At 46.9% G+C, this 463,564-nt stretch overlaps 1 protein-coding gene and 2 pseudogenes across 6 annotated transcripts; 2 read left to right on the top strand and 1 right to left on the bottom strand.

Annotated features, from left to right (window-relative positions):
• The first annotated feature begins 11,998 nt into the window (after positions 1-11,998).
• LOC126545894 (uncharacterized protein ZK1073.1) lies at positions 11,999-374,660 on the top strand. 6 transcript variants are annotated; one of them, XM_050193934.3, is made up of 16 exons: positions 11,999-12,213; positions 60,265-60,300; positions 115,289-115,330; positions 116,993-117,022; positions 154,998-155,048; positions 240,409-240,472; positions 262,968-263,085; positions 304,283-304,345; positions 314,240-314,300; positions 317,668-317,754; positions 319,628-319,705; positions 348,087-348,196; positions 351,473-351,511; positions 362,533-362,668; positions 367,505-367,556; positions 373,691-374,660. In XM_050193934.3, exons 1-16 carry the CDS (start codon positions 12,010-12,012, stop codon positions 373,846-373,848), a joined length of 1,329 nt encoding a protein of 442 aa, XP_050049891.2. In that variant the 5' UTR covers positions 11,999-12,009; the 3' UTR covers positions 373,849-374,660. The 6 variants fall into 6 exon arrangements, with proteins under 6 accessions (XP_050049891.2, XP_050049892.2, XP_050049893.2 ...); XM_050193935.3 differs by lacking the exon at positions 60,265-60,300 and having other exon boundaries at positions 319,628-319,706; positions 348,085-348,196; XM_050193936.3 differs by lacking the exon at positions 115,289-115,330 and having other exon boundaries at positions 319,628-319,706; positions 348,085-348,196.
• Positions 228,671-229,715, top strand: LOC140215308 (uncharacterized; annotated as a pseudogene).
• Positions 229,815-233,900, bottom strand: LOC126545896 (uncharacterized; annotated as a pseudogene).
• Positions 374,661-463,564: the final 88,904 nt, after the last annotated feature.

Genomic DNA, 463,564 nt, shown 5'->3' with positions numbered 1-463,564 from the left:
CATGGATGGTTTTAGTGCTCACGAACTCATTCAAGTTTCCCTTAACGTTCTGCCACCATTCTCCGACACCGACATCAAAAAAAAAAAAAAATCGCGATTACAGTAAAGCCAACTACAGCAAAATTAACGCCGAATTCGAAACCTTCTACACTGACACAGTCCTACCATCCTTCGACAGTCGTCCCATCGAAGATAACTGGGTGCTTTATCGAGAGAAATTGTGTGCTCTAGAAAATCAGTACGTCCCGCTAAGAACAGTCAAAAACGATAAATCAAACCCCTGGTTTACAAGATTCCTCCGCCAGCTTAGAAACAAAAAGAAACCTTCATGCTGCACAGCAAAACGACATAGCGCGCCTTCCGCATGGAAGGCATACAAAGATTTTATGATAATTTATTGTTCCACAGTAGAATGTGCGAAACAAGAATATTTTTCTAGTGATTTACCTTCCCTTCTGAAATCTAACTCTGAGAAGTTTTGGAAACTTGTATCCCCCGAACACGATCCGCAACAGATATCTTTGCTAGACGACGACCATGTTCCACATTCAGACAGTCATTGTACCTCGGCATTTAACACATTCTTTTCATCTGTTTTCACCCGGGAAGACCATTTTGACGTTCCATACGTACCCGATCTTGACTTCCCGTATATTAAACCGATCGAAATAACTGCCAAGGGCATAATACTTCTAATTAATAACCTTAAATTAACCACTTCAGCCGGCATTGACAATATTAACTCTAAAATAATCTGTGTTTAACGACAGGTCAACTTCCCTCCGATTGGAAATTGTAAAATAGTGCTTGTGTTTAAAGCCGGTAAAAACATGCTCCCGTAAGCTACCGTCCAATTTCCTTAACTTGCATGTGCTGCAAACCCCTTGAACACATAATCGCTTCTCATGTTTTCCAACCCTTAGAATCTAACAATTTCTTTTTAACAACCAACACGGATTCAAGAAAGGTTTCTCTTGCGAAAGCCAGCCACTAGAATTATGTGCAGAAGTACATTGCAACATGAACAATAATCTGCCCTTCGATTAGACTCGCTAACCTTATCTTGGCTCCGTAACTTCCTTTCACTCCGCCAGCAGTTCACGGTTATTAAAAATTTCCAATCCTCTCTTTCTCATGTAACTTCTGGCGTAGCACAGGGGTGCTTCTTCGGCCCCCTGTTGTTTTTAATCTATATAAACGAGTTGCCAGAAAACATTTGTTCCTGCATGCGAATCTTCGCTGACGATTGCATCAGATACCGTCCAATAACCTGTGCGGACGACCACTTAACGCTGCGAAACGACTTTTACCGCATTAACAACTGGTATAAAAACATGGCTCATGTCGCTGAATACAGAAAAATGCAAAATAATCTCCACACGCAAGCAAAACCTTTCCAACTACTGCTACACCATTAACAATTACCAACTGTCACAGGCATCATCTTATAAGTACCTTGGTATTCATTTCACACCCAGCCTCTCCAGGTCTCACCATATTACCACTATATGCGCAAAAACGTCAAAATCTTTGACAGATTTACGTCGAAATTCACATAAATGTCCCACTCATGTCCGTCAACTAGCTTACCAGACCTTCGTTCACCCACAGCTTGAATTCGCCGCATCTATCTGGTCCCCCTACCACAATTATTTAATTAACATGCTTGCAGCGGTTCAAAATAGGGCCGCCCGTTTCATTTCACGCAATTATGACAACCATAACAGCATAACGCAAATTAAACTCAATCTTTCACTTCAACCCCTTAGTGCTCGTCGCTACATTGCCCTTTTATGCCTTTTTCACAAATACGCATACAGCCACAGACAATTCCAACTTCACATTGATGCTCCTGCCATTGCATCACGTCGGTTGCATAATCACTTAAGTTTCATGCGATTATATGAGTCAACTCACGCCTTCAGCTCATCTGCTCTTCCTCGCGCCATACGTTTCTGGAATGGTCTTCCAGACAACATCTCATTCGAACCAGACCACGACAGTTTCTGTCAACTTCTGCACTCTTTCCTTTCGCAATAAAAACTTACCACTAGTTCTTCCAATTTTGTTTTACTTTATATGCCATGTCCTGTATCCCACCCATGTATTCATTTATTTGTTATTTTTACAGCTCTAAAACCAAAGACATTCGTCATTTTTTGTACCACTCCACGTGTTTTTCTAGTTTTTTTTTCAGTATCCCACTTTGTGCCCGATTGCAATTTTTATATTGAAAAATGTTTTTACTGTACACGCAATTAGTTCCTGTGTTTTTATCATGCCCTACCGTTGTGCGTCTTTGAAACACTACCAACTGTTCCTGCGCCTAGAATCCGCATATTTGGCTGTCTATCTTTGGCTGTAGTTTCTTTTCTTTGTACTGTCGTCATTGTTATCAGTATCTTTACAGTTCTTGTGTGCAGTTTTGCCATATATATAATGCCAGCCAATATTTTTTTTCGTGTTGTCCTCTTTCCTGCCCAACCTTATATGTGCCGTCATACCACATTATCATCGATTCCTCTCCATTTCTTTGTGTTAAATTGCAAATTTGAGCCGTATGTTTGTACACTGTCCAGTTACTTCGCACTTTTATTACCCCCTTACTTAATGCCCTGTCAAGGGCCTATAAGGTATTTCCAATATATATATATATATATATATATATATATATATATATATATATATATATATATATATATATATATATATATATATATATATATATGTTGACACGCAGTAGTGACGGTGAAGTAGGCACCAAAACTGGGCATAACAAAACTAGCGCTTTACTTGGCGAACTTGTGCCCTCAAAAACAGGCTACACTCAAAGAACGGTGACAGCGGCGAATAGAGTCGGCGATCGTCGTAAATCGCCGGCTTTTGTACATCCGTCATCGAAGGTTCCACAGTAATCGTTGGCACCCGCGTGTCTTCCAGAAAGTTCTGCACCATTCGCATCGCACGACCGAAGCACATTACACAAGGTTCGGTGACAACACATAACGGATAGAACCATCGATAACTTTCGAGAAACTTGCGACACATGCAGGAGCGTCCTGCACTGTGCGATAACATTTGTTAGGCGGTGAAACACAGTCACCCGATAACGATAAACAAGTACACGTGTCAATACCCCCTATTGAAAGCATCGTCCCGATGGTACAAACCTAAGAGAGCGAGACACAAGAGGACACTTAATAAACAAAAGTAGCAAAACAACGAAAAGATACATAGTCCAAAGTAACATATTCTAAAAAAGAAAGTCCAACGGTCAGCTACGCAAAGTCCAAAGGTTCATTGGCGCTTGTAGAACGGCATAAGTCGCACAACGTGGACTATTTCAGGTCGTGAGCGGTGCCGCTATGATAGCGAAATGCCGTCTGGTACGAGCTCAGACACACTAAGGCAAGAGGAGATGCCAACGGGCTTTTAGACGGCTGGATGATCTGGTCGCGCAGCATTTCGTCCACTTGTTGTCTTATAGCTTCACGTTCTGGCGTCGAAACTCGGTAAGGGCTCTGGCGGAGTGATCGAGCGCACTCTTCAGTTATTATGCGATGCTTTGCGACTGGTATTTATCGAGTCCTCGATGTCGTCGAAAAGCAGTCTTTAAATTGTCGAAGCAGACTTCTGAGCTGTTGCTGCTTAATCGTGGGGTGAGTCTTGTTCGGGAACTACGGTCGCCTGGGTAGATTTGGCAGAATCCAAGAGGACAAACGAATTGCTGGTTTCCACAATTTCCTCGATGTATGCGATCGTCGTGCCCTTGTTGATGGGCTTAAACTCCTGGCTGAAGTTTATCAGCAACACTTTCGTGTTTCCTCCGTGCAGTCGTGCGATCCCTCTTGCGACACAAATTTCACGGTCGAGTAGGTCATCGAGGGTGACATTGGTCACCCTCGATGACGCCTTCTAAGTCTGCAGGTGTTTTGGTGCCGATAGAAATGCCAATGCTGGAGCGGGGTCGGATGCTGACTTAACCTTCGTGCACATTCAAGGCGTGGTGACTACGACATCTCTCTGGCGGTATCGCTTGATATTTCGGCAGTATTATCCACTTCGACTTGAGGTCGATGATTGCGCTGTGTAGGTTCACGAAGTCCATGCCGAGAATGAAGTCTCGGGGACACTGTTGGAGTATAACGAAGGTGGCAGGGTAGGTCGGGTTTTGAACTGTAATTCTTGCGGTGCAGATTCCAGTCGGCGTTAATAGGTGTCCTCCAGCGGACCAAATTTGAGGGCCTTCCCATGCAGTCTTAACCTTCTTCAACTGGGCGGCGATGAGTCCACTCATGAAGCAGTAGTCGGCTCCTGTGTTCACTAAGGCGGTGGCTGCGTGGCCGTCGAGAAGCTCGTCGCGATCGGGGGTTCTTTCTCTTGCTTTGCAGTTAGGTCTTGACGTCGGATCACAGATGCGTCGTGTTGAACTGAACCTCGAACGTCGCGTCGTCAAGTCATCTTTCGTCGGTGCATCCTTCAATTTATGGCTTCGTCGGGATGGCCGCGTCTCGTTGATATATTGTCGAGATCGTCTTATCGGCGTCTTCGGCGGCGGCGGAGGAGCTCCGTCGGTTCGACGAACAGCAACCACACCTCCATCGGTTGCAGCTTTTAGTTTTCAGGATATGGGCTCGCAGACCGGCCCCGGGCTGGGCCGGTGTATGGTCGTTGCGGCGACAGGTAGCAGCATGGTGACGGCTAACGCGACGGTCGTCAAGGGCTCCACTGAGTAGCGGCCAGGTAGCCGGCGATATCGCGAGGTCGTTTGCCAAGCTGTGGTCGCGGCGCGTTAACGGTGAATTCTCGCAGTACCATCTCACGGTATGGGCATCGTCGGTAGACGTGACCCGCTTCTCCCCAGTGGTATCGGAACGGTCAGTGGTCAGGAGCGCGCCAGAAGTCTGTCTTCCTCGGGTACTTGCGCTGGACTACAGGTGGGCGAGGTGGCGATGGCGGACGGCGGAACTGCGTTGTTACAGCGCCCTGGCGCGGTCGCGGAGGGTTACCTTGATGACGGGCGACGGCGGCGTAGGTCATCGCCTCCGGTACGGGAAGCGGCGATTCGGGCTGCACTTCGGTAACGCCCAGTGATCGTCGAAGTTCCTCTTTGACGATGTCAGTGACTGAGGACTACTGAGGTTGCGGCGAAGAAAACATCTTGCGCAGTTCCTCACGCAGAGTGGTCCTGATGGTCTCTTAAAGGCCGCCGGAACCTAGTTCTTTGCTGGCGCACTGCGGCCTGAGTATTTGGCAGTTATATTGACTAGGGCGTATTTCTAGAGTTTTCTCAATCGTCGTTGCATCGGTCAAGAGCTAAGTTACGGACTTCGGTGATTTGTGGATCAGTCCGGCGAAAAGTTCTTGCTTTACGCCTCGCATCAAGCAGCGCACTTTTTTCTCTTCGGACATTTCCGGGTCGACGTGCCGCAAAAGACTGGTCATCTCTTTTTGAAGATGACGATTGGGTAGTTGCCCTCGGGCTTCCAGCAGAACTTCAGCCCTTTCTTTTCGTCCAACGCTCGTGAACGTCCTCAGGAAGTTACTGCGGAACAGGTCCCTCGTTGCAAGGGTGGACTCCCGGTTCTCGAACCAAATCCTCGCGGCATCTTCCAAGGAGAAGTACACATGATGTAGCTTATCCTCAGAGGTCCAGTTGTTGAAGGTCGAGATCCTTTCGAAGGTTTCGAGCCAGGTTTCCGGATCCTCTGACGTAGCTCCACGGAACTCAGTGCTCTGGGGGCAGTCCTTGCAGTCTACGGCTAGGTCGTTGGTCTTGGGCGATGTTGGCCTTGTCTTCGGGCTTGGATCGTGGCTTTGTGGGGGCGTTGGTTACATGAACGCACTAGCACCTCCACCAGATGTCACGTAGTAGTGACGGTGAATAAAGCAGCAAAACTGGGAATGACAAAACTGCGCTTTATTGGACGAACTTGTGCCCTCAAAAACAAGTTAAACTCAAAGAACGCCTGCAGCGGCGGACACAGTCGCCGTTCGTCGAAAATCGGATCAGCGGGTCAAGGGTGTCGGCTATTATACATCAGTTATCGAAGCTTCCAGAGTAATCGTTGGGACCTGCGTGTCTTACAGAAAGTTCTCACGATTCGCGTCGAGCGATGAAATCAGATTACACAAGATTCGTTGACAACACACAACGTATAGAACCATCGATAACTTTCGAGAAACTTCCGAGAGATGCAGGCGCGTCCTGCGCTGTGCGACAACATTTGTTAGGCGATATATATATATATATATATATATATATATATATATATATATATATATATATATATATATATATATATATATATATATATATATATATATATATATATATATATATATATATATATATATAAAACCTTTATTAAAGGTTGCACTTGCACAAACTTCATGTAACCTCGACGAATTATTCACTCAAGTGATGGCTTTCAATGAGAATTTACAAAACCTCATGGTAGGAGACAGTTCAGTTTCACACCATGCGTCCTCTCGCACCGCCAAGAAACTGGCGTCCCTCGGTGGTGTAATCTTCCTTCGTGTAATTATCGCATATTTGGCTATCACTAATACTGCTTCCTGTCTAATACAGCTTCACTAATACAGCTTACTGTCCCTTGCTTACAAAGTATTTACTAAGGTAATTGCAAGTAGAATCAGGAGCACCTTAGTCTTCCGTCAACCAAAGGACCAGGCAGGATTCCGTAAAGGCTACTCAAAAATACACCATATTCACACTATCAATCAGGTGATAGAGAAATGTGTGGAATATAACCAACCCTTATATATAGCTTTCATTGATTACGAGAAAGCGTTTGATTCTGTCGAAACCTCAGCAGTCATGGAGGCATTACGGAATCAGGGTGTAGACGAGCCGTATGTAAAAATACTGAAAGATATCTATAGCGGCTCCACAGCCACCGTAGTCCTCCATAAAGAAAGCAACGAAATCCCAATAAAGAAAGGCGTCAGGCAGGGAGATACGATCTTTCCAATGCTATTCACAGCGTGTATACAGGAGGTATTGAGAGACCTGGATTGGGAAGTATTGGGCATAAAAGTTAATGAAGAATACCTTAGTACTTTGCGATTCGCTGATGATATTGCCTTGCTTAGTAACTCAGGGGACCAATTGCAATGCATGCTCACTGACCTGGAGAGGCAAAGCAGAAGGGTGGGTCTAAAAATTAATCTACAGGAAAGTAAAGTAATTTTTAACAGTCTCGGAAGAGAACAGCAGTTTACGAGAGGTAGCGAGGCACTGGAAGTGGTAAGAGAATACGTCTGCTTAGGACAGGTAGTGACTGCGGATCCGGATTATGAGACTGAAATAATCAGGAGGATAAGAATGGGCTGGGGTGCGTTTGGCAGGCATTCTCAGATCATGAACAGCAGGTTGCCGTTATCCCTCAAGAGAAAAGTGTATAACAGCTGTGTCTTACCAGTACTCGCGTACGAGGCAGAAACTTGGAGGCTTACGAAAAGGGTTCTACATAAATTGAGGACGACGGAACGAGCTACGGAAAGAAGAATGATAGGTGTAACGTTAAGGGATAAGAAAAGAGCAGAGTGGGTGAGGGAACAAACGCGAGTTATTGACATTTTAGTTGAAATCAAGAAAAAGAAATGGGCATGGGCAGGACATGTAATGAGGAGGGAAGATAACAGATGGTCATTAAGGGTTACGGAATTTATTCCAAGGGAAGGGAAGCGTAGCAGGGGGCGGCAGAAAGTTAGGTGGGACGATGAGATTAAGAAGTTTGCAGGGACAACTTGGCCACAATTACTACATGACCGGGGTAGTTGGAGAAGTATGGGAGAGGCCTTTGCCCTGCAGTGGGCGTAATCAGGCTGATGATGATGATGAATACTGCTTCGCCTTTCTGACGAAACTGCAGCCTCTCTCTCTCTTTTGTGAGTCCGCGTATAATCGCTGCGGTGCATGAGTGCTGTTCATTCTGATTTCGAGGGAATCCGGCTTTACCTCATTTTGGTTATTGAGTGAATTATACGGGTGCCCCAACTATCACGCACCAAGACTTAAAGAAAGACCAGTTGGGTTACTCTAACAAAACCTGGTGCATATATGTTATTTCCAGTGTAATGAAATAGGCGTCAGTAATTCTTTCGTTACTGAGATTTAATTCATAAATTGCCATAAATTATCTAACTCGATAAGTACTGTCGTAATTATTTAGGTGTCAATGAGGCGTTTGTAGGCTCCCGCAAATGACATCTTTCTGCGGTGTTTTCGGCAGCGTACTAATTGCGTACAATTTTTTCCGACTGGCAAAGAAACCTTAAGAAATATGAAAAATACCACGTGACTGCGCTCCCACCCACATTCATTAGGACGCGCCCTGAAATACGCTGATTTAGAGCAACTACATTGCCTGTGACAAACCCGAAGACACAGCGCCTCACCTTGATAATGGTATACGGAAGGAGAACCAACGGCAGGTTTGGCGGCTTCGCAGCTATTCCTTCCTCTCATTTCGACGTCACACTTATTATCCGTCTCTCAAGGCCGACTGATACTATTGATAACGAAAGCCCTTGATGACGCGGCCGAAGCCCCGCTCTAACCACGCACGAAACGCGAAAAGCAATGGAATGGGCTCTTCTCGCACCGCATCGAAAAAGTGCGCACGCAGCTATATTTCGTGCCAGAAATTGCTTGACGGTTTTATTTTTCATTATAGTGCATACGTGCTGCAAAAACAGGATCGTGGCAAAAAATAAAAGCAAAATAAACAGAACGGGAAAGGAATCACCTGTAGAAAAAAGGGAAAACGGATGCGTTGAAGAAAGTAAGTGTAGCACTTCTAAATGAGCCGAATTGACAATTGAGACGTCTGCACAAAAAAACAAGAAAATAATATGCACGCAGAATCTTCTCTGCCATTTATCTGAATGATGCGTAAGCATTTCGTAATACTGACGTTGTGTTTCATGGCGATATGTTCGTGTCTTTCGTATAACTGCGAGAACGACAGCGAAAGACGGAGAAGCGTGGTAGCAACACCAAAAGGTTAAGTAAGAACTGCACGAGACGACGTAGAAGATTCGATAAAAGCAATGTAGAAGCGGATGCGGACGTGGCATGAAGGGACCAGGTAAATGTAGCAAATGAAGAAAATATAGGGAACATTTATTAGGTAGACTGAACCATTATGAACCGTGATCAACCGTTCTCCGGCATAGTCTATGTGTGGCGCGGCGGTGCGGCCCGTGTCTTGAAAGCGATCTGCGAAAGCGGCAGAGTGCGGCATGTGCTGAGAGCTCCGTGAGCGCTGGCCGCTTCGTTGGCGTTGAAGCGAGAGGCAGCACGCAGGTGAATCTGCTGCGGGCGCTGTGTTGAAAGCGATCGTCTTACGGCACAGACGGAGGGATGCTTTTTCCGCTGGGTAAGGATAGAAACGCTTACGCATTTAAAACCATCAGCTTTCAGTGTGCTCTTATTACCTATGAATTCATAAGCGGCTTTCAACACCAGCTCTTGCCTAGAGGACATGTTCGAATAGGGCGCCTTCTGCAGCTACGCAGCACTGATTCCGTTTTATCACATCTGTGGCTTTCTTGGTGACCAACGCTGCAATTTTACGGCGGACATCCGTTATCCTTGCCTTGAGCTCATCTGACGTCCGTCTCGATCATGTAAATACTATCGTCCACATAACCCCGAAGAAAGAAATCGAGTGGAGAGAGGTTAGGTGACCTAGCCGGCCAATTTAAAGGGCCGTGCCTACCAATATATTGCACATGAAAAGTAGCATTGAGCCAATTACATGCTCGGCTGCTGCTGTGTGCTGGCGCCCCGTCTTGCTGATACCACAGAAGTTGAAGACGTGACAGCGGGACTTCGCCTGGAAACTCATCCACTACTCGTTCAAGGATTTCGTCCACGTAACGCTGTTCAGTCAATGTATGACCGAAGAAGATGGGACCGGTTATAGAATCGGCGTAAATTCCGAACCACACATTGAACGACCACTGGTACTGTTGCCGAGTGTGGATTGGAGTCACTCCAATAGTGTGTATTGTGCTAACTTATCGGGCCGTTTCTGCAAACATTGGCTTCATCTGTGCACATGTTGTTCCTCAAAAAGTCAGGTGACTAGCTAGCTTTTGCGAGAACCGAATTCCAGAAATCTAGACGATTATGCCGGCCCCTATCTTCCAAGCATTGGTGCAGCGTAAGGTTGTACGGGTCATTTAGAATCCTCCAAACTAATGACTTGAAATTGGTACCTGGGCGGCCACGTCCCGCGCGCAAGCATGAGGGCTTGTGGCCATGAATGCTAGAACATCCGTGCGTAGGCTACGACTCAAAGATGGAATCCTCCGCCACTGTTTCTGGAAGCTGCCGATTGGCTCAGGCTTTCATCATTTCTTATGATAGTCGAGGCGTTTGGTCTACCACCACACTTCCATGACTGATATATATGTGCGGCCTTCCTCTTGTTGCCTTTGCAGCTCCCAAGGCAAGGACCATGTTTTCCTTCTGCTCATTAGAGAAAGACATGGCGACTGGGACGACACATAACGCACATTTAAACATTTGCACTCACATTGTGAATTCGCGTCTGTGGTGACCGGTCTTGTGGCAAAAAAAGGGAAGAAAAACGATCCGTGCACTTTATCTACGCTAAGACAACAAGTATCACAACTTGTTTCCAACTAACACCAAACAGGACGTGTTACTTCGGCCGGGGCGCGGCAGATAAGGAACAAACTACATCACGATGTTTTTATTTATTTCCTTATGTCGTTCTGGCTAACCCAGAGGAACTCGTTCCAAAGCGCTGCTTTATGGGGTGGGTGGCAACGCATTCATGTAGTATTTTTTATATTTCGCAAGGTTTATTTATCGGTCGGAAAAAATTAGTTCGCAGTTAGTACGTCGCTCAAAATACCGCAAGTAGAGGTCCCTTGGCTGTGTCTACAAATGCCGCATTGACACTTTGATAATTAGGATAGTACCTCTCGAGTTAGGTAAAGTACGAGTACCTAACTACAGCTCGGTAATGAAAAAATTACTGGCAGCTACTTCACTCTACCGGAAACAATATGCACTAGGTTTTCTTCGAGTAATGCAATTGCTCTTCTTTTGTAAATCTGGGTGCACGATACTTAACTGGGACACCCTGTATATATTTATGACCTCTGCGTGCAAGTGACGATGTTTCCATCCCTAATAAATGTTGTAAATTATTAGAAGTGTTCTTGTTTCATGAGTCATTTACATTGCTTACCAAAAAGAGAAGCAATACTGATGCACATATCATTCGCGTGCATTTCACACGCCGCTGATAAAAGAGTCTGCCGATCGGGTCACGGAAGTCTGCATTTTTTTTATGGTCAAAAAGCACGCAAGGCAATTTGAAGCGAGGTGAGCATCCAGCAACATATTCTTTCTCTCGGCATAGGCTATCCATACCTTTAGAACTAAATTTTTATTGGCTACGTGTATATTTCAAACTTTCTTTAAACATTCAACAAACTTTGTCCTGTGTGTATATTTAAACATATTATGTACGTGCTTGGTGTATACAATGGAAAATTAAAACAGTGCTGAAGTGAGAAAATAAGGATGAGGCAGCCGCCGCTAGCGCTTCTAATGAGCTTGTCCTCCTTGTCAGGATTTGCAGAAGGAAAGCGAAAGTACGAATTAAAAGCCGTGCTCGTCCGCGCCAACAATGATGCAGTAAACTATTAGCAACAACAAAATTTCAAGTGATAGGGTCGAGGCAAGTCAAAAGAAACCTCAAATGACGTGGGCGATGAAACTGCGGTAATGACATTTTAGGTGTGTGTGGGGGGGGGGGGACTCTGCTCTTTCCGGACAACTCCGGAGCGGGTTCGAGCCTCGGAATCTCCCGTGATCAGCGCCTATGCAACATACAATACGGCAAGCGACACGGGAGACTCTTTGCACCACGTCGTTTAAGAGCATTTCCGAAAGACCTCTCGCGCAGGCGGCCAGATAGGGGAGCGAGAGAGGCCGGGATGCGCCGCGCGGCCGCCAGCCGGAGCCGCGGTCTGTGCCCGCCGAACGGGCGGCGGCAGAGCAGCTCTGGCGAGCAGCGTGCCTGGAGCTCGTGGCGCACCCTCTCCCGCGACGCGGCATCCCGACGCGGAGTTCGGTCGAGCGGCCTGCAGCAACGAGAAAGTATGTCCGCCGCCAGCCCGGCCCCCGAAGAGACGACGCAGGTGCGAACCCTTCTTTACTTGGAGAACAGACCAGGAGCCCCTGGCGCCTCCTTGTCTGTTTGCGCGCGGCCACTCGTTTGGTCCAAGCTCTTGTATTCTCTACGAACGTCGCTCTAAGCAACACAAGCGTGCGGGCTCGCTATTGATGCACGCTGCACTTGACTGCTCAGTATTGCGAGGACGCGGGGCAAGCTCTCGCTTACCACAGCATTGGACACGCTGCAGGCGGGAATGGCGAACGGACGCCCCGACGCCCTTCCCGCCGGCTCCATTCGGCGCGGCCATTTTTTTTTCTTGGTTTCTCTGACTGGTCCCGTTTCAGCGCATCCAACGACGCCAAAATTTAAGGCGACACCGTTGCTTCGTCAGAATTAGCTTGCTCCGTACTTGCAGCACAGAGACAGTCTCCCAGAGTGCCACGATGCGTTCTATTTTTTCGCATGTTTTTCTGTTTGTCTTGTCATTAAGAGCATTGGTAAACACGAATCGATGATGCAACGCTATTCGGGCGACTATGAGTGCTCGCCTATTGTGCAACAAGAACTGCGTTTTTCTTCCCTTGTTGAGCAGCCCCGAGAGGGGGCTCATATGAACCAAGTAGCCCGCTTTGAAATAAGAGAGCTCCTCTGAGAAAGCCTCGCGTTGTTGTTATGCGCTTGCCTGCTCTTGCTTGTCTTTTTTTCCTCCTCTATAGATACTTTTCGCTCACCTTCTGACAACAGATTGTCTACTTTTCCTAGGAATTTGTTCGTGTAGAGATTGCCAAATGTAAATTCTATGAATATTCGTTTTAACCTTCAGCCTCATTTTTGATGAGGACTAACAATTCTTGCGCACATCATACTTTCTAGGCCCTTTGTGCTTCTTTGTATTGTAGGAAAATTTATCCAGTAGTAAAGCATGCACAAATATTGGCGCCAGGAAGCGGCATCAGCTATATTCTTTCTGGACTGAGCTTATGTGAGAATTCAGAGTTACGAGACAATCGATAAAATATCGCGCATAGAACCCGTACACAGCGCACAGTAAGAATGCACACAATGACATCTCGCACAACTTTGTCCACTTTAGACGATGGTGCAATTTGCGCATTCGAGATTTTTGCCTTTTTTGCACGAGAAGTTGCGAGCATTGAACTTCATTTTTTGTATTTGCTATTTTTTTTCCAGCCTACGGAAACATTCATCTTCCAAATATTAGTATATACCATTGATTTATTCCTGACATTTAATTGTTTGTATTCAGTGGTTGCCCAAGGTAATTATTTCTGCAGTTTACGTGTATACGAATGGGGAAGTTGCAGTCGGTCCTCAACCAGAGCTTCCTTTTAAAGCTCAGTTGTGATAAATGAAATTGGGTTTTGTGCTATGCGACACGGGCTCATACTGTAGTCCTTCCCTTTATACGTTCCGGTGCGTTAAATAAACAACACTTGTTAGCATGTTACCAAATCCAAGCAATGTCTCGACCGTAACACTCACTATGAGTAAAGAGTAATGTTGTTAAAGGGTTAAATTAAAATAGTCGTCGGCGCATAATGGAATAGTTTTGTCGAATGTGTTTCAATGGAAAGAAGAAAAGTTTTCGGTTTTTGTAAATTGCGCTTGAGACCTGCTGCCACATGGGGACGAAAGGTAGAATAGAACGTCTAACGAAGACACGCGAGCCATGCAGCTTATCGGGCTCGAACCTTTGGCCTTGCCCACCTATTGGGCACAATGTAGTGGGCTCAGTCGTTATTTCGCTTGTTATTCAAGTTAGTGTACGGCTTTGCTGTTTGTCTTCTTCCTTTGACTGCAAAAGGTCATGGAATATCAACTCGCCCGAACCGCCGGAAACATCTTGTTTCCCAATACCGAAAAGTAAAATATTATCACGGTAGTTGTGCCCAAATTGGTGAAAGCTCCAACTACGGGAAGCCGCCACTTGGCGCCTATTTTACCTGGTACCTAGAATGGGACGCTTTTTAAAGGGTGCATTATGTGCGCTTTCTATAATGGCGTTCGTCCTAGTCTGTTTATGATGTAAAAGTGACATTTCCAGGCTACCTGTTTAGTATGTCTCAGTTGTTCTAACTTGTACTAGAAGTTGACGAATCAGTGCCACTGGCTTTCCAACGTAACGCAAGAAGGCAACAGTAAAGACGCCACTAGATCGAATTCTAAGCAACGGTCCGTTCAAGGAACTGCTATAGCAGCGTAGCCAAATAAGTGAATTTCATTTCAACAAATTTCAGCATGTGGTGTCTTGCGGTTGTACTAAAATTGTAGCCCGCCCTATGCCTCGTGGCCGTTCTTGTGCACACATCGTATTTTCGCTCAGCGAAGCGTGTTATTTTATGAAGAGTGGTGAGCATTGTTATCAACCTTCTTAGTGGCGTCAGCTGTGAAATGGTGCACAAAGCAGCCGCCTCGGTGGCAGAGCGCGTGCAGCGGAGACGCCCATTCACGCTCCTCATTGGTCCTGGCCTCGGCGAATCGCCACAATACTCGGCTGCTGCTCGTGAGTGGCATTCACTGTAAACGCCGACCTAGTCTGGAGCTTTTAAATTCAGTAATGCAACACTTCAACGTACTGTAAAAAAGGAGGAATGTCGAAGTTCTCTGCCGAAAATGCTGAATGAAAGTGATTGTTAAAAGTCGTAGCAATTATGCTCGAATCGTTAGTGCATGTATAATCTATGGAACCGTATTAGATTAAGTTTTGGCAGGTGGAATCAGGCCGCAAGATTTCTCAGGATCTGATCCTGTTATATTTGACAAATTAATGGCGTAGGAAAACTTCTTTGTCGCATTAGTTTTCAGTTGAATTTGTGGTCTGGAACTGAGCAGTTGCGTCAGAATTACCGGTGCGCCTACGACGCCGTAATCTCGCAAGGGGACGGGAAAGATAATCTCTGGTTATTTTTGAAAGATCAACCTTCCTTTTTATTGTTTTCAGTGGAACAAAGCGGTTGGTTCATGATTCGACAGTACTTAAAAAAACTGGACCAGAGTGTTTACATCTTCTAACACACTGAGATGTTCAAACACTTGAACACAATCGGCGAGAAAATTTGTAACAGACCGATAGTCTTCCTTGAGAAATCATAAAAGGTACACTAAGAAAATTAATTTTAGGAATGGAAATATTGACAGAAACGGTGACAGCCTTTTGGTAGAATATTCCATCAATGACATAAGACGACAACAATTGTCAACGAGACGTCTGCTAAGAAATACCAAGTCGAGGATTTTCGAGGTCCCCCACACCAACTTGCGCCATGTGGCACGAGAGGGAACTATTAAAAAGCACGAACCGGACACCGGGAAGGAAAGCAATGGCGAATTGAAATTGAAGAAACTCAACATTTTTATGGAGAAACACGTTTAAAAAAATAGAAAAGTTCAACAGTGGTCTATGGGGGCAGTACATTACACAAATAATTACATTGCATTTAGGAAAAGTAGCTTGGGACCACACAGACATTATATCATTAGGGCCGTGGAGCAAAGATAAGTTAATTATAACAACACCGCCAGCTCTTCCATGTTTCCTGTCGCAACGGACATTCAAAAAGCCAGGTGGCGCAATATCAGCATCCTATAATGACACGTGTACTAGTTGATCTTTTTCGAGAGAGCGCTTTTCACCGTCTAACAAATGTTCTCGCTCACCACGAGATGCGCCCGCATGTATCGGAAGTTTCTCGAGTGATATCGATGGTTCTGTCGTCACTGAAGCTTGTGTAATCTAATTGCATGTGCGACGCGAATTGTGTTGAACTTTCGGGAAGACACACGGGAACCGCCTATTACTCTGGAAACTTTGATGACTCGTGTATAAAAACCGACGCGCTTGACCGACAGATCAGACTTTCGACGATCGCCCACTGTGTTCGTCGATATCGTTGCACTTTAAGAGTAGCTTGCTTTTGTGGGCAGAGGTTCGCCCAATAAAAGTTAGTTTTGTCATTCAGAGTATTGCTACTGTGTTCTTTGCCGTCACTACCACGTGACATTTGGTGGAGGTGTGGGGTAGTGACGAAATATCCACCACCGACGACGACGCTTCAAAATCCATTTCGATGACGCAGCGACGACATGCTGCCATCCCGACGAAGCCTGGACACCAAGAATACGCCGACGAAAAACGACCGGACGACGCCACGTACCAGCCACAGGTCAACGCGACTCAGCCGTGGCCCGATGCCAAGATCTATCTGCAACGGAAGACAAATAACCACCTACCTCTACGTGCTTCTCGACGGTCCCGAAGTTACCGCGCTTGTAGACACTGCAGCCGACTACTCGGTCATCAATGGCTTATTCGCCTCCAAGCTGAAGAAAGACTGCATGCGATGGCCCTCAAACCGGACAGCTGGAGGACACCTAATAACGCCGACTGGAATCTGCACGGCAAGAATAACCGTTCATGACCGGACCTACCCTGCCACCTTCGCTAAGCGCCACTGCCCTGACCCAGTGAGCAGCATTGGTTGCTCCATGCAGTTACCACCACTCCAAGTTCACAGCCGCGTTCCGCATTCGAGAACGTTTTAGTGTGTCCACCATCTCCCGAGGACTATTGCTGAACAACCTCCGACGTATAATTGGCGCTACTGGGCCAACCTTAATTGTCGCATTGAACAAGCCACAAGGACCATTGCTATAAATGTCTACGACGAAGCCCGCTTCGGGTCCCTGACCACAACGGGGGATCGTGCAAACATACCGCACCCTTGGCCAAATGTTGGGTTATATACCACGATGACACGGACTCGAGGACGTACACTCGGCAAACCCGTGACTACTACGCAACTTTTGAGGGGCATGAAGCCCGCGCCAGGGGTAAAAAAAGTGCCTGCCTATAGTTGCTTTCGGCAGCCCCAAACTGCCGAGGCTGTGGTCGAATATTACGCCGGGTGCATGAGTACGTATACCGGCGACAATAACCTGGAAACACTGCGTAGGGGCCAGCATTCGTGCCACCTCTGCCCGCTGCTCAGCGTCCTTTCGATTCTTCACTGGTGCAACATCCAGGAACCCTACTCTCCGGATTCCAAGGACTAGCAGTGCTCGGTCCCCGCTCGTGTCTGTAACAAACAGCTCTCCCAGCGCCCTCGAAAGCGCCACAATTGGGACAACGCAAGGACTACGCTCGCCCCAGCCAAGTCACCAGGGCAATCGACACGCACAGCAGTTCTTGAGTTGAAATAACACACTGTGGCTTTTTGCCTTGTAGAAGCTTCATTTACTTGCTTTCTTCGCGTATGTTCAAGAGGCTATAACGCAAGGCGCATAGTCGAAACTAGGTTGTGGAGAACCACGTGAACATAATAAATAGCTTCAGAATTATGTTTTTTACAAACTCTCTCATGCAGCATTTTATAAAGCATGAAGGCACGCATCACTCAATGACTTAAAGATGAAGGTCTTTCGACCACCAAAAATGCATTCACCGTGTTTTGACCGGCACGGGGGTACTTCATTCTCCAATAAGCGGATGCTTTAGAATACATTTGTTTTTGTATAACTTAAGCATTGCGTCCCACTACGCTGTCAAAAATTCTTGTGCAGTTGCAGAGCGAGTGTTTTGAACTCGGGCATTGCAGGCGAAACAATTTTTTGTAGTGGAAGGACTGCGCAGGATGAAAGTAACTTGAAAAAAAATTTGCCTGCGGCTTAGCTCAGCAACCGTGGATATGCAAAGCGAAAGCTTGGTTTAGCCAGGTTAGTCTTGGTTTCACTTGGTTAACCTTTGATTTAGCTGTTATTATACGTAGGTATACAATCATCCTTAAAGCGAGGCATGACGGCTGTGTCTAGGTCGGTGGCTGGACATGACTTTGATTAAGCTTCGGTAGGCAGGCATCGTTCGACTGTGCGACTCCTCTTGTGCCACCGGGAAAGCGCAAGTACTAGACTTGCAAAGAGACACCGCGAACATACGCAGCATTGAAGCACAAACGGACAGGGCGCGAACGCGGTCGCTAAATGGATCTCGACGGTGCGGTGCGTGTTGCATTCCGGACCTTCTCCAGTGAAGCAGCTCGCTGGGCGGTAACCACGGGGGGGGGTCAGACGCCGCTTGGCGACGGCGGCTGAAGCCTCCTGCTCCAGCGTAACGCACAGAGAAGACCGCCCGGCCTCCCTCTCATCCATGGCTAAGCTCGCACTGGATGGATGGATGGATGTTATGTTTGGAACGGGGCGGTTAGTTCCGTCACCAAGCTCTTGGTATTATACTGCCTAATGTCCTACCTAGGTTAACCAATAAAAAAATAAACACTATGAACTCCCACGGCCAAATTTTCTGATCCCCTATCGCTAACTGTGGTTTTGTACGTCTCCGTTTTTTGTCGTTTCCCTACTTTTCGTCCACCAATCCTCCAATTACCTCTTAGTAATGCCTATTGCGGTCATGTTTACTTTTCCACTGTCTCCCGCTGAACCCAAGGGCTTCAAGGAGGCCGGTGGTGCCTAAATCGACCACTGGGTAGACGTCTTCACATTCTAATAAAACATCGCGGGAGACGAAAGATCTGACCAAGAAACGCCAATGTATGAAAGCCTCTAACCCTACAGCTAGAATAGAACTGGCAGAACTTGCGAAGTTAATCAACAAGCGTAAGACAGCTGACATAAGGAAGTATAATATGGATAGAAGTGAACATGCTCTCAGGAACGGAGGAAGCCTAAAAGCAGTGAAGAAGAAACTAGGAATTGGCAAGAATCATATCTATGCGTTAAGAGAAAGCCGGCAATATCATTACTAATATGGGTGAGATAGTTCAAGTGGCTGAGGAGTTCTATAGAGATTTATACAGTACCAGTGGCACCAACGACGATAATGGAAGAGAGAATAGTCTAGAGGAATTCGAAATCACACAGGTAACGGCGGAATAAGTAAAGAAAGCCTTGGGAGCTATGCAAAGGGGGAAGGCAGCTGGGGAGGATCAGGTAACAGCAGATTTGTTGAAGGATGGTGGGCAGATTGTTCTAGAGAAACTGGCCACCCTGTACACGCAATGACTCATGACCTCGAGCGTACTGGAATCTTGGAAGAACGCTAACATAATCCTAATCCATAAGAAAAGGGACGCCAAAGACTTGGAAAATTATCGACCGATCAGCTTACTGTCAGTTGCCTACAAACTATTTACTAAGGTAATCGCAAATAGAATCAGGAACACCTTAGACTTCTGTCAAGCAAAGGACCAGGCAGGATTCCGTAAGTAGGCTACTCAACAATAGACCATATTCACACTATTAATCAGGTGATAGAGAAATGTGCGGAATATAACCAACCCTTATATATAGCTTTCATTGATTACGAGAAAGCGTTTGATTCTGTCGAAACTTCAGCAGTCATGGAGGCATTACGGAATCAGGGTGTAGACGAGCCGTATGTAAAAACACTGAAAGATATCTATAGCGGCTCCACAGCCACCGTAGTCCTCCACAAAGCAAGCAACAATATTCCAATAAAGAAAGGTGTCAGGCAGGGAGATGCGATCTCTCCAATGCTATTCACAGCGTGTTTACAGGAGGTATTCAGAGACCTGGATTGGGAAGAATTGGGGATAAAAGTTAATGGAGAATACCTTAGTAACTTGGGATTCGCTGATGATATTGCCTATGATGATATCGTCTATATTAGTTAAAATTTACACGGTATATGATAAGCACACGTGCATTATACCCTGCCCCAAAAGCGCTTGCTGCTGCGCCAAATCGGCGTTTTGCCTGTGCCCTGGCCTGCTCCGAAAGGTGAAATGGCTGTAACAGAAAATCAGACACGGTAACAAAATAAAATAAAAGGCGACAGAAGGTTGTCATAAGGTACCTGGAATGACAATGGGGTGACATATAGGTCATAGCGCTATGCACGTGTACGCACACGAGAAAAATTAACAAAAATGCTAAGGCAAGAAAAAATCAAATGGAAAGGAAGTCTTCACGGAATGCGTCAGGGTTAGTAATACTGGCGGTTGAGGCGTGCAGCTGATCAGGGCAACTGAATGGAAATATATTGAAGTGAATTTAATTGAAATTTATTTGCAACCAAGAAATGTTGCGAGGAGGACAGGTAGAAAGCTGTAAAAACAGCTTGACCTCCGAGCACACAGAGAAACACTGTGACGTGCGGCGATGCACGTTCGTGCAGCAATCGGCTCATCTTCGATCAAAAAGAAAGCGAAAAATCAGGGCAGGCAAAAAGAAGAAGAAAAAGTATATTATTATACAAACATGGCACGCAATCCCATTGATGAAATTGTGGATATCTCATTTTTTGTTTCCATAAGAATGTGATTTAGAATCGTCGGCAATGAATATTTTAACATTTGATTCTCGTTGTTTGTTCGGCATTTGGTGACGTAACAGGGTTCCTAATAACGTATGGTATAAGTGGGGGTGTTTTTCTGCAGTTGGGTTCGTTAGTTAATGTATCATAATTTTTTTATATCCCTAGTTTATATAAAGGCGACATAGTTTGTAATTGTAGAATTATGTAATAGGAACATTATTGTGTTTTTTGATTAGGTCTGCAGTATGGGAACGATGTGGAACTTTGCAGACCAGGCCTAAGATGTTTTTCTGCAATATTGACAGTTTGCTAATGTTTGCAGCTGTTGTTGTAGACCATACTAAAAAGGCACAGCTTGAAAGAATTATATAAAAGTGCATTAACTGAGATAGGGAAATAACAGTGACGGCGAATGATGTCAATAGTCCTTGATAACTAGTTAACCATGTACTTCACCTGTTAATCCCATGCCATATTTTCTGAAAATTCTACACCTAGTGATTTAAAGGTCTTTACTATTTCGATATGGTGTTGTTTAACACAATGTGCGGCAGTTGAATTTGTCTGTGGCCGTGATGAAATAGGATAGCTTTTGTTTTGAAATAGTTCAGTGCTAAGCAATTACTTTGAGCCTATGTATTTATTTTACACAACGCACTATTGGCTTGATTAGCTAAATTTTCGGATGAATTGTTTGAAAAGAATAAACTAGTGTCATCCGCATAGATTATATAGTGGGCAATTTTATCAAGGTGTACTATTTCATTTACATACAGGATAAACAGAGACGGACCCAGAATACTACCCTGTGGGATGCCTGTTTTTAAAGATTTGACTAAAGAATTTTGTACTCCAATTACTAGGAACAGATCTATGTTGTAAATATGATGTGATTAATTCTTGTGCTGCCCCCCTAATGCCACTATGTTCAAGTTCTTTACTGAGCAATCTGTGATTTATAAGCTCAAAAGTTTTTGAAAAGCCCCCAAAATAGTCCTAGCACCATATTTTTCCGTTCGAAATTCTCCAGAAGAAATTCTTTTTGAGCCAAAAGTGCCAGCTTTGTTGACTTGTTCTTTCGAAACCCATATTGGGTTGAACACATAAGGTTATGACGGTCAGTAAATGAGCATAAGCGCTTTAAAATTATTTTCTCCACACCTTTGGAAAAAAACGGGTAGAACCGATATAGGACAATAATTTGGCACATCGTTCCTATCACCTTTCTTAAATATAACTGTGACCTTTGCTATTTGCAAGGTACGTGGGAAAATTGCAGTCAACAAGCATATATTAAATATGTGGATAGGAGAAGGAGCTATTACGTTAATAACATATTCTATAGGCTCTATCTGAATGTCCCCGGCATCAGTTGCTTTACTTTTATTAATCGCCAAAAATGTAGTTCCAACTTCACTTTCCGAAACTGGTTCTAAAACTATTGTATGTTCATTTGGGTTATTCATAATAGTTAAATCAGGAGTGTTTTCGCTAACGTCACCAAGTGACAGGGAAAAAAACTATTAAAGGCATTGGCTAGTTCAGCACCTTTTAACACAATTCCAACTTTTGTTATTTTACTTACAGTTTCTGTTGCAGTCCCCATTGCAACATTGAGTGCTTTCCAGACATTCCCTGTACGCCCTTCTGTCGAGTTAAACAGGTTAATATAATATTCTTTCTTCAGCACGAAGGTGTTTGGTGACAAAATTTGTGTATGTCTCGGATGCTTTCGGAGCTTCCCGAGAATTAGTACGTATGAATGTTTTATATAATTCATCTCTTTTCTTCATAAGGTTTAGTTTTTCTTTAGTTCTTTAGTTACCCAGGGTTTGCGACTTTTTTTACCTGTTCTACAAGTCTTCACAGGAAAACATGCAAGGTATAATTCAGAAAACTTGCATAAAAATGTGTCATACGCTACATTCGGGTCACTTGCTGCGAGCACATCGTTCGAACTGACTGCGTTAGGCGGTCTCTAAATGCGCAGAGCGTTGCAGGATTAATAAGCCGGTAACAGAACATAGAACGTGGTTGCGTTACTATAATAATTGGCTGATTTCCTGACATAACTATAGGCAAGTGGTCGCTTGCACTATAAATTAAAGTACAAGCTCTAACTAGGGATGCGTCAAAGTTGGCTAAGAACAGGTGTAAAAGTGTCGTTGATTGTATGGTGATTCGTGTTGTTATAATATTTTGACAGGAATGTGTGTTTAACAGTGATTATGGTTCTAATATTGCATTGCTATGAATGAGCATATTTATGTTCATGTCACTACCAATTATTAATTGATTCTAAAAATGAATCAAAAAAACGAAAAATGAAAAGAAAGCAAGTGGACGTTGGTCGAATGAGGACGGCAGCATACACAGAATACTGTTGTACCACATCTGATCACAAAGGTTTCATAAAAGGGGTAACAAAACAAAATTCAGACAGTATTTCGGAATCCATTCAATTTGAAACAAACATTGTTACACCGCCACTCCTTTTGTTACTTCATGCAACACGATATGCGTTTGAAATGTATACACATCCCCTTCCGAAGAAAACCAAGTTTCAGAAAACATTAAAACAGCAAAGCGTGCTTGCGCTTCAGTAACGAGATAATCGAGTTGATCTCGCTTGTTTCTTCCAGCTCTAAGGTTACAATGAATACAATTCAGGCATCGCCGATCATCAGCGTTGAGAAAGTTCTTAAGGTTTGACAAGTATACTTGATATGTAAAAGAAGGAAACGTTTGAAAAGAAAGGGCACTGAAAAGAAAATGGAAGGAATGCCAGGTCAAGGGGCATCACAGAGTGTCAAGGTCTGCGGCACAGCGAATGTGAATGGCGCTATCACCTTCCTTTCTCCTGATAAACTTCTAATCATTGTCATTTGCCCAATGCCTTGTGCGGCGCAGCAGCTCTCTGTTCTGGTTAGTCATGTTCTCGGTCATTGAAGCATTCGGTGAACTAAGTTGCTTCCGCCTTTCGAACCACAATTCACGAACTGACTGCTGGACAAATCGGATGATTCCAGGTGTTTTGTTTTCAAGGAGGTATGTGAATAACACCAGCGTCATTTTTTGTGGCCTTGTGATCTTGGGAACCCTTGTGATCAGATGTGGTACAACAGTATTCGGTGTATGCTACCGTCCTTCTTCGACCAACGTCCACTTGTTTTATTTTAATTTTTCGTTTTCTTCATTCGTTTTTAGAATCATTCAGCTTGCACATCAAGTCTTCTTTTTCCGTTAATGGGATGCCATGCACTTCTAGACTGAGTTTTCTGCTACGCCATTCAATGTCATTTACGTTCGATTTCATTTGTTCAATGTCATTTGCGGTACAGCTAGCCTCAAGCTTGGCTACACGCCTGTTGAAGTTACCAGCATCATTTTCCTGTTGAACATGTCACTTCAGAATCTAATTGTACTTTGCGGACATCAATTCATTTGAGGCCTTAATCTCTCTGACTTAAACAGGCAGGTCCACGAGAGCATCAAGCAGTTTAGGCATATCTGCCAGACAGACAGCGATACCAGACTGTGAGCGTCGCCTTTGGCCTTTAATGGGCGGCAGGCCATGTGCGGCGGCTGCTCTCCCCTTTGGATTTCAACGTTGACTGACCGGCCCGAACAACTACCTATATGAAAAGAGCACTCACATTCGCCAGATTTCAGGAAGGGTTCATCTTTAAGCTTACTACGCTGTTTTTTCTCAAGGAGTATGAACTTTGTAATGCTAGTCAAAGCGTAGTGATATGAAAGGAGCAGGCTGTATCTAGCGTAATTTAAGTACGTGATTTTGACATATCTTTTGGAGGGACAGAGGCGAGACAATTTTCAGCGCATGACAAGGGAAGGGAGATTAAGGCTATCTTTCATGGTAGGTGCACTGAATGTTCAATGATAGTTGGTTAGTCTGAAACGTGCTCACCGATTTTCAACTGCTTTGAGCTTGTTGATTAGTAGTACCTGGCCGGGATTCCGTTCGCTTGAAGCGTATGCAAGCACAGGATGAACGTGATATATATATATATATATATATATATATATATATATATATATATATATATATATATATATTTATTTATTTATTTATTTATTTATTTAATGAAGAGGGGGCAAGAAAGAAATTTGTTTTAGGTAACTGAGCATGCGTTGGATTTGTGTGCTGCGTAGTCAATGCGATCAGCCCAAGACAAAGAGTTAGTAATGTGTATACCAAGATACTTATAGACCGAACAGATTCAAGCGTGATTGCTTTCAAAGAATACGCGCAGTTAGCGAAAGGTGCGTGGTCACGGGAAACTCATATCTTTTTTTGCATTCAGAAATGTTATGTTTTATGTTTCAGAGGTCACAACAATGCGTGTTATTATTTAGGGGTGTTCGAAGGAGTTTAACGTAGCCATCATTAGTAACTTTCCGGCACACGACGCAATCATCATCAAAAAGACAAATAGACCAGTTTATAGGCAAATCATTGATGTAAACTACAAAAAGTAGTGGGCCTAGAACAGAACCCTGGGATATGCCCGAGTGCACGGGTGCCTTGGGAGAGTCGGCATCGTTATTAGTGGAACTGCGGGTGGTGGGGATTCTTCTATCTACTGGGAGCAATTACCGGCGAGTCAATACGCAAGTGGTGTAGTAGGAGCAGCTGATGGTTAACCTTATGCATGTATAATGCTTTCGCAAAGTCTAGGAAGATGCAGTCAATCGCCACACCTGTGTCAAGGGCCACGTGCAAATGATAAGTCAATATGAGAAGTTGCGTTTCGCATGAAAACAACTTACGAAAGCCATATTGGGGGCTGTGGAAAGAGTTATTTGAGTCCGAAAATTAACTACGTGAGTGTAAATAATATGCTCCATTTGTTTATAAAGAGGGTAAGGGAAATAGGGTGATAGTTACCGGGTTTATGCCTGTCGCAAGACTTATTTATTTATTTATTATTTATAGATACTGCGATCTGAAATCAGATCATAGCAGGGTGGGTATACATAGAAATATACAAGCATGTAAACACATACAAATCCATCACATATGCAGGCATTTTCAGACATTGGTGAAGAATACATAACATACAAGAAAAAAAAACATACAAGCAGATAACGCACACGAATTCATAACATTTGCAAGCATTTTTCAAACATTGATAAGGAATTCTGGGTAACAATATGAGAATTAAGATTATTCCAGTCTGTTATTGTCCTAGGAAAAAAAGAATATTTGAAACAGTTATTCCGTGCGTTGATGGGGGTTATCGATAAAGCATGCCTTCGTCTCGTGTTATAACCTGATGAGTAAGTAAAGAACTTGGAAGTGTTAACCTTATAATGGTCGTTTACAAGTTGAAAGAGGAACTTTAATCGACAGATATGGTTGCGCACAGTCACCGGGGGTAATCCACTGCGCCTTACGAGCTCACCAACAGACGCGCGGCCGTATGAACTAAAAACAAACCTAACTACCTTGTGCTGTACACGTTCCAGTTTTTTAATATTGGTTAAAGTGAATGGGTCCCAAATAATTACGGCATATTCCAACAACGGCCGAATGTAGGAATTGTACGCCAGTAAACGAACATCAGACGTAGATGATTTCAGTGAGCGCCTCAAGAAAAACAGTTTACGCAAAGAATTCGCAACAACAGTATCTATGTGCTTCGTCCAGGAAAGCTCATTGGTTATCCATAGGCCCAAATATTTGTACTCTCTTACTTCTGATAGAGATACGTTGTCAACATTATATGCAAACTGAAGAGGTTCTTTCTTATGTGTGATTCTCATAAAAACAGTTTTTTCAAAATTAATAGACATTTGCCATTGTTCGCACCAAGCAGTGACCTTTGCCAGGTCATTATTTAGACGCACCTGATCATCAACAGAAGATATCTTTTTATACAAAATACAGTCACCTGCGTAAAGTTTCACGGAAACTGAAAGTTCTGCGACTATGTCATTTATAAATAATAGAAATAAAAGTGGTCCCAAAACTGATCCCTGGGGGACTCCAGACGCAACCTCTGTATTGTTAGAAGAAGTATTGTTTAAGGTGACAAATTGGTGTCTGTTAGTAAGATAGGCTCTGATCCATGTAAGTATCTGCTCATTTTTTATATAATACCCTAATTTATGAATTAATTTGTTATGTGATACCTTGTCAAATGCTTTACGAAAATCCATGAACACAATATCTGTTTGCTTCCCTTCATTAATTGCCTGTGCGAGATCGTGAACAGTCTCAACTAACTGAGTACATGTAGAAAACCTATGCCTGAAACCATGTTGGACATCTGTAAGTACCTTGTGCTCTTCTAAGAAACCTAATATATGTTTATGAATTATATGCTCCAAAATTTTGCATGATGTAGATGTAAGAGATACTGGTCGGTAATTGTCTATGTGTGTTTTTTTCCCGGATTTATGTAAAGGTTTGATTTCGGCCGTCCTCCAGTCATCCGGTAGGGAACCATCGCGTAAAGATCTGGTGAATACGACATACAGGTACTTAGCACACCATTCCGCATAACGCTTTAAAAACGCGTTTGGTATTTTATCTGGTCCTGGTGACTTTTTAGTATCAACGTTCAATAGCAAATTAAAAACGCCGCTCTCAGAAATGACAACGTCAGATATAACAGGAAGCGATATAGAAAAGTTGGGAAGGGAACCATTATCTTTGGTAAATACCGACTGGAAGAATTTGTTAAAAGCAGAACAAACGACAGTCTCATCACTTACACATTTGCCGTCTATCATGAACCCACTGGTAGAAGAAGATTTAGGTGTGATTTGGCGCCAGAATCTCTCGGGAGACGTTTTAATAAACGAAGGCAGGATCGTTCCGTAATATTTTTCTTTGTCGCAAATTATTTTCTGTTTTAGTTGTTCTGAAGTGCCTTCTACAATAGATTTTAAGGTTACATTTGTTCTTGCTTTCACTTTTAACCTTTTAAGCCTTCGCTGTAAGCGTAACGTCTCGCGAGAAATCCATGGGTTACGGTGCACAGAAGATTTTGCGATTGTGGGAACGAATCGTTGGATGCATTCAGAGACAATTCCCCTAAAAGAAAGCCACAAGTCATTTACATTGCAAGTGCTGTTTCTGAAGTCATCAAAGTAGAATGCAAGCATATCCAGAATAGATTCATCATCAGCACGAGAAAAATTGGGAAACAAATGAACACCGTTTTTGTGATCAGGGTAGACATTTGACAAGCTCAACAAGACAGCTTTGTGATCAGAAATCCCGTTTGTGACTTCACAGGTTATCGCATTTCGGATGGCGCCACTTACAAAAAATAAGTCCAGAATTGAGCCTACGGCTCCCTGTACTCTCGTGAAATTATTTACCATTTGCAGTAAGTCAAACGCGAATACAATATCAAGGATTGTGTTATCAATACTGTGAGCAGAATGCAATGAAAAGGTGTGCCAATCAATGTTTGGCAAATTAAAGTCCCCTGCCAGTAGTATTCTGTCATCTGATTTTACATGGCAGTGCATATATTCCCTTAGGTTTTCAAGTACCGCAGCAGAAGAGTTTGGAGGCCTATAAAAAACACCAAGGATGAAGCGGACCTTGTTAATGTATGCTTTGCAAAAGACAGCTTCAATATCTTGCGCATCGGGCATACTAAAAAGTTGCATTGATGATTTGTACAAAATGGCCACTCCTCCACCTCTTCTGTCGCGGTCACCCCGAAATACCTTATAGCCCTTAGGAACAAACTCACTGTCAAATATTTCACTGCTCAACCACGTCTCTGTAAGCATGGCAACGTCTGCATCATGCGAGAACAGCATGCCCTCAAGTTCCGCAGCTTTATTGACGACGCTACGACAGTTTATGTTTAAGATTTTGAATGCAGGGCTGGTCTCTTTGTGGTGTCATTTATGGTTCTTCGGGATTTTATACCGTTTGTTTTTTGCATTATCCCATCCAAACATATCACCGTTAATGCTTAACTTATCGAAAACCAGCTTAACGTTAGCACCATTAACCTTTTCCTGTGATGCGCTTTCCCATAATTTCTTTCTGACATCACGAATTCTTTTCGAGTAGTCTTCGCTGATTGAATATTCTGAACCTTTCAATTTCGGGCATGCCTTCATTATTAAAGTCTTCTCTCGGTAGTCATGTAGATTTATGATGACAGGACGATTCCTGTCTGATTTCCTACCTATTCGATGGCATCTTTGCATGCTCTTTATCGAAACTCCAAGTTTTTCGCTAAGAATGTCCTTTGTTATTTTGTCCGTAAGTTCCGTTTCTGTTTCCCTTTCCTCTTCTTTTATGCCGTAAATAAGTAAGTTATTCCTACGGCTTCGATTTTCCAAGTCGTCAGTTTTAGTTAACAGGTGTGATACAGTGGCTTCCAGTTTATTAATAGTTGACCTCACATGCTGTTTTTACGGTCTTGATAGTTGCCACCTCGTCTTCCAAATTTTTTATTCTCTCGGTCAAACCATCTATTTTTTTCTCAAAAGAGCCCTGTTTTGCAAGAATGTCACTGACAGATGATTTCAGGGAACTTGGACCTAATAGAATCTGCTGGAGCATTTCCCTTTCAGACGTGTCTGGGCCCGGGTTCGATTCAATATCACCGCATTTTAAAAGATCATCTTGGGAAGAAAAAAGGTATGCACAAACACTCTTTATACGTAGTGGGCTGGGCAGCAGCAACAAAAAGCGGTTGTCGCTACGATAGCAGTAGGCCGATAAGTAGTTACTAACCTGCGCAATGAAGCAAAAGGGGTTCTTGAGCATTGTGCCTGAGGTGCTGCTGCCAAGCCCACTGGTTGCAACCGGCGATGGGAAGCTTGTTATATAGGGCATGGTGTCTCCGCGATGTGACGTCACCATTCACAGCGCAGGCGCAGACACGTTGATGGAAGTCATGATGAGGTCATTGATCAAGCAAAAATCAGCTCGTGGTAGATGCTCGAAGCCAACGTCATTTGCTTGGTAAGAGGGAGATCGGGCGAATCCTTCACCGAGATAAAGCGGTTGTGCGGGCAGCAAGAGGGTCAAAACCTGCGCAATGAAGCAAAAGGGGTTCTTGAGCATTGTGCCTGAGGTGCTGCTGCCAAGCCCACCCACTTGTGAAGAACTTTGCAGTTTTGCAGTCTTTTGGCAGATAGCTATCCTGAAGCGATTCAGTATAAAGGGAACCTAATATGATAGAACTATATTCTTTTGTATCCTGGAGTAATATAGAGCTACTTATGTCAGTACCAGACTACGACGATCGTTTCGATTTCTTATTGATAGCCGCTATAGGCAGGTTGCGCACGTAGTTCCCGCGCCTATTAGGGCGCCCCTCGCGGCGGCGAGCGCGGAACCGGCAGGATACGACTGGCTCGCTTGCGTTCGGAAAGCCTGTATGTGCACTGTTTCGCGCGTAGCTGCTGCCTTTTCTGAGCAATGCCGAAGTGCAACCTGAGTTGTTGAGTAGTGGGCTGCAACAGCACGTACACCAACTCACGAGGAACAAAGTTTTACAGGTTTCGAAGCCGACCATATATCAGAACGGCGTCAACACTGGATAGCGCTCGTCCGACGGCATAAGCTGTTTTATGTTCCGGCGTTATGCCAAGTGCGTTATAACGCTGAATTCTTTGCTTTTACAGCAATGATGGCAGCAACGGGACACCTGCAGTCAGTGGCGTAGCTAGGTCGTCTGGCACCCGGGGCCCATAAGTCTTCTGTCCCCCCCCCTCCCCCAGGTTTATTCGAGGAAGGCGAGGATATCAACAATTTCCGCATGTCTCCAGACGTATATGACACCCCCCCCCCCACTGGCCCCCTGCACCCGGAGCCCACGCCCCCCCCCCCCCCCCCCCCCTTTGCTACGTCACTGCCTGCAGTGCGTACCAGGATATGCAGCAAACAAAGTAGTTTGTTCCCACACTATACCGCAGTAAAGCTGTGGAACTCTTTCCCAATCCTCGCCCACTCAAACAATGCTAGGGCTTGCTGAGAGATTTAAGGAGGGGTTGCAGCCGGCTGAGCTGGCATACACCCTTCTGCGCCCAGCATATCAACGAAGGGGCAGATGAGATCACCAAAATTTTTGACAACGTGGTTTATTGGAACCTCCTTTGCACGCACTCAAAAATCGCAACATAAAAGTATCGCACTTCCAGTAACTTGGGCGAAAATATTTTCCCAGCGTAGTCTAACAACTGGTAGGTTCATCCCCTTTTTTTGTGTTTGGGGAGAGCAACGTTAGAATACCTCTGGTAGGTCTTACGAGTCGTTCGTACGCCCCACGTTATTGGATGAGATGTTTTGGATTCGTATTTGTCGTCCTGTATGTACAGGGAAACTACCGCGGCGTCCTTGCACTTTCCTGCGATGCCAGCACGGCAATCGCAGCTCCCCGCTAGGATTTGTCTGCTGTCGCCGATCTTCAAGAATCAATGTCGCTTATAATTTCATGCGTCCACACCATAGATAACGAAGTAACTTAAGCTGAGCTTCACGCATCTCGCTGGTGCATTATTTTTCGTTTGCGGAATAAACCTAGCAGTCACTTCCGATCAGTGCGAGTTCAGCACTTCGCTCACGCCGTAGACGTGCCCCACTTCAAATAGACGACTTCCTTTCTCTAAATTCTTTTCCCTAAAAAAGCTATGAAGATCTTGTAATTCCCGAAACCCGGTTAAAATTAATATCGGCACGCAGTTTCGCGCCATCGCTACCGTTTGACAGGACGCCAAACACGCAGCGCGGGCTGCTGACGCCGTGAGTAATCCTACCACATTCGCTCAACTATTCGTCAGATGGCGCTAGGGGTCGGAAAGACAGGGCGCCGCCTAGCACCTGCAACGTGCCCATACCGGTGGTTTCAAAAGTGATGGGATCCCTAGGAAAATAGCTCAAACCGTGCGGATAATGAATAATGTTTGGGTCTAAGAAAGCTTGAGCAACCGTTCAAGTAATGAGTTACAGATATTCTTTGGAACTGGATCACCAGACTCATCAATGAGGCATATGGCTATTTCATTTTTTGGCTTCACTGCGCTCAAAAACTACTTTGGACTAGCTTGTAGTAAATTTGAAGCGTAATGTGAAAAAAGAAACAAATTTAGTAGTGTCGAGAGCGTGAGCATACATATAATTTAGCAGCCGTTTGACAGGGAGACCAGCGCTCGGCGATTTCATTGCAGCGCGAAGGAGCCTTTTTGTGAGATATTCCCAGCAGATAGTTAGAGTCACTGTATATGGTTCTTGAAGGGCCGTACAGGTTAAATAGTGTTTGCTTAACAACTGCCAGAGTACTTTTGTCTGAATAATTTCAAAGTAATTCGTGACGTTTATAGCTTCAAAATGGGCCTCGTATCACATGTGCTAGGTAACATGAATGATCACTGGACTCGTATGTTTGTTACAGATAGCTGGAGTTGGTACCAAAACAAGTAGTGGCGCTGTGGTGGGGGTCACACGTGTCGGCTGATAAACAAGTTGACACAGATGGAAATCTAAACAAACGTTAAGAAAACTGACATCTTCTGTGGATGATGGGTTAGAAAATGGGCTTTGTTCTGACCATTGTATGTCTACAAATCGCCGGCAAGAAAGAGAACCACTTCAAGAAATGGCACAGTCATCATCATCATCAGCCTGGTTACGCGGACCGCAGGGCAAAGGCCTCTCCCATACTTCTCCAACTACCCCGGTCATGTACTAATTGTGGCCATGTCGTCCCTGCAAAGTTCTTAATCTCATAGGCCCACCTAACTTTCTGCCGCCCCCTGCTACGCTTCCCTTCTCTTGGAATCCAGTCCGTAACCCTTAATTACCATCGGTTACCTTCCCTCCTCATTACATGTCCTGCCCATGCCCATTTCTTTTTCTTGATTTCAACTAAGATGTCATTAACTCGCGTTTGTTCCCTCACGCAATCTGCTCTTTTCTTATCCCTTAACGTTACACCCATCATTCTTCTTTCCATAGCTCGTTGCGTCGTCCTCAATTTAAGTAGAACCCTTTTCGTAAGCCTCCAGGTTTCTGCCCCGTAGGAGAGTACTGGTAAGACACAGCTGTTATACACTTTTCTCTTGAGGGATAATGGCAACCTGCTGTTCATGATCTGAGAATGCCTGCCAAACGCGCCCCAGCCCATTCTTATTCTTCTGATTATTTCCGTCTCATGATGCGGATCCGCGGTCACTACCTGCCCTAAGTAGATGTATTCGCTTACCACTTCCAGTGCCTCGCTACCTATTGTAAATTGCTGTTCCCTTCCGAGACTGTTAAATATTACTTTAGTTTTCTGCAGATTAATTTTTAGACCCACTCTTCTGCTTTGCCTCTCCAGGTTAGTGAGCATGCATTGCAATTGGTCCTGTGAGTTACTAAGCAAGGCAATATCATCAGCGAATCGCAAGTTACTAGGGTATTCTCCATTAATTCGTATCCCCAATTCTTCCCAATCCAGGTCTCTGAATACCTCCTGTAAACACGCTCTGAATAGCCTTGGAGAGATCGTATCTCCCTGCCTGACGCCTTTCTTTATTGGGATTTTGTTGCTTTCTTAATGGAGGACTACGGTGGCTGTGGAGCCGCTATAGATATATTTCAGTATTTTTACATACGGCTTGTCTACACCCTGATTCCGTAATGGCTCCATGACTGCTGAGGTTTCGACTGAACCAAACGCTTTCTCGGAATCAATGAAAGCTATATATAAGGGTTGGTTATATTCTGCACATTTCTCTATCACCTGATTGATAGTGTGAATATGGTCTATTGTTGAGTAGGCTTTACGGAATCCTGCCTGGTCCTTTGCTTGGCAGAAGTCTAAGGTGTTCCTGATTCTATTTACGATTACCTTAGTAAATAGTTTGTAGGCAACTGACAGTAAGCTGATCGGTCTATAATTTTTCAAGTCTTTGGCAAAAAAAAATATTATAGACCGATCAGCTTACTGTCAGAGTAATTTCACATGGCACAGTAATTTAATTCAAAGAATCATGTAGCGACTCAGAAAAACCCCTAGGACAGCTTGGTAAATGACAGCAAGCGCCAAAAATTTTTTGAAATGAATCGTTCAACACCAAATTATGTCCACACTACTGCGTACGTTCATTAACCTGAACTCACGTTCACGGTGAGCTAGCATCGCCTTCTTTCACACAAGCTGTGATACGGCGCTCGCATCCAAGGTTCATCGTGCTCGATATTAGATTTCGCCTTTATAAGCCGGGATTTTACAGAACACACTAGTATAGTTGAAGAAGGTTTATCGGAACACTGTCTTGTATATATGTCAATTCCCCTAGTGAAATTTGTTCCTCTTAAAACTAGTAGCATGCGCTATTTCAGAGATTACGAAAGATCTGATGATGCTTGTGTTTTGGCGCATATGAAAAATTGCCTGAGTGATTTTGCTGAAGAGCATAATAATGCATGTTTGCTATGGAAAAAGTTTGCTGATATGTGCAATTGTTGTTTGAATACGTTCGTACCAAACAAGCGAAAGAAAGTGCACAAACGTACACCCTGGGTAACGCGAAAGATTATTCATTTGAAACGGAAACTAAAACAAGCTGAAAGGTCTACTCCCAATCCTATTATCATCAATGATATGAAAAACGATATCACACGTGCAATGCACGAGTCTAAGGACTTCTTTTTCACAATAACTTTACCTAACTTGATGAAAAAAGAACCAAGAAAATTTTGGGATTACTTGAGCGATGCTGACAGGCGCGTGACGCAGGTTTCGGTTCATGGTAACTTTCTTACAGATCAGCAAGTCATCGCTGAGTATTTCAATACTTATTTAACTAGAGTATTTTCGAAAGCAAGTACACCCGTCAATCTGCGTTATGGGGCATTTTTAGCATCCCAGGTTGATATTATTTCATATCAGGATGTAGTCGCAATGCTGTTAAATCTGAAAACAAAATCGACTTGCGGTCCTAATGGTTTCCCAATATTTTTCTTCGTCGTTATGCCGAAACTATTGCTAAATCTCTTGTTATTTTGTTTTGATGTTCACTATTAAGTGCGAGGCTACCTGATGAATAGAAGACAGCTCAAGTTATACCCGTCTATAGAAAGAAAAGGTGACCGTTTGCTATCAGAAAATTATCGCCCTATATCCTTTACCTCTTCTTGTTGTAAATAATTGGAACACGTTGCAGCAAAACGTATTGTTCAATTTCTTGAGGAAAACTCCGTACTATCAAGCTTTCGACACGGATTTAGAATGTTTCTACAGCGACAGAACTAGTCACGGTAGTGCATTCATTTGCAGCATGCATAGAAAATAATGGACAAATTGACGCGATATTCTTAGATTTTAGCAAAGCGTTTGACAGAGTTATTCATGATAAATTGCTCGATAAACTTATCAATATTAACCTTCCCGACATTTTGGTCTCTTAGGTTTCCGAGTACCTACATAACCGAACGCAGTTTCTTTCAGTTGGTTTTGATCCCTGCAGTCTTCCTGTAACACCAGGTGTGCCTCAAGGAAGTGTTCTGGGACTCTTGCGGTTTTTTATACATATAAATGACATTGTCTCTGTAATTACTCCTGGAACTCATATTAGGTTATTTGCAGATGATGTTTTATTTCGTGAAATCAGAGGTGTACATGACCAGGTTGAGTTGAATTCTAATCTCACTAATGTATCTAAGTGGTTCACAGATTTTGGCTTAACTATTGATACCGATAAAACTGTTTATCTTTGTGTAACGCTTAAGAAAACTCCTCTTAAATATACTTGCAGCCCGACATCTCTTCCTTTGAAACAGGTTACCAGTTACAAGTACCTAGGAGGGACAATCACTAATGACCTCTCTTGGAATCTGCACATTGATAACATTTGCTCTTCAGCTATCCGTAAACTTTGTTCTTTAAGATATAAACTTCGAAATTCTCCTCCTAATCTCAAACTTCTTAGCTATTTCACATTCATACGACCTAAGCTTGAATATTGCTCTATTGTTTTGGATCCTTACACTAAACTTAACATCATAAAGTTAGAAAGGATTCAGCGAAAAGCTGTCAGGCTTATGTATTCTACATTTAAGTACACTGATTCTCCTTCTGAGCTCATGAAAGCTAAGAGTGAACTACTTGAATCGAGAAGAAAAAGTGTCGTCTGAATTTTCTAAACTTATTTCTTAACGGCGAAATGGCTATTGTTAAGACACACTTTCTTTCCCCTTTGGCTGCAAGACCTACGCGACATTACCAAATACACTTTCTAACCCGTTACTTTGCGAGAACAAACATTTATAAGTTTTCCTTTTTTTCGGCGTTCTGTGTCCGACTGGAATGACGCACTGTATAACTAGATGATTGTCATTTTGTGTTCTTTCTTCAGGTGCTACCATGTTTATTTTCTTGTTGTTGTTCTCTTTTTGTGTAATAGAGAAATATTGTAAATTGTATTGCCCGTCCTGCTTGGACCAGATTGGTCTGCAGTATGTAATAAATAAAAATAAATAAAACGCCTTGTATGAATCAATTTTATTGACTAATTGTCTCACGCGCCGTCAGAGAGCGAGGAATAGACCTCGACATGTGGCCGCCAAAAGCCTGCTAGAAAAAGGACTTGTATGGCAAATGTGGCTTGTAAAAAGGAAAATGGAAGAAACTTTTATTTCAATCCTTCCATGGCGGGAAGCGTGGAAGATGGAGGCCTGCGGCTTTTTAAGTGACGAAGAGTGTTGTTGACTATAATCATGGAGAGCAAAGCAAGTGGTTATCTGAGACAGTGGCCCACTTTTCGAACATTCAAAGGTGACCTCCATGATGCAAAGATTCTTGTTTAGTTGGATCCTATTTACTTCTTTTCATCCACCGCTAACCACCGGACGGTTCTCGCTCAGATCCAAACGCGAACAATTAAGGTCCTTACAGCCCAGGGTAGCAAACCACACACCGGATCGAGAGGCTGTAGTGCGAGAATCACTGACGAACACGCTGCTCTTTTCTCGTCTACACGGGAATATAGTTGATATTTTTTTCGTGCATTATAAACTTTGCTTTGTTACAAGGCACGAGAAATTAGAATCACGCGCTGAGTGAGACGACTGTTTGTGTGTCTTGAGGCGGCCCGCAGGACGAGAGGAAGAAACAGCGCTGTGTCCTTACGCCAACTTGTCTTTGACGATACGGCTTTCTCGTTATTCCGTGAAATGGATCGCAGAGGTTGCTTAGCAGAGCAACGCCTGTGTGTGTGTTCGTTTAGTTAATGAGGCAATGTCATAAAGAATACGTCATAAGCTATGTCATAATAAATAATGCCATGTCAATGCCAATGTGGTCTCATTTCGTTCCTTTAGTGATTGTTTGAAGAATAAAAAGGCCTGCACTGGACGACTCAGCCAAATCTTGAGCTTGCGGAGTGCTGCTTTCATTCAGTTCCACCTAAACCAACGGCTCACACGTCGCGGATCGAGTAGGTTTTAGTGACCGGTGGGCTTCTTTTGCTTAGGAAAGGTCATCATGACAAACGATGTAATGACGACAGGCGAAGGTACCTGTACTGGTATAAAAAAATTCAGCTGAACCAAAAGAATACTCTCTGAGGACCCTGGCACTTTCTTACTGGCACCATGTTTCTTTCTCGTTGTACACATAAATAGAACGTGTCCTTAAACGCCCAATGCATCCTTCTAATGCTGCATTGAAGAATTCCTGTGGGATGCACGGCGTTCTGCTTGTAACAACACGAAGAGCGCCATGTTCGAGGGCGTTTCTCCGTCGTGGCTGCGCAGAAAGCCGCAGCGCAGAGCCATCGATCGGCGGCGCGAAATGGCGTTCTTCGCGCCCCGTCGGTTGGTGGCAGTCGCTGTGCCCCCACAGTCACAAAACGCCCGAACGTGTTGGGCCAGGATTTTATTGCGGAGGTGGCCCGTTTCAAAGCCGAGAATAGAGAAAAGAAGCGTTATCTCAATGGCCGCACTGCTCAACAAATGCCAATTTCACCGATACGAGCGTGTCTGTGCACCGTGAAGAGCGATAAAGCTGCTCGCAGGCGGCAAGAAAAGAAATTTTTTGCAGTATACTTCGCCACCGTCATGCCGTTGTGAATTAATATAATTAGCGGCGAAGCGCATGGACAAAGAATTGCATCAACACAGTGTTAGCAAGGCAATACGTAAGAAAAAAAAAAGGATCTTGAGATGGGTTTCACACACTCCACGGTAGAATTTACTTTCACCATTTTGGGTCCGTATCCACAAAAAAGCTCTTGCAGTTAGAATTCATCGTAAGAGAAAAAAATGTCACTCAATATTGACCCTCAACATATCATCAGCGAAGGCTCCCGTGCAATGGCTAACAGCTCTTCTGAACGAAAACCTTCGTGAATTGGGCCCCCAATTGTCTTGTGATTGACCAAGTAGGCGCACCTTGCCATGAGAGTTGAGCACTAATTCACATCGCTCCTTGGCTGACGCCACGTCACCCTTCTAACCCCGCTACTCCCAGCCAACAGCGTTTTTCCTGTGAGGTTCGTCGCTTTATAGTGTGGACCTACTCTCGGACGGTCGCTTTGCCGATATCATTTTCAGTGCGTGCTTATCGGCTGGTTGAGCAAAAGCGGGTGATTGGCTGGTTGAACTATACGTCACACGAAAGCTTTAGTATAACCGAAAGGGATTATCCGAGAATACGTCCCCTGATTCTCATTTGAGCCTTTCGTTCTTGAGATGGTTCTCTATATAGCTTTGTTCTTTTGCCTTGTATGGCCTACGCTTGCTCAATCCGCCCGTCCGCTCCGCCCGCGTGCGGATGGCTATCCGGTCTCTAGGCAAACGATCGCAACTTTGCCATCCGCGTGCTTGCTCGTTTCTTATTGGGTAGTCCGAGGTGGACGGCGTTGGGCGTCTTAACGGCAGACATGGCGCTTGCTCGAAACGAAGTGGCGACGCGAGTCCTAAGCTACAGCCGCGTCTGAAACAGTCTATTTTTCTCCTTCTTAGGATTTTACAGCGCAGCTCTTAGGCACCTGTTCCTGCGTTGAACGTTGGCGTGCCTCGTCCGCCCTGGGCGTAACCTAGCGGACGAGGGGAACGCGGACCTAAACGACAGATGAAAGTCGGCGAGAGCAAAGAGAGCGCGAGGAGGAACGCGGGGGAAGCCACTTAATGCACCGCCACATGGCGCTCACCATGCTTCCATGGCGCATCTATGCGCATACTTCCGTCGTTTCAATGGAGAAGAAACCTGCTATGAAGGAAAAAAAAACGAAATTAGGAGAGAAACAATTTATAACTTAAAGCGCAGCTCATTACTTTTCTAAGCGAGATGAGGGTGCCTTAGAACACGCACTTATAAAACGAAATACAACAAGGAAGAAGAAGCGTGTGCTTGCTGTGGTAAAGCTTGGGAAACGATGGAGCATGTTTTATTATAATGCAAAGGTATCTGCCCAGCGGTCAATTTAGGCATCTCCTTGAAGCCCTTCGGTTCAGCGAGAGCAGGGCGAAAGTAGACATGTCCCCAAGAGAGATTAGTAAGAGGCGATTGGAAGACTGGCGGAAGAGAAGTAGGGAAACGATAAACAAAGGAGGCGTACAAAAACAAGGTTCCCAGTAGGAGTCCTGAATGTTTGGGGATGGAAATTCTTCGTTGTTTTTCTCCTTTCCCCTCTTCCTTTTTCTAACACAAGTAGGACAACAGGCAATATAATAACAAGAGCTTGATGGCGCAACCCACCGCCCCGTTGCAAAGGGTACGCACGCGTCATCCATCCATCCATCCATCCGCGGCTGCGGCCGATCGGGGGAACGGAAAAAAAGAATCTCAGTGCCCTTCCACTCCGTGAAGAAAGACGACCAACGAAGCTGCGTATGTGGGTTCCCTAATGTGGAACTGCACCTCCGCCGCGGGTCGGCCCAGTATTGCGCTATCTTCGGGATCAGCCTACGTAAGGGGATTGCTTAACGTCTGCTTCACCTCAGCCGTGAGTCGGGCCGGTATTGCACTATCTTCGTGATCGGCCCACGTAAGGGACCGATCCTGAAGGAAAACTGAGAAAACATGTAAATTGTTCAGTAAAAAATTGTCTAACGACATTTATGTGCACAATCCAACATAAAAAAACGCCGGTAAGCTTCGCAGCAGGAGAACAGGCAGCAAATAAGCTAGGAAAATAGCTTGCTCAAGAAATTATCAGGAAATTGCAAAAAAAAAAGAAAGAAGGAAAGAAAACGTCATGCGCTAACTTTCGGCTGCCAACTTTTGCTCAATGCCCCTAGCGCCCAAAAGTGCATGGAAAACGGCACCAACTTTTGGTACGCGGAAAAGTAAATGCATTGGAGCGTGCACGTTAGCCAGCGTCACGCTGTGAAGAAGTACAAGCTTTCGCACTGGCTAACAGATGGGGATAAAATTTGGTGGGCGAAGCTGGGAGTAACAAGCAGTTTTCTCAGCACGGAGGTGGCGATAAAAGAGCTGGCGCGCGACGCGTTCGGGTCCTGCACATATCCAGCTGCCCTTGAGAGGCGATTGGACGACGCAGCCTCCACGCGCGCCACATTCATCGACGGTGGCGCCGGCTCAATCAAAAGCCACTGCGCGCTTGTTGTGCGAGGCCGGCGCTCTTGACTGTGCGACATAGAAATGGCGCACTCCTTATAGCCGGGAAAAGTGCTCTGAGCGGAATACCTTCTGTTACAGTTGTGGAAGCTGTTTTTGCTTTGGTGCTGCTGGAACGAGCGCAATGAGTTACAGCATCGAGCTGCTTCACGTCCCCAAGAGCCCGCTTGTGATACTTCGTGCCTGTAAATAAAAGTTCAGGCAGGAAATTCACCGACAATTGCGATACTCCCTAATGCGAAATCAGCCTTAGCTTTGTTGTAAACGCCCGCCTCGGCTGCGGCAGGTTGTGGGTTCGATTCCCACTGCCGCCGGGCACCCACTCGATCTCAGATGGGCTCAAGTGTACCCCGGCCTGGCGTTCGGCTTCCTTCAGGGGTGATACGCTTGGGAAATGGAGCCTTGTCGAAACCCTCCTACATATTGGAGGCAACCTGCTCTGGTTTGCAAGTCTGGACGACCGGAGAAAGCGTGTGGCTTTGTGTGCGCCGTGTTCTTGCGCGCCTAGTTCGCGCTGAAGCAATATCTCTGCGCCGAACAGAATTCGCCTGCCGGCCTGTGTTCTTCACGCCAGCGTGATGGCAGGGAATGTCCGCGATCATCGAGTGGCATTCGTGTTTGTGCGCGGGTGACAACGTGCTGGTTAATTAATTTAGTAAGCGAATGCTTACAGCAGTTGATGCAGCTCATAAAACGACTGAGCTTACTTCGTATAGCTGTCTAATAACTTGCTTTCGCGATGAATGAATCGACTTTGGGGTGAAACCGTGATGCTTCTCCGACATCGCCGCTACCAGCTCTCTGAGGTGCGCTTCTGACAGACCAGCGTCATCTGTCGCCGTCCATGTGCGCCTGAATCTCGCAGAACAGTCGCAGTGAAACACAGACGCTGCCCTTCTGTACAATGTACATGAAGCCAAGACGGAAAGTGCCTTCGCGCCAACCACAAAGCAGTGGCAGGGTGTCCCGCTCTGAAACAATATGAGGACATCAATACGCATACAAGTCTTGCGTCGCACGTGCCAATGAGCTCAGCGGTGACGAAAAGTCGTGCAAGCACGTCAGGCGTCAGCGATGCTAGACCGCGCGAACTCAGCGTTGTTCAGGCACCAGCTGCAGAGCGAACCTTGACCGCAGGCAGTTGATTGGCCTGCTCGTGTCGACTTGCCTGCAGTGTGACAGAAAAAAAAATTTGCAAGAACTGCGCTAGCACTGCTAAGACCCGGGCTCAGTGCCATTTGAACCATTTGCCGGTTCCTTACTTACGAAAAAGTCCCAGAAGAAGGTTCAATAAGTAAATAAAAAAAACTCTTCAAATTACTGGTAAACCGGGACCGTCTTTGGGACGATGGACATTTCTGTGCTGGTCTGGAAATGTTTGCCCCTGGCCCGCTTGCACATTCCCACTAGTTGGAGAAAAATAATCCATTACAATTACAAATACTTATCCAGTCATTTTTTATTACGGTGACCAATTACTGCCGTATAATTGCAATTGAGCAATTACTAAAATGTAATCGATTATATTTACGTTATTTTACTCTCAACTTTTATTAACGATGCACTAGTACAAAAAATAGAGCGATTTGGCCTGACTCTTTAAATGAGACCTGTGTAGTCCTTCACAATTTTTTTTATCTTCAATAGCATTTGATTTTCAAACTTTTCATCGGCCATCTTTCATCAGTGTGCGCGCTCGAGGGAAGAATGGTATTGTAGCGTAAGTTAACGATGTATCCACTTGAAATGAGCCTCCAGGTTGACACCAGTTTCGAGATACTATTTCCCAATGTGTGTGGCTAAATACATGGGCGTTACTTTGTGCTTCCATGCATAAAAGAGCGTTTTCTTGAAGAAGTAAGTGGAAATACAGTGCATTCTTACGGCGACTTTGATGGCACATATCTCTAAACTGATGTAATTCTGGAAATTCATTCCAAGTGGATACGCATTGCTACCTAACCGCGTACAATTCGTAAATTACTATATGTGCCGTAAAGTATGTAATCAAACAGATAGTTCGCGGTTTTTAATTATTTGATATGTGTTTTGATTTCTCGTGAATGTAATGTTCTCCTCACTGTGTAATCCAGTCTAAAGGGACACTAAAGACAAATATTCAGTCAAGCCAGAGGGATATATTAGTGCTCTAGAACGTCTAAGGCCTCAATAATATCACGAACAGAGCTTTAAAATTGATAAATTAAGTTAAATGCAGGACACGATTCGAGACTCCTCCGGGACATTCAAGTACATGGTTGGATGGTACTCGCAGCACACTGGTGGCCAGGGAGTACCATGCAACTGCATGTTAACCCCTTTTACCTTATCATTCATTCCATTTTAAACTTGTTAAAAGAGCAATAGCTTGACAGTGCCTGGATAACACTTTGAAGAAATCTTTTCATTCCATGGCAAGAAGTTTCGAAAGGCAAGTGGCACGACTTTTGTCAGCAGAGTATCCTGACAATGTGCTAGTATCTATAGCCGAGGCGAAGTTGAAAAATAAACAAAAAAGGAAAGATGCTTTCAAGAAAGAAATAGATACCGCACTTTAGTAATTCCATACATGCACAATACCTCGCACCGCCTAAAAAAGATAGAAAATCGTAGCAATATCAGAGTAGTGCTTTCCGCCCCTGAGAAGCTAGGGAAACTGAGCCAAATGACTAATTCTTTCCAAAAAAGTAATGAGCCGCGCACTGTCAAAAATCTTGATCCTTTTGTAACGTTTCTGTCTGGCGTGGTATATAATGTTCCCATATCGTGTGGTTCCAGCTATATCGGTGAGACAGGAAGGTGTCTGAATGAAAGACTTATAGAACACAGGAGTAAGGTGGGGAATAACGGCGATGTGAATCTTTCTGTGCATTGTCATGACTGTGGAATAAAGAAGAAGCCGTGTAAACCTTTGTTCAACATGTGTAAGATAGCAGACAAAAAAAAAAAGGACCAGGATGTTAGAAGAAAATTGAAGCAGATTGCATTAGAAAGGAGGGTGTGTCGTGTGTCAGCACAACTTCTGTTTTTCTGTCATCCAAAGAAACTTAAGTTTCTGAGCGTGGCCACCTGATGTCGGCATTTCGGTCTTGTGACGTTATGAAGGAAAGTGTTCATATGATGCAATTTTGTAAATACACGATCAATTGTAAGTAAGCGCTTGTGTTGTCTACTCCTCACTTTATCCTTGTTTGTGCGCGCTTAACCGTGATCTGCTATATGCGTAACCAACTAGCCCAAAAGTCTGTGCTCTTGGGACATGGATAGTCTGTAATTCCACAGAATTAAGTTTCATCTACTCTAGTTGTCTCATCACGCTGCCTAAAGCTAAATGAGCACGCCAAGTCGCCTGCCCACAAAGCTATCTGCGCTTATCTCCGAGCTACGGAGCTCTAAAAACAGGTGGGTTGCTAAAACACAATATAGCCTGTTCGCGAAGCTTTCATCGCTTACCTCAAAGCTACGGAGGTCTAAAACAGGCGGGTTGTTAAAACACAGCATAGCCTCCTCGCGAAGATTTCATCGCTTACCTCCGAGCTACGGAGCTCTAAACATAGGCGGGTTGTTAAACACAGTATAGCCTCTTCGCTTACCTCCGGGCTACGGAGCTCTAAAAACAGGCGGGTCGTTAAAAAACAGTGTAGCCTCTTCGCGAAGTTTTCATATCTTACCTCCGAACTACGGAGGTCTAAAAACAGGCAGGTTGTTAAAACACAGTATAGACTCCTCGCGAAGCATTCATCGCTTGCCTCCGAGCTACGGAGCTCTAAACATAGGCGGGTTGTTAAAACACAGTATAGCTTCTTCGCTTACCTCAGAGCTACGGACCTCTTAAAACAGGCGGGTTGTTAAAACACAGTATAGGATCTTCGCGAAGCTTTCATCGCTTACCTCCGATCTACGGAGCTCTAAATACCGGCGGATTGTTAAAACACAGTGTAGCCTCTTCGCGAAGTTTTCGTCGCTTACCTCCGAGCTACGGAGCTCCAAAAATAGGTTGGTTGTTAAAACACAGTATAGACTCTTCGCGAAGCTTTCATTGCTTACCTCCGAGCTACGGAGGCCTAAAACAGGCGGGTTGTTGAGACACGGTGTAGCCTTTTGGCGAAGCTTTCATCGGTTACCTCCGATCTACAGAGCTCTAAAAACAGGCGGGTTGTTAAAACACAGTATTAGCGGCGAGAATTAGGAGTGGCGCCCTCTCGCAAGTGACGTCACGGCCAGGACGCCGCTCGCTCCGGCTCGCTCGGCTGCCGCGCGCGCTCGTTCCCTTCGTTTATGCTTGGGGTATGGGTGGCTCGAGCCGCACCCGTTGAAGGATACGTCGGCTTCTTTCAGCTGCCATGCCTTAATCACAGTTTCTTCTTCAAGACCGCGTGAGTCAAGAAACATTGCGGTTTGGATATCGCAAGCTATGTAGCGTTAAAGGGGTCTACTGGTTTTGCAATGCATATATGCGCCGTGTCTATCGGTAAATTTTGCGTAAAAAGAATGTCTGCAAATTCAACACGCGAAGTTGTGTATGATGCCTCGCTAAACACTTAACATTCCCTTAGTATTTAGCTATGAGAGACATTGCATTTTACATGGAAGAAAAATTTTGGTAATTGGCGTCAGCATGTCATCCGATGTTAGAAAGACACTGCCCAGCGAAGCTGTCATCATGATTCTTATTACTCTGGTGTGTTGTTGTATTCAAATATGGCCATTCATTAATGCGTAAAAAAATAGTTAGGCGCGCATTTCTTATGAAAAAGTTTGCTGCTAATTTCATCCCCCTCTGAAACAGGCCTCCAAAAATGAATTGCTTATCGCTGCTAACACGACGGCGCGTCATGTAGAGTATATAGTTAATTCACAAACACCATAGTAGAAATCACCTGAGATTAAAGTTTCGTTGTTAGGATGGAGAGCCAATCAATTGAAAGTGATGAAATGTTTCATAGTGGCCCTCAGTAGCCTTTATTGACAATATGGCACACCCCTGATCACATAACGGTAGCAATCGACTGTCCGTATGACGAGGCACGGCTATGTTTGCGAAACCCATCAGTACTGTACAACTTCGAATTGAAACCAAAAAGCATTTTTCTACAGCGCCGACTGGAATGGCTAAAGTATTCCCGAGCTACTACAGCGCAGCTTAGATTGCCTAGAAAATGAAAATTCAAGCACTTTCTGTCTCACCATGTCTCGATCCCGTATTCTTTAATTATACAAACGGATATTCGCTTCGTCGGTACATAAAAGAGAACCTTGCCCAACTGCAGGCTAAATAAAGTTTGCTCCAGTCCAATCGCACATATTCATAAAGAAAGCACCCCAAGCCTTGCATATACTTTCACTTGATTTCTGGCCCTCCACCGGGGGAGGGGCGGGTAATTTCGATATCTTCAATATGTCCCATATTACTAGTGATTGACGCTTGGACTTCTTTCTGGCTGCAGCCATGCGGTCCAACACAACGTTTTTAGATCTCTCTCACTTTGCAAGCTCCCACCGAGCCGCGTACGAGAAAGCGGCCCCCTTCCGTTTCCACTCACCGTGCGGCGCTGCTGTCGGCCCGGAGAGCTCGCGCTCGGCAGCGGCTGCCTTCTCCGCCGGATCGCATCCGCTATAACGTCGCGAACGAACGCGCAGAATTCAAATTTGTTGGCCTTTTTTAGTTGTCACGTAGAAACTGAATTCAGTCTCATGGTTAAATAACTGCTTGGCCTGAGTAATAAGGGTGAGATAAAGAGCAAGCTGAAGCAAGATCGCGAAAAACTGCGATCGTTTACTTGCTTCGCGCTTTATCTATCGCATCGTATTTGCGATGTTTATCCTGGATAGTTTAGTGCCTGTTGGCGTAACGCTATCAATAGTTCTTGTGAATAGTTCACGAACCATAAAGGACGATTTAAAATAGCCATGTTCCGTTCTGTTTCTAGAACAGTCACGAAATTCCGCGCTCTATTACCGACGTACGGAGCACAGCACAGAGAGCAGGGTTTTTCACGTTCACTTTGAGCATTTATTTAAGTGCACACAAACAAACACTGAATGCAACACACCTGGTACGAAACACGGAAGGAATGCCTACAGAAGACGAGCTTTTTTATTTGCAATGGTGACTTTTTCTCTGCTTTCCAGCCGGTGATTCACATCTCTCGTGTAGAAGTGCATGCGTGTAACTATAACGAAATTCAGCACCTGGCATGTAAAAGAGGCCATATGCTCTGCACATCCAAACCGCGCAAGGTTTCTCAATTCCAACTCGTCTAACACCTCCCAAAAGATATCCGCGGAAAGTGGGCCTTCTTTCAATGAAATTGAAACTCCTCTGACGTAGTAGTTCTGCGGAAACCCGCAAGGTGGAGAGAAGTAATGAATAGAGGGAAAATCAATCTAACATCTTTTTGGTAGGGTGCATTAGGCAGCCTTGCTTGAAGCTCCTGTACACTGTGAGGTATGAGTGACTGCCAACAACTGGCACTGGAGAGCTGATATTCTCTATGCAGGAAGGGCATGTTGTACTCTTGCTGAGTTTATGCACCACATAGCTGATATCCTCTATGCAGGAAGGGCATGTTGTACTCTTGCTGAGTGCATGCACCACATAGCCCGAAAAGTAGTAGGAGATGCTTTCATCTACTTCTCTCTTGGAGTAAATGTGGTCACTGCCACTGTTCTGGGGCAAGTCATTAGGTTCAAAGGTTAACTTAAGAATTCTGGATTCAATCAGGTCATGCAGGTGTGCTTGCTTACAGCGGTGTGCTTCTCTCGATTTCTTCAGTGTGTCTTGAACAACTACAAGCACAGCACTCGGTGCACCCTCCACACTTCCACGAAGACCGGTCTTTATAGGTGTGCACAGACTAAGCAGTCAGAATATTTGCGTGAAATTCACGACTGTACCACACAGCGTAAACACGCACACGTGAAGGAAACCACTGCTTGCTACTTTGACAAGGCGGCTGCAGCGGCGGCGACGATAGGGATGGACCGGGCCGGTCGGGCAAACAATGTGGCGAGCGCCACCACGCGGCAGGAAAGAGAAAGGCGACACTCCGCGCGCCGGAGCTTTCAAACTGAAAGAGATCTAAAAACGCTGGTCCAACAGGCGTTCCTCACTAAAAAAAAGAAATTGGGCCGAGCAGCCTGTGTCAGTTCGCCACGAGGGTTGCAATGTGGGCTTGTTGGTAATGCATCTTCAAGGGGAGTACGGTAGCGCGATTCAAAGACGGGACAAAAAAAGCGCGCTACCGTACTCCCCTTGAAGATGCATTACCAACAGTGTGTGTCCCTTTGTGTCTTCTTTTGTCCAGTATTTGAATTGCGCTACCGTACTCCCCTTGAAGTTTCAGTTCGCCAAACAGGTTCGTCATGTATATTCCTCAAGCAACAAGCACCAGTAAATTTCTCAAGTGAGTTGAACGTGTCGCACGGGAAAGGGAATATATATTGGTACATTTCTATTTGTATTCTGTAAATAGCTGTAAGCCTTCATTAACTTTACTTCAAGATTCCGCCGCCTAAAGTAAACACGTGAAAAACCGCCTTATGTTGACAAGCAGTTAAAGAAGCAAGTGGTTCTTGTACAATCTAAACTCCAGCATTAGTTAAGTCCCCTTGTTACTGCCGAGCGTTTTTGTGAAGAAATGCAAAAATTCGATATTATACCATGAACTACTCGTCGTGAGCAAACCTGCTTTAGCGGATTGAAATCAACGTAAGTGTTGTAGAAGTCATATATAGCCAGCGTTTGTGACATACTTGTTGCACAGCGGCAGGTATGGTATCATAACTGGATTCCTATATGATATGTATTTGCGATTGTCCATCCGCGCATGAAAAACCCGCAATGGGCTGGTCTGCGCTCCTTCGGCTGGCACTGTAGCGTTGCCTTTGAGAGCTGCATTGTTGTCTAAGAAATGAGCTCTTTGAATAAATGTTCGCAAAGAAGACGTCGTAAAATATATTTGAGACGACCACCATAACTATACAAGCAGAGAGAACCAGAGCGAACAAACGAAAACACCTCAGGAAGCGCCCGGATAACGCTCGAACTGTAGCAGACGACAGGCGTGAGTCCTTGCCCTGACGTCACGCGAGTGGCGCTCGCAGCGCCCCTGTAGTTCGTTCTCGGGGCTAATAACCTCTTCGTGAAGCTTTCATCGCTTACCTCCTAGCTACGGACCTCTAAAAGCAGGCGGGTTGTTAAAACACAGTATAGTCTCTTCGCGAAGCTTTCATCGCTTACCTCCGAGCTACGCTGGTCTAAAAACAGGCGGGTTGTTTAGACACAGTATAGCCTCTTCGCGAAGCTTTCATCGCTTACCTCCGAGCTACGGAGCTCTAAAAACAGGCGGGTTGTTAAAACACAGCATAGCCTCTTCGCGAATCTTTCATCGCTTACCTCCGAGCTACGGAGCTCTAGAAACCGGCGGGTTGTTAAAACAGTGTAGCCTCTTCGCGAAGCTTTCATCCCTTACCTCCGAGCTACGGAGCTCCAAAAACGGGCGGGTTGTTAAAACACAGTACAGCCTCTTCGCGACACTTTTATCGTTTACCTCCGAGCTACAGAGGTCTAAAAACAGGCGGTTTGTTGACACAGTATAGCCTCTTCACGAAGCTTTCATCGCTTACCTCCGAACTACAGAGGAGTAAAAACAGGCGAGTTGTTAAGACACAGTATAGCCTCTTCGCGAAGCTTTCATTGCTTACCTCCGTGTTACAGAGGTCTAAAAACAGGCGGGTTGTTAAAACACAGTATAGCCTCTTCACGAAGATTTCATCGCTTACCTCCGAGCTACGGAGGTCTAAAATAGGCAGGTTGTTAAAACACAGTATATCCTCTTCGCGAAGCTTTCATCGCTTACCTCCGAGCTACGGAGGTCTAAAAACAGGCGGGTTGTTAAGACACAGTATAGCCTCTTCACGAAGATTTCACGCTTACCTCCGAGCTACGGAGGTCTATAAAACAGGCAGGTTGTTAAAACACAGTATATCCTCTTCGCGAAGCTTTCATCGCTTACCTCTGAGCTACGGAGGTCTAAAAACAGGCGGGTTATTAAGACACAGTATAGCCTCTTCGCGGAGATTTCATCGCTTACCTCCGAGCTACGGAGCTCCAAAAAGAAGCGGGTTGTTAAGGCAGAGCATAACCTTCTCGCGAAGCTTACATCGGTTACCCCCGAGCTGCGCGGCTCTAAACAGGCTCTTAACAGCAGACACACGGTGCCGTGTTTATCGCTTGCTACTCGCACCAAGGGCGTGTCAGAGCTCGCCTGTTTTTTGTGTTCATTGAACGTCGATTTCGGCTTGCTCTGGCCACGAGGGAGGATGTTTTTTTTTTTTTTAATTATGGGGTTTTACGTGCCAAAACCACTTTCTGATTATGAGGCACGCCGTAGTGGAGGACTCCGGAAATTTCGACCACCTGGGGTTCTTTAACGCGCACCTAAATCTAAGTACACGGGTGTTTTCGCATTTTGCCCCCATCGAAATGCGGCCGCCGTGGCCGGGATTCGATCCCGCGACCTTGTGCTCAGCAGCCTAACACCATAGCCACTGAGCAACCACGACGGGTAAGGAGGATGGGTTATCGAAGTACTGCTTCTGCTGCGGCCGTGGCTTCAGCGAGCCGCTTCATTTCGCCTCGGCTGACGTGTGGCTTGGTTCCAAAAGAAGACTCGGTGCCCAATTCGTCTCGCTAAACAACTTGGATGGCATCCTTACAAACGCAAAGATATCGCGTTAAAAACTCGGCCTCGTATTCTCACCTTTTCTGCATATTTTCCATGGCGGCAGTCACCGTAAGCTAACCTATTAAGAAGTGAGCTCCGCACACACGGCTGTTTCGGTTGTCGGCGTCGAAATCAACACGATTAACACGTGCCAGCCACAGCCGCTGAACGTCTGAGTATGCTCGAATTGTCCGTTGATCACCTTCGTGGTACAAAAAAGGTGGGCTTCGTCGACGTTCGTTCAGAGCACCGGACGCTCCGAGCGCACGCTCGGGATGAGGATTTATTAGGGTGCAGCCCGCGCGGTGCGGCAGTAAACGGTTTTCCTCCACCAGACACTTCCTTCGCGTTGCCAGCTTGCACTCGAGCCGTCGAGGGACGCCGTCTCGGACACCACGAACATCCATCCTTTACTGCACGTCTAACAGCTGCGTTCAAGAAAGGCAATAAAAAGTGTCTTGGGAAACTAACGGCCAATCTCTATACTACCTACCTTTTTTTTTTTCAGAAATATTCGAAACGGTTATTTTAAATTGTTTCACCGAGTTCGTGCGTAAACGTAACCGGTTATCTCACTCCCAATATGGTTTCCTTAAAGCCCTCAGTACCCAGCACGCCTTGCTCACTCAAAGAACACATACTTTCCCAATTAGAAGATGTAAATATTGTATTCGGTGTATTCGTGGACCTGTGAAAAGCTTTTGACAACATTAATCACGGCCTTTAGATAGGGAAACTTCACCGGTATTGCATACGTGGCAATCCTGCATCTGTAATAGGTTACTACTTGAAACATCGCACCCAAAGTTTCAATTAATGATTCGCTTTCCGATTAACATCCTATGTCTTCAGGAGTACCACAAGGGAGTATTTTAGGGTAGATTTCATTTAATATGTTCATTAACCATATTTTCAAAGTCGATCAGGGTGTCTACCACCCGGGAAACCCGGAAAAACAGGGAATTCTGAAGGATTTTGAATACTCTGAAAATAATCAGGAAAAACGCCGGGAATTTATGCTTCTATCAGAGAAAATTAGTTGTAATTTTGCTGAAAGAGAACGAATGTCGCGTTAATGCTGGCTCGAGTGAGAGAGAGGAATCGTAACGAATCGTCTTTGACGCCGTGTCGTCGGCTGGAAGACTTACCAGTGTAAAGTCAACGACGGATTTTTCAGACGCCCGATTTTTGGGACATGCCCGAAGATTCGGACGGCTTCGCGGCACCACCACGTGCACCATAGAGTCGCTGCACAAGAATGTATAAAATTTCGGACGCAGGAACCCTTCGCCGTCCGATTTCTCCAACTTCTTGCCGTGACCGCAGGTCCGCAACGGAATCAATCAAAGCCACCACCGCCGCCATTTTGATTATCTCGCTGTTTCGACAGGCGCTCTCGCACGCAGATCCGCTGGCACTCGTAGCCACCATTGCGGCAATGCTAGGCCTAGCTACTTCGACGTTCGCTACTGTTAGCTATTCGCCGCTGTTTGGCGACGACTCAGCCTTTGTTATACGCGCTAATGGCTTTGAAGCTTGGAAAGCACGACGCGTTGAGAGAGAGAGAAAAAAAAACCTTTTATTGTCATGGTTGGGTGGAGTATTCTTTTACAGACCTAGCCTAGCTGTACTGTCCTGAGGTTAGTGGCCTGTATTCTTGTCAGGTGATATAGAAATGTGCGTATATATAACCAACCCTTATATATAGCTTTCATTGATTACGAGAAAGCGTTTGATTCAGTCGAAACCTCAGCAGTCACGGAGGCATTACAGAATCAGGGTGTAGACGAGCCGCATGTAAAACTACTGAAATATATCTATAGCGGCTCCACAGCCACTGTAGTCCTCCATAAAGAAAGCAACAAAATCCCAATAAAGAAAGGCGTCAGGCAGGAGGATACGATCTCTCCAATGCTATTCACAGCGTGTTTACAGGAGGTATTCAGAGATCTGGATTGGGAAGAATCGAGGATAAAGGTTAATGGAGAATACCTTAGTAACTTGCGATTCGCTGATGATATTGCCTTGCTTAGTAACTCAGGGGAGCATTGCAATGCATGCTCACTGACCTGGAGAGACAAAGCAGAAGGGTGGGTCTAAAAATTAATCTGCAGAAAACTAAAGTAATGTTTAACAGTCTCGGATGAAAACAGCAGCTTACGATAGGTAGCGAGGCACTGGAAGTGGTAAGGGAATACATCTACTTAGGACAGGTAGTGACCGCGGATCCGGATCACAAGACTGAAATAATCAGAAGAATAAGAATGGGCTCGGGTGCGTTTGGCAGGCATTCTCAGATCATGAACAGCAGGTTGCCATTATCCCTCAAGACAAATGTGTATAACTGCTGTGTCTTACCAGTACTCACGTACGGGGCAGAAACCTGGAGGGTTACGAAAAAGGTTCTACTTAAATTGAGGACGACGCAACGAGCTATGGAAAGAAGAATGATAAGTGTAACGTTAAGGGATAAGAAAAGAGCAGATTGGGTGAGGGAACATACGCGAGTTAATGACGTCTTACTTGAAATCAAGAAAAAGAAATGGACGTGGGCAGGCCATGTAATGAGGAAGGAAGATAACCGATGGTCATTAAGGGTTACGGACTGGATTCCAAGAGAAGCGAAGCGTAGCAGGCGCGGCAGAAAGTTAGGTGGGCGGATGAGATTAAGAAGTTTGCAGGGACAACATGGCCACAATTACTACATGACCGGGGGAGTTGGAGAAGTATGGGAGAGACCTTTGCCCTGCAGTGGGCGTAACCAGGATGATGATGATGATGATGATCATGATGATGATAATGATTCTTGTCAGTGTCTTGGTAGGGGATGGATATATTCGCCTCGATTCGCGGTAAGAAACGGTGAATTCGTTAAAGGTGTGCATACCTTCATGTCGGTCAACCCCTTCGGGCAAGCCCACCTCCCGGTTACTTGCTGCTCGGGCCGCTAGGTGGGTGGCCTCATTACCAGGGTTGCCTGCATGAGCGGGTACCCACACCAACTTCAATTGATTGAGATCTTTGTTGATGATCTGAATGCTCGAAGGGAAATGAAACCCGAGGTGTAGTTACGAATCGCTGTTTTCGACTCGGATATAACAATCTTGGTGCCCGGGATGGAGGAGCCCATAGCGATGGCGGCCTCTTCCGCCTCCACAATGGAAGATGTGTTTACCGTCGCACAGCTGATGGTTTGTCCGTCGCCAGTAGTGACGGCTATGGTTTGTCGACAATCACTGGTGCGAGCAACATCCACGTATATGGCGGGTTGGTTTTTGTAGCATTGCCAGAGTGCCGCCGCCCTAGCTTTGCGTCTACCGCTGTTTTCAGTGCACATGTTTTTCGGAAGTGGGGGGATAATGATCTTGGTCCGGATAGTGTTAGGTATCCGGTGTCGTTGCGGGATGTCTAAGGCTCGGCGATACCCTAGGTGTCCAGGATCCGCTGTCCCGCGTGTGTGCCGGATAATCGAACTGTTTGAGCCCATTTGTGGGCCTCTATGATTTCCTCAACGTTGTTATGCAACCCTAGACTGAAGAGTACCTTCGTATTAGTCCATTTTGGTAGCCCAAGAGCCTGTTTGAATTGTGCCGGTTTCCGAACTTAAGCTTCGCTACAATATAGCACTGTTACGCGGTGAGGCAAGCGCGAAGTAATGCGGTGAAGCTTAAAGGGACACTAAAGGCAAGTGCTAGGTCAAGCTAAAGTGACAGATTAGTGCTCGAGAATCTCTGAGGCGTCAGTATTATCGCGAACAGAACCTTAGTCATCGAGAAACTTAGGTAAATGCAGGACACAATTAGAGACTCGCCAGAGACATTCAAGCATTTGCCCAATTACGAAAGCACTCCTGAGTTAAATTCTGTCACTAGTATTCGAGCACACCTTGGAAAAAACATCTCTCTATTGTATTACAAGACCAAATTAAATGCTACTTGTCCAGTTCTATATCATTTTTAGAAAAAGAACTAATTGAAATTACCCTTGAAAACGACGCGGGCCGTCGAATGGTGTCGTTTTCGGTCGACTCTGTGCCGCTCACGCCTTCCCGTTTCAAGAGTGTCGTTGTTGCGCAGTGCAGCGCTGGTTTTGCTGGCTTGTGAAACTCGCACACACTGGAAGTAGCAGATAATTCAACTTTCATGTGATGTCGCGTGTTGCCCGAACGGTCCACGCCACTTGACCAAAAAGCAGCTGCAGCGGCGAATCCACCGCTGTATTTTAACGCGGTGCCGTCATCTGTGGGGCGCTGTTTTACTAACCGACGGCAGGCAGCAAAGTCTGGTGATGGCGTATGCAACGTCACCACTCCCCCGTTTGGGTGGCGGGAGATGTAAATTTAGAAAAAGGCAATCGGACCCATCAGATGCAATTTTCTCGTAAACTAAATATTTTCTTGGCACGAAACAAGTGTTACGAGGTTTCTGGGATGGTATTTAAACAGTCCACGTGGACTTAGTATTTGCTTTCAGTGTCCCTTTAAGTGGAGGAAGGAGCAATTGTCATGGGACCCAGTGTGTATTCCTTAATTACACACGCGTGCCCGCGTCATCTCCTGTCACAGTACGAGCACCGATATGCCTAATAAATGTACTGGCAGGCATTCAGAGCTTTTTCAGGTGTGTCTGTGGCGATGTGAGTCCTTACGGCAGTAAAAGACATGCATTCATTTTTTCAAACTTCCCAGTTTTTCTACCGCGGCCCCTAGGGAGTCCGGAAAATTGGACGTTGACTGTACCAAGAGGATGCTTCAAATGGTCCCTGGGGAGAACGCGCGGGGAGAGGAGGACGAGAACAGAAAGTGCCGACGCATGCACGGGAAAGGAATTCTTCTTTGAAGGAGCTTGAGCTCACAAAAAGAAGTGTTCGCTGACGCCGGGATGCATCTGTCCCAGGGCTGAGAATATCAAGTGAACTAGGGTGGTCGCTTGGACTAGTTGGTAATTCATGATCAAAAATAACGTACAGCGCGAAGGATAAGAACTGCGAGAGAGCGCTGTGTGTGTCGTCTCTCGCAGTCCTTGTCCTTCGCGCTGTACGTTATTTTTTAGCTGAGAATATGACGGGACAGTTGAGGTTGACTTTCAAGCTGCAGAGAGAGAATCTTGCTTGTTACAAAGTTTGGACCTCATACCGATGAGCTTGATATCAGTTGATCGAAATAGCTCATATTCGAAAATATTTGCTTCTGTATGCTTTGTATGCATCTCTTTTTATTCGTATTTGAAAATATTCGGCTCGATTTGCAATGGGCTTAACCATTTTTTTCTTCGAAGATATTTGATGCGCTGTGTATTTTACTAATCCCTCCCTTCTGTATTCTTTTGAATAAAATAGACACTACTCCTTGCTATTCAAACAGGATTAAAGCACTTTTTTTAACGTGCTTACTAGAGAACGACAGCATCGGGCGACATTGTGTCAGCCCGTCTTGACATAAAACAAAGTTCTGTGTCACTCAAGGAATTTTACAAAGGCACTCAGGGAAAACCTGGAAAACTCAGGGAATTTCGTAATGTTAACTTGGTAGAAACCCTGTCGATGCAAGCACCAAAGTCATCATGAACGCAGACGATACCAGTATGTTCTTAACGGGTAAATCTGTTGACTAATTAATGTAGCAAACGTGCTTTTAATAAAATTATATGAACCGACACAATGCAGTAGCATTCAGATAAATATTAGTAAAACGAAAGCGGTAGTAGGTCGATCCAAAAACAAGAGTATATCGACAAATTAATATATTTTTTAATATCAGTGCACGTTGAAATTGAGCCCTACTTGAATATGTTAGCCGTTGTGTTTGAAGAAAACATATAATGGAATTTGCATGTCGATCTAATATTGACTAAGCTAGCACAAATTATTGATGTTATTTACCGTAATCGCTACATACTGACATCTAACATTATGGTGATTATAGCAGCGAAGGACAACCGCCCGTATTCACACTGATGGTGCCTTCTTCCATCCTCCTCCTCCTTTCTTAGGAAGGTCAACGGACGTGCGTCTGGGTGACCTCCCCCCTTTCCTTCCTTTTCTCCCTCCTCCTTCTCTAACATTATGATACTAATCTACAACACCCTGTTTTAGTTTAGAGCTAATTAATGCCATTTAGTTTGGGCAACCATGATGCAGGAAAACCTACATAAGATTCATAAATTGGAAAAAATATTTCTCAGGACTGTTGAAAACGTGCCATGCATTATTACAACGACAGCCTATTCATGGAATACGACGGATAACGTGTGACACATTTGTTTGATTAAATTCTTTGTAAAACATTTAAGACAGAAACCACGAACATACAGACAGTCTCTTTCCTGGAATGCTTAGCCGATTTACAAAGAAGAGTTACAAATTTTCAGACATGTAGCACAATACCATAGAAAGTCAGAACATATCGAACAAATTACGGTTTACAAACACTGCAGAATAGAATACTTAGACTATTAAATCGTTGATAAAAATGTACAAATTGAAAATATACAAGAAACTTCGTACTTTGCGATGCGATATAATTGTTTCTTAACTTTTCTTTTCCCAATATCTTAGTATTATAACCAGTTAAAGTACGGTTTTTTGGATGTCATTCACATTTCATTTATTTAGTTTGATTGTATAGTGAAATGATGTAGCACACATTCATGTATCATGTGTGTCCTAATAAAGTGCTCCCTGTTCTTTGTTGCATGTTGATTTGTGTTGCAAGCTGCAACGCCTCTTACTCTTTGTATTTTTTTCCCCACTGTACGGTTTTCTTATTTATAATACAAAGATGTCTTGTTCTGTTCTTGATGTACTGCAGTCAGTGTACAGGGGGGCATGTGGCTTTGTCAAGCTGTCGTTTCTGACAGCTTTTATTGCTTGCCCCGAGTGTCATATATCCAGCATATGATGCAATATATTATTATTATTATTATTGTTGTTGTTGTTGTTGTTGTTGTTAAATTGTGAAATGCACAAAGACTGTTGCGGTAAGACGCGGCAAGCTTAAAGAAAGTTTCTTTTTCTTGGTTTCAAGCAAATGCGTGTGTTCTACCGCATTCTCAATGCTCGCATGGATGGAGAATTTGTGCACCAATCGTGAAATGAGAAATGATAGAAATATTTACTTATTTATTAGTAAATGTAGGTACCAGCCAAGCCGGCATTGCCATAACTATAAGCAGCACTACCTAAAATATTAATCGCACCGAACAGAAAATACTATAGTCGCTTTCCCAAGTGTATGCTTGCGGCACGTTTATCTTATTTATTTATTTTTATATATTTATTGACGGGCACCTTACATGCATTCAGGAAGGCATTTGCTAAAGGGGAAACTTCGGCTACGTCAACGTAAAACAAGCATTATTCAACAAGGCAGAAAAGAAAGCACCTGTGTAAAAACACATTATTCACACAACGTAACAGCGCGCAACATGAATACAGTGAACGCAAAAAACTTGAACTGAAGGAGAAACTAGAACCAGGAGAAATATGCTCGGGAAAATGCTGGTACACGGAGATCATTGCACTACAGTGTTGGGGTAGAAGCGCGAAAATAGCCATATGAATTGCTGAATCAGCGCAACGCAAAATAAATAAATAATAATAATAATAAAAGCAGAGGCAGGCGGCAAACAAACTCTGCCATCGACAAGTTTACAAGCTACACGTTTAGTGACAATGAATGTGTGCGCTGACACTTGATGGGTAGAGGAAAAAAGAATAATGAACAGACCTGAAAAAAAGTTCTCGACCGCGGATTCAGCTAGCTAACCATGCACTTTTGTTCCATTATTGCTGCATTGCGCTTCCCCTTTATGTTCAGATTCTCTTTGCGGGCGCTTGAGTACGTGTTCGTTTATGCATACGCCTAGGTATTTATATTGCTTGACTATGGGCATGACTTGCTGTCGAATTGACAGCACGTAATTACTCGTCTCTTCACTAAAGACCATAACTCCCGGTTTCTCTGTGCTAAGCCTAAGGCATGGCTGCGTTGCCACAGATATTCGCAAGTGTCTGTAGATCTCTTTTATTGTCCGCTACAATCACTATGTCGTCCGCGTACATCAGTCCAGGGAGCTTGTGTTGCACGAGTTGTCCAACACGCATGTAGGATAAATGAAACCCTAATTCGCTGTTTTATAGTGGTCTTTGTACGCCCTTAAATAAAGCGTGAACAACAATGGAGACAAAGGACATCCTTGATTCAGTCCTTGGTGAATTCTCAGCACTTGATTCCCTTTTGGACGTGCCCGTATAATTTGTACTCGGTGGTCTCTGTCCCTCCGCAGCTTCGTCAAATCGCCCTCTGTGCCTTCGTAGAACAATCCCCGCGTCTCCTTTCATGCGGGGCCCCGACACCGAGTTCGCCAGCAGCGCCTCCTCTCGGCAGCCGGGCCGGAGCAAAACCTGCCGGCGATCTCGGAGGTCATGGTTGCACACCTGGGGGAACTCGAACAGAAACGAGAAAAGAGCGCGGGGCAAGAAAGAGAAACTGTGTACGGCAAAGGGCCTTGCTACTCGAGGCCCGAGCGGGTTGCCTATAAGGACGCACATATACGCGCAACAGGCGCGCACAAGGAGACCCTCACTGGACTGGTGGAACGCGAAGGTGTTCGACACTAGTGTAGGCAACGTCCTTCTTCCACCAGCAGCGCTGGATTTTAAGGCGGATCGAACCATTAACCGGTCAGCAGTCGGTAAGAGATATCTAACTGGGAATGGGGAAAGCTAGCCATTGGACGCACAAGGTAGATGGTTTTAAGAAAGAAAGGATTAAGTATGAGGCAAAATGTTAGACTGGTGAGCGTGTATAGATTACCGGCCCGTTCCAAAGGCGATAGCAGCCGACGCCGGTGGTTTCCCATGCAGACGTGTTTCGCTCCATTTCGCAGGACGCTCGCTTCGCAATGAAGCCACGTCGAGAGCACGCGACGACTCTCGCCGCGCCTTATGTGCAATAACTATCGCCACGATTGGTTTGTAATAACAAGTCATCATTGGTGCCGGCGTCTTTCTTTTTAGAGAAACATGCGCGCGTAAGGAATGCTAAACGCTTCCCCGTTGCAGGGAATCTCGATTCGAACTCGCGGTAGCTATAAATAACCTACTTCACTGAGACTTGCTCCATTTCATTGTATGTGAATAATACCCCTGACACACGGGCACTCTAAAGTCCTTTAGGTAAGGGGACATCTACCGGGAAAGCGTTCAAGTGCAGTGACACACGACAAAGGAGTATCTCCTTTACGGCAAAGTTCCTTTTCGGGAAAGGAGATCGCGCAACTACTTTTCGAGCGGAAAAGGAGTTACTCTCGCACACAGCGTGCACAACTCGTCAATAGAAGCAAACCTGCCACACAACTACGGTGCCCATAGGTATTTTTTTTTTTTTACATTGCGAAAATGTTTTAATTGTTAGCGGTAATACAATTTGTCGAATAGTGAAGATGTCCTCTAGCTATACTCTCAAACGCTCGCATAACGTCGCTAGTGCCGCCATGTTGAATTCCGGCAGTGTCGTCGTCGTTTGCTGCGCGCATGTGGTGTGTTCACGTCGCGAGATGGAGACTGCGCAATCAGCGCCCGCAGGAAATACCCGGAAGAAACCACAGTTGTTGGAATAACATATTGAATAAAACGCGTTACGCCTGCGCGCACAAAGGAAGGGACGACAAAGACGTGAAAAAGGACGACAGAAACGTGGGCATCACCAGAATAAACAGCACGCACAGCAAAACACCGGCTGCACATAGTTGCTGGACCAAGTTAAATGGCTGCTAACAACGCAAAAACGCTAATAAAATAAACGACTATAAGCATTATTAGCCATCAACAATGAAAAAAATATATTTTTTAGGTTCTACAGTAGCTAAGTGTAATTAAATACGCAGCTTTTTAAAAATGTTTTCTCTCTTGTGGCTTTAACAGCCAGCGCTATTTTTCTTGCGGCGTTCATCTGAGGAACTACATAAAGAAGTTCAGTGCGGTGCCGTGTGTCATCGGCGCAACTCCTTTCTGCAAAGGGTCCTTCAGAGTAGCAAGAGGGGTTTACTGGAAAGGACTTTAGTTTTGCCCGTGTGTCAGGGGTATAATACAGATCAGCTTTGGTGTCCTTTTAGGTTGTTGCGAAGGGACAAACAGCAGTCGACGTTATTACATGTCACATGGTGCTGTTGGTGCTAATGAAAACTATTGTGCGCGATATCTTTCAGTGTGTGTACGCTGTGAAAAACAGCGCTGAATATACTGCAAGCATTCGCACACAGCACGAGCTCCTTAAGTTGCGGCATGTCTCACTGTGACAGGGTGGCGGCGCCCTGTCCAACGGCGGCATCGCCACGAGAGGTTCATTGAAAAAAGATGCTTGCATTAATTGTTCCGTTTCTTGCGGTATGTGCCATTGCAAGAAAAGGACTTGTGGATGCTCTTTTAACCCCCTCCTCTCTCCCTCTTCTTTTCTGTAGGCACTAGGGACCGTGTATGAGGAAGTTAGTTGCAATGTGAGCACTTCCAATACCTTTTGACAGCCTGCGCCTTGCATGCGATTGCCTGGTTGTTACGCCCGCTAAACTCGCTAGGCCTGAAGCACGACGCAAGCAGTGCGTACCAAAGTTTATAGGCGTCGCCATTTATACGAGCTAATGGCAATAAACTTCTGCCTGGCTTTTTTTCACTAAGCAGAAGTTCAGCCGCGACTATACAAGGTGTTTCACGTAACTTGAGTCAAACTTTAAAAATATGCAAATGCCACGTAGCTAGACAGAACTAATGTAATGTTGTTTGTCGTCGCTTGGAGGTACTCTGATTCTTTCTTTTTTCGCATTCCGCCTATTAGATACTCTTAATTGATTAATCGACTTCTCCATTACTATAATTAGATGAAAAGTATCAATGAGAAAATTGTAGAGTGGCACGAAAAACTCCCGATTCAGCTTTCTGTCGCTCAATACATGCTACATAAAAGTGTTTTTCCGAGCCTGAAAGCGGCCCTCGAATCAGTGCATTCGCGGGCTTCTTTCACGCTCGGAAAAACACTTTTATGTAGCGCGTATTGAGACAGAAAGCTGTATCGGGAGTTTTTCATGCCGCTCTACAATTTTCTCATTGACACTTTTCAACTAATTATAGTAATGGAGCAGTTGATTAATCAATTAATACTGTCTCATTAGGTGGAGTGCGAAAAAAAGGACAACCAGATGATCTCCAAGCGACGGCAAACAACACTGCCTTGTTTCGGCCCAGCTGCGTGGAATTTGCAAATTTTTAAAGGTTGACTCAAGTTACGTGAAACGCCCTGTAGGAACGAGCGTAAGCATTTTTCTGCCCCGTGTAATCTACTGCCCCTCTATACAACCGCTGTATGTGGCCGGTAATAGCGCCATTTTATCGCTCCCCGTATAGTTCCCCGTATCGCATCCGCCTGCGTTTTCAATGGCGTGAATAAACTGCACGGGATTAACAGCAATGAAAAACACTACCCGCTTTGTGTAACGGCCGTCATGCCGGGATTAGGCATATTCTGTTTCTGTTGCAAGGTTGACGGCGAAGTCGTATGTTCAATTCGAGATGACGCGTCAAGTGAAGTGTACCAAATGTGGAAAGCTAAGGTGCTCGCACTGCAAGCACAGTCGTTTTACGCTTTGTATCACTGGACTTGAGTAGTCAACAAGGAAGATGTTTTGCAAGCCCCTTATGGTAACCTTTGGGGTTGGATCAAGCCTCGGGCAGGGAGCACAGTTGTTGAAAGACAGCGATGACCCCCTTTACAGCCACTGCATTTTCAAGTTGAAATAATATTTGCAAGTCTAGTAGTCCAGGGCTGATCTGCTTACGACTCCTTAGCAGTCGACAATAAGCACGGCATTTACTTCAAGAACGAAAGCTGAGCGTGCTGTTCTCTTTTGCATGACCACACTTTTTCTATGTCAAATCGAGCTTCTCGAGTTTCAAGGGTTACGAATTGCATATGCAAGAGCCGCTCGCTTGTCAAAATAGTCCCCCCCCCCCCCCCCCCCCAATTGAAGGCACTGCTTAGCTCGTCGTGTATCACTTTTCTGTTAACCAGAATGAACTAGCACCTGCTTGAAGCGCATGTCGATGGAGGTCATGTCTGCGAAAACTTAACCTGATCTGCCACCATAGTCTGCACGGCTCTCCGAGAGCGGGTTCATTGTTTTGCTTTGCATGCGGCTTTCGATGTTGTGTCCATGTGGGTTTGAGCACCTTTTGGCGAGGCCCCAAACAAAGCATTCACAGCCACCGAAGGAACACGAAGACTAGCCAGTGCGCGTTCAGCACTTATGCTGTTTACTGCGGGCTCTTGCATTAATTTGTTGTTAGCCTTGCCGCAGCGACTACTGCATAGGTCGCTGCGCACAAACTGCAACAATGAACAACCGTGGTTCCCCTCGCCGTCATTCCACTCCTAAGTTTATTTACTGCGGTGATTCCATCTTTATAGCAACATCTCGGTGAAGTCTTTTATTGGTCTCTGCATATCTACGCGCAAAAATGTTTCGATGCAGCTTTTTATTCCAAAGAGGTGCTAGTCACTCGTAATGTCGCAAAAAAGGAGTTTCCGTCAAGGCTACCTGGCTGGGCATTTCGAATAGTCGGCAGCTACCACTAGCACAGAAAAATAAACGGTAATTCAAGTGCCGTTTCGAATGCTCCGTCAATATTTGGCTAAGCATTCCGTGCAAACCGAGCGCACTCGCTCGCTGAACCACACAGCAGTCTCAAAGGCTGGTCTGTACATGCGCTGGAACCTTGGTGTTATTGCACTCACGTTTAGCAATTAGCAGAACAGTCGCCGAGAGTTGCATAATTTCAGTAGAACTTCTGGGGCTTCATCTGAGGAGCGAATTCACATTTTGCTAAAGAACAGCAAAGACGTACAGAGTATTTACAGCAATCAGATAAGGCAGGAAGAGCCATTCTTGAGCTGAGCATGTATTTGAGGAGTATCTGTGTTCAGTAGCTGCGCTTGTGTAAAGGGCATCATTCTAGCACTGATACAGCACTCGATACACAAAAACAATAAGTGCGTCGTTTGGAGATTTGTCCTCTACGAAAAGCCCAGCCGGAGCCGCCATATGAAAGCAACGATATCTCCAAAACTCACCACTTGCTTCTTTAATCATCTTGGCAAGGAATGGGCTTTCATATGAAAGAAACAATTTCAGATCATTTGTATGGGAGAAACAGATATGCGCCAATATACTATGGCTTCAGCAGTGAAGCGCACGATTTGAAAAATGGAAAAGGGCCTCAGAATTAGGCGACCAAGTTTTCTTTCTACGGCGCATCTGAGCCGTGACTGGGAGCATAACAGACTCGAAAGGAATGCACCGAGCATACTACGAACGAAAAATGTTACAAGACAGCAAACGTGGCCTGCCGAAATTGCGCATGTTGAGTACGTAAAACGGTTGTCTAATTACATCGGGCATGGAGTCAAGTGGCATACGCACACCGTAAACGGAATTCCAGTCAAAATAACCGTTCTTCCCCATTTAGAATTGCTCAAGCTGGCGGGCCACGACGCGCCTCGGTTTTCTCTTCGTAGTGCACTAACAGGCACACATTCTGCCTGTTCCTTTATTGGCGATGTTTACAAGGCAAGGAGTACACAGGCCCATAATACCAAGTCCATAATTGCTCCAAACTTGCGCGCTATCACTTATTCCGCTTTGATTCTATTCCATTTCTGCGATTAGCGATTGGTCACGGACGCGCTAACTTAGACGGTTTCTCACGAGACACCACGAAACCGTAACAACTTGCCATTTTAAAAGACATGTGCGCAGTAATTATGCATGCGTATGCCAAACAGAACAATTTTTTTCTCGATTGTATGCCTTTGTGGTCATTAGGGCTCCGCTAATTTTAAAGAAATGTCAGGCCGCACCCTCTAGGCGTGTCTGTCACGCAACGTCACCATACCGCCCAAATTCACGACGTCAAATGGACGTACTAATCATGCAACATCATTCCGAGCAAACCAGATTATTTTTTTGGAATAACCGGAGACTGCCACGTCCCGAATTGGTGAACAGAAGACGTGGCTGCCCGCCAATGCTGTTCGGAGCCGCCGGCTGGAACGCATTTTGCCCGCGCACGTGTTGGCTGTTTCCAACACTCTCGAAGACGTTTTCATTGACTGGAAAAGTCTGTGCTGAGATTGCGTGACAAAGTGGCCAAGAAAATCGCGAGATTTTCGAGCCATAGCGGTGACTTGCAAAGCGAATGGTGTGGTGCGCTGGTGAGTGATGAGGCGATTGAACATGCTCGGCCTTTCGTAAATCCTTCAACTGCGTACATGCGCAGAAGCACGTTTATCACATCCTAAATACGTAAAGCGGGCCGTCGCAGCCCTCCAGTGCTCAGTGAATGCAATATTACGGTTTGGCAGGGCAGTACATGTGACCAATACAACGCACTCATGTCCAAGTAAAACACTCATACAGAGCACAACTTGAGCGCGTCACTGAGATATTCATAACATTGATATCAACGTATCATAATGACAGTACTAATTGGAGAACTGGCACATTATACACTATTAGAGTCCTCGGACGATCCCACCACTGTTACCAGTTGTAGGGGTTGTCGGACTATCCCACCGCTTCCACCAGTTATTAGAGTCGTCGGAGGATCCCACCGCTGCCACCAGATGTAGGAGTTGTCGGACGACCTCGCCGCTGCCACCATTAGAAGGAGTTGAAGGTCGTAGAGAGGAACTTGGGAGGAACTAGGTGAACAGAGTTTATTTACATTATTTACATCTTAAACAAGACATACATCGACAGTCTAGCGTGACTCCCAAATTGAGTCCGTAAGACGAAGCATGCAGCAATAGAGCACAGAGCTCACGAGTACATTTCGAGCACACAGCACGACGACGAGCACGCTCTAGCAGCCGACAATCGCTGCTTATAAGCACTCCGTTCGACGTCATTGTTCGACAGCATCGCAGACTACACGCCTTTTTGAAGGAGGAGGGCTCACACACACGTGCCGCACAGGTTTCAGTGCTCTCTCGAGGGCAGACGACTTTTGCAGCGCAGTGGTCGTGGTATCCATTGTCTGGCGTCCCCGTAGTCAGCTGGTCACGCCCGACCCCAGCCGGCGCCGCTAAATTCCAGAGCTGCCTTTTTCCTGTAGTCGCCACGTGTGTCAGCAGACTGTGACGAATACTAGGGCCCCCGTACCGCAAAGCACCCTTTTTCCAGGGTTCCTCCCCCTGCCGCAGAGAGACCATGACGACCCGGCAAATTACCCAATGCACGGGGCGCCAAACGTGGCCAGCCCTGCTGTCGTCACCGATAATCCGAACGCGGCGCATGGTTGGTTAGCCTTGTTGTCCTCGCTTGTTCTCTGAAGGGCGCCGCCACCGCGGGTCGGTCGAAGCACGTGCAGCGGGCTGAAATAACTGGCACGTTGCCACCACGGCCGGCCATTCCTAACAGCACGTAATCCAAAATCAAGAAAGGGGCTGACTGATGGAATAGCACACTGTGTTATAAAGGTTATACAGAGGGATAGGTGCCTCAGAAAGGTTTGCCAACGTTTCGATAGGTGGACCTATTTTCATCAAAGGCGGTCTCCTCATCCTCGGCGTGTTAGTTTTAAAGGTTTATTAGGTTGACGTCACGTGTGGTTGTCGGTGGCGGCTGGTTGTAAAGGGAGAGACTTCAAAGAGAGTGAGCGTTGTCGCTTGACGTCTGTAAGCCTGCTTTCTAAGACTAGGCTACAAGAACGGGAGAGTGGGAAGGCGGGGTGAAAAGAAAGTAAGGTAAAAAGAAGCCCTCCAAGAGGGAAAAAAAGAAGAAAAGAAAAAGAAAGGGATGAGGGGTGTTGGGGAAATGAGAGGTTAGGAAGAATCAGGGATGTCGTTGGCGGCATGTTTTTGTGGCATTGGAAGAGCCGGTCAGGCGGTCAGTGCGCGAGTAACAAAAAGACAACAAAAATACATCAGTTGAAAGAACGACTTGAGTAGCGAGCAGCAATGCGTCGGGTAATGTTCACGGAGTTAAGATGGCGGCAAGGAGTCTGGGGTGCAATGCATGGGGTAGCGGGAAGGAAGCGGCATGGTCTTTCAAGGGACGTTAGCCCCTGTAGCTCAACGTAGGTGTCGTCACGCTGGTATACAGAAATGGCGATACCTTGTGTGACTGAGGCGCCGGAAAAAGTATCCTAACGCCTGGGACTTTGGAATATGTTTGTGAGGGTGTTTCAAGAAAATATAATAAAAACAGACAAAACAAGGGGGGGACCGAAACCTGAATAACAAATAGGAGGGTGACATGAGTAAATGCGGGCAGCGGCAGGTGTACATGGGAAAAGGGGTCGTACAGTTTACGAAAACGTAAAAATATTGCTACGGCACAATATGCGCGATCACGAAAGGCCAGCAGTGTGAAGACGACGACGACGATTAGAAGCTAGCGCGGGCTGTTGCCTCTTGGCCAAGCGCAGCGTATTTTCCTTGTAAATATATTTGTACATAGCTTTTCGTCTGTGTCTTCCTACGTAACATATCTGGTGGAGGTGGACGTTCCCTGTACCTCGTCACGGAGCTTCGCAGTGGACGGTACGTCGAGCCTTCCTTCATGGCTCCCGGCGACGACAACCCGACTCCGCCGGCTCCGACACCTGCTGCCACTTCGACGACCTACATCACTCTCCCCGCTCCCCGTGATCCTGGCGTATTCTCGGGCCAAGATGGGGAAGACGTCGATGACTGGATCAGCCTGTATGAACATGTCAGCCGCAATAACCGGTGGGACCCTACTATTATGCTCGCCAACGTAGTCTTTTACCTCGGTGGCACACCTCGAGTTTGGTATCGCACGCACGAAGATGAGCTCACCAGTTGAGATTCACTTAAGACACAGCTTCGAGACTTGTTCGGCAACCCCTACGGTCAACAACTTGCCGCGCAGAAGGCGCTTTCCGGCCGTGTGCAGACGTCAACAGAGCCCTATGTCACGTACATTCAGGACGTCTTGGCTCTGTGCCGCAAAGTTGACACCCACATGACTGAGTCAGACAAGGTTTCCCACATCCTCAAAGGCATTGCCGATGACGCCTTCAACTTGCTCGTTTGCAACAACGTAGCGACGGTGGATGCTGTTATAAGAGAGTGCCGCCGCCTGGAACTCGCCAAAAGCCGACGTATTGACCAGCAGTTTGCCCGTCTGCCCAACACCCCAGCGACATCTTCCTGTGCCGACGCTCCTCGTCCCAACAACACTGCCGATGTTACCAGGATCGTCCGGCGTGAGATCGAGGCCGCCTATCCGGCTGCCTTCGACTCCAGTCCCACCAACACATCTGCAGTCACGGTCTCACTGATCCAGGCAGTTGTCCGCCAGGAGTTTGAAAACATGGGTCTTCACACCATCTGCTCGGCCCATCGCCCTAATACCCGCCCGGCTTCTTCGATTTCGCCCCGTCCCGCATCTTCTTACCCACCACGTTTCCGCAACCCATCTGAATGGCGCACTGCTGACGACAAGCCTATTTGTTTCCACTGCCATCGAATCGGGCACATTTCTCGGCACTGTCGTAGTCGCTGGAGTTCCCCGAGCCGGCCTACTTATACTGCCTACTCTCGCCCCTCAGGTGGCCCTTCTCGTCCCTATGCCGCACGCTCCGATAATGCCGCCACTGATTCTCCTGCAACGAACCGCCCCTATTCTCGTTCGCCTTCGCCCCAACGACGACAATCTCGCTCTCCCCAGCCCCGTCGCTCCTATTCGCCGACTCCCTTCGGACGCCGCTCCCAGCCGGAAAACTAGACGATGCAGCGCCTCGAGGTGACGCTGCATTGCTCCCTACGCCGCCAAATCCTCTACTGACTTTGCCCACTCATCTGAACCTTCTTGACGTGCAAGTCGACGGTGTTTCTGTGTCTGCTCTCATAGACACTGGGGCGCATTTGTCCGTAATGAGCGCTGACCTTCGTAACCGGCTCAAGAAAATTATCACGCCCGCCACGACGCCTGTTGTCCGTGTCGCCGATGGCGGAACAGCCCCCGTAATTGGTATGTGTACCGCCCGCGTCTCCTTCGCCGATCGCTCAACAATCGTGCTATTCACAGTCATCGCCCACTGTCCCCACGACATCATCCTCGGCTTAGACTTCCTTTCCGCACATTCTGCTCTCATCGATTGTTCCGCCAGTACTCTCCGCCTTGACCTGCCTGTTCTGGATCCTGCTGAACCACACCCCAGTCGCCTCAGTTCCGCCGACTTCGTTCGCTTGCCACCTTCGGCACTGACCTACGTTGACCTAGTGTCATCCCCACCAGTCCCCGACGGTCACTACATCGCGGCTCCTATGCAAGACGTCCTCCTTACACATGGGATCACAGTACCCCATACAGTTTTATCTATTACGGCGAATTGCGTCTGCCTGCCAGTGGTCAACTTTGGCTTGACGACACAAGTGCTGCCACGTGGGATGTCTTTGGCCCAGCTTTGTTCATTCGAGGATCACTCAGTAGCATCCATTGCAGTAGACGACACTTCATCCGATACTCCTCTACCATCGCAGTCGGCAAATTGTACCATCGCTGACTTACGGAAAATGATTGCCCCCGACTTGCCCTCCGAGCACGCTCGTGAACTCTACCGCGTTCTGTTTTCCTACCACGATATTTTTGACTTAAACGATCGTCCTTTAGCACAAACTACAGCTGTCAAACATCGCATTAATACCGGCGATGCCCCTCCTATTCATCGCCGCCCGTATCGAGTGTCACCAGCTGAGCGTCAAGTTATTCACGCAGAAGTTCGCAAAATGCTTGCCAAGAACATTATTGAACCATCATATAGTCCATGGGCGTCACCTGTAGTACTGGTCAAAAAGAAGGATGGCTCATGGCGCTTTTGCGTGGATTATCGGCACCTTAACAGGGTTACCAAAAAGGACGTGTATCCCCTACCTCGGATTGATGACGCCCTTGACTGCCTCCACGGTGCTCGCTATTTCTCTTCTATTGACCTTCGCTCCGGCTACTGGCAGATTGCCGTGGACGATCTCGACCGCGAGAAGACTGCTTTTGTCGCACCCGACGGTCTTTATCAATTCAAAGTGATGCCGTTCGGTCTATGTAACGCCCCTGCCACTTTTGAACGCATGATGGACTCCCTTCTTCACGGTTTCAAATGGTCCACGTGCCTGTGCTACTTGGACGACGTTATCGTATTCTCCCCAACGTTCGCTACGCACCTCGAGCGCCTCTCAGCAGTCCTGGACGTTTTTCGGCGAGCCGGTCTGCAACTCAACGCATCGAAGTGCCAATTCGGCCGCCGCCAGATTACCGTCCTTGGACATCTCGTTGACGCGAACGGAGTGCAACCGGACCCAGGCAAGATCCATGCTGTTACGCACTTCCCTGTTCCGAAGTGTGTCAAGGATGTGCGCAGCTTCATCGGCCTTTGTTCGTACTTCCGCCGTTTCGTGAGAAATTTCGCCGCCATAGCACGACCACTAACCGACCTTTTGAAAAAAGACGCTCCTTTCCAGTGGGGCGATAACGAGGCCTCTGCATTCTCTCATCTAATCGACATTCTCACAACGCCTCCCGTTTTGGCCCATTTCGATCCTTCTGCGCCTACCGAAGTCCGTACTGATGCCACCGGTCACGGAATTGGAGCAGTACTGGCACAACGCCAGCGTGGCCACGACCGTGTTATCGCTTACGCCAGCAGGCTCCTCTCACCCGCGGAGCGCAACTATTCCATCACTGAGCGTGAGTGTCTGGCCCTAGTTTGGGCGGTTGCGAAATTCCGCCCATACTTATATGGCCGATCCTTTTCCGTTGTCACAGACCATCACGCGCTTTGCTGGTTATGCTCACTGAAAGATCCTACAGGAAGACTTGGTCGCTGGGCCTTACGCCTCCAAGAATATTCGTATACTGTCACCTATAAATCTGGCCGACTACACAAGGACGCTGACTGCCTGTCTCGCTACCCGGTCGACGAGCCTGACGACGCCGACAGTAGTAGCGCCAACGGCATTTTCTCTGTCTCTGCCTTCGGTAACATCGCCGATGAGCAGTACCGAGACCTATCGCTGCGAGCACTTATCGAGCGTCTGCGCTCTACACCTACCGACGCATCCGTTCGCCGATATGTCCTCCAGGGTGGCATTCTGTATCGAAGGAACTTCCTGCCTGACGGCTGTGACCTTCTTCTTGTCGTGCCAAAACAGCTACGACAGACTGTGCTCTTTGAGATGCATGACGCACCCACTTCAGGACATCTTGGGGTAACCCGCACGTACGACCGCGTCCGCCGCCGCTTCTATTGGCCTGGTCTCGCTCGCTCCGTTCGACGCTATGTTGCTGCCTGTGATCCCTGCCAGCGTCGGAAGACACCTCAGGTGCTACCTGCCGGTCATCTCCAGCCGATCACCGTCCCTGTGGAACCGTTCTTTCGTGTTGGATTAGACCTGCTCGGTCCCTTTCCCACGTCATCTTCTGGGAACAAATGGGTAGCCGTCGCGACTGATTACGCCACCCGATACGCTATCACTCGGGCTCTCCCTACCAGCTGCGCCACTGACGTCGCGGACTTTCTCTTGCGTGACATTATCTTGCTTCATGGCGCCCCGCGACAGCTGCTTACTGACCGTGGTCGAAACTTCCTCTCGAAAGTTATCGCTGACATTGTGCGTTCCTGCTCCATTCAACACAAACTGACTACTTCATACCATCCTCAAACCAATGGCCTGACAGAGCGGTTAAACCGTACTCTTACCGATATGCTGGCCAAGTACGTTTCCAAGGACCACCACGACTGGGACATTGCCCTTCCTTACGTAACATTTGCGTACAATTCTTCCCGGCACGACACCGCCGGATTTTCTCCCTTTTATCTACTGTACGGTCGCGAACCTACCTTGCCCCTAGACACGGCACTTCCTCCTGCTGCGGTCTCAACAAGCGAGTATGCGCGCGACGCCATCGCCCTCGCTGACCATGCACGCCAGCTCGCCCGTGCTCGACTGACGGCCTCACAGACCACTCAGCAGTGTCAGTACAACGCCCGCCATCGTGACGTACAGTTTTCACCTGGTGCGCTCGTGCTCCTGTGGTCGCCCTCTCGTCACGTCGGACTTTCAGAGAAGCTCCTTTCGCGATACACAGGGCCCTACCGCGTGCTGCGCCAGGTGACACCTGTGACTTACGAAATTGCTCCTGTGGCCTCAACCTCGTCCTCTCCTGTGGCATCTAGTGATGTCGTACACGTCAGTAGGCTCAAGGCCTACTACACTGCTTCCGAGTCCGATCTTTAGTCGCTCCGGGACGGCGCTTTTGCAGCCGGGGGTAGTGCTACGGCACAATATGCGCGATCACGAAAGGCCAGCAGTGTGAAGACGACGACGACGATTAGAAGCTAGCGCGGGCTGTTGCCTCTTGGCCAAGCGCAGCGTATTTTCCTTGTAAATATATTTGTACATAGCTTTTCGTCTGTGTCTTCCTACGTAACAATATGAAAGAGTGTAGGAAATTGATTAATAGGCAGGGAAAAATTTGACATGGAGGAATAGGTGAGGTTAAAAATTAAGGTTACCTGCTGGCGCAATTTGTTTTGTGCCTTGGTTGATGATATGAAAATTTGGGATTTAAGCTACAGCTTTTACACATTCTAAGTTTCCACGAATTCGAAGTTATCTTGTGTGAGTAATTGGACTCACACAATTACTCATACAAGGTAACTTCGAGTTTCACCTGCACATCAAACAACGTAGTATACCGTCTAGAATGTGCCGCTTGTAGCAAACAATACATAGGTGAGACTGGACAACAAATTCATATCAGTCTCAACGGTCACCGCGCAGATAAAAAACATAATTTACATAAAGCAGTAGCCAGCCACTTCTAAGAACATGGTCATATATTCGACAAAGCAAAGCTCTATATACTACACACAAATTTCCGTTCACCTCGCTAGAGGAAATATACGGAATCATACCTCATCATCATCATCATCATCAGCATGGTTACGCCCACTGCAGGGCAAAGGCCTCTCCCATACTTCTCCAACAACCCCGGTCATGTACTAATTGCGGCCATGCCGTCCCTGCAAACTTCTTAATCTCATCCGCCCACCTAACTTTCTGCCGCCCCCTGCTACGCTTCCCATCCCTTGGGATCCAGTCCGTAACCCTTAATGACCATCGGTTATCTTCCCTCCTCATTACATGTCCTGCCAATGCCCATTTCTTTTTCTTGATTTCAACTAAGATGTCATTAACTCGCGTTTGTTCCCTCACCCAATCTGCTCTTTTCTTATCCCTTAACGTTACACCTATCATTCTTCTTTCCATAGCTCGTTGCGTCGTTCTCAATTTGAGTAGAACCCTTTTCGTAAGCCTCCAGGTTTCTGCCCCGTAGGTGAGTACTGGTAAGACACAGCTATTATACACTTTTCTCTTGAGGGATGATGGCAACCTGCTGTTCATGATCTCAGAATGCCTGCCAAATGCACCCCAGCCCATTCTCATTCTTGTGATTATTTCCGTCTCATGATCTGGATCCGCGGTCACTAACAGCCCTAAGTTGATGTATTCTCTTACCACTTCCAGTGCCTCGCTACCTATTGTAAATTGCTCTTCTCTTCCGAGACTGTTAAACATTACTTTAGTTTTCTGCAGATTAATTTTTAGACCCACTCTTCTGCTTTGCCTCTCCAGGTCAGTGAGCATGCATTGCAATTGGTCCCCTGAGTTACTAAGCAAGGCAATATCATCAGCGAATCGCAAGTTACTAAGGTATTCTCCATTAATTTTTATCCCCAATTCTTCCCAATCCAGGTCTTTGAATACCTCCTGTAAACACGCTGTGAATAGCATTGGAGAGATCGTATCTGCCTGCCTGACGCCTTTCTTTATTGGGATTTTGTTGCTTTCTTTATGGAGGACTACGGTGGCTGTGGAGCCGCTATAGATATCTTTCAGTATTTTTACATACGGCTCGTCTACACCCTGATTCCGTAATGCCTCCATGACTGCTGAGGTTTCGACAGAATCAAACGCTTTCTCGTAAGCAATGAAAGCTATATATAAGGGTTGGTTATATTCCGCACATTTCTCTATCACCTGATTGACAGTGTGAATATGGTCTATTGTTGAGTAGCCTTTACGGAATCCTGCCTGGTCCTTGCTTGACAGAAGTCTAAGGTGTTCCTGATTCTATTTGCGATTACCTTAGTAAATTCTTTGTAGGCAACGGACAGTAAGCTGATCGGTCTATAATTTTTCAAGTCTTTGGCGTCCCCTTTCTTATGGATTAGGATTATGTTAGCGTTCTTCCAAGATTCCGGTACGCTCGACGTTGTGAGGCATTGCGTATACAGGGTGGCCAGTTTCTCTAGAACAATCTGCCCACCATCCCTCAACAAATCTGCTGTTACCTGATCCTCCCCAGCTGCCTTCCCCCTTTGCATATCTCCCAAGGCTTTCTTTACTTCTTCCGGCGTTACCTTTGGGACTTCGAATTCCTCTAGACTATTTTCTCTTCCATTATCGTCGTGGGTGCCACTGGTACTGTATAAATCTCTATAGAATTCCTCAGCCATAGAGATTTATACAGTACCTCATACCTCATGCACAAGTTTAAGTGCCTACACCCGACGGGAATTTATTTGGCACGTGGCAACATAGAATCTTTACAAGCTGTAGCTTATATCTGAAATTCTCATATCATCAACCAAGGAACAAAATAAATGGCGCCACCAGGTAACCTTAATTCTTAACCTCACCTATTCCTCCATTTCGAATTTTTCCCAGGCTATTACTTAATTTCACATACTCCTTCATGTTTTTACGTGTACATAAACTGTACGACCCCTTTTCCTATGTACACCTGCCCCCGCCCGCATTTACTCATGTCATTCTCCTATTTGTTATTCAGGTTTAGGTCCCCCCCTTTCTTTGTCTGTTTTTATAATATTTTCTTGAAACACCCTCACCAACACATTACAATGTCCCAGACGTTAGGATACCTTTTTCGGCTCGTCAGTCACAGGGCATCGCCACTTCTGTATACCACCGCGACGACACCTACGTTAAGCTACAGGGGCTAACGTCCCTTGAAAGACCATGCCGCTTCCTTCCAGCTACCCGATGCATTGCATCCCGGACTCTTTGCCGCCGTCTTAACTCCTTGAACGTTACCTGATGCATTGCAGCTACGCTACCCAAGTCGTTCTTTCAACTGATGTATTTTTGGGTCTTTTGTTACTCGCGCACTGACCGCCTGACCGGCTCTGCTAATGCCACAACACATGCCGCCAACGACATCCCTGATTCTTCCTAGCCTCTCGCTTCCCCAACACCTGTCATGCCTTTTTTTTTCTTTTCTTGTTCTTTTTTTCCCTCTTGGCGTCCTTTTCTTTCTTTCTTTTCTTTTGTCCCCGCCTTCCCACTCTCCCATTTTTGTACCCTCGTCTTAGAAACCACGCTTACAGACGTCAAACGACAACGCTTTTTCTCTTTGAAGTCTATTCCTTTACAACCAGCCGCCACCGACAGCAATAGCGCGTGACGTCACTATACTAACCCTTTAAAACTAACACGCCGAGTATGACGAGGCCGCCTTTGACGAAAATAGGTGCACATATCGAAACATTGGCAAGCCTTTCTGAGGCACCTATCCCTGTCTATAACCTTTATACCACAGTGTATAGACGTAATGTAATTTACCGGATCAAAACACGGAACGAGACAGACTAAAACCCAGCACAAGGACCATTTCGGTGCGTAATTCTAACGACATTTCGAAAAGCTCTAGCTGCACTCTCATGCTTCGTCTACCATAAAACAGTGCAGCCTCTTTCGTTTCACCGTCATTTGACTTTTGCATTTTGCATTCTTTGCGTGTCATAATAAAAATCTGCTCTTGCACACTTTGAAGGAGGATGACCAGCGAAGCTGTGTCTGTGGGACCATTAATGGCGAACTGCACATCCCCCACGGATCGGCCCACGTATGGGTAGTGCTTAACGCCTGCCTCAGCTCCGCTGCGGGTCGCCTCGGTATTGCACTACCTTCGGAATCGGTTCACATATGGGGAGGGCTTAACGCCCTTCGCCTGCGCCGCCGGTCGGCCGGGCATTGCAACACCTTCGGAATCGGTTCACGTATGGGCAGGGTTTAACGCCTCTCACCTGCGCCGCCGGTCGATCGGGCATTGCACTACCTTCAGAATCCGTTCACATATGGGGAGGGCTTAACGCCTGCCTCACCTCCACCGCGGGTCGGCTCGGCATTGTACTACCTTCGGAATCGCTTCACGTATGGGGCGGGCTTAACGCCTCACCTGCGCCGCCGGTCGGCCGGGCATCGCAATACATTCGGAATCGGTTCACGTATGGGGAGGGCTTAACGCCTCTCACCTGCGCCGCCGTTCGGCCGGTAATTGCGATACCTTCGGAATCGGATCATGTATGGGGAGGGCTTGACGCCTCTCACCTGCGCCGCGGGTCGCCTCGGCATTCCAATATCTTCGGAATCAATTCACGTATGGAGAGCGTTTAACGCCTCTCACCAGCGCCGCCGGTCGGCCGCGCATTGCGCTAACTTGGGAATAGGTTCACGTATGGGGAGGGCTTAATGCCTGCCTCACCTCCACCGCGGGTCGGCTCGGCATTGTAATACCTTCGGACTCGCTTCACGTATGCGGAGGACTTAACACCTCTCACCTGCGCCGCCGGTCGGCCGGGCATCGCAATACCTTCGGAATCGGATCATGTATGGGGAGGGCTTCACGCCTCTCACCTCCGCTGCGGGTCGCCTCGGCATTCGAGTACCTTGGGAATCGATTCACGTATGGTGAGGGCTTAACGCCTCTCACCAGCGCCGCCGGTCGGCCGGGCATTGCGCTAACTTCGGAATAGGTTCACGTATAGGGAGGGCTTAACGGCTGCCTCACCTCTGCCGCTGGTCGCCTCGGTATTGCACTACCTTCGGAATCGGTTCGCGTACGGAGAGGGCTTAACGCCTCTCACCAGCGCCGCCGGTCGGCGGGGCATTGCAACACCTTCGGAATCGGTTCACGTATGGGCAGGGCTGAACGCCTCTCACCTGCGCCGCCGGTCGGCCGTGCATTGCAATACCTTCGGAATCAGTTCACGTATGGGGAGTGCTTCACGACTCTCACCTGCTCCGCCGGTCGGCCGGGCATTGCACTAACTTCGGAATAGGCTCACGTATGGGGAGGGCTTAACGCCTGCCTCACCTCTGCCGCGGGTCGGCTCGGCTTTGCTCTACCTTCGGAATCGGTTCACGTATGGGCAGGGATTAACGCATCTCAACTGCGCCGCCGGTCGGCCGGGCAGTGCACTACCTTCGGCATAGGTTCACGTATGGCGAAGGCTTAACGCCGCTTACCAGCGCCGCCGGTCGACCGGGCTTTGCAATACTTTTGAATCGGTTCACGTCTGTTAAGGGCTTAACGCCCTTCACCAGCGCCGCTGGTCGGCCGAGCATTGCAATACCTTCGGAATAGGCTCACGTATGGGGAGGGCTTAACGCCTGCCTCACCTCTGCCGCGGGTCGCCTCGGCATTCCAATACCTTCGGAATCAATTCACGTATGGAGAGGGCTGAACGCCTCTCACCAGCGCCGCCTGTCGGCCGGGCATTGCGCTAACTTCGGAATAGGTTCACGTATGGGGAGGGCTGAAGGCCTCTCACCTGCGCCGCCGGTCGGCCGTGCATTGCAATACCTTCGGAATCAGTTCACGTATGGGGAGGGATTAACGCCTCTCACCTACGCCGCCGGTCGGCCGTGCATTGCAATACCTTCGGAATCAGTTCACGTATGGGGAGGGATTAACGCCTCTCACCTGCGCCGCCGGTCGGCCGTGCATTGCAATACCTTCGGAATCAGTTCACGTATGGGGAGGGATTAACGCCTCTCACCTGCGCCGCCGGTCGGCCGTGCATTGCAATACCTTCGGAATCAGTTCACGTATGGGGAGGGATTAACGCCTCTCACCTGCGCCGCCGGTCGGCCGTGCATTTCAATACCTTCGGAATCAGTTCACGTATGGAGAGGGATTAACGCCTCTCACCTACGCCGCCGGTCGGCCGTGCATTGCAATACCTTCGGAATCAGTTCACGTATGGGGAGGGATTAACGCCGCTCACCTGCGCCGCCGGTCGGCCGTGCATTGCAATACCTTCGGAATCAGTTCACGTATGGGGAGGGATTAACGCCTCTCACCTGCGCCGCCGGTCGGCCGTGCATTGCAATACCTTCGGAATCAGTTCACGTATGGGGAGGGATTAACGCCTCTCACCTACGCCGCCGGTCGGCCGTGCATTGCAATACCTTCGGAATCAGTTCACGTATGGGGAGGGATTAACGCCTCTCACCTGCGCCGCCGGTCGGCCGTGCATTGCAATACCTTCGGAATCAGTTCACGTATGGGGAGGGATTAACGCCTCTCACCTGCGCCGCCGGTCGGCCGTGCATTGCAATACCTTCGGAATCAGTTCACGTATGGAGAGGGCTGAACGCCTCTCACCTACGCCGCCGGTCGGCCGTGCATTGCAATACCTTCGGAATCAGTTCACGTATGGGGAGGGATTAACGCCTCTCACCTGCGCCGCCGGTCGGCCGTGCATTGCAATACCTTCGGAATCAGTTCACGTATGGGGAGGGATTAACGCCTCTCACCTGCGCCGCCGGTCGGCCGTGCATTGCAATACCTTCGGAATCAGTTCACGTATGGAGAGGGCTGAACGCCTCTCACCTACGCCGCCGGTCGGCCGTGCATTGCAATACCTTCGGAATCAGTTCACGTATGGGGAGGGATTAACGCCTCTCACCTGCGCCGCCGGTCGGCCGTGCATTGCAATACCTTCGGAATCAGTTCACGTATGGGGAGGGATTAACGCCTCTCACCTGCGCCGCCGGTCGGCCGTGCATTGCAATACCTTCGGAATCAGTTCACGTATGGGGAGGGATTAACGCCTCTCACCTGCGCCGCCGGTCGGCCGTGCATTGCAATACCTTCGGAATCAGTTCACGTATGGGGAGGGATTAACGCCTCTCACCTGCGCCGCCGGTCGGCCGTGCATTGCAATACCTTCGGAATCAGTTCACGTATGGGGAGGGATTAACGCCTCTCACCTGCGCCGCCGGTCGGCCGTGCATTGCAATACCTTCGGAATCAGTTCACGTATGGGGAGGGATTAACGCCTCTCACCTGCGCCGCCGGTCGGCCGTGCATTGCAATACCTTCGGAATAGGCTCACGTATGGGGAGGGCTTAACGCCTGCCTCACCTCTGCCGCGGGTCGGCCGTGCATTGCAATACCTTCGGAATCAGTTCACGTATCATCATCATCATCATCATCATCATCAGTCTGGTTACGCCCACTGCAGGGCAAAGGCCTCTCCCATACTTCAACAACCCCGGTTATGTACTAATTGTGGCCATGTCGTCCCTGCAAACTTCTTAATCTCATCCGCCCACCTAACTTTCTGCCGCCCCCTGTTACGCTTCCCTTCCCTTGGAATCCAGTCGGTAACCCTTAATGACCATCGGTTATCGTCCCTCCTCATTACATGTCCTCCCCGTGCCCATTTCTTTATCTTGATTTCAACTAAGATGCCATTAACTCGCATTTGTTCCCTCACGCAATCTTCTCTTTTCTTATCTCTTAACGTTACACCCATCATTCTTCTTTCCATAGCTGGTTGCGTCGTCCTCAATTTAGGTAGAAACCGTTCCGTAAGCTTCCAGGTATCTGCCCCGTAGGTGAGTACTGGTAAGACACAGCTATTATGCACTTTTCTCTTGAAGGATAATGGCAACCTGCTGTTTATGATCTGAGAATGCCTGCCAAACGCACCCCAGCCCATTCTTATTCTTCTGATTATTTCCCTCTCATGGTCCGGATCCGCCGTCACTACCTGCCCTAAGTTGATGCATTCCCTTACCACTTCGAGTGCCTCGCTACCTATTGTAAATTGCTGTTCTCTTCCGAGACTGTTAAACATTACTTTAGTTTTCGGCAGATTAATTTTTAGACCCACTCTTCTGCTTTACCTCGCCAGGTCAGTGATCATGCATTGCAATTGGTCCCCTGAGTTACTAAGCAAGGCAATATCATAAGCGAATCGCAAGTTACTAAGGTATTCTCCATTAACTTTTATCCCCAATTCTTCCCAATCCAGGTCTCTGAATATCTCCTGTAAACACGCTGTGAATAGCATTGGAGAGATCGTATCTCCCTGCCTGACGCCTTTCTTTATTGGGATTTTGTTGCTTTCTTTATGGAGGACTACGGTGGCTGTGGAGCCGCTATAGATATCTTTCAGTATTTTTACATACGGCTCGTCTACACCCTGATTCCGTAATGCCTCCATGACTGCTGAGGTTTCGACAGAATCAAACGCTTTCTCGTAATCAATGAAAGCTATATATAAGGGTTGGTTATATTCCGCACATTTCTCTATCACCTGATTGACAGTGTGAATATGGTTTATTGTTGAGTAGCCTTTACGGAATCCTGCCTGGTCCTTGCTTGACAGAAGTCTGAGGTGTTCCTGATTCTATTTGCGATTACCTTAGTAAATACTTTGTAGGCAACGGACAGTAAGCTGATCGGTCTATAATTTTTCAAGTCTTTGGCGTCCCCTTTCTTATGGTTTAGGATTATGTTAGCGTTGTTCCAAGATTCCGGTATGCTCGAGGTCATGAGGCATTGCGTATACAGGGTGGCCAGTTTCTCTAGAACAATCTGCCCACCATCCTTCAACAAATCTGCTGTTACCTGATCCTCCCCAGCTGCCTTCCCCCTTTGCATAGCTCCCAAGGTTTTCTTTGGTTCTTCCGGCGTTACCTGTGTGATTTCGAATTCCTCTAGACTATTCTCTCTTCCATTATCGTCGTTGGTGCCACTGGTACTGTATAAATCTCTATAGAACTCTTCAGCCACTTTAACTATCTCATCCATATTAGTAATGATATTGCCGGCTTTGTCTCTTAACGCATACATCTGATTATTGCCAATTCCTTCTTTCTTCTTCACTGCTTTTAGGCGTCCTCCGTTCCTGAGAGCATGTTCAATTCTATGCGTATTATACTTCCTTATGTCAGCTGTCTTGCGCTTGTTGATTAACTTCGAAAGTTCTGCCAGTTCTATTCTAGCTGTAGGGTTAGAGGCTTTCATACATTGGCGTTTCTTGATCAGATCTTTCGTCTCCTGCGATAGCTTACTGGTATCCTGGTATCGGTTCAGGTGTGGGGAGGGCTTAGCGCCTCTCACCGGCGCCGCCGGTCGGCCGGGCATTGCACTACCTTCGGAATCGGTTGACATATGGGGACTGCTTAACGTCTGCTTCACCTCAGCGGTGGGTCGGCCCGGTAGTGCACTACCATTGGAATCGGCTTACGTATGGGGAGTGCTTAAGGACTGCTCACGTTTCGGGAGCGCTTAAAGCTCGCTTCACCTGCGCCGCGGGTCCGCGCGGCATTGCACAATCTCCGGAATCGGCCCACCTGCTTAACACCCGCACCATTTCCGTCGTGGGTCGGCCCGGTATTGCACTATCTTCGGGATGGTGCCACGTATGGGGAGTGCTGAAGGACTGCTCCCGTTTGGGAGTGCTTAACGCCTGCTTGACCTCCGCCGCAGGTGGGCCCGGTATTGCACAATGTTCGAGATTGGGCCTCGTATTGGAAGTGCTTAAAGGGACACTAAAGTCAAAAATGATTTCTTCTGCATCAGTAAATTACCTTTCTACAACACCAAAAACACCACTCTTACAACGATAAGACGTTTGGTAAGCCAGAAAAAGCGCGAGAACGAAATACGGGTGGCGACGCCTACTTAAGTTCCCGCACCTGGGGGCTGTGACGTCTTGGATTTTGGTGGCATCTTCTAGGGCCTACTAATTATATATAGCGGTACAGATTGACTACATTGTGTTCTAAAGGAACCAGATATTAAACATGGCAAGTTTCCGGAACCTTTACTCCGTCAACGCGGCCGAAATGCGAAAACATACTTTGGAATCCCTGACGTCACGCTGACGTACCGGCGCTGGGGTTTCGGCGCGAAATTCAAATACTGATGCTTGGACCTTCATGTTCTCATCTAATATACTAATTATCTTTTTGAAATGACAGCCTGCAGAGTTCTGAAACAATGCTTCAATAATCTAAACTGATTTATTGTTTCCCTTTAGTGTCCCTCTAACGCCCACTTCACCTCCGCCGCGGGTCGGCCTGGCATCGCACTATCTGCGGGATCGACCCGCGTATGAAAAATTATTGATCTACGCTCGCAAGCGATCCACCAGATCCTAATCATTGACACCTTCGCTGTGAAAACAATGAAGTCATGAACCATTCCATTCGGTGAAGGTGGATGGCCAGCGAAGCTGTGTAGCACACAAGAAAGAGGTACCACACAATTTTGAACAAAGATACGAGCATATTTGTTGTCTTGATCGCTTGTCACCGTAACGAAAGGTACGCACACAGATTTTTTTGTACATTCGTGTTTGTTCGTGTTATACATTCTTTATATAGGTTCGTGTTTTCATGTCGCGATATATTGCGGCAATGAATTTGAGAGCGAAATCTGCGTTTAAACGGACTAGGCTCCAGCACCTCGCAGCAGCAGGACTTTCGCCGCATAATCTTAGCCGCTATACTGCTTCGACGCAGGGACCACATTATCCGCCCTTCCTGGAATTTATAAAATCCGCAAATCTTATTTCATTCATCCAATTATCCTTATTCGCCCGCATCCCATACCCCTGTATGCCCTGAGGCATTAACCCTCGGAAAAAAAATAATAATCGCACCGATTGCCGTGAGCCCCTTCGCTCACTGAAGAGCAGTATGGGAACACTGGCATGATGAGCGACAACAGAGCGTGCTGTGGAAGAAGACGACGATGACGAAAGCGGGAGCAGTGGCACCAGCCATCGCTGATGATGATAGTTTTTGCCCTCGCAGGTTTGCATACGGATACGAAAAATGCGTGGAACCCTAGCTACAAACAGCTTCGCTTGAAAAGTGACAGTGATAGCAAGGTTTAGAGGAGTACTGACACAAAAATTTTCGATCTAGTTTTTTCTGCTGCAATAAGTAGCTAATTACCCATGTTGGATCTGGAGGACAATCCCAATTGCTGTCCCCCAGATATTGGACCTTGCCGTTGGGTGCGGGAGTTGGCCGAGGTTGAGGAGGACTTTGAGATGAAAAACTGGAGGTTTATTTACATTATTTACAGTGAGAGTACAAAGAAAACAGTCATAAAGTCATTACGGGCCGGCAGCAACTCGGACGCTGCGGCCCGTGGCAAGAAGCTCGAAATAGATTAATGAAGGAATGCTCCCTTGCTGCTCCCGGTCTCTGGCGTTTAAGCCCTTCGGTGTCTCGAAGTCACGTCACGTTTGGCCAGACGGCGAGCCCGCTCAGGTGTCGTCATTTTCGGCCAATGGTAGGCGCCCGTGCGATTGTGTCACACCCGGCGCAGAGGGTCGCTCCTTGGGCTCCAATTGTCCGAGGGCTTACTTGTCACTGCGGTATTGCCTTGCGGGCTTGCAAGCGCCGTCACAATAGGCGGAAGGGGGCGACGTTTCAGTGCCGCAAAGCAGCTTTGCTCGGGACCCGCGTTACCTGGAACCGTGCCAGGCTCCCGCAACACTTTCGGGAAGAGTCAGGCAGTGAATAGCTCCGCCTGTGGCGCACGAGGTGGGGGACGCCAACTCGTTTGCACGCGCCTCGGGAACGGGGTAGATGTGCTTCTGCGCTCCTTAATTAGCTGTGGCGCGATTCGATGCGGTCTGGTGAACTCGAAGGAGGCTCAGGAAAAGGTCCCGTATCTAACACCGAGTAATCACCACACGAAACATCATTGGTTTCAGAGGGCGACAGGTAATTATTTGGAGTCTTGTTTGTAGCGACCAGTGTAAGTTTCGGTTCGAAGAGCAACAAGATGGGCCAAAGAAATAATGTAAACATCCCTTGACACGTGATCGCACAAAACATTGACGGGCGCACGCCATCGCGCTCGCCGGCACGAGAGCTTCGTGTTGCTAGTTCGTCTGCTACGCCTGCAAGTGCTTTGCGATGTCTTCGCCTTCATCGTCGCTCTCGTTTTCGTCGTCCAGCGGCGACTGTTTCCTGATTGCGGTAGGCGCCGCCGAACTAGACGTGTCCAACCACACTTGTTTGGATCCACTACAAAGCAGCGACTAGGAAAGTCCCGCTAGCGACAGCTATATCAATGTGCGTACGCACAGGTACAAGTCGTCGAGGCCGCTTTGGGAAGGAAGCATATTCCGGAGCAGGACAGAAAGCTAGGTAAAAATCGACACAGCATGAGGCTTGGGGGTATACGTAGTCTTTGCGGAAGATCATCGGACTGCTCTAAGCTCTGCCGGTTTTGTTTATACCACGCACGCTCCAAATGAAACGAAAAAATCTGGCTGCTCTTCAGCGCGGTCCATTCTAAGCGTCCAGCAGCGCGCACGAACTCGGACCACTTCTGCCGCTTATCGACGCCGAGCAAGCCAAGCGAGCTGGCGATCGCTGGGAAATGCCGTATAGGCCTAGCTCGCTAGCCGTCGGATCCGAGACCGATGGTCCTTGCGACCCGTCCGCAGCTGGTAATAAAGCATCGATATTCGTCAATACAATCAACGTCTGCACATTTATGTCGCTCTAAGTGACAATACAATTCGTCTTCCCGACGGCGCTAGTAGCGATGAGAAAACACGTTAGCCAGGCGAGCCGCTGCGCAGAGACGATTGCAGCGGCTGCTGCGCTGTCGGCGTGCGAGTCAAAATCATGGCAGTGATTTAATATATATATATATATATATATATATATATATATATTATGCGGGTTTTTACGTGCCAAAACCACTTTGTGGACTATGAGGCACGCCGTAGTGGAGGACTCCGGAAATTTCGACCACCTGGGGTCCTTTAACGTGCACCTAAATCTAAGTGCACGGGTGTTTTCGCATTTCGCCCCCATTGAAATGCGGCCGCCGTGGCCGGGATTCCATCCTGCGACCTCGCGCTTAGCAGCCCAACACCATAGCCACCGAGCAACCACGGCGGGTCCGATTTACTTATCGCGCAACGTTTTAAACATACACACTTTCGAGGTCGCTTTATGAGTTATTTCGTGTCAGAAACAAAGTTTAGCCGATTTTCGTGCCGCCGTCAGCTGCGAATGAGGTCAACGTCACGAACATGGAGAACAAAAAAGACACCAGCGGGGGGGTATTCTCTAAGAGTCCACCTCGTGGACTGTCCATTTGCGCTGCTGCTGATTGGATGCAGCTGCACGAGAGAGGAGGAGGCGAGCGGCCAATCAGCAGCGTCCGAAATTGACAGTCCACTAGGTGGCACGACGATCGGATCGGCGAGCAACTTGCTTGCAGGGCCCGCCCCGACGGCAGCGCAAACTCGTGACGTAGCGTTTTCTCGGTTGCTTACGATTCTTTCTTGTTGTCGATGTCGCGAGGTGCTGCGTGTTGGAGTGGCTGCGCGCACGTACTTTAAAATTTATTTGAAATATGTTCGAAGCTGTATTCGCCGTTGATATTTTGCAGACAATGTGTGTGTGCCTACATAAATCGATGTCACACGTTAACTCGACTTGGAATTTTTGTGTCAGTACTCCTTTAGCGTTGCGCTGGGACTCTTCGGATGGTGTCCGCAGCATACGCGGCTGTAGCGTCATAGCGCAACGCACCGTGCAACTGCTGTTGGGTAACAGCGCCCCACGAACCGTTTCACAACGCTGACGCGATGAAAAGCGCCTCTGGTCGCGATGCACTCCGGTCGAGCAGCTTCGGTGTGAGCGAGGACAGGTTCTGCTATCAACAAGATAATTCTGGCGGTTGCCAGAACCACCACATTATGAAGAGGCATGTCGTCGTGGATCATGTTGACAAGCTGGAATGCCTTAACGTGCACCCAATGCACGGGCGCTTCTTGCAATGCCACCCGATACGACCGATGTGATTTCGCGCCCTCGGGCTTTGCAGCGCAACGGCGGCGGCTCACGTCCCCGCGCTGGCCACGCTGACTGCGCCAGACGTTCCCGCTGATACCATAACTCTTGGCTTACTCGAATACCGCGTTAAGGCCACTGAGTAGCGATCACTTTCGCCTCCGCGCGTACCCACGAGCGACAGCGCGCACTTCTCCCACTCAGCTCCGAACCCTAGGGTATCCAGGCTGCCTTGATTGGCGCTCACTCCCTCTCGCCGCGCGCACACTGATACACGGTATCGATGATGTTGAAGATTTAATGGCATCCCCTTTGAAATGAGGCGGTGACGAAGTCACCGAGCCTGCTTGAGTTAATCGGAAATGCTATAAACGCCTTTCATTCTAGCATTTTTGCATACATCTCCTTAGTCTTTTCTCTCGTCCTCAAAATCAAAACTTCTGTGTTCCTTGTACTGCTACCTGTGCGGGTAATTCAACTCTGGCACTCCACGTGATCTGGCGGAGAGCGCAGCTGTTGAGTTCGATGGGGCGGCTCCACAGCAGCAGGCCGCAGCAACGTAGAGACTCAAGACCCACCCCGGCTAATTACACTCGTTGTTTAGTATATCCGTTGTTTCTCAGTATCGCTATGCATTCTCGACATGACATGGTATCACTTAACGCCATTGTCATGTTTATGCGACACTTCCAAGTCACCTAACCAACCGTTTCTTTCTAGAACTCGTCACAAGATACCCAGATCAGAGATATGCGAAATCCGTTTGAATTCTTCTAAGAAGAGCTCGTCTTCTAAATCCAACGTGCACGGAACCGTTGCGTAACGTGGCGGTGAAGCTGGGATACCTGGCTGGTATCACTTGGCATGGGACAGAAAACGGTTGTTTTAATGAGGCCGCAAAGGGGCCTTGCGATTCTCGTGCTAAGTGAAGGTTAATTTGTGGCGTTCCTTTGTGGCCGACATGCACGGCGCATATCTAAACGTGATGCACCGTGTCGTCTTACCTAATCGCCCATTTTTATCCGACGGCGAAAATTCACCTGGAGTGTCCACCTAATCGCAATCACAATATAATCAAGTTCCACGCGTAACATGGAGCGACAATTTGAGTACATTGTGCGCTGAACACGCATTTATTGAGTTTATCCTCGCGCGCAACGTAGTTCCTCAAAACGGTTCACCTATCCTTTCATGGTTTGACCCACTTGATTCGAGCAAATACAACGGATTTAAAGTACACATTGGAAGCCGAGACCTCAATTCAAGTACAGCAAGCGCGCCTCGTAGAGCCGATCAGATGTTTCCACTGCCATCGGCGCTGAACGAGCTCGCCACCAGCGCTTCTCGAGGGGCCCCGAAAGGGCGCCGCCAGGGGCGCCAAGCGTCGGTGCAGCCTGCTTGCTGGCTCGGCCGGCTCCTCGAAGGACTGCGCCGTTCAATCGGACATTATTCACAAGTGCTTAGCCGCCCTCCGATTTTTTTTCCTAGTTTCGTTTCCAGCATCAGTACTCTAACGGGTGCATTTTAAGACAAGCTTTTATTGCGCAAAAGACGGGCTCTGTTCTATCTGGCTTTACCATATCAAGTGTGCCTCTTTTGCCATTGCTGAAATGACAGAGAGTGACATATACAACAAACTTGAGAGTCGCAACTCACATGGGCGTTTTATTGCGAAAGCAATTATATGGACAATCCAGGTGCATTTCTGCCGTCGCTGTCGCCGTTAGGTTCCGTATAAAGTCCGGGGGCAATGAAATCGTCACCGAGCGCCGTATGATGTGCAATTGAAAGCGTGCGAGGGTGAGCCCTTGATCAATCTCACGTACGCAAAGGAGGGAAGCCGAGAGGAAGCGCGCCCTCTTCCGTCGCGCGCAAGGCTTCGGAGGGAGGATAGGGAGGAATGGGGCGGGGCGCTTTCTAATTCGGGCCGCACGGGCGGCTACATCTTGAAACTAGCCACCTGCGACAGCGCCAAAGTCCACCGTGCGCTTTCATTCCGCGGCTTAGTTCGCGTTGATCCAGCCTGTTGACAGCGAGCTTCCGCGGTCATCGAGTGAGATGCGTTCTTGTTTGCTTGTGCGCGCGTGGCAGCATGACTGTTAATTTAGTTAGCATGCCTATGTTTACAAGTTTATACGGCCCATAAAACTACTATCCTTACTTCGTATACCTGTTCGCTATAGCAATGGCTGCTTCGCCTTTAGGGCGTAACTGCGACATTTTTGGGTGCCCTTTGCCATTGAAGCGCTCATTCAGGGCCAAACAACGTTCGACAGAATGCCAATATTATGATTCTTTTCTCGCACTGCGGAGCTTGACTTGAGAATACCGCAGCCACGTGCCCTCCACATCAATGACCGAGTTTCAGTAACGCGCCCTCCAACTCTGCATGCGCCGGAGCCGTGTTCGCTGAAGGGCTGCAGCGCTGCTTGCTCTCCGCAACGACTCTCTAACTTAGATAAAGAAGACCGGTTAGGCTATTCGCTTTAAGACCAAATGAGGAGTTTTTTTTCGAAATGAGCCAAATCCACAAACCGAAACTGGGTCAGATAAAACGGTAATGACAAGAAAAACTAGGAAACTTTCTCATAGAAAAACCGTTGCAACGAAATGGGTCAAATAACGCCAGGCGAACGTGTTCGCAGATCGTATTTCGTATCGAAATTGAGCCAGATCCAGCTGTTGCACGGATCAAAATGAGCCAAATCCATTTGCCCAATAGGAGAGCGCTTTTGGCATGACGTCATTTAGCCATCGCTGCCTCCTTGTCAGTTCCCGCCAAGGAGTTGGTTCCCGCCTGACAGCTCAGAGTGTTTCGTTCGTGTTTTCGCGAGTTCTTCGCTTTTCTGATATCGTTGTTCATGGATTCGGATGGCAATGAAGAGATCGGCGAAAGATCTATCCCTAGACGTCGACGGCGAAGTGAAAAAAAGCCGCATCACCACCGTAAAAGCAAGAATGCGCCGTTGCCAAAATGTAAACACGCGAAAAAGACTCTCAGGTGTGCGCTTGTGACAGAAGCATCCACTAAACGTTTCAAGGAGAAGTTTTACGAACTGTGTAGCGTGGAACAAAAGGCGTTCGTTTTGATGTACTGCACGCCAACAGCCGTAAAACGTAGGAGAGGAAAAGAAGTGGAACCTCGTCGGAGCCTTGCTGTTGTTTACAAGGTACGGATAGAAAATGGCCAAGAGATTCGTGTTTGTCGCGATATGTTTTGCGCAGTGCTTGATATTAGTCACAGCACAGTTACTCGCTATATAAAGCACAAGCATGAAAAAGGTGAAGTGAAAGCCGACAGTCGTGGAGGTGACCAGAAGATCAAGCGCTACGGTCGAAAGCGATCAGCTGTTGTGGGTTTCATTAAGCGACTTCGGGCAAGAGAGTCGCACTACAACCGGAAGAAGACAAAAAAGTTATACCTTCCAAGTGAGCTGAAGAGCATCCGAAACCTGTGGCAGATTTATAACCAACAAGCACCCGAAGATGTGAGGGTGAAGTATGGCTTCTTTCACCACATTTTTCGAGCGACGTTCAATCTTTCGTTCAGAACACCGAGGACAGACGTTTGCTCTGTGTGCCTGAAAAATGCGTATGAGATGAAAACTTGTGGAGATGTTTCACAGAAGCAGCGTGTCATAACAGAGCAACGTGTACACAAGTTGAAGTATAAGGCTTTTTATTCCCTGCTGCGTGAGAAGAGGGAAGACTTGAAAACATTCTCATTTGATTGCCAACAAAATCAAGTGCTCCCCAATGTTCCGGACCAGGAAGCCTACTACAGCCGCCAGCTCTATCAGTACCACCTCTGTGTGGTGGAAAACCAGGCAGATGGATCAATGCCCAAAGAGGCCATCCATTCCTACACATGGAGCGAAGATGAAAGCTCCAAAGGAAGCAACCAAGTAGCCAGTGCGGTACATAATACACTTCGAAGCGCTAACTTCGAAGGAATTAGAGAGGTGCGGTTAGTAGCCGATGGCTGTGCTGGACAAAACAAGAACAGTACTGTGCTTTGCATGCTTCTTTGGTGCCTCCAGAATGAGGCTCCAGCAGGTGTCTCAGTAGTTTCCCTTGTGTTTCCTGTCACAGGACACAGTTTTTTACCCCCAGACAGGGTATTTGGCAGAATTGAAAAAGATGTTAGACGACACGAAGAAATCCTGAATCCACAAAGCTACCAAAGGATTTTTTCAAATCACGGCACTGTGTTAGAGCTTGGAAAACATTGGCATGCGTACGACTGGAAGGCCTACTGCACGGCGGTGATGAAGTCGACATCCAGCTTGCCGTTCAAGATAACCGAAACGAAGGTCTTCTACATTCAAAGAAATGCAGCTGGTAGGAGTCCTCAAATTAGAGCAGAGCCTCACTATAAAGTTTCTGTGTCAAATTTCGTGTCAGTGCTAAAAAGGGGAAGGTCCCTTGCACAAGCACCCATAAGATGTGCACTGTACGCACACCACGTCAACGATATGAAAGTCAGAGATGTGACCAGCCTTCTTGTGAAGCATTTCGGAAATTCCTGGCAATACAATGAAGAGCTTGCGTACTTCGTTAGTGTCTTCAGGCGCGCCCAAGGAAATGATCCTGCGGAAGAATTAGAAGAGAGCTGCTTATGCTGCCAAGAAGACGCACCTGCTCTTCAAGTATAGTTCTATTGTTCTTGAAGCACAGCAAAGCCCTGCTGCCAATGTTATTATAGCTTTTCTGTCATTATTACATGATGCCATTCTGGAAAGCCAATTTTAATAAAGTTTTCATAACAATACCGCCTAAAATCCAGTGTTTCAATTCAATACGAGCCAAATCCAGAGTTCTCACCCTAATATTGGGCATATCTGCCGCATAATTTTTCATTACTTGTGGTCGTAAACTTGCCCTAGCCGACATGTAAAGCATATCATATAATAGCTTTGCTAGCGTTGCATTTAGGTCCGGTAACAAATTTTTGCTTTTTTCTCAACTTTTGTTTACGTGGATTTGACCCATTTCGAAAAAAAACTCCTCAAATAAATTGGACCCTTCGTCAGCAAGATCGTTTGATTTGGCTGTTAAAAAAACGTCGCGGGTCCCCGCGAATGTTTGCGATGGCGGTTGCGTAAATTCGACGCCAGGAGATTCGAATAAAATCAGGATGTTATATCTTTACGTTATCGCGACTCTGGCCGACTACTACACTTTCCCTAAGCCTATTAGAAGTTTTCAGTTCATGAAGAGGTTGAAGGTGTGCGAAGACTATAGGACAGGCAGGCCTTTTCGAACTGGTTGAGCGAATTTCTAAGCAACTGGCCGGCTTGCGGCTACCTTGCATGTTTATATAACAAAGTGTAAGACCAATATACGTAGCCTCTGTGCGTGGTCGTTTATTAACCCCTTGTGTTTCAGCTTTGGTCCTTGTCTTGCATATGAGTTCCCGGGATGCAGGCCTCGCCGTCAGTCAACTTCCTGCACGCGCTCACTAAAGTGTATTCTGTCACGCGGGCAAACAGCTCGCACTTCCCGGTTGATGTCAATGACTGTAAAGTTCATTAGCGTTCAAACCACTCTGTTTACTGCAAACACTGCTTTATCCGTATGGGACCTCTGCCTTTCAAACTCTGGCACCGTGCAAACCACGATATATGCACTCCCTCGGAAACCGCCCTGAGTTCGCTGTCCCACTTGTCTTGGCGATCTTTTCCTTCGATCCTGTAGCTCATCAATTCTACATGGCCCCTCCTCCCCCCAACAACTGAACACCACCAAGTGCAGTAACGTTGAGAGAATTAGTTCATATTGATGAGAGGAATCGACCAGTGAAAAAACACAAAGGACAGGAAACGCGCTGCAATCAACTCATATTTATTGAAACGATAGCCCCCGACATCGAACCTGTAGTGCATGCGTCAACCCCGCCACCAGACTATTTGAATAAATTACCCCGTCCTTTGTGTTTGTTCGTCTGTCGCTTCCATCCGCCACGCCCGACCGCAACCTTCTGTGGCAGCACAGCCGAAGCGACGTGCTCGCACGAGTCTAGCCGGAATTCGTGCCAACGTTTTGCTGGCGCTTTACAGACCAGAAATGGACACCAGGAGCGCTATAACGCAAAACTATTCCAATACGTTTTTATTCCAATCTCCTGACGTCAAATTTGCGTAACCGCCGACGCAAGCATCGGGCGACGACATGCAGCGTTGCCTGAACAGCCCAATCAAACGCTCCCTTACTTAATAGGAGGTCACTTTCCTTTGCTTTCAAAGCGAATAACATTGTCTACGTTGAGCGGTTTTTCGTTTATAATTGGCTGCCGCGAGGCGAGGAGCACGCTCAAGTGGAGAGGGATTCGATGGGGCCGAGCCTGCGCACTGAAAATAGATGACCGAATGAAGAGGGCGGTGCTTGCGTCTGTGATTGGTACGCTTTCCCTTACTTAGCTTGCGATGGCTGGTCGAAAATCGCGTGCAACGGAAGATTGAGAATGCCGCTGAAACGGATCCTCAGCAAGGGAGAGTTGGAAGAGCGAGGTCGTAAACTTGCCAAAAGTGCTCGAAAACGTTATACGGCCACGCAGAAAGTTTTATTATACGCAAATAAACCCAAGTTCTCCAGCAGGTGCGAGTAGCCAGTGCCTGAGCGATCGGCAGCAGCCATGTTTTATTCCTTTCGGAACGGGGCAGCCTGCGGCTATTCAGAAGAAAATTCAGTTTTGTTCGGCGTATTAATGTATATTTACGCGTACACGTCATTTTGACGCGATGAGATTTCGCAGTTTTGTGAGGTCGCATGACAGGCAGGTGAAGCGAATGCAGCCCGCAAACTTTTGGCAAATAGCCGAGGGCTAGTGACGAAAAGGCGGCGAATAAGAAATAACTATTGTTTCTTTTTTTGCTCGTTCTGATCATGCATAATCATTGTGTACACGTCATATCAGATGGGGAGCTTTCGCGGTATTCGTGACGTCGCGTGGCACACAGGCGAAGTAGGGGTGGTCCAAAAAAGTTTTTGACCAATCGCGGAAGCATGATTGCAGAATTGGAATAGAAAAGTTTGGAATAGCTTTACGTTATAGCGCCCCAGAAAGCCAGAAAACTAGGAACATCAAGAACGGTAACCGTTTTCCTAAGGAAGCTGTGATTTATTTGAAATAAATCTTGAACAAAGAAATACAAAAAATATTAATTTGTACGGTTTGTTTTAAGTTACTGAGCTTCGTGGTTACTTGCATTCGTGGACCACATGCAGATGCGCAGTAAAAAAAATTTTTTTGGCTCCTTTCATTGGCTGCTACAGAAAGTTATCGCCTGTTCCCCATTAGGCATGTCTGGAAGGTGCGCCTATGACACTGGTGTGCCTATAGCCTTCCTTTTCCGGAAAGCGAGTTAATCGTCACCAATGGAATGCGCACCTTCTTCCAGCAGGAGCCTCCAAAGTGACCGAAGGCGAGGGTGCGCACAATCACTACGGTGCCTTTGTTCACGGAACACAATCGTAAAAATACCCATGTGCATCCGGTTCACTGGCCCAGAGAAAGGAGGGGATGCTCGTCGACAGGGGTGTCACGCTTGACTCCATTTGCGCCCTTGGCTCCTGGGATGGCCCACCAATTAACTGGTTCGTCTGTGAAACGGCTTTGGCGGCCAGCAGCGACCGTAACGAAGCGGCGTAGAAGCGGCACTTTCCCTGGAGGGTCACAGCGTCGAGGTCGGCGACCAAGTGACATCCGTCAACTCCGTCAGACGTGTCTCGCCTTGGTGTGGCCGCTGGTCTGTCCGATTAATTGTGAGCCTCGCAAAGCTGATTCGGGTCAGCAAAGCGGGAGAGGTTCGGCTGCGCTCATCTTGTATTCACCATTGCTGCGTCGATGTGATATTTGCTCCTGCGTATATCTTACACTCTGCGGCTTTATTTTCCTATGAGCGTCTCACTTTTGCTTCGCAGCGCACTGCCTGTGGTTAGCAGTTGATGCAAACACTGAGCGCGCATTCCAACTATTCCCACTCCTTGCCACGAGGCTTTGTTTCAAGTGCAGTAAATGCTTTAGTAACTATCCCGGCCTAGTGTTCGCGCCCCTTACACCGGTTTGGCGTGCAGTCATCCCCGCACTCCACTGCGTTCGACGCCCCATGTGAGGCTTAAAATTGCGGGAAAATTCCTGCTGCAGTCCTCAACGTGCCGCGTATGAACTCTCTGTTTGATGTAAACGTCATCACCGAAGTTCAGGCACGCTTATTTTTGCGCCAGCGCAACGCAACTCCGCCCGAAGGAGTATAATGCAGCTGCTGCAGGTCACCATGGGAATGCGGCAGAACTGCTCGCTTGAATGTCGCTCTGTGGTGTGATTTCCACGTTACTCAATGTGCACGCATAACAGAACAAAACAATTCATAGATCGATTTTGATAGCACTCCTACGTGCTGATGTTCAGGTGCAGTCGGCAGAAGAATGCTCTGTTGAATAACGTGGGCTGCCTACCATGCACAAAGCCTCGAACAATGCCCTTTAACTAGAAAAGAGAGCAAAAGGCACACCTTGCCACTGGCTACACGCGACCGCCTGTGACGCCCATAAAATGCTCAACATATCCCTAGCCGTAAAAGTTCTCGTGGGACGTGATTCGAAAAAAAAAAATTCAAGAAAACAAATAAATAATATAATCGCTGACTGTGCTGCGGGCAGTCGATAATGAAGTGTGCGTCGTTGGTCGGGGAGCCTTGATTATGCATTTTTTTATAGAAGTATGTTTAGTGCGTGTTACCCGTGGGCAGCACTTTATTCTGCGCTGTTGAAACATTTGCGATCAGCTGTGGGAACGTGTGTGTGCGGCTGCCAGACAGCGGAGCACTCTTCTGAGCTATTATTAATAAGCAGCCGTTCTAGTACCTTTCTGAATATATTTTTTTAAGTTGGAGAACACGCGGAAAACACCGTCGCCTTGAACAGACTGAATAAATTGGAACCAGTCGCATGTCACATCATTACCAATTAGTTGTCACCTTTAGCATTTAATGCCTGGGCCTTCATAGGTGCCGTAATGCAGAGCTCCAGAATAACTTTCAGCACCCGATTCATTGCGCTTTGGGGAAAATGTAATACCAACTATTTTTAGATTTTGCACTGCCGTATGTCACGCCAACGAGCGTCGGCGTTGTCCATCTGTGGTAGTGAGGGTAAATTGCTCGCCTACGCCCACATTCATGGACTCTTGATATGGTCAAAATACCACATCACATCATACACCGCATACTCAACGAATACAATTATAAGGTCATAGGCGTACTTACGCCTGCTGCGCTGTCATTCAGCTTTGTAAAGGTGGCATTGATTGCTTACAAATGCATTTTGTAAATGTTAGACTCCAGCTAAGTGAGCATTCCGGTTCCTCCTCACGTTCATATAAATTGTTGTTAACCAATTTGTTCTCGCTGTTTCGTACTTCATACAAATGCGTTCATGACGTGCCTCAACTTTCAATTTCAGGAAATATCTTTAGGTCAATTCATTCCTGTTTCGTTCATCGGATCTTTTAATATTAGCTTAAATATAGCGTTATAGTCACCATTAAATATATTGAACCTCCCATTGAGAAGCCAGCTACCACAGCCAGATATTTTTAAAAATTAGTCATTTTCTTATGTGCCGTGTCAGCTTGCGGATTTTTTGGAACACTCTAAAAAGCTTATAAAAAGCTAACCAAAGGTCCACAGGACGGGTGTACGCTCGCTAGCAGACGACATTGACCGAAAAAAGTGTGATAGGTCGTGCAGAATAATCCATCTCTCAAGTGTACATGGTTGACATGTCATTGCTAGCAGCACACAAGCTCAATCGGCACCGGAAGCACGTGGCACAGGGCGCGCCTCCGCCCTCAGTTCGCCGGCCCCTTTCATCGACGGGCCCTCTGTGCTGACCGTGGCTGTCTTGTCGAATACTTGGAAATAACTGCCGTCCCCCACCACTACAGCAGCCCGAGGCTGTAGCCATTAGGCCGCAATCTTATTTTTTGCGTAATAATATATGCGAGAACGTGCACTGGCATAGAAAGTACTGCCTATAAACCGCACCACAGAGAAAACTAAACAACTTATAAAAATGGCGACCACGCGCAACTCACCGAGAGGCGATACCAGTTCGGTTGAATCTCTGCACAAAGTCATATATGCCCTTCTAGTGACCGATCATTTGGCCATAGGGAAATTTCTTCAAAACATTGGCTTCAGCCGTTTCAGTCCAACATGCGTGTCTTCCATAAGCTATGTAGTCCAGTTAGGAAAAAACATGTCAAATGGCACGTCTTCTTCCTGGGGTGCAGTCAAGTATCGAATGGTGTGCTGCTTCAGAGTCAAGTCTTTCTTAACAGTCATTTAAAGCACACCCCAACACGATATTGCATCTTTGCAGCTTATGAAGCAACTTCTATAGTTTCAGGTACATCGCAAAGGCGACAATTCACAGTAGATCCCAAAATGCCTTTTTTGTTCTAGTAAGTTTTCACAGCTGCATTTCACTGTGTAATATAAAAAAAAATGTTTTTCTGCATGGGGATAAAGGCATCTTGCGGAGTCGCTCAATTACCTCGTACCCTGGCAGACTACACAATGTAGAACGGTAAAGGGCAGGTGGGCAGATCGCTGACATTAAGTCTTTATACTGGGGTGCTATGCAAGATGCGCCGAGTTTGGCGAAACTCGCTATCTTCACTAGCTCTGGCGACACCCCAAGATGAAAGCACAAATGGTACCGAGACACAGTTTATCTTTCGACAAGTCTCCAGTTTCATTGGTTTATCTAGATTCACTCTGGGTGGCTATCATTCCTTGGGCGTTGCCTTCTGGGCGGTCGACAAACTGGGGCTCACGTGATCATACTGTCGGTGCATGGTCGTGCCTTCTTTCACTTGTTTGTCGTTCCACTAGTGCATTACATGCACAAGCAAGTTATAAAACCAATGCATTTAGTACAATATTATTAGTTACTTTAACGTGATTTAGAAGCATTTTAAAGCTTACGAGATGTACACTGAATGTGTATTAGACTAATTTGTGATTTAGTACGCTTCGCATTAAATCACGAGGGAACGCTGTGGTGGCGTCATCACATCCATTCACCGGGCAAGCATGGCGGCTAAACATCGAAGAGGCCCAGTGTAAGCAAACTCGTACAACGAGCTTGCAGTGCGCGACGTAGTGATCAGGCTCGACGATGACCACTATTTCTTGGATAGTTCTGTTCCTCCGTGAGCAATCTTTCCGTGCACCCCGTAAGACTGCCAATAGCTTCGGCGATTTTACAGATCGCAACGCGCACCTGCTCTTCAAGGCGTTATGCTGAAGAAACAGCTTGTCCAATGCTGCTTCTGTGAGTGCGCTGAGTTCCTCCACCCTGCGTGACTGCGATCGTCACGAATATTACATAGTGTGTGCAAAAGGAAGACAGCCTATATAGCGATGATGCGACAAGGAGGTGGTGCCGACGATGGATCTCGCAACCAACACAGTGAAGGAGACATCGACAAACTGCAGATAAGTATATCTCTACTGTTCCATAGTTAGTATAGTAATAGTGCACGGATTAAGTACCTTTCGTAGTGACGAACTGAATGTCCAGGAGTTTAAAAAAGGCATTAAGAACTAATGAGTGTTCGTGCTTTTACATGCACGTGGGCCCGCGAAAATATGGAAAATATAAAGATAAACCCTCACTAACTTAGTGAGGTAACAGAAATTAATGAGTGACATTCAGCCCGCAGAATCTATGGAAGAGTATCTTTATCCAGGTGAAATATCAATAGCAGGTACTGATATAAAGCAGGAAACTTATACAAAAATTTCATTGGTTGAACAGCACATGGGAGGCATTACCGAATTGTGATCGCCACGTTACCGATATCCTTGAAAAAAGTTTAGAATCATTGCATTCCACCGGTTATGCAATGAGTGACATAAACATGGAAGTTAACAAAGAAACTTGAGAAGTCGAGTACTGTGCAGAAAGCGAAGTAAAAGAAATTGTTGGAGATAGCATTAAGGCAGGAAGACAGTGGCATAGTAAACCGTGGCAACTGATATGCTAGTTGAGATTAAGAAAAGAAAATGGAATTGGCAGGCAGGCCATGCACGTCTTCATTCGCTTGTTGCCAATTCATAACAGGTGATTACATAAGCGTCACAGAATGGATGTCAAGGAAGGAGAACTACAGCCGAGGATGGTAGAAAATTGCGTAATATGGGACAAAAATATCATGTTTGTAGGTATAGGATGCAATCAGCTCTCAGAAGACGGGATTGTGGGGAGAGGCATTTCTTTTGCAGTGAATAAAAATAGGTTTGTGGTGCTGACAGTAGAGACTCGTCAAGGTGCGAGGACACCTCAGCTGCTGGAACATTAATCAACATGACAATTGGCTCTGAAAAAGACAACCCCATTTATGAATAATAAAGCAACGTTGTCCCGACACATTGTTTTATTATGCATACACTTAAGGTTTCCACAGTTGAGGGCACTTAGTATTGATAGTGCAACGAGCATTTTTCTTTGCAAATAATGGTTTATATGCGGTTGATTCATTCGAACAATCCACTTTTTTTGCAGCAAAACATTCTGCTGCTGGAGGCACTCAACCGCCTGGTGGCAGTAGGCGAGCGCCAGGCACGTGCTCTTGAGAGTGTGGCAGAGGTCCAGAGGGCTGCTCGGCAACAGTAGGATCGGTGCCCTCACTGCGCTCCAGTCAAGCCCCTAGAAGACACTTTATAAAGAGCTTTCAGTTTATTACTTTGTTTAGTATTCAAGAGCATGAATGAAATTATTGCAATAACCATTGTGCTGTGCATATTAGGGCACTTGTAACATGCACTTGGTGTCTCTTCAAAATGGGCAAAAACTTAAGACAACCTGTGCCACGCTTGGACCATGTAAATGAAAAATACACTAATGCAGCGTACACATCATTGTGCTGTTTGTTCTTTCTATGTGCAAGAATACAGTGCGTGTTGATTAGCTACAGCATGAGTGGTGTTTGTAATTCACAATGACAAGACAGGAAACAGCAGGAGCTTAATAATGCTATCACGTGTAGACTGCATATGAATGCGATACTCCCCGATTCAAACGTGCCATTACATGCATGTTCGATATCACATATTCTTTAACAATGTCATATGTACTAATTTTCACACAGCTTAAGGCCTTGCATAGCTGACTTGGGATGTATCCATTTCATAGGCCAAATAATTGTACAATTTGTCCTTTTGTGTTGTATGAAAAGCGGCATCCTCTACAGTCGGATACAACTTCAGAAGACAGGAGAGGCCCCGCCCAGATGACCACAGCGCAGCAGCCGATTGCCTCCACGTTTAAATAAATAGTCCCTCTCCAACGAGCGGGTATTAGTGCGACCGGTGGCACGATGTCAGTCTAGAGTGCGGGCCCATTGGTGCAGGCTTGTGTTCAGCTGCCTTTGAAGTGCAGATTCCGCGGCCTCCTAAAGTTGTATCCGACTATAGAATCACCTAATGCCTTGCACTGGTTGCATAGACTTTAGCAAGTTGGTAGCGCACAATGATCAGGAACAGAAATCTATAGAGGCATCCAAGCAAAGCTGGCTGGCCACACTTCCATTAAAAGGGTCTGTAAAAAGGTCTCGCCAAATATTCCCATGACATCCTTCTTTAGAATCAAAAACGGATTACAGTGAATGCTGTGTACCACGTCAAAACAAAATGAGCTTGGTTATCTGCACAGCATATAATGGAAGCTTGTCCTTCACATAGGAAACAAACTGCTCTGTCCAGTCCAATTGTTGAGTCCGGTGTGGCACCTATCATGTCAACAGTGTCAATATACAAATTACAATTTTCAAAGGCCATTCATTTCACCATTATTTTCGCATGACGGTTCTTTCAATCAGTGCTTGTATTACATGACCAGGTGGATTTGAAAGCAAAGATTTGTTTGCAAACCTTCAGACTTCCATAATTGCGGGGCAAGGCACTGGCACGTTATCGAATAGCTCAAACTTCCTCGGCCCTTCACCAAAGGAGCCCAATGCTCTATTTCAAGCTGGATCGCGCAACAATTCGACGGCACACAAAGAAGAGTAACACACACAGCAGAGCGTTCTGCTGTGTGTATTTTTCTTCTTTGTGTTCCGTGGAATTGTTGTGCGATTCAACTTCACGCTTCTATACCAATACACCCAGTCTTCAACCTCACCAATGCTCTAGTTATTAGACCACGATGGCGCACATCTTTGAAATGTCCCAATACAAATTAGCTCTAAAAAAATCACCTCAAGCGTTAAATTTTGCAGCACAGGTGTGTGCACGTGCCATATTCTTTACCACTAAACTCACAGGAATCAAAGGGGCAAGCATTAGCCAGCCTTACTGCTGCTGTTACCATCATCATTATGACACTAATGGAAAGACAGTGCCACGTTTCAGTAAAGGGAGTGCCGGAGGGAAAGGCGTGACAGCGAGGATTACAATAAAAATAGCAGTTACAAGACATGTTCAGTGCCAAAATATGCTGCATGTCGCTCATCCTACTTTGGCATGGCGGCAAGCTTTTACACGTTTGAGCATATCACGTTTTGTGTAATTGTTGCTCTAAAGCTGTACAAAAGGTCCATTCGCTCTGGAATTTTTATTTTTATAATAAACCCACTTTTCATTGGCATCTGCACCACATTTCTCCCGATATGTAATTTTGCCTTGGTGGTTCATGACATCTTCACGCATACCGAGTTCTTCAGAGCATTGGATCTGCATTGTTTTACTGCTTAAGACTTAGAGCCCCATCATGAGACGAAAATATATTATTTTTCCATCCAGAATAACGCTGCCCCCCCCCCAAAAAAATAATACACTGAACCTCTGGCACATGCATCGACAGTGAACGTAACGTTCCCGCGAAGTTTGAAGCGTTCTTTTGTATATGCCCGCTTAGCCGTAGTCTTCGGGAAAGCCAGCCACCGCTTACGCACTGCCGCATCGATAAGCGCGTCAGACACATCTCTGACACAGCGGCTCACAGTAGTTTGATGACTACAATGTAACGCTCGGCGCCGACGCTTCCCTGAAAACTCCCAGTCCCGTAGAAACGGAGGGCGCAGAGGACTTGCTCTTCGGCGGTGAGCGAATGAAGCCCGCTACGCTGTCTCCGCAGACGAGAGTCTACGCCAAGCTCGTCACACAACCAGCGCACTGATGTCTTCGACAGGCGAAAATGGCGCTGAAAGTCCACGTCGGTCATGTACGGGAACGGGTCCAGACGGTCATACTGACGCTTCCTGCCGCTGGATGCAATGACACAAGCTGCTGCTGCCGCCGCCATATTCCCGAGTTGAACTCGGAGGGAGTTTTGCGATGTACGAGTTTAGCACGAGTTCGCCTGTCAATCAAAACCAGAGGTTTCAAGCAAACCCGCGCGAGGCATGTAACTTGTGCGCGCACCCACCACGGTTGGGCCACGCCCAACTTATTTTTCGGCAACAGCGACGTGGTGCCCAGCTGAGAGGCATCAACAATCTTGACCGCCGACATAAAACACGCACAACGCACTGTCATCGGTGATTTACTGAACACCACTATCAAAAACAAAGCGTTGACTGTCGCTGGCTTATGCATATATCTCCTCGGTCTGAGATGGCCCCGCAACACGGTTTCATTGCCTGCATTGTGGCGACGTAGCGTACAGTAAATAATTATCGGCACGTCACTTTAGCTGCTTGCAAGGCGCCGAAGGGGACGACGATGCTGAGGAGTGCGTATCGCACCAGTTCTTTGAGCTGGCTGCTCTGTCATCGGTTATGTATCGGAGCCACAGCGTCGTAAACACGATCATCGTCCGAGGATAGCTCGCTTTGCTAGACCCAGTGCAATGGCATTTCTTCATCACAAGCACTGCGCACTCAACAGTTCCAACACCTTCCTCCGTTCGAAGTCTCATTTCATAACTGCACACAAGAGCCCTCACCTGCCAAAATGCGATTGCTGCGGTGTCGTTACGATATCCATCTACGATCGCTGCTGGCTCTAGCAGAGGTAATCCCGCAAGCACCCTGGAGTGCACAACACACTCAAATACTGCGTACATGAGCTCAGAGGCGCCTTCACTGGGTAAGCGATAACAAGCGATGAATTGTGTTGCTGGGAAGCATGCACTTCTTCGCAATGCATCGCAGATGCTTCGCGCACATTGATAAACTGGTACATTTTCACTGAACTGCGTCACTACGGACCCTAAAATAACGTACGCCATCTTGCAGTGACAGCCGCTGCTCCCATAGAGTTCCCTACAAAAGTTCCTAGAGGGAACTCTGGCGCTAGTGTCTACGGGAGCTGAAATGGGAGCGGTTGTACCATCATGGGAATTATGCGAAGTACATGGATTTGCCTAAACTTCGTCCTTTTGGCTTCAACCGGCTTTGTGACTTTGTAAACTCGTCATTTTCAACAGTGTATTGCGTAATAAATAATTAAATAAATACATATCATTAAAATTGCCCGACGGCAGCATTCGAACACAGGTACTCTAGCACAGAAGCCTGATATTGAAACCATTAAGCCACGGACGCATATGTTGACAAGTGAATGAAACGCCCTTATGAATTTATCGCGGGCATGCCAGTGCGTGAGACCCTTGGTGCGTTTCGATTTGGCCACCTGCACAAGCTCAATCGTTGCAATTAATAGCAATTGTACGCGTTCCCGGCGTCTTCGGCACTTCGAAGAATATAGATTGCGCTGAAGTATACGACAATAAGATTTATATAGCGTAATATACAAAGCCACAAGAAAGTCTGAATCCACAAGCACGAAGATCAGACAAATCCATGTACTTCCCACCATTCCCATGGTAGGACAAGGACTGCAGCGCCAGAGTTCCCTGTAGTAATTTTTGTAGAAAACTCTGGCTGCTCCCGTATCTGTGACTAGTGTGTCGTTTTTAGTTGGTAAAGCGGGGGCCTTAATAGCCTAGTGAAGCGCCTGCGATGAACAGCCGTACCGCGACGCGGCGTTTCCATTCCCCTAATGGAGAAAGAGTGGTCATGTCCTTTTTCATGACTGACTTTATCGAGAATAGCACTGCAGCGCCCCTAGGCGACTTCTCACCGTATGAACTCCCTCGTGCGTGCGACCCCCTTCAATGTATCCGCTTCTAAGCTTTACTGTCGCCACTCGCGGCAAGAAGTGCAAAATTTAATCATTTGCTCGATCTCCGTTTCTCATCAGAAATTTCTAGCATTCAAAACGAAAAACAGGTACTTAAAGAAATAAAAATGTTTGTTATTTTATTTGTTTTATTTGAACGTATTCGTTTGAGCGAAAGTGTAGGTGCAAGAATGCGCCCCATCTACCCTGTTCGCATTCGATGGAGGATAGAAAGATAGTGCCCGAAAGAAGAGGCACGCCCTTGACGCGCCCGGGTAAGGCGTGGCGAGCGGCTCACGGCAAGTGTGCAGACAGACAGCGGGACAGTCACGGTATTGCTAAGTTGCGATAATCCGTTGATAACAATACGCGGCGCTGGCACGTTTCGTTGTGCAGCCTTCTGCGCTTGAAACGTGAAGCAGCGTGCCGCGCAGGGTGCGCTCATGTTGTCATACGCGGCTTTTTGTCTACGTATTTTTTTTTTTTTTTTGCCTGTAGCTTTTGCGCGTTCCACGCTATCTCCGTTCACTCACTGCCATCGAGCAAACTCGGGTGAAACTTGGGTGAACGAGAAACTCGGCGCATCCTTTATAGCACCCCTGTTCTTTTGTCGATACTGCAGTGCAGACGTGTGCTGTAGAACCAAAAGGAATTGCACGGCAAAAGACACTTCATACATAGAACCCCACAAACAAGGACGCTTAGAGCAGTGTGATCAAACTACCATGTTGGGTAAGACATTCACTAAATAAACTTGTATATATGATCGTAGTACTGGGAGCGAAATATCACGAAAAAAGAAGAAACGCCAAGCAATTTGTCGCACAAATAAATGCACCAGACCAAGTCCGCCAGCACATCTGAAGGCATCTCGCCTCATTGGCAGAAGAATAGGCACCGGCTCCGACAGATTGCCATTAACAATTATACGGGTAGAACAGTCAGTTTAGTATATGTAAGCAATGTAGCCAACATTATCATATACTTCTAAAATTTTGAAGATCAAGGCGTGCTTCCCTCGATCCAATGCTTTTGCTAAGTCGATCTGGAGCAGTGCAATATGGTCACAGTGGGATGAGCAATACTGTAGACTTGTTCGAACTAAGTATTATCAGGGAATTTCAAAGATATTATACAATGTTGTTCAGCTCTACTCACATGCGAAATTCTGATAGTTTGACACATTTTGTTTCTATGGTAAACCTCTCTTAGAGCATGCTTCTGTTATTAGTCGACCATTTACCCAACAAGAAATAGAGCTTGCCATTGATCAGTTACCGCTTTCTAAAACACCAGGTCCTGATGCAATCTCCGGACAATTTTATAAAGCCTTTAAATTTATATTAAGCCGTGTTTACTAAAGTTTATACCACTAGTTTTGATGAAGCTTGCCTACCACGATTATTTACCGAAAGGCAAATTATCTTAACCCTTAAAAGTAGTCACAAAGAAAAGTTATGGTCTGTAGAATACTATGGACCCATTACACTCACGAATGTAGACTACAAAATTTATGCAAAAGTGTCCTCTCATCGACTCCAGTATGCGATTTCATTACTTATTGAACCTCACCAGACGTGCGGATTTCATACAACATAGGCGACAAGAGCATATATTATTTTGTGCCACCACAACTCTTTTGAGATGAGTATGTCACATTGCATAGCACAGATGCGCAAGAGCACAGGAGCGCGTTGTCAGTTTTCTTGCCGCCGAGGACGCAGGAATTCAATCGTTTATTAGCATTTGATTAACCGGTTCGCGAGTGCTCCGCGTCACATAGATTTGCATATGTGCGTTGGATGTGCGTAATTTTTTCGTTGCGTGAATGTTCCTAAGGCTCCCATCGGGTGGCCTAATACAAGCGCTGCTAACGTAGTGCTTCTCCTGCGTTAACGCTAGCGCCCGCCTTCAGTCCTGGGCAAAGCCCCATCCATACACTTTTCCGGTGCATGTATGGGTGGGGTTTTAGCGTCGGGAAGAGTCGCATGGTGTGGCGAAGTCATGAACATGGCGGCCCGCAACGGCGCTCACGGTTAGCCCCGCCCCACAAAATCGTCCTCAGAGAGGAATGTGGGGACTTTTTGCTGCTATATCTGCCTCACCTCAAAATGGGCCTTCGCCTAAGGAGGACGGCGCGCTTTGTTTTGTCGGCCGCCTAAACTTCCGTCCGAACTTGATCATATTGGCCGATACATTGTCTCCAATTGCGAGGCACCACTTTTTGTCATCAAAGTTCAGTTTTTGTCATCAAAGCATGTGCCGGCGACGGCAGTGCCACATGCGCCACCCAGCCTTGAACATGTAATTGATTGCAATAGAACCAATTCGCAGTAACAACGCGGCATTGTGCATTGGTCAGCGGCATCTACCTATTGCCCCACGCGCTTTGCTCCTCATGGCAAGAACCCTCCGTGTGAGGCCTGGTGGTGAAGCATAGGCAAATAACTACTGCAGAACTCAATGGGGTAACTGATATAACAATGCAAAAAAAAAAGAAAGGAAAGACATCGAGCACGTGTTTGAAACTGCGTACCGCCCCATCACAAACGCAGCGCTGTGACCGCTAGGCCACCAAATACGGATGGAGATGATGCTTGTTGCGGAGCATTTATGCGTTGTCGCGTAGTGCACCTCAGCTAGGGACAAACGGAGCAAAACGCGTTCTCCTCGGTGACACTGTAGTACCTAAGGAGTCATATTCCGAGAAGCGAAAGCCCCCAGATGTTTCTCTGGCAACTCACGCATGTGTACGACGCTGGGGCAAATACGAAAAAGAAAATATTTTTTTAAGTTCTTCGCACCGAGATTACACGTAAAAAATGAAGCAGTTCGTTGCTGATATTTGTAACCCCGATACGTAGAAGACTTTAGCACAAACAATTTCTTCACAGGCATGGAGTAAAAATAATGCAAAGTAGCACAACAAACAATCAATGAATAAAACTTATGCAGAAACTCCGCTGGAGTAGTCGTATGCGTAAGCATGCCCCCAAATTTCATTTGGCCCACCCTCAAATTTCAAGTTGGCCCAACCCCATATTTAATTTGCACATTTGTACGGTTCATCGAAATGCACCACTGAATGTTCTTTTTTGCTGTCACGTTTGTTTCCGCTCGTATGGTATATATTTATCGATGCGTGCGAAAATAAAATCTATAGTTGAAAGTGAAGCATTGTGTCGATATATCTGTTTCTTTCTACGTCCTCGTTCAGTCCAGCTTCTACACTCTACCATGGATTCTAACCAACTAGCCCGCCAACGTGTTTTCCCCAAATTTAAGTTGGCCCAACCCCTATTTCATTTGGTCCACCCCTACTACAGGCTTCCCCATGCATTTTCTATGGCGCTGTATGTATTCCTATTCGTATGCATAAATATGATCATATGGGTATTCTCTCTGATCAATTGTTCGTATTAAAGCGAAGCTTTATTAGCCTTTTCCTTCGTCTTTCCCACTGCTGCTGCTGCTGCTGTGGGCTACTGTCGCGCACACCGCGTCGGGGTTGTTCAGAGCGTGTATAGAGAGAAAAGGCGACGGGAGAAACTCGCTTTCACCCCACCACGTCGAATGTGCACAATGCTCTCTGGAGCTCAGTGGCCGTCGCCACATTAGCCGCTTTACAGCTGTAATTATCCGTGACTCCCCTCAGAAGCATTGCAGAAACTGCAGCGCTTCCCTTTCTACTAACGTGCGAGGCCAGAGGGGACGCAGGTAGAACTGTAGAGGAGAAGGAGAGCGAGAAGAGGAAGTTTCAACATAAGAAAGGGGGAGGTGACTTGAGAAGGCAAGGAAACCCCACTACTATACGACAGTGGTTGCGGGCAAACAGGATAAGCTTAAGTACAAGATACGATACAGTACGTTGGTGCAATTTCTGAAAAATAAACGTCATGCAAATATGTCAATAGGGCAACTTACGCAGGGCGTGCAGAAGCAGAGCCGCATTAATTAAAGCGCGCCGCAGAGTCCAGGAGACACTACGGACGCGGTCGACCGTCAAATCAACAGTGCTGTGGCCTCCGCGTTAGCTTTGCGGCTATGGCATTGCTAGAGGTCGTGGGTTTTATCCCAATCGCGGCAGCCGCATTTCGACGGGGGCGAAATAGAAAACGCACGTGCACTTAGATTTTGGGACACTTTAAAGAAAATCACGCTGTCAAAATTAATCCGGAATCCGCCACTACGGCTTGCCTCATAATCCGAGTGTGGGTTTTGAACGTAAAGCCCCATAATCCAATTCAAGTTTAATACTTCTGCCACAATGCGATGTGTCATGTGAGGAAATGACAACGCCTCAAGCTCACAGAAGTGATGAAATATGGCGCACAACAGCGCCTCGAGCAAACACCTCTCCCGGTCTGTTCTGTGTACTACGCAGACAAACAGCGGGGGTGCACGCAAGGTAACGTTTGACATCAACTCACCACTCTAGTGTTAGCCTGAACGTTGAAGAAATTAAGCTTTAGCCGTCAACATCACCGCCAATTATCCTCAATCAGAGCATCCAGCACGGAAAGCTTCGCTTACATCAATTCCCACCAATGCGTGGTATCTGCATAATTTTTCAGTTGCTCCTTATCGCTTGTGACGCTACTAGTCATCTACATTTACACTATTACAACGATCAAATGTCCTAACTTGGTAAATTACGCATTATTTTGCAGATACAAGGCATTACACTTTTCGCGTGACGGACAGACTTTGCTGGGGTATTCGCCAAGGAGTGCTTATACGTGCTAATAAATTTATTCATTCGCACGGCAGTACAAGAAAACAGACCGGAACTAAAAGCCACGCCCGTGGCGGGAAAATGTTGCAAGGCGCGACAAAAGGCGAAGCAGCACAGCACGAGTATACCGACACTCGAGTATACTCGAGTATACCATCGCATAAATGACATCGCGCGACACAAGCTATATGAAGGTAGGCATCGAGGTACTTAAGTACATCAATGCTAAATGTGCGTTAATTGTTGCAAGAAGAAATAACTACGAAATCACAGTGCTAGTACTAAAGAAATAATGATATACAAAGTCGCACTGCATAGCACCAGTTATGCTAAGCTCCGCAGAAAGTCAAGTTGCAAGTGCTTTCGGGGCAATGTAAAAATGTCTGCATCGTTTTTCTTGTGTATATTTAATGTGTGAGGATTAGAATAGGCCGTGAACTTTGCTTCCAGTGATTGGTTCTCGTGCTGCGACACGCTTCTCCTTAGTTTTAATCTTGGCGATTGTTTTCATAAATATCACAGACGTATTGCGGAGAAAATCTTAGGTCATAAAGTAGACGCTATTCAATAGTTAGATGTACGCGTGAAACGTTGTATTCTATGAACAAACTTTGTGTGCTGCCTAAGCAGCGATGATCCTCATCGCCCTCTGCGGTGTTAACAGGCGCGTGGTGCCCCGACGAGTTGGCAGTAGTTAATGTAGGCATGAATATGCAGTGATAAATCTTAAGCTTTAATTTTGGTCGCAACTGAAAGCGGCATTCTAATATATATAATAACGATTTATTTCCATCACCATTACATTGATGGAGGGGATGGGAATAAAAGCGAGTGACGCTTGACTAAGTTCCCACCCCCCGTACAGCAGGTGAGCAGTGAGATAAGAAACCAATCAACTGAGATAATTTCCGTGTTAGATAGGACACGTGTGAAGACTACTCCTAAATATTTAAAGCTATTATAATTTCTATTTGGTGGTTGTGAGCTTTGTTATTGACACAGGCTCTTTTGTTCAGTGCACGGAAGATAACTCCTTCAGTGAGTCCATTTTCTGTGGACCATTCATGCAAAACGGTGTTTCCTTTAGTAATCACTAAATAAGTCACTGAGGAAGATGCTAGCTGGGGACAAAATATAAGACACATCGTCTGCAAGGTCCTTAGCGTAGACAATAAATAGAATAGGACCTAACAAAGTACCCTGAGCAACTGCACAACGAATCAGCTACAAGGGATCAGTGACGACCGCTTGCTTGCGGTTACTCAGGTATGAGCGTGTGAGGTCAAGCAATAGGCCTCGGATACCGTAATGTTCAAGTTTTTGGCGCAAGATCGTGTGGTTAAGCAGGTCAGAGGCCTTGCTCAAGTCAAAGAAAAATAAATAAATAAAAAATGCCGAGTGCGAGCTTTTTGGCTACAACATGCGAACTGACAGTCTGTGAATACGCAGCGGTTGGTAAAAAAAATCTTTCAGTTCTCTTTAAAAGTATTTTTTCAAGCGGCTCCGAAAATATGAAGAGAACGGAAATAGGCCAATAATTGCTTACGTTATTTATGTCTCACATATATTTTCGCCTTTTTCATGTTGGTTGGGTTAATACTCCAGGTGATAGTGACAGGTTAAACATTGACGCCGGAGCGCTGGTGCCTCCTATAAATTTTATTGGTCGTATTTAGAAGTTAGGGGAGAAAGGACAGAGCTCTGCAAGCGTGTCCCGAAATACTGTGTGATTCATAATGGCGGACTGTATTGAGCCGTGTGATACGACGCCAGGGCAAATGCATCCAAGCACTGCGGCAATAGAAAGTTTCACCTTTTGAAAAGTTCAAGCACATGTAGAAACTTGAACTGCTTAAACCACAATTTACGAAAAACTACCTTTTACGAGAAAAAACTGATTCCTCATTAAGCCACACTGCATAAAACCGGCTTTATCTTATGCATAGCACACCAATTAGACCAGCATTATGTAAATGCACAAAGTATGCTTATACTAGGTTCGTTATGTGAAACTTTACAACTATGTGTTTCCTGAAGGAACTCGACAATTGCTCACCACTATGATCTGTACCGCGAACTACTCGCACATTCACTTGTCAGTTACTCGGCGTAGTATTCCATATCTAAAGAAATATTAGCCATGCCTAATTTCTTGGCAGCAACGATAACTGCTTGCCTAACGCAGGACGATCGTCCCAAGTCGACATGCTCGGGTCGCGCTGACAGTCGTATGGGTTACTTCCGTGGTTGCCACTCCATGAACTTTAACCACCTCCTTCCTCGCTCGTCCCCTCAGCTTTGCGGGGTCAAACAGGACTTGCGCCTAGCTTCGAGTTTGACTCCTGCATAGAAGGGCGAACGTGTAAACAAGGAGTTTCTTTTTTTTAACTTCTTGTGCACAAAACACGAACATTTAGGAACTGGGAATAGCGGAAGCGGAACAATTGAAAACGGAAACCCCGGAAGCGGAAGCCTCGGAAACGGAAACCTCGGAAGTGGAACTGACGTGAGAGACGAACCAGGTAACAGCGGCGCACATCAAAGGTTGGCGCTACTTACCAAAAGCGGCCAAGGTCGATCCAAATAGGTCGCGAAGCTTCGGCTGAAAAGCGGTTCAGTACAAATTGTCACCTGCATCAGCAAGGGGGGTTATGGGAGCAGCGATTGAAGCGGGACTATGTTTGGAGGGAAGAAACATTTAGAAAGATAAAAAGTGTTTTTTATTTCAAACGCGAAACAGATTTATTCAACAAAACTAAAATTCCTGGTCAATTTTATATATTCGCGACTAGTTAAGAAAATACAATTTTATTTAATTTTAATATCAATAAATACATTTCTTTTCAGCGGCCATTGTTACAGGGGGCGTGGACGGCGCTGTCACTTGCAATGCATTGCACCTCTTAAAATGCGCAGAAAGGCGCACTCGTAAAGTTCACCTGTCGAAATACGCCCACCTCACGCGTTGTGCTTTTTTGCTTGTCGAAGTTTGTCTGAATTTGCTGACGCCGGTAGCTTCATAGCTTCTTAACCCGTTCAGTCAAAAGTAGTGAGTTACGACCGCCAGATGATTGTTTAGTTGTTTTCGTTCGACTGCGCTGGCCGACGGGCTTGGCATCCGACGATAGAATCAGCGCTCTACACCTAAAACTTTCGTCGGCCTCTAAAAAAAGTATGTTCTGTGCAGGGGTGCGATTTCGACAACCGTACGGCTGGCCTTTTCCTGCGTCGCTTTCCGCGCTGAAATCTCGAAACGCCCATCAAGTCGAATGGCGGGGCATTTTAATATATAGCTCTATATAATATATATATATAGCACTATATATTTAGGCAGGCCAACAAAAATTTCGCGCCTTCGAAAACAAAATGACGTCACTTCTGTTTTTAACGGATGTGGCGTCACATTATTTTTTCTTCCGCCGGAAGTATTCCCTCCACGTACAGATGGCGGTAAGCCCCAGGAACCGCCATGTTTTGAACGTATGGGCTCCTATGGAAGCTTCGCTACCAGGTATATTTTCCTTGAAGCGGCTGTGGGGCGTGGACGGTCGGGCTTTTGTTGCCGCGAGCTCTTTTCCGCTCACGTGTCCCAACGATACAGTGGAGGCGACACACAGCTCGCACCATTGCGAGGCCACCTTGTGTTGCGTTCGCGTGCGTTGAGAGCCTCGGAAAAGCGCCCACAAAACCGAGCCCAACCACCGTCGCATGAGAGCCATTGATTACGCAGCGGTTGGTAAAAAAAATCTTTCAGTTCTCTTTAAAAGTATTTTTTCAAGCGGCTCCGAAAATATGAAGAGAACGGAAATAGGCCAATAATTGCTTACGTTATTTATGTCTCACATATATTTTCGCCTTTTTCATGTTGGTTGGGTTAATACTCCAGGTGATAGTGACAGGTTAAACATTGACGCCGGAGCGCTGGTGCCTCCTATAAATTTTATTGGTCGTATTTAGAAGTTAGGGGAGAAAGGACAGAGCTCTGCAAGCGTGTCCCGAAATACTGTGTGATTCATAATGGCGGACTGTATTGAGCCGTGTGATACGACGCCAGGGCAAATGCATCCAAGCACTGCGGCAATAGAAAGTTTCACCTTTTGAAAAGTTCAAGCACATGTAGAAACTTGAACTGCTTAAACCACAATTTACGAAAAACTACCTTTTACGAGAAAAAACTGATTCCTCATTAAGCCACACTGCATAAAACCGGCTTTATCTTATGCATAGCACACCAATTAGACCAGCATTATGTAAATGCACAAAGTATGCTTATACTAGGTTCGTTATGTGAAACTTTACAACTATGTGTTTCCTGAAGGAACTCGACAATTGCTCACCACTATGATCTGTACCGCGAACTACTCGCACATTCACTTGTCAGTTACTCGGCGTAGTATTCCATATCTAAAGAAATATTAGCCATGCCTAATTTCTTGGCAGCAACGATAACTGCTTGCCTAACGCAGGACGATCGTCCCAAGTCGACATGCTCGGGTCGCGCTGACAGTCGTATGGGTTACTTCCGTGGTTGCCACTCCATGAACTTTAACCACCTCCTTCCTCGCTCGTCCCCTCAGCTTTGCGGGGTCAAACCGGACTTGCGCCTAGCTTCGAGTTTGACTCCTGCATAGAAGGGCGAACGTGTAAACAAGGAGTTTCTTTTTTTTAACTTCTTGTGCACAAAACACGAACATTTAGGAACTGGGAATAGCGGAAGCGGAACAATTGAAAACGGAAACCCCGGAAGCGGAAGCCTCGGAAACGGAAACCTCGGAAGTGGAACTGACGTGAGAGACGAACCAGGTAACAGCGGCGCACATCAAAGGTTGGCGCTACTTACCAAAAGCGGCCAAGGTCGATCCAAATAGGTCGCGAAGCTTCGGCTGAAAAGCGGTTCAGTACAAATTGTCACCTGCATCAGCAAGGGGGGTTATGGGAGCAGCGATTGAAGCGGGACTATGTTTGGAGGGAAGAAACATTTAGAAAGATAAAAAGTGTTTTTTATTTCAAACGCGAAACAGATTTATTCAACAAAACTAAAATTCCTGGTCAATTTTATATATTCGCGACTAGTTAAGAAAATACAATTTTATTTAATTTTAATATCAATAAATACATTTCTTTTCAGCGGCCATTGTTACAGGGGGCGTGGACGGCGCTGTCACTTGCAATGCATTGCACCTCTTAAAATGCGCAGAAAGGCGCACTCGTAAAGTTCACCTGTCGAAATACGCCCACCTCACGCGTTGTGCTTTTTTGCTTGTCGAAGTTTGTCTGAATTTGCTGACGCCGGTAGCTTCATAGCTTCTTAACCCGTTCAGTCAAAAGTAGTGAGTTACGAACGCCAGATGATTGTTTAGTTGTTTTCGTTCGACTGCGCTGGCCGACGGGCTTGGCATCCGACGATAGAATCAGCGCTCTACACCTAAAACTTTCGTCGGCCTCTAAAAAAAGTATGTTCTGTGCAGGGGTGCGATTTCGACAACCGTACGGCTGGCCTTTTCCTGCGTCGCTTTCCGCGCTGAAATCTCGAAACGCCCATCAAGTCGAATGGCGGGGCATTTTAATATATAGCTCTATATAATATATATATATAGCACTATATATTTAGGCAGGCCAACAAAAATTTCGCGCCTTCGAAAACAAAATGACGTCACTTCTGTTTTTAACGGATGTGGCGTCACATTATTTTTTCTTCCGCCGGAAGTGTTCCCTCCACGTACAGATGGCGGTAAGCCCCAGGAACCGCCATGTTTTGAACGTATGGGCTCCTATGGAAGCTTCGCTACCAGGTATATTTTCCTTGAAGCGGCTGTGGGGCGTGGACGGTCGGGCTTTTGTTGCCGCGAGCTCTTTTCCGCTCACGTGTCCCAACGATACAGTGGAGGCGACACACAGCTCGCACCATTGCGAGGCCACCTTGTGTTGCGTTCGCGTGCGTTGAGAGCCTCGGAAAAGCGCCCACAAAACCGAGCCCAACCACCGTCGCATGAGAGCCATTGATGCGACGACCCGCCGTGGTGGCGTATTGGCTTCGCTGTTGCGCCCGAGGGGATCGAATCCCGGCCGCATCTCGATGTGGGGCGAAATGCAAAACCGCCCGTGTATCGTGCTTTGGGTGCAAAGAACCGCAGGTGGTCAAAACTAATCGGAAGCCCATCACTACGGTGTGCCTCATAATCGAATCGTGGTTTTGGCGCTGAAAACACCAGAAGTTGGTTTTAATTTGATGCGACAAGAGATTAAGCAGTTCATGAGTCACGGTCATCCCTAAGGCGTTCACAAGATAAACGCCTCGGGCCATCGAACGAAGCCTGCGCGACGAAGATTCCTGCTAGATATCCGGAATAAAAAATAAAGAAAGTGCGCGTAAATGGGGCGAGCGAGGCAGAGGAGTGTTGAGCGGTAACGCTAGTTGCATTGCCGGTCCTCTGCCGCGGAAGTGCCGTCGCCGCAGCCGGCCGCATTCTCTCTGCTCCTGTTTGCGCACGTCACCAGCGATGGCAACGCGTTGTCCTCTCCCACAGCCATCGTTCGTTCCCCATCTGCTTTCCTTGCCGTCACGCCGGTCTTTCGTGACCAGTGCAACTGAGCTCCGAGCTGGCGGTCCTGGCTTTCATTTTCCGCTTCGGAGACTGCCCTTCGCAACATTGCTTGGCGGGATGGAGGCCCCCATCAATTACTTGTAGCTTCTGCCCTGTGCTCGCTTTTGCCTCCATACTTGCGTCACCAGCTCTCGCATGCTGCGTGGCGTATGCCGGGTGGCTTAATTTTATGGAGAATCCTGGAGTTCTCACTAATTTTGGTGCACTGCTGACGTCGTACTTGCCTAGTCTGAAAGGGCACGCAGGCCTTGATATAAATTTTAATCACTTTTTATAGTGCACAGAGGTGTGATGCGTTCCAGTCACGATTTTTGCTGATTGACATACGCAGCACCCTTGTTTGTTTGGAGGCTCAAACCTAATGAGGAGCTTCGTATGAATATTGAGATCATGTGCTGTGAAACATTTCTTTGACAGTGTGGGCGGTAAAGGGACTGACCATTAAAAGGACACTAAAGACAAACATTAAGTCAAGCTGAAGTGATATATTATTGCTTGACAATCTCTAAGGCGTCAATATTATCGCGAACAGGGCCTTAATAATCGAGAAACTGAGGTAAATGCAGGACACGACTAGAGACTCCCCCGAGACATTCAAGCATTTTCCCGATGACGAAAGCACTCCTAAGCTAAATTCTGTCACTAGTACTCGAGCACACGTTGGAAAAGCACATCACTGCATTGTATTACAAGACGAAATTAAATGCTACTTGTCCAGTTCTGTTTCATTTTTAGAAAAAAGAACTATTTGAAATCACCCTTAAAAACGACGCAGGTGGTCGAACGGTTTCGTTTTCGCTCGACTCTGTGCCGCCCACGCCTTCGTGTTTCAATAGTTTCGTTACTGCGTAGTGCTGTGCTGGTTTTGCTACTCGCGAAACTCGCACAAACTGGAAGTAGCAGAGAATTCTACTTCCATGTGATGTCGCGGGATGCCCGAATGGTTTACGCCACTTGACCAAAAAGCAGCTGTAGCGGTGAATCTGTCTTGACCCTTAAGATGCAATTTTCTTGTAAATCAAGTCCTTTCATGGCCACGATACAAGCGTTGCGAGGTTTCTGGAATGGTATTTAAAAAGTCGACGTCAACTTATTATTTTCATTTAGCATCCCTGCAAAAACATAGTTTCTTGAACATGCTCGCCTTGCACATCGCTGAGAGGCCATGCTATATGACAGAGACCCTTGAAGGAAGGACTCTGCCGAATATTGTCAATTTTAGCTTGATTAAGCTGTGTTATCTTTGCTGCATCAATTCCTTCAATTGGTTTGAAAAATTAGCTTAGTGGTTAACGTTAGGAAACGCTGGCTTAACGTGACAATTGCCAACAGCATATGTGCGTGCGGGTATAACAGCAGGTGCCACATACTCACCTGGTGGTTTCTACCGATCATGTCAACTCGTGTAGTGCTATCAGTGAGAGGGCGCCGATTAAATGCTGGTTTGGTGGCGCCCAAGTAATGACGGCGCAAGGTGTACTGTGAAATATGGCACCCTTCAAATGGCGCCCGATATCTGCAGAAAGGCGAGTAAGCGGGCCAGTTTTTAATTAATTCATACATTTATTCAACCCGAGGTGGTGTAACTTAATCTGGGGCCTTCCAATATGGCGCCATTTATGGCCCCTGGGTTAAATTTAATTCATATTTATTACAGGGGCGCCATTCATGCAGTGCGAAAGAAAAACGAAGACAGCAGACAGACAGATACTTTTGCGCTGCATTACTTTCCCAAACAGTCAAGTAGTACTCGGCCAATTTCATTTTGCGGCAGGCCCGATGCAGGCCCGCAGAAGTAATCTAAGGTGCTTTTCAAGACGCACCTCTCAGTTGCGGCTTGCGGTAATCGTCTATAATTGACCTTGTTCAGGCATATACAAATGTACGTTTGTACGATGCTCACGAAACTGTCCGACCCGGGCCTGTTGCATTGGAAGATAATAAAATGCACATTCAGAACCAATTCCTTCCTTTCTTCTTTTCTCTTTTTAGGCTCCAAAGGGGCCTCCAGCATCCAGTAGAAAGTGCCTAAGGGTAACTACGTGTGTGTCGTCATGCTTGCCTATGTCGCGACACTAACTCTTTTTTGTCTACACTGACGTGTGCCTCCCTGTACTACATTCCCGAGCTGCCCTGAAACAGTGTACAGTGATCTCCTTTAAGGAAATCTCGAGATCGCAACCTTTGCACTATTGGCTCCAGCAGCCTTCTTCCTTCCATGCACGCAGCGCCGCTGGGCTCGTTTCGTCGTGTATGTTTTGCTCGATAATGATTGCACAAGAAAGCATGCGTGTTCGTTTGCCATGACTGACTAATCACGACGATGTCATCCATCCGTCTACGCTTTCACACTCAGGATGAGAACACATGTAATGAGCTACGCAGTCCTTGCCGTCACCTGTCAGATCGAGAAGCTCTCTAAGTATACGGCTTTCTCGCTACTATTTTTCCGTTCCTAATAAATTAATGGATAAAATGAAAATATCTGTTAGCAACGGTGAGTTGGCTTATCTTCGCAAAACGTTTGATGTATGTCGCACAAAGCTGCGGCGCAGAAGCCGATAGCAATGCCCGAAGGGCTCGAGTTGAGGTAACACACATTGGGCTGCAATACGGCGTTCCTCGTGTAGTTATAATGTTCCGTTGGACTCATCAATAAATGAATCAACAGTTTCTGGCCTCATCCGATTCCGTAAATTTTCCGCGACATCCTTTAAAAACAAAAGACGTTTCAAGTAACTCGCATTTTCAATATTGTAAAAAAATTCTAATATTAATTTCTTCTTCACTTCTTTGTTACGCAACCATTTCTGCAAAATAAATTTTACTTTCTTGAATGGGGGCCAGTAAATAAGTATACAATTTACTTGTAGAAACTAAATAGGACTATACGCATACGTTCACCATAAGCTTGACGCATGCTTCCGCCAAACTTTCTGTGTAAGGGGACTTGATTCTGCCATAGTAAGCTTTGAAAAACGGTGAGAAAAATTTTAACGGCGACAATGCTAGCGCAAACTTGTGACTGCCCCAGAGGTTATGCAAAACATGATCTTCCAGATGTGTTTACGGCATTTGCGCCGTCTACGCGATGCTATATTTCACTCGTCATAGTTGTTCAGACGCTACGAACAGTCAGAGAAAGCATCCCCGTCAAAAATTCCCCAATATATTGAGATAGGGAAGATTTTAGCCAATAACGAAGAAACGCCGGCAAAACGCAGTGTAGATGAAACATTCTCCAAGTTGCATTGCTTCGCAGACTGTCACATTTGAGCCCTGTCCTCCGCATTTTTTAGCCAACCCACCTTGATTTCTTGAATCCTGAGCAGTTTTCAATAATTGTGAAGGACCTAACATAATTACAAAATAGTATTCCTTGGGAGCAGGACATTGTGCAGTCGCAAGGCAGATTCCGTACTCATACGAGTTTTCAGTTGACTATATGACGGGGCGGCCATCACTATATAAACAATTAACTTGGACCTCACACGTAAGGGTGCTGACTTTGTGGTCTGTCATTCCTGTGGAGAGAACCCCTGTGCTGTTTCTCAAGGCCTTTGTGCCGTATCAGTCACTGTTGCGTACCACTCCATGCAGATCAATCGTTTTGCAGAACGTACAGTTGTGCGCTCTGGCGCCTGAGTGGCATGCACCCCACGCTGTGACTGACGCATCCCGTTTGCTTGTTTTCAGGACATCCAGGAACACGAGGATTCTATGATGGTACGTACTGCCACAAAGCACCTGCCTCCAATGGGATAGATGAGAAATCTGTGCTTCTCAAGCACCGTCAATGAATGTGGTCACACTTAGCTAGCCGCTGCACTGAGGCGCATTTATTTCACGCCATGAGCTGACACGGGAGCCTTCCGCTTTTCTAGTGCTAGCAGACTGCGTGGACTAGTAGAGCCTCCTTTAATTTCGCGAAATAATTTCTTTTCGGGGTGATATAGCCAATTATCGTCTGAGAAAAAGAGAAATAAGCACTGCCAGTGGTCAGACGCCATTCAGGACGTTGAATTTCTACAGCAGGTGGAGGTAAGGATGAGCCATTGTGGAGCAGCTTCAAATGGCACACCCTAAATGTCTGTGCCCAATGTCATTGGCGCCACTCATAAGTAATTCATTTGCTTGATGCCACAAAGCCTGCGTGCTTAAAGAGTGGCCAGCTGTGAATTTTTCCGGCCACGTCACCGTCAATGTAGTGTTCTCATTAGATATTTGAACGTCGCTGTAGATGCTTGTACATGCTGTAGAAGCATGTACAAATTGTACATGCTTCTGTCATTGTCGACGTACCTGTGACATTTGTTAGCTCCTCGGCACGTGTAACGCGAAGAGCCAATCCCTTGAATATTGTTCCCTTTCGAGCTCACTTAGATAGCTTCAAATTTTCTTTCTTGCCATTTACCATTGAATTGTGGAACACGCTACATACTCCATCTCCGAGAATTGCCACATGAGCGTGTTGTAGACCAAGTTGCCACTCGCAGCTGCCACCTGACAAAGTTTGGGTTCGATAAATTCTCATGACGTTGATGAACTCGCTGAGAACGACAGCGGAGCGGGGTTCCCTCGTTGTTTGGGTGCACACGCACTCTCGGGGACGCGAACCCGATAAACCACACGGACACACTTTTCGTGCGCATGCGCTGCTCAAAGATCAATGCTGCGCAGTGCAACGTAAACAATGCTCGCCGTCTCGCACAAAAGCTTTGGAACTGGTGTGCGACTAGGGGTGATTTGTTGCCTGAAGCAATGGCGCCAAACGAACAAAGTGTCGCGACGCGCGCATCATGGGTGTCCGATGGGTGGCGCGCTCCGGGTCGTTTGTAGGTCTGCAGTCTCGCGGGATTCCTTCGCGAGAAATTTAGAAACTCTCATTGAGCATTCCAGCTAATGACCAGTTAGCTCGGCAATCCAGTCTAGTCTTGCGGCGAGACCTTGCGACTGCGCCATTTCTACGAATTTTGTTCACAGGTTGGTAAGTATGGAGTAGTAACCGATAAAGAAAACGAGCATGGTTGCAAAAGGGAGGAAGCGACAAATAACTAATTATTCGAGGGTACCAGTCTGTTTCAAGTTCTTTTTGGTCATAGATCTGCTTTAGGGGAACAATCATTCTACTAAATTGTGCTGGCCTAAAAACAACGGGCTCAGCATTGCGGTTCAACACGTGTTTTACATCAACTTTGTAGTCCAATTACTAAAAACACACGTAAACGTGCGAAACATAATAAACATGCGTCCTCTTATCGAACACACCCAAGATAGAACGGTAGGTGGGTTAAATTTTTTTTAGATTTTCACTCTTACAGAAAAAAATCTCTAATTTGAACTGTGTGCTCGCAATCGCACTCTTGATGAAGGCTCGGCACCGGCCGAGGCGTCGAAATTAAATGCTTGATTTTCCTTTTCTACGTGCCCATGCACTTTCTACATACATACATACATACATACATACATACATACATACATACGCTCTAATTCTAATCTCTCCCATCCCCTCTCTGCCACGTTGCCACAATTCAGACACACAACTTTTAACTTTGACTCTGCTAATGCTCACGCATTATAAAAAACGAAATACCGTCGCACTCAATGCACTAGCCTCCAGTTTGCAAGCTGCAAATGGTGCTTTCCCGTTCGGCCAGTTTCATCATCATCATCAGCCTGGCTACGCCCACTGCAGGGCAAAAGCCTCTCCTATACTTCTCTGACTACCCCGGTCATGCACTAATTGTGGCCATGTTGTCCCTGCAAACTTCTTAATCTCATCCGCCCACCTAACTTTCTGCCGCCGCCTGCTACGCTTCCCTTCCCTTGGAATCCAGTCCGTAACCCTTAATCACCCTCATCTTCCCTCCTCATTACATGTCCTGCCCGTGCCCATTTCTTTTTCTTGATTTCAACTAAGATGTCATTACCTCGCGTTTGTTCCCTCACCCAATATGCTCTTTTCTTATCCCTTAACGTTACAACCATCATTCTTCTTTCCATAGCTCGTTGCGTCGTCCTCGATTTGAATAGAACCCTTTTCGTAAGCCTCCAGGTTTCTGCCCCGTACGTGAGTACTGGTAAGACACAGCTATTATACACTTGTCTCTTGAGGGATAATGGCAATCTGCTGTTCGTGATCTGAGAATACCTGCCAAACGCACCCCAGCCCATTCTTCTGATTATTTCAGTCTCATGATCCGGATCCGCAGTCACTACCTGTCCTAAGTAGATGTATTCCCTTACCACTTGCAGTGCCTCGCTACCTGTCGTAAACTGCTGTTTTCTTCCGAGACTGTTAAACATTACTTTAGTTTTCTGCAGATTAATTTTTAGACCCATGCTTCTGCTTTGCCTCTCCATGTCAGTGAGCATGCATTGCAATCGGTCCCCTGAGTTACTAAGCAAGGCAATATCATCAGCGAATCGCAGGTTACTAAGGTATTCTCCATGAACTCTTATCCTCAATTCTTCCCAATCCAGGTCTCTGAATACGTCCTGTAAACACGCTGTGAATAGCGTTGGAGAGATTGTATCTCCCTGCCTGATGCTTTCTTTATTGGGATTTTGTTGCTTTCTGTATGGAAGACTATATATATATACGGTGGCTGTGGAGCCGCTATAGATATCTTGCAGTATTTTTACATATATACGGCTCGTCTACACCCTGATTCCGTAATGCCTCCATGACTGCTGAGGTTTCGACTGAATCAAACGCTTTCTCGTAATCAATGAAAGCTATATATAAGGGTTGGTTATATTCCGCACATTTCTCTATCACGTGATCGATAGTGTGAGTATGGTCTACTGTTGAGTAGCCTTTACCGAATCCTGCCTGGTCCTTTGGTTGACAGAAGTCTAAGGTGTTCCTGATTCTGACTCCTGATTCCGGCCAGTTTACTGCTTCCGAAATTTTACTTTTGCGCAAATTCGGAGCTCCGAAACGTTTTCCACTATGCCGTATGTTTAGCTGTATAATCTGGAGCATTAGACACGCGGTAACATTTTTTTTGTGTCTTTTTATTTATGAAAACGGCAGTACTTGCACTGCTGATGCAGGCCCGGAAACACGACCTCTCCTTTGCTCGCGCTTTGGAAAAACACTCGCGCACGTGCATTTCGCTGCACATTGCAGCGCATTGTTTATGGCGCTCGAGCACCGAAAATGATATGCACGACACGCTGCTGAACAACTCTCTTAGTGGCTGCTAACTATACAAGTTGAACAGGCTGCTGTTCTTTAATGCAAGTTTTCGTTGCCGGCCCTGACAGACTTGGCGTAATAGTAAAAATTTTTTTTACTATTTCTAGAAAATATACTACATTCATCAGGCCCGCCAAAGCCACAAGGGCTTGACTGGCTAAAATAGCTGCTGCTTCTGCCAGTCGGGCAGCTATATACTGTGGATACGAAGATTATATGTGCGCCGAATGCGAGTACGAGCGAACGGGCTTATTTTGAACCCCGTCTTCACCGACGGACATAGTCGAGACAGTAAGCGCTCCTCTGTTCTGCGTAATAGAAAGAATGATTTCTGACATAAACCACTCAACGGATATTTAGGCTCACACATATCTATGAAGCAAGCCAGTGGATTCGGCTTCTGCCTCCGGGTGTGTGCCCAACTGTTGCCCGCCACACCCCAGGGTAGCCCAGTAGTGCTTTGCTGAACTGTGTACACCGAAGCAGCCTCTTGCACCACTTGACTGTGCGCGCGGAGAGGTCAGCGTCGCGTGTATTTGCGCCATTTCTTCCCTGGTACCCAAGAGCACCAAAATAAAAAGAATAAAGACCGTCGCCATGGCAACGGTTGATTGCGCTTACGCACGCGCGCGAAAGCGTGCTTTTGCACCACTGCGATCTCGCACTGCATTCGAGGATTACGTAATATGATTGGGCTACGAAATAATTCTTTCCGACTGAGAATATTGTCTGTTTTCTTTTGTCACAAATTATGTTGTCCTCCTTTTTCGGTGCAGGAAAGTTCACCCACAAGGATGTAATCACTGTACTGAACCTACAAAGGCTACGCAGATTAATTGTTTGTGCCGGCCCTCTTCATGGTTTCTGACCCATGCACTAACTAGGCCACGTGATTCTACTACGTCCTAAATATATTTGACGAAGCCTCCTTTTTTGCTCGATGGTGTCACGGGACGCCATCGGGCAAAAATAATGTTTCACATCCGTCGACCTTGGTTCTGAGTGGCGCTAGCTAACACTCCTTGGGCTCGATCTAGTAAACACAAGGTTAGTGGAGGGATTGATGCCCTTCGCCGTAGCACGATTGGATGGTGCGACGCGCGCGCAATGCGGACCTTGTGCGGCCGACACGTCATCTTTTCGTCCGTATCCCGTATTATTTTCTGCATTTCACTTTCCACGAAAGCTAATTTCTCTGATGCTTTCCTTGGATGACGTAGTAATAAATGCTTCAATGCCTAGCTTATAAACCTGATCAACGCGTGATGAGCTGTGATGCGGCGAAGGAATGAGATCACCTTGCTGGATGGTGAAACAACTTGTGAAACATCGTTAAACGCGTAATTTCACGACGAAGCGATAGTATGGTGGCTAGAAGGCGGCGGTGTGAAGGGCGGGAGCCGGCTGGGCGCACAGAGGAGCGATGAAAGTTGTAGATGGCGCTACTTGCAGCTGGTGTGCAGCTTTCGCCGATTTTGAAGGGGGTGGCGCGTGGCAGATAGCACGCGCGTCTCGTTCACGTCGCGTTTGAATGTTTAATGCAATGCGCGATGCAAACATCACCAAGTGTTTGCAACTCAGAGGTGCATTATTAAGACGGGTGGCACTTCTTCGCAGGGAACCGAAAGATAATATCAACACCGGGACGCGCAGCAGATGTTTAGCCATGCGATTTGGAGATAACATTTGAAGGCCACTCTGAACGAATTGGTTTTTACTAAAATGCTTGGTGTTAGCGCAAGCGAACATAAATCATGAACACAGACAACCCGAAACGCCGCTTTCATCTTTCTTCCATTCGCTCATCTGCCGCATATATGGTCATTGGTGGCAGAGAAAACTGTACACGCAAACAGACAAAAACAACTCCGGGGCTGCACGCAATGCACCTGGGAATAAGTCGTTCAGTTCACCTTCCGCCAGCAACATTCCCTTTAAAAAGCTTTCTAAAAAAATTAGGTACATATGTGGTAGCTTTGGCGAACCTCAACATGCGCCAAGTATTTTCCATCACTGTTTATGTTGTACAGGCCACTTTATTACATCGCACAGTAACCCACACATCAGACCGAGCTTAGCAGCTTTCAAATTTCATCGCTCATCGCTCCCTCGCACGATGCAGATACGCCGCGCATCACACTGTCTCCTCCTACCATAGCGATAGGCTAGGTATGTTGAGGCATGCTTTCATGTGAGTATACTTGCGGTACGCGAATACTTGAAGAGTATATGAAACGCACGGACTTATTCTGAACAAGTTCAAGAGGCTTAATTAGGTTATCGTGACTAGTGTCCCATACTGAGGCAGCATGCCCAAGTTTTGAACGTCTTGCTGGCTTGTTGGACTGCGGGATCCTTCTGGATGGCTGGCACTTTGGGCGTTAGGCCTTCAAGAATATACCTTTTCTGTCGGCTACAAGAGTGGTCGGTGTCATGCTGGCTGCCTGTCTCGTCTCCCGTCGCCACACTCCGCCGCCAACGATGACGACTTCGACGACTATCTTGCCAGCATTACCGAGTTTCCTGGCCTCAGCACCTTTAAAAGTGAATAACGTGGTGATCCCACACTCATACCCCTATTGCAGGCTGCCCGCACGTCAGGTCAGACAACGCCATTCACGCTGTGTAACGGCCTGCTTTACAAAAAGAGTTACTCTGCCAATGGCGCTTCCATAGAGTAACATAGCAAACGTAAAGAGCCGACACTCCCATAGGCGCCTGCGGCCGAATTTGGCTCTCGGCGCACATAGCGGAATCGGCGAAACGCACCAGCCTCCAAGATGGTCGCGCACCCTGCCGAATCTCGGAGGCTACAATTTCAGTTTCGTTTCCTGTATTTTCTTTTTAACCTTTGCTTAAATCGCGTGATTTCATGCAGGCGCTTGTGCCGCTGTTTATATGTTGTGACGACGAGCGCGCAAAGGTGTTTCACTCATGTTAGTTTCATTTAAATTCATATTTGCTGTTTCAAGCTGTAACTTGGCGCAACAATCATGCCAACTGTTGAGGACGTAGAACTTTATCGCTTATGATATTGTACGTCTAGTAATTCACGCCATAAGGTGTATCGTAAATAAATGTGCCGTGTTCCTTAAATGTGAATGAACTTGCTGCACAGTCAAGAACACGAAAATAGCAGACAATTTATTGCAGCAAGGTTGTAAGACGCAGATACATGAAAACGGGTAGAAACAGCGAAATGCAAGTAATACGGGTGTCACACGGCGCACTTTTAAACGCGATAAAGCACAATCCGATTGGAATTTCTCAGTCACGATTGGTTCTTTTGCGCAAGCTGGGCGATGGCGCCAATATCAGTCGTGAATTTCAATCCGGATTCGACGTGTTCGCGATTGAAAGTGATCGTGTGACACCGGTGTAATGGAGAATAGTCGGAAATCATTGGCGTGATGCCAATAACATTGGCGTGATGCCAACACATAGAAGATGTGTTGCAACTATCCAGATAATGAAAAAAAAACTGCAAATACACGACAGCAATTAATTTGCTCAAAATGGGATTGTTTTATAAGGAAAAAAATATTACGTTTCTTCTTGTACATCTGCGAAGGAGGGCGAATTACGGCAGAAATTTTATGTGAACGGTAGCGGGCCGAAATAAAATGGCTGCAAAAATAATTGAGCACACACCAACATCTTCATCTCGAACGTGTAAGCCAGTGAGTCCGTCATTAAAGAGCTGCAATTAAGCACTTTGTGTTGGGGGTCTTCACCTGCTGTCTTCGAAGCCTTGCAATCGTCTTCTGATACTTGGAATTTTGCCCTTGAGTATGCGTGATGTCCTTTGGCTGTGCAGTGTATTATGACGAAATGGTGGAGATTCCTGCAATACGTAGAATGACAGAGAGAAGGTAAGCAATACTGCAGGCTTCAAAGCTATTGAATATAGACGCTACGTTCCAATATTGCTTATACGAAGGAATGTAGCGTCTACATTCAATAGCTTTCAAGCCTGCAGTATTGCTTACCTTCTCTCTGTCATTCTGCGTATTGCAGGAATCTCCACCATTTCCTCATAATACACTGCACAGCCAAAGGACATCACGCATACTCAAGGGAAAAATTCCAAGTATCAGAAGACGATTGCAAGGCTTCGAAGACAGCAGGTGAAGACCCCCAACACAAAGTGCTTAATTGCAGCTCTTTAATGACGGACTCACTGGCTTACACATTCGAGATGAAGATGTTTGTGCGTGCTCAATTATTTTTGCAGCTATTTTATTTCGGCCCGCTACCATTCACATAAAATTTCTGCCGTAATTCGCCCTCTTTCGCAGATGTACAAGAAGAAACGTAATATTTTTTTTCCTTGTAAAACAATCCTGTTTCGAGCAAATTAATTGCTGTCGTGTATTTGCAGTTCTTTTTTCATTATCTGGATAGTTACAACACGTCTTCTATGTATTGTGCTTGTGCAATGTTATTGGCTTCACGCCATTCATTGCCGACTATTCTCCATTATACCGGTGTCACACGACCACATTCGATCGCGAACAAGTCTGATCCGGATTGAAATTCACGACTTATATTGGCGCCATCGCCCAGCTTGCGCAAAAGAACCAATCGTGACTGAGAAATTCCAATCGGATTGTGCTTGATCGCGTTTAAAAGTGCGCCGTGTGACACCCGTATTACTTGCATTTCGCTGTTTCTTCCCGTCTTCATGTATCTGCCTCTAACAATCTTGCTGCAATAAATTGTTGTCTGCTATATTCGTGTTCTTGACTGTGCAGCAAGTTCATTTATATTTAAGGAACACGGCACATTTATTTACGATACACCTTTTGGCGTGAATTACTAGACGTACAATATCATAAGCGATAAAGTTCTACTTCCTCAAAAGTTGGCATGATTGTTGCGCCAAGTTTCAGCTTGAAACAGCAAATATGAATTTAAATGAAACTAACATGAGTGAAACACCTTTGCGCGCTCGTCGTCACAAGATATAAGCAGCGGTACAAGCGCCTGCATGAAATCACGCGATTTAAGCAAAGGTATGGGTCACAAAAAAAAAAAAAAATATATACCGGATACGAAACTGACACGGGAGCGTCCGAGATTCGGCAGCGTGCGCGACCATCTTGGAGGCTGGTACGTTTCGCCGATTCCGCTAGGTGCACTGAGAGCCAAAGTCGACTAGTGGGCCTCTTCGATTTTCGGAGTTCTGGTATGGTGTTCACTATAGTTCTGGCAGCCCGCTGGCAGCCAGATGGCAGCCAGCTAGTTCCGGTTCTGACAGGAAGTCACGTGGGCTGGGATCCCAAGACAACCCGAACCTGCCCGAAGTTGGCAAAATCGAACGCCGGTACAGCTGGCCGAATGTAAACATGCTACCAGCATGGCAGCGCCCGGCGAGGCCGGCGCGCGCTCGGCGTAGTCGGCCCATTTATGCGCTGCCAGCTTGAAAATATATAGTTGCATTCAGGAATACGATCACTTTCGCGCGACCTCGCCTTGCGCAGCGCAACAGATGGCCTCCGACGCGGCGGATGACAAGACGCGAAATCGTGATTGTATACTCGAAAGCGATAGCTGGAGGATCCCTGTTCGCAGCGATCACGTCGACCACCGGCGACATTGATGAGTTGGCGCTGTGCCATCACAAGACATGAAAAAGCAGGTTATCGGGTACATCTCATACGCATAAAATTTCGCGCCGACCTGCTTGGGCTTCGATTTCAGAAAGTTTGTTGTGGCTGATGGTGCTTCCCATTTTGACCCTAAGGAGCTGGGGACGCGGCTGGCGCATGAAAATGCACGTCGCCTGTGACCAGCGAAACGTTTCACACGAAAAACATTGGTCGCAATCATGAGAGCAATAAGCCAATGTACGTGTGTCTAATGTACCGAGTGCAATCAGTGTATTCTTATACCAACGGCCTGCAGTTCGAACACATATCGGTTTCGAGCTGCCACCTAAGCATACGACGGAGAGACGGAGCGAACACGGGCTAGCTGCAAAGCCTTCGCTAACTGCAGAGAAAGGAGAGATATACATACGCGAGATATGTGAAAAGGAACGCCGCCAGTGAAAGACGAGCCCAAAATGCACCGCAATGTGTGAATGAGCGTCTACAACTTGCGTGGAACACGATGCAGTTAACATGCACGCATGAGAACGCCGCGCCCTGTTCACCGCCGCGAAGAAGCAATCAGGGGACACACACACAAAAGCTTCAAACGGTTCACCACGGCTCGTATCACACCGCTTCGCGATGCGGAACGTAGTGTTAGCACCTAAAAAGATAACACTAGAAGTAAGGAAATCTGAAGATGACCGTGACAGTTGGCTGAGCCAGGTAAATGTAAGTCCTCAAGCGCCCGCGTTGCAATCCGTGAAGTCCCAGCAAAGATGGCGGCGAGCGCCCATCGCCTCTTTTAGTCGTCTGCTAGCCAGAGAACTTCCAGAGAGCAGCCAAACCAAAATCGTCCTGGCAGGTTCTGGCAGCCCGCGGGTAGCCAGAAGTGGAAAATCGAAGAAGCCCAGTGTTCCTGTGTTCCTGCTCCTGCAGGGAGCAGAGTTGCGCATAGGTCCGGTTTATGATCCAACTCTGCAGTGGACATTCGCGCCCGCAGGAGGCAAATGCCGCGCGGTGCTCCATTTTTTTTTTTTTTTTTGTCTGCTGCATGCTACATGCGGCAACTGTACGCCAGCGTTGAGCAAGATAAAACTTTTTAATGCTGGCTAAGCTCGAACGATTTGCGTAGCCGCAGAGGTGCCAACCCCCCGAAATATTTAGTTTGTGTGTACATGCATATATACACGCACATATACAAACACGCACGATTTTACATGTAAAGAATAGGACCCCCCTCGAGCCCTCGAAATAAAATCCTGACTACGCCCGTGGCTCGAACAGCTCAAAATTTCGCGTGCAAAAGCCCATTACCTTGCAACAAAAAGCAGTGCAATGTTTTTCAGCGTGCATAGGAAGCTTTATCGCGGAGGTGGAAGGCAAGAATGCTTTAAAGGGTGTTTAAAGAAAACTTCACACACGTGTGGTAGACAATTGTGAGCACATTTTGGCTACCGGAAGAGACGAATAATGAATGTCGCCAACAGAACTATCGTGCCTGCAATTATGTCAGTGACCGTTGACCGTGATTCATCACTAGACGTCGTTCCAGCAGCTGCACGTTTTTGATATATGCGGTGCAGACACGTAAATTTAAACGAATTTCAAGTGTGCACGTGTGCACATCTTATGCAAAGCTTATTTTTAAAATTCATACCGCAAACATAACAGCTGCTTCGTAGTACCAAATCTGCAAGTGGAAAAAGATTCAAGATGCATGAGCTTCTAGATCAAATTTATTTCGTACAAGGGAATGGATGAGCAATGGCTGGTGGCAGCAGGGGATGAGTACTGGTTCTTGGAGCCTTGGGGGGCAGAATTCAAAGCAACTGGAAAGGCAACAAGTTATTAAGAGGTTATTTTATTAACAGGTTATTTTTATTGGACTGTTCACATAAGATGACAAACTGGCAAAGTAATTATTCACACATTGCAGAGCAGACTGTAATATGACAGCACATTTTTCTTTATCTCTTCATACTACTCAGGTTAATTTATTATAACACAGCGCTTATAAAACGTACAAAAATAATTTCACATTCCTCACGTCGACTAAGGCTGATCGAACACGCAACATATTGCGGGCGGTAAGTGCTGAAGCTATCGCAGCTGTCTCATAAGCGGGAGCGCACAGTGTTTTCGCTTACTACAAAACAATGAACACCAGCTCATCAATCGACTTTACATGAAAAGTCGGAACGCTGACGGAGCAGAGAAAAGCCGAAGCCGGAAAAACGGAGCAGAGAAAAGCCAGGGTGCAGCGGGCAAATTCTATCTGCTAGTATTTACTCTGTTCTGAACACACCTTTCTGGAGCCGCATAGTCAGAACAATCGTATAAGCAACAAAGCGAATTGAGCGAGTTGGTAAGTTAACATTCTTGGCGTATATGTGCAGCGCGACACAGACGTGTCGTCCTTTCTTTGTACCGCGTCAGTGTCGTGCTGCACATATGCACCAAAAATTGCACAAGTGAACAACCTCTCATGCCAGGCGTACGCATTTCAGCGTGTGCACGAGTGTTACTCGAGATAAATGCCGCTTTAGCGTAAACAAGCCGAACTCACCTCTGTAAACAAGGCGAACGGACCTCGCATATCCCTTTCGGAGCCGGTCGGTCTCGTCCGTCCGCACGGCACCGCGTAAATATCCCTGCCACCTTCCGTGCGATTTGCGTAGTTTGGTGCGCTGCAACCCGTCGTACTGGAATACAAGTGTCAAAATGATCTGCTTCGTAGCACGTCACCAAAGTAATTAACATAATATCCTCGAATACCGTACTTGCAACCCGGAGCCGATCGTTGCTACGCACGCTCGACGGTCCCCCAATTGCAATTTCGATGGCACTAACAGAAACGAGTCGGCACCGTTTCCGTAAAGTTGGCTTCGGAGCACGCATTTGATAATTTGACGTCATTTTGCACCACGTGATCGCGCTCGGCGAATAGCGGTGCGAGCGGCACCGGAAAAGGTATGCGCAACTCTGCTCCCTGCGGGAGCATATACAGGAACACTGAAGTCGACTAGAGTCACTGGAAAAAATTTCAGAGTACCGCAAAGGTCGGGATTTGACTGGCAACACTGAGCGGCCACCGCCATATACCTTCCAAGCTTACTGCGTCGCGGGAAGGCCGCCGTGTTGGAAGAGCTTTATATTCGGTGACACATCGGATTGCGTGTTTATTGAAGTACAACTACTTTGTGCCCGGAGATAATGGTTGCTAAGAACGAAAACAAAATCTTATTTTGTGCGAAGTAATGCAGCAGGTGGTTGTTTTGCACGCCTATCGTGTTTACTGCTGGAACTGTGCTACGATTGTGGGCAGCAGCTTAGCGCTGCTATCGGGAGCTTATGCACGCGTTTTTTTTTTTCCTTCCGCGGAGCGGGCTACGAAGGAAACATTTCGTCATTTCGAGCCGGAATGAGGCAAGCTTGTGCTTTTGGGCATGCACATCGTGGACCGCCCCATCGGCTTCTATTGAATGTTTCCAAGTAGGACGAAACTAACACCTGACAGTGTCACAGGCACGTACGTTCATTGTGTAATTTCACAAGCTAAATCGGATACATTTAATTTAGTTTGTAAACGGATATCGCGCGTTACCCGCCGTGGTTGCTCAGTGGCTATGGTGTTAGGCTGCTGAGCACGAGGTCGCGGGATCGAATCCCGGCCACGGCGGCCGCATTTCGATGGGGGCGAAATGCGAAAACACCCGTGTACTTAGATTTAGGTGCACGTTAAAGAACCCCAGGTGGTCGAAATTTCCGGAGTCTCCCACTACGGCGTGCCTCATAATCAGAAAGTGGTTTTGGCACGTAAAACCCCATAATTAATTTTTTTTTTTGAATATCGCGCGTTCTCGATTCTGCCGGGCGACTTCGTCCGCCGTATACGCACGACACACTGCGACTTCCGTGTGCGCACCGGTGTTTGACCGTGATCGCATAAGACGATCTGTGTACAGCAGGCGTAAAAACCAACTTCGATGACCATTTTGCGCACTAAATCTTGTGGAAGGCCAATATGAGACATTTGCGTGATTACAGCTACGTATGTGTGCTTCTGTACACTGATAATGAGCGAGAGTTTGCTACATTGCGATTTATGAACGCGGCTGTCTAGTGCGTGCATGAGCGGCTACTCTTCTCAACTCTTTTCTTAGACTGCCAAAATTTGCTGCCTGTGTAAAAAAAAAAAAAAAAGCAGGAACGCCCGCTGGTTACGCAGTACTTTTTTTTTCTAAGTTACATAGGCGATGTATAAAATTCTTGTGCTTTTAGAGCGGCTTATGTAACATGCATAGTGACAGAGTCAAACTAAAGGTACTGGGTGTTCTGTTGTTTTGTATTTCTTGTTATGCATCGAGCACAACATTATTTGGGTATGCACCGTAGCATTTTAACGTAAAACATAATATGTATGCGGACTTCAGTTCATTGCATGTGCTCGGCTTACAAGCTCAAAATTTAAAGCATGTGTTGTCAATATCACCTGGCCATTGGTTTCAAGCTCGAAATGCGTATGTATAAATGAGCAAAGGATAAGTGGAAAAAAGGAAGTATCATGGGCCTCGCATTGACCATGTTTTTATTGACTGCGATCGTCACGATCTGCGAAAAACAAGCGCCATGTGGGTCGAGTGACTCGAGGCGAGAGCGCGCTCACGTGCGCGGAGAAATCATGCGAGTACCTGGTGCACATGGGGACGCGGAATTCTCGCGCGACAAGTCTGCCTTCGCGTGCCACGAGCACGGAATAACCACGTGTGCTGAGCAACAAACGCGTACACGTGTACCCGCGTCAAGCGCGCAAGACGCGAACGATCCCTGCAATGAACTCCTATTTTCGTAGCATCGCTAACACCGCGTGCACTTTGCTTAAATATCTTCTAAAACAGGGCCGAAAAGCACAAGCAAGGTGTACTTATACCGCGCACACGCGCGTGTTTTTTGTAGGCTTGAAGTTCTCCCTGCCGATTCTGTGTAACCACGCAGAACGACGCCCTTGGTCATTTTGCCTGGTCGGAATCTAGGGTCAGTTCGGTTGCTGCATCCGAAGGCGCAGCAGCCAGGCATGATTTCCTTGCAGTCAAACGCGAGCGCGACAATCGGGACATAAAAAAAAAAAAAAAAACGTAGGGAACCTGCGCTGCCTGCGCTATAACTCAGCCGGCCCGCCCGGCGCTAGGAACGTATATGGCACCCCAAAGTCACGTGGTACGGTTAACGCGTCGGCGGCGCGGGGAAAACGAATGCGGTACTCTGAAATTTTTTTAAAGTCGATCGCATGCGCCTATATATGGGAGTATCCACTCTTTACGTTTACCATGTTACTCTATGGCTCGGCCGCGAAACGGCTCGAGTGTCCACTCTTGTCATTTACTATGTTACTTTATGGCGCTTCCTTGTTCCTAGTCGTTCCCGAACGTCTGCGTACTGCTATTCTTCGCGCCATGCATGATGACATCACATCGGGGCACCTTGGCTTTGCGCGCACGCTTCATCGATTACGCCAGCGCTTTTATTGGCCGAAGCTATGGAAGAGCACAAGACAGTACATTGCAAGTGGCCCAGGTTGTCAGTGTCATAAGAAGCCGGCGGCACCTTCTGCAGGCTTACCTTACCATTTGAAAAAGTTGGTATTGATTTGCTCGGCCCCCTTCCCATGAGCCCTACCGGCTGTCGCTGGATTATTGTGTGCGTCGCGTACTTGACTCGCTATACTGAGACTGCGGCACTTACGTCTGCTACCGCCGCCGATGTGTCGTACTTTCTGCTTCATTCTGTCATCCTGCGTCACATCACTCACGTGTTGTTTTAAGTGACCGTGCACGGCAATTTACCACCGACGTTGTTGAAGAACTGCTGCGCCTTTGCGGTTCCACTTTTCACCATTCAACGCCGTACCACCCACGAAGAAATGGCCTCACCGAACGCACGAATCGTACGCTTACCAACATGTTACTGTACAGGCGCGGCCACTGTAAGAGGTAACGTGGCGCGCGTGGCCTAAAGCCCCTCAATCTCCCAAAGTAGCGCCATTCGCTTCCCTCCTCCTCCGCTCGGCGCGGCCTCGGCGGTGGCGCCGCCGGTGGTGGGCCTGCCGTAGCAGACGACGGCTAACACGCTACGGGACAAAATCCGCAGAAAAGTTCGTTCGAGCCCTGCGGAGCAGTTTTTTCAATCGAGATCTTTCTTCGTCAGTCGGTAACTGGCCTTTAGAATTTCGTGTTGGAATTGCGGAAGAAATAGAGAAAATGACCATTATTCAAGGCGTATTTAAGGCGTAAAGCGCGCGACGTTGAGAGTTCGTGTTGCTGAAACACGACGCAAGCACGCGGTGTACTCAAACACGCGCGTAATTACCAAAGTTTCAAGTGTTGACAGCGTGAAAGTATGTGTACGTGGTTTCGTAGGTTCATTCACGTACCTGCAGGACACTTTTGTTCGGTCGGCGCGTGAGAGATTCCGGCTGTGTGCGGTCAGCAATGCCTGGCAACAGGGCCGTTTTTTCAGTGCGGGGTGCTTTGGTAATCGTGACGATATATTGTTTTTTTTTTTTTACAAGTACTGCTCCAGGAGGGCACATGTAATGGCTAACGGAGGCCTCTGAAGAGCACGTAACATTACACTAATGCAGGCGTCGCAGGGAGTGTTCGCATACAAAATTGGCTGTCCGCGATCTTATACCCCCTTGGCATGCACAGGCTTCGGCGAGCCCCATCCAGCGCTGGTTCTAGCTTTGGTGTTCCCGTTGCCGCTTTGGTGCCCTGGAGGCGCCGTCAATAATACGAAATAATGACAAGTTGTTACACCAGTAAATAAAATTTTTTGAAGAAATACAATCGCGCCGAGGCGCCAACTTCTAAAGCAGCGCTAGCGCGCGAGTATTATGAAACGCCAACGAGGAATTTACCGGCCCACGTACGACTCTACGATCAAAGTGCACGTTAAACCTTCCCCAGGCGAGCTAGATAAAGTTATCCGGAGCCATCCACTACGACCTCCATCCTAGCTTTAGTCGCTTCGGAACGTTAAAAACATTAATCACCATAAACCAAATCAATACATGCGGGCGTACATTCGAAGCTAAAAGACTGCATCGTAAGTCATAGTGAGCCTTGCAATAGCGTCGAGAATGTGCTAACTTCTGGTGGAGCTCAAAACACACCCTGAATAAAGTCGCTTTTATGTCACAGGCCAGCTGCAGATGCGTGCTTTTCACCGCAAGACGATACTACATGAAACAAAGAGGGCACATTCGAAAAAAGAAAGTCAAACAACGCGCTAAAAACCACGCAGAGCATGAACACCCACTTTTTCGAAGCGGAAGGCGTGAACTAGGCTCAAAATAAGAGGTTGTGAGTAGCCGTGGCCCTTACTTCACTAAGCCGTGCGTTCTTTGCCACTTCATCGAAGTCAGCCCGCCCGATCCTGCAATCCACACTTGTTTTTGCGTTGCGCCCGCCGGACGGCAAAGCAAAGCTTTTTGCCCTCGCTGTGTCTGTTGCGGCAAGCGAAGGCGCAGCAGCATGGCATCACAATTAAGTTCTCGGCCCTGCACATTCTATTACGCTAACGCACTCCGTCAGTCCGCCTGCCGTACTTTCGTCGCGCAGGCCCAACAATGGAGGTCGGCGCGCGCTAGAAAGAAAAAATATACAAAAGCGCGGCGCCTGCTTCGCGCTGGAAAGAAAAAAACATACAAAAGCGCGGCGCCCGCTGCCACGTGACACAGATTGGCCAATGGGGGAGCGGAGGAGGCTGGGGTGACAGGAAGCGTGGAGGAGGACGCGCCAGGGTGAGCGCGGTGGCGGAAAGATCTAAGAATGGCGCTACTTTTGAAAAATCGAGGGGCTTTAGCGTGGCCGCGCTCCTCGCACCATCAAGCGGGCGCCGCGAGAACTATTGCGGCGCAATCAGCGCCAGAGGCGGAGTTAGCTGCGCGTCGTCTAATACGGTTAATCCTCCCACTTCGCCACACGCGCTCTCGTACAAAAGACTGTAGCCATGGTGCTCGAAAGGAAGGAGAGCTTCAACTAAGCTTCATTTACAGCCGTGGTCTATAGACTTCTTCGTATTTACCATATAATAAATCTGAAGCATAGATTTATAATTATACCTTGTTTTGTCGTGTGATTTTTTTACTTTCTTAGCAAGCGAATTATAAAATCGGCCTTCCGTAACAAAAGGGACCTTTTAAAAATGAAAGGCTCAGTTAAAATTTTAGGTGTACAGCATGCCTGCGTGCTTTGATAACTGATTTAGAATAATACCTGTTGTCGCACCATTGCTAGAGGGCAGGGGCGTAGCCAGCGGGGGGGGGGGGGGGGGGGGCTTATGGGGCTTCGGCCCCCCCCGAAATTTTTTCGTGCTGTCCATGCATCGCCGACAAAAGCAACCCCCGGCGCCGGAAATCATTCTGGATTTTGTCTAGAGCGTCCTTTTCACGCTCGAAAAGCCATTTCACCGCGAAAATTGCGAACTCGGGCTGAATTTCGGGGCAACACCCATGCACCGGGAGTCACATAAGGCAAGCAGCCCCATCCGAGCACAAAGTTTCAAGGATGTTTTCATGGCAAACGGGCTCGCCGCGGCATCTCGCGGAGGCCGCGGAATCTACACTCTATCATGGAATTTACGGAGCGCGTGGATATCAATTCCGAAACTTTATGTGTATTAAGTTCTCGTAAACTTTTGTTGTGAACGGTGCATTGACATTTCCAAACGTTGTGCTTTCGATTTTCAATTGCGGAACTTTGTAAATTTAATGCTCCCATAAATATCTGACGCCAAAGGTGCATTGACTTTTCCAAAGTTGCACATCGGGCCATACAACGAGACAAGCCAAATCAACACGCTATCAGACAAGTTGACAAAGCCCGCAGCGAGTCCCGATGAGACGAAGCGTTGTGGTGGTTCATTCGTGCCGTCATGTCACATAAACAAAATATCAAAATTTTTTTTTCACCTGCGCCAAAGCATCCAGTGATGACACTAAAGCCAGCCAAGGCAACTACGTGCGTGGGAACTACGTGCGCATGCGTTTTTCTCGCGCTGCCCCGACCACCGCGCGGCGCACTTCGGTGCACGTTCGGTTTTCTCTGGCCGAGTGCATTTTCGCCTGACAGAACTTTGGACGCTATCTAGCTAGCCGACGAGAAAAAGAAAGAATGGTCGCTAGCCGCCATCACTGTGGGGACTCGACGGATTGCAGCGCGTTCGCTTGAGCGCAACCTCTCCAGAAAGTCTTGTCTCGCCGGTGTAGGATACCGATCAGTATGCGCATGGTTCTTGGTGGACCAAGCGTCTCGTGTTTTCTTCGAAATTCCTTTAATAGCCATATTAGTTGCCCAAAGTAGGCATTCGATTGTGACCAACATACATTGCGTTTTTTTCTTCATTACGGTGCCCCCGCTCCACAAAAGGAAAAAAGAAGCGTTGTGGTAGTGCAGCGAATTGTCGCATGGTGAAAGTGGTATTTTGTCACTTCTTTTGTGGAAAGTAATAGGCCATGGGACGCTTCAGCTGCCGGATACTCTTATTATATTATTGCGACAGCAATTATATGGACACTCTGTGCGCATTCCTGCCGTCGCCGTCGCCCCCATATTCCGCATAAAGTCCAAGTGCAATAACATCGTGACCCCGCGCCGCATGCTGTATGTGCGAGTGAAAGCGTGTGGGGGGTGGGGGCGCCGACGATAGTGGCTCAGTCTTGTGTGCGCAAGGGAGAAAAGTGGGGAGCAAGCGCGCCGCCTTCCGTCGCGCGCGATACATCGGGGGGATTGGATGGAATGGGGGCAGGATCTAGGATTGTGGGAATCTGTGATTGCGCAACATGTTTATTTGCCTTGTTTGACGCATTATATACCGTGACTTTTTCTTAGATACGTAGATTTATTGGAGACTTACTTATACGTATGTCTAAATGTCTTGTTGCGAGATTTTGTATATACGTGCAGTGAACTTCGTTTCCAGTGGCACTTTTTTGCCCTTTATCAAGCTGTATTTTCGCATTTGTATATTCCATTGTATATTCGCAATTCTAAAGTACCAAGGCAAGTCAAATAAAAGTGAGCCTACCCACCCCGCGCAATTATGGTTCTGTTCATTATCTGCAAGGCCTGCGCACAGCACAGAGGCATCTCTCATTTACAAAAGTGACACGCAGGTGTGAGGATAAATGTTCTTTAATGCTCTCATACACTAGGTTGAACATGGTTGCGTGCCGTAATGGACTCTCCAGAAGTTGAGCAGCGTGGTGCCGTCAGGTTTTTGACAGCTGAAGGTATTTCCCAAAAAGAAATTAGGCGCCTTATGGCTGCCGTGTACATGGAACATTGCATTTTATTGGCCACTGTGAAGCGTTGGAACAAACGGTTCAAAGAAGGACGTGAAAGTTGCAAAAGCGATCCCAGACCGGACCAAAGCCATCGTGCACCCCTAACAACATTGCAAAGGTTGATGAGCTGATGAGAAAAGAACGGAGGATAAGCATCGATGAACTGGCAGAGTGTGTGAACATCAGTCACGGTTTGGCTCACGCCATAATTCATGAACATCTCGGTTATCGGCTCTTGTGTGCGCAATGGATGCGAAAGATTGTGAACCACCGCCAGAATAAGGAGAAGATCGGCGCTGCCTTTACTCATCTGATCCGGTATCACAATAAAGGTGGCGATTTCTTGTCTGCAATTGTGATTGGAGACGAACCATCATGTCACGACTACGAGCCTGAAACACGACGGCAAAGCTTACAATGGAAACATTCAAATTCACCTCCCCCAAAGAAAGCAAAGGCAGTCATTTCCGCCAGAAAGGTTCTGTTGACTTTTATTTTTCGATCGTCAGGGGTCATTACTGATATAAGTTGCTAAATCTTTAGAGACTATCAATTGATTCCGATATTGTGAAACGCCGGATCGGCTGCGTGTCGCAATCAAGAACAAACTACGTGGAAAATTGAGGAATGGGGTCATCTTGTTCCACGACAATGCCCGTTCCCACGTCGCTGATGTGGTTAATACAAAACTGGCAAAGTTCAAACGGGAAACGCTGCAACGTCCGCCACACAGCTCAGACTGTCACCTTGCGACTCGTACGATGTCGTGAAAGTCAATTGCAGACGTTTTGAAGCAGCAACCCAATGAGCTTTATGAGACGGGAATTGCGCGACTATTTACTCAATGGGACAAATGTCTAAATGCTCATAGGGGCTACTTTTAATTAAAGTACCCCGTTTGTTATATATTCGCATTGGCTCACTTTCATTTGACTCGCCCTCCTATACTCTGTAGAACTCCTGCTTTTTATACGTGGTCTTTATTGCGACTATAATTTCGGTGCAATTACTCACGATACACGACCGCTGACAGAGGCCGCTGCGTAATACATTGGAACAAATGGCAGCGTCATTGAGATTTTTCACTGGCCGTTGCATAGGTACAAGAATGTAAACAAGGATATTGAATGACAAAGTGTCATTAACATATTTGTCCTCAACTTGTTCATTTCATGGCCTTTACATGTTTCATATCAGCGGCATGCACTGCTTTGCTGGCTTCGAACTGATGTAGTTCTAAAGTTCGTGTTATATATTCTTTACTTATTAAATAGACAAAATACATGGAAGCATTGACATCAGTTATGTTGGGCACAATGTTTGGCACATACGAGCTTATTCTTTTATGAAAAAATACATAGTTTACTTGTATTGACAGTGCTTAGCGTTCAACAATTCGTTTGCAGCGTCTTTGGCAATGGCAATGCAGTTATTATTCGTGTATTTGATCCCTAGGCAAATTGTTTAAGAGGAAGCTTTAGCTCGGGCCCAACTCCGACGCGGCCTATACAGATACATGTAAAACGCAGAAACGATTTTCTGAGATAACTCCTGAATCGCTTTTAATGAAATTTGTTGCATTTGGGAGAGTAAGTTAAATTCTAGTGTCTGTTGGAAGCGGAATTTCGATTTAGGGCCTGAACTCTTTAAAATGTTTTTAAAAATTCCGAAGTTCGAAAAAAAAAATAGGAGCACGAAGTTTACAAATTAATAGCTCTGCATCAAGAACACATATCGCGGTTCTGTGAACGGCATCCATTACACCATTCAAAGCGGACAAATTCTATATGCCAATTTGTATCTTACGTGAATCGGTTATGTTATGTACAAGGATTCTGCAAAAGCCGTATTTTCATAACACTTAATTTTTTGAGTCTCATGTGTAACATATCAATTTTGTCCGCTGTAGATGTACTATGATGTGCAATTCACAGCATTGTGATATAATTTTCATTGCTGATTTACAGAGTTGTAAACTTAATTGTTTCGTGTTCTGAAAATTTTTGATTTTTGCCACTTTTCAATAAATTATTGACGACCTAAATAGAAAATTCGAAACGTACAGTCACTAGAATTTAGGTTTTTGTTTTAAATGCAACAAACCTCGTCAAATTTGGTGCAGTGGTTGCCGAGAAAAACGAATTCCCCTTCTACATGTATTTGGATAGGAGCATCCGACCTAATGTTTCCTCTTAAGGAGGAGGCCCACCTGCAACGTGAGCCCCCCCCGAACGAAATTTCTGGCTACGCCACTGCTAGAGGGTTTGTGTACTCCTCCAAAGCGCGCGTGCAATCTAGCGTAGCAAATACTTGGCGCGGCAACCCGCTCCGTGTAACAGTGGCCGCGCCTGTACGTCTCAGCTGACCACAGGAATTGGGATAGCGTGCTGCCCTTTGTCACGTACGCATACAATACAGCCAAGCACGACGTAACCGGGTACGCGCCTTTCTATCTGTTGTACGCTCGCAGTCCCCAAACGTTCTTGGACACAATTTTGCCATAGCCACTGAACGAAGACGCATCCATTCTGCAGACATTGTGTCGGGCCGAAGAAGCGCGTCGGCTCTTTCGCTTAAGAACGCTGTCTTCGCAAGTTTCAACCAGGGCATGCTATGACGCCCGGCCTATGCCTGTCACTTTCGCTCCTGGCGATCATGTGTCACTGTGGACACCTCTACGGAAGGAAGGCTTGTATCGCAAGCTCCTCTAAACGTACAGTGGTCCATTCGTGATACTCAGCCGATTAAGTGACGTAAACTACGTCGTCGCAAAACTGACCGCCTATAATCGCCGGTCGCGGAAAATTCAAGTGGTTCGTGTGTGGCTCGCCTGAAGCACTACCATCATAGGGTTCTCGGATCGAGAACTACCAATTATGTGGATCCCTAACTCGCTCGACGAGCTTCTTCCGCACCGGAGGAAGATGTCACGCTGCGCGGCGAAGCCGAAGAACTGCGCGCGGTGTGCCCGACTGCCTGCGATGTCGTCTCTATGCCCCCTCGATCATTTTGTAAATAAATATATCTCATCCGTAACAGTGCTAATGTTTTTTAAAGTACAAGTTACAGTGAAGCAGGCGCACTGAAAAAGTTGCGGCGAAGGTAACCTAACATGCAGTTAGCGTCGTTTATTATTTAATCAATATGTAGTGACCAAGTTAAGTTGGATGCTATGTGAACACCTAAGTATTGGAGTTGATAAATTCTAACGAATTGTTATTTGAGTAGTAGGCACAGGGGCTGGCTACAACTACGGGATACACGCGTGAGTTTACATTTACTAATCTTTAATTCCATGTGTGGTTGTAGACACCAGTTATAACATTAACGTGAAATTGCGCAATTTTAATATATTGGCAATACATTTCGTTAAAACCTACACAAATAAAAAAAATTATATGAGGGGCTTTTACGCTCCAACACCACGATTCTAAATATGAGGCACGCCATAGGGGGGGGGGGGGGGGGGGGGGACTCCAGACATTTGGGCCATCTGCGGTTCTTTAAAGAGCACCTAAATCTAAGTACACGGGTGTTTTCGCATTTCGCCCCCATCGAAGCGCGGCCGCCGTGGCCATGATAACTACACAATCGCCAACAAAAAGATGAATGTTAGAGTTTACCGAAGAATGACGGTCATTGTCGTATATAAGAAAAAGGAGAGGACCCAATACAGATCCCTCGGGGAACACCTGAATTAGCTTCCCTGACGAGAGAGTTATGACCATTTTTATTAGGGAACTAAAATCGGTTAATAAGAAAATTATTAATTCATCCTAATAGATTACGCTCAATATTTAATCGGTTCAGTTTATGAACGAGCAACTTGTGACACACTTGATCAATTGCTTTGGAAAAGTCTAAAAAATTACTGGGTCTCTTAAAATCTCTCGTAAGAGGGGGACGGCGAGAGCCTACTCTTCCGCCTCTTATCATTCACCTAATTAGTAAGCATTTTAGTCATTTGTAATCAATTGTAGTCGTTACGATTCGTTCGTTAGACATCATCATCATCAACCTGGTTACGCCCACTGCAGGGCAAAGGCCTCTCCCATACTTCTCCAACAACCCCGGTCATGTACTAATTGTGGCCATGTCGTCCCTGCAAACTTCTTAATCTCATCCGCCCACCTAACTTTCTGCCGCCCCCTGCTACGCTTCCCTTCCCTTGGAATCCAGTCCGTAACCCTTAATGACCATCGGTTATCTTCCCTCCTCATTACATGTCCTGCCCATGCGCATTGATTTTTCTTGATTTCAACTAAAATGTCATTAACTCGCTTTTGTCCCCTCACCCAATCTGCTCTTTTCTTATCCCTTAACCTTACACCCATCATTCTTCAGACATATTGACATATTGGTCATTAATAGTCATTACTAGTCATTACAAGTCATTAGAGTCATTATTGGTAATTACTGTTCACTACTAAGCATCTTTATTCATTTGTAATGAATTTTGGTCATTACAAGCCGTCGTTAGACATATTGGTCATTTTGTAGTCATTAGTAGTCATTACAAGTCATTTCAGTCATTATTAGTCATTGCTGGTCATTACTAAGTATTTTCGTCATTTCTAATCAGTTGTAGTCGTTACAAGTTGTCGTTAGACATATTGGTCATTTCGTAGTCATTACTAGTCGTTACAAGTAATTTCAGTCATTATTAGTCATTACTCCTGACTAGTAAGCATTTTTAATCATTTGTAATCAATAGTGGTCATTAGAAGCCGTCGTTAGACACATTGGTAATTTCGTAGTCATTAGTATTCATTACAAGTCATTAGTAGTCATTACTAGTCATTAACGTCTACCAACCTCTATTATAACGTTATCATTCACTGTCACTATTATTCTTTTTCCATTCTTTAATCGTTCTTCATATGGCGTGTTGACGCTCCGGCAGACACTCTGGCGGTCAGGTCTGCTGACACAAACTTCACCATGAGCCTAGAAAGGCTTTCGCCTTAATATATAGTCGGCTAATGATGATCGATCAAGAATACGATGTAGCCGATGGGTAAAAGGTGTGAGTTGTGTTTTCATGGGCGTACGATATTCGAAAACCATGTTGCGCAGGGAAAAAAATTTCACAACGATTACGATACTCCCTAACGCGTTTTTTTTTAATTTATTTACAAATACTGCTGTCTCAGATTCTGAGACAGCAGAAGTGAGTACAAATAATGAAAAAAAAATACAATTAAAGATACATTCAACAAAATTGACCAGAATAGAAGAAAACCTTAACAGAATATATAATTACGTAATTCTTTTTCAAAATGCTCAGTACCGAGTCTGCGCAGAGACCCATCAAATTTTTTCCATATATCCACCGTCCGCGGAAAGAAAGAAAACTTAAAACAATCAAGGTTCGACCTGAAGGGCACAATGTTCAGTGGCTCAGATCGTCGATTACAGCGTGCTACAACAGATATGGGCGCCAGAACACTCAAGCCGGTGTGAGCTATCTTATGCAGAAGGATAACACGATCACAAGTGCGCCGATGTTCGACAGTTTGTAACGTTAAAATGCGCGCATGCGAAGTAGGCGAGAATTGCTGGTCATAGCGACGAAAAATGAACCTGATTGCTTTTCTTTTTTGGACAGATTCTAATATAGCTATGTCGTGCATGACGTGAGGTGGCGAAACAACCGATGCATATTCTAGTATGTGCCTGACCAAAGTTTTGTACACAGTCAGTTCGCATTCTCTTGTCGAGCTGCTTAACACCCGTTGGAGATACGAAAGGTTTCGACGAGCCTTATTGCAGATTATTTCAACCTCCTGGCGCTATATTAAATTTGATATTAGAGTTACACCGAGGTACTTAAACTCCGTAACATGTATTAGACTGACCCCGTCATTAGTATAAGTAAAAGAAAGGGGCTGTTTCTTGTTTGAAAAGTCATAGCTAGTCTTTTTGAAGGTAATAGACATTTGCCAGGTTTCACTCCACTTACAAAACAATGAAAAAACATTATTCAGCACAACCTGATCAAGAGCATCAGAGATGGTGTTGTAGATGACGCAGTCGTCTGCATACATTCTAAGTTTAACTTGAGTTTCACCTATGTTTCTGCTACGTCATTTATGAAAATAATGAACAAAAGCGGCCCTAGCGCTTTTGAGCGCAGCGGTTTAGATGTTTGAATTAGCAATATACTGTGGCAAAGATTGGGCCTTGTTCTTCATTGTTCTTCGGCAGTTTAAGCCAATTATACGCAACCTCCCCATACCATCGCACGCAATATATGAACTGCCTATTCGGTTCTCTGCGCAGGCGCGGAAATGCAGCAGATGGCTTGTGAGCAACCACCTGTCCCATGAAATGATCGACACGCGCTAGGCCATTAGCGCTCCCTTGGTGCAGCCAAACCGACCAGCTAGCTACGTCAGGAGCTGGGGTAGCTGTCAAAACCTCATGACATTCACGCGAGGTCTCGAACATTACCACCGACCATCAAATCGTTCTCGAACCACAGTCTATCGCACACCGCACAACTGAATCTCAAATGTCTGTCCATAAAGTCACTCTGAAATTTTGCATACGCACCCTTGTGCTCGCCCAATTTACGAACGTGGTACCTGCGTCGCTAAGCCGCGTTCTTCGCTTCGCGGCACCCGTCTTCCTCTCGAGCCCACCGTTTATGGGCAGCCTCTCGGGCGCGACCTTCTCTGCTACTCGCCGCCACTTTCCTCTTCCTACGCCAGATGTCAGCACATGCATTACTGGTTTGCTCCGCCTCCTCATAGAGGGCAGCGTTATGCAGTATTGGGTCGTTTCGTAGCTTTCCTCTTAGTATGCCAGCTGTCAGCACATGCCGCACTCGTTTGCCTCACCTCCTCAAAGAGGGCGCGAGAGTTTTTGAGGCACGGACATTGAAGAATGTAGGGGGGGGGGGGTAGATATATACAGCTCAACTGTAAAAGCTTTGGTGACAACAGCCAACGGATAAAACTATCAATAACATTCGAGAAAGTTGTTATACATACAGGCGCGTGGTGCATCGAAGCAAAACGTTGAACATTTGTTAGCCGGTGAAAAGTAATGACCGAAAGATATAAAGGAGTGACAGACGACGCGTGGTACTCTGGCGCCATCTCATCGCTATCGTCGCAAAACACGTCTTGCGCGCCACTACGCTTCTCACACTTTCGCCATATCCTCCTGTTCCGCTTTCCGCCTCATGGTTCCGCTGCACCCTCCTGATCCAATTTCCTCTTCGCGTTCTCTTCCCTATCGCCGCTGTTGCGCTCCACGTTGCTCTTTCAACTTTCGCAGTTGTGTTTGTTCGCTCGGATACGCCGACGCTTGCCACAGGAACGGACGCCGAGCTGCGCTGTAAAAAAAAAACGTTCACCGACGATTACGATACTTCCTAATGTGCAGTTTGAGGCAGTTATATACGTGTTTTCGTTTCGTGATGTATTGGCTGGCGAGGACAATCTCTCTCGTGCGGCACGCTGCAAACGGAGCTAAGTGTGGCGCCACTGCTTCGTTAATCGGGAGATCGCGAGAGCCAGCGCGTTGGTGGCGCGTTGCCGAGACCCTCAGCAGCCGAGAGGCCTCCCAGACGACGCGCGCTAATCTAGCGCCATCTCGTAGTCATTGTCGCCGCACTACGCTTTTTTTCTCACCCCTTCGCCCATAGAGTTTCTCACTATAACACCTAGAGGGTGTTGGCTGGTGTTGTAAGAGGCTTCGTCTAAAGCGTGGATATGTCTACACAAATAACGCGTTCTCAAAGTAAATTCTCCATAAAATGTTTCCATTCACGCATATTACGTATTTACTAACCTACAATGACCTACAATACATGACCAAGAGAAAAAGAACGCAAGAACAGACGACAAACTGTTTCAAAGCGAGCGCGAACCTTGTCGTCTGTCCTCCAACTTTAGCGGTCCGCTGATACTTTTTACGTAACATATAGTCGTACACGTAATAACAAGTTCTCATAGTTAAACACAAACATGTTTTTGCGTAATAATAAAGCTAAAACAGCTTTTCTCGTGTTGTTTTAGTAGAAAATTATTCATTATGACAGACAGAACGGCGCTTGCCAACCGCGTCTTCAAGGAGTCCTGTCTCACCGAGAACGATGCCAATCCGAATTCACAATATACCAGCATTCCCATGCATACCACAGCGCAGCAGCGCCAGATTTCCCTCTAGGTAATGTAGTGAGAAACTCTATGCCTTCGCCTTACCCTCCTCCTCCGATATCCTCATCGCGTCTTTCATCACCCGCTCCGTCTTCGCTCTTTCATCTTTTGCTGTGCTCGTTCACTCGGTTACGTGGACGCACGCCTCAGGAACGGACGCCTAAGAGCTATAAAAACGAATTTGACTCTAGCAATGTTCTCATGTTATTAATATGATAATCATGTTAAATATGATATGCATAACCTAGTAGCTTACAGCAAATTCTTGGGATTTAAATTGGGCGGTAATTTCAGGACTTTTGCAGCAGAATTTATAGATAGGAACTACCTTAGTGATTTTGAATTAGTTAGGAAAGCTAGATGTGACGAGAGATCGCTGGAAAATTTGATAGCGTAGCTCTTAGGCGCCCGTTCCTGCGGCTAGCGTCCGCGTCGGCGTAACCGATCGAACGAGCATAGCGAAAGAAGAGCGAACACGCGTAGCGCAGTGGGGATCGAAAGACGCAATGAGGAAAGCGGAGTATGGCGCAAGGGTAACAAGAAAAGCGTAGTGCGGCGACAATGACTACGAGATGGCGCCAGAGTAGCGCGCGTCGTCTGCCTGCCGGCGGCGGCTGCTGCGAATCACGTCGCCTACGCGCTGGCTCTCGCGATCTCCAGATTAGCGAAGTAGTCGCGCCGCACTTAGCTCCGTTTGCAACCTGCTGCAGGGGACAGATTTTCCGCGCCAGCCAATATATCGCGAAATGAGAACACGTATAGAGCTACGCTCAAATTTCGCATTAGAGAGTATCGCAATTGTTGGTGAATATTATTGCGATGGCAATTATATGGACACTGCAGGCGCATTCCAACCGTTGGCGTCGCTGTGAGGTTCCGTATAAAGCCCAAGGGCGATAAAATCGTCGCCGCGCGCCGTGTGCTGTACGTGCGAGTGAAAGCGTGCCGGCGTGAGCCGGTCATCGCGGCTTAATCTCGTATAGGCAAGCGAGGAGGAAGCGCGCTGTCTTCCGTCGCGCGCAAGGATCCGTGGGGGAAGGTAGGGAGGGGGGGGGGGGGGGGCGTTCTACTCCGGGTCACTGTGTCTTGGAAGCCATGTGCGACGGGGACGGAGTCCGGCTGCGCGCTGTGTTTTCGCGGCTTTGTTCGCGTTGATACGAGACGCAGCACAAAGGTCAATTCGCTGCTGCCGCGCTTCATCACTCCAGCGTTACGACAGGGAGTTTCTGCGGTCATCGAGTCAGATGTGCTCATGTTTACTTGTGCGCGCCTGACAGCATGCTTGTTAATTTAGTTAGTATGCCCATGTTTACAAGTTCATACGGCCGATAAAACTACTATCCTTACTTCTTATCGCTACTCTCCACTAATTTGCCATCGCAATGGATGCTTCGCCTTTCGGGCGATATACTGCGACTGTTTTGTTAGTATTCTCGAAATAAAGGCACAGGTGTTGTTTAAAAACTTTGCATCAGTATAGCCGCAACCGGGAGAACGTTGTTCTCCTAGCATCAATAAGTAGATCTACACTAGGTGTTCCAACGCAATTGGAGGCATGCATAGCTATGCAATTATAATGCGTTATGACAGGTAAAGCAAGATTGAAAGCTGAGAGAAATTTCTAACAAAATGATCATTCAGAATGCTTGACAACGGTTTGCAGGAACATTATCGTATATACTCGTGTTATGGCCGCACCCGTGTAAAAGCCGCATCCAGAACTTTTGAAATATATTTTTACCCGATATTTTTTTTTACACCGCACCCTTGATTTTTCAGAAGGTTGGCCGTGTTATCTGTTGTGTGGTGCGAAAGTTCCTTTGAAGCTTCTGTTTCTTTGTTTTTTTTTTTTAGTAGGTGTCAAAACAAGGCTGCCGTGCGGGTTTTCGGCGCCTCCAGGTAGCAAAAGCACAGCCTGCGGGATTATTTATTGGCTGCCTTCGAGACGCTGCCGTCGCTGATCTGTGCGGCGCCACCATTAATTCCAACCGTAGGGGACGCGCTACGGGAATAGCCAAGAATTGCCAGAGCTAGTAAAAGCTAGTACCATAGTTCAATAAAGGCAAGTACCGTATTTGCATGATTCTACAGCGCGCCAGATTGTAACGCGCAGATATATTACCACCAAAATACTACAAAATGTCTACTTGGTGCCGATTCTGCCGCGCACATCTCGTAACGAAACCTGAGTCGACGTGTAGCGTGTTGACAACAATTTTGTGGAACATACAAAGGCACAGAGACACGCACACAGCTGAATCTTAGTGGTCGGTCGCCATTGAAGTCCGACGGCGCCTCCTTTTCGCTGTTCACCCACCACAAAAAGTCATCTTCAATTCCGTGCATTAGAAATGAAACACGTATGATAAACTAGAAAATCGTGACCACAGACCAAGGCAGAAAAAAAAAAAAAAACCGCCCGTTCGATGGCACTGTGGGTAGCTACCTTGCACTCAGTTTCTTTTTTTTTTTTTTGCTAAAAATAGGCTTCGCTTTTCATTTTGACTTGAATTATTTACGATTCTAACCTGCATGCAAATTTGAATTCACCTTTTATCGAAAAAAGGTGCACGTTAGTTAGAATGGTAAATACTTACCGCCGAAAATATTTACGAAAAAAAAAATTTTATTTTCTTCCTGTAATGGCCGCATCCCCGATTATCACCTGAAATTGCGGGGAAAAAACCTGCGGCCATTACAGAAGTGTATACGGTTATCAGCTCATGAATCGACTAAAGACAAAGAGTCATTAGATGAAGGATTAATGATGCGCCAAAATTTTCTGACGGTATTTTTCAGCATAGATTGTAGTACAGTAGATAAGAAATATTTCTTTCCGTTTTCAACTGCTGATACATCTATTTGTGACGCCAATTTGAAGGCAGACCACCGCAAGTCGTGAACGTTTAGCCGAATGGAAAACATGTTTTTTCTATTATATAAACGCTTGATGTTAGAGTTATACCACGGATTATGCGTACTTCTTTATTTATTTATTTAATACATACTCCTAGCCCTATATGTAAGGCTGTAGCAGGGTGGGCAGACAAATACAACTGTGAAAGTGGTATCAAACATCGTTAACAGTTTCTGTTTATAGCAGTTCCAAATATTGTGGACAAAGAATAAAGTCGGTGCAATGCAGCGAGCCTGCAAGTCATGTCAACGTATGCAATTCGTATACACAAAGGTATTAATAGCACTATAAACATATTAAGAGGCAAAGCACGAGGGTGGGTCTAAAATTAATCTGCAGGAATGTAAAGTAATGTTTAACAGTCTCGGTAGAGAACAGCAGTTTACGATAGGTAGCGAGGCAGTGGAAGTGGTAAGGGAATACATCTACTTAGGACAGGTAGTGACCGCGGATCCGGATCATGAGACTGAAATAATCAGAAGAATGGGCTGGGGTGCGTTTGGCAGGCATTCTCAGATCATGAACAGCAGGTTACCATTATCCCTCAAGAGAAAAGTGTATAACAGCTGGGTCTTACCAGTGCTCACGTACGGGGCAGAAACCTGGAGGCTTACGAAAAGGGTTCTATTTAAATTGAGGACGACGCAACCAGCTATGGAAAGAAGAATGATGGGTGTAACGTTAAGGGATAAGAAAAGAGCAGATTGGGTGAGGGAAGAAACGCGAGTTCATGACATCTTAGTTGAAATCAAGAAAAAGACATGGGCATGGGCAGGACATGTAATTAGAAGGGAATGTAACCGATGGTGATTAAGGGTTATGGACTGGATTTCAAGGGAAGGGAAGCGTAGCAGGGGGCGGCAGAAAGTTAGGTGGGCGGATGAGATTAAGAAGTTTACAGGGACGACATGGCCACAATTAGTACATGACCGGTGTAGTTGGAGAAGTATGGGAGAGGCCTTTGCCCTGCAGTGAGCGTAACCAGGCTGATGATGATGATGATGATGATGATGATGATGAAACATATTAAAAATAGAAAACTTACCACGAACAATTACCGACGTGAAAAACACCGATACATACATTCAATTTTTCAAGCTAAGCCAGGAGATAAATATAATTGGTTCATCTTGAGACAAACATATCAGTTGAACTACTACTTCCAACGACGTGTTCAGGTAGTGCATTCCATTCTGTTATTGTGCGTGGGATAAATGAGAACCTAAATGTATAATTGTGGAATTTTTCAAGTGTCTACTATGTTTTGTTCTAGTGGGCCTTATTTTTGAGAACGATAGGAATCGTCGGCTATTACCGTTTACTTCATTATTTAAGAGCTAGAATACGAACTTGAGACGAAGAATCTTTGCACGTTTGTTTATTGCGAAAAGACCTGCTCTCGCAAGGAGTTCAGAAGGCGAACCACGGCGTCGATACTTGTTGTACACAAATCTAATTGCCTTCCTTTGTACTGCTTCTAATTTATCAATACATCATTTCGTGTGCGGCAACCAACCTAAAATACCATATACAAGAATTGAGCGAACTAATGAAGTATATGCTAATAGTTTTGTGCTCGGTGAAGCAGTCCGGAGTGACCGTTTTAGCGAGCAAAGAGCAGAAATGGCCTTACCTGAAATATCTGACACCTCTATATCCCATTTTAAGTCTGTGGAAATAATTAGGCCGAGGTACTTGTAAGGGTCAACGACATTTACCGGTACTTTACCTATTACATAGATGAACGTCAGAGCCTTCTTTTTTTCTTGATATTGTCATACAGAGAGATTTATCTAGATTAATATTCATCTGCCATGATCCTCACCAGTTCGTAACGTTTCTAAGTGCATTGTTCAGAATAACTTGGTCTGTAGTATTGTTGACTTCTTTATATATTATGCAATCATCTGCGAACATGCGGACTGTCACATCCGAGTTCTCAGCTAATTCATTTATAAAAATGAGGAAAAGAATAGGAGCTAGTACTATGCCTTGTGGCACTCCAGATAGAACAGGTGAGCGGTCGGATGAGTTGCCGTTGCAGTGAGTATACTGGGTCCTGTCTGAAAGGTAATTTTTAATTCATTTTGTGACCTTGCAATTACCAAACAAGTTATCAAGTTTTCAGAATAACTTATTGTGCGATATCCGATCAAAGGCTTTTGATAGATCGAGAAAGATAACGTCTGTTTTCCGCGGTTATTGATGGAGGTTGCGAGGTCATGAATTGTTTCTCTTAGTTGCGTTGTCGTCGACCGGCCTTTTCTAAACTCATGTTGATTTTCACATAAAAGTTTGTTGTCGTTGACGAACTGCATATTGTGTGTAAGTATGATATGTTCAAATATTTTGCAAGCAGTACAGCTTGAAGAAACCGGCCGATAGTTAGAGGGCTTTGTAGCATCTCCAGATTTATGAATCGGTATAATCTTAGCGGTTTTCCATTCACGCGCTAATTCACCAGTGTTCGTAAATTTTTATAAATAAGTGAAAGTTATTTGGCCGTCCACTGGATTTTTTCTCATCGATGTTAAGAAGCAGTGAAAAGATCCCTGGTTCCGTAATAATTATCTCGCCCATTGGTTCCCTTCTAGTCCCTTCATCAATACCTATTGGGGGTAAAACACCATTATCAATGGTAAAAACAGAGTTGAAATAGTCAGTCAACATTTTCGCTTTCTTTAAAGCTTCAGTGTGTGGTAGGTTGTTTTCTTTATGAGTTCGGGAGTTCAAATATCGCCAGAATTTATGGGTAGCCGTCTTGATAAAGTTATTTAAAGTCACATTAAGGTATCTATCTTTAGCTGCTCTTATATTTGCTTTTAGAGAATTAGAGAGTTTAGAGAGTTCAGTTAAGTGAGATTCGTCAGACGTATTTTTAGCTTTTCTTAGCCTTGTAATCCTACGTTTCATGTGAATTATATCACGGGTATACCACGGGTTCTCTTTATGCACTCTGTTTCTTTACGGGTACAAATGATGTCAAACAGTTTTGAACAATATTCATAAACATAGCCACAAGGCTCGAACTGTATCGTTTTGGTAATCCTGAAGAAAAACTGAACAGTTTTCAAGAAAATCAATAGTGGCGACGTCATCAGCATTTGACCAGTCTAAAACATTCGTGAAAAGCTCATCCTCACGCTTTGGTGAGCGCAATAACATAGAACATTTAGTTGCTTTATGGCCTGATACGCCGTCCAATACTTCCCACGTGGCACTCTCTGAAAGGACATTGTCACTTAAAAATATAAAATCCAGAATACTGCAGCTTGTGGAAGTGATGCGAGTGGGTTATCGAATTATCTGTCGTAAACCGAAGTTGAATGCTATCTCGAGCAGTGTTTTTGCAGAGGCTACTTCTGTGTGCCCACTGCAATTGAAATTCCAGTCTATGTGAAGAAGACTGTAACCTCCAGTAAGAATGTTTTGCGTTTTTAAGATGAATTTGCATATATTCGGTCAAAGCTTGTAGCCCATCTACTCCCGAGTTAGGTGCGCGACACAGGGTTCCAACCGCAGCAGATAAGTTCGCCTTCTTACACCAAAGTGCCTCAGCGCCGTCGATGCCTGGGTGCCGTCCTTCACGAAAATCGCCACGTGTACTCCTGTCGCTGCGTCGCACTACGTAGCCCGGTTTGACATCAGAGGAGAGAGCCATGTTTCGCTGATAGTGCCGACATCAGGACTATGCTCAAGAAGAAATGCTTCCAGTTCGACCACTTTGTTTACGACACTTCCGGCATTGATATTATTGACGGTAAAGTTTTCATATGTCTGGTAGGTGAGTGGTTGCGTGCTTTGCTTAGTTTTTTGTGACTGCTACTCTGGTGTTCGTCTCCTCATCCCAAGTGAATAACTGATCCTTGATTTTAATTTTGTCATAGTGGAGCGTAACCTTTTCTTGTCTATCTCTATTTGTCTTGCTGCTAACCCAGATATTCTTTATGTTCCGTACTCTCGTTGAAAAGTCTTCGCCGATATATACCTTGGAGCCTTTTAGTTTCGAACAATTGTTGAGTATTTTGGATTTGTCTCTGAAGTCAACAAGCTTGAATATTACTGGTCTTATTTTGTTTGGCTTTTTTGTACCGAGACGATGGATTCTTTCGATGCCCGATATTGTCACCCCGAGGGTGTCTCTGAGAACTTTGCCGGCAATGTCCGCCTCGAGTCTCATTTTCGGTCTCGGTAATGCCAAATGCTATTAACTTAGACCGCCTGCTTCTTTTCTCAAGTTCATCGATTTGTCTAGCCATGCGATTGGCGCTGTGTTCCAGCAACGATACCTTTTCTTCAGCAGAAGTTATCCTATCTTCTAGAAGTGGAAGGTCGTTGAGCTTAGCATGTCTAGCTGTTAAGGATTCATGCGTTCTCTTCTTTGATAGTATTTAGATCAGAGGCAACATTTCGAGTCTGTGCCAAGATCGCCTGTGTGTCAGGTCCAGGGTTGCTCTCTATGTCGCCATCCACTAGCAATAGCAGTTTTAAAAATGCGAAACAACGGCTAACTATAAAACACATTGGCCGAGGGCACGGCTGCACCACAAGAAAGGGGTCATTACTGTGATAGCATTTTACAAAACATTGTCTCACCCGAAGAAGAAAAACGAAGGGGTTTGAGGACCACATGTTAGTTGCGGTGCCGCCGTTCCCAATGCTGGAAACCTATAAGCTGTTCTTTTTATAAGCGTCAGGCGCTGATGACGTCACGTAGCCTGATATCACGGTATGATACTTGTCCAGTTGATATTCCCGTGTGTCGGCCAACAGACCAGCCCATGGAACGTCGCAGAATTCCGTGCCTGCACTTCCATCAATGGTTTGTTCGGGAAGTTGCGAAACGTGCTGCTTGCTCTGGGTCGCCAGCAGGATTCCCGGTATTGTCTGAAGAAGAAAACGAAGGGCTTGAGGACCACATGTTCGTTGAGGTGCCGCTGTGCCCAATCCTGATATTAATGGCGCGACAGGGAATGTATTTTTTTTTTGTTAAACGGTCAACCTTAGTTGAGACATGTATGTCCCAGTTAGTCTGTACAGAGCGGTCTCCAAAGTTATATAGAAGAGATCAAGAAATATTGATAGTTTAATAACCCGCCGTGGTTGCTCAGTGGCTATGGTGTTGGGCTGCTGAGCACGAGGTCGCGGGATCGAATCCCGGCCGCGGCGGCCGCATTTCGATGGGGGCGAAATGCGAAAACACCCGTGTACTTAGATTGAGGTGCACGTTAAAGAACCCCAGGTGGTCGAAATTTCCGGAGCCCTCCACTACGGCGTGCCTCATAATCAGAAAGTGGTTTTGGCACGTAAAACCCCATAATTATTATTGATAGTTTAATATTAATAACTTGAAACTGCCTTCTTGTAGTCTGGTATGGTCTTAATGTCTTGATAAGGTTTTGGGGCAAGGACGAGCATCGCACGCGTAATGCGAAAGCGTGGGACCGACCTCCGTCGAGTTATTTTTTCATTCCCGTTCATTGTCATTAATTTATTATTTCTTTAATTCAGTTAGTATGTACAAGTAATTGCCCCTGTTTTCCTGGGTGTCCTTGTTTGCTTCTCCTGATAAGATTAATAAAAAGTTAGGCCCCTCGGTTAACCCTCTTTCTTCTCGTGTAGAAACAGACCGAGGAGTAATTGCCACGTCGTTGAGACTTTGTAGTAAATGGCAGTGACAGACAACATCCGCGCATGACGCGTGTTGTGCCCATCCTTTCAAGGGTATTTAACCTTCATGCACGCTCTTTGCACAAAACAAGCCCCGCTCGTAGCCGTGGCGGCGAACACCATTAAACTGTAGGTGCATTTCCGGACACCTTCAACGTGTGCACACCCAGGGCAAGGACGCGCGCATGGTTGCGAGGTCCACTTTGCCCAAATAACCAATGAGGCCGTGGCCCGTAGATTACATTCTCTCACATGCCGCTGTGGCCGATTACTAGGCTGGTGTCATGCGCGAGCCAACGACGAAAAGAACGGGGGCAGAACGAGTCGCGCTGTCGTCGCGAGGTTTCAGGCGCTCGTGGCCTTCGCGGCATGACGCATTCAAAGCTGCGCTGTGTGACACCGATTATGCAAGCAACAAAACAGATCGCTGCGCAGTTTTTATTATCATCATGGAAAGAAAACGTTTATATACTCATCTACCATCAATAGAACAAAGAAAGGCCATTCTCAAAAGTACTTTGACAAAACCAAAAGTGATAACAAAGCAATGACGGAGCATAGTGAAGAAGAGAGAGAAAGCGGCCGTCAAAGTTGCACATGTGCCATTAGAGATAAAAATCACTGAATCCGTTCAGGTTATTGAGATGTGCGACCTCCTTACGCCCAAACAATTCCACTACCCAAACGGGCAACGTGCTGCGCGCGCATGGCGCTCATCCGGCTGGCGCTTTCGGTCCTCCTGCTCCTTTCGCCGTATGTGGCCACACAGAGAATGCTGCAAAAAGCAACTTTCAAAGAGGATGGATCACTCAGAGAACATGATGCTACAGCGGCAGTGACTCAGTGGGCTGTGAGCTGCTGTACTACATAATCCTGATTCGCGTATAAAACTGTTGACGTGACAGCAAAACACAGGGTGTTCCAGCTATCATGCATTGCGTTCTTTAAAAAAAGACGGGCGATTCTACGCGAAGATGACAAAGTGCATATTCTTCACGCTTCAGTAGAGCCAGTAATGTTTTTGTTGATGCCACTCAATTTAGCAATCAATTGCAATGAGCAATTTCTTTTAAATTACTGCTGCGATGCCGCAGCGTGTCCCGAAAGAAGCGCGATGCTGCGGGGCACGCCTCGCGCAGGTTTCGACGGTGGCGATGTTCATTCAGTGCGAAACGCATTGCGCATTTCGGCAGTTACCTTGAGAATCCTTTTTGATGCGACGGCTAGTCTCGTGATATTTTTCATTTGTCGCGGCCTTTCTTTATCAGCCGGGAAAAAATAGGGGGATTAAGTAGCTGCTTGAAAACATGCCAGTTTTAACTGTATGTCGATTTTCTAGAAATTTTTCATTGACAGCACTTTCATTCAGAGTAGTAATTAAAATATTAGCTAACTGCAATTAAGTAATTTTTTCCACCAACAAAGAAATCACTGCCGGCTGCTCTATACGCGACTGTGAACAAGATGCACTTGGTTATCTTCGCGTAGAGTGACCCTTCTTTCTTAAAATACGCAATGTAAGACATCTGGGGAACCCTGTAATAACCTATTAGGTTTTATTACATGAAGTTATCTTTTGCAATCGCGTCGCCAACCGTGATACTATGAATTATGCGCCTACATTTTCCGTACTTGTGTAGATGCAGCATACAAAGTGGAATTGTACTGTGTGTTTGTCAGGCTCCGACTCCTTTGAGGCAGCTGAACTTTTGGAAACGTTTCCCGTGTGGAAAGATTGTAGCTTCCGCTGCTCAAGCTTGCGCTACTTTCTCTCATGAATTTTTTTCTTGTTCTTTTCAGAAAATGGAAGTCATGACAAAGAACTGTGGCAAGCTGACCGTTCACGTCCAGGTGAGCACTGCCTCATTGAACCGTGCGCGCTCTCTGATACCTTCGATTTTACAAAAAAACTAGGGAACTATAAGCAATGCTGGTTTGCATAGATTCGTTGCTCTTGGCAGACACACTGCACATAAAAAATTATGCGCCAGTAAAGGTATTATTAAACTTAACACATTCACCGTTTTACTTTTCCCGCCTAGGCTTTACATTTATACTGTAAAGTCGAAGGCCAGTCGTAACCTAAAGCGTTTTGTTGGTGTTTTCTATAAGGCTCGCATTCCACCATATTCATTTTAATAAAACGTGTGATCATCTCTGGGCCTGCAATCATCTGGCCTTTTTTGCCAGGCGTAAGTGACAACCGCTCCACCTCCGTCCAGAATTAGCGGCACTGAGTGACGAGCCTTCTAGGAAAAATCAAACAAATTGAGCTTGTCCTTGGGAGCGTTTTTTTTTTTTTCGAGATTAGAATGTGTGCGCCACAAACAGAGTGAATGAATTTTAGTTCGCTATGCTCCCTTATGTCCAATTTTTTTGCCCTAAGCAGCCCAACGCATATATTTGCAAAATCACACTCGCGTAGTGTTTAAAGTGGCCCCGTAGAGTACGCATCGACTTGGTCGTTTGCACGAACATCGGCGGCAGCCGCGAAGGCTTAACGCCGGTTGCTTTCGATATGCGTTCCTATAGCGCCACAAATAATGGACACACATTCGCCAAAAGAAAGGCAGCAAAGCTTCGCACGTGTTTAAATTATAAGGCATTTTCGTCGTAATAGTGTTTTAGAGACATAGCACTCGCGCTGTATTGTGTTAGGCCACCAGCCGTCAAATCTGATTATAAATAACTTTCGCAATTGAGAACTCAGCGGCCAATATTGAAGTATGCGATGTCCCACTTGCACACGCAGAGCCGCCACGAAAGTATGTCATCACGAGAGTAGGCACCGTGTTCGAAGGGCTGTGTGCACCGGGACACCGAGAGCGCTCCGTCGTCAGTTCGGGGCTGGAGCTGCATTCACTCGGCAGCTCCTGGACGACCGCAGAAGAAATTAACGCGCGCCCTTGATCGGTCACTAAGCAGCTCGAGCGGCGAAGAATTCAGTCATGGGGCAGCCAAACCCACGATCTCATTATGAGGCTCGCCGTGGGGGACTCGGAAAATGTGGACCACCTGGGGTTATTCAACGTGCCCCTAAATCTTTCGTCCCCATCGAAATGCGGCCGCCGTAACCGGGATTCGGTCCCGCGTGCAGCCCAACACTTTTGAACGAGCGACAGCCCTGATGGCCGCTTGCCGGTCACCCGCCGCCGTCGCGCGAGGCCTGCCGCCAAGCTCGACGCATGGTGCGAAGGCGTCGAACAAAACGACGAGTGTCGTAGAATAAGAAAAAACTAATTGGCGGTTCGCAAGTGTTGTGGAAATTGATGTAAGCGACGTTTTGTATGCTGTATGTTTTGATTGACCTGGCAGAAGTGTTAAATGACGGGGCCGTGCGAAATTCAAATTGTTCGTATACATTGTATGCATACAATCGCGGTCGGCGCCACGTTTCGCTGCGTAGCGAAGGCGCTCCTTCACCGCGCGACGCTTCTCTCGGGCCTCGGCGTCCTCGACGCTGAGTGCCCGCTTTGGAGCCGCTGGCGGGTGTCTCGTACATACGGGGCCAGCACGCTGTCGAGACGCCAAGCGCTCTCGACAGGCTGTGGACGATTCTAATGCTTCCACAATCACAGCCCAGCACGCGAGCTCCACAGCCCATCACCTGCATTTTTTGGCGCATAGGAAAGGAAGCACAGCACATGCCATGCGCACAAACTGTGAAACGCTGCCGTGGCGGCGCCGGCCGGGATGCGCGGAGGTAAGCGCCATCTGGTGGTGTTGCCAGCGGTGGACGCAAGCAACCGCAGCAGCGCCCGAAAATTCTGGAGCCAACGAAAGCTTCGCTTGAAAAATACCCAGCTTCGTCATTTCTGGCCGAGGTGGTCGTGGCGTAGCCTCTGACGTCACAAGCACAGAGTGGCCAGTAAAAATTCATACATACATGGGCATGAGTCGGGAACACGCAACCAATCTTTAAAATTTCTTTTCAGCAAAACTGTGGCTTGCAGCCATTAAGTATAGCGCAGGTAATCAGAATGCAAAAGAGAACATTTACTCGGAATTTTTCTAAGCTTACTGGCCACCCAAAAATTGCCGGAGTTGCCCGCTAACCCACGTAAGACGCTGTCCATTATGATTTCGAATGTTGCTGGCGCATTACAGACGCCGAACTGTATAATGTTGAATTCGTGTCGCCCATCTGGAGTTGCGAAAGCAGCTTTGGGGCGATCGGCTGTAGTGTCATATGAACCTGTAATGAGCCAGATATCAACTCGAATGATGCAAACAATTGGGCTCCTTGCAGACAATCTAAAAAAAAAATGATGGGGTTTTACGTGCCAAAACCACTTTCTGATTATGAGGCATGCCGTAGCGGGAGACTCCGGAAATTTGGACCACCTGGGGTTCTTTAACGTGCACCTAAATCTAAGTACACGGGTGTTTTCACATTTCGCCCCCATCGAAATGCGGCCGCCGTGGCTGGGATTCGATCCCGCGACCTTGCGCTCAGCAGCCCAACACGCAGACAATCTCAGGCACCATCGATGCGTGGTAAACGCTTTGCGTGTAACGTTGTTTAGGGTACGATAATCGACGCATAATCGAATTGAGCCCTCCTTTTTTATTGACAACAGGTGACGTCCATCGACTACAAGATGGTATAATAGGTACGAGGTCCTCCGAGGTATCTAGAAAGGTGTAATGGTTCCAGGACTTACTTTTGGAAATGCGGTTGTTTGCTTTAAATCAGGGGTACAATCAGGACTCGATGGGAACCAAAGGTCAGTGGGTCGCCTCGCATTGGGCGCTCACGGGAAGACTACAAATGAAGCTTTGCAGGGTGATATTGGCTGGACTAGTTTTGAAGTGAGGGAAGCTCACAGTAAAATTCAGTATGAAGAACGCCTGAGGAATATGGACGAAAGTAAATGGGTTGGGAGAGTGTTCAGGTATCTGTACAGGAAAAACATTGATTCACAGTGGAGGAAAAGAACTAGGAAGCTTACCAGCAAGTATGTGGCCTGTAGGGTGGGCAACACAGCAACAAAGACGGTCAAGCGGAAAGTCAGAGAGGCTGAAATAATCTCAAGGGTGGCGGCAATGGAAAGGAAACCTGCCATGAGTAACTACTTAAGAGGAAAAAAGGAAATCAGGAAAGAAGCAATTTATGATAACTCAAGAGGAAGCTCATTACTTTTCGAAGCGAGATCGGGATGCCTTAGAACACGCACCTATAAAGCGAGATATAAGAAGGAACAAAAAGCATGTGCTTGCTGCGGTAAAGCTAGGGAAACTATGGAGCATATTTTATTAGAATGTGAAGACGTCTACCCAGTGGTCGATTTAGGCACCACTGGCCTCCTTGAAGCCCTTGGGTTCAGCGGGAGCAGTGGAAAAGTAAACACGTCCGCAATAGGCATTAATAATAGGCGATTGGAAGATTGGTGGACGAAAAGTAGGGAAACGACAAAAAACGGAGACGTACAAAAGCACAGTTAGCAATAGGGGATCAGAAAATTTGGGTGTGGGAGTTCATAGTGTTTATTTTTTTATTTTTTTATTGTTTAACTTAGGTAGGATATTAGGCGGTATAATAGCAAGAGCTTGGTGGCGCAACCCACCGCCTCGTTCCAAAGGGGACGCTCATAACATCCATCCATCCATCCATGGTTGGAGCATGTCGTCCACTTGTTCGGTGATCACATGACGCTCAGCAAGTGGCACGCTCTATGACCGCTTTCGCACAGGTGTGTGGGATCTGGCGTCAATATTTAGACGCGTAATTTGTCTTTGTCATTTCTCCGGCTAACAAATGTTAAAGGTTATCGCCCGGCGCAAGACGCGCCTTTCTGGATCGGAAACTTCTCGAAGGTGTCGCGAGTTCTATGTGCTGGCTATGTGTTTTGCCTAGTCTTGTGTAACACAAGCAGCTACTTGCGCGAGCAGCAGCGATTTCGCTTGAAGGGTCCACAACCTGTGTGCAAACAGCGTCTGATTCGCAGGCCAGATTTGGACGATCGACCAATATGCCCGCCGATATCGTTGTTCAGTGGTACTTCTTTTGTTGGGCACAGGTTCGCCCAAAAAGACAGCTAGTTCCGTGAGTTGCGTGCGGCTGCGGTGGTTATTCACTGCCACTACAACGTGACAATATGGTGCACAACAGCGTGTGTTAGGCCTAATGACGTCGTCTGGCGACCGAACGAGCCGCTAACCTGGTGAAAAAGTCTAAGAAGTTTCGCGTGGTGGCACGTCCCCGAGTTCGCTATCAGTCGAGGGGCCATGCGTGTTTGAAGGTGATTGGTGAGACTCGCAGGCAGGTGGTATCCGTTCACTGAGCGGCAAGCCATGCGCGCCATCGAGACCGAAAATGGGGGAGTGGCATAATGTTGTCAAGGCACTTCCCACACACCAAGGTTGAAGGGTTATTCGTGACGATCAACGCGGTAACATTACGATGGTTGTCGAGCACAACAAGCGACAAGGAAAAGCTCCGGCGGTGAAGGACAGTGTCGGAGGGCGCGAACTGGACCGTAGCATCCGAAATACCCGCACAGGGACAAGGGCGGCACTGTAGGGCGGTATCGTCGGCGAAAAGCACTTGTTCGATTGAGCCTATCAATTAAGCGGTACACATCGCTGAGAAAGCCACCTTGATACGGGCACAGTCAATACCAGCATGATGCCGAGACAGAAAATCCCATGATGACGGCATGCGTATAGTCAGAATTGCCTGGAGCAGGCGGCTGCACAAGCGCCGCCTCTCAGTAGCTGCTGGGTTCGAGAGAGGTTGGAATCGAGTGCCAGAATCCTGCATGCGGCTTGTGTCATCATCATCATCACCACCAGCCTGGTTACGCCCACTGCAGGGCAAAGGCCTCTCGCATACTTCTCCAACTACCCAGGTCATGTACTAATGTAGCCTTGAAGGAACTTATCACTGGGCCTGAAGTGCGGACTGGAGTCCAAAGCAGGACTTGGTCTCCAGGGTGAAAATGGAGGTCACGGCGTGTGTTGTCGCAGGGACGTTTGCGCTCAGGTTGGGTAGCTTCTTTGCTTTGTCGGGTGATTTGATGGCAATGTGCAACTCGGGCAGCAAAATCTTCTGAAAGGAACGCGTTAGGCGAATGAGGTGTTATGAAGAATTCTCTGTCGAATATGGTGGAAGGAGACCGTCCATGCACAAGGAAGAAAGGGCTGTAGCCGGTAGTCCGTTGTATAGCAGTATTATATGCGAATGTCACAAAAGGAGGAATTTTATCCCAGTCAGTGTGGTCAGGACGGATGTACATAGAAATCACGTCAGACAGCGTACGGTGGAACGCTCAGTAAGGCCAATGGTTTGCGCATAACAGGTAAAAGTAGATTTGTGGACGGTATCAGCGGCCCGAAGAACTTCCTCGGAAATAAAAGCCTTGCCACGGTCACTCAGAAGAACGTGAGGAGCCCCGTGGTAAAAGACCAAGGAAGCGCAAGAAAAAGTCAGCGACCTCAGAAGCGGTACAGGATCGCATAGGGGCAGTCTTGATCATCATCATTATCATCATCATCATCATCATCATCATCATCACCACCAGTCTGCTTACGCCCACTGCAGGGCAAAGGCGTCTCACATGCTTCTCCAACTATACCCCGGTCATGTACTAATTGTGGCCATGTTGTCCCTGCAAACTTCTTAATCTCATCCGTCCACCTAACTTTCTGCCGCCCCCTGCTACGCTTCCCTTCCCTTAGAATTCAGTCCGTAACCCTTAATTACCATCGGTTATCTGGCCTCCTCATTACATGTCCTGCCCATGCCCATTTCTTTTTCTTGATTTCAACTAAGATGTCATTAACTCGCGTTTGTTCCCTCACCCAATCTGCTTTTTTCTTATCCCTTAACGTTACACCCATCATTCTTCTTTCCATAGCTCGTTGCGTCGTCCTCAATTTAAATAGAACCATTTTCGTAAGCCTCCAGGTTTATGCCCCGTACGTGAGCACTGGTAAGACACAGTTCTTATACACTTTTCTCTTGAGGGATAATGGTAACCTGCTGTTCATGATCTGAGAATGCCTGCCAAACGCACCCAGCCCATTCTTCTGATTATTTCAGTCTCATGATCCGGATCCGCAGTCACTACCTGTCCTAAGTAGATGTATTCCCTTACCACGTCCAGTGCCTCGCTACCTATCGTAAACTACTGTTCTCTTCCGAGACTGTTAAACATTAATTTAGTTTTCTGCAGATTAACTTTTAGACCCACCCTTCTCCTTTGCCTCTCCAGGTCAGTGAGCATGCATTGCAGTTGGTCCCCTGAGTTACTAAGCAAGGCAATATCATCACCGAATCGCAAGTTACTAAGGTATTCTCCATTAACTGTTATCCCCAATTCTTCCGTATCCAGGTCTCTGAATACCTCATGTAAACACGCTGTGAATAGCATTGGAGAGATCGTATCTCCCTGCCTAACGCCTTTCTTCATTGGGATTTTGTTGCTTTCTTTATGGAGGACTACGGTGGCTGTGGAGTCGCTATAGATATCTTTCAGTATTTTTACATACGGCTCGTCTACATCCTGATTCCGTAATGCCTCCATGACTGCTGAGGTTTTGACTGAATGAAACGCTTTCTCGTAATCAATGAAAGCTATATATAAGGGTTGGTTATATTCCGCACATTTCTCTATCACCTAATTGGTAGTGTGAATATGGTCTATTGTTGAGTAGCCTTTACGGATTCCTGCGTGGTCCTTTGGTTGACGGAAGTCTAAAATGTTCCTGACTCTACTTGTAATTACCTTAGTAAATACTTTGTAGGCAACGGACAGTAAGCTGATCGGGCTATAATTTTTCAACACTTTGGCGTCCGCTGTCTTATCGATTAGGATTATGTTAGCGTTTTTCCAAGATTCCGGTACGCTCGAAGTCATCGGCTTGTATACTCACGGCCAAACTGCGATATCGGCCGGTAAATTTTGTCATAAGAGATCTTGGTTATTATTGTTTGCTTGATGTCGCTTGTGCAACAGTCGCCATTCGTGATAAGCGCGGTTTCGCGCCGGAACGTCTGCGCTAGCTCTAACAACCACATGTTATTCAACATAAAGAATGGCAATAATTCATTTCCACCGCGGTAAATACTCACGTCAACGCCAATTGGCACATGAAATGATAGACGCAGACGACGACTGACGCGAACACTCTTTTTCGCCATGGTTCCACGGCTGACCAGGGAAGAGCGGCGAGCGATCGCTATAATGGGACAATGTCCCATAGAGCTATTTGTATTGTGACAGATCGCCCAGCGGGAACTGTGAGCCAAGTCTTGAAGGCGTACCGTGAAGAAGGTCGCATCGAATACGCTCCATGTGGTCGCCCGGGAAGGGCCACGTCACATGATAAATACCCTGCTGATTGTGGCCGTATGAGTAGCAGATCCCTTTTTATCTGCGATCAGGGATGAGCTCGGCTTGACAAGTGTCAGCCTACCAACGATAAGGCGGAGGCTCCACGAAAGTGGCGTTCACAGCAGGGTTGCGTCCCAAAAGACGTTGCTGGAGAAATCGCTCAGAAGGGCTCGCCTTGAGTTTGCCTCCGCATGCGAGTCGTGGAGTCCCGACAATTGTACAATTATGCGATTGTCTTCACCGATGAAGCGTCATTTTGCATCCGGTGGAGCGTTCAGCGAATAGTCTGGCGGCCGGAAAGGTGTCGGTAAGTTGGGAAAAATTGCATTAGGTGCTGCTATCTTGATGAAGTCGGTTTTCTTGCATTAGGTCTACAAGGTCCACATATGACATTTCAACTTTCTATTTACCTTTACGATATAAATTTAAGCTGTATTATTTTCCTTGCTCAAACAACTGCGGTGCGTTACCATTTGCCTTGCCCTGTGAACTCCTATTATGTTGTCTGCGTCTATAGCGTGAAAGTTATTTACTTTATGCATCCTTACCAGCCTGCCAACGTGCCGCTCTCGTAATTTGCAAAATTACGTCCGGCTTATTCACATGGCATAAGCCGGCATCTGTATAAGAAAAGTGTGACTTGATATGTTGGGATATAGCAAGATAATCACCTCGGGTTACATTGTAAAAGCTTTAAAGAGGTTCACCTCGGACTACAGGCGACACCCATGCGACGCCGAAAGCCCGTGAAGTGCAGCCGATGATGCCACATTTGAGTCCGCTTCATGAGTGCGAGCATACCAGCTTCATTTACTCCGCTCGCTACCGACAGGGTTCAATTATTTTGCGCGCTCGCCTTTCAGTTTTGTTATACAGGATTTTAACACTTGTGGTGCAGGTTCGACGAACGATACATGTGGAATATTCGTTCCAGTGGCCCCACATCTCTCCAAGTGTGGGGTGCCATCAGCTATGCAGGCCTCGGACCAATTCACCGTGTAACAGGTCGAATGACGTCCGATGACTACATGGACTTCTTGCAATATACCCTGGTGCCTTACGTGGTGGAAGTACCATTTCCCGATGGCCTTTTTTGGCTTCAGCAAGATGGTTCTGAAGTAACCCTCCATGGCTTCAATGTGGTTCGGGGAGACAGAACATTCGGGAGAGGAGGCGGTGTTGCTCTATTTATTCAATCTCACCTCCACTTTTCGTCACTCCCAGCCCCACCTAATACTGAGTCATGTGCTGAGTCCAACTTGAAAATATGTGTTTGATTATAGGGGTCGTTTACCGTCCGCCCGGTTCTAATATTGAGTGTTTGCACAATCTAGGTGAATTTTGGCATACTTATAATACTTCTTGACCCAACGTTATCTGCATGGGCGATTTTAATGCTCCTGGTGTTGTTGATTGACCTTTAATGAAAGTTAGCAGACACGATGTAGCTATTGGTCCACATTTCATTGTCATGTGGCCTGCACCAGATCGCTCAGGCTTTCACTCGGTTAACTTCAGTCCTTGATCTTGTTTTTCTACATCTCTTTTTAATGACGGTTATGATTGCGACGTTATTGATTGAATATCTGACCACAATGCCTTTTTAATTTCAGTTCCAGGCTTCGTCCCTAAATGCCGGTTTATCTACTGAACATTTCCTGACTTTACCCGCGCTGATGATTTGACAATAACAAACGCCATATGCGATTGTTTTGACGAGTTTGAACTAATAAGTACCACTAGTGATACTGATACCTTGACAAGTTTCTGCGAAAATCTTGTCAGTAAGTGTATCAACCTTTTCATTCCTTTAAAGACGAGGAAAACAAACGCTGAAATTCCTTGGATGACTATGGACCTTTTGAATGTATCACGTCGTGTAGCCAGATTACGTCGATCGAAACGCTCTGGCGACTCAACAAAACTCATGCAGTTCCAAGCGCTAAAAAGGAACGTTACTCTAAAATGGTTGCTGAAAAATAAATTTATTACATGGTAACCTTGCCGAAATTATTGAAGACTAATTCCCGCAAATTTTGGATCCTACCACCTGGGTCATTCTCGGACACGTTAATTATTACCAATGTTGCAGTTTCTGATACGCAGACAATAACTTCTTCTTTCAACACTTACTTCCACTCTGTCTTTACGACGGATAACTCTGTAATATCTGTTTTTGATTCTGAACCATACCCTCCAATGAGCGATGTGTCACTGTCTCCTGATGGTGTACTTAACTTAATCCTAAACTTACACACCAAGGAGTCGTGTGTTCGTGACTGTATTCCGACAGTTTATTTTCGTTCGATACTCTCTTTGGTGCAGCAGATATCTAACAATTATCTTTAGAAAATTTCTCTCAACCGCCACCCTTCCTTCCTCGTGAAAACTTGCTTCAATTCTCCACTTATTTAAGTCAGGTAGCGTTCAATTGTTATCTAATTATAGGTCCATCTCCTTAACAGCACATTCATGTAAATTACTCGAACACATTATCTTTAAACCATATTATGCAAATTCTTGAAACTAACAAAATTTTATGCACTTTGCAGCATGGTTTTAGACGTGGCCTCAACACTATAACAGAACTGGCAGAATTCATTCACGACATCAGCAGCTCATTAGACATAGGTGACCGAATTTATGCCATCTTTATAGACTTTTCAAAGGCCTTCGACACTGTCTCACACCCTAAACTTATGCCAAGCTCTTCGCTATACTAAAACATGCATCTTTGGTTGGCTGGATGCCGGACTTTTTTTCCCAGCGCTAACAGTATGTACGTTTCAATTCTGCTAACTCATCCTTGATGCCTGTTTCATCAGGGGTTCCTCAAGGCTCAATACTGGGTCCTCTTTTGATCCTGCTTGATATTAATGATCTCCCCCTACACACCTCGGTTAAACTACACCGTTTTGCAGGAGATTAAATTTTATATCATACAATTAAATCTCCTACTGATCATGTTGTCCTTAACAATTATTTTGCTGACTTCTGTAACTGGTCCGAAGCACGGCAAATGAATATAAACTTTTTCAAAACTGTCTCCATGTCCTTTACACGACGCTCATGCCCTTCCTTCTTTGCCTATGCCTTTAATAATATTACTTTAAATAGAGTGTTCGAATTCAGATATTTAGGTATCCTACGAACACACAATTTGTCATGGTCGAACACATTGATGTCACCTGTAACAAGGCCGTTAAAGGACTAGGTTACTTACATCGTTCGCTGCGTTTTGCTCCTTAAGAAACTAAACTTCTGTCATATGAAACCCTCATTCACCCATCCTCGATTATTTCTGCGTTGTATTGAATCCATATAAACATTGTGACGTCAAAAAACTAGAATTGGTGCAACAAAGTGGCAGTGAATTTTGTTTGTAGGAGATATGACAAAGACTTTTCGCCGGCTAACTCTCTTCCCCTACTTGGTCTCACTCTTCTTGCAGAGCGTCGCAAACTCTAATGCCTGAAATTCCTTCACACTTTAATTAGTTCTCCTCGTCTCTCCTCTCTAGATAATTATTTGACTTTTTGCAAACGCTCATCTACGAGCAGTCACCACGCTCTAAATATCTTATCCTTTTTTGCCCGCACTCATTCCTTGAAATACAGCTTTTTCCATCGACAATTGAAGCCTGGAATTCATTACCGGGCAACATCCGTTCACTAACACTGAAACAATTCACGCAAGCTTGTTTATAAATATTTGTATGTTTGTTGTTGATCCCACTCCTGCAATGCATACATTCCGATTGAGGCTGCAGTATGAATAAATGAGTAAAATAAATAAATGGGGTGTCGTTGCACTCAGCCAAGCGCGTCAAAGAATTTCTGGACAATGAGACATCATCTCAATGTTTGAGTGGCCGGCACGAAGGCCAGACCTGACCATAAATAAAGAATGCTTGGGGCCTGATAATATGAGCAGAAGGCTGGGCTTCACGACAGCCACCGCTCGGGGCAGCTACTCGAGCGGCCCGATGACGTCAGTTCGCTCTGCGATTCCATCCCTCGAACGATTGCGCCTGTGAGTTGGTGCATTTCAGTGGTGCACTTATATTCTCTTTGGTTTCGCTTCATCAGATTGAGTGAACATGTTTCGTTATCTTTATTGATTTATTTTCATGAGAGCCCTAATAAATCATGTGTGTCATACGCACTTGAAGCACCGCCTCATACGTCTACCCAGCTATTCACTTACATTTGTTGAAATAGCCGCCGAATAAATTTTTAAGACAGCAAATTGATGCACGTTTGGCTTAATGCTGCATTAAAAGAAATCTTAACCTAAGGGCAAACCTCGGTTTCCACATTCAGTGGCTCCCAAACGTCCATATGCTTTCAAAAATCATGCAACTTACTCCAATAAAATTTTTGAAATCATTGAACTAATTTTGGAAAGTGCACAAGACTGTAAAATTATGTATAATGCTCAGCTTCTAGCTGCACCAGAACACATCTCTTTGTTTTGCAAAATGCTGTATTTTAGAGCATCGGAAGAGGGTAAATTTGATGTATACAATAAATAACCTAACTGAAATGGCTACAAAGTTTAGTGTCACAGAATTATGTTCCCAAATTAGTGGTGTAATTTGTAGCTCAGTGTGATGCACAATCATTCGCTTTAGAAGTGTCCACATATGCTACAATTTCTAAAAAAAAAAACTACATTTTTTATTGATAACCTGTGCTTCCTACAGTTACACATTTTCGCTTCATTTCAATTCACTATACCGTGTTCACTAAATTCACGAAATTTTCACTAAAGTTCACTAAATTCACTAAACTTTGGTGTGGCAAAGGCCAATTAACAATTTCAGCCTTTTCATGTGCGTTCCCTAAGGTTAAGCTTCCTCTTACCGTTTCTATGGTTTCATCGTTAATTCTATATGCAGCTTCAAGTGTCTCATCAAGTTGATAGGCTCTTTTGGTACGGTCTAAAGCAAGAATATATAACGGGAAACCTTTCGGCTTCAATGAAATACGAACGTATTAGGGGAGCTACGTTTCGCTCTCTTATCAGCAGCGGCGACCGCTGCACGCGCCTAAGCAGACAAAGAAAGCGCGCATATTCCGTTCACCATCACTCATGACAGAATCTACAGGCTGATAGCGCAAATAGCCGCGAGCAGCCATGCCACATGCAGCTCTTTGGCGCTCGTATTCAACACGTCTCGAACCTAGCAGCTACTGAGAGGCGGATCGCGCAGCCGCCTGTTCGACTGCTCCAGAGAAGTCCGATCCCGACTGTACAACTAGACAGCGCATGAAACTCGACAGCATATGTCTTGAATTACTATGCGGGTTGTGCACGGAAGAAGAGGGGGCGCGGTGAACCTGAGGGTTCCAAAAGGACTTCTTCTTGGGCAAGTTGGTGCTTAGATTTCCTAGGTATACTTTGTGGCGCAAAATACATTTCTTGAAAAGGGACAGAAGAAAGGAAGACAGTGAAGCGCCAAACTACCAACTGTTTAATGACAGCCTGAACAAACGTATAGAAGAAAATACAACTTCCGCTCATGCGCAGGGAGCCAAGGTGTGACAGAACAACATGGTCATGATAACATACTTTGGATGAAGCACATTTCTGCGAAATATAATACGATAGATGTATCGCTGACACAATCAGACCCTTTCTTTTGAATATAAAATGCTTCCAACAACTCCCTTGCAGTTTGGTACCTACTTTTGCCAAGAATCAATACTTGTTCAAAGCATGGCGTACAACGACAGGCTTTACAGTGCGCAGGAAGATGCGCGTTGTCACACTTGCCGATGCTATTAGCGTGCTCCCTCAGTCTGTCATTAATACAACGTCTAGGAGACATACCTTACAGCTGTCACAAAGGGCAATTATTTGAAACGCGTGCCAGCCAAGGAACGGGCAAGCCCATGAGTAGGCTACTTTTAGCCACCTTTGTCTCCCCCCCCCCCCCCCCTCGAAACGGTTCCAAGACCGCTGTCAATCAGGCCACATGGTACGTATAGGCCGAAATTCCAAGAAAGAATCGGGACCCTCTCCCGCCTACGCGTCCCGTGTCCTCAATTCAGCGCTTCTGAACTAAAAATTCCACGTGGGGCGTGAGTCAGAAGTCGCCAAAGCGAAAGAAAAAGCGCCCTTTTGAACCACGGGACTCGTCACAGCGATTGAAATGATCAAAGGGATCAGTGTCGCGTGCTTAGTTGCTCGTTCGGTCAGTGCCACCTGCCAATACAAGTGCCTCTAATGCGAAACGTACTGGGCACTGCTGACCGCTTTACTCTGAACTAAATTAATTCATAGAGTGGTATTTGAAACCTAAAAAACAACAACAAGAAGAAGCTACACTCTCTCTGCGCAAAACTTTAAAAATTGCTTTCCTAACACGTTTTGGCAAATCTAAATACTGCAGTGGTAACCGATAGTGCACCTACTATATAAGCACGGAATTACCGAGCAATGGTTTATCATTACAAACCTCTAATTTCAATGCTTATCTACAAAAATCGGTAGAACCGCGAGTCACCGCTGTCGCAAAACCTGCTTCGCTCTTTGATTCGTGTAACTGCCTCGTACAACACAACAGTACAACGAAAGTCTGAGCTTAACGCTAAACAATTAAATTGAAAAGTAATGAAAATTGATACGTTCCTAATAATTAACAAAATAACAGAAAGCATCGCGCACTAATTAGAAAGAAACTTGTGGATGCGCCCAATTCTACAATTACTCTTTTTTTAATGCGCGCTCGATTGCGTCGCCGGCTGACATACTTTAAGCCACGCAGAGCACAAGGGTTGCAAGACCTAGAGTGCCTTCTGCCACCCCTGCCACTCCGTGTGCTCGCGGCTTGCTATCTCGTCACTGAGGGTGAGGCCGTAAACGCGGGAAGAATAGGCATTCTCCCTTAGTCCCCGCTCTCGCGGCGCGCTCCTCAGTGACTATTCGACTGGCCCGGTTCGGAAGCGCATGTCTCAGCCAGGTTGAACATCTCGGCCGCACCCTTACTCGCAGAGACGCGCCCTCTTTTGTCGTAATCAGCCTCTCGCCTAGACTTAGACCGTGCAGCCTAGACCGTGCCTGCAACCCCCCCCCCCCCCTCCCCGTGATGCTGGATATCCCTATACATTTATTCCATATCCCTTTCCTACTCTTTCTCCCGCTTTATTTGGCTTCTTTCGTGCGTTCGCGTTTCCTGCGGCCCTGAATATCTTCCCAAGCCTCGACGATCTCGTCATCTCTGCCGCTTGCCTCTATCGCATCGATGACCTCCGCCTTCTTCATTTCTTTCCCACAATCAATCTCGAATTCCCCGCATATCGCGTTTACGTCCGTTCTGCGCAACTTCCTCCAATCCATGGCTACCTTTCCTTTGCCGACAAGTTTCTCAAGGAATTCAATGTAGAAGCAAGGTATCTTTCAAGAATGCTTCTAACACCCTTGTTACTAGGAAGAACCGCGTTAAGCCTGGCAACTCTCAAGGAGAAAACCATGCCGAAGTCGAAGCGCTGCGCAGGCTATCTCATCGCTGCCATCCAATGTTGCAACTGGGGCTCCGAAGATGGGGAATGTACTTTACTCGTGGAGGAGTAAGGGAACGTGGGGCTGGGCCCGATATCCAGGACGTTTTACAAACAAGTTTATATTACAAATTAACAAGGAAATTCGAAGCTGTACAGAAAAAGTTCTAGAAGTTGTAGCAGCCGATGACTCCAGCCGTCCGTCGCTCTTTTTATCCCCTTGCGTGGTCATTGTTCAGTCACCTGCCCTAGTGCGGCGTCAGGAGACCGATGACCTCAGATCCTCCAATCCTGAGGTTTGCTGCCCTTTCCGTCCGAAGGGAGCTTTGTCGGAAACACATGCACATCACTGGGCACAAACAGGGGAGGAGGGATGGCACACTGACTTCGTCTCCGGCGTGGACGTGCCACATTGGGCGGCTGATAGTTGACGGACCGTATCCTTGCTAATTGCCCAAACCTCTCCTGACCGAGGTACTCCAGTGGTGGCCATACAACATCCCGTTTGAGACCGACCTTGACGAGGCCATCGCCCCGCTTACCATAATAGCGTTCGTTATCCGTGACCGGAGGTTGTCGCGGGGTGAACGGCCAATCACGACAATATGTACTCACCACTCCTCTCCGTAATGCCCCCGGACCTAGAGTATCCAAATAAGCAAATAAATAAATAAATAAATAAATAAATAATGCAATAAAGCTGCCTAATGCACTTTGTAATGAGAAATCAGAGCGCGCTACAAAGATGAAAGCATGGACCATCCTTGGCTATCAGTTGTGGACTCTGGCCAATCGGCCGCAACAGCACGTTCCATCGCTAATGCGCGTCATCTCAAGCGGTGCCGATAGACATAATTATGTTCGTAAGACTCCAACCCCCTATCGTAAAAATTCCTTTTATTGCGCAATTATATAAACACCACAGGCGCGTTTGCCGTCGCCGTGATGTTTCGTATAAAGTGCAAGGACAATAATACGCGTGTCGTATGCTGTCTGTGCCAGTGAAAGCACGCGAGGCAAGTCTGTGATCGCGGGTCAGTCTGGCGCGCACGAAGGACGAAAGCAGACAGAAAGCGCACCGTATTCCTTCGTGCGAAAGGCCGTGGCGGGATGGGGCTTGTATTTCGGCACCAACTGGCGTATTTCGCGACCGGGCGCAACGGGAACTGATGATCGCGGCTCAACCTCGCGCGCGATAGGGAGGAAAGTGGAGAGTCAGCGCTGGAGGGAGTGGGGACGGCTTCGACTCCGCCAACAAGTGCGTACTTTGCACGACCGCGCACGCAATATCATGAAAGGGATCTGCAGACGGTTTGTACCTTCGTGCGCGCTGTGTTCTCTCCGCTTATGCGTTGAAGCGATAGACAGCACGAAGGTCACTTCGCTCGCTATGGCCGCTCACAGTAGCGTTTCGACAGCGAGTGTGGTTTGTTCATGTTTGCTTCTGCGCACTGACACCATGCTTGTTAATTCAGTTAGTAAGCGAATGTTTGTAAGTTTATACGGCCGATAAAACTACTATCCTTACTTAGTATAGCTGTCTATTAATTTGCTTTCGCAAACGATGCTTCGCCTTTCCTGCGAAAGTGCGACTTTTTACCTTGGCGAAGGCAGCAGCGATGGCTTAGGATTACCGACTTACGATTACTATTGGCGCAAGTACTCAAGTTCGCGCCTGTGCTACCAATAAATACAAGCCTTTTGTTTACTACAGCGCTCGTCTTTGCAGCGGTGGGCATCAAAAGCTTGCTCATCGTACGAGTGGTTTTGGCTTCAGGAATACGCTTTTTTTTTGTAAGATTTTTCTTACGCCAAATTTGTTCGTAAGCTCGCTTGCTGAATTCCGCTGTGTGCGGACGGTGCGAAGAGGCCGTTGGCGTCATGGCAACGTTCCTAAGTAAGTCCCAAGTTTGGCAACGTTCCTAAGTTTTATGTCAATAGAGAATTTTAGTGCGTCCGGTATTCCGGCAAGCGCGGGTGGTTTGCCGGTTGATCGGGGGCGTAAACGTGAGCGGCCACATTGGTAGCGCCAGCTGGTGGTGCAAAGGTCAACCACAGAAACACAAAGCTAATTACTATATTCTGCTTAGCTACTGGTGTACATTTTCGACAGCGGCGTAATCGTGTTCACAGTTACGCCGCTGCCGAAAATTTGCACCTGCAGCGAAGCAGGATATAGTGGGTTACGGCAGTTTTAGCTCTGTATTTGTCTGGTTGAACTCTACGCCATCAGGCGTCTGCATCGCTCCGGGCGCTCACGTTTACGCCCCCACAAATCCGGCAATCCGCCCAAACCGCCCCTGTTTGCCGGAATAGCAGACAGGCTAATCTCTAATAAGAGAAACGGCAGAAACGATACTAGAGACTTTTAGTGTTTTTTTTAACTGCACCTGTTCAGTTAACGGGAAGACGAATACCGCACTTTTGCTAATATTTAACGACATACATAACCCATCTATCCATGTCTCCAGCATTCCTAATTCTGCAACGACTGTTGTAATGAATGTATAATATTTGCGGATGTTAAAAATGCGATAGCGCCCGCATAAACATAAACATGTGCTTCCGGAGACAAAGGAATTGTACTTAGCAAAATGGTAAATAAGATAGGGGAAAGAACGGCACCCTGTGGTACACCTCTCGTGTGCTTGTGTTTAGACGTCGAAATACCGTGTTGGTAGCAATAAAACTCTCTATCCCTCATAAATTCATAGATCCAAGTGGTTATATACTTCGGGAAATTCGTGGGTTGAAGCTTATCAAATAGAATACAATATTCTACAGAGTCATATGCTTTTTATACATCTAGCCTCACCAAAGCTGCGTACACTCGTTTAAGGCGAGCAGGTTTAATGTGGCTCTCTAAATTTACATGGGCGCACCATATGGAGCGGCCGGGGCGAAATCCTATCTAAATCTCGTCTAAAATCTCGCTCGCAGTCAGAATTCCACCAGGAACAATAAGATCCACTCCTAGTAGATTGTACAACAAATTGAGCTTTTCTTTTTCGATAATTCTTTTGGAATCGAACACAGGCTCATTGCTTTAGTACCCCTCTCCATGCCCTCTTGGGCGTTTAAGGCTGATTTTAGCGCACTTTTATACTTTTCGTATTTAACAAAAGTGCGTACATGACTATCTAAACTGTAGTTAACGGGATAAGCAGTTCGAAAATTATAGGAAGCTGATCACTGTTAGTTCCGGAGTCTACAGTCTTCCAGGAGGTGACAGACATGCTCGAGGTAGCAGACGTCTAGGGCAGAACGCGACTGACTCCGAAGAATGTGCTCTCGCATTTAAATAAGAGAAATGATTTGATAAAACACAACCCCACAAGCGTTTACTACAAGTGTCCGTTGGCAAATCCCACGATACATGATAAGAATTAAAGTCGCCTACTAGTATTATGTTCTTCTGACTGCAATTAAGCGATAGAGGTATCGAGATAACGGGTATCTCACACTCCAGCGGGGAAGAACGTGTTAATTATAGAAAAAGGCGTGCAACCAGGAAGTGTTATATCCAGTGCTCATATTTCGCATTGTGGTGACATTCTCTGGTATGCTACAGCAGCTTTATGGCAGATGTTTGGTGATAAAAAAAAAAAGCCACCGCCTCGGAAAAAGCGATCAAATCGAAAGCATCGGCAATTCAAGAGGTGAAAAGTCTGGCCACCAGCGATCCAAGTTTCCTGTAAAATAAATATATCTGGAGAATATTTAGAAGCAAGATATAATAAATCTGCTGCAGCGGAAAGTATGGAACGTCAGTTCCACTGAAAAACCGTTAAGCTTCCTATGGGGAATAAATGCGAGCAGCAGAGACTGCTTGGTCTAAAACGCTCTAAAAAACTTTTTTGCCTTGGAGTTGGTGGGAGAGCTAAACTTTTTCTCTATCGGCGACCTTGTTCGTTTAGGAGATCGGGGGTCCATATCTACATTTTGATTTTCCACTCCGTCTATGTCGGAGAGACAGATGTGGTCAACTTTCTCAGAAGCTCATGGCTTTGATGAATCGTTATGGGTCAGTTATGAGCCTCGGGAGCTTATCAAGCTACGGCTTTTTTTTTCCGAGGTCCACTGCTCTTTGAAGCAGGTAATAAATGAAATGAAATGAAATAGCTGCGCTTTCGACATTTCTCTAGGTTGATTCCGCGGTAGACCCGGCACCTGATCCTCTATGTTGGTTTGATTATTTAGTTGTAGCCATGGAGCTATTTTTGAGGACACCATCTGAACAATGGAGTGGGTGAGGTTTGTCACAATGCCCTGCATTGGTTTCTCCAACGCCTTTTCTACGGAAGCTGCAACAGCCTTAGAGATTGAGTTTTCCATACACACTGTTTGACGGGCCGTGATACCAGCATACCCTTGAGTCCTGCACTGAATTTTTCCGATGGCCTCAAGACGAGAGCATCGACGTTAATCAATTACTTCAAGGATTTGTGCTTTTTTGACTTTGCAGAGCAGTTAGGCTCATCTGCAGAGTTAGTACCACTGCAAAGGCTGCAGGACTCATTTCGGGAAGAGCAGTCATTTGAATTATGGCCTTCTTCACAAATCCGGCATCGTGTGTTGGACGTGCAACCTTTTATGGAGTGCCCAAACCGCCGGCATTTTAGACACTGAAGGACCCGGGGTGATAGAGGCTCAACCCGGTGTATAAGTGGCCGTGCCTTGATTTCCGATGGGCGGTTCATTCCAGCAAATGTAGCAATGAATGTTTCTGTGGGCATGCGCTTATTATCAACGACATGGCTGCAACGATACACAGAAATCACGCCTGCCGCTGAAAACATTTCCAAAATTTATGCCGGACACAGACTTATGTCGACACCGCGGACTAGGTCTTTGGTAGAGACAGAGTGATGAGGAATGAAACTGCGAACCGCATGTGTCGCATCGCACCCGCTGATAGCATTGCAACCAGACCACGACGTTCTTATCGCCGGTTTCCCTGAATATATATCCCAGTGTCACGCTGACGCAGCAGGCCGGGAGCCAGGTGCGGTTTCCTTGTTGCAGCATTGAAGTATACCCAGCACTTACACTAAATTATAAAGGGGTTTACTTAAAAGGTATCGTGACCATTCACGAAACAGTCCAAGCTCAGGAAACTCAGCGAATGACAGGCACCAGCCAAACTGGTGGGGCTAAGCTCCTCGTTTCGTCTTCTTCAGTGCCGCACTGCATATTGTATTTGTTCCTAATCGCAACATATAAAATATGCACATACCCATGTGCATGCCTGCATACATATAACTTCAAAGAAAACAGCACGACGTACGTAGGTATTGCAGTCTATTTCTGTCGTTTCGAATTGTGGACCAGCCGAAACGTGAGAAATGTAGTGTTGCAATACCGACGTTCCCCTTTCTCTTTAAAGTTATTCCTACTGAACTGCAAGGAGGTTGCGGACGTAGACAAACATGGTCGCCCGAACACTGCCTTTTTTCTTTGTCTTCCTCTTCTTTCAGACCCCGTCTGTACTGCGTTACATATTTCCCCTTTGTCACCCCCCAACAAGAGAGCGCGCACAACAAACAGTGTTGTAGAGGGCATGAAGGAGAGACTAATAAGTATAAAATGCAAACAGCTAGTCCAATGTCCCCAGATGGTTCCGTAATTACAAGTTCATTGGAAACGTCCAGCATAGCTCAGGTGGACGAGCCTGACTTCTGCGCTCCGGACGACATGCGCCGCAGCTCGTGACCATTGATGGTATTAGTACGCGTTTATTTCCTGACGCAACCGGCTGATGTTGAAGCGTATTGAAGTAGCAGGAGCGGTGGTTACTCTTGAAGCTAGTGCGGACGGAAGGATGTACGTTGCGAGCTTTCTTTGGGGTACTGCGCTCACGTGCGGTGTGCCGTTGGCGAATGAATCGTCTCATTCCTGATGGTTGGAGATGCGCGGTTGCTGAAATGACTGCTTGTTGGTCGAGGTTTCTGAGGCCAGAAATTGGTACCATTCCGTTTCGCCATCGGAATTGCCCACGCAATGTGCGCAGTCTCGACATGGTGTTGAAATTGTCCCCGGAACACGCGGTACTTATGTTGGCCTTTGGTTCACGTCTTTCACGTCTTTTTGTTGGTGCACTTGTGTTTCCGGCGACGGTCTTGGTCGTCGTCTGTGGCCAAGTCGGCGTCGTGCTTGCTAACGTTTATGGCGTTGATGTTTCTGATTTTGTGGCGGTAGTTGCTGAGGTGGTGTTTCCATTAGAATTGGTCTTGGATTTGTTTTGCAAATTGACATAATCTGTGGGCAACTGGTACATTGTTGGCTTTTGGGAGACTTCTCTGGTGGCAAACGCATTGTGCCTGCCTTAAGCTCTTCTGAGGCTGCTGCGACGCCGTAATGAATGCTGTCCTATGGAAGGGCCCGGCAACTGGTGCCTGCGACGCTTCTGCAGAGGTACCGGCTCGTTGGGGTGTTGTACGTGGAAGAAAGTTTATGTGTCGCGAAGTGGCTTGGTCTTCTTATCTACGCGTTCATCCGCTGCTGCTGAAAGTGTCTTTGTCTTCTGTGTGAAAAGAGAGCACGCTGGTGGTGCTTTCTTTCTATGGTCGTGACGTCAAGTCAGTCTGTTTCATGTCGCCGCTGGATGTAATAGCGGCGCTCATTCGTTAAATTGTGTGAATGCTACCGTAGTCTGAGTCAAGCCCGGGATACAAGGAGCAGGCTTTCACGGCGAACATCGCCCGGCACAAATAGACTCGGCGGGACGACGCCGATGGTTCGCTGGCATCGCTTACATTCAGCGAAAAACAGGCCCGCGGCTGCGTCCGCCTTTGGCTAGAGTCCGCTCCGCGTTGCCACACTCTAGGAATATGTTTCTCAATAAGAAAAAAATACTAAATAGGCTGTTTATTGCATTATTTGTCTTTAATGACTAAACAACATAGAAAAACGTTTCATAGAGGCGCTATACAAACGATTTCCGCATATTTCATTGAGCTGCAAGCGTTTTAGCGGGCTGGCTTTGTGCCGTCTGGCTACGTTGAGCGGTGGCACCGCGGAGAGTAGGCAGAATGATTAGTGGTTATCCAACTGTGACTTTAGTTTACTTTGTGTAAAAGCATATTGTGGTTATTCATGTTTACTTCAGTTTCACTCCCTGTTTTAAAGCCTCCTCCAACAACAAGCGTTTACTACTGCAGCCGGAGAAGATAGAATTATCAGTATTTGGCGTCAAATGGGCCTCTCAGTGGCTCTCGTTCTCGATGCCCTAGGCATTCCGTGCGCCGCCTGGGCCCACACAGATGCAAACAGCCACAAGAGCAGACGTGGTCGGCTTCTAGCTATAATCTGTCGTCGCTCTTTTCCCTCAAGGCACTCGAGAAGAAAGGACTTGGGGCTGTTGTAGAGCAGGGGTTGTTTGTCACCGAAGCACAAAACCAAGCTTTGCCAGCACGCGTGCCGACAGCGAAATAAAAAAAAAAAACAGCTTTTGGCGCCCCGAATCAGAAACCGTTTCGTCCCCATACCCGAACCTATATGGGCGGCACCACACACACAAGAAACAGAATGATGAGGAAAGCAGTACAATGCACACACTATTTTGCGCCATGGAACCTTCGATCGGGTTGGTAAGAAAACTGCATCGCACTTATAGTTATTATCTGTTTCATGAGCACCTCACTTAAGTTTGTAGGCGAAAAATAAGTTTACAGCAGTTTGTACTATTAAACATTCCATATCCGGCTGTAATGATCAACGGTGTCCCTTGCAAGCGCAGAGAGCCCGAAAGTGCGTGGCCAAACCTGCCCAAACGCCCGCATTCCGTCGCTTCAGCTCGACGGACGCTTCGATCGAAAACCAAAATACTCAAAAACCAGCCAGCTGCCGGATGGAGATCGATCGTCGCGACGCCTGGTGAGCGCGCGAGGCACTCTCGCCACTTCCGCAACCGGCCATTATCGCCGGTTTTCCGATCGGACCGGGTCGCCGGCAGTAGTCAAATTTTTGGACGCCGAAGGGCGAGCGTTCGCCGCCGGCGTATTTCGTCGCCTGCACGCCGGTTTTGCGCCCCATGTATCCCGGGCTTAATGAAGCATCCTGGATGCTCAATCACTGGATGATGCCGCAGTTGACGGGGCTTCACCACGTGCTTCCGGTGATAGGTCTGCCTCAGAAAAAATTCGAGGTGCTATGCGCGAGCGAAGCAACTCTGTGAAGCACAGGCTGCGGAATGAGTTTCCTAGAAGAATCTCGTGACTGGAAACCGGGCGGTGGGTCACGCGTACAAGAAGCTGTGAACTCATTCGATGCTTCAACGATGACAGGTGTCTGCCACGGCTTGTCACTCGTTCGCCGTCGGCGCGAAGTCCTCGACGGTGTATACAAGCCGGTTCGTCGTTCTGTACTCAAGCGAGTACAGCGAAGGAGTCAGAGTCGGGAGAAAGAGAGAAAAAAAATATTTATAGACTGACAACGACACACAACTTAAACGAAACACAATATACACAATAATAATAATAATAATAATAATCTTTATTCAGTATAGTTAAAACAGTATAGAAAACGGAAGCGCCGAAGCCACAAGAGGGCTTGTGCGGCGACAACCGGCAGCCGCGGCAATCTACGCGCCACACCAGAACTCCATCAGAAGCTGGTTGTGCATTTGGCACAACCATCACACATTATCAAAGATGCACTGATAACATCAGTACATATTAAAGGTTCTCTAACGCTTGAACAGCAACTCTCAGTGTTTTGCGGGTGGACAAAGAAAATACATCATCTGGTAGTTCATTGAAGATAGCAGGAACATAATAGCGTCTTGTTGCTTTACCGTAGTGAGTGCGCACTCTCGGTTTAAGATAACGAGGAACATGTCTCAACGGTACCGGTTTCGTATTTATGTGCCTGTATGCACTGCTCCAAAAATATTTAAGTACTACGATTTGTTTAAAAAGATTCTCAAAAGAAGGCAAACCGGCTGTTCTAAAGACACTGCTGGGCAAATTCTCCTGTGGCATGTAGAGGACGCTTGTAGCGATGTTTTTCAAAATCCTATTAACTCGACATTTCCATTTGAAAGAGCAGTTAAAAAAACAACACATACCGTATCTTAAAACACTATACCCCAGAGCCTGGGCGATTAGTTTTCTGATAGAAAAAGGCATCATGGTTTTTAAATTAAACAACAAACATGCAACACTTCTAAGTTTCTTACAAATGTGGGTCAGATGAGTATTCCACGTCTGATCACTGTCTATGTGCACACCAAGATACTTAACCGACTGGACGCTAGCTATAGGTTGACAAGAGCACAAAGAGCAATATGAAGGGTGTAAATATATGGAAGCGACGCTTGGTACATCTTTGTGCGGGTTACGAAAACAGACAAGTCTGGATTTGGTGCTATTAATTTGTATTAAGTTTGAGGCAAACCAATCACTAACTTTAATAGCGTCCTCTTGAAGGTTAGCCAGGGCACATGAAAACTCAGGGTTGCTTGACACTAATAAAGTGTCATCGGCATAAAGGAATACGGTGGATGCTTTCACGTGGTCACATATATCATTCACATATAAGTTGAACAACAAAGGAGATAAGATGGACCCTTGCGGGACACCGCACACCAGACTTACCGCGTCACTGCAGATAGGCCCAAACATGACTACTGGTGAGCGATTGTGAAGATAGTTTTTAATTAGTGACAAAAAAGGACCCCTAAATCCATATGAATACAGTTTACAGATTAAAATTTGGTGATTTACTGTGTTGAAACCTTTTTTTACGTCCAAAAAAAGCCCAAATGCCACCTCATTGTTTTCCAGGCTTTGGTGCAGTAAATCAGAGAGATTTTCTAATAGCACCTGTGTTCCAGACCCACTAACAAATCCGTACTGATTCACACTCATTAAGTCATGTTTAGCAACAAATGCATTCATCACAGAAAGTACGTGTTTTTCTAAAATCTGGGATATGCAGGAAAGAACAGAAATAGGGCGGTAGTTGGCAATATCATTCTTTTTCCCACTTTTGTACAGAGGAACAACGCGAGCACTCTTCAGTGAATCTGGCCATGTACCCGTTGCAATTATGCCGTTTAAAATAAATAGCAGAACATGTTTCAGAGCTGTAATGTTTCTTATCAGATCAGCTATGAAAATGTTGTAAAGTCCGGCGGATTTATTACGTTTCAGACTAGACAAAATGCTGAAAAGATCAGATTCTGTCATAAGAGGAAGGAAGGCTGATGGCGATACACTGTTTTTAATCTTTGTCGAGCTCAAAGTTTGGACTGCGACCCGTTGCTCAGCAGAAAATACGCTATTGAACTCATTAGCCAAAATAGGCGACACTACACCGAAATTAAGCTCCACTGCTTCTTGGACGGACAAGCGTATATTACCACGTAACTGGTTTATCAGAGACCAAGTGTTCCTTACGTCGCGACGAGTGTTGTGAAACTGCTGTGCAAATAACTTCCTCTTTGATAAGCGGATAAGCGCCGTTACCTTATTTCTGATGCAACGATATTCTGCTCGAAGTTTGTCATTTTTTGGCGCCCTGCGGCATCGAGACCAGAAAGTGTCCTTTTCTTTGATAGCAGCCAGGATTTCCGCAGTCAGCCACTGGCAGTCACTTTTACGTTTCTTCACAACCAAAGTTTTTTTGCACACTTTCTTTATTTCGCCTAATATCCTGACCAAGCTATCGTACGCAGTGTCGTTAGTGTTATGATGAGTAAATGAATCCCAATCATATTCAGTGACATGATTATCGAACTTTTTTTGGTCTAGAATGGTCACAACACACCTGGTAGAGTTAGCGTGCTGCATAGAGTCCGTTTTCATAAGGCGACACGCAATGTAATAGTGATCTGCCAGTTTCTGTCTGATTACAGCTCCGGACACTGAAGAAATGTCCGACGCACGGACGTTAGCGTGGTCAATGCAAGTAGTTGTAATGCGATTATTAAGAAATTCTTCTCTAGTAGGATCGGCGACATGTGGTTCAATGCCAAATTCTGCGAGTACTGTTAAGTAACTTTCAGTGCCATGGCGATCACCCTTCATCAAATCGATATTGATGTCCCCTATCATGCACACGTTTTTAGCAACAAAGTTGGTTTTCAGTATAGTTTGTAATTCTTCAATAAATCCCAACACATTTTGACTAGGAGGTCGGTACATAGCAAGAAGATAAAATGAAATACCACGACAGGATACTTCAAAGGCCATGACCTCCGCTGTGCCGAAGGAACGGTAAACTCGGAGATCATCAATGATTCTTTGAAGTATACCGCAATGCCACCACCCCTGCTGTTGTTGCGTGTAATGAAATAGGCATGGTAACCGGGAAGCCTAAATACATCGGTTAGAGTGTCGGTAATGTTAATTTCCGTTAATACAAACACGTCCACAAAGTCACTGAGAGCACAGGCCGTAACCACAAATTGATCCCAGTGTTTCCTCATGCTCCGAATATTAATGTGAAGAATGGTACAAGAACAACCCAACGCTGGCTGAAAGGTCTTAGCAAAGGAATCGAAATCTGGAAACGACATACTCTTTTGCGAGGAACTACAAATCTTAGGCCATCTTATCAATGTCGCTTACAGACGAGATTTTTAGAGCAGTAGCACCCTCGGTCTTCCTCGCAAATATTTTCCCATTTCGCACCCAGACAAATTTAAATCCCTTTGCTTTGCCTTGAACCCTAGCCCTCCAAAAAAGTTCACTGTTCGCACGAGTCAGGTTCTCACTGAAAAAAATATCAGGAATCAGCCCTTGCCTGCAGCCATTTGTCTCGCAAGTCTGGTGACGTGAATCTAGCCAATACCACCGGTATTTTTCCCTGGCCTCCTGATAAGCGGTGAACAGCACATACCTGTTCCGCCGTATGGTCATGCAAATCAAGCTTCACAGCCAGGGCCGACAAGACTGCCGGCAAGTCCTGATTTGCCGTGACCGGTAATCCGCTTATTTCCAGGTTAGCTCTGCGAGTATACTGTTCACTGTCATTTAGTTGCGATTGTAAGTGACTGATCTGTTTTGCCTGCTCAGATACAGTTTCCTCAAGGCAAACCACTTTCTGATCAAGTCTCATCGTTGCTTGCGAGTTGCTATTGCACTGTTCAAGAAGCTTGTATTGTGACGACATGAACGTGACTGGTGCTTTTAACTCAACAGTTGTGGTCTGCAGGGACTGACAAGTGAGCGTCAGCTTATCAACGTGTATTGGTATCAGTGCAAGACTGTCAATTACGTCTTTTAGACCAAGGATAGCTGTCAGCTTGTCTTCGAGGGAAGATAACCTTGCCAATATGCCTGAAGAGCTGTCCTGCGACAGCTTCCCAGAAGCGACAGTGGCTCTAGAGTCTCCGCGACATGTACGACAACGCCATTTCTCACGTTTCGCAGACCCCATTGACGTGTATGTCGACTCAGCAATACCAGAACAGTGCTGCCCAAAATGATAAGACAAACTGCATTCCGCGCAAGTAATGCTACACTCATCTTCAAAAATCGCATTGCATAAACCACACTCTGCACTGCTATCAGTCATAGTACCGGATCAAACACTGTACGAAAAAACGCTTTGCAGTCAGCGGCAGAAAAAAATCTATATATATGTATATATATATGCAGCTCACCTGCCAACAAACAGAGTAACATTCAGAGCACTGCAACAGATTGCCGCTGACTGTAGGGTTGAAGTGGCTCGCGTAGCCTTTTGTAGCTGCTGCAGGCTCCAGTAGCGCCTTCCGGTGGGAACTTTCTTGTCCTTTGCTCGCGTGGTTCCCCTGGTATGAAGCGGTGAACAGCAACGGCCTGATGATAGTGCAATCTTGGTGACGGTGATAACTTGAATACGGTTGTCGCTCCGTCCCTCACTTCAAGACGCACGGGTGGTCATCCGATGAATGCTGCCAACAAACAGAGTAACATTCAGAGCACTGCAACAGATTGCCGCTGAACACTAACACACATGCACTTAATCTAGAACGATGATGAATACAAAAGAAATACAATGAACAGTTAACATTGGATATAGACATTAGCACTACAAAAAACACACTTAACGGTGGTCAACCAAATAGAGTTCAAAGGAAGACAAATGGTGGCATACGCATGGCCGGATAGTAGCAGCAAGTCCATCAAGCGTGGAGTCGACGGCAGAGCTTTCCCGAAGAACGCTGGCAAGCCGATCTCGTTGCGGTGGATGCGATTGCTGGGCTGGGTTTCCCGAGAGTCTAAGTCCGACGTCTTCCCTCGAGCAGGTTGAGCTAACTTGAGGGGAACTACCGTGAGCTTCGTTGCAGATGTTGGCTTCTCGTTTCTTACGTCAGCTAGTAACTCGCAGTTAAAACGGGGCTGGGCGGCCCAGGCGATACTGGACGGCACTAGCTCCTTGTCGCTTCTCAGCAGATTGTAGGCTCAGCTTCTAGACTGCTTAGCTTGGTCCAAAACCTGCGTTTAAATCACTTCTCCTTTCCTTAGTTCCCTGTGCTGGGGAACGGCAGATATTGGTGACGATCGAATCAAGTTCACCCAATCAAGTTTCTCCCAAGGTCTTGGCCGCGCCCCTTTTAATTAGGGGTGAGGGAACGGATGATTCCCCCCAGCATTTAGAGGTCGCGCACTCGTATTGCACCACACACGCACCCCCTTGAGTCCGTGGTGGGCCTCTTGGTTCGTTCACAATCACAGGAGAAACGATGGTGGCCGGCCATACGGCGCGGTCGGCGCACATACAAATTCATCAATTCGTGGACACGGGATTACACAGAGGCACCACATACACTGTCAGCACTTCGTGGACAAAGGATTGCACAGACACACCACAGATTTGAGCGTATTCGTACCCCCGTCTTCTTAGTAAGCTTCTCAATACACGCGCGGGGCAGAGAATACACGGGTGCCTACAAAAAGCTGTCGGGGCGTCACGGTCGCGCCGACGACGAGAAGACAATAATCTCTAAGGCTGCCTTCGACTTCTTTTGGCCGCTTGCCCGAGTGGCCGGCAATAACCGTCTTGCTCGCCGGTCCCTATTTCCACGACCTTTTGGCGCTCGTTGATCGGTGCTTCGCCGAATCCAATAATGCGACACCGTGACAGTGTCCAATCGCGTTATGAAGACGCGCATAACGGCAATTTTTACGTGAAGTACATACCTTGTGGAAGGCTTGCTCTCGAAGAAATGCGACGTGGATATCGCGCAGTGAACGGAGGCTTTGCTTTGTGCTCTTTTCCTGGTGAAATCATGCTAGCCGTGCGATTCTGCTTTGTCTTTTCGGGAAGATCACTACATGGGAAACTTCTCGGTGATCTATAATATGGGGCTTTGTTTGGTACTGAGGATGATTGCTACGTGGAGACGATGTGTGACTGCGACGACCGAATCGCAATGTCTGTAGCTGTTGCAATGGCGTAGCCAGACATTTATTTTGAGAGGGAGGGGGTAGGGGGTTCTCCGCCGACAAGTACCACTTCTCCACCTCCTTCACCTCTCTCTCGTTCTCTTTCTTTTTGCGTGGAGGCTTTACACCCCGCAAAGACGAACTCCTTGCACTCGCCGGACAAGAATGCTTTACTTGGGAGGATGCCCGTTTTTGCGTTTCCGAAACAACACTGCTTAACTTTTGAAAAAGCTTTTCATTGCTATGACGTGCAGCCACTTCGCATCAAATTATGCTGTCATCCTTATGCTATTTTTAACAATGATAATAATAAAGAAAAAGGTAAATTTTTTTAACGAATTGATGCATTCATATAATGTATGTCGATGACCTTGCTAAGCTGCTACATGACTTGCAAAAACGAGCAGTGCTAAAGACGGGGCCAAGCAAAAACAAGACAGCGCACTATCGTGTGTCTTGTTTGCAGGCCAGACTTGTTGTAGCCCAGGTAATAGTGGAGGTAACCGCTGTTTTCCAACCAGATCTTCTATTGAGTAGTACGGCCACGGCTGCGTACGGAAAAGCGCGCGCCCTATTTTGCATGTTGCCTATCATTCAATCATGCTTTCGGCGTTGTACGGGCATGTTATATTATTCTAGATTTAAAAATGCAGGAACGAAGAAATTTGCGCAATAACTTCGGTACCATCATATGGTGCAAGTTTTACTCACTCTCGGTGATCTGCTGTCCGGCTTGTGTAAAGAGATGTTTGGAAGTAATTTGCAGTCGTAGTATTGTAGTCATCACGCGATGCATATTGTTATTTGATCATACTCAGGGATTGATGAGGCAGATAGTCCGAAGCAATGGCTGCTTCCTGTTGAGAAGCCTTCGTTGCGCACGTAGTTCTCAGTAATATGAGGGCCAGTAGCTCCGAGAGGTTTGAAAGCTCCTGACACCCACATATCGTGAACATTGCCGAGTTGTTTAGTTTAGTTAATATGGGTTCTCCGCCGCAAGCACCACTTGTTACGACGGGGTAGGTGAGCCTCAGCTAGCCGACTGGGCACGGACATCTTGTGTTGAGCAATCGGGCAGTGACGAGACACTCTCCCTAAGGCCCTAATTATCCCCATTCCTCTAACTTCGTTGCGGAATGCGGATCCTCGTATCCATCACCCCACTCCCTTTCTCAAAATTATTTGCTGTTATTCACTGTAGCACTCTTCAGCATTCACCGGGTTGTTGAACGGCGTGGGGGCCGCTAACACTCCTATATTTATTTTTCTGCGTGGACTTCTCACCTACGTGCATTCCCCTGTTTGTTGTGGTGGTTTCTTGGCTTCCCTGGCCAAGCACCCCCCCGTCCATGATATATATTACCGTACGCAAATGAGGTTTCTGTGGGTATTGCTTTCTTGTGCTGTCTTTTACCCTGTTTTCATTCTTTACAGCGTGTACAAACTAGCCTAACAGAAAGCTGTTCTCACGTTTATTAACATAAGGAAAGTCAGAGACAGGGGAAAGAAATAGAAGAAGTAAAAAAAAGGTGGGAGGCGAGCGCTTATTATGGGTTCACTGGACAAGCAAGTCGCATTATTTTTGGAATGATCTTCCGAGCAGTGTGGTCGACGATTCGGTCAAGTACCAGAAATGAGAAGCTTTGCGACGACACGAAGGCCTGGTGGGGAACAACAATGCCTCTATGCACTTGCTGGTCCTTGCCTTACCTGTGCGTGGAATCTTTAGCGCTAGTCTCTCCTCAGCAGTTATGGTTCACACGATCCGGGCTGAGGTGGAGCCGCGCCATGAGGTAGGCGCCAGTGTTCGGTCCATGGGATCGCTCCCATGGCAGCATCCCCTTGATGCCGCCACAGCTCACGCTTTGCTTTCACATTCAAGCTTTACCTTTTGTCCATGTCGCTCTTTTGGAGCCAAACCTCCTGAAACGTTCTGTTCCGTAAGAAAGGGGGAGGGCGGTGGTTCAAATCCGCAGCTCGACAAGCAATTTTTATTTTCGCGCGGCTTGAGTTTTTTGTACACCGACGACACGAGGAAGGCAATGCAAGCTTTGCTTGATTATAAGCAGTTTTCTTCTCAATGAGTGTCATGTTCCATAATTCTAGGTCGCTTTAAGGTAATTAATCTTGCGCCATAAACGTTAGGACATTTGGGCAAGTTAAGATTCCCACCCTAAGCATGTCGCGTATTGTGCATAGAAAAAGGAAAACACGCCAACAGGAAGATAGTAGTTCCTATTATGTTACCGACTGTAACAGCAATCTTGTAGTCGCGTAGCATCGGAACCGAAAGAACGCATTATGACCGATAGTTTCATTGTGGCTTATAACTTGAAATGTTCGCTTTTGGACTCGTTCTAGCGGTTTTAGACATCTAGTGTAATTCAAAACCCATGAATCCAGACAATGAGCAACACGAGAACAAGTTGACAGCAGGAGCCAACGTTTAAACAAGTAGACTTGTCTTTTTAAGACGACATATGCTCTCCTCGGCACAGTATATATAGGTGCGGCTCTTCTAAAGGAGAGAGAGGGTACGGCGAGTGGGCAAGGTAACTCCCGAGGGTGTGTTAGCGGCGAGGGCGTACAATTAAAAAGAAAGAAAATGCGCTATCGAACGTAGGCGGAGGAATGTAAGGCTGCGCGGTGTGTCAGCCTACTGACGTGTCATTGTACGTTCCTCTTTTTGTGAAAGTGGCCTGGACGACGGCAAGGGGCGGGGGGGATACGTGCTCCGCTGGAGGTCAGTGAACTATCGCCTCTCTGAAAGGGAGAATAACAGTAACGGCAGAAAATGGTGCTCTCTAAAAAAAGGGAGATAAATGTATAGATAAAGGAACTAAAGCGATGAATGAAAGAAAAGGGAGGTTAGAATATGACTGTCAACCAAATTAAAGAAAAACAAACCTAAGCAATGCAAATAAAAATGACTAAATGTTGTTGTCTATAGTTTGAAGTTTAGCATAGCGAATAGATTCTAAAGCTCCCTTTGAAACGTTTATGCTTATTGGTTGCAATGCCTTGAACTTATGGATGAGGTATACGATTCTCTATATTTTCTGTCGCGCGTAGAACGCCGTATTTATGAAATAAAGTTTAGTTAACAGTAGTAGTTATCATGAAGAGACTTCCGTTGCTTCGGCTCGGGAGTTACCTCACCCACCCGCCTTACCCTCTTTCCTTTTTACAAGAACCGTGCCTATATACTTACACACTGCGCCGAGGAGAGCATATGCCGCCTTGAAGACAAGTCAACTTGTCGAAACGTTGGCTCCTGCTTTCACTTTGTTCTCGTGTTGCTCATCGTCATGAATTGCCATCTCCCGCATTCCCTGTGTTTTCCCTGAATTCAGATAGTAACTTATGTGGCAGTGACATAATTAGAAGTACAGTGTACGAAGTATCGCTTGTGGTAAAAAATTCCATCAAAACTAATGTCACGGTGATTGTCGATGGTTAAGATATTAGCATTCGAGCAATGTAGCCACACGTCGCATTTATGAAGTTTAGTTAACAGCTGTAGTTATTATCCTGAGACGTCCGCTGCTTCGGCTATATGTGATATAATCCAGTGCCCTGCCATCTTGCTATGGCGCTTGATTGCCATGTTCACCAATGAGCATGGAGGCATGACGACTGTATGGTGCCGTCACACTGACAAGTAGAGAACGATGAAGGAATGGTGTCGATCGAACGACAAATGTGGTATGACGATAACAACATGACTACAGTGAGATGATAATTCTGAAATGAGGGCGATGTATAGCGACGACAGCGTGACGACGGCATGACGACAACATGATGACGACGAGTTTATGACGAAAATGGCGTGACGACGATGGTATGACAACGGATGCATGATAGCTAGTGTCTGACGGCAATGCAATGGCGACGATGGCATGACAAGGGCGTCATAATCACGACTGAATGACATCATAATTATGATAGGATGGTGAAGGAGGAATGACGTCAATAGATCGTCGCAGGTATTGTGGCGACAATGGGGCGATGTTGCTAAAGTGACGACGACGACATGAGAATGGTATGACAACGATTGTGTGACGACGGCTGCATTACCACAGTCGGTAGTCGAATTTAGAACGATGACGACGGCATCACGACTATGGTATGACAACGAAGTGACGACGGTGGCATGACGAGAGTCGGGTGATGAAGCTGGAGTGACCATTGCGACGGCACAGTGAAGACAGCATGGCAGCGCACGAATGATAGCGACTGTCTGACGACGAAAGCGTATCCGTGGCGGTATAATCAACGACATCGTAATTAGGATAAAATGACGCACAAGAAATGGGCATGGGCAGGACATGTAATGAGGAGGGAAGATAACCGATGGTCATTAAGGGATACGGACTGGATTCCAAGGGAAGGGAAGCGTAGCAGGGGGCGGCAGAAACTTAGGTGGTGTTAAGAACGGCCAGCTGAAGTGCAAGCTTTGCCAGCCAGTTGCTACAGCGGCGGCAACGTTTTCTTGGAACGCCACCGTTAGGCTCTAGCATCGTCGCCGTTGTGACTAAATACGTTCGACGAAGCAGGCTTTGTGCCTGAACACGACACCGCCTACCTGATCTGCTGTGAGCGGGGGAGTGCCCGCGGGAACCTCTACGGAGGCCTCTTCCCACGCGCCGTTCAAGGCGCAGGACAATGGACACCACGGCGGCCGCGCTGCGGGGGTCAGCTCGGGGGATAAAAGGCGCCTTTCCTGAAGTAAGCCCCTAGTTCTACGAAGTCCGTCTGACGTCGGTTCCGGACTGTGAACCTGTGCGGAAGTGTGTGTTTGTGTCTAAGCCGTCCCGCAGAGAGGCGGCTTGTTTACGATGCCTGGATGAACGTTTCCCTCACCTTGGTATCGAGGGGGGACCGAGTGTTTATAAACCGCTGTTGGGCGGCTGCTCAGTGCACTTTCTCTCGCAGTCATGCTAGACTGATGAACTGCAACGTCTTTATTTAGATACTGCAAATAAACCCATATCCCTCGTTCTCGATGAGAAGCAGTGCTTCCCTTCAACAAAGTCCTCAGCGTGGATAAGTTGGACGACGGCATGGGCCAGCTACCTTCTAATTCATGCCCGACTCCAATGTTGACAACGAGTTACGAACGGTGGGATTGAGCCCCCTATCGTGACAGTCGGCGGATGAGATTAAGAAGTTTGCAGGGACAACATGGCCACAATTAGCACATGACCGGGGTAGTTGGAGAGGTATGGGAGAGGCCTTTGCCCTGCAGTGGGCGTAACCAGGCTGATGAGGATGATGAGGACGCACAAGTATTGACGAAGATTGTAAGACGAAAAGGTCATGACGACAATGCAGAATAACGAGGACTCTGTGAAAGATGGCAGCATGACGATGACGAGTGCTGGACGACGATGGAACGACCGCGACGTCATCACGACCACGGTACGACAATGAAGGCACGACAATGACTGTATAAGGACGACAGAATGGCCATGATGGCATGACAATTGTATGAGGAAAATCAGGTGTCGACGGCTGTATAACGACAGTGACGTAACGACGACTGTATCACGAAGCCCGTATGGCAACCATTGCATGGCGACGAAGGTTGACGGCGGCGTCTTGACGAGAGCGATTGTCAAAGCTGGAATGACGATGATGCAACTACTTCGACGGCATCACCACCACGGGCATATACATTTGTATTAAACAACTCGGCCCTCTATGTCGGCCTAGAAGGTGTGACGACGACGACATCAAGAGTCGGTAGGAAAACCGGAAAAGACGAGAGACGACCATGACGGCATCATAACCAAGAGCACATACCTATCAGCCGCTCTCGCTAAACACTTAAAAAGTCCATCATTTCGTCAAGTTCGAACATGGTTGCAGAAAGCAATAATAACAAGAAAAGAGTCGTAGGTATTTCATACATCCATCCCTTATCGCACAGGCTAAATAAAGTGCTAAATGGTGTTGACGTTGCAATTAATTTAGGAATTAATTACTAATTTTTTCTTAATCTATTGAGCATGTGTTTTGATATCTCGTGCTAGTAACGTCCGCCTCTTCGAATAATCCCGTTCACGGACAAGTACTATGCTGTCTGCCACAATCGATCTGCTACGTAGAGCAGACAGGTTAATCAGGGATTAATGGAACATAAATGGTCGTGAACCGGAGTATCGCCATCTAATCTTTCGTTGCACTGCTGAGACTGTAAATAACTTTCGAAGAATGCACTGTTTTATACAGGCACAAGTGCCAAGAGACGCGTCTCATAGTCGTCGCCTGGCATATCCATAGTAGTGGAAGAGCATGCGTGAGCCAGCCTTCGATTCACTTGCATATAGAACAAATGAGGTCCCTAAACAGTTATCTCTCGCGTAGGCCCACACGTGTGCCTGATTGATAGGTGGCGGTACCATACCTGAGCATGCGCAGATATGTTTTGTGTCTACTTTCTTTTCCGCCACAGTGCGCCCTTCAGTTCAGAGCGGCGTTTTTGTCGTCTGGTTCTCTTTTGCGTCCGTATCTGCACGGACATTACCTTCTTTCGCGATGAACCCCTAGCAACTAGCTGAACTTTTTGTCGTTGTAACATAAATTTTAAGTTGGTTCAGCCACAAATTTCAGTCGGGCCAACCCTAAATTTCATCTCTGCCCACCCCCAAATTTCGGTTGATTCAGTCCCAAATGTCAGTTGACCCACCCCCAAATTTCAAGTTGGCCCATCTACAAATTTCATTTGGTGCACCCTTATATGCCAAGTTGACCAAATTTCCGTTGGCATCCCTAAATTTCAAGTTGCCCACTCCCTGAATTTCAGTTGGCCCACCGCTAAACTTCAAGTTGGCCCATGCTCTAATTAAGGTTGACCCACCCCCAAATTTAAGTTGGCCCATCCCTACATAGTCTTCCCTATGCATTTTCTATGGAACCCTCTGTGTCCCTGTGTTTGCATAAATCTGATCATATGAGTATTCTCTCAGATCAACTGTTTTGGGGGTTTCAATTGTTCCTTATCACTTACCAAGCTGCCAATCATCTCGATTTACACTATTATAATGATTGAATGTGTGAACTTCGCATATTACCCACTTTTGTGCAGATACAACGCATTACACTTTTCGCGTGACAGGCCAATTTTGCCGGGGTACGCGCCTAAGATGCTTGCGCATTAAAATATTGGCGGGCCTTTGTCGGAGAATAGCAGCCACAGGCAGCCTTTCTACAATCCGTGAATCCAAACAGCAACTCATCTGGCACTGATATAATTAAAAGTACAGTGGATGAAGTATAGCTTGGGGAAAATATCGTTTACATGAAGTATAAACGCATTAATGAAAAAAAAGAAGCCGCTTTATCGATGTATATATGGCTCCTAGCGTAACTTTTCTAATACCATATTTTGTATCCTATATTATTGCACCGTCCGCTACCGCATCATAATCACGCTTGCCGGCCAGCCTACGTCTAGGAATACTTCTAAAGTATTTTATTTATTTCTTTATCAATACTGCGGTCTAAGTTAGACCATAGTAGAGTGGTACACTTTCATATCTGGGCAAAAAAGAAAAGACAACTATTAACAAGGCTGTATTAACAGGATACAGAACACTTCGAATTAAATTCTCTTCAAAGGATAACAAAGATTTTTTTGTTAAAACTTCGTTAGATACGTTATTCCGATCGTTTATTATACGAGTAAAGTAAAGCATATTTACACGAATGGACTTTTTGCCTGAAAGGCGTAATTCTTTGCGAATGTAGGCTTACGATTGCGTAACCTGCTGCTGAAGTCAAGATATGTGATGTGTTAATTTTGTTAAGACCATTTACCACTTGATAAAAGAACTTAAGTGTACACACACGGTTTCTATTAGTCTCTGGTGGGAAATTACATCTCTTATTATTCGCTAATAGACCTGCGACCATATGAGTTGTGAACGTATCTGAGAGCATTTTTCTATATTGTTTCTAATTTTTCAACGTTAAATTTAGCGAAGGGGTCCAAAATTATGACGGCTTACTCTAACATAGGACACATAATTGATTTGTAGAATACGCACTTCAGTGGTAGCTAACTTAAGTGTACGCCTTAAAAAGAACATCTTCCTTAAGGCATTGGCTGCAAAATTGTCTTTGTTAGTAACCATCAATCCTAAATATCTATAGTGCTGAACCTCAGAAAGAACTCGACCAGCAGTAGAATAATTAAAGAGCGAGGGTTTTTTATTGTGACCGATTCTCATGAAAACAAATTTTCTCAAAATTGATTGCTATTTGCCACTGCTCACACCACAAAATGATCTTCTGAAAATCACCATAAAACTCCGTTTGATCCAGCACAGACCTTACTGATGTATACAAAAACGAGTTCATCAGCGTACAACGTAATATTCGTAGGAATGTCTTTAAAGGGGCCCTGAACCACTTTTTATCGAAGTGGAGAAATTCATTCGAAGTGAAAATAGCGTATTTAAGAAATACTTTGCCGCAAAAAAAGTACTTGAATGCGCTCAAGAAGCGGAGTTATTCAAACCCGGCCTTCGCTGTGCTCCCGTTCCTACTTCAATGCCTTCCAGTGCGAAGGCGGCGTGGGAGTGGCGCCCTCTCGCAAGTGACGTCACGGCCAGGACGCCGCTCGCTCCGGCTCGCTCTGCAGACGCGCGCGCTAGTTCCTTTCGTGCGTGCCTGCTCGAGCCGTGCATATTGAAGGACATGTGTCGGCTTCTTTCTGCTGTCGTGTGTGAACCACAGTTTCTTAAAGCGGATAAAATTCGCGGCTTGGATATCGCAAGCCATGTAGCATTGAAGGGGTCTATACTGATTTTTCAATGCACATATGTCCCGTGTTTTCCATGAAGAACGTCTGCAAATTCAACGTGCCTAGTTGTGTATTGTTACCGAAAGATCAAAGAAGAGAGATGATGAAGAACGATCGGAGACGCCTGCTGCTGCGTGTTGTTGGTGGTCAGCCATCTTAACTACTCTGACTCAGCCTGTATATATATTGTAAATATAGTCTTTCTATACTCGCAACATCCCGGTAACATATTGGTGGCATGTGCTGGGTACCACCACTGCAAACGCAGCTCCGCAGTGAACGTCGCATCAACGTCCGCACCATGAATGATGGTGAGCACATGGGATCAACGTCGTTGCCGCCTCCAACGTCACCGTCGCCAGCTACATCGCTGTCACCTTCGGTTGTGGTTGTGCAACCCAAGGATCCTGGAACTTTCTGCCGGACCGATGGCGCCAACGTCGTAGAGTGGGTGGCTATATGTACGAACGCGTGAGTGGAATCAACAGATGGGACCGAACACTAATGCTAGCTAACCTGTTCTACCTAAGACGCAGGGCAAAGGTGGGGTACGAAAGCCACTGTCACGAAGAGCATGCCCGCGTCCCTCTCGAGATGGCCGCCATTGCCGCCGCAGCCGCAACGCCGCTTGCACGGCGATTGGGAAGAGGGCTCCCCAATTGTTCCCGAGTTCGCCCGACCAGTTGGTCACGTGAATCGCCGGAGCGTGACGAGGGACGAGGCGGCTCGGCGAGCGGGCAGAGTGGTTTGGGAGACGGAGCAGCGTGGTCGTGCACCGGGAGACAACTGAAGATGTGGTCGGCAGGCTGAAATCTCCAGGCCGAAGTCTTCGCCGGTCGATCGACAGACGGTGCAAGTCCGTCAACATCTTCGGCAGCGTGGTACCAGCAGCCCGACGCTCTTCAGATCGGTATCTCGGCAAGCACGCCACAGATAAGCCTCGTGTTCCGGCCCACTCTCAGAACTTTCCGCTGGACTCTTTTTTTAATCTCGTTCAATCTTTCACTTAATTATTCATCGCGTGTTGATTTTTGTGTCTTGTTAGTGTAGTGTGTGCCGCGTTTATTGTCGCGTGTATTTTTCATTTTTGTCGCGTATTTTTGTTATTTCGCGAGTGTTAGTAGTTCCCGCGTGGTGGGCTTTGTGTCGCGTCAGGGCGGGCGTTGTGTGTGACCCGCACGCCTTCCGCGAGGCTTGGCGCTATCTGCCGGTACTTTCTATATACTTTTTTATTCTGTCTCGGGCATGATTTTACTTTATTAAATTGAGTGTATGTTTGTACGTCGCCTCCCGTCTAATGCCTCAGGTTCACGGTCGATCAGGCGTGCACCTTATCGCCGGTCAGCAGTCGAACCATCAATAAATGCTCGCGGGGTGGGTTTGTTGTCGCCCCATCCCCTCCGACTCGGAGAGTGCGAATACATTACCACCAATCCTTGACAGCCACGAAGATGAGCTAACCAATAGGGACCAATGCAAACAAGTTGACAGAGTTGTTTCGCAAACCAGCCGGCCGTAAGATTGCTGCAAAGCAGGAACTGGCCTCCCGTGCCCAATCCCCCATGGAGTCCTATGTCTCGTACATCGAGGGCGTGCTGGCACTTTGTCGTAAGGCCGATCACGACATGACAGAAGCTGAGAAGGTTCGGCACGTGCTTAAGGGCATTGCTGACGACGCCTTTAATCTGCTCATGTGGAAAAGCTACTCTACAGTTGATGCTATCATTGAAGAGTGCCGACAATTCGAGCAGGCGAAAAGCCGACGCGCCTTGCAACCATTCGCCAGACTTATCAATGCTGCTCAACGTCGACCTCATCAGAGGACGTGGTGCGAATCGTTCGACGTGAACTGGATGCGATAGCGCCCGCAGCTTTCTGTTCGCATAGCCCTGATGCTACCACTTTTTCCGTTCCTCTCGTACAAGCCATCGTTCGCCAGGAACTTGAAAACATTGCTTTACATTCTGTATGTGTTGTCGCCAATCCCAGAGTTAACGAACGCCCTTCTACTATATTCGCTCCACCACGACGCTGCTCTCCGCGTTATCGCAACCCGACTGAGTGGAGAACTGTGGACGACCAGCCGATCTGTTTCACCTGTCGCCGCATTGGTCATGTCGCCCGATACTGCCGCAACTCGTGGCCCTCAACACCTCGCACGCCGACCAACCTGAGCCGTTTTGATGCAAATGCCCGCAATGTTTCGCCCACAGCCGAGTCTAACAGCGCCGACAACTCTGCTAAGAACACATGGTACAGTCGCTCACCATCGCCGCGCGGACACCAGTCTCATTCACCACAAACACGTTGCCCATCTTCCCGTTCGCCGCAGCCACGTCGCCTTCCGTCCCTTATGGCGTTTGGCCGCACCCTTTCGGAAAACTAAGAAATGCAGCCCTCGGTGGTGGAGCTGCATTGCCTACTGCCGCAGCAAATCCTCTGTCTGTGCCCACAAGGAGAAGTGTAATAGACGTTAAAATAGACGTCGTACCTGTACAAGCACCCGTCGACACTACAGCCCACGTATCTGTGATGAGTGCTAGCCTGCGTAGACGCTTAAAGAAGGTCCTCACCCCAGCAGCTGCCCGAGTGCTTCGCGTAGCCGACGGCGGCGTGCTGGTTGTTCTTGGAACGTGTACTGCGTGTTTAATTACAGCCGGCCGCCCTACTTCTGTTCTCCTTACTGTGATCGACCACTGCCCTCACGACGTTATGCTTGGATTGGACTTTTTATCCACTCATTCTGCTCTCATCGACTGCGCGACCGGCGTTCTTCAGTTGGAACTGCCTCAACTCGCCGATGCTCCGAGCACCGCCCCACCGCACTTGTGCTCGCTTCAGTATGTGCGTCAGTCACCCCAGGCAGTTACGTCACTTTGACCGCCCAGCCACAGGTTCCTGACGATGAATATGCGCTTCGCCCCATCATCAACGTGCTTTTGAACCGCAAAGTTGCTGTTCCGCATAGGTTGGTCACGGTCACTAATAACGACGTCGTTCTACCGCTTCTGAATTTCAGCCTGTGCCCTCATATGATTCCGGCCGGCATGTTCTTGACCAGTGTTTCTAGTGGTTCCGAATTTGACATTGAAAGTCTGAATGCCGAGAGTGGCTTGTTAGCGCCAATTGCAGCTCACAGCTTTGGTTCCTTAACGGATGACTTCGCAAAAATGATTGCACCTGACCTCACCTTTGCACAGGCCACCAACATACGTCACCTGCCTGAATCGTACAGTGACATCTTTGATTTCAGCGACAGGCCTTTAGGCCTAACTTGTGTGATTCACCACCGTATAAACACTGGAGAAACGAATCCTATTCGTCGGCGTCCCTGTCGGGTATCGCATGCTGAAGTCTAGTCATCCAATCAGAAGCTGACAAAATGCTCCGCAAAGGGGTCATCGAGCCACCAGCCAGCCCTTGGGCTTCGCCTGCCGTCCTTGTGAAAAAGAAAGACGGTACCTGGCATTTTTGCGTCGATTATCGCCACTTAAACTACATCACGCGAAAAGACGTATACTCACTACTACGCATCGATGACGCCTTGGACTGCTTGCGCGGAGCTAAATACTTCTCGTCCTTCGATCTTCGATCCGGCTACTGGCCGATTTCAGTTAATCAAATGGATCGCGAAAAGACGGCCTTCGTCACGCCATATGGCTTATATCAGTTCAAAGTCATGCCCTTTGGCCTATGCAATGCTCCTGCGGCATTTGAACGTATGATGCACTCTCTTCTGCGAGGCTACAAATGGACCACCTGTCTTTGTTACATTGACGATGTTATTGTTTTTTCTCCCACGTTCGGCAGCCACCTTACCCGACTCGCTGCAATTCTTGCGGTCTTCCGGAAAGCCGGCCTTCAACTGAACTCCTCGAAGTGTCGATTCGGGTGCGGTCAGATTGCCGTGTTGGGACACGTCATTAACGCATCCGGTGCCCAACCAGATCCGGAAAAAGTTCGCGCCGTACGCAGTTTCCCTGTGCCACGTTCTGCTTCTGACGTGCGCTGCTTCGTCGTCCTGTGTTCTCACTTTCACCGTTTCGTCAAAAACATCGCCGACGTTGCTCGGCCTTTGACAGTTCTTCTAAAGAACACGCCATTCTCATGGGGCCCGGACCAGGCTCACGCGTTCGGCGCTCTCATCGGATTTCTGACCACCCATCTCATACTTTCCCACTTTGGTCCATCTGCACCGACCGAAATCCACACTGACGCAAGCGGCCATGACAACGGTGCTGTTTTCGCATAACACCAAAATGGTACCGAGTGCGGGAAATTTGCGGGCGCTAGTTGGAATCGGTTGGCGCAGGACAGGGGTAATGAGAGATCGCAGGGAGAGGCTTTCGTCCTGCAGTGGACATAAATATAATAATGATGATGATGATGATGACGACGACGACAGTAATGCTGTTTTGGATATGCACTAAATGTTGCACATCCGTCTCGCAAAATTTGTAAATGTAATTTTGTATTAAAAGAACTGGAGCACACCTGCTACAAAAATGTACTGATACTTTTCTCATGCAACTTCCCCAATGTAGTTTCACAGACTAAGTAACGCTGCTGTGCTTTGAAAACGTGTGCTTTAATTTATGTCGAAACATGTTTAGGATAGTATATCTGCATAGAAGCTGTAAAATGTTTTGATAATTACACAGTTTACACACTTCATTTTTATTTGATACTCTAATATCCCAACTGTGTTAATCTGTTCACGTGGCAGTCAATGCATTCGGGGTTGTATATTCAGTTCATTTTAAAAACATCTCTTCAGGCGTGTGGGTACCGGCGTGTGTGCTATTTCTAACATGCTTTATCAGTGCCTCAATTAGATTTCTGTATGTCGTATGAAGATCTCTATCTGGGTTTAAAAGACTGATACATCATGCTATTTGGTCTTGCAGGCAGCACAGTGAGATCTATCTGCTGCCTACCAGTCTGATAAAGAGTTCTATGGGTAAGGTAGAAATATATATCACTCTTAGAAGGACCCGTAAAAGCTATACATATTCCTAAGAGACTTGTAGAAATTTCTATGAGTTTTTTTTTTGCTAAGGTACTGATGTTAGGTTTTTAACTAGTGATGGCACTTCGAAGAGACATTAGTGGAGACATTGCCCCACTGGGCACGTGCAGAAGCTAAGCGATCAAAGCAGAAAGCTGGGCTAGTTGGTGTGTCATGATTATTCAAAAGAAGAGCGCAAAGTAGCAGGGACAACGACAGAGAATACGACACGACGAGCGCTAAAAGAAGCTAAGCCCCATGGGGGGGAGGGGGGGATATGGACTGGGCGCCGGCTTGCCAGAGCAAGGATGACGTGGCCTTGTGGCGGCGCCCTCTCCCCTCACGCAACACCTGACGCGCTAGAGCGACGGCAGATGTACCCTTTCAGCCGCTCTGCTCCGTAGAGGCACGCTCGCAACGTGGTCACAACCAATGAGAGTTGAGGTTCCATTTCGCTGAGACGAAAGACGCTGGCTTTTTTGCTCAGTGGGCCATTTGTTTAGTCTGTTTGAACAGAAACGGACCTGCCAGAGTTTGGTTCTATCACGACAAAACACACAGTCAAGAACAGAAAGTTTAGTTTTCTACGTTAAGTTCTTTGCGAGATCTGAAATGAGAAAAATCAAGGGCCTAAACACTAAGCATTGTGGCATGCCAGAAGTGACAAAAGACAGATTTGTGAATTGGAGTTGTTAACATAAAAATTGTGTTTGGTCATGAAGAAAGCATTCAGTGAATTTTAGTAATTGCACGTGGATGAATATTAAGTTAGCTTATTCAGGAGAAGGAGGCAGTGGCACAAAGTAGCAGAATTTAAAACGCTAAAAGCATCCATTTAACGCAAGAACTAAGTTCAATGGAGGAGATCAAGTTAGTGAACATGACAATATAGTTGTGTTTTTCTTGAGAGACAAGGTCTTATGACAACCATGTTGACATTTGTTGTAGAAGTTTTGTAACACAAGTTAGGATTTTCGTGGAGATTGAAATAAATGATGTGGCAGGTAGGCTTGGCGATTGAGGCCAGCAATTCTTCCGCCCAAGTGTGTCTCATAATATTACTGCGGTAGATCACCACGTGCATTCTGTTCTGGAAGCTTAAAAGGGAATGCTAGCCTGTGTAATGCATCTGTCGAATGCCGACAACAGTATGATGCTGATGCAGTGACAACGATGGCATGATCGACGAAGGGATGACGATCCCAGAGTCATCACAATTGAGGCATAACGACTTTGGGATGATGAGTGCATGCGTGGCAATGACTGCGTATCTACTACACAGCGTGAAGGCGGCAGCATCCGACGGCGTGATATTACAACTAACATGAAATGACAATGCAATGATGACGACAGATTGAAGACTGTGAATGGTGAACAATAATGCGTCCACTTGGCAACTAAAGAAAAACATGTGAGGGCAGCTAAGCATGTCTTATCTGAGTTGTGCTTGCGAAAGCATTAATGCCCAATTGAACGCCGCTGAGCAGTCCTTCGAGTTTTGCGCTGCGAGTGGTGTACCCTAGAGCTACATTGGGCCCGAGCTAGCTAGCAGCAGCAGCCTGCGGTGCCAACACCGCATGCCACCGACGTGCTGCACGACCGGACACCAGGAAACAGCAGTGGCCACCAAGGCCGGCAGGCACGAGCAGCAGCTAAGCCAAGTGGAGGGAGGAGATACGGACCGGGCGGCGGCTTGCGAGAGCAAGGATGACGTGGCGTCGCGGCGACGCCCTCTCCCTTCACGCAACACCTGGAGCGCTATAGCGACAGCACGTGTACCCTATCACCCGCTCTGCTTCGTCGAGGCGCGCTCGTGACGTGGTCGCAGCCAATGGGATTTGAGGTGCCGTTTCGCTGAGACGATACACGCCGGCTTTTTTGCTCAATGGGCCATTTGACGCTTTCGCATAAATAATCGCTACAAAATAATGACGACGTGTTTATGTCGAGCTCGCGTTCACGCTTCGTCTGCACGGACCGCCCTACCTGTGTACTTTTGGTACTGGGGCCAATTCTGTACCATGCAATACACTCGCGTTTGCCACGTGGCCGTGCCGTGTGAGCGTGTGGCTGATATATTAATTGAAAAATCGAAAGACTGGTTCCGAATGCATTTACTAACCAATGTGAGTCAGCGGCACTTTTATGTGCTGCTTTGAATAACTGCGTCTGGTACCGCGGTTCCCGTTGATCTTTTCTTGCTCAATGCATGTGGCGCGTACTTTAGCAGCAGCGCTCGGCATGCTTCGGCTAAAGCAATGTCATTTCAATTCTGCTCGCCACTCGTGGCAGCTGTAGCTGCTTATAGTTATACAGTACTTTGGTTATAAAGTACAGTAAGTCTAGTCAATAAATTTTATTGGGATGTGAGGTTTTATTTTGTTAGATGGAGAACTTCGTCAAATTGAAACCACTTGATTAGGTCCTGCAACATGCCATAAAATTGATGCAAGAGCCAAAAATGTCGTTTTTGCCTACGTTCACACTTATTGTAGCAGTTGAGTATGTACTGTGCCTTAACGAAAGAAACGATTAAACATTCTTAAAAGCTATATGTCAGTGATACTAAAATCACCAGAACTCAATTAGACCTACTATACCCAGATTTTTCTTTTTAATTATGGCAAATCAGGCAAGATATTACTTGATACTAGGTTTTCAGTGCTCATGAATGTGACAGTGAAAGTACTGAATGGCATGTAGTATAATGCAACGAAAACAAGGACACAAGAAGAAACAAAACACATACATAATTAGGCGCATATGTCTGTGTTTCATTTCTTCTTGTGTTCTTGTTTTTGGTGCGCTACACTACATGCCGTTCCATGATGATCAACGAACAAGCCCACATTGCCACCCCCGTGCAGAGAACAGGAAATTTCGTTATACACTAAAACCTTGATATAACAAAGTCGGTAAAATCGGCAATTCGCCTCGTTATATAGAAATTTCGTTGTATTGAAATTCGATCTGTTATGCAAATGAGTACAGTCGCCGATCGTTTTTGTTGCACGGAAAGGGGCCATGCAATTTTCCGAATTATTGGGCAATAAAAAAGCAAGTTTGAATGAGAAAACATTTTATTTTGACGAATATAGGAGTCAGCGATGAATGATACGGTTTCATGCCACGTTGATATCTTTACATCAGCGGTACGAATTGAGTGACGCCATGCTTTCGTGTGCACTCCGCCCCCAAAGCATCGCCCGGTCGCACTGCGACGACGCTATCATGCTTCGTCTGCTTCTCGTTCCAACGGGTCATCAAAACTTGAGATTGCGCAACCTTCAATACTAAACGTGCGGGAAAACACCTTACATGATGCCACGCCGTCTTGTCATGCCCGCACTTTCCTTCCACACGCAGCATATTACCTCTAGAGCAGGGTGCGCGGCTGCGTATGCGCTCAGCCGCGCTTACAGCCACGCGCAGACATGGCCGAGACGCGTGCCAACTTACCCCCCCCCCCCCACTCCGCCCCCTGGCGCGCGCTTGATCGCGTTACCGCGAGATCGCTTTCCTTCCCCCCTTTGCCATTGCTCGCGTGGGAAGGCGGCACTTATGAAGCCACCATCTTTCTTGTCTCACGCTCACACACTTTCACTCGCACCTAAAGCACAAGTGCGCGGGGCGCGATGGGATCTGATCGCACTTGGACTTAATTTATACGGAACATGATGCGGCTCCAAGCTGTTGTTCTTGTGGCGCTGCACGTAGTTTGGGCGGTGCGTTTGCAAGCAGCCGCTTGTAATTCAATCATTTGACTCTCTGCGTCCGCTGAAGTTGCCATTGATTGTCTTGGCACTCCTCTGCTGCAGAAGCTAAATTTCGTTATGTTAAATTGCACACAAACACAGTTCGTTATATTGAGGCTCTAAATGCATCATGTTCTACGGAGAAGAGGTTACGAAAAGTTACTTCGTTATATCGAGAATTTCGTTATGCTGAGGTTTAACTGTATAGAGATTTGAATGTATATACCTTGTTGTGCAGCTCCTTGGGTCATAGTTTCTATGACTATGACTCATATGACTATCTGTTAAAACACTTTGGCGGGCTAGTTGGTTAGAATCCGTGGTAGAGTGTATAAGCGCGACTGAACGAGGACGTAGAAAGAAACAGATACAGAAACACAGCGCTTCACTTTCAACTATAGATGCTTCACTTTCAACTGTAGATTTATTTCAACTGTGTCTCTTGCGTAGAAAATCTCTCTCGCCCCGTTTCCCTCCCGTTCTCCTTTTGTAGGAGGCCCCCTCTTGATGCTATCCTTGTTCCACTCTTGGCCCACATCATTTCATAATCGAGGCATGTAAGGCCACAGTTCCTTATGCGATGCAGCTCTGACAACATGCGTACCATACATAATTGTACATGAGCCTGAGCCCATGCATAAGCATTCTTTTGATCAAATGTTAATTTTTAGACTAACGTCCTTTCCTCTTGCATGACAGTTATTTCTGCTGTATTGTTGCTGGTCTCTCATGTATGTATACCAATAAATTATCTTAGTCAATTTCTTCTTGAACATTGAGTCCAATCTTTGCCAACTTAAGTGTGTGTTGAATGTTAATTTTTTAAGACCTGTCTTCACAATCTGCCTCCACCTCATCCATTTTAGCATCCTCAATTCAGTCATTTCTCCATCCTGACTTCTAGGTGACTTTATAAAAATTGTTTAGGTTCCATACAGTATTGCTGGTCATGTATTAATTGTCTTATAAGTTTATTAGACAGTGAAAATCTTCAACTTGACTGGAACCTGTTTAACATAAATACCATAATGCATCTTTTCAGTTTTTCCAAACTATGTCAATTCTGCTGATTCTGTGGGCTGTCCAATTTTTCCATGTTGGCGTTTTCAGTTATCATTGAACCAAGGTATCCGTCTTCTCTATGGTTTACCCTCAACGCTTCCCTTTCATCTACTCTGAGAAATTGGCATGTGGCTACCAGATGTGGGCAGCTTGCCTCACAACACATGCACATGCTCAGCTACTTTTGCCAACCTTTTTGCTATATGTCAATCAGCATGAGCAAAGCAGCGAGAATGTGGAATGATGAAATTAAGGCAGAGGTTCGAGCCTTAAGGGAAGTCATACTTATGAGGTGAGTACATGTGAAGAAAAGTATTCAGAAATGTTGGGAATTTGCAGTTTCCTGTTTATTGGTCTATTAAACTTTCCCTAGCTATTTCAGTTATTTCATCGTGTGTTGCAATTTTTAGTTGCACTATGTTTTTCTTAAGTGCTGCCACACTTACTTCTACACGTTTGAGGACCTATATTTCTTATTCACTTGGTTCACTCATTCATACAAGCAGCAGTCTTCTCACTCTACATCAGCTATTGAAAGCAATGCCCAGATATGTTCTCAGTCTACTTCAGTGGGAGTCACTAACACAGTGAATGATCATGAAGCATATGTGTTCTTAGAAAGTTCCTTCATGTGATGCAGCTGTAAGTTAAGGTAGGGGATGCTTTGGAAAGCATGTTACGTGGCTTACATGAGAATTATTTTGTGCCAGAAAGCACACAAATATTTGTGTTTATTTCTGGTGTTCTTCCTCAATTCTTGATTCAGCGCATATATATGAAGCAAGAGATCCTGGCTTCTTCTTTGTTTACATTAGCAAATTACATTAATCATATAATATCACTTTACATAATTGAACACACTAAAAGTCACTTGGCGAGCAAAACATGTACTTGTGTTTTTGAATATCCCAGCTTAATGTTTTAGTGTGTGCAGTTCGGACGTGATTCTTGAGAAGCACTACATCTGCTACAAGTATATGAGGTATAATTACTTTTGTTTAAAAATAATCCTAATTTTCCTTGATAGCTGTCTTTTTTTTACTAGACAATACAAGCATGGTGCTTATTTCCAAGATAAATATGCCTGTTGTAACTGTATGCGTCAGTGTTTGACTATTCGATACCATGTATTTGCCAACCTCCAATTATTTCCATTGAAGTAGTGAAGATTTTGATGGCAGCCTGTCTGGTTTGGTCAAAAGAGGCATGGTAAGTAATTTAAAATTAGATGCCAACCATAGTAATGAAAAATAAGAGCTGGTTCAACTGGAGCTTTGTTCACAATCTTTGTGAACAAGGATTTCATGTGGGAGCCGAAACATCCATCTTTTACGCCCGATCTTCATTAGCTTATTATTATTTGAATTCATCTAGCCCTAATGAGGTGGCAATATATTTCGAGTACTACTCTTTGCATTTTGTTTCCATTGCTGAGTTTTTTTTTTAAGTAACTTCATGCACCACACAAGTACAACTCAAACATCTGCATTCTTTCAAGGACGTCACAACTAGTGGAAGGTATTCTGCACTAACATAATAATTTTGAGATTTCCAGTAAATATGTAGTGCGCGTAAAAAGTATCTAAATAATTTTTGCCTAAGCGGTTATACATTAATCATGTAGGCTTCATCAACTTCTGACATCACTTGGTCTTGGCAAACTTGTGAGCTGACAAGTTTGAGCATGCAGTCACTTCCCTCCATATTTGTTTCGATGAAGGCTTGCTCTTTGGTGATACTCTGGATCCACCCCCGTTTCCTGTGATTACCACTACGGGCTTCAAGGCACATACCCTCAGGAAAACTTTTCATGCACAAACCTGGTTCTTTCACACTTTTACTAAGACATTGAAAGCAAGGATGGCATAGCAGGCATGTTGGTTACAGAAGTACTTTATTAAATAGCTTTGTAAGTATTCATCTAGTGGACATGTCCGTATCCTCTTCTGCTGAAGTGCAAATCAGCTGGGGGAGCGTGTCTCCTTCTCATGCATACTCCAGCCCAGCCAATCAGAACTTCAGCAGCGGATGAAATGGACATTTCCACTAGGTGGACACGGAATACATCCCCTGTGCTCTGTCCTATCTCTCCACCCTTCTCCATGTATTTTACTCAGTAAACTACTGGTTCAGCATGTTGGTCACCTTAATCAATCTTCCAATAGCTGAGCACTTAAAAGGTATACAGTACAAATAAAGCACTGTAAACCCAAGCAGTTAGACTGGCGGTTGCTGCTGTTATGCACCATACAGGCTGAAGCAATGGCTTCACCGTAGCTTTCTAGGTTAACTTTACTGAACTTTGAATTTAGAGAAAGCAGAATATAAAAACAGGCTAGCATTTTTCTTATGTGCTTCACACCTCTGCTTTGTGTGTTACTAAAATCAGTATATTGAACCTAAATGAAGTAAAAAGAAAAAGAAATTGTGACACTAATTTCATTTCACTGTCTTTTTAAAGGTATAGCAAGATTGTTTAATTGCATTACGAGTTGTTACTTATGTTTCGATCTTAATGTTCATTTCTCATGCTCCAAATAGGGCTACAACTGTTCCCTCATCCACAGCTATCAAGGCCTTATGGCAACTTTGGAAGCTCTCTGAACTGAGTAAATGCTATGCATTGCATAATTTCTTAATACATTTTCATGGCTGCCTTTAACCTCTATTGTTCCTCGTTAAAGCCAGCATCTCTCTTGCGATCACCTTTAAAAAGCTTGCAGTAATGTATGCCTAACAAGAAAGAAGGGTGCTTTGTAGTGCTAGTATACTTTGTAGTAAATCGTTTTATGCAAAAATTGCTGACAAATACCGCATCATGTTTGCTATTTTGCCTCTGTTTCAATTTCACTGCATCTATACATTTTACCAGTGCACGAATAGGGTTCAAGGCTGTTCTTTAAAACGCTCATGAGCACTTATCAGGATCAGTTCCCCATATAAGTGGTTTTGCCGAAGAGAATACAGGAGTACAAGCAAAATTGACGTGGAACCAACATATAGATAACGTCTGCATGACTGCCTATCAAAAGTTATATTTTCTGAGAAAAAACTGGAACGTGCATCGCGTAATGTAAAACTTATTGCATACAGCGCCTTCATTAGGACGATACTAGAATATTCAGTTGTTGTTTGGAGTCCCCATCAAGTGACGCTTAAGAGGAAGTTGGAAAGGATACAGAGTCTGGCGGCGCGTTGGATCTTCTTGGATCTTCTTGGAACTTGGATCTTCTTGAGGTACGTAGGAAAAAATATAGGCTGAAGTTGGTTTATAAAATAATGCAGGATCAACTTAAGATTGATAAGCTCAAATATCTACACGCTCCAGGCAAAAGAAACCCGCGAACTAACCACGTTTACGTCATAAAGCCGTACCGTACCAACAGTGATACATATCGATACTCATTTTTCCCGGATGCGATAGAAATGTGGAACTAATTGCCAAACGCTATTGTTAGCCTAAAAGATGTCACCGACTTTGAAAATGCTGCTGAGGCATATTTATGGGAGTTTTCGATTTAGTTTTGAAGTTTCAAGTGATATGTGCGACTTGATATTCATTGTACGTATTTTGATAAATGTCAGAAGTGTGCTGAACAGCATTCAAGTGAACATCTTATTCACTGTGAATTGACAAGTGTTAAGCAACCTTACGTAAATTGACATTGTCCATATTTGATTTATGTAATTGTATTGCTCTCTGTGTTATGACCCTCTATGAGGGTTGACAGTATAAATAAATAAAGAAAGAAATAAAGAAATAAATAGACAACAAGGAATGTGGGTGGGAACACTTTATTTTCAGCACAATTTTTTTAATGAACTGGTGTTATACTGCTAAAATCTGCAAATTTAATAAAAGTACACTGTTCTCCTTCATCACTCCATGCTATATGCAACTATCCTGTACCAGGAAGTCAAACCAAGACGTGGGATGTTCAGTCTGTGAAAATAAAAACGAGTTTGAAATATTAACGTGCAAAAACTAAAGCGCACTCAAGAAAATAAACACAGCACAGGAACATATCCAATGAATCAGAATTACCTTTGAGAGCAAACATATAGCTTCTATGGCACAGTGAAGAAACCTTATTCCTCCGGCTTTTTTTGTGCGCGAGAAAATATGAAAGTGCATGTGTTCTCCCCATTTTGTGTATCTGTCACCTTTTCACACACAACAAAGTTGTTTTCTTAATGCGCCCAACTGTCTTTGCATATCCATTTCTCTGCTCTCATAGCATGCTACCTACAGTTAAAGGCTGTAGTAATGCTTAGCTTGAATGAACCAACACCAGCTACATGCACTGTGCTGTTGAACATGGCATTGTAAGTTAGATTCATGCACAGAACATTCATGTGCTATAAACACTTGATTGTGATTGTAGGCGAGATAAATAAAAAGAAGGTATGTAAATAAGAATGTTCCCTAATAAGCTATGCAGAAGTGCTCTCCCGTTTGGACAGAAGCCGAGCACAACTTCAGTGAACAAGAAGCCAACTTATACAGCATTTAAAATCTAGGTTCTAAATGTGCTACAGATTTTTCTGAATTCGTGGCCAAAAATCTAGGTGTCAAAGGTGACAAACATTTAAACAGGTCTCTGTTCGGACTGGTAATGCTATGTGTCGCCTAGTTTGATAAAATATGCCATAGCACTGGTCTCCCAAGCTAATGCTGCTGTCCAGTCGCAAGTGCAAATCACTCAATTATGTCTAGGGCACGTTTGAGCAAAAAGCAGCCAAGATTACTGTGCCACTGAGGTCTATTTCCTGACATCTCATTTCTTCTCAGAAAGCTACCTGCCTAAAAAAAACCTTCACAACAAAATAACTCAATCCTTTCTTGAGAAAAGCCATCACACGTGTCCTTGGACACTAATTACACACTGGCTCCTTGTGATGTAATGTTATGTACGTCAGCACCTTACAAAGTACAGGAAAATTTAATAATGGCAGCGTGACAGGTACACAAAACAGTAAAGGGATTAAACATCACACAGGCTGCGATCAGTGTTCATATCTCCATTTCAATTAAACTGAGTCATAACATCACAAAAGCGAAGGGCAAGGGTCTTTACATTCTAAGCTGACAAATGTGCTTTATTACGATTCACCGAAATACAGGATCTGTTTTGCAGTGAACGGTCACGTAAGGTTTTGGCTAACTACGGCGGGCGTGTCCTGCAGCGGGGCCTCTTGCGTATTGCGTTAAAGCGTATTATTGTAACAAGAGCTAGCCTGACATGTATGGCTTTAGCCAACAAAAGTTTTCAAGACATCATGCATCCTGCCACGAAAATCTGCTTTGTTGAGAGTAGAACATTAAGTTCGTCGCTGACTGAAACCATACATTCCAGATTCACGTAAATCTTTTCCAATATCGGCATGCTTCACCGCAACACACAAATATGTTGCAGTGATACCGGTGGTCGAACAGGCTGGTGCAAATGTTTTGACTGGAGAGCGTGCCTTCATCAGGGCTACTGCTTTCCTTGGCAGTTTTCATATACGTGAGTCTCCCCCACTCCCAACAGGGGAGATTTAGCTGGACCTTTGCCAAGACACGTACCGACAAGCGTTTGGTAGTGGCTGCTAGAGATGCAAGAGTCTAAAAAGCGCTGCGAAATTCGGTTTCGTAAGGTTAGCTTTACCACAATACACATATGTTAAGCGGTAAGACATACAAAATGTTTTGCGGTGAAGCATAGCAACGGTACCTGGTTTTTGATGCAAAGCAGCTTCCCAAGAGGTACGCTAATCCCATGGCTATTTATGCAGTTCCCCGCGTGCGAGTGAGTTCCCCGCGTTCGGTGGTTTCCCAGTGACATACAAAATGACATCGACTGACTGTGTTGTAAATGGGCGACGGCACTATATGCTGATGCAAAAGCGTCGTTTCGCTTTCGAAAACTGCGCTCGACTAAAGAGAACACCTTGACTCGCATATGACCAAAACAGTTGGACCGGGAACTACGAAATTACGTAGCTATTATGGAAGAAATCAACAGTTCAGAAAAAAATGGCCGTGTAAACAATAACTGGCTTACGAGGTCGACAAACCAACGGTTCAAAGCATCACAGCCACGTCCGAAATAGCGCTGAACGCCTGCCAGTACACTTATTAGGCGCCTCGGCGCGCGTAATGTAACAGGAGACGGCAGGTGCACGCGTACATCATTAAGAAACACATATTATATATGTTGGCGAAAGCGGTCACCCTTCACTTCTGATATGCTTCACCGCGTAACGCTAGTCTACTGCGGCGAAGCTGACTTCAGGACGCCGATTTATTCAACTTGTCTAGCGAGGCAGGTCCGTTTATCACGCTTGGCAACGTTTGACATCTTCTACATTAATTTCGTTTGTTCTTCTTAATTTTGTTATCACAGTGACCCTGTATCACGCAGTAGCAGAGCTGGTGCCGCGCCTTAACTGCGTTAGGAAAGGTAAGCGTGTATGCAGCAGGCACGGCGGCATTGGCTCTTGTTTGGAAACTTCAAGAGACGCTCTTCCGCGCAGCGATGCCATTTGTATTATTAAAAAAATGCAGGTGATGATTAAGTGAGCCGCAGCAAAGCTGTAAAAAAGCAGTAGTCATGCTGTTCTAAGATGTTCTCGCTTGAGCGAGATGGTCTTAGAAAAAAAAAAGAGCGATGTAACACGATCTGACGGAACAGTTCGTCAGGCCAGTGTTTTCTTACGTCCTCGTTCTTTCGCGCATTCTCCCCTGAACCAGACTACTGAATGGTTCTGTGCACGCACTGACGATCCTGACGGAGGCAATACCACTTGCATGAGCGGCTGTATATAAGATGCAACGGCCCATTCCACATGCCGGCTGCAATTTGACGTGGCCAGGAGGCAAAATATGCGCACAAGGTACCTAATGGTGACGCATCAAACAGCTCACGGCCCCAAGCTTTTATTGCACACATATAGCGTGGAAAGATGAATTACTCACGCTCTAAGTGGGCACGGAATACGGACCGCTTCGCAGCGCAACCGGCTCAGTAAGACAGACACCATAGAAATGAACGGATGTGACATCATGGGTTATAGCGTACGTGACGTCATGGGTGAACGTAGACATTTTCGTCTGCTGTGCCCCGGTCACACCAGACACGGTCTTAACGGAGAGACTACCTACGTGGCGCTGGCTCGGGGGCCACGGCACACGCGACGAGCTGCTCCCTTCTATCTTCGGTGTGGAGCAATCTGACGTCATGCGTCGTCATAGCAACGGAGATAGCTGACGTCACACCACCTACGTGGTACACGGGGGCGGTGCATGGCGGAACACGGCGTCCGCGTACCGCCCGAACCAACGTTATCCCGAACTGCATCAGACGACAGGCGCGAGTCCGTGCCCACACGTCACGCGAGTGGCACTCGCAGCGCCCCTGAAGGTCGTTCTCGGGGCTAGTGGCGCAGTGGGACGTGCCCAGGACGCTCCGCCTACTAGATGTCACCGTGGCACGCAGTTCAAATTTCCTTTTGGATGTTAACGTAGACGCCACGACTTCTGCATTCGGTGCCTAGGACGCGTTAAACATAAGCCAAACGCGGTTGTCCACAGCGAGCCGCAGTGCGCTTAGCCAATGGACTCGTGGCAGCACGTGGCGACCGTGGTATCTACGCCATGTAGCCGACTGCAGTTTGATGTCAGCTATCGGCCAATAGCAGCCGTCTAAGGGAATGACGAAATAAAGCGTCCAGAAGGAAGTGAGGACAAGGCCCCCTGTTGGAAATAGAGCGCTTGAGAGAAAGGTGACTTCGCGATCCGCTTCCGAGCGCCACGCACCGCGTACGAGAGCAAAAGTTGGCCGGCATGTTCACAGCAGCGTATGCTACCCGCGGACTATGTTATTTCACTAAACCGGAGAGGTAGTTCAGGGCCCCCTTAACAATTGTAAATATTTCACTAGCCATTTATTGCTACATTCCTCCGGCTAACCTCGTCATCATCGTCGTCATCGTCATCACAGTTCGGCAGCAGTGCACTACGGAGCCGCATCTAAATTTTGTCTCTGGCAGCCCGAAACCGGACTCGACCAACGTGCTATCGCCCCTTCTGACGTCTACAGTGCCGCGTGTGTCTGCACCACAACAGTGATCGGAATCACGTGGCCGGAGCTACTCTTCTGCGACTGCGTAAGGGTCGGACGAGCGCCAGACAACAGCATAAAACCGTCAACGGAGCGAGCACCTGTTACAGTTCGGCAGCAGTGCACTACGGATCCGCATCTAAATTTTGTCTCTGCTTTTGCAGGTGAGCGGAATATCCTTATTTAGTCAATAAGTCATAGAATCTGTGCACTGCTGCCGAACCTATCAGCTTTCTTGTACTTGTTTGATTCTTGTTACTGGTGTTGTTAGTGTATTGACGTACACTTTTGTTGTGCAATGTCGAAAGAGGCTAAGGCCATTGAAGATTTGAGGCGGGAGCTCAGGGCAGACTTGAGCATAAAAGATAAGTTTCAAGAGGTCACTGAGCTGAAAACAGAAATACAGCAGGTTCTAAAACTAAACCAGGATCTTCGCGCTGAGAATGCCAAGCTATCATAGAGAATTGAGGAACTGGAATAATATTAACGTTCAAATAACATTGAAATAAAGGGCATTCCACTTGAAGGCGAACCACTAGTCGTGAGGCAAATTGGCGAGCTGATTAAGGAAGAGGTCTCAGAGGCTGATATCGACATCTGCCACCGAGTGCCTACTGCTCGACATGATACAGCAAATATCATTGTTCGGTTTGTCCGCAGAACCAAGAGGAATGCCTTCCTTAGCAAAGCTAAAAAAAAGCAGAATGGATACAATTACACTGGGCTTTCAATCGTCCTCTAAAGTGTTCGTAAACGAACACCTCACACGGTATGGCAAACGACTTCTTGGTGCCGCAGTAGAAAGAAAGAATTGAGATGGCGGTTCGTATGGACGGCTGGCGGCAAAGTGTTCGTACGCAAGGACAAAAATTCACCAGCTATTCGAATCGCCAGTATGGAAGACATTGATAAGATGACAACGTGAGCGTCATGGCCTGCCTCTCTTCTTTTCTTTTTTACATTTAGTTTCACCGTATGAACTGCACATATTATGATGTTCAGTCTTTCAATAAATTAGTGTCTCATACCAGTAAATTGCTAAAAATGTTTCACCTAAACGTGCGGAGCATAAAAAACAAAGAGGACAAACTGTATTGCTTATTTGCGTCAATCGCCCACAATTTTGACATCTTATTGTATTGTGAAACATGGCTTACTGTGAATGATAACCCCCCGTACTGTGAAAATTACACATACCATGGGTTAGTAAGAACAAAGTCCAGAGGAGGAGGTGTGGCTGTCTATGTTAAACAGTGCCTTGTACATGAGGTAATTTCAAAATTTTCACTTGTAACGAACAACATAGAATGCATAATGGTACGCTTAGAATATGTCACAGTTGTGGTTATGTATCGCCCACCGTTGGGAAACAAACTGACGTTCTTTGATTTCCTAGAGCAGTTACATTTAGTGAGCCATTCGTCCTCCCCCTTTATCATAATGGGTGACGTAAATATAGATATGTTGTCGGAGAACATATCATCTAGACAGTTTGCTGGTCTCATGAATTCGTTCATGTGCACAAACGTAATCTCGGAACACACGAGGCTAACGGCGCAAACGGCTACCTTGCTTGATATATGCATAACCAATGTACACCCAACTGACTGCCTTGCGGGACTGTTATCCGCTGATATAAGTGATCATCTACCTGTATTTTGTTTCATTCCTCACGCGCACAAACGAGGGGAAGGAGGAAAAACGCAGATTCGCAGTTTCCACGCAAGCGCATTAGAAAATTTTCGTGCTCTGATGCTATCAACAGACTGTCCATCTGTATTTGAAAAACAAGATCCAAATGCAGCCTATGAATTGTTTTTTCATAAAATGATTACGTGCTACGACCTAGCGTTTCCGTTGAAATTTTGCAATCAGAGGAGCAAGAAAATACGAAAACCCTGGATAAATGCTGCTTTGCTAAATATGATAACAAGAAAAAACAAAATGTGTCACTTGTTTGTAAAATGCAGGAGTGTGCAATTGCTGACTAATTACAAAAAATACAGAAATACGGTCAACGGGGCATTAAAGCAAGCAAAAATTAAGGGCTATGAACGGCTATTTGCTAAAATAAAAAATGACCTTAGGAAAGTTTGGAATGAAGTTAGACTTAACATCTACGAAAAGACAGAACACGGAGATTAACATAAGGACAGCCACTGGCGTGTTGACAAACAGAGAAGCAGCAGCTGCTCTGAATGAATATTTCATCTCCAGCACCCAGCATCCCTACAGAGGGGAGCCCACGGCCACATCTATAGTGAATAAATTCAGTCTAATTCAGTGATACTTACGCCTATTACACCTGCTGAAGTTGTGCAACTGCTGTTCAAAGTAAAAAACAATGTCTCTGCTGGGTATGATGATGTGAAACCAGTATCAATGAAATACATTGCTGATATAATTGCACCTGTCCTTGTTCACATCATAAACAGAATGTTTGAAAGCGGTATATTTCCTGATTGCCTAAATATAGCACGTGTATGCCCTATTTACAAAGGAGGTGATAAACATTTAATGACAAATTTCCGGCCGATATCTGTCTTACCTGTTCTGTCAAAGGTGTTCGAGAGTGCCCTGAATGTTAGACTACAAACATTCTTCAGTAAATGTAGTGTAATTAGTGACATGCAGTATGGATTCCAAAAAAATAAATCTTGTGAAGCAGCTCTTCTTAATATCAAACATAAAATAATAACAAATGTTGACAATAGAATTTACACATTTGGTTTATTTGTAGACTTCAGGAAAGCCTTTGATTCAGTATGCCACAGTTTATTAATTAGCAAATTGGAACAGTGCGGTGTACGAGGTATCGTATTGGAACTTTTACGACATTACTTAACCAATCGCTATCAATATGTCAGTATAAATAATGATGTTTCATCTTACGCGGAAATCGTAACGGGTGTTCCACAAGGATCAATACTTGGACCTTTTCTATTTATAATATATATTAATGATCTGTGTGACATCCCCGACTCTCCAGAATTAGTTATGTATGCAGATGATACTAACATATTCTTTAAAGCTGCTACTATAATAGAGCTCGAATCAAAAGTTAACAATTACCGGAAGCAACTCTCTTGCTAGTTACAACATAATAAGCTACAAATGAATTCCTCCAAAACAAAATATATGATATTTGCTCCTACTGATAAACCACGTAACTGCAATGTGGCTATTCTTTTTGAAGATGGGCTAATAGAACAGGTAAAATGTCAAAAATTTCTAGGAGCGTGGTTCCAAGAGGATCTGGCCTGGAACATGCACATCGACAAACTTGCTATCGAACTAAGCAGAACTGTTGGTTGCTTATACAGACTGAGTACTCTGGTTCCTCCATGGTTAAAAAGTTCTTTATACTACGCACTCTTTTATTCCAGATTAACCTACTGTATTTTAATTTGGGGTACTACGTAAAAAATTATAATAAATTGATAGTGCTACAAAAAAGAATCCTGCGCGCATTCGAGGGGTACTATGGCCCTGCACAAAACTTTAGAACCACACCATTTTTTATGAAACATTCTATGTTAAAGGCAAACCAGGTGTATTATTACAAGTTGCTGAAATACATTAAACAAAACAAATCGCTGTACATCTTGAATGTACCCACCAATCCGCATTACAGCCTTCGACAACATAACATGAGAACACCAAAAATAAGAACCAATTACGGCAAACAACTAGTCAGTTACCAGGTACCTTCACTACTAAATCGCCTACGTGATTTTGAAGATTAAATTATAGCATATTCGAATAAATCACTCAAAACTTTTCTCATCCTGAACGATATTGAGTTCGTCTGATGAGAACTACACTATAAATTATCAGTCTTTTGTATCTTTTGTTTTCTGGTTGTGGTTTGTCTCAAACAAAATGCACCGTACTTTGAGTATCCTGTTGGATTCTCATATTTCTTGTATACATGTTTTGTTTCACGCAAACAATATTGTCTCGCGACTATCTAGTTGATTTCAGTATGTATGTATGATAGATGTTGCTGCGTACGGCCTGCGTGCCGAATTGTTGTGGGAGCAGAAGCCTTCGTCAGGCCACATGGCCTTTAGCTTCTGCTTCCTTTCTGTTGAAAACAGGAGAAATAAATTCATTCATTCATCATCATCTTCTGTTCATTATCCCGCTGGCGATGTAGATCGCCACACACTCCCAATCGGCTATCCTGGCCCCCACGATGATAATACGGTAGCACGTTCCCAATTGAAGCATTTTCAACTTTTCCACTGGGTCCTTGGTAGTATATTGTCTTCAGCAGTCCTTGTTGTCTAGCTGTATTGATGACATAGTTAGGTCCTGTAAACGGCGTTTTCGAATCAAGTCCCTTTCGGGCCAGAATCCACGAATCTGCTTCAATATCTGGCATCATTGTGCAGTGTCTACTATCAAAATTCTTTTTCATTGTCGCTCTATATTTTTGTCGCTGATGAGAAGTCTTGGGATGTTCCTTTAGGTCAATTTGTTTCACTAAGCCCAATTCGTGGTCCGCTGGCAGCCATGAGCTCTTTCCAAATGCCGCAAAATGTGGGCTGCATCCGAGGCCTGCTGTATATGATCTGTTGTGATCTGCAACAGCGGCTTCCCAAGGCGTATTTCTAGCCACCTTTGAATTCAGGGTATTATCGTGTGTACATCTTCAAGTCCCTTATCACTCGCTCTGCAAGGGAATTCGCTTCGGGATGGTAAGGTGCTGGGAAGCGAAGTGTGATAGTTTTTCGCTTTTAAAGGCTGGGCCATTGTCTGCGACAACGTCTCTGACGTTCTTGAAGAGTTCTTATTCCAGCAATGATATCACGTAGTTTGCGTTCACCTTTCCAGCTTTGGCGGCTACAAAACGCGTGCAATCGTCCACGGCGACAAGGAATGCTTGCGTTCTCCTACCTCCCCCTTTTTGATGTCAGCGAAATCAAGATGCACGACCTCGAAGGGAATATCGCAATACTCTGCTAAACCATCCTGTTTCCTCTAGGCTTGTACTTGGCTTTAACAAGCTGAAACTGATGAGAAGTTTTCACATAATTTGTGATGCGTTCTTTCACGTTTTTCCAAGTGAAACTCTGGATTATATTGTGGTATGTCTCCCAGAAACCGTCATGTCCTCCTGACTCTGGACTAGTGTGGTAAACCTTCAAGAATGTTGGCACATTGGTCTCCGGGACGTATAATTTGCCACTCTTTACTTCCATTTCCTGCATGCCTTCCCAAAGCTGTAACAGGTTTATATTTACCCGCCGTGGTTGCTTAGTGGCTATGGTGTTAGGCTGCTGAGCACGAGGTCGCGGGATCGAATCCCGGCCATGGCGGCCGCATTTCGATGGGGGCGAAATGCGAAAACGCCCGTGTACTTAGATTTAGGTGCATGTTAAAGAACCCCAGATGGTCGAAATTTCCGGAGTCCTCCACTACGGCGTGCCTCATAATCAGAAAGTGGTTTTGGCACGTAAAACTCCATAATCTAATCTGAAACCTCATAATTAAATTTTTTATTAAGGTTTATATTTCAAGTTGGGGTTTCATGCGGCACGTGGGGTCGAGGTAGGGCATCGGCATCTTGATGTTTCTATCCTAGGAGATGTATGACGTCAAAACTGAATTGTTGTACTTCGCTAACCCATCGAGCTATTCTGCCCTTCAGCTGCGATAGCTGTAGCCGGTACGTCAACGCCTGGTAGTCTGTGAGCAGCTTGAAGTGGTTGCCTTCAAGGTAGCTTCTGAAGTATCGCGAGGCTAACACCATCGCCAGTGCTTCCTTCTCCGTAGTTGCATAAGCTTGAAGTCGGGGAGCATTAATACGGGGTCCGATAAAATGATGCGGACAAGCTCGGTGTAGCTATTCTCACACTCTTCTGACCACATAAATGACACTCCCTTTTGGGTCAGTGTAGTGAGACATTTGGTTTTTCTGGCATAGTCTCTTCAGTATGCACAGAAGTGGCCCGCCTGTCCCAAAAACACTTGGAGGGAATGGACAGCATACGGTTTCACCATTTTCTTGATGCGTTGAGCACTCCCTTCCTTGGTGCTTTTCGTTTCACCATCAAACACCCTTCCGAGGAAAACAACCCTATTGCGAAAAAGCTCACTTTTCTTCATGTTAACTTTAAGTCGTGCGGAACTTAGTGCCTCAAGTACTTAACACAAATGTTTCTCGTCCTTGTCCTGTAGTAGAGAATGACATCGCACCTTTAGTGACAGTGTTAAACCCGGAGGCACTTGGAACGCTCCATCGAACATCAGGTGTGGTGCCATCATCCAGTGGCCCGGCATGTTGTTCGTCACTTGCTTTGCAGCCTTCCATGGTGGTTCGTCCTTCGTTGAACGCGACGTTCTCCTTCTCCACAGGTTCCTGTTTTCGACTGCGCCAATGTAAATATTTCACCAGGGTACTTACTGCCGGTAGAACTGATTTATTGCTATATGATGATGATGATGATGTCCTTGATGAGATTGACGCTTACCCACTCGCGGGGATTGGCCAAGAGTCGGGCAGACTTTGCTTATGTGTTCAGAAAATGGAGGTAAAAATCTAAAATTTTGTTACATGAATTTAGGCGAGGGAAAATCGAAACGGTTCAGTAGATTTCCTCCGGCTAACCTCGTCATCTTCTTCGGTTCATTACCGCGCTGGCGATGTGGATCGCCGCAACAATGTCATTTATGGACACCAGAAAATGCAAAGGCCCGAGAACAGAGCCCTGGGGAGTCTCAGAATCAATTGCCACACCTCCGGAGGCAACCCCATTGAACGTCACATATTGACAGCGATTTTAAAAATATGCCCTCATCCATTTATTATATCTTAATTTTTGATTATACAGCTTAATTTATATCTTTTGCGACACTTTATTGAAAGCTTTTTTTAAGTCTATCAAAACTACGTCCACCTGCCTCCCTTTATTTACAGCCTCTGCAAGGTCATGTGCAATAATAACTAATTGGGTAGAGGTAGATTGACCCCTTCGGAAACCATGTTAAGAGTTTTTGATATGTTCTAAGAAAGTTGGCTATGTATCTATGTACTATATGTTGTAGAATTTAGCAATCGGTTGAGGTTAATGATAACTGACAGTAACTTGCAATACATTTTTTATCTCCAGATTTATGAATCGGTTTGATTCGGGCAGTTCTGTAGTCCGGTATGACACCGGCCTCTATCTAGAGAGAGAGCGAGAGAAATTTATTTACAAAAAGGCAGAGAGGTCATCTTTCTCAATGATCTCGTGAATAGTACATGAGGAAACTTAGACCACCATTCTGCGTACTGTTTCAAGAAAGTGTTTGGTACTCCGTCAGGTCCTAGCGTCTTTTGAACATTCAAGTTTGACAATAAATTAAGGATGTCCTGTTTCGGGGAGATTTCTATATCAGGCATCTGAGGTATTCACATACAAAATTATGGCTGACGTCCGTTGTCTTCGGTGAAGACACTTTTGAAATAGCTAATAAAATTTAAGGAATTATGGGCTTTTACGTGCCAAAACCACTTTCTGATTATGAGGCATGCCGTAGTGGAGGACTCGGGAAATTTTGACCACCTTGGGTTCTTAAACGTGCAGCTAAATTTAAGTACACGTGTGTTTTCGCATTTCGCCCCAATCAAAATGCGGCCGCCATGGCCGCGATTCGATCCCGCGACCTCGTGCTCAGCAGCCCAACACCGTAGCCACTGAGCAACCACAGCGGGTTATTGAAATCGGAAGCTATTACCTTATCGTCGCTTCCACATAATCCATCTATGACAAGTATGTCACTAGGATTAGAATGATGTTTAATCGTTCTCCAAACATTTTTCGGGAAATGCACTTATACAAGTGGGGATCATTTTCCAAAATATCTGTCTTTACCTTGCGAAATTTGTACTTTATCTGTTCTGATACCTTGTATGTGGTATTTTTAATTTCATGACAGGTTAGTATCAGAACAGTCTTAGTTTTTTTTTTTACTTTCATAATGCAACGAATGAAACTCCTAATCGATGCTTACACCAGGTGCGAATGTGAGTCAAACTTCAGGTGGGAAACTGAGGCGGCGCCGAAGAACTGAGGTTTTGGGAACAACGTGAGGCACTCTGTCGTACAGAAGTCGTGTGCTCACTACGCGGGTGGCAAAATGTATAGGCTATAGGGTGTACCCGGTATGAGCTGCTACACGAAAACCCGGCCTTGCCTAGCAGGTGAAGTTGCGGATTTTTCTTTTCGCTGGCCCACAATCATCATCATCATCATCAGCCCAGTTACGCCCACTGCAGGGCAAAGGCCTCTCCCATACTTCTCCAACTACCCCGGTCATGTACTAATTGTGGCCATGTTGTCCCTGCAAACGTCTTAATGTCATCCGCCCACCTAACTTTCTGCCGCCCCCTACTACGCTTCCCTTCCCTTGGAATCCAGTCCGTAACCCTTAATGACCATCGGTTATCTTCCCTCCTCATTACATGTCCGGCCCATGCCCATTTCTTTTTCTTGATTTCAACTAAGATGTCATTTACCCGCGTTTGTTCCCTCACCCAGTCTGCTCTTTTCTTTTTCCCTTAACGTTACACCTATCATTCTTCTTTCCATAGCTCGCTGCATCGTCCTCAATTTCAGCAGAACCCTTTTCGTAAGCCTCCAGGTTTCTGCCCCGTAGGTGAGTACTGGTAAGACACAGCTGTTATACTCTTTCCTCTTGAGGGATAGTGGCAACCTGCTGTTCATGATTTGAGAATGCCTGCCAAACGCACCCCAGCCCATTCTTATTCTTCTGGTTATTTCAGTCTCATGATCCGGATCCGTGGTCACTACCTGCCCTAAGTAGATGTATTCCCTTACCACTTCCAGTGCCTCGCTACCTATCGTAAACTGCTGTTCTCTCCCGAGACTGTTAAACATTACTTTAGTTTTTGCAGATTAATTTTTAGACCCACCCTCCTGCTTTGCCTCTCCAGGTCAGTGAGCATGCATTGCAATTGGTCTCCTGAGTTCCTAAGCAAGGCAATATATCATCAGCGAATCGGAAGTTGTTAATGTATTCTCCATCAACTTTTATCCCCAATTCTTCCCACTCCAGGTCGCTGAATGCCTCCTGTAAACATGCTGTGAATAGCATTGGAGATATCGTATCTCCCTGTCTGACGCCTTTCTTTATTGGGATTTTGTTGCTTTCTTTGTGGAGGATTACGGTGGCTGTGGAACCGCTATAGACATCTTCCAGTATCTTTACATATGGCTCATCTACACCCTGATTCCGTAGTGCCTTCATGACTGCTGAGGTTTCGACTGAATCAAATTCTTTTTCGTAATCAATGAAGGCTATATATAAGGGTTGGTTATATTCCGCACATTTCTCTATCACCTGATTGATAGTGTGAATATGGTCTATTGTTGAGTAGCCTTTACGGAATCCTGCCTGGTCCTTTGGTTGACAGAAATCTAAGGTATTCCTGATTCTATTTGCGATTACCTTAGTAAATACTTTGTAGGCAACGGACAGTAAGCTGATCGGTCTATAATTTTTCAAGTCTTTGGCGTCCCCTTTCTTATGGATTAGGATTATGTTAGCGTTCTTCCAAGATTCCGGTACGTTCAAGGTCATGAGGCATTGTGTATATAGGGCGGCCAATCTTTCTAGGACAGTGTTCCCACCATCCTTCAACAAATCTGCTGTTACCTGATCCTCCCCAGCTGCCTTCCCCCTTTGCATAGCTCCCAAGGCGTTCTTTGCCTCTTCCGGTATTATTTGTGGGATTTCAAGTTCCTCTAGCCTATTCTCTCTCACCTTATCGTCGTGGGTGATACTGGTACTGTATAAATCTCTATAAAACTCTTCAGCCACTTGAACTATCTCATCCATATTAGTAACGATATTGCCGGCTTTGTGTCTTAACGCACACATCTCATTCTTGCCTATTCCTAGTTTCTTCTTCACTGCTTTTAATCTTCCTCCGTTCCTGAGAGCCTGTTCAATTCTATCCATATTATAGTTCCTTATGTCCGCTGTCTTACGCTTGTTGATTAACTTAGAAAGTTCTGCCAGTTCTATTCTAGCTGTAGGGTTAGAGGCTTTCATACATTGGCGTTTCTTGATCAGATCTTTCGTCTCCTGCGATAGCTTACTGGTTTCCTGTTTAACCGCGTTACCACCGACTTCTATTGCGCACTCCTTAATGATGCCCATAAGATTGTCGTTCATTGCTTCAACACTATGGTCCTCTTCCTGGGTTAAAGCCGAATACCTGTTCTGTAGCTTGATCCGGAATTCCTCTAGTTTCCCTCTTACCGCTAACTCATTGATTGGCTTCTTATGTACCAGTTTCTTCCGTTCCCTCATCAAGTGAGGGCTAATTCGAGTTCTTACCATCCTATGGTCACTGCAGCGCACCTTGCCGAGCACGTCTACATCTTGTATGATGCCAGGGTTCGCGCAGAGTATGAAGTCGATTCCATTTCTAGTCTCACCATTCGGGCTCCTCCCCGTCCACTTTCGGCCAACCCGCTTGCGGAAAAAGGTATTCATTATCTGCATATTATTCTGTTCTGGAAACTCTACTAACTCTCCTTTGCTATTCCTAGAGCCTATGCCATATTCTCCCACTGACTTGTCTCCGGCCTGCTTCTTGCCTATCCTGGCATTGAAATCGCCCATCAGTATACTGTATTTTGTTTTGACTTTACCCATCGCCGATTCCACGTCTTCATAGAAGCTTTCGACTTCCTAGTCATCATGACTAGATGTAGGGGCGTAGGCCTGTACAACCTTCATTTTGTACCTCTTATTAAGTTTAACAACAAGACATGCCACCCTCTCGTTAATGCTATAGAATTCCTGTATGTTACCAGCTATGTTCTCATTAATCAGGAATCCGACTCCTAGTTCTCGTCTCTCTGCTAAGCCCCGGTAGCACAGGACGTGCCCGCTTTTTAGCACTGTATATGCTTCTTTTGGCCTCCTAACTTCACTGAGCCCTATTATATCCCATTTACTGCCCTCTAATTCCTCCAATAGCACTGCTAGACTCGCCTCACTAGATACCGTTCTAGCGTTAAACGTTGCCAGGTTCATATTCCAATGGCGGCCTGTCCCACAATAGGGCCAGTCAAATGCGGGAACACTGAAGGGCCTCAAATTTGATGCTTATTCTGTGGCAGTAAATATGTAAATTGATTAATTAATAGGTTGTGTGAAGCCTATCATTACTAAAGCTCACCTATCCGGTGCTTATCGCGAACTTTGATATAAACGACTTGTTTTTCCTTGTAGTGGGCGCGGCTCGGCGAAATATGCCAACTAATAAACATATTGGTTGAAAACAGAACTTGTTACAATACGCGAATAACAGTGCCCCCAAAAATATACTCATGGTGCTACATCGGTACACATTCTCTCTGCAGTTCTTTCGTGCTGTTATCAAGTATTCTCGTAGTAAAAGAATGGTGGCAGATCCAATGTGCTATGTTGGAATCTATACACAGCGAAGCTTTGCTGGAATGCATAAGGAGGGCTGAAACACAGGTTTGTGTTTATTCACTGTTAGTGCAGAGTTAAAGTGAATGCTTTATTCAGGTATTTCATAGAGGAAATGCGATGTGTTCACGTTTTGCGGCAAGCCCGTTGATCGTCGTCAAGCACCAGTGTTGTACGCCTGGCTTCAGGCTTGCATTGCAGCAAGTGCTCTCGTTTCGCAGCGTGTGTCGCGGCATGTCGAAGTCGTGCTTGGTTGGCGCGACGATTCCTAGGTTGAGGTTTCGTAGGACGTTCCGGCGGTCTGGTTGGTTCGTAGCTCTACACGTTTCTGATAACTGCGTGAGGACACAAGAAAGAAACACACACCACGATCACAGACTGCCAACTGTTTATTTTTGGAAAACAAGCAACATACATATATTTAATTCTGGAACCTAACCCGCCGTAATTGCTCAGTGGCTATGGTGTTCGGCTGCTGAGCACTAGGTCACGGGATCGAATCCCGGCCATGGCGGCCGCATTTCGACGGGGGCGGAATGCGAAAACACCCGTGTACTTAGATTTAGGTAAGATCGCCAGGTGGTCGAAATTTCCGGAGTCCTCCATTACGGCGTGCCTCATAATCAGAAAGTGGTTTTGGCACGTAAAACCCCATAAAAAACAAATTCGGGAACTTATGTCCGTATTGTCACTCGTGCATGCGCCGATAAACATCAAAACGTAAAAGTTATCTGCTGCCTAATAATAATAATAATAATAATAATAATCTTTATTACATCCAGTCATGTCATGGTTACAGGTCCAGCCCGCATAAGCAACATTGCTTGTGTGCGAGGCTGGGCAGTCAGCTGGTAGCACTGATATGTGTACAAATAAATAAATTAATAAAAAGAATATCGAAAAGAATGATATTGCAAAAACTGAACAAAAGATATTATTTGAACAAAAGATATTATTGCATCAACAGGGAAAAAAAACACATTGACATTAGAGATGACTTCGCAATCAGGTTCGCATGCTTCAAATCCCGAAGAAAACTTCAGAGAATATGGACATTACGTATCACCCATGACCTTGAATGTGATTTTATTTGTTTAAATGTTCCCGCAATATCATTCTCATTCAATTTATTGAAATTAGCTGGCACGTAGAAAGCACGAGTTCTCTTGCCGTAGTTTGTGTACACACGAGGTACCACATATTTTTCTGTCTGACGTAAGCTGCGAGATTTCACGTTCAAGTTTTTGAATTTAGTAGAAAAATAACTTTTACACATGGCGTCGAACAAAACTTGTTGCTCGACAAACAACATGTCTGACTGGTACGTGCTCAGCAAGAGATCTTCCCCGTGACCAAGTGTGCCATACGAGAGGCTATAGGCCATTTTTTTAGGATGCGGTTAATTATCTTAAGTCTACTAAATGAAGCAAAGCCATAAATTGTTATTCCGTACTTTATGATCGATTCGCCAGGTGCCTTGTAAACCATTTTACGAACAGTTACATCACAGAAAGATTTTAGGGCATACAAATGAGCACACACAGCACGTAAGCGCTTTGCAGCTCTTCAATGTGGACATTCCATGACAACGTATCGTCGAAGTGTAGCCCCAGGTATTTTGTGCTATTTACCAGAGTTACCGAAGGACCTGAGCATGCAAGGCAGTCACTGGTGTGGAGATAAACAGGGGAAATATCCGCGACTGCTTTATATGGGCTGTGAAAACATATCATATTAGTCTTCGATTTTTAATGAACATTTTGTTATTAATGTAGTGCAAGATTGCGACAAGCGATCACCAAAATAACCATGAGCCATTCTTACAGCATCATCAAAAGAGGGAGAGATAACATAAAAGGAACACGGGATGAAAAACACGAAGAGACCGCGAGTACGGGAAGGAAACGGATATGGCACTTAAAGGGACACAAAAGGTTAATATTAAGGCAACGTGGTCTTTTGAAATACCATCCCAGAAACCCCGAAACGCTTGTTTCATGCGAAGAAGGTACTTATTTTAGGAGAAAATGCGTTCTGAAGCGTCTGCGTACTTCTAGCGCAGTTCAAATCGTCCGCCCTCCTATGAGGCGTCATGGCCTCATAGTGACGTTGGGCCATGCGTTGTGCCGTCGGTAAGTAAAACGGCGCCCTCAGACGGCGCTACGGCTTTTCTGCGCAAAACGCAAACGCGCGGCCAGAAACAGAGCCAAGACAAAGCCGACAATAGTGCGAAAGCGGAACTATCGTTGCTAGCGGAAGGGGAAAGCGCGCGACGATAAGCTGGTTATCTTATGACGCCAACTTTGACACTCGCTGCAATGGATGACCCTGACAACGACGCATTGGCTCGCGATGCTGGGCTCGACTTCAGCGATTCAACCACTGATGAACGTGACCTGCTGCTGAGGGCCGGCTCGCGCTGCCGCCGTCGTTGCGTACTACTACGACGGCAACTGCATGTCATGGCTGTACATATTCGGTTATTTGTAGCTTTTCCTTCGTGAAAACCAATTGCCGCACTCACCGTTGACCTGCAGTTGTTCTTGCGCTTTGGAGAAAGCATAGCAAGACCGATGGAACAGCGCTACGGGAAAGCATTGCTTTGAAAGGCACTTCACGCGACTTCAGTAAGTCGGAGTTGAACTCTTAATCCTCTGGACGAAAGTTCAGCGAGCACACTATGCGATTTTTGGGCCCTTTGCCAACGCGCTGTGGCAGAGGTACGGCACTTAACCACTTTGAACGGAGAGGTTCACTCGTTGGCACACACTGATAAGTAACGTTGGATTCGCCGCTGCAACTGCCCTTGGCCAAGTTCCGCGGACCGTTCGCGCATCCCACATGACATGCACGTGTCATTCTCGCTGCTTGTACCAAAGTTTCGCGAGCCAGCAGAACCAGTGCCGCACGACGCTATAGCGAAACAACTGAAACTACAAAGCGCGCGCGGCGCTGAGTCGAGCGCGCAGAGTCGAGCGAAAACGAAATCTTTCGACACCCATACTACTAAAGGCTAACGTCAAAATGTTATTTTTTCTTAGAATCGAACAGAAGTAGACAAGTAGCATTTTCGTCCGTCTTATAGTCTAATGAAATGATCTTATTATTGCGAGTAGTTGACTGCTAGTGACGTAAATTAGGATAACAAGTGCCTTCGTCATCGGGCTAGTACCGGAGTGTCGCTGGGGGGTCTCAAATTGTGTCATGTATTTACCTCAGTTTCTCGGTTACTAAAGCTCTGTTCGCGATTATATTGACGCTTTAGACGTTCTAGCGCATTGTTTTATCACTTTAACTTGACTTCATAGTAACCTTTAGTGTCCCTTTACCAATACCCATTGCAAGGGAAAGGATCATGGCATAAAACCGTTTGAAGAAAGCAAGAAAAGGTAAGAAAAAGCTAAAAACAACATAAACAAGAAACGTGGAATATCATACGATCGACAAATGTGGCAATGACGTCATGAAAGCATGAAGGCTCAAATATGCCTTAATGAAAACAGGCGTGGAAAGTGGGGGTGATGGCGACTATTGACTTTACTAACGTGACTATAGAGTGAAACGTGGTGAAAAAACTAACACTCGTCGGCATTCACAGCACAAAACACCTACAATAACAAAACCAAAAGACAAAAAGCAAAAAAAACCTTAAACCACGAAAAGGAAATTTTTTATAAAGTTATAAAGCATATTCCAGAAAAGTGACTTCTGAAAGCAACAAGACAGATGGCGTGCTGATACATTTGTCGCCATTTTTTAGTTTGCATAACGCTTCGACAATCTTCCTTTTAGCCTGATCCTTCGAATAAAGCAGGAACGTTGTTTTATTAAGAATTGGTTCACAAGGGTTGTTTCTTCCGCCCTCTTCTTTCCTCTGCATCTGTCACAGTTCCGGGCCAAAGTACGTCCTGCCTTGTTCTTTACATGCCACTGGTCTTCCCGTGCGCTTTCCTTGAAACACCTGCCCGTTTGTCCAATATAAATGTTGTCACATGTGAAGGGAATGGAATACACTACCCCACAAGCACAATCTGTGTAGTGCGTTTCGTGCATGGTTGAACACTGTGGTCTACTCTTTCTCTTGCCTGTCACCATGGGGCACGCTCTAATGAGCTTGCATGGGGCTGAAAGAGCGACCTTGACATCGAGTACCTGTTCTACTCAATCCCGCATGACGGTCTGTTCACCACTATTAGGCAACAAATTCAAGAGACCGGAGAAGTAGCCTTTCAGAATACGGCAGAGGTGAGCACAGAGCATTTCCTTGAACAGTTAATCTTTTATTTAAGTTCCGCAGCCATTGCGTTTGATGGAAAGCACTGTCTGCAGAAGGCTGGAATATGTATAGGTTCTTCAGTTGCATCTATTCTTTGCGATATATATCTGTCGTCGTTGGATCAACGAGTTCAACAATTAATTTCCAGGCATCATGTCATGCGCATTTCCCCTTATGTTGATGACTGCTAGTCATACTCCACGTGTTCGCACAAATATAAGCTTAATAATGCCGTAGATTGCGTATTAAAGATGTTCCAATCAGCTTCAGGGGATAGGAGGGTGCTCACATTCACCTACGACTTAGCCAGGGATAACTCCCTTAAATTTTTGGACCTTAGTCTTCATTTTGACCCAAAACACATCGGCTGGTATTACAACCCAATGACAAAGAAGGCCCCATGGCCGTTTGAAAGTGCACATTCCAAACTAGTTAACAGAGCCAACATAACCCTAGCTTGTAAGTCCGCCCTGGAAAAATCATGCGAGACTAAGTTAGAAACCAGTTTCAATCAGCAAGTTAGGCGCCTCCTTTCGGCTGGTTACCCTCAAAGTTTAATCACAGGCGCCTTCAAAGTCTTTTGCAAAAACTTGAAGGTAAAAAGCAACAGAAAGTGTATCAAGAAAGAAAAACTGCAGGTGTGCCTTGAAAGCCGCACGCAGCGCCACTTGCGCTGCGACTCGCGTGCAGTATTGAGAATCGTAGCAGACGGTAGTGGCTCGTTGCATAGGAAGCGATGGCGGTGCAAGTGCCCGTGGTTGGCGCATTAGTCCTTCGAGCTGGCTATAAAGATTCTGTAGTGGAATCATTCTTCCGCGATGCCACTACGAAGAAAGGCGAAAAACCGCATCAAAGTTGCCATGTTTTTGGCGTGCACGAACGGTTCGCTACGGCGACGTCGGTCTTGAAGGCCAAATGCGTGCGTCAGGCCTGCGTCTGGCAAGAGGCTTACTCCATAACGATCGAGGTAAGTTATTATTTCATGCTTAGAATATGTTTGGTGCGTACCCACTACCCGTGTACTTGCAAAATATTGAGACTATTTAGAATTATCGATGGCTTAGATGAAATCGCGTCCACTGACTAGGCGGTGTCCTTTGTTGCGACCGCGGCTTCGGGTCATGACTATACGCAGCCATGTCGCCGCGTCTTGCGCAGTGTTTCGCTTAAATTTGTCGCGCGGTGTAATGAACCGTTTCTTTTTTATGTTTAAAAAAAAATGGTGAAGCACAAACAGGGGACACGGCACAAAAGGAAGGTCAAACACAAGACAGATACTACTTTCAACTGTTAATCCACAATGTCGTCGTGAAATATATATGAGAAATGCACATGCGCATAAGCGTGTATGTTTATGCACTTCTGTCATTACAAGGTCCGCACAGCTTACTTATGCGGGCCGGAAAGCCACACTGATTTTTCCAGCAGACCCTGCAGTTTTTGTAGACCAGCTACTCTTCGTCCTACCTTGATTCTAGAGTAGCCGTAGCGGTGCCGTGCCGCTAGGTGTGTTTACGCTAATATGCTAGGTAACTCAGTTCACTGCTTCATGTTCCTGACAAATAAATAAATCTTGCACAGCTCTAGCTGACCTCGCATTGTATTCCCAAATTTTGTGAAAGGTAGATGGTGAGCTAATAAGGCTTATTAAATCGTTCCCTCAATTTTGTACAGTATTAAAATGTCTTGAATACGTTTCTTTTCTCATCAGCTGGATGCCAGAACGAACATCACACAAGCTCACTGCACCTGTAGAGGTGGTGTCTCAGGGCAGTGCAAGCATTCAGCAGCAGTGATTACGTATGTCAATTGAGATGACACATCAACGAAGACATCCATAGCACATGTGTGGAAATGGCCATCGGCGAAGCAGCTTGGGATGTGTAACAAGGGAGTATTATTTTCGGAAATGGACCCACCTAAGCATCCAGATGACATGATGGTGAAGCAACCTGTGCCGAGAGCCATCATCAACTCAAAGTCCCCTTTGAGCATAATGCTCCGCCAAGAGGAGCGAGTAAAGGAAAATCTAGCAAGCTTGGACAGACTCCTCGGGCGACTGGGTCAGCTCAACGACATATTTAGAGCAAAGAGCACTCCAATTGAAGAAGTGAGTGAGGACTTCCTTCTTGAGGTAGTGGTGACAGAGGATGAACGCAACAACATTGCAAGACAAACGATTCTACAGAGTGGATGCCCACAGTGACATTGTGAGAGGGTACTGAGAATTTCAGCGAATTCCAAGGCTCACAGGATAAAGACACGTCAAGCAGACTTTGAAAGCTTCGGAAAACAACTGGCACCGCCACACTGCTTTAAAAGCGCTGCATGTGCAGACGGTGTGGCAATTGAACCAGTCGCACGGCAAGAGTACATATGCAAAGAGGTGCGCAAGGTTATTCAAGTGGGACTTGTCATCAGCACTGTGCAGCCATGGTTGTGCTGTAGCCCAGATGGTTTGGTGGACGAAAAGCAAGGAATCCGCTTGCTGCAGATCAAGGCACCTTCCAGGTGCGAGACACAGCCCGTTGTTAATGAGGACATAAATGTGGATTATCTCCACTGTGAAGAACAAAAGCTGCAACTACGTGAAAGTCACGTCTACTACACACAAGTTCAAATAAGCAAGTATGTTGTAGGCGCGATCATATGTGACTTTTACGTGTACCCACCAAAAAGGTCAAAATGTGGAGAAGTAAGAAGGAAAGACTCCTTTCTGAATAAAGTTGTGCCGAAATTGGAGTGGTTTTTTTAGGCACTACTTCCCAGCTGTGCTGAGGCGCCGAAGTCTATTAAACTTTAGCAGTGTTGACTTGTGAAGCATGTTCCTTTTTTATTGAACGAAATGTGTTGTGAGCACGCTTGCACAATACAGCAAAAATAAAAGCTGTCCAAACATTTGCTTCTGTTCAAAGCACTCACACAGTCTTGATGACAGGACTTTGTAGGTTAGCCAGCACGCTGCCCACATGCACTATCTTTTCGATGTGATACTTTAGGCTTTCATTCAAGATAGCAAAAATCTTGATGCGTTGAATGCACCTCCCCATGAATACGGTGAGGTGCAACCTTATAAGTATCTTCCATCTTCGTCTTTGTAAACTGCTTGTTAGCCTTTGCAAATGGTGGCATGGCAAGTGTGACGTCCTTACTTTCCAAGTCGCACTTTACATGGGAAAAACCTTTGTACGCAATCACCATATCCCCCGGTTCCAGCAGGTTAATCAATACAGAGTTGGCGATGATGTACCTGTCGCTTACCTGCCACCAAACACATTCGAAATGAATGTTATATAACCGGAAGCCGTGATCCCAACTAGAAATTTCAGTGTAAAGTCGCTCTTGCAGTTGCTCCAGCAGTTTAGCCTATCGGCGACTTTACCTGGCTTCCCAATTCTGACTTCCGGACAGTCTACTATAACCCTACAATTACGATAGTTCAGGCGGCAAAAGGAAGGCATCGATGCTTATACCACATCCCTCGAAAACCACTTGATCCACCCTCAGATTCTGACGGACAGGACATACAGCGTGGCATAGAAAATGCGCGACGCCCTAGTTCAATGTACGCCGAACAAAACGCCTAATGCAGAGAATGTGTGGCCATGCATCATCTTCATGAGAAACAGCAGAAGCTTGCTGTCCACCGCCAGGTCCAAGTACCTCTCGCTACGCACCTGTAAAATGAGAGGTATTTTGTGAGCACAACATTTAGAGTAGTGATGAAACCAACTTTCAAAGTTTTTGAGTTCTGACTAATTCAGAAACGTCGACGATTTCGCAAAGAATGTTCAGCTGATTTAGTGCTTTAGGTGTATGAATGGTTTCTTCGAACCGCCTCATGTCGGAACACAAGCAGGCGGTACTTTGATGTGGGTAGACGTCCCTCCCAAGTTTGTTCAAGCTCCTCTGGCCAGTGCATCTGGCACATTGGTGCAAACACTCCTTTGTAGTGCTGTTTTGTGTCTCACGCCTGCACTCTTATCTGAATGTCGCAGTTGACAATGATGCTTAGGTTCGTCCCCCTGGCGCCTAGAGCGACCGCTGTTAAGAACAGCCCGCTGTCATGCAAGTTTTAGCTGTTAGGAATGGCCTGCCGAGGTGGCACCGTGCAAGTTTTGCCAGCCAGTTGCGCCAGCGGCGGAAAACTTTTCTTGGAACGCCACCGCAAACCTCTAGCCAAGGCGTCACTAAGTCGACTGTGTGTGGAGAACAATACGCGCGTCCTCGACTCTCCGTCGCTGGAGCCGAGTTTGACGAAGCAGGCTTTGTGCCTGAACCCGCCACCGCGCACCTGATCTTCTATGAGCGGGAGAGTTGCCGCGGGAACGTCTACGGAGATCCCTTCCCACGCGCCGTTCAAAGAGCACGACAATGGACACCACGACGGCCGCGCTGAGAGGGTCAGCTCCGAGTTCTGCGAAGGCCCTCTGCCTTCGGGGGGGGGGGGGGGGGGGGGGGGGACCGTGAACCTGTGTGTTTGTAATCCCTCGCGAAGAGGCGGCTCGTCTCCGGGTCGAACGTTTCCCTCACTTTGGCATCGAGGGAGGACCGAGTGTTTATCAGCCACTGTTGTGCGGCTGCTCAGTGTACTTTCTCTCACAGTCATGCTAGACTGATGAACAGCAACGTCCTTATGTAGATACTGTAAATAAACTCATATTCCTCGTTCTCGATGAGAAGCAGTCCTTCCCTTCATCAACGTCCTCAGCGTGGATAAGTTGGACGAAGGATTGGACCAGCTACCATCTAATTCATGCCCGTCTCCAATCTTGACAACTGATTACGAGCGATGGGATTGAGCCCCCAATCCTGACACCGCATTGTCAAATGCAAGCTTAAAATCACCAGAGCGAGCCTAGGCATCCTCCTGTATCACTTTAGACATATGTTTCTCATTCATTGTCAAACCACAGAGTCCAACATTGGCAATACTGATGCAGTTGATGGTCTTGTCCACTGTCAAAATGTTGCTAGGCTTGAGAAGACCAGGAAACGTGCACTCCTAGCTTATTGGATCCAAACCCATCTTACACGTGTGAGGTTCAGTCGCTTTGCAAAACTTTTCTGCGATCCGTATTTGGAACTAAAAATCTGTTTTCATACATAAATTAGCACACTGATGCTCGAGGACCATGCTACGGGTAAAAACAAGCTAGTTGCATATTGAAGTGCGTTGTGAAAGGATTAAAAGATTCACCTGATCTCACTGCACCACCATGTACTTCATCAAAAGTTCAACGGATGTACGAACAAAGCCAGCGTTTGAACCCAGCAAGAACAGACGCCATTTCACGGCTGTCGTCTGGTGAAATAAACGCTTTCCAATGGCTGACTTTCTCCAGCGCCTAATATGTTTATGCACCTCGTACGAAGAGCTTGTTTTAAGATTTGAGGATGGGCATGTGGTTTCCTATTGAGAGCATGCTCCTAAACTGCCAATGTGCTGAAAACAATTCTCCATCACTAGCCTGAAATAAATATTGTCAGACCAGAAAGTCAGTTTTTTGTTTTAGTTGTGATCGATATGTCACTCAGCTTGCACTGAGGTGGCTGAAATCTCGTTGGCAGATACACTTTTGCTACGCATGTGAAAACGAGGGGAAATACCGCCATGCTGCAGTACCATATGCTCCGACAAATCCCACGGCACGTTAGAATGGAAAGAAAGCCCTAGTACATTAGACATCTTGTACACATCTGTGCGGTTCATTATCCATAACCAGAAAAAACTGTGTGTGTGAGGTGGTTGTCAAATTCCCAAAGGACAACATCAAATATAAAAAAGGCTGTACCTTTCGAGGAACGTCCATGACATTAGCATATATATTTTTCAGTTCAATTCAAATTGAGCTACTTGTGAATATGCTCTCGTTGGTGTCATTTGGAAGCTGATCTAACAGTTACCTATGGCAAGAGGCTCAACAGGGCCAGGAACACCGTAACTGTCACCCCAGTCAGGTCTCTGAGGGCATCGTCGTTTTCCTTGTCCACCAAAGTGTGGTAGCCATAGAAACCCTTTGGTTGGTGGTCTTCCAACCACACCGCATTGACACTTGCGTCAACCGTTGCAGGCTGTTCAGGTGAAACGAATTTAACCTCGGTGGATGCCTCGCATGCACCGGCGAACAGGGTGCAGGCAATCATCAGGACTCCCTTGCTGTGGGCTTGCGGTGTCTCTAGCGTCTCAGTTGAGACCTGCAACAAATTGATGGCATGTTACAATTCTCAGACAAGAGAACAAGGTGTTTTCTAGCTTTCTATTACCCTAGAATACCGATTATATGCCACGTTGAGAAGCCCTAACCAGGCACACCAAGACACAAAAGCCCATGCATGGCTCACCACAGTACCCCTGGCAAACTAGGTGAAACTGAATGAACGTTCATTTTGATGACCGAGAAGGGAACTACCATCGCATGTTTTTAATAGGGGTAACAGCAGCAAGCACTGGACCCTAAAGGATTGTTCGTTGCCTGGGGGACTCGAACTATGAAGTGGCGGTTGACAAAACCCACATTTTTTCACGCAGCCATTTGCGACCCGAGGTGGTTCACATTATTCTCCTCAAGCCATTCTACACTCGATAGGACTGTGCACGTTTTGTGTTCCAGATTGCTCTTCAGTATACCATTATTTTGCTTTGTGTAGCATCGGGGTGACGTGCTTTTAATGGGGGCAGTAAGGGCTGCTTTTCGTTTGTTTTTGGCACAAGTCTGCCACAATAAATGTTCAGTTGTTTTTCCTTCACTGTAGCATCGTTTGTCACTCATGACAATATGTCTGTTCTGCCTTTTAGCTTTCAAACACAAAAAGCACCCACCTTGCATTCCTTATTTTATAATCTGCAAATTTTGAGTGGGCGCTTACTAGGAACTTTATGGTAGCACAGCAGAACCTACCTCAACTCCTTGCAGTTGTTTGGGTTCGTTATTCCCATCGGTGCATTCAGGTTCCTCCAGTGGTAGTGTGATTGCTGGTGCTGGAGAAGCTGGCACGTCCATGGTGTAAGAGTTGAGGAGGGCGTCGGGATGGAAAACTTGGAGGTTTATTTACATTATTTACAGTGAGACGACCAAGAAATTAACAGTCATAGAGTCATTACGGGCCGGCAGCAACTCGGACGCTGCGGCCCGTGGCAAGAAGCTCGAAAGGGATCAATGAAGGAATGCTCCAGGAATGCTCTCTTGCTGCTCCCGGTCTGTGTCTTTTAAGCCCTTCGGTGTCTCGAAGACACGTAACGTTCGGCCAATCGGCGAGCCCGCTCAGGTGTCGTCATTTTCGGCCAATGGTAGGCGCCCGTGCGATTGTGTCACACCCGGCGGAGAGGGTCGCTCCTTGGTCCCCAATTGTCCGAGTGCTTACTTCTCTCTGCGGTCTTACTGTCACCAAGGCGGAGAGGGTCGCTCCTTGGGCCGCAATTGTCCGAGGGCTTTCTGTCCCTCTTTTGATGACGCTGTAAGAATGGCTCATGGTTATTTTGGTGATCGCTTCTCGCAATCTTGGACTGCATTGTTACCCAGCAGATAACTTTTACATATTCATGTTTTTCGGCACATGCGAGAGTGAAAATACGGAGACGTGCACAGGTTCCCTAATGAAATATAATTGTGTTGCTCGCTTTCCAAAAATAAACATTTGGCAGCCTGCGCTCGTTGTGTGTGTTTCTTGGGTCCTCGTTCTTTTCGAGCAGTTATAGGGTACGTCTAAAGTTTGGGTTTCGAACGCAATAGGCGTTGAAAGAGGCAAGCTGGCTTTCTGCGCCATCGTTTGGGGTACCCGACCTCCCCTTAGAGGCGCAGATGCGACCGTCCCCGCGGCTTTCAGGCGACGCAACGCATGTGCAACGTCAGGCCTTCTCCGCCCTCTCTCCCGTCTTATCTCCGGGTGGCGGACCCCTCGCCTTCTCCACCAGTGGCCAACGACCCGCATACGCAGGCCGCCTTGGTCCTCCATTGTTGTGGGAGAAGTAGCGCACGCCACCGCTCGTAAATGGTGTTGGCGTCGCGAAGCCAAAGATTGGTGCAAGCAGGGAAACGGCAAACAACGGAGGCGTACAAAAACAAAGTTCACAACAGGGACTCAGAAACTTTGCTTATAGGAATTCATCGTGGTTTTTTTTTCTTCGTTAATATAGGTACGACATTAGGCAATAAAATAACAAGCCCTTGATGGCGCCACCCACCACCCCGTTACAAAGGGGATGCTCATAACATCGATCCATCGATTCGACTGTCAGCTATTCGGCGAGACAGCAGCAGGCGGCAGCCACGGTCAGCAAGAAAGGCACAAGGGTTAACAAAGAAAGCTTGTCAATAATTGTAAAGTCCTCCACGTATTATCACATTCAGATGCACTACTGGTGCCGAACGTGTGGCGCCGACATTGAAGCAAGTGACCTCCATCACATCCGCACACCATCCGTTCAGAATACTATTCACGAAGGGGTTGGGAAGATACGAGCCGAAATTGCCGTTTGCTGCGCGTAGCTTTTTTTGCACAATGTACTGCAATATATGTGGCGTATAGTTAGTGCGTACTGTTTGTCAATTGTACGGAGCAATTCCGTCAGCAACACATTGTAAAAGATTGTTGTACTTGGGTTCGCAAACATTAATTACTTCATATATCGGACAAGCTTTAGTGCACGTTCGCTATAAGTGGGTGACACTGTATATCGACTTGTGGACAAAAGACTAATTGCTTAGCCAGCAACACTGAAATAATAATTGATGTGCCCCCACAATGACGTGTGTCAAACAAACTTTGTTTGATGTCCCTTCGTTAGCCTTGTGAGAAGCTTCTGCGCTTAGCCTCAGTGGCCGAACTATGAAGTCGAACTGCGTGGTGTGTTCTTTGGAGCCCGATGAGTGGGCCCTCGTGCAGCGCAGTTCTCTCGCTGCTTATGGCTGCCACGGCGCCCATGCTCGCGTGGTGCTGCATAAGGAGCTTCGCCACTAAGCGTGCGTGCAACCTCCAAGGCGGGAAAATCATCCTCATTTTCGCTATCAACCAGATACCTTTCAACGCACTCGCAAGCCTAAGGAAGTTAATGCCGATAACCGCCAGCGATCTACGTATGAAAACTTTATTATCTCAGCAGCACCATTTTACCACTGCTCTGAGGCACATTACTTATCACGTCTATGACCGGGAGAGTTAACGAAGGAAGACTTCAGGTGAGGTTCGAAGCACGGATGCTCGAAACTATTCCAATCCTAATGATGCCCATTCCCTACAACTGTTCAACCCGCAGTGGACGAGGCTACTGTCAAGAGTGCTTTGTCTGTGACACTAACGTGTAACCCTACAGCGCCAACTTCTTACGGGCACTCAACGGAAGTGCGTCGCTTTTCATGTCTCGTTTTGCTGCAGGTGGAAGGTCGCCCTCCGTTCGTGAGAATTCACATTAAACGCCACAATAAAATGCTAGTGTGGGCAATCTGGTCCCGTTTTGTAGCTCATGATTCTTTCTACTTACAAAGTCAGGCTATTCGTTAAAATGTAAATATTGTATTCTATGAATGTATCCAAACCTCGTGTATCTACTGAAGTGCTTTAATTTTACATTATTGCAAAAATTGTTTCGAAAAATAGGACCCACACGCGTCGTAAACTTAGCACGTCAAGGAAAGGCGAAGGTGTCGGCATCCATAGTCACCCAGCCTGCTTGAGTTCAATTAGGTATAGATGCTTTTCATTCAAACATTTTGGTATACATCTTATGGCGTTTTTCACTGGTCGGTCATTAAGGAGTGTGCAATAAAAGTCGGCAGTAACTCCATTAGACAGGATACCAGTAAGCTATCGCAGGAGACGAAAGATCTGGTCAAGAAACGCCAATGTATGAAAGCCTCTAACCCTACAGCTAGAACAGAATTGGCAGAACTTTTGAAGTTAATCAACAAGCGTAAGACAGCTGACATAAGGAAGTATAATATGGATAAAATTGAACAAGCTCTCGGGAACGGAGGAATCCTAAAAGCAGTGAAGAAGAAACTAGGAATTGGCAAGATGCATGCGTTAAGAGACAAAGCCGGCAATATCATTACCAATATGGATCAGATAGTTGAAGTGGCTGAGGAGTTCTATAGAGATTTATACAGTACGAGTGGCACCCACGATGATAATGGCATAGAGAATAGTCTAGAGGAATTCGAAATCCCACAAGTAACGCCGGAAGAAGTAAGGAAAGCCTTGGGAACTATGCAAAGGGGGAAGGCAGCTGGGGAGGATCAGGTAACAACATATTTGTTGAAGGATGGTGGGCAGATTGTTCTAGAAAAACTGGCCACCCTGTATACACAATGCCTCATGACCTCGAGCGTACCGGAATCTTGGAAGAACGCTAACATAATCCTAATCCATAAGAAAGGGTTCGCCAAAGACTTGAAAAATTATAGACCGATCAGCTTACTGTCAGTTGCCTACAAACGCTTATCTGCTGGGGCACATCCCATTTAGGACGAGTGAGAGGTGGTGTTCCGGCACCCTATTATTCGCGAGCGTGTGTTTATATATAACCTATTTAGAGAGGGGCATTAAATGCCCCCATGGCTACGCTTAGGCTTGTCTGCTCTACGTATAACAAATCCAAAATTGTCTACTTATGGGCAACGGCGCATATCTTGCGATTCCACCTTTATTGCACAGTTTAATCAGCTCTGCTTGGTCACGAGAGCAAATAGTGCAGTAAAGAGTGTTTTCAGGATTCACATGTAATTTTTTGCAGTTACAAGCGTAAGTTACATCAGCAACTTGCGCTTGTCTGCCATTGGTATGCATGGTAACAAAGCTAAAATTGCATATCCGCGTGATGTGCGCAAATTCTTTTTATGCAATTGTGGACTGTCAGGAGTAATCTTTTAGCCTAGTTCAACTTACCTACTAGGTGCATGTTTTGGTCGAGCGGCAAAGTGTCCTTGTGCTGCGATTTGAGCAGAATAACCAAATGCGAATTCTCAAATAATATGAACCCCCCTTTAGAGGCAGCAACACGTCAACCACACAACTTGTAGACATGCAGTCTTGCAGCCACTACATGCAGTAACCAGTGAAGGCAGAGTATAACGAAATAAATTCGGGGGTTTTAACTGCCAAAACCATGCAAAACCACGAAATCGTTATGATGCACGCTGTAATGGGGAGTCTCAGGAATAATTCTCGGGGGGTTCTTTAACGTGCACAAAAATCAAAGCACACGGTAGTATGGGTGTTCTTGCACTTCGCCCCCGTCGAAATGCGGCCGCCGTGGCCGGGAATCGAGCTCGCGTGCTCAGCGGCGCAGCACGCATGCATTTACCGCTAACAAGCGGCGGATGTCAACACAATTCAACTACGCAGCACGACTAAACAAACGGTTGCACACTAAAAACAGGCATATCATTATTCTGTTTTCATCGAGCGGCCGCGATATTGCAGGCGAATACGAAAGTATGGGACTCAGCGCACTGCAGTTATCCATGCTTGTCGTCTGTCCTTGTCGTACCACTTCCCCGGAAATCTGTAGAATTTCACGGGCGGCGTTCGACCTTTCGTGTTTTCGGGGCTGTTGTGGCAATCAACAACACAGCAGTATTGCGTGCCACCTTTACTGGCTGATGAGGTCGCACTCGCCATCGCAAAAACAACGCGCATGAGCCAGCGCGAGCGCTCCCGCCGAACAGAACACGGGCGCGCGCTGGCGCAGCGACGACCTTCGAAACTTCCATCGGTCCGCTAGGGGAGCATTCGGCGCTGGTGCCGCGCGGGCAAACTAGGTTGCCTCCTCTATCCTCGCGGTCGCCGCGCTGCAGGCCGGAGGATGGCGTGCTAGTGCGCCTACGTGCGCGTGTTTGCTGTGGTGTCGCTCGTAATGACACGTGATTTGTTCTAGGCAACATCTGTTATTTGTGTAATATGTTGCATGAATAGACGAATTAACGCTTAGAGAAATAATATAACACAAAAACCGAATGTCTGCAGGTTTTTGTTTTACTCTCACTGCGGCAAGGGAGATGTACTTCCGTTTCGTCTGCTTGTTCCCACATCGTGCAGTCGCGCGCGGACACCGCAACTATGTCATTTTCTACCGTGTTCCAGCGCGAAATCATGCTCTGTGATCCGCTTGTGTCTGCCTCAGTATTCGTGTAACACTGACTTTTACTGCTAGTCAGGTGTTCTCGTGCACAGCGCGCAAAATGAGACAATCACAACAGTTCGCGCACAATGCCCTGAGCAGAAGTGCGCCGCACCGTAATATAGCGAGGAGAAAAACAATGAAGGCCGGGCCCATGACGTATGCGACACGCGAACCTAGAGGTCCGCTATGGGAGAACGCAGGGAAGGAATTTCGCTTGCGAAGGCTAGACGGGGCAAGTGGAGAGAGTGTCTTACTTGGCGGTGGACCTCGCCTCCTGAAATCATGGGTTCGCGACACTGAAATATTTCTACCTCGGATATTAATGAGCCCACTTGATTTTTTTTTCTTTTTTTGCGGCAGAACGCTCCATATAGGACATGTAGCAACTTACGCGTATAACCAAAATTTGCTATGGGGCCTGGTGAGGCGCCCTTTGACACCGTTGCTACGCGACAGCTTTGCTTACGCCCAGGCTTTCATCCACGGGGAACAGTAGTGTGATCACCTTATGTATTTGACCTTCCTCATATCTGTACTTACTCATCATCATCCCGTCTCGTCGGTTTCATCGCTGGGCGCCGCTCGTGCTCACAGAGCGCCAGTTGCCGATTGAACGTCCGCCTTATGATATCCTTAAGCACGAGAGCATAGAGGACGACTTCGCGGAGCTGCTCGGTTGATATAGAGGGAAAACCAAGCAAAAAGAGTATAAGATGCCGGAAAATTCAGACACCTAGAGGAAATTCACTGTGGACTGAAGCAAGGATTTCCTCTGTCTCCATTGTTGTTCAGGCATAGAACGACGATTGGAAAGCATCGAATTCGGTTTTAATTTTCCTTCCGTAATGGGCAAAGGATGAAAAAGAGGGCGGATGTATGCGGATGACATAGTGCTACTAGCGGACAGTGCAAGACGTTTACCGACTTATGGGAATACATTGCAGTGAAGCGACATATCTAGGCCTTAATTTTAGCACTACAAAATTGGGAATTATACTCTTTAGTCAAGGGAGGAAAACAACGTGATATCGTTGAGTAAGTCGTAAGCAAGACATGTTTAGAGTACTGGTGAGAAAAAAAAAGGGAATACAGTAATAGATCCGGAGTCCTTACAGGCATGTAGGTAGCTTTACAACATAGATGTTTTACTGAAGAAAGAAAATATCAAGGATAGGTAGCAATACCATTGATTCAGGAAAAGCTGATTACATCAAGCAGACCAGGTGATGCCGCTCCATCCTCCAATACAAATTACCATCGTCTCCGGGAAACGCGTGCCGTAATTCCGGTCACCATAGGCAGCTCGTTCTCTCTGCTTTCCTGTAACGCCCCACAGCTTTTCAAACATTTATCCACAAACGTTTGTGTGACAGTCTGCTTTCTCTTTGCAGGGAGACATGGACAACCTCGAGAAGAAAGCAGTATTCCTGACAGTCCATGACATAGGAAATAACCGTAAGTGGCTTCGTTTAAAGGCTCACTACCTTTTATTCTCTTTATTCGTGTACTGGTCAAGAACTATTCCCTGAGCGGACGAAAGGTGCCGCTCCCGCGGGCACTGTCATCTCGGGGCGACCACCTCAGCCGGCATCCAACAGCAGCGCGGCTGTTTGTCGCCGACAATGACTGCGTGCAAGCGAGAAGCTCCGGAGGACATCTTTTCGAGTTCTTATCCAAACGCTGCGAACACTGCTACACGGTGCGGCGCTAGGGGTTCTACGTTGGTGGGTACTTTCAGCGGCTGTATTAAATCACCATTCCTGTCATGCACCGCTCATCGTTCTTTTTTCCTTATTTTTAGCCGATGACCTGGAACCCAAAGGCTGTAATGTCTTATTTACTTTATTTATTTTTTACCGAACCAGTTGTGCTAGGTTTTCCGAATTTCTTCCGCGCTCCATATTTGAAATGTAGTAGCTTGCAGACATAGGTTTTCTGGTCTGTGCGTGTGCTTCAACACATGCAAGTGGGCGTCCGTGGATTCTTCAAAGCACACGTCTGCTCGGTAGCGAAGGCATACCTTCGATTAGACGCCGCGCTGGCTGGTTTGGCACACATTTAACATGAACAGGAAGCTTCGGTGAATCTATACTGTAGAATGTCAATCCACAAAGAAAGCACCCAATGTTAGCAATGAAGCCAAGGTGTGAGAACAGTCAAAAGTATGTATGAGAACGATATGACACGTAACCAATCACACACACTACATTCGTGACACCAGTCAATCACATGATCACAATATATTCTGCGTTTTCAGTTAGAAATCTCAGGAGTCTGTCTGTTAGCTTGATGTCTGTTTGGCATCCGTTTCTCTTTGAAATTCGCATTCATTTCAATACGTGTCACGCAATGCATCAGCGTTCTTTTTTTTTTATTACACTGCCTTAAAAGTCATGCTAAAGGCACCTAAGAAGGTTGTCTGGGGAAGTTTTGAGAGTGACTACAAAGGTTATATAAGAGGGTCAGCAAATTGACTATTGTACGTGTGGAAGTTGCGCCATCTATGTATGAAAGTCAACAAAAATGCTGTAGATTAACGTCAAAAGTATACAACCCCAGTGGCTTATACTAACCTTCACACTATCTTCGCTACACTCTAAAGTAATTTACACCTTTAAAAGTGAAAGAGGCTGTAAATGTGTCTGTAATCACACTTTTAGGGTGTCAGTTATATAAATCACGCCCTAAGATATGTGAGTTGTAGACACATTTACACCCTTTTTGACTTTCAAGGGTGTGAAATATTTTACAGTGTGCCTCCGCTTTGTTTCAACTATCTCCTGGATCGGCCCTCGTTTAGGGGATTTGTCTAGCAAATAAAAAGACGGGAAGTAGCGCTGAAGAAATAATACATTTGCAGCGACGATCTGCTTCTCCAAGGTGTTCGCATCCGTGTGGCTCGTTTGCGTGAACATTGCCGACGTATAGGCTCCACCTGGGAACATGTTGAAACTCGTGCATCACTGCTACTTGAACAAAGTCTGGTAAGATCCTAATAACCGTAATTGATTGACAAAGAGTCCACAATTGTAACTGTGCGGGTGTGCAATATCTATAGATCTCAAAATGACTGAAATAAGCACCTGCGCAACTTTTATATAAGCACCATCTATAGACAAGGAGTACACTAAAATAAATAGTTGCCTTAGCGACTTGCCCAATAACGGTGTCTATAGACAAGAAATAGAGTGATAGAAATAGGCAACTAACCACATTTTGTCAGTAGACTGTCCATAGACTGTCCATAGAATGACTAAAAGTTGTGGGCAGGCGACTTTTGTCTCTAGACAATCTTAAGGATGGGAATTAACGTAACGACTTTTCTCTATAAACACTCTATAGATTGTGAATTGACTAAAAGAGAGATACAACTTAGCGACATCTGTCCATAGACACACTATAGACTGGGAATTTACTGAAAGGTAACTGCTTTTTGTACCCGTATAGACTGCAACGACTTGCGTCAACCTTAATTGACTTAATTGCTGCTTCACGAGGTTCTCGAGCCGTGCAGCGCGGTGCTGCGAGGCGAGTCACGACAGCTGCTGCAGGCAGGCTGCGCGGTGTCGGCGGTGCAGCTTGTGTTCTCCAACACTATTTTATGAACACAGAAAAAGTATGATAAAATTGTGGCCAAATTGTTTTCCGATAAATATCCTGTCTAATAACTAAAATAATGTGCTTCGTGACAACGAAGAAAATATTCGATTTCTGGCACATTTTTTCCCGGTTGGATTACTGATTCGGACAGTGCCATGGAATTACTCAATTGGTAGTACATCGTATAATATCAAGATGAGATATGTTCAATAAAGTTGCTCTACAACTAGCACTATAGTAAATTATCAGCGTGTTTTTTTATTTGAATTATTTTTTAAATTGTCTTTGGCAGAGAAGCGCGATTCTAACCCTTTATCTAAGTTACTCAAGCAGCCATTACTTCTGCGAGAAATCAAAATGCTTAATAGAGTAAATAAAATTATTACGCTAATTATCTTGTTAAATAATTACTGTACGCACATATTTCAATCTACGGATTGTAGCTGGTGAGTATGCAATGCATGTCGACTTAAAACGAATTCTCAACAATACGCCAGTTTCGAGATATGAATTTCAATGTGTCTGATGAAACGCATTGGTGTTCCAGTTAATCTTGTGCTTGAATGCATAGGCAACGTTTTCTTTAAAAAGTAAACGGAACAACAGTGCATGCATATTTACGGCAAGTTTGACGACGCGTATTTTGAAATCGGGGCCAACCTCAGAGTTCGTTCTAAGTTGGTGTGCCTTGCATAGTCGCTAGCTACAATTCGTAGATTAAAATATGTGCCCTAATGTAATTAATTAAAAGCGTAGTTGGGTGAATTGTTCAATTAAACATTTGGATGTCTCGCACAAGCCGCGCGACTGGCCGCTCGCGGCACTTTGCGTGTATTCGCGGGCGTCTTTCACACTCAGAAAAACACTTATGTAGCACGTATCGAGCTACAGCAAGCTGTATCGGGAGTTTTTCGTGTGGCTCTCAATTTTCTCATTGACACTTTTCATTCATTCATAATATTGGGAAAGTTGACTAATTAATAAAGAGTAATGATCTAATTAAGCGGAATGAAAAAATAATAATCTGAGTATCTCCAAGCGATGGCAAACAACATCACGTTGATTCTGTCGAGCTGCGTGGCATTTGCGTATTTCTAATGTTTGGCTCAACTTATGTAGGACACCCTCTATATACATATATGGGATTCGGCAGGAATTCGATATATCTGAATCCGCAGGAACCCGCAGCATCGGTATCGTCCGATTGATCCACGGGATTGCGGGACCGGCAGTCAGCGTCTTAATGCAGGTGCCCTGACTTATGCGTAATAGAAGATGTATGTTCTTATGCGCGCAACGCCCGTCGTGCGTCCAGCTGGTCCCTTCAAAGAGGACAGCCAGCAGAGGGCGTGATGATCGGTCACGACGCAGAAGCCCCAACCGAAAAAGTATGGTCGAAATTTCATGACCACCCATACGAGCGCGAGACATTCCCTCTCAGTAATGGTGTAAATTGGCTCGGACGTGGAAACAAGGCGGCTGGCGTAAGCGATGACTTGGTCCTGGCCCTGTTGAAGCTGAGCGAGTATCATGACCACGTGTATAAGTTCGTATTTCAGTGGGCACAGAAGAGTGACAGAATCGGCGAAGCCGCTCAATCAGGGTAGAGAAGGCTTTCTCTTGCAATGGTCCCCATCAGAAAGAGACATCTTTCTTAATAAGGTCATTGAGAGGGCGAGCGATGTCGGCAAATTTTCTCACTAATCACCGGAAATAAGAGCATAATCCCATAAAACTACGCACATCTTTTGTTGAACAAGGTACAGGAAGATTTCGCATGGCGTAAACTTTCTGACGATCAGGTTGGATTCTTGCGGATATATATCGGATTTCAAAATTGAGTATCAGCACGCGAATGCTGTTTTCGAGGATCTGGATTATGCTTTTCGGCAGGGTAATATTGCGGGACAACGCCAGTAAGCGGTGGTACGCCGTACTCGCCGTCAAGGAGGACATTTGTAGCAGCTTGGGGAGACAGCCTCGGCAGAACGTAAGCGCTGCGAAGCACATTGTGGCGTTGGCAGGAAACGTCAAGTCCACCTGCGGTTTGAGTAGAATTTTTCGAAATGAAGTTGAGGTCGTGCGGACAGTGTTCGAAGACGATAAACGAAACAATGGTATAATGGCCCCCCACGGTCACACGTGCTGTGCACATTACAATAACAAAGTTTCAACGTTTCAAAGTTTATTTGTCAATACAGCGTACAAATACACAAATTATGACCTGCCTAAGCATGTTATGCTTGTTGGTTGGTCAGGCAGCAGGTGGAGAATCTTCTAAAAAAATAAACTTCATATACATGCATTTCATGTAATACACGACATTGCCGATAATCTGACAGCACAAAATAACATATACAAAACAATTAAAGCAATACAGAAGGCAATAAATTTACGCGCCAATCTCATAAACCAGTCATCATCCTTCTCTTGTTTGCAAGACAGAGATCACCAGGAGTTTCATTAAACATAGCTGGTACATAGTAATTGCGCATCTTTTTACCATAATTACGATAGACCCGTGGTTTAACAAAACATTCTGTTTTCCTCAACGTAACATCTTTTTTTACAGGAGTTTTATATTCATTTGAATAATAATACCACGTCAACAGAACAAAATAAAACAGCTCAAGAATCTGTACGATGCCTAAATCATCGTATTTCTCTTTCATGTCTAGCGAGTGTAATTTGGTACCGTAAGATATATTGTTCACGATTCGTTTTAGTATGACATTTAATGCTTGCTTCTTATATTCCGAACAGTTTCCATATAATATAATACCATATTTTAAAACAGGTTCCATTAATGCTGTGTAGGTTACTTGTCTAACGTGAAGCGGAGATTTCCCCCGAAGGTGATACAACATGGCCGCAATGGCCCTAATCTTTCTAGAAAGGTAAACGATGTGCTCGTTCGAAGTGATGTTGGTCGAAATAGATACCCACATATTGAACTGTTCGCTCTATTTGCATGGCTTCGCAATCACATGGGTAACAATGGGACGTGTGCAAGTACAGTGGTTGGAGCAACTCTTTCGTGGGGGTTTTTAAAACATGTCAGTTTTGTTTTGTGAAGGTTTAAGAAAATAAAGTTTTGCAAGAACCAATCACTTCCTTCAGTATCTGCTTGAAACGTTTTAACGTCGGTACAATAGTCAGTGACTTCAAGTGCGAGCGCTGTATCGTCAGTGTATTGAAAGATTATTTAATCTGCAATAGACTCAAATCAGACACATAAACGTCAAATAGCAGTGGGCCGAGTGTACTTCCTTGAGGTGCACCGAAAGTAACATTCTTCAAATGTCCGTACGTATTATCAAGCTTTACACACTGCAACCTGTTTATAATATAACTGTTAAAAAACTTTTTAAAATGACCGCGGAAACCAAGTGAGCCTAATTTTTCGAGTAGTAACGCCTGGTGTATCGTGTCAAATACCTTCGTTAAATCCAGGAATAGGGCTAACACAACGTGATTATTTTCTATTGCAATGTAAAAATAATCAGAAAATTCTTCAAGAAGTGTTGTCGTATTTCTATTCTTTGTAAATCCAAATTGCGCAGCATTGTTCAAAGATTATTTTTCACAGAATGATTGCATAACGTATGCAACATGCTTTTCCATAATATGTGCTATCGACGACACTATTGCAATGGGCCTATAATTTATTAAGTCGCCTTTCTTGCCGTGTTTGTGCACAGGCCTGACAACAGATATCTTAAGTTCGTCAGTTTCAAATATGCCGTTCAGTATGTTCAGAACTTCTTTTAAAACGCCAAAGTTTCTGTGCAAATCTCTGAGACGAATGTCATCATATCCTGGTGGCTTGAACTGTTTCATTATGCAAATAATGCTCCATAGATCATCCGCTGATATGAGGGGCAGATACGCTGTATGCGCACATGCTCGTTTCGATTGATATGGTACAGGACTACTGACTTATGTTTCTCAACTTTTCTGTTGTATTTAAGAACACATCATTAAATTTATCACAGAGCACCTTCACATTTTCCTTTGGAAAATTCTTTACTGTTTCATCAATGGAAGCGTTTTCCTGCCTACCCATACGCTATCTCCCACGTTTTCTTTCCGTCAAATTTGTTCAGTAAAAACTGTCGCATGAAAAAGAATCTTTTCGCCTGTCGCATTTTAGCCGTTACTTGATTCCGCAGTGCGCGATATTCATCTCTCAGCGCTTTATCTTCAGGTTGTTTCCTGCATTTCTGCCATGCCTTATCTTTCGCGCAGCGCAACCCTGCTATTTCATGAGTTGTCCATTTCTTATCTGGGCTTCTTACTTTGATATTAACAGATTTAGTTGACTGTTCATAGACATTGCGATGGATTTCTACAGTTTTCTTGTATAAGCTGATATGATACAAATGTAAAAGGGAACTCCAGTTAACGTTATGAATTAATTGGTCTACTTTTTTGTTATTAAAAGAGAACCTCTAATAATGCCCACATCAGTTCTATGATCGCTAGACATAATTGCAACCGCTACAATGTAATGATCGGCTAGCTTTTGTTTGATAATTCCGGAAACATATTGCTGCTTTTGCAAACGAATTATTATGTGGTCAATGCATGACTTTGTTATATTAGCACCTAAGTGTTCTTGTCTTGTACATTAATTAATTGCGCTAACGAGTCTGAATTCTGCCAGCAAATTGAGGTAATCAGCGGTGGTACTTTTTGTTTCTTTCATAATGTCTATGTTAAGATCCCCCGCAATAATGAAGTTCTTCTCATTCATGTACTTATAGAAAAAAGTATACAGCTCATCTAGAAATGCACAGTCATTCATATTCGATGGCCTATATATTGCGCATAAAGTGTACTCTGTATTTGCTTTCGAAATAGACAGAGTGACCGTCTCTGCATGAATAAAACCAACATCAGTTCTATTCGCCATCCACACATTTTTTATGAACACCATAACACCGCCTCCTTTACGACTTTCGCGGCACAGTGCATATTGAGAATACCCAGCCAAGATAAATGTACATTTTCTCGACGCATCTATATTAACTTCGGTTGAAATAATAACATCAAACGGAACCGCAGCAGTCTTGAGCTTCAGTCCTAATTCATCCCAGTATTTGTTGAAACTTCTGATATTAACATGTAGTAAACTAAGTTCGTGGTTTAATTGTGCTTCACTCTTAGCAGTTTCTACATGAATATTCCGCTCACGAAATGAGTCAAAGGAAGCTATTACGCTAGTTTACCGAGGTCTCTTTCTGAGTTGATACTAATTACCGATGCACCTTCACTTTTCTGGACAAGGATTTTCCCGTTGCTCACCCAGACGAATTTGAATCCTCGATCTTTTGCAAGCTTCTTACATTTCGAAAGCAGCATTTTCAGAGCCCTTGTCATGTTTTCATTGATGTAGACTTTGTCTGTTTGCAGCGCGCGCTTTTTCGCCAGCCACATGTCCCTTCTGGTTTGGTCCACAAAGCGAACAGTAATCGGCGCAATCTTATCTTTATGTGCCTTGAGCCGATGCAATGCTTCTATCACCTGTCACTCCGGTGACTGTATGTTGAGCTTTACGCTGAGGTCAGTCAGAACTTGGTAAAGGTCCTGATTAGGGGCTTCAGGTATCCCGTGTATTTCTACAGTTCTGCGCCTTGTGTATTGTTCAGCGCTTTCGACACACTCTTTCAATCTGGTAAGCTCAGTGTCCTTTTCAGTCAACTTCTCAGTCAGTTCCTCAGTTGTTTTTTTTTAGTTTAGCTATTTCATTTTGCTGATCGGCAATCTTTGACAAGAGTTCGTCGTACTTGGAAGCAAGCAACTCCTCTGACTTTTCAACTGCCTCTGTGATTGTGTTCTGTTTGTCAACTTTGCCTTCGAGGGTTCCCAGTCGGCTCAGTATTTCGGCAAGCTTCTGGCTCAAGCCTTCAATCAGGATATTCACAGAGGCTGTAGTCCTTCTGTTTTGCCTTGTCTCGTTGTCACTTTCACTATTTGATGCATGAGGCGAAGTACTACCATCGCCGTCTCGCACAGTGCACGGTACGGCGAGCGTCAGAACCTGGAGAGCAGCGCTCATAACGGAAAGTCCTGTGTCAGCGAGAGATGTAACAGAAACACCATCAACGTCCAGTAGGTTTCCATGTGTAGGCAGGGTCAACAAAGGATTTGTGGGACGGGTCGGAGTGGCTGCTTTGCCGCCTAATTTCCTGGAGTGAAGCGAGCGGTTGCAGATGGGGACGAAAAGCGGCGAACGGGACCCGATGATTAGACGGGTAGCCGCTAGACCTTGGTGGAGCACTGTCGGCGTTGATGTTCCTAGTCGCCGAGAAAGTGCAATTGCCTGACAATTCATGATGAACCCGCAAATGAACCCGTAAATGAAATTGAAGTAAATGATATAAGTAATAACCTTAAGAAGTAACGCAACAGACATCGATGGATTCCAGAATAAACCTGTTAAGTATGCTGCCGATCTTCTAGCCCCCTGTGTTTCTTATATATTTAACCTCTGTCTTAACCACGCTGTTTTCCCTTGTCAAACGCAAATAGCTCGTGTAATAGTGTTGCACAAACAAGGTAATAAAAATGAGTTGGGTAATTATCGCCCCATATAAATCCTTCCTGCATTTTAGAAAATTCTAGAAAAAGTAATTTTGAATCGCTTTATTGAATTCGAACAGAAAGATGATCTTATAACTCCGTTCCAGTTTGGTTTTCGTAAGGGTCTCAGCACTGAGCTTGCGTTATTAGCTCAGAAAGAATTAATCTTAACCGCTGTTCACGAGAGACAATTGGTCTTGGGAGTTTTTGTAGACTTTACCAAAGCCTTGGACCATATAAACTATTCTCTTCTAATTGGAGAAACTTTTGCGCTATGGCTACCGCGGCAAAGCTGCACACCTAAATACATCCTATATACAGTACCGTGTTCAGACAGTGGACATAAATCAAGATATCTCTCGTCTGCTTGCTATATCTTGTGGTGTGCCACGAGGCAGCATATTGGGCCCTTTTCTTTTTAATCTGTACAATAATGACATCAGCAATATAAACTCTGCGGCAAATGATATAATTTACGCTGATTACACCAGCATCTTTTTAATAGGAAATTCAGTTGATGAATTAACTGATGAAGCCAATTTAACCGTACGGAAATTAGATGAACGAGCATGTCAAACTAGTTTTAGGCTAAATACAAAAAAAATGAAAGCTATTATATTTCGCAGTAAAAATAAAGACGTTGTCCTTAATAAACCGACACTACTAAATTGTTGTCATATCGCTATCGTACACAGCTTCAAAACATTGGGTGTCATATTTCAAGAAACCATATCCTGGGATACACATGTCGATTGTTTAGCAGTAAAAATGTTACAGGAATTGGCATTGTTTATCGTAATCGCCATTTACTGCCACAAAAAATTCTGATGATTTTTAATAGTTTGTTTCAATCTCGGCTTAGTTATTGCCATTTAGATTGGGCTACTACCACTCAAGAATATGTGCACAACATTCATGTCTTGCAAAAAAAGTTGCTACCGGCAATTGCAAATGTCCCTGGTTATTTTCATACACTTCCATTTTTTGTAAAATGTAAAGTTAGGCCAATCGCAACACTGTACGATTATCGACCGTGTAGAGCTTATAAACAAGAGTTAAACACTGGAGCGGGTTTTGTTAAGCAACTTGCCAAGTTAGAAAACAATAGCACTATATATATGCAACACGCAATAAGGAATGCTGGAAAGTACGAACAGTAAGAACTAAATATGGGCAACAGACGCTTTGTAATAAACTACCAAGATTACTAAATAGGTTACACAGTGAAGCGTTTCAATTGGAGAACACTACTTTTAAAGCTATTTGTAGTTATTTAAACTTAAAACTAGATGAATTTCCTTGTATTTTTTTCATTTCGTTGATTTTTCTAGCAAAACAATTTTTTGTTTTTGGTCTGCTGCTCTTTCTTTTTTGGACAAGAAAGAACAGTATGTTAGCTTTGTTCGTTCTTGCTCTGCATCTACAAGAAAAATATTTGCATAATAATGGGCTTCTTTTTTTTCTCTTTTGCATCTCTATACACGATTGCATTTGTCTGTGTAGGAATATATGCTTGCATTTCATGCATACCTGTAAGATTATGTAAGTTTGCATTTCTGCTACACAACTGTTGCTTCTGTTGCTTGCGCAATATTTCTGTATAATATTTCAAAAGTTATGAACTTATTGTGTTTGTTGCTCCTGTAATCGCCAATGCGGCGGCCTGCGGCTTTGTCACGCTGTCGAAATGACAGCTTGTTCCGCACGCCCCTTCGTATCATCACACTGTACTGATGCAAAAATAAACGTCATTGTCATTGTCATTATCAATTAGCGGTAGTGACTCGGAGACGATCACCGAGGAGGCAACGACCAGCGGCTGCGGCAATGACGGGCGATGCGTCCAATACGGGAACAATTGAAACATATCGCTCTATCATCCGCTCTGCGCTAGTCAGCTGGGTTGCGATGGAGGAAAGCTTTGCCTCTCGTAGCGAGCGGCCGCAGAAATGTGGTAGGTGTTCTCATGGCGGACCGAGTAGAGAGATGGGATGCCCAAAATCGATACTTCCTCCTGAACAACCGCTTGCATAAGCGAGATAGAGGGCACGCTTTCCCGACGGTCGGAACGAACTGGAAGCGTTGTCATGGACTCAAGCTCACGGCGAACGATGCGCGTTATATCTTCCGGTCCCATCGGCTGAACGAACCGCGGCGTGTGACATCGCACGAAGATGTCGCGGCGGTATTGGGCAATCTGTCGGAGGTTGAGCCACGCGGCGGACCTTCGCTTGTTCGAAGCGCCGACACTCCTTTATCATTGCATCCCCCGTGGCACACTCCCCACACATCATGAGATTGAAGGCATTGTCGGCAATACCCTTTAGTGTGTGACCAATCTTGTTTTCCCTGGTCATGTATTACAGCGAAGCTGTATACATCTACCGTCCAAGGATATTTTCGTGTCATCTGCGTGGTAAGCGAAAAACTCCCCATACGTGGGCCGGTCCCGGATATAATGCAATGCCGGGCCGACCCGCGGTGGAGGTGAAGCAGGCGTTAAGCACTCCCCTTACGTGGAGCAATCCCGAAGATAGTGCAATACCTAACCGACCCGCGGCTGAGGGGAAGCAGGCGTTAAGCACTCCCCATACGTGAGCCCATCCCGAAGATAGTGCAATGCCGGGCGGACCCGCGGCTGAGGGGAAGCAGCCGTTAAGCACTCCCCATGCGTGGGCCGATCCCGAAGATAATGCAATGCCGGGCCGACTCATGGTGGTGGTGCAGTTTAACATTAATGGGACCACATACACAGCTTCGCTGCTCATCCTTCTTCACAGAGTGGAAGGGCACTGTGAGGTTTTTTATCAGCCTTGCGACAGAGGGCCAGCACATCCTCTAATTGCACGACAAGGGGTTCTGTTGATGTCTGAGCGCACCACGCAAGTTCTCTTTTTGCTTCCAACTGATGACAGACAGGTCTGCGAAACAGGTCTCGCATTTTTTATTTGCAGACATCTCGGCTGCTAGGTCAGGTTCGTGTCTATCGCACCATTGCTTCGCAGTTCCTCTCACACTATCAAGAAACCAGATAGTTGGACTAGTTGGTTTAAATGCATACTAAAAAAGTTTGCGGGGAGACACGAGGACAGCCGAAAAAAGTCAAGAACGAGCGCAGAATATCAGGTCTGCTAACTTCAATGTTGGATCCCACCTGTTGTCGCACACTCGGTCGTACATCGCAAGCCGATCCTCGGCTTTATCCGTGCCACAAAATGTGTCCGCGTCCCGCGGATGAGTGAGGATGACCGTCGGCACGGGCTCCCGAGGCGTTGTCGGCTGTGTCGGTTGATCTGCCATTCTGGCGGCAAGTAGATGACGTCCGTTGCGAATTTCCGTGATTGTACCCCGCACCTCAACCAAAATGTTGCAGGAAGAAAGCAGGCCCACGAGTGTAGAATAATGTATATTTGCAAGCGCTATATATGGCGCTCAGGAAACGGCCAGAGTATTCATCTACCTCTATTCCGTGTCAGCTTCTTCACCGTAACACACACGCACAACACACACACACGCACAACACACGCACGCACGCACACACACACACACACACACACACACACACACACACACACACACACACACACACACACACACACACACACACACACACACACACACACACACACACACACACACACACACACACACACACACACACACACACACACACACACACACACACACACACACACACACACACACACACACACACACACACACACACACACACACACACACACACACACACACACACACACACACACACACACACACACACACACACACACACACACACACACACACACACACACACACACACACACACACACACACACACACACACACACACACACACACACACACACACACACACACACACACACACACACACACACACACACACACACACACACACACACACACACACACACACACACACACACACACACACACACACACACACACACACACACACACACACACACACACGCGCGCACGTACGCACAAACGCACGCACACACACACACACACGCACGCACGCACACGCACGCACGCACACGCACGCACTCACGCACGCACATATATATATATATAAAAGATCGAGACCGACCAAGCTGTCCAGCGCTTCTTTATTACAAACAAAGGCAACGCCCCAGCTCATGCGCGAAGAAGAACAGGGAATATGATGATGGCTATGTACAAATGAAAGCGACGAATTACATTAATAGTGCTTACACTAACTTCCCCCCGTCATGAAAGCGGCCAGCCTGGCCGCAGATTAGAGATTATCTAAACGGGGAGTGAATGGCTTCATCTGCGAGCCGTGAGCAATTTCGGCATTCCGGCGGCGTCGGTCAGTGACGGGGTGTACTAGGCGGACGAGATAGTTCACTGCAGATGTTTGCTGCAGAACGGTGTATGGGCTAATGTAGCGTTGAAGAAACTTATCACTGGGCCTGGACTGCGGACTGGAGTTTAAAGCAGGACTTGGTCTCCAGGGTGAAAACGGAGGTCACGGCGTGTGTTGTCGCAGCGACATTTGCGCTCAGGTTGGGTAGCTTCTGTGGTTTGCCGGGTGATTTGATGGCAATGTGCAACTCGGACAGCAAAATCTTCTGGAAGGGACGCGTTAGGCGAAGAAGGCGTTAAAAAGAATTCTCTGTCGAATATGGTCGAATATGGCTGTAGCCGGTAGTCCGTTGTATAGAAGTATTATATGCGAATGTCACAAAAGGAGGAATTTTATCCCAGTCAGTGTGGTCAGGACGGATGTACATGGAAATCACGTCAGACAGCGTACGGTGGAAGCGCTCTGTAAGGCCATTGGTTTGCGCATAACAGGTAAAAGTAGATTTGTGGACGGTATCACCGGCCCGAAGAACTTCCTCGAGAACTTGGGAAATAAACGCCTTGCCATGGTCACTCAGAAGAACGTGAGGAGCCCCGTGGTAAAAGACGACGGAGCGCAAGAAAAAGTCAGCGACCTCAGAAGCGGTACCGGATCGCAGAGGGCCAGTCTTAGGTCATCATCATCATCATCATCAGTCTGCTTACGCCCACTGCAGGGCAAAGGCCTCTCACATTCTTCTCCAACTACCCCGGTCATGTACTAATTGTGGCCATATTGTCCCTGCAAACTTCTTAATCTCATCCGTCCACCTAACTTTCTACCGCCCCCTGCCACGCTTCCCTTCCCTTGGAATCCAGTCCGTAAACCTTAATGACCATCGGTTATCTTCCCTCCTCATTACATGTCCTCCCCATGCCCATTTCTTTTTCTTGATTTTAACTAAGATGTCATTAACTCGCGTTTGTTCCCTCACCCAATCTGCTCTTTTCTTATCCCTTAACGTTACACCTATCATTCTTCTTTCCGTAGCTCGTTGTGTCGTCCTCAATTTAAGTAGAACCCTTTTCGTAAGCCTCCAGGTTTCTGCCCCGTATGTGAGTACTGGTAAGACACAGCTCTTATACACTTTTCTCTTGAGGGATAATGCCAACCTGCTGTTCATGATCTGCGAATGCCGGCCAAACGCACCCCAGCCCATTCTTATTCTTCTGATTATTTCACTCTCATGATCCGGATCCGCAGTCACTACCTGTCCTAAGTAGATGTATTCCCTTACCACTTCCAGTGCCTGACTACCTATCGTAAACTGCTGTTTTCTTCCGAGACTGTGAAACATTACTTTAGTTTTCTGCAGATTAATTTTTAGACCCACCCTTCTCCTTTGCCTCTCCAGGTCAGTGAGCATGCATTGCAGTTGGTCTCCTGAGTTACTAAGCAAGGCAATATCATCAACGAATCGCAAGTTACTAAAGTATTCTCCATTAACTCTTATCCCCAATTCTTCCCAATCGAGGTCTCTGAATACCTCCTGTAAACACGCTGTGAATAGCATTGGAGAGATCGTATCTCCCTGCCTTACGCCTTTCTTTATTGAGATTTTGTTGCTTTCTTTATGGAGGACTACGGTGGCTGTGGAGCCGCTAAAGATATCTTTCAGTGTTTTTACATACGGCATATCTACACCCTGATTCCGTAATGCCTCCATGACTGCTGAAGTTTCGACTGAATTAAACGCTTTCTCGTAATCAATGAAAGCTATATATACGGGTTGGTTGTATTCCGCACATTTCCCTATCACCTGATTGATAGTGTGAATATGGTCTGTTGTTGAGTAGCCTTTACGGAATCCTGCCTGCTCCTTTGGTTGACGGAAGTCTAAGGTGTTCCTGATTCTATTTGCAATTACCTTAGTAAATACTTTGTAGGCAACGGACAGTAAGCTGATCGGTCTATCATTTTTCAAGTCTTTGGCGTCCCTTTTCTTATGGATTAGGATTATGTTAGCGTTCTTCCAAGATTCCGGTACGCTCGATGTCATGAGGCATTGCGTATACAGGGTGGCCAGTTTTTCTAGAATAATCTGCCCACAATCCTTCAACAAATCTGCTGTTACCTGATCCTACCGAGCTGCCTTCCCCGTTTGCATAGCTCCCAAGGCTTTCTTTACTTCTTCCGGCGTTACTTGTTTGATTTCAAACTCCTCTAGACTATTCTCTCTTCCGTTATCATCGTGGGTGCCACTAGTACTGTATAAATCTCTATAGAACTCCTCAGCCACTTGAACGATCTCAGCCGTATTAGTAATGATATTGCCGGCTTTGTCTCTTAATGCATACATCTGATTCTTTCCTATTCCTAGTTTCTTCTTGACTGCTTTTAGGCTTCCTCCGTTCCTGAGAGCATGTTCAACTCTATCCATATTATACTTCTTTATGTCAGCTGTCTTACGGTTGTTGATTAACTTTTAAAGTTCTGCTAGTTCTATTCTAGCTGTAGGGTTAGAGGTTTTCATACATTGGCGTTTCTTGATCAGATCTTTCGTCTCCTGCGATAGCTTACTGGTATCCTGTCTAACGAACGAAGTTACTACCGACTTCTATTGCACATTCCTTATTGATGACCATAAGATTGTCGTTCATATCTTCAACACTAACGTCCTCTTTCTGAGTTAAGGCCGAATACCTGTTCTGTAGCTTGTCCCGGAATTCCTCTATTTTCCCTCTTACCGCTAACTGATTGGTCGGCTTCTTATGTACCAGTTGCTTCCGTTCCCTCTTCAAGTCCTGTCTAATTCGAGTTCTTACCATCCTATGGTCAATGCAGCGCACCTTGCCGAGCACGTCCACATCTTGTATGATGCCAGGGTTAGCGCAGAGTATAAAGTATTTCATTTCTAGTCTCGCCATTCTGGCTCCTCCACGTCCACTTTTGGCTATCCCGCTTGCGAAAGAAGGTATTTATTATCCGCATATTATTCTGTTCTGCAAATTCTACTAATAACTCTCCCCTGCTATTCCTAGAGCCTATGCCATATTCCCCCACTGACTTGTCTCCAGCCTACTTCTTGCCTACCCTGGTCGCCCATCAGCATAATGTATTTTGTTTTGACTTTACCCATCACCGATTCCACGTCTTCATAAAAGCTTTCGACTTCCTGGTCATCATGACTGGATGTCGGAGTGCAGACCTGTACGACCTTCAATTTGTACCTCTTATTAAGTTTCACAACAAGATTTGCCACTCTCTCGTTAATGCTGTAGAATTCCTGTATGTTACAAGCTATATCCTTATTAATCAGGAATCCGAGTCCTAGTTCTCGTCTCTCCGCTAAGCCCCGGTAGCACAGGATGTGCCCGCTATTCAGCACTGTATATGCTTCTTTCGTCCTCCTAACTTCACTGAGCGCTATTATATCCCATTTACTGCCCTCTAATTCCTCCAATAGCACTGCTAGACTCGCCTCACTAGATAACATTCTAGCGTTAAATGTTGCCAGGTTCAGATTGCAATGGCGGCCTGTCCGAAACCAGGGACTCTTAGCACCCTCTGCTGCGTCGCAGGTCTGACCGTGAGTTGCTTCGCAGTCTCGGTATATCTTGTATATCTGTTAACCCAAGGGAGAATCCAACGCTGGCCGTAAGGTGTTAAAGGCAAGGAACCATATAAATCAATGCCAACAAATTCAAAAGCTGCGTCCGAGCAAGGGAGAGGTTGTAGTGAACCGGCAGGAGGGGATGTCGAGCATTTGCGGTGCTGACATGACGCAAAAGAGGCAATGTATTTGGCCACCGTTGTGGATAGGCCAGGCCAGAAGCAGCGGGTCTTGTGCGGTTGTAAGTCTTGTGGAAGCCTAAGTGGCCAACCGATATGCCGTCGTGAAGTGCCTCTAATACTCGCAGGCGAAGGCGGCGAGGTAGAACTGGGACCCACCGGTGACCAGTTGGGTGGTAAACGTCGCGGTGTAGCACGCCACCTTGAAGGCGGAATTGTCGAAGTTCGCGTGGCAAGCGGCTGTTGGGTGGTTCGGCGAACCCGCTCAGGCAATCCATGAGAATTCGACAGTAGGAGTCGGCCCGCTGAAGCAAGACGAAATCAGAGCGTGATGAAAGCGTAACTTGGACCAGGGGCGTCATCGAGAGATGGTGTGAGGCAGGCGTGGCATCGGAACGACTTGGTGGGGAAGATGACGGCGCGTTACCGGGAGAGAGCGAGATTGGGCAGCGAGACAATGCGTCTGCATAATGATGACTTTTTCCAGACTTGTACGTTATTGTAAAGTCATATTCCTGCGAGCGGAGTATCCAACGTCCTAAGCACCCTGACATGTTTTTCATTGATAACAGCCAACACAGAGCATGATGGTCGGTCACGATGGGAAAGTGGTGACGGTAAAGGTATGGGCGAAATTCCTGAATCGACAAAACGATAGCCAGGCACTCTTGCTCTGTAAGGGTGTAGTTCCGCTCAGCTGGAGAAAGTGTTCGGCTGGCATATGTTATGACTTGCTCTTAGAGGCTGCATTACATTGCAGAAGTACTGCGCCAATACCTTGTGCGCTTGCGTCAGTATGGAGTATGGTGTATGGTGGGGGCTCGATCATCGAAGTGGCGAAGCACTGGCCCGGAAGTAAGATGTTGCTTAGGAGATTGAAAAGGCAACTCGCAGTCGTTAATCTATGTGAAAGAGGCACCGGCAATCACTAGCTTGTGTGGATGAGCTGCTATTGCAGCCAAGTTACGTATAAATCGACGAAAATATGACACCAAGCCGAGGAAGCTACGTAGATCATTTTGTTGCTGGGGGCGAGGAAACTGGAGAGCAGCACTAATCTTTTCGGGGTCTGGCTGGATTCCATCTTTTGAGACGACGTGGCCCAATAATTTTATTGTCTTGCTTGCAAATTTGAATTTTTTGTATTGATCTGGAGACCAGCATTTGCAAGGCACTGGAGAACTTTGTCTAATCGATGAAGATGTTGGCTGAAGTTAGACGAAAAGATGACAATATGGTCCAGATGACACAGGCAGGTCTTCCATTTTTTAGTCCACGAAGTACGTTGTCGATCATGTGCTCGATCTGGCGGGAGCCTTACAAAGGCCAGAAGGCATCACGTTAAATTCATAAAGTCCGTCTGTTGTAGCGAATGAGGTCTTTTTTTTTTGTCAGTCTCGTTCATCGGAATTTGCCAATATCTTGATCGAAGATGAAGGCTGGAGAAATACTCCGCCCCTTGTAGTGTGTCCAAAGCGTCGTCAATTCTAGGTATTGGATACACGCCCGTGCGTTTGATCTTAGTCAACGCTCGATAATCGACGCAAAAGCGAACGGAGCCATCTTTTTTTTCTTTACCAGAACCACGCGAGAAGCCTAGGGGCTAGATGAAGGTCGTATTATCTTCCGCACAAGCATGTCAGCAACCTGTTGTTAAATGACCTTTCGTTCGGACGTTGATACACGATAGTAGCGTCGTCGTATTATAGCGGAACCATCGCTTTCGATGCGGTGTGTAGCCGCAGAAGTCTGGCTCAACACAGGGGAACAGCTTTCGAAACAGGCTTTGTGCTTCGCCAAGACCACCAGTAAGGCTTCGGACTGCGTGGCTGTTAGGTCAGAATCAAGAACGGCTGGCGGAGGGAAATAATCATCCAAACCTGAGGTTGGTGCTGGCGATGAAGAAGGGCAAAGCGTGACTAGAGAGATAGGTTGAGTGTCGGCGAGGGTTGCCACAGTCATCCCTTTCGGCAGCGTCACAGGATCTGTGGTCGTGTTGCAAACAGACAGAAGGGCGCGGCCACGTGAAAACCGGACGAGACAGGTGGCAATGAGAATTCCGTGAGAAGTACAGCGGGAAGAAGGGGCGACGAGGGCGTCTCTGATCTGACTGGATGTTACGGCTACAACGTCTTCGTGACCAGGACGCAGGACGTAGTCTGCAGCAATGGCCAAGTTCACGCATGAAAGGGAAGAGTCCGTAACAGATGCAAGCGCTGTATCCGTGTTATGGAGAACTTCCTCTCTACATGAAATGACGGCTGAAGCAGAATGTAGGAAGTCCCAACCCAGTATAAGTTCATGGATACACGTTGGAAGGATGATACACTCAATGTGGTGGCGTATGCCGTCGATGAGAACACGAGCAGTACACTGCCCGTCGGGGTGAATGAATGCACTATTAGCACCACGCAAAATAGGTCCAAGATAAGGCGTTTTTACTTTCCGGAGCCGGGAACACAGATCACTACGAAGAACAGAAACGGCGGCACCGGTATCGATGAGAGCTGGCGCGGGAACACCTACGACAGTTACAGAAAGCATGTTGGCCGGGCGAAAAGAAGGAATTTTTGAAGACCGATGAGAAGCAGTTTCCCCTCCAAAAACTGCAGCACTTAGTTTTCCGAGTGTTGGTCGACAAGATGGGAAGTGGGGCGAAGCGGTGATGTAGAGCGCCGGTCAGCGATGGAGAACGACGTCTGGCCGAACGGGAACTATGAGGCAGATTGCGAGCAGATGGAGGAGACGGAGAACGCTGTTGCGGGAATGAGTACGATCCGGGATAGTAGGCGTCTGGTCGGCGAGTGCGGTCTCGCTCGTGATCAGCATAGTCTCGTCTTTCATCCTGCTGGCGACGGCGGCAGAAGCGAGATATACGGCCGCGTATACCACAGTAAAAACAAACTGGACGAGGTGGACGCCACTGAGGGTAGGATGACGCAGCAAGTGCTCTGGTTCCCATCGAAGCCAAATGGTCATAGGAAACGTCAGTAGTCACGGAGGTCACGGCAGGTGTGGGTAGCGAAGCAACATCCGCATAGGTAGGTGTGGGGCGCGCTGCCGGAGCAAGATGCGTCGTTGGCGTAGTCATGACTGTTAACTCTTGCTTTACGACCTCGCGCAAGTCGAAGGTGAGGCTTCGGGCACAGGCAGTAGGTGAACGCCTCAGGTCTTGTATTTGAAGCTCTTCGCGGATGATCGTGCCGATAAAAGCATGTAGATCTGAAGAATGGGGAGCCTGAGGATCGCTGCTGTCATTTCGAAGTCGAAGAGACTGTAGCTCGTCTAGGCGCTGACATGTGGAAGGGATGTCTTGGGCAGAAGCCGGATTTTGCATGATTAAGGCGTTGAACACGACAGACCCAACGCCTTTTAATATGTGTCGAACGCATTCGGCTTCCGTCACGATAGGATTCGCACGGCGGCACAGAGCCAAGACATCCTCTATGCATGAGGTGTCAGACTCTTGTGGAAGTTGGAGGCGTGTGCCCAGCTTCTCTTTGGCGACTTCTGCACGGCCAGACGGGGAAGCGAAGATTTGCCGCAGCTTGGAGGTAAACGTGGACCAATCCGCGATGTCGGATTCGTGGTTGAAATACCACGTCTTTGCAACAGCGGTCAAGTAGAATGCGACGTGCCTCAATTTCTGGGTGTCGTTCCACTTATTGCAAGAACTCACGTGGTCGTAGTGGTCGATCCAATCGTCGGCGTCATCACCGCGGAGTCCTGCAACGCAGGGAGACCGCGTTAAGGACTCGTCACAGTCCAAGAGGGCACCGCAGGCGGGGTCGTCTGTGTGGTAGGGTTAGAGGCGCCTGAAGAGCCGGGGTTGGAAGTGTACATCGTTGTAGGGGTAGCCGGGCGCAGGCGGCGACCGGAACGTAGCTCCATGGAGAACGGGAACGCGAGAGTGCGTCGGGGACTTGACGTACATCCACCACATTATAGGTCCGAGACTGAGCAAGCTGTCCAGCGCTTCTTTATTCCAAAAAAGGCAACGCCCCAGCTCATGCACGAAGAAGAGCAGGGAAGATGATGATGGCTATCTACAACTGAAAACGATGAAGTACTTAGTGCTTACACTCTATATATATATATATATATATATATATATATATATATATATATATATATATATATATATATATATATATATATATATATATACATATATATATATATATATATATATATATATATATATATATATATATATATATATATATATATATATATATATATATATATATATATATATAGTGTAGGGGACGATTGGAACGGTATAGCGGCTTGTCCTCTATCCCTTTCATGACATGGAGTGTTTTGTCGGACTCCGACGTCGTCGCTTAGACTTTCTTACACAAGTCCAGATCTTTCTCAATGTAGCTGGTAAATGATTCACCCGATTGTAGTGCACGTCCTCGCAAACGCGATGCTGCACGCAGCCGGCACACAGCCGGGCTACCAAACGCAGCCACTAATGAGGTCTTGAACGAGGACCATGTCAGAAAATCGGACTCATGGTTGTACCAGAGTGTGGCCACACCTGCAATATAGAAGAGCACGTAGCTCAGTTTTGCGTGGTCGTCCCAGTTGTTGTAGGCGTTTACCCTCTGATAAGTCGGCAGCCAGTCCTCCACGTCGGTGTCATGCGCGCCGCTGAAAATGGCAGGGTCCCTGTGGCGAAGGACACCAGAGCACATGACGAACGGAGGAGGCACTTGCTGAGATGGAGTACGAGGGTTTGCTGGGAAGCGTCTTCTGGCATGGGTGAGCATAAGGTGCGGAATCGAAGTTCTAGAATGAATGTTGTAAGCCGAAGCACCCTAAACCACTTGTAAAGGCGGTTATTACTCACCGGCCTTTGGGGCCGACCGCTAGAGCAGGGCACGGACTGCAAGCACGAGCAGTGTTTTCCGAGCAAGAGCACTTAAGAGAACGACCCACTAGAGAGTGCTGGAGAAGACAGCCCACTATGCCGTTCCGATCCTCCTTTACAATATATATATATATATATATATATATATATATATATATATATATATATATATATATATATATATATATATATATATATATAGCACTTTTCATATGATTGGAGTACAGGACGGCGTCATCGGTGACCAACACGTTGCAGTGACTGGAGCCGCATCTACGTTAAGCTTTCTTTGCCTGCAGTTTCGCAACAGTTCGCTTCAATCATATTTAATTGTCATCCAAAATCAATCACTGGAAACGCATTTCAGGCTATAGGCAAAAATTGAAAGCTTTTGGTCTGTAGAGAAGTTCCCTTTCTCATTGGTAATGTGTTCGGCATCATGAGTGGCTGCAATTTGCTCCTACAAACAATTTTAGTGTAAGGGCTTTTCGTGGGCCCTCTTTCCCGCAACTGTTGAATGTACAGTGTTACTGTCAATGATTTACAACACCGTAGCCCCCTCCTCGCTGTAGTGTTTAGCTAAGCCAAAATTAAATTAAAAGTCGAACATCACATCAGTACAAAGATGGCTAACATCCGCTCTAGATTTCGATGACGGGTATTTTTACGTGCTACCGAAAACACAACAAGCAGCTGTTATTTTCTATGCAGTGGCACCTTCGAACCAAATTCTGCATCTGATTCCACGTTATCCTTTGCAGACTCGTCCTTCCAGGATTTTGTGGATCACCCGTGCATGGCGGAGATCAAGCAGCGGTCCGTCTTCATTCACGTAGACGTTCCGGGCCAAGAGGACAACGCCACTGAACTCCCCAGCGAGTGGGTGAAACGTTTGTGCTTCATCACCACCACAGTAGCAAAGCCCATACAATAGAGGTCGTCATTATCATTAATGTCGCCAGATGGGACGGAATGTGTCAGGTAACTACAGCAGAAACTGGCAAACTAGGTGCAGCGAATGCAGGATATCCATGTGTCTGTCTGACCGCCCAACAGCACAAACCAATCTAGAAGACGTCTACACAGGGGCTTGGACAAGTCAAAAGGTTCTTTGCAATCCATCTTCCACTAGCTGAACTGTAGGCCCAGAACTCTAGAAGCGTTTCTGGATCAAAGATAATGCTCCGTCCGTATTCGCCTTGGGTATGTTTTGACGAGCTGTTCGTTAGACTATGTCTAGAAGTTACGTATGAAGGCTTATTTTGCTTGCCCGAGAAAATTTGCAATCTTCACATAAAAAAAGGTTAACTCACGCATTTGGTAATCGTGTACTAATGCAGATCGGTGGTACATACCATGCTTTTCTGGAACCGGTGTCATTATTTAGGATTTCTAGGAAATGTACATGTACTGAAGGCGACTGGCTTTAACTTCGTAATTAAAGAACACCAAAAGCTGCTAGTCTATAAACAGTTCAGTATTACGTGCTAAACGCATGCTTTTGCAAAGACATATATTAATAAAGGCAGCTGCATAGATTCCACAGTTTGTAATAAAATTTCTCAAGGTATAACGTTGACAGCCTGTACATGAATGCAAACATCTGCACATATGGCGGCCATGTCATTTCTAAGCCAAAATGCAATTCTTCAGAAATGAATTGTCTCCCAAAACCATTCTTACACTTTGCAAGTAAGTAGCACTTTAGATATTTGGGTATACTGCCAAAAAAAGAAAAATTCATGCAGCGCACAAGGGTGTTGAATGAGGCACATTGAAAGGAGACCTTGTAAGCACACTCTATAGTGCCTCTTCCATAGCCAGCATTTCATGACAATGTTTGAGGCAGAAAAATGAGAAATTTTATTTTTGCAAGTTATGTACATGTGCTTGCCTTGCATTGATTGTGCCTATATATATATATATATATATATATATATATATATATATATATATATGGGTAATGAATGGCTTGTCATATTTTCCATTGATTGACTAGAATGCATGTATTATGAATGGCATCTCTCGAAAACCTGACCCCGTATCCTAACAGAGCTAAGGTATAGGGCTAAGGAAAGGAGGAAGAAGCAAGGCATGTCAGCTGCTGGCAGGCCTAGTGGCATTTGAAAAATATGCGCCTTTCAAAAAAAAATGGGGGGGAGGGCGCAGAAAAACCACTCATTTAGAGTAAAACCAGTAGAAAAGAGCTGAATGCTTAGCATAAACATGATTAAGAAATAACACCTATATTTAAGACGATAGCGAAGACACTATGTAAAAAGATAGTATGCCCCATTGACAGCTGTCAAAGGTATATACCTGTATTGTTTCTCTAATTTTCACTTTCAACCATTATAGTACTGAATCCATGCTAGTTCGACATGCCGGTTATGAAATTACAGTATTTTAGGACCTCAGTTAGTACTTATGATGCACAGTCGCTTGTCTTACGCCTGGCGTTTCAGTGGCTGCCCTTGCAAAACTGAACAGTAGCATAAAAAACAAATACGACACAAACAAACATCATCATTCAGGGTAATGTGGAAGCTTGGGCGAGTTCGCGATTCAATGTCGACATGTTTGCACCGCGCAAAAAACGAGGACTGAAGGAAGAACACAACACCGGCGCTGTGTTGTGTTCTTCCTTCAGTCCTCGTCTTTTGCGCTGTGCAAACATGTCGATATCATACAGGGACCAAAAATACAAGAGAAGTGCCGACATAAAGAAATGCAGGCATAACCATAGTGCCAGAAGACCTGCATTATTCACTTTGTAATTTAAAATGCCTAGTTTCATGTTCACCCAAAGCGTCCCCCATGTTCTTTTGCTGCCTGAAAGCAAACAGTTATTATAGCTTTCCCTTACTTCGCATCTTGTAAGCAAGCAACCCTGAACACCGATTACAACTGCAATAACTGCATGTCATACTTTACTTGGTCTACCCAAAATTTATTGCGTCTAAAGTAGAATCCATCAGAATATATCATCATCATCATCAGCAGCAGCAGCAGCAGCAGCAGCAGCAGCCTGTTTTATGTCCACTGCAGGACAAAAGCCTCTCCCTGTGATCTCCAATTACCCCTGTACTGCGCCAATCGATTCCAGCGAGCGCCTGCGAATTTCTTAATTTCATCACCCCACCTAGTCTTCTGCCGTCCTCGACTGCGCTTGCCTCCTCTTGGCACCCATTCTGTAACCCTAACGGTCCACCGGTTATCTGGCCTACGCATTACATGACCTGCCCAGCTTCATTTCTTTCTCTTAATGTCAATTAGAATATCAGCAATCCCTGTTTGCTTTCTGATCCACACCGCTCTCTTCCTGTCTCTTAACGTTCTGCCTAGCATTCTTCGTTCCATCGCTCTTTGCGCGGACCTTAACTTGTTTTCGAGCTTCTTTGTCAGTCTGCAAGTTTCTGCCTCATATGTCAGCACCGGTAGAATGCATTGATTGTGCACCTTTCTTTTTAATCATAATGCTACGTTTCCAGTCAGGATCAGACAATGTCTGCTGAATGCGCTCCAACCCGTTTTTATTCTTTAAATTTCCTTCTCATGTTCAGGGTCCCCTGTGAGTAATTGACCTAGTCGAACGTACTCCTTCGCAGATTCTAGAGGCTGACTGGCGGCCCCGCTATTGATCATTATCTTTGCCTTCTGCATATCAATCTTCAACCCCACTCTTATACTCTCTCTGTTAAGGGCCTGAATCATTTGTTCTAACTCATTTCCAGTGTTGCTCAGCAGGACCATATCATCTGCAAATCTAAGGTGGCTGAGATATTCTCCGTTGATCCTTACTCTAAGCCTTCCCACTTTAATAGCTTGAATACTTCTTCCAAGCACGCAGTGAATAGCATTGGAGAGATTGTGTCTACTTGTTTGACTCGTCTCTTTATAGGTATCTTCCTACTTTTCTTGTGGAGAATTAAGGTAGCTGTGGAATCTCTGCAGATACTTTCCAAAATATTTACGTAAGTGTCCTGTACGCCTTGCTTACGTAATGCCTCTATGACTGCTGGTATCTCGACTGAATCAAAGGCCTTTTCGTAATCTATGAAAGCCATATAGAGAGCCTGACTGTACTGTGCGGATTTCTCGATTACCTGATTAATGACGTGGATGTGATCCATCGTAGAGTACCCCTTCCTGAAGCCAGCCTGTTCCCTTGGCTGACTAAAGTCCACTGTTGCCCTTATTCTGTTGTAGATTATTTTGCTGAATATTTTGGCCCCTATCATCTTTCGATTCTTTAACGTCTCCATTTTTGGGGATTAGTACAATGTTTGCATTCTTCCAGTTTTCTGGGACCATGCAGTCAATAGACACTTCGTATAAGAGCCGCGAATTTTCCTAGCACTATGTCTCCTCCATATTTGATTAACTCGACTGTGAACTTCAAGCTTGTTCTTTCTGGAAGGTCTGAGGATCATTACCTGGTCACCAGCGTTAAACATTCGAAGCCGTGGTAATAGAGCTTGGCGTTCTTTTGTGCCACGCCCATGCTCTCTTCGACTAGTCCTTGTGTTGCACTTAGCCTTTCCAGCAGATTAGTACGTACTCTACCACGGTTTGACTCTCTTCTTTCCTCCCACATCTCTTTCAATATTCTCGGTGGGGAACAGAGTGTCCTCCCGTACATTAGTTCTGCTGGAGAGAACCCCATAGCCTCATGAAGCTTCAGTAGCCTCATGTAACCTCATGAGGAATCGTTCGCAAAGCAAACTAAGTGGCCGCAAGCCAATTCTCCCCTTCCTCCTCCTGCTCGTAGCAGAGCTCCCGCAAAACTCGCTTAAGCACTGAATGCCATCTGTCTACACTATTTGACTACAGATGATAGACGGAACTGTGTATTAACTTTATCTCGCACTTTTGTGAGAATTTGGGAGTGAGTGAGCTGGTGAACACTGGCCCTTGATCGGCCTGAATTTCGGCTGTAAACCCGACTCGGGCTAATACTGTCAAAAGCGCGTCTGCTACCTCGGTGGAGCTGAATTCTTTCAAAGGGATTGCCTCTAGAAAATTTGTAGCCGGACACAGCATGATAAACAGGTACCTGTAACCTGACTTTGACTTTGGTAGACACCCTACCGTGCCTATCACAAGTTGTTTGAAAGCATCTGATATTAACTTCTGGTTTACCCGAGCGCCGGGAGGCGCCGCATGGTCTCGCAAAGTTTTCTACGTCTTTAAAACAGCCAGTCTAGTAGTATTCCATAAGCAATCTTTCTTTCGATTTGTTTATGCCTATGTAGCCGGACCTCCTGTTTCCGTGACAGAGACCCAAAAGGTCCTCCTCCCTGTACTTAGTAGGTACGACTAACTGATCCATAATCCTGCCCTTTTGGTCTTTGTAGTGCCGATATATCAAGCCTCCTTTTTCTTGCAACGCCACGTTGCGCCTAGCAATGCCTTCTTTAGCTGTTACCTGTAATTTACCGAGGCTGACGTCATTCTTTTGCTCGGCTGCCAGTGACTCTCTGTCCACGCGTAAGAACCAGTCAATATTCTTTGAGGCCGGTGATAGTAATGGCCCTGTCTCGCTTGCGAGTGTGTTAGCTGGCTCTCCCTACAGGTATGAACTTTGACACATGCCTTCTGATATGCGCTCGTTGAGCTGGTCAGCTGGCCGGATTTTCTCAACCGCTTTTTCATCCCTGGAGCTTAGCTTGGTTTCTTTTGCCGAGGCTACCCCTTTTGCTACTTCTGCTGGAGCGGCTTTTGCATTTTCAGATGAAAGCGATGCAATTTGACGAGCTTGGGATCGCGTCAATGCTTGTACCACACCGTCTCCAAGTTTCAGCCTGTTTTCAAGCAGTGACTTATCCGGCCGATTCGAAAAAATGTAAGGGTGCTACAGCGACAAGGATTCGGAAACTGCAGTCACGCGGTCACGAGTTCCCCGAACGGCCCACTAATTTTGACTTTGACCATCGGCACACGCACACTAGGTTCCTCCACAACCTGTTTAATTCATGCTACTTCTCCAGTAAAATCATTTATTTTCACATAAGATGGATGGACAGTGCCTGTGGTGGCAGCACTGTCTCGTACCACCTGACATAGTTTTCAATTATTACGCAGGTCATGCAGATATGGGCTTGAAAGTTCCATGTTCTCATGTCTTTTGTCCACGTAGGAGAAAGCTACCCTAGGCTTCCCGCAGTTCGCAACGATATGTCCGAGCTTGTGGCACTTATAGCTGCGGATTGGTCTAAAAGGTTCGAATTCCTTTTCCTGCTCTTTTTGTACGGTTTCGCCATTTGACTAATCCTCGCTCTTTTCTCACGGCCTTTTCTCCGCGTCTACATGCTCCGGTCGTTTCGTCTGGGCTCTCCTTTTGAGCGGAAGTTGTTTCCGTGGTCCATATCGACCGTCCCACTTTCCGTACTCGGCGTTCGGCTTTCTACGCGTTGCGTACTCTTCGGCCAATTCGACTGCTTTTTCCACCCACATCTTCACAGATTGTCGGATGATTTTGTAAAACTGTTTTAGACACATGCATTCAATAATCACGTCTCTGATCTCCCATGCTTCCGCAATTTTTAACCACTCGACTAGGCTTGCCTTTAAGCCATATGCAAACTCCGGATATTCCTCGCTATATTACTTGCCCGTGCTTTGAAACCTTTGTCGAAACGCTTCGGCTGAAAGGCGGTAATTCTTCAAAAGGCTAGTCTTAACCTTAGCATAATCATATGCATATTGCGCACTGAGTCCGGTGATTACTTCAGCAGCCTCACCCGCCAACTGGACCGCAACCGCTGGGGCCTTGTACTCGGAGCGAAGTTCATCTTCTCGCAAGTGCTTTCAAAATTTCCTCGGAACGAACCTATGTCGTTCCCGACCTCAAATGACTTTAACAAGCTGTCCATGCGGTATAATTCTGCCTCACTTGCTCGTTCCAGAGCTCTTTAACTCGCTCGAAACAATTCAAAACGTTTACTTTCAAGGCTAAGTTGCATTTTTCTTAGCTCGCGATCTTTCTCGCGTTCCTCTCTGTCCTGTTCTTCCTTTCTCTGTGTGTCCCGCCCTTCTCTCTCTATGTCCCGTTTCTCATTCTTAAAAAGTTCTAACCCAATTTCACTGTCCTCCTCACTGGCCTGTTCGGGAAATCAATTTTAATATTTCCGGTTTCATCATTTCCTTGTGTGCCTCTAGGCCCAGTTCCTCACCGACAACCAAGAATTCGTCTTTCAGCAGTGTACTTAAATCCATGATTGCTGCTTTACTGCCTTGCTCCTGCTCGCTAAACACAACTTGGTAAACACAGCGTAGCTAACAATGAACAATCCAGCTTCCCTACTGTTCTAAACTGAACTAGCACAAAACGAAGCCTAGAGAGTCAAAGCCAAAAATCAAGCACTCACAGCAGACACAGCATCAGGTCGCAAACTCCATCGCACCGCGGCCACCAGGTGTAAGAGTTGGGCTCCGGCATTTCAAAAGGGGTAGCTAGCCCATGGCGTCGTCCGACCCATCCACGCTAAAGATGTTGTTGAAGGGAGGAACGTGTTCTCATCGAGAACCGAGAATTATTAATTTTATTTACAATATCTACGTGAAGAGGGGAGAACGTTACATCTCATCAGTCCAGCATGGCTGAAGCGAAGCACACCGAGGAGCCGAAAACAGCTGCTTAAAGCCCCCTTTGTCCTCCCTAGATCCCTAGGCCAGGGAAACTGCCGTCCAACCTTCGTCCAGTCGGAGCGTCCAGAGTTCTCGAAGGACTCGCGTTGAGGGCGACGGTTCAACACTCACTCCCGCACCTTTGTTTCAGTGAACACACAGAAAGGAGACAAGGTTTATCGCGCTTGACTCAAGCTGGCGTGTCTTGGTTCCTAGGATGACCCCGAAGTTAGCTGGGGCGTTTGACAAAGGACCGTGGTAGTTACGGGAGTGCGCGAGGGAACGCCGTAGAACACCCTTTTCCACGAGTTTTCTTGCGCCCATTGGTCCGTGAAGGTGACAGTGAACCAGCTAACAATACTCGGTCCGTCAAACGTGTCTCGCCTTGCGGGCGCCGGATTACACCCTTTAGGGCTTATCTTGTCCCACAACAATAATCGTCATCTGTCTTGCCCGGATTTCGTTTCTTTAACGCTGCGGCCCGGTACATCCAAGTCACGAACGACTTGGGCGTTATCAGCATGACAGATCATTCTCGACAAGAAAGTATCGAGCGCAGCATTCTCAAGATAGGAACCACAAGCAAGACAGATGGCGATTATTGTTCTGGGACAAATATACACTCCAAAGGGTGCAACTGTTTTAAGAGTGTAGGCGCAAACAAGTTGTGTATTCGCATGCACACTGTAAGAAAAGTTTACACCCTCTGGGGTTTATATTTGCCACACCACAATTATTGTCATCTGTCTTGCCCGCATTTCCTTTCTCGAAAACGCTGCGCTCGCTACTTTCATGTCGAGAATGCTCTGTCATGCTGATAACGCGCATGCCGTTCGTGACTTGGAAGTACCGGGCTCGCAGCATTAAAGAAAGAAAATGCGGGCAAGACAGATGACGATTATTGTTTTGTAGCAAATATACACCCCACAAGGTGCAACTATTTTAGAGTGCATATGACTCTTGAGAGAGTGCAAATTATCGCTGCATAGCCTTTACAGTATTGGTATATAAGTGACATAGCCTCTACCACCACGCAAGTCTTTACTACGGCCATGGGGGTCAAAATTTACCGTACTTTTGCTCCAGTTTTGCTTCAGTGGGCACAGTTGACATTTTGAAATATTCTAAAACTATTCGCATTTGCGAATAGTAACCATTCGATTGGAAGAGCGAATAAAATAGCACACTATTCGATTGGTTATTCGGAAGTTTCGAATATTCGCACACCTCTAAATAAGACCAAACAAAATTCTGCTCAACCGAACTCACTCGTACTCAGGCTCAACAGAATTCTATTTGGCCGGGCTCACTCGAGCACTGACTCACCAAAATTATATTCAACCACGCTTCTTCGGACACAGACTCAAGAGCAGTATACTCAGGTGCGCTCACTCGCACTCAGGCACGAAAATTCTATGAGCGGAGCTCACTCGCTCAGGAACGCTCAGTCGCACTCATGTAAAAATTCTATTCAGTGGGGCTCACTCATTCTCTGGCTCACCAGACTTACTCACCGTCAGACACAAGAACTTGTGGGATCGCACGCGCATCCCGATATCTCCGGAGCGGCCACGCGGCTATCGTGCGATAATCACGTGCTCTCTCCCGGAGGGTAGGGGGGAGAGGGTACGTTCGGCGCTCCCGCTGCTCATCGCGCCTGGCTGCGACGCCCGAGCCAAGGCACCCCTTCCCTCCTTTCCCTTTCTTGGAACGGGGGAGACTCCCTCTCCGCCGCTCGGGGAGAAGCGCTAATCCCCCGATGCATATGTGTCGTTCGGCTGAGGAGCTTGCGACTGGCCGCGTCGCAATTCAGCCGCTGAGACCGCCGCACGCCGTCCCCCTTGCTGCGCTCGGCCTTCGTGAGCGACAGATCGCCCCAGGGCCCGAGCGCGAATCCACTCTGGGTGAGCTGAACTCTTATCAGCCTCTTTTGTGGTTCAAACATTGTGCGGTTTCGTTTGCCTCAGACGTGCGGAATGCTCCGCCGCTGTGGGTTTGTTTTGTATTGGTGTTTGCTGTTGTTGTCCAGTTGGTACTTGTATCTCAAGTTGAATGAACACCTTAAGTCGAGACTCACCCTGTCCTGCTGGCCTGAACCCGCCGTGGTCCCAACTCACTGCGAACCGCACGTTAGGGGTCACAGCTCTGACTGTTAGAGCTGCTGCGAAAGTGCTAGCGAGCGAATGCCATTCCGCCGGCGCTGTGCGATCCAGAGAAGGGTCAGGCAAGCACGCGCGAACTTCGGTAATACCCCTACATTTGGCGCCCAACGTGGGGCCAGAGGTGCATGTGACAGGCTGAGTCTGTGTGAGTGACAGCCACCACACGAACGAACCATGGCAGCATACGGGGCTGACTTACAGCCGTTGTACACGCTGTCACAGGTGGCTACGAAAAGGCGACAATTCGAAGCGGCAGTAACTGCTACCGCTGAGTCATACCCTGCGGCGAACCTTAGCCCTGGGAATTTGATCAGCTTCGAAGAGGGTAGCGCTACACATGATAAGCTCTCTCCCGCAGGACGTACCCTTGAAGGCGTGAGGCACGCCGAACCCTTCGCCAGAGTTTGCGGAGATCATGGAGCCACAGCGGCACACTTGCTTTACGAGTCCCGCTCCTGTGCCACACATTAGTGGCCAGGGCGAGCCTCGGCAGGTGTTGTTGCGCGGTGCGATGCGCCTGATTGAGAGGTTGACAGGTGCCGTGCAGAACACTCTGCTGACATCTGCCGCAGCTGCTAGACCGAGAGTGAGGGTGGGCTTACCCACCTACAGCGGGTATCATGATTCAGTTAGCGTCAACGAATACCTCGATCGCGTGCTGACTTACCAGCACGCAACGGGCCTGTCCGACGGCGAGATACTAGAACGCGTCGTACCAGTGTCGCTGACTGATCATGCTGCCCGCTGGTTCTGGCTGACTGGCTACCGGTCTAGCACGCTATCCGAGTTCCGAGCGACCTTACACGAGGAATTCCTGCCCGCAGGTTTCCAGCGTCGTCTGCAGCGCGAATTGCAGCTACGCACTCAGCATCCGGACGAATCCTTGCTCGACGAACTTTATCGTACCGCTGACCCTTCTCCTCCGAACTGCGATAAGGTGGAAAGAGTGACGCGATAAGCTCATCCCACCTTCGCAGCATACCTAAGAGGTGACAAGTTCAGTGATTTGGATGAGCTGGCCTCGGAGGCAAAGCGCATACAGGCGGACATACTCACCTCGCGCTCATACTGACCTCCACACCCAGCGTCGCAGGCACTTGAGCCGCGATGCGCGTGGAACGGGGACACTTTTCGCGCTCGTTCCCGGGGAGATGGTGCGGTTGCCTTCAGTGACGGACCCCTGAGAAGCGGTTGCGACTTATCTGACTGGGCTCTCGACCTGTACACTTATGCCATGCGTGCAGCACGCGCTGCCGATTGCCGATGTAAGCAGAATCGTGGTCGACATGCCGGCCCGAGAATGCCAGAGCAGAGCGTGCCTGCGAGGGAGCAGTCTATAGAGAGGAAAAACCGTCAAACGGCGCGAGGCACTGGACGCCAAGCCCGACAAAGGCCGGCTCTCCTCTGTTATCGGTGCAACCAGCCGGGGCACTACGCCCGGGATTGCAGACAGCCTTCGGGAAACGAGCGGGGCCGCCGGTGAGCAACGCTGCATAGCCGGCGGCGGTTGCAGCGGCGTGAAGTAAGACACATGAACTCCTTGCCCCGCTGGCTTGTCGTTTCGGACCACCCAACGACACGCCAGTGCGGCTCATAGAGGTTACAGTCGCCCGGCGAAGGTTTTTTGCGCTGTTAGACACAGGAGCCAGCGCTTCACTATTTGGCAACGAGGCGCGTGAACATCTCCGTCGGAACGCTATCCGACTCAGAGAGCGTAATGTGACCTTCCGACTCGCCAGCGGCACGGCGCACGTGAGCGGTGCTGCTAGGCTTGTGGTGCGGTGGGAGAAACGGCTGAGGCGACAACGCCTCGCTCACCTTCCCGGCCTGTCGGTTCCGATAATTCTTGGTAGAGACTTCCTCGCCAGAACGGGCATTGTTAGCGACGTCTGCAACGGAGGATATGGGGAGCGAGCATGTGGCATCCTGAAACCTTTCGTTCCATTCCAAAAAGCGTCAGACAACTTCGTTTAATGATGCTTCGCTCGCAGACCGACCCAACGATTGCCCGAAAAGGTCCCTCAGAACGGTCGCGGCCGGGTCGACCTTCCGTCCGGCCAACAGCGCTGAGAAAAGAGGCGCGGAGGAGAACTGCTCCCCTCCCTCACGGCCCATAACCCCCGCTGCGGTGGCACTGTGTACCGCATTGAGGGGCAAATGAGACCACCCACTACGGCGTGCCTCATAATCAGAAAGTGGTTTTGGCACGTAAAACCCCATAATTTTTTTTTCCACTGCGCTATACAGGCGCAAAATTGAGACAGGCGACGCCTCTCCTTTGGAGTGCAATCCTCGGCCGGTGAGTTTGGCTAAGAGGAAAGTACTAGACAGTGCTCTGGACAAACTGCTCGATACAGGCGTTGTTGAAAGGTCGAACAGCCCATGGTTTTTCCTGTGGCGTTGGTTCGTAAGAAGGATGGTTCCTAAGAAGGATGGGATGGGACCGCCTTTGCGTTGACTATCGCCGCCTGAACGAGGTGACACGCATGGACGCATATCCGCTTCCTAGCATTCCCTCGATCGTATGCAACGTTGGCGGAGCGAAGTACTTCACTACGCTCGATGCAAGCAGAGGATACTTTCAGGTGGAGGTATATCCCTGTGACCGAGAGAAGACTGCCTTCACTTGTCACAGGGGGCTTTTCTAATTTACCCGTATGCCCTTCGGATTCGTCGGTGCGCCTGCGACTTACCAGCGCCTAATGGACCGTGTCTTGGGTGACGCAAGGTGGAACTACGCTCTTGCTTACCTGGACGAGGTTATGGTATACTTGCGTACCTTTGGTGAGCACTTACGCCATCTCAGAGACGTGTTGGAGCGTTTGAGGTCTGCGGGGATAACGCTAAACCCGACCAAGACCCAGATCGCAGCAACCCGAGTAACGCTACTGGGGTTTAAACTGGATAGCGCACGCCTTCTGCCGTGTGATGACAAGGTTCACGCATTATTGAACTACCCGTCACCGCCAGATATAGGCGCACTGAGACGCTTTTTGGGGCTGGCGAACTTCTATCGACAGTTCATCCCAAACTGCGCTGCACTGTAAGCCCCCTTGAATATGCTGTTGAGGAAAGGTGAGCAGTGGAGGTGGGGTCCCGAGCAAGAGGCGGAACTGCGTAACCTCGTAAACGCGCTCGTGGAAACCACCGAGTTAAGGCTACCAGATTTGAACAAAGAATTTGTCATACATACGGACGCCAGTGACCTTGGCCTAGGAGCGGTTTTGCTCCAACAGCACGAAGGTAGCTTGCGCCCGGTAGCATTTGCCAGCCGCTCTCTGACTCCTGCAGAGAAAAATTACTCCGTGACAGAAAAGAAATGTCTGTCGATCATTTTCGCTCTCAAAAAGTTCCGACTACAATATGGATAGAGTCCCATTCATTATTGAGACCGATCATATGGCACCAACTTGGCTTAGGCGCTTAGGAGAGCCGAGCGGCCGGCTCCCGCGATGGGCACTTCTCCTGCAGCGATACGACTTTATTGTTCGCTACAGGAGAGGAAAGAACAACGTTGTGGCGTACGCACTTTCGCGCGCGCCCGTTTACTGTGAGAACAATAACATTACTACTCCAGTCACCTCGCCCGAAACTGAGCTTGAGAGCGGACTAACCGCTGCGACGACTGAGGTCGTCAGGAGGGGTAACATTAATACCCATCGTGACTCCTCAGTGACTCAACCTAAGGGCAGTGTAACTCTTACAAGGCTCGACGGCGCTGGTCCCGAAGGAAGGGCGGACGAACCCCCTTCTCAGGACGAAAGCGTGAACCACTTGGACTGCGTCAGTTCAGTGGGGAGCGTGTTCGGCAGAAAGGAGCTGTTAGAGGCACAGCGGGAGAATCCGTTTTGTAAAAAAGTGGTTGACGGGCTCCGGGCTAGCCCTTCAACCACTTTTTTTTCGTCAACCAGCCCGGCGGCGGGGCCGCGGCGCACATGAACGCAGCTGGTATTGCTGTGGGTGCGCGGCGCTCCGAAACAGCTGGTAATCCTGCGAGCGCGTTGGATTCCTACCTGCTAGACTCTAACGGCGTCCTGCTGAGATACATTTCCGCGGAGACGGATACACATGAGTCCTTCATAGCGCTGATTCCACGCACGCTGAGAGGAGCACTTTTACGCTACTTTCAGGATACGTGCCTGGCCGGGCATGCGAGTGGCCCTAAGACTTACCTGAAGTTGTGCCGCTTTGTCACCGGGCCGGGAATGAAGCTGAATGTGATGCGCTACGCCCGCTCTTGCAACGTGTGCCAACACGTGAAGCCGCGTGGTGGACGACCACCCGGGCTCATGTAGCCGATCAATAGCTGAACACCGTGGCAAATTTCGGCATGTGACGTCATGGAACCTTACCCCAGGACACCCAGCGGGAACAGATTTCTTCTCGTAGTCACAGACCATTTCAGCAAGTGGGTGGAACTGTTCCGCCAACGGAAATTGACGGCACGCGTAATCATGGTAAAGCTGATCGAGGTGTTCACAGGATTCGGCTATCCTGAGCAGTTGATAACAGACAATGCGTCCTACTTCACTGCCAAACTCTTCGTGGATTCTTGTGCAGCTCTCGGCATTAAGCACAGGAGAACAACCACGTATCATGCCCAGGTGAATACCACTGAGCGTGTGAACCGCAACATCAAGCACATGCTGTTAGGTTCGGCCTGCAGGGGTACTGCTCTGCAAAACTATCTCAGCCCGCTGCAGGTGCTTCGATCGATCCGCGGTGGTGGCGCCCTTCAGAGAACCAGCGAGAACGACAGCGCTAACCAACCATGAACTACCTTTGGAGAACTTGACTACGGCGGCGTTAATCCACCATGCGCCTCGTTCGGGGAATCGGCGACTACAGGAGAAAGGCAGCTCTGGCATTTAGAGGCGCCGGACAAGGCACAACCGGCGGCCACGTTGCGAAGGTCGTCTGCCCTCGGAGGGAAGGGTAGTGAAAGTGCGTACGTGTGTTTGTGAGCCCTCCTCCTCCAAAAAGGCGGGTCGTCTACGATGCCGTCGAACGGAGTGCTTATAAGCAGCTGTTTGTCGCTGCTACAGTGTGCTCGTCGTCGTGCTCTGTGCTCGTCAATGTAGTCGTGAGCTGTGTGCTCGTAGGCTGTATGTTCGTCTGGCGTGGTCCATTTGGGAGCCACGCTATACTGTTGATTGTATCCTCTTGTTTAAAATGTAAATACTGTAAATAAATCCTGCTCGCCTAAGTCCCGACGAAGAGTCAAGGTCCTCCCTACAGCTACGACCGCCAACCCTTACATCTGGATGGCAGCGGTGAGATCGGCCTATGGCTCGTAGATCGGCCTACGACTCGTAGACAGCAACGGCAGCTCACGGACTTTGGCACATGGTGACCGACCGGTATCTTAATCAAGTTGGAGGCGACTTGGGATTGACCACCTCTTGCAACTGACTGGATACGGCGGAGAAGGACTGGTAATATGGTGCTGCGTCAGTGGGTAAGCGTTTGGTTTTGGCTGTAAGATTTACCAGGCTTCAATTTCTCTGTGTGTGTAGATTTGATTCGCTGGGATCTTTTACTTGTATTCTGATTTGCGTGGGTATCGCAGCAAGTATTGTGTGACAGCAGAGCCAAAGCTTAATGTAGCGACCATGGTCCTAATGTGTTTGACGAGAGCTGACCTGTTGTGGTTGTGTGAAGAGATGGAGGTAAACGTAATGAAGGACTTGACGGAAATAGAGATTCGTGACACCATTCTCCAAAGTGGCAATGATTTGAAATTCATAGAACAAATTGGTAAACGAATTCTAAGCAAAAAACGGGAACTGGAAGCATTTAGGCAAGAACAGGAAGAATTTAGGCAAGAACAGGAAGAAGCTAGGCAGGAACTAAAAATAATTTTGCAGGAAAAAGACCCTAACAGAACTAACGAGGCAGTACGTTGCTGCATTGAACAAGGAGCTTGAAGGTTTGGAGCAGGAAATCGAACGAAGTCAACAGCGGCTTGAGAAATCTGTAGGCAGGACGCAGCGAAAGTGACAGGAAGTCGATAACAGATTTTGGTCAAAAGCCCAGGAAAGCAGTAACACTTGCGATATTAGCAGTACGTTCATAAGTGAACTCGAAGTGCGAGCAGCTAACGATCACTTAGTGGCAGCAGAGGCCGTTAAAGGCCGTAGTGAGAACGACGAGGTGCTGTGCCAACAAAGCACTGTAGAGACAGCTAGGCCAGCTGCCAATGAATTGGCACAGTTACCGCGCGTGTGCGTCGCTTCTAATGTTAGCGAGGTTGCTAACGAAGTACAGAGTACTGCTGACCCGACAGACGCGAGCACCTATGTCGAGTCAGATCTGCGTGCCGAAGTGAAGTGCCAGCTGGACGATGCAGTTGAGGGCAGTTCGAAGGATTGCGAGCTGCGTAGCTCAAGGGAAGACAACTGCATGGTCCAGGGATCGGTGCAGCTCTCCGCCAGTCCAGGTAGCCAAGGGAGGGATGATTTAGTTAAGAATCATTCGGACTGTGCGGGTGAGACAGCGATCGAGACCAACGAACTGTGTGCCGAGGCACAGCGTGAGCTGGGCGATGCAGTAGAGGGCAATTGGCAAGAGTGCGAGTTGCATAGCTCGTGTAAAGCCTGCTGCATTGTTCCAGAGTCTGTAGAGCTGTCCGCCAGTCGAGGCACAGAGAGGGTAGATTTAAATGATAATCACTCAGATTGTGCGGGTAGGAGACCGATCCGGGCCGATGAGATGTGTACAGGCTAGCACGCGGCACGAAAAGGCGGCATGAAAGAGAGTTCGAGGAAAAAGCGCAGCAGAAAGAAGCGCCGTAAAGGTAGGAATGCGGTGACTAATGTAGCGCAGCCAAAGACGGCGAGAGACCCAAAAGGGCAGGGCGCGAGGAAAAGAAAAGTGCCCTCGTCGTTGACGATGTTGGCGCATCAAGCAGGTTCGAGCCACCGGTCAAAAAGAGACCAAGAAGCATGTTCTGCACAGACGCGGACAAAGGGCACGGGGCAATTACGTTCTTCGTCGTTCCGTCGTTCTTTTCGGAGTGCAGCATCTAGTACGAAGAAGCGCAAGGTGGCAGGACGAGACGAGGTGATAAGGAGTGGCGACGCGGTCAGTCGAGTCCGTGATGAAAGCGGGGCGCCAGGACGCAAATTGGCAGGAAACTGTAACGTCTTGGAGGAGCTGATAGTGTGTCAGCCTTTTTGTTGTTCCTTGGTAGCAAGAGTAGCTTTCCAACCGCGACCACATCGAGTACGGCTCAAAAGTATGAATCAGTCAAAAACGTTTGAAACGGGAGGCCAAAAGAGCTTCCATAGAAGGGAAACGTGCTCTGTTTTATTCTTTGAGCATTGAACAATTTTCGCGATTAGAGACAAATTTTTTTCAATATGTAAGGTATGAGCTTTGTGTTTTTGTTCGAGAATCTCCGAGATTGGAAAGATGCGTTTTATGTAAACATGTAGTTTCGCGAGGTGTTCATTAATGAGTAGATAGGCTTTCTTTTTTTTTGTATTTGTGAGTAACCTGAAGGTCAAGGTTATCGTTGAGAGACCTATGGTAACGCGCGTGTGTATTAGTTAACCTTCTTTTTTTTTGTAAGTGTTTTTGAATTTTCTAATGTTCAGCGCGTAGGTTTTCAGTAAGTGCGTAATTTGCACTGAGAAGAGCTCTTAGTTCCATTAGCGCGTGTCCTGTGTGGACGGAAGGAAGCAGATTTATGACTGGGTTGCTCGTGTGTGTTGAGGGCAGCCATGTTCTGACTTCTCTAGTAAGCGTGCGTGGAGCTAGTTATTAGAAGACACATTTGTTTAAAGGTTCATCTGTGTTGCTTAAGTTACGTAAGTTTGGTTGTTCGTTTAAGGAACGTGTCCTGTGTGGACTAAAGGAACAAATGTGAGTAAGCGTGATAAAAAGTTTGAGTATGACGCAAGAGCGGGTTCTGAAAAGTGACCACAAAGCTAGCGCGTTTGTGATGACGTACCTGTGGAGTTGACCAGACTGTTGAGTGGCAACAGTATGTGAGATAAGTACGCCACTGCGATAGGGTAAGAACATGCTGTTCGTAAAGTTAGGCTGCTTAAGTTATGTTTGGGTATTGGTATTTGAGAGCCTTCGGTTTAGTTCTGCGTAAACCTTTGCTCTTGTGCAGCGCGACGGTCAGGTTTGGTCGAACTCAGGGGGAACGTGAACGCTCGCTTTGGCGGCACGGAATTTTGGGGCAAAATTTGGGATTCCCAGTTGAGCGGCTTGCATGGAAAATTTTGTTAGGAAGCCTGGTGGGTTAACCGCTGATTCCGGGCATTTGCACGCGGAGTGATATTGTGTTGCCGGGATGGACTTTTCTGTGCCAGTTGTTGCGAGATGGTTGAAGGCATTCCAAGTGCGCAGGGGTTGCAGAGAGCAAAGCCATCTTCTTGCTCGCCAGCCATTCTCTTCCTGCCCAGCGGTTGTCAGCACTGGCCAGGCGAGATTTTCCGGGCCATGGAGGAGCTGTTAGGATCGGCCTGCAGGGGTACTGCTCTGCAAAACTATCTCAGGCCGTTGCAGGTGCTTCGATCGATCCGCGGTGGTGGCGCCCTTCAGAGAACCAGCGAGAACGACAGCGCTAACCAACCATGAACTACCCTTGGAGAACTTGACTACGGCGGCGTTAATCGGCGACTACAGGAGAATGGCAGCTCTGCAATTCAGAGGCGCCGGACAAGGGACAACCCGCGGCCACGTTGCGAACGTCGTCTGCCCTCGGAGGGGGGGGGGGCAGTGAAAGTGCGTACGTGTGTGTGTGAGCCCTCCACCTCCAAAAAGGTGGGTCGTCTACGATGACGTCGAACGATGACGTCGAACGGAGTGTTTATAAGCAGCTGTTTGTCGCTGCTACAGTGTGTTCGTCGTCGTGCTCTGTGCTCGTCAATGTACTCGTGAGCTGTGTGCTCGTAGGCTGTATGTTCGTCTGGCGTGCTCCATTTGGCAGCCGCGCTATACAGTTGATTGTATCCTCTTGTTTAAAATGTAAATACTGTAAATAAACCCTGTACGCCTAGTTCCTCCCAAGTTCCCCTCTGCGACCTACAACGCTTACAAATGGTGGCAGCGGCGAGATCGTCCGACAACTCCTACAACTGTATGCCAGCGGTGGAATCGTCCGACAAATCTAACAATGCTCGTTGCATTTGTGGAGACGCACAATGAGTGGGACGCTTGCCTTCCTGAAATTGCATTTGCGATCATGTAGACAGTGAATCGATCGACTGGGTATACACCCGCCACCCTCAACCTTGGGCGGGAGCTGTTGAATCCGGTAGAACGTACTCTACAAGAACGCAGCAGCACGGAACTGGTTGTTTCGTCAGGACGCGCCGATTATGCGACTGGGCTGCGCGCGAAGGTAATGGAGGCTTTACGAAAAACGCAACGGAACCTACACGTGTCGAGCAGAAAGCGCAGTGCGACCGCTCTCATCGGGAAGTTCACTACAAAGTGGGCGACCTGGTGTTGAGGCGGAATCATGTCCTGAGCGACGCCAGTAAGAAATTCTCAGCTTCTCTGGCGCCGAAATGGATAGGACCGTACCGGGTGCGAGAGACGGTCTCTTCGCTCGTGTACAGAATGGCGGACTTGAAGTTAAGACCGATCAGCCGAGCGGTGCATGTCTGTGATCTCAAACCCTACTACGACAGAGGGAACGAATGGCCCGAGGAGAACGCTCTCCCGCGCCCACAGGCAGCGGCATCGGGTGGCACAGCTCGACGTTCGAGCCCAGTGCGGCGTTACAACTTGCGATCTCGGCAGAACTAACTCTGTCCGGTTCGCGCAGGCTATTTTATTGTGCGCGATATCGGACGGAACGCTCCTCCGATGTGTAGCACGCAGGCTTCCAGAGCGAGCACGCGCTTTCTCTTTGGAAGAAGCGAGGGGCTAACCAAATTGTCGCAGCAGCAGACCGCCCGTCAGGAGCCGTGCAACAACAACCAAGCAGAAAAGACCGTCTCCGCTGTGGGTACGAACGAGCAGGCCGTAAGGGCCCGTACATGGTCAGTCCGCCTGTCCGTTCCGCCCTCGTCCGCCCGCGTGCTGATGGCTCTCTACGGGTGAGCGAGGAGCGGTCGCAACTCTCCCTTCCGCACGCCTGCTCGTCTCTCATTGGCTGGTCCGAGGCGGACGGTTTGGCTGTCGTCACAGCAAACATGGCGCGTGCTCGAAGCGAAGCGAAGCGGGGACGTAAGGCCTAAGCTACAGCCGCGTCAGAAACAGTATATTTTTTCTCCTTTGTGTGATATTTACTAGTTATCTGGCACCCACGGAGATAGTCATCGAAAGCAGCAAGCCGGCGTACCCTTCCAGACCTCATCAGTGCGTGCGATCGCCAACAGAAACAGACGGAGCGCAGGAAGCGTGTGTTGTGTTTACGAGAGCGTCGGAAGAAATATTTGAACCCGTCGACTTCGTGATATTTTGTTCCATGCTTCGCGTACGTGTCGCAAACGAGAAGTCCATCACATACACGTGCATTCTGAGCAGCAGGACACATGTACAGTGCGTGGCGAAATAACTAGCGTCCGATTGGCGCACCCAGCGTACACGTTTGGTTTCTGCTCTGTGTATGCGGATCGTTGCCACGAAGTGGTGAACGCCAGCCCTTCGCAACTTTCACAAGTAATGATACGATCAGTAGCGATAAATTTTTATCGCCTTGTTATCGCTGCCATTCCGCGTGTGCTGTACTGCGCGTGAGCCGTTTTGCCGGCTGCGACGCGCCGAGGTTACCGCAACGTTCGAGCTGTGTTCTTGTTGTTATGAAGTGTTTTGCCGGCTGCGACGCGTCGAGGTGACCGCGACGTTCGAGCTGTGTTCTTGCTGTTATGAAGTGCGTTTGCAAGCTACAAACCGTTATGTGTATGTGCGATGTGTCGCAGCGTTGCTGGGTGTAGAAGTGCTCGTTCTACGCGATGTGCGTTTGCTCAGAAGTGAACTGTGCAGAAGTTTTGCCGATCGCGTTTTCATATTTAGTACCCTTACAGATAAGCCCTATCACACCGGCCTTTTCTGCTTCGTACATCTATCTTTTCTTTCAAAGGTTGTTACTGCACGGTTGAAGATGCGTCTATCGGTGGGGGGAAATGAGGGAACATCATAATAATTGCATACGTCAAGACGTTCAGCGCTGTTGTGAAATGTGGACGCACCTGAGAGCACTAATGTCATGAATGCAAATTTCTGGCAGCCTTGATTTTCATAATGTGGAAACTAGTGTGAAGATCAAGAATTTCTAGATTTCACGAAGTAAATTGGTTTATATTTTGTGATGCAAGCGGCTTACATAGCCAAAAATCTGAGCTGCTTGTTTTTGACTAGTGACTAAGCACAGTGTCTGTTTGTGGAGACACCAGTGGCATGGTAGATGAATATGTTATAGGTAAGAACTGGATACTACCTTCTTATTAACTAAAAATTTTATGCTTGCTGACAAAAAGCAATATGAATGTAAAAATGAACATGTAGGACGAGTAGTAACAAGTAAGTGTCACAGGTATGGTGTTATATAATATTCTGCTAGCAGCCAGCAGAACTGCCTGAAAGAAATTTTGCCCAGAGTTCTTCCCCACTAGCCAGCCATGGTCACATTACTAATGCAGGCAGAATTGGGTAAGGGAAAGTTTGTGGTTACTTTGTTTATCCACCCTATTTGATTATCTGGCTCGTGTCGCCTGTTTTGGCACGACCCTTCAGCTTAAAGCGAACAATAGTACAAGTACCAGCATTGTATGCCTGATAAGTGCTTTATTTTCTTTCCTCGTGTTCATTCTGCCACCAGTCATTAGCAAATAATGTGCATTAAACTGACTTGGGCCTGTAAAGTATGTCCATTAAATGTTTTTCCAGTGCAATTTCATCTGCCAGTAAGTTTACTGCTACCTATCATTCGTGGGTGTGGGATGTTGGACGCTATAAGTAGCTATCTGACTGATCTTTATTTTGAATAGGCCACGGTTCCACTCATTAACTGAACCGTTTTCAGCTGCGCTGCCAGACTGTAGAAAGGGGGGCCTCGCCTCTTGTCATTCTTTAGCATGTTCATGGCCACAGTGCATTGTCCCTGAGAAGTCAGCTGCTATCACAATATAAAACGTGCCTATTGGCTGCTATGAGTTTATCCTGAACACGAATTTTCACAGTTATGTAAGCATTAGTTAAGTGACCGAAACCAGCCAATGAGCACGAACTGCTGGCAAAATTTTCAAGTGACTCTGCAGGCAGAGTGTCTGCTCCCTATAGTATGTTAGCCACACTGCTTTGTCAGTATGCTGAATTGTTCTTTTTTTGACAGAAATTTACTACCCAGCCAGACAAGATATTGCCAAACCATCAATTTTAGGCCCGTACACATGGTCACTTCTTTATTTTATGATATTCTGGACATGACACCCATGTCTAGCTTAGATTAGCAACATCAGCTTAACTTATGCACGGAGTTGAGTTGCTGCATGTGAGAAAAAAAATCACTGCATAGCTAATAGGAATTAGACTGGTACGAAAAAATTTCTTTATGGCTTGTAGTCTAAGTGGTGCTGTTCATTTGATGCACACAGTAACACGTGAACACAAATGTATGTGTACCTTGCATTTATGTGCATGTGTGTGTGAATAAAACAGCACAACTTCTAATATCAAGGCACGTTGTGCCAACTATACTCATTAAAGATGTTCTATGTGGTATTCAGCTGATCTTATTGAAATTTTATCACATGATGCAGTTACAACATTTCATACCTTTATGTAAACCAATTTAAGACATGTATTCACTGCATGTGAGAATGCATATTTAGGCCAATGCAGTACCTGGGGTAGCAGCTTTTTAGTTAGCTTTTGCCACAGCTTATTAGAGGGATCTTGTTGATTATGCCATCCAAACAACTCATATAAAGGTTTGTGTTTAGTATACCAGCAGTGAAATACTGAATGCAGCTGCAATTCTTTGTATACTAGTGAGATTAATTCCACTGCTCATTGTTCTGTAACGTGTTGTTCTTCAGTCACACATGGTGACAGTATTTGGCGTCATGAGTTCTAGGCTAATTTTCACATGGGCCTTTCGATGAAGTGAAATCTGCCTCTTCAACAGTCAGTTTAGTGGAAAGCCACCACTGAACCAATAGCTCAAAGACCAATTCCTGCATGCTTTTCGCCAGTTGGGTAGTGCGCGGAAACTATGTGTGATACATCACTTCAGCTACACCAATAATCACACAGCTAAACCTGCCACATATAGTTAAGTCATTGATATAGGCAGAGGAAGATGATGCACGTATGTAACAGTTACTCACCCCTTGAAATGTGAATGACCCAAACCTTCTTGAGCATATCAGTCACAACCATCTAGCAGCACAAGTGGGAACACTTGTGCTATCACAAGCGAAAACAAGTAGAATAGTACCACCGTCTCAGCTGGTTTGTCGTGATTACCTTGCCTGCAAGTTTCTTGTTTATATTGGATAGGCTTCCTACTTTATGAATTAACAGCTTTCACAACATTTACTGCGCTAATGAAGGCACAGCACAGATACCAGTACTGAAGGAGGTATATACAAGTAGGGCAGAGAACTTGTGGGTAAGTTCAAAAATAAACAGGTAAAACTATGTCGAACAAACCATTTTCACAATAGAAGATATACCATCGGCAATTAATGCACATTCAGAACATGCAATAAGTGCCCTGTGTGGGAGATTGAGACCTGTGATGCCAAAAACTTGTTTGCCTTTTAAATACTGACATAAAGAAAAATTCCAGTCTGTACTTCTTTGTCGGAGGGTAGAATATCAAAGGAGAGGTGCAAAGCGGATTTTGCATGTAGTAGTCCCTTATGAATGTGCAACTTAAGTTGTGCCAAGCATAGCTAACTGTGTGCAAAGCATTGCACAAGGTACCATATGTATGTCTGACACATTAAAAATCTTTTGCATTGAACATTCCGAGCTCTAAATGTGATGCATGCTGTTTTCAGCTACAAATAGCGTGTATACATATTTGACCTGCACCACAAAGAGCTGATGTGACAAAAAAATGTGTACACCTTAGTGTTATGTTGCTTTTCATGGTGTCTCAGTTTACTTAATACAGTTTTGAATTTACAGATTGCTTCACATGTTTATAGCTAAAAACCACAGAAAACTACTTGCATTGTGACTGCGAGGTCACAACACGAGCATTTGTGTGGTATACTTCCTGTTCATTGGTGTGTCGTTGCACTATAAATGTAAAACGTGACACCTGCAAACCTGAGCATCCACTATTACATTTCAAACACTTTGTTGAATGCTCGGCAGTTATGCTTACAAGCACATTGTGACAGCAAATCTACACCACCTTAATTTAAGTGCGATGTAAAGGGTTGTTTGTGCATGGCCAAGCTGTTCTAACGTGCCTGCAGGGATACAGCATTGTCCAGTGGCACCGTATAGTGCAGGCGTAACAGTGAACTAGTAAACAAAGCGGCTGATAATACTAAGGTGACCCATATGTAGGAGCATTATATTAGCTAACCCACACGCAAAGTTGCTTTCAGTGTACTGAATAACCACAGCTTTGATTTACCAAGTTATATCGCTGCACACACACAGCGCTGAAACAGTCTGTACAATGGTGAGAAATGCGCCAAGGAATGAAAGATTACTTGTGATGTGGGGATTTGAATAGTAGATGTGAATGCATACCCAATTCACCAGTATGCATGTTTTCTTTTGGAACAATTTTACATTTGGCCCAGAGGCTGAGCCACTACGGCCTCTTGACTGCAAATTTCTGTGCTCTCACAGTGCTAATGGGAGTATCATTCATTTGGCTACCCGAATAGTGAATAGGTAATAGAACACTACAATCTTTCAGTTTTACGCAGAGCACCGTGTGCATTATTCAGAAAACTGAACCTAAGGAACTATTCGCTGCTCTGTTATGGAAATAAAAAAATGGCAATGAATGTTTCCTCACTTTTTGTGTGGCCCTGTCTTCTGCCCTACGTGCCTTCATTTCATTGTCATGTGCATGTTAAAACAGCAACTAATTAAGAAAGACAAACACAAAACTACTAACTACATCAACCTTTTCACACCACAAGAGGTCACTGAACTCACTGCTAAGCTACACTTGATAATCTTGGTTTGCTTCCAAATAAATACAGGCACTGGCCAGCTGTTTATGTTATGCTATGCATTTTTCATTTTCCTAAAATATGGCTGTGCATGAGCTAGCTAGGTTGTTACTGCATAAATACATAAACAATATGCAGCCCATGCCCAACTAACTCATATAACCTGAGTAGAGCTTATTTTTTATATGTAGAGCAATCAAAATAGAACACGCACGTATGATGTTGACAGTATCAAACAGTCTCAAGTCGAACATCCTTGTTTGGCGCCATGGGTGAGAGAGGGAGCATGCCTGTCAAGGTACTGCTTTATTTTGTGCGCTTTGGTAATGTTTGTACAGTGTTGAAATGTTAAATTAGGTATGTTAAGTAGTAAGGTGGCAACATATTGGCCACCCAGGCTGGCAAGAAAGAATGTAATTGTTCGATTTCACTCAAAGTAAGTTTACTTATCAGCAATGTAAATTATATGCTTTCAAATAAATACTCCCCTTGAAAACATCTCATGAGTATACATATATCTGCATAAGGTCACTGCTATACATACATATTGCTTTAAGCCAGTCATAGTGAATCGTACACTCACTGCTTAACCTTCAATTCCTTGCTGCATGAAGTAACCACTTATGCACAACCTTCTTGGACACGGTGAGAACTTCATTCATCGCTGAGCACATCATTTAAGGTTATATTTTGTTTAGAAAGTTTACAAGCAGCAAGTATTAAATTTCTAAGGTGCATCTCTCATGCCTCATCTTTGGTGCCTTTATATCTGTAAAAAAAGGAAAAGGCATTCCATGCATCCAACTGCTTTAAGCGCTCTCTTAAAATTGGCAGAGTGAAAAAAAAAAAAAAGCACGAGCAAGCGTATCAGCAAGCTGTACTCGGAGCCTCACACGTGTGCTCAGTAGTAAAAAGGTGCGTCTTGGCGACCTACGCAAATGCATTCCGCGACAGATGTGCGTGTGTTCCGTATTCTTGCAAGCTGTCACTAGCACTACAGAAACCGCGCTTCCGGCGACACAATCAGTTACGCGTGACGCAGAACGCAGCACGTTGGATAATTAGAGAGGTTTTGTTCAACCAGCCAAGGCAGCGCGCACTGAAAGTAATCATCCGAGAATACGTCGCGTGATGCGACGTGATGCGATTGCAATACATCTGTAAAAGGTGGCGCAGATAAGACGACTGTGCAGTGTTTCGAAGAAGGATGACGGTGCCAATGCAACACATACGGCTGCAGAACAGAATGTGGCAGCCTAGAGTCGCATTTTCACCGGGACGCGGAAACTTGAAATCACATCTGCGCAAATATGCCAGTGTCGTCTGCTGTCAAAGGTCGTTGCCAACCTTGAACACCTTTGCTCCGCCGAACGGTTGCCAGCTGTCGAAAGGCCGCGTCGCCCAATAGGAGTGCGCGTGCGTTCCGCTCGTGCGGATTGAGCGTGCATCGAATTTTGCGACACCTTCCCCCTTTTGGGCTTCCGCACGCGGGCGGACGAGGGCGGAACGGACGGGCGGACTGACCATGTACGGGCCCTAAGCAGTCAGCAACGCCGTTCACGCAGCAGGCGGCGAGAAAAAAGGATCCTCCGGCAGGCAACAACGAGTTGAGAAGCGCAGCGAGCGGCTTCCGGTCCGAAATGGTGGCAGCGGCGCAGAATTCGCCGAACCGCGCCGCACAACCCCGCGACCGAGTTGTGAGCCCCGTGTCAGGATTGGGGGCTCAATCCCATCGCTCGTGATCCGTTGTCAAGATTGGAGTCCAGCATGAATTCGAAGGTAGCTGGCCCATGCCGTCGTGCAACTTATCCACGCTGAGGACGTTGATGAAGGGAAGGACTGCTTCTCATCGAGAACGAGGAATATGGGTTTATTTACAGTATTTATATCAGTCTAACATGACTGTTTGGGAAAAGAGAGTCTCAGTCCAACATGACTGCTTAAGAAAAGTGTGTCGAGCATCCGCACAACAGCAGTTTTTAAACACTCGGTCCTCCCGCGATACAAGGTGACGCGAACGTTCGTTTAGTCATCGCAAACTAGCCGCCTCTCCGCAGGACAGTTCACATACACACATGCACACACACACGTGTTCATGGTCCGAAACCGACACCACACGAATTTCGTAGAACTCGGAGCCGTTCCGGGTAGCGCGTTGTCTTGCGCCCTGGTCGGTGCGTGGGAAGGAGCCTTCCTCGGCGTTCCCGCGTCAACTCCCCCACCCGTAGCAGATCAGGTCCGCGTTGTCGTGTTGCGCACAAAGCCTCCTTCGTCGAACTCCTTCAGTCCCAACGCATCCTAGCTGAAGTGACGGAGAGTGGAGGATGCGCGTATTGTTACCGACACAAAGTCGACTTAGCCACGCCGTGGCGAGAGGTTGGCGGCGGCATTCCAAGATGAGGTTGCCACCGCTGGCGGAACTGGCTGGCAAACTTGCACTGCAGCTGGCCGTTCTTAACAGCGCCTCCATGGCCCGGAAAATATCGACTGTCTAGCGTTGACAACCGCTGGGCAGGAAGAGGACGGCTGGTGGCCAGGGGGTGATTGATACCTTGGCTCGCAGCGACCACTTGTGTAATGATGTCACCTCCCCAAAACATCCAACAAGGACAGGCAACTGCAAAATGAACCCCACAACACGGCTCTGCGCCGAGATGACGTACATTGGCTCTCACTTTAGACCCGCTAGGCTTCAAAAAAAAATAAATGCAGAAACAAAAAAAAATGCTGCATTTCGCTATGCCAATTTCTGAAGCAATTTCGTGCTGACAAATTTAGCAATCATGAAGGGAATCCTGCTAAATGAGAGGGGATCTTCTTGGCATAATAAAATTAACACTAGTAACCCTAAAATTATGGCGGCACCCTCAAACGCAGAATTCAAATTAGCCTGCTCAAACCATCCGCATTGCTATGAAATTTTCCCTTCTTATATCTAACGGAGAAGTTGTACTCTTGGAGAGTGAGGCTCCATCGGAGCAAGCGGCCATTTTTGTGTGACATTTGATTGAGCCACGTCAGAGGACAGTGGTCGGTCTCGAAGATGAATTTCGCTCCGTACAAGTAATACGACAACTTCTGTGCGGCCCAAACTAAACAAGCGCATTCCTTCTCTGAAGCGCTGTAGGCTTCCCCTCTTACATTTAGTTTACGGCTGGCATGGAGGAGAGGATGCTCCTCGATATCGTTGCCGACCTGACTAAGCACCACGCCGATACCTCTGTCGCTTGCGTCGCATTGAACTATGAATTCCTTTGCGTAGTCTGGCGCGCGAAGCACAGGACGAGAAACCAATAGCGTTTTCAAACTTTGGAAAGCGTTCTCTTTGTCTTTATCCCAGTGTACGCTACTCGGTGCTCCCTTTCGGAGGGCGTCCGTTAATGGACTTGCCATTTCCGAGTAATTCGGAATGTACCGTTGATAGTACCCCACAAGTCCCAAAAATGAACGAAGGTCTGTTTTCGTGCGCGGCTGAGAAAATTGTCCAATCGTAGCTATTTTCAGCTCGGCCGGCCGTCTCGTGCCTTGGCCGACAACATGGCCCAGATAAGTAACCTGTAAACAAACAAACCTACACTTTTCCGCTTTCATCGTTAAGCCGGCTTCCCTCAACCGTGAGAACACCTGTTTGAGGTGCGATACCTGTTGTTCCCAGCTGTCCGAAAAAATTGCTACATCATCAAGATAGGGCAAGGCGAACTCCTGCAAGTCTTTTCGGACAATATCCATTAACTTAGAGAAGCTAAACGGCGCGTTCTTCAGCCCGAAGCTGAGTGCGAGAGGCCGAAAAGTGCCTACAGGTGAGATGAATGCGGCATAGCGGCTGGCACTTTCTGAAAGGGGAACTTGCCAGTACCCCCGCACGAGATCTGTAGTTGAAATGTATTTAGCAGCGCTAACTGTTTCAATTCGTTCCTCAATGTTGGGTATCGGGTACAGCTGATCCCTAGTGATGGCATTTAACTTCCTGTACTCAACACACGGACGAGGGTCCATGTTAGGGGTTTCTACCAGTATTAGCGGTGACGTGTAGTCACTCTCAGCGGGCTCAATAACTCCCAACTCTAGCATGCGCTGTATCTCTGCCTCCATAATCTCTCTCTGTCTTCGAGACACCCTGTAAGGCTTTGATATTACTGGTTCGGTTGATGTCAGCTCAATTTCATGCGTTATTAGTTCGGTTCTACCCGGCCGATCGTTGAATCTGTCGAGATATTCCCCTAACACCTCTTTTAGCTCATCTAGCTGATCGGGTCTTAGAGCGTGCGAGCTTACCGAGTGTTCTACTACTTCTTCTAGGCCGATTTCAGAGTTCGAGGCCGCCCTATACTCCTTAAACTTGGTACTAGTGCCATCCTGCTCTTTGATGGTATAGTTAATGACTCCGCTCCACTCTACATACGGCTTCATCAAATTACAGTGATATATCCTCACTTCCTTCCTGCGACCGGGCATTTTCAAAGCATAGTTAGTATCTGAAAGTTTGTGCAACACTTTAACGGGCCCGTCCCAGTGAACTTCGAGCTTGTTCTTTCTTGAAGATTTGAGGATCATTACCTGGTCTCCGGCGTTAAACGTACGAAGCCTCGCATTCTTGTCGTATTAGACTTTGGCGTTCTTTTGAGCTACTCCCATGTTCTTTCCGACTAGTTCTTGGGTTGCGCTTCGCCGTTCCAGCAAATTTAGCACGTATGCAACCACTGTTGGACTCTCCCCTCTTTCCTCCCACACCTCTCTTAACATTCTCAGTGGAGAACGGAGTGTCCTCCCATACACTAGTTCTGCTGGCGAGAACCCTGTCACTTCATGTGGAACCGTTCGCAAAGCAAACAAAGTTGCCGGCAGACAGTTCTCCCAGTCCTCCTTGTGCTCGTAACAGAGCGCACGCAAAACTCGCTTAAGCACCGAATGCCACCTCTCTACACTGTTTGACCGAGGGTGATAGACAGAACTGTGTATTAACTTTACCCCGAACTTTTACAAGAATGTGGAAGTCAGTGCGCTCGTGAATACTGACCCTTGATCTGCCTGAATTTCGGCTGGAAACCCAACTCGTGCAAAAACTGTCAAAAGCGCGTTTACTACTTCGGTGGAGCTGAGCTCTTTCAGAGGGATTGCTTCTGGAAACTTTGTAGCCGGACATAGCATGGTAAACAAGTACCTGTAGCCCGATTTTGTTTTTGGAAGGGGCCCTACCGTGTCTATTACAAGTCGTCTGAAAGGCTCTGTTATTAAGGGCACTACCTTCAGTGGAGCTTTCCGTGTCTCTCCTGGTTTACCAGAACGCTGGCAGGCGTCGCATGATCTTACGAAGTTTTCTACGTCTTTAAAACAGCCAGGCCAGTAGTATTCCATAAGCAATCTTTCCTTTGATTTGTTTATGCCTAGGTGGCCGGACCACCGATTTCCATGACAGAGGCTCAAAAGGTCCTCTCTATACTGTGTAGGTACGACTAACTGATCTAAAATCCTACCCTTTCGATCTCTGTAGTGCCGATACAACAATCCTCCTCTCTCATCCTCCTCCTCTCTCAACAATCCTCCTCTCTCACCAAGTAGCCAGCTTCAAGGCCGAGCGGAGAACTTAGCCCGCAAGAACAGAGTGGACCTCTGCTGCGCAGCGAGATGCAAGCCATCGTCAGGGGTGGGTCGGCGCGCATTTGCCGATCTTGCGTGCCAAAACCCGCGGGGGTGCGCAACTACAGAGAGAGAGAGAGCTGTGTCGGGACGAACAGAAAGAAACGCGTTCGACCATACCAGAGGGCAACAATCTCCGGGAACATCAGAAGACAGCTGTCCTGCGCCATCTCGAGGCTGGTTCGGGGATCGCGTCAGCGTAATCGAAGCAGCCAAGAGAAATTCCGGGGCCCTTTCCCCACCACGGACCCGGCACGTCCGACTAGGCTGGTGACGCCGCCGACAAGCAGGGTGACGCGGACCCTGCAGCCTTCTTGCCTCCTACTACATCCCGTTACAAACTGTCAAGCTGCTTCGTACCATCATGCAATGTTCCCGCCGGGCTCGCGACTACCCACACGGCGACAATGGCGGTCTGCAGCTAGAGCTAATCCCTCACCAACATGGACTCAAGCCGTGTTGCTGTCGGAGTAGCATGTACCTCTCGGGAAAGCCTCAGGTGACGGCGGCCACTTAGCGAATAAAGGGTTATTTTAAGGAGGGGAGGATGTGGGATCGCACACGCATCCCGATATCTCCGGAGCGGCCACGCGGCTATCGTGCGATAATCACGTGCTCTCTCGCGGAGGGTAGTGGGGAGAGGGTACGTTCGGCGCTCCCGCTGCTCTTCGCGCCTGGCCGCGACGCCCGAGCCAAGGCACCCCGTTCCCTTCTTTCCCTTTATTGGAACCGGGGAGACTCCCTCTTCGCCGCTCGGGGAGAAGTGCTAATCCCCCGATGCATATTTTCTTTCGGCTAAGGAGCTTGCGACTGGCCGCATCTCAATTCAGCCACTGAGACCGCCGCACGCAGTCTCCCTGCTGCGCTTGGTCTTCGTGAGCGACTGACCGCCCCAGGGCCCGAGCGCGGATCCACTCTGGGTGAGCTGAACTCTTATCAGCCTCTTTTGTGGTTCCAACATTGTGCGGTTTCTTTTGCCTCAGGCGTGCGGAACGCTCCGCCGCTGTGGTTTTGTTTTGTATTGGTGTTTGCTGTTGCTGTCCAGTTGGTACTTGTATCTTAAGGTGAATAAACACCTTAAGTCTAGACTCACCCTGTCCCCCTGGCCTGACCCGCTGTGGTCGCAACTCACTGCGAACCGCAGGTTAGGGGTCACAGCTCTGACTCTTAGGGCTGCTGCGAAAGTGCTAGCGAGCGACTGTCGCTCCGCCGGCACTGTGTGATCCAGAGATGGGTCAGGTGCGCACGCGCGAACTTGAGTAATACCCCTATAAACTCTACTCAGCCGGGTTCACTCGGACTCACTCACCAACATTATACTCAACAGCGCTCGCTCGCTCTCAGACATGAAAATTATACTCTGCCATGCTCACTCGGAATCAGACTCACCAAATTATACTCAGCCCCTCTTACTCGCGCTCAGAATCACAACAATTTTAATCAGCGTCTGCATTCGCAATCAGATTTAACAAAATTCTACTTAGCCGGTAGCCGGGCTCAGTCAGCCATAGAATGACCAAAATTCTACTCATCCGGGATCATTCGGACTCAAGCTCACCAATATTCTCCTCAGCCAGGCTCACTCGGACACACACTCACGAAAATTCTACTCAGCCACTCTCACTCGGACTCAGACTCACCAAAATTATCATCGGCAGCATCACAACTCGCGATCAGCCTAAACAAACTCCTACTCACCCGGGCTCACTCGGCCACATGCTCACCAAAATTCTACTCATTCGTACTCATTCAGACTCAGGCTCGCCAAAGTTCTGATCAGTCATGCTAAGTGGGACACACTTACCAAAATTCTACTCAGCGACGCTCACTCGGACTTCCACTCACCAAAATTCTGATCAGCAGCATCCTCACTCGCAATCAGACTAAACAAAATTCTACTTAACCGGTCTTACTCGGCCGCAGACTCATCATAATTCAACTCAGCCGAGCTCACTCGAACACAAACTCACCAGAATTATACGCAGCAGCGCTCACTCGCATTCAGACACGGAAATTATGCTAAGCCGGGCTTACTCACACTCACCATAATTATATTCAGCAGCACTCACTAACACTCGGGCTCACTAAAATTGTATTGAGCCGAGCTCATTCGGAGTCACGCTCACCAGAATTACACTCAGCCTCGCTCACTCACTCCCTGAATTAGCAAAATTATAATCAGCATCGTCCTCACTCGCAATCAGACGAAACAAGCTTCTACTTAGCCAGGTTCACGCGGACACAGGCCCAACAGAATTCTACTCACGGGTGTTTACGCGGGCACAGACTAACCAACATTCTTCTCCGCCACGCTCGCTCGGACACACATTCACCGGAATGATACTCAGTCACGCTCACTCGCAGCCTGACACGGAAATTCTACTCAGCCGGGCTCACTAATTCAGCAGCGCTAACTCGCACTCAGACCCGAAACTTCTCTTCCGCCGAGGTTACTTTTACTCACACTCAACAGAATTATACTTAGCAGCGCTCACTCGCACTCAGACAGGATAATTCTACTCAGCCGTGCTCACTGGGAGCCAAACTCACCTCCTACTCAGACACGAAAATCCTACTCAGCCGTGCTTCAGACTCGCCAGATTATCCTCAGCAGCACTTACTCGCACTCATACATGAAAACCCTGCTATGCCGGACCCACTCACACTGACCCGAAATATACTCAGCCGCTCTCACTTGCACTCTGACTCACCAAACTTTTATTCAGCTGTGCCTACTCGGACACAGACTCACCATAACTTTGCTCAGCCTGGTTCACAGGGACTGAGGCTCACCAGAAGTCTACTCCGCTTTGCCCTCACTTGGACTAGGACTTACCAAAATTCTACTGATCCCAGCTCCCTCAGACTATGGCTAACCGTAATTCTACTCAGCCGGGCTCATTCGCATTCAGTCACCAAAATTGTACTCAGCGGGCTCATTCGGGACTGAGTCCCAGCAATTCGTACGTCAAGGGCAGCAAAGCTTTATAAGGGACATCCATTAGAAGGCGTTTGTTTTGCCGCTGTTCGGAAAGTCAAACGCCTCCAGTATTTCTGGTACGCTCATTCGTTATACCCGACATTTTTATGTAAGTATACCGTATATCCGCTTTTTCTACTGAGACGTGTGCTTTCATCTTAACCCGATGAAAAACAAACCTTTTCATCATCAATTACATATTGTGTGCTGTCTATGATCAAACGACGTGGTGGGCGCGTCGAAAGCAAACCCACCTTCACCGGGGGCGTAGACCTCTCGACGCCAAACTTTTACAATGGCCCCCGAAAGCGGCGTTTATGACGGGCTGAGGCGTGCTAGATGGCGGGATATCTATAGATGCGGCCTGCGGATGCCGATATGAGACAGGAAGCTGGTTGCGCGGGAACATGAATGTTGAGGTGCTTGGTATACCACCCAAATTAAAATTTTGTTGTTTAAGGTTTACGTTTACTGTGGGTGCGAGGGAAAGCGCGTGATTAGCCCCAAGAACGAACTACAGGGGCGCTGCAAGCGCCGCTCGCCTGACGTCAGGGCACGGACTCGCACCTGTCGTCTGCTGCAGTTCAGGCCGTGTCCGGGCCCCTTCTGCAGTGGTTTCGTTAGTTCGCTCTCGTTCCCTCTCCTTGTATACTTACGGCGGTCGTCTCAAATATATTTTTGCGACGTCTTCGTTCGCGAAAATTTATTCAAAGAGTTTATTTCTTAGACGACAATACAGTCCTCAAAGGGAGCGCTACAATGCCAGCCAAAGGAGCGCAGACCAGCCCATTGCGAGTTTTTCATGCGCGGATCGACAGCCACAAAAAACATAGCATATAAGAATCTAGTTATGATATCATACCTGCTCCGGTGCAACAAGTATGTCACAAACGCTGGTTATATATGACTTCTCAACACTTGATTTTAATCGGCTAAAACGGGTTTTCTCACGACAAGTAGCTCATGGTATAATATCGAACTTTTGCATTTCTTCATGTGACCCAAACGCTCGGCACTAACACGAGGACTTAACACTGCAGTATAGATTCTACCAGCACCACTTGCTTCTTTAACTGCTTCTCAAAATGAGTCGGTTCTTCACGTGTTTATTTTAGGTGCCGATAATTTGAAGCAAAGCTAAATGAAGCCTACAGCTGTTTGCAGAATACGAAAAGGAATGTACCAATATATATTCCCCTTTTCCGTTCTGCACGTTCAACTGACTTGAACAATTTACTGGTGTTTATTGCTTGAGGAATATACATGAAGAATCTGTTTGGCCAACTCACACAGGCTGCTCGGCCAAAATTTCTTGTGGGATAGGCCTTTTGGACCGTATGGCTGCAGCCTGAGAGAAGCCGAAGCGTCATTCATTAGTAGTATGGGACATATTGAAGATATAATTCCCCGGTAGAAGGTCAAAAATCAAGTGAAATATGTGAGGCTATGGTGTCTTCCTTATGAAGGTTTGCGAGGTTCTGTTTTATGTACTGACGAAGCGAACAGTTCTCCGTTTGTGTAATTAAACAACGCTAGATAGAGACATGGTGAGGCAGAAGGTGCTTGAATTTTTCTTTTCTAGGCACCCTAAGCTGCGCTGTAGTACCTCAAGTACACTTTAGGCACTGCAATTGGCGCTGTAAAAACTGCTTCATGGTTTCAATTCGAAGTTGTAGTGAACTGATGGGCTTAGCGAACAATGCATGCCTCGCCATAACGACAGTCGGTTGCTAACGTTGCTTGAGGGGTGTGCCATATTGTCGGTAAAGGCTACTGAGGGACACCATGAAACATTTCTTCGCTTGCACTTGATTGGCTCTCGATGTTAACCACGAAACGTTTCTTTCAGGTGATTGCTACTATAGTATTTGTGAATTAACTATGTAAATACTCTACATGACGTGCCGTCGTGTTAGCAGCCATGAGGAATTCGTTTATGGGGGCCTGTTTCAGAGAGCGGTGAAAGTAGCAGCAAACGTTTTCATACGAAATGCGCGCCTCTTCCTTTTACGCATTGATAAAGTTGCCATATTTGACTAGAACAACTCACCAGAGTAATAAGAATTATGATGACAGCTTCGCTGGTTAGTGTCTCTCTAGCACGGATAACATGACACCAAATATCAAGATTTTTCTTCCATGTGAATTGCAATGTCTCTCATAGCTAAGTACTAACGGAATCTTAAGCGTTTAGCAAAGCATCGTACACAACTTGGCGAGTTGAATTTGCAGACATTTTACGCTAAATTTGTGGACAGACATGGCGCATATATGCATTGCAGTACCAGTAGACGCTACGCAGCTTACGATATTCAAGCCAGAAAGTTTCTCGACTCACGCGATCTTGAAGGAACTCAGGCATGACAGCAGAAGAAAGCCGACATGTCCTTGAACAGGCACGGCTCGAGCCACCCGTGCACCGAGAATACACGAAGGGAACGAGCGCCCAGGCCGTCACTCGCGAGAGGGCGCCACGTCCTCGCCGCCAAGAGAAGCGAGGAAAGAGCACGTGGCTACCGCAAAGGCGCCGCCATTTTGATACCCTACATTTTTGTAACACTACAAATATTGAAAATCTTATTCAAAAACAAGCATTTACACGTAGCGCGTAGGTATAAAAAATGTGCAAAATTAATTCCGTATATTTTGCAGAAAGATCCCAAGGCTAGTTATAAAATTTTGATGGAGAACATATAGTGCATGAAACAATGCGTTTGCAGGCACCAGTATCTAGAAAGCTGCACGATACTCATCGAGGCTTGAGATCGCGTTGATTGCGCGTCTCGTCTGAATCGCATCTCGCCGTGCGCGCCTGCACAGAGTAGCAACACAGCGACGCCCTTGCGGTTACCAATTTCAATACATGGGTGCTATGGGAGCTCTTTCCGGTAGAGTTTGTTACTCTAAGCTTGATGTGTATTCTATGCTTGTGTATTGTATGTGTATTCTACGCTTGTGTGTATTGTCCAGCCGCGTGCCTATTGGAGGTCACATGCTCAAACGCATGCTGGGGACTTGTGGCAGATTAGGTCTCGTTTTCTGCTCTACCGCCTTGGCGGCGCATGGCTGTGTGCGCGCTGAGCGCGTACGCTAGCCACGCGTTGTACCTTGCATGTAATCATCTGTGACGGGTGCAAATGTTGGGCGAGCCGATATGGCTGGTCGCTTCACGTACGCTGTCTGCGGGCATGCGAATTGTCACGAAATTACGTAATAACACGTAATCACGTAATCTCAAGTGTTGGACAAGCATTGAAGTGAGAGGCAGCCCAAAAAGGTCGCTCGCCGAGGCCGGTGCTCTTGAGCTACTCCATTGTGACAACAAGTGTTCGCGGTCATTGAGCGAGATCTGTTCATGTTTGCTTCTGCGCGCGGGATTCCCTGCTTCTTAATTTCATTAGTACGCAAACGTTCCCTTCAATTTATGCCGCCGATGAAACTACGGACCTGACATCGAAGAGCCGTCTAATACTTAGCTATTCGCTGTCAATGGAGAGTTGTACTTCATGGTTATATTGCGCTGTTTTACAAACACGATATTAAGGAAGGACAGGACGTGGACGGATGTAGCGCAAACTACCAACTGTTTAATACTGTTAAAGAACGCGCTTATATACAAGGAGATATGGAGCGGGGGGAGGGGTTACATATAAGATATGACAAGGTGACGACGTGTGATCATAGTTCGGGTCAGGCATACATTGTTCACATGCACCCGTTCGCCCTGGCAAACTCGACCTCAGCTTTGATAAGCGCGATAGACGGGGTGCTTACGCACATCTCTTTTTCTTTAGCTATCGCAAGCGCCTCCCATATTTCTCGCTCCGTTTTTGTTTTTGATGTTCCAATGACTGTGGTGCTTTCTATTAGCGGGGAGCATTTGCATTGTTTGCAATGTGCGGCCAAGTTGCTAGGTGCTGTCAGAAGCTGACACGTGTATTTGTGCTCCCGTAACCTATCATTTAGACAACGTCCAGTTTGCCCAATGTATACTTTCCCGCAATCTAGTGGGATTTGGTAAACAACTGAAGTAGCGCATTCCACGTACTTTTTCGCGTGCTTAGTCTGACAGACCGTAGCACTGGGGTTGGCCTCTTTGGATCCTGCGTTCACCCTCTTGCACATGCCTTTTAGTTTTTGCGGGGCGGAGAACAGAACTTGAACATCATGGCGTTGGGCTGTCTTTTTTATCCGATGTGACACGCCATGGATGTAAGGCAACACCACGCGTTTTTTCAATTTTTGCTGTGTTTTCTGCCTTTTCCTGTTGGCTCTGATTTCGGGCAACAAGTTTTCACAGATTTGCACCACCATGCTGTTCGGGTACCCACTGTTTCTTAAGCGGCTTACTTGCAAATCGATGCTCTCCCTCACAGCATGGTGGCATGATTTTTCAATTGCTTGACTGATGCAAGCCTTGGCGATGCCTCTTTTTATGATTTTAGAATGGCCAGAGTCATACCTCAGGATTTCTTTTTCTCCTCTAGTTTTGTAGCACCAGCAGATGTGGGAGCCTCTGATCCTAATGTTTATATCAAGGTACTGCAATCGGCCTTCGGTAGGAGTCTCGTACGTGAACTCTAAACCTTCATGCGCTTTTTTGAACATGCTGGTGACAGTTTCTACGCTAAATGGATCGGTTTGGTTTGCTTTCATGCACACCAAATAATCGTCAACATATCTGAAACAGGTAGCTATGTTCGTTTCTCCAAACAAGGCGGCAAGTTTCCTGTCTCCCACACTCAAAAATAAGTCGGAAAGCACGGGGGCTATACAAGAACCAATAGCGATGCCATCCTTCTGCTCATACACACTGTCACCATATTCGATAAACGCACCATGTAGATACAGTTTTAACAAGTTCACAAAACTAGAAATACTGCACTTGCACACGTCCTGAAATTTGGTGTAGCCCAACGTGTCGATGGCTTCTTCTACTGCTTGTACCACCGCTTGCCTCGGGACACTGTAGAACAGGTCCTTCACGTCGATTGAAAAACAAGACGTCGGCGGGCTACTCTTTAGTGTTGCAATAACTTCGTCAGAGTTGCGGATCAAGAACGGGTCGTCGAAGGGTAAAGAGTTCAAGCAGGCCTGAAGGTAGTCCGCGATGCATCTTTGCCATGTTCCGCGATCTTCAATAATCGTCCTAAAAGGAATTCCCTCTTTGTGGGTTTTTACCGTGAAAAATGGCTTCAGAGTGAGTTCTTTGCTCTCTTTCACGCGCTTTGCCAATCTTGTCAAGCCCATGCTTTCACATGTTTTGCCTGCTTCATTTTTCAGTTTTGCAATTGCTTTGTACGTAATGTCGCTTATTGCGAAATTCTTACGGATCGCTTCTTGGGCGGATTTTTCGTATTCAGGAGCGTTCATCACGACAAACACGCCTGTTTTGTCTGAGAGGAGCAGTTTTAGATTTTCTTTCTTGAGGTACCTAGTCAGCACCTAGCAACTTGGCCGCACATTGCAAACAATGCAAATGCTCCCCGCTAATAGAAAGCACCGCAGTCATTGGAACATCAAAAACAAAAACGGAGCGAGAAATATGGGAGGCGCTTGCGATAGCTAAAGAAAAAGAGATGTGCGTAAGCACCCCGTCCATCGCGCTTATCAAAGCTGAGGTCGAGTTTGCCAGGGCGAACGGGTGCATGTGAACAATGTATGCCTGACCCGAACTATGATCACACGTCGTCACCTTGTCATATCTTATATGTAACCCCTCCCCCCCCCCCCCGCTCCATATCTCCTTGTATATAAGCGCGTTCTTTAACAGTATTAAACAGTTGGTAGTTTGCGCTACATCCGTCCACGTCCTGTCCTTCCTTAATATCGTGTTTGTAAAACTGAGCGCAATATAACCATGAACGTTCACCAACTAGCCCCCTTCATTGCTTTACTAAAGAGTTGTACTTTATGGGAAGCAAGCGGCTTGCGTACGCAAGAACTAGGGGCGACGGTACTGCCCATGCTCAGAACGCTACGTCTTCTTGCGTCCTGGGGTTGTTGGGGCGGCCGAAAACATCACTGCCCCTAAGCGGTCACGTTGCCCACGTGACTCTCGCGGTGTACGAGAACTTACGAGAAGCGAGACCAGCCGAGACAAGCCGCTCACCCCGCCACACAGACGGAGAACACGGCTGCGCCGGCGAGGACGCGTGCACGTGTGCATTACACGGCCGACGTGGTAAAGAAGCTGGTCGCAGAGCACGCTGTCGCCGCAACGGCGGCATTTGCAGCAAGCTCTAAATAAGCAAAACACGGACCACAACGGATTATGCTGCGCGAGACGCCGAACTACAGTTTAACATACGTCTGTTTGGATTCCTTCGGGTCGGCCTCAGTCGTAACGTAGGCGCGTAGATAATCTTATAAATATTGTGCCAAGTGTCGACAGACGTCGTTTACTTATATATATATGAGGCACGTACGCAGGATTTTTTTTCGGGGGGGGGGGGGGGGCACCCAAGGTAACTGTTTAGGTAGATTTACTAGCTCTAAAGTGAATAATGCCCACTATTGACCATAAAGATGCGTAAGTCCGCAAAAGAGAATTGAAATAAGGTGTACCTCACAGGTACGCCCGTGAGATACACCACTCCTTTACTTGGCAAACAAGCAAGCACATCAAATGGACTCCCGCATGACAGAAGTGCAGGACGCTGTGGTTCCAGACATACTGCGCCCACCGCGGAAGGTTATAAAAACACTCACATTAGCACAGCAGAGAACTGGCTATATATACGTCAGGTGGCTCCACTGATAACTGGGGAAGCGTGATTTAAAACACACGGAATTATTCTCCACTTCCGGCGGCCTTTTCTATACTTCCTTTTTAAATAAAGAGATGTTGACCCATGAATATTTTCACAAACAAGATTTAATTTTCGCTTTTCCTTCCTGTTTGGCTGTTTCCTTGGCTCTCTCCCTAAGTAAATCGCTTAATTTCTCAACTCTTTGCGACACTTCTTTCCAGTTACCAATTTTTCACGAAAAGTGCTGTACAATTAGGGAAAAGCCAGACGAGGTAACGGGTGACTATCATATTTTTTATCGTTTTACCCGTTATTGCAGGGTCTGATGATGGACGCTGTTTGGCATTATTTTATTTTCCACCTTACCTAACCCATATCGCGGGTATATGCTTCCGAGGATCTGCCAGCGCCGCGGCGAGCCGTCGCTCGAGGAAATAATGAAGTAAAAGGAAAAGTTTAACGCACCTGGCGTTTTCTCCGGCCGCAACTCGTTCCTCGAGCGTACAGACTAGATGACTACGAACCGAATCAATTTCCGGGTCCCTGCATCAGTCTAAACAAAAAAAGGTTGATCTTACAAAGCAACTGCGATGCGCGTGATCGTTGAATAGATGGTGACAACTGAACTCATCTCGAGTTAATCGCGCGGGCACCGAATCGATGAGAAAACTGGCCTTCACGCCCCAGGAGATGCCGATAACTACCGCCATCTAAAAGGAGTGAAAACATTGACAAGCATTCCACTCTGGGAAGATGGAAGGGCAGCGACATCAACGCCTGGTTCACCTCCGCCGCGGGTCGGCCCGGCATTGCACTACCGTCGGGCCCACCCGCGGCGGAGATGAAGCAGGCATTGAGTGCTCCGCATACGTGGGTCCATCCCGAAGATTTCGAAGGGCAGGTTACAGGTTCCCGAGCCCACAGAGCTATGGGCCATTGAGCTTGGACCCTTTTTTCGCTATCACCAGGATCGGCCCACAAAATGATTTTTACTGTTGACCTATGACGAAAAAACTACGTAATGTTAGTCATATACAGGTCTCGCTGTAAAAGGCATCAATATGTTGACTGCCGAATAGATTGATTTGTCAGCGCTGTAGGAATGAGTCTGAGGAGTGGTGGTGTGGGCGGAGAGGAGGGGGGGGGGGGGGGGGGTATGTCGCTTAATTTCGGGAGGGGGGGAGGGCCGGGACCCCCCGCCCCCCCCCCCATGGTTACGTGCCTGATGCCTGATATATATATATATATATATATATATATATATATATATATATAATGCATTTAATTAGAATAGTTTATTGTACTTAACTTCATATGCTTGATTTCCTATTTAAAAAAATTATAACACAGCTACGATCAGATGTTGATGGCGCTGCGAGCGCATGCGACCTCACTGCGGCTTGCGCTTGGGACCACTAACCTATAACGTGTTTCTGCTTGCGTACGCAAACGCACCAAAGCAATAGGGGCCCAACGCCTTGCGTCCCCTAAACTAAAACCCTTTAATAGGTTGCCTTCCGAGCGAAACTGCAACATTTTTAAACAGCTTTCCCCTCATTGCAATGCACTGCTTGACCTGCATTATAGTAAGGCATTATAGTAAGACATTATAGTGGCATTATAGTTATAGACGTGCTTGTGAAGTAAGGACAATTAATTCAGTTGATTATTAAACATGGTGCGCCATTGGCTTTTTAATCCTAGAAAAGTGAAGGTAATCACAGTGGTAAAAGCCGCAAGAGTACGGATTTAAAAACGCTGGCGGACATAGTTAACGCCCCCTTTTTTCTTTCTTTCCAGGTTCAACTTTCCCACCATCCAAATGATGGGTGAGGACCTGATATCGGTGCTGGACCACTTGAAGTACGTACACCGTTGAGTTTGCAATTTTGCTTCATAAATTCTGGTCTACACATGTACGTTTAGTTGTTCCTCTTCACTAATTATTATTTCTGTTGCGTTACCAATTCTATAGACATTCCAGACGAAATTATGCCGTAGCCGTGACGTCCAGTGTGAAGTCCAAGGGGGATAAACTCGCGCCTGGTGCGCCGTCTGCTGTGCATGCGAGGGAAACCGTGCGGAATGAGCGAGCCGACAAGCATGGTGCGCGCCGTCATCCTGCGTGCCTAATATTGGTAGTCGATTGATAATCATGCGTGCTAAGCCGGGGGGGGGGGGGGGGGGATAATTCAGCGCCCGTCCTATTGTGTTCCTTTTAGGTTTCTGTACTCGCCTTATTCGCGCTGCTTGAAGTTGTACTCAAGATGGACAAACTCGCCTAAATCAAGTTGTTACTACTACGGATTTGTACAACGTTCGGCCTGTAGTGTTTGTTTTCGGTTCCTCTCCTCGCCTTCTTTGCGCTGCTTGAAGTTATACTCGAGATGGGCCAACATGCCCAAATCAAGTTGTTGCTACTACAGATTTGCACAGTGTTCGTCCTGTTGTGTTTGTTTTTGGTTCCTGTCCTCGCCTTGGCGCTGCTTCAAAAGAACACAAACAATCACCTAACAAGCCTAATGATTCACATCTAGCAAGGTTTGGGTACGGGCTAGTTGGTATTTCATGGTGTCATCAGTTACAGCGCATACATAGACGAGCGACGAAAAGGACGACGAAGACAAGCGCTTTTTGTCCCTCGTCTATGTATGCGCTGTAAGTGACGATTGATATCACATCTAGCGTGGCATTGTTTCAATTGCGGTTGTAAACCTTTGTTTGAAGACAAAAATTCTTTCAAGACACAAATGCCAAACCGCACGGCGAATAATCGAGGCATTTTACACTAAAAGATTAGGAGAGACTTGCGTTAGCCACGTATCATTGTCTTTGTTAGAATGCGAATTTCAATATCTTAGCACGTGGGTTAATCTCAAGTAGCGTCTTTTTGTTGTTTCCGTTTTGGCTTCCGTATTTCTTGGTATGTTTAACCGTTGTCTTTAGACCTTGTCATGTTCATATGCTACGGTATTTGCAATCACCTATATATATGATCATGGCTCAGAACAAGCGCTTGCAGCATAAATGGTGCATCGTAAGCTTGCAATAATTTTTCCTGCATGATAGACCACCAAAAACAGTCTGTAAATTCAATTTGACGAGGGGCCGACCCACACAGCGGACGTAACTCGCCCCAGTTCGAAGCGCGGGCGGCCATGTTCTCCGTCGACGGGGTCACCGGCCGTCCGGCTCATGACATATCTGGAGTGTGCGCCCATTGGCCCAGGCTCGTGTGCATTCGCCTTTAAAGGGACACTAAAGGCAAATCGAAGTTGACGGGAACTGCTTAAATGCCATTCCAGAAAACACTTCCCAATGCTTGTTTCGTGCCATGAAGAGCCTTCGTTCACGAGAAAATTGCATCTGAAGGGTCCGAATACCTTTTTCGAAATTGAAATCTCCCTCCACCTAACTGGGGGAGTGGTGACGTTGCACACGCAATCACCGTCTTTTGCTGCCGTCGGTGAGTAAAACGGCGCCTGACAGATGGCGGCACCGTGCCAAGAAACAGCGGTGGATTTGCCGCTGCAGCTGCTTTTTGGTCAAGTGGCGTAGACCGTTCGGGCATGCCGCGACATCACGTGGAAGTTGAATTCTCTGCTACTTGCAATTTGTGCGAGTATTGTGAGCCAGCAAAACCAGCGCAGCACTACGCGACTACTGAAACTCGAAAGCGTGGGCGGAGCAATGTGGAGCGAAAACGAAACCTTTCGACCGCCCGCGTCGTTGTCAAGGGTAATTTCAATGAGTTCTTTCTGAAAATAAAATAGAACTGGACAAGTAGTATTTCATTTCATCTTTTAATACAATACAAGGAAGTTTTCTGCAACGAGTAGTTGGGTACTATTTACCGAATATAACTGAGGAGTGCTTTCGTCATCGGGCAAGTGCATGAAAGTCCCGGGGGAGTCTCTAATCATGTGCTGCATTTACCTTAATTTCTCGATTATTAAGCCTCTGTTCGTGATAATATTAAAGCCTTAGAAATTCTCGAGCACTAATCGATCACTTTAGCTTGACTTAGTATTTGTCTTGTCAGGATTGAGGGCTCAATCCCACCGTTCGTAACTCGTTGTCGAGATTGGAGTCGGGCATGAATTAGAAGGTAGCTGGCCCATGCCGTCGTCCAACTTATCCACGCTGAGGACGTTGTTGAATGGAAGGACTGCTTCTCATCGAGAAGAAGGAATATGGGTTTATTTACAGTATCTACATCAGGATGTTGCAGTTCATCAGTCTAGCATGACTGCGAGAGAAAGTGCATCAGTCTAACATGACTGCTTGAGAAAGTGCACTGAGCAGCCGCACAACAGCGGTTTATAAACACTCGGTCCTCCCTCGATCCCAAGGTGAGGGAAACGGCCGTCCAGTCATCGTAAACAAGTCGCCTCTCTGCGGCACGCCTTATACACACACACTTACACACACACCTCTTTGCGCGAGGTTTACGGTCCGGAGCCGACGTCAGACGGACTTCGTAGAACTCGGGGCTTACGTCAGGAAAGGCGCCTTTTATTCCCCGAGCTGACCCCCGCAGCGCGCCGCCAGGTGCCCATTGTCTTGCGTCTTGAACGGCGCGTGGGAAGAGGCCTCCGTAGACGTTCCATCGGACACTCCCCCGCTCATAGCAGATCAGGTATGTGGTGTCGTGTTCAGGCTTCAAATTTAGTCACAACGGCGACGAGGCTAGAGCGTAACGGTGGCGTTCCAAGAAAAAGTTGCCGCCGCTGTCGCAAATGGCTGGCAAAACTTGCACTTCAGCTGGCCGTTCTTAACAGCCTATAGTGTCGTTTTGGGGCAAATGGGGGGGGGGGGCGCTGTTTTCTAAAGTTGTACCCGACGATAGAGGTGATTATACGGGTGGCACAATTTTGAATAACTTCGAGGTTAGGCTCCAAAAGAAATGCAAATTATTCGTAGTCATACAAACTGCGTGACAACTTCAGTGCCATCTGCGCTATCCCACGCGACATTCGCAGCGACCTTTCAAGGGTGCTTTGCCCGCTGCATGGGGAAAGTGCCACGTGATGTCACCTCACACTGGAAAAGGCGCGTAGAAACACCCCCTCATAAACATCTTTTTTGCAATTCACATACTGTATCGCTTCTCTTGACTTCTGTCAAGCCTGCTGATACGAGAAACTGACACGCACTGATCTGATAAACAAACTACGTTTATGTTGGCGTACTGCGCGCTCCCATTCGATTATGCGAAATTTTAATGCGAATGCGTTAACGAGACCGTGTCGCAGAAAATCCGGTGTCGGCGTCGGACGTGGTTTTGGAGAAAAAATTTTCGAACCACCCATACCCAGGCCCTCCATGTGACTCAAGGAATTTGCTCCACTAATTGAATTTATCAATCTAAAATACGTGAAAAAATAGTAAACTATCTTGTAGAGAAGCTACAGACATGATAGCTCTCGGACTGTAATTTGTCTATACGAGAAAACTTAATTCTGTTATCCCAAAACTGAAAGAAACCCCTTTTGAAGCGTTTCCACCATTCACAAACCAGCCATGGCGTCCGCCATTTGCGCGCAACTGCGCGCGGGTGCCTCGGGGGCCACGGAGCGGCGCGCCTGGCTCCTTGCAATACCTGCAGATGGCGCTCGCCTCCTTCGCATGCTTTGTGCATGCTTTCAGCTTGTTTCTGTGTTTGATTTGCTGATTTTATTAGCCTTTAAATAGTAATTGGCTAGTTTTCTTCTTTCTTTTTCGTGTGCGCGAGTATGTTTCGTGTATATTTGGTTTCGCAAGATAGTCAGAGCGTCCTTTCGCGAAACGTTTCAATACGTGCAACCGTGTGGGACGTCAAGTTTTTATAGTATAGCCTTTAAGTAGTAGTTTGGAAGTCGCAAGACTATTAGCTTTTAATGGTTGTAGTGTGCGTGCTTTGGTATCGGGAATACTGCTTTGGTAGAGCAGTGAGAGCGTAGCCGCGTGTTTGAACACGCCGCTAATACTTTAAGTCTGTGCGACATTTATTCCTTCTAAATCATTGGTGATAACATGGCAGAATTTTAAGAATTTAGAATCTGTGCGTATCCGCCTTTGTTAGAAGGCACGTGCTCAGAAAGCTTCGGCGTTTGTGTTAGAAAAAGCCAAGTGTAACATATGGCAAGAAAGACGGTAATGCATGCAGTGTGCGGAGCGTCCCCCAAGAAGAGAGATAACAAAGAGAGGAAAGGCAGGGAGCTCAACCAGATGAGCGTCCGGTTTGCTACCCTACACTGGGGGAAGGGAAAGGGGGAACAGAAAAAGGAAAGCGGGATAGAGGGAACACTGTGCGTGCACGCAGCAAAGCGCCTTAAACTCAGTCAAGTCCAAGCAAGTGCTCCGCCGATACGTTAGGCTGCCGTCATTTTGGTGTCTGAAGCTAATCTTGGCGCTTCCCCATAGCTGGTGATGCACGTTAAAGTCACCAGGGAAGACCATGGACCCGGTGGGCGTCAGCACTACGTTACAGTACGTGGCAGTGCATTGTTAAGGTAAACCCCAGCCTTTTTGGCTTCAGTGCAAATAGAATTCTGTGGATGAGCCATGATGCTTACTAAAGACTTACAAGTACTGAATTGAGGGCATCCAGCGTTTGCATTGCACTTCGCGCTCACGGAGTATGCAGGTTATTCAAGAGTATTCGGAAAGTATTCATGATACGTAGACAAGGGGACGGATGAGAATGGAGAAGAAATCGAGTCAATCACCAGACACTGTGATATCGATGCTATGCTGAAGAAAATGGAGGCATTCCAGGATGAGCTTGTCAGACAGGTCGAAGAGCTCAAAAATCAGCTAAATATGTAGCGTGATGCGTGAAAGGCGGTGCGAGAAAGACTTCAAGCAGCCAAGGAAATGCTGAACAGGGCCGCCATCGTGAACGAGAATGGTCGTGACAATAGATTGCAGTCTACCGACGTCACAGGAGAGTGAGTGTCAGCAAAGCACATGGAATGCGCGCAACGTGGGGAGGGAGTAGCGGGAAAGAGCTGCACCTACCTTGATGCGGCCACAAAGGAAAAGCAGGAACGCAGGGGTCAATGCCCGTTGTCAAGTCCAAATTACAGAGAAAAGGTTCACAAAGGAAAGCAGGGAGAGGCCTCGGCAGTAGGTGAGAGCGAAAGGGTGGTTATCGCCGGCGTCTCAAACCTGGCTAGGTGCTGAGAGGCAATTGTGAAGAGGGTGAAAGGTGATAAAAGAGTGGCGCTAGGTACAGTTCTAGAAGGGACATTGCGTGCTGTCATGGAGCGAGCAAAAACAAAGCTCGCGGAAAATGCCCACGGACGCAACCTTGTTGTCGTAGCAGGTGGACTAAATGACGTCCTGAATAAAAAAGAGACAGGACTAGCCCAGTGCTTGGGGAAGGGGAGTAGACGATTTGCGCGAGCTGTCCCCTCAGGCGCAGATCGTGGTGTGCACACTGCCGGAGGTGCCTGTATGTGACAGACAAAGAGCCGTAGTGGCTGCTAATGAGGTGATATGGAAAATGAGCCGAGAGAAAGCTTTCGAGGTTGCATAAGTAAACAGGGAAGTCTGAAGGTGTGGTGGTTTCCACCAAGACGGGATCCACTTCAATCACAGGCTTAGACGAGAAGTGGGCTGGCGACTTGCTTTTAGCGCGGTTGCTTTTTTGGGGGGCCCACGGGCGATTAGAAGACCAGTGTAGGTAATAATGAAGAAGGTCCCCTAGGGTAACCTCGGAATGGCATCGCCATCAATAAGAGAAAAAGGAGAAAAGCAAGAAAGAGAGCCCACCATGCAATAGGCTGCATAAACATGCAGGCCGGCAGAAGAAAGCAAAAGTGGACAGAAATTGAGCAGCAGTTAAATAGAGAACAAATAGGAGCGTATGCGGTTACACAAACGCACCTTAGAGACTCGAAAGAGCCGCCAGTGATTGAGAATAATGTTTGGGAACCTTGTAACAGAACGAAATCGGAACGAAAGGGAGGTGCAGTCGGAATGCTCATCTATCAGAGAGCGAAATGGAAAAGAGTAAATTCAAAATGTCAAGAGCATCTTTGGTTATCAAGTACAATCAGTGTAAAGAAAACTTGGCTGGGCGTAACTTATTTGTGGACCGGAAATAATTGCAGAGAGAAGAATCAAGAGTTAGTGGAATGTCTAAGGGCCCATATTAAGGGTTTCGGGAATGGTGATGAAATTATCCTCTTAGGTTACATGAATGCCCGCTTGCAGGATCTCGATGGCTATACCGACAACAACGGGAAGTCAATGCTACATGTTTGCGTAGTTCCTCGTTATCGTGAATACTGGGCCTAATTGGGAAGGGCAGACCACTTGAGAAGTGGGAAATCGGTAATCGACCATTCATTACTGCCTGATGATAGAAGGCATCCATGATAAGTTGAGAGAAATGATCATTGACGAGGAAGGGTATAGCAGCATAGAGAGTTACCATAAACGCATCATTTTGAAAATTGGATATGTAGTAGCAAAAGAGGGCAATGAGCACAAGATGACCAGTCCAAATTTGAAGGCTGATCAAATAACAAATATAGTCACCAGAGTCGAGAAAGAACTTGGGCAAATGGTCAAGCAAAGAGTGCGAATATGGTGAGCTTCTAAGTGTAATAACAACAGAAATACGGAAAGAGAAGCAACGTGTTCAATAGAAAAGACAAAAGAAACGGAAAAGCTGGTGGAATAGGGAGATACAAGACGCGATCGCGGAACGACAGAAAGCATCTCGAGAGCACAGGCAGGCAAAGAAGGCGCAGTTGCCGCAGGATGAAGTAGCCAGTAAATGGGAAATATACCGAGAGAAAAAGTCTGGTTCAAATACTGGTTCAAGCAAAGATAAAGGTGAAAGTGTACTTTGGTTGTCAGAAATATGTGAGAAAAAGAAGGCCATACCTACAATATTTTGGAATGATATAAATTTATTGGGCAGGAAGTCTGGAACAATACAACAACATATCCTAGACAAACATGGTAACAAACTGGTAGGGGACGCGGCAATAAATTACATCCGAAAAATAACAGTCTAATCTTTTCGAGGCAATGATGAGTTTATATTTGAAGGAAAAAAAAGCATGAAAGCGAACCAGATGGAAAAGGAGCTAGTGCTGACAGATTTCAACTGGAAGAAAGCCGAAGAGAAACTCCCGAAGCTCACAGCCACAGGGCTGGACGAGGATCCCGTTAGGCTGATTATTGAACTAGGTCGAAGAAGTAAGGAAGCTCTGTTGAAAGCAGTAGACAAAAATAAAGGATAGGTGAATACCACACAGTTGGTGACAAAGTAGAATGAATTTAATTTATAAAGGTATGGGGGAGAAAGATAGGATTCACTCGTATAGACCGTTGACCATTACATCGGTAATATACAGGTTAGCAATGCAGGCAATTAAATTAAAGCCGCAAACATGGGCAGAGAGTATTGGCTTTTTGGGAAAACTTCAGAACGGCCGCAGAATATGTAGGCGTCTGGATGGTAACTTATTTTTCCTTACTCGTTCTATTGAAATATTCAGAGTAGAAAGGGAACCGTTATATGTGCCCTTTTTAGACATTACAGGAGCGTATGACACCGTAGACCGCATCATCTTGTGGGATGTTCTGAAAAGGGAAGGCTTGGGCGACGATTGTATACAGCTTTTGAGAGAGAATTACCTAGAAAACACCGTCTGCGTTGAATGGGAAGGAATGAAGGTTATATCAACAAGGGATTGAGGCAAGGGTGCCCTTTATCCCCACTGCCGTTTATGATGTACATGGTTAGGATGGAAATGGGGCTAGAAGAAAGTAATATCGGGTTTAATCTCTCATACGAACAGGTGGGTACAGTAGTAGAGCAGTAGCTTCCAGGTTTGTTTTATGTGGATGACATTGTGTTGCTAGCTAACAAGCAAAGTGATATGCAACGTCTGGTTAATATCTGTGCACAGGAAGGCGAGAATTTAGGTCTGAAATTGAGTGTTAAAAGATCAGGTGTTGTGGTATTCAATGAAAACAGTGAACAGACAGCGTCAATTCAGTGCCAGGAAATATCTCAGGTGAAAGAATATAAATATCTGGGTATATGGATAAAGGGAGGCAATAGATGTATGAAAACAAAGGAAAAAACACTAACAGTAAAGGGGAAGAGAAATGCAGTCATAATGAAGCACAGAACGCTATGGGGATACAATAGGTACGAGGTGCTCCGGGGTATGTGGAGAGGTGTAATGGTTCCAGGACATACTTTTGAAAATGTGGTTGTTCGCTTGATATCATGGGTACAATCAGGACTGGATGGCAACCAGAGGTCAGTGGGACGCCTAGAATTGGGTGCTCACGGGAAGACTACAAATGAAGCTGTGCAGGGTGATATGGGCTGACAAGCTTTGAAGTGAGAGAAGCTCACAGTAAAATTGATCATGAAGACCGACTGAAGAATATGGAAGGAAGTAAATGGGGTGGAAGAGCTTTCAGGTATTTGTACAGGAAAAACTTTGATTCACAGCGTAGGAAAAGAACTAGGAAGCTTACCAGCAAGTATGTGGCCTGTAGGGTGAGCAACACAGCAACAAGGAACATCAAGCGGAAAGTCAGAGAAGCTGAAATAATCTCATGGGTGGCGGCAATAGAAAAGAAACCTGCTATGAGTAACTACTTAAGAGGAAAAAACAAAATCAGGAAAGAAACAATTTATGATAACTTAAAGGGAAGCTCATTACTTTTCGAAGCGCGCTCTGGATGCCTTAGAACACGTACTTATAAAGCGAGATATAAGAAGGAAGATGAAGCATGTGCTTGCTGTGGTAAAGCAAGCAAAACGATTGAGCATGTCTTATTAGAATGTGAAGATATCTGCACAGCGATCGATTTAATCTCTGGCCTCCTTGAAGCCCTTTGGTTCTGCGAGAGCAGAGATAAAGTAAACATGTACGCAGTAGAGATTAGTAAGCGGTGATTGAAAGATTGGTGGAGGTAAAGTATGCAAACGACAGACAACGGAGGCGTGCAATAGCAAAGTTCACAATAGGGGTTCAGAAGGTTTGGTTATGCGAATTCATCGTGGATTTTTTTTTCTTTTCTTTCTTTTTTTAACATACATAGGACATTAGGTAATGTAATAACAAGAGGTTGGTGGCGCAACCCACAACCCGTTCCGAAGGAAACGCTCATAGCATCCATCCATTGCCGCCTACACAAGAGGCCGCGTTTCTACCAAAAAGCCCGCCTTCGTGGACAGCGTTCGCGGCCAGCCTGGTAAACATTACGGTTGCATACGCTCCAGTTGCCAGGAAGCGTGAGAAGCAGTCGGGGATCTTTGAATGCTATCGCGTTCCACTCTCAAAGGCGAAGCTTAAGCGTCCTCCAAATTTTTTCGTAGCTACGGTAGATCAGGCATGCCATTGCCTGCCGTGACTTCCTCAAACAACGTGACTTCCGTAAGCAAGACATCTGAACCGCGCTTCCGAAAGGAGAGGATTTCCGCCACTAAATGGCAATACAAAGGGGTTTGCAAAACAGTGGCAATGCTTCTCTTTTGAGAGTGCGCGGAAGCTATTTATCGCTCACAGCACACGCGGAGAGTATGTTGAATGTAAATATTATATGCAGAAATACTGAGGGGTCGTCTTTAACAATGCCTATTACTTTCAAGCGAAACAAGTTGAGCACATGAAAACATGTGCTTTACTGGAAGTAAAAGAAACTGAAACAATCTAAAATTTCTTTGTATAGGTATGAACATTTTTAGAGCAGATAGAGGTCAAATTTTCACCCCGAGTGTTCTCCTTTCAGGATCAACCTGGTAGTCGGATTCGGAGAGGGAGCAGGAGCCAACATTCTGGTCCGGTTTGCGGTAGGTGCCATCTTTGCTCCTCATCTTCATGAAGACGATATCGATTGTGGAAAAGGATGGAGTAGTTAAGCAGGCAACTTTTGCAAGACCTGCAACACCCCTCCTCCTCTGTCACCGATTACCAAGCTTCGTGAGCTTGTTTAAAACAAGAAACTAGTCCTTTAGATCGCTCAGTGCTTACACTGATGTATGTCGATACGTTCATTTAATCAAGTCGCCTACTGTTTTTTCCAACTAGCAAGGTTGTTGATTTTCACGCAACAGGACAGGCGCTGTCTGTGGCCTTCCTGACATTGTTTCAGTTGTGCCTTTGGTTCACTGTATTTGAAGTTTGCAGCAACGATGTTGTAAAGGCCACTTAGAGCATAGCAGTAAATGTGTGATTATACGCAGATTGCGTGTTCTGCTCTATCGAAGATATATGAATTGTACACGACGAACAGGTTTCAAACAACCTTTTTCTTAGTGGAACGAGCATCGAGTGACATCGAGTGACATCGAGAGCATCGAGTGACACTCTTGGTTCTTGCGCAGCACTTCCGGTTCACCTACTGAGACGACCGGGGAGTACATTCAAAATAAATCGAAAAAAAATAGAAAAAATATACTACAGTAGAAAATTCATAGGTTTCATTATAGATATGATATCAGAGCATTAGTTACAAGTCGAGTTACTGAAATGTCTGGAATAATTAGAATTACTTAGTGATCACTGATTACTGCACACGAAAGCACAGAATCGTAGACTTTAGAGACCTGCTATGTGAGCACGACTTTGGCGAAATTCCTGGAAACCCGGAAGTACAAAGCGGCGGTAATGACATCGCTAATACCGTCGCACACCTGAAGGTGGTATGATGTTTAACCGGCTAATTAATGGAAAACAGTTGCCTCCAAGTTCGGTTTGTGCATCGCGTTCACCTAAAATGAACCTAAAGAACACCAACGCCGAGGGGCGAGTGCCACTAAGAGACAGCTGTCAAAGATTAGGGTCGGCTCCCTTTTTTTAATTTTCAGTTTTGGGCACGCAGCAATTTATGGCATCTAGCGACCAACTTGACGAAGGCAGTGCTATTGCTTTGAACGAATGGAAAGGCATGTCTTGATCTTGCCCACACTTACAATTATCAAAGAACAGCTTCAATGAAGTAGAATACCTTGGGTAACATTTTCATCTAACTTAAGGTGGCAGAGATGCATAGGTTGCATTTATTCAAAAGTATTTCGCAAGGTCGACGGTTTAAAAACCCATTTAAAACGTTCTGCGAGGGGAATGCAAGCTTGTCGTGGAAGGAACAAGCCGATATAATATGTCTGCATTGTTTTGTCTCCACACACTTACTGTGATGCCAACAAATTTGTATCATCGCAAAATGAAACTATTAGAAGTATGGCCGATGTTGTTGTTTTTTTTTCAGTACACTGCATATGGCTTATACATTCACGTGCATAGTTGATTGCTCATTCAAATCACTCAGGCTCTTCTCAGTTTGTTTTTTTGACACAGACGCGGTTTTTCTAGAGGTTCGCCGCACACTTCAACAGAAATTACGTCATCGCCTGAGATGGCCACATTTGGCCAACTTCAGACCAAACGGATAACCGTTTCTGACCCGTTTGCCTTCTTCGCGGAAAGGGAATCGTATTATAGGCTTCCGCTGTGCTTTATCTCAACTCGGCACCTAGACTAAGGTGCGCACAAGCAGATCGTGATGTTGCTGCAACGGAACGGTGGCGCCATCTGTGACCGCTGTGGCAAAAAAAAGGAAAAAGATAACGCGGCGAAATATGCTGCGCAGTGACAGTTGGTTCGACCGTTCCGTTGCAGAGATCCTTGAAGCCGACACATCCTTGACGTTGTCTTGAATTGCTTCATGCAGCATACGCCAGCATATATGCTCTCCTCGCTCGTGCATCAATGCTTGGACGCGTCTGATCTGTTTTAAAAATATTTCGGGAATCCTTAGCGCGTTTCACATGTGTAGGCTTCTGGTGGCTAAACTTTGTGCTTCTGATATGTGTGTGACCACCCTGCATGCCTCCGCCAAGAGCGACTGCTGCATCGGCGGTAAATGATTCAACGGAGCACTGTAAGTTACACCGCCAAAGAAAGCCTATGGATGACAATTCAGTAGAATCTTGAAAACGAGCAAGGAATGCTGGGACCAGGCTTCAAACTATGCGCATCGGCGACCACGTGCCTTAGCACGTGGTCGCCGATGCACGTGGACACCATTTCAATGCCGCTCACTTGCTCACCTATTTGTGACTATTTTCACTGTTCCTATCGTACACTGCGGCCGCAACTTCTGTGGTAACATACTTTGGTTCTGAAATCAAATAGGCATAATTTTATGTCATTGGCAGTTGTACTCTGGAGTAATGATGGCAAAGTTCTGGTATTACAACCTGGACAATTTGGAAAATGACATCATGTGGTTTTTACATTTTAGCAGCTGCAGTGGGCCGGACATAAGGAAGACACAGAGAGCGCTATTTCAAGTCATGAATAATGCAGCCCAACCGCGTGCGCTTCTGCTGTTGTCATAGTCGTGAGCTCATAGAATCTATTGTTCTGCATATACTTTGTTACTCGATGTGTCGCGATTTATTGTCTCCGTAGTAACTTTACTCATTGTGTGAGGAATAATTATGCCGTTGCCACTTCAATTTTACTGGCATGTGCTGTCTCCCAATGAGATGGCTGTATAGTCAAACAAAAAACGGAGGTCTTCAGGGAATATTCTTGTCGGGCTATCTGATCAAACTGTATCTAATATGAAAGAGCCCGTGATACGATCCATTAAGCCCTAAACGGCACATGCCATGTGACATCAGTGCAGTGGTCCAAGGCGGCGGAAAACGTCTGTTGACTAATATTCTCTCCACAGCCACAACAATAATAGGAACAAGAAGAATCAAGCAGCTACACAAATACTACACTAGTAAACGCGCAAGTCGCCATACGGGAACAAATAGCATTTACTGGTTATATTGTGAGGGTTGCATGTGCATTTATTCTTCCTCATCTGTAGATACTCATTACCACTCGGGGCCATAATAGCTGGTGGTTCTCTCGCTTATATAAAAGGAAGGCCTGCCGCCTAACTGTTGTCTTATAATATGAATGGAATAGACAGTATTTTGAAGAACTGGAAAAATAAACTTTTTTGCAGATAAACCAACATACCATCATTGCGCCCGCGGTATCTTGAACCCGTGGTCAGAAAATGTGTTGCGGTAAAGGTATAGTCACGAAGGACTGATTATGCGACGCTCCGCTCAAGCATAGCATACGCCATGGTGCGCAGCCCTGTTTCATTATATATATGAAGAGCAGAATTGTGGTTCTTTTTTTTCTCCTCAGCTTGCCCACCCGTCCAGAGTGCTTGGACTGATTCTGATGCATCTGGTATCAACTGGAGTCGGCATGATGGAGTACTTCAAAGATAAGGTACTCTTTATCGCCTTGCTACTCACCTACGACAGCAATGCAACAAATGCTGTCCGCTCATGAGGCGTTCGTCTTCAAGTTTCCAACACACGCCGCTGAAACTGGCAATTTAAACGAGTGACGGCATTCGCTGATGCATAACACCCTGAAGTGACTTTACTTGATCATGCGTCCTGCGCACATGATGTGTGGTGGCTCAGTGGCTAGGCCGGGGTCACGGGTCCAATCTTAGCCGAATTCCTATGGGGACGGAATGCAAAAATGCTCGCGCACCATGTTCTGGATGAACGTCAAAGAACCCCGGGTGGTTAAAATAATACGGAGCTATCCCCTAGGACGATAACTCACTGTGCAGTTTCGGGAAGACGTTCAACCTCTCGTGCATTGTGCAAAGCTATATAAGGGCTGCTTCCTGATGCCCAGCCGCTCCTGATCAACTCAGAGGTGAACGGCATGTGTGTTCGTGCATGCTGTCAAATTCTTTTTCTCATACTTCATTCCTAGTGCAGGGTCGTGAACTGGACTCAGCCTTGGTAGCCTCCCCCTTATTACTCTTCTCTCTCTCTCTCTGTCTTAAACGCCACGATTTCATTGATCATCCTCCCAGTGGTAGTACAGCCTTCAAGTGTGTGAAGCCACAGGTCGTGGAGACGTAATATCTTGACTTATGAGAACGGTAAAATGTACAAGTTGATAACAGTTGATAATTACAACGAAGCAAAGCAAAGGACACAAACAGGACCAACTAGCAACAGACGTTTATTTTACTCAACACTTCACCTCGCAATATAAAAGCACTGTTACTTTCCTAACAGGCTGTCTGGCCGACAATACCGCATCGCACCTTAAGGCAAACTGATTCCAGCGCAAAAGTGAGAATGCAGCACTTGATGAAGGCTTTTTCTAATGCCGGTGCACAGTATGCGAAACATGTCGACATAAAAATTATCTTCCGTGATATTAGCGTCCGCAGCACTTGGTCCAGTGTTTTTCCTTTGTCTTGGTTTTTAATGTACTATACGAGCACACCGAAAAACACATTCCGCTCACGAGGAAAGTACGAGCCACCAGTTGCTGCTGAAAAATGGACAAAATTATGCCCACCACCGTTATGGCGCCCAAGTGCCGCTGCCAAGGCGTGGATAAAGTCCATCGTTTGCGGCCGGTGAGGCCGACACACTCTGCACGAAGCGCCGCAATGCAGGCGCACAAGTGAGCCAGCATTCACGGTCATTTCTGATGTCCAAGCTAGCGTGCCAGTCGAGTGGCTGCGCCGTGATAGTAAAGGGTAGCGTCACCGCGTTACGTCGCACTTATATTAGCGCCTTTACAGCAGACGTGCATAGAGCTGTCGCGTGCCTCTTCCTACTTGCCCTAATCATTGTTCAGGTTGCTGGACAACCTTTTTCACGAAAAATGTGTTCAGTAAATATGTGCGAAATGCGAAAGGCTTCACAAAACTGTCAATTTGCTTTCACTGCCACTTACATCTCTTAACCGAGCCTCGGTGATCACAGAACCATAAGACCTCCGCTACAGGCAGACGTATGGTGATGCCCATACCATCTGCATGTGAATTTTTACTGCTATCGATGCTGCATGGAGCAGGGAAATTTTGAGTGTGTTAGCTCTCGTTGTTACTGCTTTTCAGTGTCCGTGTTAAGCACACTGGAAGAGAAAAGGCTTTGTCACCCAAAAAAACTCCTTCTCGCCATTCTATTAAAGTCAACAAGTTTAGTTGTCGGCGACAGTATAGCGTAATGGTGTTACGAGTTTGTGAGGGTATTTCAGTGGACGCAAATAACCAAATGCCTCGCGCATTGACAGTCCTGGTTCAGAAAGCCTGCATCACAGTTCTGTTGGTACATTTCAGATTATGAACTGGAAACTCCAGAATGTTGGCATGAACCCCTCTGCTGAGCAGTACCTCGTTCTTCACAAGTTCGGAGCGGTAAGGAGCCCAGACCGCACCTCAGCCACAGTTTTTTCGCCCCGGCCGCTGCTTAAATCTTAATCCAAATACTAAGCCGAGTCAGGTAGATGAAAATGTAAATGATAAAATTTAATGTGAAATGTATTATTGTGTACTGATGGCCTGTCATTGAATTATGAGAATGCGGTCGCAGTTTTTTGCCACGTTTGAATTGTAACGGAATTAGTGCCGCTGATATTAGATGACATGAATGCAGCCACTTCCCGTGGCGGGCTAAGGTTGGCAAGGGATCGGCTTTGGTTGATGACCACAAAAATTGAGCTTAGTTTTGTTGGGAGAATATGAAACAGGGAGACATGAAAACAAGTCTCACAGCCGGTCTTGCCAGGCTAAAAAGGTGCCCACACAAAGTGTCTTTCCCTAACTTGTATGAAGCAGCCGGTGTTACCCTGCTCGCAGCCTTTTCTTTCTACCCGTGTCTTCGTGGACAGCTGTCCATGACCCGTTTTGTCCGACTTCCATATAAAAAAAAACAATGCCGCAAGTGCGACGCTGTCATTCCTGCAATGTTTGTGATTTTTTGTCGAGTCTTCAGCCTTGAATAGATTTACGGTAGCGCGAATAAAAGACAGGACAAAAGAAGACACACAGGGATACACGCAGCACTGTGTGTGTCCCTGTGTGTCTTCTTTTGTCTTTTCTTTTAGTGGTGCCACAGTAAGCCTATACAAGATGCGTTACCAACAAGCCCACATTGCAACCCTCGTGCGTCTTCAGCCAGCCATGGCTAGTTATACGCGTCATGCATCTTAATTGCTTATACCAGATTTCATGAGCTCTGCTGGCTGTACGCTGTGAGCCATATTTGTTTAGGCACACTTTAACAATGATGTGCGTCAAAAGTTTTCTTGAATGTCTCCACGGCTGCAACAATGAAAATTCTTCCCACTGTTCGTCCTCGGTCAGCTTCTTTGCCAGTGATTGTCCCAGTGAGGTCGTCACGTCCGGTAACCAGTATCGAGCCTCTGGGGCCCGACAAGCCACAAAGTGCAAACACATCAATCACTGGTACACGCGATGAACCTGCGCAGGCTTAGCGGCATCTCCGACATGCTTTGAAGGCTACCTCCCGGCTGTGCGTCGCTGCCTGCGCGCTGCTTTTGAAGCCGAAGCGCTGTTGGCAAATAAAACCATCCATGGGCTTGCGTTCTAGAACGGATATATTGGCACATAAATAAACGGCTATCACTCATATATTTTTCTATTTACTTGTCAATTTATTTCCGACAGAAAAATCACTGCATTGGCACCTGTAGCACAGACAAGTATTCGAATGACGCTGTTTGGTTCAAGAGCGACGAACTTGCTCGTGTCTCCTGTGTCGGTCGCCTGATATGAGGCGTCATTATTTATCGTCAGCTAGTGCACGCATGCTGTGCTGCTTGTCTGCAAATTGAGATGGTCTTTTGCGCGTTGTTCTCTGTGCACTGTGTGTGCTCAAGAAAAGTGCTTTGTTCCCCTGGCTTAGAGCCTTGTGTGCCTGTTGAGCTCTTCCCCAGATGAGGTGCGGCTCAGTCAGCCACAGGATGCTGTTCTGTTCTAATTGATGTTTTTGTCATTTTCAACTTGATCGTCAATATCAGCTGCACAATAAAATCCAAAGAACTTGTCCATGTAAGCGTATCACGAACAGGTATAGCATGGATGTAAAATGCTGCTTTGTCTATACAAAACGTAAAAGTACCATTAAATTGTGGACGGCAGTCGACAGCTTCCGTATCTTCTGGAGCGGACGTCTAATTCAAACAAATCGGACAGCGACGCTTTTAAGTGCCTAGGATGACTGCAATTATTCCCGCCTATTGGCAAAACTTTTTCGTCTACCTACTCCACTCGGGCCATTTGTAGGGTGGGAGCTATGCGCAAAATGTGGCAATTGATCAATACTGTTCTCATTAGTGAATACTGAGTGCAGCACGTATGATCTTCACGCAGACATCTGCATGAATCGCGAGTGCATGCTGTGGCTTTAACAAAGTCTCCTGCAAAGCAAGGTTACTTGTCCAGACTTATTGTGGCACTCTGCAATGGACGAACTCGATTTCTAACAACAGCCATCTGAGGAAACCATATGCAAACTGCTTTTTATTCAACTAATTACAAATTAAGACAAAGGGAACTGAAGACAATGTCCCCACCGGTGGAACATGACGCGTGATCTGTAGCGACAGTCGCCTAATACTTGGACCACCTGCAAAGTAGTGACGCTGAAGCAGTGACAACACTTTTCTGCAGGGAAAAAAATTTATGTGCGTCAGTGTGATCTGAAAAATGATCAAGTATTTCAAATTTAACCCTGATTTATAAACAGCTCAATAAGAAGACCGATTTCGCAGCCATTCAATGCGTTAAGCAGCTCCGCGTGCACCCTTTCACCCCGGTCACACGACCGAACGAACGTTTTGCAGAATCAAAATTGATCTTGGCGTCTTATGGCTGGCTATTAAAAGATGTTTCGTAACACGCAATTAAAAGTAGGCGTATTGGATGAGCATCAAACATTGTTCCATCGGCGGTAGCGAGCCTGGTTGCAATGATTCCAGACAAGACAAATGCGTAGGTTTCCACGAGAGAGCCTTTTATGACACAAGCCCACTGCGATGGCTCAGCGGAAATTTTACGCGGAGCGCGAGATCGCGCGTTCCATTCCGATGAAACCATTATCTGTTCTTGTCATTGCGGGTGATGTGAGCATAAAGGGCTTGACGTTCTCATCGAACTGTCATGTCGTAACATCCTGTTGTAGATATCAGCATATTTGTCAGTTAGAAACCGTCTCTGATATTTTATTAAAATATAGCAGCATTGTTGGATATTCGCTGACTGCCATGCTCGTACGGTAGAGTTCCCGCAATTTTTAGAATATGTCTCAGTAGGATATTGCTTAAGGCCACTAATTCTGTGGGGATTGAATCCTTTAATTATTTCAAGCTCTGCAAGTCGACCTACTCAACGGCATGACACCTGTTTTGTCCAAATCATCGGTTGCTCGAATGATCAAATGCAACACTGTGGCTGAAACAGACGCTGCTTTATACATCGATTCGTGCTCCCAAAATGCGTATTGTAAAACATACGGCTTGGGTGTTAGTAGAAAAAACAAAAGGCACTGGCTGAAGTCGCGGGCTCGACTCCGGGCTGCATTCCAATTGAATGCAAAACTTGCACATCGAGGAACCCCAGCAGCTCGAAGTTAATCGTGAGCCCTATCTCATAACGTCAGTGCTGCCACGTGATCCCATAATTTATTCCTCAACTTTTCCAGGCGCCTATTGGCCAATTGAGCGCTGCTATCCTTCTGAACAAATTCAACGACGTCCTTGTAGAGCGCCCGGCCGGTATCCTTTCTCTTTCTCTTATGTCTTCCGAACTTTAGGAGAGATCGCGAGTAAATCTTTCCTCACGGCGCAGTGCGAGTAATTAGTATCCGTCACCATGCGCGAAGATGGAGAAGCGGTCCGAACGGCGCTTTCTGGGAGATGTCCCGCCACGCTGGGGCGCGAGCTTTGCAATAACGTCTCTGCGCTTTGGTCGAGTGCAGAGGCATGGTTCAAAGCAACCTCGAGCTCACTCTCGTAAATTATAATCTCAAGGCTTTCCTAAATAAATGCTAGAAAAGCACTACAGTTCGCAATCATAAAAGCTTATTTACATCGCCCCAGAAATAAAGTTTCCAGTGCTGACCTTCCTAATGCTTCCTGAGCGCAAATAATCGTTTTAAACGCTCGCGTTTGCAAGTACCGCGTTTGAAAAACGCCACCCAACGGAAACCCTATTTCACGTTGTGGTCAAATGCGACTGCGAAGCAGTCATGTGTCAGTAGCACCCATCACACTCCCTGCGGACAGTGCCAGCGCCTCAAGTGCCATGGAGAAGGCCCAAGATGTGCTGCTGGACGCGATGCCGCGGCCTCAAAAGCAATAAGTACGGATGTTTGATATTTTCGGGGGCAGTGGTAAGTTTGGTAGTTGCCTTTAGAGAGCCAGATATGGAATAAGAAGTAAACTCGAGATGTGTTGAGCTGACGCGTGTGTTCGCACTTTGTGCTCGTTCTGCACATGTTGGCCTACTTGCCTGCGAAAAAGAAAAAAAAAAAAGGTCCTTTAATGGTGCGCACTGTGAACGCACTGAGGCACTCACTGAGCAAAAAAAGATGTGGTATTGTGTGTGTCGCTAGCGTGCTGTTGTCTCTACTTTCTCGTCACCCTGAGTTTCTGCTGCCGAGTGTCTAACTGTTGTCTGCCTTTTGTTTTCTCCCTTTTCGCTTTTTGTGCTCCTCTTTTTTTAACCTTGCTCATCTTGTGGCCCTGTGCAACTGGATCTGCAGGAGGTAAATCTTGTTCACCCTGCTCTTTACCACCCGCTGCGAATGTAGCCGCTCAGTGCCGTCGTTGGTCAAACCTGGCAATGTAGTGTTTGCGATATTTACTTTGTTGGTCGTGCAAGGCCTACCCGTGTCAAACAGCGGCCAAAAGCCCTACGTCAAAGTATCACCTGAGCAACCACGTGGTGAGGCGCATTGTTGTGAGGGAGCATCTAAACATCCATCTAATCTAAACATCTTAATTGCGATCAACAAACTGAATCGGAGCCAATTCTCAAGTCGTCTTGTGATCTTACAAGAAGCTTCCAACCATGCTCGCAAGCGCTCATGGCGGTTTCGTTGCGATGGCAATTCGCACCTGGCGGGCGTCATTCACACTGCACATTGCTGCGTCAAACGCTCATCCATTGCATAGAAATAACTCGCATTTGGCGTTCCTCAGTGAACTTAAGCAAAAAACGTTTTCCTTGACCGCCATATTATACCCGCATGCAGTAACGCCACCACGTATATAAACCGAGCACGATATCACAATTTCGCACTCGAGGTCTCGAGTAAGCTAGATAGTTGCACTTTCTTGAAACGGTGTATTTCACACGGAATTTCAAACTCACCTATATCAGCCTTATTCGCACGAAAACATTTGTCAGCACATTTTCTTGATAAGTCTACCTCCTACTGCTCGTTGTCTTGTCTACAGAAATGAAAAGCGACCTAAAAGCAATGGTTGTCAATTACACTCGCCACCCGCTACTCGTTAGGTCCGGAATGAGCGCAAAATCAGGCTGTGTGCACTCGGTGGCACGTCGGTTCGAATGCCATATGGAATCCATTCACACCGTCATTGGTTCGCAATACCGCCGGTTTACTCTCATGGCCGGAGCCCCAGGCGCCAAGGGCTCGTGACACGGGCTCGCAAGACTCGCATCAGGTGCTCAGTCACCAGACACGAAACCCTGCCTGAGTTTTTTGTAAACGTGTCTTGGACTGTAATATTGATCAGACTTGCACTTTTCGACGCACTATGCTCAGAGGAGTTAGGTTTTCGTTACATGTGTTATATGGCTGCATCTCTTGCACAATTTTCTTGCCATGACGGCGCCTTGTATGGCGTTACCGCACTTTTACCTGTCAACAAGTAGAAAGCAGTACATATTCAGGCGGTCTTTGCTTTCAAGTGCGTAGTTCACATATGCAGTCTGATTTAATGTTCAGGGCTCTCTGCAAAAAAACTTACTTAGCCTGCAATGAGACAAGCTGTGAAGGACCGCTTCTTGAATACCATAACTTATTGTTGTTTCGACGAAGGACCGTGGTCATACCACCTTGAACTAGGCTTCATGCTGGCGAGGCACTGAGCGGACGGCCCGGCATCACGCTACTGGGCCTGTAAGAGTAGCACGGGAATGAGGTGCCATCAAGTGCATGTATTTGGCTCCGGCCTGTGTTTGCGCTGAGGCTTCGCGACGTGTGCATTGCCTTCAGTCAGCCAACACTCTAGTCAGACGGGCACATTCACTGGCACTTCGAGTGAATGCACTTCGCCGTTAGTGACACTGTCAGACGGAAAGCTATAGTGGCACTCGCTGTGGAGTGCACTTGCTAGCGACTGTGTTTGAAGAACTAACATCGCTGATTCGAAGTGTGCAGCCTCAATAGTAATGCTTTAAGAATAAATGATTAAATGCTCACAGCTGAGTTGGCATTAATTCCGAGACTAATTTTTCGTGATGTCGAGTATTATGAGCTTCTTTTTATATAAGTGAAGTAACAAAACTGGAAACGTTAATCTTCGACTGATACCGCGATTTTGACCCTCAGGGTGTTTACATGAACCCGACAGAAGCGGGCCGAGTCGGCTTGTCGGAGTGGAATGTGTATGTGACGTCGCGGTTTATACACTGCGGCAGCGGGAACAATATTAGGACAAAGCAACGACAAGCACTGTGCACTGCAACCTCAATGTAGCGATAAAACTTATTAAATATCGCTGTTGCAGATGGCACTAGGGACCGGAAGCCCAGTTCAAACCCCTTGATGTCTCGACTCGTCGCTGTGTGCCGTCGCTGTCCAAGTCTGCCAGAAGCGAATTCATGTGGTCACGACAGGCTCGGTTAGCCCGATTTCTGACTCGACCCGCTCGCATCGGGTTCGTGCAAACGCAGCCCCTGTGGATTTCGGATATGTTCGTTGCTTATGGGGCTCAAAACAAATAGACGTGTTAGATTACGGTATTTCTATTTTCGATGGCGGAGGTCCTTTGATAAGCTTTTGTTCGTAAACAAGTGGTAATCTTTTCTAAAACTCGAAATGCTTAAAATCTTATCAGTCCCTATGGCTTCATAGATCGGCAATCCCGAATGACGCTTCGTTTTGCCACCGTCGCCGAAGGGACACTCAGACAAGGGAAGTGCACTCGCTCCAAGTGTCGCTGAATTTTCTCGTCTCGCTGGGGTATAACATGTTCTTGTTTCTTTTTTCGCCAAAAGGGACTCGAACAACATTACGTCATGTCATGCTTAATATTTACCATGCGTTTCTCGTGACGCACTCCGTGTGCTTGCATTGTCCGAATTGCTGCAAGCCGATCGAAAGTGGCACCCTTTTATTAACCAGCGGACCCTTGTCGCATGAAGATGTTGTACCGTTGCACCTTGACTCTCTTGTGACGTCGTGTGCTGTTGTGTTACATGTGTTGCTTTTGTCTCTGTAACAGCATCTTGCACATTTCATCATGCTGGAACTTTTGGAATAAGTCCGCAGGCAAGAGTGATCGCGGGCGCTTCACGTGGCCGTCAGCTGATGTACCTGTCGGCGCATTTGACGCGCAGCAGCCGTGCTTTTCCCTTTCGATAAGACGGAAAAGTCGCAGTGCTTACGATAACGTCTACTAACTATTGTCGCTGCAGCAAATGTTAATGAGTGCATGGAGCAGCCTGGAAGGCGAGAGGTGTTATGCCTTCCAGATCAGCACTTCAGAGCGTGAAATTAGGTAAACTAAGCGGCTCTTTATTTCATTAGCCTCAAGGATAGTACCCCCATCTCTGGTGAAGTTATACAAGGGTCTCCGATGAAAAGCATACTTCGCCGAGGCTTTTGGGGTGTCCGAAATCATCATGTTTGGGGTGTCCGAAACCATCATAGCAAAATATCCACTTCCATTTGGATCTCTTGTTGCTTGATCTCATCAAATTTTTGGCGAACCTCGTTTCATTTCTCTTAGCATTCAAAACAGACCATCTGTCTTGCATATTGCATGGCCTGAAAAACTTAAACGCTTCGTGATGTTAACTGCCAGCGTCATTTAACCGCGTCAATCCCCTTACCGATGTCAGGCGAGCGCTGCTCGCTGCACCACCATTCGTCGCCCTGTAGTATGTGGCTGCTAGTCACATAAGCCTTACCTGCAACCTTTGAACCTTAAAATTCGTAAAGATCCATCGGTCGCTGGGGAAGAGAGTGGGGGAGGGTTAGCATCCATTCTTAAAATCTTTGCCCTGAGCATACACCTTATGTCCCATACATACACACTTTATTAACTCTGATTAAGGCTTTAGGTGCAGCATGCAAGCAGCAGCAAACTTGGCACAGCAGAGACTGAGAACAAGAAACACGTTTTTTTTTTAGATTGCAGTGACCTGCCTAGCGATTTCGCCGTCGCTGATTGGAATTACCACCAAATTACCACTAGAATATTAACAAATTTCGCTTGCTTTATACAATATACTGCAAAAGCTTGCTCGAAAGAAGTAGCCTTCTAGTATATGAGGTCTCGCACTGCGAAAAGCAGTGCCTTAATTACCATCACAATTTCTTTTTTTGCATGCTTTTCTTACCCTACAGAATTTCGCCTACAGAATTTCGGCCATTCATTTTTCTACACTTTTAGAACTTTTTCGCCTACAGAATTGATTTTTCGTAAAAGATTCCGTAGCATTCATAAAATTGTAGAACGGGGCCGAGTTCTTAAGCTGACGAAAAATTCGGGATAATTGTTATGTGTGCTGCTCATACAAATAGTGCTTTTTCGTTATTTCTAAGGTGAGATGTATTGGCTTTTGCCTGTTGCATATGATGTAAACAATGTGCAATAAATTTACGATAAATTGGGAAAAATTTGTATGCGTAAGCCACGCATAAAATTTTGCACTTATTAGACGTACCGACAGTGAGTAGCGATTTCACAGGCAGTTTCAATGTGAGTGGTCGCTCTCATTTTGCTAGCATAGTAGAAATTGTGAACTAATGACATAATATCGCGAAGTCTGTTGATGTAAGCAATGTCGCCAGAAAGGCAACCATGCACCTTGGCCGCAACACCGGCTCGCCATTCAGTCATCTCCCGGGCGTTTGTACTCTCAGCACGGCACAAACCATGCCGTCTCAATCACAAACGTTTTGGATGCAGCATTCCGTGTTGATAATTTTAAAGCAAATTGCCTTCTCTTGCTCTTTCGCCCGTTTTCATGGGCAGCAGTTCAACTTTCAACGTCGATACAAAGCGGACGATGCAAACAGCACATGCTTACCCAGTTTCCCGACGCGTTTAGGAAGCCTTGATACAACGGCCCTGTTCAGTGCTTTAGCATGTTTGTACGAATAGCCTTCTTTTACTCTTTCGTCCATTTTCATGCAAGATGGTTGAGTTTTCCACGCCGATACAAGGGTGCCGTGGCAAAGGGCACGGGCTTTCGCACAATCGAGTTTCCGGGTGCGTATGGGAGCCTTGATACGAATGCCCTCTTCATCACTTTAACAGTTTATACGAATAGCCTTTTTCTGCTCTTTCGTCTGTTTTCGCATACGGTGGTTCGACTTCAACTTTCGATACAAAGGTGCCGAGGCAAATTGACGTGCATTCACGCAACCGAGTCTCCGGGCGCGTATGGAAGCCTTGATACGAATGGCCTGTTCAGCGCTTGAGCATGTTTGTACGAATAGCCTTCCTTTGCTCTTCCGCCTGTTTTCGTAGTCGGTGGTGCGACTTCAACTTTCGATACAAATGCGCCGAGGCAAATTGACGTCCTTTCACACAACCGAGTATCCGGGCGCGTATGCGAGCCTTGATACTAATGACCTGTTCAGTGCTTTAGCATGTTTGTACGAATATCCTTCTTTTACTCTTTCCCTTGTTTTCGTAGACGGTGGTTCGACTTCAACTTTCGATGCAAAGGTGCAGAGGCAAATAGACGTGCTCTCACACAACCGCATCTCCGGGCGCGTATAGGAGCCTTAATACTAATGACATGTTGAGTGCTTTAGCATGTTTGTACGAATATGCTTCTTTTACTCTTTCCCTTGTTTTCGTAGTCGGTGGTTCGACTTCAACTTTCGATACAAAGGTGCTGAGGCAAATAGACGTGCTTTCACGCAACCGAGTCTCCGGGCGCGTATGGGAGCCTTGATACGAATGCCCTGTTCAGTGCTTTAGCATGTATGTACGAATAGCCTTCTTTAGCTCTTTCGCCTGTTTTCGTAGGCGGTGGATCGACTTCAACTTTCTATACAGATGCGCCGAGGCAAAGAGACGTGCTTTCACGCAACCGAGTATCCGGGTGCGTATGGGAGCCTTGATACGAATGCCCTGTTCAGTGCTTTAGCATGGTTGTACCAATAGCCTTCTTTAGCTCTTTCGCCTGTTTTCGTAGGCGATGGTTCGACTTGAACTTTCGATACAAATGCGCCGAGGCAAAGAGACGTGCTTTCATGCAACCGAGTCTCCGGGCGCGTATGGGAGCCTTGATACGAATGCCCTGTAAAGTGCTTGAGCATGGTTGTACCAATAACCTTCTTTAGCTCTTTCGCCGGTTTCGTAGGCGATGGTTCGACTTGAACTTTCGATACAAATGCGCCGAGGCAAAGAGACGTGCTTTCACGCAACCGAGTCTCCGGGTGCGTATGGGAGCCTTGATACGAATGCCCTGTTCAGTGCTTTAGCATGGTTGTACCAATAGCCTTCTTTAGCTCTTTCGCCTGTTTTCGTAGGCGATGGTTCGACTTCAACTTTCTATACAAAGGTGCCGAGGCAAAGAGACGTGCTTTCACGCAACCGAGTCTCCGGGTGCGTATGGGAGCCTTGATATGAATGCCCTGTTCAGTGCTTTAGCATGGTTGTACCAATAGCCTTCTTTAGCTCTTTCGCCTGTTTTCGTAGGCGATGGTTCGACTTGAACTTTCGATACAAATGCGCCGAGGCAAATTGACGTGCATTCACGCAACCGAGTCTCCGGGCGCGTATGGAAGCCTTGATACGAATGGCCTGTTCAGCGCTTGAGCATGTTTGTACGAATAGCCTTCCTTTGCTCTTCCGCCTGTTTTCGTAGTCGGTGGTGCGACTTCAACTTTCGATACAAATGCGCCGAGGCAAATTGACGTCCTTTCACACAACCGAGTATCCGGGCGCGTATGCGAGCCTTGATACTAATGACCTGTTCAGTGCTTTAGCATGTTTGTACGAATATCCTTCTTTTACTCTTTCCCTTGTTTTCGTAGACGGTGGTTCGACTTCAACTTTCGATGCAAAGGTGCAGAGGCAAATAGACGTGCTCTCACACAACCGCATCTCCGGGCGCGTATAGGAGCCTTAATACTAATGACATGTTGAGTGCTTTAGCATGTTTGTACGAATATGCTTCTTTTACTCTTTCCCTTGTTTTCGTAGTCGGTGGTTCGACTTCAACTTTCGATACAAAGGTGCTGAGGCAAATAGACGTGCTTTCACGCAACCGAGTCTCCGGGCGCGTATGGGAGCCTTGATACGAATGCCCTGTTCAGTGCTTTAGCATGTTTGTACGAATAGCCTTCTTTAGCTCTTTCGCCTGTTTTCGTAGGCGGTGGCTCGACTTCAACTTTCTATACAGATGCGCCGAGGCAAAGAGACGTGCTTTCACGCAACCGAGTATCCGGGTGCGTATGGGAGCCTTGATACGAATGCCCTGTTCAGTGCTTTAGCATGGTTGTACCAATAGCCTTCTTTAGCTCTTTCGCCTGTTTTCGTAGGCGATGGTTCGACTTGAACTTTCGATACAAATGCGCCGAGGCAAAGAGACGTGCTTTCATGCAACCGAGTCTCCGGGCGCGTATGGGAGCCTTGATACGAATGCCCTGTAAAGTGCTTGAGCATGGTTGTACCAATAACCTTCTTTAGCTCTTTCGCCGGTTTCGTAGGCGATGGTTCGACTTGAACTTTCGATACAAATGCGCCGAGGCAAAGAGACGTGCTTTCACGCAACCGAGTCTCCGGGTGCGTATGGGAGCCTTGATACGAATGCCCTGTTCAGTGCTTTAGCATGGTTGTACCAATAGCCTTCTTTAGCTCTTTCGCCTGTTTTCGTAGGCGATGGTTCGACTTCAACTTTCTATACAAAGGTGCCGAGGCAAAGAGACGTGCTTTCACGCAACCGAGTCTCCGGGTGCGTATGGGAGCCTTGATATGAATGCCCTGTTCAGTGCTTTAGCATGGTTGTACCAATAGCCTTCTTTAGCTCTTTCGCCTGTTTTCGTAGGCGATGGTTCGACTTGAACTTTCGATACAAATGCGCCGAGGCAAAGAGACGTGCTTTCATGCAACCGAGTCTCCAGGCGCGTATGGGAGCCTTGATACGAATGCCCTGTAAAGTGCTTGAGCATGGTTGTACCAATAGCCTTCTTTAGCTCTTTCGCCGGTTTCGTAGGCGATGGTTCGACTTGAACTTTCGATACAAATGCGCCGAGGCAAAGAGACGTGCTTTCACGCAACCGAGTCTCCGGGTGCGTATGGGAGCCTTGATACGAATGCCCTGTTCAGTGCTTTAGCATGGTTGTACCAATAGCCTTCTTTAGCTCTTTCGCCTGTTTTCGTAGGCGATGGTTCGACTTCAACTTTCTATACAGAGGTGCCGAGGCAAAGAGACGTGCTTTCACGCAACCGAGTCTCCGGGTGCGTATGGGAGCCTTGATACGAATGCCCTGTTCAGTGCTTTAGCATGGTTGTACCAATAGCCTTCTTTAGTTCTTTCGCCTGTTTTCGTAGGCGATGGTTCGACTTGAACTTTCGATACAAATGCGCCGAGGCAAAGAGACGTGCTTTCACGCAACCGAGTCTCCTGGTGCGTATGGGAGCCTTGATACGAATGCCCTGTTCAGTGCTTTAGCATGGTTGTACCAATAGCCTTCTTTAGCTCTTCCGCCTGTTTTCGTAGGCGATGGTTCGACTTCAACGTTCTATACAAAGGTGCCGAGGCAAAGAGACGTGCTTTCACGCAACCGAGTCTCCGGGTGCGTATGGGAGCCTTGATACGAATGCCCTGTTCAGTGCTTTAGCATGTTTGTACGAATATCCTTCTTTAGCTCTTTCGCCTGTTTTCGTAGGCGATGGTTCGACTTCAACTTTCGATACAAATGCGCCGAGGCAAAGAGACCTGCTTTCACGCAACCGAGTCTCCTGGTGCGTATGGGAGCCTTGATACGAATGCCCTATTCAGTGCTTTAGCATGTTTGTACCAATAGCCTTCTTTAGCTCTTTCGCCTGTTTTCGTAGGCGATGGTTCGACTTCAACTTTCGATACAAATGCGCCGAGGCAAATAGACGTGCTTTAACGCAACCGAGTCTCCGGGTGCGTATGGGAGCCTTGATACGAATGCCCTGTTCAGTGCTTTAGCATGGTTGTACCAATAGCCTTCTTTAGCTCTTTCGCCTGTTTTCGTAGGCGATGGTTCGACTTGAACTTTCGATACAAATGCGCTGAGGCAAAGAGACGTGCTTTCATGCAACCGTGTCTCCTGGTGCGTGTGGGAGCCTTGATACGAATGCCCTGTAAAGTGCTTGAGCATGGTTGTACCAATAGCCTTCTTTAGCTCTTTCGCCTGTTTTCGTAGGCGATGGTTCGACTTCAACTTTCTATACAAAGGTGCCGAGGCAAAGAGACGTGCTTTCACGCAACCGAGTCTCCGGGTGCGTATGGGAGCCTTGATACGAATGCCTTGTTCAGTGCTTTAGCATGGTTGTACCAATAGCCTTCTTTAGCTCTTTCGCCTGTTTTCGTAGGCGATGGTTCGACTTGAACTTTCGATACAAATGCGCCGAGGCAAAGAGACGTGCTTTCATGCAACCGAGTCTCCAGGCGCGTATGGGAGCCTTGATACGAATGCCCTGTAAAGTGCTTGAGCATGGTTGTACCAATAGCCTTCTTTAGCTCTTTCGCCGGTTTCGTAGGCGATGGTTCGACTTGAACTTTCGATACAAATGCGCCGAGGCAAAGAGACGTGCTTTCACGCAACCGAGTCTCCGGGTGCGTATGGGAGCCTTGATACGAATGCCCTGTAAAGTGCTTGAGCATGGTTGTACCAATAGCCTTCTTTAGCTCTTTCGCCTGTTTTCGTAGGCGATGGTTCGACTTCAACTTTCTATACAAAGGTGCCGAGGCAAAGAGACGTGCTTTCACGCAACCGAGTCTCCGGGTGCGTATGGGAGCCTTGATACGAATGCCCTGTTCAGTGCTTTAGCATGGTTGTACCAATAGCCTTCTTTAGCTCTTTCGCCTGTTTTCGTAGGCGATGGTTCGACTTGAACTTTCGATACAAAGGTGCCGAGGCAAAGAGACGTGCTTTCACGCAACCGAGTCTCCGGGTGCGTATGGGAGCCTTGATATGAATGCCCTGTTCAGTGCTTTAGCATGGTTGTACCAATAGCCTTCTTTAGCTCTTTCGCCTGTTTTCGTAGGCGATGGTTCGACTTGAACTTTCGATACAAATGCGCCGAGGCAAAGAGACGTGCTTTCATGCAACCGAGTCTCCAGGCGCGTATGGGAGCCTTGATACGAATGCCCTGTAAAGTGCTTGAGCATGGTTGTACCAATAGCCTTCTTTAGCTCTTTCGCCGGTTTCGTAGGCGATGGTTCGACTTGAACTTTCGATACAAATGCGCCGAGGCAAAGAGACGTGCTTTCACGCAACCGAGTCTCCGGGTGCGTATGGGAGCCTTGATACGAATGCCCTGTTCAGTGCTTTAGCATGGTTGTACCAATAGCCTTCTTTAGCTCTTTCGCCTGTTTTCGTAGGCGATGGTTCGACTTCAACTTTCTATACAGAGGTGCCGAGGCAAAGAGACGTGCTTACACGCAACCGAGTCTCCGGGTGCGTATGGGAGCCTTGATACGAATGCCCTGTTCAGTGCTTTAGCATGGTTGTACCAATAGCCTTCTTTAGCTCTTTCGCCAGTTTTCGTAGGCTATAGTTCGACTTGAACTTTCGATACAAATGCGCCGAGGCAAAGAGACGTGCTTTCACGCAACCGAGTCTCCGGGTGCGTATGGGAGCCTTGATACGAATGCCCTGTTCAGTGCTTTAGCATGGTTGTACCAATAGCCTTCTTTGGCTCTTTCGCCTGTTTTCTTAGGCGATGGTTCGACTTGAACTTTCGATACAAATGCGCCGAGGCAAAGAGACGTGCTTTCACGCAACCGAGTCTCCTGGTGCGTATGGGAGCCTTGATACGAATGCCCTGTTCAGTGCTTTAGCATGGTTGTACCAATAGCCTTCTTTAGCTCTTCCGCCTGTTTTCGTAGGCGATGGTTCGACTTCAACGTTCTATACAAAGGTGCCGAGGCAAAGAGACGTGCTTTCACGCAACCGAGTCTCCGGGTGCGTATGGGAGCCTTGATACGAATGCCCTGTTCAGTGCTTTAGCATGTTTGTACGAATATCCTTCTTTAGCTCTTTCGCCTGTTTTCGTAGGCGATGGTTCGACTTCAACTTTCGATACAAATGCGCCGAGGCAAAGAGACGTGCTTTCACGCAACCGAGTCTCCTGGTGCGTATGGGAGCCTTGATACGAATGCCCTATTCAGTGCTTTAGCATGGTTGTACCAATAGCCTTCTTTAGCTCTTTCGCCTGTTTTCGTAGGCGATGGTTCGACTTCAACTTTCGATACAAATGCGCCGAGGCAAATAGACGTGCTTTCACGCAACCGAGTCTCCGGGTGCGTATGGGAGCCTTGATACGAATGCCCTGTTCAGTGCTTTAGCATGGTTGTACCAATAGCCTTCTTTAGCTCTTTCGCCTGTTTTCGTAGGCGATGGTTCGACTTGAACTTTCGATACAAATGCGCTGAGGCAAAGAGACGTGCTTTCATGCAACCGTGTCTCCTGGTGCGTATGGGAGCCTTGATACGAATGCCCTGTAAAGTGCTTGAGCATGGTTGTACCAATAGCCTTCTTTAGCTCTTTCGCCTGTTTTCGTAGGCGATGGTTCGACTTCAATTTTCTATACAAAGGTGCCGAGGCAAAGAGACGTGCTTTCACGCAACCGAGTCTCCGGGTGCGTATGGGAGCCTTGATACGAATGCCCTGTTCAGTGCTTTAGCATGGTTGTACCAATAGCCTTCTTTAGCTCTTTCGCCTGTTTTCGTAGGCGATGGTTCGACTTGAACTTTCGATACAAATGCGCCGAGGCAAAGAGACGTGCTTTCACGCAACCGAGTCTCCTGGTGCGTATGGGAGCCTTGATATGAATGCCCTGTAAAGTGCTTGAGCATGGTTGTACCAATAGCCTTCTTTAGCTCCTCCGCCTGTTTTCGTAGGCGATGGTTCGACTTCAACTTTCTATACAAAGGTGCCGAGGCAAAGAGACGTGCTTTCACGCAACCGAGTATCCGGGTGCGTATGGGAGCCTTGATACGAATGCCCTGTTCAGTGCTTTAGCATGGTTGTACCAATAGCCTTCTTTAGCTCTTTCGCCTGTTTTCGTAGGCGATGGTTCGACTTGAACTTTCGATACAAATGCGCCGAGGCAAAGAGACGTGCTTTCATGCAACCGAGTCTCCGGGCGCGTATGGGAGCCTTGATACGAATGCCCTGTTCAGTGCTTTAGCATGGTTGTACCAATAGCCTTCTTTAGCTCTTTCGCCTGTTTTCGTAGGCGGTGGTTCGACTTGAACTTTCGATACAAATGCGCCGAGGCAAAGAGACGTGCTTTCATGCAACCGAGTCTCCGGGTGCGTATGGGAGCCTTGATACGAATGCCCTGTTCAGTGCTTTAGCATGGTTGTACCAATAGCCTTCTTTAGCTCTTTCGCCTGTTTTCGTAGGCGATGGTTCGACTTGAACTTTCGATACAAATGCGCCGAGGCAAAGAGACGTGCTTTCACGCAACCGAGTCTCCTGGTGCGTATGGGAGCCTTGATATGAATGCCCTGTAAAGTGCTTGAGCATGGTTGTACCAATAGCCTTCTTTAGCTCCTCCGCCTGTTTTCGTAGGCGATGGTTCGACTTCAACTTTCTATACAAAGGTGCCGAGGCAAAGAGACGTGCTTTCACGCAACCGAGTATCCGGGTGCGTATGGGAGCCTTGATACGAATGCCCTGTTCAGTGCTTTAGCATGGTTGTACCAATAGCCTTCTTTAGCTCTTTCGCCTGTTTTCGTAGGCGATGGTTCGACTTGAACTTTCGATACAAATGCGCCGAGGCAAAGAGACGTGCTTTCATGCAACCGAGTCTCCGGGCGCGTATGGGAGCCTTGATACGAATGCCCTGTTCAGTGCTTTAGCATGGTTGTACCAATAGCCTTCTTTAGCTCTTTCGCCTGTTTTCGTAGGCGGTGGTTCGACTTGAACTTTCGATACAAATGCGCCGAGGCAAAGAGACGTGCTTGAGCTTATTTGTATGAATAGCCTTTTGCTACCTCGCCCATTTTGACGCGGTAGCATTAAGCGCCCCGTGTCGAAGAAAATCTGGTGTCGGCGTCCGGCGCCGGCTTTCCAGTGAGCGAAAATTCCCGTGTGTATTTGGGTATATATCACGCCTTGCTATATGACTTGCGGTATATGCGGGTTATATTGCCGCACCTTTCTATCACAATATTGCTCATACCTTGTGTTACATTCTTGACAAAGTTATTTCTCGGAATTTTAAGGATGACAGCCCAAAAACACCTGTCTTGAAAGAAAACGCCGACAGTGCATGCCTCTTACGCGCGAAACAATAAAAGAAACCTGAAGGTAATGTAATCTTTGCGCGGCTGCGCTCCACCTTCGGGGTCTGTCCACAAGAGAGGCCGTGTTTCTATAAGAAAGCAGGCCTCCGTGAATAGCGTTTGGCGCCAGCGTTTCTCTGTAAACACGAGGGTTAATAAGCTGTAGTTGCCGGGAAGCGTGAGAAGCAGTCAGGGATCTTTGAATGCTATCGCGTCACACTCTTAACGACGAAGCTTAAGCATCCTCCAAATTACAAAGGCGCCGAGGCAAAGGAAACGTGCTTTCCCACAACCGAGTTTCCGGCGTGTTTAGAAATCCAGGGTACTTGAATTTTTGAATCCTTGTTTAGTGCTTGATAGTGTCTGTACGAAGCCACCCTAGGCGCGTTCATCGCCATACCCCAACTAATAGATCTCTTTCAATAGCTGGTGCAGTTGCGCACGAGCACACCTGAAAGTGATGGAAGTCGCCGGCTACTAAAGTCAACACGCATATGATGAATGTAGTTTTTTGCCCTCATGTGCTATCTGTTGTGTGCAGTGCAGGACGAAGGCCTCTCCCAGCGATTACCACTTCTCCCTGTCTTGCGCTTCCTGACTCCAAGTTGTGCCTGCAAATTTTCTGGTTTTATCACCCCATCTAATTTTGGGCCTTCCTCGATTGCGCTGCCCTTTCTTGGCACTCATTCTGTAGCTTAAATGGTTTGCCGATATTTATGTTACGCATCACATGGCCTTGCCCGCTCCATTTTTTTTTTTTTTTGTCCTAATAGAGTGTGTTGCCCGGCGAGTGGGTAAATGCGGGCGGACTGTGCGTTTTACCAGATGGACGGGAGGCGTAAACTTGAGCGGTTTGACAGGTGCCCTGTTACCTCTTGGGGCAGAGCTGAACCACACAAACACGGAGCTAACATAGCGTCAACGAAGTATAATCTACTTCACTGCTGATATAAACTTTTGGCAGCACAGAATTGTGACACACTTACGCCTCTGCAACCATCAACGACCCTTGGTTGCTGCAGTGCTATGCGCCACCAGGCGGCCGCTCATGTGCTTCGGTAAAACGCCGCCTGCGGTAACCGGACAAACTAAAACTCTCGCATGTCAATTAGAATGTCGGATATCCCCATCTGTTCTCTGATCCACACCGCTTTGTTCAAGTCTCTTAATGTTACTCTTAACATTTTTAATTCCACCGCTTTTTGTGCGCTCCTTGACTTGTTCTCGAGATTCTCTGTTAACCTCCAAGTTTCTGTCCGATATGTTAACACCAGTAGAATACAATAATTGTACACTTTTCAACGAAAGCAGTAAGGTTGAAGTCAAGATTTGGTAAAATCTGCCATATACACTGCAACCAGTCTTTATTGTTCTGTAGATTTCCTTCTCATGATCAGGGCTCCCTGTGAGTAAGTGACCTAGACAAACTTACCCCTGCACAAATTCTAGAGGCGGACTGGCAAATATGAATTCTTGTTCCTTTTGCCACACTACTGAATATTACCCTTGTCTTCTGCATATGAATCTTCAACCAAACTCGGGACCTTCTCCGTTAGGGTCCTCAATAATTTGTTGTAATATGTCCCCAGTATGCCTGAGAAGGACAAAGTCATCTGCAAAACAAATTTTGCTGAGGCATTCCACCTTCATCCTCACTCCTGGGCTTTTGCATCCTGGCTATTTTAAACAAGGTGGCTATGGAAATCTTCTACATATTTCCGAAGATATTCACGTGTGACTTCTTTATTCCTTGATTACACTATGCCTCCATGGCTGCTGGTATCTCTACTGTATCAACTGTCTTTTCATAATCTATGAGAGCCATTTATAGAAATTGATTGTATTCCGCAGATTTCTCAATTACCTGGTTTAGTACATGGACGTAATCTATTGTACAATATCTCTTCCTGAAGCCAGCGTGTTCTTTTGGTTCTTTGAAGTCAAGTATTGCTCTGATTCTATTGGAAATTGGTGAATATTTTAAATATTGAAAGCAAGCTAAGGAGCCTATTGTTATTCAGTTCTTTGGCGTCTCTATTCTTATTCTATTCTAGACCAGGGCTACAGATGTGCTGAAAGCGGTTCTCTTCTCTACCGAGTCGCGCAATGAAACACCAACTCAAATATGCTCACTGCAACAAGTGCGCGCCTCCAAGCGCACCATTCCTTTATTAAAGCGAATAGCTTCCTAGATGCGTTCGGCCACACAGGCAATCGCCCTCGGTGGTCTGTGTACCTTTTTGTATGCTGTGGATCTTCGTCTATCGACAACTGCTGCTCCAGAATGGTGCATGACGAAAGCAGCGTGTGCTATGACAGAGCAGATCCGTATGACAGAGCGGATCCGTACGCTCAGCCAATGAAAATTAGTCTCGCACGACATGGACCTTCGATGTGAAGGCTGATGTTTGTTCAAACTAAAAGCTGCATAGTGTCGCGTTTATGGCTTTAAAATATTTTGTACAAGAATTTGCCCTGTAAACACACATCTTCATCTAATAAACTGAACGGAAAACGCACTGCTTTCAACGTTCAGTGCTCCGAATTGCAAGAAAACATCGGGGCTTTAAAGCGAAGGTTGGCCCTAGTGGATTCATAATTGGAATCTCATGAGTGTACGAAAAGCTCCTAACTTTTCACTTTTGATTAGATCGGTAGTCCAAGCTTGCAAAATTTAAAGTGAACAATAAGGCGATATATAACTTTTAGAACTGAATTTTCTTGACATTTAAGGTTCGTCACCGCTGTCTGTACTTGTTCTCGGCTCCGTTAAACTATGTAAACGGGGTTAACTTTGTTTAAAAGGAAGCTTTAGCTCGGGGTCTCCTATCTAAATACATGGAAAAGGAGAAATCGTTTTTCTCGGCAACCAGTCGATCAAACATGATATCTGTTGAATTTAAAAGAAAAAGTAATAATCTAGTACATGTTGGTTGTGAATTTTCGATTTACCTTGTCAAGTTTTTAATAAAAATTGGCAGAAATCGCAAGCTTTCATAAAAAAACTATCATGTTTGTGACCCTGTAACTCGGAAATGAAAAATGCTATCAGAATTCAGTAAATTGCAACTAATAGTACATCTAAAGGGAACAAAATTGACATGTCATATATGGCTGTCAAATGGACCACTAATATGTGACTAGAACTTTTGCGAAACGCTTGTAAACAATGTAACAAATTCAGGTAAGAAATTAATTGACAAATCAAATTTGTCCGCTTTGGACGCTCTAACGGTTGCAGTTTACAGAAATGCGATACCTGTTCTTGGTGCAGAGCTATTAATTTGTAAACGTCGTGCTTCTGTTTTTTTTTTTTTTCGGAACTTACGCATTTTTTAAATGCTTTATTAGAAGTTCAGCCAATAAATCGGAATTCAGTTTCCAATAGTCTTTAGAATTTAACTTTCTTTTGTAAATGCTGCAAATTTCATAAATATTGGCCCAGTAGTTACCTAAAAAGAGTGTTTCTGCCTGTTAAATGTATTTGAATAGGTGGCATCGGTGATGGATCCAGCCTTAAGCTTCCTCTTAAATACGTCCTGAGCTACGTAGCATTTCAGGCATCTCGTACGGCCTACATAAGCATAGATGTACTATAAAAATTTGTGACTTTACTTAAAAGAAGCAGGAATATTGTAAAGTGGGACATCGCTGTTTCAGGAGCTTCTCTAAATTTACTCAGTGATTTACATTTGGCCTGTTTGTATTTTCTCGAGAGTGAAGAACAGCGGCTGACTTCCCAGTGTCAACAATGACGTCCCAAGCATATCCTATAGACATCCGTATCCCGGACATTTATATCCTAGGGGTGTGTCAAATACATCCAAGGGTGACCCTCACATGACCACTTGGCCGCACTTTCTTTGGCACCCCTTGCCAGACGCCATATGCCAGCGCTTCTTCCAGTTTTTGGCGTAGTGTTCATTACGGTCGCAGCACACCCTGTGTGACATGCAGCGAGCAGAGACCGCAAGCATCGAGAACAAATAAATTAGATAGTTTTAGGTTAGAGAACCCAAAGAACCGAAAAGAAGAACAGAAGAGCGTGGAGGAGACACAATAGAGTTGCATCCCCCAATGTTTGGGTGTGGCTTGCGTCCCTAGCTTAAAACTCTCTATTGTTTGCGCACGTCAGCTTTGCGGATGTGCAGCATACCCCTCAATCTTTTAGGCGTTTCGCCAAGTGCAAGTGTCATATTGAATTAATTGAAGTTTTCAGAGTGAAATGTGTCATAAAATTATTAAAGTACGACGTACACACAAGCTACAGACATGATATCTTTGGATTATAATTCGAACATTTATTTTCATGCCCGAAAACATTTCTGTTACAAGGAAACTCAAAGGCAAAGCCTCATTTGGAGGGCAAATATTCACCTATATGTCAAAAAAGGTCCATGTGGGACATCCGTGGTAGCATATCTAAACTGGTCCACCAACGGATGACCTATTTGTATCCGACCCTGCAGGGGCGTCTGTGTCAGTAGGCGTGTCAGCACCCGAGCACACGAAGGTCTTAACCTCCCGCGAGTAGCCGTGCGTGGCTGAGCCGTGTCTGAGGAAAGGCGGATCCTGGGGGGAGGGGGGGTTGAGCCGATGCGGGGTCCTTGGACCTTTAAGGCCTCCCGGGGAAAGCAACACACTTATTTGGCCTCTGCTTCACGTAGATGGGAGCTCCAGACAGACCCACCTGGGGGAAATCGGCAGTCGCCTTTTGTTGCCCTCTTCAATCTTTTTTCTTTCTCTCTCGCTTTCAATCTTTCCTGTCTTCTACTCACTTCTTCTTACTTCCGACTTTCCAGGCGGCAAGGGTTAACCGTGTGTAATATATTCGGTCTTGGGTATATACATTTCGTTATAGTGACGGTGTATAGCTGGCGTCTGCAGGTTTCTTAGAATCTGAAAGGTCCCCTTCTTGGGCTCGGTGGTGGGTGGCTGCCGTGTTGAAACCATGTTGTGGCAGAAGCGTTCCCCTGACTTCCAGATCGGCCTCAGAAAAGAGGACGCACCAATGCACCTTTTCGATTTACCCTTCGAACCGACCTGGACATCTTCCCACGATACCACGCCTTGCATAATGAAGGAACAAGTATGCATAAGCTATCCCCTTTCTTGGTTGCTGAATGCCTCATAGAAAAATTGGTAAAGAATACAAAGCCTCGAAAATCACCAGCGCAGACTTCTTCATCCAATTGAGAAAGAATGAACAAGTGCAAAACCTGTTCGATCTCGCCAGTATTCGTAATCAGTCACGATTTCTCCTTATCGCTCTGTAAACACCTGCAGGGGCGTTATCTCGGAGGAAGATTTTCTCAGCTTGAGCGACGAGGAACTCCTCGAGGGGTTCCAAGAACAAAATGTGATCAAAGTTCAAAGAATATCAATCTGAAGAGATGATGAACAACTCCCCACTAAACATGTGATTCTTACCATCCTCCCCAACTCTCTCGACGCGTGATACCTAAAGATCACTGTCAGACCATACATACCGAACCAAAGTCGGTGCTTCAAGTGCCAGAGGTTCGGCCATGCATCATAATCGTGTAGAGGCAAAGAAACATGTGTGAAGGGCAGTGCCAACATCCATCTGTCTGAAAACTATAACGCTCCCCCACGCTGTGTAAACTGCAAAAGGGATAATGTAGCGAATTCAGGATCATGTCCCTGTTGGAAGAAGGAGAAGGAAGTAATTGCCCGCTCAGTAAAGGAGAAGATATTTTTGGAAGCGAGGAAGACTCTTACCTACTCTTACCTCAATTAAGCTTTGCCAATGTGGCGCGGCAGGGGGCAGCACCACATCGGTTTCAGGGGCCTGCAGGGGTCAGAATCAGTGGTCCCTTAGCAACTCCATCCGTCCCCTGGGTGGCAGCAGCCAGTGCTGCTCCACCATCATCCAAGACGGCCCTGCAGACGGCTGTTCCGCAGGTCCCAAGGCTAAACCGAAGGCCAAGGCCCGAGACGCGTGTCTCGGCGCCTGGCTCTCGATCATGCAGCGCCTCAATGAAGGCGATGGAGGGCGACGCCAATACCCTGGAGGCACCGACGCCAAAGCAACAGCGTTCTTTTGAACGCTCTAAGGACAAGCTCCTTTTAACTGCGCCGAAAAGGGGACAAGTAACCTGAATGGTTATTGCCCATGAAATGAGTACTGCTCCCTAAAGCATGTCACCTTTAATTTTTCAGTTCACAAACATAAGTACGTTCTTCATTTTATAACCGTGAGTTTCATTGTACACTAGGTGACATCAAGGACATCAACAATTTATAGCCAGTGGCAGTGTGTCTTCAGGAAATGAACTTCGGTCGAAAAAAATATCATATGCTCAAAGGTTTTACCGTTGTCCAAAAACACCGCGAATATTCCAGCCGCTTGTCAGGAGGAATCGCTGTAGTCGTGCAGGGCGGTACCCCTACCCGAAATATCTAACTGAATACATCTTTCGAGGCTGTAGCAGTTACCATTCTGTCCCACAAAACCATCACCATTTGTTCACTGTATATTTCACCCTAGCCCATTGTACTACTAAACACTTAGAAAATTTAGCAGAACAATTACCGCAGTCATTTGTTTTGGTGGAAGATTTTAATGCCCATTGTACTCTTTAGGGCAGTGTCAGAACTGACCAAACAGGGCAGCCCATTGAAGATTTTATTCTGTCCAATGATATCTGCCTTCTAAACTCAGGTGCGTCGACCTGCTTTTAACCGGCTTCCCGCACTTTTAGTTGTTTAGATTTACCTTTTGGCTCACCATCTCTGAATAATTATATTAAATTGGAAGCCCTCGACACGTCATAAGGTAGCGATCACTTACCCGCAGTTATCAAACTCTTACCATCACCACCAACCTTAGGCACTAAGCCACTCCGGTGGGAATTGCAGCTCCCTGACTCATTCACTCCTTCGTGCACTCCTTCAGTTTATGAACAAAATATGGGAATCTGGGATAGTGCCTACAGATTGGAAAAACGCAGTGGTTGGGCCACTTCTAAAATCTGGTACACCCGCAACATCCCCAAGCAGCTACAGACCCATTGCACTAACAAGTTGTCTAGAGAAATCATATGAGCGCATTATAGACAAGAATCACTTTCATCCTTGAATCAAGACGTCTAAAGCCTGTTTTACGTGCAAGCGACATAGCGGCAGCTTAGCAGCAGCGCGGCGCGTAGACGCAGCGTCGTTTCACATGATTCGTTCTGGCGCGACGCATGCCACTGTGATGCACAGGGTTGCTTGCGTAAAGCGCCCATGAGCCGCGGATTTTAGCGGTCTTCAAGAGCTGCGCCTTGCTCCACATTTCCATGTTTTGGCGCGCTTGAGCTGCAGCTTTGATCGGTGTATTAATTTGGTGCTACACTTTCGTGCTTGTAAACCTTGCAAAAAATAAAAACACTGTATGTCGCACGGTGCATACGTACAACCTATTTTTTTTCAAATTTATGTCTCTTTTAGCTTTTTATAAGCAACAGCTTGAAAGTCTTGTTAAGTACACGCACACAGAATTAGCCACGTGGAAAAAAATGAATGGGTTGGTTCGTATATTTCCACGATGTGGGCTTGAAGCACGCCCCTGCCACGTGATCTTAACGTCACTGCTCAAGGCGCTCCGCCATTGGTTGCCGCTCAGAAAGCTGGTATTGGGAAGGAGGCTTGCTCAAGCGACGGCCGCCGCGCCTTTTCTGGTCCAAAATCGCTTATATACGAAACAGGCTGAATAAACACGCACCAGTACGGGTACAAAAAGGGCTGCTCCACCTATGACCATCTCGTCCGACTAAAACACGAAATACGAGATGCGTTTCTGCTCAAACAACACTGTCTCGCGGTTTTCTTTGATATAGAGAAACTTATGATACGACGTAGCTGTATGGAATTACTAGTACTAGGGGATTCGTGGCAGAATGCTAAACTGCCTATCTGACTTCATGTCAAGTAGAACATTTCAGGTACCTCTAGGCAAATACTTTCACGTAAATTTACGCAAGAGAATGGTGTTCCACAAAGTTGTATTCCCAGCACACTTTTCATAGTCAAAATTAACTGTGTTAATAAAATCATTCCATCCTCTGTTATGCGTTGAATATACGTTGACGATTAAAAGCGCCTTAAATGTATCAACCTGCGAAAGACAACTACAAATAACAATAAATAATCTCACACAATGGGCTGTGAAAAATGCTTTCGGCTTCTCGGCCCCAAAAACTGTTACAGTTCTGTTTTCCTAGAAACGAGGGCTGCGCTGCGATCCAGTTCTGAAATTGAACGATACAACATGGCTGGTTAAACAAGAATATAAATTTTTAGGTGTAACTTCATGCACAAAATTGAACTTCTTGACCCACGTTAACACAGCAATAACTAAGACAAATAGAGCACTAAACATTCTTAAAGTCTTATCACACAAGCACCGGGGATCTGACCGAACATGCCTACTACGTGCATTTTACGTAAATGGTACTGTGTACCATGTAGTTTAGTCTATGGTGCACCTAGGCAGTCTTACATTAAACGACTTGATTCAATTAATATGGCGGCCTGGGACTGGCGAGTGGTGCCTACAGAACATCGCCTCTGCAAAGTTTATACGTTGACAGCAATGAGCCTTCCAGGCAACACCGCAGAGCACTACTTATTCTTTCCTATGTACTGAGGATTCGGTCATCACCACAGCGTATATGCTACAACATCGTAACACAATGTAAGTTACGGTTGCACTACACAAATAAACCGAACATGATTCCGCCACTTGTCTTACAACACGAGGAATACTGTCAGATATATTCCTTATGAGGTCATGCAGGTTGCTGAGAGGCCACAATGACTGACCTCATGGTGCAATATTACACAGCCATGTGGCTAGACACTAACACATCTAAAGAAAAAAGACACCTCACAAGAACACATAATGCACGAGTTCCGCGCTATCCAAGACAAATATAAATGTAACACGCTTTTACACAGATAGTTCTAAAACACACGAATACGTGGGTAACCGTAACAAAAAAATTTTGAAAACAGTAATCGGATACATCGTTTTCCATCAGTCCTTACCGTTGAAGTTTATGCAATTATGAACGGCAGTACAAAAAAAAATTGTCGCCGACAAGCAGAAAAATGCGGTCATTTATAACGATTCATTGAGTGCACTCAGAGCTTTGAATTTAAACTCCGCGTGGGAACCTCTCCTTGGTGATATCTTAAACATGGCGGTTTATAACAAATACGGAAGAACCAGCCGATTCTGTCGCGTCCCAAGCAATGTTGGGATATCAGGGAATGAAGCAGCAGATAGATGCGCATCCATGGCATCGCAACAAACCATAAATCACACACTTCTATACAAAGACAGTATCCGAGCGATCCGTAAGGCCCTGACATCAAAATGGCAATAAGAATGGGACTGTAGCATAAGTAACAAGTTACATGTAACTAAACCCCTGCTTGGCGAGTGGAAATCGTTCACTCACCAGCAACAGTTCTGTGAGGTGATATGACACACACATCTTACAGACAATTTTATACTCCGAAAAGAAAACCCGCAATCTTGCGATAGGTGCCATTAACTTCTTACAGTAATGCACATTGTTATGACATGCCCACATATTGAAACACACAGACGGAAATTTTTACGGAATCTGTATAACTTGCAGATACCTTTGCACGCCACCTCAATATTTATTTATTTATTTATTTATTTATTTGTTTGTTTGTTTATTTATTTATTTTTTATTTATATGCTACTGTGCACTCATAGTCCAAACAGGGTGGTCGATACCAAATACAAAATAAATACAAAGGAAACAGCAACAAAAAAAGCAATAATGATACAGGCTCAGAAAGGTTATTTCTTAGTATGATCACTTGCTTTGATAAGGCAGTTCCATTCACTAATGGTTCTCGGGAAATAAGAAAACCTAAGTAGGTCTGTGCGAGCAAAATATGGGGTTAGGGAGTTTTCATTGTGCTGTCGGGTGGGCCTGCTAGTTCAAGGTTACAAATATGTGTTGATGGATCTAGCGCTAGCTTGTTTTCCAAGAGTTCAGAAGGAAATTCTAATCTAAATTTTTGTCTTCGTACCGCTAATAGGGGAATGCCATTTGCTTTCATTAAATCAGAAGGCGAGTCTAACGCTGCAAATGTATTAAAAACAAATCTTACGGCCTTTCTCTGAATACTTTCAAGACAATCAATGTTGCGCTTAGTATGAGGATCCCATGTAACGCGTGCATATTCCCGTCTTGGCCGCACAAGAGCAGAGCAGCTTAACATTAGTGGGAGCAGTTTTAAGTTTATGATTAAGGACACAAAGCTGCACCCAAAGCGGATGAACAAACATTATCAATGTGAAGATTCCAAGACATTGGGAGAGAATGCGATCGTGCCATTCACTGACTTGTTCAACTTTTTAGGTGAAACTGTTTTTACGTAGACTGTAACGTAATGCAGTTTTCGCTGCCTTAACATTTGATTTCTTAATATCTTGTAGCTGGCGCAGCACTTTTCCGCCATTAAATCCGAATTAACTATTTGTGTCCGAAATTGTGCATGGACATTAGGACATCGTTCGGATGTCCTATGGACGAAGTGGAATGTCTGTCCTGGGATGTCTCTGTACATGATTATCGTAAGAAATTTGGGAATTTTCTGATATTTTGTTCTTCTATATGTGCTCTATTGCAATTTTATTTTTTGGCGCGCATGGAAGAAAAGTTGATCTCACAGTAGCTACGTAGGCCAATTTATGTGTTTTGTCAAAGAAAGGCAACCATTAAAACTCATCTCACGTGAAACCTTTCACTCTCATGTTTCTAAGCACTCAGAATATTTCACTTGCATCAAGTTCATGGAGCGAAACAAACACTAACTGTGTAGTTGGTATGAGTGAGCAGATGAAATAAAAATCTTGTGCAGAGCAGGTATTTTTTTTTCAACATCGGGTAATGTATAGACAGAGCACGAGCGCTTGTGTGTGTCTGCACAGCCGTTGTTCATATTCCCACGACGCTTGTGATAAGCGCCTTCATAGCCCAATTTATAGCATGTGCTCCCTCTGCGCGCGCAGCAACTGGAGATGGTCGACAACAAGGAACGCCTCATCTCGGACTACACCGAGAAACTGAAGAAGCAGATCAACCCACGGAACCTGAAGCGCTACGTAGAGTCTTACATGAAGTACGCAATAACTTTTATGTGTGTATTGTTGCAAACCTTAACAGGAGAGACAATCAAGCTAGACTGGCTGTATTTAGAAAAGGAGGGGTCCCCGACTATGTTTCGATTTCAGCGAACTTTTTATATGACATAGCGAAATGCCTGCACGCATCAGCACATATCTTATTTTTCGTCCCGGGCCCAGGAGCTCGTGGCCACCTGACCACAAGCTTACCCGTGAACACCTTGTTCTTTAATAAAATTTACTGACTGACTTACCCAGCGCACGCCTTTGTTTCAGCATGAAAAAAAGCAATCTTTACTGAGAAAAAGCGGGAAATGCAACTTGCGCAATCGCACAATGATGTTCCGACTTTGTGACAGTCTAAAAATATGAATAAAATTTCCTATGCTTTTATACTTTTTTATACCTATCTTGCAGAAATTTGTTAATAAAAATAAAATAAATTTAATATCTTCACCAGCGCGTAACACAAGAAATAGAAAATTTACTTTAAAAGGCTAAAAACTTGTCGTTTTCTGCCAATTTTACTTTGTATCTTGTTACCGCGAGTTTCTTTGAATATATTTTGTGCGAATACTGTGCGACTTACTAACCGGGCTGCAAAGTGCCTTTAATATCTCTTACGTACCGTTATTTTTAATTCTGGCAGGAAAATATTAAAACGCTGCTAAACTCTAAAATTTGGACAGTTCTCGCGCGCGAGCTGAAAATAGTTTCGGTAAACCATCTCAGAATGACTGTCGAAGTTAATGCGGCTGGGATTGAAGCAATGTAGCCACAGCAGAAACGCTTCATGTATGAAGCGTGTAGTGCCGCAGGGCTACTGTCTCCCCTGGACGTGGTGCGCCATCTAGCGCCGCGAACGTGGCACATATCTTGATGTTCAGGGGCGGGTTCGGCCAGCACCGGATAAATCTTAAATAATCTTTTTTTGTTTGGCAGTGAAGTGCGGGACTGGCCCAGCGACCGAAATCAAAGGTTTAGAATACAAAGCATATTCCTCTTTCGCACAATACAAAGCAGTACAGCGGACCCTGAGCAAAAAGCTGCTGAAGGCAGCTTGAGGGAGCACCCAGTGCCCCAGGTACACATGAACAACAATGGGCGGGTATATGCAAGATTTACATGCAGCATTTCTCAACAGAAAATCAATATATAGCGCATTCATATACGAGAAAAAAAGAACTCAATACATAATGTCAGCCTAAACATCCTACCATACAGCAATTCATGCCTATTTACAATGTTCGAGGAATGGTTTCAAAATCTAAAAGCATGGATGACAGCTGATTTCGGGATGTACCTCCTAAACATACATTATTTTCAGCAAGTATGTTGAGATAATGAGACACATTGTATGATAAAGACTGCTTGCGATGCAAGGTGCGGTTTGGCTATGAGGTTTAGATATAAGGTGCAGTCATTGATGATTGACAGTTGGCGTAAAAGGAAAGTGGTGACAGAGCGGCAGAGACAGCGAAAAGCGCGTCCAGTATTTTAATAAGGCTAATAGCATTAAAACAATAATCTCCGACTTTGTTGAAATTTCCCCGGGATCATCTCCTGCCATAGGTTTATATGGAAAGGAACACGCTGCATTACCTCTGCGGTGTTCATCGCCCGCGGCATATCGCATCGGCTTTGATGGTGGCTTCCGTCTGTGTCACCAACTAGTCGGGAACTTCATGTGCCGCAGTGGGAACGCAGGGTTTTCTTAATGAAAAAATACAAAGCGGTGACTAGCTCAAAGTACGGCGGTTTTGTGGATATATATGACGTTCTCCTGTTGAACACGACGTCGCAGCTTCAACTCTCTGCTCCGGTGTCTGTATTTGAATGGAGATGATCTGTGACACCCCATTACTTTTATTTAGGTAAACTTATGTAGAACAGGTGGTATAATATATAATCCACAGCTGCGGCATTTCTCGAAGCCCTGCTGTTGCTTTGAGGCGATGAAAACGTTACGTTAGCGAAGCAGCCAATTTATTCTTCTTTATACTCAATTTATTCTTCTTGTGAAATCTTCTATGCATCGTGTATGCCTTAGCACGATGCAAATCAAATGAAGCATAGAAATGGAGTAGGTGGGTTTCCTTGACAAACGTTGTTGTGCCCTGCGTTTTTATGCGGCTGCTGCTGCTCGATGCTCTCGCTAAGAAGCAACTTGCAGTGGCGAATAAAAGGAAGAAATAGCTTCTATGAAGACTTATAGTGGCAAAACTCTACACCAAACATCTACGAACACCGGTTCGCTTCAGATGCATGGAATCCGTGTTTATCATTACACGACTCGATCTTACGCCAGGCGAAAAATATGTCTCAAAGTATTTTCATTTCTGTGTGTTGCTCTAACTTTAACACCAAGGGACACCCACTCGAAGCTTATTTCCAAGTTGAAGAGCGCCGACGTGAGCTAGGATCTCGCGGATATGTATGTCTTGACTCAGCACGTGATCGCGCTCGTTACAGTAAATATCAAAGGACATCATAGAAGCAAACCTTCGATTTTGGAAGTTCTCCAGTCGGAACATATCAAGCAGTTGCTTAAACCACATTTCTCATCTTTTCTCAGTTAAGTGTTTTCGTGCTAAAACAAAGGCGTGCGATGAAAAAGCAAGCTCGGTTTCGACGTGTCGAGGGATTTTGTTATGTCACATAAAAAACATTTTGCAATAAAAGAAATAGTTGGGCCCTCCTTCTGACTGCTGTTGTCTGAACGCATCTCTCTGTTCGCGTATTCAGTGTCTCTGACAGGCATGCATCTAATGCTGGCCGATTGTCTCTTACACCTAGTGCATTCTAGAGCCAACATGCATGCATTTATTTCCTCGAAGACAAGTACAATGTCTTCGCTGAAAATGTGACAATATAGAGGATTGCGTGCCATTCCTCGTTTTGTTGTTGCCTGTGGCTCTTTCTGAAGCCTCTCGGCATTTGCGGAACCGATTCTCAGCCGTGACAGAGGCGGTGTGTGTGGTGACTAGAAAAAAAAAAGACTGATTCCCGGTAGTTCATACTGGAACTGCCTAACACTGCGCATCTAACAGTTCAGGTGCCAGTGCTCGAGCACAAAAAAAAAATCAACCCCGGCCTCATAAATTACACTAAAGCTATTATACCGAAACACACCAGAAGGCTACGGGGATGCCGTATCGGATGAGTCAAGGTAAGATACAGAAGTGGAGCTTAGCGAGCAGCCATAAATGTGGCAACAAAGCGAGAAGGCACACCTGTAAAACGTAAACAATTTCTTTTCTTTTCTCTTTCAGTCGCAAAGACATCAGCGGTCTGATTGAAGCAAACCTCAAGTAAGTTTCTCTTACATCCCCATAAGTGAAGTGCAATATCGGAAGCTGAAAAAATAGTGCTTTGGTCCTGTATCGCGCAGAAAACGTTTCCTTTGAAAGCATTTCAGCAGACGCACGATTTAAAGAGGAGGGACAGGCTGATTCAGTTATTTCATATGTGCATTTAATTTCTGCTTCAGCTTAAGCCCTTATGGACTTGTGCTGAATAATATCAGGCTTTAATTACGTAACCTCGACGTAAATAGATGCTCCGAGCGATCAGATGTGCCTCGGTGGCCTTTCTGCTGGGGCTTCAATGGAAGTGTTCTGCCTGCGCTTCATTTTCGCCTTTATTCAAAAGGTTCGTGCTGGTTAGCATTTCAGATATTGCGCATCTATCGTCATTTAGCGAGTGCCCAGATGTGGCCTCAAAAAGGTTAGCCCGCGCCGCCATGTCCGTCTTCTTTCGCGCATCCCGTTTCACATATTTTGCGATACCGGCCGCAGCGCCAGCAGAAACTGCGCGGCACGAGAACTGTAGCAGAGTCTGACGAATGGCAAGGTGTGACTTTCCCGTGCTCGCTGCTGGGAGAATTGCTTCGAGAGACGCCGTGAGAACAATGCTTTCGCAATGGCCTCGCGACGGCGCTCATTGGAGCTCCACACAATGTGGATCGGGCTTCGAGTGAAACTAAAGAGAAACATGGCGAGTTGCGTTAGGTTAGGTAAAAATAAAATCACCGCCAAAGCACTCCGTACAGGTGGTTAACCAACGAAGCTGAAACGTGCGGCCCCGGTGTGTATCACTGGATCCCTGCCGATGGTTCATTAAACAACGGCTTGGTAGGCTGCCGGATCCTCGGTATACGCAGTTGCGGCTTGCGCTCGGCTGCACAAGCCTGTTCTTGTGACCTGGCTGCAGCATCGGCGCGGCGTAGACGAGCTCGTTCCCGGTTCTGCTCGTGGCGTTGCTGATCGCAAGCTTCCTGCTCCTAGAGAGTGTGTATGATGCGTGGTTACCCGTTTTGGAGCTGGAGAAACTGCTGCGCGCGCACTCGGCTGCAACAGAGAGCAACTACGTCTCTACTGGCGCAGCTAATCCGACACCACCTAGATAGTACAAAGCCTTTTCACTCCGATCCATGACGTCATGTTACCTTGCCTGACTGCCAAAGAATCTAATTTGGATGCTCCCGAGTAGGCAACAGTGATTTTAACGTCACCGCTTTTATCGCGCCAGCCTTGTCAATGGAAATTTCGGGCCAGGTAGAGTGACGTCATGGATCGGAGTAAACAGGCCTTGTGCTATCCAGGTGGTGTTGGCTAATCGCGCCTCTCTCTTTCTCTCTTTCTTTTTCGCGCATGCGCATAGAGTTTTCGGCGTACAGGCGACCAACAGACGGATGGACGGCTAGACGAATCGGCTAGCTATATACAGCTTCGCTGTAAAAGACTGAACTTGGGGAGTCAACGACTTTTAGCGAGCCGCAACGGCCAAAGTGCGAAAAAAGAAATGCTCAAAATAGTTTCCAGTCCGTGACGTCTCACTGACGTGCCAGTCCTGGGCTGCTGGGGCGAAATTCTAATGTGAAACTTTGACTGTGATTTATTCTAATGAACCAATCAAAGCGAAATCGATGGAAGTAAAGCTCTTCAATAATACTTTCTCTATCTAAGGTAATTCAGTGTTTCTCATTGGCTCCCCTCCCACCCCGCAATATAATTCATAGGTTGCGTCACGCAAGCTCTTAGAGCTGAATGCTTATACTAGCTATCATATAGATTAAGCGATAGTGCTGCGATGCAGACAAAATGTCCTGGCGGGTGCCCGCTCCTTTTCGCCGTGTTCAATGCGGAGCATACAGTCCTCTCACACCACTTCCTCACGAGGAACGGCGGAGTCACATTCTGTTCTTTCGAGTAGGTGCAAAGCAAAGGCCAGGTATAAAAAAACAGGCCGGAAACGTCCATCACATATACCAGGACATCTGAACAATGTTTAGAGCGCAGTGAATGTCACAAAATATTTTCAGGGTGCTCGAAAATCCTAATTGCTGCGCGACAAGCGTCCGAACTCGAAGTGTGCGCGCCATCTTTAGGATAAATTGGCTGGCAATAGAGGAAACAAAAAAGGCAACGAGAAACAAGGAATATTATCAACGAGCACTTCCGGTTTGCTACCCTGCACTCGGGGGAGAAAGAAAGCAAGAAAGACTGGTCAAAGCGACTTCAGGTACTGTGGCAGCGCCCTCGGTGCGTTCTGCGCCAGTGACGCCATGATGCAAGGACTTCTGTAATCTATCTTTAGCAAAGATAGATTACAGATTAGGCAAAGGGCGGCACTGGATTTCACAACGGGAAAGAAAGCACAGGACATATTCTGTAGTCTCCGTTTCTACAAGAGGAGCACATAGGTGTGTCACAAATTCTAATGTGGAATCAGTGCGCTACTGGGAATACCGCCCCGATCCAAAGGTAAAATTACAATGTTGCATCGCAGCATGAAATTCGTTGCAAAGTTAAAATAAATTGTAGAACTGGTTTGACGTGCCAAATCCACGATCTGATTAGGCGGCATAGTGGGGGCTCCGGATAATTTTCACCACCTGGGCGTTTTTTAACGTGCACCCACTGTACACGGACACGAGCGTGTTTGCATTCCGGCCCCATTAGAGTGCGGAATTTTTTTGACAATCTGAGGAGGGCTCAACAGCTCAGAGAACACCACGCGCGCTCTTCGAGGTCAGACGTGCCTAACCACTGCTCCACGGCACGTACTTCGGCCCGAACCGCAGCCCCCAGCCAGGGGCCCCCGAGGCACCGCGAGCGGTTGGCCTCGAGACCCCGGCGGCTCCGGCTCCCCAGCTCCGGAGAGACACTCAGTCGCCGAGCCTCACTCCGCCGGCGACGCCAGTCGTTAACATGGAAGTGACGGTCGAAGGCCACACCGTAACCGCACAAGAGCTTCAATCAGACAATTGGACACCAGTTCTGTATAAAGCCTATGCCTCCCGACCAGCCAGTTCGCCGAAACCACCTCAACGCTCCGACAACGCTACCTCCGAGGAAGCAAACCCGAACGCCAGGAACGCGGCGCGCGACGCAGCAGCCGCAACCAACAGCGGCAAGGCGCCGGCCTGCCTACCCCCCGCGACCAAGGAGGCTCGCCTCGCATTGCAACGCAGCAAGCAACTGCCGCCGATCCCAGCCAACGCTATAGAAGTGGTCGTTCGCCCGCGAGGTGAAGTGCGACTCTTAGACATCCCAACACCTCGAGTCAGGAAGGCAGTGCAGACCCAGTTCCATATCACTCTACCGGACGACTTCTGCCTACGCATCCACCCGACCAACAATACTTTCACCATAGCAACAACACATTTCTTAACAGCTGAGACTCTGAAGACGCTGACCTCTCTCACGATTGGAGAGCGAACCTACCCGTGCGCAGCTTACGCGGCACGCCCACCGGGGGCTACCAGAGGAGTCATCACAAACGCCTATGACGACGACACCCCAGCGCAACTCTCCCAAGACCTGGTCAAAAGAAATTCAGAGCACACCATATTAGCAGCCCAAAGCATGGGAAAGACGCACACCATTGTAATCACCTTCAGCGCAAGCGCAGTCCCGAACACCATCAAATACATGGCAGCCATCCACCGCTGCACCCAATACCGCGGCAGTCCGGATGCCTGTACAAATTGCAGACAATCGGGTCACCGTCAGGACGTATGCCCAAGCCCCAAGACCAATCTTTGCCCCCGCTGTGGAGCACAATATCCGCAACAAGAACCCCCTTGCACGCCTAAGTGCATTCTGTGCGAGGGCCCTCACCTTACCCCCACGGGATCGTGCGAGGCACGCAACCTTCACCAGACACGGAAACAGCCGAGCCACCCACAAACGCAGCATCAAGAATTGGTCACATCCTGGGACAATATTCCCCAGTTGTCGCCTAACCAGTAAAAGCTAGCCTGGACAGCGCCGTTGAAGCACGCCTGGGACACTCCCCTCTCTTTTCACAAGCACATGCTATCCATGACGGCGACTCCCAATCTACAACACGCCCTTGCGACATCCCAGGAGGAGTCAGCGGCGGCCAAAGCAGAAGCTACAGCAGCCCGGAAAGAAGCCGCCGCCTTTCATCAGCATATCGCGAAACTGGAAACCCAGATAAGTGCTCTTGCCTCTGGATTTCCCATTCCACCTGCCCTCACTCCTGCCGCATCCCAGCCTCCCACCCCCAACCCACCCACTACCCATACCTCGCCCAGTCACTCCAACCCTAATTCCTCTCCTGATTTGCTAGCAATGGAGGCTGACACGAAACCCTCTACAAATTCAACCCTACGCACAGCACCCACTCCCTCCACCGCTACCTCACGAGACGACATTCCAACCCTGATTGAGTCCTTCGCTGCTCGCTTTGAAGCAAAATTGCTGGACGCTATTACTCACATCAACCAGGAATGTGCAACCCTCAAAAACGCGGTAATCCACATAACACAAGACAATACTATTTTTAACCAACGATTAGACGTGCTAACCCAAGGATTCTCTGACCGTTGTAGCGATCTTGAGTCCCGGCTCAATTCTCACTCAAGCTCCCTCCCGAAGCGGGACTCCACCCCAAATAGACGTAAGAAGGCTAAAGCAACGGAAGGAAAGGGCAACCCTATGCCAGTCATAGCTCATGACTCCCCCCCCCCCCTATTTATTCGTTCCCCTCCTATTGACTCTCATGATGGTAGCTCCAAACCGTAATCTTGCCCTTTGGCAGTGGAAGGGCCGGGGCTTTCGCCAGAAGCGTCATGTGGTCCACCAACTGCTATCCTGCGCAACGGGGCCCGACATCCTTGTCCTGCATGAACACTCAAACCCACTTACCCTCCCTGGCTATACTCCCATTCGGCCCACATCCCCCCTACCCTCCCTGGTAGCGTCTCTAGTTAGTCGCTCAAACACCGCCATCTCCCATACCCTAGCGATTCAAGACATTGATCACCTTCTAATTGAGCTTGTGCCGCAACGCGCTCGAGCGAACAGTCTCTTCATCCTAAATGTATATAGCCACCCAAAGTGCCTACAAAGCAACTTCGAGCGCCTCTTTACACTTGCGAAGCGCATAGCAAACAAGTGCCCCTTACTCACTGTAAGAGACTTTAATACCCCGTATACGGCCTGGGGTTACCCACTTGACACACCGAAAGGCCGTCGGCTGTGGTTACCAGCGCAACAAGCCGGTCTCTCCCTACTCACCGACCCTACCTCTCCTACACGCACGGGAACCAGCGTCTGTAGAGACACTACGCCAGACGTTACGTTCGCACATCGCCTCCCTCATGCCACATGATGCAACACAAGAGAATTTGAGTAGTGACCATTGCATCATCGAAATTATCTTAAACATTCAACTACCCCGCAGACCTCCCAGCGGCTCCACTTTCACGAAGTGGGATTCTTTCCGATCATGTAGAGCAGCCCGCACCTCCGCGGGCTGCTCAAGGACTTCACCGAATCAAGGACCTCACCGAATGATCCAAACAACTACAAAGTGATGTCCGATTCGTAACTCGTCTCCTATAGGAGGACTGCCCCAGCGACACAGTTTACTCCCGCCTCCTACATTTATAGGAAGCTAAAGCAGGTCTTGAACGACGCTGGCAAAGGCGGCGTTGGAACCGGACACTTAAACGCCGCCTCGCCCGTCTCAACAAAGAGATAGAGACGCACGCAACGACTCTTTCACGACAAAACTGGGAGTCACTTTTCAACAAGCTAGATGGCAATATGAGCTTACCTCAGACCTGGAACCTCTTTAGACAACTAATAGACTCCTCACAGTCTAAGACTACACAAAGACACAACCTCACAAACTCATACATACTTCCGATACACCTCCAGTGGAACTCCTTCAAGAACTTTGAAATCTGAACTTCCCCACACACCCTCCTTTAACACACGACTATGCAGGCCCCCCTAACGACTTCCTCGACCAACCCATTACAGAAGCAGAAGTTCAGGCTGAACTCCAGAGACTTAACACGTCCTCAACCCCCGGTCCAGACGGGGTACATAACAAGGCACTCCGGAATCTCGACGCCGAATCCATTACGGCCCTTACCGACTACTTTAACGGGTGCTGGCAACAGAGCACCCTCACACCGCAATGGAAAGAGGCCAAAGTCGTTTTCATACCTAAACCCGAGAAACCTCTGCTCACCTCTAACCTCAGACCCATCTCTCTGACATCTTCCGTGGGCAAACTGGTGGAACACGTACTCCAGACCAGGCTGTGCCGTTACCTAGAAAGCAATGATCTGATGCCCACCTGCATGTTTGGATTTCGTCCTGGACTTTCCACATATGACGTCTTCCTACAGCTAAAACATCACATTCTAGATTCCCAAACCAAGGACACCAAAGCTACCCTAGGTGTGGACCTTACTAAGGCATTTGAGAATGTTACACACTGAGCTATCCTACAAAACCTTACAAACGTGGGAGTCGGCGCCAGGATGTACAACTACATCCGAGACTTCCTCAGCATCCGCACAGCCACACTTACTTTCGTCGACCACCGCCTGCCAGGTATCACACTCGAGGTACACCCCAGGGAGCCGTCCTTTCCTCTATATTATTCAATATAGCACCTACCCCAACAACTAGCTCGAATTCCCGACATCCATTTCAGCCTCTATGCTGACGACATCACTGTCTGGACAAACCGAGGCAGTGACGCCGATATAGAACAACACCTACAATTGGCACTAATCACCATCGACACGTATGTACGAGAGCGTGGCCTGATCTGCTCCCCCTAAAAATCGGAGCTCTTTCTCTACCGCCATATGACTAATAAAAAATCGGGCCCCTCGGTTAAACCCCTTTCTTCTCGTTTATTAGCTTTTTTGGTATTTTGGGTTTCCAAGTCCTGCAGAGTACGTTTGTAGTTTACATTCAAGTTTCTCGTAAATCCGTCGCGCGAAATAATAAGTATTTTTATAGGCATAATTTATGTTCGGATTTTACGACGCCCGCATTTTACGACGCTGTTTCGCGGTCCCGAGAAAGTCGTATAATCGGGGTTCCACTGTATTCGGTTGAAATGTATTGCTGAATTACGTATAACAGACAGTCACTGGCACTACAATGCAAGTCGAAACATCGTGGATATATGAGATGGTTCCGAGGCACATGGCTGTAGGCAGCTCGAGTAGCGATTGTGTATAGTATGTATGAAAGTTATCCGTATTGCTTTACTCTGCATAGTATATCTGTGTGAAAGTGTTGTATATTGCTGTGTCGTAGAAATACAGCGCCCGTTATTTTATTGGATGGATGGATGGATGTTATGAGCGTCCGCTTTGGAACGGGGTGGCGGGTTGCGCCACCAAGCTCCTGCTATTATACTGCCTAATTTCCTACCTAGGTTAAAAAAAAAAAAAAAAAACACGATGAACTCCCACAACCAAATTTCCTGACCAACTATTGGGAACTTTGCTTTTGTACGTCTCCGTTTTTTGTAGTTTCCCTACTTTTCTACCAATCTCCAATCGCCTCTTAGTAATCTCTACTGCGGACATGTTTACTTTTCCCCTGCTCTCGCTGAACCCAAGGGCTTCAAGGAGGCCAGTGGTACCTAAATCGACCACTGGGCAGATGTCTTCGCATTCTAATAAAACATGCTCCATCGTTTCGCTAGCTTTACCGCAGCAAGCGCATGCTTATTTTTCCTTCTTATATCTCGCTTTATCATTGCTAAAGCTTCATCAGCCTTCAGCGCCATCTACCGGGCCGCACAGTAGCTATACGGTTTTGTAGCTTGAAGCCTCTCCAGGTGGCGCGAAGCACAATGTTTACATGAGCGACTTTGTGCGTGTGTGTGGAGACGGATTGATGTATGGATATCCCTATGTTTACGTAAGTTCAACGCCGCGATGTTCTAGCAATGCCTTTTCCAATGCCATTCCTTTTCGCGCTTCAACAGTGGTTGGAGCGACGCTCCGCCCGCCTTATCAACATGCTCAGCCGGCCGTGAACGGTGGGTGATACGAGTGGCAGTAGAGCGGAAAGTATCGCCACAAAATCGTGTCGTACCTCGTTCCTTGTATGCGCCGAAGTAAACGAGAGTGTTTCTCTTTATTTTGCAAATATAAGTAACGTACACTATGCCTATGACACGTACATTGTTTTCCAACTGCGAAATAGCACAGTTCGTAGGCCTAGTCGCATCCATCGCTTCGCTTTGCTTGCCTGGATTCGGCCATGTTGGTTTTGAAGAGGGAGAAACCGATGCTCCCATGCATGACGGAGGAAAGTTGCTCCACTTAAAGACTAACATAGGGGATATCGCCGTTTCTTCCTTAATGGAGCATGCGTAACTACTGTTTTTCTTAGAGTGTAAAAAAATTAAATTATGGGGTTTTACGTGCCAAAACCACTTTCTGATTATGAGGCACGCCGTAGTGGAGGACTCCGGAAATTTTTACCACCTGTGTTTCTTTAACGTGCACCTAAATCTAAGTACCCGGGTATTTTCGCTTTCCCCCCCATCGAAATGCGGCCGCCGTGGCCTCTTAGAGTGTACGTCTAACTTCGTGTGTTCCTGAAGGATACCAAATTTTTTTGCGGGCAGGAGAGTCTACACTCCCCCACCCCCACGATAAACTAAACAGACCTCAAACTATCATACTGCGCATGCTTCAGATAGGATCGTATCGAAACTTGACTTTATTTCACTCCATCAATCCAAACGCCTCTAGTTCGGACTGCCCGAGCGGTGGACGTGCACATGCTCTGGGAATGCCCTTCGTTACAGAGAGGCCTGCATAGCTGTACCGCAGAAGAGTGGAGCTCTGCGCCGTGGAGCTCCGAGCTTTCGCGTCAAGTATGGGCTGTCCAGAGAGCCCACGATGCGGCAGTGAGGCTTGGCCTTCCCGTCCCAAAGTGGGAGCCGCCCGCGGCTCCATCAGCTCCCTGAAAAGGGGGCATCGGAGCCTCACAGGACCATCAATAAAATTCCTTGTTTGTCTGGCTGACGGGCAGGAGATTCGTGAAGCGACGTAATTTAGTTGTGATGTCATTCTAGGATTAGCTAGAAAAGTGTTTCAGGGCCCATTTAAAGGGGCACTGAATCACGTTTTATCGAAGAGAAGAAATGTATTTCAAGTTTGGCTATGTCAGAAATATTTTACGCCAAAAAAGTACTTGAACGCGTTCAGCAGAAGCGGAGTTATTGGCATTCAAACACCCCCCTTCGCGGTGCTTCCACTCCTTCAATGCTTTGCACTGCGAAGGCTACGGCGGAGCCGGGCATGTCCACAACGCTCCGCCGTGACGCGCAGTTCAAATTTTATTGTGGATGTTCCAGTAGATGGCACTATTTACCATTTGGCGCCTACGACGCGCCGCACGTAGCCAAACGTGGCACACGCAGTTGAATGAATTCTGGGGTTTTACGTGCCAAAACGACGACTTCATTATGAGGCACGCCGTAGTGGGGGGCTCCGGATTAATTTTGAACACCTCGGGATCTTTAACGGGCCCTCAATGCACAGGACACGGGTGTTTTTGCATTTCGCCCACATCGAAATGCGGTCGCCGCGGCCGGGATTCAAACCCGTGACCTCGTGCTTGGCGGCGCAACACTAAAGCCGCTAAGCCACCACGGTGGGTGTCACATGAGGTCCTCAGCGAGCCGCAGTGTGCCCAGTCGGTAGACTCGTCGCGGCACCCCGAGGCAGCCGTGGTATCTACCCTACGTAGCAGGCCGCAAGCTACATTAGAGTGACTTAGAATACCAGTATTCTAGGGCACTCTAGCTACATGCAACAGCAGCGTTTGCTTTGGGCATGACATGGCTAGTTTGCACGCCCGTATGCTCCTTGTCTGTCTGTGCTACGTGGTGCGGACCAGCTTTGTCCTACACCAACCAGCTTTACCGACGGACAGTAGCCGCATCCAACTTGCGCATATCGATAGCTCGATCATTACGAGGCCAAGTCTGCCAAGACGTCTAACCAGGAGTGAGCGTGTGCTGGCAAGCGTGAGTGTGGGCTGACCTCATCTTTCTAGTGGTTCGAGGCTGGCTGAGTGTTAAAAAGCAGTCGACGGATAGGACACCAACAAACAAGGTGGCCAAAGTTCAATTCCTACGCTGGCGGCCATGGCCCAGCGTGAGCAGACGATAGTCAGCTTCTTCCGGAAGTACGTAATTATTATTTATTATCAAAATTCGAAAGCCTATTTTCGCTTACTTCAGCCTGTTTATTAAACTGCGTCAGTAAGTGTACACAGTAACAGCAGGAAGAAGCGCACTGATCCGCACCCACTTCTTGGTTGTTGTCAGCTATTGGCCAATAGCCAGCCACGTATATTATGAAATAAAGCGTCCTTAAAAGACTGAAGGGCAGGCTTCCATTGAAAAGACTGCGTTTGAGATAAAAGTGACTCCGCGCTCGCGAGATCCACGCGCCGCGCACGACTGAAAAACTTGGCTGAGATGTTCGCAGTAGCGTATGCCATCTTCGGTCTGTTTTTTTTTTTTTCACCAAGCCCGAGGGGTCGTTCAGGGCCCCTGTAAGATGGTATAGCTATTACGTGTGCCGTTTGTTTGTTGATGCTATGTTGTGCCGCACTTTGAGCACATAAACGTATACATTCGGTTCGGAAAAAGTAGAACGGGCAACATTATGTACTTGTGAGCTTTTGTTTACGTTGCTGGTCTTCGAGACGACGCATAGCCACAGCAATCCGCGGAGTTGTTCCGGCCGTTCTCTACTAATTGGTATGACGCGCGATGATGTACGTTTTGTTTACTCACAGGGAGATAGTGTTGTGAAGAAATGTGCAAGCGCATGGTACATGCTACGAGTTTCAGCGAATTATATCCTTGTTTATCTTGTTTATACAACGAGCTTACCAACCTATTTATTTTAATAACCTCACCATTACTTGGTTCGCGTTACTCTAAACCTTGCCTAAGGGTTTGTCCCCATTCAATGAAGCTTGCCAGTATAGCCTCTGCGCCGATTGTGCAGGAGCATGGACGTACTGCTGGTGACGGGCAGCAAGGCTGCTCACGCACAAGCCGTGCAGAATATGTACGCTCGCATGGACAAACAGAAGACGTCGCTGCTCAAGGTGGACGCCGTCGGGGACGTCCTGCAGGAGTCTGTAAGTTCGTCTGTTGCGATCATCTTGCCTGCTCTTCCAATCGAGGCATACTTTGCGTTTCAAGCAAAAATAATTATTCGACATCTGGCCCAATTCATTGGATCTGTGCGTATTACATATCACATTACTTAATAGGCTAGGTGGAACCGTCAATGCCGTTTGTGTTCCTTGCTCAACTATAGTGCGTGCGTGGAAATGTGTGACCACATTACGGACTGTCGTCAGTGCACAGCAGGACCAGTGCCATGCCGCAGCAATGTTATCTAAAGGATTCAGAAAGAAGTCAATAGAAATGTAAGCATAGCAGATTGTAGCACGGTGCTTCTTCAGACAAATGGACTCTATGCGTGAGGTATAATAACGCAGAGTGAGAGAGCTGCTGGGCGCATATTTCAGCGCGATAATTTATTATCACCGGTTGTGCCATTCGCGCACTCATGTAGAAACCGGTCGAAAACCAACAGACAAAATTAACAACCATACGTTTCGTCAAAGCCTAAACTTGACTACCCTACTTGCTCGTGATCTTATCTAAATACAGTAAACACATTTATGCTGGTACCAACTTGTCCTGAATTATGATGTTGGTCAGTATTGGTGTTTCTTTACCGAAGCGCAACCATATGAAGCCATCAGATAATGAAGCAAAGGAAAGCATAGCGTAAGGTATGTGTAGTTTTAATTCAAGTTTAGAAATGATAAATGATAAGCTAAATGGAAATGGACGAAAGTGGACAAAGGTTTTGGGTTTGTCTCCCTCCGGCAGTAACTTGTTAGCAGGGGTAAGCAACATCGCTGCGTTGTTGACAGTGGTTCAGCATGGTAGGAGGGTGAATCAAAAAGTCTTTGCCCCTATCTTTTATTAGCCAAAATGAGGTACATATAAGTAATTACATATATACATACTACTCTACTTACCTTACACTATATTTCCACATTTCCACATAGTCCCCACACTGGTTCAGACATTTGTCCCATCGTAGCAATAGATTTGAGATGCCCCTGCGGTAGAAGTCGGTAGAACCACTCACTGTCATGCAAATCTTCATGGCTTTTTGCGAACTCACAACACCACCACCTCACACTTCTCAAAACGAGGCAACTTTCACCATGTGTAGGCTGCATTTCTCTGTGGATTTCGATGGGTGTTTGTCCCTTACTCCATAGAAAACGAATCGCACTTCGTTGCTCGTACGCCGTGGACGCGTCAAGCAGAACCGCCGTCTTCAACAACTGATAGCAGCGCCGTGCCGTGGAGCTACCGGCAGATAAGGCCGGTCCAAGAAAGGTCCACCGCTGGGAAGGGATATGTTGACTTGGCATTTACAGCCGTGATTTGGCTAAAGAAAAATAGAAGCAAAGACTTTCTAATTTGCCCTCGTATATATACGGAAACATGGGTGAGTTGCTGGAAGTTCATGCTTGAAAAGCAGCAGCGAGAAGAAGATCACTGTTGCGGTCATCTTCGTCTAGTTATAGAGTTGCAGCGCAGCTCCTTGTCAAATATGGTATATAATTTCAAATACGTCCTAGCTTTAAAGATGACTTTGACGTTTTCCCCTGTGCCAGGAACGTCCACTAATATCCTTCGCGCTCCAATCGGATATGATATTTTAGGGCAATCAGCTTGCGTATGTAAATGGACAACAAAGTGTTCAACTAAAACAAAAGGCAAAAATTGGTCGAGAAAAAGTGGCGATGTATTTTTCCACTCATAAGAATGCTCGTTTCACGAATAAAACTTGTCTTCGCAGTGAGCATCGTCCATTTACATATGCTGATACCCGTGAAAGACAAAGACAAGTCCCCTTGTTCACGTAGCACCGCCATCCAGCAGAAAATGGGGTCAAAGCAGTGAAACACAGAGCGGCCCCTCCACTTTGTGACCTCTAAGCAGTCAAGAAACCTTAGTTTATCAAAAATCCAGCGGCCGTCATAGTGAGAACCGAACGGCGGACACAATGGCACAAAAACCAATAGAAGAAATTTGGAGGTAGTTGAGCCTTGGGGGACTATTTTCTTTCAACCATCCTGATTCAACAGACGCTTGAAGCGGCTGCCGGTTCGGCACGATGTTCAAACCCACAGTTAGATAGCCCCCTTAATTATGCCGAACACGGTTGACAATTGAGAGTTTTGTGTGATCTCATTCGCGTTAATATACAGAATGTATTACATAACCCAACACGTTGTCGAAAAATGGTCGCATGGTCCCGTCGTGCTATGTGAATGAAACAAATGACAATGCAAAGCAGTATTGCCAACTGGAGATTCATTATCCTGCTGTTGGCAATGCAGAGTTCATGGGTTTAGTTGCGTGCATGGCCATCTACAGATCATATATTAATTCAATATTTGATGCTTCCTTTCGCAGCCATATTACGAGGCGTAATATTTTTTCCGTGTTTTACTTCTGTGTCCATATATAGAAATTCAAAGATGTTCGAAAGGGCGTGCGCAGTCTTGTACAGCGTGCAAAGTATATTTAGTTTACATAGTACATTTACAGGTCGCCGGCAATATTGGAGAAGCAGTAAAATAAAGCTATGTAGAGAAATTCATATGTATACCTTACGGCAATAAGTAAAGAGCAAACTTTAGCTCGGGGGCTACGTGGGAAAGAAGTATCTTCTCGACAACGACTGCGTCAAAACTCACGAGTTTTGTTGCATTCCAAGAAAAAGGTTAATCTAGTGATTATTACCAGCTGGTTTTTTACTTCGCTAGTCGATTATTTATTAAAATGGTTGAAAATCGCACATTCGCCAAAATCGAAACTATCGAGTTAACAGTTCTGTAACTCAGCAATAAGAATGATATCACAATTTTGTCAGTGGAATCTAATAATACCTCTAAAAAAGCAGTCAAATTTCATGCATTATACATGCCTTCTAAATACATCACTATCAAATGACTAGAACACTTGCAAAACCCTTGTAAACACTGCGACAAATTTAGGTAAAATATAAATTAATTTGTCAAGTTTGTTCTAACGGATGCAGTTCGCAAAACGGCGATATCTATTCTTGGTGCACAGTAACGGATTTGTAAATTTCGTGCTTCTATATTTTTCAAACTTACCAACCTTCGGCAATTTTCGAAGAAAAATGCAGGCCCTAAATCAATATTCCGCTCACTGTGCTCATTAAAATCTAACTTTATTTCTGCAATGCAACAAATTTTATGAAAATCAGCCGAGGCTTTACGTTAGAAAAGCATTTATGCGTTTTACATGTATTTCAATAGGCTGCTGTGTCGGAGTTGGGCCCGAGCTCAAACTTCCTCTTCAGAGGAACCTTTAGCTTCGGGCCTCCTATCTAAATGCATGGGAAAGGAGAAATCGTTTTTCTCGGCAACCACTGCACCAAATTTGACGTTTGTTGTACTTAAAAGAAAGAAATTGAAATCTAATGACTGTTGGTTGCAAACTTTCGATTTAGGTCGCCAATTTATTAGATAAAATTGACAAAAATCGCAAATTTTCAGAAAACGAAACTATCGAGTGAAAACTGTCACTCAGCAATCGGAAAGTATATCACAGTTCTGTAAATTGCACTAATAACACATCTAAAGCGGACAAAATTGATGTATTATACATGGCTCTCAACTAGACAACTAACTTCTCAGTAGAACTTTCGGAAAACGTTTGTAAACAATTAACCAGTTAACGTAATATATAAATTGACATAAAATCTGTTCGCTTTGGATGCTCTAATGGATCCAGTCTACAGAACAGCGACGTCTGTTGTAGGAGCAGTGTTATGAATTTTTTAACTTCGTGCTTCTATATTTTTCGAACTTACCTAATTTTGAAAATTCTATTTAAAAACATTGAGGCTCTGAAGCGATATTCTGCTTCCAACAGTCACTGGAATTTAACTTTCTCCTTTAAATGCAAAGATGTCATTAATATCGGCCCAGTGGTTATCTCGGAAAAGCGTGTCTGCGTTTCACATGTATTTGAATAGGCAGCATCGGAGTTGTATCTTAAGCTTGCTCCTAAGTTACAGCGGAACTAGCTTGAAGACCCTGTATACATCAAAATAAAGGCTATTGTTTGCGAGAAAAGACTCTTGGTATTGTGTAGCAAACGCACGACGACAGAAGCTGGTTTTGCCCGTTATACCAAACTGCTACACGAGAGGCTCTACGCAGCAAAGGAAGGGTGTCACTCGGCCATCTGTTTCGCCTGAAGATGCATTGCTCGATGTTATGGCAAGCACTTCATTTCGCTGCACCAGAGCCCTTCTTCCTTAACATGATGACAAATAGCGACATGAGTAAGCACGTCAAAGTGTTTCAGCAGCTCTAGGAACTTGAAATCGTCGCCAACAATTTCTAGCAAATGGAGACAGAAGCGCCGCCAAGCTTTCATCAATATGACGGAATTTTCAAGCATTGCGCAAGAGAGATGACAGGTATATTTTTCACATTCGCGAGAAGTGATTTCTTTGTTAGGAGTATTCCTATGCAGCGAAACTTCCTTTCGATGCACTTTACACGCGTGGGTGAAACACGGTAGAGAAGCAGCACACGCGCCGCGCTTTTTCATAGAAGGCAGATGTTCGCAGCGAGATGCCCAAGAAACGACGTTGTTGTAACAGCACCCATTCGGCCTGTTCCCCTGACGTCTTCCCTGTTTAATCCCCTAGAGGACAACGTCGCTGGGAACGGGGTAAAAACGATTATCGGATTTAGCAAAATAACAATAGTACCAATGTTCACAAACCTGTATTTTCATTCGGGATAGAAGTTGACTTGTGCACATATGCGGTGATTACGGTATGTATCATTTAACCCAGTGACCTCTCATTGTGTTGTCACTTTCAATTTCAGCCTGAGAAACTCGCCCAAAGCCTTTTGTTGTTTGTCAAAGGATTGGGATTCCGTAAGTGCCTTCTTCTTGTACTCTTTCGTAATTATGTCACGTGGCTTGCACTCAGACCCAGTGTTGATTTGTTGACGCATGGCCACCTCGCTGTACACGTGGTTTCGGATCTAATTGGAGGTTCCAGCAACCCACTTTTGTATCCGATTGCAGTCAAGGATTATAATCAGTCACACCGTTCAAACCCCGATCGGTCTGCATCGTTCGGTCTTTCTAAGCTGTCATCTCTCTCTGCGGGAGAAGCAGCTCGCACCAAACACCGCCAGAGACTTCAAAGCTGGGGTGGCGACAAACGATCCCTTGGTTTAGTCGAGCTGCCCTCAGGTACGGCCGCGAAGTGTTCCACGCCTGCTCGTGGTCATGCTTTCGGGGGACACGTGCGACCCAAGAAAGTGTACGCATCAACAGCCGTGGCTCAGTCATACACGAGCATTGTCTGTGTCACTTCTCTTGGCCTTCATAAAAATATATGAAACCCAACTCTTATCATTCACTGTCTGCTTACCACGTTTTTCTCTGATAATGCGACATAAGCTTGTGCGACCAAGCTGCCTAGCATTTGTGTGATAATGTCAATACGATAATTAATGAACAAAACTTTATAACGTTTAAATATTTACTTTAGATGTTTTAAGTGCACAACTCAAGTGGACTACCGTTCACTTCGTGCCCAGCACCAGCTTTGAGGAGTACGCACTGTAAGTGTGCCGGGAAATGCCCTGGAGTTCTAGTTACCAGATTTGCGCTGTGCATTTTTGCGCAGTGCATGAGCAGCAGGAACCGCAATGCCCCATTTCACTGCAGATTTACTTTCTTCACAAGATCTTGCGATCCTCTGATGATGATGATTTATTGACATCCCCTTTAAACGGTGACAGTCACCGAGCCTGCTTCAGTTACATGCCTTTAATTCTAGCATTTTGTATGCATCTCGTTATTCTTTGTTCTCATCTACCTTGTACCTGGTGCCTTTAACGGGTCCGGTCGCATCAACTTCTTCCCTGCTTTTTTTTTCACTCTAAACGTCTTTTGCTTATCTCGACTGCTGACTGGTTGATGCTTCGGTCCACTTTAAACCCATAAGCGATTCTGGATGGTGTACGTTACCTACGGGTCTCGCTGGGTAAAGACCTCATTTCACTGGGATGTGTTGAGTGGTCTCCGGATTTCTGCTTCAGCAGATGCGTGCCTCGTCTTGTTGGGGATGTTTGCTCCGGTATGTCCTTAGGCAACCGGCTTGAGTCTTATCTAACAAGTTTTGTGTTGTTGTGCAGACAATTTCTGTCTTGACGTAAACGTCGGTCTTGTCCATCTCTGACGGCCGTTTGCGGTCGCAATGTGCGAGGTAGCCGAACAAAACGTTTTTCAAGGTGCAGGACTTTCGTTTGTGGTGTTTTGTGTACTGCCTTACTTCAATTTTGCAAATATAACATGTCCCCAGAAGCCATTTGTTACAAGCAAATTAGGGATCTTTTAATTGGTAATCTAATGTGCGGCGCTAACTATAAAGCTTTGTCAGTAAAAATTATCCGATTTACTGGCGTCCAAATTTTGATCTGATACGGTCTTCGCACAAGCACGCGGTGTCTTGCAGCGCCAAATTCTTTTTTCATGCGAACAGATTTTTGAGAAATCAAGTTTGAGCGATGCAAGGAGGCTTTTTTTTTTTTGCGAGAAGACAAGAAAGAAAGCAAAAGCTGCAGAATGCTCAAATAATAATAAAAACAAATAGCAGAGATAACAAGATGCATGAGAAGAAAATGGAGGCGCATCCTACAGCATTGCGGGAATATAACTAGCAGACGTCATGTAGCAGGAGATCAGACCAACACGGCTACAGAATGGTAGGAGTGGAAAGGCAAAACCGCGTAGTGTTGGAACAATCAAATAAGGCAAGCTGTAGAGGAGCGTAAGCAGGCGTCTAGGGATCACAGAGAAGCCAAAAAGCAGAGAACACGAATAAGGGGTGTTGTTAGATGGAGGAACTACCGGGATAAGAAAAGGGCTGCGAGTCAACTAGTGCAGGAAAAAAACTTCACGTATGAGTAAGCGTTGGGTGCATGACATTCTCGTAAAAGAGAAAGGCGCACCAAGTTGATTCTGAACCCATGTCAGGGTAACATCTTCGAAGTAGACGACGCGCTGTAGTACACAAGAGACGTAATTAGTGATAGCTTTGGCGAGAAAGAACGCGTACTGCGCACTCAACGTAATATTGCAACAAATAGCAAGAAACTTAATGTATAAAGCTTTAGCTGAAAAAAATGCAAAAGAAAATTGCTCTAATAGCACGGCAGCGGTACCTGATGAACTACCAATACAGCCGATCAAACAGCTGGGTCCAGAGAGCAAGGCACAGCTGATTAGTACCACTAAGCAAGTGATTAAAAGAAATAAAATTCATATTGGGTGGCATGAAAGCAAGATGAGCTTTATCTATACAGGCAAGAGTGATGATGATAATGATAATGAAGTTCGTTCTAAATACGTGTGGCAATCTCACTGCCTACAATTAATAAATTTCAATATGTGCCGGACAATAACTAATTATGGAATTAATTAGTGAACGTTAGTTATTTCGTTGAATATGTGTTCCGATTTTTGGTGCAAGTAATGTCCGCCTCTGAACAGTCCAGATCAAGGACTAGAACTGTGGTATCGTAACAGGCGATTTTTAAAAATCCCATAAAACTGAAAAAATGATCACCCCTTAACTAGCCACCGTCTGCTGGGCGGCACACGAGGAGAAGAGCAGACGACCACGCGCAGATGATGACAAGCAGACGACGAGGAGAGCTACGGCACATATGCAGTGAGCCTACTGGGGATATTGGTTGTTCAGTTCTAAAACTGTTTTCTCGCTTCAGACAAAATGTGCTCTAATAAAAACTTCTAAATCGCAAGCTAAGAGGTCGGTGCGGATGTGGAGGTATCTGACATTTTTATCTGGAGGGCCTTAATGCTTAAATTTGGCTTGAATATCACAAAAAATTCATTTCTTGTCAACATTGCAGGTATTTTTCTCGAAAAATATATTTATGATCAATTCCAAAATATTTTTAGCATATACTATAGCAATAGGCAAAAAGGGAGAAACATTATGGTAGCTAAAAAATAACGCAGTTTATGGAAAATATTTCTAAAAACGCAACCTTTATTGCTTTTTACTGAGTGAAATAAACAAGGAAAATTCTAAAATGCATTGAATTATGACGTCATATGAAAGAAGGATGCTAATACAATGCTCTAAAATAAAATTTATTATTGAACCTAGTTTCAGACCTGATTAAAAAATATGTACCTCCAATTAACTTTGGCTTCCTTGCGGAAATTTCAAGGACCGCTCACGTGATCAAAACATTTTTTGCAACAAAAGTACTTTGGTGAAACCTTATTCACACCAATAGCCATCTAGTCCATTTTTTTTCAAGAAAATCAATTATGGTCACTTTTGGTGTGTGGGACGTTTCGCATGGAATTACCCACCTTACGATAACGACAGAAAATGACTGGAAGCAGTGGCTTTGTCTCACATCCGTAGCGGGTCGTGGGTTTCAGAGTACGTACGACATGTGCTCCTACTAGCAGACAATACGTGGTATTTCGAATACGTGTGCCAAGGAAGCGACATGCATACGTTTCACTTTTAGCACAGAGAAATAAGGAATTATGATATTCAATGAAGGCGCGCGTAATGGCGTGGTAGCAATTCAACACAATTCATGCGCATAGTCAAGCAATGTCGAATACCACGATATTCACCCAGCAAGAACCGTAGGGGACTTCCACCTTCTAGAAGTGCTGGGATCCAAAACTGATAGAATCATTAACTGGCGTGTGATCAAGATCAAGCAGGTTTTAAAAAATCTGTGGCGAATTAGCGCTAAATGCGAGAAAAAATATGTTAGCATTACGTCGCACCTCTTTGAGCTCCCGCATCCATGATTTAAGCCGCGTTCACCACACTGCAAGGGGCTCTTGAAGGGGCAGCGCAGAAAGACGATGATAGAAGGCAGAAACAACTGTGTGTTTCTGCCTTCTGTCATCGTCTTTTTGCGCCTTCTGTCATCGTCTTTTTGCGCCTTCTGTCATCGTCTTTTTGCGCCTTCTGTCATCGTCTTTTTGCGCTGCCCCTTCAATATATTCAACCAGTACCAACTCGCCCAAATGTTTATCCTTCTGCAAGGGGCTCCCTCGACACAGGTCTTGCCTCTTCGAGGAGCGAAGTGCAACTCATGGTGCTCAGGAGCAGACCACCGTCAGTTGCGCTCTATATGTATATACACCACGTGACCGGCTTCGCGCACTTTGACACTTCTAATGCTAACGCATAAAAAAATTCTGGAGTGGCAGCCCCCACTGATTCATACCAGCGCTTGCGCCTACTTTGCCTTTGAAATCAGGCTAAACTAGATTGAGAAGAGTAGCACATGAATTGTTCTTGCTTTGGTTATATACATTGTAGCTTAACTGGGAAATAAAAGCTTGTTGTTTCGGCCTAAAATTTGTAGCTACAGCTGAGTATTGATATCATGATCTCTCGTACAATTTGGCAAGACATTCAAATTTCATCCTAAACCAGTGACACAAACAGACACATAGAAAAGCATGTGCACGGCAAAATTGGCCGCGTGAAAGCCAACAAAAGTGAGAACACTTCCTGTTCTGAACACTCCGCCACATGCTAACGTTAATCGATTTCCCTAGTAAGATAGCGGTGGCGGGCTTCACCTTGACGGCGTCATCCCTACTCGCAATTTTTTAAAACCTCCTTGGTCGAGATTAGCGAGAGACGTTTGGAGTATTGGTGGGAGGGAAAAAACAGGAAAGAGATGGATTAATTCGGGATTGTTACAGGCGTAGGTAATTGTGCAATGTAGAGGTAGTAATAAAGAGAGAAAAGATGGGCAAAGTACTTGGCTCCAATAGCTCGAAGAGGCTTTGTGGCCATTAGTCGCCAGGAGCTGCCAATAGAGAGCACACGGCGCCTGTGTCGCTGTCCGAGTACGGGGGCCGCATGTTTCTCTCGCACCCGTTGTCCTTGGGGAGACCGAAACATGGCGACAGGTGTTGGGCCCGCTTCCATCCATGCTCAGTGTACGAGAGACGATGAAACGGATGCGCGCTGCACGCAACACGGTGACGCACTTTGTCCGCCGTTTCCGTAGATCCTGAAAGTAGTTGGTGACGAGGAATACCTAGAAATAGTGTGAGAATCCACTAGCTAGATCCATGTCTGCGATTGTATGCGACCTGGAGTGCAGGATTACTTGTGTTCATTACATCGTTAATCATTACACCCGCACCAAAGTGGTTGGCGAGAAAACGTGATTTGATGTCCACTGGTTATAGTGCTCGATAGCTTTGCTGAAACACAGCTTATGCGGAGTGGAGCACCTGTGGCAGTGGACGATTTGCGCAGTGCACTCCCCGCGCTGCAGGAGGGAGAATTTCCGTTGTATGGCACCCGTCATTCTTTGCTCAAGCACTTTGCGTGGGCCTCGTGAATAAAAAAAAACTGATGCTACAAGCAGCGCCCAGAGCCACAGCTTAGACGCATGCACAGGAATCACAAGCTCCTTCTCAAATGAGCACCCTCGGGCACACCCTTTAGCCTCGTTTCAGCCGCGGAGAAAGTGGTTGCAGCTAGCGCTTTGATATGCTGCGCGACATTTCGCCTTAGGGATCAGCCAGATTTAAGCGATGCTCTACCTTCGGATTCTTTCCAGGTCGTAAGGGACCAGTTTGTATTGTTTCATTGTTGTATTACTATAAATTCGTCGCCATGCCGCTGTCGTCACGTTCGCGTCACGCACACGTTTTCTCACTCGTCGTTGCGCCATCTAACACATCGCAGAACCCCAAACAGCGCTAGACAGCCTGCGACCTGCAAAATGCTTAGTATAAGACTCATTCTCGCAGTTTGTGAGATATGCTTATTATTTTTCACGTTGACTCCAATAATTAAGCTAGGAGAACTTGTTTAGGGGATTGGTGCTTACAGCTCATGCCTGCAACCAACACCGATGAAGCCAAGCTTGGTCAGTGCCTGCGAGTGAATCTGTTTGATAAATGCACTTGAAATGCTACTGAAAAAGTGGTCCTCCTAAATAAGGATGTTGCCGGCCTTGCAGTGACCTCTATCACCTTGCCTGGTGTGGAAAGACAGAGAACCTTTTCCGGAGGCGACCACAAAATGCTGGGCGCCGTGGGCCGGCGACACACCCTCTCGATGGAGGACTACGACATACCTCGGACGAGAAGGACCTCGCTCACTGCTGTACAGAAATAAGGGCGCCGCCGAAGCACTGCTGACCGAGAGCGCGGAGGACATTCATTTGACCTTTCTTTCGGATGCTTCCTTCGGCAGTGCTCGATTCCATTCTCTGTGGGCGGCAAGCGTGCCAAAGTGCGCCACTAAGCGACGCGGAAAGCCCGACAACAGTTTACTACCAGTCCCGTCAGGTAGCGGTGGGCAATCGGAGACCGTTGAGCAGCCCTGCGGTAAATGGACGGGACGACACCCTTTGTAGGCCTGCATGCTTGTGCATCGTGTGTGTCCATCGATGTTCCCCGCCCGCCAGCGCGCTTTCCTTTCTTCGCACTCAGTGCCAAGGCTGTCTCGAGCTCGGCCACTTCGTGGAGGCAAGCTGTCGTCTTACACGAGAGGGGAAGAAAGAATGGCTCCTATCTGTGTGTAGATGCTTACTGATACCCCTCCCCACTCTGTAGCCGTAATACACGAGACGCATGTTGTATCACCAGTCTAGGAATCGACTGTACCCGTACGGCGGCTGTCGCAAGGTAGATTCTCCCGCGCATGCGCACTATACATGGAAACACCTGTTGGTGCTTTCTGTGCGCGCTCTGTCCTTTGTAATCAGTGTTTGGCTGCATTCATGCTTCAGAGATAAGCGTAAGGACGTGGTAGAAACAAGTGGCTACACTTTTCTTTTAATTATCTAACCTACTACGACTGGCAAGATCATCTCCTCGAGCGCTTTTATGAACAGACCCTGTAGTTATTGCTGCAGTACAAGGTATTATCTGTATTATTAGTGCAAGTTGCAGTCAAACAATAAAAAGTATACAAGTTGGAATAAATTGGACTCGTGCTTCCTTCATGGCGGGGGAGGGGCGGCGACAGCTGTGTAACTCTTGCGCTTTTTCCTTTATCTTCACGTCCACGAATACAAGGTGTTTCTTTTTTCGTTTTTTTCCGAAGGTCAAGATTTTTTTAAATAGCTGCGGCAGATAGCACAAGTCTAACCGTTGATAAATTACTCGATGAGGAGGGCATTATTTCTACGTGAGATCTTAATGCCTAATAAAATAATTAACATAATTACCCTATTTCGTTATATTATGGCACATATTTACATCTACGAATTATAGCCGCTGAGCTTGCAAGGCGTGTCCACTTGGAACGTATCCCTTTGACTGCACCAGTTTCGATATATTCATTTTCAAAGTCTCAGACGAAGTAATGGTAATAAGAAGTTTATTTGACCATCACATCATACGTGATGATACAGGGGTACCGAAGTAAAAGCTGTCTTTCAATAGCATGACAGAGCAACGGCCGCTTTTTTTGCAATAGCATACAAAGTGACATAAAAAGAAGATGCACAAAAAGAAAGACTGCACACGGCGGTCACATTGCACTACAGAACAATATATAAACATGTTACGTAAAGGCTGCATCTGGCACATAAATTGTTTTTAAAAATAGTTAGGCCATACACACATGGCAAAAGAAACGAAGGATTCTAATAGTTTACACAACGCAATGACATGGCAAAGACACTTTACCAGAAAATCATAGGAATAAAATGGAGTGACACCATAATTCTGTAAAGCGATCGGGGCTTTCGTTACGTAAAGAAATGACCAAGAAACGTTTAGGACAGAAAGTAAGCCAAGAGTGGCCGAAATTTGACACATTGGGGTGCTACATTCTGTCTCAATAGGTCATTAAGAAATCGTGGATGCCGGTGTTCTAACATTTGTAGACCATATGTTGTTCGAAATGCTTTAATTTCCCACATGCACTTATTTCCTGTATTGTAGTTTTGTTCGCGCTTTCTCAGGCCTGAAGGAGTTTGATTAAAGGATGTTTTATTTTAATATTTTTGTTTAAGTGTTCGGCTGAGGCGATAGTCATAGATTTCTGTTATTGGAACAATTTTCTGTTCAAAAAATATTTATCTTGTGTGATGTAACCTCGGTAACTTCTTAACAATCCGCATTGTTTTTTTGTAATAGAACTAATTTGTTCAGGTTTGCCTGTGTTGTAGTTCCCCAGGTAAGGCTACAATAGTTAAGGCGAGAATGAAATAAAGAGTGATAAACTATCATCATAACACAAGACGGTAAGATTTTACTGTTGCGATTGAGCAGACCAATTATTTGTGACAACTTGGAAGTATTGTGGGCCACATGATCGTCCCAGGACATCTGCTGTTTAAACAGAACGCCCAGAGTTTTGAGCTGTGGTACTATTTCCAGAATAACAGAACAGAATAATATGCGGATAATGAATACCTTCTGCCGCAAGCGGGATAGCCGAAAGTGGACGTGGAGGAGCCCGAACGGCGAGACTAGAAATGAAATAGACTTCATATTCTGCGCTAACCCTGGCATCATACAAGATGTGGACGTGCTCAGCAAGTTGCGCTGCAGTGACCATAGGATGGGAAGAACTCGAATTAGCCTAGACCTGAGAAGGGAATGGAAGAAACTGGTACATAAGAAGCCAATCAATGAGTTAGCGGTAAGAGGGAAAATAGAGGAATTCCAGATCAAGCTACAGAACAGGTATTAGGCTTTAACTCAGGAAGAGGACCTTAGTGTTGAAGCAATGAACGACAATCTTGTGGGCATCAATAAGGAGTGTGCAATAGACGTCGGTGGTAACTCCGTTAGACAGGATACAAGTAAGCTATCTCAGGAGACGAAAGATCTGACCAAGAAACGTCAATGTATGAAAGCCTCTAACCCTACAGCTAGAATAGAACTGGCAGAACTTTCGAAGTTAATCAACAAGCGTAAGACAGCTGACATAAGGAAGTATAATATAGATAGAATTGAACATGCTCTCAGGAACGGAGGAAGCCTAAAAGCAGTGAAGAAGAAACTAGGAATTGGCAAGAATCAGATGTATGCGTTAAGAGACAAAGCCGACAATATCATTACTAATATGGGTGGGATAGTTCAAGTGGCTGAGGAGTTCTATAAGATATTTATACAGTACCAGTGGCACCCACGACGATAATGGGAGAGAGAATAGTCTAGAGGAATTCGAAATCCCACAGGTAACGCCGGAAGAAGTAAAGAAAGCCTTGGGAGCTATGCAAAGGGGGAAGGCAGCTGGGGAGGTTCAGGTAACAATAGATTTGTTGAAGGATGGTGGGCAGATTGTTCTAGAGAAAATGGCCACCCTGTATACGCAATGCCTCATGACCTCGAGCGTACCGGAATCTTGGAAGAACGCTAACATAATCCTAATCCTTAAGAAAGGGGACGCCAAAGACTTGAAAAATTATAGACCGATCAGCTTACTGTCAGTTGCCTACAAACTATTCACCAAGGTAATCGCAAATAGAATCAGGAACACCTTAGACTTCTGTCAAGCAAAGGACCAGGCAGGATTCCGTAGAGGCTACTGAAGAATAGACCATATTCACACTATCAATCAGGTGATAGAGAAATGTGCGGAATATAACCAACCCTTATATATAGCTTTCATTGATTCACAAGGCGTCACACCTTCCGTCCACGTAAGCTGCCCATGTGACGGAAGCCAGCAACACCAGTTACGATGCTGCAGCTCAGTTGCGAGGATGGAACATCACGTGATACCCACACGTGTCGTAGCGGAGACCCTAGCGTGCGCAGAGTAGCTCTATAAAAGTACAGTAGTGGTTTTAGGGCGTAGGTTCCGTGACCACTGCTGCTGCCAATATGCCCTGCGTAGCCCGATGACGCCAATATATAGCCGCTGACTGCAGCGCCGGCAGGCAGGCGGTGTATCCACGAACGGTGATGCGGCGAGGTGACACGTGCCGTCCACGTAAGCTGCCCATGTCACGGAAGCGTGCAACGCCACGTAGGATGCTGCAGCTCAGTTGCGACGATGGAACTCGCGTGAAACCCACACGTATCGTAGCGTAGATCCTTCCGTGCGCACAGTAGCTCTGTAAAAGTACAGTACTGGTTTTAGGGTGCAGGCTCCGTAGCCACTGCTGCTGCCAATATACCCTGCGTAGCCTGATGACGCCAATACATAGCGGCTGACTGCAGCGCGGGCAAACAGGCGGGGTATCCACGAGCGGTGATACGGCAAGGTGACACACGTGCCGTCCACGTAAGCTGCCCATGTCACGGAAGCCAGAAACGCCAGGTGGGATGCAGCAGCTCAGTTGCGACGATGGAACACGCGTGAAACCCACACGTGTCGTAGTGCAGATCCTTCCGTGCTCAGAGTAGCTCTGTAAAAGTACAGTAGAGGTTTTAGGGCTTAGGTTCCGTGGCCACTGCTGCTGCCAATATGCCGGGCGTAGCCCGATGACGCCAATATATAGCCGCTGACTGCAACGCCGGCAGACTGGGGGTGTATCCACGAGCGGTGATGCGGCAAGGTGACACACGTGCCGTCCACGTAAGCTTCCCATGTGACGGAAGCCAGTAACACCAGGTAGGATGCTGCACCTCAGTTGCGACGATGGAACACGCGTGAATCCCACACGTGTCGTAGCGTAGATCCTTCCGTGCACAGAGTAGCTCTGTAAAAGTACAGTAGAGGTTTTAGGGCTTAGGTTCCGTGGCAACTGCTGTTGCCATTATGCTCGCCACCGCCCGATGACGCCAATATATAGCAGCTGACTTCAGCGCCGGCAGACTGGGGGTGTATCCACGAGCGGCGATGCGGCAAGGTGACACACGTGCCGTCTACGTAAGCTGCCCATGTCACGGAAGCCAGAAACGCCAGGTAGGATACAGCAGCTCAGTTGCGACGATGGAACACGCGTGAAACTCACACGTGTCATAGCGTAGATCCTTCCGCGCGCAGAGTAGCTCTGTAAAAGTACAGTAGTGGTTTTAGGGTGTAGGTTCAGTGGCCACTGCTGCTGCCAATATGCCCTTCGTAGCCTGATGACGCCAATATATAGCCGCTGACTGCAGCGCCAGCAAACAGGGGGTATATCCGCGAGCGGCGATGCGGCGAGGTGTCACACGTGCCGTCCACGTAAGCTGCCCATGTGACGGAAGCCAGTAACACCAGGTAGGATGCTGCACCTCAGTTGCGACGATGGAACACGCGTGAATCCCACACGTATCGTAGCGTAGATATTTCCGTTCGCACAGTAGCTCTGTAAAAGTACAGTACTGGTTTTAGGGTGCAGGTTCCATAGCCACTGCTGCTGCCAATATGCCCTGCCTAGCCTGATGACGCCAATACATAGCGGCTGACTGCAGCGCGGGCAAACAGGCGGGGTATCCACGAGCGGCGATGCGGCAAGGTGACACGTGCCGTCCACGTAAGCTGCCCCTGTCACGGAAGCCAGCAACGCCAGGTGGGATGCAGCAGCTCAGTTTCGACGATAAAACACGCGTGAATCCCACACGTATCGTAGCGTAGATCCTTCCGTTAGCACAGTAGCTCTGTAAAAGTCCAGTAGGGGTCTTAGGGTGCAGGTTCCGTGGCCACTGCTGCTGCCAATATGCCCGGCACAGCCCGATGACGGCAATATATAGCCGCTGACTGCAGCGCCGGCAGACAGGGGGTGTATCCACGAGCGGCGATGCGGCAAGGTGACACACGTGCGGTCTACGTAAGCTGCCCATGTCACGGAAGCCAGAAACGCCAGGTAGGATACAGCAGCTCAGTTGCGACGATGGAACACGCGTGAAACTCACACGTGTCATAGCGTAGATCCTTCCGCGCGCAGAGTAGCTCTGTAAAAGTACAGTAGTGGTTTTAGGGTGTAGGTTCAGTGGCCACTGCTGCTGCCAATATGCCCTTCGTAGCCTGATGACGCCAATATATAGCCGCTGACTGCAGCGCCGGCAAACAGCGGGTGTATCCACGAGTGGTGATACGGCAAGGTGACACACGTGCCGTCCACGTAAGCTTCCCATGTGACAGAAGCGAGCAACGCCAGGTAAGATGCTGCAGCTCAGTTGCGACTATGGAACACGCGTGAAACCCACACGTGTCGTAGCGTAGATCCTTCCGTGCGCACATAGCTCTGTAAAAGTACAGTAGGGGTGTTAGGGCTTAGGTTCCGTGGCCACTGCTGCTGCCATTATGCCCGGCACAGCCCGATGACGGCAATATATAGCCGCTGACTGCAGCGCCGGCAAACAGGGTGTGTATCCACGAGCGGTGATTCGGCAAGGTGACACACGTGCCGTCCACGTAAGCTGCCCATTTCACGGAAGCCAGCAACGCCAGGTAGGATGCAGCAGCTCAGTTCCGACGATGGAACACGCTTGAAACCCATACGTGTTGTAGCGGAGATCCTTCCATGCGCAGAGTATCTCTGTAAAAGTACAGTAATGGTTTTAGCGCGCAGGTTCTGTGGCCACTGCTGCTGCCAATATACCCCTCGCAACCCTTTGACGCCAATATATAGCCGCTGACTGCAGCGCCGGCAGAGAGGGGGTTGTAACATTCGCGATGCTGGTCGCATTCTACGTTGTATTCTGCAGATAACATTGCCCCGCTTGCCGCGATGTCTTCCTTTCTTTTGCCACTCTCTGATTGACGTCATTGTCTTCCTGGCGCTGCGTGGGTCGTGTGTTCCTTGGGCCGGTCGTCCTGCCGCCCTCGGCATCTAGCCGTCGAATACGTAACAGCTGGTGGCAGCGGACTGCGGACAGCGGATGGAGCGCACGTCGGCGGTGGCCTTGGCGTCCGGTTTGATGAGAGCACGGCTTACTTGACTTCATTGGGAGCATTAGAGACATTTACTTGGTAGTCGAGGCTTTTTGACTTTGATAAAGATTTGTACGTGTAAGAGTAGCACTTGTTATCAGCAGTCATGAACCTCACATCTTTAACGAAACCCAGCCTAGTGTTGTAGCAGAAGAGTTAGGTATCCCCGTACTGAAGTCGATGCGTAAACCTGCAATTATTGAAGCAATATCGAAATGCGGAGTGTACAACGACAAAGTCGAAGAATGTTGGAAGAAAGAGATAGAACTGAAGTTAAAAGAGATGCAGCTGCATAGCCTTGAACGAACTGACAGTTTCGACATGCGCGGATACATACAACCTTTCAGGGCTAGTAGCGACATCACTTTGTGCCTCGTCAACTTCGAGAGGACGTGTACTAGAGCAGCACTTGCAGAAGAGACTTGGTCGCAACGCCTCTTCACATGGCCTCCAAACGAAGCAGCGGACGTAATCGCGAGAATGCCAGATGAAGATGCGCGTGACTACAGTAAAGCAAAGCTTCTGCTGAGGCGAAGGTACAGCTTGTCTACAGAAGCCTTAAGGATGAAGTTTCGTAACACGAGGCGTAGTCAAGGGGAGCCATTCTCGGAGTTCGCCTATAAGTGCATGAGCTAGTTGGAAGAATGGCTTAAAAGTGCCAACGCATACGAGAACAAGCAACGTCTGATTGAAGTGTTCGCACTAGAACAATTCTATGCGTCTATTCCGGAGCAAATGCGCCTGTGGATTCAGGACAAGACAAACGTAGATACGTTGCAAATGGCAGCTACTTTGGCTGACGAGTACTGTTCCCACAGAATGGAAACTTGAGAAGTGTAAAAGAAACCGTCGGGAGCGTTCAAAAAGTGTCAGAAAGGAGTGGCAGAAGGCAACCAAGGGAAATCCGACAACGTTCCCGCCCAAGTGCACGCGGTCGAGTGAAACAAAAAGTTCCAAGTTTGAAGAAAGACGACCGTTAGTCTGTCACAAATGCCAACAACCAGGCCATATTGCAGTCGACAAGCAACTGTGTCCGTTAACTTGCTAACTGAAGAGAGCGATTTACTCTTGCCTTACACCTATGACATTACGGTGAATGGCGTCCGTCGCAAGGTTCTACGTGACACAGGAGCAACATTTGATATCGTCCACCCGTCGTTTGTTAAGCCCGAAGTCATTACCGGATTGTGTGTATGGGTGCGTCAGGCACTAGAGCCCGACACGAAGTGCTTGCCGGTAGCCAAAGTTGCAATGACGGGCGCTTTGGGCAAATTTCAAACTGAAGCCGCTCTTTCAGATAAGCTGCTGCAAAGAATCCCTTATATTTTTTTCTAACAGATCAATGAGGGACTTGCAAAACGCCGGAATGGAACTGCATGTGAACCCTGTAAGGGTCGTCACGAGGTCCCACACAAGAGCGCAAACTGCTAACGCTACTCGTGCCGCCGACATTCCAGAGCAAACTCATTCGTCACAAGCTGCCGCAACGAGCGAAGCCGTTCCAGCCACACCATCCGTTGATAACTCCGCGGGCGCTTCCGCGCCCGGAGACGAAACGATAAGCCCAGTCAGTGATAGCTTTCAACTTCTTGCAAAAATAGACAAAAGCGTTCTCAAAACGGATCAAGCGAACGACGAGTGGCTGCAAACGTACTGGGAAAGGTCAAGACGGAACCAAAAGGGACCACTATCGTTCACTGTAAAAGACGACCTCTTATACCGAACATTCAAAAACAAGAAAGGCCGCTCTTTCGAACAGCTGGTAGTTCCTCAGAAGTATCGTGCTGCACTTCTCGATCTGGTTCATAGTAATAGCTGGGCTGGCCATTTAGGAATAAGTAAAACTAAGAGCAGACTATTGAACGACTACTACTGGCCGATGTGCTTCAAGGAATCTGAGCAATCGGTACGTTCTTGCAACGTTTGCCAAAGGACCGGACGTCCAAACGAAAAACTCAAAGCCCCTTTGGTCCGAGTGCCTTTGATTGGCGAACCTTTTCGCAGATTGGTAGTTGACATCGTTGGTCCATTACCAGTAATAGCGGCGGGCAACAAATACTTGCTAAAACTCATTTGCCCTGCCACGAAGTTCCTGGAACCAGTGGTGTTACCGGAATTAAGCTCCACAGCTGTAGTAAACGCGCTACTCGGCGTCATTGCCAGCATCGGATTACCCAGTGAAATCCAATTCGACCAAGGTTCCGTGTTTACAAGCGCGCTTACCGCGACATTCTTGCAGAAATGTGGCATATCCATTCAAGACAGCTCTGTCTACCACCCGCAAAGCAATTCAGGTGAAAAACTTTACTCAGTAATGAAGCGCATTCTGCGTGCTTCGAGAAGGGCACCGACTGGGATGCAGCTGTTCCCGCAATGCTCTGCGCTCTGTCACTCACGAAGCAACTGGATTCACCCCGGCGGAACTTGTTTACGGTCGAGCGCTTCGCTCCCCGCTCACCTTGCTAAAAGAAAAGTGGCAAGAGAAATTTGTAGACAAATCCGTTATCCAGTACGTGCTGACCTTCTTGAAACGCCTTCGTCAATCGCAAGAATTGGCGCAGATCACCATGGCAGAAGCGCAGCAACGCGCGAAGGTGTACTAAGACAGATCTGCACGCACTCGAGCCTTCAATGAAGGCGACACAAGGCTGATTTTGAAGTCGTCGAAGGCAAACAAGCTGGAAGTAGCATGGGATGGCCCGGTAACGGTTAAGCAAAAGCTTTGAGACACCAATTACCTGGTAACGACGCCCGGTAAATGCAACGACGTGACAATCTACCACTGCAATCTAAGGAAGACATTTATCGAACGCATGGAGACGCTGAGCATCGTCCTAAACGAACCAGAGGAAATAAATGTTCCAGTCCCTCAAGTACCGACCCCTTGCGCTTCCCCGTCAACAGAAGAAATACTCGAATCTGTCGCTAAACAAGCGTCTTTAACAATCGAGCAAAAAAAGGAGTTAGAACAGCTTGTACACAACTTCATCGATTTGTTCAGTCCCGATCCCGGTAGGACAAACCTTGTGCAACACGACATTGAGTTGGCATCTGACCAACTATTCCATACAAGGATGCACAGATTTTCGCCCCGTCATGAGAAGCTGTTGAACGATTCCGTTCAGAACATGCTGACACTGGGTCTCATTGTGCCAGGGGAAAGCGAATACGTGTCACCGATGTTTATCATAGAAAGTCCTGGCAGGGAACCCAGACCCTGTATTGACTATCGTAAGCTGAATGCGATAACAAAACCGAAGACGTTTCCCATTCCTAATGTTGAAGCCTTGACCGAGAAAGTTTCCGCGACACACTAAATTTCTACGTTAGATATGGTACGCGGTTTCTGGCACGTGCCACTCACGGAGAACGCCAGTAAGCTCGCCGCTTTCATGACTCCGAGAGGCACATATCTCCCTATGGTGATCACTTTTCGTCTCAAGAATGCACCATTCGTATTTTCAAAACTAATGAATGAAGTGCTCACAGGCACCGAGTCTTTCGCTGCGCCCTACCTCGATGACATCGCTGTTTTCTCGAGTACTTGGAAACAGCACTTGGACCATCTGCAGCAGGTATTGCTTCGAATCCGTCAAGCAAGCTTGACTCTCAAACTGAGCAAATGCTGTCTTGCAAGCACTGAAGTCCACTACTTGGGGCACGTTGTTGGCCAAGGGAAGCGACTCCCTTCCGAACTAAAAGTTGAGGCAGTCACTAGCTTTCCTTTGCCAAAATCAAAGACTCACTTGCTTTCCTTTTTGGGTTTAGCTGACTATTACAGAACCTACATTCCAAACTTCGCACATATCGCTAGTCCTCTTACAGATGCTCTGCGCAAGACTGAGCCTACTATTGTGCGTTGGAATACGGTGCGTAAGGACGCATTTGCAGTGATTAAAAAATATTCTTGTCATCGCACCGGCTCTCGCGGCACCAGATTACTCTCTCCCTTTCTTAGTTCAGTGTGACGCCAGTGACCACGGAATGGGCGTTGTTTTAAGTCAGGTGAACGAAAAAGGCGAGGAGCACCCTGTTGTCTACGCAAGTCGAAAGCTCACGTCACGCGAGCAAGCCTACAGCACAACAGAAAAAGAATGCGCTTGCTTAGTGTGGGCTCTCGAAAAGCTTTCATGTTACTTGAAAGGTTCTTCCTTTGTTTCTGAACCCGATCACTCCCCCTTAGTGTGGTTGAACCAAATGTCAAACAAAAATGATAGCTTGATGAGGTGGAGTCTAGCGCTTCAACAGTTCGATTTTCTAGTGCGGCACAAGAAAGGCAAACGCCATGTCAATGCTGACTGCTTTAGCCGCATTTCCTAGTTTCCTTTTTCTTTATTTTTTCTCGTGTGCATGTCAATAAATGCAAGTCTTTTCATTCTCGTGTTCAGTTTTCACGTGTTCTGCTCCCATTGAATTCAACTGCCGGGCTTTCCTAAACATGGGCGCGAGGTTGCTTCTGACGTTATTACTGCGTTTCTTCCGCTCTTTCAAAACGGTCCTTCAGATCCTATCGTGCCGACTGACGGATGAACCCTGCGCCAGAGGTCTGCAGCCGGCTCCCTGTCGCTACGTACTCGGGAGCCTTCCGGCACTCGGCGAGCAGTGCTAATTATGAGCGTGACTTCCTCCTGGACGTGTCAACCCCTTTCCACGGGCCTGTTCTTCGAGCCTGAAGATGCTTGGTGCCTTCGCCACCCTTTCTGCGATGTCTAGCTCATCTTGCCCGCCTGTGCCACCAAGCACCTCAACGTCATTTCCATGCGCAAGGACAATGTGATCTTGCAAGACGCTTCAGTGCTGTGCTTGGACAATCTTACTGCCCACCTGTTCCCGCCTCCAGTTCTTCAAGAAGCGTCATCCTCTTGAATGCTTTCCGAAAAAGGTAGCTTTTGGCCGAGCTGTAACATTCGCGGTGCTGCTCGCATTCTACGTTGTAATCTGCAGATAAGATTGCCCCGCTTGCCGCGACATCTTCCTGTCTTTTGCCACTCTCTGATTGGCTGCTTAGCGCTCAAAAAGCGCTTCGCCGAATGAATAAACGTCGTGTGGTGGGAGTTGAAATCACCGCACACGACACAGTCACCACCGATGCGCGCGGTGAGGCTCTCGATGAAGGTAGTATCCCACCGTCGTACGGGTTGCACGTACACGCTGGCGACACAAGTGTCGGCCACCTCCAACGCGCACAGTCACAGCCACACACTCTACGGAGGTGGGAACGCTTGGGCAAGGCGCGCACGGACGTAAATAGACGCGCGGGAGCGACCGGGTGGATGGAGCGGATCACAGCACTGCACGTTGGCGCAAGTCCGTAACTCGCAGGTGGTCGCACTGTGGTATCCCACGAATCCCGGAAGGTTGCACTCCCCGTCGCGCGTGTATGTCTCTTGCAACGCGAGCACGTCGTACTCGTGCAGGGGTAGGTGTTCGGGGAGTTCGGCGTGTCGTCGGCGCAGCGAGCGCACGTTACATTGCAGGATGCGCGGCCGACGTTTTGCTGTGCGACTAGCCATGGTGATTGTGTCGCTGTTGACATGCCACTGCCTCCAGGAAGATGGCACGGAGCGGATGGTCAGCTTGGAGCATGGTGCTGACTGCTTGCATAGTGAGCAGCAGGTTTTCTACCAGCTGATCCATAATAGTTTGGGCGGGTGGAGCAGCAGTATCCTGTGTCTTCTGGCGTTGAGAGGCACGAGGGGCTGGTACCGGATGCCTGGGTGCAGGGCTGGGGCCCTTCAGCACGCTCGCATAGGACCGCACCGGAGATGAGGAGGACTGCTGCGGCTGCTTCTCCTCCTGGACTGCTGCCCCCACAGCACGCCTCGACAATGCCGAGGTGGAGGAAGCCATGTTGGTGGCCACCTCCGGTTCTTCCTGGCATTTGGGGCAGGCGGGAGTGTCGGCCCTATGGGGGCCCCCGCAGTTCCTGCAACGGACTTTCTGGCAGCTTTCTGGCAGGAGGCGCCCTCCGCGTGGCTCTTGCCGCAGGAGATGCAGTCGGCGGGCCATCTGCAGGAATCCAGCACGTGCCCGAAGCGGCCGCACTGCCGACATTGCACTGGACGGGGTCTGGCAGGCCTCACCCTGAACCCGAGCTTGAAAAGGCGCACGTGTTCAGGGGGGACCGGTCCCGCGAATCGGATGGTGATGGTGCTCTCCTCCCTCGTTGCCGACAGCACGGGAACGCTCGACTCGATGGCTCCCAGCAGGTCTGTGTCCGCGGGTAACCTGACCACCCCGTGCAGGAAGCCGGTGCTCTTGCCGCGCTCGGCTGGCAGTCGGGCAGTCACTGGGGTTCCGTGCAGCTCAGTGACTGCCAGCAGCTCCTCCAGGCACTCCCGGGTGGTAGTATCGGCGGCCACGATGTTGCGTTTATGATTAACGCGAACCACTGCAACATCGGGCCGCGAAGAGAGGGTTGCAGCGAGTGAGAGGCGCGGTGCTCCTCGGAAGGCTCCACCGGGCGCCGAGGGACGGAAGAGCACCGTACCGACGACCGCAGGGTCAACCGGGAGTGCAGCAGTCTCCAGGGCTCGTGCACGCCGCCGGTCCCTCTTTGACTGCACCAGCGTGAAGTCGTACGTGGTGGACTCGCGGGCGGATGGTGTCGCTCTCTGTACTGCGGCTGTAGGAACGCTGGGGGTGACCAGGGTAGCGGGTGGGCGCCGCGAGTCGTCCGTTGCCCCGGGAGACGAACGGGAAACATGGGCAGGCTTATTCCTCTTCTTCTGCTTCTTCCCCTTTGGCTTCGGCCGCGAAGAAGGCTGGCAAGGTGGGTCCTTCAGAAACCGCTCCGCGGGGTGATCAGGGCCCTGATGTGACGAAACAGTGGGTGTTGCGTCCGTCAGCTCCATCGCGTCGGCAGCGCTTTCGTTTGTAGCTGGTTCTCTAGCAGAAGCTGCAGGGGACGCGCCGCCATCAGGAGCAGACGGCGCATCGAGGATGGTGCCGGGCGAGCCCTTGCACGGAGGGGGCGCGGAGACGGCGGCTGTAAACTCGGCGGGATGTCGAGAGGTGGCGCTCGCACTTTTTGGAGGGCGTCGGTCTTGGGCGGCAGGCGGAGAGGAGGTGGCGGCTGTTTCGCCCGAGTGTGGGGAAATGGCGCTGCCGTGATCCGGTTGCTGCACGTGGCAGCTGCCTGCCGTGTGCTGCTCCGGGCTGGGGGGAAAGCTCGACGGCTGCTTGCGTCACCCGGTTGGCTCCTCGTTCTCGCTCTCGTCTCGCGGGCGCGTTTCCGGGAGCTGGACATATCCATGTCCTCGTCGTCGGAGGTGGGGAGCGGGCCCGAAGCATTGGGCTCCTGTACTGGGGGCCGTCCTGGAGAGGCTTCGAAGCGGTAGTAGGCAGAGGGCGATCCACAGGGAGATCGATGGTGGTGGCCCGTTGACTGAGTCACTGGCCCAGCATACGAGTGGCACAAAGTTCCAGGTCCTCCCTTGCCCGGAGTTCGACGAGGGATGCAGGGCAGAGCTGCCTCAGCTGCCAAATGACAGCGAAAAGCCAGGAATACTCTATATAAAGATCTTGCAGAGCAACTGACGTCACGTAGATTCACGTGGTTCCCGCAATCAGTCGAAGGCAGTCCACGCAAGCAGCGATGCAGCTGCTTGCGTGGACTGCAGTCGTTGAGCACCTGCAGAATCTGCGGAATAGATGAAAGGCAAGGGACGGCTTTTCTTAGCTGCCTCAGCTACCAAATGACGGCCAAGGGCCAGCAATACTCTTAATAAAGGGATTGCAGAGCAACCGACGTGGCGAAGGGCAAGTTACGCTTCTGATAAAACGCTTGCAGAGCAACCAAGGTGACGTAGATCAACGTGGTTCCAGCAATATTTCGTAGGGAGTGCAGGCAGGCAGCGATGCAGCCGTTGGGTGCGTCGTTGCAGTTGCACTCAAAGTACGATGCGGCCGCCCACAGTCTTCTTCAAAGTCGTTGAGCGACTGCAGAATAGATGCAAGGTAAGTGTCACCTCTTGTTGGCTGCCTCTGCTGCCAAATGACGACAAAGGGCCAGCAATGCTATTTATAAAAAACTTGCAGAGCAACGGACGTTACATCGATACATGCGGTACCCGCAATCAGTCGAATGTGGTCCGGGCGCTTCAGGCAGGCAGCGATGCAGCCGCTGGGTGCGTCAGTGCAGTTGCATTCAATGTACGATGCGGCCGCCCGCCGTTTTCTTGAAAGCCGTTGAGCCTCTCCAGAATAGATGAAAGGCAAGTTGAACGGCGAAGGGCTAGCAATGCTACTAATAAAACGCTTACAGAGCAATTTACGTGACGTAGATCCACGTAGTTCCCGTAATCAGTCGTTGGCAGTCCAGGAGGTCCAGGAAGGCAGCGATGCAGCCTCTGCGTGCGTCTGCAGAATCTGCAGAATAGATGAAAGGCAAGGGTCGGCTTTTCTTGGCTGCCTCAGCTGCCAAATGACAGCCAAGGGCCAGCAGTACTCTTTATAAAGGGCTTGCAGAGCAACCAACGTGACGTAGATCCACGTGGTTCCCGCAATCTGTCTTAGTCACTCCAGGCAGCGAGATGCCGCTCGCTGGGTGCGCCTGTGCACTTGCACTCAATCTACGATACGATCGCCCACCGTCTTCTTGAAAATCGTCAAGCGTCTCCAGAATAGATGAAAGGTAAGTGTCGGCTCCTGTTGGCAGCCTCTGCTGTCAAATGACAGCAAGGGCTAGCAATGCTCCTTATAAACAACTTACAGAGAAACCGACTTGACGTAGATCCACGTGGTACCCGCAACCCATCATGTTCAGTCCAGGGAGTCATCGATGGAGCCGCTGGGTGCGTCGGTGCAGTTGCACTCAAGGTATGATGCGGCCAACCATCGTCTTCTTAAAAGTCGTTGAGCGTCTGCAGAATAGATGAAAGGCAAGTGTCGGCTCCTGTGTACTGCGTCTGCTGCCAATGGCAGCGAAGGGCCAGCAATGCTCCTTATAAAAGGCTTGCAGACCAACCGACGTCACGTAGATCCACGTGGTTCCCGCAATCAGTCTTACGCAGCGCAGGCAAACACCGATGCAACCGGTGGGTGTGTCGGTGCAGCTGTACTCAAGGTACGATGCGACCGCCCACCGTCTTCATGAAAGTCGTTAAGCCTATTCAGAATAGATGAAAGGTAAGTGTCGGCTCCTATTGGCTGCATCTGCTGCCAAATGACGGCGAAAGGCCGGCAATACTTCTAATAAAGGGCTTGCAGAGCCACCCACGTAACGTAGATCCACTTGGTTCCCGCAATCAATCGTAGGCAGTCCAGGAAGTCAGTGATGGAAGCGCTGGGTGTGTCGGTGCAGTTGGACTGAAGGTACGATGCGACCGCCCACCGCCGTCTTGAAAGTCGTTGAGTGTCTGCAGAAGAGATGAAATGTACTTGTCGGCTACTGTTGGTTGTTTCTGCTGCGAAATGACGGCGAAGCGCCAGCAATGTTCCTTATAAGGGGCTTGTAGAGCAAACGACGTGACGTAGATGGACGTGGTCCTCGCAATTAATCGTAGGCAGTACAGGCCGGCAGCCATGCAGCCGCAGGGTGCGTCGGCGCAGTTCTACTCAAGGTACGATGCGACCGCCCACCGTCTTCTTGAAAGTCGTTAAGCCTATGCAGAATAGATGAAAGGTAAGTGTCGGCTCCTATTGGCTGCCTCTGCCGCCAAATGACAGCGAAAGGCCGGCAATGCTTCTGATAAAGAGCTTCAGAGCCACCCACGTAACGTAGATCCACGTGGTTCCCGCAATCAGTCTTACGCAGTCTAGGAAGTCCAGGCAGGCAGCGATGCCGCCGCTGGGTACGTCGATGCAGTTGCACTCAAGCTCAGATGCGACCGCCCACGGTCTTCTTGAAAGTCTCTGAGCGTCTTCGCAACAAATGAAAGGTAAGTGTGAGCTCCTGTCGGCTGCCTCTGCTGCCAAATGACGGCGAAGGGCAAGCAATGCTCCTTATAAAAGGCTTGCAGAGCAACCAAGCTTACGTAGATTCATGTGGTTCCCGCAATAAGTCATGTGCAGTCCAGGCAGGCAGCGATGGAGCCGTTGGCTAGGTCGGTGCAGTTGCACTCAACGTACGATGCGACTGCCCACCGCGTTCTTGAAAGTTGTTAAGCCTATGAAGAATAGATGAAAGGTAAGTGTCGGCTCCCATTGGCTGCCTCTGCTGCCAAATGACGGCGAAAGGCCGGCAATGCTTCTGATAATGTGCTTGCAGAGCCACCCACGTAACGTAGTTCCACGTGGTTCCCGCAATCAGTCGTACGCCTTCTAGGCAGTCCAGGCAGACAGCGATGCCACCGCTGGGTGCGTCGGTACAGTTGTACTCAAGGTAAGATACGACCGCCCACCGTCTCCTTGAAGATTGTTGAGCGTCCGCAGACCAGATGAAATGTTAGCGTCGGCTCCTATTGGCTGCCTCTGCTGCCAAATGACGGCGAAAGGCCAGCAATGCTCCTTATAAAGGTCTTCCAGAGCAACCGACGGGACGTAGATCCACGTGGTTCCCGCAATCAGTCGTACCCAGTCAATGTAGTCCAGGCAGGCAGCACTGCAGCCGCTGCGTGCTTCGGTGCATTTGCACCTAAGGTACGATGCGACCGACCTCCGTCTTCTTAAAAGTCGCTGAGCGTCTGCGGAATGGATGAAAGGCAAGTGTCGGCTCCTGTTGGCTGCCTCTGCTGCGAAATGACGGCCAAGGGCCGGCGATGCTCCTTATAAAAGGCTTGCAGAGCAACCGACGTCACGTAGATCCACGTGGTTCCCGCAATCAGTCTTACGCAGCGCAGGCAAACAACGATGCAACCGCTGGGTGTGTCGGTGCAGTTGCATTCAAGGTACGATGCGACCGCGTACCATCCTCTTGAAAGTCGTTGAGCGTCTACAAAATACATGAAAGGTAAGTGTCGGCTCCTGTTCGCTGCCTCTACTGCCAAATAACGGCGAAGGGCCAGCAATGCCACTTATAAAGAGCTAGCAGAGCAACCAACCTGACGTAGGTCCACGTGCTTCCCGCAATCATTCGTAGGCAGTGCATACAAGCACCGATACAGCCGTTGGGTGGGTCGGTGCAGTTGCACTCAACGTACGATGCGACTGCCCACCGTCTTCTTGAAAGTTGTTAAGCCTATGAAGAATAGATGGAAGGTAAGTATCGGCTCCCATTGGCTGTATCGTCTGCCAAATGACAGCGAAAGGCCGGCAATGCATCTGATAATGTGCTTGGATAGCCACCCACGTAACGTAGTTCCACGTGGTTCCCGCGATAAGTCGTACGCCGTCTAGGCAGTCCAGGCAGACAGCGATGCTACCGCTGGGTACTTCGGTGCAGTTGCACTCAAGGTACGATGCGTCCACCCGCGGTCTTGAAGGTCTCTGAGCGCCTGCGGAACAGATGAAAGGTAAGTGTCAGCTTCTGTCGGCTGCCTCTGCTGCCAAATGACGGCGAAGGGCAAGCAATGCTCCTTATAAAAGGCTTGCAGAGCAACCAAGCTTACGTAGATCCACGTGGTTCCCGCAATAAGTCGTACGCAGTCCAGGCAGGCAGCGATGGACCCGCTGGCTGCTTGGGTGCAGTTGGGCTCAAGGTGCGATGCGACCGCCCACCGCCTTTTTGAAAGTCGTTGACCGTCTGCAGAATAGATGAAATGTACGCGTCGACTACTGTTAGCTGCCTCTGCTGCCAATGACGGTGCAGGGCCAGCAATGCTCCTTATAAAGGTCTTCCAGAGCAACCGACGGGACGTAGATCCACGTGGTTCCCGCAATCAGTCGTACCCAGTCAATGCAGTCCAGGCAGGCAGCAATGCAGCCGCTGGGTGCGTCGGTGCATTTGCACCTAAGGTACGATGCGACCGACCTCCGTCTTCTTGAAAGTCGCTGAGCGTCTGCGGAATAGATGAAAGGCAAGTGTCGGCTCCTGTTGGCTGCCTCTGCTGCGAAATGACGGCGAAGGGCCGGCGATGCTCCTTATAAAAGGCTTGCAGAGCAACCGACATCACGTAGATCCACGTGGTTCCCACAATCAGCCTTACGCAGCGCAGGCCAACACCGATGCAACCGCTGGGTGTGTCGGTGCAGTTGCATTCAAGGTACGATGCGACCGCCTACCATCCTCTTCAAAGTCGTTGAGCGTCTGCCAGATAGATGAAAGGTAAGTGTCGGCTCCTGTTCGCTGCCTCTACTGCCAAATAATGGCGAAGGGCCAGCAATGCTACTTATAAAGAGCCAGCACAGCAACCAAAGTGACGTAGGTCCACGTGGTTCCCGCAATCAGTCGTAGGCAGTGCATGCAAGCACCGATGCAGCCGTTGGGTGGGTCGGTGCAATTGCACTCAACGTACGATGCGACTGCCCACCGTCTTCTTGAAAGTTGTTAAGCCTATGAAGAATAGATGAAAGGTAAGTGTCGGCTCCCATTGGCTGCCTCTGCTGCCAAATGACGGCGAAAGGCCGGCAATGCTTCTGATAATGTGCTTGCAGAGCCACCCACGTAACGTAGTTCCACGTGGTTCCCGCAATCAGTCGTACGCCGTCTAGGCAGTCCAGGCAGACAGCGATGCCACCGCTGGGTGCGTCGGTACAGTTGTACTCAAGGTAAGATACGACCGCCCACCGTCTTCTTGAAGATTGTTGAGCGTCCGCAGACCAGATGAAATGTTAGTGTCGGCTCCTATTGGCTGCCTCTGCTGCCAAATGACGGCGAAAGGCCGGATATGCTTCTGATAAAGGGCTTGCAGTACAACCCTGGTAACGTAGGTCCACGGGGTTCCCGCAATCAGTCTTAGGCACTCTAGGCAGCGAGCGATGCAGCAGCTGGGTGCGTATGTGCAGTTGCACTCAAGGTAAGATGCGGCCGCCCACCATCTTCTTGAAAATAGTTAAGCGTCAGCCCAATCGATGAAAGGTAAGTGTCGGCTCTTGTTGGCTGCCTCAGCTGCTAAATAACGGCGAAGGGCCAGCAATGCTCCTTGTAAAAGGCTTGCAGTGCAACATACGTAGCGTTGATCCACGTGCTACCCGCAATCAGTTGTAGGTGACCCAGGCGCTCCAGGCAGGCAGCGATGCAGCCGTTGCGGGCGTCTGCGCAGTTGCGCTCAAGGTAAGATGCGGCCGCCCCCCATCTTCTTGAAAGTCGTTCAGCCTCTGCTGAATAGATGAAAGTTACTTTGGCCTCCTGTTGGCTGCCTCTGCTGCCAAATGACGGTGAAGGGCTAGCAATGCTACTGATAAAATGCTTGCAGAGCAACCGACGTGACGTAGATCCACGTGGTTCCCGCAATCAGTTCTAGGCAGTCCAGGAGGCCCAGGAAGGCAGCGATGCAACCGATGGGTGCGTCGATACAGTTGAACTCAAGGTACGATGGAACCGTTCAACGTCTTTATGAAAGTCGTTGAACATCCGCAGAATAGATGAAGGGTAAGTGTCGCCTCCTGTTACTTGCCTCTGCTGCCAAATGACGACAAAGGGCCAGCGATGCTCCTTATAAAGGGCTTGCAGAGCAACCAACGTGATGTAGATCCGCGTGGTTCCCGCAATCAGTCGTAGTCAATCCAGGCAGGCAGCGATGCAGTTGCTGGGTGCGTCGGTGTATTTGTACTAAAGGTACGATGGGACCGCCAACCGTGCTCTTGAAAGTCGTTGCGCGTCTGCAGAATAGATGAAAGGCAAGTGTCGGCTCTTGTTGGCTGCCTCTGCTGCCAAATGAGGGCGAAATCCCAGCAATGCTGCTGATAAAAGGCTTGCAGAGCAACCGACGTGACGTACAAGCACGTGCTTCCCGCAATCAGTCGAACGCTGTGTAGGCAGTCAAGGCAGGCAGTGATGCAGCCACTAAGTGCGTCGGTGCAGTTGCAATCAAGGTACGATACGACCGCCCACCGTCTTCTTGAAAGTCGCTGAGCGTCTGCGGAACATATTAAAGGCACGTGTCGGCTCCTGTTGGCTGCCTCTACTACCTAAAGACGGCGAAGGACCAGGAATGCTCTTTATAAAGAGCTTGCAGAGCAGCCGACGTGACGTTGATCCACGTGGTCCCCGCTATCAGTCGTAGGCAATCCAGGCAGGCAGCGATTCAGTCGCTGGGTGCCTCGGTGCAGTTGCACTCAACGTGCGAAGCGACCGCCCACAGTCGTCTTGAAATTCGTTGTCTGCAGAATATATCAAATGTAAGTGTCGGCTCGACTTGGTTGCCTCTGCTGCCAAATGACGGCGAAGGGCCAGCAATGCTACCTATAAAGAGTTTGCAGAGCAACCAACGTGACATAGATCCACGTGGTACCCACAATCAGTCGTAGGCAGTCCAGGCAGGCAGCGATGTAGCCGCTGGGTGCGTCGGTGCAGTTCCACTAAAGGTTGGATGCGACCGCACACCGTCTTCTTGAAAGTCGTTGAGCGCCTCCAGAATAGATGACAGGTAGGTGCCAGCTCCTGTTGGCTACCTCAGCTGCCAAAGGACGGCGAAGGGACAGCAGTACTCTCTGTGAAGGGCTTGCAGAGCAACCGACGTGACCTAGATCCACGTGGTTCCTGCAATCAGTCTCAGGCAGTCCAGGTAGTGAGCGATGCAGCCACTGGGTACGTCTGGGCAGTTTCACCCAACGTACGATGCGCCCGCCCGTTGTCTCCCTCATAATCGTTAAGCGTCTGCAGAAGAGATGAAACGTAAGTGTCGGCACCTGTTGGCTGCCTCTTCTGCCAAATGACGGCGAAGGGCCAGCAATGCTACTAATAAAAAGCTCGAAGACAAACCGACGTGACGTAGATCCACGTGGTACTCGCAATCAGTCGTAGGCAATCCATGCAGGCAGCGATGCAGCTGCTGGGTGCGTCGGTGTAGTTGCACTAAAGGTACGATGCGACCTCCCACCGTGTTCAAGAAAGTCTTTGAGCGTCTGCAAAATAGATGAAAGGCAAGTGTCGGCTCCTGTTGGCTGCCTCTGCGGCCAAATGACGGCGAAAGCCAGCAATGCTCCTGATAAAGGGCTTGCAGAGCAACCGACGTGACGTAGAAGCGCGTGCTTCCTGCAATCCGTCGTACGCCGTCTAGGCAGTCCAGGCAGGCAGTGATGCAGCCACTAGGTGCGTCGGTGCAGTTGCAACCAAGGTACGATGCGACCGCCCACCGTCTACTTGAAAGTCACTGAGCGTCTGCGGAATAGATGAAAGGTATGTGTCGGCTCCTGTTGGCTGCCTCTTCTGCCAATTTCGGCGAAGGGCCAGCAGTGCTACTTATAAAGACCTTGCAGAGAAACCGACATGACGTAGATCCACGTGGTACTCGCAACCGGTCGCAGGCAGTCCAGCCAGTCCAAGGAGTCAGCGATGCAGCCACTGGGTGCGTCGGTGCAGTTGCACTCAAGGGACGATGCGGCCGCCCACCGTCTTCTTGAAAGTCGTGGAGTGTCTGCAGAATAGATAAAAGGCAAGTTTCGGCTCCTGTTGGCTGCCTCTGTTGCCAAATGACGGCGAAAGGCCAGCAATGATCCTTATAAAAGGCTTGCACAGCAACCGGCGTGACGTAGATCCACGTAGTTGCCGCAATCAGTCGTAGGCATTCCAGGCATGCAGCGATGCAGCTGCTGGGTGGGTAGCTGCAGTTGCTCTCAAGGTACAATGCGGCCACCCACCGTATTCTTGAAAGAAGTTAAGCGTCTGCAGAATAGGAGAAAGGCAACTGTCGGCTACTGTTGGCTGCCTCAGCTGCCAAATGAATGCGAAGGGCCGGCAATGCTAGTTATAAAGAGCTTGCAGAGAAACCGAGATGACGTTGATCCACGTGGTACCCGAAACCGGTCGTAGGCAGTCCAGGGAGTCAGCGATGCAACAGCTGGGTGCGTCGGTGCAGTTGCACTCAAGGGACTATACGGCAGCCCACCGTCTTCTTGAAAGTCGGCGAAGGGCCAGCGATGTTCTTGATATAGGGCTTGCAGAGCAACCGACGTGACGTAGATCCAATTGGTTCTCGTAATCACTAGTAGGCAGTCCAGTCAGGCAGCCATGCAGCCCCTGGTTGCGTCGGTACAGTTGAACTCAAGGTACGATGCGGCCACCCACCGTCTTCTTGAAAGTCGTTGAGCGTCTGCAGAATACATAAAAGGCAAGTGTCGGCTCCTGTTGGCTGCTTCAGCTGCCCAATGACGGCGAAGGACCAGCAATCCTACTTATAGAGAGCTAGCAGAGAAACCGACATGACGTAGATCCAGGTGGTTCTCGGAATCAATAGTATGCAGACCAGGCAAGCAGCGATGCAGCCGCGGGGTGCGTCGGTGCAGTTGTATTTAACGTACGATGCGACCGCCCACCGTCTTCTTCATAGTCGTTGAGCCTATGCAGAATAGATGAAAGGTAAGTGTAGGCTCCTGTTCGCTGCCTCTGCTGCCAAATCACGGCGAAGAGCCAGCGACGTTCCCGGACACTCGAAGCGAGCGGTCGCATCGCCCCTCGCTCCGACGACTACGGCTCGCCCGCCACCTCTCGCGCGCGCACCTCTCCGCCTTCGACCGCGCTTATGAGCGCAGCCCTTTTCAGGGCTCGCACGGCAGCTGGCACGATCTCCTGAGCCACGCTACCGCATGGAGGCCCCATCTCATAGGTCACCCTCCGAAGAAGCAGCATCGGAAGAGGCCGAAGAAGTCAGTTGCTGTCTTCAACGACGACTCGGAGCACCGACGAGCCCGGCAGCACCAGCCGCGTGTACAGCAACCACGCACCGGCAGATCGCCTCCTGCGTTGCGATGGAAGCGCGGGCTGAAAGCACGTACGCTGCGTGCACTGTCGGCTGACTCGGCGAGCTCCACGCCGTCATGCCCGCCTTCGCAAGGGAGTGCGACGCCGTCCGTGCGCGCTCCATCTGGCCTGGACACTCCCTTCTGCGCATTTCCCTTTGATGCGCCGAAGACTGCTCCCAGTGGCCACCACGCCGCACCGTCCGCTTCAACGGACACCACCGCAGAGGCCCCCACTTCGGCTGCCTCCACCGACGACGGTGCCAGCTGCCCGTCGACCGGCGACACCGACGAGAGTGCCGGCACCTTCTTCTTGCCAACCGCAAGCATGATTGGTGCCGACACTACGTCCTCCCGCACGGACGCGACCACCTCGCCCGAAGCAAGTCCTGTCCGGCCGGATTTTCCATCACTGTCGTCGCCGGCGGCCTGCTCGTCGCCCCCGCTCACCAACATCGAGCCCACCGCACATGCGGCGGGGGAGGGCTCGAGCTCGGCGGCGGTGGTTGCTACCGTCGATGACGAAGACCCAACTGACGGCCCCTCGTCCAACGAGAGCCGGCCGACAGCGCACACCCCTGCCCCCGCTGCTGAGGGAACAGGGCAGCTCACCCCCAGAAACTCTCCGCTGCTGCTCGCGGCCGCCGAGGACGCCCAAGACTGCCAGCCGGCAGCGGTACAGCCAAAAAAACCCGCACGAAGGAGACGCCGTTACCGATGGTTCGTCGACTTCGAGCCGCACACCCCACCCGTGTACGGCCGTGTCGCTCCGGACACGAACGTGACGGTTCTCTACCGACCCATCGAGTGCAGGGCCACTTTTCTGGCCATCTCGCGGGACCGTATCGCCGCCCAGCTGTCCGCCGTACCCGGCGTGAGACGCGTCCGCGTCAATTTCCGCCGAAATGTGGTGGCTGCTGACGTGACGCGCGGTGACGACTTGGCGCTCCTCCTCGAAGTGTGCGGCATCGGTGACGTCGCGGTTCGCCCCAAGGCGCTACACAACAACTCCTGTGTGGGCGTCATTCATGGGGTCGACCCTTCCTTCGACGCCCGCACAGTCCGAGACAACCTTGAGGCCCCCGTCGCGGTGCTTTCTTGCTCACAGAGTGGCACAAGCGTCACCGTAACCTTCGTCGGGAGCGTCGTGCCGACTAACGTGCGGCTATTCAAACAGCTGCGCGCCGTTCGTGCCCGTCTGCCCCGACCGCTCCAATGCGACCGCTGCGGCGTTTTCGGCCTGTTTCCGCGACGCCCGCTGCCTCCGCTGCGGTGAGTCGCATGCCACTGGAGACTGCCCCGCAGAGAATTGCGGCGGCCGTCACTCGATGACTGAGCCGAGCTGCCCTGAGTGGCAGCGCGAGAGAAAGGCGGCCGTGTTGCTGTCATCGTCCGAGCGGCCCCTTTCGCGCAAGAAGGCGTTAGAGCTGGCCGGCGCCGCATCGGCCGAGCCGCATACGGCCGCTCCGTCCACATCTCGCACCCCGCACGGCCGATCTTACAGTGACGCCTTGCGCCGCCGCAACATACAGACAGGTGCGGCTGAGCCATCACTCGGTCCTTCAACCGCGCCGAGCAGCGACCCCAGGGACGCCTTGATAGCCGCTCTCGCGGCTGCACTCCGTGCCCTCCTTGTCCAGTGCCCAGCTATCGACGGCAACGTACGTCAAATGTGTGACGCGGTTCTCGCCGCGCAGGAAGCACTGCTTCATCATGACTAGGCGCATCACCGCGCCACATAAGCGAAGGTCACGAACTTGCCCGCGCACGCCGTCTCGGCCGCCGCCGCCGCGTCTCTTTCACCCTTCTTTCAATTCCCTCTCCCTCTTCTGCAGCGCGATTGAGGTGTCCTCATCTGAGAGACAGTTACTGCGCTGCACTTCACGCCATGTTTTTCCTCCCAAATCAAGAATCTCTATCTCTCTCCTTATAAAAGGCTTGCAGAGCAGCCGACGTGACGTAGATCCACGTGGTCCCCACAATCTGTCGGAGGCATTCGAGGCAAGCAGTGATGCAGCCGCTGGGTGGGTCGCTGCAATTGCACTCAAGGTACGATGCCACCGCCCACCGTCTTCTTCATAGTCGTTGAGCCTATGCAGAATAGATGAAAGGTGAGTGTGCGCTCCGGTTGGCTGCCAATGACGGCGAATGGCCAGGAATGCTACTTATAAAGAGATTGCAGAGCAACCAACATGACATACATCCACATGGTTCCGGCAATAAGTCGTAGGCAGTCCAGGCAGGCAGCGATGCAGCCGCCGGGTGCGTCGGTGCAGTTGCACTAAAGGTACGATGTGGCCACCCACCGTCTTCCTGAAAGTCGTTGAGCGTCTGCAGAATAGATGAAATGTACGTGTCGGCTCCTGTTGGCTGCCTCTGCTGCCAAATTACGGCGAAACGCCAGCAATGCGGTTGATAAAGGGCTTGCAGAGCATCCCTCGTGACGTTAAAGCGCGTGCTTCCCGCAATCAGCCGTACGCCGTCTAGGCAGTGGAGGCAGGCAGCGATGCAGCCGCTGGGTGCGTCGGTGCAGTTGCAATCAAATTACGATGCGACCACCCACCATCTTCTTGAAAGTCGCTGAGCGTATGCGGAATAGATAAAAGCTAAGTATCGGCTCCAGTTGGCTGCCTCTGTCGCCAAATGACGGCGAAGGACCAGCAATCCTACTTATAAAGAGCTAGCAGAGAAACCGACATGACGTAGATCCAGGTGGTTCTCGGAATCAATAGTATGCAGACCAGGCAGGCAGCGATGCAGCCGCAGGCTGCGTCGGTGCAGTTGTATTTAACGTACGATGCGACCGCCCACCGTATTCTTGATAGTCTTTCACCCTATGTAGAATAGATGAAAGGTAACTGTCGGCTCCTGTTGGCTGCCTCTACTGCGAAATGATGGCGAATGGCCAGCACTGCGGTTGATAAAGGGCTTGCAGAGCAACCCACGTGACGTAGAAGCGCGTGCTACCCGCAATCAGCCGTACGCCGTCTAGGCAGTGTCAGGATTGGGGGCTCAATCCCATCGCTCGAGATCCGTTGCCAAGATTGGAGTCCGGCATGAATTCGAAGGTAGCTGGCCCATGCCGTCGTCCAACTTATCCACGCTGAGGATGTTGATGAAGGGAAGAACTGTTTCTCAACGAGAACGAGGAAAATGGGTTTATTTACAGTATTTAAATCAGTCTAACATGACTGCTTGAGAAAAGTGCATCAGTCTAACATGACTGCTCAAGAGAAGTGTCGAGCATCCGCACAAAAGCCGTTTTTAAACACTCGGTCCGCCGGCGATACAAGGTGACGCGAACGTTCGTTTACTCATTGTCAATTTGTCGCCGCCCCGCAGAACAGTTTACGTACGCATCGGCACACACATTCTGATGCCCGGCGCCGGCGACAGAGGGGCGCCGTTCCGCAGAACAGTTTACGCCCACCCACACGCAAACACACAGGTGCGAAGGTCTGGAGCCGACGTCAGAGGGGCGCCGTTCCCGGAGCTCGGAGACATTCTGGGTAGCTCGTTGTCCTGAGTGCCGGCCGGCGCGTGGGAAGCGACATAAAACGGCTTTCCCGCGGCAGCTTGCTCACGCGTAGCAAATCAGGTCCGCGCTGGGGACCTCGGGCACAATAGTTCGTCCGTCGAACCCGTTTCGTCACAACGGCGATGGGGCTGGTGGATGGAGGCGGTTTTCAGCACAAAGCCCGCTTCTTCGAACGCAGCCTAGCTGCCGCGACGGAGAGTGGGGGATGCGCGTCTTGTCCCCCAGTCGTAATTGGGTGGCAATTTTGCCTTGCAGCTCGCCATTCTTAACAGCGCCTCCATGGCCCGAAAAATCTCGACTGTCTAGCGCTGACAACCGCTAGGCAGGAAGAGAACGGCAGGTGGTCCGGGGGGGATTGATGTCTTGGCTCGCAGCGACCACTTGCGTATTGATGTCACCGCCCCAAAACATCCAACAAGGACAGGCAACTGCAAAATGAACCCCACAACACGGCTCTGCGCCGAGATGACGTGCATTGGCTCTCACTTTAGACTCGCAAGGCTTCCAAAAAAAAAAAACAGCAGAAGTGCAAAAACAAAAAATGCTGCATTTTGCTATGCCAATTTCTGAAGCAAATTCTTGCTGACAAATTCAGCAATCATGGAGGGAATCCTGCTAAACGAGAGGGGTTCTTCTTCGCTTAAATAAAAAAAATTAACACTAGTAACCCTAAAATTTAGGCGGGACCCTCAAACGCAGAATTCAAACTAGCCTTCTTAATCCATCCGCATTGCTATGCAACTTTCCATTCTTATATCTAACGGAGATATAAGAAGGGAAAGGAAAATCGACATGAAGTTGTACTCTTGGAGAGTGAGGCTCCATCGGAGCAAGCGGCCATTTTTGGGTGACATTTGATTGAGCCACGTCAGAGGACAGTGGTCGGTCTCGAAGATGAACTTCGCTCCGTACAAGTAACACGACAACTTCTGTGCGGCCCAAACCAAACAAGCACATTCTTTCTCTGAAGCGCTGTAGGCTTCCTCTCTTACATTTAGTTTACGGCTGGCATAGAGGATAGGATGCTCCTCGTTATCGTCGCCGACCTGACTAAGTACCACGCCCATACCTCTGTCGCTTGCGTCGCATTGAACTATGAATTCCTTTGTGTATTCTGGCGCGCGAAGCACAGGGCGAGAAACCAATAGCGTTTTCAAACTTTGGAAAGCGTTCTCTTTGTCCTTATCCCAGTGTACGTTACTCGGTCCTCCCTTTCGGAGGGCGTCTGTTAATGGACTTGCCATTTGCGAGTAATTCGGAATGTACCGTTGATAGTACCCCACAAGTCCCAAAAATGAACGAAGGTCCGTTTTCGTGCGCGGCTGAGAAAATCCTCCAATCGTAGCTATTTTCAGCTCCGCCGGCCGTCTCATGCCCTGACCGACAACATGGCCCAGATAAGTAACCTGCGAACAACCAAACCTACACTTTTCCGCTTTCTTCGTCAAGCCGGCTTCCCTCAACCGTGAGAACACCTGTTTGAGGTGCGATACGTGTTGTTCCCAGCTGTCCGAAAAAATTGCCACATCAAGATAGGGCAAGGCGAACTCCTGCAAATCTTTTAGGACAATATCCATTAACTTAGAGAAGCTAAACGGCGCGTTCTTCAGCCCGAAGCTGAGTGCGAGAGGGCGAAAAGTGCCTACAGGCGAGATGAATGCGGCATAGCGGCTGGCACTTTCTGAAAGGGGAACTTGCCAGTACCCCCGCACGAGATCTATAGTTGAAATGTATTTAGCAGCGCTAACTCTTTCAATTCGTTCCTCAATGTTGGGTATCGGGTAGAGCTGATCCCTAGTGATGGCATTTAACTTCCTGTAGTCAACACACGGACGAGGGTCCTTGTTAGGAGTTTCTACCAGTATTAGCGGTGACGTGTAGTCACTCTCAGCGGGCTCAATAACTCCCAACTCTAGCATGCGCTGTATCTCTGCCTCCATAATCTCTCTCTGTCTTTGAGACACCCTGTAAGGCTTTGATCTTACTGGCTCGGTTGATGTCAGCTCAATTTCATGCGTTATCAGTTCGGTTCTACCCGGCCGATCGCTGAATCTGTCGAGATATTCCCCTAACACCTCTTTTAGCTCATCTAGCTGCTCGGGTCTTAGAGCGTGCGAGCTTACCGAGTGCTCGACTACTTCTTCTAGACCGATTTCAGAGTTGGAGGTCGCCCTATACTCCTTAAACTTGGTACTAATACCATCCGGCTCTTTGATGGTATAGTTAACGACTCCGCTCCGCTCTACATACGGCTTCATCAAATTACAGTGATATATCCTCACTTCCTTCCTGCGACCGGGCATTCTCAAAGCATAGTTAGTATCTGAAAGTTTGTGCAACACTTTAACGGGCCTGTCCCAGTGAACTACAAGCTTGTTCTTTCTTGAAGGTTTGAGGATCATTACCTGGTCTCCGGCGTTAAACGTACGAAGCCTCGCATTCTTGTCGTAATAGAATTTGGCGTTCTTTTGAGCTACTCCCATGTTCTTTCCGACTAGTTCTTGGGTTGCGCTTAGCCGTTCCAGTAAATTTAGCACGTATTCAACCACTGTTGGACTCTCCCCTCTTTCCTCCCACATCTCTCTTAACATTCTCAGTGGAGAACGGAGTGTCCTCCCATACACTAGTTCTGCTGGTGAGAACCCTGTCGCTTCATGTGGAACCGTTCGCAAAGCAAACAAAGTTGCCGGCAGACAGTTCTCCCAGTCCTCCTTATGCTCGTAACAGAGCGCACGCAAAACTCGCTTAAGCACCGAATGCCACCTCTCTACACTGTTTGACTGAGGGTGATAGACAGAACTGTGTATTAACTTTACCCCGCACTTTTGCAAGAATGTGGAAGTCAGTGCGCTCGTGAATACTGACCCTTGATCTGCCTGAATTTCGGCTGGAAACCCAACTCGTGCAAACACTGTTAAAAGCGCGTCTACTATTTCGGTGGAACTGAGCTCTTTCAAAGGGAATGCTTCTGGAAACTTGGTAGCCGGACACAGCATGGTAAACAAGTACCTGTAGCCCGACTTTGTTTTTGGAAGAGGCCCTACCGTGTCTATTACAAGTCGTCTGAAAGGCTCTGTTATTAAGGGCACTACCTTCAGTGGAGCTTTCCATGTCTCTCCTGGTTTACCAGAACGCTGGCAGGCGTCGCATGATCTTACAAAGTTTTCTACGTCTTTGAAACAGCCAGGCCAGTAGTATTCCATAAGCAATCTTTCCTTTGATTTGTTTATGCCTAGGTGGCCGGACCACCCATTTCCATGACAGAGACTCAAAAGGTCTTCCCTATACTTAGTAGGTACGACTAACTGATCTAAACTCCTACCCTTTCGATCTCTGTAGTGCCGATACAACAAACCTCCTCTCTCATGTATCGTCACATTGCGCCTAGCAATGCCTTCTTTAGCTGTGTCATGTAATTTAGCTAAGCTCTCATCATTCTTTTGCTCAGCTGCCAGTGACTCTTTATCCACACGTAAGAGCTGATCAAAGTTCTTTGAGGCCGGTGATAATAACGACCCTGTCTCGCTTGTGAGTGCGTCAGCTTGCTCTTCCTGCAGGCTAGAACTTTGACACTCAAGTGCTACGCTCTCATTGAGCTGGTCAGCTGGCAGGCTCTCCTCAACTGTTCTTTTGTCCCTCGGGCCAAGCTCGGATTCGGGTATTGAAGTTATCCCCTTTTCTGCTTCCGCTGGAGGAGCTTGAGCATTTTCAGCCGAAAGCGCCGCGATCTTACGAGCTTGGCCTCGGGTCAATGCTTGTACTATGCCCTCTCCCAGTTTGAGCCCTTTGTCACACAGTAACTGATTCGAACGATTCGAAAAGATGTAAGGATACTGCAGTGACAAAAATTTGGAAACTGCAGCCTCAGTCTCTAGCTCCCCGAATGGTCCATTGATTTTGACTTTGGCCATGGGCAGACACACGCTGCGTTCTTCTACAACCTGTTTTATCCATGCTACTTCTCTGGTGAAGTCATCTACCGTCACGTAAGACGGATGGACAATGTCCATCGTGGCGGCACTGTCTCTTAGCACTCGGCATGGTTTTCCATTAACTTGCAGGTCGTGAAGATATGGACTTAAAAGTTCCATATTCTCATCTTTTTCCTCCACGTAGGAGAAAACTACGCTAGACTTCTCGCAGTTTACAGCTATATGTCCCAGTTTGTGGCATTTGTAACAGCGAATTGGCCTAAAAGATTCCAATTTTCTTTTCTGTTCTTTTTGTGCGGTTTCTCCGCTAAATTTCTCCTCGCTCTTTTCTGCGGGCTTTTCCGCCATGTCTACAGGCTCCGATCGTCTAGTCTGCGCACCCTTTTTGAACGGAAATGGTTTCCGCGGTCCATTTCGACCGTCCCAGTTTCCTTCCTCGGCGCTCAACTTTCTACGGGTTGCGTACTCTTCGGCTAATTTAGCTGCCCTTTCCACAGTGTTTACTTTACCTCTGTCTTGCACCCACAGTTTCACAGCTTGGGGGATGGATTTGTAAAACTGCTCTAGACACATGCATTCAATGATCATGTCTCTGCTGTCGTACGCTTCCGCGCTTTTAAGCCACTCGACTAGGTTGGCCTTTAAGCTATATGCAAACTCCGGATAGCCATCGCTATCTTTCTTGCCTGTGCTCCTAAACCTTTGCCGAAAAGCTTCGGCTGAAAGGCGGTATTTCTTCAGGAGACTAGCCTTAACTTTTGCATAATCATATGCATCCTGTGCACTCAGTCTGGCGATTACCTCCGCCGCCTCACACGGCAACATAGACAGCAACCGCTGTGGCCATGTACTCGGGCCGAAGTTCATCTTTTCGCAAGTCCTTTCAAAATTGCTTAGGAACAAGCCTATGTCGGTCCCGACCCCAAATGGTTTTAATAGCATGTCCATGCGGTACGATTCTGCCTCACTTGATCGTCCCAGAGCGCCTTCACTCCCTTGAGACAACTCCAAACGTTTGCTTTCAAGTTCAAGTTGCATTTTTCTTAACTCGCGTTCCTCTCTCTCTTCTCTCTTTTTCAGAAGTACAAACCCCATTTCAATTTCTTCCTCACTGGCCATTTCGGAAATTAGCTCCAATAATTCCGATTTTAGCATTTCCTTGCGCACATCTAGGCCAAGTTCCTCACCCACAATCAACAATTCGTCTCTCAGCAGTGTCCTTAACTCCATGATTGCTGCTTTACTGCCTTGATTCTGCTCTCTAAATCTAGCTAGGAAAACACAACCTAGCTAACACACAACAATCTAGCTTCCCTACAGTTCTAAACAGAACAACCACAAAATGAAGCCTAGAGAGTCAAAGCAAGAATCAAGCACTCACCGCAGATACAGCACCATGTCGCAAAGTCCATCTCACCGCTGTCAGCCAGTTGTCAGGATTGGGGGCTCAATCCCATCGCTCGAGATCCGTTGCCAAGATTGGAGTCCGGCATGAATTCGAAGGTAGCTGGCCCATGCCGTCGTCCAACTTATCCACGCTGAGGATGTTGATGAAGGGAAGAACTGTTTCTCAACGAGAACGAGGAAAATGGGTTTATTTACAGTATTTAAATCAGTCTAACATGACTGCTTGAGAAAAGTGCATCAGTCTAACATGACTGCTCAAGAGAAGTGTCGAGCATCCGCACAACAGCCGTTTTTAAACACTCGGTCCGCCGGCGATACAAGGTGACGCGAACGTTCGTTTACTCATTGTCAATTTGCCGCCGCCCCGCAGAACAGTTTACGTACACATCGGCACACACATTCTGATGCCCGGCGCCGGCGACAGAGGGGCGCCGTTCCGCAGAACAGTTTACGCCCACCCACACGCAAACACACAGGTGCGAAGGTCTGGAGCCGACGTCAGAGGGGCGCCGTTCCGGGAGCTCGGAGACATTCTGGGTAGCTCGTTGTCCTGCGTGCCGGCCGGCGCATGGGAAGCGACATAAAACGGCTTTCCCGCGGCAGCTTGCTCAGGCGAAGCAAATCAGGTCCGCGCTGGGGACCTCGGGCACAATAGTTCGTCCGTCGAACCCGTTTCGTCACAACGGCGATGGGGCTGGTGGATGGAGGCGGTTTTCAGCACAAAGCCCGCTTCTTCGAACGCAGCCTAGCTGCCGCGACGGAGAGTGGGGGATGCGCGTCTTGTCCCCCAGTCGTAATTGGGTGGCAATTTTGCCTTGCAGCTCCCCATTCTTAACAGCAGGCAGCGATGCAGTCGCTGGGTGCGTCGGTGCAGGTGCACTTAAGGGACGATGCGGCCACCCACCGTCTTGAAAGTCGTTGTGTGTCTGCAGAATAGATAAAAGGCAAGTGTCGGATCCTGCTGGCGGCCTCTTCTTCTGAATGGCGGCGAAGGGACAGCAATGCTCCTTATAAATGGATTGCAGAGCAATCAACGTGAAGTAGATCGAAGTGGTTCTCGCAATCAGTAGTAGGCAGTCAAAGCCGGCAGCGTTGCAGCTTCAGGGTGCGTCGGTCCAGTTGTTCTCAAGGTACGATGAGACGGCCTACCACCTTATTGAAATTCGTTGAGCGACTGCAGAATAGAAGAAATGTACGTGTCGCCTCCTGCTGGCTACCTCTGCTGCCAAATGACAGCGAAGGGCCACCAATGCTCATTTTAAAGGCTTTGCAGAGCAACCAACGTGACGTAGATCCACGTGGTTCCCGCAATAGGTCATATGCAGTCCAGGCAGGCGGCGATGCAGCCGCTAGGTGCGTCTGGGCTGTTGGACTCAAGGTACGATGCGACCGCCCACCGTCTTCTTGAAAGTCGTTGAGCGTCTGCGGAATAGATAAGAGAGATAGAGATTTTTGGTTTGGGAAGGAAAAACATGGGGTAAAGTGCAGCGCAGTAACTGTCTCTCAGATGAGGACACCTCAACCGCGCTGCACATGAGGGAGAGGGAATTGAAAGAGGGGTGAAAGAGACGCGGTGGCCTCGGCCAGAACGGCGTGCGCGGGGAAGTTGGTGACCTTCGGTTATTTGGCGCGGTGATGCGCCTAGTCATGATGAAGCAGTGCTTCCTGCAGTGCTTCCGTCATTTGGCAAAAGAGGCAGCCAACAGGAGCCGACACTTGCCTTTCATCTATTCTGCGAACGCTCAACGACTTTGAAGAAGACGGTGGGCGGCCGCATCGCACCTTGAGTGCAACTGCACCGACGCATCCGGCGGCTGCATCGCTGCCTGCCTGGACTGCCTACTACTGATTGGGAGAACTATGTGGACCTACGTCATGTCGGTTTCTCTTCAATCTCTTTTTAAGTAGCATTGCTGGCCCTTCGCCGTCATTTGGCAGAAGAGGATGCCAACAGGAGCCGACACGTACCTTTCATCTATTCTGCACAGGCTAAACGACTATCAAGAATACGGTGGGCGGTCGCATCGTACCTTGAGTGCAAGTGCAGCGACCCACCCAGCGGCTGCATCGCAGCTTGCCTCGAATGCCTACGACAGATTGTGGGGACATTTAGGAATGGCCGTACGGGGTGGCAACGCGCCAGCTTTCAGCCCGCTGCACGTGTTCCAATCCCACCAGACGGGGCGCACTTCGGAGAACTGCGAATGGCCGGCAGCCACGTGGCGCGCGGTCAGCTCAGGGATGTGGTACTTGGCCGAGCCACCCGGGACAAAGCAGTTCTACGAAGCCCTCTGACGTCGGCACCGAGAGCTATGCGGTACCGAGAACTGTGGGGCACTGAATGCTTTGCGGCACTGAAGGCTTTGAGGCACTGAAAGCTGGGCGGTACCGAGAACTGTGCGGCACTGAATCCTGTGTGTATGTGCGGCACGTGTATGTGAGCCCTCATCCTCCTCCAAGTCGACAGCCCTCATCCTCCAAAAAGGCGGGTCATATCGAATGACGTCGAACTATGACGTCAAGCAGAGAGCTTATAAGCAGCGATTGTCGGCTGCTAGAGGGTGCTCGTGTCGTGCTCTTGGTAATGAGCTGAGCGCTCTTTGTCATGCTAGGAATGTACTAGTGAGCTGTGTGCTCGTAAGCTGTTTGCTGTATGTTAGTCTTGCGGGCTCGATATGGGAGTCGCGCTAGACTGCCAATGTATCTTGCTTAAAATGTTAATATGTAAATAAATCCTGTTCACCGAGTTCCTCTCTACGACCTTCTACTCCTTCAAATGGTGGCAGCGGCAAGGTCGTCCGACGACTCCTACATCTGCTTGACAGCGGTAGGATCGTCTGACAACTCTTACAACTGAATGGCAGCGGTGAGATCAGCCTACGGCTCCTAGATCGGCCTACGACTCGGAGACAGCAACGGCAGCTGACGGACGTTGGCACATGGTGACCGACCGGTATCCTGATCAAGTTGGAGGCGACTTGAGATTGACCACCTCTTGCAACTGACTGGATACGGCGGGGAAGGACTGGTGATATGGTGCTGCTTCAGTGGGTGAGCGTTTGGTTTTGGCTGTAAGATTTACCAGGCTTCAATTTCTCTGTGTTTTTGGATTTGATTCGCTGGGGATCTTTTACTTTGAAGGCCCCTCGCCTTCGCTCAGGGGGTCCGCGAGCCGCTACCAGCACGACAGAGGACCAGTGGCGCAAAGAACAAAAACCGCTTTAATTTACGATAATATGAAACACTCAAACAATTACCGCAGCCTCGCGGCCAAAGGAGAAAAGAAGCAAACAGCAAAGAAGCAAAGCAGCAAAAAGCAGCAAAAGCAAAGAAGCAAGCAGCAAAAGAGCGAGGCAACAAAATATACAAGCCAATGAGAGCGACGAAAGAACGGCCGTTACAAACCATCAACCAACACAATCTTTCGGTCGATAACACAATGCATAAAGCGCAGAAAGCAAGCAAGCACCGAACCAGGCGCGCAAACACAGTTCCAAAAGCGAACAACAAGAGCACTCTTTCCGCGGACACAATGCAAATACGCTTTCCCCCTGCTCTGCAGCACGCTCGGAAAGAAACCTAGACGGGCCACGCCCCACCAGCGCCTCCCCAGGCCCGCACCCCGTGAAAAAGCCAAGGTAAAAAGCCACGAGTGCAGTCTCCGCTGCCTTCTTATCGGGCAGCCGCCTTCCCGGCAGTCCCCGCGCGAGTTCTTACGATACCGCGATCGATGCGCATGCTCCATGCGACGAGTGCCGTTGTGGCGCGCGTTTCAAAGGCTTCCCCCGTGCGCGCTGCAGAGAGGGCCAAGGCCCCGACAACTTGTATTTTGATTTGCTTGGGTATCGCAACAAGTATTGTGTGACAGCAGAGCCAAAGCTTAAAGTAGCGACCATGGTCCTAATGTGTTTGACGAGAGCTGACCTGTTGTGGTTGTGTGAAGAGATCGAGGCAAACGTAGAGGAGGACTTGACGAAAACAGAAATTCGTAAGACAATTCTCAAAAGTGAGAATGATTTGAAATTCATAGAACAAATGGGCAAACTAATTCTAAGTAAGAAACGGGAACAGGAAGTAATTAGGCAACAACAGGATGAATTTAGGCAAAAACAGGAAGAAGCTAGGCAGAAACTAAAAGGTATTTCGCAGGAAAAAGGCCTAAATGAAGTAACGAGGCAGTACATTGAGGCATTGAACAAAGAGATTCAAGGTTTTGAGCAGTTAATCGAGCAAAGTCAACAGCGGCTTGAAAAATCTGTAGGCTGGACGCAGCGAAAGTGGGAGGAAGTAGATAGCAGATTTCGTTCGAAAGCCGAGAGTAGTAGTACCTGTCAGAATAACAGCACGTTCATAAGTCAAAGAGTCAAAGAGTTTATTCAGACAACGTGTGGTACAGTTGCCTAGGGCGCAGACCAAAAGGCAAGTGGTTGCCTGACAAGGAGTCTGTGCCCTTGCTCCCATTCGAGAGCACAAGACATTCAGCGCATAAAATAAACACTAAACGAGATGGAAATACAGAGTGGTTGGTAACATTGAAACGAGAGTTATTTCATATTGAATATTTATGTACAATTGGGAAAAATGCTGTAAGAAACAACAGAAAAAACAAAACAAAAGGAGTGGTTATGCCTGCAGTGACAATAGATACATAGTGATGTTATTTTTTAAAGCTTTGAATGATTTACTTTCTTGGATAATGTTTACAGCAGGATGGTGATCGTTTAAGAAACTGGAAATTCTGTAGCTAAGTTTCTGGGTGCCGTGAACTCGAAAGTGAACTCGAATTGCTAGCAGCTAACGATGCCTTAGTGGCAACAGAGGCCGTTAAAGGCCAGAGTGAGAGCGACGAGGTGCTGTGCCAACAGAGGACTGTAGAGACAGCTAGGCCAGCTGTGAACAAATTGGCAGTTACCGCGCGTGTGCGTCGCATCTCATGCTAGCAAGGTCGTTAGCGAGGTACAGAATACTACGGACTTGACAGACGCGAGCACCCATGTCGAGTCAGATCTGCGTGCAGAAGTGAAGTGTGAACTGGACGATGCAGTTGAGAGTAGTTCTCGGGATGGCGAGCTCCGTAGTTCACGAGAGAACAACTGCATTGTTCGGGGATCGGTGCGGCTCTCCGCCAGTCTAGGTAGCCTAGAGATGGATGATTCAGTTAATAATCATTCGGACTGTGCGCGTGAGACAGCGATCGATACCGACGGGCTGTGTGTCGATGCACAGCGTGAGCTAGGCAATGCAGTAGAGGGCAGTTCGCAAGAGTGCGAGTTGCATAACTCGAGTAAAGCCTGCTGCATTGTTCAAGAGTCGGTTGAGCTGTCCGCCAGTCGAGGCAAAGTGAGAGTAGATTTAAGTGTAAATCATTCAGACTGTGCGGGTAAGAGACCGATCCGGGCCGACGAGATGTGTAACGGCCAGCACGAGGCGCGAGATGACGGCATGAAAGAGAGTTCGAGGAAAAAGCGCCGCAGAGAGAAGCGCCCTAAAGATTGGAATGCGGTGACTAACGTAGCGCCGCCAAAGACGGCGAGAAACCCAAAAGGGCAGGGCGCGAGGAAAAAGGTGCGGTCGTCACTGACGATGTTGACGCATCCTAATCGTTCGAGCCACCGGTCAAAGGGGGACCGCGAAGCATGTTCTGCACGGACGCGGACAAAGGGCACGGGGCTGTTAAACTCCTCGTCGTTCCGTCGTTCTCGTCGAAGCTCAGCGTGCAGTACGAAGAAGCGCAAGGTGGCAAGACGAGACCAGGTGGGGAGTAGCGACGCGGTCAATCGAGTTAGTGAAGAAAACGGGGCGCCAGGACGCAAATTGGCAGGAGACTGTAACGTCTTGGGGGAGCTGATAGTGAGTCAGCCCTTTTGTTCTTCCTCGGTAGCAAGAGTAGCTTTCGGACCGCGACCACCTCGGGTGCGGCTCAAAAGTGAATCAGTTGTAACCGTTTGAAACGGGGGGGAAGCCAAGAGAGCTTCCGTAGAAGTGAAACGTGTTTTTTTTTTTTGAGCATCGGATAATTTTCGCGATTTAAGTTTCTTTCAATATGTAAAAGTATGAGCTTTGTTTGTGTTTTCGTTTGAGAAGCTCTGAGATTTGAAAGATGAGTTTTATGTAAGCATGTAGTTTCGCGAGATGTTCATTAATGAGTAAATAGGCTTTCTTGTTTTTGTGTGTGAGTAACCTGAGTGTCAAGGTTATCGGTGAGGGGCCTATCATAACGCGCGTGTGTTTTAGTTAACCTTCTTTTTATAAGCGTTTTTTTATTTTCCAAGGTTAAGCTCGTAGGTATTCAGTAAGTGCACGATTTGCACTGAGAAGAGCTCTTAAGTCCATTAGCGCGTGTCCTGTGTGGACGGAAGGAAGCAGATTTATGACTGGGTTGCTCGTGTGTGTTGAGGGCAGCCGTATTCTGACTTCTCTAGTACGCGTGCGTAGAGCTAGTTATTAGAAGACACATTTGTTCGAAGGTTCCTCTGTGATGCGTAAGTTACGCAAATTTGGTTGTTTGTTTAAGGAACGTGTCCTGTGTGGACTAAAGGAACAAATGTGAGTCAGCGTGATGAAAACTTTGTATGGTGCAAGCACGTGTTCGGAATAGGGACCACAAAGCTAGCGCGATTGTGATTGCGTACCTGTGGAGTTGGCCAGACTTCAGTGGCAACAGTACGTGAGATAAGTACGCCACTGCGATAGGGTAAGAACAGGCTGTTCGTGAAGTTAGGCTGCTTATGTTATGTTTGGGTATTGGGGTTTGAGAGCCTTCGGTTTAATTCTGCGTAAACCTTTACTCTTGTGCAGCGCGACAGTCAGGTTTGGTCGAACTGAAAGGGGAACGTGAACGCTCGCTTTGGCGGCACGAAATTTTGGGGCAAAATTTGGGATTCCCAGTTGAGTGACTTGCATTGAAATCGTGATAGGAAGCCTGATAGGTTAACAGCTAATTCCGGGCGTTTGAACGCTGAGCGGTGTTGTGTTGCCGGGTCGACTCTTCTGTGCCAGTTGTTGTAAGATGGTTGAAGGCATTCCAAGTACGCAGGGGCTGCAGAGAGCAAAGCCATCGTCTTGCTCGCCAGCCATTCTCTTCCTGCCCAGCGGTTGCCAGCACTGGCCAGGCGAGATTTTCCGGGCCATGGAGGAGCTGTTAGGAATGGCCGTACGGGGTGGCAACGCGCCAGCTTTCAGACCACTGCACGTGTTCCAATCCCACCAGACGGGGCGCACTTCGGAGAACTGCGAATGGCCGGCAGCCACGTGGCGCGCGGTCAGCTCAGGGATGTGGTACTTGGCCGAGCCACCCGGGACAAAGCAGAGTTCTACGAAGCCCTCTGACGTCGGCACCGAGAGCTATGCGGTACCGAGAACTGTGCGGCACTGAATCCTGTGTGTATGTGCGGCACGTGTATGTGAGCCCTCCTCCTCCTCCAAGTCGACAGCCCTCATCCTCCAAAAAGGCGGGTCATCTTGAATGACGTCGAACTATGACGTCAAGCAGAGAGCTTATAAGCAGCGATTGTCGGCTGCTAGAGGGTGCTCGTGTCGTGCTCTTCGTAGTGAGCTGAGTGCTCTTTGTCATGCTAGGAATGTACTAGTGAGCTGTGTGCTCGTAAGCTGTTTGCTGTATGTTAGTCTTGCGGGCTCCATATGGGAGTCGCGCTAGACTGCCAATGTATCTTGCTTAAAATGTTAATATTGACACGTGTACTTATCTTTATCGGGCGACCACGTTTCGCCGCTTAACAACTGTAATCGCACAGCGACGGACGCGCCTACATGTATCCGACGTTTCTGGAAAGTTATCGATGATTCTACCCGGCTGTCTGTTGTCGCCGAACCTTATGTTATCTGATTTCATCGCCTGACGCGAATGGCGTAGAACATTGTGGAATACGCGCGGGTCCCAGCGATTAGTCTGGAACATTCGACGACTGCTGTATAAAAGCCGACGCGCTTGACCCGCTGAGCAGATTTTCGACGATCGCCGACTGTGTTCGCCGCTATCGTTGTGCTTTAAGTGTAGCATGTTTTGTGGGCACAGGTTCGCCCAATAAAAGCTAGTTTTGTCTTTCACAGTATTGCTACTGTGTTCTTTGCCGTCACGACCACGTGACAATATGTAAATAAATCCTGTTCACCGAGTTCCTCTCTACGACCTTCTACTCCTTCAAAAGGTGGCAGCGGCAAGGTCGTCCCATGACTGCTACATCTGGTTGACAGCAGTAGGATCACCTGTCAAATCTAATAGGACCACGTGGATGTACGTCACGTCGGCTGCTCTGCAAGCCTGTTATAAGGAGAGAGATAGAGATTCTTGATTTGGGAGGAAAAACATGGCGTAAAGTGCAGCGCAGTAACTGTCTCTCAGATGAGGACACCTCAATCGCGCTGCAGAAGAGGGAGAGGGAATTGAAAGAAGGGTGAAAGAGACGCGGCGGCGGCGGCCAAAACGGCGCGCGCGGGCAAGTTCGTGACCTTCGCTTATGTGGCACGGTGATGCGCCTAGTCATGATGAAGCAGTGCTTCCTGCGCGGCGAGAGCCGCGTCACACATTTGACGTACGTTGCCGTCGATAGCTGGGCACTGGACAAGGAGGGCACGAAGTGCAGCCGCGAGAGCGGCTATCAAAGCGTCCCTGGGGTCGCTGCGGAGCGGTTGAAGGGCCGAGTGATGGCTCAGCCGCGGCTGTCTGGATGTTGCGGGCCGCGCAGGGCGTCACTGTAAGATCAGCCCTGCGGTGTGCGAGACGTGCACGGAGCGGCCGTATGCGGCTCCGTCGATGCGGCGCCGGCCAGCTCTAACGCTTTCTTGCGCGAAAGGGGCCGCTCGGACGATGACACCAACACGGCCGCCTTTCTTTCGCGCTGCCACTCAGGGCAGCTCGGCTCAGTCGTCGAGTGACTGCCGCCGCAATTAATGCACCGTGGCTTCTCTGCGGGGCAGTCTCCAGTGGCATGCGACTGGAGACTGCGGAGGCAGCGGGCGTCGCGGAAACAGGTGGCGCCGACATGGCCGAAAACGCCGCAGGTCGCATTGGAGTGGTCGGGGCAAACGAGCACGAACGGCGCGCAGCTGTTTGAATAGCCACACGTTTGTGGGTACGACACTCCCGACGAAGGTTACGGTGACGCTCGCGCCACTCCGTGAACATGACAGGACCGCGACGGGGGCCTCAAGGTTTTCGCGAAGCGTGCGGGCGTCGAAGGAAGTGTCGACCCCATGGATGACACCCACACAGGAGTTGCTGTGTAGCGCCTTGGGGCGCACCGCCACGCCGCCGATGTCGCACACTTCGAGGAGGGGCGCCAATTCGGTACCGCGCGTCACGTCAGCAGCCACCACACTGCGGAGGAAGTTGACGCGAACGCGTCTCAGGCCTGGCACAGAGGAGAGCTGGGCAGCGATACCGTCCCTTGAGAGTGCGAGGAAAGTCGCTTTGCGCCCGATGGGACGGTAGAGGACCGTGACGGTGGTATCGCGAGCGACGCCGTCGTCAACGGGTGGGGTGTGCGGCTCGAAGTCGACGAACCGTCGGTAACGGCGTCTCCTTCTTGCGGCTTTTTTTGGCTGTACCGCTGCCGGCTGGCAGGCTTGGGCGTCCTCGGCGGCCGCGAGCAGCAGCGGAGAGTTTCTGGGGGTGAGCTCCCCTGTTCCCTCAGCAGCGGGGGCAGATGTGGGCCCTCTCGGCCGGCTCTCGTTGTACGAGGGGCCGTCAGCTGGGTCGTCGTCGTCGACGGCAGCAGCCACCGCCGCCGAGCGCGAGCCCTTCTCCGCTGCAGGTGCAGTGGGCTCGGTGTTGGTGAGCGGGGGCGACGAGCAGGCCGCCGGCGACGACAGTGGTGGAAAATCCGGCCGGACAGGACATGCCTCGGGCGAGGTGGTCGCGTCCGGGCGGGAGGACGTAGTGTCGGCACCAATCATGCTTGCGGTTGGCAAGAAGAAGGTGGCGGCACTCTCGTCGGTGTCGCTGGTCGACGGGCAGCTGGCACCGTCGTCGGTAGGGTCAGCCGAGGTGGGGGCCTCTGCGGTGGTGTCCGTTGAAGCGGACGGTGCGGCGTGTTGGCCGCTGGGAGTCGTCTTCGGCGCAACAAATGGAAACGCGCGGAAGGGAGTATCCAGGGCAATTGGGGCGCGCGCGGAAGGAGTCTCACTCACTTTCGTAGGCGGGCATGACGGCGTGGAGCTCGTCGAGTCAGCCCACAGTGCACCTAGCGTGCGTGCTTTCAGCCCGCGCTTCCATCGCAACGCAGGAGGCTATCTGCCGGTGCGTGGTTGCTGTCCACGTGGCTGGTGCTGCCGGGCTCGTCGGTGCTCCGAGTCGTCGTTGAAGACAAGAACTGACTTCTTCGGCCACTTCCGATGCTGCTTCTTCGGGGGGTCACCCATGAGATGGGGTCTCCGTGTGGTAGCGTGGCTCAGGAAATCGTGCCAGCTGCCGTGCGAGCCCTGAAAAGGGCTGCGCTCATAAGCGCGGTCGAAGGCGGAGACGTGCGCGCGCGAGAGGTGGTGGGCGAGCCGTAGTCGTCGGAGCGAGGGGCGATGCGACCGCTCGCTTCGAGAGTCCGGGAACGTCTAATAGATAAAAGGCAAGTGTCAGATCCTGTTGGCGGCCTCTTCTGCCAAATGGCGGCGAAGAGACAGCAATGCTCCTTATAAATGGCTTGCAGAGCAATCAACGTGAAGTAGTTCGAAGTGGTTCATATCCAGCTTTAGTGGACACGTACCAACTAGCGCCCCAAGCGGCCCCGGCACGAAGCTAGCGCGTTTTCAATGGAACGAGCGGGTTTTTCGCGAATAACAAAAGCTACAGGTCGATTATCGAAAAACGCAGGCGACAGACGTGTTCTGGAAGACAATCCTCACGATGAAAATGCAGTGATCACGCTATGGCACGTAAGAATTTTGTTCCCACAGCGGTTAAAGGTTTAGCAATGGAAGCCTATGGAAACGACGAAAATTTGTACTCGATTTTCGAGGCACGAACGGTGCCTGTAATTAACCTGCGACGTCTATCGTATTTCGCAGTGCAGCGTATGTACTCCGGAGACTTAGCTTTCGATTGATGCCTATCTCGACTCTCCACACATGGCGCAACACTGTTCCCAAAAGCGTTTTTTGTAACACTTTCGTGAAAATTCACGTGTTATCTTTAAAAACATGAGCGCACCACTGGGCGAAGCCTCGGAAGCCGTGGCCGAGTGGTAGAATCGCGCGCACCTTTCGTATCCCGTCGCGGTTGCCGTGGTTCGATTCCCGCTTCGCACTTTTTTTTAAGCCGCATAGGGCCTAGTTTTATAGTCTGTCACTAGATGGCGGGAAGACAAAATCCAATATTTGCGTTCGGTTCTGGTTTTGCAGCGGCGCAGTTTTTTTTTTTTTTTTAGAAGCCGCATATGACTTAGTTTTACAGTCTCCCACCAGATTGCAGAAACACAAAACTCATGATTTGCTTTCGGTTCTGGTTTTCCAGTGGTTCTCTTGAAATACTATGTTTTCTATTTTTCCTTCCTAAACATAGCAGTGCCGTGTTCATTAGTTAGGTCATCGCATTTATTAATATTTTATTCATTGGACATCATAACTAGAAGCTTGCACATAGCTTCGTGTTATGCAAAACAAAAACATACTTTAGTGCTTTGTAGCGTGGAACCTGGCAGAACAAAATGGCTATTCTTATTGCGTTCTTCTGGAAGGTCCGTTTTCACGACTTTCGCCTGTCCTTAATGTCACATACTCCGAGCGAATCTGGTCCACCTGGGCCACAATGCCACCCGGTGGCCAGTGCCATTCCTATGAAACATTCGTGCGGAACAAAGGGTCTCCTAAGCTGAGTCGCTGCCCGAACGTTAATTATTTCTAAAGATTCATCCAAATAAGAAATGCACCAACTAGGAAAAGACGTGCAGCGTGTGGATTAATAGCAGCTGTTAATGCGTTCCCTACAGGAAAGTGGTATGAATCTGTAGGTGTGCCCGTAAATAATCCATTTGAATAAATGTCCCGTGCTGTGGCTGCCCCGTTCGCTCTACAGAGAAGCTAGCTTTGCTAGCCGTCAGTATTTAGGATCAACACACGGCGTCGCTCGTTCGGTGCAGTTGCTTTTAATGCGCAGCATTCGTTGGCGAGTACCCCAGCAATTTGGTAGCAAAATCGTGCAAAATCGTGCCTGTAACGCCAAAAACCTTGACGCATTTCCCATATTAATACATAGGTCTTCATAAAAAGGGTTGGGGTGGCCAACTTGAAATTGGAAGTGCCATCAGCATAAATTTGGGCGTGATACAGGGATGGGCCAACCTGAATTTGGTAGTGATATGGGAGTGGCCCAACCTAAATTTGGGGTGAAATGGTAATGAGCCAAGCTGAATTTGAGCCTGATATGGGGGTGGCCCAACCTAAATTTGAGGTGATATATGGGTGGGTAAGCCTAAGTTTGGGGGAATATGGGGGGTGGGCCAGCCTGGATTTGGGGATGATACGGGGGTGGGAGAACCTAAATTTGGTGGGATATAGGTGGTGGGACACCCTAACCATGGGGGTGACGTGGGGCTGGGCGAAGTTGAATCGGGGGTATAATGGGGATGGGCTAACCTAAATGTGGGAGTGATTTGCGCTGGGCCATCCTAAATTTGAGGTTATAGAGGGGTGGGCCAGGCTAAGTTTGGGGCTGATATGGGGGTGGGCCAACCTGGATTTGGGGATATGTGGGTGGGCCAACCTAAATTTGGAGGTAACATGGGGACGGGCTAACCTAACCATGGGGGTGATGTTTGGCTGGGCCAAGCTGAATAGAGGAGGGGGGTGATGGGTGGACTAACCTATATTGGGGGATGATTCACGGTGGGCCATCCTAAGTTTGAGGTGATCGAGGGGTGGACCAGCGTTAGTTTGGGGCTGATATGGGGGTGGGTCAACCTCGATTTGCAGGTGGTATTGGAGTGGGCCAATACAAATTTGGTGGTGTTGTGGAGGCGGGCCAATATGTATTTGGGGGCGATATGGGGATGGGCCAACCTAAATTTTGGGGTGCGTCGACTGGAAATTTGGGGGACGATTTATGGAAATTTGTGGGTGGACCAACTTGAAAATTAGGGGTGGCCCAATTGAAATTGGGGATTGGGCCAACTCCAAGTTTAAGCCTGGGCGAAAGGAAAATCGTGACTTTAAATTTGGGGGTGGGCCAACTTGAAATTTGGGGGTGGGCCAACTTCAAATTTGGGGGTGGGCCTACTTAATGTTTGGGGGTGGGCCAATTGAAATTTGAGGGCCTGCTTACGAATAGTTAGACAACACCAGTGGTGTTTCTGCATCTTTTTCATGATCGCAAAAGTACGTATATTAATAATTGTTACCTAATACTCCTCAAGGTGAGCTACCACTCGAGCCTTCCCAGCCCACTGGGCTAATAATGTCACAGAAGTACTCTTACCGTGACAACTGCGACGTTCAATGTGGAGATCAGAAGAACAAATCGCAGACCGAGCTCACAATTTCCACACCAATGTCATCGCTAACACTATTCGCTCGTGCTAGACGCAACACAAGCTTACAACGATCATAATTCAACTTTCAATCGCACGCTAGTCGACAAGTTCTCAGTGCACAATTTCGTCAATAATCTGGACAGGAACCTTGCTGGATGTTTTATTGTTATGTTGCATCGTTTTTCACGAAAGCCTTCTCCCGCAAAGAGAATACATTTTTGAGATTGACGAGGCAAGCTAGTATATAACTCATACGAAGCAAATGTATAAAGGGTTAAAGTGATCTTTCAAAACAAATATGTATAAGTAAATAAGATTTCAGATGGTATTGTTTCGACCGGGCATGACAACGATTTCTTCCCGCCTGTCACAGTGCTTTGGTGCTTTGACCGAAAACCTAATCATATTGCTCAAACGTGTTGCCCCAATACTACATGTGCTAAATGTACAAAAGTGCGGTGCGTGGTGACAGCTTCAAAGCCAGTCTATCTTGTGTAGGGTTGTTGATATCGTAGTAATGTGGAGTTTTCCTCTTGATAAGAGCACAGAAGGAAAAATATAACAGATGGTAGCTAAGCGCAAAGTATATTGGAAGATCTGAAACCAGCAATTATTTTTAATTTGTGGGTTGGTCCTCTCCGCCGGTAGATCGCTGTCCGATCACTTCAAAGAATTTTTCTTGTGTGCAACTGCAGCAAAAACGAAGATACTACCATTTCATTACCAGGACCTTTATGCCCTCCACACACACAAGGAGGACACCAGATAATTGGCAATATCAGTTTATAAATTGACATTGTTTTGCTAATTTCAGTGTAGCGTGGTGCCTGCGGACGGAGTATTTTCTTAATATCAGTCCAGTGTTAGCAGTGAGAAGCAGTTCGGTCGACCATACCCATGAGGGCATACTAGCCATTGTAGCGCTTTAGTGTAGGACAAGTTAAGTGCTAAAAACTTGGTGTGCCTTGTCCTTTCCGCAGATCGTCTATCCATTCTGTTATGGTGAGGATCAACGTTGTGTCCGTCAGGCCTCCTCCTCATTTTTAGCTTCACCATCGCGAGAGTGGACAGAGAAAGGAAGCTTTCTTCACAATCAGCCCCAGCGGGATTCCACCACTCGTAACTGCTGTAATTTGCATTCAGTGGCTGGGCATGCTAACCACATCCTTAGTTTCACAATGACTAGAGTACGCAGAAAAAGTAGAGCTTTGGTCGCTATCACTACCACGAACCCATGTCAATGCAGATATAAGTACGTGCAGGGGCTGGGTATGCTAACTTCTCCGCTACCACCTGCATCCACCACCTTAGATTTTCCAGGCAAACCTGCTTCTTGTTTTGATCGCAGACGAATGCAGGATAAACGCGGATAACTAAAAAATCTCAGTGCCCTTCCACTCTGTGAAAAAACATGGCCTGCAAAGCTGTGTATGTGGGCCCCTTAATGGCGAACTGCACCTCCAGCGTATGTCGGCCCCGCATTGCACTGTCTTCGGGATCGGCCCACGTGTTTAACGCCTGCTTCATCTCCGCCGCGGGTCTCTCCGGCATGGCGTTACATTCGGGATCAGCCCACGTATGGGGAGCGCTGAACGCATGGTTCACCACCGCTGCGGGTCGCGCCGGTATTACGCTATCTTCGGGATTTGGCTCCACACGCGGACGCGATAGTGGGGAAAGTAGCCCTTAAGAGGAAGCTTTAGCTCTGGTGGTCCTATCTAAATAAATGTAAAAGTTGAATCCATTTTTCTCGACAGCCACTGCATCTAATTTGACAAGGTTTGTTGCATTTAAAACAAAAACTTAAAATGTAATGTCTGTTGGTTTCGAATTCTTGATTAGGTCATCATTTGTTTATTCAATATTGTCAAATATCGGAAATTTTAAGAAAACGAAACCATCAAGTTTACAACTCTCTTTCGGCAATGAAAACTGATGTCACAATTATGTACATTGCATCTAACAGCACATCTAAAGCAGACAAAATTGATATATTCCGCATGAATCTCAAAAAAATTTAGTGATATGGAAATACAGCTTTTCCACAACCCTTGTTCACAACGTCACGAGTTCACGTAAGATATAAATCGGCATATTGGATTTGTCCGCTTTGAATTGTCGAATGGATGCTGTTTACAGAACCGCGATATCAGTTCTTGATGCGCAATTAATAATTTGTAAACTTCGTGCTTGTGTACTTTTCGCACTTTCAAATTTTTGAATATCTTTTACAAAAATTCAGGCCCTAAATAGAAATTCTGCTTCCAATAGTCACTAGAATTTACCTTTCTCTCCCGAATCCAACAAATTTCATTAAAATCGGTCCAGGGGTTATCTAAGAAAAGCGTTTCGGCGTTTTACATCTATTTGAATAGGCTGAGTAGGGCCCGTGTTAAAGCTTCCTCTTAACGACTTCGCTGTAAAAAAAAAGATTAAAAGAATAATAATAAAAAAAAAAGCCGCTGCAGCCATCAATATCGCCGCATCAGATTTTGTCATGATGGCACCGTCACCATCGGCACGGCTCCGTGAGCAGCTACCAAGCTGTTCACTTTCGTTATCTTCCTTCCCTTGGCGGCCGCGCATTGTCTTGATGCCAGCGACGCGCTAAATCTGCACCATCATTCCGTCATGCATCGCTTCTGTGACCAAGCAAGCTTTTGGCGGCACACGTACTACACTGCCGGATTGACAACAAAACTTTAAAATGCTTGCCTTCGAGAAAGCAGCATGAATAAAAATGGAACGCGACTATGTGGCCACGGGGAACATGTTCGCGGGGCCATACTATTGATGACAGCATCACAAAAGGCTAGATGTGGTCAGGTTGACTTTACAGGTTTGGAAGGAATGACTGACGGGCTAGTTGCTTCACTCATAGATTCATAGATTAGGCAGGCCGGATACCACTAAAACAAGACCAATATTTTTTAAACTTCTTGACTTTAGAGACAAAGCTAAAATCTTGCGAAACTGTTCCAAGCTAAAGGGGTCAAGTTTTTCTATCTCCGAAGATTTTTCGCCTCGCGTAGGAGACTTAAGAAGGAAGTTATGGAGTTCTGCCAAACCAAGGAAGGAATCCGGAGATAAAATTATTCTAATTTATGACAAACTATTAATCAATGGCGAAATGTTCTACTGGGACGAAGAAAATAATAATGTAGCTCCTTTGAAACCAGGTTCCGTCAATCCTGATCCAGAAAACCAGCAACACGGCCTTCGAAGCCTACGTTCACGCCAAACTTGATATCCAAGTTATCCTTCTTGAACATAAATGCCCGTAGCATATTAAAAAAAAACGGATTCCCTTGAAGCCTTGATCCTTGAATATGAACCTGACTTTCTAACACTAACAGAAACCTGGCTAACTGCTGATATTAAAGATGTTGAGATAGCCCCTGCCAACTACGCCATCATCCGGAACGACCGGACAACACGAGGCGGTGGCGTGGCCATTCTAGTAAAGAAAGAAATCTCGTTTTTAATGTTACCGGATGTTGCGGGCGTCGAGGCTATCTTTTGTAAACTGCGCTTCGCATCTTATACTGTTGTCGTAGACTGCGTCTATCGCAGTCCTTCTTCCGGCCTCGACAATGAGCGCCGATTGCATGAATATACTTAGCAATATGCATCAGGGTCCAGATTAATAATCACAGGTGATTTTAACGTTCCTGAGATGAATTGGCAAACAATGCAGCATTATTCACCCTGTGCGGATGTGTTACTTGACTTTATGTTATCGTTCAACCTTACACAAATTGTAACTGAACCTACACGTGTACAGGGATCCAGCTGTTCCATACTAGATCTAATATTCCTCAGCAATCACTTCATAAATGACGAAACAAGATTAAGCTTACTAGATGGTATTTCGGATCACAAAATTACCCATTGCACTATACCCCTTCATGACAGCGTTACCCCTCAGCAAATCACCGCTTACCCCGACTATATTAAAGCTAACGACACTAGTATACTTGATTACCTGATTAATGAATACCACACGTTTTTGCAACTTTCCCATAACAGCACTACAGACATCGATACATTGTGGCTCGCATTTTCCGTCATTATATCTTATTGTATAACCAATTACATACCAACTAGAAAAAAGAAACTTACTAGGCGTAATCCATGGGTAACGCGTGACGTTATACATGCGACACGTAAAGTAAACCGAATGCGAAAATTGCTGAAAACTAACCCATTAAAATTTACGCATGAAAATCTCAGCGCAGCTATCCAACTTATGAAATCAAAAATTAAGACAGCCAAACAGTTCTACTGTACTAATACACTCACAAACTTTTTGAAAACTCCTCCCACAGAGTTCTGGAGCTACATTAACCAAAAGAATCGTAACGACAACGAAGCCTCAAATGAAGATAACCGGAACTCTGCTAACTTGCTTAACGACTACTTCTGCTCCGTTTTCACTGAGGACAACGGCACACTACCACAAGCAGGCTTCTCTATAAATCGTCACCCTAACCGAAACAGGCATACTTAGCCTACTGCTTAACTTAGACCCAAAGAAATCAGCAGGACCTGATAATATTCCAAATGCATTCCTTCGCAGATACGCTGAGTGGATGGCCAAGTACTTATTAATAACCTTTAACAAATCAATCTCCTCAGGTACCCTCCCTAAAGATTGGAAAACAGCTAAAGTGAAACATATTCATAAATCGGGAAGTAAAACAGAACCCGCTAACTACAGACCAATCTCACTAACATGCACTGTTTGTAAACTACTAGAGCACGTTATCTTAAAGCACATAACCAAACACCTTGAACAGGAAGAAATACTAACGGATTGTCAGCATGGTTTTCGCAAAGAAGTTTCCACAGTCACACAAGTAATTGAGCTTGTCCACGATGTATCGTTAAGTATTGACCAACAGAAACAAATCGATCTAATCTTTCTAGATTTTTCAAAAGCTTTCGATCGCGTAACACATAAGAAATTAATTTATTAACTCGAACTTACCTTGGGAAAGGGCCCTATACTGAACTGGATCAAAGACTACCTTACTAACCGCACTCAATTTGAAGAAGTTTACCAGCAATATTCCATGAAATCTAGCGTAAGATCCGGAGTTCCACAAGGAAGTGTTCTGGCTCCAGTTTATTTCTCATATACATTAATGATCTGCCTTCTAATATTCCAGTCAATGTTAGACTTTTTGCTGACGATTGTGTTCTGCATCAGGTAATCAATTCCTATAATGACCATGTGGCCTTGAACGACGCTTTGTCACTTGTGTACAAATGGTGTAACGAATGGCGAATGATCTTAAATATGAAAAAATCAGCTATATTATCAATTACTAGAAAAAAGCTCGCATATTTAACTACACTATAAATAACGCCACACTTAACAAAGTGAAAGAGTAAAAGTACCTTGGCTTAACATTAACACACGATTTCAGATGGGAGCGCCATGTTAACAACGTTACCTCGACCGCACACAAAAAAAATTGTTTTTCCTGAACAGACGTCTTAGACTAGCACCCCCAAACACAAAACTACTAGCATATAACACATTTGTCAGATCTGTATTAGAGTATGCTAACGTTGTTTGGTTTCCTCTCACCAAAGAACTCATTAACAAACTAGAAGCAATTCAAAGGAAGGCACTAAGATATATTTACAACAAACATAGGTTAACAGACTTACCCACAGAATTGCTAAAACAGGCCGGTATACTGACCTTACAAAAACGAGCCAAGCTTGCACGATTAAAATTGATGTATCAACTTATTCATAATGAATTGAAAATAGACAGTTCCAAATACTTATCTTTAGCACAAACACGACTCACCCGACATAAACATTCACTATCATTAAACGAACACCCATTTCATACGGAAAGCCATAAGCATTCGAATTTCCTTCAATGACACGTGAATGGAATAAGCTGGACCCTAGTATTACAGACAGCCCATCGTTAACTACTTTTTTGACATTAGCCGAAAATGAATTGCGTGCTTCACAATTATGATGTACCTGTGTCACCATCTATTTTTGTGCCATTTTATTCCATTAGATTGTGTACATAATCACAATTTCTTTGACGACACCTTAAACGTATCTTATGGATTACTACCTCTTGTGTATACCTCACTTTCATAACTTGTATTACTTGCCATTACTGAGTACTATTGTTTATTTATGCAAATTCTTTACGTCTTTTCCTGTTATAATTATTGCTTACGACCATTGATATTTGACAGACTACCTCATTACCCCTTGTTACTCTTAAATTTAATGCTATGTATTATTGTATAATTTATGCCTACCTTTTTGTTCACCTTTGTAAACTTTCTATCTTTGATTACCTTTTTTTTTTCTCGTAACATTATTACAGTGTATAACGTTACCTTTCTGCCTACTACATTGTCTGCCTCTGCTAACTGCATGTCTAATATGTCTAATCTTATTATTGCGCTAATTATTATTGTTACACAGCAAGATAACTATGTATGCCCTTCCTGTACTACATTCCTCTTCACCCGGCTATGTTTCTTGGCAGAGAACCCCTTTTTAATATCAAGGCAGTCCTCAATTTCTTAAATGATGTTGTCCTACATGTTATAAGCCCTTTACATTCGTAGAGCATCCTCGTTCCAGAGGATGCCGCTGCGATAATTGTGTTGCATAGCACATGCCTCCAGACCCTTGCTTTTCAAGGGCTCTAAGGAGGCAGTAGTGCTCTAGCCAATCTTATAACCCTATATATTTTTACACATCGTATTATTCTTTTAAATGCATCTTAATGTTCATAGCACACGTCATACGCCATCACCATAATCTTAATATACAGATTTTACGTACTTTAGAGCGCCTACTTTTTAAGGCCCCTTTACAGCCACATCGCCCCAACTTCATAGAACTCATCAAGTATATTGCGAACCCATTTCCATGGACATAGCGCTCTTTGGCCATACTTGGCCCTCGCGCCATTAAAAATCAAACATTCATTCATTCTTCCTGTTATGACCCCTGATGGGATCGACACTATGAATAAAGAAATAAGTAAATTATCACATAAAGAACAGCGCTTAAAGTTAGCGCAGTTTGTGTGTGTTTCATCCTTTGTGTCCCGTCGTGAACTGCTGTTCTTTCTGTGGCTTTACAGATGGGATTTTTCTGCGTCAGTTACGCCTTCCTAGAGTGTTTACTTGGAACATTTTTTTCGAATGGTTCTTACAGAAGCATGTTTAGTCGAAAGTTTTTCGCTTGGCTGCATAATCTCGAGAACGGGCTCCAAACTGCTAATTTTCTTCAGCCACGTAAGAACCATTACTGAAAATTTAATTAACGTAGCTTTGTTAATTAAGCAACCAACTTCTCAACTTACTCCGCATCTAGAGATTACCGATCTGAACACTCGAATGATAAAATGATGTTAACATTGTTTGTATCGTTTCAATAGTTTTGTTTCGTGCAGTTAAAAGCAGACGGCGTATTGATGGTGCTGTAGACTTCTTATAAAGTAAGTGTGAAAGCTTGGACAGGTTATCTTGGCACATTATCACACGTTATACAAGAAGCACCTCAGCGTTACGGCACATCCCACAAGGTGTGCGAGAACATTGTGCGCGCTCCCGATTAGGTTTCTGAGTGTTGGTGGCATCAGGCTCGGTTTCCTGGCATCATAAGGAATAAAAACAGCTTCCTGGAGGAAATCATCGGGTACATTTTCAGTACTTTGTAACATATGGATAAGCACGGATATGTACGTTAGAACGAAAAGTACTGAAATATTAAGGTGAGGGTTTCGCAGGATGTAGTATAGCTGTCTAATGATAAGATCTAAAGAAAAAAATACTGTGATTTTGTGACAATTAATGCTAACATAAAACATGAGCTCCGACACAGTACCCGTGGTGCAACTGGCACCACGATATGCTGGTTTGATAAATAGCAGTAATTGGAAAGTGGTTCGCTCTTGAATTTCCTGTATGTCAGCGTCGCTGTGCAGAATTGGGGGCCCTTTTTAAACCACAAGCATTATGTTTCAGCTAATATTGAAAGCAACTGTATTCTTTTTTTTAGGGGGGGTTGGGCTTTTTTTGGCGTCTAACCACAGTTCCAAAGTTATCAGTTAGCTCAAGATGCACCTGCATGTGTTTCTAATATCCAGTATGTTGTCACGGATTCAATAGCGAAAGAGCGTTGTCTTATCAGATTGCGCGCGTGAAGCGAACACTGGCGTACATTCTCCATCACATTTGACGACCCGAGATTGCGCTGCAATGTACGAGCATTCCACGTGCGTGCTCCATCTTCATTGAGTGAATACTGGGAAACGGGCTATAGCCTTTTCTTGCGTCTGCGTTTGCACATTTACCGGACCAATTTATTTTTCATAACTTACTTTTTATTTTGGGGGGCTGTAAAGCACAACAACCTTTTATTAACACGATGTTTTAATAACACAGAAAATTTAAATGCTTATTAGTCGGCTTTCACCTCATGGTAACGAACTTATATAAAGACATACTTATTATGATAATTAAAAGCCTATCCGTTTGACAACGTCTCATCTGAGTTCCCCTTTGCAAGGTCATACAGACTTGCAGGTGGTTCGTATCGGGGACCCTCGACATATGTCCAACCGCCAAATGAAGGGTTATTCCGAATGTTTCATTTCAGGAAGCCGTGTTACCCTCCTGTCTTTCATTCCCGTTCGCAAACACACATAAGACGAAAGTGCTGCGTGAAGAGCGTCGTTAGTCCAGGCCAACGAGCTACCATAACTCACCTCGCCTATATCGCTGTCATTTAGGCTTAGATAAGAAATCTATATATTTCAAATCGACGCATCACGAATCCAAAAAGAGCTGCCCGTGACCAGCCCAGCTAGGTTTCTTTCATTTCGTACTTCGTCGTAGCGGCTAATAGTAGCTCACGAAGCAGAGCACTGTGTGTGGATATGGCAGAGAAGGTGTTCTATATACTGTCTCGTCACCCGCCTAAAATTGCCCGCCGTGCTACTGGCCATTCCTAGAAAATTGTTTATGTGACGCCCAGCCATTTGCAACACAGCTACTTTGTTTTGCGATGGGCGAGTCCAGGTGAGAGACAGGGTGGTTTTGGAGATAAAGACACGCTATTTTCTGCAGTAACTTAGGAATGCATGAATGAATTCATTCATTTATTGAGAAAAAGGAGTAGCAAGCATCAGTGGAAGCACGTCTTAGCAGATTGGGAAAGAAGCGGGGGACAAAGGGGAAAAGCTGAGACCCGGGTTGCAGGCGAATTCGCAGCTTAGGGGCGGGAGAATATAAGCAAGAGTTTGCGAAACCAGTTGAATTCCAGTGCAGATGTGTGATGTGCCGGGTAAATGATTGGAGTCACCGCCCAGCATCCGTCATTTGCGGCAGTATAGGCTCCCGCCGTTTTTGGTAACAAACCTTTACTGAACACCAATCTTCGCAATTACTTATTCATCAGCCATGGCTAGCCACGTATTCCTGAGTGGCAGGGTCTGTGGATTACAACTACGCTGTCCCGACAAGTTACGACTATAACATGACGCTTGCGGTTACGGATGCCATACTCGTGACTTTTACTATACTACTACTATACTGCGCGAATACTGTAAACAAGGGTTTACTGCACAAGTTAGTGAACAGAAATTTTAGAACCACGTTTTTCGCCTTACATACGCTCAACGCAAGCACCACTGCAGCAAGTTAGGGTGCGCGTCCCTTCAATACAGAGACGCGAACGCAAAGAACGCGTTTGAAGACACGGTCTTGGACCTCGTGCCAGACATATCCATGCCAGCAATATATTAACAATCATGCCGTCGTTTCTATGCAAAGAGGTTATCTATTTAAACTTCTAGAGTTACAGTCCAATCCGCCACCTACGGGAGCGCGTGAAGCCGCCGGGGGCCACATTGTTAGAGAAAAAGGAGCGCGGCCACAGTACGTGGCTGTGGTATACGCGCGACGCAACCTGTGCTTGCGGTTCTGCGATGAAAAAATAAACTGAAACCCTTTTAGGAAGTATATCAGCACGCCACTGTGTGTCGCTGTTGTCAAAAATAAAATGCCATTGTGGTGGGTGCCTTGTGTTCTGTGTACAATAAGGTGCGAAAACTGAAAAACAGTCGTTTCCTGTTTTCTTCATTCAGTAACCTGCCGCGTGCATCGGCACTGTGATGCCCTTTCGTCCATACGTGGTGCGGGTCCGTATTGACACAACGACATGACCTCGAAATATAGTATCCTTATGCCATTTCTTAAAAAAATCACTGTTTGTGTAAATGAGAGTTTTTGGTTTAAACATAGAAAACAAGAAAAAAATATTCAACGGTAGGTCTCATTTTTGTTCGGCATTTCAGTTTTAGCTGAAAAGAGTCGGTGAAAGCAAATTTAGAATAAAGCTAAGGGGACCCACAATCTGCACGGAGGCGCAAGCCTACATGCGCTCCAATGAAAATAACCTGTCAAAGTTAAGGTCATTTGTCAGCTGGCGGATCAAGCAATTTTTACTTTTTTTTCGTTCTGCATCCGTTCTGCCTGCGTCTGAGGCAAAAACGTGAAGTGGAAGGTAGATAAAGAGAAATTGGTGGAGGCAGGTGGTAGCGTAATGGTTAGCATGCCCATCTCCCAAATGCAAGATGGTGCATTTGGGAGCACAGCTTTCTGTCCTCTCTGGTGACTGCGAAGCTCAGAATGAGGCGGTAGCCTGACGACAACGGTCGCCGTCCACGTAACCGAATAAGCGGGCGTGCAAGGTCACAGCTAAAGCCGAAAGCACATTCACAGGAAATACACTATGCTCTTGTCGAGAAAAAAAAAAGACCTGACGAATAACGAGCGGTGTTGATGAGCGAGGCTGTAGACGGATAATGTCACCATAGACAGGACCACGCTTCAATCCTGGTGCTCAGCGGAAATTTACATAAACAGCGTGTCAACTAGCGTGTAATTGATACTTCATTAAGGTCGCTGCGTGTTTGTGTTGTGTCTAGCAGGAGCGAGTAGTGTAAGTGATGACACTGGAGAGAAGGCGGTGAGCGAAGTCCGCGAAAAGTAATTCATGATAGCCATATCGAACATCGACGCCATGTTGAATAAAGCCTGCGACTTCATTTGCTCCGCCGCCAGAAAGGTTTGAGTGGTAGCATACCGCGGGGCGTATTTGGTACCCACAGCGAAAAACACACACTTTGCGTAAGTAAACAGAGGAAAGGGAAGGGACGTAGTGAGTTGGCCACCCTTTTCGATCTCTTCCATAGTTTGAAAATGAATGTGGCGAAGTGTGACCCACAAAATAGTATATGTCAACCCAAATGAATCATCGTGGTCATACTTGCGCGACACGCCATGGTGGCCTGCCACCAGGACATCATGAAGTTGCAGCCATGAGAGTTTTCATTGGGCAGTTGAGAATAAAAACAAGCACATCAGACACGTCCGAGGGACATTTCTAGCGTACAAGAGCACATCACCCCCTCCCCCCCACAAAAAAAAAAATATAAATCGCGAATATAATCTTACGAATAGGGACATCATAACATCGAGCACTTGGGCGCTTGTTGATCTTGTTTAGGATGACGTCAGCATTTCATTCAGCGTTTATTTCAGAGAAAAGGAGTTGAAGTTCCGTTTATTTGCATCACAATGACAGGTGTAATCAGGCAAACATCGACAGGATTTCATTAGAGAGTGCCTGTCTAGTCTGTGGAGATTACGTATGCCAATGACAAAAAACACAGAAAGCTTTGCTTACATCGATTCGCACATAGATGGGATCCGCATAATTTTTTGACTGTCAATATAAATGCTTACAAATGGCGCTCATTAACGCAATATTTCCATTCCCAGTGAGCAAAAGTGGCTGTCGTATACACAGTAGAATTGATTTAAATGGCTTTAATCCCATGCACATTATATCATTGCCAACTTCCGTGGGATTGGAGTCGTCAAAATGGGATACACTTGACAGGGAAATCAGGAGGTTGATGAACGGCAAGAAGGCAGAAGCTTGCACAAGACCTCAGGGATATAACATGACTTTTTGAGCAGCTTGGTCAGGGGCCACGCAATGGTTTCCACGTCTATTAAAAATCCTCAAAAAATGCGGGCATTGTGGGAAAGGTGAAACCACTGGAAATTTCATAACAGCATTAGCCTAAATATAAAAGATGACTTAAAAATAAGAAACGATAACGTTGACAAGGTGGCGAAATTTCGGCAGAAATAAATTGGCTGTTGAAGCAGTTCAGCTGAAACGCAATGGTGCGAAATAAGGCAAGAATGTCGGCAAGTGTTGAACGAAGGTCAAGTAGGTCCTGTGGCCGACGCCAGCGCTCGGCAGCTGTCAAGCGACTGCACGTATTAGCGAGATGCCTAGTCGTCAGTAGTTACAGTATGATTCGGGTCTGAAATATTGGATGCGGACCCCATCACATTGAACACAGTGCATTCTATGGTGTCATTCTTCGACAGATGGTACCGATTCTCGCGCAATGAGGATGGGAACAAATTGTCTCACGTACCGGCTGTCACCTTCCTCCTACTGCCAACATTCCTTCCCCTCCATAGTTGCTTAGCTTTTATTGGGTTCGGCTGCTAATCATGAGGTCTCGGAATCAAATCCCAACTACGGCAGCCGTATTTAAATGGGTGTGAAATGCGAAAACCCGCGTACTTAGGGTTACGCGCACGTTAAAAAATCTCAAGTGGTCTAAATTATTCCCGAATCCTCCACTACGGCGTGCCTGCCTCAAAATGAAATCGTGCTTTTGGCAAGTAAAACCTCATAATGTGTTATGTAACATTCGTTAAGGATGTCCTGGACAGTCGCACGACTCTTGAATACAATTAAGTGCCAGGAGTTGTGCGCGAGGTCTTTGAGTGTGTGGATAACCTTTATGGTGTTCGATAGCTGCTAGTCTACATTGCGGCTATATAATAAAGGCGGAACGGCAACATGGTAGAGAATGTGGAGGATATACAAATCCCGCATATATTGACACGTGTACTTATCTTCATCGGGCAACCACGTTTCGCTGCCTAACAAATGTAATCGCACAGCGTGGGACGCACCTGCATGTATCCGAAGTTTCTGGAAAGTTATCGATGCTTCTATCCGCTGTCTGTTGTCGCCGAACCTTATGTTATCTCATTTCATCACCTGACGCGAATGGTGTAGAACTTTGTGGAAGGCACGCGGGTCCGAACGATTAGTCTCGAACATTCGACGACTGTTCTTTAAAAGCCGACGCGATTGACCCGCTGATCAGATTTCCGACGATCGCCGACCGTGTTCGCCGCTATCGTTGTGCTGTAAGTGTAGCCTGTTTTAGTGGGCACAGGTTCGCCCAATAAAAGCTAGTTTTGTATTCCACCGTATTGCTGCTTTCTTCACCGTCACTACCACGTTACAAATTACTGCTTAATAACTTTAAATAGCGTTCTTGCTTCACGCACGTGGATAACCGCCATAGGAGACGACTTTGGAAACTAACTGCAAGTACTGTATATGTCCTACCCAAGGGTGTACCTGGCCTGGTGGCCAGTAAATGTGACGTAATATTGCGAGCAGCTTCGGCCATAGCATGCTAACGAACGACGACACAGACTGAAGTGACTAGCGCAAGAGGCAGGGGACACTAAAGACGCTACAAGGACAAGCGCCCAGTTGGAAGCTTGCGCTTATCCTTGTCGCCTCTTTAGTGTCCCTTGTCCATCATTGCGATAGTCATTTTAGCATGGAATACCAACTAGCCCGGTCTCACACCCTACCACGACACAGGGACAGTTTGCTCAACTCTTGTGCCGTGATTTTTGTGTCAAGGTGAAAAACCAACATATCCATGTATATGTCTTAATACTTAAACACATCTAGATTTGCAGCTGCGGCGGTAGCCCATGAGTGCGCATTGAAAAGTCGTTAGTGAAATAATTGTGTGCGCCTGAACGAATTCGATAGGGGAAAATCAAAATCCGTCCACGACGACGTCTCTAGTAGACGCTGTGCGATGTTCGGACGTTAACAATGTGTGCCGACTGAAGAAAGGCTGCCCCGAAGTGCTTCTGACGGTTAGGCTAGCTTCTTTACTCGGCAGAATGAAAAAATAAAAAATAAAAAGAAAAGGAAAATAAAAAAGCAAGAAAAAAAAAAGAACCGCATCAAAAGCCCCTAATCAACCATTGCTCGTCGCGACTAAACGCTCTTAGGATGACGAGTAATTTCCTGGCGACGAGCGAATACGCTTTATCAAGAACACTGATAACGCCGGCGGGACAAGCATTGTGGCGAAGTTCAATGTGCAGGGATAGCTTTAATTTTTTTATTTTTGTTTAGTTGACGTCATCACGCGTCACCGCGGGAAGTTTGAAAAGTTGAAGGTCAGTACGCCACGTGGTGGCACTCACGCGAACTAAACCCTTGTGTCCAGAAAAGCTGGATACGTTCGCAATCAGTAGTAGGCAGTCAAGGCCGGCAGCGTTGCAGCCGCAGGATGCGTCGGTCCAGTTGTTCTCAAGGTACGATGAGACCACCCACCACCTTATTGAAATTCGTTGAGCGTCTGCAGAGTAGATGAAATGTACGTGTCGCCTCTATTGGCTGCCTCTGCTGCCCAATGACGGCGAAGGGCCACCAATGCTTATTATAAAGGGCTTGCAGTGCAACCAACGTGACGTAGATCGAAGTGGTTCCCGCAATAGGTCATATGCAGTCCAGGCAGGCAGCGATGCAGCCGCTAGGTGCGTCTGGGCTGTTGGACTCAAGGTACGATGCGACCGCCCACCGTCTTCTTGAAAGTCGTTGAGTGTCTGCAAAATAGATGAAAGGCAAGTGAAGGCTCCTGTTGACTGGCTGTGCTACCAAATCATAGCGAAGGGCCAGAACTGCTACTTATAAAGAGGTTGCAGAGAAACCAACGTGACGTAGATCCACGTGGTACCCGCAACCAGTCGTATGCAGTCGAGGCAGTCCAAGGAGTCTCCGATGCAGCCGCTGGGTGCGTCGGTGGAGGTGCACTCAAGGGACAATGCGGCCCCTCACCGTCTTCAGGAAAGTCATTGTGTGTCTGCAGAATAGATAAAAGGCAAGTGTCGGCTCCTGTTGGCGGCCTCTTCTGCCAAATGACGGCGAAAGGCTAGCAATGTTCCTTATAAATGGCTCGCAGAGCAACCAACGTGACGTAGATCGAAGTGGTTCTCGCAATCAGTTTTAGGCTGTCCAGGCAGGCCGCGATGCAGCCGGTGGGTGCGTCGGTGCAGTTGCACTAGAGGTACGACGCGACCGCCCACCGTCTTCTTGAAAGTCGTTGAGCGTCTCCACTATAGATGAAAGGTAAGTGTCGGCTCCTGTTGGCTACCTCAGCTGCCATATGACGGCGAAGGGCCAGCAATGCTCCTTATAAGGGGCTCGCAGAGCGACTGACGTGGCGTTATTCCGGCAATCAGTCGTAGGTAGTCCATGCTGGCAGCGAGGCAGCCGCTGGCTGCGTCGGTCCAGTTGTTCTCAAGGTACGATGCGACCGCCCACCGCCTTATTGAAAGTTGTTGAGCGCCTGCAGAATAGATGAAATGTAGGTGTCGGCTCCTGTTGGCTGCCTGTGCTGCCAAATGACAGCGAAGGGCCAGCAGTGCTACTTATAAAGAGGTTGCAGAGAAACCGACATAACGTAGATCCGCGTGGTACCCGCAACCAGTCGTATGCAGTCCAGGGAGTCAGTGATGCAGCCGCTGGGTGCCTCGGTAGAGTTGCACTCAAGATAGGATGCGACCACCCACCGTCTTCTTGAAAATTGCTTAGCATCCGCAAAATAGATGAAAGGTAAGTGTCGGCTCCTGTTGGCTGCCTCTGCTGCCAAATGACGGCGAAAGGCCAGCAATGCTTCAGATAAAGGGCTTGCAGAGCAACCGACGTGACGTAGATCCACGTGGTTTCAGCAATCAGTCTCAGACAGTCCATGTAGCGAGCGATGCAGCCGCTGGGTGCGTCTGTGCAGTTGCACTCAAGGTACGATGCGACCGCCCACCGTCTTCTTGAAAGTCGTTGAGCGTCTGCAGAATATATGAAAGGCAAGTGTCGGCTCCTGTTGGCTGCCAGTTCTGCCAAATGTCAGCTAAGGGCCAGCAATGCTTCTTTTAAAAAGGTTGCAGAGAAACCGACCTGACGTATATCCACGTGGTACCCGCAACCAGTCGTATGCAGTCCAGGCAGTCCAGGGAGTCAGCGATGCAGCCGCTGGGTTCTTCGGTACAGTTGCACTCAAGATACAATGCGACCACCCACCGTCTTCTTGAAAATTGCTTAGCATCCGCAGAATAGATGAAAGGTAAGTGTCGGCTCCGGTTGGCTGCCTCTACTGCCAAATGATGGTGAAGGGACATCGATGTTCCTTATATAGGGACTGCAGAGCAACTGACGTGACGTAGATCCACGTGGTTCCCGCAATCAGTCGTACGCTGTCTAGGCAGTCCAGGCAGGCAGTGATGCCGCCGCTGGGCGCGTTGGTGCTGTTGGACTCAACGTACGATGCGACCGCCCACCACCTTCTTGAAAGTCGTTGAGCGTCTGCAGAATTTTTATTTCATTTATTTGATAAATACTGCCAGCCTTCAGAGAAGGCCGTGGGCAGGCGTGGACAGTACATATGAAGAAATGATCAAAAATAAGAAGAAAAGAACACATTACACAATGCTCGCACCACGCTCTGAAAAGCAGCGAAAGGCCGATAGTTTGCACGTCGCTTGCATATACACCCGTGCTACAGATACAAAATTGTGCACTGATATATTGACAGAGTGCTTGGCAAGGAAAAAGTAGATAAGAACACGGACCATTCAAGCTGCCCATGCGCGTCGCACGTTATGACAAATTGCTGTAATTCATCACTTATCGGAGCATTTTGCTGGAGAACCATAGCATCTGTCGCGAGATGATACGTGTTGCTGAAAATCGAAGGCTGATGGAAGAATTATAAAGCACTTAAGAATGTGTGCACTGAGCCGGTTTGATTCTCGAATAGTTCGTGGAAAGAATGAATTACTGAAGCAATCGGTTCTGCAGGCGAATTCTCCTTATAAACTTTTTTCGACTGATTTCCTCGTGTGGAACGACTAGTCACCTGTTGAATGTACAATTCCTTATAGTTACACAGATTATAATGATATGTTGAATACATATATTTCAACCTATCACGATGACGTTTTTGTTGAAGTGTTTCTAAATTAGCTTTTTCTAGCAGCTGAGTCGGAGATGTGTGCCAGCTGTATGAATTAAAGACAAATCTTATTTATTTTCTTTGGACACTTTCGAGTTTTCTTATATTAACTTCAGTAAAAGGGTCCCATAAGACGGAAGCATATTCAAGAATCGGCCTACTAAATGTTTTATATGCCAGTAACTTTATTTCTTCTGTCGACTGACGTAGGGAACGTTTCAGACACCCAAGCTTCTTCATTGCCTTTTTTTGTATGTAGTTAATATGTGTGTTCCACCTGAGATCAGACGTGATCGTGACACCCAAGTATTTATAACTCTCTGCTGAAGAAAGACTGCGGCCATTTATTAAATATTGGAAGTGTAGGGGAATCCGTTTTCTTGTAATTGTCATTGAAACGGTTTTCTTCTCATTTACCTTCATTTGCCACTCAGAACACCAACGGACCGGTCTATTTTAGATAGAGATGAATTTAGAAGAGCCTAGTCGTTCGGACACTGAATTAGGGGCCCCGCTGGCAGTCCAGCGGGGCCCTTGAACGGCGCTGACGGACAGAAACGCTCTGTCTCTTTTTTAGGCAATCCGTCGGCCCTGCACGGGAGCGAGATGCGGCACGGCAAGGAGCAACAAAAAATGCAGTGATCATCATGACCGGATGACGTCATTATCGGCAGCGAATGAACAAGTGGAAACCGGGACCCTTCACGCTTTAAAAAAGAAGCGGATCATCGCATCGTTGCAGTCCAGCGGGGCCCTTGAACGGAGCTGACGGAAAGAAACGCTCTGTCTCTTTTTAAGGTATGAACTCTGAATTTTTTTCATCTTGCTTGTTTTAATCAAAGGGGCGTTGCTGGACTGCACTTCTGCTTTGTTTGTACTGTTGTTTCACTTTTTGACTTTGCTGACACGAGTGAAATGGCAAACAACACTGATTGTCTTGTGTGCATGAAGGCTCTTTCATGCGATGGAATTTTATGTGGTCTATGCCCTAATAAGTACCATATAGGTAAATGCGCAGGAGTAACTAAAACTGCCTATAAACGCATGAGCGACTCGGACATTGATTCTTGGACATGCCAGACTTGCAAAGCGGCCGACACTCGGGTTCGCAAGATAGCGCATGAACAGCATAAAAACGAGAATGAAAAGGCAGCGATGAAAGAGCCTTCACTGAACGATGTCATGGCTTCAATTGAGTCACTGTCGTAGAAGTTCAGCGATATGTTGGAACGCCTAGCAAAATTAGAAAAAACTGCTGAAACACAAATGCTGAAACATAATGACACACTGTTTAAACTGGAGGAACAACATAAGCAAATTGTCGGAATGGAGGGTTCACTGGAACACATTTCTTCGCAGTACGACACGCTACTGAAAGCGATTCAAACACAAAAGGAAGAGATTAAAAATCTGCAGACGACAACCGTGAACCTAGGTGCGAAATCAGACAGTCTGGCAGATGAGGTCGCGCAGATGAAACTAACGATTGAAAGTTTAGAAGAGTACTATCGGAGAAGTAATATGGAAATCCACGGAATACCTCAGTCAAACAATGAAAACCTGAGAGATATCTTGAACAATTGTGCTGCCAAATTGGGTCTGACTAAGCCAATGGACGGACAGCTAGAGGCAATTCACAGAATTAGATTTCGGACAGGGGCGACTCCGCCTATACTGCTTAGGTTCTCTAACAGTTCAGTTAGAGATGCATGGCTAGCCAAAAAACTTCAGCTAAAGTCCGATAAAATCTTCAATAATGAAAACCTGACATCATATGCGAGGAAGTTGTTGTGGATGGCGAAGAATGCAGCTAAAGAAAAGTCGTACAAGCTCGCATGGGTGAAGAATGGTAAAGTATTCGTAAGAAAACAAGAAGGAGCCGGTGTTATCAGAATTGAAAATGAAGCGAGTTTATCCAAAATGACGTAGACATGGAAGTACAATCTAACACAATTAAAGGCTGGGTAAATTACCGGCAGAGATACACCTGCGAGGAAGGAAAAACTGCATGTCTTGATCCGATTCATATTAACATCAGAAGCATACAAAAAATTGGGATCTATTAGAGCTTTATTTGGAGCCATATAAAGACTCCTTAGATGTTATTATCCTGACCGAAGTGAATGTCGACGAAACCAATGCTACGTTATATCAAATAAAAGATTTTGAACAATTTTCGGTATGCCGTCACGAGAGAAGAGGAGGAGGTGTTATAATATACGTTAGAAACAATTGGCTATGCGAAAGACTGACCATAACTATCAAAGAAGCAGAGATGCTGCTATCAGTCGAATGTGCACGTGCATCATTCATAATCTGCGTTATCTACAGGCCACCAGACAGAAATATAGGCATATTTTTGGGGGAATTGCAGCATCTCCTAATGACACTAGAGAAAAAAGATAACATAATTCTAGTAGGTGATCTCAACATAGATACCTCTTCTACTACTAAAAGTTATGTCAGTGACTATTTGACTCTCATTTCAAGTTATGGCTTAGAAAATAACATCACAGGAATTACACGAGAAGAATTCTTGGGGAACAAACTTACGACGTTATGTATTGACTACATTCTAACACGTGTTTCTAGCATGCAACCTGTAACAAGCATTGTAAAAGAAAAAGTTGCTGACCATTATTTCATTGCTCTCACAATATTTAGTGAAGACTTAACGAATTCACGTGCGGAAACTAAACAGGAATTTCACATCTTCGATAACCAGAAGATTGATAGATTAATTAAGGAATGTCATTGGGACACCTTATTAACACTAAACCATTTACAAGCATACGAGAAGCTAACTGGCATATTTAAATCAATTTATGATAAAAGCCGAAAGGTAATTACTATGAAAAAAGGAAAATCGAGAAACCATGGATTACCAATGAAATTAAAGAGTTAAGTTACATCAAAGAAAAGCTGTGGCGCCGAAGTAGGGCTAATCAATCAGACGTGCAGTTAAGAGAAGAATTTAGGCAAACAAGAAATAAGCTAACAGCTTCACTAAGGCTAGCAAGGAATAAATACTATAGTAATAAGCTGAACGAGTGTAAATTTAATTTGAGAAAATCGTGGAACATAGCAAATTCCCTAACAGGCAGACAAATGAAACGCAACATAGACGAAACCATAAGAAATAATTTCCCCAGAAGACAAATGGATGAAATAGCAAACGAATTTAATAACTGCTTTGCTAATACTGTTCAGAAACTTAAGGAAAATTCCCCTAGGGGCACAGGTGACATAACAATCAAATCAAACGTCAACTCTGCATATTTGAGTGAGATAACTGTTCTCGATGTTTGGGATGTAATAAGGTCATTTTCCATTACTAGAATGCCAGGATATGATGGGATTAGATTTCGTGAGATATTTTTTAACTTTGCTTGTTTGAAGAGTGCGCTGCTATATATTTACTCTGAAGTTTTTAGGACGGGTCAGATTCCCAACGCAATGAAAATAGCTTTGATTAGGCCAATTTACAAAAACGGCAAAAGGCAACAGTGCGAAAACTACAGACCTATAGCAATCTTGCCGACATTGTCGTGTGTTCTAGAAAAGCTTATACACAAGAACATGGTTTCCTTTTGCGAAAAGTTTCATCTGTTCTCTAATTCACAGTATGGGTTTCGTTGCAAGAAAAGCATAATCACACTACTAGGGGACTTTGCAGACGTAGTCAACAGTGAAATAGATAAAAATAAGATAGTAATTGGGCTTTTTTTAAATTTGAAGAAAGCTTTCGACACGTTAGATCACGAAATACTCCTTGAAAAATTAGCTCAAATAGGATTCCGCGGGCCGTTCATAGAGGTTTTTAAAGACTACTTCAAAAATCGTTATCAGGTCGTTCGAATTCAAAATATAGACAGCGAGTTAACACACATAAAGCATGGAGTCCCACAAGGATCCGTACTAGGCCCACTACTTTTTATTTGTATGTGAACGATTTAACCCATCTAGCGCTAAACTCAGTTATACCAATTTGCGGATGATACTGCTTTAATATTACCCCATGAAAATGTTAATGAATGCGTTACTTTGTTACAGGGCGATATATACAAAATAATGGCATGGTTTGAGAACAACTGCATATTTGTGAACAAAGCAAAAACACAGTTAATTTGCTTTCACAGCCCGCACAAAAAAGTGCAGCTAACTGCACATCTATACCTGCATAGTGAATACTGCATTAGATGCTCTTGCCAAAGTATGCAGTATGCCACAAAAATAAAGTACCTTGGTGTTATTTTCGATGAATATTTCTCATTTGTCCATCACATACAATATGTAGCTAAAAGACTTCGAGCCGTATGTGCAGTCATGTACAAAATCAGATCAGTATGTGACGTTTGGTTAAGAAAACTCACATATAAAGCGCTAGGGGAAACCATATTACGATATGGCATTACGATCTACGGACTTGCTTCGCCATATAGGCTAAACGTGTTAAATAGAATAATACAAAAAATAACGAATAATATAGCATACGGAACAAACAGCAATTCTATCGGCAACAGCGAGCTGATGGCAGAACATAGTATATTTGATGTTAAACAACTTTTTCTCTCCGTGATACTTACGAAGCATTATTTTGATGAATCCTTTAAAACAAAAAAACGTCAAAACCCGCGATCTGCGCAAGACTGAAACATTCGTTCGGGCTAAAGCATTCACGAACTACGGTAAAAGAACGCGAACATGTTATGTACCATTCTACTTCAATAAAACACAAGTTCCCAAAATATCGTCATTCAGGAAAATAAAAGATTTTGTGCGTCACACGGTTCTGACAAGTGACTGGGAATAACAGAAGTAAAACATGTGGCAGGAATTTTCTGATGAACTTTCGCTAGCAATTGTATAAAGCAGACTAGAGTATTGTGTTCTTTCTATGTGTATAGTGTTCTTTTTTTACTTTCCAATAGTGTTCGATAACTGCTACTTTTCCAACACATTGACAACTGTATATGATGAAATAGAAGGATGTGCTGTACATTTATTTTGCTGCTATAACCCCGTAACAATATGTCTTTGCTTAAACTATGGCTCGTGCAGGAACAAAATCCAAGAAATTAGACGAGCGATGGAGGAACAGGGTGAAGGCATGGAAGGGAGGAGGGTTCGAAAATGTGTCCTTGTGTTGTGCCTTGTTGAAGGCAAATACACAGTGCTCCGCATAAAAGCATTGGTGCTTTCGCGGACTACAGGTTACTCTTTGTGGCGCATACAAGAAATTTATTTTTGCTATTGTACATATTATTTTTCGCTCTTCCGATTGTTTCGTCTGTTCTTAGAGCACAAGACTGTGTGATTTCGGCCAGAGCACTGCCCAGTCCCTCTCAAAAGCATCATTGCTTTGGCGGGCTGAGAAAATATTTGACTGTATGTTTTACGTCCTAATAAACAAAGAAAGAATTACATTATACAATATACAATCGTCGGCAAATAACTTAGTTTTCACTAGTATGTCTTGAGTAATGTCATTAATAAAAATTAAAAAGAACCGTGGTCCCAGGATGGATCCCTGTGGTATGCCTGACAAAACTGGGGCCGGACTGGAACTAATGCTGTCGATGGAAACACTCTGCTGTCGCAATGAAAGATGTGCTTCTATCCAGGATATTAATGAAGTGTTCTTGAGTATTGATTTCATTTTGACAAGCAGTTTAGGATGAGATACACGATCAAAGGCTTTCTCGAAATATGAGAATATAATGTCTACCTGGCTTTGCTTATCTAATGAGGCGGCAAAATCATAAACGGTTTCGAGAAATTGGGTTACCGTTGACAGGTTCTTGCGAAAACCATGCTTAATGGAATCGATCAGGTTGTTATTTTCAAGAAACTCTGAGATATGTTTGACAATGACATGTTCAAGTGTCTTCACACATGTGCATAAAATGGAGATAGGCCGGTCTATCGCAATATGTGATTGATTTTGCGATTTAGGAATGGAGACAATTCTTCCATACTTCCAATCATGTGGAAGTTCCGCTCGCCGTAAGGATTCTTTAAATATTATGGTTAAATATTTCGAGCACCACTCGGCATACCTATGAGAAAGGCATTCGGTATGCCGTCTATTCCAGGGGATTTTTTGCTGTCCACTTTCAAAAGAAGCGAGAAAATGCCTTCATCAGTTTTGATACATCACCTATAGCATGGCATTCGTGAGGTAGTGTAAAGTGTGGCTGATTGCCGTCATCTTTCGTGAACACTGAACAGAAGTAATCATTGAATGAACTCGCAGTGGCCAATGGATCCTAACAGGTCTACCATCAATCCATAGATTCGATATCGTACTCTTTTTTTTGTTTGAAATGACGCCAAAATTTTGCCGACGACGAAAGAAGAATGTTTTTCATAGTTACACTGTGATAATGTTCCTTAGACTTTTTGATAGTGTATTTTAACTGTCTGCGCATGTCGGAAAGTTTTTGCGCGGTATTTTCGGAGGGACTACGACGAAGTTTCTTTCGGATCTTTCTCGTCCTTCGTCCCAAGCGTGCAATGTCTTTAGTCATCTATGGGTTTGAGCGTTGCACACACTTCACTCGGAATGGTACGAAATCTTGTATGCACCTTAAAACAAGGTTTTTGAAGAAAAGCCACAGGTCATCAACGGAAATTTCCCCAGACTCGGAGAGGACAACAAATTGTGAAAACGAGATATTAAGCTGGTCTAATATACTCACATCATCAGAATGCGCAAAAATCGGTGCCATAGATGCCTGTTTCTTGCTTTTCTTTATACAATTCAAATCTACATATAAACTTACCATCTTATGATCGAATATACTTTCAAGAACATATGTTTTCGGGCTGCGATTAAGGATGCTATTGCTGACCAGAAAAAGATCTAAAATAGACATGGTTTCCTCTTGTATCCGTGTTGGTTCAGTAACTAATTGTGTTAGGTCATGGAAAAGGATAATATCAACAAAAGGCTCGGTAGAGCTGCAGAAGGGGTCGGGGAATTTATTGTTCCAGTTTATGGATGGTACGTTAAAATCGCCACCGAGAATCAAATTCCAAGAATAACTTTTTCTAGCGTATAAAAATTCATTAAGATTCTCAAAAAATGAATTACCTGAGTTAGGCGGCCTGTAAAACCCTGCTACTACGAGACTAAGGTCATCAAGAAAGACTTTTAAGATTGCGTTCTCAATACCAGGTACGCCAGAAAGCTTCTCCACGTGTAGCGTTTCTTGAAAGATAATTGCGACACCACCGCCTTGGGAATCCCTATCCGTGCGGTGAATTTGATAGCCCGGTGGCGTTACCTCATCGTCGCTGATTTCACTGTGCAGCGAAGTCTCGGTTATTATTATTAAATGTGGTTTGTACGTCAGAATGATGCTTTCTACTTCTTCGGACTTATTCATAATGCTACGGGCATTAAGGTTCAGGCAACAAAATGGTTGTTTATTGCCAGTTTCAGTTCATTGCTTCTTGCTAACGTCAGGCTTTCTAACAGGAACCCTATTATTTTCTGTAGCATCCCATTTGAACAGTTCGTTATATTTTAATTTTGTCGTAGACCAACTGGGCTTTGCCGCTTGCTTTTCTTAATTCTGAGGTGCTCTGTCAGAGTTTGACGTTTCAGTCTGGTTGGGGCTGAAAAATCTTCCGAAATCGAGACATCTTTCCCTTTCAGATTGCGACAATTCTTCAATGAGGCCATCTGTTCATGGTGGTCGATCAGTTTTATTATCACGGGACGGGGTTTGTTGAGTTCCTTGCGGCCTCTCCTGTGAATCCGTTCGACCGAAGAAACAGTCACATATAGGGTATCGCTGAAAACGCCGTTAACCACCTTTTCAGTCAAATCATCTGTCGTTTCATCATCTTGCTCTTTTACACCGAGCACAACAATGTTGTTTCTCCTGGATAGGTCTCTAGTTCTATCAGGTTACTTTCCATAGTTCGAATAGTCCCTTCAAGCCTAAGAACCTCAGTTTTAACTTCTGTGATAGCTAATGTGGCTGCCTCAACAATATTAAGCTTGGATTCAATTTCGTCGAGTCTCTTTTGGATGCTTTTTTGCCCTTTAAGTAGCTCAGCGAGTTGTTGGTCTACCGTGGGACCGGGGTGCGGTTCCACGTCCCCACTTAACATCAGTAGCGATAGTACATTTCGAACATTCAAACGGAGAATGCTAAGACAGTGTGGGGACGTCAGCTGGAAAAAGCACGGGTTGTCTGATTTCACAGTACAAGCTTCGTTACTAACCTGCATGAAGAACAGGAACGTATTTAGCCTCATGTTGACAGGAGGCCAGCTGACGTGCCCACTGAACTGTTGTGACCAAGTCGGGCTCTTTAAAGCTGCGGGTGACGTCGATAGTCCACGGTGCGTTGACGCCCAGGTGTCGTTGTAGTGCTGCCAGTCATGTGCGCAATCTTGAGGAGGGGTGGTAGCGATGATAAACGGCTGTGTTGCATATTGTAACGCGCCGACCTTCACTGTCCAGCCAAGAAGGAACTGCATGAAGAACAGGAATGGATTTAGCCTCATGTTGACAGGAGGCCAGCCGACGTGCCCACTCTAGATGCCCAATAGGTGCCCAATAGATGAAATATACGTGTCGGCTCCTGTTGGTTGCCTCCGCTGCCAAATGACGGTGAAGGGCCAGCAATGCTCCTTAAATAGGGCTGGCAGAGCAACCAACGTGACTCCCGCAATCACTCGTAGGCAGTCCAGGGAGTCCAGCCAGCCAGCGATGCAGCAGCTGGGTGCGCCGGCGCAGTGTCACTCAAGGTACGATGCCACCGCCCACCGTCTTTTTGAAAGTAATTGAGCGTCTGCAGAATAGACAAAAGGTAAGTGTCGGCTCCTGTTGGCTGCCTCTGCTGCCAAATGACGGCGAAGGGCCAGCAATGCTTCTTATAGAGAGATTGCACAGCAACCGACGTGACGTAGATCCACGTTGTACCCGCAATGAGTCGTAGGCAGTCCAGGAAGGCAGCGATGCAGCGGCTGGGTGCGTCGGTGCAGTTGCACACAAGGTACGATGCGACCGCCCACCGTCTTCTTGACAGTCGTTGAGCGTCTGCAGAATAGATGAAAGGTAAGTTCGGCTCCTGTTGGCTGCCTCTGCTGCCAAATGACGGTGAAAGGCCAGCAATGCTACTTATAAAGGGCTTGCAGAGAAACTGACGTGACGTAGATCCACGTGGTTCCCGCAATCAGTCGTAAGCAGTCCAGGCAGCCGCTGGGTGCGTCAGTGTTGTTACACTCAAGGTACGATGCGACCACCCACCGTCTTCTTGAAAGTCGTTGAGCGTCTGCAGAATAGATGAAACGTAAGTGTCGGCTCCTGTTGGCTGCCTCTCCTGCCAAATGATGGCGAAGGGCCAGCAATGCTCCTTATAAAGGGCTACCAGAGGAACCGACGTTACGTAGATCCACGTGGTTCCCGCAATCAGTCGTAGGCAGTCCAGGCAGGTAGTGACGCAGCCGCTGGGTGCGTCGGTGCAGTTGTACACAAGGTACGATGCGACCGCCCACCGTCTTCTTGACAGTCGTTGAGCGTCTGCAGAATCTACAGAATAGATTAAAGGTAAGTGTCGGCTCCTGTTGCCTGCCTCTCCTGCCAAATGATGGCGAAGGGCCAGCAATGCTCCTCATAAAGGGCTTGCAGAGCAACCGACGTGACGTAGATCCACGTGGTTCCCGCAATCAGTCGTAGACGATCCATGCAGGCAGCGATGCAGCCGCTGGGTGCGTCGGTGTTGTTACACTCAAGGTACGTTCGATCGCACATCGCGGTGGCCCCAATTCCTAAAAACATATGCACCCCAAATACCATCCCGGACGACGCAGAGCAAGGGTAAAGACTCTTCACAAACGTTTTGGCATGGGACCGGGGGTGTATATACGGATGCCAGTCGAGCCAGCTCAAACACGTTCTCCATAGTGTCTACATGCAACAACATAACAACGGCATTCTTCAAAACCGCCTAGGCATGCGTGGCAGAGGCTGCAGCCATCGCCTTGGCCATTCAGGACGCCGAGCGCTAAACCAATTCGGCTGTCATATTATCCGACTCACAAGCGGCTTGCCGCCTGTTTCTACATGGAACGGCGCCCAAATCAATAATCAAAATTTTAGCCACTAAACTAGAGGGGAACCACACTATCGTATGGTGTCCGGCACACGAGCGACTGGAAGGAAACGCGAGGGCAGACCGTATTGCTCGAGGATTAAGCGTCCGAGCAACGGCATGGCCTGGCGACGCTCTTCCACCGAATTCTCGTGACATCCTCCTATAGCAAAGGCAGGAGCGGAGACGTTTTGGACATCCTCACTCCGATTTAAGCAGTCAACAGGAGAGGGACTGGCGTCGTATTCAGACGAATACATACCCCAACCTGCACCACCTACACAGAATACACCCCGCGAGGTTCACTGACGAGTGCCCGTGGTGCACAGACACACCCACACTAAAACACATCACATGGGAGTGCCCCAGGAGGCCTCCGCACATAGACAGCCCCATATTACACCAACATCCACTAACGAGGAATAGGCAGTGGAAGGCATGGCTTGCGGACGAGGGTCGGGAGAGCCAGTTGGCTCTTCTGGACCAAGCCCAGCGAGCCGCTCGTGCCAGTGGAGCCCTGGAATAGGGGCTCCAACCATCGTGCCTTATTTTATTTATGTTGAATAAAGTTTCTCTCTCTCTCGAGGTACGATGCGACCACCCACCCTCTTCTTATAGGCCGTTGAGCGACTGCAGAATCTGCAAAATAGATGAAAGGTAGGTGTCGGCTCCCGTTGGCTGCCTCTTCTGCTAAAATTTTTAAGCGGCCTTTGTCAAGCCGCTAAAAATAGCGGCTTTTTGCTCCTGTCCTGTAGCATTTGTACATTTAAAGATGAATGCAGAAAGAAAGGAATGAATGAATGAATGAATATTAAGAATAATCCTTCTCAGCATGGATGCTTTCAATTTCTAAATGCAGTGGTAACTGTCACTATTGGTGCAAGGCCCCCACATCTAGGCTGCGAGTGCCATAGCCCCTAAATTGAAATTTTCCTTTGATTCACTAGGTGTCTGATATGTACACATTAGATGTGATCCGTTTTTTTATTGACCCCAGTGTGGAGAGATAATCATTAAATTGCATTTTTTTTTTTTGCGTGGCCTGGTTTTTGGTTTGTTTCTGAATTTTTCGAGCAGCAGTCTCATGGTCCTAAGGTGACTTAAGTAATGACAATCATCAGCTTTCGTTTTGCAGAAAAACAACACATTTCCTGACCCATTGTTTGCTTTCCCATTACTCGCATATTTTTGCAGGGTAGTCTACCTATACTGACTTGCTTCACCTCCACTAAAGAGTCTTGCATTTTCAAATACTATTATTTCCTTAAAATCATTTGACACTTCTCGATTTCTGTACCGTGAGCTTCTGGTGCTATGTATTCGCCATTTTTGCTTGTTGTTTCTGACTAGAAATGTTTTCTTTAATTTAGAGCTTAAATTTTACTTTTGGTACACACAGATGGGCTTGCCATTGCATATCTGCATAGCAGGGAAACATGTTTCATTGAACATTTGCAAAATCCAATAGAAGATTGATGAATGCAGCTTGCAGTGTAATTTGACTGAATGAGCCATAAAAGTAACAAATCCTACTTTGTAAATTAAAGGACACATTAGTGTGATGTACAACATATGTTACACTAATGGTGTGGGTTCTCTTCCTTATACAGCAAAATAATCGGTGCGCGAGAAAAAAAAATATTTTGCATACCTCTTGTACACACTCATTTAAGGAAAATGAGCTGGAGCTGTCCACATGATCTACTTATTTTACCTGCGAGTATACTCAACAAAAATGTGTCCCAGCTGCTAAGTCGTATATGAAAATATGTCAGTACTGCATATGTGGGTGTTGCCTAATATAATTGAACTTAGAAAATGCTCGTAGGGATCTGATGTGCATATCTGCAGTTTATGGATACATGTAAAAGACTCAGCATCAAGTACAAGTGAACGGTCCCACTGGCCCGGAGTCGATCATGCAAACAGATTCGCTGCACACATTTGTGACCAGAAAAGATATGCCACATGAAATGGCATGCGAGAAAGTGTTGAAAATATTCCACAGTTAATAAAACGCCTACGCTATTAATATGTGGGTTCATGCACTCGATTTCTTCCGTATTAGGCACTCGCCTCTTGATTGCTTCTTGCCACAGAAAAACTCTGCATCAGGCCGTTTTCCTGCTGTGGCCTTGGTAGAAGCATGATTGTTCAAAGTGCAACAATTGAACAGATTCTATGACTTGCTTCTAGATTCGCCAGTTCAATTTCTGTGCGCTGGTCCACCTGTCCAGCAGTTCCTTAGTAAAGGGAAACCTGTAAATAAAAACACCGCTCCTCATGTAAAAAAATGCTCTACTGTGACGCTTCTCAAACGATTGTAATGCATCACAAGGGTTGTCTACTGGCGTGATGTTCTGAAAAAGAAGATACATTCGTTTACTTACATGTGAAGGTATATGCCAGAGCCCTTCGGGGCTTGGGTGGCACAAAAGGCACGAATGTCTTCGCGCGATGACATGTCAAACCTAAACTGTACGAAACTACTACGCTTCCAAAAACAGAGATTCGAAACCGAAATTCGCGCCATGCTTTATTGAATGGATGCACACATGTGATTTACATAAATTACGCACTTAGCAAGCGCTTTCTGTGAGCTTAATATTGCCACATCACCTTCATAAAGTGATAAGGGATGCGTTTTTTAATAATAAAGCATAAGGCGACCTGTACTTGTTTTCAGACCTTTCAATAGTAATTGCGCTGGCCACACTGACAAGTAGCAACAGGGCGGTACCCTAGCGGTTCCCACTTTTTCGGTTCGACTTTTGCCCTAGAGTTGGTTTTACTAATTCTATGGCGTCGCCGTACCTCTCGAGTTCCTACAGCAGTCGCCAGGTGGCGAAAGGGGTTCATGGGCTCAAAGACACTCATCGCGAGCTTTCGCTGTGCTGTAAATATTCGGTTGTTATCACAGTTTGCCGACGCAGCCGAATATGCGAACGGCCAAAAATACACCGCCGTAGTCATAGACGCAGAGTCAAAAATCAGAACCACATGTAGTGTATACACCAAACACTCGGAAATAGCGGAGGAAGTAGCGATTGCGCTGGCCCTCACTGAACAGGAATGCGAAGTCGTAGTAAGTGACTCGCAAACGGCAGTACAGAATTACGCCAAAGGTCGAATTTCCAAGGAAGCCCTGTCCATTCTGGCCAAAGCGGGCAGACCCAAAACCGCGAGCTTGAGGATCATATGGTTCCCCGCGCACGTCACCACGGAAGGCGACGCGCTCCCGAACCTAAACGAGACGGCGCACCGGACGGCGCGAGACATGACCCGCCGCGCCGAACAGGGCAACGCCTCTCGCACGATAGCGAAGGCTTCTCGAGCAGAACAGTACAGGCTCACCAGATACAACGACATAACCAGTGCATATTTGAATGCCAGAAGGATATGCCCACCGCCGAGTCCCAAATTGAACAGGAGGCAGGCCGTCGCCTGGCGACAACTCCAGACGAACACCTTCCCTAATCCATTCCGTCTTAAACGTATCTTCCCATATAAGCATCAGGACGACACGTGAAAATTGTGCCAGGAAGGACCAGCACCACTCAAACACATGCTGTGGGAGTGCAATGTAGTTATAGGAGGGATGACAGTTACTCCGGAGACCCTGTCGTCGAGGTGGGCCGCCGCTCTGCGCAGCTCAGACCTCGGAATCCAGACGTGGGCAGTCCAGCAAGCCCGTGAGGCGGCGTTGAGGCAGGGCCTTGACGTTCTCCCGTGGGAGACCTGAGCCCGGGTCGCGTTAAACCTTGCCGGACGTACAAGTAGCCACTGTAGTACAAGAAAGTTGTATCCATCCATCCATCCATCCATCCATCCATCCATTATCGCAGTTTTTAAGGAGAAAGCCTTTCTAGGCTCATGGTGAAGTTTGTGTCAGCAGACCTGACCGCCGGAGTGTCGCCGAAGCGTCATCATGCCATATGAAGACAGATTAATGAATGGAAAATGATTGATAGTGACAATTAGGGAATAATTACGTTATAATAGGGATTGGTAGAGGTTAATAATGACTAGTAATGACTAATAATGACTACTAATGACTTGTAAAGACTCTGAAATGACGAATCTGTCTAACAATGGCTTGTAATGACCACGATTGATTAGAAATGTCTACTAATGACTACGCATGACTTGTAATGACTACGAAATGACCGAGATATATGACGACAATTGATTACAAATGACTAAAAATGCTTACTAGTGAGCAGTAATGCCTAATAATGACTGAAATGACTTGTAGTGACTAGTAATGACTATGAAATTACCAGTATGTCTAACGACAGCTTGTAACGACTGCTATTGATTAGAAATGACTAAAGATGCTTAGTAATGACTAAAAGAAAGAAGAGAAAGAGGCAAAGCGAAAGAGGCGAACGATAAGAGGAGGGAGAGTAGGCTTTCGCCGTTCACCTCTTCAGAGAGATCTTACAAGACCCTGTAATTTTTCTGACTGAAACGCTAGTTATGAATTTTAAAGTTTGTAGAGGCTGTCTATCGGCCTTGCCCACAAAAATCAGCATGTCAAGCTCTATGGAGCTTAAAATTTTCTAATCGGCGCGGGTAATCTCGACAACACTGACGGAACGCCGATCGCAAGGGACCCACGTGTATTTTTCTGGAAGCGTGAAAATTCTTACCGGCGTGTGTGCAGCGTAAAAAAATATTTGGTTTTCACGCCATTGCGGGTAGCATTGGGTTTATGGACTTAGTTGATTTATGATCGCCTGGCTGTAACTAAATTTCACTGGGTGCTCACCAATTGTTTAATTATTGTTCAGCTCCTTAAGAACAGAAAAAAATGTGCAAGATAAAAGTAACAAAACATTTTATTGGCATTTAACTTGTGAATACAATAACGCTATGCTAGAAAATGAATACTCTTTCAAAGTTGCAGTGTACGAGGGTCGTTCATGTCAGTCCGGGGCTTTCTTTAAAAACAAATAGAAAAACAAATTTCAAAGTGTGGAAAAGGGATTTATTTTGCCACATAACCTCCAGCTACAGTTTCACACTTATCCCAACGTTTAACTAAGGCCTGGAATGCTTCGGCATAAAAAGATTTCTTATTACCACGGAACCATTGTAGGACACCATTCTTCACTTCATCATCAGTGCTAAAATGTTTTCCTCCAAGGAATTCCTTCAGGGGCCCAAACAGGTGGAAATCACTTGGTGCTAAGTCAGGACTATAGGGGGGAGGGGGGGTCAATATCTCCCAGCCAAGTTCCTGGATTGTTTGGAATGTGCGTTGAGCGGTATGCGGTCGTGCATTGTCTTGCAAAAGGACCACACCCTTTGTGATCAAACCCGGACGTTTCTTCCGTAAACTCTTGCGCACATCACGCAGAACACGGCAGTAATACTCACGGTATGATAGTGACACGATGGGGTCAAAAATCAAGGTGAATAATTCCCTGTTTATCCCAGAATACACTTGCCATCACTTTGCCAGCAGACGCAACTGTTCGAACTTTCTTGGGAGGTGGTGATTCCGTATGCTTCCACTGCATCGATGCTCTTTTGGATTCTGGGGTGAAATGGTGAAACTATGTTTCGTCCCATGTCATGATGCGATTCAGAAAATCCTGGCCTTCCCTTTCATAGCGTTCCTTCAGTTCTCTACAGATTTCAACTCTTCTGTGTCTGTCAAAAGCAGACAGCTGCTTTGGGACCCATCGCGCATTCCCTTTTCGGAACAACAAAGGATCATGAATTATCGCGTTCACTGTTCCTAACGACAGATTACACACCCTTGCAATTTCACGACATGCTATGCGACGATTGTCCACGATCAGCTGCTCTACGCACTGAATGTTCTCAGGAATGACTACCGTGGGCGGTGATCCACCACGACCGGGCTCGTCAGTAATAGAGATACGGCCATCTTTTGAAGCGCTTACACGTACTATTCAAATGTCTTACTGCGACTGAGTGTCTCATCACCGTACTGAGCCTGAAGTCTTCTGTAAATCTCAGCAGGTTCTATGCCCTCCTTTACTAAAAACTTCATCACAATACGCTGTTTCACGTAGACGTTCACACTGTTGACCGCCATCTTGAATAACAGTCTATTCAGAAACGTCGTGATCGGCACGGACAGCCGGGCTGCGCGACGCGCCATGAAGGCGGACGCGATCATGGGGCTGACGCCTTGATGGGATTGTCCTCTAGATGGATGTTATGAGCGTCCCCTTTGGAACGGGGCGGTGGGTTGCGCCACCAAGCTCTTGCTATTACACTGCCTAATGTCCTAAGCGGGCGAGTGGCGTGCCAGCTGTCGGGGCAGCGCCGTACATTGCGAGGAGGGGGTCTTCTGTGTTTGCCGCTAGATGGCTCTGCGTGCGCGCCAAGCGCAGAAGAAGTGTAGCGGAAACATACTTCGCTACACGTTTAACTGCGACTTCTGTAATTTACATGCTCATAATTACCGATATACACCGCAGTATAACTTTCTACGGCACGTTTCTAAAGCAACACCGCATTCACTAGAGGCGCTTTTGTCCCACTCTGAAGCATTGAACTCGTGGCTGAGTGGTAGCGTCTCCGTCTCGCACTGCGGGGACCCTGGTTTGATTCCCACCGAGCCCATCTTGCAAGTTGTTTTTATTTATGAATTGCCTTCCGCCATTTTTCGCTCACGGCCGACGACACCGGCTTTTCTGCGACACGAGCTCCATAATGCTATCACGTAAAAAGAAGTCCCGGATTGAGTTGAACGACCCTCGTACAATTAAATAAATGCACCACGACGGAATAATTGAGTACAAGAAAGTATGCAAACACGAAATATACTACGCATTTTGTTGTGAAGCACTAGAACCAGTTTTGATAGCTTCCTTATTTTTTGTCTTGTTTGTCCTGTGCTTTTCAATTTTTTTCTTTTGCATACTGGCGCATTCTCATTGATACGTAGTAGTGCAGCAAATGAGCCATAATGGTATCCTTGTGATCAGAGCATGCAAACGTATCGATATGTATATATTGGTTAACACGACAACAGTACTTTTGGGAAGACAGTAAATACTCTCACGGCATGGTCGTACATGCTAAAAAGCATTTTTTTATTAATATTGTATTAAGTGAAAAGAAACGGATGTACTCTTTGATCGTGAACATATCAAAAAGATATTCGTTTCAAATGTGATTCATTTGACAATGACGCATTAGTCACCGCACAGCTTTACAACCAATCTGTATCCAGCAAAATAAATAAATAAAACAATCAAATAAACAAGGAATAAATGACGCGTCTAAAGTCACGCGTAAATCCGTGGGAAAAGTCCGTTTTAAGCGATGGTAACTATTCGATGTGATTGAAGATCTGCCTGGTGTACGGCACTACGATGCAGAGCTCTTTCTCAAACGTCAGAGACGTAAAAAATACAGTTTCAATGCTAGCGACGCCCGCCGGCTACGCAGTTCCAAGTACGGCAGAGCGGAGAAATGGGCCCAGACTACCCCTGCTGCCACCGGACGCAAAGCGGCGCCAACTCGAGAGCCGTCGCGTATTGCGCGGCGCATCGGAGCGGCGCCGCTTGGCCGCCACCGTGGTCTGGACTTGTGTCTGGGCATAGCCTCCTATATTTTTTCATGCCCGCCCACTAACGAGAGGAACAAAGCGCGCCGTCCGTACCGCCCAGTTCATGCGCCCGCCACCAGATCACGCTGCCTACCTATACCCTGTCCTAGAGCAGACGACGCGATGACGCTGCTTGCGCGCGCGCTCAGGAGACACGTTTGGCGTTCGTATTTGACATGGAACTATAATATAACATCGCACGCTGAATTGATGTTTGTAGACAATGCGCGTCGGAAGTAAGCAACACAAAACATGTTGTGGAGAGTCAGCCCTTCACCAAAAAGCGTCGAACTGGGACATTATAGTTCACATTTTGAGGGTCTTTCGTGACAGCGGTTTTATTTCAAACTAGCCAAGTCGCGTTTGTCTGTCGCCTTCATTGCAAAATTTTTTAATATTGAGCAAAAAAACTTTGTCAGCAATAGTTTCAACAGGTTCTCTTGGTATCCTGGCGTCGAGCACCTCTACTCACAGCCTCCTTCAAAGGGTGATTCATGTGCCTTCTTCTTGCGAGAGGAACGCTGATAAATTTCTCTAATGCTTAGAGAACCGCTAAACATTGTCCAGATGGGTAGATGAGTGTACCGCGGCCTTGGTGCTTTATCAGCGAGTACGAGGGCGCCGAGGCGTTTGGCTTTGTTAACAGGCTGACGCACTCCACACAATCGATCTTTTATTGTACAGCTCTTGACAAGTAGCCGCCTACCATACCCAATGCTGCGACATCTGGAGTAGGAAGCAGAGGCTGTTCTCGCTTGAGTCACTCTGTGAGCTCTCTACATGCATCTGCAGGGAATTCCTTGCTGGTTCCTATCTTTTGTGTTTTTTCTGTGGCGGCAGTGTTCACAAGCAATCGTTGCCTTCTGCTGCCATTACGTTGCTCGTACTTGACGCCGACGCGATGCCAGTCTTCGGAGTCTTCTCAACACCTGAGAGAACAGCTCGGGCATCCGTTTGATCATTTGAGCCTGCTGACTTCCTCAGCCAGCCAAAAAACGACTCGATTGGGTCAGACGACATTTTCCTCGCTAAAACAGTGAAAGCACATCTCTTCAAGAAGATATTGAGTGGAGTCAACATTTGAACGAGTTGTCAACACCAGGCCTTCGTAAGTTTCCGTGGTTAAGAACTTCTTCGCCAGGCACTGGCTTTTGAGTTCGGCCAGGTAGTCGAGGAAGCTCAATTGTTTCAAGCCAGTTTAACCGTACGTTCATCGCTTGTAGATTCGAACTGTTTGCAGTCGGCATTGTTCTGGTGTATGTGCTGGGTACAATTGCTTCACGTCCATGAGCATGAACCAGCGGTGCACGGTGTCCATGAATTCAACCGCAGGTCCGATACCCGCGAAACGTAAGCGTCGCATACGTAGCCCGCTTGCTCTTGCAGGAGCTTCAGTGCAGCTGTCACGGCAGGAGACAAAACTTGTATTGCTTTTTTCATTTTTTTTTTCAATATTTGTGGGGAACACGTGTTTTCTTGTTAGAAATCGAACTGGCTCTACAAGGCTGCCTTGCTGAATTTTGTAGAGGCTCTTCAAGTGGCTCGCCGTTATTTGCCGCCTTTTCCTATGTCACGCGACAAAAACTGCAATCGCACGTTTTTGACCAAGTGGCACTGATCGAATGCTAGGAAAAGCTTTCGAATCGGTGTTCCTGGGTACTCAATAGAATGCGTGAGGCTTCCGTTGCATAGAAGTAGGAACGCTAAGACATTGATCTTGTGGTTGTCGGTGACAATACGCACGATGAAAAATCATGTCTTCAAATTCCTTCGAGGACGTGGCGTGGCGCATGAGCGTGTGCAGCTCGCGGCCAGTGCAATTTCTCGTGAAGGAGTGGGCCACGGGTATTTTGAACGAAACTGAAAAGCCGTTGAGGACGAAGCATAGAAGTGAGTCGGCCAGCAAAGGCTCATTTGTTGTTTCCTTAGGAAACCCAAAGCTTTGAATAGTTCCCCGTTACATTCAACTGCAGGGTGAAGTTGTTTACAAGCAAGTATCAGGTGTTCAGCCGTTTCTTCCTCCTCTACACATGCCCCGCACAACAAATGTATCTCCTGGTATCTGGCCCTTTGTTTATGGTAAAGTAGCCTCTGTTTCACGCGCATTTCGTCTACAATTAACGAGCACGCTCTGGCTTCCGATGAGGGATGAGGAGCAAACTCGGTCAGCGAGTCCGAGGGAATGCATGGATGGATGGATGGATGATTGAGGCTCAACCCTTTCAATCGGATGGATGGATGGAAGGTAGGAGCGTCCCCTTTGAAACGGGGCGATGGCAGTTGCCACCATGCTCAGATTTTTATTTTGCCTTTTATTTTTATCTGTGTTGTGAGTTATTGAATTTCTCGATTTTCTTTAAATACGTCTTCCTACCCTTTTAACCTTATGTCACCTCTCTGCTTTTGAGCCACCAATCCTCCAATCGCCTTTTGCTAATTTCCACCGCACCTTTATATACATGACTATCATTATCTCTGAACCCTAGGGCCTCAGGAAGGGTGACTGTGGCCGCATCGACATCGGGGTTGATACCATCACATTTTAGTATGAGGTGTTCCATTGTTTCTACATATTTACCACACACAGTACATGTGTCTTCTTCTTCGTTAAATTTCTTTTTATAGCTCCGCGTTCTAAGACATCCTGATCTAGCCTCAAAGAGTAGGGCACTGCCTCTTGAGTTATCATAAAACGCTTCCTTCCTGATCTGCTGTTTCCAGTATCGATATAGTTCTACACTATGCTTATTTCCCATTGAATTTATCCAATTTTTACCTTCCGCATTTTTAACCTGTCGTTTAATGCTCTGTCCTTTTTCGTCCTCGTGTCTGGCATACTTACAGGTTAGCTTTCTAGTTCTTTTCCGCCATTGTGAGTCAACGCTCTCTCTGTAAAGGTATTTAAACACCTTAGCTGCCCACCTGTTATCATCCAATTTCCTCAGACGTTTTTCGTATAGGATTTTACTCTGAGCTTCCCGTGCTTCGAATGACGCCCAGCCCATATCTCCCTGTACTGCTTCGTTTGTGGTTTTCCCGTGGGCACCTAGTGCTAACCTTCCCGCAGCTCTCTGATTTACCTCTAGTCTCGACTGAACCTCTGCCCTTAAACACAGGACCGCATTCCCGAAAGTAAGCCCCGGCACCATTACTCCCCTCCAAATGCCTCTCAGTACCTCATACCTGTTGTAACCCCACAATGCCTTATGTTTCATTATCCCGGCATCTCTTCACCCTTTTGCTATTAGAGACTGTTCGTGCTTTTCCGTGTACATCTGCCCTTTGTTTATCCAAACACCGAGATACTTGTATTCGGCCACTCGGGGTATTTCGTGGCCTTGTATTGTAAGCTCCTGATCAGTTGTATCGTTGAAAAACATCCCACCGGACTTAGCTGCACTAAAACTGAAACCTAAACTGTCTCCTTCGTCCCCACAGTAATTAACCAAAGTTTGCAAATCTTCCTGGCTATCTGCGAACAGTACAATATCGTCCGCATACATTAAACCCGGTAGTCGTTGCTCAACAACCTTTTCACCTAATCTGTACGACAGATTATACCCTAGATTGCTTCGTTGTAACCTTCTTTCCATGCTTATCATATAAAGCATGAACAGCAGCGGTGATAGAGGACAACCTTGCCTTAATCCTTTGTGAACCTCGACAGTTGTCGTACTCTTGATTCCTTCCCATGTTATTTCAACATTATTTTCTCGATATAGTTCCTGTAGAAAATCAATTACCTCATTACCGATACCTTCAGCTTTTAATATGTTCCACAGGAGTTCCCTGTTCACATTGTCGTATGCACCACTTATGTCCAGGAAGGCTAAATACAGAGGTCTATTTTCCGCCTTAGCTATTTCTATGCACTGGGTAAGCACGAACAGGCTATCATCTAAGCGCCTACCACTTCTGAACCCGTTCTGAAGTTCTCCAAGTATTCTATTACTTTCTACCCATGACTGCATTTTTAATTTCACCGCCTGCATCGCCAGCCTATATATAACTGATGTTATCGTAATTGGTCGGAAAGATTTTATGTTCTTCTTATCACCTTTTCCTTTATAAATCAAATTCATTTTACTCTGTTTCCAGCTGTGCGGAATTTGCTTATTTGTTATGACTGCCTCCAATGCTTTTATCAGCGTTTCCTTGCTTCTTGGGCCAAGTTCATTAATTAACTTGATTGGAATTTCGTCTATCCCCGCGGACGTGCATTTTGGAACATTTGCCTCCGCCTTTTTCCAGTTAAGATTGGTCAATTCTAAGCTGTTTTCTATTATGCTATTCTGTGTTGCTCCCTCACTTGGGGCGATTACCCTATCGTCTTTCCTAAATGACTCTGCTATAACTGAACCAATGTAGTTCACAGCGTCATCTCCCTCTAAACAATTTCCTTCGGCATCGTGAATCTGCTCCTCTTTTCTGTGATTAGCTTTACCCAGCCAGCTTATATGGTTCCAGAATTTTCTTGACCCCCCTTTAGTTGCATCGCGAGCTTCAGCCAGCCAGCGATCAGAGGACTGCTTTATTTTAGCCTGGACGAGGACCTGCACTTGTTGTTTCTTTTGTCGATAATATTCCCATTTTTGGCCTATTACCTCTTCAGATAACTGCGCCCTCTTTGCTTCTCTGTGTTCCCGAGATGCCCACCGTCGTTGTTCGATGGCCTCTCTAATTTCCTTATTCCACCAACTTCGTGGCTTCCCCTTTCCTCTCCAGCGGTTTACTCCTTTTACCTCTTTTATTTTTGTACTAATGAGTAGTTCTAACTCATTATAATCCCACCTTTCCATGGGATGTTTCATTATTGCTTCCTCTATGCCAGCCGCTATTTGCGCTATTTGCGCGTCATTTAATTTTGCGTACTCTTTTTGGCTTCCCTGTATTTCTCTTTTGAGTAGGGCTCCCAACTGTAGACTAATACGCTTATGATCACTTCCGAGGCTGTACTTCCCCTCTTCGTCTATTTCCATTATTGCTAGCTTGCTATACAATCCCTGCGACATTAAGCAGTAGTCAATGGTCGTTTGTCTGTTACGGGACTCCCACGTGATTTGTCCCTCACACTTAGTTTCTCTATTTACTATAACTAGGTTGTGTCGTTCACAGAAGTCTAGCATCAACTTCCCATTACAATCTGTGTATCCATCCAGATCCTCGATGTGGCCATTCATGTCACCCAGCAGACAAATATCGGCACCTTCTCCAAACTGCTTTATATCGTCATCGAGACACTTCACTAGATCTTTGTTCTCTCGCCTGTATTTGTCCCCTGTCCCTAAATAAGCTACTCCTAGCCATGCCTTTTTACCGGCAATTGTACCTGATACCCAGACACGTTCTTTGCAAGTTAACTTTATTCTTTGCCAATTTGTTCCTTCGTGTATGAGCATACCTACTCCTCCTCCCTTCCTCTCCGTTGTTGTCCTATTGCTCCCTTCCCAGACGTAGCCTTCAATAAGCGGTGGGTCTTCTAGATCCCTGAGGTGTGTTTCGCATAGCGCGTATACACCTACTTCTTCGTCCTTTAACTGCTGTTCTATTTCTAACCACCTCGCTCTCTTTCTACCGCCTTGCATGTTTATGTACCTGATCCTGGTGTTACATTTATTTGTAGTTTTCTTCCTGGCCCTCCTAGTGGCCATTTTATTGGCGTCAGCCTCTATTGCACTTTCTACACTGTTTCTACCTACCCCTATGCCCTGAGGCGCAGCGGACCCCCTAAAAAAGCTACTGCCCGACCTGCCAAGCGCCAGCCGAACTCGGCTCCTAGCCTTCCATTAAAGTGGATGCCATCTCGTGTAAAGCCTCCGCCAAAGCCTGCTCTATGCACTTCTCTGTTTATGTCTGCCACTTCAAATCCTTTCTCCTGGCTTAGCTTTCTTATTTCACAATTTACAGCCACAACGTCATTGGCAATTGCTCCGTTCCTTCCTTGCACCTCCGGCACTGTGCATACCACGATCTGGATCTGGCTATCGCCCTTAAATCGTCTACTCCCTCCGCTAATCTTTCCACTACTTTTGCAGCTTCACCATTCAACACATCATTTAGCCCCGCCGCTACCACTACCAAATTGCGCTCTGCAACATTCTCAGAAAGCTCGCTTTTTGTTTCTTTCAGTACTGCGTCCATTGTCCTGCCTGGGAACGTCCCGACTGCTACCCGCCTATCGCCCTTTGCACGCTCCATTATAGCTCTTTTGCACCTCCTCATATTTGAATCACCACCGATAAGTACTAGGGCATTCTTTCCCTCCCTCCTAACTTCCAGGTTGTGCTTATCATTGGCTATAAGCTCATTCCTTGGGGTTAGCTTGTTCCCCTCCTCTCTTCGCGCTCGCTGGCGCCCCTGTGGCTGCAGCGTCGCCTCCCGCGGGGTGTGTTGCGCTGCTTCGCTATAACTACGCCGACTCACCGGCGGCGAGCTGACTACCGCTTGCTCTGCCACCCTGCCCCCGACTTCGCATGCAGGGTCTACCCTACTTTCTGTGCTTTTGCCCCCGGCTTGGTGTCCCGACCCATCATTCTCCGCTGCGCGCGTCTCAAGCGCCTCGAGCCGCCTATGCAGTTCTGCTCTCCTTTCCTTCTCTTCTCCAAGCTCGGCCACGGTTCTTACTAATTGCGCGGCCTGCACCGCTTCCACCTTGACCAACTCGGCGACTTTCGCCTGCAAAGCTAACCGCCTCTCCCGCTCCTCCCTCAGGTCTGCTTTGAGCTCCTCGAACTTGGCTGTCCAATTTCCTTCCAGTTTTTGTACTGCTTCCCTGACCCCTTCGCACAGCCTGCACGTAAAGCTAGACTCCTCCGCGTCTGCTAAGCTCTGGAAACTGGTCTCGTCGAGGGAGCACCAGCGCAGGCACTCGTCGCACTGCACTTGCTCCGCGTCCCCCGCGGCCTTCCCTTTCTTTGGTCTCATCGTTAGGCCTACGTCCTTAGGCTCAACGAGCACGTCCGCCAAATCACTTCGAAGAGCTAGCTGAGGTAGTTAAATAGGCCTATCAAATAGGTCCCGCCTAGCACCTAGGCCTAACGAAGGAAACCGCCAGACCTAGACAAAGCCGGTACGTTTACCACGCTTACCGCGAATTCAAAATTTGCGCTCCTGCTACATGCAAAATAAAACACTTCAAAAACATCAGCTAATAAGAAGAAAAAAAGACTATTTAGCTACGAACGAAGTCGCTGAAGCCTCGACACAGGAGCGTCCGCACGCCCAATTACTATTTAAATGCAAAAAAAACAGCATATAAAAACAGAAGCAAGCTCAAAGCATGCACAAAAACTTATGATTTCGTCGTCGCCACGGGCGGCGGTGGCGCGCGCCACCTAGCTTTGAATGGTACTATATGCATGCATACCTATGTATTTACTCCGTTACTTTTGCGTTGATATTATCCACCAATCAGATAGCCCCCGTTTAGTTATTTCTACCTGTTCAAAGTCTATTTTACTTTCACTGTCTTTAAAACCCAAAGCTTTGAATAGTTCCCCGTTACAGTCAACTGCAGGGTGAAGTTGTTTAGAAGCAAGTATCAGGTGTTCAGCCGTTTCTTCCTCCTCTCCACATGCCCCGCACAACAAATCTATCTCCTGGGGCCGAATCTTATAACGGTTCGGTTGGGGAACCGTTCCTTTGGCCTCACCTGATTGGCCAAAATTTTGATTACGTCACAGGTCGTCAGAGGCAGCGGGGCGGTATCGCAATTTTTGAATACGTCACGCATCTGTCAATCATCTTCAAAGCGAACCGGTCGTAGGAACCGGCGAAGGGGTAGTCCGCTTTGGGTTCCGTTGCTGTGGCTTGGCTTTGGCTTGTGACCGTGGCCGCGCGCGCCGGTCGCGCGACCCCGGAGACATGCGGACGTCGCGCGCGCGTGCGTTGGTTGCTTCGGAGGCTATTACTTGCCTTCGTCGTCTGCTTGGCGTTCCTCTTTCGGTGTCGACCACGGCTGGAAGCGCGATACGCGTTCGAAGAAGTGACGGATAATGAGTTGCACCGCCCTTGCTGGCTTTCTAAGTAAACCTTTTGCAGGCTACGCTATCAAATGGAGGGGACTCAGGTGCAAGCGTACGAGTGGCCATTCCACGCAGAGGAAGGAATATTGCGCGCTGCGGTTCATCGCCACCGGCCTGCAGCTCCCAGAGGTCGGTCGGACGTGAAGCATTCATCGGAATGACCTAGATCTCTGCTGCCGACACTGTCCACAAAGTTGCTCTCGCAATTGCTGTGTTGGCCGGTTGAAGGGCTGGGTCAGCTTTCCCGTGACCTCAGCTTCAAAGCCAATGCCAAGGAGATATTTGCATGGTGACATCGAATTCTCAGTGCTATCGCCAGCGTGAATAGCTCGCATATCGCCGTTCAGCAGTCAGAAGGGTTCAACCTAGGCCCGTTCAGCACTTCCTTCGTTCGGCTGATAAAACTATATACAGTCAGGACGGGAAGATATTGTGGAGATCTCTTATTTGGCTGCCCTTTTTTTTCTCTGGTTCGGGAGTGCTGCACTTTGTTACTCAATTTTACGGCACAGAGCGCATTGTCAGAACCACACTCTTCGATTTGACTTCGCGCGCAGGCAATGCAGGGCCCGTGTATCGTAATGTTCGATTTCAAGTTCCATTGCTTTTATCACGCGACGCGCCGTGCTTATCGCAGGGACAGCGGCAGCGCGGCGGCGAGCGAGTCGTGTCCGAGCCGATGACGAAGGGCGAAAAAAAATGGAAAATTGATATAGTCGGCTAGTAAAGGTGTCCCTAAGAACCAGTTCACGGTTTTGTCGCACTCGCTACTTGAGAAGTGCCGGCAGTGCGTTCCTGTTGCGTGCATCGTGCGAGCTCCTGGTAGCAGACGACATTGCGCTGCGCTCTGCCAACTCATTTACGCTTGCGATACCGCCTGTCGGCTGAGAATAAAAAAGAATGACATTAATAAATTACTTCTGCATTGCGTAAACGCCCGGCACCACACGTTTATACTTCAGAACTTGGCGTATAATATTTAATTTATATTTTACATTTATTTAGCAAGCAGAAACATTCTGCAATTCCTCGATTACCTCGTCATATAATGATGT

The sequence above is a fragment of the Dermacentor andersoni genome, chromosome 1 (assembly GCF_023375885.2).
Source record: "Dermacentor andersoni chromosome 1, qqDerAnde1_hic_scaffold, whole genome shotgun sequence".
Classification (NCBI taxonomy): domain Eukaryota; kingdom Metazoa; phylum Arthropoda; class Arachnida; order Ixodida; family Ixodidae; genus Dermacentor; species Dermacentor andersoni.
This window is presented reverse-complemented; position numbering and strand designations above follow the sequence as displayed.

Bases quoted from the DNA above. Each gene is read 5' to 3' on its own strand.
- LOC126545894 (XM_050193934.3), top strand. From the start codon at position 12,010: ATGCGCCGCGCGGCCGCCAGCCGGAGCCGCGGTCTGTGCCCGCCGAAC. The intron at 317,755-319,627 runs GTACTCTTTATC...GGTACATTTCAG, and splicing joins TGGAGTACTTCAAAGATAAG to ATTATGAACTGGAAACTCCA. The intron at 319,706-348,086 runs GTAAGGAGCCCA...CTGCGCGCGCAG, and splicing joins TTCTTCACAAGTTCGGAGCG to CAACTGGAGATGGTCGACAA.